Genomic DNA, 519,763 nt, shown 5'->3' with positions numbered 1-519,763 from the left:
ATGTGGTCTTTAGGGGGAATCAGACACACTAAATAATGAACTCAAGGATTACCCAAAGTATATAAATTATTTATTTAATTATCGTACAATATATTATTTGTTTTAAATATTCACAGGGTTTGGTATAATTGCACTTATCGTATGAGAGATGAATTGTTGCTCGAGCTGTAGCGACTAGGTATATATGTGTTTGTGTATGTATGTGTTGAGTTTGGCGCTAGTATGTTTTTATTAAGTGTTTTTGTTTCCGGACGGTAGGGCGGCGTCTTGGTAGCTTTCGTTGCTGGACTCGGCAGTAGAGGCGTGAGCGAGGCTACGAGTCCGCCACAACCACTCCCCCCCGAGTGGCTTTTGGCGGGTGGTTTAAAAGTCACGGTGCGACTATAAGTACGAGATGGCTTGTCCATTGATGAGCCCCAATGATGTGGCTCGAGTTGATGAGACTTTGACGATGGGTCCTCAACGTAGTCTTTGTCAGTCTTATTAATGTAGCAGGGTTTCAGTCGGTCAACAGAGACGTTTTTTTCTTCTCCATCAACATTTACTTTGAACACTCTATCAGACAGTCGTTCTACGACTCGGTATGGGCCTTGATATGGAGGCTCCAGCGGAGCTTTAACGTGGTCACAGCGTAACCAGACATGTGAGCAGACCTTGAGGTCTTTCAGAATGAAGACACGGGCTTTGTTGTGGTGTGCTGTGGGTGTTGGTCGAATTCCCCGCATATATTCTCGGTGTTTCTCGACGAATATTTGTGGGTCAGGTGGTAGATCTGATGAGACGAAGAACTCCCCTGGTATTCTCAAGCATGTTCCGTATAACATTTCTCCTGGAGTAGCCTGGATGTCTTCCTTGATTGATGTTCTGAGACCAAGTAGTACGGTAGGCAGTATGTCGACCCAAGGTTTTGGTGAACACATGAGTGCTGCTTTCAAAGTTCTGTGCATGCGCTCAACCATGCCGTTTGACTGAGGGTGATATGCTGTCGTGCGGGTTTTCTTAGCTCCGACGAGTTGAGTGAGGGCTTGAAATAACGCAGATTCGAATTGAGTTCCTTGATCTGATGTAATAGTGATGGGAGAACCATAGCGAGAGATCCAATGATTGAACAGTGTCGTTGCCACTGTGTCTGCGGTCATGTCTTTGATGGGAATTGCTTCCGGCCATCTTGAGAAACGGTCGATCATGGTTAAACAATATTGATAGCCTGATACGTTTGGCAGAGTGATAATGTCGACGTGTAGGTGGTTGAATCTAGAGTCAGGAACTTCGATATGGTTTGGTTGGAGTTTGGTATGACGATGAATTTTTGCTCTTTGACAAGCAAGACACTCTCGAGCCCATTGTGTTGCGTCTTTGCGGATGCCCGGCCAGGAAAATTTTTCGCGAAGCAGTTTTGAAGTGGTCCTACCACTGGGGTGTGCTGGATTATGAATTGTGTTGAATGCAGATTTGCGTAGTGAAGCTGGGATGTACGGTTTGACGATGCCTGATGAGATGTCTGCGAAAATTTTGATGCCTTGTTCGACTTCCAGTTCTTGAAGATGCAATGATGTTGAATTCTGGATAAGATCTGGTAATTCTCCGTCATTGAGTTGTTCATTGTGTATGGTTACTGGGCTGAGTACGGTTGGCATGTTTATGGTGTTTATGCGTGATAGAGCGTCTGCGACTACATTATCCTCGCCTTTCACATAGACTATGTCCGTGGAAAATTGAGAAATGTATTCTAGTTGTCTGAGCTGTCGTTCTGAGGCTTTTTCGAGTTTCTGTTTGAAGGCGTGAATCAGAGGTTTGTGGTCAGTCTTGATGATGAAGTTTCTGCAGTCTAACAGATGATGAAAAAATTTTATTGATGCGAAAATAGCTAGTAACTCACGGTCGTAGGTGCTGTAACGTTGTTCTGTAGGACTTAGCTTGCGTGAGAAGAATCCCAGCGGTTGCCAGGTGTTGTTGATGAGTTGTTCCAGTTTGGCTCCAATTGCCATTGAAGATGCGTCAGTTGTTAGAGTCAGAGGTGCTGTAGGCGAAGGGTATGCCAGGAGGGTGACATCAGCCAGTTTTTGTTTGCAATCGTTGAATGCTTTTTCAGCTTCTTCAGTCCAGGCGATTTTTGACTTGTCTTTTTTGATGGAACGACGAAGGTAATTGTTGAGAGGTAGTTGAGTGTGTGCTGCTTGTGGTATGCAGCGTCTGTAGTAGTTTGTGACTCCGAGGAAGCGTCTGAGTTCTTCTATAGTCTCGGGTTTTTTGTAGTTGAGGATTGCGTCGACACGGTCAGTTACAGGTTTGTAACCTTGCGCATTGATGACGTAGCCCAGGAAATTTACTTCTGGCTGGCCAAAAACACATTTGCTGAGGTTGATGCTGAGTGAGTGAGCCTTCAGGCGTTCGAAGACTGTTCGCAGATGTTGTTGGTGTTCCAATTCATTTTTTTACATGATGAGGATATCACCAATGTAGACAAAAACGAAGTCCAGGTCTCGGAAAATGGAATCCATGAATCTTTGGAAGGTCTGTGTAGCGTTTCTGAGTCCAAATGGCATGACCAGGTATTCAAACAATCCCCAAGGAGTGGTGATTGCGGTTTTTTTGATGTCGTCAGTATGCATAGGTACTTGATAGTAAGCTCTGTCCATGTCCAGCTTAGTATAGATGCAAGTACCGGTCAGGCGGAGAAAAAGATCTTGGACCAACGGTGGTGCGTACATGTCTGCTTCTGTGTTGGTGTTAAGGTGTCTGTAGTCACCACAGAGTCTCCAGTCGTTGTTTTTCTTTTTTGTCATGTGGATAGGACTGGCGTACGGGCTGCTGGAAGGTCTTATGATTTCTTGTTCTAGCATTTCGTTGATTTGAGCCTTTGCTGCTGTCGCTTTTTCACCAGCGAGTTTACGAAAGCGTGCAGAGACTGGTGGACCCTTGGTTAATATGCGGTGTGCGTATTGCGAGTTGGTGAGATTTGGCCTGGAAATCGGTTTTGTGATTTCAATAAATTGATTGAGTAGTTCTGCGCACGCCGGAGGTAAAGTTGAGTCGATAGTTGATATATTGTAGGTGTAAGTAGCCAAAGGCTCTCCTTTTGTCGAGAGTGAGGTAAGGGGATCTATCAGCCGTTGATTTTTCAGGTCGCTGAGTAAGTTAAAGTGCGTCAAAAAATCTGCCCCGATCATCGCAGTTTGTATATCCGCGATAATGAATGGCCAGGAAAAGCTTCTTCGTAGATTGAGATCGATCTTGAGAGTTTTGCATCCGTAAGTTTGAATTGCTGATGCGTTCGCTGCGTATAGTGTGAGCGGATCCTTGGTCAGTTGTTTGTAGAAATGTTTTGCCGGAATTATGGATACCACGGACCCAGAGTCTATTAAAAATTTTTGATTAGTAGTGAAGTCGTGAATGTGCAGACGAAGTTCTTTGGGTGGTAGTTTGCAGCCGCTGTCACCAACTGCCTCAATTAGTGACAGCGGGTCTAGTTTCCCTGGTTACCTGGTGATGAAGATGTGAATTTGCACGGCTGTGTGCATTGACGGGCATTATTACCCCATTTGGAATGGTAATAGCAGTAACCGTTGCGGTTTGGCGTTACTGACCTGGTTCTTGGACGATGTCCATGGAAGTACTGACCATATTGTTGATTTTGCTGGGCTTGTTGCTGTAAACTGCTGTGAAATTGTTGTTGTTGTTGTTGAGTCTGTTGTAACTGTGCCTGAATTTTCTGCTGATCCGCTTGCAAGCGAGTTATATCTTGCTGACAGGTTTTGAGAGTGAGGTTAATTTCGCGGAGCTGGTGTTCGAGTTGTAATAAGCTTGTTGAATGGTGATTTGTGTGTGTTGTGTCACGCTGGTTGATGGCCATGACGTGACTACTGCTGGAGTGAAGCACGATACGGTCTGCCATTTCTGCTAGGTTATTGAGATCTTGAAAGTTGTTTGACATGGCTAGGTATGGGCGTACCCATGCCGGAAGACGTTCTTTCCACAGCTGGTACAATGCTTCGTCTGTCACTGCTGTTTTTGCCAGCTCACGCATCTCTCGGAGAAGCTGCGAGGGTTTCCTGTCACCGAGTGTCATTTCTTTCAGCAGTTTCTGTAACTGGGTTTGTCTCGACTCAGAGAAGCGTTAAAGAATAGCGTTTTTTAAAGCTTGATACTTATCTTGTGCTGGTGGTTGTCCGATGATGTCCCATAGCTGCTTGGAGATACTGAGTGGAAGTGCCTTGAGAGTCTGGCTGTATTTCTGGTTGTCACTGGTGATGCGATTGGCGGTGAAGTCCGCTTCAGCTATGGCGAACCACATTTCTGGTGCATCTGATGCAAACTGAGGTAGGTTAAGATTGACAGCGTATACATGATCCTGTGGAATTTGGTTTTGCGCTGCAAGTGCAAATGGTAACTGACTAGGTAGCCTCATGTTCTGCAAAAAATTCGAGGGGTTTGGCGGTGGTGTGTTTTTCCCGCCAACGGCTGAGTCTGTTGAGTTGTCATCCAACGGTGTTTTTTCAGGAAGGTTGTTGAGATTAAAAGGATCATCGTCGTTTCCCATGTTGCCTTTGTTATTTTTTTCTCGTGTAGGAGTTCGGAACATCCGTTGAACAGAATTTGAATTTTTGTCGTTGTGGATTGAATCGTTACAAAAAAAAATGGCTGCCGGCGTCGGTTTTTTTTTCGATTCAAGGCGTCACCGATAATCACTTGAGATCACGTCGGGGTCACCAATTGTGGTCTTTAGGGGGAATCAGACACACTAAATAATGAACTCAAGGATTACCCAAAATATATAAATTATTTATTTAATTATCGTACAATATATTATTTGTTTTAAATATTCACAGGGTTTGGTATAATTGCACTTATCGCATGAGAGATGAATTGTTGCTCGAGCTGTAGCGACTAGGTATATATGTGTTTGTGTATGTATGTGTTGAGTTTGGCGCTAGTATGTTTTTATTAAGTGTTTTTGTTTCCGGACGGTAGGGCGGCGTCTTGGTAGCTTTCGTTGCTGGACTCGGCAGTAGAGGCGTGAGCGAGGCTACGAGTCCGCCACAGGTACTATGTGGGGGATATAGAGTGGGGAACATGGGATTGATATAGTTCATAAATGAGGATATAGAGGGCGTTGGAGTGAAGGTATTTTTTTTTAATTTAGGTGGGGAAAATGACGTATGTTCTTATCGTATTGTTTGAATGTGCTTAAGATTCAACTTTAAGATATGTGGAAGAGAAGAGATATTTGTTATGACAAATGACATATTTTTCTTTCACTCATTAACGTGTGTATTCCTTCTTCTATCTTTAGCAGCTTTCACTTCTTTTGTTATTAACAAATGAGTCATTTTTCTGAAAATTTACACATTTTATGTAATATTTATCTGTTTTTCCTGAACTTTTCACCAAAATTGTAGTGGAGATTTATATTATAAAACCTCTATTCATCCAACAAGTCTGTACAGTATACGTTTTTATGTGTAAACTTAGTAGTTAACTGAATCGTTTTCTATCCCTCGCGGACCTGGAATCACTGTAAAATCACAGTGAAATTATAGTAAAAACATTGTGAGACCATGATGAAATTACAGTGAAATCACCGTGATTTTGTGCCATTCGGTCACTGTAATTTTATGGTTATCTCACAGTGATTCGATAGTGGTTTCACAGTGATCTTATTATGTTATCACAGTCGATTCATAGTTACCTCACAGTGGTATTGCAGTGATTTTAGTGTGGTACCACAGCCAATTCACAGTGAATTTTCAGTAAACTTACAGTAAATTCACAGTGAATATACAGTAAATTTACAGTGAATATATAGTGAATTCACAGTGAATTTTCTATGAACTTACAGTAAATTCACTGTGAATTTACTGTAAGTTTACTGGAAATTCACTGTGGAAAAAAATACAAAAAAATTATTAAAATCTACCATCATTTTTTTTTCAAATAAAAAAAAAAAACAAAAATTTTCAATGACTACCATTTTTTATTTTTTTTTTGTCATTCTATAATATCAAACTTTGAAGCTTTTCGCAATTTTTTCCATTAAGCTTATTTTTCAAAACACATCTTGGAAATTTTTAAGTGTTCAGAGAACTTTGAAATAAAAAAAAAAGAATACAAACAAAAATTAAAAATGTCCATCATGACACAAATATTTAGTTTATTTAAAAAAAGTACATAAAAAAGTTGAAGAATGTTTGAACAACTTTTTTTTTGCTATTCTAAAATCACCATAAAACTATAGGCAAATCATCATAAATTTTCAGTGGAATCATGGTGAAATCACCATTAATTTACTGTGTAATCATGGTGAAATCACCATTAATTTACTGTAGAATCATGGGGAAATCACCATTAATTTACTGCGAAATCATGGTGAAATCGTCATTAATTCACTGCAAAATCATGGTGAAAACACTATTGATTTACTGTGAAATGACCATTACTTTACTGTAAAATCATTGTGAAATCAGCATTAATTTACTGTGAAATCATGATGAAATCACCATAAATTTACTGTAAACTCGCAGTAAAATCACAGTGAAATCACTACTAAATCACAATGACAAAATGGCACAAAATCACTGTGAATTCACTATGAAATCACCGTATATACACCGTCAAATTACGGTGAAAGTGAATTCACTGTGTTTTCACTGTGATTTCACAATGATTCTAAGTCCGCGAGGGATCTGTGCTTATGGCTAAGTTTAGTGATCTGATTGAGTTGTTTGTTCAACATCCATTCATTTTGCATTGGTTTCGAGCTCAAACTACATGCCCAGATGCAATTAATAGAATCGATTGCTTAATACGAGTAGTAAATCTCAAAAGGAAATTGGAGAAGTTGCAAAATCGCATGATCAATAAATATATAAACAATAAAGCTGATAATCGAAATTGTTGGATTTGAAATGCCGAATTGTGCATCTATTGTAACGGAGCTGTGTCTTATTGATATAAACAATACCAAACATACCAATAGATTGTATCATTGTCAGTATTGGCTATTGGAATATATAAATTAAATCGCGTACTACTGAAATTTCGGATTGACAAACTAGTTTCGAGTAAACGGGGTTAAAAACGAAAATATACATATGCAACAAAATATGTATTGATGAAAACTTACATAATTCATCAAAAATTCAAGACTTATAAATTCATTAAAATTATCAAAAAGGGCGCTAACCAATATTTAGATATTTAGAAATGAAAAATTAAATATTAAGCTCAATGATTTTTCATGGAGTTCGTGATTCTATTCATGATAGATTAATGAATACATAGGTAAATACCAGTTATAATTGATATTCATCTCTAATTAATAAGTTCAAATACGAGAGGTTAAAGAGGTATATGACATTGACATATATGATATGTATATATATATATATATTTATATATATATATATATATATATTGACTTTGAAAATATAAAATATTTGTAAGGTTCACAGATTATATTTTTTACAACGAAATATAACTGACGGAATTAGATATTTAATATTATATAATGGAAAATACATGAGTTACTTAGAATAACAATCATTTTTTCCAAATTTTTTGATTCTATCTAAACTTATAAAACTATCAAATAATTGAAAGAAATAGTCGAATTATAAAGTTTGAGGTCAAAAATTCAAGCTCATTAAACAAGCTTTAAGATACTTTTTACAGAAATTGTCTATGACTTTTAGTTCAAAAGTTATGTGAACTTTAACAGTGGAAAATTGATTTTTTCGAAGAATCGTGGAAATTTCGAATAACCATAATTTCTAAACTAATTGACCGATTTAGTTCATTTTCGAGCTTGATTAAAATCATCGCTTATAGAATAAGTAGAGAAAATTTCATGAAGATCCGCTAGGAATTATAGGTATTATCTTGATGACAAAACCAGTTATAATTATAATGCGTACAGATACGTTTGAAACATCAAAAGATAAGCGGCATACATCGAAAATATAAAATAGTTGTAAAATTAACAGCTTTTTTCGTTTAAAATGAAATACAACTGATGGAATTTGATTATAATGAAAAATTTTTTTATTCTATCTAAACTTTCAAGACTATCAAATTAGAGGAAGAAATAGTCAAAACATAAAGTTTAAGGTCAAAAATTAAAGCCTACTAAGAAAGCTTTTAGATACTTTTTACAGACATTGTCTATGACTTTTAGTTTTAAAGTTATTTGAATTTCAACAGAGAAAAATTGATTTTTTCGAAAAATCGTGAAAATTTCAAACAGCCATAACTTCTGAACTAATCGACCGATTCAGCCCATCTTCGAACTTGATCAAGATTATCGCTTATAAAATAACTATGGAGAATTCCATTAAGATCCGATAAAACTTTTAGGCGCTATCGTGATGGCAAGGCTGGTTATATTACATATATACATTGGGGTGATTCATTTCCGCAAAAAAAAATTTTTTTTTAAGTGCTCAAGCAAAAGCTTAATCTTGATCGAAAAAAAAAATTCTCACTAAATGTGAGCTCTTAATTCCAATGCTAAGTACTTTTGATTTGATTTCAAAAATTTCTCATTTAAAATACACGTAAATAAAATTACTTTTGTTTTTTACTTTCTGATACTCAGCTGCGTTTCATGATATCAATGCGGTTTTGGTCGCAAATTGTAGGGCATTTGGTGTTCTTTAATAGTGCCCATAGTTACTTAGCTGTTATTCCAGCTGTTGCACTTCTGTCCGTTGCTCATTTTTCCTATGAAATTGACCTTTATTGGCTTGCAGAACGTAAACCAATGAATGCACACCAAAAATTTAAATGGGAATTTTATAGGAAATTTCATTCCCTTTAGAAAAAGTCCTATGAGTCAAGTTGCTAAAGTCCATAGTTTCCAAGTTATAATCATTTTAATAATTTGAAAAATATTATATAGAAAAAAAAATTACAATTGATATTTTACTTTTCAAATTATTAAAATGATTATAACTTGAAAACTATGGACTTTAGCAACTTGATTCATAAGACTTTTTTTTAAGGGAATAAAATTTCTTATACAATTTTTATTGGCATTTTTAGTGTACTTCTATTGGTTTAAGTTCTGCAAGCCAATAAGGCCAATTTCATAGAAAAAATGAGTTCCGCAACGGACACAAGTGAAATCGCTGGAATAACAGCTAAGTAACTATGGGCACTTTTGAAGAACACCAAATGCCCTACAATTTGCGACTAAACCCGCGAAATTGTCACGATCGGAGAGAGTGAAGGTGACGGGCGAAGATTTTTTAATAATTAATTATTTAGTAGAAAATTACCTTAAAATAATTATTCTATAATTCAACCAAGGAGCCTAGTAGGACCGTCGCAAGGCTAGTGTGAAAATGTTAATTCTTCGGTAATATTCTTGAATACTAAACAAGTCTATTTCGTACCGAGCGGAAGTACGATAGACTATCCCGATTGTTTACCTGCGTGGCTTTAGGATAGATCCGGGATATTAAAGCGAAAGGAAGGCAGATAGGTGAATATGGGCCCTCGAGAGGTCCCTGTTCTTGACGTCTGTCTCTTTCTATACCTGTTAACTTATGAATGTTAGAGTAAGAGGGATAAATAAGAGAAAGATGTTTTTCAACAGAGGAAAGAATTGTATATTCTTATATGAAATAATAATATTGTTTTACAGTGGTGTATTATAGTTTTAAAAATATATAATTAGACTTACCACTCAGCTTGAAGTGGTTTACAATTTTCACTGATCACACTTTCTCACAGTTCACCAATTTGAATTTTTGATCGCAGATTGTTTAATTATAATTTTTATTTTTTTATTACACTGGGTCACGACACTGTGGCTTCGTGATTTTATTTCAGCGGAAATAAATATGCTATTCAGACTCGGAGCTACTGAGGTGCCAAGCGGATACACTCCCCGATCTATCGAGTACGAACTCGAATATTTTATTTTGAGTTAGGATGTCGATCTAGGAGTCTGGATTCCTTAGCTGTAGACCTTCACGAGACCGATAATCCTGGTTTGGGATGAATCGAATTGACCGAGATTTCAGCGAGTTTTAAAATTTAAGTATTTGACCAAGGAGCCCGATTGCCTAGGCGGTGAACCGTCACGTGGACAATGATAAAAATTTTAAACTCTGATTCGTGGTACTAATCGGGCTTAGCCGTTTAGAACTAATCTTATACTGAACTGGTAAAATTTTTAGACTGAGAACCAGCGATTGACCCGGGATCCGACAAAGGTTAGTTCTGATTAGTGGTTGACTGCCTTCATTGAATTTTCGGCAGTTTATACACCCTAGAATTGGTTGGGAGCATTGTATGGTTCCTATTGATTTCCTGGTCTGGCTCATCGATGTGATGATCTAATAGGGCGTCAAAAACAAATGAGTAATCTACGCTGTAGGTCTAACAATGGTAAGAGTGAGTCAAGATTTGTCCCAAAAGAAAAATAGTCAAAAATATGATGCGCATATATTCCGAATTCGGAGGTCATTCTATGTGATGAACAAGTAAGTAAACATATTGAACAATCCGTGTTATTAGTAAATATTTCAGAGATTTGGAAATCAAAATATAACTGGAGATATTGAATTTGGGTTATAAGTAAGGTAAATCATTTAGCTCGTAACATTTTGTTTATCGCTGAATCGTTAGAGGTCCAGTGCTTGCGTGCACGCGTCCCTGATAACTATTGGGTACTATGCTCACACACACATACAGTCTCTTGTAACTATATTGTCATAAGAAGTACGCAGGTAGGTGTAGATGCAAGATGAGTATACTTTTAGGTATCATAGTTGGTTTGAGAAAAGATGGCAGAGAGAGAGAGAGATATATATACAGTACAGGTATATACAATATTGTCCCATCTGTCTATCTCTGCCTGTTCATGGTCATCGTGCATGCACTTACATGATACCTGAGAAAGATAAATTTAGTAGTAGTGTAGTCAAGTACTTCTTGTTTACAAAAATGAAAAAAGTATAATAGAAAATGTTAATTTGGTTGATTGAATCGCGATTTATATGTATTGATTGTTACACCTCTACCCTTAAAGTCGTCATCGTCCTCGATGATTTTAATTTATGCAAGTTGCGTAAATAGAAGCGAATGGCACTGATTCATATGAATTGCGTTCTAATCTTTACTCTTTTACATTGTATATTTATATCAATTTTAAGTTGTCCCTTTGGGTTGTCATCGTGGGTGGCTCGGTGTTTTAGTTCTTCTTGTTCATGTACATTCGTTGTTGTATTCTTGAATTCTTGTGACCTTCTTTCCTTTTGTCTGGTTGATTGGCGGGTGTCTTACTTCATATCTTAAAAATATACTTTTTTTATGTTAAAAGCATCTCTTTCTTTGTAAAATTTATAAGTTGTGTCATCACATTATTTTGGCTGTATGGTTTTTTTTCGTTACGGAATCGACCAGTTATTAATTTCTAAAATTTTATAGTCTTGTCAAGGTCTTGTCAAGGTCACCTTCGTTGAGGGGCATAGCTTTATGATCTCGTTTTCGGATCCGCTGATCACGGTGCTGTCCTTGATGACTACTCAGGAAGCCAGGTGGATCACGGAGCACACTCCTTGGAGGCTGATGAAGCAATTCCGACGCGGCACGGTGTTATCAGTGAGGGTTTATTTGAGTTATTGCTGTATATATGTGTATGTATTTATATATATATATATATATATATATATTTTCCTGAATGTTTTGACTCATAGATTTTTCTTTTTATTCAGTTATTCCTATCCTATTTTACTTCCCTTACATAGATTGTAAGATACTTCACTAAGTAGATTAAGTCATTTACAGTCATGTAGTATATATGTACACGGATACATATATACACATGCATATACACTAGGGTGTTTGACAATAAACATTCCTATTTTTTTTTAAAGTATTATGGTCTTGAAAGTTAGTCTTAGGCATTAGGAAAATCCTCCCAAAAGAGTAGCTTGAAAGCTCAATCCTGCTACGAGCTCAACCAATATTAAATTTCTCATTTCAATTACGTGTAAAAACAATTTTTTTTTGTTTTTTGTATATAAAAGTATTTAAAAAAATTTTTTTCGAAAATCAAAGTACGTAGTCTTGTAGCAAATTAAATTCTCTACAAGAAAGCCCTTAAGTGTTTTCTTCGTACAACTAACAGAAAAAAAGTTGTAAAGCTTGAAACAATAGTGAATTGAAAAACTTAACGTAAAGATAATTTCCGGATTTTATTACGTGTACATGTTTATATGGTGAATCTATATGCTATGTATAATCAGTAAGGTGTTTTAAAAAGAGTTCTGAAATCTTACTTATTTTCCGTATTAATTTCGAAAGAAAAATATTTTTTTTAAGAGTTAAATTTTTTTTTTCTTTCTATATTTTTAAATTAAAAAAAAAAGTTCTGTTTTGAAAGTAAAAGAAATTTTTCCCATGTATTCAAAAAAAAAAAAATGACAGATAACATTAGTTCAGATGAAAAAACCTAAATTTCTATTAAAAAATTGTTTAATATAATGGAAACATGAAATTATACTATTTAATATAGTTTAAAGCTTCATAACTTTTTTTCTGTTAGTTCTCCGGAGAAAACAATCAGGAGCTTTTTTGTAAAGATTTTAATTTCCTATATGACTGTGTGCTTCGATTTTCGAAAAAAAAATTTTTTAAAAACTTTTATTTTTAAAAAACAAAGAAAAAATTTTGTACATGCAATTTGAATGGGAAAATAAGTATTCGTTGAGCTCTTAGTAGAATTAAGATTTCGAGCTGCTCTCTTGGGAAGACTTTTTTTATACCTAAGACTAACTTTTAAGACCATAAGAAAAAAAATCTTTTTTTCTGAAACACCCTAATATACACATATACATTTATTAGAGTGGCGCAAAAAAACCGACTATTTTTTTTTTCGATCTCGCATAAAAATTTATTGATTTACGCTGTTTTAAGAAGCCTCTCCAAAAATCAGCTTAATAAAAAATTTTCAAGAGGTTGCTCACGAATTTAGAAAATATCAAAAATGATTGTAATTCGGATTTTTGATTTCTAAATTTTTTCTTTCTCGTGGTAGCAATAGTTTATGTTTGTAAAATCATGACTATGCTGAAAATGTGAGCACAAAATTCAAATATTAAAACGGCGCTCAAGAATTTTGAATATTAACTGATAATATGTAACTAATAGTTCAAATTAGTTGTTCTATTTTTTTATAGCTCAATTATTGTCATTTCAGTAAAATATAACTTGTGCATAGCCAAAAATATACAGAACAGTCTTAAACAATAAAATTCGGTAAGTTTTGAATAAGCGAAAAAACCTACAAATTAAATTAAAAAATAAAAAAGTACGTAAATAACTTATTATTTCCATTTCTCGGGTTATATTTTTATTCATTGTCATGCAAATTGATGGTGAAATAATCGAGAAGCTTTATTTTTAATATTCAAAGGTCACTCGAAAACGTCCAAAAGACAGCGCTCGGAAACATTCAACATTCTTGAGCGAGGTTTAAATATTTAAATTTTGGGCTCAAATTTTCAGCGTAGTTATGATTTTACAAATATAAACTATTGCTGCCACGAGAAAGAAAAAAATTTGAAATAAAAAGTTCGGATTTCGATCATTTTTGATATTTTCGAAATTCGTAAGCGACCCCTTAAAAGTTTTTTATCGAGCTGATTTTTGGAGAGGCTTATTAAAAAATCGTAAACCAACAAATTTTCATAAGAGGCTCGAAAAAAATAGTCCGTTTTTTCTGCGCCACCTTAATATATATATATATATATATATGTATATATATACGTACAATTATATCATAGCTGTTGTACTATGGTACACTGCAAAATGAGGCATCAGCAGAAAATGTTGTTTATCTTACGTTTGTACTGTCTTGTCATTCTACATTTGTACATGGCAGGATAAACTATTGTCTAAAGAATTATTAATAACAACGTAAACGAGTGATTTATTCTAAAATGACACCAATTAATAAATATCTCTATGATGAGCTTATACAATTAGTAATGTTTATACGTAATAATAAACCGGAATTAACAGTACTGTTTCCGGACAACCGTTCAAAAGTTTGGCAATATCTTTCAGAAGATTCCGTGTTGTTGTTATTAAAGCGTATTATTTTATTTACGACCGCTAGTCTAATAAGCGATACTTATGAAAGTGGTTTGATTTTTTCAAGTGCTAAAATTATGCATACTGTGTGCGGCTGTTTAAGAAATAGTAAAAGAAAGGGTGCTAAAAGGCTTTCTAAATTGATGAAAGCTTATGGTATGTAAGATTATGTATTTGAATATCCAAATTTTTAATAATTAGTTTAAGAATTTTTAAAACAATTGTGTTGAATATTTATTTTTATATTATAGATCAACATTGTAAAGAAGATGTTTTAGCTGCTCTTTCTAACGATACCAACAACACCGTAAATAATGATGATACTGATGATGCAAAAGCTGTTGAATCGCCTACGGTTCCTTCTTCTTTCACCCTAGAGGTACATAAAAACGACATTTTAACACGCATGTGTATTTTAAATTATCTTCCGCCAAATTTTTATAGCCTCAACCGTCCACTTCTTATCAACAAAGTGAAGATAACGGAAATTGGATCGAGTGTTCGAAAAAAACCATTTCAGCAATACTACCCCACGAAATAAAAGATCAGACTGGATGGTTACATATTGACAGAGGGAACCACATCTCTGTCGAATATTTTCCGGAAATACTAGAGAGCGATAATGATGATGACAATGAGGACAATGATACTCGATCTGTTTTATCATGCGATACATGTAATGCTGAAAATGAAAGGGAAAATGAGGATATCCCTCGCGGACCTGGAATCACTGTAAAGTCACAGTAAAATCACAGTAAGATTATAGTAAAAATATTGTGAGACCATGATGAAATTATGGTGAAATCACCATGATTTTGTGCTATTCGGTCACTGTAGTTTTATGGTTATCTCACAGTGATTCGATAGTGGTTTAACAGAGGATTCACAATGAATTTACAGTGAACTTACAGTAAATTCACAGTAAATTCATAGTAAATTCACAGCGAATTCACAGTGAATTCACAATGAATTCATAGTAAATTTACAGTGAACTTAGAGTAAATTCACAGTCAATATTTACGGAGAAAATAATGTAGTAAATTTTACTAAAACATATAGAAATAATTTTACTATCCCGGGTAAAAAAATTATATATAATTATATATAATTACATATAAAAAATTGCCCTATATAATTATGTAACTATCTATAATTTTTTAGAACTGTATATAATCAAATTCCTCTGCAATCAATTAAATAAATTGGGAATTTTTGTACAGTAGAGACTCAATACTTTTTATTTAACTAATTTTTTTTGAAAGTCCAAGTTTAATTTCTAAGAAAAATTATTCATGGAAACATTGATCCAAAATATTTTTGTCACTATGTAATATAGGATATACTATATTACCATCTAAGAAGTTACTTATCACTTTGTCAAATAACGGAGGAGTAACCGGCCCAGAATATTCTCGTATTTCGCGAGCACCGAACTGCTTCCGCTACTAATTATAGCACCGGTGACTTCCCTCTCCTACGTACATATGGGGCATTCCACGTAAAATCGGACACCATTTAGCTTTTGAACCTCGGGATTTTTTGTAACTTTTTTATTTTTTAGCATAGGTTGAAAGAGACATTCATGATTTTTTTCAAATTTTTTTCTCCAACCGTTTTCGAAATATCGAATTTTGAAAAATGTAGAGATTTTTTTTTTTCAGTGCCTGTAACTTCGCGAAGAGTAGTTTAAATCAAATTTTCAAACGGACAAAAAGTGTTCATTTTTAGATATCTTTTCAGTAAAGAATATCAAAAAAATTTTTTGAACCAGGCTTCTATTAAAATTTAAACTTTTAATTATAAATTGTCGATTTACAAAAAAAAACACGTATTGATCGATTTTCCTCATAATGTTATAAAAAAATGTAATATTGCTTAAGAAAACTAACCCTAGATTTTAAAGTTCTAATCCAAAAAGTAGAAACTTGTAGCTTCTATTTTCTTTTTTTTTTATTTCTTGTACGACCATTCCTCTCGAAGTTACAACCTGTTGAAAATCACCCAAAAATTGGGATTTTTTTTTTGATCCTTTAATTTTTTCCAGCAGTATATATGGTTATATACAACTATATGTAATCATATAATTGTATATAACTGTACATAATTTTATATAATCATCTATAACTTTTTCTCAGCGTTATACATAATTATATCTAATTCGATAAAATCACTATTAATTTACTGTGGAATCATGGTAAAATCACTATTAATTTACCGTGAAATCATGGTGAAATCACCATTAATTTACTGTAAACTCGCAGTGAAATCACTATTAAATCACAATCACAAAATGGCACAAAATCACTGTAAATTCACGATGAAATCACCGTAAATACACCGTAAAATTACGGTGAAAGTGAATTCACTGTGATTTCGCTGTGATTTTATAGTGATTCCAAATCCACGAGGGATCGACACTCTTGCTTAATTAATACCGGAAGAAGATGACTTATATGAAAAATTGCGGTATTGAGGGACAACCAGTCCAAGAAGAGCAAGAATATCGACTTTGTGTAATATCTGAAGCCCGTATGGATGTCATTTCTAATTCAGAATCGGAGAATAGTGAAACTCCCTCCTTAATATGTAGATTTAAATTTTAAGCAAATACCATATTTCATTAGATCAATATCTATTATTTCCGTAGATTTTGTTAACACATACCTTAACGCCGATCATGTAGAAGAATGAATTTTAACACAAGTAAGCCAAGCTGATATTTTGACTTTTATAGTTAAATGTGTATTTATAATATTTTTACAGGCGATCAACAAGGGGGTGTTTTAACAAGAAGCGCTTGTTTGAAAACCCAACTAGCTAATCAACAGGCAGCCTTACAACGTTCTGAAGAGAATAATTTTTGGAGTGTAGAACCACCGGGGCAACGTTTTATTATTGAAAAAGAACACGCTAAACATTTTAAAAAATTCGGTGCAAAAGGGATGGAGACAGTTATTCGTATCTTACAACCACCTACAAATACCAATAATATTCAATGACTTGAAGGTAGTTTGAGAGATATTATAACCCACATTACCTCGAAATGTAGAGGTCATGATTATGTGGGATTTACAATCAACAGCGATAGATTCACGTCAGGACCCTTATGGTCTCGTTTTAAGCAAGCTAATGCATATACGCCTGATGATCTATGCTTATTACTAAGTAACGTGGCACAAAGTGCCGGTACTATTACAACAGACGACCAATTAGTCATTACAGTCTCTACTTTAGAAGGTGTTGGAGACACGGGCCGGAAACTCTTAACGCACCAATTTATTTAAAAAAAATCTATAATACTTATCAACGTATTGTGACGAGCACACGAAAAATCGATAATGGTGACGAGTGCGTTAAGGCCGAGAGAGAGAGAGAGAGAGAGAGAGAGAGTATGCGAGGAGTGGGGATACCCACTAGAGCGGGGAGAATAGTTCGAAGTCCGCCGCTAGGTGGACGCCGCGCTGGCTGAGTTTCTTCGAGGTGATTAGTTGTACTAGAGTGCTTATAACCGATTTCTCAGCACCGTTTGGGCAATCCAGCTCTCGATCTGAGTATCACCGGACCATGAGGACAAATACAATACCTAAATTTTTAAAAAAATCTACCTAAAAAAGTTGCAAGTGGTCAATCACTGGGTAGAGTAAATTTTTAATGCTCCGGCAAGCCCCATAACAATCGGCCCTAACTCCGGGCGTGTTCGGCCGAACTAAGTCCTGAGTAACTTTAGTAAGATTTTTGTATAGTAAAAGCATATTTACTGTACAAAATCTTACTAAGTCCTTAGTAAATTTGCTCAGGACTTAGTTCAGCCGAACATGTCCTTTATCGTGAGGTAGAGCTAGTAGAGACTTCTCCTCTCCTACGCATGCGCGCTACACTACTTGCCCAACTTCTCCGTGGCAAGAAAACACACATCACTGAACACGTAGAGCTTATAAAAATCGTTGCTTCATAAACTTTTAATAACTTTATATTAAATATAGATATCGCAATATTTTTTTTTAGATAAGGGCCAAGTGTCTAAAAAATAAAATTTAGTAAACAGAATTGATATCTATCCAGTAGTTTTTCCGTGATGCGCGCACAACTACATACCTCTTTCATTTTATTTATATAGATAATAACGGAATCGCTTATTTGTACGCAATAAATACTCTTGACAAAGATGTAAAAGTGAAAGTACCCGTAATTCTTCTATACCCTTTCGGGACAAGCGAAGACGAGTATACTACTGTGACGCATGACGACACAGACAATTACGATAAAAGTACAACGGCCGGAGAAAATCGTGTCAATAAAGTGTTAAAACTCTTGCGTTTAAAACATTTGAATGAGGAAGAGTGTAAAGCAATAGTTTCTCTAGAAGAGAAATACGCTGACCTATTCCACATTCCGAGAGAACCACTGCGCGTTACAGACACTGCGACTCATACTATACCTACTCCCGATGACGTTCCTGTAAATACTCGACAATACAGACACCCTTCCACACGAAAAGACGAAATTGAGAAACAAATTACAAAGCTAATGTTAATGGATATAATAGAACCTTCGACCTGTCCCTATACTTTCCCTTTATGGATAGTACCTAAAAAGGCTGATTCAAGAGGCAATAAAAGATGGCGTTTAGCTATAGATTATCGCAAATTGAATGATAAAACTATTAAAGATGCATATCTACTACCGTTGATAAATGATATTCTTGACCAATTAGGTGGTGCGATTTATTTTTCAGTATTTCATTTAAAATCGGGTTTTCATCAATTAAAATTAGATCCTAAAGATAAGCACAAAACAGCATTTACAACTCCCCATGGTCATTATTAATTTAACAGAATGCCATTTAGCCTCAAAAATGCTCCAGCAACGTTCCAAAGGTTAATGGATTTAGTTTTACGCGAGTTACAAGAAGCGGATCTCTTTGTTTACTTAGAAGATATAGTCATTTACGCACGCTCCCTAGAAGAACATAACACTAAATTCGAAAGATTAGCTGAACGTTTGCGAAGTGCGAATTTAACTCTACAAGCCGATAAGTGCGAATTTTTAAAGAAAGAAGTAATTTATTTAGGCCATGTTATATCTGCTGACGGTGTCAAGCCTGATCCCGATAAAATTGAAGCGGTCAAATGTTTCAAAACACCTGAAAATACAACACAAGTGAGAGAATTTCTTGGACTTGCTGGTTAATATCGGCGATTTATCAAAGATTTCGCAAGAATCTCTAAATGCCTATCAGATCTTACAAGCAAAAACGCGAGGTTTTCATGGACGCCTGAACATCGGGTAGCTTTTGAAACCTTGCGCGATAAACTATGTATAGCTCCGATATTGCAATATCCAGATTTTTCGAAACCATTTATCTTAACGACCGATACATCGGACTATGCAGTTGGAGCAATTCTCTCACAAGGCAAAATTGGTGAAGACACAATTGTTGCAGCAGCTTCTCGTGTGCTTAATAAATACGAAAAAATTTATTCGACCACCGAAAAAACATGGTCACAGCTTTATTTGGTATGAAAACATTTAGACCGTATCTCTATGGCAGAGAGTTTACTCTTGTCACTGATCACAGACCGCTTGTGTGGGTAAATAATATGAATGACCCAACATCGCATGTAATGAGATCGAAAGAACGGCTTGAAGAGTTTGAATATACCGTGTTATATAAAATGGTGAAAATAAATACAAACGCGGACGCTTTATCACGAAACCCAATAATTGAAAACCGCGAAACGTATCCTATAAAAATAAAATGGCGACCCGGTAAGCCCGGAATCGCTAGACTAAGGAGTGCAGATCTTTCAAATGATGGTAGAGTTGTTACAAAAAAATCAAAATATCATAAAAATTCAGAGTTTAGTAGTTCACATGAAAAATTAAAATTGGAAATTAATTATAAAAATAAATTATTTACAAATTATGATAAAATGAATCAGGTTCAGAGTAAAATATAACAAATAATAAAATAATTCGCGATAAAAATAAAATTGCGACTAACTCAGTCGACAGAGTTAGAAAAATTAATTCGAAAATTTTAATTTTTGAGCAAAATACTCAGGTGGTCGATCTTAAAAATTCGGTCGAAAAACGAAAAATTCTTGAGTCGAAAACTCAAGCGGTTGGGCCTACAAACCCGGTCGTCACATACACTAGCGTTGACAATAGGACTGATCTCCCTAGCAACCAACGGTTAGGTAAAGATAATAATAACGGATATGTCGGTAAAAATAAAAATTTTAAAAAGAAAAAAACTAACGTCAGACGATATAATCCATATAAAAAATTATCAAGTACTGAATTACTAAGCGAAGATGATTTCAGTAAAAATTAAAATAATACGATAAATATAAATAATCCTCGAAAACTAAATTACCATCCAATAAATAAAAACAATCAAAATAAAAATAATGAAAATAAATTAAACTTTACTGAAAATTCAAATCATATCAATAAATCTAACGAAAAAGTAAAAATAAATAAAGTTTCTAAATCAAATTCAAAATTTTCATCAAATCCATAACCAAATGAATCGATAAATCTCCCTGATTATTCTAACGTATCATCGTCATCAGGAGACATTTACGACGCGGTAGTGCTAAGGAATAAGCTTATAAAAAATAACCCTTCAAATTTAAGTGACGAATCTGATATGACAGACTTCGGAATATCTTATATCTCCAGTAATTCTAGAAATTCCCCACAACATCGAAAATCCCGTAATGTAACCTTATCACCTGAATCTCCACGTCCACAGATGACTGATAGCTCTAAAAACACTAGCTCTCCATTAACATTATCAACAAATATACGAACGCAAACTACACCTATACATTCGTGTCCAAAAATACAGTCAGACAATAAAAATACAAAAATTACTACAAATAAATTGATTCCTACACAAATTAAAAGGATAACCAAGATAGCAAAATTTACACTTTCTCCAGCAATGCGTACACGTAGAAAAATAAATAAACAAAACAAGAAAATTGAAAAAATAATTATTTCAGAAACTTTAGACGATGAATCGAACACTGACAAAATAGAAATGACTCATTCAAAAATATATTCAGACAATTCAAATGACATAAGTACTGAATCACCTATCGAAATAATCCCTATCACTCCAAGAACTCCTGTCAAACCCAAATCCGTTAATGAAAAAGACATGGGAAGTGCAATCCCTTGGTCTTCCAGCGAAGGAGGTGACCGCCTAAAAATTATGAACGTCTCTGCGTTAATTCATAACTAACCAGAAAACAATATAAACATGTCAACTAACGACACAGTAGAAAACACATACACAGTAGAACCCATGATAGTAGAATCATCCAACGAAACGACAATTCCAAAAACTAACACAACAACCTAGAAAAAAACAACTGATAAAAACACAGAGAAGACAAAGATAAATATTACAAAAACAAACACAAGTTTAACTAGTAAAGACAAAAACACATCTGACGGTACTGACGTAGCAACAGAAAAAACGCACACTAATGAAACTACTCCACAATTATGCAGATCGAATAGAAAACGTAAAATTAAAACATGTTCATGTTGTACAGATTATGACGAACATACACAAAAACAAATTCCAAATATAATACGAAATAATACGAAAAATTCCAAATAATACGAAAAAGCCGAAAAGTAGAAATTCACAACCCAAATAGCCAGACATAATGGTTACTTTAAAAGCAATTAAATGTCAACAAAACTTAAATAATAAATGTACTAATAAGAGATTATCAACAATAAATGAAAATTCTAGCTCAGTAAATTCACAACAAACGACCCCACGTTTAGAATCACAAAGTTTTACACTAAATTCACCTATTGACCAAAATTCAAAATCGCCTGAACGAATGACTTCATTCAACGACCTGAATTTCGATCAACAGATAAATTCTGCTGACAACGAAAATTTTGACCAACTCGACCAAATAAACTCATCTGATAATGCTTTAGACTCACGACAGAATTTGACACAATTAAACTCAGACGGATGTAATAACATATTTAATCACGACGAAATCATTATATCAAATGACAACCCACCTCAAAACGAAATAGATTCCGACGATAACGTACCCATAATTTCGAATACTTCAAACGACTGTAGTAACGAAAACGTACAAGAGACAATAAATAACTTAGAAATGCAAAAGAATTGTTATTTATGTTTTATTAATGCGGACGGTACTGTACTACGTGAGATAAGAAAGGAATTATTAGTGTCAAGATATCTGAAATTAAGCCCTTAAGTTAATTATAAAACGGGTCAGGTAATTAAAATGGGAACATCAGAAAAGAAAGTACTTGCGCTAGTAACTCAAAGTGATAATCAAGATACACCTACTAAAAATGATTATATTAAAGCTTTCAAAAATTTAAAATTATACATGGAAAAGACAAAAATTAAATCAGTTAGTATTTCTCAAGGTAGAAGCAATTTATCCCAAATAATTTGGACAAAAAAATTAAAAATATTATTGCTAAAATTTTCAAAGGTACCGATTTAAAAATAATTATTTGTAAAGATGAAATAATAATACCTCCAGTAGAGGAAAGACAAAAAATAATAGCCGAAAATCATGAAACTTCAATAGCAGGACACAAAGGAGTCACTAAAACTTATAATAGAATTAGACAAAGATATTTTTTGGGATAATATAAAGAAAAACGTAGAAAATTTTGGTAGGAAATGTATTAGTTGTCAGAAAAAGAAATTAGTTGGAATAAAAATAAAACAGCCGATGGTAATTACGGACACATCTGCAGAAGTTTGGGATAACATAGCTTTAGATATAATAGTACCAAATAAAACATCAGCTAACGGATATTCATACACCTTAACAATGCAAGATGACCTTTCAAAATATTGTTTTGCAATACCTTTAGTAACCATGACAGCAAAAGATATCGCCATAGCTTTAGTCGAAAATTTCATATTGAAACACGGTTGCTCGAAAGTAATTTTGACAGACCAAGGTCAAGCTTTTATAGGTAAAGTAATGGGTTGGGTAACTAAAATTTTTAAAATGAAACAAATAAAAACAACAGCTTTTCATCCTTAATCAAATGGTTCTCTAGAAAGAAGCCATCAAGTTTTAACAGATTACATTAAACACTTTACAAGTCACGGTGATTGGGATAAATGGTTACCTCATGCAAGTTTTGCCTATAACACAAGTGTACATGAAGGTAAAGAATTCACACCGTATAGAGTAGTTTTTGGTAAAGAAGCACGATTACCATCAGAATTTTCATATTTAGATGAGATTCCGACATACGCAGATTTTGTTAAAGAACTCGCAACTCGATTATTACAATCACGAAATAAAGCAAGGCAGAATTTAGAAAACTCAAAGAAAAAAATCAAAACAACGTTACGATAAGAACGTTAATCCAATTAAATTTAAAATAGGTCAAAATATTTACTTAATTAAAAATCAGAAAGACGGTAAATTTGACGTCAATTATTTAGGTCTTTACAAAGTGACATATATAATACCGGACAAATACGATATAGAAACAGAATTTAAGCCAGGAAAACGAAATATTATTTATTGCGATAGAGAGAAAATAGCGCACTAAAATATAAATTTTTCTTTCACCACTTTGTCTTATTACTAATCTTCATTCTAAATTTGCAAAAATAAAAACAAGCAAAGTCTATGAAAATTTATAACAACGAGCCGAAACAACTTTTTTTCAGATTGTTGAAATTGATAAAATAGTTAAAAAAAAATTTCTACAACAATAATAAAAATGTACTCAAATAAATTAGAAAAAACTGCTATTAATTAAAATCGAGTATTAATACTGAGAAAGTTCGAAAAATAATTTCTTTGATTATATCATTATCACGAAAAATTATATATAAAACAAAAGACAGAAAAAAGAAAAAAAAATTTTTAAAAAATCTAAAGACTTCAATAGAAATATAACACATAGACTTAAGAAAAATGTAAGATGTCTTTTTTATTTAGCAAATACAAACTTAAGATTTCGAAATAATATTATTTACACTGATAAAATTTTTTTTATTTTAGTAGAAATTTAAAAGTAGGGAAATTTTATTTTTTTTATAACATCCAAAACAGCACTATACAATAAGAAAAGATACAATTCTTTTTCTTTTTTTTTTGTTACAACAAAACAATAAATAAATACATGCAAAAGATATAGATATATACGATTTAAATCGCATGTTAAACAAAAAATTGATACAACAAAGGCAAAAAAAAAAACTTCTAACAAAAAAAAATATATAATCACGAATATGTATTAAGTGAAAAAGAAAAAAAAACCAGTAAAATAGTTATCAAAAATCCATATACAAGAAGATATAATTGTATGTAAACCTAGAACGAAATAATTTTTTTTAACCGGAAATCCGAAACTGAGATACAACTAGCTTTCAGCTAAATAAAAAAGACTTTATCATTTTATTTAAATCTTATAATTCATAAATTGCAAACGATATGAAAAATAATTGAAGTAGCTTCGACAATTCAAATATTACGAAATTTTTCTTTACAATGACACAAGATTGTTTTGAATTTCCCACCACGGTCTAAAGTAAGAATTTATTTACTAACATTAACACAGTAGTTGTTAATATTTTAATAGATGTACAATATTTTTCAGCTAAAATAAGCATTTGAATAATGGGATGCAGGTCGGTACACAGATTCCTTAAATTTGAAATAAAAACTATTGTATAGAATACAAAAAAAATACATTTTTTTGACGAAAGGTAAGGCCCAAAACAAGCAGGGTGCTTGTCCATCGGGCAGAAAGGTGATACGTCCCAGCCTGCTCATCAGATGGCTCTGCCAATTTTTCAATCTTGAATAATAAGAGACCGATCTGAGACCTATCAAATCGATATATTTAAATAATAGAATTATTAATAATAATATATTATCTTTAAACCTTTTTTAATAGGCATACATCTAAAAATAGTCAAATAGATAAAATATTCTTAATGCATTATATTAATTATTCATCGCCATCGATTTCTCTAAATGAATGTCGATGAAAAAAGATAGATAAGAACGGTTGTACGACAAATAATGATCATCAAAAGAATAGAAAAATGGAAACTAGTTTTTTCCGGAAATATCTGGAAATTTGGAGAAACATCGTCCGACTGCTGACGCTACTGCATCAGCGTCGAACGATGATAACAAACTCCAACTTTTGGGAATAAGGCCCTAATACCTTATCCCACTTTTCTCTAGGGTGTCAGCTCGCGCAATAATATAAAAAGCCGATGCCCAATGCATTTCCCTTACACTCTTACGTTCAGACATCAACGAGAAGTGATAGTAGTGCGGCTTCGTGCACGCAAGTAAAACTCCCGGTTTAATTAAAATATACTATGTTTTTGACACGAAGTTATTTGTCAAATAGTCACTTTAAAACTCGAATGTATTTTCAACCTAATTCTTCGACTATTCTATTTCATATGAAGAATGTAACTCAAGTTATGGTGGTAAACTAAAAAGCCTAAAGTATAAAAATATAACAAGTATGTCAAATTGAAATGCAAATTTTGTACAAATTGTATTAAATCTGACAATGTACAAGTGTCAGAAAATAATTTCTATAAGAGTACATTGGAAGGTATCGGACTCCATAGATTAGTATGATAGTAAGCCGAAAACAGCAATCCATTTCAACGCTGGCTTCTGCTAGTAGGAATAGTTATCTTAAACAAGAAGGTGTTAGCACAGCCTTACTCAAATGTCCTCATATGTACTAAGGACAAAACCACTCTGTACGATGGCTCATAGTAATGTCACTTATGGTATAGTGGTAAACGTAATAGCTTAAAGATACAAAAATATAACAAGTATGTCAAATTCTAATGCAAATTTTGTACAAATTAATTCAAATTTGACTATGTCCAAGGATCAGAAAGTACTTTCTATAACAGTACATTGGAAGATATCCAACTCCATATACTAGTATGATAATAAGCTGAAAACAGCGATAAATTCTAACGCTGACTCGTACTAGAAGAAATAGTAATCTAAAACAAGAAGGTGTTAGCACAGCCTAACTTGTATATCCTCATATGTACTAAGGACAAAACTACTTTGTATCATGGCACATACTTATGTAACTTAAGTTATAGTGGTAAATTTAAGAGCACAAAGATACGAAAATATAACAAGTATGATAAATTAAAATCCAAATTTTGTACAAATTGTATCAAATTTGACAATGTACAAGTATCAGAAAGTAGTTTTTATTACAGTACATTGGAACGTATCCGCCTACATATACTTTTTTTTTTTGTTTTTTTTTTTTAACTAGAAAGAGGGGTGAGGGAAAAAATGTTATTATGCACCGTAGAAGACAATACCCATACGGAAAGCATAAACTGCCCTCCATATGCGTGTTGCCCTCCGTGTGCCGGACTCCTCTCCCACAGATGTTTTCTACCATGACAGTAAGTAGTGACTGTATCTTTGGGAGCCTTACCGGCTAAAAACCTCACTCTCTTTCTCTTCCATACCTAGCCCTGCGAAACCGCGTGAGCATTACTTCACAGTACTAGACACTCCCCCGCTGCTCTCGCAGCTACTCCTCCGTCTCTTCTTCCCTCTTCTTCTCCTTCAGGACCTCTTTTACAAACATTGTCATCATCGTATAATTGTCTGCCGTCGCCAACATCCAAGGTATGACCAGGTCAGCGACATTTGGCACTTCTTTCTCGTTCTGAAAACGCAGCCGCATTTCAGACCAACGCTGACAGAAAAAGAAAGTGTGCTCGGCAGAGTCGACAACGTTCGGACAGTATTGGCAATAAGGATCGGTTCGGATCCCCATGCGATACAAGTACTCATTAAACTGTCCATGACCGGACAGAAATTGGGTAAGATAGTAATCTACCTCCCCCTCCTTTCGTATTATCCAATCACGGACTCGTTTAATGAGCCTGAATGTCCAACGTCCCGTTTCCGCAGATTCCCATCGCTCTTGCCAGAGTTTCAGGGTCGCTTCGCGTTCTCAAGCCTTCACACTTTCCAACAGTTCTTCCCCAGCCCTACGGGCATCCCAGATGCGCTTCCTCTCGAACCCCAAAAGGTCGATCGGAATCACACCCGCCATGACCATAACGGCTGCTTCCAAAACCATACGGTAAGCGCAAGCTACCCTCAGCGCGCCTCTTCGTTGCACGGATGCCAGTCGTCGACGATAACTTTCTACTTTGAGTGGCTCACACCAGATTTCTACTCCGTAGAGCATTATCGAGTGTGAGACGCTCATGAGAACTCGTCTACGGCTGCTTCTCGGTCCTCCGACGTTAGGCATCAACCGAGAAAGACTTGTTACCAACGTCATCGCTTTTTTAGTCGCATCGACAATCTGATCGCAAAACGTAAGCTTCGTATCGATCGTCACCCCAAGTTATTTCAAAGAACTTACACTCTCGACGTGTTGATCCACGACGAGAGCCCGGAAAGAACTCAGAAACCACCTCTGGGCTGTGAGTACTATAACCTCCGTTTTCGCCTTAGCTAATGCCATATCATGGTCATTTAGCCAGGTGTCCACTTTGGTCGCGACCAGACTTGCTAATCTTTGTGCACTCTCGTAAGAGCACGCAAGGATTAGCGCCGCCACATCGTCAGCAAACCCCTCCAGTATCACCTCGCTCGGTAGATCTAAACGTAGAAAAGCGTCGTAAAGGATGATCCAGAGTTCTGGTCCTAAGACCGAACCCTGAGCCACTCCCCCAGTCAGCTTCATCATCTCGCCAAAAGTAGTCTCATAGATCAAGAAACGATTACGTAAGTAATCATCTATGATCCGAATAAGATAGACAGACCTAATTTCTCAAGTGCCCCCATTATGTCTGGCCATCGTGCCAAATTAAATGCATTCTTGACATCGAATGTCATCATAATGCATACTAGACGGGACCGATGGTTTCTCGTCTAAGCTCTTTTGGCAAATGAAAGCGCTTCAGAAATAGCACTGATTGTGCAGCGACCAAGCCGAAAACCATGTTAGTTTCCCGCTAAGCCACCGGCATTCGCCACTTCGATTCTCAATCGATTTCGAATTAACGACTCGAAAATTTTTCCTGCAACGTCCAGCATGCAAAGTGGCCTGTAGGACGAAGGAGTGTACAGTGGACCCTTTCCTTTGTCTAACAGGACTAACCTTTGCAGCCTCCACCGCGCAGGAAAAACTCCAACCGAAATACACGAGTTATAAGTACTCAGTAGCAGTTCTTCATGCTGGGGGACAAAAACCTTATAGACCTCAACGGGGATACCGTCGGGGCCCAGGGCCTTGCCTCCCTTGAGACCTCTTACAACCCGGCGTAGTTCAGCTGCCGAGAAAAGCGGGCACTGGTCATCGGGTATAGTCCACACAGGACTGTCCTGATTTTCGCGTTCCGGAAACAGGACATTAACTATTTCCTGCATCGGATCAGGTTCCATAGGAGATACCGGACTGCGAGCCATGAATTTTCGAGTAACAATCTGGTAGCCAAGGCCCTTATAGATCATTTTCTACTTTTTCGCAGACCGCCTTCCAGCCTCTCCCTTTGCTTTCCTTGATCGCCATGACCAGTCGCTTCTTCGCCGCCTTATACTCTTCGTTTTTCTGCTGCCCAGTATCACGCTTTCGCGTCCTGAGTGCTTGCCTCCAAAGACGCAAACACTCAGCCCTGAGCAGCTCAATCTCACCAGTCCACCAGTAAGCTGGCTTCCTGTGTGAGCTTGCGGAACGTCGAGGCATAGCAGCGTCGCAGCCTGAGACGAAAGCTTTCATCGTACGGTCAACAATCATCTCCACATCTTCGCGCGTCTCAGCAGGCAGAGGAAGAAAAGCCTCGACCCTGTCAGAGACCGCTTTTTGTAAAGCACCCTCATCCAGCCCAGAAACTTTCCAACCCACCCACTTCATTGAACGCTGGTACACTATCGCAGGGTTCCCCCGTAGATCGTGGACCGTATACGAGATGTATTGGTGATCGCTTGCTGTAAACTCCTCAAGAACGGCCCAGTCCGAGATCACAGCAGCTATCCGTTGAGTAGCAAATGTAAGATCTACAATAGACCCACGTGTACCAACTCTCCGGAAAGTTACCGTGTTTCCCTTGTTCATAATGACAAGATCAAAACCTGCCATCATGTCTAAGAGTGCAGACCCACGCGTGTCGGTCCATTCCATCCCCCAATTGGTAGATTTCGCATTGAAATCACCACCTACCACGACTTCTTCCTCAAGATTGCGAATGACTCTTTCGAGTTCATTCACTCTCCTTCGAAAGGCCGCAATAGGCTCATTGGGTGTGAAATAGCACAACACGAAGGTGATCGCGGGCGTAACTACCCATACAATACCATCTCTGGATCCACTATCTTTTACAAACCCAGACCCCAGGTCCGGAATCCAAATTGCCGCTGTGCCCGATGGGTCACAGAACCAATGTGGTCCGGACTCTGAATGGTATTGTTCTGAAACCAGAACAATATCTATTCTGCAGTCTTTTCTCCGTGCCAGAAGTAGATCGAGCGATGTTCTGCATCGTTGTAGATTCGCCTGCAGTACCTTAGCCATTTTTGTGGGAAGTGCACCGCCGCAAACCGATCACGTGATCCACAGATCGTCCATCCCCTACCGCAACACAGAGGTGGCAGCGAGGTGGATTGGGGCACGTCTTGGTCTGATGGTCCGCCTGGCCACAACGCCAGCAATGACTTGACCGATCCTCTTTCGCCTTACACAATCTGGTCGAATAACCAAGATCGTGACAGCGGAAGCATCGATCAAGTCGTTCCCAGCGGCGGATACGGCAGACCAACCAGCCCACTTGACCTTTCCCAAAGTCTTTAAAGCAATGGCGACCTCGCATCTTGCCTCAATGAAGGCACGGACCGCTCCCCATTTACTGGGTTGAGTTATGTTAACTTTGAGCTCGTCTGCACCTACATTGGTGCTCCGACGCAAAGCCTCCACCACCTCTTCAACCGTCGTTACCGCGTCCAGTCCGCCAAGAACCACAGTAGTGGTCGGAACAAGATGGCGCACAGCAACGACTCCACCAGCTGCCTCGGTAATCTTCTTATCGAGAGCAGAGCGATCTTTAACAGATCCCTCGAACTCAATAATAAGACTACCTTGCCTGGCTGTCCTTATCGATCTTACACTAGTAGTAAGATCCTCCGGGAAAAGTTTTGATCGCAGTGCTCTCAAAACTTCTCCAGACGATCTTGACTCATCTGGTGTGATCAAAACGGCCTCCGCCCGTTGTCGTATCCTCCGCTGCTTGACTTCCTTGGATGCTGTGGTCCGTTGCGTCGCTGGTCCTGTTGGTCCTGGTCCCGCCGGACCACCGTCCATGGCTGCATTCTCCTTTTTCCGTTTCTTCCTCTTCTTTTTCTTCCCTTCTACAACGATGAATGGAGCACCGATGGTCTTCTGATCTCCCTTCACCGTCTCCGGTCTCTTCTTCTTCTCCCTTCCTGCTTCTTCAGGAGACAATAGCGGGCACTTCCCGGTCGAGGCCTCATTGCCGTGGGCCGTAACTTCCGAAAAGGAACAACCGACCAACTCTTCAGGCCCTTTAGGTAGGCTAGACGGCTCACCGTCTTTTCTTGGAGGTACCCTTTTCTTCTTTTTCGGGGTTTTCCTTTGAGCTGCCTCCTTCCGAAGTTGCTCCTGACGATGCTACTCCTTTATCAGACGCTCACGCTCCTCCGCCTCCACTGTCGCGTGTTTCCTCTGGGCATCTTTCCAGTTTTTGCGATGCGTCAAAAGCTGCGTTAGAATCAACGCGGCCTCCTTTACTCATGCAGTCACCTCAGACGCCACGGTCTTCTTCCTGACGATAGTTCGGAGGGTCTCCTGAAGCTCCTGGAGACCTGAATCCTCCTTAGAGATCGCCGCGTCTCTCGTCGGGAGACTCTCCCTCGAAAGCAAGCCAGGATCTTTGGCCTTGCCTTCACTTGGCGTGTCGACATTTTTTCCCTTAGCCAAGTGGTCCACCAAGGGCGTCGAGCAGTCACTGGATAACGACCGCGCAAGTGCTGCTGTGCCACCTGACGCTGCCGTGGCTGAGGTATCCCTCCCCTGCTCCGTAAACGAAATTTCCTTATGAGACTTTTCCATCGTAATTAAAAATCGAGACACCTGAATCATCACGCTCGTCATTCATTTAAAGAAGTGTAGCTTCTCCTGAGTGGTCCGCAGTGAGTCTTTTTCAGGTCACGTCCCAGTTGTTAGACCGGTAGTAACTCTCTATGGAGCTCACTAACCCAAACTTTCCTCCACGCGAAAAATCATCAAAGATGATATCGTCTGGGAGTACTCATAAGGGCCATTCCCCTATCCGCCACCCGAGGACGCGGTCGGTTGGTCTCAAGCCCTGACGATGACATGAGATGGTAGACTTTTTCATCTTCCCGAGTAATGATGTCGCCATCATTATTCCTGAAAGATTGAAGAGAGTCACCCTCGTCATCACCGTCAACTTCCGAGATTAGTAAGAGTAGTTTTCTAAAACAAGAAAGTGTAGGCACAGCCTTACTTATGAGTCCTCATATATACTAAGGACAAAACTACTCTGTATTATAGCTTATAAAAATGTGGCATGGGTCTTGGGAGTAGAGTTAAGAGTCTAAAGATACAAAAATATGACAAGTATGTCAAATTAAAATTCTAATTTTGGAAAAATTAGTAGTAGTCTAAAACACGAAGGTCTATAAAAAGCCTTACTTGTGAGTCCCGATATTTATTAAGGACAAAAAGACTGCGTATTATGGCATATAAAAATGTAACTCAAGTTTTGGTGGTGGACTTAAGAGCCTAAAGATACAAAAATATGATAAGTATGTCAAATTAAAATGCAAATTTTGTACAAATTGTATAAAATTTGATAATTTACAAGTATAGAAAAATATTTTTTTTTGAGAGTTCATTGGAAGGTATCCGCCTTTGTATAGTTGTATATTAATAAACTGAAAACAGCAATTTGTTTTGACGCCAACTCCTACTAGCAAGAGTAGTAGTCTAAAACAAAAAGGTGTAGGCACAGCCTTACTTATGAGTCCTCATATATACTGAAAAAACTACTCTGTATTGTAGCTTATTAAAATGTGACATAGGTCTTGGTAGTGGACTTAAGAGCCTAAACATACAAAAACATGACAAGTATGTCAAATTAAAATGCAAATTTTGTACAAATTGTATCAAATTTGACAGTGTACGACTTTAAAAAAATATTTTTTTTTCATAGTACATTGGAAGGTATCCGCCTCGATATACTTGTATATTAATATCCTGAAAACAGCGATACGTTTTGACGCCGGCTCGTACTATTTTTCTATTTAGACGTATACAAACAAAATACAACATTTCCGAGACGTTTTGGAAAGTTGCAGCTTTCGACGATTGAAGACCGGAAAAAGTAATTTTCCAAATTTTGTTCCAAATGTCTGAAACTCTGTCAAACCAAGCTTACGACGTCTGTTTAGACGTATATGAACAAAATAAAGCGTTTCCGAGAAGTTTTTAAAAGTTCAATTTTCGACTAATGATAACTTGGGAACGCGATTTTCCACCTTTTTTCCGAATAACTGGAACCACAACAAACCAAGCTGGGGACGTCTATTTAGACGTAAATAAACAAGATAAAGCGTTTCCGAGAAGTTTTGAAAAGTTGCAGTTTTCGACCCTTAGAGAATGAAAAACCCGATTTTCCAATTTTGTTCCGAATGTCTAAAACTCTGTCAAACCATACTTAAGACGTCTATTTGGACGTATGTAAACAAAATGAAGCGTTTCCGAGAAGTTTTAAAAGTTGCAGTTTACGACGATTGAAGACGGGGAAACGCAATTTTCCAATTTTGTTCCCTCTAGTCGGAGAAGCCATAAAAAATCCTGGGAATAATTTATTTTTCGAGTTGAGACCCATATCAGAATTGAATGGACATGGTCGGGATGGGTGGACATGGGTGGAGATGACGATTCATGAAGAGTAGCCAGAATGAGATGGAGTAGTCAATTCATGAAGACACTCTCGAGCCCATTGTGTTGCGTCTTTGCGGATGCCCGGCCAGGAAAATTTTTTGCGAAGCAGTTTTGAAGTGATCCTACCACTGGGGTGTGCTGGATTATGAATTGTGTTGAATGCAGATTTGCGTAGTGAAGCTGGGATGTACGGTTTGACGATGCCTGATGAGATGTCTGCGAAGATTTTGATGCCTTGTTCGACTTCCAGTTCTTGAAGATGCAGTGATGTTGAATTCTGGATAAGATCTGGTAATTCTTCGTCATTGAGTTGTTCATTGTGTATGGTTACTGGGCTGAGTACGGTTGGCATGTTTATGGTGTTTATGCGTGATAGAGCGTCTGCGACTACATTATCCTCGCCTTTCACATAGATTATGTCCGTGGGAAATTGAGAAATGTATTCTAGTTGTCTGAGCTGTCGTTCTGAGGCTTTTTCGAGTTTCTGTTTGAAGGCGTGAATCAGAGGTTTGTGGTCAGTCTTGATGATGAAGTTTCTGCAGTCTAACAGATGATGAAAAAATTTTATTGATGCGAAAATGGCTAATAACTCGCGGTCGTAGGTGCTGTAACGTTGTTCTGTAGGACTTAGCTTGCGTGAGAAGAATCCCAGCGGTTGCCAGGTGTTGTTGATGAGTTGTTCCAGTTTGGCTCCAATTGCCATTGAAGATGCGTCAGTTGTTAGAGTCAGAGGTGCTGTAGGCGAAGGGTATGCCAGGAGGGTGACATCAGCCAGTTTTTGTTTGCAATCGTTGAATGCTTTTTCAGCTTCTTCAGTCCAGGCGATTTTTGACTTGTCTTTTTTGATGGAACGACGAAGGTAGTTGCTGAGAGGTAATTGAGTGTGTGCTGCTTGTGGTATGCAGCGTCTGTAGTAGTTTGTGACTCCGAGGAAGCGTCTGAGTTCTTCTATAGTCTCGGGTTTTTTGTAGTTGAGGATTGCGTCGACACGGTCAGTTACAGGTTTGTAACCTTGCGCATTGATGACGTAGCCCAGGAAATTTACTTCTGGCTGGCCAAAAAGACATTTGCTGACCCTGGTTAAAAAAAAGAATTAAAGAGGATTAAAAATTTTTTTGATCCTTTTTAATTCTCGTCAGAGAATTAAATAGAATTAAGGAGAATTCAAATTTAGAAATTTTTAATACTTTTTTATTCTCTTCAGAGAATTAAATAGAATTGAGGAGAATTCACATTAAGGAATTTTCAATACTTTTTAATTCTCTTCAGAGAATTACATAGAATTAAGGAGAATTCATATTTAGAAATTTTTAATACTTTTTTATTCTCTTCAGAGAACTTGATAGAATTAAAGAGAATCAATGTTTCGAAATTTTCTATACTTTCTAATTCTCTTCAGAGAATTACATAGAATTAAGGAGGATTCACTTTTAGAAATTTTCAATACTTTCTAATTCTCCACAGAGAATTAAATAGAATTAAAAAGAATTTAGTATCATTAGCTTTTCATTCTATTCAATCCTCCTTGGAGAATTGAAAAGTATTAAAAAGAATTTACAGTTGCAATTGGCAATACTTATTCTATTTAATTCTTCATGAAGGATTAAATAGTATTGAATTGGATCTAAAATATAAGACTTTCAATACTACTGAACTCTCTACAGAGAATTAAAAAGTATTGACAATTTCTAAATTTGAATTCTTCTTGATTCTATTTAATTTTCTACGGAGAATTTAAATGTATTGAAAGTCTTTACTCTTAGATCCTTTCTAATAATATTTAATCATTCATGAAGGATTGAATAACATTGAATAGTATTTAAAATACATGACTCAATACATCTGAATTTTATGTAGAGAATTAAACATTATCAAGAAGATCAAATGAAAAAGTGGTAGTACCTAAGAGTAATCTAAATTTATCAATGTAAAAACTTTATTCATTAATGCTCTTTATAAATATTGAAGCAAAAGAAAAGTTGTTATTTCATTTATTTTTGTCATTTCCGTCATCACTCTCAGATTCTTCATTTAAAAATTGCCGATATTTTTCTTTTATTCCTTCATCCACCTCATTTTCTTCTTCATAACTTTTGTCATCTTCGATTATGTCATTGTTTCCACCTTTTTCATTGTCTTCTCCTTCAACACTTACATCTGTTCCGATTTACTTTTTCTTTAGACTGCTTCGTTTTTTTAGGATTTTTTGTTTTATCTTTAAGATTCCCAATATATTTAGATATATGTTGTCTCATTTTTCCCACCTCTTGAGTTCTTTCAGACATAGAATAATTTTACTTGCTGGTCTTTGGTATGCCCCCTGTGAGCCAAAACCATTATTTATGAATTTATATTTGAACATTTTTTTGAAACAAATAGCTAACTTGGCAGAAAAAGGTATCGAAATTGAAACTGAAGATGGTAACATAAAACAGTATTTTTGTAAAATTTTTGCTTTTCCGGTAGATTCCGTTGCTAGACCTATACTTCAAAATCGTCATCAATTCAATGCGATTCATGGCTGCAGTAGGTGCTATCAGCAATCAGTATACAAGGAAGGTTCTATGAGGTATACTTTTATAAAAAACATTCCAGAAGAACGAACTCATCAAAAATACTTCGATCTGAATTCTCCGGAGAATTAGGAGTATTGGAGAGTATTAAGTAGTATTAAAAATGTGTGCTTTTTTAATCCTCTTTAATTCTCTTTTTTAACCAGGGGAGGTTGATGCTGAGTGAATGAGCCTTCAGGCGTTCGAAGACTGTTCGCAGATGTTGTTGGTGTTCCAATTCATTTTTTTACATGATGAGGATATCATCAATGTAGACAAAAACGAAGTCCAGGTCTCGGAAAATAGAATCCATGAATCTTTGGAAGGTCTGTGTAGCGTTTCTGAGTCCAAATGGCATGACCAGGTATTCAAACAATCCCCAAGGAGTGGTGATTGCGGTTTTTTTGATGTCGTCAGTATGCATAGGTACTTGATAGTAAGCTCTGTCCATGTCCAGCTTAGTATAGATGCAAGTACCGGTCAGGTGGAGAAAAAGATCTTGGACCAACGGTGGTGTGTACATGTCTGCTTCTGTGTTGGTGTTAAGGTGTCTGTAGTCACCACAGAGTCTCCAATCGTTGTTTTTCTTTTTTGTCATGTGGATAGGACTGGCGTACGGACTGCTGGAAGGTCTTATGATTCCTTGTTCTAGCATTTCGTTTATTTGAGCCTTTGCTGCTGTCGCTTTTTCACCAGCGAGTTTACAAAACCGTGCAGAGACTGGTGGACCCTTGGTTAATATGCGGTGTGCGTATTGCGAGTTGGTGAGATTTGGCCTGGAAATCGGTTTTGTGATTTCAATAAATTGATTGAGTAGTTCTGCGCACGCCGGAGGTAAAGTTGAGTCGATAGTTGATATATTGTAGGTGTAAGTAGCCAAAGGCTCTCCTTTTGTCGAGAGTGAGGTAAGGGGATCTATCAGCCGTTGATTTTTCAGGTCGCTGAGTAAGTTGAAGTGCGTCAAAAAATCTGCCCCGATCATCGCAGTTTGTATATCCGCGATAATGAATGGCCAGGAAAAGCTTCTTCGTAGATTGATATCGATCTTGAGAGTTTTGCAGCCGTAAGTTTGAATTGCTGATGCGTTCGCTGCGTATAGTGTGAGCGGATCCTTGGTCAGTTGTTTGTAGTAATGTTTTGCCGGAATTATGGATACCACGGACCCAGAGTCTATTAAAAATTTTTGATTAGTATTGAAGTCGTGAATGTGCAGACGAAGTTCTTTGGGTGGTAATTTGCAGCCGCTGTCACCAACTGCCCCAATTAATGACAGCGGGTCTAGTTTCCCTGGTTACCTGGTGATGATGTGAATTTGCACGGCTGTGTGCATTGACGGGCATTAACCCATTTGGAATGGTAATAGCAGTAACCGTTGCGGTTTGCAAGCGAGTTATATCTTGCTGACAGGTTTTGAGAGTGAGGTTAATTTCGCGGAGCCGGTGTTCGAGTTGTAATAAGCTTGTTGAATGGTGATTTGTGTGTGTTGTGTCACGCTGGTTAATGGCCATGACGTGACTATTGCTGGAGTGAAGCACGATACGGTCTGCCATTTCTGCTAGGTTATTAAGATCTTGAAAGTTGTTTGACATGGCTAGGTATGGGCGTACCCATGCCGGAAGACGTTCTTTCCACAGCTAGTACAATGCTTTGTCTGTCACTGCTGTTTTTGCCAGCTCACGCATCTCTCGGAGAAGCTGCGAGGGTTTCCTGTCACCAAGTGTCATTTCTTTCAGCAGTTTCTGTAACTGGGTTTGTTTCGACTCAGAGAAGCGTTAAAGAATAGCGTTTTTTAAAGCTTGATACTTATCTTGTGCTGGTGGTTGTCCGATGATGTCCCATAGCTGCTTGGAGATACTGAGTGGAAGTGCCTTGAGAGTCTGGCTGTATTTCTGGTTGTCACTGGTGATGCGATTGGCGGTGAAGTCCGCTTCAGCTATGGCGAACCACATTTCTGGTGCATCTGATGCAAACTGAGGCAGGTTGAGATTGACAGCGTATACATGATCCTGTGGAATTTGGTTTTGCGCTGTAAGTGCAAATGGTAACTGACTAGGTAGCCTCATGTTCTGCAGAAAATTCGAGGGGTTTGGCGGTGGCGTATTTTTCCCGCCAACGGCTGAGTCTGTTGAGTTGTCATCCAACGGTGTTTTTTCAGGAGGGTTGTTGAGATTAAAAGGATCATCGTCGTTTCCCATGTTGTCTTTGTTATTTTTTTCTCGTGTAGGAGTTCGGAACATCCGTTGAACAGAATTTGAATTTTTGTCGTTGTGGATTGAATCGTTAAAAAAAATGGCTGCCGGCGTCGGTTTTCTTTTCTCGAGTCCAGGCGTCACCGATAATCACTTGAGATCACGTCGGGGTCATCAATTGTGGTCTTTGGGGGATCAGACACACTAAATTATGAACTCAAGGATTACCAAAATATGTAAATTATTTATTTAATTAACGTACAATATATTATTTGTTTTTAATATTCACAGGGTTTAGTAATTATAATTACACTTGTCGTGTGAGGAATGAATTGTTGCTAACGCTGTAGCGACTAGGTATATGTGTGTTTGTGTATGTGTGTGTTGAGTTTTTCGCTAGTATGTTTTAATTAAGTGTGTTTTGTTTCCGGACGGCAGGGCGGCGTCTTGGTAGCTTTCGTTGCTAGACTCGGCAGTAGAGGCGTGAGCGAGGCTACGAGTCCGCCACATTTCCTTGACTATAATGTCCTCTAGTGGGGAAAGCCATAAAAAGTCCTGGGAATAATTAATTATGAGACCCATATTAGAATTGGGTATACATGGTTGGAGATGACATTTTATGAAGAGTAGCCCGTAACTTTTCTTCTGTTGGGAATAACTCAGCATAACAATACCGCTTTTTCTTCATTATGATGTCTCCTAGTCGGCAAAGCCATAAAAAGTCCTGGAAATACTTTATTTTTCACGTTGAGACTTATATTAGGATTGGGTAGACATGGGTGGAGATGACATATTTCGAAGAGTAGCCTGTAACTTTTCGTCTGTTGGGAATAATCCATCATAATAGCAACGTTTTTTGCTCATTAAAGTGCCCTCTTTTCGGAGAAGCCATAAAAAGTCCTGGGAATAATTCATTTTTCTAGTTGAGGCCCATATTAGGATTGAGTGGACATGGGTGGAGATGATGTTTACGAAGAGTAGCCCGTAACTTTGCTTCTGTTAGGAATAACTCAGCATATCAATAACATTTTTCCTTTGTTATGACGTCCTCTAGTGGGAAAAGCCATAAAAAGTCCTGGGAATAATTCAGTTCAAGTCCTGGCCGATATTAGGATGTATTAGGATAATTTAAAAGAAATTATGATGGATCAAAATGACAATTCATGAAGAATAATCCGTAACTTTTTTTTTGTTGGGAATAACCTATCATAATACTAACGTTTTTTGTTTATTAAAATGCCCTCTAGTCGGAGAAGCTATGAAAAGTTCTGGGAATAATTTATTATTTTGAGTTGAAAAATCAGCAAGAGTTACCTTAGAAAAATGGATTTCTTGAAAAACTTACTCATAATTTCTCTCAACCTGATAGAAAGACGGAGGGGACGTTTTAGCCCCTTTCCCGTGACCTTGGTGAACCCTAACTCTACTGTTATACTTAATTATTATTTTTTTGATTTAAATGCCATTCTGAATCTAACTCATCGATAGTTACCTTAATAACATGGATTTCTTGGAAAGTCGATTTCAAATCGGTCTTAACTCAAAAGGAAGACGACGGGGACAGTTTACCCCGATTTCCCGTGATCTTGTTGAACCTCAACTTCACTGTTTTCCTCATGGTTCGAAGAAAAATATATTATTCCCAGAACTATTTATGGCTTTCTCTACTAGAAGACATCATAATGAAGAAAAAATGTTGTTGTTATGCTGAGTTATCCCCAACAGAATAAAAGGCACGGGCTCCTCTTCATAAAATGTCATCTTTACCCATGTCGACCTAATCCTAATATGGGTTTTAACTCGAAAAATAAATCGTTCCCAGGACTCTTTATGGCTTTCTCTACTAGAAGACATCATAATAAACAAAAAACGTTAATGTTGTCGGGGGTTATTCCCATTAGAAGGAAAGTTACGGGCTACTCTTCATAGAAAGCCATGGAAAGTGACATCTTCATTTACCTTCATTAATCCTAATTTATCTTAATATGTGTCTAAACTCAAGAAATAAATTATTCCTAGGACTTTCTATGGCTTTTTCTACTAGAGAAATTCTTTAAATTTTTTATTTCAATATAATTAAAGCCAGAAGGTAACAATTGCATACAATTTTTAAATAAAACAAGTAAAAGAAGATAATTTAATTTCAAATAGAATAATAGATTACAATGTCATAGAAAGAAAAAAAATTTATAGTTTTGAAGTATATGTTCTTCTATTTTTCATAAAGACAGAAATATTTACAATATAGAACTTTAAATATACGTCTCAATGTATATCAATAGTTTTAAATATTTATAAATTATATAGATTTTTATTACAATCACACAGTATAATAGAAGTTTCAAGACTAACAATATATTATACATTCAAAAATACACGACTGAATTAACAAGCATAGCAAAAATTTTCAATTGTATTTACAATTGGATTAAAATGCGTTAAGATTTTGAGACATAACAAATCCAATTAATAGAACATATGCTGATATATTATTAAAGAAATTCTGAAAAAAAAAAATTTTTTTATTTTATTAACAGAAATAAAATATTTATAACTGGATTCAAAGTTAAATTATTTTAATGACTTTAATTTAATTAATACAAATGGAAACTTTTGTATGATAAATTTGATATTGTTAAATATCGCTACATCAAACTCAAGTATTTTACATTAATTGTATTAAACTCAATTGATAAACGTAATTTAAACTATCCTTGGTTTTTTTTCTATTTTACATAAATTGAAATAAAAAGGTACCCAAACAGAAATCATTAATTACAGTTAAAATCCAATTACATCATCGTTCGAATTATCGCAAAAAATATCGTCAATGTTAGCAACAACATCACAAGACACTTATTATAATTATTCTAATATATATTTACATTGTTATTCTATTTTTTTTTAATGTCAGTGATAATTAAATAAAAATTATTATAAATTAGTAATCCATCATTCACATATGACTTGAATACAATATTGATTTCTGTAAATGATGATATATAATAGAAATAAATTATGGAATTGACTATTGAGATAATTTAATAACATGAAGAAGACTTCAATAAAAATAAAAATTTACAACGTATATTGCAATACACAACTATTTCGAAATAAATGTTTAATTATTAAAAATTAAATAGTATTTCCAGTAATGGATAAATTAATAATCTATAGCACAGATTCTTGTCTATATTATTCAACTATTGAGATTTATTATCTTAAAAGAACAATTTTTAATGAAATAAATTATATATACATTTGTTTAAATTGAAAAAATACTTAAGTCATTTTAATTATTGAATTTAAAATTTTAACACTTATATACTTGATATATTTTATTTATACAAATTTTCATACGAAAATTTAAATATATTTCAGTTCAATTTACATAAGCGAAATCAAAATATATTCGACTTTAGCAAAAAAATTTTTAAGTTAATTGTTTGTTTTATTTAATAAAAAAAAATGTTTTTTTTCTTTATAATTATTGTATTTTAAATAAATTTCCGAAAAAATATAATATGCTGGGCTTTGTCATTTAACAATAAAATTTTTTTTCATCATGTTCTCTATTTAATATTAATTTGAATTTAAAAAAATACATTTTTTTTTATTTATTTTTATTTATCAACTTTACTAAAAGATTATAAACTGTTTGAAAAAAAATAATTACTATCAGATGACACAATCTAATAAATTAATTATAAATTATTTGATTATTAATGATTTTTAAAAAGTAAGTGAAAAATAATTTTTACTGTAGCAATTTAATTATGACTAATATAGATAATTTAATAATTACAAAATCTATGAAATAGTCTTAATAATATTGTAATCTTTATATTACAAAATGTTAATAAAGAGAAAAAAGTTATTTACTTTTAGAATTGTCTTTCCATGATCCAGCAATGCTCCAAAATAAACCATTATGAAGTAATTCAGATTGTATATACGGCAATAACCAACATATATACCATTTTTTACCTAAAACATCCTTAATATTGTCTCTCCAACCAATATTATACTTTAATATATTTTTATCTTTTTCATAAGCAACAGTACCATTTATTATAAGATTAAAATGATAAATAAATAATACACCAGTAAATAGCATACCAACAATAGATACAATATAAAGCATCAAATAAAATTGTTCCCATGAATCGTCAAATCCAAATATAAATATTGCTAATGGAAATATTATTTTAACAATAGATAATGGGAATTCAAATGCCATTTTACTCCAAATAAAATAATTATTATAATAAAATGAGTATGTAGCACCAATAAATATATAAAAAACAAGCATTAAAAAATAACGATGATTTAAATATCCAATGCAACAACCAGTGAATACACAATGATGATCACGTTTTAAAATACATGTATTACATGTTTGACAGTGCCAGGAACGTGGTGGTGATACTGCTTCACACGATGAACAAAATCTCCAACCATCTTTTACTTTTGCTTTACTTATTGACATAATAACCGGCCTTGTACTGGTATCACACATTACTGTATATGTATAATTACCAACAATATTTATCATTATAAAATTTCCAATAATAAAATGAAATATGTATAATGATGAACCAGGTTCAAATAAATATGGTAATACAACCCATAATTCAAACCAATAAATTAATGGTATTATTATTAATATAAATAATATTGATAATCCATCACCAATTGTTTTTGGTAATATTTTTTTACGTATATTCATTATATAGTTTTTTTTTAATAATCACTTTAACACTTCAATTTTAATAAAATCAATTATTTTTTTACTATACATTTGTTGTTATTGTTTACTTATTAAAAATAAACTTGATAGAATAAATAAATTTATAAGAATGATGAGCTTAATGTAAAAAAATAAATAATAATAAAACTGTTTTATCAACTCAACGACGTTGTGAGTCGAAGAGTGAGAGATGTAACAATGTGAGAGAGAAAGAGAATTCAAATATATAAAAGTACTTTTACTCTACAGTACTCTATTAGTAGCTAGACAGAAAAACAGATGTATTTTATTATTAACTTTTATATATTAAAATAAATAAGTTTACTATTATTTATTAAAATAATATATTTAAAAGGTATATAAATTCATAATAATTAAATATATTTATTTCTCATTATATTATCAATATATTTTTGTTTGTTTATATATAGAAGATATAAACAATAAAAAAAATGATACTGAAAATAGCAGACGCTTGACAATTTATTTAATTTAAAAGATTTAAAAATATTCTTTTTTAATTTTTTTTTCTCTATTGAAATTTCTCGATTAATTATTGTTTTAAAAAATTGCCGGATGAATGTCTGCTGCTTTTAGTATCGTATATGTAAAAAATTTAGGCTATGTCACACTGCTTACTGCAGTATATTTAGTTAATTAATAGTTATTAAAATATATTATTGTTTTATTTTCTTTGTAGATATTAATTTTAACTGAAAAGTAATAAAAAAAAATCACTATAACCAAAAATGATAAAACAACGACGTAAAAGTAATCGTCATGAATTAATGATAAACTGCACAAATGATGAAAACATTAGTCCTTTACGCCGTCAAAAGTCGTATTCTAAAATTCCATCAACACCTACTATTGATCAAATTAATACTACTAATAATGATGATGCAACTGAACGTGAAAATTTGCATAGCAGAACTAATAGTTTAGTTTCATCAGTATTTTCATCATGGAAACGATCAATTAATTTTGGAGCAATCTCTAAAATGTCAACGTCACAAATATCTAATTGTATTACGGAATGTATAAAATTTAGTGTTGATAAGAATATAAATATTAAAAATTCCTTTAACTTGAAGATTATTGACTATATGACATGTTATGTGGCACGAAATTAAGATATTAAAAATCAATTGAATTTACAAGTAGCAAAAGGTCTTGATGTCAGCGCTAAAATTTATTCACTTCGAGTTGATTCTCTGCATCAGGATGCATTGAAAATATCTAAGAGTTTGAAACAAGTTATGAATAATAGTACTAATAATGATGATGAGAAAATTGGTAATCATACACTGGAAGATAATAATAATGAAAATTCAGAAACTAATAAGTCGAAAAATAAACTACAGTGCAAGAAAAAACGTAATAATAAAATTTTAACAACGATGAAAGCTCTTCAAGGAAAATCTGATACTGTTGATTATACACCAGTTATGTTTGGTAAAATAGATTGTCAAACAACTGATATAATGTACTTAGCTTCTTTGTCTCAATACTGTAATATGGGTCTTAGTCTTAATACTTTCTACGACACCATTATTGATAGTGAAGATAACATAATACATATTGAAGAAAATGAACCAAAAATAAAATGGCCTCCAATTAAATTAAATTATACTAAAAATATTAATACAGATGAATTTTCACATTTTGAATTCCTTAAATGGTCAATTGAAAAAGAAAAAAATGAAGATAAAATTGTTCGGCAACTCAATCAGGAGCTTTTATTATATCAAGAGGATGATAATATTATTTTTTATGATAATGCTAACTTACCAGCATCACCTGAAGAATTAACTTTAAATCATAATTATGATTATGATAATGATAATACTAATACTATCGATTGTTATGAGAACAAAGTTGGTTGTCATGCTAATGATAAAGTAACATGTGTTATTTCAGATTTGGATAATTTAGTGGGAGAAATTTCAAAAAATAAAAATATCGAGTATTCATTATTCGATGAGGCTATAGAAATTTGTTGAGCTGGACCATCTTATTGGAAAACCAGTAAGCTTGATAAAAATAAAAAACGACCTGAATGTAGAAGAGCTCGAAAAGAAAAGAAACAAAAATTAATTATATTTGATGATCAGAATATCGAAATGAGTCAACAACAAATGGCTTTACCAGAAAATGAAAATAAAAATTTAATAAAATGGGACAAAATAAAAAATTTTTGGCCGGAAAAAAAATTAATAATACCTAAAAACAGTTATAAACATAGCCAAGAATTGTACAAATTTTATTTTAGACCAGATTGCAGGTATCTGAAATTAATGTTTATCATACTACATCATTTGATGCTGATGACGATGATAATGAAAATAAAGAAAGCAATAATTATTTTCATAATGAAATGGATAATCAAAACAATACATCTGACAATTTTTATACCTTAGAAGATCCGATTATAGATGTCAGCTACAATTCCGTTGATGATGACAATCCAAAAATTTTAGAAACTACAAAAATATCATCAAAAAATTATATACCATACGCTCGTAGAGCTAAAAAATTAAATACAATTCAGTTAAAAAAATTTCTTTGGAAAATTTTAATTGATACGGATGAAAACAATAACAATTCATATGATCATAATTGTGAATATGGGTCATCCATTAAGGAATTCAAAAATTTAAGTGAAATTTACTTAAAACTATTAGATAAACTTCCAAAAACAGAAGCTAAAGATTTAAGCTTTGCTATCGTCTTTACTATATTACTACAGCTGGCTAATGAAAAAAATCTTAAAATTTTTTCTGAATTAAACAATTCAGACGTTTTCATAGCATCGGAAGAACCTGCTTAAAATGATATTATTAAAAAAATATATATATAATCATACTAATTATTTTATTTCACTGATTTTTAGAATTAATTTAAAAATAGTTTATTTTGATAGTTATCGTTTTTCCTCACAATTGATTCAACATGCTTACACAATTGTTTCGTTAAATTTTAATTTTATTGCAATTCGAAATACAAGTATAAATTATTTTATTTTTATAATTATTGATTGAAAAAACGTTGATCGATTATATTTATAGTTATTATTTTTATTATTAAAAAAAAAATTGTTTTGATAGTTTGTTTTAAAGATTTTCTTTTAAGGTTTATATGTAATTGAAATTAAAACCGAAAAAAAAAATAAAATAAGATAAAATACAATATAATAAATAGTAATATGAATTAATGAAAAATTAAATTAATTGATATATATTTATGGTCTGTTCGGATTCTCCACTCGGCGCACTGGGGCGCTTGCAATATACCCGGGAAAATTTTAATTCATAATTAAATTTAATTAGTAGAAAAAAAGTGAATTCCCAATTTAAAAAATATATATTAATTATCAGTGTATTGATTGAAGTGAAATTTAAGTGAAACAAATCTTAGTATTTCAAATCGATCATTAATTGATAGAAATTAATGTTAATTTCGTGTGCAAAAAAAGCGTCAAAGTACCTTGGGGTGGCGGGTCCGAACTTACCAATTGAAATAAAACAACAAAAAATATATAATTAATAAATTACTTTGAATATATATATACATATATACATATGTATATACGGGCCGTAGTCCCGTGACTGCAACCTGCCTCGTAGCGTGTCTCCAATCTGTCTCGTAGCCTGTCTCCAACCTGTCTCGTAGCGAGTCTGCAATCTGTTTCGTAGATTGTCTTGCAGTCACGGATCGAAGCGTGACTGCAAGACAATCTTCGAGTCACGCTACGGCGCGTGATTGCAAGACAATCTACGAGACAGGTTGCATATACGGGACTACGGCCCATATATACATATGTATAAGTATATTTAAAATACATATGTGTATATGTATATGTATTTGTATATGTATGTATATGTACATATATGTATATATATTTCAAATAATTCATGAATTATATATTTTTTGTTGTTTTATTTCAATTGGTGTGTTCGGATCCGCCACCCCAGGGTACTTTGACGCTTTTTTCGCATACGACATTAACATTAATTAAGGAAAAGTTAGATTAGTTAGATGCCGGCATTGATATCAATCGTCAACGTCGATCAGTTCAGCGTCATCATGACATCCGCATTCAGCATCTTCAAGCATCTTTGAGATCTGGAAGGTAAAACAACTCAGCCAATTAATGAGCAATTAATGAAATAAAATTAATATTAACTAAAAATGATAATATACTCAATTCTACGTTACAAGAATTTCTACACGCTGCAGTGAATCGGGATCTTCATGATTCAATATTTTTAATTTTAAATGATAATCAACGTGAGTCAAAAACTTCCGTGTAGACAGTTTGAAAATTATAGATATTTGAACCTTTCCAGATTTTTAATAGAAATTATTACTATTTTTTTCTTTTTTTGCAGGTGAACAGCTACCAAATATTGGCAATATTGAACATTTAAACCTCATTTTGCAGGATCCTTAAGAATCTCTCTATTATGTGTTATTTTGTATTCCATTTGATATTTATTTTTATTTAATAATAAATTTTAACAACCATTAATTCCTTGCAGTTTTATTTTTACTTATTAAATTAGCTGTTAAAACAACTTACCTGTAAATTTCAAAATTTAATGTATAGAAATTTCATGTTTTTTAAACAAATTTTTTCAATTAAAGACATAAATATACCTCAGTTCATAATTATAAACTTATAATAATTGTAGAACTATTAAAACATCCGTACATTTAGTATTTTTATTGTATAAAAGTTGTTAATAAATTATTTTTTATATAATATTTGAATTGTATCTCATTATCTTAATTAAATACTGAGATAATTTTAGAATCTTCACTCAGCGACCGGAAGGAAGTTAGCGTAGAATTTTTTTTTTTTTTTTTAAAACTATATGCCAATTAATTGCTCCTCAAATGCTCTTCCAGAATCCACAATTGCTCCAGGTGTATGATTAATAGTTAATTAATAATTAATTTTTTAAAAAATTGTTAACTTGGAAAATTAAAATTTTTATAATTAAAAAAATAATACACTTTATACAATTTTTTTTTTACTCAAAAAATTGCTCCCTACTTGCTCTATTGACTAGGCAAAAGAGTTGTCGGATTTTTGCCGTATTTATAATAATTAATTGCAATTAACTATTTGTACGTGTTAATTGCTGTGCTATGACGTCATCAATTGTCGTTGGAATTTATAAAGGCCATATTTACATGTACTACTGCTATAGCTATTTCGTGTTCGCCCTAATGTTTATTATTTACATATTAAACTTAGGTTATTCTCACCAGGATCAAGTGCAACCACAGTTTACTTTTGAAGTTTAAATGTATCCAGATATTATAATAAATAAATGTTTGATTCCCTTATTAACAATAAATTGGCAATTCGATATTTCTTAAGAGTAATTGAATTGTGGCTCAATAATTTTATATATTTAAACCATCTCCGTTTCTGCTACCAGATATTGTCATGTTGACCATTATTATAATTTATAATGTTCACGCAAGGCAATATTAAATGGAAAATATATTGAACATTACTGGTCAGTATTTGATGTGTAAGTTGGAAATAAATTGCATATTGAATAGAATAATATTTAAGGAATTCATTTTCATGTTGCGAGCAAATCGTCCGACTTGAAAGATACAGAGGTAGTGGATATAATAAATAGTGCAATTGAGATTTTCCGCTTTCTCATCACACCTCTTGTGGAAAATTCTCAGAATCTCACCATCACCGATACAGATAATGGAGTTGTTGCTTGAGCTAAAGTCCTCAAAGGTACGAGGAAGTGCCTTCCTTTGTTAAAGACGACCGTAAAAATTGCAAGGGTAAGACATTTAGTCCAGATGGTAAATATCCCGGTTTGCAATTCTGGAGCTACTACTAAAATTGTTTCGTGCAGTACTTGAGCTGTGGTCGCCGTCATCAAAAAGCCTAAAGTATGTACTCTACAGTTTTCAACTCTTGGAACATATTAAATAATAAGTGAGCCTTTCATCGTATTAGCAGCTAATCCTCAAGGAAACTCTCAACTCCACATCTGGGTCAAAAGACGACGAACATGTTCAAAGTTTTAACCAAAAACAATAAATTGATTGGGAGCCAGATTGGTCAGACGATAAATAAATCTGCGCGATTTTGATCAACACGGGCATAGTAATTTACGAAAATGCAGATTTTGAAAAATTTGTTCATCGTATAGATGTAACCAAAGCCGAAAGATTTAAAATAGCACCTGGAAACGCTTCTTAGCACATTGTAATCTATACACCGGGTAAACTAGACAACCATCGTTAGCTAGACTCTTCGAGTACCCAAAACTGGACAGTTTACAATCTTTAGCAACCAAGAGCTTTTTCCAGCTTGATAGAGTTGATTTTTACTGGAAGTCAGAGTACAAGTGTGTTGATTCTGACCAGTATAGACATTGACAAAACTGGAATTTCGTATTACAGTAAGCAAGCATTGCTTTAATTCAATACGAAGGGTGACACGGCCATTGTTACTTTGCTCCACTTGTCACCAGACGGTCACGATTTTATGACTGCTATCACTGCATCGAGGCTCTATAAGGCTAATGGGTTTAAAATTTGGCATTACACTGGTACTCAGTTGTACAAAAGGCCTTGAAACAAGCAGGAAGAATAGTGAAAACTCCTTTGGCAACGGCTTCCGGTAAATTCCTTCCCGGAACAAGCAATTAGTTACAAAGCTGTTGAAGGTATTGCACCTAGTACTCAGGCTTCTAAGCAAGTATACAGACCCTCCTCGGCTCGTAGTCGTACAATAAATTTCAAATTGAATGACAATAACGATGATAACGATGCTTCCAAGAAAAACACCATCAACGCGTCGTCAGAAGCCGCGCTCAAGGCCAAGAAGAAGTGCGAAGCTAAAAAAAGTTAAGAGAGAGTTGGAAGCTAATGTGCAGAAAAAAAATGTAGTAAGTCTTTTTGTGTTCATATTTTTTCATTATACATCAGAAAAAAAAGAATTTTTACAAGAAAAGAAAAACATTTTATCGATTCAAAAAAATTTACAAGGAAATAAAATTCTTCAGTAAAAAAAAATTTTTCAATTAGCAAAAATTGTATTTTTCTGTATCTTTAAAAACATTTTCATTACTGACTGCTTTACACATTTTTTTGCAGTTACTCCCCGAACAATTGGCTTGAATTTACACGGATCAATAAATGTATATTAATTGAAAATCAACAGTGTTAATAGTATACAACAGCTAATCTATCTAGCAACATGTAAGTAGCTGATATATTAAAGAACAATTATATATTTTCTGTAAGATTATTTGAGCTGGTATTGAATGCGAATATTTAAAAAATGTCAAGATGACAGTAATGTAGCGAAAAATTAGAAGTTAATAGTTAAAATAATTGGTAAAAAAGTTGATATTTTATTCATTAAAAAAGATCATATTATGTTTACTAATTTTAACACTTTGATTATTTACAACAAGCATTCGGTATTTTTTCTTTATAATTTAATTTCATTATTTCTGTTTTAGTTCATCGTGAGATTGGATTAAGTTTATCATCAGCTGCTGTGTCTCATTTTTAATCAACATCAATAAGTTCAATCTGTAATTAACGTTATTGCTAACGTTAATTTTTCTTCTGTTCTTCGCATTATTATAAATTTACTATGAAATACAAATAGATCAACTATAAAAAAAATTTTTATTAATTTAAGAATTGATGCTTCAGAAGTTTTTATGCAACTTCTTAATGTAGGCACTTAGCTGTGTAGGAAAAATGGAGCTGCCAAAGAATAAAATAATATTCTTTTAATAAATTTACCAAGTTTAAAGTAATATTATCCATTGTTTATTCTATTTTGTTATATTGATGTTAAAATTGCATTCACTAATTTTTGTAGAAAAATTTTTTGAATAAAATTTATAATAATGTTAATAATAAAATAAGCTGACATCCGAACATTTTTTGGCTATTGTTGGACAGATAAACCTAATAAAATTAATTATGATGAATAATATTTAATACAAAACTTTCATTTAAAGTTTTTCAACTTCTTATAATAAATGTGTAAGTTTGGAATAGTTCTCTTTGAAAAACATCCCACAAAATATTAGATTTACTCATTTCAGTTAAGGCAAATTTTAAATTCTAACTAAATAAATTAAAAAAAAAAAAGTAACAAAAGCTTAATATTATTATTTTGCGTTGTAAAATTTTCCCTTTCTTGTTTCTTAAAATAATAATAATATTGATTAATAATGAAACAATTGAAAGTCAAACATAATGTACCCCAAAAAAATGACTGCTGTGTTTTAATGCGCTATTCTCGTCAAATATCATAGAATTATTAACTAAAAGTGCATTAATTATTAAAAAATATTTCTTTTTATAATAACGAATCAATTGACAGTCGCGAATAACGTACATCTGATAAAAACAATGATTGCTCTGTTTCGATGTGTTATTGTGAAATATAATATTATTAACTTATAGTGAATAATTAATATATTATTAATTAATAAAAAAATAATTTCTTTAATAATGATTGTTTAGTTTTTATTTAAAAAATAACAGTTATAATAATAGAGTATATATAAAGAAAAACAATTATTGGTGTAACTTGATGAATGATCATTAAAAATTGTGTTATTAAATAATAAGTGATGCATTAATTATAAAAAGATAGTTTTTAAAAATGACGTCTTGGGCAGCTGTATCTCATTTTGAAATTTTTGATGTGATCAAAAATTTCGAATTATGTACTAGTCATGATAAGTTGAAGTCAAAAAGAGATCATGTATGGGTGAAAATTTGTTCAAATTGGTTATATGATACTGGGAAATATCGAATGAAACCGCTCAACTTATATTTCTACGTTAGCCAAAATAGAAATGCAATTTACAAAAGTTATAAAGAGTATCGAAATGAAATTTTCAAAATAAAAAATATAGACTCCATTGAAGAGGATAATATTGATGAAGAAAGAGATTCCGATGAAATGCATGAACCTATATCAGAAGATTTCACTCTCTACCCACAAAATAATAATCATTCTTGCAAAAATAAAATTCTTAATTTTAATATTACATTTTCGGAAACACAATGGTCATCAATCAAACCGAATGAGAAAATAGATAAAAACAAAAAATCATATTGGTCTTTTCAGAAAGGTTGGGCACATATTGTTTGTGAATTAATATATTTAAGTAAAAAATTACCATGCGCATTTAATTTAAAAACTCATAATATCTTTCAAGATAATTTAACTGATAACAATAATTTTATTATTAAAATAAATGGATTTTGCATCGACAAAAATTGCAAAGCTGCTATTTATGGTGAAGGAATATTTAATTTTAGTCAAAAAATAACATCACCTTGAACATAATAACCTTAGACACAAAAAAAGTTCCTCATAAAAAAAAAGACACATTTCAGGACCTCTACGTGAAGAATTTAAACAAAAACTAAAATCTACAAAAACAGAAAATTTTAGAGCGAAATTAATAGACAAATTCCATAAATATGGGCAACAAATGCCACCTATTATCCCGAACACTGTTGTTTGTAATAAAATTAGACAGGAAGCAATTAACGAAGAATTAGGAATAGAAGGTACATTATGGGAATCTTTGGACAGATTAAAAAAAAATGTAGAGTTTCAATCAGCCCTTCAACAGTTTGGAAAAGACAAGTTTGTCAATTTTATTGGACACCTGAACAAATAGATGTTTTTAATGATTTATTGAGCTTGAATCCTTGCGTTTCCATCGATGCTACAGGAAGCATAGCTAGACGAATTCCCTGGCAAGACAATTACTCTAATGGTCCGATTTTTTTGTATCAGATCATGACCTACATTGATAAATTAATCGTTCCGGTCTGTTAAATGCTGTCCGAGCGGCATGATACTGCTATCATAGAGTTCTGATTGAAAGATTGGTTTTCGAATAATGCTAATATTCCACTGGAGATCGTAACAGACATGTCGAAACCACTACAAAATTCCATCTGCACCATTTTTGATAATTGGTTTTTTTTTTCGATTTCTATTTTTTATCAACAATATTTTGATGGAAAGTTTGTACCTCTGAAAATGGTGTAACATATTTACCGTTTTTTTTCTCAACTGGACTTGACTTAAGATTAAGATGTTTTCGTTTTGATGTTAATTTTTGACATTTTAATTTAAATTTATTTTTTTCTGGACTTAATAAAATAGAATAGCTATCGTAAGTATTTTTAACTAATGAGATGCTAATAAAAACGTTCGATGAACTGAGATATTCTTTATTTTTTTCAGGTGTTAATTCAAACAGCGGAGAGTTTGGTGGTAAAAAATCTTCATGAAATGTGAGATTGATAGAATTATTGCTGGTAACTGAGTGAATATCACTCTCTTCAGAACTTAAGACATCCTTAACTTCATTAATCTCACCTTTGTTTCTCCAATTTTCACGGAGATTTAATATGTCATCATCAGTTTAGTTATTTTTCTGGTGATTTTTAGTATTGACATTCAGTTTCGTTGGAATATTTATTTTACTAAATACATCTTTGGCTTCGATCATTCGTGCTTTCAAAGATCTCATATGTTTTGTCAGAAATTTAACTATATTAGTTGGACGATGGTTATTTAAAAAATTTTCCGTGACAGTTCTAAAATAATTTTCCGACCTTGCTGAAGTCGCAACAATATTTTTAGAATTATAAGGTTTTAACATTACATTAGTCCATGCGGGAAATTTTTTAAATAGACGTTTTAAATCTTCTAAAATTTCAGGAAAGTAAAAGGAGTTAATATCGTCGAAACTAACTGTAAGACTTGAATTTTTATCGTCACCACGAGTTTTTCCAACAAGATTTTCAATAAAATTTGCAAGTTCAAGGTCATCATTTGTCTTCTTCTTATCTTCGTCATTGCAAAATAAATGTTGATCGCACGTTTTTTCTTGGTCACAAAAATTAGTCTCTCGTAGACTTTTATAATCAATTACGGTGTCGTTGAATTTAAATGTTTCTATTTTCGAGAATATCCATTTAATATCATCTCTGCAACCATGTTTATTCTGACAGATCTTTAGAATTGCTGTCATTATTCTTTCAAGATTTTTAAAACAATCTACAGTAGTCATCAAACCAATAACCCGTAAGTAAAAGTTTTTCACTCCCTATTGAGCATGAGAAAAACACTTTAAAGAAGACCTCCAATGCATCAGGTGAGCGATATCGACTCGTAGGAAAGGTCTTGGTAAAAATGAACTTTTACCAATTAAAAACTGATACAAACTTTCTAAGTATTGTTGATACGTTAAATTATTTGTGGCTAAGCATATACCGTTTTGGAGTAACTTCGACATATCAGTCACGATTTCTTGAGGGACTTGAGCACCGGTTGAGATCCATTCTTGCAGCCAAAATGCAATAATCTTGGTGTCATGCCGTTCTGATAGCATTTGCCATACTGGAACGATCATGTTATCAATGTATGTTACAATTTGATAAAGAAAAATTGGACCATTGGAACGGTTTTTATGACCATTAATTTTACGAACTAGACTCCTTGTTGCATCTATTGAAACTATTGAGTTTAGTTTTAAAATATCATTGTAAACGTCTAATTGTTCGAGACTCTAGTAAAATGAGAAAAATTTATCGTAAGCCAATTGTCGTAATGTTGAACAAAATTCTACGTCGTACTTTAAATTTGTCAGATTTTGCCATAAATCGCCGGTTATTCCCATCTCTTCATTTTCACCCTCTAGCTTGACTTGGTTTAAAGTCTTTGTAGATGGAATTAGAGGAGATATTTGATCGCCAAACTCTTGAAATTTTTAAATTAAATCTTCTCCGTACATAGCACTTGGAGTAATTTTCAACTGGTATAGTTCGTATGTGGTATAGATACTTGTGGTAGGCCTGGTTAAGGTGCTTTTTCATGCTGACGCTTGACGCTGCTTTTTAGCCTCAAATTCGGTCACGTGATAAGAATTTACCATGTGCGCCACTCAGAAAAAATCTAGCGATAAAGCTAAATTTAGTTTAGCTTTTCTTGCTCGGTTATTAAGAGTCAAAGTCACTCAAACAATCGCATCGATAATAATCGATCTTTTCAAAACAACAATCTGTTACTTCCCTGGTAGCCAGACATTGCTCTACAAGTGTTGTAGAACTATATAATACTTTCTTTTAGGTTGGCTTCAGAATACGGCAGTAGCTTGAATGTAACTTGCCAGAAAAACTTGCCGTCAATTTAAAGTGAAACTTTCAATCGACTTAACGTCATTGTCTGACGTTAATACTTGTAGTCAAATTAAATAGAAAATTGCAGACAATTTACTGTCAACTTAAAGGTAACTGCTTGCTCTCCAAACTTACCTTTAACTACCTTTAAAATACGACAGTAGCTTGTAGTTAACTTATGGTTAGGGTGACTATCAGGGTTTGTGATTTCATAAATGTAGTGAGTCCTAAAATAAGTATTGAGAAATATCAGATAGGTTATTGTTTTATGTTACCAGTTATAATATCGACTGTTACCTTGGTTCTTTGACCCCTGATAGCCAAGTTGGCTGCAACCGTTGACTGAAAGTTGACGACAAGTTTCTCAGAAAATTTTCGACAGATTGCAGCAGTAGATTGTCGCCAAATTTCTGGAAGACTTGGAGACAATTTGCAGTCAACAGTTACAAAAGCTGAAATTATCGACAACTTATCTTCAAGTTGGTCGGAACTCATCTACACCAACTTTCTGATCAGAAATTTCGGTTATCGGGGAAAATGCTTACAATGAGTCTTGAGGTAAATATCAATTATAAGGTACAAAGATAATACGTCAACTTTGTATGTATATGAAAGACTTGACATCGATACATCGACTTTCGATACTCGTGTATTATTTGTCGCTTAAATTTGACGCTAAACGCTATAATTCATCGCTACATGTTTTCTAGGTGGCGCACATGTTAAATTGTCATCACGTGACCGAATTTGACGCTAAAAAGCAGCGTCAAGCGTCAGCATGAAAAAGTACCTTAAAGGTTCAGTTGTCGTAAAGTAGAGATTTTCATGGTAGACCTATTAATGTGCCAAAAATTACGGTCTAAATCATTTTAATTTAATTGTAATTAATTAGAAACGGAAAACTAATTATTTACTTATAGTTTACCGGCCATTTTTATTTTTACTATTGTTATTATTGCAAAAGTAAATTTTTTATTCTTTTTTTCTCCTCATTAACTACTGACCCCTGATTAAAAAAAAGTATTAAAAAGTATATGACAGGATTCAAAAGGATTGAAATTTTAATACTTTCAAATCCTGCTAAATACTGGAAATCCTAAAATTTCAATCTTTTTAATCCTGTCAAATACTTTTTTTTAATCAGGGACAGCAGCACTAGCGTATAACAGTAGGTTTTAAAAACAAAAGAGCGACATCTACAACAAAAATGCGGGATATTTGAAAAAAATTCAAAAAAAAAAAAATTTAACCGGAATCAAGAAATAAAAAAATCAAATTAATGATTCAAAAGTTGATTAAAAATTCATGATAAAAAAAAAATAAAAGTCATAATCAAAATTAAAATGAGCGATTGAGGTGTGCAATTTTGGATTTTCCAACATTTGTTTTAAATTTAATAGATCTCATAATTGTTCCTGATGCTAAAATATATGACTCACATTTGAGTGGTGATTTATTGATAACTAATGGTTTATGCTAACTTATGCAAAAGACTCCTAATCACTTATGTGAATGAGCACGTCGTTACTTAAAGTACATTTGATAAATGCACCACAGCAATACAACAAATTACTCGAAACCTTTTATAATTTTATTAGAATACAATAGTGCTTACAAAAAAAAAAATAATAAAACGCAACGAACAATCTAATCATGAACGGTGAAAAACGTAGTACATCGACATGGTTTTTCGTACTAATTTTAGTAGTGATTATAATAGAGGGGTTGCTATTTATCCGCAACCAGACACAATTTGATGAAACTATAAGAGAAAAATCATCGGATAGAAATAATGAATTCCAGGATATACAGTTAGAATTATCAAAAAAACAAGAAGAATTATCAGATGTAAAATATGAATTATCAACCACACAAGAAAAACTATCAACCAAGATCAAACAGCTAATTGACAAAATAGAAGGAAAGAATAAAGAGATAAAAACCGAAAAAGAAAAAGTGCAAACCCTGATTACAAAAATAGAAGGCAAGGATAATGAGATAAAATCGAAAAAGAAAAAGTGCAAGACCTGATTACAAAAATAGAAGGCAAGGATAATGAGATAAAAACCGAAAAAGAAAAAGTACAAGACCTGATTACAAAAATAGAAGGCAAGGATAATGAGATAAAAACCGAAAAAGAAAAAGTGCAAACCCTGATTACAAAAATAGAAGGCAAGGATAATGAGATAAAAACCGAAAAAGAAAAAGTGCAAGACCTGATTACAAAAATAGAAGGCAAGGATAATGAGATAAAAAACGAAAAAGAAAAAGTACAAGACCTGATTACAAAAATAGAAGGCAAGGATAATGAGATAAAAACCGAAAAAGAAAAAGTGCAAACCCTGATTACAAAAATAGAAGGCAAGGATAATGAGATAAAAACCGAAAAAGAAAAAGTGCAAGACCTGATTACAAAAATAGAAGGCAAGGATAATGAGATAAAAACCGAAAAAGAAAAAGTGCAAGACCTGATTACAAAAATAGAAGGCAAGGATAATGAGATAAAAACCGAAAAAGAAAAAGTGCAAATGCTAAATGAACAAATAAGAGAAAAAGGTAGCGAATTATTAATTGTCACGGTCGAAATGAGTGAAGGCGACGGGTGAAAGGGTAATTTGAAATCTATTATTCAATATCAGAATGCCGATTTTCCCCTTTCTATAACTCAGCCAAGGAGTTCGATTGAACCTCACGTGGTTAGTGTGAGAATATAGGGATTTAAGCACCGATTATTAATTAATAGATTAATGTATGAAATTATTTTTATTCTGTCATTCAACCAAGGAATTACAATCACGTGGCTGATATAAGAATGTTATAATTTCGTGTCACTTTACAACTTATTTGTCTATTTGTACCGAGCGGATGTACTATAGACGGTCCCGTTCAATGACCTGCGTGGCGTTAGGGTAGGTCAGGGATTTTCGAAGCGAGAGGGATATTGGGTCGATGAATATGGGCCCTCGAGAAGACCGTGTTCTTTCTCTGTCTTACTTTAAAGTTACTATGACTTAAATTACCAGCACTCGAATGCCAGAGAAAAGGACAGTAAATGAAAAGACAAATATATACAAAAAAAACATGTGTAGTATATTGACAGATTTAATTTTACAAAATATTATAATAATGAACTTACCCCAATGGGTTGATATACCTGCACACACACTCACTTCAGATTCACCAGTTTGAATCTTGTGTACACGGGAGTTTACAATGTTTTTATGGTTTTATCGAGATTTACAGATTAAATCTTTTCACGAGAATGCTATGCACGCTGAACCGATAGGCCGGCCTTGCTTTCTAGTGAATTTACGATGATATATATATATATATATTCTTTAAATGATTTTTATAAGAAGTATTAACTATTCCCGAACGAGGACTCCGATTGCTTAAGCGGTGGACGTCACGTGAAAGAGTTTAGTTAATTTTATCGCGAACTCAAATGATTTTACTCTAGGTATCCAACCTAGGAGTCCAGATGCCTAGGCGTAGGACCTCACGAGGAAAGGTTTTAAGAATAAGATTCAAGTCGCGTAATTTATATTTTAAATAAAACAATCGAGTTGCGATTATCGATCTAGGACCCCCGATTGCCTAAGCGTGGAGCGTCACGAGAACGAATTTTGAAATCGACTCAGTGAGTCTTACTCGCGGATAGATCCGACAAGGGTTTTAGTTGCGGCGGTAATAACTGACTTTGATTATTTTTCCGGGGTTTTTATATGAAAAAGTTTGAAAGAAAAGTGGGGCCGAAGATGCCTCTTGCATAGGTTAAAGACGAAGAAGACAATAATATAGAAGGGTTTGATTTCTTTTTGACAGCTGAGAATGACATTTTATTACGGGAGTTCTTGGAAGTTTGTAGTAAACAGGATGTAAATAGAAAAATAAGTCCGTGGTGTACTGCTTAAAAATAAAGTAATGAATATATGATGACATTTATGATCGATATATTACATACTCTAGGAAAATATAATTTTAAAAATAATACAAAATTGAGATGAAAAATCTTTAGTGATAGGTGAAGGAACGGAGAGGTTCTGTGGGGGACCATATAAATTTTTAGAGACTGCGTGTCTATGATGACATTTATTATCAATATTTTAGGTGATTTCGAGAAATGTAATTAAAATTTAAAATAGAAGAGCTTCCTATGGTGGAAAAGGGAAAAGTAAGAATCCGCGGGAGACCGTGAGATTCTGTAAAAACGATGTTTCTCCAAAATATATAGTGACATTTATTACCGATATTTTGGACACTTCTGAGAAATGCAATTAAAAATTAAAAATAAAATAAAATTAGAGATAGATTTCTACATTGGAAAAGAAATAGTAAGGATCCGCGGGAGACGTGAGGCCCATTGGTAACAGATGGTTAAAATAGAAAGGTCGTAAAAATTTGAGTTGAACTAGAACAGAGAAATGTTTTGACAAATTTATTGAGCCCTTTTCGGTGACTTTTATGATGACAAGGGACTCGCGGCCGCGGAAGATTCAGAGAAATCTTTTCGTGGGACATCTGGAAGACTTTGAGTCGGTGGATTCTTCATAAGGGATCGGCCGTAGTGGTGCAGCTGTGCATAGAGAAAGAAAGACGTACTATTTTCTAGTTGCTTGTTCTTATCCACGTCTCTCTCTCTTGTAACTTGACCGCTCATACTCGCATACCTTTCTGTGGGAATTCAGAGCAAGCCAAAAATACGTCATAGATATCTATATATGGTCAACGTACGCATACATAACACACACATATGTACAAAACTCGTGCACATATACGTATGTACGGATACCCCTGTATTATTGTATCTTTGGTGAGTGTGCTCCGAATTCTCCAGGTTAATCCTTATAATATATATATATAAAAAGAAAAATTAACGAAAAAAATGACTGATTTTAAGGTTCAGTTGAGTGGTGACTCAGGTGTACCGATTGTTACATAATAATAGAGAAGACATTTTTAAATCGTACAAATGTATCGATGATCGATAAAATTGATATATCACAAAAAGACCAGAATTTAATAAACATCAAACGTAGATTGAAAGATTTTTATATTAAAGATTACAATCTAACTGACTATGATAAAATCATTGTAAATAACTACGACCTCTATTCTATTGTAGGTGAAGATGATTGGGGTTTTAATGAGGGCGACCAAAACAGTCGATGCATTAAATTATCCGAATTCGGCATAAAATTATTACGTCATGTTAATAATACTCCTGACGACTCTGAGAAACACTCGCGTATTATTATGCACATAGTAAATCGTGTCACAGATTTGATTCATGATATTAATATTTGGGGAGAAAATGAAAATGCACTAGAGGCATCGACAACATTACTTTCAATGCATATTTCGATATACCCGAATGAATCCCGTTATAGTTCCACCCACAAGATAATAACTACATCAATACCCGAAATTCCATCAATAAAATCACATAAGTACTCAAATTTTTACGCACATTTTGATGAAAATAAGTACAAAAAATTGTTAAAACTATCAACACCGCGGTTGCTGACAAATTACATCAATAATCCTAATGCTTATCTTCATGATGTCAATAGTGGCGGATTATCCGTCTTTAATTCCGTAATAAATAATGTTTATTGTGATCACGAGATGCTGGATGGTATACGACAAGATAGTTCAGCTTTCACTTTTCACTCGACGAGAAATGTACTCCATGTCGATTACAGCTATTACCTCAAAGACGTTGTTGCTCAAATAAAATATCCAGATTTTTATGCTTCTGTTTACTCGGAACTCAAAATCCCCGGTAATTATTATGACGTTGTCAGGAAAATAGTCCAAATATTAATGCACCCGAATATAGATGCTGTGCTGCATGGTTTAATCAGTTCAGAAGGTAAAGTAAAATTAAATTTCAATTGGTTGGATATCAAGGGTAAATTGGGTTGTTATATAATTCCTTCTATTGGACTTGGTATTTTCAAAACAGAGAATTTAATGTTTCCCTTACGGATACAGATGTCTGATATTCCGACTTCTTGCTTAAAGATATGTAAATATTCAGAGAAATTAAAATGTAATCCATTCGCTACAAGTATTATGAACATAAGACAAATTCACGTTACTAAGTCCAATCTCTACGATTTCGAAAATTGCAATAACGTTAAAATGGAGGCAGGTATAATAAAAAAGGAAGAAAATGACATGTATATGCTTCTTGACGAATCTACCTATGAATATAGTGATTGCAATAATGATTATTCGAAAAGTAACTACATCGGACAATTGACTGTGATAGATCAAGTTATGTTTTGGAAAAGGATTTGTCACATTCATTCTGCCGGAGACATCAACTAAAAGATCACTGAAGTAGGAGCCTTTGCATATCAGGGACTGGAGGCTATTTATCAAATTCATAATTTGGGTTTGAAAGCTTTGTTGTTTCGCTGGAAGGGTACAGTGGGAAGTACAACGTTCGGCCACGGCGGTTTAGATGGTTGTTACTCCAAAGATGATGATATTATAATATTTCCATCAAGCCAACCTGCATCTTTTAAATGGTACCAGTTTGTCAATTCCAGACATAATATATATTTAGAATACAAAGAAGAGAAACAAACTTTTCATTACAACGGTCATAAATATATTATTGAAAATATTCCTGACAATCCGCAAAGTTTCACAGTTAAATGCGATGCTGATGATAATATTATACTTATTGGTAATAATTCCATCCGTGTTAATGATACGATAACTCATGACAATATTACTTATTACCGTGATAATACAACAATGATGTATGCCAGACCTTAATAGTATTCGTAGTATTTAATTATTTTCAAGTAGAAATTGAGATATTAGAAACTGAACAACTTTTTTTTGACAAATTCACTTATACTGTGACAGATCCCAAAGCGGTCGCTCATCTTTGTTTTTCATAAGCATCAGCAAAAAATATGGTAAAAGCCCCCATTATTGACACTATAAGAATATCTGTGATTGTTTGAATTTTTTAATCGTATTTAAAATTAATATAATCAACTTTTTTTGCATTGGTCAGTTTAGTTGATGTCTCTACTTGTATATTTAAATTACTTTGCCTAAATAGCAGTAAATCGAATAAAAAATATTTTAATTTGAAACCAACAAGTCGAGTGTAGGTATTATTGACCAGGTAAAATAGTATCAGAGCCAACTATTAACATACCATGGATCCCATTATTGACAGATCTAATGCGTATGCACAGCAGTTTATAAAAAATGATTAAAGACCACTGCCAATTAGGTTCAAATTAATTATAAATATTTTAATTAAAAACGACAAAATATCATAATTACAATTAAAAATTCATCTAGGACACAGTTTTATTTTTTTATAAATTCGACGACACTATTCTTGCTTCGACAATTTTTTATTCAATGTTTTATTTATTATGAAATTACTAGACGGCGTGTTAACATAAATATATCGATATGTATGTTAAGGAGGTTAAATTACTTTAGTCTGTGGCCTGTCGCTAGTTGACACACGTGAATTTTTATGTACCGACTATTGGCACCCGCTATTTTTAAATGATAATTAAGATTTATCAGTCCAAATCAGTGATTCTGGGGTCATTTAGACTATAAATAACCCAAAACAATTTTTAATAATACTCTTACATTAGAACTGTATAAGGAAATCTGTTTCTAAAAATACGATCTCTCTCAACGAAATTGTGAAGAAATTTAAAACATTCTAGCGATGGTAGTCTACTCGGGAAAATTAATTTTTCTTACAGCGAATAGTTTATACCTAGAAATAAAATTGAACTATTTTTCCATTTAAAAATATCAAAAAATTGATAAGAAGAATTGATAAATGTGGTTCATACAGTTAATTAAAAAATTAATAAATTAAAACAATATGTCAATAGTAGAGGTCCTGTCAATAATGGGGTTTTTACCTTATAATAAGCGAAATTCATTAAAGATCGTTTTTAAAGTCACTAATAGTAGTTATTCATCTCCATAAGGTTTAGCTATAATACAAAATATTCTAGCGACCTCTTGAAAATTTTTTATCGAGCTGATTTTTGGAGAGGCTTCTCAAAACATCGTAAGCCAACAAATTTTCATAAGAGACTCGAAAAAAAAATAGTCGGTTTTTTTAGGCCACCCTATTATACATAAACCTTTAAATTAATGGTATTTTTAAAACCCCCTGCTTAAAAAATCCGATAGATTCTTATAGCTGTATGTATAAGGCCCTATACTTAACTATAGCAATTCTCATAGAACTCATTCATTCTTATAAAATTTCTATAAGAATTTATGAGGATCTATTGGATTCTATGAGATTTTCTAAACAGGGCCTACTCGACTATTTATGATAGATGATGATAAAATCCACCATGACAAATGCAATAGCCAGATTTATATGAAACCTAATAATACAAACCTGTTGCTGTTGCTGGTGTACTTGCTGCTGATGCATTTGTTGTTGAGGAACCTGCTGATTTATAAAGAAAAGTTTATAAATAAAAAAATCATTTATGAATATTATTTTGAAAAAATAATCCTGAAGTTAGCAGACAACAATTTTCGGTTTGTTCTTTCATCAAATAAATTAAAAATATGCACATGTAGAAAATGAAATGCTACAGATGCAATTTAAAAATATGTTTTTTTATAATTCGTTTTTGAAAAAATCAAAAAATAATTAGACGTCGGCTAATTTCAAAATCATTTGAATAAAAATAAATTTTTTACTTATTGCTGATAATGTTGAGGTGGAACACCTATATCTGGTGCTACTCTCTGTCCTTGTACATTACTTGATAATGTAATAATGTATCCTATAATTAATACTCTTAAAATCCACTCCATCTTTTAAATCTCTAAAAATAATATTTTGTAGATTAATAATTAAAATTTAAAAAATTTTTGAAAATTTAACTTTTGAATTTTAAAAGCAATTAAAACTAATGACATAAATTAAAATTTAACCAATAAAATTCGAGCTGATAATTAAAATATTTTACGGTTAAATTTTCATTCATAAAAATATTTTTGAAAAACGTAAATGGAGATAAAGAGCTAAAAATTTATCTCAAGACTTCTTCCTAGATGAATGAAAACATTTTAAAATATCAAAAAAATCTAAAAAGGTCACCGTCGCAATGTCATTGAATTGAGATGGAATGTCTCATATATCTATATCTATATAATGACAGGTCTTTTTTTTGAACGCGCTAACGCGCATCACGTAAAAACTACTGAATATTTTGATATCAAATTGACACCGCAAAATTCTGCGTGTTTTAAAGAAGGTTTTTAGCTATATATTATTATGATTTTGATGATAAAAACGATATTTTCTTAAATTTATTTTTAATGAATTTTATCGATTATCGATTGTTTTTTTTTTTTTTTTCAAATAAAACAAAAGAACATAATATCCATGAATCTATCTTTTTTTGGCATGACATAATTTTATTTCATTTTCTAATTACGGTAAAAGCCCCTATATTCGCTCAGTACTATTAGTCGGTCATTTTAATTAGTTAATCCGTTTTTTTAAATTTTTATAAAAAAAATGTCAACTAAAAAAATCATTATTGATAAATAATTATTTGTGAATCTAAATATATTAAAATATCATGTATCAAATTATTTTATAATAGATTATTATTTTAATAATAAAACTTTATTACAATGTACAGTTACAATTATAACTCTTTACATTTTTTTTATATATTATCTGCATTTTAAAAAGATGTTTCCCTTTCTGTACTACATTATTTACACTTTTTTTTTTTTTTTTTTTTTTTTTTACTGCACTCGTTTCCCGGCTGCCTACGAACTCTCCTGCGTCTCTTTTACCACCGCTGCTCTTCACCGCCAATTTTTAACCCTCAGTTATGCCACCACCCTCGCTGTTAACTAGCTGCTCAAATTTTTTAATGTACGAGCATATCTCATAAATTGGCTCGCCTCTGAGTGTCTGCGTCAACATATATTCGAAGTCCACCTCCACTCTATTACCTCTCCATTCTTCAATGAACTTTTTCACCTCTTCTTTAACTTTCATCATAGTTTCTCTGCATTTAAATATGTGTTCAAGATTCTCCTCTTCATTTCCACATACTCTACACAACCAGTCTCGATAACCTTTTTTTCCTGCCCTTCCTATGTTATCACACCTTAGTCTGCACCACGTTTCCTTTATCCAAGACTGTATTTTTCTGTCCCTCCAGTATGGTTCCTCCCCTAGACATGTTTTTAGAAATTTGTATCTGCTATTATATGTCCAATCAATTATTTTTACATCCTCGCTTTTTTCTATAGCTGCCTTGTAGTATTCCAAGCCTTCATCCAATCTCTTTTCGATCTCTTCTATTGCTGCCTTCTTCCATATTTCTTCTATCACGTCCTCACACCTTATTTCTGTCAGACCTTTCAGTAGCTCCTTACCCCAAGGCGATGGTTCTTTATTCAAAATTCCTCTGCACTCTTCTTTTAGACATAACTTCACCCATCTGTTCTCCTTCTTCTTCAAGATATCTCTCAGGTACCTGCACGCTCTTGGCCTGACAGTGAACCGCAGACTGTCCACTCCTGCTTCCTTTCTCCAAATATACTCGGGCGTATTTTTTGCCAGCCCCATCGCTGCTTTGCAATACCTATTATACACTGCTGCTATTTCTCTGCTGCCTTTCCACCCCCATATTTCCACCCCATAAAGCGCCCCTGACTTCACCATTGTGTTGTACAGGTATATTCTGTCCTTTAGCGTGTCCCTCCCGGCCCTTCTTATTAGTCCCCATGTCGCATTCAGCGCCTTCTGCGCTTTCCCAGCTAGAAACCTTTTGTGTTTGGTCCAGTTACTCGCACTCGTCATCCAGCATCCTAGATACTTAAATTCTTTAATTTCCTCGATCTCCGCTCCATCAAAAGTCTTGCTGCTCTTTTTTCTTTTCTGCTTCTTCTTCCTATCCTCATGATTTTTGTTTTCTTCATGTTTACTTTCACACCGTTTTTTCTCGCATACTCCAGCAACACTTTTATCATTTTCTTCATGGATGCCTAGTCCTCTGCCACCACCGCCACGTCATCTAGTACTTCCCTACATGCATCTTTATTTTTCCCATGGTTGCTCCACCCAGTTTTCTTCTCATGTATTCATCATCCAAATCGTCTATATAAATGTTGAACAACAGGGGGCTGAGTGGGCACCCCTGCTTCACTCCTTTTCCTGAACCAAACTGCCTTGTTGTCTTTCCTCTCACTCTTACTCTGTTGTACGTTTTTTTGTAGATAGTTTTTATCATTCTCAGCATTCTACCCCTAACCCCTGCCTTTCTTAACTTTTTGCATAAATTTTTTCTGGGAACGCTATCGAACGCCGTCTCAAAGTCCACAAAACACAGGACAGCCCGCTTCCTTCTTTTGATCCCGTTGTTAATTAATGCGTTCAGTACAAAGACCTGGTCCCTCGTTCCTCTGCCTTTTCTGAACCCTGCCTGGCTTTCCTGTATGACTCCGTTTTCCTCACTCCACTTTTCCAGCCTCGCCGTCATTATGTTTGCCATGATTTTATACCCAACATCCAGTAATGATATCCCTCTGTGGTTTTCCGGTCTATCTGGGTCTCCTGCCTTAAATATTGGCGCTATGTACGCCTCTTTCCACCCCTCCGGTATCTCTCCTTCCCTCCAACATTCATTTAGTGCCTCCAGCATCACCTCCTTCCCTTCCTCCGGTAGTGCTTTGTAAAACTCTACCCCTATCCCGTCTTGACCCGGAGCTTTCCTGTTTTTCATTCTTTTTATTGCCGCATGTAACTCTGCCCCTGTAATGACCTCTTCCATAGTGTCTTCTTCCTCCCCCTGGATCGCTTCATCTCTGTCCTCCTCCCCCGTCTTATTTAAAGCTGACCCTTGCTCCAGATTCAGGTCTTCGCTGTCACTTGTTAGCCCATCTTCCTCCTTCTCCCTACCCAGCGTCTTCTGAAAATGCCCTATCCATTGTTCTTCCCCTATTTCTTTACTTACTTGCACCCCTGCCTTACCTCTGAATACATTCACTGCGTCCCACCATTCCGCCATGCTGCGGCTTTTGTTAATTTTTAATCTTTTTTCCTCCACCCATTCTTCTGCTCTTTCCCTGCACCTACTCTTATATTCTTTTCTGCTTTCTATCAACTTCTTTTTGCTTGTCACGCTCTTCTCTTTTAAATGCTTCTTAAGTTTTTTGAAAACTTTCTTTCTCAGTTCTCTGCACTCACCATTGATCCACGGTTTCCCTTTTCTTCTTTCTTTGCCACTTCTGTACTCCATTTCACACACTCTTGCTGCAATTTTCGTGGTCTCGACCAGTTCATCCCATCTTCTCTTTTCCCCTCCTCTCATCCTCTCATTCCACTCTTTCCTCTATACCTCCTGATATTCCTCCGTTTTTTCTGCCTTCTACCTAAGCTTGTAGCTCTCACCTTCCACTTCACCTGCTTCCATCTTTTCAGGCTCTTTTTTCGATTCATTCGCCCTTGCCTCACCCCTCTTCTTCCTTTAGTGTTAGAATAATCGGGAGGTGGTCCGAGTCAGTCCTGGCAACCACTTCCAGCATGGATATCTCATACCCTTTTTTCTCTCCCATTCGCATGACCAGGTCAATCACCGTACTGCTATCCTCTGCGCCTCCTCCCACAAAGGTTATTGCCCCTTTACGATCCCTCTCTACTCTTCCATTCAATATGCTCAGCCCCAGCTCTTCACATATTCTTAGCAACCTTCTTCTTTCCCAGTTTATCACTTTATCCTGAGACTTCCTCTTTTGTAGACCGACTTGTCCCGCTTCATCATCTTCAAATTCAGGTTCCTCTCCAGTTCTTGCGTTCATATCCCCGACTATCACCGTATCTTCTCCTTTATATATGCCATCTCCCAGGATCTTTCTTAGTGGTCCCTCCAACTTTTTCATGCCTACGTTGTTATATACTGTTATCAATGTCAGGCCTCTGCCTTCTTTTTTTAGTTCTGCTTTCATCTCGTACTCCCATTCTTTTACTTCCCACTCCTTAGCCTCTTTTTTTATGCCCACCACCTGCCCACCACTTGCCCTGCCTTTCTTCGCCTTCTTATCTTTGGTGGCGCTTTTGAAATGCCATGTGTATTTGTCACTCAACCACCTCCTCGCCCTTTCTTCTTTGTCTTCTGTGACCGTTTCCTGCAGAACCACCACTTCCCTTCTTTCAATCCATTCTCTCATTTCCTCTACCTTCTTTAGACCTGCAACATTTCAAATTAAAATCTGCCACTCTTTTTCGTTTTTATTTCTAGCTTTATCTTCATCTTTGATTATTATTTTAAATAGAGTGTTTTCAAAATCGCGCTCAGTCGGGCATTTTTTACTTCAACGTTTGTTCGTTAGATTGAATTTAGGTTTCGTCAAATTTTTTTAGAATTGTTGTAACTAAATCTTATGAGATATATTTTTAAAATTCATGGAATTTTATATTATGAAAGAATAAACATTGCAAACAAAAAGACATCTATGTACTTGATACTGGCAATGCTGAACAATTTTCCATCCATCTATTACTTTATTCGACAATTTTGACAGGCAGCGAATTTTTGGAATTATGACCCCGAATCGAAATCTTAAGATTGTTTGGATCGTATTTTTTTCTATAAGGTAAATGTTCTAATACCGGAGCAAGACCCAATACCGGAACGATTTGATAATCATTATATTATATTTTGACTCGTACGCGATGAAACTAAATAAAACTTTCTTTATTTGAAACCATAATCTTTTAGTTAAAAAATGAGATAGAAAATAGATTTTAAAATATATCCAAAATATGAAAAAAAAAAAAAAAATGTTAATTAGAGCAATAGTCTCGGATTCATGACTTTTTCATGTCTCTTAATGGTTTTGCTAAGAAATCAGTCAATGCCCGTCCGGCAGAAAGATGACATACAGAGCTGTTAAAGATAACATTTTTCTGATCTAACATCCGAAATCGTTATCCCGAAGATAACAGAAAGATATTAAAAAAGCCTCTTACGCGCCATCTAAGGATATCTTTAAGAGCTCATCGGTTAGACGTCAGAAAGATAACATTTAATTTTTAGAAAATCATACAGATATCAGTTTACGGAGATCATAATGTCATCACTTTTGGGTTTTTCATATCCATGATATATCCCAATTACAAATGTCTGAGAAACTTTGGGATGAATTTTCGCAAGAATGGGATAAAGTTGTGTTACATTCTGGCTTATCTATTAATTAGACAGAATAATTTTAAATTGACCAGGTTGACGTCGTTAGGGTGTCAATAGACCCCAGGTGCGTCAGCTGTTGACCTTTCTTTATTTTATGCGAAAATGTTTTGATGACTTGGTGGAGATTATGGGCCCCATAAGTCGGCCCAAATAATCCCTTTTTTGCGTAGTTTCTTCTCCTCCACCGGTGCGTACTCGTCCTTGCCGGTGGCCTTGAAATAGGCCTCAGAATAATACCCGTAACGAGGGTCGTGGAAAGGGATGCTCCCACTAGGCGGACGGACGGATGGAACGTCCACTGGAATCAACTGCCAACCCTCACTGATACCAGTCCAGAAGACTGTGTTCTCCCTTGATGCTTCCTCTGGGCAAGACGAGCCTGGAGGGCCCGGTTCCTCCTTAAGGGCGAGTGACTCCAGCTGCTGAATAATACCACCAGAACCCGACGGGTCACGAACTTCACTCGACGCGATACCAGAACTTGGTAACTTATTAACCGGGTTTGGAATGACCAACGTTACCGGATCGAGGAGGACTTCACCGGCAACGATCTCTAGGCGGGAACGTTGGTGAACTGAACGACCGAGATCCTCGTGGATCGTTCGAATGATCCGGCGGAACTGGGCCTTTTTGCCTGACCTTCGGCTTCTCGGCATGAATTTTTGGGATGCGGAAGGGAAGTACTTAGGCTGCCGGTATCAGCGCCCAAAACAGATGAGAGTATTAGGCTGCCGGTAGCAGCGCCCAAAGTTTAAAATAAGGAGTGCGTATTTGGTAAAGTACGGATATATATTTTTGCCTTAAAGTCCGAGTGACAGGATCAAGCCAGCAGTTTTATGTAGAGTTCTTAGCTCTTCTAGATCTTGTGATCGACTGCCTTGATTCTGTCTCTCCTTGGTATTATACATTATCAAAAGTGCTAACGTTGCATCTCAGGTTTCCTATGAGAGAATCGTCGTGGCCCGGGTCTCATGCGTCGTCATCTGTTTAGACTATCCGCGAGCCACGGCGACTCTCTTATCGCAAGAGATTTCCGTTACATTGTTGGTAATGAATAAAATAATATCGCCAACAAAGTAACGATTTATTAATTTATTATTTAATTATAATTCTAAGAAGTGTCGAACCGCTTATTCGCCCACCGTGGCGAATAAATAATTCGAGACTTAAAAAAAAAATTTCCAAAAAAATTTTATTTAAATTTAATTAGAGCCAAAACGTAACAGTTGACTCGTCTAACTTTTAGGAATCGGCAGCCCATCGATATTAATATTAATGACAATCAAGTCCGGTAGAGTATTATAATCAATAATTCTCAATTGATCAGTCAAGGCATTTTTTAACCCGTAATAAAAATATTGACCAGGAGGAACTTCGCGAGTTACTATCAGTGTTTCCGGCGTACCGAGTAAGATCCGAGAATCGAGAGATAGATTACTGATTTCTTCTTGATTCGATGTTTTTAATATTTTTAGGAGTTTACTCGCTGCTTCACGTCATGTATTGAAATTAGTTACCCACTGAGCTAGTTTCGATGATAAACTTGTTTCATTGATAGCTACTAAAACATCCTTTCTTAATTGATTACAGGTCGATAATATACGTGAGTCAGAATTGCCACTAGTTTCACTGTCAGATCTGTAATTACTTATTTCATTTTCATTAAGTTTTTCGCCATCAATATTATTGTCTGTATTAATATTTCTTTCATTATCAACATCATCCAATTCATCACAAGATATATTATTACTCACAAAGCATGAATTATTTTCTACTGTTTCAATTTCATCACTAGATGAATTTTCAAAATTACGTAATTTATTTAAAAAACATCGTATTCGTTTAATTTTTTGATCTTTACACAAATTTAAAAAATTTTTTCTTTTCGACATTTTGCTATTGTATCTATAATAACTAATCATATGTAATTACTTTAGAGCAGAATCAATAAATAATGTTTATAATCATTGGTACTTATAGGTTACAATGACATTAGCCGACGAAAGTAGAGGTTATAATAGTCTCATAAGAAAGTTATTTTTTTTTATGTTCTAGAGACATCCATAAATAGTTACCATTTTGCTAACTTTCAGATTTCTTTTAAATGATCTCAACATAAAGTTATCAAAACGATAAAATTATGTCATCTTTTTGATATTGATGCCGGACGGGTGGTCTTAAGCTTATAGAAAATGCATAGAATTACTTTTCAATAATTTTTTTTTTATATATGCCTATTGAATGACATAAAATTCACGAAAATATATTAAAAATATGAAAAAAATAGTATTATTATATTAATTTTACTGTTCGTCTATTGGTACACCAAAATGAACCCGTGCCCAGTACCGGAACAGCCAATCATATTTATGTTATTAATGTTATCGATAGACATTAACGGTGAGTTTTATTGACTGGCTAAATCAAGTGCAATATTAATTATTACTGGAGCCCTAATATTTAATGCTGTATGTATGATTGTTATAATAAATACATGAAGTATTGATAAGGAGCGCGACGAAAACGACATCTGATGGTTACAAAAAATCATGCTCGATACTTGTAAGAGATATATAATATATCAGTGTAAAAGATAAAAATTCGTTATAAAATCAAAATATAAAAATTGATATAATATGATATAAATAAAAAAGTGCAATTGTATTTTTATCACAGAAAATTAAATTAAATATATTTCGATAAAGAAAGTAAATATAAAAAATTTTAATAAATATCAAATACTATTATTTTAGAATAGAATAAGGTTAACCGGTAAAATTTAAACAAATAATACATGACAGCTATAATAACAAAAGTTGAAAAAATAGTAGAATATTAATTTGAGTTTTTTAATAAAATTGAAGTACAGTCGACTCTCTCTATGTGGCCAGTCTGAAAATGTCCGTTCACCTGATTTCAACGTTTAATCAGTCGCCCACTAATGGACAGTCATTAATTTTTAATACCCTCTGTATATGTCCGCAACAAATATTTTGACTCACTCTTTCAATTATCCGTATATAAATTTAATTAATTAATATATAATTATAACAAATTTAAAAGAATTTATAGTACTTAATTGTATGACGATGCGCTAGAGTAATCAAATTTCAGTTGTCCCCACTATATACTAGGCTCCCTGCCAATAGATAAACTCTAATTTAAATCATAAAAAATAAATTTTTGTTTTTAGTTTTTATTTTTTAAATTATTTTTCTAGTATAACCTCAAATGATTTATTTTGTTTCTATTCTTTAGTTCAAAATATTTATTTTCATTGAATATTCAATCATTTTAAAATTTTAAATACATTTTACATTATGGGTGTGACATAGCAGATATCAGACAAATTTTAAATTATTAATAAATCGAGTAAATAATTGATAATATAAAATTTTAAAAAATGCAAATTTAAAAAATTTTGAAATTAATAGTGCTTTTTTTGTAAATATTATTTTTTTAATTATTTATTTTATTTATTTATAATTTTAAAGTTCTCTGATGTCTGCTACATTCATACTCGTTCTACATTAATATTATTTAATAATTATTAATATTTTCACCATGAATAAATGCAAAAAATAACTTATTTTATTTACTGTTCCGGTATTAGGACAACCGAATTCCCGTATTGGGACAAGGCTATTTTAGCGTTTCGGTATTGGGTCTTTTGGGTGTCATAGAAAACATTTTTTTTTTATATTAAATTTAAGAAAAATGAACTAATTTGATTATTTTTGAATATATAAATGTCTATTCTATATGATGTAATAAATTATTTTGATTAATAATTTATTTGAATATTTTTAAAACGATAAAAATCATTCGTATACCCTTCGCCGTTCCGATATTGGGACATTTACCTTACACTCCAGACCCATATTTGACGATGAAAACGGATCTCTACTGCACTAGTATCTATACGATAGAACGCCTGGTTTCATCGTAACTAGTGGAGTTTTGTCCACTTTTGACTGCTTTACGATCAAACCAGGCTTGAGTAAAAATAAAAATAATAATAATGATCTTTAAAAGTACCTAGCAAGCGTGGGTTCAAAACCCACATAGATATTTTACTTTTTTTTTTTTTTTTTTTTAAGCTATTGCATAGCTTCTATCGCGGGCCTTGAGCGCGGGGACCGAATCCAGAAATTTCGTAACGAAAAAACCTCACGCTCCCCACTCCGACGGGCACGGAGGTGTGGCTTGAAGGCCGTGCATCGTCTAACGTCATTTCAGTTCGGCAGTCTTCGACACGGCGTTGTGTGCGTGCGATTAGACGTATTGTACGACTCTACGAAACTCGCACGAATCAAGACGAGCTGCTCCGAAATCGGACGAATACATAAGCAGCTGTTTATGAGAAAATATATGGGTGTATAGGTATTTATGTACAACAGTGAATAGCTGTACTTGAAAAATTTGTGTATAAAGTGTTTTGAATATTAATGAACGAAGTGCATTTATTATTAATGAAGAAAGTCACGAAAAAATAGTGAAAGAAAATGAGTGAGTACTCTATATACATACATTTTATTATTATCACAAATGCAGTATTAATTTTGAATTGAAAATATAATACTGCTATAAAGATAACCTAAATTTTTGATATTAAAATGAGTGATATTAAAAGTAGCCCTCTTTTATACACACAAACACACACACGCGTATAGTTTAAATTCTCAATTTAGATACTCAATATGTATATATATATACAGTAGAATCCGGATATAACGACCTTCAAGGGACCGGCGATATTATGTCGTACTAACCGGATGACGTATAAAACGGATATTTACATATTTATGTAATTATGTATTATAAGTGCGAAAGTTTGATTTTCCTATTTAGGTAAATAAAACATGTTGTAGGAATCAGTTACATATGTTTATTTTAATTATTCTTATATGAACACAAATAAGTAGTACATACCAAATTACAAACATAGGTACGTAATGTACTGTAATACTGTCACTAACGTAGGAAATCTGTTACTTGGGTTTGTTTTTGACAGACTTTTGTTCGGTAGTAAGAACTTCGGACTGCATTGTGAATTCGTGACATCATTGTTTTCATATGGTCATCATCAAAGTTAGTCTGAACAAATACATTAAGCGTTTCCGCAGCCTTCAGAGCTTCAGATACACTCAAGGTTGGATAAAACTCTGGTTCGTCATCATCACCGTCGCTATCTTTGCTATTCGCGTCGTCGGCGATGATATTATCCACAATGTTTCCATCAGACGGCTCTTCACAAGTGGCGACAGCATCATCGACACGCGCTCATTGTTCAAAGTCCTCGTTTGTTATGGGTAACTGATGCTTATCAATAGCCTTCGCCCAAATGCTCAGCGGTACGTCGTCTTCTTCGTTAAAATCATCTGAAGTTATGGTACATTCTTCATTGCTTCGGACAAAACCAGCATGTTTGTAACAGTTAAAAATTGTTCCTTGCTTGAGTTGAGTCCAGGCATCTTGAATCATTAGAATAGCGTCAAGAACAGTGATCTTCGGGCACTCAACACTACTGCATCCGCCATCTAGAAACTGGATCATTTCTAAAACAAGGTTTTTACGAAAATGTGCTTTCAAAGCTCGAAGATCCCTTGATCCATGGGTTGCAACACTGATGTCGTGTTTGGAGGCAGAAATACTAGGGTTATGCTTTTCAAGTCTGCAATATGGGGATGTGCAGGACAGTTGTCAACTAACAGCAGGATTTTCTTATTCTTTTTCGTAAGTTCACGATCCCATGCGCGTGCCTATTTGATAAAAATGTCACCAGTCATCCAGGCTTTTCGATTGCTCTCATAATCCACTGGCAAATGCCGTACATTCTTAAAACATCTGGGACGTTGAGATTTCCCGATTACGAGAAGTTTTTTTTAGCTGTGCCACTCATGTTGGCTGCCACCATCACTGTTATTCGCTCCTTTGATAATTTTCCTTCTGTACATTTTTCACCTTTAAATTTCAATGTCTTGTCTGGGGTTAATTTATAAAACAACCCGGTCTCATCTGCATTAAAAATTTCATCATCACTAAATTGAGCACGTAGAGTAGGCCAAACTTTTTCTAACCAATCGTGTACATCACTCTGTTGTACTGACAAAGACTCGCCAACAATCTTTCCACTGACGATGTTGTGTCTTACTTTAAAACGGTTTATCCAACTCATGAAACATATGAAATTTTGCATGTCTAACTGTCTAGCAAAAAAATTTGCTTTGCCTTGTAGCAGAGGTCCATTAAGAGGTATTCCCCGGTCGCGCTGAAGCTTAAACCACTGTAACAATGCCTTATCCAACTGCTCATGAGTAGAAGTTCTTACACGTTTACATTTCAAAACATTGGCATTAAATAGCGGCTCGATCTTGTATTTATTCTTCTTTATTGTTGATATTGTAGAATGAGATACGCCAAATTCCTTTGCGAGGGTCGCGTTTGATTCACCAGCTTCTAATCTGTGTAATATTGCACTCTTTTCTTCAATTGTAAAACACTTTCTCTTCACAGAACTCATTTTATGGCGCTTTATGAACTTGTCATAACAGGTGACAAACACTAACTGTGATCTACGCGCGCCAATAAGGAGAATTGAACGGTGAAGCGCGCGGGGAAAGTGAGGGGGCCGAGGTATTGGTCATTTGTTACCTAAATTGAAACAAAACACGGCGCGTCGTTTTAAACGGACGAATTATCGTAAAAAATGGTCGCTATAAACGGTTTGTCGCTCAAACCAGAGTCGCACTAAACGGTTACATTTTCTCAGTATTTAACTATTGAACCGAACTTGAGTAAATAATATCGACGCTAAAAACGGTTAGTCGTTATAAGCGACGTCGTTATAAGTGAATTCTACTGTATATATATATATATATATATATATATATATATATATATATATATATAAATTCATTCTTCATTATGTATATAACAGAAACCATCAAACCAAGCACGTGTACTATTCAGTACCTTTGTTTTTGGTGTATAGATAATGCACATGAATGCCGCGCAAAGAAAGTATATATGATATTCGCGCGAAATTCGATAATTACTTCTTAATATTGTTATTTTTTTATAAATGAATAATTTTGTTTTGGTGTGTCATTACACTATTTATACCTAATTATTTATACCTATTATTTATACCTAGATATTTTCGTTTTATAGAGAATAAAAGCGTAAAGAGCTAAAAAGAAAAAAACTAATGCACGTCAAAGGGCATATTATCAGCGTCAGAAAGATTTAAGAAAAATGAAGAAATAATAAAAACAGTACCAAAATCAAATACTGAACGTCAAAGGAAATTTTGTCAACATAATGCAGAAAAATCTTACATGGATATGTAATTTGATTTAATAATAATATTTTTTATTTATTTATTTAAAACCAAATCGTAATATATGCTTCAATATTATTTAATTTAACGATTTCATCATTTTTTTTACAGAAAAAGACGAAAATTGTGCAGTAATGAAGTTTCAATGATAAATATTCTTGAATAACCAACAGCTACTGTAAGATAATAAAACCCACATGTATTGTAAAATAATAAAAATATTTTAAACAATATTAACTTTTTATTTATTTAATAAAAGAAAAATTTGTTTTCTTATCGGTCACCACGCTCAAAAAGTGTAACTTGAATTAATATCAAAGAAAAAGAAATACTGCATAAATAAAATAAATAAATAATTATAATTGCATAAGTTGATACAAAATGCTATGCAATAGCTTTACCGCGGCAGTCCCCGAGTGCCACACGTCTTTTTTTTTTTTTTTTTTTTTTTCATTTTATAACAACCCGAGGAAAAATTATTTTATAATTGAAGATATAATAAATTCCAAATAAATTTTATAGAGTTCCCGAAAATTTTACGGATAGTAATTATTTTTAAAATTAATTTTAAATCGTAAAAAAAAATTTAATCTAGGCATATTTTTGGATCTAATAGGTGAGGATATTTACTGAAATTGACTGAGTGCGTGTGATGTTAATGAAAAAATCCCAGAAGTTTGGTGGTCTCGAACCCGGATCCATACGATTCTAAGTCCTTGCTGCTATCCACTGCGCTAACCTACGTGCGTGATCGCATTTAAGGAAATGGTATATTTATTTAAATATAAAAATATAACTTATGAAAAAACGTTAAGATCATTATATCATGGTTGACTCCATAATTCATATTCGGAGTAAAATATATTATTTAATAAACTACTTTTAGGGAGATTTATTAATAGAATAAATTAAAAATATTTTTAGTTCAAATATTGTTATCATAATTGACATAATTTTTCAATAGTTTAGGCGGTAAGTGAAACATCAAAGTGATTGGAAACGGTTACGATTAAATCGGTTCTTGAATTTCGACTCAGGAATTTATGCTAATCGACGTCATTTTTTCATGATGAGATGATTCTGATAGATAAATCGAATAATTAATTTCTTCATGTTTAAAAATATGTTGTAATTATTGAATTATTAAGTTTTTTATTCAAATGCATCAAAAATAATATCGATACTTTTGTTAATGTTAAATTTTATAATCGATTATAAAAGGTAAAACTTAATTATGTAAGGATGAAAAATTTTGACGTTGATAATCTAGTAGAGAATGGTATAGATGAAATAATCAAAGTAAGAATATTCATAAATTATTGAGTGTATAAGGTAAATGTCCCAATACCGGAACAAGACCCACTACCGGAACGATTTGATAATCATTATATTATATTTCAACTCGTACGCGATGAAACTAAATAAAACTTTCTTTATTTGAAACCTTAATCTTTCACTTAAAAAATAAGATATAAAATAAATTTTAGAAAATATTTAAAATATGAAAAAAAAAATGTTAATTAGAGCATTAGTCTCGGATTCATGACTTTTTCATGTCTCTTAATGGTTTTGCTAAGAAATCAGTCAATGGTCTTAAGCTTATAGAAAATGCATAGAATTACTTTTCAATAATTTTTTTTTTTGTATATGCATCTTGAATGACATAGAATTCAAGAAAACATATTAAAAATATGAAAAAAATAGTATTATTATATTAATTTTACTGTTCGTCTATTGGTACACCAAAATGAACCCGTGTCCAGTACCGGAACAGCCAATCATATTAATGTTATCTATAGACATTAACGGTGAGTTTTATTGACTGGCTAAATCAAGTACAATATTAATTATTACTGGAGCCCTAATATTTAATGCAGTATGTATGATTGTTATAAAAAATAGATTAAGTATAGGTAAACTTTAATTTAAATCATAAAAAATTAATTTTTGTTTTTAGTTTTTTTTTTTAATTATTTTTCTAGTATAACCTCAAATGATTTATTTTGTTTCTATTCTTTAATTCAAAATATTTATTTTCATTGAATATTCAATCATTTTAAAATTTTAAATACATTTTACATTATGGGTGTGACATAGCAGATATCAGACAAATTTTAAATTATTAATAAATCGAGTAAATAATTGATAATATAAAATTTAAAAAAATGCAAATTTAAAAAATTTTGAAAATAATAGTGCTTTTTTTGTAAATATTATTTTTTTAATTATTTATTTTATTTATTTATAATTTTAAAGTTCTCTGATGTCTGCTACATTCATACTAGTTCTACATTAATATTATTTAATAATTATTAATATTTTCACCATGAATAAATGCAAAAAATAACTTATTTTATTTACTGTTCCGGTATTAGGACAACCGAATTCCCGTATTGGGACAAGGCTATTTTAGCGTTTCGGTATTGGGTCTTTTGGGTGTCATAGAAAAAAATTTTTTTTTTATATTAAATTTAAGAAAAATGAACTAATTTGATTATTTTTGCATTGGTAAATGTCTATTCTATATGATGTAATAAATTATTTTGGTTTATAATTTATTTGAATATTTTTAAAACGATAAAAATCAGTCATATATCCTTCGTCGTTCCGGTATTAGGACATTTACCTTATTCATAAATTTTAGGTGTTGATAATTTTTTATTTCGCTATAATCCTCTAGGACTGGATTATTAATGACACTTCATCAGATGAAAGTGAATCGAGTCATACAGAATCTTCTGATGAAGACGTACAGAACCCTCCTCATAAAAGAACCTGTGTAAAAAACTTTGTTGAAAATACTGTTTATCTTTATACCGATTTTGAATTTAAGAGTCACTTTAGACTATTTCGGCAATCAACTTATACTTTAATTGGTAACTTAATTAAGATATCTCATTTTATGTAATCTATCCAAAAATACCCATAGAATCCACTCAACGGCGACAAATACCGTATAGAATCCTATAGACTGTATTGGTTTCTATGCGGTTTTTGTCGCAGTTGAGTGGATTCTATGGGAATTTTTTGATAAGGTATGTCAACGTGATAGTTAAAAGTTTATTAAAATAATCATACAGTTTGAATCAATGCGATTGAAAAAATTTTTTTAGAACAATTTCAGCAAAATATTTTCCTTATCAATAATGGACCAAGAAAATGCAATTACTCATGGACGAGCTTTTTTGATGGTATTATGGTTCTTCGAATTAATATAAATTTAAATTTATAAATTTATAAATATATAAATTTATAAATTATAAAGTGTATAAATTATAAAGTGTATATAAAGTGTATAATTATAAAGTTTATAATTTATAAAGTGTATAAATTTAAATCCTTTTACTGGAAAACCAAAAAATACCAATATTGTATTTGATAAATGTTATCAGATGTCACTTGATACTTATAATTTATTATGCATTCATCAGAATCATGATTTCTTGATATTAATTATCTAAGTAATTATTATTTTACTTAAAAATTTTCGCATAGGGATTATATTGATTTTTCAAAAATTGACTCCATAAATTTATATTTATCATTTTATGATATTTTTGACACCAGTTGTCATTGAAATTCTTGACTTGAACTTGAATTAATAAATTATCAAGGAAATTATTAACAACAATAATTAATAATAATAGTTCATAAAGCAATAACTAATTAAATCCAGAAATTAGCTCACAATCGATAATTGTTAAGTTATAAGAAGTTTTATATAAAATCATCGAGTCAGATTTCTTTGTTCTTTATGATAACTGCAGCTACGTGACTTTTGCCTTAGTCGTTACTCCAGAAGCTTCTACCGTCGACGAGTGGAGTTTCTTGCTTTACGCAGTTCTTCCGTTAGTGTCCCCTCTGTAAGAGCCTTCTTAGAATTTCTATCTTTTTTATTCTTTCTCTCTGCTAGAGATTGCATTACAGCATAAATTTTGAGTCCCTGGCAAGGATGCAATTTAGGTCACACAAGTCTCCCCTCGTCTATAATGCAGCCATATAAGAATCAGCGCAAATCCGTCCCCGGTGCCCATTATTATTAAGCTCTTGAAACAGCACATTCTTGCTCTTAAAAAAATATTTGATTCTTTGTTCGAATCGTCAGAAGTAAAGAAAATTTAAACAAATAATTCCGGTTTTTTTTATTCTTTTACTTACTATTACAATAAATCAACAAATTATTAAATTAGTTCGGTTTGAAACAGTCAATTTCTAATTTCATTACTCATATTGAAAGAAATTTCGAGAAGTATATTCAGATAGATTGTCAATTACCCAGTAAAAGTAAAAATCCCTTGCTCATTCAAACCAATAACTGTCAAAATTCAAGAACCATAGTCAACAATTAAGCCACCTGACAACAACGTATTTCAAGTAAATTCAAGAAACTATTATATTTGAGTAAATCAATCGTAAGCAATTATTTGTTCATTTATCTAGTGATAAGACACACCCATCCACCTTTTACTATGTATTTCCGTATATTGACATGATCGACACTTAATAACGAGGTCCCCGCTACCCAAGTAAATGGCTTAAGTGCTTTGACTCAAAATCAAGGGACTGAATAACTTGTGTTCGTCATTCCGGACGGAACACAGGCTTGTTGCTTAACTTTTTCTATTTCTGTCATTTTATACCTTATTCTATATTTCTTCTCTTATGCTATACCCCTTGGTTGTGACACGAAAATTTCAATTTTATCCTCACTAAAGAAGCTTCACTTCAGAAATACAGAAGAGTATTAAAAAGTGATTATTTTATCAATAAAGAATTTTTATGTTTTAAAATTTTAACTTTTCTAGCCATTTAATAACAGAGAAATATTTGATTCATTTAATTGCATTACATTAACATTAAAAAATATACAGACGTATCTAATCACGAATTTTATTTCATTTATAGTTCAGCCATCTTTCCCTGTTGTTAGAAGACATAATGCTTTCTGAAGATTTTCAACAGCTGTTGATATATCATCGTAATTTATAGCACTCCCAGCCCATTTAATGTATTTTTGCGCTTTGAGAATTTGATCAGCATTCAGGCTAACATTTTGTCTCCCACCTAGAAAAGAATTAGTTATAATGCGGTTAAGCAATTAAACTTCAAAAAGAGAAAGAAATTTTGAGGAGTAAGGACCACTTTCGCATGTTTTAGCGGCACATGTTATTGAACGTTTCGTGATAATTTGTCACTTTTCAGGTTCTGTACAGAATTTTATAGAAATTTGAATTTATTTAATGTAGAGAAGGCAATACGTGCCTTGTTTGTAACCAATGTATACAACTTCAGCTATAAGCGATTTCTGATAATCAAGTTGGTTCAATAAGTTGGCCGCAAAGATTGTTGGCATTTCCATAAGTTGACGGCAATTAGTCGTCTATTTTCTGAGAAAATGTGTGCCAACAGCTGGCATTCCCTTAGTTGACAGGGTTGACAGAAAGTTGACTTCAATTTTCTCAGAAAGTTGGCGTCAGGTTGCGGCAGTCGATTATCGTCAACTTTCTGGGAATGTTGGTAACAACTTGTAGTCAATAATAACGTCAAAATTTTGAATTTCGTTCTGTTGTATATAAAGTTATATCCGCTAAACAGTACCAAAATCGGGCAACTTAGTGTTATATATATATATATATATATATATATATATATATATATATATATATGTACAGATATATATATATGTATGTACAGATATGAATGTAGATCAGTTGAAGTATGTTTACGTAGTAATTGCGTCAAAAATACGTACAATTATCTCTAATTAAGTAATTATTATTGACTAACAATTAATGATGCATCAGATAATTTTCAAAATATAATCCGTGATTAACTTTCTTATGTTCTATCTAACTACCCGCAATGTCTATATTTAAAAATTACCTCTCTAATAAGGGATCTACAGTGTATATATATATATAATTTAGTGCTATCTACAGATCAATTAAATTATCATTTTTATTTAGTAATTGCGTTGAAAATATGTATAGATCTCTAATTAATACTATATTATTGACAAACAATGAGTTATGCGTCAAATAATACTAACAATTGAAAAATATAATAACACTGCAAAAAAAAAAATAAATCCTACCAAAAACAGATTCTCTGTATGAAGTCGCGCCAAGTACACCTTTAAAATTTTTTAAAAGTAAAAAAAAAAAATATTTTTTACAAAAATAAAAAAAGTCAAATCGAAAAAATTCCAAGTACCTAGTATGATGCAAAATCATAACAAACATTCTCATAAAATTAAAAAAAAAATTGTATAACAAAATTTCAATGTACTTGGTGTGCATTACTACATGTACTCAAACAAAATTAATTTCTAATAAAATTAAATATGTTTTTTTTTACTCTTTTGTAAGCACACCAAGTACATTGAAACTTTGTTATACAATTTTTTTTTTAATTTTATGAGAATGTTTGTTATGAGTTTGCATCATACTAGGTACTTGGTATTCTTTCGATTTGACTTTTTTTTTTGTAAACAATAATTTTTTTTTTTACTTTTAAAAAATTTTAAACGTGTACTTGGCGCGACTTTATACAGAGAATCTGTTTTTGGTAGGATAGATTATTCTCGGGAAACAATTATCAGACCTGATCATTAAGGTGGGCTAAAAATCCGCTTTTTTGAAATTTTTTTTTTTAATACCAAAAATGTTGTTCGTTATGTTGTAAATAAAATCTTGGCGAAGAAAAAATTTTTGAGTTGATATCTTAAGCTTCTCAAAGTGAATTAAAGTTCAAAATGATCAAAAAATTTTTTCTGGACTTATTTTGATCAGAAATTTAATTCTATACACTAAAGATCCCCATACCGATTCATATACGAGTGATAATTCCTGAGATAGTTGCAGTTTTAATCCACAAATTTTAATTATTTGTCATAAATATATATATTTATGGCAAAGTTATTCGAGTCGCTTTTACTCAACTTCAACCTTGAATAACATTTGAAGGAGTGAATTTCGCGAAAAATGTTAAGAGACCTTTTTGTAGAGCATTAAATTTCCTTAAAAAATATGTATCTTGACTAGAAATAATTTTAATATTTCTAGTAGTGACAAAAATCCAAAATAAAAGTGAAGAATTTAAAAAACAAATTAATATTTAAGGCACGGTCACAAGGAAACGGCTCGTTTTACGTAGATATACTAAGAGTGATTTTTTGTGCTATTAGGGTTATTTAAGAACTGTTATAATCCACACTTGGAAACAATTTTGGAACGAGTACTCTTCTGTTATTTGACAGAGTGACAAGTACCTTTTTTGATGGTAACATAGCATATCCTATTTTACATCGTGGCATTCGTATTTATTATCAATGTTTTCATGAATAATTTTTCTTAGAAATTAAACTTGAACTTTCAAAAAAAAATTATTTAAATAAAAAGTATAGAGTCTCTACTATATGACAAAAAATTTACAATTTACTTAACACATTGTGTAGGAATTTAATTATGTATAGTTCTATATAATCATACAGAACTATACACAATTTTATATAGTTATATGTAATTATATAGGGGCATTTTCCATAGATAATTATACATAATTATGTATAAATTTTTTTACCCGGGTAATTTCCCGTTATGCATAATAATGCATGATTGGAAATGACTTAGCATGACGCATGCGTAATCAAGCATGACTTGACATATATCATGGATGAATATTGCATGAATCATGTGTGACTATTCTTCCCTCGCTATGCATGATTGAAAAGGGCTTTGCATGATCACGCATGCCTGTGCATGAATCATGCAGTCATGCCTGGATCATGCATGGCCATGTCTGAATCATGCACCATCATGCATAAATCATACGTGATCAATCATGATCGTGCATGACAATTTTTTCCCAGGTTGTATAGAACATTGGTTACAAATCAAGACAGTAATAATATATGATTGATGTTTGCGATATTTGAGGTTAGTTAATTATCATATTCATTATGGATTGTTTTCTCTACATTAAATCAATTCGAATTTCTAGAAAATTATGTACAGAACCTGAAGAAGTGGCGAATTATTACAAAAAAGTGGTCCTCATGCCTCAAAACTTTTATTCAATGACTTAGATGTAAGATCCAAAAGTTCAAAATAAGAAAGAGCATGTTTTCTTTTTTTTTTAAGTTATACTTCGTTTGGCATGTTATGAAAAATACTGAGAGTAAATTTTTATAATTCTATTTATTGCACATATTGATATGCGAATTACGCCTGATAATTGTGTTCATATTTATAAAGTAGGCCCAACGAAAGCATCGCCCTGGAATGGATAGGAGGATGATGAGGGGGGGGGGGGGCAGGATATAGAAAATCCGAGTTAAGTGATAGTGTGCTCCTTGAGCTCGAAAACGGCGGAAAGTTTCCAGGCTGGCTCGCAGGATCAATCGTCTTTCAGATTTTTTATCTGAGTTTACAGACACTAACGATTTCTCGCACCAATATGTCCTTTATGGCTCCCGTTCAACCGAGATTAATACTTCTATTACCCTACGAACTGGTACGACGGTCCCCAAAGTTCGTAATTTACAGAGGTAGTACTGTAATCAGTTTAAAAAGACTTTTAGCATCTAACAGACATACATATACACACCTAGAAATTTTTTTGTCGAATTCCACATCAATTGTGTGATGCAAACGGTTTACACAAATTTTTGTTAGTTCAACACATTGCATTTGTGTTGCCCTGGTGGACTTAATTTACGATGGATTTACCGTAAAATATGGTGAATTTACCATAAATTACGATGACCAAGCACCGATTTACAGTAAATAGTACCGTATATTTACGGCAATCAATCAAAAATTACGGTAAAACTGCCATAATTTACGGCCTCAGTATTTGTAACGTAATTCGCTTCGTTAGGGTGATTTTGAACACAAATTTTATGTTAAATAATAGAACACATTAAATCATTTATTTTGACAGAAAATTTGTGTAAATTTAACAGACTTTTCGTGTTAAAATTAAATAATAGATATAAAGACAACTTTACCAACTAAAGTATACTGATTATCTAACCTTAGTACAACTTATGTCATTGTAGCAAACAATTAGCTCAATTTTCCGTGGTTTTCCGGGAGTGTTTAGCTAAACAACAAAATTTTTGTGTTAATTTGTAAAAAACACAAGAAGTATGTTACATTCTAGATTATCTAATCATTTAATATAAAAAATCTGTTAAAGTCAAACATCATAAACGGTTTGTGTTGAATTAACGGATTTCTGTGTTGAAAATCAACACAAAAAATTTAACCAAATAAATTTTTAACACAAACACACAAAATTACTAAATGTGTACATATCATTTGTTAAATTTGTTGAAAAATAAATATAATTATTTATTAAATAGTATGATAATTTATAATATCAATAAATCATACGTATGGACAATTAATCTCGATTATACTGGAGCACTTAAAAAAGTTTTCAAACAAAATTTATACCACTGATATTCACAGCTATCGAATGATTTCATAGTTTCATGTTTTAATTGAATTTACATTCAAACTTTATCAGCTATATTAACTATGCCACTCTAGTTTTTTCAATATTTTATGGTAATAAATTGTTCGTGTTCAATAAAAAAATTATTTTTTAATCACGTCAAAGAAGTATAACTTTTGCCGCACATACGTAAGTACTCACGCCGATTTTTCTATTTAACTATAAATACCTGATGATTTAAAACCACTAGAATCAGCTATAGAAGTATCATCTGATGATTGTGAATTGTGATCCAACGGGATATTACTTGACCCTGAGTCCGCAGGATTCGTGTTAGGGCTCTGATCATTTGAAACCGAAGGAAGATCGAAATTATTGTTGTTCGATGTTGCTTCATTATCTGATTCTGAAAATTTAAGTTAACATATGTTATTTAAGATCCCGAGTCAATAAAAAAAACTTTGTCATGGGCCTCAAGAGCCCCAGTTTTCATCTTTTATTTAAAGCACGGAAAATAATCTTTCATTAAGACTCAGTAATTGAGAACCGTAAGGTCTGAAGAAGAATTTTTCATCGATTAGAATTCTATGTAAAGTTTTAAAACCTTCAAAAAAAAAAACGAATTAAAGTAATTCACCCGCAAAACGGCTTTTCTTAGGAATCCGATGAAATCAAAATATGAAATCAACAGACATTTCTAATATTTAGTGGGAAAAAAAAAACGAAATGTTTTCGCCATTTGTAAAACGAGATATTAACAATCAAAAAACACCCTAATGGATCCGAATTACGGTCAATTACTGTATTTTACCGCAAAATACCGTGATTTACTGCAAATTCTCCCAAAATACGGTCGATTGCCGTAATTTGCCTAAGTTACGGCAATTTGCGGTAAACTGCGGCAATTCTTCCAAATACCGTAAATTACGGTTATTTACGGGAAACTGAGGTAATTAACCATAATTCGGATCTGTTGGGGCATGCTGGAGGTCTATCAAGGACAAAAGAAATGCAGAGTTTCCTGTATCTCTCGAAAACAGTTGAATGTAATAATTAGAAAAATTATTGAAAAAAACTCTGAAATTCTAGACCGATTCGTTTAAAAAATATCGATGTTGAAATTAAATTATTTTAAAGTACTTGACGTGTGGTGGGGTACCGCAATCACAACTTGGCAACGTTGCAATCGTCATACTCAACGCGCGCAAATTCAAATGCATGTCAGTTAGTTTGGTTGGGTGCTAGAACCTGTGCCTAACGGAAGTTACATGAAGCGCGCACTTGCATCTAAAGTAAAAGTGTGTAGCGAGACGTATTAATAAACGAACGACAGATAAAATTTACGTTTAGAGAGATGTAGGAATGAAGAACGTAATGGATGTATGATGTCCGTTCTGATGAACGTAACCTCTGAATAAAGTTTTCTTCGATAAACCGAACGTTTGATTATAGTGAGATTTGTAGAAACAGAGCAAAATCACGTCAAGTGGACCTCCCCATTTTCCACTTGATTATGACGTTCAGATTTATGTATTTTTTCAGGGATAAGTCGCCATCAACAATTGAACTCCAAAGCAGTTTTTTAAAAATTTAACAACAGTTTTGTTTTACAGTAAAAATTTTGCGGGCTTTTAATTATAAAATCAATTACAAAAATATCGTTGAAGATAAATCAATGAAATTTTCAGGATTTATTTTTTAATATTTCAGATCACTTGTAGGTGAATATAGATATTTCTTAAGCAAATAATTGACTAATTTGTATTACTTGCTTTAAAAAAATACGCTGATAATTTACTTGTATCGTGTATTTGTGGTTTATAAAATGGCGTGGTTATTATTTTATTAACATTAGGTCCGCTTCGTAATAAACTGCCAGCAGAGAAATAATTAGCGCCACTCAATAGTAACTAAGTTTAAACTTTACTCAAATTCATTGGTCGGTACACTAGAATGCGACTTTTTTTCTTTACGATCTCTCTCAATTTCGTCTGGGTGTACACGAAAAGTTAGTAAAAAGAAAAAGGAGGTAAGACTTCACGGCCTAGGCCGTGAAAAAAAGATGGTATAGTAAATCTCTAAAAAAGAGTCCCTTTACGGACGCCACCCAGCGCTCAAAAGTTAAACCTTTGGAGCGAGTATAACAAAAAGAAATTTTTTTTTTTTGTTAAATTTACTATTTATTATAGATGAACATTTTAAAGGTATTGGTTTCGGTCCGATTTTCGAAAACCAATTTTCTATCAGATTTTGACGTCTTGAGGTTCTGAGAAGCTAACCTGACTAATTTCACAATGATGTCCGAGTGTATGTATATACGTATGTACGTATGTGAATATCTGTAACTTTTGAACGGATGAACCGATTTTAATCGTCAAAGTGACATTCGACGCGGCTTGTAATATTTAAAAGCTGTGGAAAATTGAGCTTGATCGGTAAGGCTCGTTCAGAGATATTCCAAACATAAAATTTTTTCAAAAATGTTATTTTTTAGATAACTTTTAATGTACTCGATGGATCGATTCCAAAATCTAATCAGCTCTAAAGCTGCAGAAGCCGCGTCGAATGCCATCCAAACCATCGAAATCTGTTCATTCTTTCAAGAGAAACCGTTGTCGAAAGAATTGAAAAAAAAATTTCTTTTTAGTATTTTCGAAATTTCTTTTTAGTATTTTCGAAATTTCTCAAAAACGACTAGATAAATCAATTTCAAAATCTGATCAGCTGTAGAACTCAATAAAACACGTCGATTGCCACCTTTACCGTTTCAATCGGTTTATTCGTTCGAAATATCGTTTGAAAAAAAATAGTAAAAATCGTTTTTTTTTCGAAAACAAAGGCATGCAAAAATATTTTCGAGCTCCAAGAGCTCGCAAACAGCAGAAAGTTTTGGGGCTGGTCCCTAGGGTCAACTGATAGACCGATTTTTTTTTTAGCGACGCCCCCTAAATTTTTCGTTTATATCCTAATATAAATTATCAAACCTATATAAGCCCGTGATATTCATATTAAACCGTACCCCAAAGACAATAATTTCCTATTTGAATAACATGGGGTTTCGGCGCGTTTGACATTTAATTTTTTTTCTCTTAAGCAAGTTAATCTACAGATATCAGAGATACTAATTTTTGTAGGAAATTGAACACTCTACAAAAAAGGTTTATTGTAGTTTTTTGATAAACTTATTGGTTTGAAAGTTATTCAAAGTTAAAGGTAAACTTATAGTTAATTTTCGATTTTTTTACTTCGACCGCAAAATTATCATTATTTCTGTAAAAGTAAATTATTTATTGCGAAAAATATTCAATTTTAACTGTGTTATTGAAAAAATTACTGTCAAAAATTCAGATAACTGAAAAATAATGTGAGTGACGTGTTAAGTTCAAAATTTTTCAATTTAACGGAAAAAATATGACAGATTTAATAAATTTCTTTATGTACTGATCAACACTTAATTTTATTAAACATTCTTTGGTGGAATTTGGAAATTTTTATCTAAAACTTGTTAAACATCTACAAGTAGTCATTGATACTGCAGAAAGAGCCGTCAAATTGACTGAAGAATATATTATACTTTATATATTAATACTTTAGCTAAGACCGAAAATCAAAAACAATATGTTACCCGGATCAAAAATGAAACTTGATTTAGACTTGGTTTACCAAGTCGAAATTTGGAGCCGTTTTTCACAAGACAAACTCGACTTTTTTTATGGAAATATGAAATACATTGATTTTTAGCCTTGGTTTAGACTGAACTGGCTTACTTAGTATTTAACGCACGATTTAAGGCAAGAAAGTTGAAATCAAGTCGAAATTGACTTGGTTTAAACTTATTTGACTTAAAATGTAAGGCGAAAAAGTCTAAATCAAATTAAAACTGACTTGATGTAGACTTATTCGACTTAAATTATAAGGCGAAAAAGTCAAAACTAAGGTGAAATAATTTTTATATATTAACGTGAAAGTATGCGAATAAATAGTATTTTTTCGACTTGGTTTATCAAGTCAAAAGTGAGGTGAATAATTATCGTGTTTGAAGTTAAGACTAATGAGTTCAAACTAAGATCGAAAAATAAAAATAAGTTGAAATAAGTTGAATCTAAGATTCTGCTTCATAAAAAGACTTGAAGCAACTCAAATTTATTCAATTTTTCGAATTGTTACAAATACTTTTGAAATTATATTTTTGATGCACCAAGTAAATCATTATCTTGAAATTTTTATCTTAAATCAAAATTTTTTGTCCCAAGTCAACGTGTTTTGATACTTAGTAGAAAGATTTTTACTTGTTTCAAAAAGAAAAATGTGTTAGCTTTTTGTGGCAAAGTTGCATTTTCTTGTTTGAACAAATTAAAATTTCTCGGATCTAGAACTAATCACCACATGAAAAAATTCATTAAAAAAATATAAAAAATATATCTAACATATGTATAAAAAGTATATTTTTAATAGCTAACTTTTGGTCGATTTTTGTACATATTTTATATATTTTAAGTGTAGTTTAAATACACTCATGCAAAAAATTGAAGGAACAGAAAAATTATAGAATTTCTTAAGTGATTTTTGCAAAGCTATAACATTGTGGAAAAAATTTTATTGAGATTTGAAAAAAAGCATTTAAAATCCTGAAATCTCTAGTTTCAATATATTTATATCAAAATTTAGTTACAGCTACGACTATCGCGCGATCACGAGAAATACCGCGAGACAAAAGTCTTTCAATTTTTTTTTTTTTTCCTTCAAAAAGTTTACAGGTCGTGGAAAATTTTTTCAGCTAAACCGATCAAAATTAGAGATTTCAAGCTTCTAGATGCTTTTTTAAAATCTTATTACGATTTTTTTTCACACAGTTACAGCCTTGCAAACATCATAAAAAAAATTCTAAAAATTTTTTTTTCTTTCAATTTTTTGCATATGTGTTTATTAAAAATATATTTTAGAATGTAAAAAAATATAGGTATGAAAATATAATTAAAATATATTAAACATATGTTGAAAATATACAAAAAATGTAATTATGGAATTCTAAAAATTATATTTTCAATTTAATCAACATCATAGGAAAAAAAATTATATCTTTTTTATATAAATTTTTATATATTAATATGATTTTTTTTCAACGTTGTTGATCAAATGAAAACTATGTCTTTGATATTTTGATAAGTATATTTTTTAAACCGAAAAAAAATGATTTCTTAGCGCAAAAAATATCTTGCATTATGAATGGAAGACTATAATTTTTTTATGATTGGAAAAAATTTCTTAGCGCAAGAATTTCTTTCTCGACTCAAAAAATATTTTCTTGCTCCAAGATCCTTTAATACATATTTTATATATATTTATGTATTTTTTATGTTTTACATACATATGGTACATTAATTTTTTTCATGGGGGCGTTAAACGTAAAAAATTCCGTATGCTTCAACTAAGAAAAAAAGTTACTTGAACCAAAAGAAAAACTTTTTAAGAGAAAAGATTCATGTAGAGGAGAGGAAAGTCACCTGTGCTTGGCAGCAGCAGCGGGAGTAATTCGATGCTTGCCACGAGATCGCGCCTACTACTTGTAGTGTCCCTGGTAAAAAACTTATTTCAGAACTGTTATCTTCCAAACTTGGAAGCAATTCTGACACTTCTCTGTCATTTGACAGAGTAATAAGTGCCGATTTTGGTAGTAATAGTAGAGGAGCCCAAGCGAGGATTTTGGGATTTACTCGAGCGTGGCAAAATAATATGAGAGGGGAAAACTTGCACCCTATAAAGTACCTTTACCAAATGTGAGCTCCTTATATAGGGGCGTGCGCTTCGGGCAGCCGATCAGAATAGTAAAAAAAAATCGAAAGGTCGAAAAATTCGAGCGTGTCAGATTGAGGCAAGGTGAGTTCACCTGGATTTACTCGAGCGCGGTTAATTTTTTTTTATTTTGACGGAAATCATTCAAGGATCACGAAAATAATATAATCTGCCGATCTCCACAAGCCGAAGTAATTAAAATCCTCAATATAGGGTGGTCGGTGCAGCTGCTGAGAACTATATATTTCCCACTCCACGCCTCTCTTCCTTTCTCACTCTTTTATTATATATATTAGACCGATTCAAAAAAATCAACTATTTTTTTTTGTTCAAAGACTCCTGTGAAAACCAGAGCTATTTATTTTAATATTTAGAGGTCACACATGACAGATTTTTGTTTGCCATTTAAATAACACGGGAAAAAGTTTTTTTTTTTTTTGTAGAATATTCTACCTCACAAACCGATCAATAGATTTTTATGTGCGATAAATATTTTTGTAGAAAATCAAACGCTCTACAAAAAATGTCGTTTGACATTTTTTGATAAATCCATCTGTTCAAAAGTTATTTGAGCTTGAAGTCAAATTTATAGTAAATTTTAAGATCTCTTTACTGTTCCGGCGAAACTATCAGACTTATCACAAAATGTCATAGGCACTTTTATTTCTGACAAATTATCGTTAATACAGTTTTTTGAAATTCCGCATTGTTTTCTAGTTATTTACATTTTAATGTAAAGCTTTATTTAAACCCTTCAGATTAAGGAAATTCCTCCACATAATTGTCAGGTTATGGGGCAGCATGACAAGGATACCATGCTGAACCGTTTGTATATTAATCTGACGCGCTCGAGTATTTCAAGGTCACAATTAGGGCTGCACTCAAGATCGAGATTATATTGATCTTGTCTTGATCTCGTCTCGACTTATCATGACGAGACCAAGACGATACTACCGATTGCAATATCGAGACCAAGACCAAGACCAACGAAAATCTTGCAATCTCTTGACAAGAACCAATGCAATGCAATAAATAGACGTGAAATAGTTTTATCAAGATTTTGTGTTTACACATGACTATAATTCGATAGTTAATTCGGGTTTATTGACTTTTCTGAAATACTTTAATTTAAAGTAGAGATAAAACTTAAACTTAGTAGTATTATTTATATTTCTATAGATATAAACTGTCTGAGTATGTTAGTATAAAGATATTTGAATGTATACTAGTAAATTCATATACATTTGGAATATGATTATACAGTTAGTTTCTAGCACTTGAAAGAGTCACTATATTGTCCTTCATTTTGCATTAAATAGAATTGATTGTAAGTCAACATACTGAGTGATTACTTTTACAAGATAATTTGTAAAAAATATGATTGGAATGGAACAAAAAAGGGACGAATCAAATAGTAGCAATGATAGTGATTGTACATTTAGCTGCCTATCTAATATTTATTTAAATTTACATATTTTATTGGGAAATATTAAATGGATATTTTAGTCTTGATTTCTGAATTTTTCGCATTGAATAAATCATAATTTTGATCTAGTAACACGTGTTTGAGCAAGATTCTGGAATAGGTTTCTTGAGTAAGGACCCTAGCTGCTAGTGTCTTTTTCTACGTATGTGTATTTCGCAAGATCGTGTATTAAAAAACCTGTGTTAAGATTTGTGTATATCTTGCTCATGGTATCGTACGCAAGAATATTAAATATATCTTGAATACGTGCAATGAAACAGTGTATGACACATGTCTTGCACCAGTAACTTACAGTAGCTACTTACGCATGGCTTGCTTAAAATCGGCTCAAGGCCCAAGGTCAATTTTGAGCCTTGAGCAGATATTAAGCAAGTCATGTGCAACTATTTTCAACTATAGTTTTTCTCCAGGATTGAGTTATAATCTGGCATGAATTTCATATGTGAGGATTGCACTAGGTTTGCATTGTATAGAATATCAAAATCAGTTTATCCATTCGAAAGTTATAGATATTACATACACACATGAATACACTCGGACATTATCGTGAAATTAGTCAGGATAGCTTCCTAGAACCTCAAAACGTCAAAATCTGATAGAAATTCGGTTTTCGAAAATCGGACCAAAACCAATAATTTCCCGAATTTTCGAAAATTTTCAATTTTCTTAGCGGGAAGTTAAAAAAATCTTCAAACGTTAATTAGATGGGAAATTAAAATTAAATTAGCAACCTCTTAGTTGAGTTAGGGAGTCTATCTTTCCGAAAGATTTTTTTTTCGGCAGCCCCTAACGTTTCAGGCGGTAAGAGCGAAAAAAAAAATTCAAAACTTTTTTTGAAGCACCTTAATGTATAGCCTAATATTTCGAAGCCAAAATAAATCATGTTAAGGCTGAACCGTACCAAAAGAAATCTCGAATTTAAAATTTCTAATAACATTTTGAATATTTATGGGACTCGAATGATCAAAATCTTCCAAGGAAATTCGTCTTCTGCTTTTTGTCGGAAGCCGAAAAAATCTCTGTAATGATATTCATTTAATAAATAATTAAAAATGTTAAGTTCGAGATTTCGTTAGGTGCAGCCCAGCCTTAACCGATGATTGATTTTCTTATAACCGTAGACTTTTTGATGTGCGAGAGTGACCCACACCTCCAAGCCACTATCGTGATGGCAAAAAATACAAAGGAAATTTACCTGGTCTATAATTTGTAGAATCATTGCCTTCGTTCTGACCGATTGGACCGGGAATCGGTGTTTCTCCATTTTTTAGACAGTTATGAATGTAAGCTGCTTTCCATTTAGCATATTTTCTGTTTTGACTCGATTCATCACACAACTCTCCAAAAGTTGTCAAGATATCATACAGAAATCCAGCTGTGTAGAAACTTAGGATTAAATTTTTTGAAAAATTAGAAGCCCTGTCGAGTTTATCAGCATACGTAAAAATTTTCAAAGCATAATTTTCTATATACGCTTGTGCTGCAACATCATTAGTAATGCTGTCATTATCATGTAACTCTTTTTTTGTATTTTCTAACCATGTCATAAGCTTTATCAAAAAATTTGTTTCATCTGGACTTTTTTTTGACTGATTTATCGCAGTTTGTGCCGCATAAAATCGAGCTGTAATCATTACACAAAACTCCGTATTAATGAAAATAAACGAATTAAATTGTGATACTGAAATTAGCTGGCATCTGAAAATTTTTGAATTTTTCAAAGGAGAAATTAAAAAAAAAAAATTTCAAAAAATTGCACCTGTAGTTTGTTTAATTTTCTCCATGTGCATTTTTTTTTCTTGTAATTAAATTCTCAAAAAAAAAATTCTATAATTGTTAATTGTCTGCTAACTTCACTGTCTTCCCTGATTAAACAACTGAATTCGATCGAATTAAACAGAATTAAATTTTTAACTCTATTTAATTCAGATAAATTCTGTAAATTCGGTACCAAACTTAAAAATGAATTCTGTCTAATTTGGCAGGAAAACCAGAATTCGTCCAAATTAAAACGAATTTAAATAATTCTATTCGGTTTACTTCTAATTAATTCGAAAATAATTCTTCAAATTCTGGTTCTGAATTCAAATTAAACTGAAATAAAATGAATTTGAAATTTTTAAATCGGTTTTATTCTGTTTAATTCAAATTTAAATTTCTAAGTCGGTTGGATTTTGCTTTGCAGAATTCGACAGAATATAACAGAATTAAAATTTTAAATTCGGTTAAATTCAGATGTTTAATCAGGGCTATTAAATTAAATTTTATTAGCAATTTTAACATCCCTAAATGATAATTGGATTAAAAGCAATAGGAGAGACTGAAGTTGAAGCTGTAAATTACTATTTTTTTTATCCGAAATTGAGTTTATGCTGGTTTTTGAGAGTTGCCACTATTTTACTTAAATATAATAGAATAAGCCTAAATGCAGCAGATATGAGACAATTATGAGTGTGAATGTAGTAGACATCAGACAAATTTAAAATTATTAATAAATAGAGTAAAGAATTAATGAAATTAAATTAAAAAAAAATACACGTTAAAAAAATTTCGAAATTAATAAGTGCATTTTTTATAAATATTATTTTGTAAATTATTTACTGCATTTATTTATAATTCTAAAATTGTCTGATGTCTGCAACATTCACACTCATGAGACAATTCATAGATTTCAAATATTAAATAAATTAATCAATTAAAATGATGAAATTTAAATAATTGCGCGTACTGATTTTTTACTTATTTCAACACGCAATTTTTAGTTTTTATTCTATTTACAGTTTATTTATTTTTTAAAAAATTTAAAAAATTGCCGATTGTCAGCTCCATCCACACTCATAAAAATAGTTACTTTTGATAGTTGTCATGCATGAAAATATATTAAATGACGAAAACGTTTTTACTTTTGCCTGAGTGAAATACTATATTTCGGCTTGAAAAAACTTATCATTTGACATAAGAGTAACCTAATTTTTTGTAAACAGTTTTGATGGAAATATATTAATATCTGCGAACATACCCCAATAACTAATTATTGGATCCCGTGTATCATGCTCTGATGCAATTTTTAAATAATGCTGAATATTTTTCATAGATACTGGAATTTCCGGTAAATCAATGTTGGACATGATTGCTGAATTGATAATTTAGCTTTTCGATTTATTAAAAAATGAACTTCGCAATAGTGATGCGCATTTCACAAGCAGTGCAGGCAGTGACGCTCTTATACCCTGGGAGGTTACTAGGATCAGAGCTGACGCCACCTCCTGGACAGTGGGGAAGCCAGAGACGTCCCTTCCCGGGATGTAGATTAAAGGATAATTTACATGGAAAGCAGCAGACGTATACTGTGATCAAAAAATGATTATTCAAAAAGATTTAATGTAAAATTGAATTAATTATAAGCTTTGGTCTATAAAAAATGTTATACATTAGAAAAAATCACAACGATGAAAAATTCGATCGAAGGAAAATTTTTCGAAAAAATAGTGAACAGAAAAGTACTCTACCTACAGGACACAGCGGGTTATCATTGTTATCGATCACAGTCGATAATATAAATTGTAGATCAAAAAGAGAGAGAGCGCACTATTTAATTTAATAATTTAATTTTTGTTATGAAATTATGTAGATAGGATATTAAGAATAATAGAATTATAGATATTATTAATTAAATTACAACTTATACTAAGCTATTTTTTAATATTTAAATCTGAATTTGTACGAACAAGTTCAGTAAATTCATAATTTGGATGAGTATTGTTATGAATAACTGATACAATTGTAAGGGTAATTTAAAACTGAACAATGTTCTAGGCTTCGTGGGTATTCGACTGAAAATTCCATAAAAAATCACTAATCAAAAATTTTTCTGCTGCTTGACTGCTTGTTGATAATAATGGCAGTGGCGCGAAAAAGAGAACTAGTGAGCATACCCTGATAACACGAGTTGATCGTGAAAAAGTTGGTCACTCATTAGTTTCCGACCAACTTGACGACAAGTTATCGACAACTTCAGCTTTTGCAACTTTTGGCTACAAGTTACCGCCAACTTTCTCAGAAAGTTGGCGCCAGTATGGAGCCGCAACTGGAATGCAAGTTTCTGAGGAAATTGAAAGGAAACTTACCGTCAACTTCTTGGATTTACAACTTTTGTCACCAACTTTCTCAGAAAATGTCTATCAACTATTGGAGGTACCAACTGTTGGCGGTCAACTTGGTGTCCAGTTGCGGCTGCAAGTTTCTCGTCAGTTTCTCGCCAACTTGGCTATCAGGGTACTAAAGTAAATTTTGAGGAACGACCGGATACGTATCCGACAAAAGACATAGTTCATGGAACTATACATGTCCGGAACTACCCACCTCTAGACAGTGGGCAGTTCGGGTGCATAAGAGAGATCCGAACAAAAATGTAGCCAACGCTACAAATGCAAGAACATTTAAAAGCAAAATTGATCAATATCAAAATATATACATTCCACAGCTTATATATTACACTAAATGAAGAACAAATCAAAATAAAAACTCTAAATTGATATGACACTCACACTTCAATCGTAAAATGTGATAATTGAACAAAAATCCAGTTACCAACATGAAGAAAACAAATAGTATGAATAACAAACTCTTAAAAAGTATATCTAAGATAAATTTTTTAAAAAAGAGACAATTCACATCACGTCGAACAAAAATTCAACCGTCGGTAAAGTAAATCTTGGTAGGTAACTGACAAACTAGGTAATCAAGTCTTAAGCTATAATGGAATTTAAAAAATTTTTTTATATTTTTAAATTATTATAATATGCTTAAATGATATTAAGTAATTAATAATAAATTAGTCTAAAGAAAACCATATAAAAAATTTTGCAAATACATAATTTTTTTAATTACATTTTTTATTAAATTCTTTTTTATTTCAGAAACCATACAATCATTCAAATTATCTTATAACTAATTATGTAATTATATTTTTATATAAAGTGTGGAAGTAAAAAATTTTTTGTTTTAATTAAGTTCCAAAAATAATTCTAAAACATTTTAAATTATTAAAATTAAAATTACATTCAAAAACTTTTTAACGTGGAAATATTATTATGATTTATAATTAATAATAATAATAATAATAAAAGAAAAAGTATTAGTTTAGTCAGAAAAACTTTAAAAAAAATTTCGGGACAAGTTATCCGCAACATCAAAGACCGCAACTATTTTTTTTTATTTAAAACAAATTATATACTTTTGTGGAAATATACCCTGGCTTGAGAAATCCGATTCATTGCAATTGGATTCAATTGGTAATTTCCGATTGAATGCGATTGAAATTCGATTGGGATCGGATTATAATCGGAATCCTTAACTAGTGATTATACACTCAAAAATAAAAATTGACATAAAAAATTTAAAATATCATTTCAAATGATGTGACAACATCGGCACAAAGTGGACAAAGTAAGTTGGCGAGCAGTATTAATTGCTGAAAATCGACGCTTTGAGTGCCCAATCTGTCGAAGCCTAATTTTACGTGTTGCCAATGTTACTACCGCTGCTGCGTAAATTATTACCGAAATTTTTTTTAAAGTTTTTCTGACTAAACTAATACTTTTTCTTTTATTATTATTATTATTATTATTAATTATAAATCATAATAATATTTCCACGTTAAAAAGTTTTTGAATGTAATTTTAATTTTAATAATTTAAAATGTTTTAGAATTATTTTTGGAACTTAATTAAGACAAAAAATTTTTTACTTCCACACTTTATATAAAAATATAATTACATAATTAGTTATAAGATAATTTAAATGATTGTATGGTTTCTGAAATAAAAAAGAATTTAATAAAAAATGTAATTAAAAAAATTATGTATTTGCAAAATTTTGTATATGGTTTTCTTTAGACTAATTTATTATTAATTACTTAATATCATTTAAGCATTTTATAATAATTTAAAAATATAAAAAAATTTTTTAAATTCCATTATAGCTTAAGACTTGATTACCTAGTTTGTCAGTTACCTACCAAGATTTACTTTACCGACGGTTGAATTTTTGTTCGACGTGATGTGAATTGTCGCTTTTTTAAAAAATTTATCTTAGATACTTTTTAAGAGTTTGTTTTTCATACTATTTGTTTTTTTCATGTTGGTAACTGGATTTTTGTTAAATTATCACATTTTACGATTGAAGTGTGAGTGTCATATCAATTTAGAGTTTTTATTTTGATTTGTTCTTCATTTAGTGTAATATATAAGCTGTGGAATGTATATATTTTGATATTGATCAATTTTGCTTTTAAATTTTCTTGCATTTGTAGCGTTCTAGCATTGGCTACATTTTCGTTCGGATCTCTCTTATGCACCCATGATTATGATTACTATAAAATAAAATAATAAAGTTATGGATGAGGATACATGTAATTGATAAAATAACTTTTATCTGAAGACTGAGATTTATTATGAAGTATGGATGAAACTTGATCAGTAATAACAGTTGTATTCGTCAAAAACTCTCGGAGTGAAGTGAAGCCACACCAGACGGCAGAGAGATGTCTGACCTCCACTCTCCAACCTATCCCCACTACTCTCATGCTCACACCCACGCTCATACACACACATATATATATATATATATATATATATATATATATATATATATATATATATATTAGTTCTTTACCAAATAGACTTATACATTTGTACTTTCTACTAATACAAATTGAGATATAAGCTTATGCATTTACGTTCTTTACTTTACACATTCTGCGTCTTCTTATTACTTATATTATTTATATTCTATTTTCCTGTACTTGGATACAATCTTCCAGTTAAATATTCTAGACTATCAGAGGTGTGTTCTTCTATAATTATTCTATATCTATTTATTCGTTACAATTGACATTATCATTTATCGTGAAACATCATTATAATTATTCTAATGCTATATTTCAATATTTCTATTAATTGATTTATTATACGAATCACTCTTTGTTTAATATAGAACTATATATTAACAATAATCGTTAAGTTCTTGTGATATGGATTTCATTTATAAATAACATTTATTTATTATATATTTCCTTTTCTTATTTGTTTATAGAGTATGCATTTGTTTATAACCATATTTACTGTTAACTATAGAACAAGGGCCTATTCATGATTTTTATGCGTGTGTTTTGTTTAGGTTTTAAGTATCGGGTGACAGCAAACGTTCTGAGACCACTCAAACTGTATTTATATTTCTCTGAATATAAAATAAAGATTTGCTTATTTATTCGTTCAATTTTTATAATCTAAATATATAATTTAATAAGTATGTGCCACGACGATTTACTATCTAAATTATTGACCAAATGTTGATAAAACGCAATAAGTATTAATGTATAAATATCAAATGAAGTTTAAATCCGCGCCTATTTATATATCTCAAGTTCACTAATGAATTAACAGGTAGAGGCACCTGAGGACATAACAAATCACCCGCTCACGCATGCGCGTGAGTGGATCAGTTCAACATCGATTGGATTATGTCAAACCCCAAAAAACATAGCCCATTGATATATATTTTGATATGATTTTATACATTTGTAAAATTCACGACTTAAAAGATGAAAAAAATTTCATTTTATTTTTTACAGCTGAACAGGAGAGGTAACCAAGAAAAATCAAATATCAATGTGATTTTTCATAATACGTTAAACTACATACGTCATACAAAATGTTTATTGTTTATACATGCGTAAGAATTCAGGCCAGAAGTGAAAGTTTTGAAACATGACATATTTTCGAATGCTAAGCTGATTTAACTATGTATTACAGTGTATCGCAGTGCTTTGAATAAGTTGTGTATTAAAAATTTATTATAAAATGTTTCTGAGAAGTTTGTTTCCTACTGTATTTATAAAAAATTGTACTCTATCAACACATCTGAATAAAAATCATACTATCTCATGCAAGGAATGGAATCGAGTTTTAAAGTTATATAAAATTGATATAAGTCAATCTCAATACTTTACTACTAAAATTGGGAGCCAGGCGAATCAAAGACCTGACTGGAACCGAGCAGTATCAGAAGCTGAAAAAATTGTTGGATATCCTACTTCTTTTCTCAATTTAAGATGGTTGTTGAGTGATGAAATTGCTAATGTTGCTCTTCACCTCAGGAAGTTAGTTGGGTCAAATCATCCATTACTCAAAACGGCAAAGTTAGTTTTTATAATTTTACGAAATTATTCTTAGCATTAAATTATTGATTCGTACATGGAAACTTTATTGTAGGAGTCTTATTTACAATGGAAAGAATAACATGCAAGCATGGGGTCTTATAGTTTTACTTATCTCTAAAGCAGCTGGTCATCACAATGTGGATGCTATGGAGGAAGATAAAGCTGCAGGGGTTTTACATAATCAGCGAGCACTTGCAGAAGTTACTGAAATGATAAGAACCAGCCATCTGGTTCATAAAGGATTGGTTAATATTCAATCTGGCGTCTATCCTGAAGCTTCTGAATTAAATGATATGACATTTGGTAATAAAATTGCACTATTAAGTGGGGATTATTTGCTTGGTAACAGCAGCGCTGAACTTGCTACGCTTAGAAATCAGGATGTAAGCTATTTATAAAATTTTTATATTTTTCGTAAGTACTATATACTTGGGAGTCTGTTATTTTGGGCCGCCCCCTCATTTTATCTCAGAAATTACGTCTCAGCCAAAAGTATCTCAGTCAAAATATATCAGATGAAATATCTCGACTTTACATTTTATAATGGTGTATATTTGGTGGTTGATATTTTCCCTGTGAAAAAAAAACCATATAGAAATCCAGCCTGAATTCCTACATGGAGTTTTCGAATGGGTTCCCATATCCCTTATTAAAAGAAACTATTTAAAAAATTAAAAAAAAAAAATTTTAATGCTTTTTACAACGCGTTTAACCCTTCAGTACCCACGTTATTCGACTCACTTTCTTTACTCTCGCCATGAGAGAAAATCTCACAACTTCTGCGCATGCGCATCACAGTTCCAAAAGTGTTTTTTCATAAAAAAACGTTACCTTTTTCAATTATTATCTTTGAATAATTAAAATAACAATTTTTATTTTTTTCCAAGTAAATAGATTTTTTAAAATAAATAATACAACTGATCACAATCCTTTTCACTGATATGTGTGTGTGTGTCTGTAAATTTAAGCAAATATGGCCGCTGCCGTACAGCGGAATTACCCGAACGACGACCCGAATAGGAACGAAGAATGAAATTTTTCATCCATTAATACTTTCGCCATGAAAAAAAATCTCATAGTCTTTCAAAAAAAAAATTTGTTTTTATTTATATAAAATTTGCGAAAGGTAAAAAAAATTTCAAATGGTCTTTCCATTTGAATTTAAAAAAATAATTAACATTGAAACCGACCGTGAGTAAAATTCTCATAACGTGGGTACTGAAGGGTTAAGTGTACAAAAATAGGTGGGATAGAATAAGGGATAAGTGTGCGGCACGATAATGTGTCACACGGTAGGCTATTGCGAACACGGGTTTTTTCTGTATCGTTCGATACTACGTACTTTTTAATGCTTCCGAATACTTTTGAATCGCGCTTCTTATGGACATTTAACATTGCAAATCGTTTCACTTAATCAGGGATGGTTTCCTATAGGAATATTAATTTTTTCCCTTATTCATATATGCGTATTAATAGACGATAGACAAAAAGATCGAGATACCTCAGATACTATAGAAATCACATATAGCAACCTAGATTCCTACATCAATTTTCCATAAAGAAATCGATATATCGAACTTCCTATGTGGGAATCCAGATATCTATAGTTTCCTATGTGGGTTCCCTACATGGGAATCCAGAAATCAAATTTCCTATGTTCCTATATGGAAATCCAGATACCCACAGTTTCTTATATGGATTTCCTATATGGGAATTCAGATATTCATAGATTCCTAAATGGATTCTTACATAAATCCATATTTTTCTATATCGATTCCTATGGGTTCCCATGCAATTCCATATGGATTTTTTCAATAGAATTCACATTGAGATATTATAGTGACTGAAATATTTTGACTGAAATGTGAAGAGGGGTCACCTTATTTTGGTCATTTTAGGATTTTATCCATCCTACCAAGAAAAAAAAATTAATACTATAGAAAATGAAATTCCTGTCAAGTTTGAGTCTGATCCGATAGCGCCAACCCGTAGTTCAAAACTCCTGAAAATTTTAACTTAAAATACATTGGTCTTTCCGACTTTTTAAAAATTAATTTTATTCAATGTTTAAAATCGAATAAAATAAATGTTGTTGCGTAACAGTGATACTTCTATCTTCAATTAAATCTAGAAAAAATAATTCCCAAAGAATTCAAGCATTTTTAAGTTTAAGTTGCTAAATAAAATCGTATCAAGAAAAACATTCTTTTAACGGAAAATAAAAAAGAAAAATCTGAGCATCGGTTGGCCCTGCGGGTCAGTAATTATGATGGCTCCTCGACGATAGCACGGGAAAGTACAAATATTGGACTCACTCACAGCTAGAATAATTGGTCATTATTTGGTCACATTTGTTCAGTAACTTTCGTAATTTGGTCAGGGTTTTGACTCTCGGAATTTTTAGTTTAAAATTCCAAGGCCATATAAATAATTTTAGTACGGTAAATTCAACGTTCAGCCCCCAAAAACATACTGTTCGAATGGAAATTGAGTGTTATTAAATGGTCAGTTCGGTTCATAATTTGGTCAGCAGTCCGTGCGCAAAAAAGAGCGAATTCATCGTTTAGCCGTTATTCTGATGGTACCGAAAGAGAGAAAAATCGATCAAATATGATCATTAATTGGTCAGGAACAGAAAATTCAAAAAAAGAAGTTTAAAACTCCAAGGTCACCTGAAATATGTTGGCACCCCAAAATTAACGTACAGACTCACTTCACAGCTCAATTTAATCAGAAGCAAAAGTACATAAATGGTCACCATAAATTTTAATTTGGTCATTGCTTTACATAGTGATATTCATTTTTTTGGTCTTAAGTATATAAACCCCTCCACGATCATCAAGTTTCTTTCTAACCAACAGTAAAATATTAGAACATTAGGCAATGCATTTAATTTTCTATGCTTGCGACATCATAATTGAACATGTTATACGCTGAGAATCAGGGATTTTTTGAATAAATGAAAAAAAATCGACTAGCAACAAGGAATTGAGTAATAAAAAAGTTTGGGACCATCTATGTTAAATGTCAAATATACCAGGTAATACTAAACAGAAAAATCTAGTCGATGCTGCATGATTCTGCGTATGAAGTAATTAGAAGCATACTTACCATTCAAATATTGAAACCGTTATTTCAAATAACTAAAACGGACAGCGTGGGAATTTATTTAATTATTGTATTTAACGGCCTAACTACTGGATTAATCCACGCAAATGATGCTACTGTTAATTGGTCAGTACAGTGTAGTAATTGGTCACGCTTTCATCGATTTTATAAACATAGGGAAGTAGGTAAAGGCTGAAGATTCTGCATTAATCCGTTTAAAATCAATTTTTAGTTAAGGTGACTAGATCGATCTACAAGAATGATGCTATTGATTATTGGTCAATACAGTGTAGTCATTGGTCACCTCTTCAACGAGTCTATAAGCACAGTGAAGTAGGTTAGGGCTAAAAATATCGCGTTATTTTGTTTAAAATTTATTTTCAGACTTAGCCACTAGATTGATCTACGCAAACGATGCAACTGATTATTGGTCAGCATAGTATTGTAATTAGTCACCCCTTCAATGAGTCCATAGTCACAGTGAAGTATGTTGGGGCGGAAAATACTGCATTATTTCGTTTAAAATGAATTTGAAATGAGCATTTTTTTATATATCTATTCAAAATTATGTTCAGTAAGTTGCTCAAAAATAAATATTTACGTCATACGTTGCATCTATATCGTGTATGTATAAATAAGACCTACAGAAAGAAGAACATATTAGTTTTAAATGAAGGTGTTCAGTAATTATGATGTTATTCAATAAAAGAAGCAGACATAGAATTTACATTTATTATTCCGACGACAATATGTCTCGAATGAATTATCTGAGTGGGAGGTTATTGACAGCAATCGAATGCTTTTAACGAGTTCTAGAACTACTGATTAGATTTTGGAATTGATCGATTTGATAGTTTCCAAAATATTCACGGAAAATAACGAAAAAACCAATTTTTTCAGGTTTTCGCCGAATATATCTCTCAATCGGATTACCGATTGAGACATTCTTGGTGGTAATCAAATGCTTATATCGAGTTTTAGAGCTGATTTGTTTTTCGAATTGATCGATGCGATAATTTCCGAAATATTCACAAGAAACGAAAAGAAAAGATTTTTTTTTTATTCTTTTGTCGACGAAATCTCTCGAACGGATTATCTAATTGAGGCGGTTAAGGTAGCGATATTTAAGTTTTCTTAAATATCTCAGATACTATTTAACTAAATGATCTAAAATTTTCTGGAAATCTAAGTTCAGAATGAATCTTTTGAATGCCGCAAGAATCATTTAAATCGGTTCATACATTAAGAAATATAAAAGGTTACCATCCACTCATACACACACTAACACACACTGATCGCTCTGAAAATGTTAAAATTGTATCCTAAGGCCCTCAAACGTTGACATATGATGAAAACTCGAAGCTCTTTGAGCTCGAAAATACTTGTGTTTGCCATAGTTTTCAATAAAAACCGTTTTTATCATTTCTTTCTCCCACGATATCTCTCGAACAAATTCACCGATTGAGATAGCTAAGGCGGCAATCGACGCGTTTTATTGTTCTAGAGCTGATTAGATTTTCGAATCGATCGTTTGACTCGTTTCTGAGAAATCAATAAAAAACTAAAAAAACTAAATTTTTTTTTTCGTAATTCGCAAATATTTTCGAGTCTACTTGATCAAATGATCCAACATTTTCGGGAAAAATGATGGCCAACAAGGTATCTCGATTTCCGCAAGAACCATTCAAATCGGTTCATTACTTTGAAAGTTATAGACCGGTAACACACACACACACACACACACACACACACACAAGCGCGCGCGCGCGCGCGAACATCGTTCTAAAAATAGTCAGGATAGCTTCCTAGGGCTTTAAAACGTCGGCATCTGATGAAAAATCGATTTTCGAAAATCAGGGTGAAAACAATAGCTTTCCGAAATTTTAGAAAATCATCGATTTTCTTAGCGGGAAATTAAAAATCGGGATGAGACCACCCGTCCGGCAGAAAGATGACAAACAGATCTCTTAAAGATAACATTTTTCTGATCTGACATCCGAAATAGAAATCCCGAAGATAACGAAAAGATATCAGAAAAACCTCTTACGCGCCATCTGAGGCTATCTTTAAGAGCTCATCGGTTAGACGTCAGAAAGATAACATTTTTTAGAGATCTTGAAGAAATCAGTTTACGGAGATCAAAATGTCAACACTTTTGGCAATGGGTAGCCCATCGATATTAATATTAATGACAATCATAAAATAAAGGGGTGCCTGAACCAGCTCCTTAGGCTAGATTAGTGCACGAGGGCGCCAGCCCGTTTTACAAAACGGACAAAAATAACAAATCAGGGGTGAGATCACGAGACAAAATCTCAAGCGAGAATAAATGCGCCAAACGGAATAATGATAAAATTTCATTTAAATTATATTATCTACTGGGGAACTCAAATACAAATCACAAATTTACCTTCAAAAGTTAACATAAATTGTAAACAAATAAAATATTACTAATCTTTTTCTTTATTTTTCTATTATTTACTTTGGGGAGAGAAAGACGTAGATATTCAAAATATATTTGGCAACACTGGATTGTATACCATAAAAACAAATTTTACACAGAGAAATAATATTTTAAATACTCAAATATAATTTTAAAATAATCCTAATGTAAGACAAGGAGCCACACTTGCTAAGCTTGTCTAATCCTCTAAGAAAATTGTTCGGCGCATCTATGTACATAGGACGTACGCCGAACAAATTTAACTTATTATTACGGAATAACTCAGTTTCAATTATCTATCGATTCTTTATCGTGATCCACTTTAGCATGGGTCCAGCGATAACCAAGGCAAACAAATGATAATACAATTGACTTACCGGCGATGACAACAATTTATTTCTGGAACTTTTAATACTAAACAATACAAGAACTATCTTTTTACTTTAATGTAACAAAATATTAATTAATAAAATTGACTCTTTCAATATTTAATTAATTTACAACAGCTATTGGGCCAGACAAATTTTACTAAAAAATAATGGACGACAACACGTCCTAACTTTACAAAATCCCGATCCTCTCTGAATATATTTTCGCGTCGGTTTTGCGAGGGATGGGTATCATTCACGTGTTATCCCCTTTAATGACCTTGGACCCGAAATTATCAATTAAAATAAAATATAAAAATTTGTCATTCGCCCTGAGCTATATCATAATGATAAATTAAATAATATTTTCTATCTATAAACATAAACATTATCATTATTATCTTTTTCAAATAATAAAATAATAATTAATTTAGTGCACCACATAGCTGGAGAAAGATATTGATTTTTATCCCCACTATATCGACTTACTCTCCCTTCGATCGATATTTTTATCTATAATATACGCGCACGTGTACAATTAACTGAAATTAAAATATTGATTAAGTACATAAATTCAAAAGAATTATCAAAACATAATAAAATAATCCATCAAAATAATATAAATATTTAAATAATAATAAATTATACAAAATAAATGCGCTCTATTAAAGCTAGGAGGTGTTGTTAATTTCACGGTGAGATGGAAAAGCGCGCGCAGTGATTCACGTTTGAATCGCTACGTGGCAATTCGATTTCCTCAATTTCATAGGAGTAAAATTTTTGGCGTGATTTCGGCCAAATTAAGCTGTTTCGGCCTATTTTCAGCCAAATATTTTCCCCTGGGTCGAGAAGAAACGCTAGAATTATGAAATAAATGCACACGCTATTATTTAAGATAATATTATTGAAAAAAAAAAAAAAATAAAATATATTCAGGCCGAATACAGGCTGGAAATAGACCGATTAATATATCGGCCAGTTTTCGGCCTACTTAATAACATAAAAAATTTTTCGGCCTCTTACATTAAAATTTCAGTTTCGGCGTGATTTCGGCAAAATTGAACTGTTTCGACCACATATTTTCACCTGGGTATGGGCATTTAGAACTACAAATCGTTTCGAATCGTTTCTTTTAATCAGGGTGGCCAAAGTATTACACTAAAAATTGTAACGTGGGATGATAAAATTAAGTAGTTAGTAAATATTAGGTACATAATCACTGAAAATTGATGATCCCCGGAAATATGTCTCCCATTCAAAATTGGTTGGAATTTTGGCTTCCATAATACGAACATACTTTTTTAGAAGAATAAATGAAATTTAAAGCCATCAAATAAACCGACACCCTACTACTTTTTTATTCACTTTGTTTGCAGTTGGTAGAATTAATGTCAAGTGCAGTTCGTGATCTAGCTGAAGCCGAATTTATTGGTAGAAGAGATAAACAAAACAATCCATTACCGCCGTTACCTGATGAAAATCGTATAGGATATGCCGTCAGAGAATGGACTTTGCAAAATGTATTAAGTGCTGGTGCATTGCTTGGTAAATCATGTCAAGGAACTTTGAAATTAGCTGGACATAATAAAGACATACAATCCCATGGGTACCTATTTGGAAAACACTTGGCTCTCGCTTGGCAGGTAAGCGTTCTGTATTGCTAAATATTATAACACTTAGATTGTATCTGAACCGACACAATACGGAGTGAAGTGTACAGACGTTTTTATAGACATTTAGTTACGACTTTAAGTCAACGGAGGCCTGACTTGTGCGCTTTATGACGTCTGCATTGCGAACCCTAAATGGATGTTTCTTGAACGGTGCAAAAAAGTTGAGTAAAGTCAAAGTAGATGTCCTTGACTACCACCGGCGCTGTGAAAAGTGAGTGTTGGAATAAAATTTTCACATGCGTCTCAAAATTTTTAACTGAGCTCCTTCTATGAAACATCATGAGAACTCGTTGAACAACTGAAAGGTTTTTGTCGAAATCCATGTTGAACGACTAGTACACTAAATACGATTTCAGCACACTTGCGACTCGTGCTGAAAACATTACCCTCACCACATAAAGACTACCTTAGTATCCTAACTATGCAATGTACTATATTGAAATTTTTTCGTTAACGATATCTCTTGAACAAATGATTCAATTTTGACGGTTAAAGTGTTATTCGACGCAGATTATCGAGTTTGAGACCTGATTAGATTTTGGAATTAATCCATGGAGTAACTTAAAAGTTATCCAAAAAAAAACATTTTCGGAAAAATTTTATATCTAGAATATCTCTGAACGCATGATACTGATAATGCTCAATTTTTCAAAAATTGATGGAATTAATGAGCTGCTTCAAACGCCACTTCGAAAAGCCAAATCAGTTAATCCGTTCAAAAGTTAAAGAGTATTTCCATACAGACATACGTACGTAAACACATACATACACTCGAGCATCCTCTTGAAAATAGTCAGGATAGCTTCTTAGGACGTCAAAACGTCGAGTTTTGTCAAAAACTTGGTCTTCGGAAATTGTACCGAAACCAATAACTTCCCTTTTTTTAAAAATTTTCAATTTTCTTATCGGGAAGTTGAAAAAGTGGAAAGCAGTTGACCCTGCCGACGAACCTTGAAAATTCTCATTGTTTTCAAGTTCCTTGACCTCAAAATACACCAGCACTACTTTATCTGCCAGTAGATATTCCGCAAGTTGTTGAGAATGATCGTTGCCGTATACATTGGAACGTGGCATTCGCAACAACTCGGAAAATTGACCACAACAAACCTGATATTGTGTTCTTCAGTAAGACCACTCGTGACATTTATTTCATTGAGCTTTTAGCGCCTGCGGAGGAAATAACATTTCCTTTAAAGAAGAGCACAAACATCAGATACATCAGGATGTACTGTATTATACCTCATTTAACCCCTAAAAGACCGTATTTTACAATAAAATACGATATTACTTCGATCAGCTACGTATTTTACAGTAGAATGCCATATTTTACGATATTTTAATGGTAAAAGCATCTTGCGGTTCAAATGCATCTTGTGGTACAAGAGTATTTTACGATACAAAATTATTTTACGATATAATAGTAGTTAATAGCTATACTAAATTTTCCAAATTACAAAATTCAATATAATATTAATTGTGGTAACTTTTTAATGTGTAAAACCTTTGAATACAAATTTCGAATTTATTTAACACGTCTCCAGTGTATCTTGATAAAATTTCATTATTTAGTAATTACTTCGACAGTATTTACAATAGTTTTGTTACTATTGAAAGCGAAGTAATAAAGTTATGTACTGCTAAAAAAATCTAACCATTGTAGGACTACTGCATAATGTATAATGTATAATATTTAGTCATAACCTATTAAAAATTGATTATTAATGTTTCAACGCTTCTTTTAGAAAAGATGCTTTTTAATCTAGGTCTCTTATTCATGTAGTTATATAAACAATTATCTATACAACACATTTTATTTTAACCTCGAAAAATACGATAGATTTCAACATTTAATATAGTGGTGCTGTGATCATTCAACAAATAAATTCAGTATAGACCATAAAATGTTGTACTCGTGGTTAAAAACAAAGTAATATCGTACGATACTACTTTTAAGATACGGTAAAGTAAAGTAAAATACGGCACTATACCGTAAAATGCGGCATTTTATCAAAAATTATCTACATCGCGGTAAAAATGCGGGATACTACCATATCTTACGGTAATTGTTCGGAATATCGTAATTTTCAATGGGTTACATAATTTATAATAGGTATCATAATTTTCGGTAAATTACGATAATTCAGGTCCGGCAGGGAAAATATCTACCCTGTATACATATTTCTTACAAGCGATGAGTCAAATCTAAATTTTATTAAAATTAATCTATCAAATTAATCTCGTTTTGTTAAATGTATTGAGTACAAATAACTAAAGACCAATTGGTCTTTTGAATTACCATTTACAGGCATGTTTAGACTTAAGTCCTTTCATTGGCAAAGACCGATCGACATCTTTCAATTTATGTTCTGCTCCGGTTATGTTTCACATAGAACATGATCCATCTATTTTGATTGAAATAGACAAGGGATTGGAATCCGTCCATAACGTAGATTACGCCAAAGTAAGAATAAAATGGATTATTTTCATTGTTGCTTTTAAGATATAAATGGTTTTTATTTAATATTCGAAATTTTAGGTATACGATAAAGTCAACAGAGGCCCAGGAATTGAGTTAACGAAACAACTACAAAAAGATCATTCTCAAAAAGCAATGGAAGTACTAAGTGTTTTTCAAGAAAGTGATGCTAGAACAGCATTATCCAATATCATTGCCGCTATGGGAGATTTTTAAAAATATATTCATGAGTCATAATAGGGATAATGACATCGCGACGGATATGCAAAATTTATTATTTTTTTTTTATTCAGAGTATGTATATAATCGTAAATGCATAAATCATCAGTATACACACAAATTTTAATATTTTAACAATATTAATAAAAGTTCCTAATCTCAATATAAACAATGCCACTCAGTACTAAAAACAAAAATAATGTTTTGTAGAGTTAATAAAATGGAAAAAACTAATCTATTTCCAAGAGATTGAATTTTTTCTCGAACAAAAAATTCGACAGATGTCTTTAATCATAAATAAATTTATCAATATCTTTAAGAAATATATGTATCAATATTTTCAATAAATATAATTATTTATATTGTCAAAAAAATTCGTATGTACAGCTATATTTGTAAAAATGTTGGGAAAACTCAGAAGTGCTCATTTCGATTGTTCATGTTATTTTTTATATAATAAATTTCATTTAATAAATTATTGAAACAAATATTTTTATTGCAATACTAAAAAATTCATTCAGTTTAATGCACCTATAAAATTTTTAGCCATAAGATATCACCAATTTTTCTTTTCTAAACCTAAAAATTATAATTTTAAATAATCAATGATGTTGAAGTTTTATAACGCAACAATAAGAGATGTTTCTGATTAGTCGTGTAACTTTCTAATAAAAAATAGATGACAAATGTATAATGCCACAATAATTCGAAGTATCATTAGTGGAGTACAGGATAAAAAGTATACAGTTTACTCGACAAAATATTTATTGAAATTAATATGTTGAGTCAATTCATCAACTTAACTTAATACAATTTATACGATGGTCATATTGCATGGTTCGTCTTTGATATTTATATAGAGAGAGATAACCTTCAACTTACCGCAGCTAAATAACGTCTAAACGACTCACTTAGAAACATAAATCGGACACAAGGAAACTGAGAAGAGCACCTCGATGCTCCATCTTGCGTACCCTTAAACTTAGCAGACGGTACTCTTAGCAACGTTGTCTCCGTTGAACGTAGTAGACTTCGAGTTAAGTTCGCTTATAACTTTTGTATTTAATAATTCTTCCAGAGTATAATCAACCAAAAAATACCAATTACAGTAAACACGCGTCTAATCTCAATAGTACGAAAACTAAGAGTGAGGATTGCCTGCAAAAAATATCGTCTTTTCACTATTGACAGTGTGTTAACTGCGTAGCTTATAGAGATTTTCCAATGACTTTCTCGTCAGTCTCTGTTGCTCGATGACAAATTTGACCTTATAGCTTGAATTTTCGTCCAGAGATTAAGACAAAGTTTTTTACTCCCAAAGAAAAACGTCTTGTTAAATTCTCTCTTTCTTAGTTGAACTACTTCGCGACAACGACCGCAGCCCAACTCTTGAACATGATTAGGTGCAAAAAGTTTTCATTAGTGCAAAATGATAATTAATGAGTCCAAGATAATTGTAAGGTTTGTATTGAAATCGAAAACATAATATAGTAAAGTAAACAAAAAAAGTATCGCAGATGCTTGGCTGATTTAACTTTTGTTGATTTCACATGAATGATTACTCTAGTAGACGTCGAGGGAACGCTCTACGTTCGGACAACTCTTCATAACGTCTCACTGGCAGTGAACAGACGCAGAGTCCTCGGACTGCTCAGTTGTAGAACTTGTGAGGTGAGGGACACTCATTCGCTGTGAACAAAGGTGTATTGCAGAGGGTGCGAATATTTGTAGTAAGTGGTCTGGGGCACCTTTTTCGAGAGTGACCTACATATCCACAGCTTTAACAATGCCAGAATGTTAGTGGTCGGGTCCTGTCGTGATATTCTTTGCGTAGTTGCTCTAATTCACGGGACTTTCTCTTGACTGGATTGACCTGCGGGTGACTGATTGGCGTCGTTATTATAGTGAGATTACGTACGATGTTGAGAGCTTTTGCCTTTTTATTTACAAACTCCCATTGTCATACATAATTGCTTGAATTGCTCTGCTCCTGGTGAATATAGAGTAATCGCCAATCTTTGCTCTGTCATGCCCGGCACTACAAAGCATTTTAAAAAGCGGGTAAATACATCTTCAACAACGATGAGAGAAGTTTTAACTGGACTTCGAGCAAGGAAACGGCCTGACAGTGTCAATCGAAATATTTTCTCAGTCGCTAATTAGATAGCATTTTTCCATAGAATCAATTGCTTACGTTTGGTCCGACTTCACCAAGTGACAGACTTGACACGATTGACCATAATTTTTTATGTCAGCGAACATTTCTTGCCAATAATATGATGCCGAGACTCGGTAGGTTGCCAATCGTAAGTGTACTCGGACATCATTACAGTACATCCCCGGTAGTGAAAAATCCATTATAGTATTGTGACGTTACATTGCCGAAGAGATGGAGTTGGAGGTGGAGTAAGTGTGAGTCTGTGTGTTAGAGAGATAGAGTAGAATGCGTTTCGATTCGAATGTGGTAGATGGTGAGCTGAGAATATGGAGTCCAAGTGTGTGGTAAATTGAGTGTGCGGAGGAGTACGTGTACGGTACGCGATATATTTTGAAACGTCTGTGTAGTAAAGCGTGGATTCAACGGGGAAGGTCTAACTGTGTCACGGATAGTGGCCAAGATAACGGGCCTCCCAATCCGTGATGATGACTAGGCCCAGGCCTAGCCCTCAGGGTTAACGTGATGATCGCAGAGGAGTGACTCAGATGTCGCTGCCCCTTCGTGTTGGTATCCGTAGTTAGCTGGGGTACGTTCTTGTTTATTTGGGGATAGCAGGCTTCGTTTGTGATGCTCAAGAAAGCTAAAATTCGCTAAATTCGGATACCACGGGGAGTGACATTGCAGGAAGATTCGTGCGTTCACAGCTTGTATGTTTGTGGATGTAAGAATGGATGGAGAAGCGACAATGTGAGAGTGACTGGGAAGGAAACCTTATTATAGAGACCGGTTGCGGATAGCGAGGAAATAAAAGTCGGCTGGCGCCCGTCAGGATCCGGAGAAGATGAGAAGAGTGACCGATGGGCGAAGTGTAACGTAGCCCGATTGTGTTTAATTTGAGTCTGGAGTCATTACGTAATTTTATTGAGTAAAATTGATGTAATAAAGAAATATGACGTTACAGTATATAAAATTAATTTATTATTTATTCATTTTTAATTTATAAAATACATTAAGTTTGAGTATGCGGACTTCAGGAATAGATTCAAAAATGTTAAAATTCATTTATTTTACTAATTATCATTTGTTGATAAAGCTAATTCCATTTATACTTAAAACTTCGAACTTGTAAGCAGTCGAAGTACCAAAAATATCCTTTATAAACAGTATGACCTGTTAGTAGATTTCTTTATTGATGTACAAAAAATGTGACAAGCTCATTTGTAAGATGACATCTTGTGTATGTCGTTCAAATGATTTATTCGGTCTCAAAGATCAGTCTTCTTATGTAAATGATGAAGTTCTTGATGATTAAGTGATTCATATCAATGATCATTTGATAGATTTTATCAACTAGAAATTAAACAATAGTCATTAATTTGTTTATACTTCACATATAAATTTATTTAAACAAAAATTGCAAGCTTTTGGATCTACACTAGACTGTGTCAGAAAAAAAAATTTTTTTTTTAACTAAATACATCTTAAAATATACTTAAATTAAAAATAATCTGGGCATCGGTTGGCCCTGTGGGCCAGCCCCAAAACTTCCCGCTATTTTCGAGCTCGTTGAGCTCAAAAATACCTTTGTTTCCCTTTTCTGAGAGCTTTTCAAGCTCAAAGGGTTACGGTTTATGTTAAGGTTTAAAAACTCAGAATCCACAATAATTGATAAATGAGCGTTTTTTATTATTTTTTTTAAATTATGTTCAATAATTAGCTCAGAAATAAGTATTTACATGATACATTGTATCTATATCGTGTAAGTATATAACGGTAACAAATCAATTTGTTTTAATAACAAATGAAATTGTCTTGTAATTAAGAAATCGATCCGTTATAAGCACACATGATATTCATTATAACAATATCATCGTATTCTAAAGCAGGAATTTGTTAACTTAAATAATCTTAGCTTCCCGTGAAAAATGGATCATACATGGCTATGCATAGCCGTACATGGTTCATTTGTGAAGCATACATGGTGCATAAATGACCATACATGGACATACAAACTTTTTTAATATAGTCATGCATGACCGTATATGAATCATACAAGGCCATGTATGGCAATACATGGTTTTGTATGACTATATATGCCCATGTATGCTCATAATTAACTGAACAAATATGGTTATATATAGTCCATGTATGGCCATACATATTCATCCGTAGTCATGTATGTCTATACATGGCCATGTATATTCGTAACTAATTGAACATATATGGCCGTATATTGTCCATATATGACCGTATATAGTCTATGTATGGGCATATATAGTCATACAAGGATACGCATGATAATACATGACTATGTATGCCGGTGAATAATTGAACGTATATGGCCTATATGGTCCATGTATAGGCATACATAGTCATGTATGACTATAAATGACCACGTATGTCCGTGATTTATTAAACATATATGACCATATATGGCCATACATAGTTATGTATGACTATATATGGCCATGCATGCTCTATACATGCCTATTACTAAACTACCCGAGAAAAAGAAAGCATATATGGCCATGTATAGCCGTATATAGTTCATATATGTAGCATATATGGCCATACATGGGTTTACCAAGTTGTTAATGCAGTCATACATGCCGATGTATGAATCATATAAGGCCATATATGGCCATACATGGTTTTGTATGACTATGTATGCCCGTAATTAATTAAATATATATGACCGTACATAGCCCACATATGGGCATGTATAGCCATTAGGGTGCTTCGTTTCCGGCGAAAATTTTTTTTTTGTTGCTCATTAAGCAAAATATTGTTTTTTATGCTAAAACAAATATTCCTGCCGAGTTTGAGCTGTTAATTCTATTCCTAAGTACTTTCCGTTTGGTTTCAAAGATTTCCAATTTAGAATACATGTAAATTAAATTACTTTTTTTTTAATTTTCTACTACTTAGCTGCGTTTTATGATATCGACGCGGTTTCGGTCGCAAATTTTAGGGCATTTGGTGTCCCCCAAAAGTGCACGTAGTAACTTAGCTGTAATTCTAGCTGTTTCACTGATTCCGCTGAGAAAGTCAGTTTTCGTATCAATTGACCTTTATTGGCTTGCAGAACGTAAACCAATGTATGCACACCAAAAATGTAAATGGGAATTTTATAGGAAATTTTATTCCCTTCAAAAAAAGTCCAATGAGTCACGTCGCTAAGCAAAATATAATCATCAATATGTTGTTAGTGGTATAAAAAAAATTTCCTATTTTTTTACATTACAACATCTTGTTTATAAGTATATTTAATAATCAGCTCAAAATTTTAATATACAAAATCTGTATGTCTATATATGGCCATATGTGCTCATCTATGAACTATGTACGGCCATGCATGGCCATATGTGCTCATCTATGAATTATATACGGCCATGCATGACCATATATGTTTCGTTTTTCACGGGTAAATATATGGTTGAACTTATATTCAATATACTTTAACAGATTTCCATTTTAAGAAATGTATATCATACACGGAAAAAACATTATAGTAATGGCAACTCTCTGGGATAGTGCTGAGTTCTTTCTGTAAAAGAAAAATTTAAGACTACTGTATGCTATCTAGACTATATCCACTACTGTCCGGAAAAGTACTCAACACTACAACTATGTATGGCTATTAGGGTGCTTCGTTTCCGGCGGAAGTATTTTTTTTGTTGCTCATCAAGCAAAATTTTGTTCTTTATGCTAAAACAAAAATTCCTGCTAAGTTTAAGCTCTTAATTCCAATCCTAAGTACTTTCCATATGATTTCCAAGATTTCTCATTTAAAATGCACGTAAATTAAATTACTTTTTTTTTTTAACTTTTTAATACTCAGCTGCGTTTTATGATATTGACGCGGTTTTGGTCACAAATTGTAGGGCATTTGGTGTTCTTCAAAAGTGCCCGTAGTAACTTAGCTTATGACAGAGAGATTATTCTTGCCAAGTCTGATCGCACTTAGTATTATAGTCGAATAATAGAGCGCCACTGGAAGATGGACTCGGCCTTCCAGAACCGGATGTTGTATGATTTTATTTTAATTAAATTAGATTAATTTATTACTCAGGGTCGTTTGTAATATTTTGTGAGTGAGAAGAGGAACTGTAGAATAGGCTGAAATAATGTTACTCCAAATTTTAATTAATTTAAGCACCTTGCTTTATTTTATTAACCTTATGACAATAATTATTTTTTATGACAAACTAAGGTGTCCCCTGGACATTACTTATGACAAAATAAATTTCCTTATGACAAACTAAATTTTCTCGTCTTCCGGACTGTTACTTATGACAAACTAAATTTTCTTATGACAAACTAATATTTATCTCGTCTTCCGGACGGTTACTTATGACAAACTAAATTTGCGTCCTCTGGACGTTTTTCTCATGACAAACTATTATGCGTCCCCTGGACGTTTTCCACACTCACACATCCACGTTAAAATATATCTCGTCCCCTGGACGGTATACCTTATTATTGTCCCCTGGACATTAACCTAAATTTTATAACTCGTCCCCTGGACGGTAAACCTTAATATTAATTTAAAAATCATCCCCTGGACGTATAACAACTTAACCTGTCCACCGGACCTAAATCACAGACACAGTTTTCCTTTACTTAAAATTACTGACTCTACTTTGGACTCTATTTTATTTCATGACGTTCACTTTCTTTTACTCAGTTACTAAACTTGATAATTCAATATAAAAATTTCACTAATAAAATTTCCAATATAAAATTTTCCACCATTATTTAATTCTTTTTAATTTCCACTGATTTATTTAATTCATTTTGTATTTATTAATTAATTAATTTTGGTATTAATTTAATTATTAATTAATTAATTTTCACTGATAAATTTCCCATTAACATTTACTTCCAAAATTTATATAGTTAATTTACTCAATCTTTTCTAATAAATATTCTTACTACGTACTTCAATACTCAACTCAATTTACTGACAAAATAATTCGTTCTTAAATTTCACTCGACACAATTTTACCGTAAATTTTCTAGTGTTTTAAAATTCTGATTTTCGATTTTATAATTTTAATTAGAATTATTTTAACATTATTTTAAAAATATTTTATGACTAATTTTACGACTAGAATTACGTTTAAAATTGATTAGAACATTCGGCCGGTGAATTGGCGTCGCAAGGCCTGAAATTACGATTTTACAACGTGGAAAAATTTTATCTAGAGCGGCCGACAGGCCTGGGATACTTTTGTAATTGATATTGAATTTAATTAAATTTTTTCGGACAATTTACGCGAAAAATTATTTTATTCCAGCCGAGAGGCCTCGAATAGAATAATTTTAGAGTGCAGACATAGTGGCAAGTACACGGCAAAGATTTTCCGGAAATTTCGAGAACACGAGACGCGTGGTTAAGCTAGCCGACGGGCCTTGAGCTACCAATCTAATTTCACTAAACCAGCAGAAAGATATTAAGTAATTTATTTATAATTAATTCGGCTCTCTAATAATTAAATTAGAGGCCTTAATTAATTATAAATTTTACCTTGAGAAAACTCCAACAATTCCGATGAGGAACGTATCGTGGTCTCGTTCAACTCCTAAATTTTTTTCCGCCGGTCTATTCTCCTCGCACTCTCTCTCTCGTCACTCAGAAAATTTTTCTTAATCGATAACCTGTCAATAATCAGTCCGCATTAGTAATTTGTTAAATTATTATTTATTGTAATTATCAGCCTAAAGGCCTAATAATTAATTAACAATTAAATATTAGTTAAAATATTATAATATTAAAAAAAATAATGACAATTGCTATTTTATTTTTTCAATTATTAAAACTCCTATAACTCGGAAACTATGGAATTAGCGACGTGACTCATTGGACTTTTTTTGAAGGGAATAAAATTTCCTACACATTTCTCACAAACATTTTTGGCGTACTTTTATTGGTTTACGTTCTGCAAGCCAATAAAGGTCAATTTGATACAAAAAATAACTTCCTCAGCGGACATCAGTGAAACAGCTAGAATTACAGCTTGTAACAGGGTAAATTTATGAATGTAAATAATTAGTTAATTTGAATTTGAATTTCGTTCCCGCCAATAACCGGCCAACGACCTCGTAAGTTGCGAGTTAGTGATGCGATTAGTCACCGGGTGTCGCATGGATCACTAAGGCCCGTCCGTTCGTCATTTCCTTAGTCTAAGAAAGTGGGAATAGGTTTCCGGGGAAGTGAACTGAAGTGAAATGATATAAGGGACTGCGGAACGTGAAATAGACAGAGTTGTCCAGACCAGTGCAGCCAGATCTCGGACGAAAAGTTCCCCTTCCCAAGCACCGTTTAAGCTGTGAGTGATGCTAAAATGGTGCGAAAGAAGGGGAACTTTTCGTCCGCGATCTGGCTGAACTGGTCCAGACGACGAGAACCACCGGACGCAATTTAGCCATCACCAGGTAAATATATATGTCCGTTCACGCTTCACGTGGAACGAGGCGATTCATTAACTAATATTTAATTGTTAATTAATTATTAGGCCTTTAGGCTGATAATTACAATAAATAATAATTTAACAAATTACTAATGCGGACTGATTATTGACAGGTTATCGATTAAGAAAAATTTTCTGAGTGACGAGAGAGAGAGTGCGAGGAGAATAGACCGGCGGAAAAAAATTTAGGAGTTGAACGAGACCACGATACGTTCCTCATCGGAATTGTTGGAGTTTTCTCAAGGTAAAATTTATAATTAATTAAGGCCTCTAATTTAATTATTAGAGAGCCGAATTAATTATAAATAAATTACTTAATATCTTTCTGCTGGTTTAGTGAAATTAGATTGGTAGCTCAAGGCCCGTCGGCTAGCTTAACCACGCGTCTCGTGTTCTCGAAATTTCCGGAAAATCTTTGCCGTGTACTTGCCACTATGTCTGCACTCTAAAATTATTCTATTCGAGGCCTCTCGGCTGGAATAAAATAATTTTTCGCGTAAATTGTCCGAAAAAATTTAATTAAATTCAATATCAATTACAAAAGTATCCCAGGCCTGTCGGCCGCTCTAGATAAAATTTTTCCACGTTGTAAAATCGTAATTTCAGGCCTTGCGACGCCAATTCACCGGCCGAATGTTCTAATCAATTTTAAACGTAATTCTAGTCGTAAAATTAGTCATAAAATATTTTTAAAATAATGTTAAAATAATTCTAATTAAAATTATAAAATCGAAAATCAGAATTTTAAAACACTAGAAAATTTACGGTAAAATTGTGTCGAGTGAAATTTAAGAACGAATTATTTTGTCAGTAAATTGAGTTGAGTATTGAAGTACGTAGTAAGAATATTTATTAGAAAAGATTGAGTAAATTAACTATATAAATTTTGGAAGTAAATGTTAATGGGAAATTTATCAGTGAAAATTAATTAATTAATAATTAAATTAATACCAAAATTAATTAATTAATAAATACAAAATGAATTAAATAAATCAGTGGAAATTAAAAAGAATTAAATAATGGTGGAAAATTTTATATTGGAAATTTTATTAGTGAAATTTTTATATTGAATTATCAAGTTTAGTAACTGAGTAAAAGAAAGTGAACGTCATGAAATAAAATAGAGTCCAAAGTAGAGTCAGTAATTTTAAGTAAAGGAAAACTGTGTCTGTGATTTAGGTCCGGTGGACAGGTTAAGTTGTTATACATCCAGGGGATGATTTTTAAATTAATATTAAGGTTTACCGTCCAGGGGACGAGTTATAAAATTTAGGTTAATGTCCAGGGGACAATAATAAGGTATACCGTCCAGGGGACGAGATATATTTTAACGTGGATGTGTGGGTGTGGAAAACGTCCAGGGGACGCATAATAGTTTGTCATGAGAAAAACGTCCAGAGGACGCAAATTTAGTTTGTCATAAGTAACCGTCCGGAAGACGAGATAAATATTAGTTTGTCATAAGAAAATTTAGTTTGTCATAAGTAACAGTCCGGAAGACGAGAAAATTTAGTTTGTCATAAGGAAATTTATTTTGTCATAAGTAATGTCCAGGGGACACCTTAGTTTGTCATAAAAAATAATTATTGTCATAAGGTTAATAAAATAAAGCAAGGTGCTTAAATTAATTAAAATTTGGAGTAACATTATTTCAGCCTATTCTACAGTTCCTCTTCTCACTCACAAAATATTACAAACGACCCTGAGTAATAAATTAATCTAATTTAATTAAAATAAAATCATACAACATCCGGTTCTGGAAGGCCGAGTCCATCTTCCAGTGGCGCTCTATTATTCGACTATAATACTAAGTGCGATCAGACTTGGCAAGAATAATCTCTCTGTCATAAGCTAAGTTACTACGGGCACTTTTGAAGAACACCAAATGCCCTACAATTTGTGACCAAAACCGCGTCAATATCATAAAACGCAGCTGAGTATTAAAAAGTTAAAAAAAAAAAGTAATTTAATTTACGTGCATTTTAAATGAGAAATCTTGGAAATCATATGGAAAGTACTTAGGATTGGAATTAAGAGCTTAAACTTAGCAGGAATTTTTGTTTTAGCATAAAGAACAAAATTTTGCTTGATGAGCAACAAAAAAAATACTTCCGCCGGAAACGAAGCACCCTAATAGCCATACATAGTTGTAGTGTTGAGTACTTTTCCGGACAGTAGTGGATATAGTCTAGATAGCATACAGTAGTCTTAAATTTTTCTTTTACAGAAAGAACTCAGCACTATCCCAGAGAGTTGCCATTACTATAATGTTTTTTCCGTGTATGATATACATTTCTTAAAATGGAAATCTGTTAAAGTATATTGAATATAAGTTCAACCATATATTTACCCGTGAAAAACGAAACATATATGGTCATGCATGGCCGTATATAATTCATAGATGAGCACATATGGCCATGCATGGCCGTACATAGTTCATAGATGAGCACATATGGCCATATATAGACATACAGATTTTGTATATTAAAATTTTGAGCTGATTATTAAATATACTTATAAACAAGATGTTGTAATGTAAAAAAATAGGAAATTTTTTTTATACCACTAACAACATATTGATGATTATATTTTGCTTTTTCGAAAGTGATTATGTTCTTTCAATCTTACATAGCACAACTAAACTTCGTTGTAACTGTCGGTTGCATAGCTTAGTCGTCAAAGTGTCGGTCTCTCGTACGGAAGGTCCCGGGTTCGAATCCTACTGAAACGGGTGCGGTCATTAGTAAGTCTAGCGTTTTATATTCGAATTAAAAATTTCCAATTCGATTAGAAATTCAATTATTCGCATGATAATCTCTGCATCGCCAAAATAACTAGAAATAACTAATTTTATCTAGTTAAAATTTCTATACATAGTCATTGTAAGTCATATAATGGCCGTATCAAGCTATGCATGGTCACATATGGCCATATATGGTCATACATGATCATGTATGGAGCATTCATATATGACCATGTATGATTCATTTTTCACAGGTTATGAGTACCAAAATTTTGTCAGTGCTATAAATTTACTTTCTTATAACAAATCACTTTGTTTACTGTAATACAACAGTTTTGTTGCTGTTACAAACCATTGCTAGGCGCAACAAACAATTTGTTAGCGTTACAAAAACATTTTCATCATAACAAATGTTTTGTTATCCGTATAATAAGGAGTTTCGCTACCGATTATCTTCCTAGGGGATCTCGTGTATTTTTTATTGTATTTTTGCAAGATTAAAACTCCTACACACCAAAATTTTATTGATAGAATATGTCATGAATTGGCTTACTTTTAAGAATTAATAAAATATATTTTGATACGCTAGACGTATATCCCTGATTAAAAACTCTGATTGAAACTGATTGAATCTGATTGAAACTCAATCAGAATTCTATCAGTTTCAATCAGAAACGAATTTTCAATCAGAAATGTTCGGGAGCGTTCGAGCGTCCTGATTGACTTTCTACCAGTTTCAATCAGATTCTATCAGAAAAAAATATTTAGTATTTTCTGATTGAAACTGATTGAATTTTTTTCTATCAGTTTCAATCAGGTTCAATCAAAAAAAAATAATTTTAATTTTCGATTATTTTCCGATTGAATCTGATTGAAACTGATTGGATTTTTCTCTATCAGTTTCAATCAGATTCAATAAGAAAATAATAATTTTTAAGAACTTATTTTCTGATTGAATCTGATTGAAACTGATTGGATTTTTCTCTATCAGTTTCAATCAGATTCAATAAGGAAATAATAATTTTTAAGAAATAATTTTCTGATTGAATCTGATTGAAACTTATTGGATTTTTCTCTATCAGTTTCAATCAGATTCAATAAGAAAATAATAATTTTTAAGAACTTGTTTTCTGATTGAATCTGATTGAAACTGATTGGATTTTTCTCTATCAGTTTCAATCAGATTCAATAAGGAAATAATAATTTTTAAAAAGTTATTTTCCGATTGAATCTGATAGAAACTGATTGAGAAAAATTCAATCAGATTCAATCAGAAAATAATAATTTTTAAAAAATTATTATTGTAATAAAAATTCGTATAACGACAATGTACAGAGAAATTGAGCTTCAATGTAATATTAAGCATCAAAATAATTTTGTTCTCTCTAAAGTAAGTATTTAATTTGTAGATAAAAATAAAAGTCAACGTCAGGGTTGAAATTATAACTTTTTTTTTATTGAACCTCAAAATTATTCAGTTGCATACAAATATCCCTGATTAAAAACTCCGATTGAATCTGATTGAAACTCAATCAGAATTCTATCAGTTTCAATCGGAAACGAATTTTCAATCAGAAATGTTCGGGAGCGTTTGAGGCCTCCGATTGAATTTCAATCAGATTCAATCGGAAAAAAATATTTTTTATTTTCTGATTGAATCCGATTGAAATATTTCAATCAGTTTCAATCAGATTTAATCGGAAAATAATAATTTTTTAAAAACTACTTTCCGATTGAAACCGATTAAAACTGATTGAGAAAAATTCAATCAGATTCAATCGGAAAATAATAATTTATTTCTCGATTTTATCCCGATTGATCAATTTTTTATTTCTCCGTGTAGAATGTTCTACTTGATTTTAAACTATCTTCCTGATGAGCTAGATATAGCTAAAGTCCTTAGTAAAAATGAAACGAGGCACTGGCTAGCGTCGCTAAAATCAATGCTAACGGTAGATGACAGACGAGGCGGCCCTCGTTTATTTTTAATAGGGGTATGCGTATTATCTATGAGATACGAGTAGTTTAACATTAGACAGTATAAAAATTGTAAGCTTAATATAATATAAATCCTTTTTACTGTAGAATGTTCTACTGATTGTATCTTATAAACAGTGCACTTTAGCGATATCACCCTGTTTAGAAAATCTCATAGATTCTCATACATTCCCATAGAGATTTTATGAGAATGGATGAGTTCTATGAGAAGTGCTATATGGTTAAGTATAGAGCCTTATACATACAGCTATAAGAATCTCTCGGATTTTTTTAGCAGGGAGGTATAATAAACAATTCTGTAGAGGACGAAATTTTCTAAAAGATGGGTGCTATGCATCTTTTTTCGTACGATGAGCCGTTTTTTTTTTCACTATTAACAAAATTATATGAAACAAGTGAAAAATAGACTTTCGGAGCAGATAGAATCGACATAGATCGAGTTAGAGCAATTTGTTTTATAAACTTTCAAATTCAACAAATTCTCTGCAAATTAAAACTGGTTTCAAAACGATAGCTTAAAATCTGGCTAAGTTATAGCAATTTAAAAAAAATGTTATTCAATTAACATACTTTTTAAATGGAAAAATTTGATACTCGAGAGAAAGTACTTTAAATTAAATTGAAGAGCTGAAATTTTCAGGGAATTTTTTTCTCAATATAAACAACAAAATTTTCTTGTATCGGCTAGAAAAAAAAAATTTCGTTTCAAACGAAGCGGATTCAATTAGAAAATAATAATTTATCTATCGATTATTTTCCGAAAATTTTCAATCAGTTTTAATCAGATTCAATCAGAAAATAATAATTCATTTATCGAATATTTTCTGATTAAATTTGACAGACAATTTTCAATCAGTTTTAATAGGATTCAATTGGAAAATAACAATTCAGATAGTATTGATAATTATTAAAATTTGGGCAGATATGAATTTCATTTATCATTAATTCAGCAATTTTTAAAATATCCGAGTATAGAATTTTATCTGTCTTTCCAATTTAATCAATTTTATAAAAAGTTAAAACAAGCATTTTTCAGGATTATATAAAAACTTTTTTTAAAAAACTGTATTGATTGAGTTTAAAACTATCACGAAAATAAAAGGAAACATCAATAAAAAATTATATATATATTAAGATAGTTAAAAAAAAAAATTTTTTTTTTTTGGTATCCCAAAATTGACAGTCTACCTAAAAATAAAAATTTCGGTACCAATCCAAGCTCTTAATAATAATACTACAGTTTGCGTCAATCAATTTTTCTATTTTCTATTTAAATAACACGGGAAAAAAACTTTTTATTTTTTAGAATTTTCTAACTTACAAGCCAATCAACGAATTATTATGCACGATAGATATTTTTGTAGGATATTGAATGCTCTACAACAAAAGTCTCATTATTTTTTGATAAATCTAACTGTTCAAAAGTTATTTGAGCTTAAAGTCAAATTTATAGAAAATTTTGAGATCTTCTTACTTTTCCGGCGAAACTATCAGTTTTATCAGAAAATCTCATAGAAACTTTTTTGTAGGTAATTTCATTTCTCAAAAATTAATATGAATAAAGTTTTTTAAAATTTCGCTTTTTTTTTCTAGTTATTTTCATTTCTATGTCAAGCTCTTAAAAAAATAGTTTTCTGATTGATTTTTTATAAATTCTAAAATATATTTTTTGTATTTTAACTTATATTTTTTTAATAAATTTTTTTCGTGGGGGTGTTTAACGCAAGGATTTTCGTATGCTCCAACTAATAGAAAAAAAAGTTGCTTGAACCAAGAGAAAAATTTCTTAGAAGAAAAGATATATGTAGAGGAGAGGAAATTCACCAGTCTTAGGTAATAATTATTTAAATTTCTCGCGGTTGTGTCATTTTACGCTGTTGCCGTTGTTTCTTAGCTTCACGACACATGTGACGTCATTAACTAAAATTCACCTCTTATTTTATTAATAATTTAATAACAAACCCATGTTTAATCTTAAAAAAATATTAATCTATTCAGAAGCATTTAATTATTTGATACTGAATGATTTATAGCGATGGTATTATTGTAGCAAAAACTTTAAAAAATATAACACTTTAAAAAATGATTCCCATTTACGCACGTGTATAAGAGCAAATTTTGGAAATTTATTTCTTGAAAACGGTGTAGTAAATCGATTTGAAACAATTTTCATTCTTTAAAATATGTTTATAATCATAACTAACCAGAATATTCATCAATAAGTGAAATGCGAGTATAGATTCTGTAATAATGTATTCTATTATAGTGCCGTATGAAATAATAAAGTGATATAGTGTAGGCATTAAGAATTCGTCGTTTTTCCAACGCCATTCAGCGCTCTTAAATTGAACTTCTGAGGCAAGGATTGCATAAAAACTTTTGGTCGCTTTTATGCATTCTTAATGATACCTTTTACTAAAATACCCCCTTAAACCAATCGTACCATTATGCTATTTCGAGGAAGTTATTTCAAAATAAAAATTTTCGAGATGATATAAACCTAAACATGGATAACTATTACGACTGTAAAAACTATAACTTATTTTTAAGAAATATACTTTTTTCATCTTACCGCATAATGTAGTTATAGGTACTACAGATATAATATCTTGGCCATTATTTTTTGCTATATTGAAGGCTTGTAAAATATCTTCTAGCTTATTGATCGTCTGATTCTTAACACAATAATTTTCAAGTCTTATAATGCACCCTAAATCACTACATGATTCCATAGTGACATGTTTAAATGTATGACTTAATAAATAAAGTATGCCAACATTAAATTGAGTTAATAGAGAATATCCGATAAGAACCAGAGTTTCATGTTCTTCAAGTCTTATTATCATGTCATAAACTTTTTTTGCTGTGTTATAGTTATGAAATTCCAAATCGTATTGAAAAGATAAATAATTTACAATTTTATTGTTCGATATAAAAATCATTGCAGATTTCTTATCAGGGTAAAACCATTCAAGCTCAAATGTATTCATAATTTCTATCGCCGAATCATAAACTTTAAATATGTGTGATTCACAAAACTTTGAATTGCGGCTTTTTAAGTATGCTGCTCCCACATGTATTTGAAGTTCTTCACATTCATCAGTGTACTGCAAAAATAAAATAAAAAAATATAATAAATACTATAAAAGTCATTACACATAAAAGTATGCTGTTTATAAAATCCCTCATTGAAAAAACATCATATTTGCGTTATATATTTTCGTCATGTCTACGCTAAAAGCCCCCATTATTGGGAGGGCCTGTAATATTGACATATTGTTTTGATTTTTTACTTTTTTAATTGACTGTATGAATAATCACATTGCTCAATACTTCTTATCAATTTTTTGATATTTTTAAATGGAAAAATAGTTCAATTTTATTTCTAGGTATAAACTATTCGCTGTAAAAAAAATTTATTTTCCCAAGTAAACCACCATCGCTAGAATGTTTGAAATTTCTTAACAATTTCGTTTAGAGAGATCGTATTTTTAGAAACGGTTGTCCCTATACAGTTCTAATGTAAGTGTATCATTAAAAATTGTTTCAAGTTATTTAGCCTAAATAACCCCAGAATTATTGATTTAGACTGATAAATCTTAATTATCATTAAAAATAGTGGGCGTCAATAGTCGGTACATAAAAATTCACGTGTGTCAACTAGCGACAGGCCACAAACTAAAGTAACTTAACCTCCATAACATACATATTAATATATCTATGTTAACACGCTATTTAGTAATTTCATAATAAATAAAGCATTGAATGAAAAATTGTCGAAGCAAGAATAGTGTCGTCAAATTTATAAAAAAATATAACAGTGTCCTAAATGAATTTTAAATTGTAATTATCATATTTTGTCGTTTTTAATTAAAATATTTATAATTACTTTGAACCTAATTGACGGTGGTCTTTAATCATTTTTTAATAACTGCTACGGATACGCATTAAACCTGTTAATAATGGGGTCCATGGTATGTCATTAGTTGGCTCTGATACTATTTTACCCTGTCAATAATACCTACACTCGACTTATTGGTATTTAAATTAAGATATTTTTTATTTGATTTATTGCTATTTAAGTAAATTTATAACATAAACCGTTTTTATTTCCAAAGATCAGCGGACAAAAATTACTTTTTTTCAGGAAAATGTATTTTTTTTTTTTCAGTCCAACCGTTTTTCAAACACTTTAAGCTCACAAATTTAGAAATAATAGCGTCGAAATTCAAGTTCCGTTTTAGTTGTAAAAGTATTCAAATCCTTTGTAGTTCAATTTGCCGCTTCCCGCCCCTGCTTAAAAGATACGGTAGATTCTGGTTTCGTCGTAAACTCGTTATATTGGGACAATACTCCTCAAGATTCGACTAAACCAGACGTACGCTCATACAATACACAACGTCTGTTTTGATTGTACATTTTTTTAGAATTAAGTTGAGAAAAAATTCATTCAATTTTTAAAAACTCCAAGAAGAAATATATAGAATTATAGTCCTCTTTTAAAATTTATACTTGAGAAAAGAGCAGTACTTTAACCTAACGCAGGCAACGCTTTTTGAAATCGAGAGTATAAATTTAAAGGTACACGGAGAAATTATTTTTGTTTGAAATGCTATGGTGTCATAGTAATGCCGGACCATATTCACCATCGGTCGGAAATGAAAATAAACATATGCAAATATTATTATTGCTATAATAAAATCAATTGATCGTTAATCAATTGTTAACAACGATTATATCACAAATTACTGTAACCATTCGAAATTTTACTACAGTCACAGTAATTTTTGCATGTGTTTGTTTCAATTTCCGACAGGTGGCGAACATGGTCCAGTATTATACCAGTATGACACCACAGCATTTCAAACAAGAATAACTTTTCCGTGTAGGCAAAACTTAGAGCTTACTTGGAATGTATAAACATTGTTGATGATATTGATACAGACTTCTTCATTGAGAATCGATAAACGTTCAAGTGCTGTCATATGAATTTGTTTTTGCCTTTGGTTATAGGAGTCATAAAATGATTTATTATTTAAAGTCGGATAACATTGATTTAAAATCGTCGCACCGACAATTCCCATATTATTGTGAGGCAGTTTTCTTAGTTTATGATTTCGAATGTAATAATTAGCGACTGCTTTTTTTATTCGCCTCAAATAAAAAAAATCATCTTGAGTAGATTTAAACGTTTTTATGTTATTCAATATTTCATCACATTGAAAAGATTTAAAATAGTTAGCATATTCAACAATTTGCGTAATGAATGAATGAGGAATATCATTTTTTCTGAACATCGATAGCGTAGTACCATTTTCATAATATTTCTTGAAAATATTTAAATATGGTTGAATGGTATCCCGTCCTTTAAAACTTAAACAAATTAAATAAATTTCTGAATTTCCCGCTTTACTGGTAGCTGGTTTTTTCATAATGATTTTGTCAAAACAACATGTCAAAAAATATATTAAACATATTGTTGAGTGCTCAAAAGTTGTGAATATTTTTAAAAGAAAATTAGCATTCGTACTTAATAAATGAAGTGCTGTTACTGCTTCACAGAAATGTAAGTGCGACACAGTAGTCTCTTGTTCATCCGGTCTATCCATACAATCAACACTACCATCAGCGGTAATCAGCATTATATTATCATTATTATTTTTTTCAAGTTCAATAAGTAAATCTAAATTCTTCAAATTCATTACGTTTCCGGTATTATCAGCTCCAAAATACCAATGGTCCATAGTGTGAAAAATAAAACGATCATCACAAAGCATCGCAGACAAACAATTTCCTTCATAATAAGGATTTAAAGTGGTTGCTCTCCAGTTCCAATCAACGAATGGCATGTTAATTTTTAGCCAATGATTGAGTGATGTTACGAAAGCTCCTGGTGCTTCACATAAGTGAATAGTTTTTAGTTTTTTCTTATGGATGGTTTCTTCTGGTATCAATGGAAAATTAGAAGCTATTTCATAAAACTTACACCATGCTTGAGTGAGAAATTCAGGATTAACATCCCTTTTCAACCTCCATTTGATACCTTCCGCAATGTTTGTATTTCTCGTATGATTTCTCCATTCAGTTGGATTGTAATCGCTAAGAGTGTTTTTTATTTCGTTTAAATTTTTTTTCAATAGTTGCAAGTCTTCTATACTCCAAGAACTCTCAGTGAACATAGTAACAGGGCTCGGTAGTTCATAGTTATCATTTTTGATTTCAACTTGTTTATTAAACAATTTTTTGACAGCAACATTTATTGAATAACTAAATTTCTGGGAATTTTTACGGCTTCGAAAATGTTGCGAGGATTTGAAAGAAGTTGGCAAAAGGTAGTCTGCATGTTGCATGTCGGGTTTGTCCATTATATCTTGTCAGTCAAGATCAGCTATCTTTGTCTAGAATAGTAATAATAATTAAAATACATAATACATCAATTTAATAAATAATTACTCACTTACCATTAATGACTACTGGTAAAATAACTTCTAAGCTTTGTTCAATTAATGTATGATTATAATAAGTACTTGATGAATTAAAAATACATTATTATCAATTAAGATTATTTATAATAATGTTGCTACATTAAACCTTTTCCGAATTCGTTTTTTTTTCTTATTAGCTACAGTCCCGATAGGACCACGTGCTGCATACTGTAATAGTAATCCTCTTGATCCACGTAGTATGTATGCATGCGTACTGTAGTCAGCAAATTTCAGGCAATTTCAATGTCAAACTACTGTCAATTTTAAGCTAAAGTGGCTATTAGGGTATATTTAGAGTGTTGTTATGTCCTCAGGTGCCTCAGGTGCTTTCACCTGTTAATTAATTAGTGAACTTGAGAAACATAAATAGGCGCGCATTTAAGCTCCATTTGAAAGTTATATATTAATACTTATTGCGTTTTATCAATATTTGGTCAATAATTTAGATAATAAATCGTCGTGGCATGTACTTATTAAATTATAAAAATTGAAAAAATAGATAAGTAAATTTTTATTTTATATTCAGACAAATATAAATACAGTTTGAGTGACAAGAACTTAACTATTATTGTTAATATATAGTTCTATATTAAATAAATAGTAATTTGTATAATAAATAAATTAATAGAAATATTGAAACATAGCATTAGAATAATTATAATGATGTTTCACGATAAATGATAATGTCAATTGTATCAAATAGCTAAATATAGAATAATTATAAAAGAATACGCCTCTGAAAGTCTAGAATATGTAACTGAAAGATTGTATCTAAGTACAGGAAGATAGAATATAAATAATATAAGTAATTAGAAGACGTAGAATGGATAAAGTAAAGAACGTAAATGTGTAAGCTTATATCTCAAATTTGTATTAGTAGAAAGTATAAATGCATAAGTTTATTTGGTAAAGAACTAATATAAAAGAAAAAGATACAAGCCGGACTTATAACGCGATTCGACTGTATATATATATATATATATATATATATATATATATATATATATATATATATATATATATATATTGTATGAGCACGAGTATGAGAGTAGTGGAGAGAAATTGGGGAGTGGAGGTCAGAGATCTCTCTGCCGTCTGATGTAACTTCACTTCTCTCCGAAAACTTTTGACGTATACAACTGTTATTACTGATCAAGTTTTATCCATACTTTATGATAAATTTCTCTCTTCAGATAAAAGTTATTTCATCAATTACATCTATCCTTATCCATAACTTAATTATTTCATTAAATAATAATCATCATTATCATCATCGCAGTCAACAATAAATTTATCCACTGTTTTCAATTCAAAATTGGTCCCGCGTGACAACGAACTGCCCACTGTCCAGGAGGTGGCGTCAGCTCCGATCCTAGTAACCTCCCAGGACATAACATCAGGGCTACTAACGTAAACTTTGCTATTAGGGTGGCTACACTGGACCAGATAACCTTCAGTACCTACAATTGCTCTAATCAACTAAGAACACGAAAATATAATTCTGAAAATAACCTGTTAATCCTTCAAAATACTTTAACATTTAATTTGAGTCAAAAAATAATAATTAACAGTTTCATTAAGATGTCATCAAGAATAAAACACGGTCCGCAAGATTTACCTCCGAAAGGAGGGTATAACCCCATTCAAACTTCACGAGTAGCTCTTCGTAGAATCGTAACTCGTAAGAATTTTTTTTCCCTTACTGATTTTAAGCTATGTAGTAACGTTAATATATTTTTTCAATCTGACTCACAAACCTCAATCTGTCACGTGTGATTTGCCTTAATTTGATATCTATTTAGACATTGAAATCTCTAAATATGCATAAATTACATACTGTAACCTCTGAAACGATAATAAAAGCATGGATGGTTTTCCATATTTTGAACTTGAAGCAAAACGAACTTGGATTTAGAATACGAATATCGAGGCCACTTATATTTAAAATAGGGTAAATATAGCTATTACAGAAAGTATAGGTATGACTGAAGTTCGTTAAGTCTGGGATGTACCTAGAAAATGATTGAATTTTAGATTTCTATTGACGTTTACTGAGTAGGTCTGATCAAACCTAATATAAGCCCATATATAATTATATTTAGGTACAGATATAATTATGTGTAGGTATGTATTTGGATCTGATGGAAATAAAACCTGTTTAATCGTGTATAAGTCTATATATGATTAAGTCTAATGAGAACATACTCAAAATAGTCCCGTACATGAATATATATATATATATATATATATTAAATTTTTACAGCTGCCATCGCATCAGGCTTAACGGTTGCAACAAGTATTATTGGAGGTGTTGGATTTTTCTTTAACTACAGATATGCAAGAAGAGAACAAGTTGAACTAAGAAGTGCACGGCTTGCACTCATGCCTGTGCTGCTTGCTGAAAGGGATCGAGAGTGAGTTTAATTTTTATATTTTTGAAATTAGTATACAGAAATGAAATAACTTGTTAATACACATGCATTCCACAAGCAAAATTACTGGAACAAAAAGTAAATGTCGGATTACAAAACAAATTGAATCATGTCAGAATGACCCGATGTATTATTAAATGACGTATTATCAGAACAACGATACAGTTACTTTATTTAAAAACACTCATAAGAGCTTGAAAATGCTATTGCATGCAGTTGTTTTTTATGAGCTTTTGAAGCTCTAACAAGTTACGTTTTGTGCTACAGTTTAAAAATTTTAAAATCGAAAATCATTAATGAAGAAGCGATTTTTTAATGTCCCTTCCCGATTATGTTCAATAAAATGAGTGTATTGAGGCAAAAATCTATGTCAATAATCGAAATCAAGATTCAAATATGTTTTGACTCAGGCCAGAGCCATAATATATGCAATATCTGAGAAAAATATTAAAAACTGTAATTTTTCAATTTTTTTGTTGATAATATGATTCAAACCAAAAAACAAGTCAGATGACATCTAGCGTAAAAAATATTATATATAACTATATATAATTATATATAGTTCTATATAATTGTATGAAACTATATATAATTAAATTTCTATAAAATGTATTGAATAAATTATGAATCTTTGTATAGTCGAGACTCTATACTTATTATTTATATAATTTTTTTTTGAAAGTCGCAGTTTAATTTCTAAGAAAAATTATTCGTGCAAACATTGTTAATAAATATTTTTGTCTTCATGTAATATAGGATGTACTATGTTACCATCAAAAAAGATACTTATCACTCGGTCAAATAATGGAGGGGTACTCAGACCAGAATAGTCTTAAGTTTGGAATTTAACAGTTCTGAAATAAGTTTCTTACCAGGGACACTACAAGTGGTGGGCGCGATCTCATGGCGAGCACCAAACTACTTCCGTTGCTGCTTATAGCACCGGTGACTTCCCTCTCCTATATACATATATTTAAGGATTTTCCGAAAAAAACAAATATTTTATTTTTTAACCTCTTATGGGTCCAAAAGTTACTTTATATTATAAAAAAAATCTTTACCTGATAATGATATATATGGGTCATTCCACGCCAAATCAACCACTTTTAACCCAGACCCCATTCAATTTGGCTAAAAATTTTTTTTCCTTTTCTACCCCATTAAAATCATTCTTTGTGATAGACACTTGAAATTTACGACATTTAGCGCCTATAGCCGGCAGCTAAAAATATTAAATAAGATACAGCTGGTAAAAAAGATACCTAATCGTTCTAACAGTGACGTCATCATCGGATTAAAAAATATTTTTTAGTTACATGTGCGATGGCAAACGACCAAAAAATATCGAAGTAACTTAACGAGCCATCTTGTGACAAAATTTATTATCATTTTAATTCATCCACTTACCGACTTCTCTCTAGTTTTCAACAAATACTCAAAACAATCTTACCAAATAAACGCGGATTTATAACCTGCCATTTAAAGGCACTAAATGTAGCAAATTTCAAGTATCTGTCACAAAAACTAATATATTTATCTAGTACAATCGAACCTAAGCCGCTCGTGTGTTGGTACCCTCGCCTTCGACTCGGGCACCTATCTTCACACTTACGTCTTAAACACGATCGCACTCGATAGGAAAACTACTATTTCACGAAATTTTCAAATTTTTCGCCCAACCTAAAAAAAGTTATGAGTTTTTCAAAAATAAAGCTTTTATTTTTTTAAATACCTATTACTTTTTCAACAATTGACCAATTAGGGCGTTTTTTTTAATTTTCGTCTTGGAATGTACTTTTTAGAAAAAAATTTTAAGATAATAAACTGAAATTTATGGCTTTTTTGAGGAAAACCGCCATTTTCTTAAAGTTCGCCATTTTTTTTTTTTTTTTTTTTAATTTCTCAATAAAAGCTTCAATCAATTCTGTAATTTTTCCTGCTAATCCCAAAGTGGGCAGACTCTTCCTTCTATTTTTATTTAAAATATTTATATAAAAAAAAAAACTAAAAACAAAATTTTTTTTATTTATTTTATAAATCTTCAAGTCTCTTCAACCAATTAATGTAAAATTTACAGGAAAGTTGATGGCTAGTAAGTTCTGTTGATTGCCACCAAAACTATTCTAATCGAATAATTAGTTAAAAAGTTATAAAGAGTTGACACACACTCACACACGCGCACACACTTGGGCATCATCCTAAAAATAGTCAGAATACCTTTCTAGGACTTCAAAACGTCGAAATTAGAGAAAATTTCGATTTTCAACTTTTAAAACTTTGGGGGGGGGGATTCGCCCCAAATTTAATGATTTTTAAGTTTCAACTGACGCGGCATATCAAGACCAAAAACGTGGGAAGGGGCTAGAAAGAAATAAAACATGTGAGAATCACTGATTATAAGAGCCTTTTTTTTCTTGAGGGGCTCATTTTACACCCCCCCCCCCTTTTTCTCTACATTTATTTTATTGAACATTATCGTGAATAAAAATTTGTCAAAAATACGCTTGTTCATTAAATATTTTCAATTTTTATTTTTTTACGCTGAACTTTAACCGCAACTTGTTTGAGCTTAAAAAGCTCATAACAAACAATTGCATTCGAAAATATTTTCCAACTTGAAAATGTATTGATAATAGTGTTTACAAGCTCCTTGAGCTATAAAACAGCGGGAAGTTTTGGGGCTGGCCCGTAAGGTCAGATTTGTCAGATTTTTTTTATATTAAAAATTAAATTTTCAGATTTCTGAAACAAATCAGGAAAAATCGTGATGAAGAATCCAGTCTGATGGCAAATTACCCAGGGTGGGAAGTTGGTACATATTTTGGAGAGCCAGTATTTAAAAATGAGCCAGAAGAGAAACTGATTGAACCCACCTTTGGTGAATATATCACTCACTCTAATTTAAGCGATAGTAATGAACGTGTATTCCGAACTCTCTTAATGTAAAAAAAATTAATTTAATAATACTAAAATTTCTTGTTAGAATACAAAATTTAATAAAGCAGTGTTATCCATAGTACAAAAATAATGTACCTATTCGGAAACTTTCTTAATTCTACTTCACTCTTAAATTTCGTATTTTAGAGTACTCATATCATTTACTCGCTTCAAACATCCGCTTCGCTGAGTTTTTTTTTTTTTTTTTTTTTTTTTTTTTTTTTTTTTGGTAGTGTACTTATTTATTTATGTATTTAATTTTCTGAGCTGTTCTAAAAATTTCGAAAACTATTTGTCAAGTTCTAAAATATTTGAATGTCGAATATCAGTTAAAATTAATTCTTATCGTCCTAGAATATTTTCCGATCGAGTTGTTTGAATCATATTCGTGTAATTAACAACTTTTGAATGAATTGTAAAATTTTTCGTAATGTTTCAAAATCTTTAGAACAATCCAGATTGTTATCGAATTTCCAGAGCAATCCAAAACATTCTAACTAAATTAGAATCATTTCTATGAGATTTAAACAACTAAGTACAATTTAGAGCTCTCCAAATAATTTTCGAAATTTTTGAAACAATCCAGGAACATTCTAAACTGATTGGAGTAACTTTTGAATGAAATTGAAAATTTAAATGTATTTTGGAACTTTCCAGAATACTTTTAAAATTTATAGAATAATCCAGAACATCCTGGAAAAATAAGAATCGTTTTTATGACATTTATAGAACTAAGTGTAATTTAGAGCTCTCCAAGTGGTTCTCAAAATTTTCCGAACAATCTAGAACATTGTAGACTGATTAAATAATTTTTGAATGATTTTAAAAATTCAAATATATTTCAGAGCTTTCCAGATCAATCTCGAAATTTTTAGAATAATCTGGAACATTCTAGATTGATAAGAAATATTTTTAATAATTTTAAGCATTTGAATATATTGTAGAACATTGAAGATCATTCTTGAAATTTTGAGAACTATTTAGAACATTCTAGAACAATCGGGTATATTCTAGAAAAGTTCTTGTCACTCAACAAGTCACTCAATGCCATTCAGACCAATCTCTAGTTTATGCTAGCCATACAATGTGTGAGTAAAGGATAGAAGTATTCCATCGTATTTTTACCATCCACTTCCATCCATCGTAACCAAACTTCCTTACTTGCAAGTGCAAACGGCTATCCACCACTGTAACCATGAGTGGGTGGCAGTGGGCGGTTATGGAGAAAAGGCTGGATACACAAACATGTACTTTACTTTTATATTTACCCGGGAACAAATGATCAGGCCTGCTCATGTTTGATCAGGTATGATCATGCCTGTTCATGTCCACCCGAGTAAAAAAATGATAGATAAAAAATGGCCCTATATAATTATGTATAGCTATATAATTCTTTATGTATAATTACATATAATTATTTGTATAAAAATAAGAAAAAAAAAATTCGGGCGTGTGCAGGATTTGAACCGTGAACCTCGCGCTTGAAAGTTTAACCCGCTACCCGTTGACCTAAGAGATTGACTTGAAAAGTAAGTTTCGTATGAACTTTAAGTAATAAAAATCTTATACATGACAGATTTCTATTCAAAAAAATTGTATATCTAATGTATTAATTATTGATATATAGTTAAATAAAATTATATATAACTCTCTGCTGTTACTCTGGTCGCCCTTACTAAGGGCGCCACTGGAAGTAATACGGCCTCCCAGAACCGGATCTTAAATCGTCAGGGTCGTTGTAATTTAATAATTGGAAGAAAAGGGAAAGGAAAGATAATCCATAAATAAATTTTATTTATTTAATTAACACTTTTATACCTTTTATTTATTAACTTTGACAACCCTTTTAATTAACCTTATAAACCTCATTTTCCTTATTAACCCTCAACGGCCACATAGGATGGCTAGTCAACCCAGGCTTAAAAAAAAGTTGAATTAGAGGTCTTAGACCTTTCAAATAAATTAGTCAAAAAACTTTCAAAAAAAGAGAATTACCCCGTGTGGCCATCATGTGGCCTGGGAGAGATGTGGCCGTTAAAATTTGAACCATAACCTTATTAAACCCTAAATTACGACAACTACCTTTGACGACTTAACACACATCTACGCAACTTGTTAGACCTTACTAAGCCAACTACCTTTGGCAATTACTTTAAAACCTTTCTTAATTATTACTATGTGAGGCAATGAGATATAAAAATGTAACATTTAAATAATCAACAAAAAACTAGTTGACAACAACGCACCTCTTCGCGCCTTGCAACAATAATAGTATAGCTTCATTGAAAATTCTGCCGACTGCAAAAATTTATAAGCGCGGCAACCTACGATCCGATTGAAAAGTACAAACCAGGTTTTAGTAAAAAAGTGAGGGAATGATTTTTTTTTTTGAGACACGATGAGGGAATGATATTTGAAGTATTCAGTTACCTGCCATTTGGTATTGTGAAATTAAAACACCTAAGTAAAGTATGGCACGAGCAGCTTCAGTAGTATAGTTTTCGTGAAAAAATACAAAGTTTACAATACAACGTTAATAATATACAAAACTGAGTATGGACACGATTTTCGAAAATTCGTGAGAATTTTACTACTCATATAATAATACAAAAGTTAGTAAGCACTAAACCATTTTATTGTTTAAAAAAAATAGATTAATGCAAAAAAATTCGGAAGAATTTAATTTATATTAGTTTATTCTTAATATTTCCATGTAAAACTATTCAAAATTTTTTCCATGAAAATTTACTGGCAAAAATATTTTTAAAACTCGTCAAATGCCTATTTATTTCAGTATCACGATAAACATACTTGATGAAAAAAAAAATAAATAAATACAGAACTTATTATTAAACATATTATTTATTAACAGTATGAGTTACAAATAAGAATTTTAAATTTGAATGATTAATTTTTTTTATTCATAGTTAATTTAATTTATTTTTATCTTCACGAGTCAGGGCAGCCGATGCGTATTTACGGGTAATAATAATAATAAGATGGCTTGCTGAAGCTGGCCCCCATCAATTTTGATTTTCACACTTTTTTAATTTTTCAATGCTCCAATCGTTTGTTCGTCGTTTGTTTGTTATTGTCCGTCGATTGTTGTTGTTTGTTCGTTTATTGTTTATTCATAATTAAATAATTAAATCTTCAACCTCAACTTAGCCCCCCTTAACTTATCATCATTTCATTTCTTCCTGTTATCAATCAATTAATATTCATATTCGTTTGTTCGATCATAATCAACGTCTTATCGCCTTTTATTATCAATTTTAATTAATTAACACCTCATTACCAGTGTAGCTATGTCGCGCATGCGCATTAATACTTGTGACGCAGTGGGATCTCCTTCCAGATGCCCGGGAACATTTAAATTTAAGATTTATTACAAAAAAAAAAGTAAATATCCAACAAAATATGAACTTTTAATTGTACTTGTCGTTATGAAATTTATATAAAATAATCTATATTGATATTGTGAATAATCTTAATATACAGCATCAATCTGAATAGTTAGTAAATTAGTTATTAATTAATGGAAAATATAAGTGAAAATCTAATTTATCATGCTTTTCAGCGTACGTCTTTACATTCAACGTGAATGCATATATATTGTATTTACTTGTGAAAATTTTATGTCTGCAAATTTTTGGTTGTGTATGTAAAGATTTTCTGTGCGTGCATATTTATATATGTTGAATTTTGCAGCAAATTTTCCATCCATTTGTATAAATTAGATTATTTTCAGTTTTGATATCTACTGTAAAAATTAGATATCTCAAAAAACAATTTTTTTTTGTTATAATTTTTATAGCCTTATATAATTTATTCTTTGCATAATTTTATTTTTTTTCCTCAATAGGTTCATTTTTGAGTAAATAAAACGAATATTGATTTTTATGGATATTTATTTATTACTCAAGTATCACAATTCACAGTATTGTGAAATCAAAATACATTCTAATTTGACTTGAACATCAATAAATATCATGAGACCACATAGATAAGTTTAGAATCATAAGTTTAGACGGAAGCACTGTAATAAATAAAAAAATTGTTGTCAGTTGACCCTGCGAGCCAGCCCCAAAACTTCCCGCTGCTTTCGAACTCCTTGAGTTCGAAATCATTGTTGAGAATACAATTTTGAGCTCTTCAAGCTCGAAAATACTTTTGTATGTCTTTGATCTCGAAAAATAACGTTTACCATTTTTTCTACAACGATATCTCTCGAACGAATTCACCGGTTGAGACGGTTGAGGTGGCAATCGACGCATTTTATTGAGTTCTAGAGCTAATCAAATTTTTAAATTGATTTATCAAGACGTTTTTGAGAAATTTCAAAAAAACTAAAAAAAAAAAAACAATTTTTTTTTAATTCTTTCGTTAACGGTTTCTCTTGAACGAATGAACCGATTTTGATGGTTGAGGTGGCATTCAACGCGGCTTACAAAGTTTTAGAGCTGATTAGATTTTGGAATCAATCCATCGAGCAAATTAAAAGTTATTCAAAAAAAACATTCTTGAAATATCTCCAAACGTACCCTATCGATTGAACTCAAATTTTCAGTGCTTATAATATTTAACAAGCCGCGTCGAATGACACCCTGACGATTAAAATCAGTTTATCCGTTCAAAAGTTACAGAATATTTATATACGTACGTACGTACATACATACATACACTCGGACATCATCTTGAATCTAGTCAGAATAGTTTCCTAGAACCTCAAAATGTCGACATCTGTTGGAATTCCAATTTCGCGAATCGGGGTGAAAACAATAAATTCCCAAAATTTTATACGCTGCATACACGCCTGGGTGCGAATAGTCTCGTCCTAAAATAAATTGAAATAGTTAATAATGAGAGGCTAAATAAGGATTGTTAGCAAAAACCTGGTAACCATGTTTATTGCATATTAATGTCAATTTAAAGATTCGGCACATTTACATCTCTACCGTAAAAGTCTCTACCTCAAATGTAACTCTACCAAGAACAAGTCCACCCGAACTTTTTTACCATTTGCTGATCATACCGCATTAAAATCCTACCAATATATTACTATATCAAATAGTAATTATGCCAAATTTTTTTCTTTATCATGAAATATCCCTGCAATTTAATAACTTTCCCATTTGAAAACACTGCCACAACCAGTTCTGCCATGAAAATCTGGTACATTTTCATCTCTACCATAAAAATCTCTACTCCAACTATAATTCTATCAAGATCAGTTCTACCCTAACTTTTCTACCATTAGACAATTATACCATATGAAAATCCTACCAAAATATTACTGTATCAATTATTTTTTATACAAAATTTTTTCATTACCACGAAACATCCCTTCAATTTTGTAACTTTACCATTTGAAAACTCCACCACAACCATTTCAGCCATGAAAATCTGATCCAAATCTATGTATACCTGAAATATCTATGCCATTTAACAGTTGAACCAAATAAAGTCTACCATAAATATTTCTACCCCTTATTAAATTTACCACAACACAAATTTACAAAAAAAATGCTTAACCAATTAACAAATTTGCCTAATAATATTTCTATCTCATGATAACTCTAACACTTTTTTAACTCAACCAGTTTAAAACACTACTATAATAATCCCTACCATGAGAATTAAACTTCTTTACCTCATAAATGTGTTATCATATGATAAAAAGTACAGAAAATATCAATTAACTTCCGTCGGTAAGATAGACATTGTGGTTACATAGCTATTATCTAGATTAAAATTTAAATATTATCTTTTGATAAAGCTATGTAAGAGCATTATACTTTTGGAATTGGTTGTAATAAATTTGATACAATTATTAATTTGGTGCAAAATATTAATAGTCTTTATAATTGCGAAATATTAAATTTTTTTTTTTAATTTATTACTGCACAGTTAAAAATTCCATAATTATAGATTAATATATTTTTTATTGATATATTTATGGATAATTAAAGTTACTTTTATTATTTACAATGGATGAAATATTCGTTTCATCAATTAATCATTAAGAAAAAAATGACTCGTTGAAATAATCTTAAGTTATAAATTTTTATTTAATTTTCAATGACATTAAGAGTACATTAAAATAAAAAGGAATTTGTTACACGAACGGCGCTTTGAATATTTGTAAAAAGTGGAGGGTACTGTCAGAGAAAACCCTTAAAAACTAATGCTGCTATAAAACGATGTTAAAAACCAAATGTATTTTGATTTCGGTTTCCAGTCTGAACACCCTCTGCCAATGACGAGGGACAGAAGAGAGAGGATTGTTTTTAGTGGGTAAAAATCCCACACTACCAACTCCATCGAATCTTCAAATTCTCCTATCGTTGGTGTCCTTTGAAGATTTTTTAACCTCTCTCAGAAAAAAAAAAAAAAAAAAATATAAAACCTGTGTAAATGAAAAACTTTATTACCCTCCTGATGGATATCGATGACGATGGGAATAATAGGCTCTGGAACTGATGCATTTTGAATGCGTGGACAATGTTATCGTTATTGGACTGGAAAATGGTACACTGAAAATTTGAGACACAGAACAAGTGTCGGAACTTTTGTCAACTGTTGGTCACGACACGCGTGTCAAGTTTCTTGGCCATAAAGGGAAATATATTGTCTCAGCTTCGACACTGACATAATTATAATAATTACTTTATTACATAATAATTTTACACCGTAAATGTACGACATTACTAATACAATACAAATTTATTTCTAAAAATGTTTATCTGCATTATTTATTAATCATAAAATATTTATAATTTTAGGTTTATGTACAATTGGTCTTTATGATCAATAATTTATAGAGTAGAATTATCAGAGTGTATACACTTGTGTGGAGGATTTGTCGGAATTCCTAGAGGACATTTCTATGCTTTTGAAAAGTTTAAATTATTCGACAGAGTATCCCAATCATATAAAAATGATTGGGTGCATGTGCCCCCTCAATAAGCTTAGACTTCAAAGCGCCGTTCGTGTAACAAATTCCTTTTTATTTTAATGTACTCTTAATGTCATTGAAAATTAAATAAAAATTTATAACTTAAGATTATTTCAACGAGTCATTTTTTTCTTAATGATTAATTGATGAAACGAATATTTCATCCATTGTAAATAATAAAAGTAACTTTAATTATCCATAAATATATCAATAAAAAATATATTAATCTATAATTATGGAATTTTTAACTGTGCAGTAATAAATTAAAAAAAAAAATTTAATATTTCGCAATTATAAAGACTATTAATATTTTGCACCAAATTAATAATTGTATCAAATTTATTACAACCAATTCCAAAAGTATAATGCTCTTACATAGCTTTATCAAAAGATAATATTTAAATTTTAATCTAGATAATAGCTATGTAACCACAATGTCTATCTTACCGACGGAAGTTAATTGATATTTTCTGTACTTTTTATCATATGATAACACATTTATGAGGTAAAGAAGTTTAATTCTCATGGTAGGGATTATTATAGTAGTGTTTTAAACTGGTTGAGTTAAAAAAGTGTTAGAGTTATCATGAGATAGAAATATTATTAGGCAAATTTGTTAATTGGTTAAGCATTTTTTTTGTAAATTTGTGTTGTGGTAAATTTAATAAGGGGTAGAAATATTTATGGTAGACTTTATTTGGTTCAACTGTTAAATGGCATAGATATTTCAGGTATACATAGATTTGGATCAGATTTTCATGGCTGAAATGGTTGTGGTGGAGTTTTCAAATGGTAAAGTTACAAAATTGAAGGGATGTTTCGTGGTAATGAAAAAATTTTGTATAAAAAATAATTGATACAGTAATATTTTGGTAGGATTTTCATATGGTATAATTGTCTAATGGTAGAAAAGTTAGGGTAGAACTGATCTTGATAGAATTATAGTTGGAGTAGAGATTTTTATGGTAGAGATGAAAATGTACCAGATTTTCATGGCAGAACTGGTTGTGGCAGTGTTTTCAAATGGGAAAGTTATTAAATTGCAGGGATATTTCATGATAAAGAAAAAAATTTGGCATAATTACTATTTGATATAGTAATATATTGGTAGGATTTTAATGCGGTATGATCAGCAAATGGTAAAAAAGTTCGGGTGGACTTGTTCTTGGTAGAGTTACATTTGAGGTAGAGACTTTTACGGTAGAGATGTAAATGTGCCGAATCTTTAAATTGACATTAATATGCAATAAACATGGTTACCAGGTTTTTGCTAACAATCCTTATTTAGCCTCTCATTATTAACTATTTCAATTTATTTTAGGACGAGACTATTCGCACCCAGGCGTGTATGCAGCGTATAAAATTTTGGGAATTTATTGTTTTCACCCCGATTCGCGAAATTGGAATTCCAACAGATGTCGACATTTTGAGGTTCTAGGAAACTATTCTGACTAGATTCAAGATGATGTCCGAGTGTATGTATGTATGTACGTACGTACGTATATAAATATTCTGTAACTTTTGAACGGATAAACTGATTTTAATCGTCAGGGTGTCATTCGACGCGGCTTGTTAAATATTATAAGCACTGAAAATTTGAGTTCAATCGATAGGGTACGTTTGGAGATATTTCAAGAATGTTTTTTTTGAATAACTTTTAATTTGCTCGATGGATTGATTCCAAAATCTAATCAGCTCTAAAACTTTGTAAGCCGCGTTGAATGCCACCTCAACCATCAAAATCGGTTCATTCGTTCAAGAGAAACCGTTAACGAAAGAATTAAAAAAAAATTGTTTTTTTTTTTTTAGTTTTTTTGAAATTTCTCAAAAACGTCTTGATAAATCAATTTAAAAATTTGATTAGCTCTAGAACTCAATAAAATGCGTCGATTGCCACCTCAACCGTCTCAACCGGTGAATTCGTTCGAGAGATATCGTTGTAGAAAAAATGGTAAACGTTATTTTTCGAGATCAAAGACATACAAAAGTATTTTCGAGCTTGAAGAGCTCAAAATTGTATTCTCAACAATGATTTCGAACTCAAGGAGTTCGAAAGCAGCGGGAAGTTTTGGGGCTGGCTCGCAGGGTCAACTGACAACAATTTTTTTATTTATTACAGTGCTTCCGTCTAAACTTATGATTCTAAACTTATCTATGTGGTCTCATGATATTTATTGATGTTCAAGTCAAATTAGAATGTATTTTGATTTCACAATACTGTGAATTGTGATACTTGAGTAATAAATAAATATCCATAAAAATCAATATTCGTTTTATTTACTCAAAAATGAACCTATTGAGGAAAAAAAATAAAATTATGCAAAGAATAAATTATATAAGGCTATAAAAATTATAACAAAAAAAAATTGTTTTTTGAGATATCTAATTTTTACAGTAGATATCAAAACTGAAAATAATCTAATTTATACAAATGGATGGAAAATTTGCTGCAAAATTCAACATATATAAATATGCACGCACAGAAAATCTTTACATACACAACCAAAAATTTGCAGACATAAAATTTTCACAAGTAAATACAATATATATGCATTCACGTTGAATGTAAAGACGTACGCTGAAAAGCATGATAAATTAGATTTTCACTTATATTTTCCATTAATTAATAACTAATTTACTAACTATTCAGATTGATGCTGTATATTAAGATTATTCACAATATCAATATAGATTATTTTATATAAATTTCATAACGACAAGTACAATTAAAAGTTCATATTTTGTTGGATATTTACTTTTTTTTTTGTAATAAATCTTAAATTTAAATGTTCCCGGGCATCTGGAAGGAGATCCCACTGCGTCACAAGTATTAATGCGCATGCGCGACATAGCTACACTGGTAATGAGGTGTTAATTAATTAAAATTGATAATAAAAGGCGATAAGACGTTGATTATGATCGAACAAACGAATATGAATATTAATTGATTGATAACAGGAAGAAATGAAATGATGATAAGTTAAGGGGGGCTAAGTTGAGGTTGAAGATTTAATTATTTAATTATGAATAAACAATAAACGAACAAACAACAACAATCGACGGACAATAACAAACAAACGACGAACAAACGATTGGAGCATTGAAAAATTAAAAAAGTGTGAAAATCAAAATTGATGGGGGCCAGCTTCAGCAAGCCCCTGGGAGGTTACTAGGGTCGGAGTTAACGCCACCTCTTGGACAGTAGGCAGTTTGCTGTCGCGCGGGACCAATTTTGAATTTGAAAACAGTGAATAAATTTATAATTTACTACGATGATGATTGTTATGATTACTATTTAATGAAGTAATGAAATTATGAATAAGGATAGATGTAATTGATAAAATAATTCTTATCTGAAGACTGAATTTTATTGTAAAGTGTAGATAAGATTTAAACAGTAATAAGAGCTGTGCTCGTCAATAGTTCTCGGAGAGAAGTGAAGTTACATCAGACGGCAAAGAGATCTCCGACCTCCACTCTCCAACCTATCCCCACTACTCTCATGCTCACACCCACGCTCATACACATATATATATATTAGTTCTTTACCAAATAGACTTATACATTTGTACTTTCTACTAATACAAATTGAGATATAAGCTTATGCATTTACGTTCTTTACTTTACACATTCTGCGTCTTCTTATTACTTATATTATTTATATTCTATTTTCCTGTACTTGGATACAATCTTCCAGTTAAATTTTCTAGACTATCAGAGGTGTGTTCTTCTATAACTATTCTATATTTAGCTATTCGATACAATTGACATTATCATTTATCGTGAAACATCATTATAATTATTCTAATGCTATATTTCAATATTTCTATTAATTGATTTATTATACGAATCACTCTTTGTTTAATATAGAACTATATATTAACAATAATCGTTAAGTTCTTGTGATATGGATTTCATTTATAAATAACATTTATTTATTACATATTTCCTTTTCTTATTTGTTTATAGAGTATGCATTTGTTTATAACCATATTTACTGTTAACTATAGAACAAGGGCCTATTCATGATTTTTATGCGTGTGTTTTGTTTAGGTTTTAAGTATCGGGTGACAGCAAACGTTCCAAGACCACTCAAACTGTATTTATATTTCTCTGAATATAAAATAAAGATTTAATTATCTATTTATTCAATTTTTATAATTTAATAAGTATATTCCACGATGATTTAATATCTAAATTATTGACCAAATATTGATAAGACGCAATAAGTATTAATATATATTATTGTAATGTATAATTTGCAATTTTTATAATATATAAATTGCAAATGGAGTTTAAATCCGCGCCTATTATGTATCTCAAGTTCACTAATTAATTAACAGGGGGAGGCACCTGAGGCATCTGGGGACATAACATCGGACTCCTTGTATTTATACTTCGTGAATTCGGAGTTCGAATAAAGCTTTGTGATGTTAGAGGTTATAGTTTTCATCAGGCATTAATTCAAAATAGAAAGTTTAAATAAAAAAATCAACGGCTTCATTTGGTTAGACAATGGAGGATATATCAAAATCTTCCTATGACCCAAAAGAATTTTATGCAGATTCAGCTAAGTATTGGAATAATGTTCCTGCAACTCTAAATGGAATGTTAGGTGGATTTGGATTTATTTCTCGTATCGACATCGATGGATCTGATGGATTTTTAAATTCATTATTTGAAGTATGAAATAATGATGCTGAATTTATAAATATTCTAAATAAACAATGTTTTCAGCTTGAAAATCCACCAAATAAAAATTATGCATTGGATTGTGGTAGCGGAATAGGAAGAATTACAAAAAAATTACTTATTAAACATTTTAAATTAGTGGATTTAGTTGAACAAAATAGTAAATTTTTAGATACTGCCAAAAAACTTTTGCAGTCATCGAATGTTGGTGAATTTTATTCTTTAGGTAGCAGATATTCTTACTTGAAAATAAAAATTTACTATCTTATTTTTAAAGAGACGTAACCCATATTTACAAAATTGATATAAACTGTTTAAAAATAGAATTGCTAACATAAATCAAAAAACTCAAAGCTTAAGAAACATTTAAAATTTAATTTGACTCAAATTATCTGATAATATTCTACAAAAATTTTATTAAAAAATAAAAAAAAAAAACCTAGAAAATTAGTGGATTACGACTTTTTAGAATAAATTATTAACTACACAGAGAAAAAGGATTTCTCGACGCGAAAAATTTTTACTTGTCTTAAGAAATTTTTTGAATTATGAATTAAAAAAGAAAATTTTCTTGGGGTGAGAAAAAATTTTCTTGAGCCAAGAAATAACTTTTTTAGGCGAGAAATAAAATTCTTGGCGCAAGAATTTTGTTTGTCTTTATTTCATAATGAAAAATTTTTCTTGAGCCAAGAAATCTTTCCTTTCTGTGAATAATAATATAAAAAAATTTTAGGATTACAAGATTTTTATCCAGAATCAAAGAAGTACGATGTCATTTGGTGTCAATGGGTTTTAGGATATCTTCACGATGATGATTTAATAGAATTTTTAAAAAAGTGCAGGTAAATTATATTAAAATACTTTTATATAACATCTCTGGTAAACTAATCATAATTATTTGACATGTAGCAACGCACTGAAAAATAATGGAATGATAATAGTAAAAGAAAATTTAACAAGTTCAAACAAAATTGAAGTCGATGTTCAAGATTCTTCTTTTACTAGGCCATATGATAATCTGAAAAAAGTATTTCAAGCTGCCAATTTGATTTGCATTAAAGAACAAGAACAACTTCATTTGCCTCAAGGTTTATATCCTGTACATATGTTTGCGCTAAGACCTGGAAAATAATAACATTTATAATTATGTTGAATTATATAAATAACTAATTTATAATAACGTACATTTTTTTAAAAACTGATTCATTTTGGTCGTATTTTTTCATACATAAAATGTTGATTCGAGTCTTGTAAAGAAGCATTTATTAAACGTTTTTTTACAGCATGGAAGTAAGAAACAGCGAAATTATATAGTTCATTTTCCATTTTCCAAACAGTAGAATTTTGAATTATTTTCACCGTTTCTGGAAGAGGCTCTATTTTTTGAGTAGTTTTTCGCAAATGTGATTTATCGCCTGTAATTATTGAAAATGAAAGCAAAAATCAGGACATCGGTTGGCCCGGCGGGCCTACCCGAACACTTCCCGCCGTTTTCGAGCTCAAGGAGCTCGAAAATATTAGTATAAATACCCTTGCTCCCCTGTTTTTTGTAAGCTTTTTAAGCTCAAAAGAGTTACGTCTTATGTTAAAACTAGGAATTTTGGAATCGAAAATAATTAATAAATGAGCGTTTTTTAAATATTTATCCACGATTATGCTCAATAAAGAAAAAAAAGTCTATTCAGACAGAAATTAATCTAAGCGATCAAAGTGAGGATTTACATGAGTTCTGACTCATATCTAAGTGTTAGTACATGAGACATCCAAGAAAAATATTGAAAACGATGTTTTTCCAATTTTTTTGTTGATGATTTTGTTTAAACTGAAGAATAAGTTACATCACATTACGTAATGATTGAAAGAGACCATAAAGACAAAGATTTGATATGATTTTGAATACATTTTTGTACATTATATTATGATTTATCCGGGACAAATAATATAACTTGTTATTTTTACAATTTTCCGTCGTTAGTATCTTTTGAACTAATTGACCGATTTTGATGTTCAATGTGACAATCGGCGCGTTTTATTGAGTTATAGAGCTGATTAAATTTTGAAATTCTTTAATATAATCGTTTCAAAGATATTCGTGAAAAACCGTTTTTTACCATGTCTTTCTACTGTGATATCTCTCGAACGAATTATCCGATTAAGATGACTCTTGCAATATTTGATGCGTTTCATCATGTTTTAGGGCTGATTAAATTTTGGAGTTTATCGATCCAGCTGTTTTTTAGAAATTTCGAAAAAACTAAAAAAAAAATTCTTTTATCGTTCATTTTATATATCTCCAAATCTAGTCAACCAATTAATGTAAAATTTACAGAAAAGTAGATGGCTAGCAAGCTCTTTCGATTGCCACCAATACCATTCAAATCGAATAGCTAGTTAAAAAGTTATAAAGTTTGCATACATACATACATACACATACACACACACACATGGATATCATTCTGAAAATATTCAGAATAGCTTCCTAGGATCTGAAAACACCGACATCTGATGAAAACTCGATTTTCGAAAATCGGGGTAAAAACAATAACTTTCCGAATTTTTCGAAAACCTTTGATTTTTTCAGCGGAAAGTTAAAAATTAGTTGGCTTAAATATTATAAATACAATAGCAGTCGTAAAAGTAATGACTGTAATTTACTTTTCCTTAGCAAAGTAAAATTATTAGAAGTATCCAATTACTAAAATTAACTAAAACAACCAAAAAAAGTAAATTTTTTGTACGTTCTTCAAATCGATATTAAGGCTGAAAAAAATTTTGTTTTTTAAAAATCGAAAATGAGGCTTGTGGGAAATTTATTCAAGTATCTAAAATGCTCCGATCTATGTTGTCAATTTAATGTTGTGTGTGAATGAATTTCTTACATTGGAAATCACACCTAAATGATTTGAATACTAGTACACTCAGCTTAAAAGAATAGTGGGGTAGAAAAATTTGAAACTTTTTGAAATTTTGTGCTCTTTGAAAGTTATGTCTTGCCTTGAACTACAAAAAATTAAAAATAATTGAAAGACATGGATCTTAAAATTTTTTTGGACGATTATTCTTCAGGAAACGCAGAGATCTGGGCAGAACTAAGTGTAAGTAATCAAGATAAAGAATGAAAAAAATTTTTAATTATAACATAACTTCGAAAAAATTTTAGAGACAGTAATTTTAAATGTTTTGTTGACGATATTTTCTGAACTAACGAACCAATTACAATGAATTATGAATTGCTCAAAATACACCGTAAAGATGAAAATCTAATGTAATTTTCGAAACATATAGTAGATCACATTATGAGGTGGCTAGGAAAAATAAAGTAAAAAGTTATTTTTAAAATTTCTCAGCATCGATATCTCTCAAGCCAATTAATCGATTTTTAAGTTTAATACAGCAATGACGCATTTAATTGAGTTCTACACTGAGGAAAAAAATAATTTTTAGAAAAACAATATTTTCTCGAGTAATAAAGCGGAGCTATACATCCCGTAAACACTCGTTCGTAAGTATATTGAATATCTTCAAAGCCTCAAACATATTTAAAATGACGTAACTCTGATGAACCCAAATATTAGTTACTCAACACTTTTTTAAAAATGTTTTGTGACAATAAATTTTTCTTTATAAATAATTAACTTACTATGAGAAAATAAATCATGAGCTCCCCGGAAAAAATCAGGAAGTACAATTTGTAAAATTCGTATAAATTCATCTAATTCTTCAGTTACTCCGACAAGGAAGTAATTATTTGCTAAATTTCTTTTCGCTTCCTCTAAAGCCCATCGATTACCAACTTCCCTAGTAAAATAATTTTATGGTATAAGAAAAATAAATTACACTTGACTTGAAATAAAAATATCATACCAACATCCAGGTTCATGACCACATAAAAATGGTATTTGTAACCACATGCTGTTAGGATCACAGTCAGTTTGGCCAGCTTTAACGCATTCATCAAATGTCTTAGTGTCACCATACTTTTTCCTGAGAAGATGTGGTCGAAAATTGTCTCCGTAGCGTAGAAAATAATAGTAAGAAATAAATCTATCAAGTGGTTTCCTCAATAAATTGAGATACAAAGGTACTTGTTTCACTCCGAACCTCCAATAAAAATTGATTTATGTCTATCAGTAATATATGTTGTTCATTTTCTCTGCTTACTACTTCCATGAAGAAATGATTTTATAAAATTTTATAGAGTTTGATTAAATTTTATTTCACTCAATTGATAAAATTTGATAGAAGATTGTGAAAATAATTTTTTCCGTTTGCTTACCATTTCGACGGATTCAGGTTGGAGTCCAGTATTCACCGCAAATTTTCATCAATAAAATAATTAGCTGATCAGTCAAAGTAATGTTTCTAATCCATTAGATTACATACAGGTTCAAATTATCATATTTTAATATTTTTTTTCGAAAATAATTATTGTCTATAAAATTTTATAAAATCATTTTTCCTAGGAATGTTGATATAATATGTGCTTACTTATTGAATTTTAAAAAAGCCATGTGGCCATGATAAAAAGCAGGTTTCATTATATTCCATCGTGTAATATTGTTGACAAACTGAATCTGTATAATTATATTTCGATTCACAAATAGTGTATTATAAAATTTTACTAGATAAATTTTGATACTGACCTGGTTATAAAGCGTAAATGTATGCATATTATTAGTAATATTTATGTGTAGTGTATGAAATTTATTTTTTTTACACAAATCGTACACTACACCTACAAAGCTAGTAGACCCAGTCTTTGGAACTCTATTATATATTATTATAGTGTCCTCAGATTTATCTAATTTTGGATCACTTTTTGAATTTTTTTGATTTTTGGTAAAGTCTTGAATTTTCGCAAGTTCACCAACTTTGGAGTTTATAAACATGTATTATTTATATTCCAGAATGCGTTTAGAGGTTTCAAACATTAGAATAATAGAAAAGATACTTACTCAACATTTTATTCTCATCTTTTAATGATTCCAACTTTATTTTGAAGAATAGAATAATAATTATTAAAATTATCATTAAGAGCCACTGCACTGGAAAATTTCTAAAGATCATTTTATTTTTTAAAAAAGTTAGAAAAAAAAAACTTCATTTTTCCTCGCAGTGCAACAGGCCTTTTCATAATTAAATTTTTATATACGCATGCGCGGATATAAGCTATCTTTATCGTCAGTTCACATTCTGAGCTATTACTCCAGATAGCCGAGGTTGCTCAACAAAAGTTTGCCACATGGAGAATAGAGACATGTCTCTATTCTCCATGGTTTGTTATTATTTTTTTAACCGCACCGCGGACCATTTATGAACATAACCATATTACTACAAATATTTTCAAGTAGCAAATAGCAAATGTTGTTTTGTGCATATACCAAGTATGTACCAAGGAAGATGAACGCTATATTTTTTTTATTTTTTTTTTGCAATAAATAAGAAAACGTTGAAACAAGTTTCTTTATTAATTTTCCATCACGAATTTTTTTTTTCATTAACTAAAAAAGATCATGCGGTAAGAGGTTATTTTGCTATCCAATACAAGAGTAAATTTTAAACCAGCTGAATTTCCCAGTTTGATGAAAAACTTTTTATTTAATTTGACGGCAAATATACGTCAATTTGTGTCGTTCAGTTTTCTAATTACGATGGGTACAACATACAGTGTTTGCCTTAATAGCATAGTTTGCTTTAGCAAAAAAAGTTTACTTTATAACAGTTTCCTGGAATTTTTCGTCAAATGTCCCTCAACTTCAGACTTTTCCGTTTTTGATGACAATTTGAATACAACTTCCTCTACAACTTTAATTTACTAATACAACGTAAATTTACTATCCGAATTTGAATGCAAATTCACTTCAAAAGTTGAATAAAAGGAATTATGACAACGGTAGTCAGAATTTCTCTGTTCTACGCTAACTCTACTCAAAATAGATATTTAGATGCAGCTATAGTTTTTAAAAACTCTATTCTACTCTTTCTCTACTCAAGGAAAAATCTACTCCATTCCTGATAGCCACACTTCAAATATAATTACTCAGCACAAATTGATTTTTTATGAATTTTTTCACATAGAACGTTTGTTCATGATTTTTTGGCCAAAATTATTGTTAGTTATTATTAAAGTGTAAAAAAAAAGTTCTTGTATTATCTCGTTTTTCACAAATTTTTTTTTCTCATTACCGTACATTTACCCAATAACTAGCGCAAAAATGAAAGAAAATCCGAATAAAATTAATTTTTTCATTCGGGTAATGTTTACCTAAATTACGGAACAAAACTTGTTCCTTTAATTGTTTTGTAAACCTTTGAGCAATCGGTCCGGACAAACGGTTCATTGGATCGATTTGAAAATTTCCAATGCTTTTGGGGGTACATTAAGCTGTAAAATCTCCTGGCGACATTACTTTTTTCATCAATACTCTTAAAGAAGTGGTTGATTAACTAGCGAATCATAGAAAGTCCATTTTTTGTAGGTTTTTCAAATTGATATTTAGGATGAAAATTTTTTTTTCTAAGTCGGAAATGAGGCGCGTGGGGAATTTATCCAAGCTTCCAAAGCTGCCCTCAAAATTACTATGCGACCATTAGTTGCTGAGATATCAATAATAAAAGACAAAAAGATTCTTTTTTATTTGAAGGCTGATATATTAGCAGCAAATTGTCGTACGAAGAAACAAAAAAAACAAGAAATTGTAGCTGAATAAAAATCCTAAACGAGCCATGAATTGATTTTTCTGAAAAAAATCTTTCTAGCTCCGTAGACCCAAAAAACAAGGACCAAAAAATTTAGAAAAATTTTGTCTCGAGCTATTTCTTATGATTCTGCAAAACCCGTGGCTCAAAAAATTTTGTTATGAAATAATCGTTGTCTAAGATCCCTGATAACACGAGTTGATCGAGAAAAAGTTGGTCATTCATTAGTTTCCGACCAACTTGACGACAAGTTATCGACAACTTCAGCTTTTGCAACTTTTGGCTACAAGTTACCGCCAACTTTCTCAGAAAGTTGGCGGCAGTATGGAGCCGCAACTGGAATGCAAGTTTCTGAGGAAATTGAAAGTAAACTTACCGTCAACTTATGATCACCAACTTTTGCAAGCAACTTTTGCCACCAACTTTCTCAGAAAGTGATCGTCAACTTTTTGGATTTACAACTTTTGCCACCAACTTTCTCAGAAAATGTCCATCAACTATTGGAGGTACCAACTGTTGGCGATCAACTTGGTTCCAGTTGCGGCTGCAAGTTTCTCGTCAGTTTCTCGCCAACTTGGCTATCAGGGCGAAGTTTCATATAACTTTTTTTTCATTAAAATTTTTAGTTAGTAACTTATTTTGAGTTAAAAAAACCACATTAAAAAAAAAACTTATTTTGCTGAAAATTTTTGAACGATCATGTACTAGCTCCATATTCCTTTACAAATTTAGTTTAGTAAATTGCAAAGTTTGGCAAAATTAAATTTGAAAATAATTATTTTCTATCGAAATATTTTTCCTACACTCTTCATATAAATCAGCGGCATTTAGCTTTCGAATTTAATATACAAAAATATTACCATTTGCTGCTTCTTATCTATCGCGCTTGGTTTTTACTTTCAACTAACTATATATAGATCCAATCTCTGTAGAGTCTTGAAAATTCATCCAAATGCTTCGGGAAAGCTGATTGGAAGACGATCATTTATCCCTAGAAAGGGATTAGCGACAAAATTTACCATTGAGATAATGGTTGACCCAACCTCCCTATTCTAGTAACCTTGAGTGGAGCCCACCCATTATGCCATCTACACCATCATCCTAATTTATTTAAATAGTCGCATCCGCATCACTTTTTTAACCCTAAAATTGCACTCCTTTCAACTCAAGTATATTTTTAGTATCTGTCTTCAAAGTTACACCTTCTAAATGAATTTGTTTTAATAAGAGTCCTCTAATCTGCTCTGGTCAATAACTACAAAAACCACAACACCAAAATATTATCAATTTTTTCAAAACACTTAATCACTGATCATCAGTATGACAGTCAGAGGAAATGGCAGTAGAGATCTTGCACTGCTGATGTTAAAATCATTACCAAGAGTATGTTTGGGAAATTTACGAGCTAATCCCGGTACATTGAAAAAGGTTATACTCTTCAATCATAAAAATGGTCTCATTTACATTTTTTCCTATTTTTTTTTATAAATTATTCTCTTATCTAGAACAAAAGAGGAAGAGGTCAGCATGGTGGTGATAAACATGGTGCGGGAAATAAAGGTTCTGGTCAACGACAAAATTATATGCAACTTGGATACGAAACAGGGAATATGCCATTTTATCTTCGGTTTAGTTATGAACCGTATTATAAAAATCATCAGTATGTATTCAAGAAATCAATTGCTGCGTTGCGTTATATTCATGCTTCAACAAGCAAATTTTTTTGTTTAGTTTGAGACGTCAATATCCTCCTCTGAGTTTGCTGCAACTGCAAATGCTCATTGATACGAACCGCATTGATCCCTCAAAACCAATAGATCTTACAACTTTGTTGAACACTGGCGTATACAGGATTGACACGAGAATGAATCATGCTGGAGTTCAACTTACCATTGATGTTTGTATATAAACTATTTGTCTTTTTTTTCTCGTTCAAAGAAATGAATTAATTACCTTTATCCATAGGGAGCCAATAATTTTAAATCAAAAGTAAATATAGAGGTTCAATGGACAACTGAGCCAGTAATTGCCGCGATTGAAAAAATTGGAGGAACAATAACGACAGCATATTATGATAAAGTCAGTTTAGATTGCTTACGAAATGCAAAAAAATTTTTTAAAAAAGGTAAGATATTCTATAATTATTAGGTACGTTGTAACTATTATTGATTTATTCGTACTGAAAATCGGACATGGTGGTCTCATTTCTGGAAAACCTGAAAATGTAAGGGAATCATAAATATACTAGAAAAATCAGGGAAAAGTTAAGGAACTTCGTCACAAAGCTGACAAAATTTTACTTTCTTTTTTTTTTAACTGAAAAAATCCGCTAAAATTTTTTCTGTCAAAACTGTTTAAAAAGAGGCACGGTGCGAATGCGATTGTGATACCATCTTGAAAAAAATCAGTTGGAATTGATTGCAATGGCGAAAAAATGAAACAGTTAGAATTGAAAAGGTTTTTAGCAAAAAAAATGTTTTAGTAGAAACCAATCGTCAGGATCTTCAAGCTAGTAACATGCATATTGACAAGCTAAAAAACCAAAAACCTTAAAAGTATATGTAACTATTGAACTAATGTTTCACTATATTTATTATTCGCGTACTTTATTAATTTTTGATTGATATTCTATAAAACGTTCTTATTTATAAAGTTTATTCTACTGAGAATGATAAATTTATTTATATTTTATTATAGAGTAAGTTATATAAAAATATCGATTTAAAATAAAAAATTATTCATTTAATAAAAAAAAAAAAAACATGAACATTGACAAATAATAAAATAAAGTTTCATTTGATGACAATGATTGCTTTCGAACAAGCCCAAAGAGCTTAACAACAGCGGGAAGTTTCGGGGCTGGCCCGCAGGTACAACCATTGCCCGGTTTTTTTTTGCTTTCCTCTAAAAAACTTAAAATTTTCGAAATTTAGGGAGTTATTGTTTTTTTATGTGACTATGTATGAGATTCGTTGATTGTGACCATATATAGCTTGATAAAACCCCATATAGTTTAATATAGTCATATATAGAAATTAGCAACATATGAATAAGTATGTTTAGATTATAAAATTTTTTTTAGATAATGAATTTTTTTATTGTAGTTATTAACTTTTTTTTATGACAAAAACTTAGATTATGGCTGGAAAATATATCTTAAACCTCGAGAAATGAATAAAAATCGAAAAGTTTATTCTTTAATTAATTTTTAGCAAAATTGACAATGTTAATCTTTCAGTACTCCAAATAAAAAAATTTAACGGTTTGAACGTTTCAGGGTTTCTTCGGGATTCTCTGAGATTAAAAAAATATCCTGTCCATTTATTATTTGCAATGTTATCCAAAGTTATGCAAATATCCCTAAATTCGCAAATTTTAAACTTTTTTTTAATTAAAGTCCTTATATCAAAGAAAGAAATTTTCCAACAAAAAACAATAATCACGTCTAATAGAGAATTGAAAATCCTGCTTCATTTTACTGTATGATTCTTGGTTGTCAAGCAATTAATTCTCAACGTCAAGAACGTAACTAGGAATCAATCCGAAAATGAGATTTTAGGTGACATTACTAGGAAACAATTACTGAAAGCCATAACATTCTTTAATTTGTTTTTCTTTTTTTTTACGTTCTACAACCATTTTTCACTAAGTAACAGTCTTTTGAAAATCACCGGTAAAATTAGGACTTGTTAATATCCTTCAATATTTTTGATCAGTGTACACGGAGAAAAAAAAACAGTAACTATTGCTGCGCCGAACACTAATGTGGTCAGTATATTATACAAAATAACGAAATTTCTTTCAAAACCGTAAGAATTACTCTAACGGAAGCAATGGTTAGTGTCTCCGACTGCAGTCAGTAGTATTGAGCACATTACGGGGATAGCAGTAGTAGTTACTCTACAAACATCATTTGTTTACCTCTTGGAAAGTAACTATAACTCTTTATACTCATCTCTTTGCGGACAACATAGTTATGAGTAGTTGATACTTCACTTTTGTGACTAATGCCGGGCGCAGTAGCCAGTCATGTCACAAACCACAATCACAATCGCACTGCGCAGACTTCACAATCGCATGGCGCATACTTCACAAGAAAATCATATAAAATTAAATTAGAAAGTTATTGACAGTGTGAGGTTATGTTGCAAAAATAAGAAATATATCACATACTTATAAGTATGTTTCTTATTTTTATAATTGAACAATTGAAATAATTAAGTCTCAAAAAACAAGTGCAACATAATGCAAAAAGTGCATATAAAGTGCGAGTAAAAAAAAAAAAAAGAGAAGAAAGAAAAAATTTCGTGGAAACGAAATAAAATCAATAAATTCTCAGAAGCGAAGACCGGGAAGAAGAGAGAGAAAGGAAGCGTGAGAGGGAGAGAGAAGATGGGCGCAATTGCTTGCAAAAGCAATCTAAGTACCAAGCGCCACCGCCAGGCGAAAAAGGGCGCTGATCAGTGTTCATTTGAGGATAGTTATAGTAGAAGGGTTAAAGGCCAACTCAAATGCACACGAAATCAGATCAGCTCACTACTCGAGAATATCGAGTAGAGAGTAAAAGTACCTTCGGGGAAAATACTCAGGAGCTGGCAATTGAAAGCATTGAAGCTAGAAGAAATTCTAGCTAGCAGCAGCAGCAGAGAGCGAGAGCAGAGCAGTCCACAGCCTACGGGGTATACTTGCAGTCAAAGTAGAGAGCAGTGACGTACAAGATATACTAGCAGTGGCAGCCGGAGCCAAGCGAAGAGGAGCTAAGTATACTGACAATATACGGGGTATATTGGTCACAGCAGCAGCTATAGCTAAGTACCAATTCCACGCAACACTATTGTAGAGGAACGAACAACGGAGCAGGGGAGACCACACCAGCCAAACTCCTTACTCAACAATAAATTAATATTTTTTTTTTCTTATTATTATTTTTTTATGTACTTAGTTACTAAGCCATTTTAATAGAAAATATATATATATCTCAATGAACAAAAAGGTCTTCTGGTCAATATTAATCATAGATAGTAACGTCATCACCCTTATATCCTATCCTGAATCCTGGCATCCGACGAACCAATCCGCAATAAGATCTAAGGGTTGTAGTAGTATTTTAAGTTTGTTTATCAGTAAGTTATGTTGAAACGTTACAATTTCTTGGATTTTTTTTTCTTTTTTCCTCACATTCACTTAATAACCAACGCAAAAACAGGAGAAAAGTTAAAAAAAAAAAATTTTCTTTCATTTTGATGATTACACAATTAAAGGAACAAAACTTGTTCCTTTAACTGTTTAGTAAAACTTTAATCAATCACCCCCCAAGAAACGGTTCGATAAATCGATTTAAAAAATCACAGGATTTTTGAAGGTATATTAAGTTAAAAAATTACCTGGCAACATTAGTTTTTTCATCGTTATGTACAAAGTAGCGGTTGATTTACGCAAAAACCAAAAAAAGTCTTTTTTTTTTTACTTACTTCTAATGGATGTTAAAAATGGAAAAAAAAAAATCTCCAAAAAATGATGGAAGGATCTTGTACAGGGTTCATTCAAGTTTTCAACGCCGCCCTCCAATTTACCGTGCGATTATTGGTAGCTGAGATATCGATAATCAAAACAAAAAAGATCCTTTTTTGTTTATAGGCTGATATCTCTGCGATAAATTGTCCTATAAGGTTTAAAAAAAAACCAAATTAAAGCTGAGTAAATTCGGTACGCGACCTATACACTGGGCAAGCTGAAAAAAAAAATGTGCAGCCCATAGGGTCTTTGAAAAAAAAAAAAAAAAAAAAAAAAAAATTCTTTGTTTCGCGGTATTTCTCATGTTTGCGTAATAGCCGTAGCTCAAAAAAAAAATTTTAAGAAAATGCACCGAAACTAGAGATTTTGAGGTATAAGATGCTTTTCTTAAGGAGTTATGGGAGTAAAGTCAAAACAATGAGATCAATTTAAAATTTTCAGGATTACTAAAAATATATTTAATACTTGTTGTGTTGAAATTTCAGAGACCTAGGGTTCGTAGTTTATTTATAAAACGAGATTATATATATATATATATATATATATATATATACTTAAAAATTATTATTTATTATTTTTTTCCTCTAATAAGAAAAATTATTTTTTTTTCTAAAAGTAATTAAATAAAAAAAATTAATTATTTATTTTATTTAAGATTTAAAATTTTGTGACTCGTCACAAAATGTCAAAAAAAGTTAGATAAAACAAATTGAACTTTTTTTTTATGTTCAGAAGTTTTTTTTTACATTTTCTGGAATTTTTGTTTTTTTCTTTCTCTTCGTCTCACATTGAATGAGTAACCAACGCAAAAATGGAAGAAAAGAAAAAGAAAATTATTTTTTCATTTTAATGATGACTACTTAATTAAAGAAACAAAAGTTGTTCCTTTAATTGTTCAGTAAAACTTTAATCGATCAGCCCCCGAGAAACGGTTCGATAGAGCGGTTTGAAAAATTATAGGACTTTTGGGGAAACATAAAGCTGAGATATCGATGATCGAAGCAGAAAGGATCCTTTTTTGTTTGTAGGCTGGTATATCTGCGATAAATTGTCCTACAAGGTTAAAAAAATCCAAATTAAAGCTGAATAAATTCGCTACGTGACTTATACATTAGGAAAGCTGAAAAAATGTTTTCGCAGCCCGTAGGGTCTTTGAAAAGAAAAAAAAAATTCTTTGTTTCACGGTATTTTACATGTTTGCGATTATTTTTCATAAAGTTACAGCCTTGCAAAAATCACTAAAAAATTTATAAATTTTTCTGTTCCTTTAATTTTTTCCGTTACTGAATAAAAAGATCTGGCATAATATTATTTACCAAGGCTTAATGTTCATGACTTGTTTTTTGGTAGGCTTGCTAAAAATGAATATTTATTTGGGTAATCGGACAAAGTAGATACGGAAAAAATAGACTGGAAAAATAGACCTGGCAAATCAACTTATCAGCTGATTATCGATTTCATGAGGAACTTCATACTCGGCCTTACAATTTGATAGTGTCATGCCTTTCAATATCTATCAATTTAGAACTCGGTGACACGATCTTTGACCCGAAGACAAATCACTCGCGACAAAACACCCGCTAGTGCCACTTTTGATATTTTTTCATGTGGGGTATATTATCTTAATTGCACACACACAAAATTCATGAAAAAAGGGCGCTATTTTCGGTACTTTTTTCTGTGTGTGTATATTTTTGTAATTGCACACACACAAAATCCGTGAAAAAAGGGCGCTATTTTTTATACTTTTTTATGTGTGGGTACATTTTTTAAATTACCCATACAAAATTTGGATTTAATACCAATAATTGTTGTTAGCGTATTATCCGATAGTATATTAATTATAGATATTTTGGCTTGCGAGTAATTTGGTTTGCGGGTGTTTTGTCGCAGGTAATTCGTCTTCGGGTCAAATGATACGTAGTCATCAATTCACTTGTTAATTTCTTCCGTGAAAAAAGGACGCCTTTAAGGGATTCAAGGGCAAAGTTCCGGTAGGGTCCAGGGACAAAGCCTTATACAAAATAGAATAAAATTAGTTGCCTAATGAAAAACATGAGATGTTTGCATCCGTTTTTTTTGGTCTATTTTTCCTGATTCATTTTCTCGGAATCTACTTATTCTGTGTCTATTTTTTCCGGGGCTATTTTTTCCGATTACTATGATTCGTTTATTCCGAGGCTATAGTGATAAATCATTACAGAGTGTTCGTTATAAACTTGACGATGGATTTTCAGTTATTTTTGTTTAACATTTTTCTGTGACAAAAACTTTACCCGCAAAGAAGGCTAGAGGTTCGATGCGATTCTCTATAATTGAGCAATCTCTACGCAGGATAAACTGTTTTCCAGTATTTGTTTTCCAATTGAAAACAATTTATTTCTATTGAAAACAATTTATTTCGTGACATATACATTGATTTTAATTAGAATTTATGCATTCTTGGGTTTTTTAATATCTTTGCATATCTTTAAACTCCCAGACTTGCGGAAAAAGCATATTATTATTTTTCTTTTTTAGGTAGCCCAATTCCTCGTAGAATGTTACCGCCCATGGATGCTTTAGAATATTACAGCAGCGCCGCTAATCGAGGATATTTAGCTGATGCAGAACAAATCGCGCATGAAAGACTTGTTCTATCGCAAAAGTACGGTTATACTTTACCAAAGTTAGAAGATGACCCTGAATCGTCAATGCTCACAAAACGTAAAAATCCTCGACAGATATTTTATGGTCTTACTCCAGGTTGGATAGTAAGTTTAAAAGATAACACTATATTGAAACCTACTTCTAGCTTTGTTAAAGAATATTATAATAATTAACTTTACTTGTTGTAGAAAAGTAAAACTTTTGTTGGTATCATGAAATAAAAATCATTTGTTTAAATAATATGATTTCCTGAATGTTCTTAAAAATTTTTTAATAGTAACCCATATAAGTTTTTTTCAAGGCTTACATTAGCCTGCTCTCAAGTTCGATAGTTGCTAGCGTCATCATTCACCTGTGGATCTTGCTCCAAATGTTGGGGGCAGATTTGAATCGCAAGCCTCATGCTAGTCTTACACAAGAATTTTGGTGTATTATTCAATTCGAGGGAGAAATCGGCGCCAGAAGCATGTTAAATCTACCTTGCACATGGCTTACTCAAGATCTGCTCAAATTAAAACTCGTGGAGGAAAGAATAATATAGGGAATATCGCGCATCTTCAGCAAGCCATGCGCAAGTTTCGTGGGTAAGAAATGCGTTGGAAACTTTTGGCTGCACCATGTTAGAAATATCTTCAATATTCTTGCCTATAATACCATGAACAAATCATGCACAATTTTTAAGTCAGTTCCTTGCTACACAATCTCGCGCAAGGCACATACGTAGAAGGAGACGTCAGTAATCAAGGGCCTTGCACGAGGCTCCTATATATAAGCACTTACTAAAGTACGTGTTACTTGGGAATATGATTAAATAAACCGAACTACAAGTAAAACCTGTATAAGTTTAATATTATACAATTAAAGAGTACAGAAATTTTTATGTTGGACAATATTCATAATCATATCTTGACTAACACACCATAGCCTAGAAGCTAAATTCTGGTCCATAGAAATATTAGATGTTTCACAACGAAAACAGTTATTAAAGTAAATGCCCGACAATCTTTCTAATTCAGGTGCTGTTGCACAAAAAACTATCGTACTTGCTGCTTGTTGCAATGATTTTGTAAATGGTCGTACTATAGTGAAAAGAAATTTGTAAAACCAAGAGTACCGGGATAGATCTGAAGACACCATATTTCCTGGATGACAACTAAACACACTGACTGATGGCCATCGTTTAGCTAATTCTTGAGCAAATAAAATATTACAAAGTTTTGAATTACTGTACGCGTCTACGGACCAATATTTGAAGACTGGAGGGGATAATATTGATTGATGAATATCTTCAATTACTTGTATTGAAGAAAATCTAGAAAGATATAAAATATATCCATTAAAATCTGTTTATATTAGTAACGTTTTTTATCGTATTCTACCTGTGAGATTCACCAGCGACCACTACTATTCGAGAATTAGAAGTATTTTTTAAATGATGTTCTAACAGGAGTGTTAAATAATATTGCGATAAATAATTTACTTGGAATGTTGTTTCATAACCGTCTTCTGTTAGAGAATAGGGAAGTGCAAATACACCTGCATTCAGTACTAATATATTCAGTAAACTGAAAAAAAAAAGTTTGTTAAAATTTATACATCTGGTATAGAATACAGTATAAGACATTACAAATTAAGTGTAATGTAATAAATATATGTAAATTCAACAATATTACGAAGAGTTATACAAATGCACAGTCGTTATTTTAGTGAAAGGTAAGTGTTTTGATTTACGTACAGATATCGAATTAATAGATAAGAAGCGTCATTTAAACAAATGAACAAATGAAGCTGACAAACATGTGGTCTGAAGCTTTTTTTTTTATTGGCCAAGGTGCGTATACTATTTTTCTGCTCGACGGAGCCGGAAAGTTGTAACTTCGTTCAGGGCAGCGGCTCGAAAATTGCCACTTTCCGGCCGGAGCGCAGAAAATAAATTGATTGTTATTGTTCGTAAAGTAAACAGAACAAAAGTTACACATCTTTTTAAGATGAAGAAATACAAAATTTTTTTTATAAAATTTATATTTAACGAATTTTGTCAAAAGTTCATAGAAATAAATTTGCCCCAACTGAGTTTAAACTCTTATTCTTACTACAAAAAACACTCATATTGTATAGTGACAATTATTTGAAGAAAAAACAATAGTATATTACCCACCCAGGAAGAAAAGTAAGACATTCCAACCTGCGTGTATAACTGTCTAGCCGAACCGAAGGCGAGAGTAGCAAACACACGGATTAGGACGTCTTACCTTTTTCTGTCGTGTGTTTTCTCAAAGATTTTCCACTAGATCTGCGCCTGAAACTTTAAATTCCTGCCTTGTTTAGAGGAATGAAAATCGTTCTTTTCGTTGATGAAAAAATAAATGATAAAAATGAGTGCATGCGCCATTCTCTCCACAAATAGAGGTAGAAATTTAAACTTTCAAGTACAGATTTTATGATAAATTGTATATACACCACAAAGGATAAAATCTTTTTCTTCCTGGGTGGCTGAAAAATTGTGCGGAATGCCGCATTAAAGATCAAAACCGGTATTTTCGTTAGAGAAATGTCGATGATGACAAATTAAAAATGCACAATTTACCTCATTTTACCTGGATAACTCATAATCATTACGTACTATTGATTTTTATCCAAAGTTATTCGTTTCATCAAGCATTGTCGAAAATAAAATTATTGATATGTTTGTTTTTTTTTTTAAACTACTTTTGACTGCTTGAACTTTCAAAGTTAAATATTAGATGTACCGATTTTAATATCGAAGAACTTGAAAAATAGAGTAGTCTTGAGCACGACAATGTATCTCCAATTATCTTTTCAAGCTCAATAAGCTTGAAAACACTAAGAAGTTTTGGGATTGGTTCTCAGGGTCAAACGTTCACAAGATTTTTTGTTAATAGTACGACTTACTTAAAAGTACAAGCTCTTGATTGTTACTGATTTCTTTGGGGGTAAGAAAGTATCTTATTTTATTTAATAAACATGACATTTCATATTACCGATATTTCTTCTTAAATTCTTCAACTGCATTTTTAACACTACGCAACGATGATAAATCCAAAGAAAGAGCTTCACAGGATGCATATTCTTGCTGACTTTTTATTCTTTGAATAGCTTCAGCAGCTTTTTTTGTACTTCGGCAAGCCAATACAACCGTGCAACCATGAAAAGCTAATGACTTCGCAGTTTCGAATCCTTAAAAAAATTATTTAGATTATCGAACTTGAGTTAATTATTCAACGAATAACTTCAACACTCGAAGAAAGTTATAGTACCTATGCCTGTATTAGATCCAGTTACGAGGGCAACTTTCCCTTTTAGGTCTCTACCATGTAGAACCGCTAAAGCTGAGCTACTAGCATCAAAGCGTTGTCGGACTGACTGTGATGGTTCTCTGTACTCAACAGCGAAAGCCAATCGAGGATCGGTATAAGTTGTTGTGTGATTTAAATGATCAATAAATATCATTTTTCCATCATTTGAAGTACACCTTTCCCAACCAGAGGGTAGTTCTAAAGCCATGAAAAATATAAAGATTGATAATTATAAACTAATCCAAGAAATTAAGAGAAAAGAAAAATTAGATAATTTAAATTATACTTCAAAAATCATAAAAAAATATTTTTTAATGATTTTTGGAGGTCTTTAAAAATCTTATCTTTGTATTATTGTGAAAAATAGCCATAGAAAAAAAAATTCGTCTATCGGTTGACCCTGCGGGCCAGCCCCAAAACTTCCCGCTGTGTTCGAGTTCCTTAAGCTCGAAAACATCGCTGTCAATACATTTTCGAGCTCTTCGAGCTCGAAAATACTTTTGTATACCATTATTTTCGAAAAAAACCATTTTTAGCATTTCTTTCTCCCACGACATCTCTCGAACAAATTATCCAATTTTGATGTTTGAGGTGGCAATTAACGCGTTTTAATAGATTCTAAAGCTGAATAGATTTCGGAATTATTTTATAGAGTTGTTTCAAAGATATTCGCAAAAAACTGTTTTTCACCATTTCTTTCTCCCGCGATGACTCTCGAACGAATTATCCGATTTTGATGTTTGAGGTGGCAATCGACGCGTTTTATTGAGTACTAGAGCTGATTAGATTTTTAAGTCGACCGTATAAGTCATTTCTGAGAAATCAATAGAAAACTAAAAAAAAAAAATCGGTCTGTCGGTTGACCCTGCGGGCCAGCCCCAAAACTTCCCGCTGTTTTCGACCTCAAAGAGCTCGAAAACATTAGTGTATATATATTTTCGAGCTCGAAAATGCTATCACATGCAATTGTTTTTTTATGATCTTTTCAAGCTCTAACAAGTTACCTGTTATGCTGAAGTTTGAAAATTTAAGAATCGAAAATCATCAATGAAGCGGTTTTTAAAATTTAGTTCCTGATTATGTTCAGTAAAATAAGTGTATTGAGGCAGAAATCAATGTTGGGGATCAAAATCAAGATTTAAATAAATTTTGACTCATGTAAGAAACAATAAAATATGAAATATCCGATAAAAATATTAAAAACTACGTTTTATCGATTTTTTTATTGATAATATGATTTAAACTAAAAACCAAGTTCGATGACATTATATGATCCAAAGAAACCATAAAAAAGATGAGTTGGTATGATATCAGGCACATTTTGTTACGTTATATTATGATTTATCCGGAAAAAATAACATAAAATGTTATTTTTTTAACATTTCAACGCCGATATCTTTTGAACTAATCAATCGATTTTGATAGTTGACGTGACAATCGGCGCGTTTTATTGAATTCTAGAGCTGATTAAAATTTGAAATCGATCGCGTCAGTCGTTTCTAAAATATTTAGAAAAAACCGCTTTTCACCATTTCTTTCTCCCGCGATAACTCTCGAACGAATTATCCGATCTTAATGTTTGAGGTGGCAATCGACGCGTTTTATTGAGTACTAGAGCTGATTAGATTTTGAAGACGATCGTATAAGTCGTTTTTGAGAAATCAATAGAAAACTAAAAAAAAAAAAATTTTTTTTTTTTTTCGTAATTCGCCAATATTTTCGAGTCTATTCGATCAAATAATCTGAAATTTTCAGAAAAGTTGAAGGCTAACAAGCCCTTTCGATTGCCACCTCAACCATCCAAATCGATTCATTAGTTCAAAAGTTACAAAGAGTTTACAAACATACATACATACATACACACACACACACACACTCGGACATCATTCTGAAAATAGTCAGAATAGCTTCCTAGGACCTCAAAACGTCGACATCTGATGAAAACTCGATTTTCAAAAATCGGGGTGAAAACAATAACTTCCCGAAATTTTTGAAAATCGTCGATTTTCTTAGCGGGAAGTAAAAAAATGATTTCAAATTTGAAAAATGTAGTTTCAATATTGTTTTTTTTTTCTTTTGCACAGAAAAAACAGTTAACTTGGTTCAAGAAAAATATTGTCTTCCAAATTTTCTTCTTTGATTCAACAAAAATAAAACACTTGATTCAAAAACTTTTGTTTGGTTCAAGAAAGTGAACTCTCTTGTTCCAAAAAAAATGTATTTTTGAAATGAAATTGAAAATTACTTGGTTTAAGGAAAAAAATTTTTGGCTACAGAAAATAAGTCATCTCACTCCAAAAAATTAACGTGTTGAACGAAAAAAAGTTTACTTGGGCCAAGAAACTTTTTCTTGCCACAAGAAAAAAATTTTCTTGGTCCGAAAAATAAATTGCTTAAATAAAAATAAAAGTTGCTTCGGCCAAAAAAAAAGTTCTTACTCCGAAAGTTTGCTTCTTTAATAAAAACGAAAAATCTTCTTAGTCGAAAATGTTTCTCTCGCTGAAAGGTTGACGTGTTGATTCTTATTTTTTTTTTTTTTTATCTGAAACGTATTTTTTTGTTTTTTTATGTTGTGAAAAATTAATCAAGAAATTATTAATATTAAATATGAATTTCATGATGTATTATAGAATATACTAGAGTACAATCTAAAAAGGTACTTGTCACTCTGTCAAATGACAGAGAAGTACTCGAAAAAATCGTGTTTAAATTTGGAATATAACAATTCTAAAATATCTATCTTACCAGGGACACTAAAATTGATTGGGCGCGATCTCGTGGCGAGCACCGAACTACTCCTGCTGCTGCTACCTAGCACCGGTGAGTTCCTCCTTCTCCATATCGATCTTTTCTTTAAAGAAATTTCTTCTCTCTGCTTAAGTAACTTTTGTTTTCTTGGTCAGAGCACACAAATATACTTGCGTGAAAAGAATAATACTTTTTCCAAGAAATTTTATTTTCTTTAAACAAAAAAGGAAAATATTGCTACAAAAAAATAATGCATCTTGCTTCTAATAAAAATATCTCTTACTTTAAGAAATGTAAACTCTTGAAACAAGTGAAAATGTTGTGATTTAAGCGTAAAAATATGTTGACCAGAGAAAAAAAATTTTTATTTAAGATAAAAATTTGAAGATAATTGTTTACTTGGTGCAAGTAAATTTTGATTTTCTAAATCGATCAAAAAAATTTCTTGATCAACCAAGAATATTTTTCTTGATTCAAGTTAACTTTTTTTTCTGTGTAGTGTCTACGGACTCGGAAGTTATCAAATTCCCGTTATTGAAAATTTTCAAAAAAGGTAAGTTATTGGTTTTAGCCTGATTTTCGAAAATCGAGTTTTCATTAAATTTTGAAACTTTTGAGGTCTTAGGAAAAGCTATTCTGACTATTTTCAGATGGATGTCCCCGCGTGAGCACAGTCCGTGAACACTGCTATTTAAAAACAACATTGCCGATTTATTTCATACTTGGTACACACATTTTACGTGTAATATACCTCCCCCCAATGTTGAGTTTTAGAATTTTTTTTACATCAAGGGGATTTTCCAGCTCCAAAACAGCGCAAATTTTCGTAAAAAATAGCAGTTTTTACTTTAAATGACTATTAAAAAATGAAAAAAAAAAATAATCAGGGAACGTTGGGGGGAGGGTTTAATAATGCTTTGACTAAATTCCAATGGTTTTTTTGGATCTATTGGATTCTATGAGATTTTCTAAACAGGGTGGGTCTCTAAAAGTCAATTTTTAAAACGTCAATTTAAATTATTAATTCAATTAAAATAATTATTTTACGCACATGACTTAATTTGACAAATCCGAAACTAGTCGATAAAATTTTTTTTTTCTCATTAAGTTAAATCTTACATTAACTATTATAGTATAACCTCAACCGGCACTCTTAAAAGGTTAGAAACTGGGCCCCTTACCTTATACAAAAAAAAAAAATGTTTTACGCTAAATTTTACAAGACCCTGGCAGTTTTGAATCACGGTGGAAACACTGTGGAATCTCGGTGGATTTACTGTGGTTACACAGTGAGCTTGTGCCATTTTACCACCGTGGTTCCACGGTGTTTACACTTTCAGTGCTTCCACCGTGATTCAAATCCGCAAAAGGAAATGCTTTTTTATGATCTTGCAGATACCAAGTGAATCATCTAAAAAAATATCTGCTGATTTAACCTTTCGTAACCACTCCGAAACAATATCAGATCCTCTGTCTAATTTTTGTAATGACTTAACAATTATTAATGAAAAATTAACACAATTTTTCGTCGGGTATAATATACCATTTAATGTTGTAGAATTACTTCAATTCAAAGAGACATAACAGAAAGTTATATCAGCCTAGATCTACTTTGATCTAAACAGATCAAATCAGATCTGTTCATACCTATTCATACATAAAATGTGATCAAATCTGATGATCTGAAATCTTGATCTAGGCAGATCTGAACTTTTTTTCCCGGGCATTCACAAATTCACTCTCAGCGCCGAAAATCCATGATTTTGAAAAGAATGTATGACTGTAAGTTTTTTACGATAAAGATAACTTTCAAATCGTCTCTTCGTGCTCTGTTTTTAAAAAATACTCCTGACTTGAGTTCAATAGATGGTGCCAAGATACTCGACGTAATATACGTCACTTAGAATACTCAACCGGTATTTTACCTAGTATTATAGATGTATGAAACTATGTATAATACGTCAAGTATTTTACTTGCCCTTCCCTGGGTATAAGGCATCACGTAATGATGCAGTATAGAAGCACAAGTCTGTCCATAGCCGCATGAAAAAAGAGGAGGGAACAGAAAAGGTAGCAATCGCGATTAAAAAAAAAAAAAGACCAAAAGTGTAAAAGACCATGCACTGTAACAATAATAGAAAAAAAAACATACAAGAAAAGTAATTAATTCTATGCTCTGTTAGCGTAATTACAGTTAAAACACAAGTTTAGTGATTATCTAAACTAGTCATCGAAGTAATAGCTGCTATATTCATCACAAAGCAGAATTTGGAATTTACCACCTTAGTGATTTTCATCCATATATATTTAAACTTCTAAACCAACGGTTTTCTTAGAACCCACTAGACCAATTATGATAGATTATGACAAGACTTTCAAAAATCCACTATGAAGACAAATAAAAAAGAATTTTATAAAATCTATTTATATACATTCATTTTATTAAAAGATCTATAATTTTTTGTTTTCTAACACAAGCATTTTTGTTTACAATTACCTCCAGCTACGATTTTTTTACTGCTTGTACGAGGATGTGTCCATTGAGTACTCTTTTTAAAATGGCTGAAACAATTTACAAAAAAATTACATCTGAATTGTTTCTATAAATATGTGAGCTCTACAAAAATTTTTCTAATACTGTTATGTTGTATAAAAGACTTTCTTTCAACGAAAAGAAGTCCCTTGACAATAAAATTTAAATTATTAATTCCGAAAGATTTACTTAATGTAATAAACTTTTCCATCAAAAGTAGCTCTTTCTTCCCATCCAGGTGGTAACTCATCTTCACTATCAGAATCATTCGAAACACTGGTCATTTTAATCTACTGTGAATTAAGGTATAAGATTGCGTTTAAATACAATATTTTTTTAAACATTATTCGAATTATAGATATGTTCGATTGATCAACATGGAATCAAAAACAATGTTACACTTTTTGTCCAAGGTGGTTACAACCGCGACTATATCTATTCGCTCAAAACAAATTGTTTATGTATTGTAGGTGTATTAGTGACGGGGTGTGATTAGGATATCTTCGGTTCGGTAGTTAAAATTTCGAATTCAATGTTATTTGATCGGAACCACAAACTCAATTTCTCACGAAACCCGAAAGAAAATAACATACTCCAAATTTGTCACTTCAAAGTCATATGATTTCACTTCAAATGTCAAGCGTAAAGCAATACAGATAGTCAGCTGTTTTGTTCTGCGTATGGAGGGTAGAGGTAAGGAGCGATCTCTCGGGTATTAAAAGTGTCCATAAAATCAAGTAAAATTAAGGTGGCGTTGCTTTAGCAAAATGACCTAAATTGAAAGAAAGCGCCTAAAACTGTTAGAGTAGGACAGAATTAAACGAAGAAAGATATAAATCCGATTCATAAGCGCGCAATTTTCAAAAATGTATAATATAAAACTATAGAATGTCAAGAGAATAATGTTATTTCTGTCGTTTATACAATATATACCAACGATATTTAAAATTTGAATACTCTTTTCAGTAAGAAGAACTCAAATACAATTTATAAGAACTGATAAATCAGAAAAAATTTTTTTTGTGAAGGGTTTCGAGATGAGGAATAATTAAAATTACAATCGAGTAAATAAATTTATTTTAAAACATCATTATTAATATTCAACATAATTATTAAAAATTGCTGACACTTATTTAAAAGCAATAAATCTTAAAAACCTAATGAACAAATTTAAAACTCGATTGCGCACCCGATGAAATATTATTTTATTCGATTATATATGAGATCATATATAACTATATATAATAGGATGTTTCAAAATTAACATTTTTTTTTTCCAATTCTTAGGGTCTCAAGTCAGTCGTAGGTATAAAAACGATTCTCCCAAAAAAGCAGCTCGAAAGCTCAGTCCTGCTAAGAGCTCAGCGAATATTCATTTTCGCATTTAAATTACATGTGAATTTTGTTTTTTGTAAATAAAAATACTTATGGTCTTGTAGGAAATTAGATTCTCTACAAAAAAGCTCCTAAGTGTTTTTTCCGTAGAACTAACAGAAAAAAGTTGTGAAACTTGAAACAATAGTGAATTGAAAAACTTAACGTATACAGTTTTAAAGATAATATCCGGATTTTATTGCATGTACTATCACCGTCAATAATCTTCGACCTTCTTTAAAAATACTGTGAAATAAACATCTGCATTTTAAACATCTACTGCGACATAAGTTGTGAATAAATAATCTAAAAAAAAATCAGTTCATATAAAAAACGGAATAAAAATTAATTTCCTAAAATAAAATACTATATATTTTTTTTTTTTAAATTAAAAAATTCATGTTTTTGCAAAAACAATAAACACAGTTCTACTACCTCAAACGCTTGGTGTTATCAGGCGTGTAAAAAAAAGTTAATAAAGTAATCAGTGAAAAAAAAAATGTAATTATAAAGATGAAAATTTATTATTAGTGATGAAAAGAATTGCAGAGGCAAAATTATTACAGAGCTGTCAAGAAAATAAATAATAATGGTATTGATTAAATCGTATATTCTTATGTTACTGATAATATTAATTGTATTGGTTAACTATACTATAATTTAAACGTGATGTAGATTATTAAAGTTAAAAGTTTATTTTTTATAGAAAAAACTATTCGTTATTTAATTAAACGTTTGCTTTTATAATTTATTTCATGGATTTTTGTTTCATCGGATTCAGTGGTAATTCTCACACAGTAATTGTAACATCCACGGTAATTGTCGCGCGGTAATTTTAAAATGTCTCTTTAAGGTTCACGGTAATAGTAGCACTTGGAATTTTTTTTTAAATGCTTTGTGACGCAATTCCCTGAAATTTCCAGGTTTTCCAGAAATGTGGCCACCGTGTTGAAAATCGGTAATTTCTTTTAATTCTAACTGATAAGAACTAAGCTTTGGTGTGATTCTTTCAACTCTGACGTATTTGAAGTAAATAAGAAGGTATAAAATAAAATAGCTTATTTTTATTTTAATTAGAATTACATTAAAAATAAAGTAGATCATCTTTTTATCATTCTTTTGACTACATTAGTTACATTAGGTAACGGAACTTTTAATGAAACTCGTTGTTTATTGTCTTTGTTTGGAACAGCTCCAATAACTCTAGTTAACTCTGTTAATTTTTTTATGCTTAAACGACAAGTCATATGTTCATTAAAAGAGTCTAAATCCAGTTTATAGTCGTTCACCATCAAAGCTAAAATGATGCTGTGTATTATGGCTTTGTCTCGCATACTCATTGGGCGTATTCTATTTAAAAAAATGTCAAATTATGTAACATTACTAGAAAAAAATCATTCGATTATTTTAACGTACCTTCCACTCGCGCTGATCATACTGTAAGTGTCGATGATATAAAAACTGACTTCTGGGATTACGCAAATTTCAGAGCTTCTTCTTTTGGCTTCTCTAACGCTCATACTTAACCATTTCGAAATGCCATTGATAAATTCTAGTATGGCCATTTTTTTCTTTTTTTGAGTATCACGATCCAGTGATTTAAGAATATCAACATAAAATCGTGATTTCCTTAAAAGTAATAATAATAATAATAATAATAATAATTATTACAATGTTATTAACTAAATTTAGTTATATTGAAGAATACCTGTTTCCATCACTTTGTAATATATCATCATATTTCTCACAGATCAGTGTAAGTATTTCAACGGGAATAATGTCATTTAAGTTATAAACTTCTTCAGCCGAGGCTGCTTTTCTATTACATGGTGGTAAGCTAGTAAGTTTATCTTCAATTGGTTCAACTTTCAAATCATTTTTATCGATTTCTACATCTGAAGAGGATGTAAATTAATAATAAATAATTTCATGTGTTTCATACATACATATATTAGGGTGGTCCGTTTGGAATTACTTTTTTTTTCACTCTAACTTCATATACTATTGTAAACATAAAAAAAAAATTTCCAGAAAGTTTCACCTCTTAATTTTAATTTTAAGTACTTTACATTTGATTTTGAAGTTTTCCCCTTTAAAATATGAAAATTTAGGATTAGGAAATTTGATTCTCTACAAAATAGGCCCCCTTAGTTAAGTGGCTGAAGTTTTTCATTCACGTGACATAGGGATTTATTAATTTTGAAAAAAAAAAAAAAAAAAAATATATTTGTCAAAAATCTTTCCGAAGTTTATTAAATTTAATCCTGCGTATTTTCATTAATAAGTTAATTTATTGACATAAAGAATATTATTTACTTATTTGAAGTAAAAATTAAAAGGCATATGGCCAAATTTAAAAAAATATATTTTATTTACAAAATTAATAAAATCCCCATATCACGTGAACTAAGAACTTGAGCCACTTAAATAAGAGGACCTTTTTTGTAGAGAATCAAATTTCATAAAAATGGGTGACCAACAATTGTACTGTAAATTTCGTTACTAAAAACCCGAATTATTATTTTAAAAAATAATTTTCAAAACCAATACAGAAAAAACAATTAGAATCTCAATAAAATTATTCAAAAGACTTTTGAGGTGTATTAAATTACCCAAAAAATGCCGTAAACAGCGACCCGATAACTTGAAATGCGACTGAGCCGTCGAAAATAAAAAAAAAAAAACCTAGCTTTCCTATACCTTTTAAATAGGAAAACTTCAAAATCAAACGTAAAGTACTTAAAATTTAATTTTAGAGCTGAAATTTTCAGGGAATTTTTTTTCAGTGTTTACGACAATATTGTGAAGTGGGAGTGAAAAAAAAAAAATTGGTCTATCAGTTGACCCTGCGGGCCAGCCCCAAAACTTCCCGCTGTTTTCGAGCTCCTTGAACTCGAAAAATTGTTGTGGATACATTTTCGAGCTTTTTGAGTTCGAAAATACTTTTGTATGTTTTTGTTTTCGAAAAAAAACGTTTTTTACCATGTTTTCTCAAACGATATCTCTCGAACGAATAAACCGATTGAGACTGTTAAGGTGGTTATCGACACGTTTTATTGAGTTCTACAGCTGATCATATTTTAAAATTGATTTATCAAGTTGTTTTTGAGATATTTCGAAAATACTAAAAAAAAATTTTCTTTTTTATTCTTTCGACAGTGGTTTCTCTTGAACAAATGAATCAATTTTGATGGTTGAGGTGGCATTCGACGCGGCTTATGAAGTTTCAAAGTCCAGTTGATTTCGGAATCAATCCATCCAGCACATTACAAGTTATCCAAAAAAAAAACATTTTTGAAAAAAGTTTATCCTCGCAGATTTGAATCACGGTGGAACCACCGTGGAAGTGTGAACACAGTGGATCCACCGTGGTTACACGGTGGGTTTGTTCCATTTTACCACCGTGTGTACACAGTGTATCCACTGTGACTACGCTGTGTATCCATCGTAATTCCACGGTGACTTTGTGCGATTTCACCACCGTGGTTCTACGGTGTATCCACTGCCTAATCGCAGTGGAAACACCGTGTACACACGGTGGTAAAGCCACCGTGGAATCACGGTGGATACACCGCGTAATCACAGTGGTAAAATGGAATAAACCCACGGTGTTTCCACCGTGATTCGAATCTGCGAGGGTTACTTTTGGAATATCTCTGAACGAACCCAACCGATCACGCTCAATTTTTTTTTAACTTTTGAATATTGACAAGCTGCGTCGAATGACACCTTGACGATCAAAATCGGTTCATCCGTCCAAAAGCTATAGATATTTACATACACTCAGGCATTATCGTGAAATTAGTCAGGATAGCTTCCTAGAACCTCAAAACGTCAAGATCTCTTAAAAATTCGATTTTCGAATATCAGACCGAAACCAATAACTTCCCGAATTCTTGAAAATTTGCAATTTTCTTAGCGGGAAGGTAAAAATGGTCGTTCCAATCGGACTGACCTGATAGATATTCTAGCAATTATGGTTAAATTTAAAATTAATAAAGTCACAGATGAAAAAACCTGTCCTAACGAAATAAAATATTTAGTTTTCTTTCATTAGCCAAATGTACATGAATACTGCTAATAAAGTTTCTTATTTACTTACGTGCAACAGTTTCCGTAAGTTGGTCTTTAACTGCATCTACACTGATTTTCATTTTTCCATATTGCATAGTTCGTCGTTTAACTTTTTTTGTACCGAACTGTGTGTTAAGTAAATTATTCTGGTCATCTTCGATATTCTCATCGTATACTAGTTGATTTTTAATAGTAGGAGATACTACCCATCGTTCAGCTTGAATCAATCTAATTTTACCTGTTGTTTTATTATGGATTGCTAACATTGTGTAAGTTGATTGATTCTTTGGACGATGCCCTTTGTAAACAACATGATCATTTGAGATTCCCAACACTGATTTGTTACATTTTTCAGCGTAAAATAAGCCGCACTTCATTTTTGTTGCATGAGTATTTCTTAATTTACCATTTTGAAAATTCACTGAAATATTGTGTTACTATTGTTAACGATTGTATCAAACAGATTAATTTTAATTATTACAAGCCTTGTGAATCTAATAATAATCAACTCACCAATGATCGGTTGAACTTTAGTAGGTTGAATTATGACATTAGAAACAGTCCCATTCAGTTTCATTGTAAACAGCGATGAATTAATGTAGTTATGACACACAGTTACAATAAAAAAATTATATTCTATCAATAAAATGTAATGCTTCTAACGTTTCTAACCTCACGTGTTGAATGTTTAAATAAATTTTGCTCTCATGTACTCGAAGAATGATGTCTGGCCCTCTAAGCTACGAAATCCGAACCAAACCAGGGTTGCCAGAAAATTTTTATCCGAGTCACCCTATCGCCTAATTGGGAACCGACAAACAGGGTCACGCAGTCTGGTGGTAAGAAATCGAACTAATGATGGGTTACAAAAGTCAAGTAAATATACAGTAAATGCATGCTGTAAACACAAGAAATAATTTTTTTACAAGAAATAATAAAAAAATAAATATTAAAATTGAATTTGAAATATTTATAGAACGTGAAAAGACAAAAAGTAGAGTATGCTAAGTAGTTAGAGATTTTCAGAGTAAAGCAAATAAAAATTTAAACATGGTTTTCCATAAGTTTCCGAAGGCTGGTAGTAGTTTAGTACTATTAGAAACTTATTTTGGTAATTTTGAAAAAGTTGATAAATTAGAAGCGAGGAAGAAGTTATTTAAAAATAAATGAAATTACTCCTCACATGAAGGCTTGCTCTTTACATTTCAAAAAAAAAAAGATTATTTGACATTGCCAGGTACATTTATAAAGTTTAACCTAAACATTGAAAACTGAAAATATTAATTTTATTGTCTTTTAAGTAAATAAACATTTTATTACAAGAACAAGTTATTGAAATTATTTTTCCACTTTCAGATATTTTAGCATTGATTTTATGGAATTTTTCTTTTATATGACTCGTTTGATATGAAAGCGCGATAACTACGGTCATATTTTTATCGCTTTTTTCAGAGGTTTATTTCACACATTATCAAATAACCAACAAATAAATTTCGTTCTGTGTCATATATAATTTTTTTTTTTGGGTTTCTACCCGTCCAAGATAAGATAACTGATAAATTCAGTAACATTTTATTTATAAGTCCTATTATAACGTAGATTACGTATTTGAAAGTTTAACCCATCGTCCGCCAGGTTTTTTAGCCCACGCCTCCCTGTCAGTTCCCAATAGCAGTTTGCTTTAGCAAAAGTTTACTTTACAAAATTATCCTTGAATTTTTCGTCAAATGTCCGTCAACTTCGGACTTTTCCGTTTTTGACGACAATTTGTATTCAACTTGCCATACAATTTGACGTAAATTTACTATCCGAATTAGAATGCAAATTGACTTCAAAAGTTGTCTAGAAAAAAGTTGTCAATTTTCAGACAAATTTTTGCATCAACTTATTGTTAATTTGACTTAAAAAATTGTGAAGTATTTCTTTACTGACAAATTGTAAACATTATTATGTATAAAATTGCTTACATTCAAAAATGGTAAAAATTAACATTATCAACTTTTTTTTTTCTAGTAAAAAGTTATTTCTAAATTGAGGAAAACTAAGCTGCAAATTGTTCTTTCCAAATTTCGCTGTCAAATTCTCAACAAATTCGGCAGTAACGTTCAGGCAATTTCAAAGTTAAGTAACTGTCAATTTCAAGCTAACATGGCTTTAAGCCCTGATAGCCACCTTAGCCTTAAGTTCCCTAATAGCTGCTTCAGCTTAAAATTAACGGTAATTTGATATTGAAATTACCTAAAATCTGCTGCCCGAATTTGCCGACAATTTGAAAGCAAAAGTTGAAAATAAAAATTTACAGTTAATTTTTCTTTAATTTAAAGGTAAACTTTGACGAAAAATAACAGTCGGTACTGTTTATTCTTACTATTTTAGAAGGTAAGCAAATTTATACACAACATTGTCTATAATTTGAGGGTAAAAATATACTTCAATTTTCAAGTTAAATTAAAGATAAATTGACATAAAATTTGCCTGAAAATTAAAGACAACTTTTTTCTAGTCAACTTATAAAGTAAATTTGCATTCTAATTCGGGTAGTAAGGTTACATTAAATTTAATAGCAAGTTGCATACAAATTGTCGTAAAAAATGTAAAAGCCCGAAGTTAATGGAAATTTAATGTAAAAATAAAATCCAATGAAACTTGTGTACAGTAAACTTTTGCTCAAGCAAACTGTGCTATTAGGCATGGAGACTAGAGTAGTATTCTAGTCGCCATGCTATTAGGAGAATCCTCCATACGCGTGGTATAGATCCATCCAATGTCCAGAAGATGGCGTCTAATTCGCATGTTAACTCTCAGGCCTCTTAGGATATAACATCCAGCCCACTATTTGGACTCAGCCAAAATGATAGTTACATCCTTTCAAATTCTTCAACGAAATAGGGGAAACAGTCCGCTTATACGTGATTTCATTCGACGGAATTTAACTCTCGATAGTTGTAAACAAAAAAAAATGGTATGTATTCTATATTCGTAATGAATAATTCTGTTGACCTATCATCAGTCATGAACAATACATTGTTTACCCCTTAAAAGATATGATTATTTTTGAAAATGATGATTTCAAAAGTTTATAGTTCTATTAGTTTCAATCCAGATAAATAATCATAACCAATACTAACTTCGTCTTGAAACATATGTTTCAGGCAAAGCTACAGTTAGAAGAACGAGACACTGTATTGAAACCATTATTACAGAAAGGTTGGATAGTTAAAAATGAAAAAGATGCAATTTATAAAGAGTTTTGTTTTAAAGATTTTAACCAGGTTTGCTCTTCACTTGAAAAATTTTTTTTTCATATCATTGACATGACATATTAGCTAATGTTGCAGGCATTTAGTTTCATGACTGGCATAGCACTTCGAGCAGAGAAAATGGATCATCATCCTGAATGGTTCAATGTTTACAATAAAGTGAACATTACTCTCACATCTCATGACGTCAATGGCTTATCTCACCGAGACATTAAACTTGCAATATTTATCGAAGAAGTGGCGAAATCTACTATAACTGTCTAATAAAATGAAAATAATTTCAAAAACTTTTTTCATAAACGATCATGGTCGTTTATACAAATTCCAAGTTCATATTTTTCTTTTTGATTGATTTGCTATAATGATTACTATATCAACATTTACTTACTCTCTCTATAATGGTATCAAGATATTCTGATAGAATAAGGGCTCCACGAATTTTTTGAAGTTCCAAATGCTTATAATACAAATAATTATCATTTAACTTTTTTGATGTGATCGTTGACTCGGGGCAGTAAATATTTTCAACTTGTTTCTCAATAACACAAGATACTCAACAAAACTTTGCATTCCACGTGTCGAAAATTAATTTAAATAACATAAAATATTATAAATTTTTTAAAATAAATTATTTTAATAACATAATAACTATAATTATAACCGTAAACTGGGCAGTGGATAGAAAAAAACAAGTCAACTTAGATCAAGAAAAATATTGTCTTTCCAATTTTTTTCTTGATTCAAGATGAATAAAACACGATTCAAAAAAACTTTTTTTTGTTCGAAAGATAATAAATTCTCTTACTCCAAAATAGTTTGTTTTTGAAGTAAAATTATCTTTTTCTAAAAATCAATTTGTTACATAAGAACTCCAAATTTCATGACTTAAGGCTGAGCTATAGCTAACGAAATCTTGAATTTAAGATTTTTAATTACATTTTGAATATTTATGGACTCGAAAAATGAAAATATTCCGAGGAAGTTCATCTTCTGCCTTTTGCCGGAAGCTATCAAAATCGCTGTAATGATGATTATTTAAAAAATAATTAGAAGTGTTAATGATAACTTCAGGTCTACAAATGTGTTAAATATTCTATTATTCAGCTAATTGATTCGATATTACTTGATTTTTTTTTCACCTGAATAATAGAATAATAAAAAATCTTAAATTTGAGATTTCGTTAGGTGTGGCCCAGCTTTAAACAGTTTTTTGGATAAAGACAATGAATCATTTTACTCTAAAAAGCCAACTTTTTTAAATGAACGTATTACGATAATTTACTGCATTTTTCCATAATTTCAGTATAATACAGTATTTCTGCAGCAAATCTGTCGCAATTAATGACATTTTACGGTAATTAACCGTAGTTTGCGGCATTTTTACCATAAGCACTGTATTTTACTTTATTTTGAGTGTTTACAGTGTATTTCTTTTATTACCAATTTACGGTAAAAGACCGCGCGTTTACCGCACAATGCCGTATTTTATTGTTTATTGCGTCATTTAACCGTAAAATCCCACACTTCTTCCGTATGCCGTAAATTACAATAATTACCCTAATTAACCGTAATTCAGATCCGCCACGATAAAACGTATTATTTTTGTTGATATCATTATTAATATTACTCCTCTTATTATGTATTATAAGATCAAAGAATATAAGTATTATTTGTAGTATGTCTAATATTACATTCAGGTATCGTTATAAAGAGTACATAAATTTTTATACTTTTTTGTTTTTTCAGGCATTCTATTTAGCTACTATCCTTTTTAAGTTCTATAATATGATACAATTCAAAGTTCTTATTTCTTGCGCTCATTTTTCGAAACTAACACTGTCATTTCTTATTTAATTGTTGAATGAGTACAGCTTGGAATATTAGCCTGTTTCCTCTGAAGATTCAAAAAAGATCCGCCAGAGTCAGCAGCAGTGGTGGGGGGTACATATGTTTTGAATTTTCTATTGACATTAACGTTCAACGCATGTCTTATTATTAAAATAAATAAATTACTGAAGCGAATAAAAAATATTAATAAATAAATTTTCATGCTGACCAACCATTATGCATTCGCGAATTGTCTTTCTGACAGACGATACGATCTAGATAGTACAAAATTTGTGATGCTTATAAAACCTCAAGTTAACACAAAAAGCTGTTTGGAGTGGTAATACGTCAAGATCCAAAGCTTGTCAGTGCTACTGATAATTCATGTGTTAAAATAAATAGCATTAAGAGTGCTAATAACTATGAAGAAGCTTAGTCAAAACATACAGATATAGCAAAATTATACTTTTGTATTTGTTATATTTTAATAGATTTTGTTTTATAAACATCACAAATTTTATACCATCTAGTTTATATCGACTGTCAGAAGGGCAATTCGTGAATGCACAATGGTTGGTCGGCATGAAGATTTATTTTTTAATATTTTTTATTCGCTTCATTAGTTTATTTATTTTAATAATAAGACATGCGTTGAACGTTAATGTCAATAGAAAATTCAAAACATATGTACCCCCCACTACTGCTGATTCTGGCGGATCTTTTTTAAATCTTCAGAGCAAACAGGGTAATTAATGCCAGGTCTTTGGATCTGATTACGAAGTGTGTAGATATAAAAAGTCCGAACAATATAGGATTTTTCACATTATTTACCTTAATAGCACAGTTTACTGGAGCAAAATTTTACTGTACCACAGTTTCCTTGGATTTTTCCTCAAATTTTCGTCAACTTCGGGCTTTTCCATTTTTCACGACAATTTGTGTGCAACTTGCTATTAAATTTGACGTAAATTCACTGCTCAAATTAGAATGCAAATTCACTTCAAAAGTTGAATAAAAAAAAGTTGTTTTTAATTTTCAGGCAAATTTTATGTCAATTTATCGTTAATTTGATTTGGAAAATTGTTAAGTATAGTTTTACCCTTAAATTATAGACAATTTCATGAATAAATTTGCTTAACTTCTGAAATGATAAGAATGAAGAACATTCCCCAACTTTTTTTTTTTTCGTAAGAGTTTACTTTTAAATTGAAGAAAAATTAACCGCTCATTTTTATTTTCAACTTTTGTTGCAAAATTGTCTGCGGATTCGGGCAGCAGATTTTAAATAATTTCAGTATAAATTACCGTTAATTTCAAGTTAAAGGGGCTATTAGGGTAGTTCCGCGTAACAACGAACTGCCTACTATCTAAGAGATGGCGCCAGCCTCAGCTCTAGTAACCTCCTAGGCAGGGATAAGCGTAACGGACAGTTTCTTGCGTATTTTACGTAAACTACGTATAATACCATAATTACAGTATTATACGTCGATTTTTATGCCATTGAACCGTTGTTACTAGAAATTGCCCAATATTAAATTTCTAACCATTTTTCAACTGCTTCACAAGTGACAGGTCAAAGTACAATACTGGCTAATAATTCTTAAGCGGTAGCATAAAATCGGTAAATAAAAAATGTCGCAAAATAAAAATGTATATGTTTATTTTTACATAATTTTTTTATAAAGATATTTAGTTATGCAAATGTTTGTTTGTAGAATTTTTCTTTTTATAGTATTTTTTTCTTAATGATTTATAAATCTAGAGATTTTTTTTTCATAGGGACTTTGTTTTATTCACTTATTTTACAATACCTATTTATAATTTTACATTTTATTAATATAAATATGTATTTTTAAATATTGAATTTTTTTTTTACAACTTTTTATTTTAATATTTTTACATTTGTATGGAAGTAGTCATATAGATTTTTATTTTGCGACATTTTTTTTTACCGATTCTATGCTACCGCTTAAGAATTATTAGCCAGTATTGTATATATAATTTTATCACATGATGAGTTTATTTGAAAAAATATAAACTAAAGAATATCATACATCTTCGATTACAGAGTTACTGGGAAATATTTTTTAAATAATTATTTATATTTTTATTTAATTGAAAAAAAAATCTGGGCGTCGGTTGACCCTGCGGGCCAGCCCCAAAACTTCCCGCTGTTTTCGACCTCAAAGAGCTCGAAAACATTAGTGTATATATATTTTCGAGCTCGAAAATGCTATCACATGCAATTGTTTTTTTATGATCTTTTCAAGCTCTAACAAGTTACCTGTTATGCTGAAGTTTGAAAATTTAAGAATCGAAAATCATCAATGAAGCGGTTTTTAAAATTTAGTTCCTGATTATGTTCAGTAAAATAAGTGTATTGAGGCAGAAATCAATGTCGGGGATCAAAATCAAGATTTAAATAATTTTTGACTCATGTAAGAAACAATAAAATATGAAATATCCGATAAAAATATTAAAAACTACGTTTTATCGATTTTTTTATTGATAATATGATTTAAACTAAAAACCAAGTTCGATGACATTATATGATCCAAAGAAACCATAAAAAAGATGAGTTGGTATGATATCAGGCACATTTTGTTACGTTATATTATGATTTATCCGGAAAAAATAACATAAAATGTTATTTTTTTAACATTTCAACGCCGATATCTTTTGAACTAATCAATCGATTTTGATAGTTGACGTGGCAATCGGCGCGTTTTATTGAATTCTAGAGCTGATTAAAATTTGAAATCGATCGCGTCAGTCGTTTCTAAAATATTTAGAAAAAACCGCTTTTCACCATTTCTTTCTCCCGCGATAACTCTCGAACGAATTATCCGATTTTGATGTTTGAGGTGGCAATCGACGCGTTTTATTGAGTACTAGAGCTGATTAGATTTTGAAGACGATCGTATGAGTCGTTTTTGAGAAATCAATAGAAAACTAAAAAAAAAAAATTTTTTTTTTTTTTCGTAATTCGCAAATACTTTCGAGTCTATTCGATCAAATAATCTGAAATTTTCAGAAAAGTTGAAGGCCAACAAGCCCTTTCGATTGCCACCTCAACCATCCAAATCGATTCATTAGTTCAAAAGTTACAAAGAGTTTACAAACATACATACATACATACATACATACATACATACATACATACACACACACACACACACACACACACACACACACACACACACACACACACATTCGGACATCATTCTGGAAATAGTCAGAATAGCTTCCTAGGACCTCAAAACGTCGACATCTGATGAAAACTCGATTTTTGAAAATCGGGGTGAAAACAATAACTTCCCGAAATTTTTGAAAATCATCGATTTTCTAAGCGGGAAGTTAAAAATTATCAAACATTTTATAATAATTAACATTATTTTATTCTCAGATTTATATCAGACATACATGAGGTAGAAGTACTACTAATGCTTTGGATAAAACTGAGGTAAATTTCAAAGTCGATAATTATATTTATACCAAAAAAAATGTTTTACTCTCAACTTTACAAAACCCTCCCTAATAGCCACTTTAGCTTGAAATTGCGGGTAATTTGATGTTTAAATTACCTGAAATCTGCTGCCCGAATTTGCAGACAATTTCACGGCAAAAGTTGAAAATAAAAATTTACGTTTAATTTTTCTTCAATTTGAAGGTAAACTTTTACAAAAAAAAAAAAAAAAACAGTCGATAATGTTTATTCTTAGTATTTCAGAAGGTAAGCAAATTTATACACAAAATTGTCTACAATTTGAGGGTAAAAAAAATATACTTAACAATTTTTCAAGTTAAATTAACGATAAATTGACATGAACTTTGCCTGAAAATTCAAGACAACTTTTTTCTAGTCAACTTTTGAAGTAAATTTGCATTGTAATTCGGGCAGTAAATTTACTTCAAATTCAATAGTAAGTTGCATACAAATTGACGTAAAAAATGGAAAAGTCTGAAGTTGACGGAAATTTGACCAAAAATTCAACGAAACTTTTGTACAAGCAAACTGTGCTATTAGGGTGTATAATACATCAAGTATTTTACTTACCCTTCCCTGCTCCCAGGACATAACATTACTTTTAGGGACCGCCATCTGAATGCTAGTTGGCACAGAAATTTGTCATTAAGTAGTTTCCAAAATATTTGGAGATTAAAGCCATGTTCCGATATTGTACTGCGAGCACTGTTCAGTGCTCTTAATGCATGTCGGAGGTCACACCTTACAGTGGTCACAGTGTATATCGGAACATAGCCTAAAAGTTACATTCAATTTGACAACAAATTAATGTCTAACTCTACGTAACATCTTTGCAATCATCTTGACGTCAAGTTGAAGCGGTAGATTACGTCATCTTACCGTCAACTTGGCTATCATGTACCGGTACATGTTAGTTCATTAAAAAAAGTTATAAACAATTTGTCGAAATGAGTGTCACCATTTATTTTAATAAGTTTCGTATAAAATAGTGTTGAGTGAAGATTGTTAAATCAGAGTTACTACTAGTGAATGTTTGTCACATTAAATACTTCCAATACTCAATAACTAATCACAATAGTTGAACTGTACTAGTTGTTCAATACTTCTATAAATTTCTCAGTGAAGAAATTAAATTATTCAAATAATATAAATTATCGATGTGATTTATACGTAAATATTTAAATGTCAAATTAGGAAACAATCCAAACCATATATAATTTTCATTCGAATGCCATTTTTATTTCAGTATGGAGGCAAAAATTCATTTCTAAATACTAAAAAAAATATTCTATCGTAAATTGATTTTATTTATTTATTTTTTTTAAATTTTAATTACAATTTGTTAAGTAGCATTAAGTAATTTTCACGATTCAATTTTGACAAGTATGTATATATACCTGTCGAATATTAGACGCAAGTCCTTTGATTGTGTGTATCTATTTAGCTAGAGTTGTTTTTCAGATCGAATGGTTTCGATCTTTTTTGTCTTTTGTTTATTAATTCACTGTCTAATAGGTTTATGACCAGAATGTTAGGGTGGTTCTCTGTTCATGTTTCATAGTTAATACTGTGTTGTTTAATTTTTAATTTGACTGTTGGTATTCCCAGATCTCTGAATATGATGTTCTAGACAAACCATGCTGCATTAACAATAATCCCTAATGTCATGGACTGCAATCATTTGGGTTTGTCAATGTCGAAGTTACTGACAGTTCTCCATAACTGTATGCTGTAAGTCCAGTTCGGTTTTATGATAATTTGGTACCATCATTAATGTCTGGCACACAGAGTTGTTACGACTTTCAAATTCCATTACCAGGCAATAATGATAGCGATTGTATATATTTAGTAGTCTGATTAAAAAAAATCGACTATTTTTTTTTTCTTAAAACTCTCTATTAAATAGTTGTAGGGAAGTAAAATAAAATGCATGTTGAAAGATGAGCTCTTCATATTAATATTTAGAAGTCTCATCGCAATTTTCTACTGCCCATTTAAATAACATGGGAAAAAAATTTTTAAGCTTGGCATTTTATACCTTGGTGGTGGCGTATTATATAAATAAGCCTAGAATACATTCTTGTAGACTATTAAATGCTCTCCAAAAAATATCTCTTATGATTTCTTGATAAATCCATTTTGTTCAAAAGTTATTTGTGCTTGAAGTCAAATTTATAGTAAATTTTGAGATCTTTACTTTTCAGCGAAATTATCAGACATCACAAAATGTCGTAAGATCTTTTTTGTAGACATCTAATTTAATTTAGAGGGAATAAAGTTGTCTTCAAAAAAGATCTTACGACATATTTCGATAAGTCCGATAGTTTCGCTGGAAAAGTAAAAAAATATCGAAATTTACTATAAATTTGACTTCAAGTTCAAATAATTTTTGAACAGATGGATTTATCAAAAAACAATAGGAGATCTTTTTTGTAGAGCATTTAATTGCCTACAAAAATGTATCTTGAGCTTATTTATATATACGCCATTGCCGAGGTATAAAATTCCAAACTTAAAATTTTTTTCCCATGTTATTTAAATGGGAAGTAGAAACTCGAAATCAGGGAGTACTTCATATTAATATTGAAGGCTCAAATTTTAACAGACTTCTTCTTTTATTTTTCTGAAACTTTTGAGTGTGAGTCCTGGAAAAAAATAGTCGATTTTTTTGAATCGGTCTAATATTTGTCTCGTTGTTGAATGATAGTTTGGGTTTCTTGCCAATGAACCAGTACAGACTTCTATAATTTAGTTCTAGCTGTTTTCTTTGGGTTTGATATGCTTAGCTCAATCTTGATTAAAAACAGTGATTGGAAAAAACTAAAAAAAAAATTAGAATGTTTTTTAATGTCTAAATTCTCAAAAAAAAAAAAAAAAAAAAAAAAAAAAAAAAAAAAAAAAAAAAAAAAAAAAATAAGATTTGAAGCGATTAAAAAAATTTTTTAGTCATTGAAAGCTTTTTAGAAGTCTTCTAAATCATTAATTATTTTTGAATCGTTCTAAATCTTTTCAGGAATCAAATTTTCACCAGTGTGGCCACAAAGAAATGATTTTAACGTTTCCTTATATTTCACGATTTTCCAGTAAAGTTTTCCACATTTTTCCCTGATTCAGAAAGTTTATTTTTATCATTAAGTAATTCTAAGTTTTGATTATATTTTCATTGCCCCGGGAAAAAATGATCATCCCTGCCCATGCCTGTTCATGTCTGATCAAGCCTGATATATGGGATTAAATTTAAAATCTTAGTTATAATTAAATATAACTACATTACTGGAAAAAATTAAAGGATCAAAAAAAAATTCTAAATTTGTGGGTGATTTTCAACAGGCCGTAACTTCGAGAGAAATGGTCGTACAAGGAAGAACAAAAAAGGAAATTGTAGCTCCAAGTGTCTACTTTTTGGATTATAACTTCAAAAATTTTTAGCGTCAGCGGTTTTTGAGTAATCTTAGAAAAACCAGCGATAAACAAATTTTCAAATTCTTTTTACTTTTTTTTTTTTTTGGTCTACGGGCGTGGGAAATTTTTTTTTTGCTTATCCACGATAAGAATCGGATACCTTCATTATTCAGCTTTAATTTCATTTTTTGTAGACCTTGATACGTCCACTTGTCGCCGAGATATCGGTCTTCAAATGGAAAAGGATCCTTTTGTCTTTAATTATCGATATCTCAGCAACCAATGATTGCACAGAAAGTTAATAATGGGTTTCAAAAACTTAAATAAATTCCCTTGAATGATTAGCCATTGTTTTTTCGAAAAACAATTTTTTTCTTTCGTCACATGGAAAATCAAGCGCTGGATCAAAAATATTGTGGAAATCAATAATGTTGAGTGTGCATTTTATAGTTCAATATGCCCACAAAAAAAACCCTACAAAGAGCCAGATAATCCAACCAGCCGTTTTTTTGTTTCACTCGATCGAATTATTGAAAAAATTAAAGGATCACATTTTTTGCTCTGAAAAGTTCATAATCTTTAACAAAATGAAAAGAAAAAAAAAAAAAAAAAAAAAAAAATTTCCGAGCTTCGTCCACATTTTCATTCCAAACAGTGCTAAAATTTAAAAAAAAAATGACAATTTTTTTTTTTGAACAACTTCAAGAAATTCAAGAGACCAACGCCCAACCACTTTTAACACGTTTCCTTCGCTGCATTTCGTGGTCTGACGACCATTTCTCTCGAAGTTACGGCCTGTTGAAAATCACCAAAAAATTTAGAATTTTTTTTTGATCCTTTAATTTTTTCCAGTAGTGTAACTTAGTTAAAATTATATATAGTTAACGTAGTTATAATTATATATGACTTATATAGAATTTCATATAACTATTTATCAATAATTAATAAATTAGATATAAAATTTTGTTAACTAAAAATCTATCATGTATAAGATATAAAATTTTGTTGACCACGAATCTATCACGTATAAGATTTTTATTACTTGAAGTTCATACGAAACTAACTTTTCAAATTTTTTTTTTTAGTCTTATTAATAAATAATGCATTTGGTTATAACAATTGAAGTAAAAAATTTTTCAAAAATATTGTTATGTAGCTTTTAACAATAAAAAAAAAAACCGAATAATTAGGATAATTGAAAAAACAAATCTTAGGTTTTTACAAAAAACTGTTTAGTTTAGAAATAGTCGGTTTTTTTATGTAAGCTTTCATCAGGGAAAAATTAACTAATTAACAAAATCATAGTTAATTTAAAAATTGGGATGAACATTTTTGGTTAACGGATTATTCTTTATTCATGTATTTTGATAGTACTAAAATTATTTTATTTTTTAATAATTATATTTAATCAGTTAAAATTTTTTTTTTCTTCATCATGCTTCTGATTCTGCCGACGTTCATGCAAGGGCCACTACCCGTTTTAAGCCCTATTGTCACCTCTAAATCAAAATTATAAATAATTTCAGTACAGTTCGAGGAAGGGAAAGGGATTATTTTTAGAAAATTTCTTGCTCTTTAAGGAGCTTTTTTTTAAATTTCGGATATCTTAAATACTTTTGGAAATATTTGCCAAAAACCAAACTATTCTTTTTTTTTTATTTAATTGTTTATAAATTTTACCATTTTTGCCGGTCTCTATTTTCAAATTGATCTATTACACCGTTTTTCCTGACCAATCGATCAAACTTGAAGTTCAACATGGTTAAAACTTTTTATTTTTTTTTTTTTTTACCTCTCAGTCGCTAAGTAATTAATGCAACATGGTAAGAAAAATCAGAAAAGATACAATTTTTTCTTTATAATAATAATTACATGATCAACCCTAGCTCGTGAATCCTAAAAATAAAACCAAAAAAGTTTAGCAAATTTTTGACTCGAGCTATTTTTCATGATTGCGCAATAAACGTAGCTCGAAAAATTTTTTGTTAAAAGATCTTTCAACTTGAAATTTCGAGCTCTTAATTGTTTGCTATTTTTCTTCTTGTTTTTTAATGTTAGTATCTACATATCCTAAAAATTAAAGGAATAAAATTTTTTTAGAAATTTTCTCTTAATTTAATTTTTTATATGTAATATACATAAAGAAAAATTACATTTCACATCATTGGTGGATACGAAGGCAGAAAAAAATTTTTTTTTTCTGTGGGACACAGAGGCCCCCTTCCAAAAAATGATATATATATATATATATATATATATATATATATATATATATATATATAAATATATTTTAAAATTTTTTTTCATCATTAAGAATGTATTTCTTTCTCCTGACAACTATTTTTCGTTTTATAATACTAAAAAAAAATATTTTTAGGTATAATAAATCGTTTCCCCTCGATTAGCTTAATTAATAATTGTTATTTAATAAAAAAAAAAAACAGTTCTATATTTCTTATTTGTCATTATTTTTAACCCAAAAAACGTTTTTTTTTATTTTTTAGATTACAGATTATTTTGCATGATTTAAACAAAATTATCAATTAAAAAATAAAATATCAATTTTGAAATATTTTTAGTGGCCAAATTTGCCCCAGCTATATAAAATAAGCCGAAAAATGAATTAATATATTGAATTTTTTTTAATTTGACGATAAAAATAAAAAAGAATCATTTTTTAAAATTTTAGGTAGATCCATTTTGGCCCAGGTGTCCTGCGTAGAGCAAAAAAGCGCAAATATATCGGATGTATAGTAATTAGACGAAAAATAAAAGTTTTTTTTATGAAATTTTGGGGGTACCCTACCTACCCCCATTTTGTCTACCCTTTTGCTCCCTCCCCCTTTCAACCCTATATATATATATATATATATATATATATATATATATATATTTATATTTGGGTGTTTAAAAAAATAACAAATTTTTTGTTTTCTTCGACAGGGTCAAAAATTTCGCACTGCACTTTTCTATTTTCCATAAGAATAACATGGAAAAAATTTTTTGCGTCTTCTAATTTTTATAACTAGCTAACGATGCATCATAAGGATTATCAGCAGGTATATTCATGTGGAGAATTGATGCTCTACAATAAACTTTTCTTATCATTTTTTGATAAATTTATTTGTTCAAAAGTTATTTGAGGTTGAATTTGAATTTATATTAAAATTCGAGATCTTTTTACTTTTCCGGCGAAACTATCAACTTTATTACAAAGTATCAAGAAACCTTTTTTGTAGACAATTTTATTTCCTAGAAATTATTTACCATAAAGTTTTTTCAAATTCCGCATTGTTTTCTAGTTATTTCCATTTTAAAGTCAAGCTCATAAAAAAAAAATAGTCTTCTGATCGATTTCAAGAGCTTGACATTAAAATAAAAATAACTAGAAAAAAATGCGGAATTCGAAAAAACTTTATAGCTAATAAATTGTAGGAAATGGAATTGTCTACAAAAAAGGTACTGTAATATTTTGTGATGAGTCTGATAGTTTCGGCGGAAAAGTAAAAAAAACCAAAATTTAATATGAATTTGAATTCAACCTTAAATAACTTTTAAACAAATAGATTTACCAAAAAATGATAAAATATTTCTTTTGTGGAACATTCAATTACTTATAAAAATATTCCTGCTATTTATTCTTATGACATATCGTTAGCTAGTTATAAAAATCAGAAGATGCCAAAAAAATTTTTTCTATGTTATTCTTATGGAAAATGGAAAAGTGCAGTGCAGAACTTCTTAATGTTAATATTAAGAGCTCTAAGTTTCACAGGTGTCTTTTTATATCTACATGAAGCTTCTGAACCTATTTGCGAGAAGAAAAAAACAATTTGTTATTTTTTGAAACACTCTAATATATATGTATATTAGGGTGTGTCAAAAAAATCGACTGTTTTCTTTTCGAATGGCCGTGAAATTCTGTCAGAGGATGTCAAAATAAAGTTTTTGTGAAAATATGAGCTCTTAATATTGATATTTAGAGATCGCGAATCATAATTTTCTATTTTCCATTTAAATAACATGGGAAAAAAAAATTTTAGGCTTGGAATTTTTTACCTCGGCAATGGCTCATCATACAGATGAGTTCAGGATATATTTTTGTAGGGAATTAAACGCTAGGGCTGTGCGAATCTTGTTCGAATCGAATCGAGTCGAATAGTTAGGTTCGATTCGATATTCGAGTCGAATATCGAACGGTTCGAATAGTTCGAAAGATTCGAATAGCTCGAAGGATTCGAATAGTTCGAAATTTTTTTAAATCTTCGGTAAATAATATTATTGCATCGAAGAAATTTAGTATTTATGGCTTTATTAAATCAAAAAACTATTAGGGGAACCTGGGGCACGAGGGCCCCCTTCAAAAATTAGGTAAAATTTTTTCTTTTATCTTCCGTCAAGTTATGACCTCTAATGTTTTTATCATATTTTAGATTAATATGTGGGGTAAAATGGACCACTCAAAAAAAAAAAATTGCAACTAAATAATTTTTTTTTTCAATTTTCCGTTTAGTTAATTTTTTCGTTACAATTTTTTTAAGTGGTCCATTTTACCCCACATATTGGCCTAAAATATGATAAAAACATTATAGAGATCATAACTTGACGGAAAATAAAAAAAAATGTTTTTTTCTATATGTTTTTAGGGAGTTCTTTCGAGCTATTTGAACCTTTCGAACTAATCGAACTTTTCGAACTAATTGAACCTTTCGAACTATTCGGACCTTTCGAACTATTCGAACCTTTCGAATTATTCGAACCTTTCGAACTATTCGAACATCTCGAATCGAATTGTTCTATTCGATTCGCCTCGAATAATTCGAAGTTTCGAGTATTCGCACACCCCTATTAAACGCTCTACAAAAAAGTCTCTTATCATTTTTTGATAAATTTGTCTGTTGAAAAGTTATTGGAGCTTGAAGTCAAATTTATAGGGAATATCTAGATCTTTTTACTTTTTCGGCGAAACTATCAGACTTATCACAAAATGCTATGAGATCTTTCTTGTAGATTATTTTATCCCCTACAAATTATTTTGAATAAATTTTTTTCAAATTCCGCATAACTTTCTAGTTGTTTCCATTTCAATATCAAGCTCTTAAAAAAAATAGTGTTCTGGACGATTTTAAGAGCTTAAACTAAAATGTAAATAACTCGGAATTTATGCGAAATTTGAGAAAACTTTATTTAAGATAATTTGTCGGGAATCGAATTTTTTACAAAAAAGATCTTATGACATTTTGTGATAAATCTGATAGTTTAGCCGGAAAATTGAAAAGAACTCAAACGTTACTATAAATTTGACTTCAAGCTCTAATAACTTTTCAACAGACGGATTTATCAGAAAATGATAAGAGACTTTTTTTAGAGCGTTTAATTCCGTACAAACATTAATCCTGAGCTCATCTATGCAATAAGCCATTGCTGAGGTACAAAATTCCAAGCTTAAAATTTTTTTTCCCATGTTATTTAAATGGAAAACAGAAAATTATGATTTGTGACCTCTAAATATCAATATTAAGAGCTCATATTTTCACAGAAACTTTATTCTGACACCCCCTGACTGAATTCCACGGCCATTCGAAAAAAAAACCATAGTCAATTTTTTTGACACACCCTGTAGTATATCCTATATTACATCTGTTTTAAGCTTGGTAGACTAGCATGATTAAATTTGACGTACTTTCTATTATTAGTTTACGTATTTTTAAGTCTCATTTTTCCCCGTGTATAAATATATTAAAATATACTGCGAGGTTTATTGTTTTCACAATACTAAAAAAGGTAATCAGAGAATAATAATAAATGATAAGAATTAGCCGGCCATCATTTGTAACTAATAAAGTACCCGCGGGTAATAAGGCCTAAGTGACAGAAATGATATTTAAAATAACCGCCTCTGCTAAAGGCTACTCTAGAAGAAGGGTCTTACATAGAGATGTTACGACAAATTTATAGAGGCCCGATACCACGTTCCCTGTCTTCTATATTTCATCATCCATCATATGCTGTCGGACCGCAAAAGAAATTATAAAAAACAATCTAGTCTTCTGACTCTTAAAAAGAATACTGATAATTTTAAGTGCTGTTGAGCAAAACAATCTAGTCTTCTGATTCTTAAAAAGTATTGTTGCTAAATTTAAGTGATGATTCATCTTTAAAACCAATTTTATTGAATATAGTTTAACTATTCCAGTTTGTTTAACCCGTAAGCCTTATTACTCTACCGTAGTAAAATCAGGCCTATTCGTATGGTTTTTGTAAAAGTATAATTTTTTGTTTGTTTATGGTAAAAATTACCATTACTTCATGACATTTTATGGCTAATGTATTGAAATAAAGATTAATGATATATTTCGATAATTAAATGCAATATTTTCGATTCTATTCAAAATCTCCCTTAGCTAGGGTTTATTACCCGCCGGTACTCATATATATATATATGGGGCATTCCACGCCAAATCGGACGGTTTCAAAAATTGATTTTTCCGATTTTCTTAACTTTTTGGTATTCTTTAGTTACCCCTCAAAAGAGGCTTCCTGGTAACTTTTGAGACTTTTTTGATCAATGGTTCAAACAAGATCGAATTTTAGAAAAAACCGCTCTTTTTATGGTTGTTTGATCATAACTTTCGTAATAATGGTCGAAATTAAATGTTTTTTTTTTTTTTTTCAAAATTTTCGTTTTTAGATGGCCTTTACAGCAAAAAATACAAAACAAATATACGAAATGTTTTCAGTCGAGATTTTTGAATTTTAAGTTTTTAACTGTGTTTTTAAAAAAAGATGTATTCTTCGATTTTCTTGAAAATTTTCTATCTTAAATTTCTATCCATTCTGCAACTTTTAAGCCCGGTCCGGTGCTGTGTTGATGTGATAGGTACTGCGATGATATGTTAGGTACATAATTTCAACTCAATGCAGCATAAATGATCTCCGTTGTTATAGTGGCATTTGTCTTCAACTAAAATTCAAATAAAAAGGCACCCTGCTATAATATCTTATCGAATCCAATTGATTCTTAGAAATTTTTACAGAGGTTGGACGAATTCTATTAGAAAGTGCTATAGATGAGTATCTAAATCTTATTCATACAGCTATGAGATTCAAAACGAAAAAAAAAATAAAGATTCGTAAAGAATAATCGGAAAAAGGAATAATGAAAGCACATAGTAAACATTCTAACAAGTATTTGACAAAACTTGACTATAACTTTTCACTAAAAAATTATGCAAGGGTTTAAACATTAAAATTGTGTTAATGGTTTGTCGAAAATTGTAAATTGCTCAACTTATTAGCTGGTTTTACTTATTTTCAAACTTGGTTAAAGTTTCCGTCTAAATAATGAGTGTACATAATTTTATTGCAATCGGTTCAAAATTTTGGACCATATACTGACGAGAAGGCGTGTTCTATGAAAATAAATGTGGGGCATTCTACGCCGTATCAACCACCAGTTTGCATTTGTATCTCCGATTTAAAAAAAATATTTTTTACTAGATTATTGAAGACATATTGATTTACGAAAAGTCACAATTTTTTGTTTTTAAATGCCTATTAACTTTGCAAAAGATAAACCAAATTAGACTGATCGATTTTTTTCCGAAGTTTTTTGTAAAAAATATTTATCAATCTAATAGTTTCTAAGTCAAGTAATGGGCAAGCGATGGATTCTAGTTTTTTAAAATTTTTTACATATTTATAATTTTTTGTTATTTGTTGTCATACCGAATAATAACTGGTTTTGCCACACTCAACGACAGTCATAATTATTGGTTTATCGAATTAAACCAATACTTCCTAATTATTTCATAAACGACAGCTTATAATAATTATTAAAAAAGACCATAAAGTATCATTGATGTATTAATTATTTATTTAATTTATTTTAAATAATCTAATTAAATATTGATTGCTTAATTTTTAGTCGATCTTCGATTAAGAACTCACTCATTTTAAAGAAATATCGTTGCATTACTATTAATTTTTTTTATTTCAAATCTTACTTTTAATCCCACTTAACTCAATGTCTGATATTTCACAAACTATTGTTGCAGTCACATTCGAGGCATGAATATCATTGTGTGATTTCAAACATAATACTATTCACAAATTTTTATTGACTGCTGAATCTAAAATAAAAAAAAGATTCATACGTGTAAGGAAATAAATGATGCCTTATTACAAATTTTCACCAAGCATAAATCTATGCATTATTTTTAATATCTCTTTACTTAAATTATTTTCTAACAGTTAATATCAAAAGCAGCCCCGAAGCATAAACAAATTTTTTCAGATAACTTTCGACAAATAACAAAAAAATGTCACCTGGCAACCAAAATAAAGGGCAGATTTCTCAAAAGAAGTTTTAACAATTTCCTACCCCCATAAAAGCAATAAAGTTCATTATTAAATCAAAACCAAAACAAGTTATAGAATCGCCATTAAAATTTTATCGACGAATAACGCCAACTACTCCCATGCCTTTAAAATCTTATTAATACAAAAGATACGTTTAGCAAAGAAGTTATAATTGTATTATTTAAACCATATTTCATAAGTGACAACATATATATTAGACTGATTAAAAGAAATCGACTATTTTTTTTTCGAAAATTATGCGGAAAATATTGCTCGAGATAACAAAGAAAAAATGCTGTTAATGTTTGAGCTTTTAATATTAATATTAATAATTGCCTCGTCGCAAGTTTCGATTTCCCATTTAAGTAACGTGGGAAAAATTTTATTTAAAGTTTGGAAAATTATCTCTCACCAGGGAATTAGTGTATCGGAAAAATCAATAGATATTTTTGTTGAAAATTGAACGCTGTACGAGGAAGGTGTCTTATCATTTTTCGATAAATTGAATTTTTCAAAAGTTACTCAAGGTCAAAGTTGGATTCATAGTAAATTTGAGTATTATTTGACTTTTCCGGCGAAACTATCAGTATTATCGTAAACTATTATAGGACTTTTTTTGTAGATCATTTCTTTTCCGAAGAATTATCTTTTATCAAGTTTCCGAGATTTTTGAAAGTACTTAGTTGTTTGCGTTTGAAAGTAAATAAAACAAGTCAGCCAAAATACGATTTTTTGAAATGAATTAACATTTAAATGCAAGCAACTCAAGAACTTTCAAAAATACACACCCACGTATGTAGCGACTATACGTCACTACTTCTATTATTATAACTCATAATTTCAGATAAGTCCGTCAATCATCGATCGCCGAATATTTTCCCCCGTGTGGACACGATATTCGGTAGCGACTCAGCGCCACAGTACATAGTACAGTACACTCATGTACACTGGTATAATAGAGAGATATCCAGCAACTAGCCAACACAAATCTGATGCGACTAGCTTTTTTCTGCATTATATAATTCATTAAATAAAACTAATTATTTATTATTTTGTTAACACAAATAAATGGAGTCAGATAAAATTAATAACGCGAGTAAAAAAAATATATATAATTCTATATCATTATATATGATTTATATCGAATTATATATAACCATACAGAATTATATGTAATTATGTACACTCATGCCATAAATTAAATAAACAGAAAAACTTTAGAAATTTTTTAGTTATTTTTACAAGACTGTAACCTCGTGTAGGAGTTTTAGTAATTTAAAAAATATATTATAAAAAAAAAAAAAAAATGACAATTGCTATTTTATTTCTTAAATTATTAAAACTTCTTTAACTCGGAAACTATGGACTTCAGCGACTTGACTCGTAGGGCTTTTCTTGAAGGGAATAAAATTTCCTATAAAATTCCCATTTAAATTTTTGGTGTGCATTCATTGGTTTACGTTCTGCAAGCCAATAAAGGTCAATTTGATACGAAAAATGGCTTCCTCAGCGGAATCAGTGAAACAGCTGGAATTACAGCTAAGTTACTACATGCACTTTTGGAGAACACCAAATGCCCTAAAATTCCCTGGTAAGACTTATTTCAGAACTGTTATATTCCAATCTTGGAAGCAATTTTGGCACGAGTACTCCTCTGTTATTTGACAGAGTGACAAGTACTTTTTTTGACGATAACATAGTATATCCTATTTTACATCGTGGCATTAGTATATATTATCAATGTTTCCATGAATAATTTTTTTTAGAAATTAAACTTGTACTTACAAAAAAAAATCATTTTAATAAAAAGTATAGAGTTCCTACCATATGAACAAAAGTTTACAATTTATTTAATACATTGTATAGGTATTTGATTATATATAGTTCTATATAATTATATATAATTTTTTTTACTTGGGTAACGGAGTAATTAAGATTCTATAAGCCTCATCCCAGTCACTACATGTATACATTTATAAATTTTTGAACCATTGGTATTTCTGGAGTTTACTTGACTTATTATGATAGATTATGTCATAATTCTGTGAAAAATTCATCATGAGGACAAATGTAAAATCCAAATTTTTATGAAATCTACCTAAAAACATACTAATTGACAATTCGAGAAACAAATTTCCCATAAAATTAGACCAGGCTTAGAAAGTGTTCAATTAAAAACAATTTTAAACAAAAAAATTTAAAAAGAATCAATTATAGTACATACATCTTGAGAAATGACGTGTTATTCTTCAACCTGTAAAATCTCATAGTAATATTATTCTGAACTTATTTCAAATTTAAAAAAAAAAAATTCGTTCAAAACCGAAAATTAAAAAAAAAGTACCATTTGGTTTATTTTTTTGCAAAGTTATAAGCATTTAAACCAAAGAATATCGTAATTTTTCGAAATTAATATTTTTTGCATGTTTTGATAAAAAAATTTTTTAAAATTCATAGGGGCTAGTCGTGACCAGTACTAAGAAATAAAATAATTGTTGAAAAATCGGAGATGGAAATGCAAGCTCGTGGTTGATTTCGCGTGGGATTTCCCATACATATATATTTATATATCTATACATATATATATTTGGGTATATATTAATAGGAATGGTAGCTTATCTTGAAATGTCTAACAACACAATCGATGAGAGGTGAGTTTATTTTATTATTAATTATTCCCTATATTACTTCATATTTTGCACTTATTTTAGAGTATCAGAAGAAATTGAAGCTCTTTGTGCAATACTGCTAGACAATGAGTTCAAAATACAAAATAATGACCGGTAAGTTGACAATTTTTTTATAATCATTACCTGAATTTTTAGTGTGCAATCTATATTTATTTATTTATCTATTTATTTATTTATTTATCTATTCATTCAATTTCAATGCTAAGGCAATTAGCCAAAGCTTTTTTTTGGGCACTGCGAGAAATCGATAGTTTCTGTCAAAATAAAAATTCTGTTAGAAGATCAGCTCTGAAATTCAAGTTTTAGAGGTAATAGTTAAAGGTGATAGCTTATCACAATTTTTGATTTCCCGTTTGAATAACATGGGAAAAAAAATTTTCTAGTTTGGAATTTTTTACCTTGGCAATAGCTCATTGTACAGATAAACCCAGGATATGTTTTTGAAGAAAATTTAACGCTCTATAGAAAACGTCTCTTATCATACATGTATTTTGATTAATCCATCTGTCTGCAAGCTATTGGAGCTCGAAGTCGAGTTACAGTGAATTTCGAGATCTTTTTGCTTTTCCGGCGAAACTATCAGGCATATCGTAAAATGTTATACCGTTATACCAATTTAATAGAGTGGAAACCTAAAACATGCAAATCTTCTCAATAAGATAATTTATAGATAAATTGAGAAAAATATAGATAGCCCGAACTGGGAATCGAACCCAGACCATGTCGGTATCGTTAAAATATATTGTTACACTCAAGTGTAAACGATGATGAAATATATTTATAAATTTTTTACTTACTTACCTTAATATTTAAATGCTATTTCCAGACAGTATATTTGAAATATTTTTAAATATTGAGGTTTTGTGCTTTTGAAATTTGTGGACATTTTTTTTAACCGCACTTAGAAAGTTATAAACAGCAGTCGTTCGAGTGTAGCACACGAGTAGTTACGGTGTTGCACCCGAACCAGTCGTGTCTAGCACCGTACTCGGTCCGGTGCACCACTCGAACGGTAACAACGGCAGCATCATAATCAGTCGTGTGCAGAACAATACTAATTCATGTGCACACACGAATCAGTATTGTTCTGCACACGACCGATTACGGTGCTGCCGTTCGGGTGCTGCACCAGACTGAGTCCGGTGCTAGACACGACTGGCTCGGGTGCGCGCCAGAACCCGTCGTGTGCTTGCCCTTATTTTTTCTTGCACACGACTCAGTCGTGTGTTACACAGGAACCAGTCGGGTTTCAATTTTTCCGTGTAATGTGTAGTTTATCTTGGGGTTCGCACATCTTAAAAACGATAAGTAAAATCAACTCGACATTATAAAGCTTGAAATTACATAGAAATATTCATACCTTATCAATTAAAAAATTACTTGTATTGGAAACTATTTTACCATTAATTGATTATTGTTTCATTGTGTTATTAAATTCAACTTATGATAATAACTGTAAACTCCAACGTTCTCAAAATTTAGCAATATGTTTAATCTTTAGTCTAAAGTGAGATGAACATGTTTCGCCTTGTAGACGTGAATTGGGATGGCTGTCAATAGAGTCGTCGAATTTATTATACCTCTTGCTATTATTATAAAATATTAGAAATTGGTAAACCCTGATATTTGTGTGAATTATTCCAAGAAGACCCTACTGTAAGACGCTTTGAGAGACTAGCAGCCAAGAAAAATAATATTCTCTTTAAATTGCCGAATTTCAGTACAACTCGATATGAATCGTCTTTCGTCGTTACAGTGATACGATTATGGAAAGAATTACTAGAGGATATTATTAAGTCGTCTAGCTTAGAAATTTTTAAAAACAAGATATTTGATTATTTATTTAATCTCGATGTTAATCCTAAGCTATTAGTCAATTTTCTCATTTTTATTATTAGTCTTCAAAGTTTAGTGAACTTACTTGATTTAGATTTTTTTAAATTCTCATCTCTTTTCTTGTTTTTTTTTTTTTTATCCTTATTTTCAATGACTCATAAATTTTGCTAGTTAATTCTTTATTAATTAAGTTTTTATACACATCTATAATTTTATATCATTTAAAGTTTATCCATCTTTATAATATTTCTATGCAAAACACCTTAAATGTTAGTAGTTTATACTGCACAGTAATGTAAAATTTTTCGCATATTTTATTTTTGCCATTTGGCATTAGCCTTGGCATAATTGTTAATAAACTAAATTAAACTAGATTTCAGAATCGATTGATCAAGTTGTTTCAACGAAAGTTCGAAAAAAACTAAAAAACAAATTTTTTTTTCGTATTATCTAATTATTTTCGAGTCTATCCGATCGAATGATCTGAAATTTTCAGCAAAGTTGGTAGCTAACGAGCTTTTTCGATTACCGCAAGAACCATATAAATCGCTTCCAGCGACTAGAGGCAACTCACGTCTGTACCTCTCGAAGGGCCTTCTTCGACTTTCTGTCTCAATTCAAAACCCCAAAACTCAATCTTATCGTTATTTATAATTGACGCTATACTCTAATTTATAAATTAAACTCCAAACTTTACTATATCGGTAACTGGAGGATATCCTCATAAGGATAGAACTAGATCCTATCATCAGTTGATACCGGGTAACTAATTTAAGTTCCACTCCACGGAAACACTGACTTGTCCACATACTAAAAGTACCAAAAACTGTAAATCAAAACTCAAATTTTATCATATTAATAGCCTTGCTTAGCTTTTTATGAGGGGGTGAATGAAATAATTTATACACGCATTAACCTTTCTGCATGAATAGTGGATGTTTAGGTATGCTGTTGTAGATGCAATGATAAAAACATTCACAATAGAGTAAATGTTTCAATTTCAGTTTTTACTTGCGAGAACAATGCTACATTTGTTATTTTTTTTTTATGTTTTCTCATGTGAAAAGATTACGACTTTTTTCTTACTAAACATAACAAGAATTTAAAATTTTGTCACAGTTATGGTGAAAATCAATATATTAAGTCTATTTACAAATGTTCAATTGATGAAATTCACTATTGCAACGTTGAAGTAAATGATTATTTACTTGAATTTATTTTTAGAGGTGTTCCAGATACCATCGAGATACTAATCGTCCCTTCAACGGGAGAGGACCCACAGTTACAATATGTTTGTGTAACTCTTATAGTTCACCTTGTAGCTGGCTACCCGGATGTACCACCTGAAATTTTATTAAAAAATCCCCGAGGCCTGGATGAAAACACCTTACAAATGATCCAAAGTGAATTAGAAGTCAAGTGCCAAAAATTTCTAGGTCAGCCAGTAATGTTTGAATTGATAGAGGTAAAATAATTTCATTGGTATTGACAAAAAAATTTTCACTCATTATATTTTGTGATTTATTTTATTTCTTTAGTTAATTCGAGAACACTTGACTCAGAAAAATTTACCAACAGGACAATGTGTTATTTGCTTATATGGATTTCGTGATGGTGATAAATTCACAAAGACCGAATGTTATCATTATTTTCATTCTCACTGTCTCGCAGCTCATATTATTGCTGCTGAACGTTACTACAAAGAAGAGTTAGACAAATTACCACAGTGGCAACAGGATTCTGCTAAAGAATTCAAAGTTTGTACTTTTACATTACATTTTTACATTAGTGTAGATCGAAACAAAATAAAGTAACATTTTTCCGAAGATAACAAAATTTGAAGTGCCTTATAAACATATTATACACTGCAAGTGCAAAATATTAGTTGCTCGGTTTAGTAATACAATCATAAATGTCTAATAATGTTGAACGCTTACAAGCAACACCACTCGAAGGATTAAATATTGTCTAATTTATTTAATTTTTAAATTTGCTCAAAAATGTTTTTCTTGGGTCGATTAGTTTAGAAGTTGTAGGAGTTTTGAAATTTTTGTTATTTCCGTAAAAATGAATTTTTACCATTTTATCCTTGAATGATTTCTGAATCGCAAGTTATAACTCAATTTTGTTAAATGGATAAAATGTATATGGACAAATTTGTCAAATTGTAAACAATTTTGTGTATAAATTTGCTTACCTTCTGAAATGGTAGGAACAAACATTATCGACTTTTTTTATAGTAAAAATTTACGTTTAAATTGAGGAAAAATTAACTGCAAATTTTTCTTTATAACTTTTGACAGTAACACTTATAGTCAAATTGAATTTAAGTTACCGACAATTTACTGTCAACTTAACTGTAGCTGTTTACTCTCAAACATTTTCCTTTAAGTTGTCTTCAGAATACGGTAGTAACTTGAAGTTAACTTACGGTTATGGTGACTATCAGGGTACTTCCCTAATACCCACTTTAGCTTGAAATGACAGTAATTTGACATTAAAATCGGCTGAAATTTGCTGCCTGAATTTGCCAACATTTTGACAGCAAAAGTTGGAAAGGAAAACTTGCGGTTGATTTTTCCTCAATTTAAGGTAAGTTTTTACTGCAAGAAAAGTCGCTAATGTTTGTTCTTACCATTGCTGAAGATAATTAAATTCATACGTAAAAAAGAGTCATCGAATCATATTATCAAAAAAAATTTATTAAAGCCCATAGACTTTTTTGAAGACAAATTTTTTTTGCGTCGGTTTTCTTAGAATTTCTTCGGAACCGTACATGATAGAAAACATTAAAGTCCAGACCTGAAAACTAAAAACTTAAGGCTACAATTTGCTTTCTTTGTTTTAACTCGACGATCATTTTTCATCGAGTTACAGCATGTTGAAAATCACTCAAAAATTTCAAAATTTTTTTATATCCCTTGATTTTTGTGACCAGGGTATGAAAACGAAATAAATATGAAAGTATTCTAATTATGGTCGCCACATTACTAGGAGGCTTAGATATATCTGGAAATTCCAAACATATTTGAAAAGTCAGGAACTTTTATTTTGATAAATTTATGGCCACTATTTCTCATTGAGAATAATCATTATTTCGATGATATTTTTTGATTTATATAATGCTCAATGTCAAAACTTCCTTATTATACTATAAAATAAATGTTGTAACAAAATCAAGTCTTAACATTAATATTCAAAGGTTGCTCAAACAATACAAAAATGATAACTTTATTTTCAAAAATATTAAGTGACCTGTAAATTAAAGAAAAAAGTGATGTTCGAATTTGCGAAAAATTTTTTTTTAATTCTGTTAATACTTTTTAAAAATTTATGATTTGTCAGGAGAAACTATTGCAAACATGACATGTACTTGCTACAATCTAATTAATTAATTAAAGAATAAAAAAAATTTCGCGCAAATAAAAAATTCTATGTCGATTACAGACCTAGCTCATTAAAAAATCGATTTTTCCATTTAAATAACACGGGAAATTTTTTTTTTCAGCTTGAAGTATTGTTAACTTTTTAACAAATTAATTAGATCAGATGGACTAAAACATATTTTTGTCGGAAATTGAACGCTTTACAAAAAAGGTTTCTTATGATTTTTCGATAAATCCATCTATTCCGAAGTTATTGGAGCTCGAAGTAAAGTTGGAGATCTTTTTACTTTTCCGGCGAAACTATCACAAAATGTTGTAGGATCTTTTTTGTTGCCAATTTTATTCTCTACAAATTTTTTCAGTCAAGTTTTTTCAAATTCCGCATTGTTTTCTATTTATTTTTATTTTAATTTCAAGCTCTTAAAAAAGTGGTTTTGATCGATTTTAAAAGCTCGACATTAAAATAAAAATAAATAGAAAACAATGCGGAATTTGAAAAAAATTTACTGATAATAATTTGTAGAGAGCAAAATTGGCAACAAAAAAGATCATACAACATTTTGTGATAGTTTCGCCGGAAAAGTAAAAAGATCTCCAACTTTACTTCGAACTCCAATAACTTTTGAACTGATCGATTTATCGAAAAATGATAAGAGACCTTTTTTGTAGAGCGTTTAATTTCCTACAAAAATATGTTTTAGTCCATCTGATCTATTAATTTGTTAAAGAGTTAACAATACTTAAAGCTAAAAAAAAATTTTTCCCGTGTTATTTAAATGGGATATCGAATTTTTCAATGAGCTAGGTCTGTAATCGACATAGAATTTTTTTTCTGGCGCGAAATTTTTTTTTTGTGTTGAACTATGATTTTTTTTTATCATTTATGCAATATAAATGCTATCTTAGTGCACGCTCTTTTGTTCGCCAAATAGCTGTTTGCCCATTCAACTGTTTCCATGACATTTGTGTGCGTTAAACGATAATCTGCATGCGACAAGTAAATTTGCATGCGACAAGTTTACTTGTAAACAGCTACAAAAAAGGTCTCTTATCATTTTTTAATAAATACATCTATTTGAAAGTTATTGGAGTTGGAAGTCAAATCTGTAATAAATTTCCAGATCTTTTTATTTTTCCAGCTAAACTATCAGACTTATTAAAAAATGTTATATAACTTTTATGACAGACAATTTTGCTTCCTACAAATTATTTTTTATGAAATTTATTTAATTTCCGCATTGTTTTCTAGTTATTTTCATTTTCATGCCAAGCTCGTAAAAATCATAGTCTTTTAATCTATTCTAAGACCTTAGCATTAAAATGAAAATAACTAGAAAACAGTGCGGAATTTGAATAAACTATATTTCAAATAATTTGTAGGAAATAAAATTGTCTACAAGAAAGGTACTATGACATCTTTTAATAAGTCTGATAGTTTAGCTGGAAAAGTCAAAAGATCTGAAAATTTATTATAGATTTGACTTCCAGCTCCAATAACTTTCAAATAGATGGATGTATCAAAAAATCATAAGACCTTTTTTGTAGAGCGTCTAATTCTCTACAAGAATATCTTATGGCCTTATTTATATGAGGTGCGAATGCCGAGCTAGAAAAATAAAAAACAAAATCATTTTTTACCATGTTATTTAAATGGGAAAAAAGATAATTAGAAATAGGCACCTCTTAATATTACGCTTAAATTACACCATACTATGCGGTTTTTTTCAGTGCACATTCTCCTTTAACGTGGAAATAACTATTTTACAAACTAATTACACCGAAATTTTTAAAAGACGCTGGAAAACGCAGACAAAACGTCGTAAAAACTCCGAGGGAACACAGTTGAAACCTCGTGTTATTATGGCAGATAACACCGCTTTTTACCAAAAAAACACCGTCGAAACTTTATTGATACTCCGATTTTTTAGCGAGTTTGTACGGTGGCGCTTGAACCACTTGGATATATAGTGGAAATTCAATGGTAATAGAGTGTCAGTAGATTAGTGTGAAACAAGGGTAAATGGAAAGTAAAATTTTCACAAACCCACCGTGTGATACGCGTGAAATTCCGGTGTATTTTCAGCGTAATTCGGATTACACTAAGTTAACACTGAAACTTACCATGGAAACGGATCCGCCAGGATAGTCATGATATCAAATTAGGCTCGTTTTCTATGAGGTTTCGGGTACCGAAATAATCGGTAGTAACTACTGATTAATTTTCAATAACAGTTACTGATTCCTAATTGGCAGCTACTACTGATTATTTTCGTTCTACTGACCAATTTCAGTGAGCAAATAAACTACTTTCGAGGGATGTTACACAGAATTTTTACGGAAAATACAGAAAACCGGGCGTTAATTGGTAGCTGCTACCAATTTTTTTTCCTTGTATTGCAAGTAAGAAAATAAACTTTTGATTGTTAAATACATAAACAATCGGGATATTTTTTTAAATTTATTCGTTAAATTTGTACCATTATACTCTATGCATACCTTGAAATTATCAACCTTGTGCCCGGTAGTCCAACATTGGACGTCCTATAGTTCAAAAAGTATGGACACTAGAAAACAAGCTTTAAACAAAACTTGCAGAGAATAAATAAATCTCAAAAAATGGATAGATGCATGTTGATAGGATATGTATATGAATATGGAGATTGATACCTGGCAAGTGAGAACGAGTGCTGAATACGTGTAACTGCTTCGGAGCATTTATTGATACTAAACTTTATAGCAGTAATACAAATAATATTTTTAGTTTGGATTGATAATGAATATAGAATATATATGCATACGTATATACGTAAATAAATATATAATTAGATGTGAGTATGTATGTGTGCAGGACAGTAACAAAGTTGTTGTATGTCCAACAATGCATTTTATTGATTAAATCAATATTTAAGAGTTATTGGCCGAGATAAAAAAAAAAACGTTGCATTAAATGGGCTATAAATCGTAAACGGTAAGTTTTACGAGAAAATTTTTCAGGAAACAGTAGATGCGAAATTTTATTTTCTACAAAAATGGATTCGATGACTTTTGCCCTAAAGTGCATAGTTTCCGTGATATTGACTAAAAACATTTTTTTAATATGACGCCTGAAGCTCTACCGGGATCTGTCAGTATTTTGTGATTGTATACTCAGTAAGTGATCCTAAATTTTAGAAAAAAAAAAATTGGATTGAAAATTTAGTGCAAAGTTAAATTTTATTTTTACTGGTCTATAAATATCAAGTATGTTCTAAATATCTTTCCTGTAAACACAAATTCGCCAGGGTACTGATATAATGATGCTGTATTGAAGCGAAGTAAAGTATGTAATCTGCAAACACAAACATGAATACTTTTTTTTGGGTAAGTGTCATTGTCCGATGCTCTTGAAAACGATTGGCCGGTTTTTAATTATTTTTATTCTTGATTCATGAAATTATTCAAGTTAATTTTTTGAGAACGTCCGAGAATCAAAAGCGAATCATCGTCCATCATTCTTATTTCCGAGAATCAAAAACTACGGATAGAAAACTCAAAACAGCTTGAAGAGAACTAAAAGAGCAAAAAAAAACATGAAGAGAACGTAAGAGCATCCACAGAAATCTAAGGAGAATATAGAAGAATCAAAAATATAATTTTAAAAACTTGAGAGAACCAAAAAAAAACTAAAGCTTCGATTTGGGCATGAATATATAGCAATTACTTTGTGCAATAAATTGAAATTTGAATTATTCAAGAACTTCTTTTCTCTTCACAAAATAATTATGTTACGTAACAACTCTTTTAGGAGCACACGGACCTGGTAATCTATTACGATTTGTTACATACCGGGGAGAGAGTCTAAAAAATCTTCATAATGTGTTACGCAATTTATGAATTTTCCCTTATGTTTTCTTATAGTAAATTTATCTGTCAAATAATATTATTAACAATTCATACAAATCTCAGCTCTCGTGAAATAACGTCAGTTATAAACTTTATTTTACCTTTTCAAAACTGTCGACCATGATCTAGGAATCAGGAATTGCCTGCTATTTTTCGATAACTAATATTGAATATTTTCAGATATTAAAGCAGCAAACTTATTACTTTAAGGGGTTAGGTGGGTTTCAGAGTTACGAAAAAAAGGTATTTTTACGATTTTTTTTTTAATATAAGCAATCATATATTTTAAAAATATAATGTGGCATATCAAAGGTACATATTTCAACAATGTCTCCTGAAATTTTTATATAAAAATGTTGGGGTGCGGTGGACGCGATTTCTCGAAAAGTTATGGACCGATTTAGTTCGAATTCTGTACACATCTTTAAAATAACATTATCTAGTTATTGAACGAAGGATTTTTTTTTTTTCATTACGATTTATTTTTTTAACCCAATAAATGACGAAAATTTGACCGAAAAAATGAAAATTTTTTTTTCTTCCTTCGTACAAACACGAGATTTATATATGTACTAACGGAATATTTTTGGTTTTTTAATTTTAGATGAACCAATAATAAGTCATGCTGTCCACGGCGAGAGCACTTTTTTGTGAGACACACAGGGAGATGAGGTCTTAACGGCTGAATTTTCAACATTTTTATATAAAATTTTCAGGGGACATTGTTGAAATATGTACCTTTGATATGCCATATTATATTTTTAAAATATATGATCGTTTATATTAAAGAAAAAATCGTAAAAATACTTTTTTTTTGTACCTCTGAAACCCACCTAACCTCTTAACGTTATTTATGGTCATTTCGTTGCACCTTGCATACACGAGTAAATCTACAGGTGTTGCCGATTAAACGAATGAATCCCCATATCATATACGGTAGGTAAAAAAGGCTAATTGGAGAGAATCTAAAGCTTGCTAAAATACCGTTCGCCAGCCGGCCACTGGCCCTCAGTTTAATATATCAAACTTTGTTTCAATTACAATGACACTATGATAGCTGTTTAGTCAAGAGCTTTTTTGAAAAGCTTCGTGTACTTTTGCTACGTCCGGGAGCTGCCATACTCGCTACTGACTTCAAGGTCAAAATAGTGCCGGGTCACTCGTTATTTGGGTCCGGCACATACAATTTCTTGCGTATGGCTCTGCCAAGTCAGCATGAGAGTCCCGCTACCAGCTAGCCAATCAGAGAAATTGGTGGCTAACTACTACTCATTGGTTCGCTTTTAAGCCAATGGGAAAATTTGCTACGGCAGTCATGCTGCACACGTTACCACCGAGCGGCAACGAAGGAAGAAGACGCCGCCATTACACGTATTCGCTATCATGTGTTCAACCGCTTCGCCTCGAGCTATTAAACCGCTTTGAATTGTCTTTGAGTTGTAATTAATTACTCTTGAGTTTCAAATCCGCTGAATTGTCACTATAATATTCTCAATATTAAGTTCGTACTAAAGGCAATGATTTGTTGAGTCCATTGAATTGTTCGCGTACAAATTAACGTAATTAATTTACCGCATGCTCGACTACCGCTAAGACCACATGTCAATAGAAATACGTGAGTTTTTACATTGTCGCATTCGCTCATTTTTTAGGCGCATTTGCTTTCTAATTTTTAATTCTCACAGTTAAATAGTATAAAGTGTAAATAAAGCATCTAAATTATTTGTTATTAATTTTGTGTAATTTTTAGTTATTAAATTTTATCACACCTACACCAAAATCCCACAGATCATTCGTTTACTTTACAATCGCAATCAGATGTAATAAACTAACTAGATATCAGTATTGATAGCTCTTCCAGTGTTGATCCATTTCACGGGTTACAATATTGGATCTAATAAGAATACTAAATATATGGTTGCAATGCATCTGTGTGGACAAATAAATAGAATGGTACTCAAGTAACACGTAGTCGAGCAAGGGCTCTTGTATAAGAGGTTTAGTTATTAGTCTCTAGTTAGTAGTGTCTCTTTCTATGTATGTGTGTTGCGCAAGATTGTGTAGCAAGGAATTGACTTAAAAATTGTACATGATTTGCTTATGGTATTATAGGCAAGAATATTGAAGATATTTCTAATGTGGTGCAGCCAAAAGTTTCTGACGCATTTCTTTCCCAAGAAACTTGCAGCAGAGATTTGTGCATGGCTTTCTCAAGATCTATCCAAGACGTGCGACACCCCATTGGCAGGGTGCGGAGTACTGGGTGAGGACAATCGAATCGATTGTAGCGTCCGCAATGGACGAAATACGCATTAAATCGCATTTGTCTTGTGAATAGTTGAATGAAAGCAGTGTTAAAAAATGAGAACATATAGTTGTTGTATTGTTAATTGCTAAAATACTGTTAGAAATAGTAATTGTGTTTTACACATTTCCATCCATGATGTTCATCTTTGACTAAAAATTATTACAGCGAATTTTTTAAAATACAAATTTTTAACACAAAGTTTTTATATCTATTGAATTTTAAAATTTAAAATTACGAATAATTGAAATCACTTTAGTTTCTTTACTTAATGCAAATTAATAATTTTAAATTTGAAAAAATTATAATTATAATTATTTCAACTCACTTGTTATGACTATTATTGTTGTTATTATTATTACTAGCTAACCTTATGTCGTTCAAAATAATATTTATTTTGTATTTATTAAAATTTTTTATTCTTACTTTTTTCAGTGCAATCTAATCTATATTTTTTCACCTTTCGAATAGGGTATTGTACATATATTTCGTGATCTTTAAAAATTTTAATTATTTGTTTATAAAAACTTGCCGTATTCTCTCTATGCTCTTTGAGAATGATTTAATACGGTCGACAGATGTTGTTTTTGTCGCGCACCCTGCCCATACTATTCCTTTTCCCACCAGTCTTAACGAGCAGATCTTAAGCAAGCCACGCGCAAGGTAGATTCAACATGCTTCTGGTGCCAATTTTCCCCTAGTATTGAATAATAGCTTCACCGAAATTCTTGTGTGAGGCTATCATAAGACTTGCAATTCAAATCTGCCCCAAATATCTGGAGCAAGACTCACAAGTGAATGGTGACGCTAGCAACTATCGAACTTAAGAGCAAGCTTGAGCAAGCATTGAAAAAAACTGTTATATGGGTAAGAGTATACAAAAACAAGGCTTTTACCATCTTTTTCTGTCTGAAGTGAATGGCAACTGCTCAGTAACTTGAAAATATCCACTACAGCAAATTCTCTCTGGACTTAATAAAATCATACTGAAACGTCAAAAAGTTCACTTTTTCATCACCCACGGTGAAAATTTGCTGTTTTTACGACTTATCTATTTCCTAAAAATAGCACATATTCTGCGAATATACAGCGGGTTTTTACTGTATAACTACTATATTTAGATTATGCATATACCGATAACCATTCTTGTACGGTATATTAAATGATTTTGTAAATAATCATGTAATTTATTTTATGTTGACAGGCTCTGTGTCCAGTTTGTCGCGAGGCTATCAGTTGTGATATGAAAATCTTACGTCTTGCTCCACCTCCAATTGATGTCGAGACAGCAACCAGTTTTTCTGTATCTGCTGAATTACGAGACTTGCAGTTAAAAATGTCAACATTATACTTGCATCAACAACAGCAAGGTGGAATTATTGATCCAGAGGCTGAAGAAATTAAAATGTTATTGCGGACTGATTCTTCTTTTGATGAAGTTCAATCTTCTAGTCCATCTGCAGAACGAAATTTATCGCAATTTTCACTACAAAATGTTGTACATACGGTAAGAGGCTATTCATAAATTACGTAAGCAAATTTTAGACAATTTTGATATCTCCCTCCTCTAAAATAAATAATAGTAAGATTTTTCATTTGTACCCCCCTTCCCCTCTTCCTGTCTTAATGTTTTGCAAAAATATTAAAGTAAAAATAAGAGTGTTTTAAATATCGAAAAATCTTTTCATAATGTAGAATTATTTATTTAATGTACAATTTGTTTTTAGAACTCATAAAATACTTAAAATTCATTTTAAGCATACATTTCTTTTCATTGTTAACTTTTTTTATTCGAAGATTTTCGTTTCGTTGCATTAAAATATCACATCTAAAATATAATAAATATATATTAAAAATTTGATGCATATATTATTTCTATATATATTGGTAACATAATTATATCATTTTAAATAATACACTACTAGCCATATACTATCACCGAATATTATTAATCTTTAATAACAAATTGAAAATATTATGAGTATTAATGTGAGACTGAAGTATAAATACTTCATATTTTTTACTTTTATGCTTACCCGATAAAAAAAGTTTTTGTCTAATTATATATGATTATATATAATTATACATGAAATTATACATGATTATACATGGGGTTATATATATATATATATATATATATATATATATATATATATATAATTAGATCTGATCATATCTGACTGTTATAATCCCATATATAACCATATATAAGCCTATATATGATCAGATCTTTGAGTCTTTGCGATGTCTGTTTTTGTCTCTTTTTGTGGATGACTTTATCACCTCTATGCCTTCTCTGGCAACGATGGCTTTGGACCACGTTCTCTTTTTCTTCCTTTCTCTCTCTGGGCCGCTTCGGTACTGCTGGAATTCTCTCTGCATCCTTTTGTGACTGCTTCTTTTCTGTTTCCAGTCCCCTTTTCTCCACTTTCTTTGATGACTCGTCTTGTGGCTGCACTGGTTTACGTGGTATAGCAGCCGATCGTGTCTCAGCCATAATTTTTATCTCCGCTTTGGGTGGCACCTTCCTAGGTGAGCGTCTTTCTGGCAGTGGCGTTGGCTTCTTCACACTGTCTTTAATGGTGATTACTCCCGCTCCTCTCGCTACCTCGTCAATCGTTTTCGTTTACGGGCTGGTTGTGAGTTCTCTTTGTTTTAATAGTGCCTATCTCTCAGCTCTACTTATTGTCGCCAGGTGTACTCGTCCCCGCTTGCTATTAAACGTTGGCCTTGTTATATTCAGAAGCGATATTACACATTTGTCTCTTGTTACCTCGTCCGCCTTAATGACAATATGCTGGCTTCTTGTGTTATTGGAATCAACGCATATCTTCTTGTCCGATTAGCCAGGCTCTTTGACAATAAGTGTTGGTGGCTTGCCCGCTGTTGTGGTGGTAGTCGCTAATTCCATCTTGTTGGAATTGTGAGCAGGAGGACCGTTTGTTTCATTTCTAGTGGTAGTTACTTCCTCAATCTCTCGTTCCTCCCGTTTGGTCGCCTTTCTTTTTGATGACGCTATGGATACTGCCCCGGATGACGACGACGATGAGGTAGAGGAGGAGGATAATGATGATGTTGACGATGGTGAATCTGATCCATCCTTCTCCTTCTGAAATTTCTTCCGCTCTGGACTGCTTGACTCGCTCATCTCGTTCTGATACTGCAGTGATTTGTAGATTCCTTGAGAATTGACCATCGAATGATCGCGGTCAGTTTCAGTTTCAGATTATTTTATTGATCTCTTTAATATTACAATTATATAATTTTTTATATATGTGTATTATGATCAGGATTTTGTAATTCCTGTCCTGTGGACTTAACTTACATTAAATTCATTATTATTTTTATCAAATGATATATTTTATTGTTTTTATGAAGTTTATTTAATTCTTAGGAAAAAATTTTTGGTAAAAAATACCTAATTGGATTTCTATTTTGGTATACGGTGCTTAAAACTAGTTAACACTTACAATCTATTCTTATTTTCTAAGCATTTGGTTTGGCATTTTATATTTGTGGCAAGGATTTATTTCAGTATCATAATTTAAATTATTTGAAATTTCAATACCTTTAATCTTTTTATTATAAAAATTCATGGTATGCTGTAATACTACGTCTTGTATTAATGGTAGTTGTGTTTTTTCTTGAATTTCTTTGGTACTAGCGTTTTGTTTAATATTTAATGCCATTTTTATACATTTATTTTGTATTCATTGCAGTCTGTTGTAGTTATTATTACTAGTGTTACTCCAAATTGGAGATGCGTATAACAATATCGGTCGGATACACATAGTATAAATTAGAATTTTATTTTTAACAGATAACTTGCTATTTTTTTTAACAATGAATAGCATTGATATTTCTGCGTTTGCTTTTGTAACAACAGTTGATATATGTTTATTAAAATTAAGTTTACAGTCTAGGATAGGACCCAGATATTTCGCATCATCAGTCAGCTTGAGCGTTTCACCATTCATATTAGCGGTCTCTGTTGGAGATTTCTTTTTATGTGTAAATATCACGATTTCTGTTTTACTTATATTGATTTTTATTTTCCATTTTTCGAAATATTCTAACAAAATATCTATTTGTTCCTGTAAGTTACGAAGGATAACATTTTTGCCCTAGGATGTAGTTAATACACCTGTGTCGTCCGCAAAAAGACCTATTGTTGTCCGTGGGTGTGGCGGGATATCGTTGATACATATTAGAAAGAAGATAGGGCTCAATATTGATCCCTGTGGGACACCCGCGTTGATATTTCGTTCAGAACTAAGGCAATCTCCTACAGAGACTGCGAATGAACGTTTACTTAAGTAATTACCCATGAATTTTGATATGTATTTGGAAACTTTATATTGTATTAATTTATAAATTAGAGCACGTTGCCATACAATGTCGAATGCTTTCTTAATGTCGAGAAGTAGCAATCCGATACTGCGCTTTTTGTTAAAGTTTGTGCTTATGAAGTTCGTAACTCGTAAGAGTTGTTGGATTGTGCTGTGATGCCTCTTAAATCCAATTCTACCGCTTTCTTGATGACTCTCAACATCTCCTCTTTTTCTTTTTCATCATCTGCCCGCTCGTTAACACTGTTGAGTATGTGAATCTCCGACCGTCTACTCGTTTCCCATGGAGGCCTTAGTTGTAGGCTGGATTGCATCCTAGTTAATATATCCATCCCCAGAATCATTGGCTTTGAGATTGATGGTATTATGCTGAATTGAAACTGCTTTACTTCACCGAATATCTGCGCTCTTATTTTCGCCACCCCAGTAATTGGTAGATTGCTGCCGTCCGCTTGAGCTGCTACTATGTTACTTGGCTGGTACTTCACCTCCTATGCATTCTGAATCTTTCCCTATGTCTCTCCGTTTATACAGGACCCTGTGGCCCCTGTGCCCATTAATGCCTGGATTGAGTATTTTCCCATAATTATGTCAGTATACAGCCTGTCATCGCTCTTTTTGTAGTACCATATCCGGCCTCTGTCTGCTCCTCTTACTGGTTTCCTGGGTTATTGATTCTGCATTCTGCATTCTGCTTGAGTTTGGTTAGTTGTTGCTGGAGTGAACTGCTGCACTGGTACTTGAATTACTTCTCTGTTGCCGAAGTTCATGTCCTGTTGCTGTATTTGCCTGCTCATTTGCTGCTGTTGGCCTCTATCTGTCTTCTGCGTACATCGTTTGGCTCTGCTGTTGGGATCGACCGGCTGGCCCGTTCCTGTCGATCCTTTTGAACTTTCCCGGGTTCGGGCATGTACAATCTCTTGAGAACACGTCCGCTTTCCCACATCTGATGCAAAACTTCTTCCACTCCTTTCTGTAGTCTGGTTTGAAATGTCCTCGTTTGCCGCATCTCCAACATGATTCGCCTCGTATATTTGGCTGGTTAATCGAACTGACTTCTTCGTTCTTTTTCTTTATTTTGTCTGGCTTGAACGCTATCGCTGAGATTGTGGTATTCCTCTGAGTCCCCGTGGGTGGCTTGTAATTCTTTTCTTGGACTAGGACCCTCTCGTAGTGATTCGCTAGTTTGATCAAATCTGCTACGGTCCGTACGTCGCTGCGTCTGATGTAGTGTTGGTAGTCTGGCTTCAGGTTATAGTACAGTCGATCCAGTTGACTTTGCTCGCTCATCTGGCCGTGCCGCTTCATCATGGTCTGTAATGCTGTGATGTATTCTCGAGCATCTTCCTTTATACCTTGAACTCGGTGCCTGATCTCCTCCTCTAATCTTACATTTATATCTACTGGCAAGTAGAATTTCTTTAACTGCTCCTCGAATTTCTCCCAGCTTCTTCAGTTCGTCTTGTTGTTGCGGTACCACATCAGCGCGTTGTCCTCTAGTAGTATTGGAATGCACTCCACCAACTAGTCCTTTGTAATTTGATAGTTTAGTGGTAGTTCTTCGATTCTCTCCAAGAATGTCATCAACTCTTTGTCTCCATCAAAAGTTGTATTTTATTTCCTCACTCGGTCCTTGATGTTGAGCTCTGGTACACCCTGTGGTGCTGGAGGTCTTTCCCGTCGTGGTGTTACAGAATTTTTTCTCCATCTCTCGGTTCTGTCCTGTTGATTGAGCTGCTCACATAGCATCCTGATCTCGTCCTGCAATGCTTCGAATCTCGCGTTCTCTCTCTGCCTTTGTTGCTCATATTCTCGTTCTTGCTCCAACTCTTGATCTCTCTCCGCCTCTCGCCTCATTCTTTCACGGGCCTCTGCTTCTTGTTGTCTACGGTCACGTTCAGCTCTTTCATTTCTCAGTCGTTCACGTTCTTCCTGCATTCGCTCGATTTCTCTTGCTCGATCCTCGTGATCTATTCTTTGCGCCCGTTGCTCTCGTCCTCTGGCCCTCTCAGCTTCCATGTTTGCCAGTCGTCGCCTTGCTGCTTGCTCGGTACGCAGTTGCTCCTCTAGCTCAACCACTCTTCTTGCCTCTCTTTCTCGTTCTAGCTTCTGTTCCGCTTATCTCCGCTTGGCCTGCTCTTGCTCCCGTAATAGCATTGACTTGACTTCCTCATATGCCATTTGTGTTGTTGGGTGTACTCTCTTCCTGCTTGCATCCCTTGGGGTTGAGGCTCCTGATTCTTCCAATCCCACCCGGCTGTTTGGTCTCGACGTGTCCCGTTGAGTTCTGAGGCGTGTTCTGCTCGTATGTGGTGTTGCGAATGTTGGAGTTGCTGTTCTACTAGCAACTTGCTCTGTAGACTGGTCCCCGTGATCTCCTGCCACACTGTTTGGTCGGCTGGGTTGTCTGCTGTTGTTGAGGCTGTCTTCTGCTTTCTCCTGGAGTAAGGCGAGACGTAGTAGTCTGCGCAAATCCTCCCTTGATGCTTTCATTTACACCGAAATATTTCTGCTTGTCAGCTCCGCTGTCAATCACTGCTTGGTCAGTTGATATATCCAAGATATCTTTAGTTTTTGATTGTTATCAGCCATTTCAATAATTTAAAAATATATATATTGGACTGGGCCATATAAATCAACTATTTTTTTTTTCATTCGATACTATGAAAATATTATTCCTGATGACCAAAAAAAATTATTATGCAAGTTTGAGCCCTTAATATTGATTAAGACTCGTAAATTATCTATCTGAAAAATTTGAGCAATGCTTATTCTTGAAGGAAGTTGAATTCCCTATAAAAAACCTCTCTTAGTAAGTTGACCTAAAACTAGCCGTTTCTTTATAACCGTGCCTTAAATATTGATTTGTTTTTTAAATTCTTTGTTTCTATTTTGGATTTTTGTAACTACTAGAAATATTAAAATTTTATCTAGTCAAGATACATATTTTCGAAGGAAATTTAATGAGCTACAAAAAAAGGTCTCTTAACATTTTTTGGTAAATTCACTCCTTCAAAAGTTATTCAAGGTTAAATTTGAGAAAAAACGACTTAAATAACCGAAATAACTTTCGGAGGAGTGAATGGAGCAAAAAATGTTAAGAGACCTTTTTTTGTAGCGCATTAAATTTCCTTCGAAAATATGTATCTAGACTAGATAAAATTTTGATATTTCTAATAGTTACAAAAATCCAAAATAGAAACAAAGAATTTAAAAACAAATCAATATTTAAGGCACAGTTATGAGGAAACGGATCGTTTTACGTCAATTTACTAGGAGAGGTTTTTTGTATGGAATTTAATTTCCTTCAAGAATATGCATTGCTCAAATTTTTCAGATAGATAATTTACGAGTTTTAGGTAAAAAATGAAATTTCTGCCAAAAAACGAATAGTCGTAACGATACACCTCTTAAAATCAATATTAAGGGCTCAAACTTGCACAGTAATTTTTTTTGGTCATCAGGAATAACATTTTCATAGTATCGAAAGGCAAAAAAAATAGTCGATTTTTTTGGCCCAGTCTAATATATATATTAGGGTGTTTCATTTCCGGCAAAAGTATTTTTTTCTTGCTCATCAAGCAAAATTTTGTTCTTTGTGCTAAAACAAAAATTCCTGCCAAGTTTGAGCTCTTACTTCCAATCCTAAGTACTTTCCATTTGATTTCCACGATTTCCCATTTAAAATACACGTAAATTAAATTACTTCTTTTTTTTCAATTTTCTAATTCTCAGCTGCGTTTTATGATATCGGCTCGGTTTTGGTCGCAAATTGTAGGACATTTGGTGTTCTTCAAAAGTGCCCATAGTAACTTAGCTGTAATTCCAGTTGTTTCACTGATGTTTGCTGAGGAAGTCATTTTTCGTATCAAATTGACCTCTATAGGCTTGCAGAACGTAAACCAATGAATGCACACCAAAAATGTGAATAGGAATTTTATAGGAAATTTTAATCCCTTCAAAAAATCTCAATGAGTCAAGTCGCTAAAATTCATACTTCAGAGTTATAGGAGTTTTAATAATTTAAAGAATATAATATTAAAAATAAAAAATGACAATTGTTATTTTATTTTTTAAATTATTAAAATTCCTATAACTCGGAAACTATGGACTCTAACGACTTGACTCATAGGGCTTTTTCGAAGAGAATAAAATTTACTATAAAATTTCCATTTACATTTTTGGTATGCATTCATTGGTTTACGTTCTGCAAGCCAATAAAGGTCAATTTGATACAAGAAATGACTTCCTTAGCCGACATCAGTGAAACAGCTGGAATGACAGCTAAGTTACTATGGGCACTTTTGAAGAACACCAAATACTCTACAATTTACGACTAAAACTGCGTCGATATCATAAAACGCAGCTGAGTATTAGAAAGTGAAAAAAAAGTAATTTAATTTACGTGTATTTTAAATGGGAAATCTTTGAAATCAAATGGAGAGTACATCGGATTGGAATTAAGAGCTCAAACTCGGCAGGAATATTTGTTTTAGCATAACAAACAATATTTTGCTTGATGAGCAACAAAAAAAATACTTTCGCCGGAAACAAAGCACCCTAATATATATATATATATATATATATATATATATATATATATATATATATATATATTTAGTGGATAAGGGTAAAATTTAACTACATTAAAATAAATTATTTAAACCAACTAATAATGATAAATAAATGTTTTATTTATCCAACGTAATTAACACAGTAAAAGAAAATTATACAAAATTAAAATGCTTGAATGCGTGCTCGCAGCTCAGCGGTGTATCTTGTAATTGTGTCATGTTTTTACGAATGAGGTAGAGACGGAATATGGAAAAATCGATCTTCGGCGTAGATTGCCGAAATTGATCGATCGTAATTACTGTAGCAACGCGACATATATATAACTTAATCCTAGTTGTGGATTGGCTCACCGGATTGCCAGGATTCTAGGATAGGATGTAATGGTGGTGACGTTACTGTTACTAGTTAAAATTGGCCAAAAGACTTTTTTTTTAATATATATATATATAAAGATTTATTGAAAATAGCTTGAAACTAAGTACACAAAGACTAAAGAGAAAATAATGTAAAAGGTATAATGTATAATTGTTCCGTGCTCCTCAGTTTATTCTGCTGCTATTTGATGGTAGACAGCTTTTCCTGCACACATAAAAATTCACATTGCCTCCCCCCCCCCCCCTGAAAAGTGTTTACGTCATTTGCGGATAACCAATAACGAAGAATTATGAAGTAACGGTGTATTTTACGTTCGAATAGGATAGAAGATTTGCACAAACGTACCAACTTTTCACCGTCAAAATATTGTAGGCTTTTTCAACTTGTACCATAAATTCACTACAAATTCACAGTGATTGTAAAATTGCCAGAGTGTAGAATAATGGTGATTCATGAAAAAAAATTTTTAATTTTTATTTAGTGTATTAGGGGCTATTTACGAATTACGTAAGCGCTTTGGGGGGGGGGGGTGAACGTGGAACTTTATGTATGCTTACTGTATCCGAGGTGTGCCATTTAAGAAATCTTGCGTAAGATTTTTTTTTAAAGATCAGTCGATAATTCAGATAATTTCTAAAATGCGTCAAATTTTGGTATTACCTTATTACTATACTTGTCGCGCTTTTGCTTAATTTACTTTTATCAAAGCAGAAGAGCATCCTAAATAGGTATTGTTGAAGTCAGTACACACAAACATTAAATCTAGCGGGAACATTTGATACATTTTATACCCATAGGTATAAAGGTAAAAAAGATGAAGTGTATGTACAACAGTTTCACATTAATACTTATAATATCTTAAATTTGTTATTAAAAATAAATATTATTCGGTGATAGTATATGGTTGGTAGTCTATTATTTAAAATGATATAATTATGCTACCGATAAATATATATTGAAAATTTAATATATGGGCAGATCCATTATTTTTCGACGAAAGTGTGCGCGCGTAAGTAACTGATTTGACCGCCGATTTTTTTTTCGAAAGTAGATTCGAAGCAGAACAGATTCTAAAATTTTCAGCTCAATGCGATCAAATCCAGCCGCTGGAATACAGTGATCGAAATACAGCTACACAAAGTCGATTGAATTCTCAAAAATCGCTGTTTTGAGATAAGCACAACTTTTTTTTATCAGCTCGAAGTCTTTCAAAAATTCCAGGGATTACACATCATTCTGTTCCCAAATAGCCCTGAAAATTCAACTTTGGTTTTGACCTATCTTCGGAGCTATGAATTTTCAAACCGTGAAATTTTCAACTTTGTATGGGGTTTTTCGGACTTTTGTCATCAGTTTTATATCATAATTTTACAGTATCAATTGATACTTTTTCGAAATCTCACAGTGAAGAAAGAGGCTAAATGGTTCTGTTTTAAGTAAAAATAAAGAATCGAGACGTCCGATTTTTTTTCTATGTCGAATTATTAATAAATTCATGTTTTTTTTATATGTTTCACAAATGATATTCAAAATGAGTTTTTTTACACTTTCAACAATGATTATATCATGTTTATTTCAGTCAATAACTTACTGTGCCTCATTTTCAATTTCCCGCCCATTTATTATAAATAATATTTCAAAGAATTTGTACGAACCAACAGTCAACATGTCTTGCATTGCTTAGTGCTGCACATTGAAATATTTTGATCTTGAGAAGCTTGGATTCAGACGAGTCGTTATACACAATGAGTTTCTAGTCCGTGATTGCTCTGACAACGGTTTTGTATATCTGTGGACTCTTGCATTACTTTGTCCCCTAATACTATGCTAGTTCGATCCCTATTTTTATTATTTGAGAAAATCATCAGTATTGTGTTTTCTATGGGAACTTCTAGTCCTTTATTTTTTAGCCACGTTTCCAATTTTCTAAGCGATTTCCGCACAATTCTTATGATTAGACTTTAGATCTTATAATAGGATGTAGATTACAAACATAAAAAAAAACCGCTAGAAAAGCCAAGAGGAAGTCTTGGAGAAATTCCTGCGACACGGTAATCCCGGAAATGGAAATTAACAAAATGTGGAGATGCATCAAAAGTTTTTAACGAACGCTGTCAGGCCGAGCAAGAACATATTCTCTCCAAAGAATATGTTTTTTCTCGATGCTTATCTATTATGAACATGTCTTCTAACTGATCTCATTTAAATTTTAAATAGTAGTAGACTAAGAATCCTGCCTTGTAGTAGACCCTTGTTAGTGGTGGCTGTCTTGATTTTTCCCCAATTAATCTCCAAGTGTCGCATTCTCTCCACTAAGAGTCTTTCAATTGCTCGAATAAATACCTCAGGAATATTCATTTCTCGCAACTCGTCGATTAAGGTTGAAATATCAACGTTATCAAATGTTCCTGAAATACCTAGGAACAGAGCACCTATGTATCTTCTTTTAATCATGGCTAGATTGGTTTCTGAGACTAGATGAGTGATATCTATGCATGCTCTGCCTTGCCTGAATCCATTGAACTCGTTCGGTAACAGCTTGTGCTCTATCCACCAAGTTAATTTGTCAGTTAAAATTCTTTCCTATATCTTCATCAAGCAGTTTGACATGTCGATCGGTCTATATCCTTAGTTAGTTTCAGAATAGGTTAGTTTCAGAATAAGGCAGACTTTATACTCCTTTCAAATAACCGAAATTGTGGCATGGCTTAGTAAGTGGTTGAAGAACTTTGTGAACATTTCTAGCGCGGAGATGGGCAGTTTGCCTATAAGCTAATATGCGGTATCATCAATACCTGGAGATTTTGTTTTTGTAAGTTCCACCGCAGCTCTTGTCTCTTCTAAGGTGATAGTATTCAATAATATTTCGTTGTTAACTTGTTGCCATTCTGGGAGTACTTCTTGATAATTATCCTCTCTCTGGTGGTAGTTTATTGACCTCTGGTTAATTGATTTATTGATTGCTAAGTTGATCTCTGGGTTCTTTGGAGAGAATACGTTCTAGCTCGGCTTAACACTCAGCCCTCTTTTAAAACTTTTGATGCATTTCCATATTTTGTTCATTTCCATTTCCGAGGTTATTGTGTCGCAGAAATTTCTCCAAGCCTTCCTCTTGGCTTTTCTAGCGGTTTTTTTTATCTTTGTACGCTTGTACAGCATCTGCGTATTTTCACCAGGTTACGTGAAGAAGCGACACACAGCCAACCTTTTTGTTTCCAATTTTTCTTTACAGTCCTCTACTTATCTGGTGGAAAGGCATTTCTGTGAGTTATTTGTTAATGATCATTATTATTTGGTGCTTTCTCGTTAGGGTCAGTTTCTTTTTCTTTTGGCTCTTCCTCGGCTTTTTTAATGATATTTATGAATTGCTCGTATCTGACAGGGTTATAAGTATCAATCTTTTCTATTTCTTGTTCTACGTGCTGAATTTTAGATCATTTATTCCACTAGTGTTGAGTTTACGTGGTTGTTTCTCCTTGTAAAAGCTTAGAGCTCCCACGTGAGTAAATGTAGGTGGGTGATCACTCCCCATATTATCTTTGAACGTAGTCCATGTTGCCTTGGCGTTTAGCTGGTTGTCAATAATAGTGACATCTGGTGCATTGACTTTTTTGGCATTTTCTGGCCCTGTCATTCTAGTACGCGTCCCGTCATTGATACTCATGATGGTTGAGTCTTCGAGAGTCTCTCCAAGTACCATACCTTGCTGATTAGGGTTTGTACTACCTCAAGCTCGACTTTGAACATTTAGATTACCACATATGATGACGTTTTGTAGTTGCTGTAATTTATTCACTGTATCTTCCCATTGAGCGTAGGTTAATGATGCTGTAGAGTCTGGAGGATAATTGAATTTACAAAATGATATACTTCCTTCTATGCTTCTGTTTACAAGGTGATATATTCCAGTTTTTCGGTGAGTTCCAGTGTGGTGATTCTGTTATAGTACATGTCGCCCTTGATGAATCACGCTACTTCAGCCCCCGTTGTATTGGTTTTCCAGTCAAGGCGTATGGTGTTGAAACCCTTAATCAAGAATGTCCATTTAGGTTTAAGCTAGATTTCTGCAATCTATTAGATGTCGATGTTGTACTCATTAATAAAGTTTGAGAGCAAGTCCCTCCTCTGGCAGATGCTTCTGGCATTTTACCGGCAGAGTTATATGATGAGATTCTGGCTCTAAGAGTACTCGATACTTTTATTGCTGATCTCACCACCTTTTTAGCAACTCTATTCCTAACGTTATATTTGATAATCACTTGTTCTATGCCCCAATGTGTGCACTGATTCAATATAGCTTCGTGGTCAAGACCAAAGTTGGCGCATTATGGCTCCTGGATGTTACATTCCTTGTTCGAGTGAGACTTACTACTACATCTTTGGAACTTAGTACGTTGATTTTTACAATCGCGTTTTAGATGCCTGAAGGAGAGACAATTGTAACTCATGACTGGTCTGGGGATGAAATCATTTGTTGGCTTGGAAATGAAGTAGATAGATGCTCTTGCCAGGAGAGTCCTGTTTGTAAAGTTTAATTTGACAACAGTAGTATTTTCGAGAGTAAACGACGGAGTTTCTATCGTTCATGTGGGTCTTCACTCGTCTTTGTATTCTTTGGACTTTTGCCAGTTGAATATCCTGCTGATTTGAGACTGTAATTGTCTTTATAATTTCCTCTTTTTTTGGGGTGAAGTCAAATACCTTGATTACTCTACTATGGGAGTAGATTTGTATTGGAATGTATGCTATCCAATGATCACATATTTTGGTTTTTATTCGCTCCATAAATCTATTGGCTTCAAGGTGATATTTAAATACGATCTAATATTTTTCTTTACCTATAGAAACTAGGCTCTCCATAGTTTTATAATACTCTTGGAATTTTTTACCCGTAGGCATAATGTATGGGTTTCCCAGATTATGCCCCTCTCTCTTGTCAGCCACATAGACAGTGAATGGGTAAATCTCCTTGTTATCATACCTGTTGCTGTCGATAATTCTCCTCTGCGCTGCTGTAAATATGTGTCTTTAGTCCTCTTTGGCTCTTGTTTTTTTCATATCCTTAATTGTTGTGAGAGATTTTTCGGCTTTGCGTTTTGTGTTTGTTTCTGGATCGGTTGCTTCAGTAGTCGCTGATGACATGGTGATTGTGTATTTATTGACACCCAGACAGATGAAGCGTTTATAAAGCAAACAAAATAGAATCGTGTTATTATTTATTTTAACAAGTGATAAAATAATGTAACTATTGCTACTTCTAGTGGTACTATATATAGAACTGTTTTGTTTTATTTTATTAAAGCAAGAGATTAAAGAATATTGTAAAAGGAGTTTTAAGTTATTTTCGTATTTTTATTGTGACGACAAATTCACCACGGATATATCTTTAGCTTCAATAATACTATTTGATTTTCAGAGTTCAATTGCTGATGATCACCATATTTTGGAACAGGAGAATACATTCCAACAAGCAAGTAATCAGCAAAATACTCTTCGCACAGCTCTGAATCATCACCATTATTATGGTCGTCGTGCTCCTCGAGGTCATAACCGTGGCAATAGTAATCGTCGATATGGTGATCGATTTAAGCAATCCGATTCTGTACCTAGATGACATTGGGTATATAATCATAATGTTAAAATCGATGTATTCTAATATTCACAAACCTTATGTCAATTAAATTATTAATAGTGGTTTTTTCTTGACTAAAGTAAATCCAACATTGTATTAAATAAAATTTATTTCAATTTTTCAACTTAATTTTTCCGTTAATTTCCTTCATTCAATTAAATTATTCCCTGAAAAACCAATCGTATAGAAATATACATAATAGCGTATTTCAAAAAATAACAAATTATTTTTCTTTCTCGGAAACAGGTTCAGAAGTTTCATTTAGATATAAAAATATCCCCGTGAAAATAAGAGCTTTTATTATGAACATTAAGAGGTTCACATCGCACTTTTCTATTTTCTATAAGAGTAACATGGAAAAATTTTTTTTTTGCATCTTTTGATTTTTTTAACTAGTTAAAGATGCCCCGTAGGGAAAATCTGCAGACATATTTTAGTAGAAAATTGAATGCTCTAAAAAAATCTCTTATCATGCTTTAATACATCCATTTGTTCAAAAGTTATTGGAGCTTGAAGTAAAATTTATATTAAATTTTCAGAGCTTTTCACTTTTTCGGCAAATCTATTGGACTTATATGCAACTTAAACTGGCCGCCAGCATTTTCAGAGGATATAGAAATGAGAGCTGACTTTACGTTGTCTAAAACCCCTTGTTTGAAAAAAATGAAAAATATATGCAAACGTTCCAAAGGTGCTTGATTAGCGAATATTTTTGGCCCTAATGGACCTTAAAAGTTTTACGGTTCCACAAACAGTATTTCAGAGTATCACGAAGTTAGTTGGAACAAAAGAAAAGTTTTCAAGATCAAAGTTTTTACACTTTCAACACCAATAATTCCGGTGACAAACTTTGGGACCTATATTGCTTTGATATCCCAATGTAAGATGTCATGGACCATAAGAAAATAATTTTTTAATTGTCATCTTTCGAGGCCGTCGGAAGCAAAAGTTGAAAATAGGACCCCCAGAATTTATGGAAATACTGATTCCGGTCGTCGAATTTTGGGACTTACCTTTGTCTGATAACGATCTTAGGAGACTTCTGGACAAAAAAAATGACTTCTTAATTGCCAACGTCTGAGGCCGATAAAAGCAAAAGTTTTAAATAGGGTCCCTAGAAGTAATTGCAATACTTATTCCGGTTTTGGACGTTTTTTCTGTCAGACAACAAACTTAGTAGCCACCTGAACCTAAAAAAAATCGGTCTGTCGGTTGACCCTGCGGGCCAGCCCCAAAACTTCCCGCTGTTTTCGACCTCAAAGAGCTCGAAAACATTAGTGTAGATATATTTTCGAGCTCTTCGAGCTCGAAAATGCTATCACATGCAATTGTTTTTTTATGATCTTTTCAAGCTCTAACAAGTTACCTGTTATGCTGAAGTTTGAAAATTTAAGAATCGAAAATCATCAATGAAGCGGTTTTTAAAATTTAGTTCCTGATTTTGTTCAGTAAAATAAGTGTATTGAGGCAGAAATCAATGTCGGGGATCAAAATCAAGATTTAAATAAATTTTGACTCATGTAAGAAACAATAAAATATGAAATATCCGATAAAAATATTAAAAACTACGTTTTATCGATTTTTTTATTGATAATATGATTTAAACTAAAAACCAAGTTCGATGACATTATATGATCGAAAGAAACCATAAAAAAGATGAGTTGGTATGATATCAGGCACATTTTAGTACGTTATATTCTGATTTATCCGGAAAAAATAACATAAAATGTTATTTTTTTAACTTTTCAACGCCGATATCTTTTGAACTAATCAATCGATTTTGATCGTTAATGTGGCAATCGGCGCGTTTTATTGAGTTCTAGAGCTGATTAAAATTTGAAATCGATCGCGTCAGTCGTTTCGAAAATATTTAGAAAAAACCGTTTTTCACTATTTCTTTCTCCCGCGATAACTCTCGAAGGAATTATCCGATTTTGATGTTTGAGGTGGCAATCGACGCGTTTTATTGAGTACTAGAGCTGATTAAATTTTGAAGTCGATCGTATAAGTGGTTTTTGAGAAATCAATAAAAAACTAAAAAAAAAAATTTTTTTTTTTTTCGTAATTCGCAAATATTTTCGAGTCTATTCGATCAAATAATTTGAAATTTCCAGGAAAGTTGAAGGCCAACAAGCTCTTTCGATTGCCACCTCAACCATCCAAATCGATTCATTAGTTCAAAAGTTACAAAGAGTTTACAAACATACATACATACATACATACATACATACATACATACATACACACACACACACACACACATTCGGACATCATTCTGGAAATAGTCAGAATAGCTTGCTAGGACCTCAAAACGTCGACATCTGATGAAAACTCGATTTTCGAAAATCGGGGTGAAAACAATAACTTCCCGAAATTTTTGAAAATCGTCGATTTTCTTAGCGGGAAGTTAAAAAGAATTTTTTACTTGTCAACGTCAGAGGTACGCTAGAGTATACGTCAAAATCTCAGTTTATTCTTCGTAAAAGAAAAAAAGTATGGTGTGCAAATAAAAAAATCGGTGCTGTCCGATGAGTTTAAGCTGGAGTACCAAGTGGTCCAGCGGTTACGGACGTCCAATATCGACAGGCCAGGATTTTTTTGCGTAATAAGAAAAATTTCTTTTGTAGACAAAAAATTATTGGAGTAGTTCTAAAAGTCTCAGCTAAAGTAGCAAGTGATCTTGCGGCCATGGACGTCCAATATGCCAGTATAATTAATATAATGTTATGAAGATACCGGCTAATGGCCTAGTATCAATAATAGATATATAATGTAATCGCCTGATTCCACAGTTAGAAGCCAAGTGTTAATTAATTAATTACCTGATTATTAAAGCGTCCAACTGGTAGCCCGATCTGTCCGGTTGTGTCCCTCGGCCTCAGTCACCCTGCACTTATAATTTTGCACCCACTCGCCTGAATTCGGCAACTTCCGAAAAATTTAGACACTCCTACTTACGTCTGTGGGACTGACAGACAATCCCCTACGATTTCCGCTTAGGACGGCAGTCGCACTCTACCCCCGACAACCCTGGGGTAGTAATAGTATATATCGACCGCGCGCATGATAGAAAATTATGGTAACTGAACGCGGAAAATTTTCTCTGTTACACTGCCCTAATTGAAACTTTAACATTTTTATTTTTATAGTTAAATCCATCAGTGTTCAATACTTTATATTCCTCTATGAAGTCTTTCAAAAATAATTGACAGCTTTCGGATTTTCGTTGCCATGATAAATTCCAATAACAATTGTTTTCAATGCTTTGGGACAAATTTCAGCAAAAATCGGGTAAAGCTGACTTGTTGAGCTTTATGCTATGGGCAATCTATCGATATTAACGTTGATTAATATGAAATTTGACAATGTTTTTTCATCAATAAGTCTTAATTGATCTCTTAAAGCTCTCTCCAAGCCATAGTGAAAATGTTCACCTGGAGGCACTTTACGGATTGTTATTGGTTTTTCGAGTGTACAAAGTAATGTTTGAGGATTAGAAGGTAACTTATAAATTTCTTCAAAATTGTAAGTTTTCAATATTTTCGATAATGTACTAGTCGCATCACGTGTTATATTTTAATCACTAACCTATAACATTCTCTTCTATTTTACGCGTCCCACGGCGGAGTGTGGTTGGCGCTCAATAGCCGTTATGGCTCTCTGTTGGTGAAAAATAACTGAAAATAAAATAATAATAACCGAAGTCCCACCTGAAGATATCCCGAATCTCCCTGGACACACAGCTCTGCTCAGGCTGGGTTAGACAGTCCTAGTTGGGCGCCAGTTTGTGTGGCTCACAAACAAAATTAACTCAAAATAAATACAACGGAGAAAAATGAAAATGAAAATAAAATAAATGATAGGGTAACAGTTTCAGATTTTAGGAAAAGGAAAGCAAGAAATAGATAGCAGTATTGTAAATAAATAAAATTTAAAGTAATACCGGGTTGATGACCATTTGTTTCAAATATATTAAATAATGGTATCGCATAACCAAATAAACAATATCAAAGATAAAATAATAATAGTTTACTTACAAAAAAAATAATGATAGTATGCATATACAAAATTATAATCAAAATAATAATACTGAATAAACAATAAATATATTATCCACAATATCGGCTAGCGCGTGTAAATAATACTATCACTCGCCCGTGATATTAAGAAATTACTGCTGTAATCTTAAGATAATCTTTAAATAGTTTAAGTAAATATTTCGTACAATTAGACCACTGGTGAATGCTATACACTATTCACAAAAACAATAATCGCAAAATAATAATATAATAATAATACTTAAAGTTAGTAATTATTACGTAAAATAATATCTAGAAAACTCTTGTATTACTCACACGTGATGAATAAAAAGTAATGACGCAGCAAATGATAATTATAGCAGTGACAAGTTACATCAATACTAAGTGATAATGAAAAATAACCAAACATTTATCACAATCAATATTTGGTAAAATAGTACTGAATATTTTGACTGATTGTATTTGTATTTACTGAGTATAATATTCACGCATTCCATCATATGCTTATGACCAATTATTAATACTCAGAATTCACTATCTCTCTTACTCTTATGCTATAGACAAATGATCACCAACTCGGGAACCAAAATTACACGCCAATGTATTAGCCAAAAAAGTACTTACAGTTTACGTATTATTCAACTCTCTTGGTTGCACGCTAATACGGTAAATGTATTTTCCTTTATGTGGTTTACCAAAATACTCAAATAGTGCCAATGGATTTATATTATCTACTCAAAATACCAAATGGCGACAAAATTATAATTATCTTAATGTAACAGAGCACACACGCTACTCTTACAGAGACTTTCCCACGTCTGACCATGGCAGCACGTGAATCTCATGCCGGCACCTAGGCCGACGCCATTTTGTCGTATATCTCACTTTGACCAATGGAGATATACAACTGTCGCATGTTATATTGTACAGTACCACCAACGTTATATATAACTTTGGCCGTGTAATTTAACAAGTTCCCGACGCTAAACGACCAATTGTATTTTTCATAATTAATTGTTAATATGATTTACCGATAAATCAACCAATGATTTATTCACAAAACTAATAAATTTATTTATAATAATTCCCTCGCGGTTTTAAATCACGGTGGAAACATCCTGGGAGTGGAAACATGGTGGAATCACGGTGGATCCACGGTGGATACAGGGTGGGTTTGTGCCATTTTATCACCCTGTACCCACCCTGATTCCACGGTGTGCCCACTACGATATCATAGCGTACCAACCCTGATTCCACGGTGTACCCACTCTGATTCCAAGGTGTGGCCACTATAATATTATAATGTACCCGCCCTGATTCCACGGTGTGCCCACTATGATATCATAATGTACCCATCCTGATTCCAGGGTGTACCCTCCCTGATTTCACGGTATACCCACCTTGATTCCATGGTGTATCCACTGTGATTATACCCTGTATCCACTCTGTACCCACTATGATATTTCGGTGTAACCACTGTGATTCCAGGGTGTACCCACCCTGATTTCACGGTGTATCTACTGTGATTCCACGGTGTATCCACTGTTTACACGGTGTATTGACTGTGTACCCACTATGATACCACGGTGTATCCACTGATTACACGGTGTATTGACTGTGTACCCACTATGATATTCCGGTGTATCCACTGTGATTCCAGGGTGTACCCACCGCGATTCCACAATGTACTCACCATGATTAAACAGTGTATTTGAGAGGATTAAATTCATAATAGTTTTTGAAAAACTTGTGAAAAAAAATTCTGTACTTGCACTGTGAAAAGAAATTTCCGATTTTTAAAAACACTGTACTTAACGCTTTAAATATTTACATTTGTTTTTGATATTGCATTGCAAATTCCATATAGTACTTAAAATACACGTTTTAGAATTTTCAAGTATACGGATTAGATTCTCATATATTTTTTTTAACTGTCTAATGTTATTTTTTTAATTTTCAATTAGATGAATTTAAAAATTCAAAGCACATATTTTAAAATTCGAAAGCGTGTATATCTAATTCTGTACGACACTTAAAAATAATTTTAAATAATTAAATTAAAAATGAAAATGTGTGTATTGATTGCGTTATCTGAAAATTTTTCAAAAGTTTAACTCCCAAAATAAAACGCCATTAACTTCTGAAGAATGTCTTTTATCAGCTAAGAAAGGGTCCATAAATTTCAGCAACATCAATAAAGGTCGGGATCAAAAGTGTTCGATTTGGCGTGGAATTTTGCATATCAACCTTGTATAACAGTTGAACGGCTCACCTGATTGGAATGTCGTTTATAGAAGTCGGAAACGCATCACTGAATTTCTCGAAAATTTGTTAAGATTTACTTGGATCGATTTTGATTGATCTCGGAAGTATATTTTTAAAAGTTTTTTTCATTTTTAGAATTTCTTTTAGACTCTTATACCCGATGATTCAAAAAATTAATTAGATCTTCTAATAAAACAATTACGTTGATTGCCTCAATTGAGATTAAAATCGGTTATTTCGTTCAAGAGACAAACATAGAGGTGGCGTTGACTCATAATATCAAAAAAATCAATAGGCTAACAATGCGTGAAGGTAAATAATTAATTTTTTTTATTCAAAATTGTTAATTGTTATAGACGTAAACAGTTATTAATATCTATCATTTTTTTCTTTATTTTTTACAGTCAATATTAGGCACAATTATCCTTACGAATAGTCTATATTACTTTGTTCATAAAAAAATACAAAATAAACATTTAATTAAGTTTACATTATTTGATTATCGTACTTATTTACATCAATATATCTATATACAATTGTTAACACATTTTTATAATATTTTCATAGTAAGTACTTAATGACCGTAATTGCAATCACATCATGACGACATCTTTATAAGAACTGAAATAATGTGTTGCGAACGAAATGCAGGTACTTTGTGTAAATCAATACACAGAAAAAACAGTTAACTTGATTCGAAAACTTTCTTTTGGTTTCAAATAGTAAATTCGATTGCTAAAAAAAATATATTTTTTAAGCGAAATTGAAGATTTTTTGGTTTCAGAAAAAAAATTCTTGGCTAAAGAAAATCAGTCATCTCACTCCAAAAAACCAACGTTTTGAGCGAAAAAAAGTTTACTTGCACCGATAAACTTTTTCTTGCCCCAATATATTTTTTAATTCAGGTTAACTGTTTTTTCTGTGTGTGAAATCCGAAGTTCAAAAACTGAGAAATCTCAGCCAGTTTCCCAGCAGTTTGTTTGTTTAATTACATATAAGTTTTTTCCTGCTTCAATCAGAACGGCTGGTTTGATCAACGTTGATTCCTTAACAAAAATTAAATGATTTAAAGTTTTCGCTCGTTGGACATGTTGAATATTGAATGCATGTCTGACCTGTTGAAAACATTTGATGAACATTCCACCAATTGTTTCATCATTAATTTGAAACTGAATCATGTTAGTTATTATACCAAACGTCCCATTACCATCACAAATAACAGAGTTACAGAATTTTAGCTTTTTCATATTATCACACGTATAGTTTTGTCCGTTCAATTTGATTTTTTTGAAACATTTTATATTTACAGGATCATAACCTACTTTATGCAATGCAGTTCGTTCTTTATCTGTAGGAGCTTGAGTTGTAAATTTTCCCAATCTAACTAAGCGATTTTTAACATAATAAACGTTATTTTGCTCAAAATGAATTTTAATTTGCTTTGCAACAAATTTTTTTGTCTCATGAGAAACTTTTTCATCATACAAGGTATTTATTAAAAACTTTTTTATGAGAAAGCGCGTTGCGATTTGTTCAGTTTGTGCGAAAGAACTTGTAACGAAATCCACAATTGTTTTATTCATAGACTCAAATGTAGATGCTTCATGTACCCAAATTGGGCCGCAGTTTCGGACAACGTCTACTAAATGCGTCATCGAGTGCATGTTGGAGGTCATATTTTCAAGACCGAAATATTGTTCAAAAAGTTTTATGTATGCTTTCAATAACAAGTCACAACGATCCAAAATATCTGAAGTGATGCATTCACTATTTAAGTGATGGACGGCTTCTGATAAAAGTGCAAGGTGGCTAACGTACTTTTTAGGCAATACCTCTTTTAGGCAAATTGGACTGTAATCTAACCAATTACGCCATTCCGAAGCTTTCCATTTTTGATAACTTGTTATCGATCTTGGTTATCGATCTTTTTATCACTCACCTTGGCAATTTGCAAATCATAAAATCTATGCTAACTGCTAAATAAGCATCTAATTTATATTTTTATACTTTAACAATTTATAATATTATGTAATAATACCATGCGTGAAAACAATAAAAAAATTTAACAGATATATTTATATTCATAAAATTTCCTATTTATTCGCGGTCGACTACTGTCATAAAGCTACTTGTAATAAGCCTCTCTTTTCTACAATCACTTGTAGAATCACTGTGGGTACACCGTGGAATTACAGTGGATACACCGTGGAATCAGGATGGGTACACTATGATATCATAGTGGACACACCGTGGAATCAGGGTGGGTACAGCGTGGAATCAGGGTGGGTACACCGTGGAATCAGGGTGGGTACAGGGTGATAAAATGGCACGAACCCACCGTGTAACCACCCTGGATCCACCGTGTTTCCACCGTGGTTCAAATCCGCGAGGGAAATAAATTTACGGATGCCAACTGTTGCGTTGACGCGCATGCACCAACCAATTCAAAATAATCAAAGCACATATATGAAATGCGCATTTATTTTCCCAGCGCTACAAAAATCCAAATATACACGCAAATTAATCAGTGAAATCTCCTGATTCAAATACAATTTATACCTAAGAAACCAATAAAGTATAATTAACGCAATAATTAAATAAAATCTTACATGTAAGCAACCAATAATTATAATAACAATGTCGGATGAGACGTGTGAGCAGCGTGTGCTGCCCTCTGTTGCTCACCGACCTGATGCGAGACTGCCACGATATCTAAATATCGTGACAAACCTATAACAATCGGTACACCTGAGTCACCACTCAACCGAACCTTAGGTTCAGTAATTTTTCTCTTATTTATATATTTTATAAGAATTAACCTGGAGAATTCGGAGCACCGTCACCAAAAATAAAATAATGCATGAGTTTTGTACATATGTGTGTGTTATATATGTGTACGTTGTCCATATATCTACGACGCATTTTGGGTTTGCTATGAACTCCTACAGAAAAGTATGCGAGTATGAGCGGTCAAGTTACAAGAAGGAGAGACGTTAATAAGAACAAGCAACTAGAAAATAGTGCGTCTTTCTTTCTCTATGCACGGCTGCACCACCACGGCCGGTCCCTTATGAGGAATCCACCGACTCAATGTCTTCCAGATGTCTCACGAAAAGATTTCTCTGAGTCATACGCGGCCGCAAGTCCCTCGTCATGATAAAAGTCATCGTAAAGGCCTCAATAAATTTGTCAAAACATTTTCTTGTTCTAGTTCGACTCAAATTTTCACGACTTTTCTATTTAAACCATCTGTTACTAATAGGTTTCACACTCTCCCGCGGACGCTTACTATTTCTTTTTAACGTAGAAAGCTTTCTCTAATTTTATTTTATTTTTTATTTTTAATTGCATTTCTCAGAAGTTTCTAAAATATCAGTAGTAAATGTCACCATATATTTTGAAGAAACATTGTTTTTACAGAATCTTACGGTCTCCCGCGGATTCTTACTTTTTCCTTTTCCACCATAGAAAGCCCTTCTATTTTAAAATTTTAATTACATTTCTCGGAATCACCTAAAATATTGGTAATAAATGTCATCATAAAAACACAGTCTCCAAAAAAATTACATGATCCCTCGCAAAACCTCTCCGTTTCTTTTCCTATTCCTGAAGATTTTCATCTCCATTTTGTATTGTTTTTTAAAATTATACTTTTCTACAGTATGAAATATATCGACCATAAATGTCATCATTTATTTTATACTTTATTATTAAGAAGTCCATCGCGGACTTATTTTTCTATTTACATCCTGTTTACTACAAAATCCCAAGAACTCCCGTAATAAAAATGCCATTCTCAGCTGTTCAAAAGTAATTAACCCTTCTGTGTTATTTTCCTCTTTGCTTTTAACCCATTCTCTGTATCATGCAAGAGGCATCTTCGGCCTCACTTTTCTTTCAAACCTTTTCATATATAAACCCCGGAAAAATAATCAAAATCACTCATTACCGCCGTAACTAAAACCCTTTTCGGATCTATCTAAATCCACGAGTAAGACTCACTGAGTCGATTTCAAAATTCGTTCTCATGACGCTCCACGCCTAGGCAATCGGGGGCCCTAGATCAATAATCGTAACTCGATTCTTTTACTTAAATTCTAAATTACGTGACTTAAATTTTATTCTTAAAACCTTCCTCGTGAGGTCCTACGCCTAGGCATTTGGACTCCCCGGTTGGATACCTAGAGTAAAATCATTTAAGTTCGCATCAGATTTAACTAAACTCTTTCACGTGACGTCCACAGCCTAGGTGCCCCGAGTCCTTGTTCGGGAATAGTTAATCCTTTATATATATATCATCATAGATTCACTAGAAAGCAAAGTCGGCCTATTAATTCAGCGTGAATAGCATTCTCGTGAAAAGATTCAATCTGTGAATCTCGATAAATATTATAAAACATTGTAAGTCCCCTGTGTACACAAATTCAAATTGGTGAATCTGAAGTGAGTGTGTGTGCAGGTATATCAACCCATTGGGGTAAGTTTATTATTATAATATTTGTAAAATTTAACCTGTCAATATACTACGCATGTTTTTGTATGCATTTGTCTTTTCATTTACTGTCCTTTTCTCTGGCATTTGAGTGCTGGTAATTTAAGTCATAGTAATTTTAAAATAAGACAGAGAAAGAACACGGTCTTCTCGAGGGCCCATATTCATCGACCCAATATCCCTCTCGCTTAGAAAAGTCCCTGACCTACCCTAATGCCACACAGGTCATTGAACGGGACTGCCTATAGTACATCCGCTCGGTACAAATAGACAAATAAGTTGTAAAACAACATGAAATTATAAACATTCTTATATCGGCCACGTGGCTGGAGATCCTTGGTTGGATGACAGAATAAAAATAATTTCATACATTAATATATTAATTGAAAATCGGTGCCGGATCTCTCTTACGTTCTCACACTAACCACGTGACGTTCAATCGAACTCCTTGGCTGAGTTATAGGATAGAGAAAATTGACAATCCGAAATTAAATAATAAATTCAAAGTTACCCTTTCGACCGTCGCCTTCACTCACTTCGATCGTGACAAACCCATCGAGCTAATTTTGTTGATAAACTTAAGTTGTGACGATGAAGTCTGTTCACTGGGATGACTATTAATCATCAGCGGAGGACAATGCGGAAAGCGTTTTACGTGATTTAAAAGCATATTTTAATAATTTGGCACCGGCCGAAACCTCGCGTCATGGACGGCGTTCTGTTTTCTGTTTCAGAGACCTCAACACTTGTTCCCACGTACTGGTGCGAGTTGGACAAATTGGACCATCATTTTCAGCTCCGTATGAGAGTCCATTCCAAGTCGTCACGCAACACGATAAAGACTTTGTCGTGAACTACAAATGCTCAAATACTGCGATTTCCATCGACAGACTGAAACCTGTCTATTTCGTAGCCGACGACGCATAAAATTATTTTTTTTTTATAATTTAAACCCGTTTAAATTCATTTTTTTGTTTATTATTTATTGTATTCTCTCTAGTTAGTATTCTCCCCTCGCGGTTTTGATTCACCCTCGAAACACCCCGGAAACACGATGGAATCACGGTGGATCCACGGCGGTTACACGGTGGGTTTTTTATCATGTTATCACCGTGATTCCACGGTGATTACACGGTGTACTCACCGTGATTCCACGATGATTACACGGTGTACCCACCGTGATTCCACGTACACCGCGTAATCACCGTGGATACACTGTGGAATCTCGGTGAATACACCGTGGAATCAGGGTGGGTATACCGTGTTACCATCGTGGAAACACCATGTAACCACCGTGTATACACGGTGATAAAATGGCACAAACCCACCCTGTAACCACCCTCGTGATTCCACCGTGTTTCCACTCCCAGGGTGTTTCTAGGCTGATTTAAAACCATCAGGGTCTTCACATAGTAGCAGACATGCTCAAATTATTTTTTATTATTTTTTTTTTTTTTTGCATTGTAAATATTCCTTATTGTTTTTCATTTGTAAATAAGCATCCCATTTTTTTTTTTTAAGAGGGAAAGTACTATAGCGACCACGTCACTACTTATATTATTTGATATTCATAATTTTGGATAAGTCCGTCAATCATCGATCGTCATCGATTGCCAAATATTTTCCCCTACGCGGATACGATATTCGGTAGCAACAGTTCACACAACTACGCAGTACAGTACACGCGTACAAAAGAGTGATTCACGGCAACTAGCTAACACATATCTAATGCAACCAGCATTATTTTGTATTATATAATTTATTAAGTAAAACTAATTATTTATTACTCTGTTAATATAATCAATTGGAGTCAGATAATTTATTTATTGTAGTGATTAAGTTCCAAGAACCTCATCCCTGTCACTACATATATATATATATATATATATATATATATATATATATATATATATATATATATATATATGGGTCATCCTCAGATAAGACGTAAATCGCTTATTGATCAAACGTGGCACGATTAAAAATTTTAAAATTCAATTATATTTTATTATGCTTCGATTAAAACAATTCTCAACGTGTCTGCAAGTCGGTCAGTCAATTTATTGATTTTATCTTGTTTTATAAAAAACCAGGGGAGATATTCAATCCAGAGAAGAGACTGGATAAACAATGTGCCATGTTCTGTAAAAATAAACATAATAATCGAATTTTTCCAATGAACTCTATTGTGAATATATTTATACGTTAAATTAAAGAACAATATGCAACCTTTAAACAATAAAAAACCAGCAAAAAAAATTCTAGTTTGAAGTTTTCATATCTCCCCTGGATATCGTGTCTTTCCTCTGGCATGTACAGGACAGGGGAGATACACACAGGGGAGATACTTTTTAGTAACAAAAACAGAAGTAATGACAAATGCATTTTTACTACGCGATTAACCAAGAAAACTTAGAAACTATACCCAACAAGAAGTAAATATACAGATGAATTAAAATTTTTTGATAAATATTTTTAAAATAAAATTTACCAGGGGAGAGACTTCATTCACTCGTTCTCAACTGTATCCACAGAGAACAAAATGACTGCGCACCTAGTTCCAATGGTGCTGACTACAAAGTATATACTCAATGACGTTCATTCACGGTCTTCAATTCCCGTGAGTCGGTAAACAAATGCCAATTTTACAGGAAAATAACCATGCCAGGGGATGAGACGCAAAATGTGGCGGACAAACTTAAAGGTAATTTTTCTTAAGAAAAAAAAAATATCATGTAATTTTCCTCGCTTGAGAATTTATTTAATTTATTTTGTTGAAATACATAATTTAAATAATCTATTTGATTTCTAAGCACTTTAAATTACTAATACACAAATAGAATTAGCTCGAGGACAAGCCAGGGGAGAGCTATTTTCTGACTTTGAGATGAAATTGTGACTAAATTAAATAAAATTAAGAAATAAATTTGAGTGACCATTTACATGAGCACGAATTTTTAGAGATGATCAAATTTTTTTGAAAAATATGATTTTTTACCGTGGACGTCGAATTTACGTCTTAACTGAGAATGACCCATATGTTATACATAGGTTCATTAAAAGCATTAAGAAGTAAAAGCAATAAGGTCCAAGATGTGAGTAGATATTGTTTTTAGAATGGCCTAAAGTATAATATATTTATACATATATTTATTAGAATGTAGTGAAACTTCTTTATATATATGTACTTAAATCTATGTAGATATCTTTAAAGATCGACATTTACTCAGATCTGCTTGGATACACTTATATATTCTTGGATATAGCGAGATCTGTTTGGATCTCTTTGGATATTTTCAGATCTGTTTGGATCCGCTTGGATCGTGTCAAAATTTGAATTCAAGCATATCTGACTGTTTGGATCCAATCATATATGCTTGGATCTAAACATTTTTTATCGGGGAGTCAAAGGTAATTGACAGAGTTGAAGTTATGGTTTATAAGGTTAAAACAAAAGTTTGTCAAAGGTTGAATAAATAAAACGTTAAAAAGTTTTAAAATCAATAAATTTCATTTATTTATAAATTATCCTTCTTTTTCCTTTTATTACAAGTATAAAATTACACCGATCCTGATGTATTAAGATCCGGTTCCAAAAGACCGTTAATACTTCTAGTGGTGCCTTTAGTAAGGACGACCAGAGTATCAGTACACCCTGTTATAAAACCAAGAAGAAAAATGGAAATAAAAATCTATTGAACTTTTAAATATTTTTTGTTGAAAGTCTATTTAAAATTGACAAAAATGATGTACGACTTTATATAATTATCTATATTTTTTATTTAGTTATGAGCATTTAAATGTTTTTTATCTAAAATTTTTTAAGAATACATAACTTTTTCAAAAAGCAACATAAAAATTTGACAAAAATTATGGACGCATTTTTTAAAAAGGACTATAGCATGTATAAAAATGGGCTAAATAAATGATGGTCGGTTCTACAACCTCGGTGATTTGGCGTGGGATGCCTCATCTATATACATATGAAAGTTTGGAAAATCGTGCTCATTTTACATTTTTCAGAGTAACTCTGAGCATCCTAGAGCAAACTATCGGACACGCTATTAGTTTCATCTATATGTTTTTTTTTTTTTACATTAATTAAAGATTGATTTCAAATTAGCCACCATATTTTTATAAAATTAAACGCAATACATTCAAATTAGAGTAAAATAAAGTACAATAAAGTTTTTGATGAACTAGTTTGTTTTCTTTCCTACAAATGGATGAATATCAAATGCAAAATGTTAAACTATTTACAATATTCAAAAAATAGATAGGATTACGAAAAAATACTATTTTTGATTCCAACCCTGCTTTTAATCTTGATTTCTCGAGCTTAACACAAATATTTGGCTATTCTTCAAATCTTCTGTTTTTTTTTGCCGTCGTCTTATTCTCTCTGCGATAAATGGGGTAAAAAGAGACGGATCGAATACTGGTGGTGGTAGCTTTGAAAGTTTCTGGACTGCAAGGCTTGCTAGGTATCCAGCTATTATTGTCATATTCATACCAAGAGGTGTTATCCAAAGATAGGAAAGTCGATTAACGTAAGAGTAGGATGAATCATCACTTGTAGTTCTGAAAAAAAAATCTCTTTAAATAAGATATATCAAACGAATTTCAATTTTTAATTTGCGTCACAACTAATTAACCTTCTGTCAGTCGCGTAATGAGCGTAGCACCGCCTTTTTTACATTATAATTTTTTTCTCAAAATTACTTGAATTAGTAGTTTTGAGTCAAATTTAATTCCACCTTTGAACTATTTTGTAAATTTAAATGCTATTAACAAGCATAAAAACACTTGGAAAATATTTCTAAATTTTAATATTCAAGACCCAGTATGAGAAAGTGGCTCTCACCGCTCTGTGCGGGTGTCTGAGTCCTTTTCAAACTGCGGTATTGCCAAGTTTCTTTACCGCCACTATCTTAGACTATTTTATCACTTGTGGAGTAGATACAACTATTGAAAGTAAAGTAACTTTTCAGCTTAGTTCATGCTTTAATTATTTTATTTACAACTAAATTGTCACTTAATATCAATAACTTTATTCACATAAAATAATTTTTAACAATTTTCTTATTAAAAAATAATGTTTTTAATAATAGGAAAACGCATGAAAGTCGTGGTTTGACATTTGGCAACAGCGCGTTCAATTTAACAGGGTGGTATGACGCTTATCACGCGACCTCACTCGGTTAGAAAATGCACGTAACCGACGAAGGTTAAAAAATCAAAATATAAAAAACAGCTGTTTTTGTGGACCAGTCTAGTAACTTTCTCTCTCTTTTTCTCTCTCTTTTTTTTTCTCCCACTCTTTGAAATTCAATAAATTATACATCTATGCCATAAATGAAAGGAACAGAAAAATTTTAGAAATTTTTTAGTGATTTTTGCAAGATCGTAACTTCATGAAAAATAATGTAAAGTGAGCAAATAAATCAGTTAGATCTGGTTTAGGCGAGGTGAATTAACCAATTAAAAATTACACAGATGTTATCAATAAATAAATTATAGATTTATTTACACTTTAAAATTATGAGAACTTATACTCAAGAGCGAATGCGACTAGAAAATAATACGCGATAGCGAATGCAAACTCAAAGATATAATTCACGTATAAATTGACACGTGGTCAGTAGCGGTTAACTCAACGGAAATTAATTCACAATTAATTACTAGCAACAGAACAATTTATATATTCTCAATAAATAGCAGCCTTGATATACTGACTAAATATTGAGGATAATTTAGCGTAGCGGTTTAGTTTAATGTCACCAAAGGTATTAATTACTGAAGCGGTTTCAAGCACGAGGTTGTAAGTAGCAAGGCACGTTGTAGAATAATAATGAGATGGTAGCGTCGTTGAGTCGTTAAGGAGCTTGGTGTCGACCAATTAATTTTAAGAGTATTTTCAAGTTCGAAGCGTTTAAAAATGTATCTGCAATAATGTTTTTGACTACCTTGAAACGATTACATTAGGAAGTTTTGGAGCTGACTAGTAGGGTCAACCGTTTCCCAGATCTATTCGGTATAAAAATTATGCTTCACTGATCACAAAAATTAAGGGATATAAAAAAAATACTAAATTTTTAGGTGATTTTTGACATGCTGTAACTCGGTAAAAAATGTTCATTGAGTGATAATAAAATAAGCAAAATGTAGCCTCAAGTTTCTAGTTTCAAGATTCGAACTGCAAATTTTTTATCATGCATGGTTCCGGAGTAATCCTTAGAAAACCGACGAAAAAAATATTTTCCAAATTTTTGTCCGTCTTCCATCTAGTCCATTTGCTTCAATAATTTTTCTTTTATAATTTGACCTCATGAATCTTTTAGGAGGTTTTATGCCCTTTAATTTCCCAACCTCAAAAAGTCTCTACAACAATTCGGCACAGAGTTATCATTGATCAAAGCAAAAAAGTTCATTTAGCTTTGATAATCAATAATTCTGGATAAATTGCTCTTACAGAGAATAGAAGTAGGGGTTTGAAAACTACAAAAAATTTTCTATAAGACAAAGTTAGTGGCTTTTGATGGAATAATTTTTTGTTGAAGCGATAATGTTTATTAAAAAACAGGTAAGAATTCGCATATTTAAGGATATTCGGGAATCTTGGTATAATTTTGGATATAACGGATGAACAAAAGATACCGTTTGTTTTTTTTTTTCAACTTCAAAGTGTCCTGAAGAAACCCTGAAAATTTTAAAGCGCTCCGATTTTTCTTTCTTAGTATTCCTAACCTTTAAATTTATCGATTTTGCCAAAAATTGCATAATGAGCGGTTCTTTTATATTTAATCATTTCTATAGTGTCACAAAGTATTTGTAATGGTAAGCTTTATTGTTTTAATTGAAAAAAGTAATTATTGAAAAAAAATTTTTTTCCAAAATTTTTTTTTTCTTCGAAAAAATAGGTTTTTTCGATATTTGGTTTCTTTTAATCTTCAAAATTAATTCTGATCAGTGATGCGGAATAACAGTCATTTTGAGTCTAGTCACAAGACGGTCTGCTAGCTGTCTTGTGACCGACGAACCTAAATAACGAGCCTGTTCTAATGCGAAATGACCGTCACAAATTTTCCAATAAAGCTTGTCACTTAAAAAAACTTTTTGACACTAAAGAAATGATTCAATAACAAAGGACCGCTCGTTATGCGATTTTTGGCAAAGTCGATAAATTCAAAGGTTCGGAACATTAAGAAAGAAAAACCGCAGCGCATTGAAATTTTCAGGGTTTTTTTCAGGACACTTTGAGGTTGAAAAACAACCATTGGTATCCTTTGTTCATCCGTTATATCTAAAGTTATACCAAGATTCCCGAATATCCTTAAATATGCGAATTCTTACCTGTTTTTTAGTAAACATTATCGCTTCAACAAAAAATTTTTCCATCAAAAGCCACTAACTTTGTCTTATAGAAAATTTTTTGTAGTTTACAAACCCCTACTTCCATTCTCTGTAAGAGAAATATATCCAGAGTTATTGATTATCAAAGCTAAATGAACTTTTTTACTTTGATCAATGATAACTCTGTGCCGAATTGCTGTAGAGGCTTTTTGAGGCCGGGAAATTAAAGGGCATAAAACCTCCTAAAAGATTCATGAGGTCAAATTATAAAAGAAAAATTATTGAAGTCTATGGACTAGTTGGAAGACGGGCAAAAATTTGGAAAATTTTTTGTTTCGTCGGTTGTCTAAGGATTACTCCGGAACCATGCATGATAAGAAATTTGCATCCTGAATCTCGAAACTAGAAACTTGAGGCTACATTTTGCTTATTTTATTATCACTCAATGAACATTTTTTACCAAGTTACAGCATGTTAAAAATCACCTAAAAATTTAGTATTTTTTTATATCCCTTAATTTTTGTGATCAGTGTATAAGATTAGTGGCCACAATGCATAGGAGTCTCTTGTTTAGAAAATCCCATAGAATTCAATAGTTTGTCATTAATTCCCATAGAGATTTTATAAGAATGAATAAGTTCTATGAAAAGTGATATAGTTAAGTATAGGGCCTTATACATACAGCTATAAAAATCTATTGGATTCTTTTAGCAGAATAAAGTCAGTGTGCTATTTATTATCATCATTTAACAACGAAATCAATGAATACGTTCAATATTAGCTATTTATCAATGTTAAGTTGAAAGTTTCAGTTACCTGAATTAACTTCTTGTGTCAAAAAAACATTGTTTTTTAAGGCAAGAGTTGGGCTTTGTATATTGACGCATGCAAGAATAAATATTTATTGCAGGGAATGCATATTCTAAATACCTTATATCTTCTTGGATGATACTCGTTGAATTGAAGCACTTGTCAATGGACATCGCTAGAGTAGGTGTGATAGGTTTTGGTGAAAAAGCAATCCACATATTGCAAGAGATAGAAATAATAGTGCCAATAACTGCTCCAGTTTCGTTTGCTGATTCGACGAACATTCCTAAAGTGAAGAGTCCCAGAATTGGACCACCAAAAGCTCCGTTTACAGCTAATACTGCTTGGATGAGCGCGCCTAATCTTGAAGCTAAAAAAGCAATAGAAATGCTAACAAAACCGATAAAGAATCCCAGAATTTTTCCGTAAAATGCAGCTTTTTCATCAGGGAACTGACGGCCAAGTCGCTGGTATAGTGGCTTTATGTAATCTGCTAAAGCTATTGCCGCGAGGGAGTTGAGCATTGCAGAAACTGTACTAAGACTTGCACTAAAAACACCTGCAATGAAAATTCCAGTGAGAGCTGGAATTTTGGTCATGCGATTTTTTGCGAAGTATGGCATCAACATATCATAAGACTTAATATCTCCAGCGATAACCGGATCACAATTTACATAATAAGCATAAAGTACAAGTCCTGCAAACGAAATAGTTAATGCCATTGTCAAAGTCATTGGTATATTCATCCAAAGAGCTTTTCGAGCATCTCCAAGTGTCCTGAAATTTTTTGATGGTATTATTTAGTCGTACAAACTTCACAACCCGATGGTAAAATACATGAGATCATTTATAATAAGAAATGATGATATATGATCATACATGCTAATAATAAGCCCCAGAAAAATCATTCAAGTATCATGTATGTGAACTGTAACGTAAATATCTTAAGCTCGATGCTAGATTAAATAAATTCACAAATAAAATACTCGCATTAAATCTATTCGGGGACAAAAAATAAAATTAGACTTCGTTACACTTTGTTTACAGAACACCTCCCTCATCTCTTCTCGATCCCGATGGGTGACAACCGATCCCTTTCCTTAGTATCGGCTGACAGTCTAACCGTAATAGTAATTTAAGACCTCAAATCTCTATCCTTAGGAGATGATCAAAATGAACTTTGCTAGCGGCACGTTTCAGTACCCTCACTATGCTAGGTTATGGAGAGAAGGTCGAGGTCAGTCCAGGTTGAAAGAAGCTACGTAAAGTAAATCATCGACTGAAGTTAAATCAAGAATTGATAACCAAATATCAATTAAATAATCGGACATGACTAATAATGACGGACGAAAACATATCGGTACGCTGGCTTCTTGAGCGCAGCAACTAGAACATCATGCTCCACCTTGATAATCGCTATCTATAGCATTCGGTATTGGATCGTGACTCTGTCACGGCCACTCGCAGACTTCCTACTGCTCATCTACAGCTCTGAAACTCAACTATCTACTTTGGTATTCCCCAACACATTACTGTTCTTTATTCGCCCACTCTTATTATCTAACTTACTCCTTTTCTATGCGCAGTCGTATTCTCCATTTTACATCCATTCTTACACTCGCATATATAATACGTAGCCTCACAGACCTTCCCGCAGTGCCACTCCCCGTGGACTCCAGGTACAGATCGAATTTGGCTTCTTCGGGCATCGCAAACGGAGCCTGCCACCTTTAGTAACTATAATCGTACCTTATGCTGCCCCAAACTCCACCTCTAGGAGGCAACAACATCTCAGTCATTCCCCCGCAGTTATCACGTCACCCAAAGGGGTAGGCTCTTTAGGCTTAGGCGTTATCACTGGTCGGGAGGCCACTATCCACAACTCAGCTAGACCTCCTATGAGAGACTACTCTTACTCTTACACACAACTCATACGTACTCCAAAATCTTAATACTCGTAAACATAGCATGCACGTTCTGTAAACTGAACTTTATATCAAGCACATCTAAGTGCAACCATACTCATATGTATTCAGTAATCAACTGCAGACATACTTGAACCTACACTTACCAAATACTGACCATTTACACCATACTAACTTAACCCGTATTCTACCTCATGCTTACTCTCAATACCAGAAATTTATAGTCGATATTGGACTCTTCATTTGATTTTTCGATATGACCGTAACTATTACAAAATAAATGTAACGCTACAGATTATATATGCTCATATATTCCTTTGAGAGGATATATATATATATATATATATATATATATATATATATATATATGAGCGCAATACCCCTCACTCACTCATCAAGAAATCTTCCAAACTATAAGTCCTATTGATTTGAAATGGGGCATACATATTCCTTTCTCAACCCAGCTGCTCTCTAATAACGGATTTTATGAAACTCTTATTCCAAATAGACTTCTGAGCAATTTACCGAACTATCTTGCCCCGTTAGCTGTCTATTAAACGCACTCTTCCTATTCTCTATTACCAAATGACGTAGCAACCGTTGTGATAGCAACCGATACTATAAAAGCTATTACCATGGCAACCATTACTATAGCAATCGATTTTATGACTACCTAACCTAGGACCAGCTGAAAAGCTTTCTCACTGGCTCAGCGAGAGCTTTGAACAGCATGGAGACACCACAATCTCCAAAGATGCCCCTAGTCAAGATATTCTCATGTCGCGGCCAAAAAAAGCTGATCACCATCTTCTCTAAGAACTGCTGCGGTACATATGCACCTCATTAGTACCAATCCACACCCCTCATCTCACGCATCGTCATATTAATCAAAGTCTGCAACGTCGTTTTAAACCAATGAGACAAGGCCAGATTTGAATAATCACTGCAGTGCTTATTCAAAGTCTCATTCCATTGCGTTTTGTCCCGCAGTTGGACTTCTCAGTTTGGAAGACAGGATGAGCACAGTCATCCAGGAGTGTTTGTGCTAAAGTTGCCTGAGTAGACATAAGGTACGCACTTGCAATATCTTCGGAGGATGCAAAATCTGCTATTAACACGATTACACATCGCTACATTGGGACAAGAATTCAGTACGAGCGGTTCCAACTGCCACTGCTGGACCGTAAATCAGATTTTTCAACCAATTCTCATTAAGCCTTTTTAGACGATCCAAAAATGGACTCGGCCAGTATCAACTGCTCATTCACGGGTAACTGTTTTACTTGCTACATACAAAGTAATCATTTTATTTTCAGATAACACTCAACATCAAGATCATGTTCTCATGGGCCCTGGCTCAGAGTTGACACTGGTCTCATCTAAACTCGTTGACCGATTTGGACTTTTTAGAAAGTCGTCAGCGATTCTAATGCATGGAGTTGGCAGCACCTCACCAGGAAAAACTCAAGGTTTAGCGATGCTAGACTTACGATCTACTCACAGCACCCCAAGTGTAATTGATGGCTTATATCATATCATCTATCGTATATCATATATATATATATATATATATATATATATATATATATCAACTAGAATTATGATTCAGATTCTATCGGTAATAGTAACTGATCGAGACTGGTATCATATCAACTGATTAGAGTTGGCAGATTTAAAATTCTCAACACCAGGTCCAGTTAACATTTTCATCGGTGCAGACAATCTCAGAAGCATCCATAAGTCATCTCGTCTGATTATGAGTGATCTATTCGAACCAATGGCAATGCATACTGTACTTGGATGGGCAGCTTTGGGTGCAGCATCTTAAGACTCTCATACGAAACCTCTACGATCTCTTCATCTAATGAGTAATGATGAGTTGCAAGAAAATCTCATGAAATTCTGGGTACAAGAAAAAGTACCAACTGCATTAAAAGCATCTCTAAGTTAGACTGAGTCAAAATGTAAAGAGCGTTTCAAAGTAACTCATTCCAGACATATATCAGGTCGTTATACTTTATGAGTTCTTCTCAATTCAGACGTCTCAAGACTTGGTAACTCAATATTAACTGCATACAGATGCCTCCAGCGTCTTCTCAAATGTCTCTTATCTGACACAGTTCTCAATGAGCGTTAAATCAGCTTCTTACGTCAGTATGAAGTTCTCGGTCACATGGTCGCTTTACCTGTCAACACTCCAGAGCCTTCTCATGCGTATTCCCTACCTCATCATAGGGTATTACATGAACAAAGTACCTCTACCGAAATGAGAGTGGTGTTCAATGAATCCAGTATGACGTTATTTCAGGTATCACTCATTGACATCATGCACACCGGTCCGAAGACTTAATCTGATATCATCGATGTGTTACTGTATATCAGACAACACAGGTATATTCATCACGGGTATATTGAAGATGTTCCGCCAGATTAAAGTTCATGAAAAAAATTGGGATCTTTAGTGTATACTTTTGCTGGATCAGAACTCTCAGATTAGAGCACATCAACTATCTACCACAAGATCTAGGGCCAGATCAGCTTCGTACTTGGCTTGTCGTATTTTCAAGCAATTAGTTGCCGATAAAGGTTGCAATTATCTACTTGCAGTGGATACAATTCTCAAAGGCAGTTATGTTGACGACATCTCAAGTGATGCAGAAACTTTCGAACTACTCAAACATATTGCCGTTCAATTAAATAACATGTGTCTCTCAGCTTGCCTATCACTCAACAAGTAAAAAAGCAATCACCCTCAATTCTCATCACCAAGCACGTCATCTGAAGAAGCACCACCTATTCACTCATTCGAAGTGTTAACATCGAAAATATTGGGCATCTCGTGGCATCCTAATGAAGACATCTTTACATTTCAAAGAAACATCTTATTCAAACAGGTCTAAGCTTTGTGATGATCTCAATTTACTCTCCACTCTCAAGATACCCAGATAGTTACATTCGTACTTTTAAGCCTATTTAGTACAGATTCATGGGTTCTCCGACTTTTCTCAACTAGCAATGGCAGCAGCAGTCTATCTCAGAATTGCATACTCAGACAACTCCTCAGTAGTTACTCTAGCCTGCTCAAAAACCATAACTGCGCCTCTCATACGCTCACAGTTCCAAGGTTGAAATTATAAGCTTCTCACTTTTGAAGATGTTGCGACATTTCTTGCTCAAGTTGATGTTGTTTTTAATTTAAGACCTATTAGTGCTCTTTTTGATTATCCAAAAGATATCTCAGCTCTCACTTCAGGTCATTTAAATCGTGGTGAAGCATTCACCACAATTTCAGAACCATCTTTTTCATTTGTACCAGAATCCGAACTTTTTCATTTCCAACGTATCCAAAAACGGTTCCAAGGATTATGGGACAGATGGTCAACTGAATGTCTTCGAGCTTATCAGTCGATGAGCTCTTTTCAAGACCACGTCAGCTCTTTTCAGAATTCTTTTCTAAAAATAGTTTTTCTGAAAACCAAATAAACTTTCTCAACGGTCTTTCTTAAGACCATCCATATCTCTTCAATCGTAAGAATCCCGCTTCGATAGAAACCATAACGCAGTCATCTCCTCAAACACCGTGGTTTGGCCAAATGGAACTAGCTGTAACTTTTATGCAGATCATGCTTCAAGCCTAATTCATGCCAAATTATTTTTGATCGATACAAAAAAATAATTATTAATGAATAACAATTGAGATTGAATTTATTTAAAAGGAAAATTGTAACCAGCATAATTAAAAAATAATTTTTTTAGCTCAAATAATTTTTGCGAACCTACATAAGTATCATACATGATCATATGAAACTTATGTGAACATACAAGGCAATATATTATCATATATCATAACATATAATCATATTATATTCTATAGAATGAATTTTCTTATATAATCTGATCTGATCAGATATGAACCCTTTCTATATGATCAAGTATATATATTTTTTTTTCGGGAAATCCAACTTACTTAGATGTTAACATTCTTTGAACTTGAACTTGGTTGCAAGCAAAAAGGGAAAGAAAGAAATAAGCCCCTCCGATAGTCAAAGACCACCATGTGTGTCGTATTGTAGGGTCAGGATCAAAACTAAAATTTAAAATAAATTTTGATTTAAAATACTATCAAGTTAGCAAATGATTAAATATTTAATGTTACTTGAAAAAATTTAATCGTCCGCCTTCATATGCTATATCAAAGACACTTCTAACACCGCCTTCAAGATCACTTAATGCAATGCCAATAACGCAAGATACACATATAAACATAAGTGCACCTTGTAAAATATCCGTTACAATTATGGCTTTAATACCACCGATGCTGGAATAAAAAGTGCAAATTAACCCAATCAATATTATACTCATATTTCCATCAAGTCCTGTAGTGGCTTCTAATGCCAATGCTGGAGCATATATAACAATGCCCGTATAAAAATTAATCTGTATAAAATTTATTACACTTGCTATCAACCTCGAAGTTACTCCGAAACGTCGTTCGAGATACTGAAATGTTATAGAATATCATTCAATATTGAAGTTCTCTATCATACAGAATTTTCAATTAAATGTAATTACCTCAAAAACACTCATAACTTTGAGTTCATAAAAGACTGGGAGGTAAAAGTGAGAAACAACAGGCGTTCCTAAAATCAGACCTACATATATCACATTAAATTGTGCACCATGACTATAATTTTCAGCACTGCTCCCAAGTAGTGATATCGCTGACAGATAAGCTATCATCATAGTAAAAGATAGTAGAGTAACTCCTATGGAACGGTCGGCAGAAAAGTATTCCTAAGAGAGAAAATTGAAAAAATTAGGTGGTGAATAGTTCAAGAAAAACTTGTATATATTCTATATTTTCTCACTTCAGCAGTTTTTTGCTGTCCACCCGTAAAGCGATAATAAACTCCAATAGCTGCCGATGCAACCAAAGTGATACCAATAGTTATCCAATCGACCCACTGAAGTGACGATTCAGCAATAAGGGTGGTAGTACTATTCTATAACGATGAAATAATGTAAGATATTGGCAGTTAAATAGTTATCTACCCAGCAGGTTTTCTTTAATAAAATTTTTTTCTTATGAGAAAACAAATGGTACAAGTTATCACATGCACTATTCTTCCCACAATCACAAGCGGAAATTTAAACTTTCAGTTGTAGGTTTGGTAAGAACTTGTATACACACCACGGAGGAAAGTTGGACGTCCCGATCTGTATGTTTGCCAGTTTCGCTTTCAGCTCAGGTAGGCAATTATACATGCAAGTTGGAATTATCTACTTTTCAACATTGGTGTATGATGTACTGTTAAATAAACCTAAGCTAAATAGGTCTGAACAGATATATCTATATTTATCTGATCGGATAGTGCTCAATCCTGTGTTTGTTTACGCTTTATTGGGTAATAATAACATTACAATAATTATAACATTGTGATTCAATGGAGGAAAATGAACGATGTAGCCCTGGTGGTTTTGAATCACGGAGAAAACACCGTGGAATCTCGGTGGATCCGCGGTGGTTACACGATAGTTTTGTGCCATTTTACCACCATAATTACACGGTGTACTCATTGTGGTCACATGGTGTATCCACGAGTATTCTTACGAAAAAAAGGCCATTAAGCATCCGAAATGGAAGTATAATTCTCATTCTTCCTTTATTTTGAAGTTCCAAGATAAAATTGAAGTATAAATTAATTTTTTATTGACATTTTTGATAAATTTCGAGGTCGAAAACAACCAAAGATAGAACAAGGAAATTTTAACCATAACACAGAAATTAATTACTTAACTTTGAACCTGTATCGAAATTTGAAAAATTATCCTAAATCATAAAATAAAAATAGGAAAATATAGTTTATTGTCTCAGCTTTGGAGTTCGTTATACATAATAAAAATAGAAGTTTCCGTTAGAAATATATTAAAGATAAAAAAGATCGAATCAACATTTCTCGTTAATTTAAAAACTTTAAATTGCCACCATTTCCCGAATACTAAACCGATCTTTTAAATTTTTGAACTTGATCAATATAATTGGCTGAAGAATCAGTATAAAAAAATTTGATAATCATTCATCAAAAACCGTAAAAAGTATGAAATTGTAATAACGAGTTAATGACATCTTTATCATAACGCGAAAATGGATCATGAAACGTTGAAGCCTTATTAAAATTGGAAAAACTATCGTAAATCAAAATGGAGAGAAAGGAAAATATAGCTTATTATATCAGCTATCAAAATTTTTTCTAATATGACTCGTTATATATACATACATATATATATATATATATATATATATATATATATATATATATATATATATACAATATAATTCTATTTAATTCAAACAAATTCTGTTAACTCGGTACCTAACGTAAAAATGAATCCTGTTTAATTCGGCAGAAAAACCAGAATTTGTCCAAATTAAAACGAATTTAAATAATTCTATTCGGTTTAATTCGAAAATAACTCTCCAATTTCTGGTTCTGAATCCGAATTAAACTGAATTTAAACGAATTTGAAATTTTTAAATCGGTTTCATTCTGTTTAATTCAAATTTAAATTTTTAATTCAGTAGAATTCTGTTTTGCAGAATTCGACAGAATATAACAGAATTAAAATTTTGAATTCGGTTGAATTCAGTTGTTCTATCAAGGTAGTTGCAATAACGATCTAAAGCTTTTTATGAAAGGGATACTTGAGGCTGTGAAAAAAAAAAAAAAATATTCAAAAAAAAAATTTTGAAAAATTACAAATTTGTCAAATGTTGAATTCTTGAAATTCGTCCAAAATGACAATCGACATAAAATTTTTGGCTCAATTTTTTTTAGATAACATCTTGTACTTATTTTAAAAGATCCTGAAGTTTTCAGAACTGTGTTATTTGTTTTTGCAAAAATATGAATTTTTTAATTTTATTAAAAAAAAAATTTGTTTTTTCCTAATTTTTTTTTTAAGTAAAGTTAAGCAATCACGTAATTGAGTAAATTTCGGCAGTAAAAATTTCACTTACTGTCATAATAATGTGAGAAAGACCATCATTGACGGTTATATTCTTATTTATTTGATATCTATCGACTGTATTTTTTGATTATTAAAAAATATGCATTTTTAAACTTTATTTATTTTTTTTTTTATTTTTAGTTAAGTCAAGTTGAGAAATCAACTAATTTTGTGAATTTCAGCAGTAAAAATTTCGCTTATTGACATAATAATCTGAAAAAGGCCAAATATAATAATTATATTTGATATCAAACATATTAGAATATAACCGTCAGTAATTGTCTTCTTCTTCATTATTATGTCAATAAACGAAATTCTTACTGCTGAAATTCACAAAATTGATTGATTTCTCAACTTGACTTGACTAAAAATAAAAAAAATAAAAAGTTATATAATAAAGTTAAAAAATTCATATTTTTAATAATCAAAAAATGCAGTCGATAGATATATATCAAATAAATAAGAATGTAACCGTCATTGATGGTCTTTTTCACATTATTATTACCGTAAGTGAAATTTTTACTGCTGAGATTAACTTAATTGCGTGATTGCTTGACTTTACTCAACAACAAAATCAAAAAAAAATTTTTTTTTTTAATTCAAAAATTCATATTTTTGCAAAAACAAAAAACACAGTTATGAAAATTTCCGAATTTTTTAAAATAAGTACAAGGTGTTATACAAAAAAAATTTAGCCAAAAATTTAATGTCGATCGTTATTTTTGACGAATTTTAAGAATTCAAAATCTGACAAATTTGTCATTTTTCAAAATTTTTTTTTGGAATTTTTTTTTTTACAGCCTCAAGTACCCCTTTAAAAAAAAGCTTTGGATCGTTATTTAACTATCATAGTTTTCGAGATATTGAAAGAATAAAGTTGAAAAACTGGAAAATCGCAAAATTTTGAATGAATTTTGCATAACTTTTGAAGAAAAATTTTAAAATTTTTTTCCTTTGGCAGCATTGCGTTATATGGTAATAGGAAACATCTGACCAAAATTGGTCCAAATCAAAAGGGGTCGATTCCAACCATTGGTCGATTTGACATGGAATGACCCATGTATATACACATACATATATAAATTTATCAACGAATTGTTTTTTCGAACTCTACTTAACTAATTATGATAGATTATGACAAAATTCCTTGAAAAATTAACGACGAGGTCAAATACAGAACCGAGATTTTTAAAAAAATCTACCTAGTAACAAAATATTATTTTCTGATTTAAAATTATTTAACAAGATTTGAACTCTGGAATCATTTCAAATTGAATTAAATTAAAAAATAATATCGCAATTTCTGGTTCTCTGGATAATTCAGAACTATTTGAAATGATTTAAACCCTCGAATAATTTCAAATCAAATCGAATTAAAAAATAATATCACAATTTCTGGTTCATAATTTTATGATTTAAAATAATTCGAAGTTGAGAATTTTGAATTATTTTAAATTATATTTTTACAGTTTAAAATAATTCGAAGTTGAAAATTATAAATTTTTTTGAATTATTTCAAATTATAACTCTGTAATATGATACAATATGAAATAATTTAGATTTCTCATATCATTTAAAATTAGATTTTCTAATCAAGGAAAGTAGTGCTTTTCCTTGAAATAGACAGTTAATTCGACTTAACCCAATAAGTATAGATTTATCTTACTTTATATATTATATGTTTGAAAAAAAAAGTGTTAGAAAATAACTTCATAATTAAAAAACTCCATAATTAAAAAATGTACCTCCATATTGGTATCAATTACAAAAAAGTCTACAATACTTAGTTGATATCATCTAATTAAATGGAACTATGAAGAACTTGTACTTCAAACTGCACTATCTTGATGTTTTCCAAATACTGTTTTTATAAGAGACTTGCATTCTATATCTAACAAGAAGCGTTGTCGCTATTAAAACGATTACATAAATCATAAGCAAGCATAACATAATGACATTGCAATGTTTTACATAGTCTGTATTTAAGTGTTTATCCTTTGGGAAAAGTCCCATCTTTATGATTTGCTTTGCCGTTTTGATATCTCTGTGGAAAAAATGATTTTTAATTATTTTATAGACTGTATTTACTGTTGAAAATAGACAAAAAAATAGTAATTTGCGAAGAGAAGAAAACGTATTTACATTTTTTCCGGGATCTTATGTATTAGGAGCATTATTTAGACTGGTTATTTTATTGTCTTGTTGATAAAAAAATGTGATGACTTCTAATCTCCAACCTGAACTGACCTGGATGCTTAATGTAGCGATCGAATGTTTTTTTAACGTTTAATTATTCATCGAGCTTATATATATTATTAATACAGACGTAAACGTAATGAAAACCGAAGATTCTTTAATCTTGAAATAATTCTATCTGGCCCACCTCGGCCAGAAACTGTCGTTATACTGAGAAAATAAAATACTATTGTTTAAACAAGAATTTTTTGGTTCAAGAATTCCGTTCAAAACATTTATTTTATTATTATTAATTATCAATTTCTTGAGAAAAGAGTATCAAATTTATTTTTGTTATTGTATGAATTTAATATTATATTATAAGTAAACAAAAGAATAGTTTTACTCGAATTAAATAGAAATTATTTCCATCAATTCTGCGAATTCTTGAGACAAAATTATATATTCTTGATAATTATCAAGAACATATGTTCTTGTATCAAGTAAATATTCTTAATGCCAGTATTTTTTTTCTCAGTGTACCTTAACGAATTAGGTGATACTGAAAAAAGATCTAAAACATATATGGTATTTGAGTATGATTCTTGTAGATTTTCAGTATAATTCTGATATTATTGTTACGTCCTGCTCAGATGTTGAAATTTATTTTTTTTATTATATTCTATTTTATTTCCTTGTAAAAATTAGTAGGCGATCAAATTTTACTTTCAAATAAATTCAGACCGATAAGGCATCCCTGTTGCAATAATCCTATAGACTCCAATAATAATTGAGTATATTGAGACCTAATATGTTTTTATCACTACAAATCCATATATATATACTCATAGAAATTTCTAAAGGAATAAAATGCAAAGCTTAATAGAATTTATATGTCTAAAAAATTTCTATCTAAATTTACCAAGATGTACAATATATATATATATATATATATATATATATATATATATATATAAATATATTAGACGGTTTCAAATTAAGGGACTACTTTTATTTTTTTGATGAACACTGAAAAATCGAAAGGATACCTTAAAATGTGGTGGCAGTTAAAATTTGAGCTCTTAATATTGATATTTAGAGGTGGCTATTGATAATTTTCGATTTTTCATTTAGTAACATGGTAAAAAATACATTACTTCTAAAAAAATCAAGATACAAAAAATTTCTCCTGAAATATTTTGTAGTAAATTTACTGATCTACAAAAAAGGTCTTTTATGTTTTTTGCATAAACTCAACCATTCACAAGATATTCGACGTCAAAGTTTGATACAATTCGAAGAACTTGTTTCTGCTCGTTCTGAATTTTATACCATGTCAACTAAATGAGAATTCAAAAACTCTCGATACAGTTTTTTTTATAGGAAATTAAATGCTCTACAAAAAAAGTCGCTTATCATTTTTTTATAAATCCATCTGTTCAAAAGTTATTGGAGCTTGAAGTAAAGTTGGAGATCTTCTTACTTTTCCGGTGAAACTATCGGACTAATCATAAAATGTCATGGAATCTTTTTTGTAGGCAATTTTATTTCTTACAAATTACCTCTAATAAATTTTTTTTATATTCTGCATTCTCTTCTAGTTATTTCTATTTTAATGCCAAGCTCTTAAAAAAAGTGTTCTGATCGATTTCAAGAGAAACTTGTTTTGTAGAGCATTCAATTTTCTATAAAAAAAACTGTATTGAGAGTTTCTGAATTCTCATTAGTTGACATGATATAAAATACAGAATGAGCAAAAACAAGTTATTTGAATTTTATCAAGGGGAGTGGGGCTCCATTTGATGTGATCTGACTCATAACTAATTTAAAAATGTATGTGAAACAAAAATTTTATTATTTTCATAACTTAATTCTAGTAGTTTTATTTACTATATTTCATTGAAAAGCATAAAAATTTTAAACAATTTAAAATGAAGCATAACTATCGTTAAACATAAAGTAATAATTAGTGAAAATATTTAATATTTATTAATGTTATTACTTTTAAATAAATGATACAAATTTAGTGTATAAGTCGAGTAAACTACACATTTGTGATCATGTGAACAATAATTTTAGTTATCAAGACTAGAAAATTATATTTATAGTATCTATAACTTTTATTATGTTCTAATTTTATATTTAAATGAACTAGTAATATTAAAATTAATAAATGAAAACAAATCAGTCTTGCTGTCTAGTAATATATTTATTACTTTTAATATAATATCAATAATAAAGTTATTATTTTGAGTCATTTATGCATAATAAAAAATTCCGAAAATAAATACAGTTTTTGAATTGTAATTTTTATTTCCTTTTTTTTTACGATGTTAAATTGCAATTTTTGAAGTAGTTTTTGATCCTAAAAGTCTTTATAAAAATTACGATGTTAAATAGTAAAAAATATAACCCACATAGTAAATTTTGAAATAAGATATTTTGAAATTGACTCTAATAAAAGTCTAGTCCACGATTACGATATTAACATCGTAAGTTTTGCTAGAATTTTCTTTCCGTGTATTAACTATGAATCAACACTTACGATTGAACAAATTTTTTATTTACTTGAACCGACGAAAAAGTTGCTGTAATTACTTAAAATTTATTTACTTTTAATTACATTCTGGTGGTTGCGATAAAAAATCTTAATCACTATCAAATTTTAGTAGTACCAACAAATTTTATTATGTTTTAGCAATTTATGAATAGTTGATATTACGATCGGAAATAGTATAAGGAATTAATTTTAAATAGTTGAAGCTTTTTAGTTAACATGACTATAAACTTTTTTCTTAGTATTAGCAGTAAATTTACAAAGTCATTTTTTGAGAGTTACTCTCGAAATATATAGGGGACGGAGAATGGAAGCAAAATGAGGTACCCCTAAAACTTTATAAAGAAAGTTTGTTCTAAAAAATTTATTTTATTTCAAGAAATTTTTCTTCTTTCAACTTTTTTAGGGGCCATACAGCGAAAATTCAATTAAGGTACCCGCGGGTAATAAGGCCTGTTGGGTAATAAGGCCTAAGTGACAGAAATGATATTTAAGATCTGCCTCTGCTAAAGGCTACTCCAGAAGAAGTGTCTTGCATAGAGATGTTAAGACAAATTTATAGTCTCGATACCACGTTCCCTGTCTTCTATATTTCATCATCCGACATATGCTGTCGCAGCGTAGAAGAAATTATAAAAAGTGATTTGAGTAAATGGTGAGTATTTTTTATAATTTTAGACTAAATAATTTAAAATTATCTTTTTAATGTTTACAAATATCTACTTCAAAGATTTCAGAAGCATAAATTACGTATCATGACCCTAGTTTCCGATATTTTGTAATATTTGATAGACACAGTTGGAGGTAATAAGGCCTACCGAATTTAACTATAGGCCTTATTACCCTCCTACTATCTATGTTGATAGATTAAGAATGTAAATAATTAAGTTCCACCTTATTATTATTATTATTATTATTATTATTATTATTATTATTATTATTATTATTATTATTATTATTATTATTATTTTAGTTAAATGCTCAGGGGGTTATCCCCGGTAGTCCGACTCTACCGAGGCCTCACCTGAGCGCCAAATCATTACTACTGCGATGCTTCATCAACAAGATGATCAGCATAAGCAGCAGGCCAAGTTTCGTTGCCTTAGGAGATGGAGGGATCCGAGAATAACAGCCTTTTGCATCCGCGATGCCAAAAACTCAACTTGCGGAAAACAAGTTGGGATTTTAGCCAATGCAGACACAAAAGTCTGTTTCATCCCTCCTAGGACGCCAACAATAAGTACGACAAGCTGTACACGGTAACCTGGGTAGAGTTTGCCAATTTCAAACAGGAGATCCTGATATATTTCGTGTTTGTGCTCTTCTTTAACCGTGATGTTATACTCAGCAGGTGCTGAGAACTCGATGACATAAATGTCACGAGCGGTTTTATCAAAGAGTACAATATCAGGTTTATTGTGATCGATTTTCCGCGTTGTTGCGAATGGCACGTTCCAATAAATACGGCAACAGTCATTCTCAACAACTTGCGGAATATCTCCTGGCAGATAAGGCAGCACTGGTGTTTTATCGATACCGTGAGTATGTCTTAGGTGGTAATAAAGTACTCGCAGAGTAGCATTGTGACGCTGGACATATGCATTTCTTGCCAACACAGGACATGCTGACAATAGATGCATAAGCGTCTCAGGATGTTGTTTACACACCCTACACAAAGTGTCGGGTAGCTGCATCTGGAGCACCTTAGCACGGTATTCAAGAGTATTGATTACACCATCTTGGCAGGCAAAAATATATCCTTCGGTCTCAGACATCAGGCCAGCTGACCTAAGGAAGGAAAACGTCAGCTGCTCGGACAAGCCATGTTCACGCACGTGTTTAAAGAACACGCTGTGCATGGACTTGTCCATATGTGTGCTGAGCAGTTTTTGTTGCTCAGCATTGCTGATGACCCTCTTAAATTCCTCCTTAGGGAGTTCGATAAGAGGGTTTACTCTTCCAAGACCGAGGGATTTCGCCGCGTACATTGCTGCCTTATATAAAAACGCTCCCCTATGCCTATTCTCATGACTATGAACAATTTGCATAAGGAAGTCGTTTTCATCTGCAGTGAAATTGACAACCTCGTATGTTATACCCAAAACCAAACGATCGTGTAGACATTCCAAGCTCTGTAAACCTCTCCCTCCGATGTGCCGGGAAAGGTATAATCTGGTGATTGAGGATTTAGGGTGCATGCTCCGATTCATATTCATGACTTTGCGTGTCTTGATATCGAGATCTCTGAGCTCTTTTCGGGCCCATTTAAGAACACCGAAAGAGTAGAGGAGTACCGGGACAGCAAGCATGTTTGTTGCAGAGACTTTGTTTTTCCCGGAAAGTTCTGATGACCAGATTTTCCGGAGTCTCCGCACATACTCGCTGCAGAGAGTCGTTTTGATTTTTGAGGCGTCCTGCATAGGACTCCCGTCAATCCCTAGATATTTGTACGACTCTCCGGCGTCAAGATGGTCAATGACGCTCCCATCTACTAACTTGATATCCTCACGCACATCAGAACACTTACCCTTCACCAGATTAACGACCGCGCACTTGTCCAATCCAAAAGCCATGCCAACATCCCGGGTATACTCCCCTACGATATTCAAGGCTGTCTGAAGGTGTTCCTCATCAGAAGCATACACCTTCAGATCATCCATGTAGAGTAAGTGGGTGATCGAATACTTTCGATCATTTGGTGGACCCACTGAGTATCCACGGGTGCGGCGTAGTGCAACAGATATTGGCAGCAGTGAGATACAAAACAGCAGAGGGCTCAGAGAATCTCCCTGAAAGACTCCTCGTTTGTACTGTACAGCTTCGGTTACACGTTTGTCGTTTTATGAAATGTGGAACCGTGTTCGTGATTGACCCCAAGGCATTTGAGCAAAAAGAGAATAAGCTCATGAGATGTTGAGTCAAATGCCTTGCGGTAGTCAATCCAGGCCATTGACAGGTTGCGCTGATAGCAGATCGCGTCTTGAATGACACAACGATCCACTAACAGATTCTCTTTGCAACCTGACAGGCCTCTTTTACTGCCACGTTGTTCGTATATCTGCTGCCATACAGGGTCTATCTCCTGCAGAATGCGATTATTCAAGATTTTGGTGAAAATCTTATAAACCGCATTCAAACAGGTGATAGGCCTGTAGTTTTTCGGGTCAGACAAGTCTCCTTTCTTTGGGATGAGCACGGTTCACCCTTCTACAAGCCAGCATGGAATTGGTTCATTACCTCTGATGAACGCTGTAAAAATTCGGGCCAGATGACTATGGGTAGAAGTTAATTTCTTCCACCAAAACAGGTTAATGCCATCTGGACCCGGAGCAGCCCAGTTCTTACCATTGTTCAGAGCTGAACGAACTTCTTCCACGCTAACTTCGGGGCTCTCTTCATCAGCATTGTCGTTGCGATGTTGTCGACAAAATGCTTCGAAGTCGTTGAGAGCTGGAGTGTCACGATTCACGTTCGGTTGATCACCATACAACTCGGACCAGAAAGCTTCTACTTGCTCGATGGATGGGGAATCGCCAGAAACAGATGTCTTAGGTGTCAGAAAACGTGAAGGACTTAACCGAAACAAAGAGTTATCGGTAAGCCGCTTCAGCTTTTTCTCTAGTGACTTTTTAGCAGTCACTAGAGCCCGCAACCTAGGTTCCTAAGGGAACCTTCTTTGATATTAAGAAGATTCTTCTTATTCAGTGTGTGATGCTGATAGCGTAGTCCAGCCGCAATGCGGCGGACTTTAGATGTAAATGCTTTACGTGCATTTACATACTCAATCACACACTGAATGCGGGAGACATGTTTCCGGAGATCATCAATCTTCAGTGACAGCTGCCCAATGCGCCCTCTCATCTTTGCTTCAGGAGTAGAAATATTTCTCCTCGCTGGAGATAAGAGTGAGGAAGCAGCATCATAGACAGCTTGATTGATGGTGAGCAAAATAGAGTCTTCCTGAATCCGGGCAGATAGTTCTCGGTTCTCCGTGTCAAGTAGCTGTTTTGGGTAGTGTATCTTCTTTGAGATACATACTTGTCGTCTTTCAAAATCATTGTCAGCGTCTTCAGAAGAACGGCGACTCTCTTGATGTAACTGTGCTGGAAAAGACAGACGATGAGATAATCGTCTGGTCATTAACAGTGATCTCCGTGTTCGCCGGAGATGAGAGGCATAGTCTCGGAGATGTTGTTGTGACAGATGGCTGTAGTTAGGATGCATATTGCTCCAGAGAGCTTTCATCCTCGCCATGTAGCCTCTCCGCTCCGGTTCACTGTTATTATAGCACATCAAGAGATCGGCTCGTAATTCCTCCGTCCACCTAAATGCAGTCCGTTGTTCGCCAAGGTCGTCATCGTTCGGAATCTCGGTACTCCGCCCAGCTAGTGGGTTGCCCTCATCCGAGAAGGGCAGGTTGTGGGGAGCACTTCCTGGTTCAGTATTGTCTTGAACTCAGTTTTACTTTACGTTGGGGAGTTAACCCAACGTAAAGTTTGTTGTGCGATTGGTAGGCCAGCAGATGGGAGGCTAGCCTACATTGCCCACGATGCGCCACGGGGTAAATAAGACCCCCGCTGGCCGCTCAACATGCACCGCGGGCATTATTATTATTATTATTATTATTATTATTATTATTTTTTTTTTTTTTTTAGTTAAATGTTCAGGGGGTTATCCCCGGTAGTCCGACTCTACTGAGGCCTCACCTGAGCGCCAAATCATTACTACTGCGATGCTTCATCAACAAGATGATCAGCATGAGCAGCAGGCCAAGTTTCGTTGCCTTAGGAGACGGAGGGATCCGAGAATAACAGCCTTTTGCATCCGCGATGCCAAAAACTCAACTTGCGGAAAACAAGTTGGGATTTTAGCCAATGCAGACACAAAAGTCTGTTTCATCCCTCCTAGGACGCCAACAATAAGTACGACAAGCTGTACACGGTAACCTGGGTAGAGTTTGCCAATTTCAAACAGGAGATCCTGATATATTTCGTGTTTGTGCTCTTCTTTAACCGTGATGTTATACTCAGCAGGTGCTGAGAACTCGATGACATAAATGTCACGAGCGGTTTTATCAAAGAGCACAATATCAGGTTTATTGTGATCGATTTTCCGCGTTGTTGCGAATGGCACGTTCCAATAAATACGGCAACAGTCATTCTCAACAACTTGCGGAATATCTCCTGGCAGATAAGGCAGCACTGGTGTTTTATCGATACCGTGAGTATGTCTTAGGTGGTAATAAAGTACTCGCAGAGTAGCATTGTGACGCTGGACATATGCATTTCTTGCCAACACAGGACATGCTGACAATAGATGCATAAGCGTCTCAGGATGTTGTTTACACACCCTACACAAAGTGTCGGGTAGCTGCATCTGGAGCACCTTAGCACGGTATTCAAGAGTATTGATTACACCATCTTGGCAGGCAAAAATATATCCTTCGGTCTCGGACATCAGGCCAGCTGACCAAAGGAAGGAAAACGTCAGCTGCTCGGACAAGCCATGTTCACGCACGTGTTTATTATTATTATTATTATTATTATTATTATTATTATTATTATTATTATTATTATTGTTATTATTATTGTTCTTATTATTGTTATTATTATTATTGTTATTATTATTGTTATTATGATTGTTATTATTATTATTACTATTATTATTATTGTTATTATTATTGTTATTATTATTGTTATTATTATTATTATTATTATTATTATTATTATTATTATTATTATTATTATTATTATTATTATTATTATTATTATTATTATTATTATTATTATTATTATTATTATTATTATTATTATTATTATTATTATCATTATTATTATTATTCTAAATGAGTAAATTATTGATTGATTACTGGTTTTTAGTGACTTGATCCTGATGTCTCCTAAACGAGCGGCGTGGTCAGAAAAAGACTTCATATCAGCTGTCAGAGCGGTAGAAAAAAGAATTTTAAGTTCTTATCAAGCTGCAGAAAGGTACAAAGTTCCACGAAGAACCATCAGAAAACACCTCCAGAGTGGTAATTTGAAAAAATCCCTTGGTCGAAAAGCCTTGCTGAGTATTGATCAGGAAGCTGATCTTATACAAAGAATAAATAGATTGGCTGAAACAGGACTGCCTGTGACACCATGAATACTTCGTCGCTTAGTTTTTAAATTTTGCGAGCAGAACAACATAAAAATAAATTTTAATTTTAATAAGAATTCTAGGCTTGCTGGTAAAGACTGGTTAAAAGCTAGTTTTAAGTCCTGCTGAGCAAACAATCTAGTTTTCAGACTCGTAAATAGTATTATTGCTAAATTTAAGTTATGATTAATCTCTTATACTAATTTTATTAAGAATAGTTTAACTATTTCAGTATTAAACATTGTTAAACACCCGTAGGCCTTATTAGCCTACCGCAGTAACATAAGGCCTATTCGTATAGTTTTTATGAACATTTAATTTTGCATCTGTTTATGGTAAAAATTACCATTACTTTGTTGTATTTTATGACTAATGTATTAAAATAAAGATTAAGAATACATGGTGATAATTGAATGCAATATTTTCGATTTTATTCAAAATCCCCTTTAGCTAGGCCTTATTACCCGCTCGTGTATGTGCGTAAGTATGTGTGTGCACGCACGCGTCATTGTATGTGTGTGCTCGCGCATATGTGTGCGTAAGTGTGTGTGTGTGTGAAATTTATCACAAAGTGAAAATAACATGGAGTCAAGCTTCCGACTGTAACGCTGATCCTTAAATTATTAATTAGTTTAGAGAGTAATTATTATTTAGGCTCATGGTAACTATTACCATCACATTGTAAAGAATTACGATGTTAATAATAGTTATAACTAGTTACGATAATAGACGTTATGATTTCTGATTATCATAAATAATTGTAGATTTTACCATAGAGTTGGTAAATACTACAATTCAGATTGTATAATTAGTAATTTAAATGATATTTACTAGAATTCAGCTGAAAAATTATACCATAACTCGATGATAACTTTTACCATAAAATCCTCTCCGTGTACCCTATTTTTCCTACACAAAATGATTTTTTCCTATTGCAGCAGAAAATTTTTTCTATTCGTTTTCAATATTATTAAAAAAAAAAAAAAAAAAAAAAAAAAAACGTATTTGAATCCCCCAAAAACAGTATTTCCTTGAGTACCCCGTTTTGCCCCCGCCCCTTCAATTTTTCTCATTTCAATACTTCACACCACTTTCTGGATGATTCTCGACATTGAAACGTTGATTCATAATAACTGTGAGATAACAAAGTAAAGCTAGATATTTGATAATTTTTTGAATCTTATCAATAGTGATATTGAACTGATAAAAAAGTCTTGATTCAAACACTGTTAAGTTAGTATTGTAAACGTTACTCAACTTAGATTATCAGACCATTGACAGTTACAGTTTTAACTAAGCTTTTGCTGAATAATGTCCACAATCGATAGTGAAAAAAAAAGACGAATCAGTTATTTCATTGGTTTAAATGATGACAATGATAGTGGAAATGAAAATGAAGACGATAGTAATAGAAAGTATGTATTAAAATCAATTATACAGAACTCAAATTGTGGAATGTCTATCTCTATTTTTCAAAATTTTGTGAATAATACGAAAAAAAATTTGTTTTTATATTTGTAAGCATATAGTGAAGATCGAAAAGTTCATTTGAAAAGTATAAGTGTGCTTGTAAGCTCAATAGAGTGAAATTATTCATAAATATATTTTTTTTTAATTTATACATGTATGTATTTATATATATATATATATATATATATATATATATATATATATATATATATTAGGGTGTCCGTTATTTACCAAATTAGATTTTTCTACTTGACAATGATATAAATCATTTATTTGTGATCCAAAAATAATAAAAAAAGAAAAAAAACAAAAAAGTTTATTCTAATGCCGTTTAACCCTGCCTTAGTTATGATACATTCTCATTTCAGTACAATGAGCATAATTTCATTACTCACATAAAAATACGTGTACAGCAATGAGTAATACATATTTTTGTAGGAAATTTACCGCTCTTCAGAAAAGGCCTCTTATGTTTTGTTTTTGTGAATCCAACCATTCGAGAGATATTAAAGGTCGAAGTTTGATTTTCTTAAAAAATATTGTGTTTTTTTTTTTGAAATTTTATAACTCTCTAACACACAGACATAAAAGTGGGCGCTATAAGCTTTTGTGTAGGAAATTTTTCGCTCTCCAAGAAAGGTCTCATACACTTTTTTTGTGAATCCAACCATTTAAGTGATATCAAAGCTCAAAATTGATAGATTTAAAAAATCATGTTTTTCGATTAAAATTCTATAACTCTTCATCAAACAGAGATACTTAGGCTTTTAACAGTTTTTTTTCGGAAATTTACTGCTCTACAAAGAAGGACTTCGAGATTTTTTGATAAACTCAACTGTTTAAGAGATATTTAATCCTTTTCCGGTTTGGATTCGAGGAGTTTCGGTGTGAGCTGTGTGGGGATAAAACCAACCACAGTTTTGAGTAAGGCTGTGTGATTATTGGTTCAATCGTATTAGTACATGCATGCTCCCCCTTCTACTATTTTTCCTGCCCCCTCTCTACTGAATAGGCTAGCGCTCTCTCACTTGAAAACAAAGACGTACAATCTGAATTAAGAGTAGGGATTCCAGGTCAACTGGGAAAGGGTTAAGCACTAAGTTGACATAACACTTCCAAAAACCAACTCCAAATTTCGTTCTGATCATAAAAAAAATTCCTTTAATTTCGACTTTAAATATCTTTTAAACGGTTGAATTTATTAAAAAAATCTGAGAAACTTTTTTTGGAGAGCCGTAAATTTCCGACTAAAAATTATTAAAAGCCTAAAAAAGTATCTGTTTGCTGAAGAATTATAGAATTTTAAAAGAAAAATATTATTTTTAAAATCTATTAACTTTGAGCTTCAATATCACTTAAATAGTTAGATTTTCGAAAAAAGTGTAAGTAACCTTTCTTGAAGAGTGGTAAATTTCCTACAGAATATGTATTACTCATTGCTGTACACTTATTTTTAAGCAAGTAATCAAATTATGTTCATTATACTAAAATGGGAATGTACTATTACTTAGGCAGAATTAAGCGGCAATAGAATAAACTTTTTTGGTTTTTTTTTTTAACTTCCCGCTTAGAAAATCGACGATTTTCAAAAATTTCGGGAAGTTATTGTTTTCACTCCGATTTTTGAAAATCGAGTTTTCATCAGATGTCGACGTTTTGAGGTCCTAGGAAGCTATTCTAACTATTTTCAAAATGATGTCCGAGTGTGTGTATGTGTGTGTGTGTGTGTGTGTGTGTGTGTGTGCGCGCGTGTGTGTGTGTATGTAAACTCTTTGTAACTTTTTAACTAATAATCGATTTGGATGGTTGAGGTGGCAATCGAAAGAGCTTGTTGGCCGTCAACTTTCCAGAAAATTTCAGATCATTTGATCGAATAGACTCGAAAATATTTGCGAATTACAAAAAAAAAAAAAATTTTTTTTTTAGTTTTTTATTGATTTCTCAGAAACGACTCATACGATCGACTTCAAAATCTAATCATCTCTAGTACTCAATAAAACGCGTCGATTGCCACCTCAAACATTAAAATCGGATAATTCGTTCGAGAGTTATCGCGGGAGAAAGAAATGGTGAAAAATGTTTTTTTTCTAAATATTTTTGAAACGACTGACGCGATCGATTTTAAATTTTAATCAGCTCTAGAATTCAATGAAACGCGCCGATTGCCGCCTTAGACATCTCAATCGGTTAATTTGTTCGAGAGATATCGCGGGAGAAATAAATGGTGGATAATGGTTTTTTCCAAATATTTTCGAAATGACTGACCCGATTAATTCCAAATTTATTTTTTTAGTATTTTGAAAGTATTTCAAAAACGACTTGATGAATCAATTCAAAAATCTGATCAGTTATAGAACTCAATAAAACATGTCGATTGTCGCCTTGAACGTCTTAATCGGTTTATTCGTCCGAGAGATATCGTTTGAAAAAAAATCGTAAAAAATGTTTTCTTTCGAAAACAAAGGCATACATAAGTATTTTCGAGCTCGAAGAGAAAATGTATCTCCAACAATTTTCTGATCTCAAGGAGCTCGAAATAGGCGGGAAGTTTTGGGGCTGGCCTGCAGGGTCAACCGACAGACCGATTTTTTTTTTATTATTTTTGGATCACAAATAAATTATTTATATTATGGCCAAGTAAAAAAATCTTATTTGGAAAATAACAGACACCCTAATAGATATATTAGAGTGTTTCAAAATAAAAATTTTTTTTTTTTTAAGTCTTATGGTCTTAAAAGTCAGTGTTAGGTATTAAAAAGATCCTCTCAATAAAGCAACTCGAAAGCTCAATCCTGCTAAGAACTCAACGAATATTAAATTTTTCATTTGAATTACATGTAAAAAAAATTTTTTTTTGTTTTTTATCTATAAAAGTATTTAAAAAATTTTTTTCTGAAAATCGAAGTACATGGTCTTGTTGAAAATTAAATTTTTTACGAAAAAGCCTCTAAGTATTTTCTTCGTACAACTAACAGAAAAAATGTTATGAAGCTTGAAACGATAGTAAATTGAAAAACTTGACGTAAAGATAATTTCCGGATTTTATTACGTGTACATGTTTATATGGTGAATCAATATACTATGTATAATCAATAAGGTGTTTTGAAAAGATTTCTGAGATCTTACTTATTTTTCGTATAAAATTAAAAAAGAAAAATATTTCTTTTAAGATTAAAAATTTTTTTTCTCTCTGTATTTTTTAATTAAAAAGAAAGTTCTGTTTTGAAAGTAAGGAAAATTTTTCCCATGTGATTAAAAAAATTGACAGATAACATTAGCTAAGATAAAAAAAACCTAAATTTCTATCAAAAATCTGTTTAATATAATGAAAACATGAGGTTATACTGTTTAATATAGCTTAAAGCTTGTGACGTTACATTGTCGAGGAGATGGAGTTAGAGGTGGAGTAAGTGTGAGTCGGTGTGATAGAGAGAGATAAAGTTAGTACGTGTGTGGAGTTGAGTGTAGGGGATAGTGAGTAGAGAGTATGAAGTACGTGTGTGGTAAAGTAAGTGTGTTGAGAGTATGAATACGTGTACGTTATGTTGTCTGTCTTGGAGTGTCTGTGTGGTTGAGCGTGGTTTAACGAAAGATATCTAGCTGTGTTGCGGATAGTGGCCAAAATACCGTGCCTCTCGACCAGTGATGACGACTAGGCCTATGCCTAGCTCTCAGGGTTGACGTGATGATCGTGGAGGAGCGACTGAGATGTTGCCGCTCCTGCGAGTTGGTACCCGGAGTTAGCTGGGGTACGTTTACGTTTATTTGGGAATGGCAGGCCTCATTTGCGATGCTCGAGGAAGCCAAAGATTCGCTAATTCCGGATATCACGGGGCGTGACACTGGGGGAAGACCCGCGAGTCCACGGCTTGTATGCGGTGGGGGAAGAATGGATGGAAAAGCGAGAACGTGAGAGTGACTGGGAGTAGTAGAGTGTAGAGATGAGTGGAGTAGGAGACGAGAGAAGAGCAGTTGAGAACTGACAATGGTGTCAGAGAGTTGGATTTTGGAATCGCTCGAGTACGAGTCGACCCAGTAGTCGAGTTTGGAGTCTTGGAGCGAGTGTTGTTGAGTCCAAGAGCCCCAAAGGTAGACCTTGACCACACCCTTGGCTGATGTCGTTTGGAGCTTGTGGCTCTGTTTGTTGAGTTTTGGGAGCCGTTTGTCGTGATTTTGCCGTCTTGAGTTACTGCATTATTTATTTTAATTTTATAATTTATCAGGAATTGTGTTAAGTTTTGTGATTCGTCGTCTACGAGAGGTTCCCGATGTCATACCCAGGTATTTATTTGTCTGATAGACCGAGAGTACTTGACCGCGAGCCGCTTGGGCCCTTCACGTCACTCTCACGTCCTCTTTACGATATTTTATGTAGTTTTCTTTTTTTTTATTTTGTTTAATTTAATTTTAAATTAATTGGCTTCTTCCGCGTAAAAGAACCGCGACTCTCTCTCCATAACCTAGCATACTAAGCGGCCCAGGACATGCCGCTACCTCCGTTCATTGCTCTCATTTTCAAAGGATTTAGATATTAGGTTTTAATTTATATGTACGTTTAGACCGATTGCCGATACCGGGGAAATAAAAGTCGGCTGGCGCCTGTCAGGATCTGGAGGAAATGAGAGGAGTGATCGGTGGGTGAAGTGCAACGAAGCCCGATTTGTGAATTTTGAGTTCGAGTCATTGAGTAAATTTATTGAATAAGACTTATGTGTAATTTTGTTAAGCTTGGTCGAGTTATCTAAAAAAAAGATACGTTACAAGCTTCATAACTTTTTTTTCTGTTAGTTTTCCGGAGAAAACCCTCAGGAGCTTCTTTTTAGAGAATTTAATTTCTTACAAAACTGATCTCTTCAATTTTCAAAAAAAAATTTTAAATATTGCCTGTTACCGGTATTTTAAATTTACCTGACCTTTAAATATTAATGTTAAGACTTGATCTTGTTACAACATATATTTTATAGTATAATAAAGAAGTTTTGTCATTAAGCGTTATTGAAATAAAAAAATATAATGGAAAGAATGATTATTCTCAATGAGACATAGTGGCCATAAATTTATCAAAATCAAAGTTCCTAACTTTTCGAATATGTTTGGAATTTCCAGACATATCTAAGTCTCCCAGTTATGTGGTGACTATAATTAGAATATTTTCATAGTTACTCCGTTTTCATACACTGGTCACAAAAATTAAGGGATACAAAAAAAAGTCGAAATTTTGAGTGATTTTCAACATCCTGTAACTCGGTAAAAAATAGTCGTAGAATATAAATAAAAAAAGCAAATTATAGCCTAAAGTTTCTAGTTTTCAGATCTAGACTTAAATTTTTCCGAAAAAATCAATTTTCTTAAAAAAAAAAATTTCTTAATTTTCTCGAATAATTAATTTTTTTTTTAATTTTTTTTTAGTTGAATTTTTTTCTTCTTTATCTTCACAATTGATTTTGTTGACATCAAACTCATTTCGAAGATAATGTTTTTGATAAAAGAAATGAAGCTTGTCGCTGAAAAACAATTTTTGTTATTGAAGAAATGATTGAAAACCAAAGAATCGTTCATTATGCGATTTATGGCAAAATCGGTATATTTAAAGTTCGGAACACTAAGAAAAAAAAATCACAGAGCTTTGCAATTTTCAGAGATTTTTTTAGGACACTTTGAGGTTAAAAAAAACTCGACGGTATCCTTTGTTCATACGTTACATCCAGGTATACCAAAATTTTAGAATATCCATAAATATGCGAATTTTCACCTATTTTTTAATCAACATTATCGCTTGAAAAATTTTTTTTCCATCAAAAACCACTAATTTTGCCTTATAGAGAATGTTTTTCAGTTTTCAAAACCCTAGTTCAATTCTTTGTTCAACCAATATATCCTGAGTTATTAATTGTTAAAGTCAAAATGGACTTTTTTGCTTTGATCATAACTCGGCGCCAAATCGTCGTAGAGATTTTTTAGAGCGGCTAATTAAAGGGCATAAAATTTGCTAAAAGATTCAACTGGTCATATTATCGAAAAAAAAAAAAAAATTATTGAAGCCCATAAACTTTTTTGAAGACGAGCAAAAATTAGGAAAATTTTTTTTGAGTCGGTTTTTTTAGGATTACTCCAGAACCGTACATGCTAGAACAAATTGAAGTTCAGATCTGAAAACTAGAAACTTGAGGGTAAAATTTGCTTATTTTTATTCTACGACCATTTTTTACCGAGTTACAGCATTTTAAAAATCACTCAAAAATTTCGAATTTTTTTTGTATCCCTTAATTTTTATGACCGGTGCATGAAAACGGAGTAACTATGAAAATATTCTAATTATAGTCACCGCATTACTGGAAGACTTAGATATGTCTGAAAATTGCAAACATATTCGAAAAGTCAGGAACTTTGATTTTGATAAATTGATGACCTCTATGTCTCATTGAAAATAATCGTTCTTTCCATTATATTTTTTGATTTCAATAATCCTCAATGACAAAACTTCTTTATTATGCTATAGAAAAAATTTTGTAACAAGATCAAGTCATAACATCAATATTTAAAGGTCGCTCACAACAATACAAAAACTCGATAAATTTATTTTCAAAAATATTGAGTGACCTGTTAATATTAATATTTTGACTTTAAATTTTAGTATGTTTCTTTACGTTCTACTTAGAAATATTTGAGCTAGTGAGAAAGTAAAGATTAAAAAAAAAAAAAAATTGTTTTTCGATGGTTTTATAAACTAGAAAAATTCTTGAGCGACCTTTAAAATATTTTGTATCGAGTTGAAACTATAACAGGAGTCTTCAAATACTTTAAACTTACATTTCATCGTGTAAGCTTCGAAATAAGAAAAAAGTCGAAAAAATATTGCCACCCTAATATATATATATATATATATATATATATATATATATATATATATATATATATATATATATGATTCCGTTCCAACTGAGATTTTTTTTAATGAAACTTTTACGATTTTGAAGTTAAACTTCTTCAATTTTTTTATGCACATTATTCATCTATTTTACCGTAAAAATACCGATCTAAGAGGATTTTACTACAACTTGGAAGTGTCAAGAACGAGAAAGAAATTTCCAATTTTGCGTTCCATGCATCACCGCAATGCTTTTAACTATTGGTGTATTATTTCCGGCGGGAATATTGTAAAAAATTCGACTATGGAAAAAAATTTTCAACTTTATTTTTATTAATTTCAAACTTTGTTTAAAACAATTAGTTATTTAAACAAGTTTAACAAACTTATTTTTTAATTAAATTTTGCTAGTATTTAATTTTATTTAACTTAAAAAAAACTCAACTTTTTTTTTTATAAATAACAACATCACGTAAACATAGGTTTATGCCTTCGGCAGTAGATAGAAATATTTTAATAGTGAACAGAAAAGAATATTTTAATAAATTTGATCAAAAAACAAATTAAAAAATTATGTTCTTAATCGCAGAGTTTTTAAAAATGTTTATTAATAAAAGTAAATATTTACCTCCACATAACTTTTCAAACACAATAACAGCCGGTAACAGTCTGCGCATGAACATGAGAAGTCGGAAAGAGGGGACATACACCAAAGACGGCAACGCCGCAAGGGAAAATCTACTAACGACTCTGGTCGAGTGATGTAAACAGTCCCGCAAATCCGTCACTTTTTTTTTAGAGTTTTTTTTACAGCAACTTTATGTTTTTAAACATGTTAAAAAAAATTCTTAAAATATTCTAAAATGTTTGAAGAACTAAGTCAAATTTTTTCAAACCTTTTTAGTAAAAAATGCAATTGTAATAAAAATAATAGAATCAAGTGCGGCGTCACGCTCATACGTTGACCAGTCTAAGGTTAAATGAAATTTTGCCATTGCATTCGTTTTTGATGATGTTTAATAAAACTTTTTTGTTATTTTCCCAATGCCTCCGATTCTGGCTATTCATTTTTCACATATACATCTTTTGGCTTTTTTTTTTTATTTTATAGAGAACAAGATGAAATTTATGGATGGGATCTTTTCCGATACATTCCACCAAAATCGAAAGCTGGATCTATGGTTGATATGCGTTTGTATGAAGGTTGTCTTCAAATAATCAGAGTTTTAGCTTATATTATTATTTTTATCGTTATTCTTGCAAGTGGCATTATTGCAAAAGGAACCATTCTATTTGCGGTATCACAAATTGGACGGACAGATAAATTACTTTACTGTGAATATAATGAAAACGGTGAGGAAATATTGATATAAGTGTGAGATTAGGATTCAATAATAATTTGAAGAATGCATTAAATTTTCGATGTTTATTTTATAGCAGTAAATAAATCTGCAATGCGAAATCTTTTAGTCAACGTTCCAGATGAAGGGCGCATTACATGGTATTGGTGCATTGTAATTGCATTTTGCATTCCGGAAGTATTCGCTATCATTGAAGCAATCTACTACTGTTTATTTAAAAAAATTAAAATTCCTTCCATGACGGATCTCAGTTTTATATGCTTGACAGATGGAATTCATTCCGCAGCTATAGCAGGACTTTTTTTTCTGATTCTACCGAAGCAAGATTCCGTATTGGCTGTTTCAGTCAGTAGTTTTGTACACCTAACTCCAGCTTTACTAGGTACTAATAATTTTTAAAGACATAATTACTTTAAGGCGGTTAGAATTGATAAGATGCAAAGATTGAATTCAGTTCATGTGTTTTTCCATCTTTAGACCCGTTAGCTAATTATTTTTCAGAATCTCATATGCATTAAAATTTCGATCATTAACAGCTTGACTTGACTTTTGATCATTACTGAATAAGTTAAAGAAATTTAATTTTAGGATAATCTTGTTGGCAAGTATTTACAAATGCATGTTTATGTAAATGATATAAATCAGTGATAAGGACAAAAGCATATTTCTTTTTTGTATAAATCAGATCGAATATCTATTTAAGTTCTTTTAATATAGTATTTGATTTATTGTTAGTAATTGCATTGCATTCCTTAGGTCTTCATAAGTAACAAATTAATTTTGAAGATTGAACAAAAAAAAAATCGGTCTATCGGCAAACCCTACGGGCCAGCCCCAAAACTTTCCAAAAACATTGTTGTGGATAGATTTTCGAGCTCTTCGAGCTCGGAAAAACTTTTGATTGCCATTGTTTTTGATAAAAACCATTTTTAGAATTTCCTTCTACCACGATATCTCGTTAACGAATTAACTGATTTTGATGGTTGCAGCAATTAACGCGTTTTATAAAGTTCTATAACTGATTAGATTTTGAAGTCGATCGTTTGACTCGTTTCTGAGAAATCAATAAAAAACTACAAAAAAAAATCTGTTTTTTCGTAATTCGCAAATATTTTCGAGTCTACTTGATCAAATGATCCGAAATTTTCAGAAAAATTGATGGCCAACAAGCTCTTTCGATTGCCACAGGAACCATTCAAATTGGTTCATGAGTTAAAAAGTTGTAGACTACTCACACACACATACAGACACTCGGACAGCATTCGGAAAATAGTCAGGATAGCTTCCTAGGACCACAAAACGTCAACATCTGATAAAAACTCGATTTTCGAAAATCGGGGTGAAAACAATAACTTCCCGAAATTTTTGAAAATCATCGATTTTCTTAGCGAGAAGTTAAAAATCTAAATACCACCTGACCCTATAGACCAGCCCCAGAAGTTTTTAATTGTTATTTTTTTTGTAACTTGTTAACTACATTACTGATCACCTCCAAAATCTAATCGATTTCAAGTCTTGGTGAGCGCTCTCGATGGCCACCAAGAATATTTAAATTGGTTGATTCGTTCCAAAGGAAGCTTTTGGAGTATTTATTCTTAACTGCGCATTTACTCATTTCGGTAAACTTCTAGATCCAGATGGACATTCATACATGCTTACACGTACACACAAATACACACCCATCTTACATTTAACGTTTACGTCTAATGGTTACGGTTATGGTTACGAGTTAAGAGTTGTACAAGTTTTTCCCTACCGGGACTAAACAAGTTTCTTTTTAAAAAGAAAACAGATAATAATAAATAGCTATATTTCTGAAGCTATTTATCACAGGTACTATTAAAAGATCTATTAATGTATACACTTAGTGGAGTCCAAAAATGTATATATTTCGTGCAGTCCGAGATATCGAGTGGACTCCGAAAATAACAACAGAATATGAATTAAATTTGAGCAAATTACTACGTATCAGGTGTGCAAAGCTTTTAGTAATAAATTAAAAACGTCAAGTAGGAAACGCCTCAATCGAAAGCTTGTTCAGCAGGTATAGGATTTTCAGAATTTAAATGATATGATTCTATTTTATTACAGGTTTGCTAGCTTTTAATAAATCTCGAAAAGATCGAAAACGCAAATTCATAATGATAGTTATATCTGATATGATACTGTTGATAATTCAAATTGGTGGTATAGTTTGCATACTATCAATAAGTGAGATCAACGAGCATACTCGATGGATGTTGCCAGTCATTCTTATAATTTGTTCTCTTCGTTGGTGGCCGAATTATGTAACAGAAAATAGTCGTATAGGTATAATTGAATAACATTGAAAATTGTAATAAAACATTTTACTAATGTTAGACATTTTTAGGATTTATTAGACTGATCTACGGTATCAAAGAGAGATTAGAACTGTGCCGAGGATTCGTACAAGGAATAACAGCGTTATGCCGAATTTCAATTTTTTTCAGTACTTCCATAATAATAATCTATTTAGAAAATATTAAAATCAACACATATTTTAGTTGTTTCCCAGGCAAAATTCAATATAACATTACTCTCAGTCAAGTTGTTACGTCCCAAAGAGAGCTGCTTAAAAATAATACGATCGAAGAGACAGTAGCATTTATCACAGTTGATTCATCAATGCTGTTCATTGTTTTGATTAGCCATGCTTTCGCATCTTTTATTCTGTATTCTACTGGTAAATGTTTTATTTTTATCATTAAAATTAAAACAAAAATACAAATTGTCATCGTATCATCAATTTCATTACTGTTGATCTACTTTTAATTTATTTACTTGCAGGAAAATTCGCCGTAAAAACTTTGATGCAGCGTTTTGGATTTGCACTTCCTATTAGTTTGATATCTACTGCAAATTTCATCTTCATATTATTTCTATGCATTTTACGTGCTAAAAATCCCTGTGCCTTACACGGATTTGTTGCAGATTACTTATTTTTTTTGGAGCCAAAAACTGATATGTTCAGTCACTCATTTCTGCAAGGGAGATGTTTGCTATGGTTTCTTACTTTACTGTCTCAAATCATGACGACCATCCATTTATGGACTACCCATTGTGAAAGATTAGCTACTACCAATCGTATTTTTGTGGTTCCATTTTATGATTCTTTAATTGTTGAACAATCTTTAATGCTCAATCGTCGAAAAGACAATTCTCCTGACTACGATTTGAATAATATGGTATGGCTTGATACTTTTACTTTGAATTTCACTATAATACAACAATTAACTATAATAAGGGTAGTATAATAAAATTCTATGTAATTATTTGAAAGTATATATCATAATATTTGATTTTATAACAATTTGTGACATTATAACATGTCATTGTCTAAGGGACATTAATGTTAGTTAAATAATACTTGGCTTGAAAAGGCAGCAGAGGCAGCTATTCGGTCCGCGGGTGGCTCTGGTGATCACCAGGTTAAGCAGCATCGAGCATGGTTGCTACTTGGTTAGGTGACCGCTTAGTGACGCGTTGATCTTGAACGGAGGTCTCTATATTCTAGGCGTGGACTGAAGATTCAGTGATCGGTAAAACGAAAATTTTATCAATCACTGGAACTTCGTCCGCTTCGAAAACTGTACTGGCAATTGGGTTTCTCTTTGGTTTCCCCTTGCCGTTACACTCTCACATCAAAAGGGAGAGGTATAGCTCATCACGTCATGATGCAGCACAGAAGCACAAGTTGGTCACAGCCGCACGGTAGGCAAAGACGGAAAAAAGGAAATGGGAGGATAGTCTGCTTCCACGTGACTAGGCTGAAGCAGCGAATATGAAAAAAAATACTTGGCTTGAATTAAATATTTACCGCGGAGAAATTTTAGTTAATATGAGTTTACATGTAATTCGATATTAATTCATAAATAGATAGATACAAGTTTATAGACAAAAAGACGTGATGTCCATCTAATTAATTTTATTTTAATTTATGCATAGAATCAAATTCATTTTATTGAGTGTATTATTTATGTAGAATGTATCAATTCGATCATGTGAGTTGAGTAATGCCATTGATTGTTCGTATACATGAACAGCGCACTAGAGGAACATACGATAATCCAGTGATATCAAACGTTAAGCAGCATTGGCGAGAGTCATTAGTTGAGTGGGTGATCCTTTAGGACAATAGCACTTAATCGGTTGACAATCTGCTTTTTTAGCAATTTTTAATATATATTCTTTCGTAAATAAATCTAAAGCATTTTTACAGTGTACCAGGGAAAAATTTATCGGACCTGATTATGCATGATCATGCGTTAATCTCATGCATGATCGTGCCTGAATATTCGTCAGCCATGATCATACTTGAACAAGTATAATCATTTTTGACCATGCATGATCAGGCCTGACCGAGTACAATCCCTAGAATTATTAAAAAAATAAAAATAACAATAATTCAATTTTGAATCAACTTATTTTGTTAGTATTGATGTATAGTTAATATTTACTGACTGAAAAGAACTATTGAAAATTTACCTGTGACGGGTCTTGAACCCGTGACCATCGTGTTATCAAGCACATCCGCTGTCTACTAGGCTGACCTGTCTCGTTCAGTTCACGACGATTCTTAACATCTTTTGAAAACAGGGTTGCAAAAACTTAAATATTATTTGAATTCAATTTTGATTGAGTAATTAGATTTTTTTTACTAATGAATAAAAAGAATTCAAGTTATAAAATACATTATTAATTTTAAAAAATCGATCTATCAGTTCACCCTGCGGGCCAGCCCCAAAACTTCCGCTGTTTTTTAACTCCTTGAGCTCGAAAAAAATGTTGGATCATCCCTAGGTAAAAATTTCGCTTGAATCCGATTGAAGCTCGATTGGATTTTGATTTTATTTTTTGCATGATAACACATGACTTAAACCTTGATCGTGCATGATTCATGCCTGATCCATGCTTGGTCTTGCCTGAATCGAAAATAGCTATTTTATTCACCAGAGTTATTACCAGTTTTAATAATTCAGCCTGTTAAAATTTCAACTTACTGAAAATATTATCTATTTTGTTTGTAACTAGGAAGTTTATGAAGAAGGCAGTAAACATTCTGAAAAAAACACTCAAACCTTGTCTGGAATATTATATAATGATAGAGTAACAAAAATATATGCATGCGCCACGATGTGGCATGAAACTGGAGAAGAAATGATGCAATTCATTGGAAGTATTTTAAGGCTTGACCTTTGTCAATCAGCTATGTCCTTTACCCAAGCCCGCTATAATGTTCAGATCGATGATTATTTCGATCTTGAAAGTAAGTGAAAACTTCAATTTTTACGCCAGAGTTAGTCTAAATAATATCTCTGTTTGAAAAATCTTCTAGAATCTAATAGATTTCATAAATTCTTGTAGAGATTTTATGAGGGTGAATAAGTTATACAAGAATGTTTTGTCAAGTACATCTTATATATAACTATGAAAATCTATTTTATTTTATATACACTGATAGAAGGATTTCTTAGTATTAAAAAAGATTTGTTAATATTTAACAAATTATTTCTTAACGGAGCTTTATTTAAGAAATATTTATTAATATTTAACAAATCATTTCTTAAACATCATTTTTTTGTATTTAATAAATATTTCTTAGCATCTAATAAACGATTTGTTAATATTTAATAAACGATTTCTTTCCATTTAAAAAATGATTTATTAGTATTTAATAAATCACTTTTTAACATTTAATGAATCACTTTTTAATGATTAATAAATGAATATTTTATATTTAATATATTTTTTATTATTTGAACAAATTTTTTTTTTATATTTAAGAAATTATCTATTAACTTATTTATTAAAATTTAATTCATAAAATCACACAGTTCAAGAATATATATCTATATATGTTTTTGCATGCAGCTACACACATTCATTAATATTTGTATTTATAAACAAAAATAACTAAAACAACCATCGTATAAAATTTTCTGTTCTTTTAATTTCAAAATACAATTTCATAGTAATTAACACTATAACTAGAATAAACAAATTAAAATTTCTTATGTTAAACTACGCTGAGAAATAACATAAAATCCGTTTGATAGTACATGTGTTTTTAATGGTTTTATATTTGATTAAAATTGAACTGAATAAAATTAACAAGGCTTCCATATTTTCATAGTTATAATATGGATGACAATTTACAAAATACTTCTGATATAAATATTATTTAAGTATATGAAAGCTTCAGTTGTAGGTTACGTTTAACCAACAATGCAAGCTAGAACGGAGTAAACAATATGACGTCGCAACGACACACACATATAGCTTTTTTAATACTTGTACACCACTACAGGCTCGTGTGTAGCCCTCTACCGACAAATTCGTCTAAGAAATATTTATTAAATATTAACAAGCCTTGTTTGGTGCTAACAAATATTTCTTTTATGTTAATAAGGCTTTGTTAGCATTAAAAATATTTCTTAATAATAAAGAAGTTACTTATTTCATTATAATAAATATTGTTAATAATTACTAAATATTTGTTAAATCCAAAAAAGTCAGTTGAGAAAAATTTAATAAATCAATTTATTACTCCTAAACAAATCCTTCTATCAGTGTAAGCAAGGATTTTTATCATATTTTGTGAATTGACTTTAATCAGCTCTAGAACTCTAGAGTCCATATCAAATACTGCCATAATCAATATAATCGAGCTTTTTCTTGAGAGAAAGTAGTAACACAAATATTTCAAAAATTTTTTTTTTCGGATAATATCAGAATTGTTAAATAACAATTTAATAACAGTCATTTTTAAATTGTCATGTTATGTAATATATATTAGGGTGGCTCATTTGAAACGACTATTTTTTTTTCGCTCCATTGACGAAATATTATTCTAGACTTAAAAAAAAAATTTTCCACCGAATTTGGGCCCTTAATTTTAATTTTAAGTACTCGCTTAATGAATTTGAAATTTTCCCATTTAATTAACACGTAAATTATTATTTTTTTTTTTTTTTCAATTATCTATAACTTCGCGGCATTTCATGATATTGAATCGATAATAGGCAGAAATGACAGAGGAATCTTTCCTCTTTGAAAGTGCTTGTAGTTAATTTGCGTTTTGTAACCGGCCTCATCGGTAAAAAATCTTAAAGCCAATTTTTCTTGAATTTCATGGTTTTTTTTTTATTTTACTTGCAAACTAATAACTTTAGAACAAAATTGTACAAAACTTTTTTTGTAGGGAATTTGATTTCTTACAAAAAAATGCATTTGCGCCAATATCGTAGAACCAGTAGTTTTCGAGATAAATCCAATTATATATCGCAAAATTTTTAAAATCGCTGTTTTATCCGAGATTTTAGTTCTTTTTTTATAAAATTATGGCCGAAGAAACATATAATATATAATGGTAAATATATTGTCAAAAAAATGTCATGTCATATGAAGCTGTCTCCTATTACACTTAATTGGCAGCTGGCAATCGGCCAAGTATGCAAATAAATTAAAAAAAAAATTTTTTTTTTTATTATTATCTTAGTAGAGTTCATGATCATTAATGTTTAAATAATTTAAGTGAAGTAAATGATGTTGACAAATCTCGATGAAAAATTCTTCTGAGCTCTGGGCGCGAACAGCCGTCCTTCTGATTGCGAGGTCTGAACGATAGCTACTGGACGGACCTATTAATGTTGAACGGATATTTTTAATTGACCTACTTATTCATTCCACTACAACCACTTGATTTTATAAAATATAATAAGCAGTTTAATTAATATTTTCGATTATTTAGAAAAAAAAAAAAAAATAAAAAATAATTTCGTACTATTTTATTATAATTACATAATTTTTTAAAAATTATTATCTTGCTCAACCACCATTATCGAAAATTACATTTATTATAACAATGAATATATTATTTTTTTATTAAATTAATTATTATAAAGTTATAAAATTGGGGTTATTGATTGCAAATAATAACGAACTAAAAAATATTTTAATTGTTAGTTGTAAATAACGGAGGGCAGTTGGTGCCCAGAGCTCAGCAGAATTTTTCATCGAGATTTGTCAACATCATCTACCTTACTTAAATAATCTAAACGTTAATGATCATGAACTTTACTAGGATAATAATAGAAAAAAAATTCATTTAATAAAATTTATTTGCATACTTGGCCGATTGCCGGCTGCCATTAATTGACCGATAGTCGAGCGCCATTAATGGACAAGGGTTGTCATTTATATATTCAGCTGTTCATGGACCATTAAAAGTTTTCAACGACTGGCCGCTAATTATCATACTTCACTCGGCGATGGGCCATCCAAGGGCCGGTTTTCAAACTTTGTATGGGTAAGAAAAGATTGAATTAAGTATAATAGGAGACAGTTTCATATAACATGACATTTTTTTGATGATGTATTTACCATTATACATTATATATTTCTTCGGCCATAATTTTATAAAAAAAGAACTAAAATCTCGGATAAAACAGCGATTTTAAAAATTTTGCAATATATAATTGGATTTATCTCGAAAACTACTGGTTCTACTATTTTGGCGCAAATGCATTTTTTTGTAGGAAATCAAATTCCCTACAAAAAAAGTTTTGTACAATTTTGTTCTAAAGTTATTAGCTTGCTAGTAAAATAAAAAAAAAACCATGAAATTCAAGAAAAATTGGCTTTAAGATTTTTTACCGATGAGGCCGGTTACAAAACGCAAATTAACTACAAGCACTTTCAAAGAGGAAAGATTCCTCTGTCATTTCTGCCTATTATCGATTCAATATCATGAAATGCCGCGAAGTTATAGATAATTGAAAAAAAAAAAAAATAATAATAATTTACGTGTTAATTAAATGGGAAAATTTCAAATTCATTAAGCGAGTACTTAAAATTAAAATTAAGGGCCCAAATTCGGTGGAAAATTTTTTTTTTAAGTCTAGAATAATATTTCGTCAATGGAGCGAAAAAAAAAATAGTCGCTTCAAATGAACCACCCTAATATATATGTATATATTTATATTAGGGTGACCCAACAAAACCAACAATTTTTTTTTTCAAGTCTCTTGGAAATTTGTTGAGATAAGATGTTTTCAGAAACCCCTCCAAAAATCAGTTCGATAAAACATTTTAAGAAGTCACTCACAAATTTTGAAAATCTCAAAAATGATCGAAATTTGAATTTTTTTGTTTCAATTGCACAACTCATTTGCGAAGCAATGAGATGTGTTCAACTAACGGTTTCTCGATCCGAGCTGATTCACTCACGTAGACAACATTTTACACTCGTTCAAATATACTGAACAAGATTCAAATTCATACCATTTGGAAGATAATTTATGAAGGAAAAAAACAAATACAATTCCAAGTCCCTTTTTTTGAAAATAATTATTAAAAAAACAAAAAAAATGTAAACGAATCCTGTAACGTCCGTCAGTATGTACGGATGTTGGTAAACACATTAACTAAAAAAATACACAACCGATTGATCTTTTTTCTTTTTATTACACTTGAATTTTTGAACAGAAAAACCCTTATGAAAACCACTATTCAAAACTTTTTGGTTTCATCATAGTTAATATAAATCAAAAACTGACAATTCGTGAAAAAATATAGCGGCCATATTTTTGTTTTTTATTATTATTATTATTATTATCTAGCATATCGGAGCGCCATCTATCGGTCGACTGCCTTTTTAAATTATTTTTATACTCTAATTTCCTTCGAAAATCGAATTTCTAAGGGATCTTGATGTTTTGAGGTTCTAGGAAGCTATCCTGACTAATTTCACGATGATGTCCGAGTGTATGTATGTATTTATTGAGACAAATCGCTTTTCCTCTTTGCGATTTTAACCAGCAGCCACCAGGACTCGCGGGTTGAACCCTGGCAGGCTGACCTCTAATAAATTTTTGATTCACTTGGACAGAGCAGTGGGCTGGGGTTCTTGCAAAACAAAGACCCGCACTAATTCAAACACGGCAACGTATGTAAAATTTACCAACTTACCTCACGGCTTATTATTTATCAATAGATTTCTTATGATAAATAGATTTATCAATTCTTACTTAATTAATAATATTCTTAATAGACGATTTAATAATTCTTACCAGTAAAATAGAAAAATAAATAATATGATTGAGAGATAGAGTGAGAGGAATTAATTAGAAAGATGCAAGTTTTATTGCCAATTATAATAAAATTCAGTTACTTACAATAAATGCTTCACAATTAACAATATATAAAATATCTTCGTAGATGTCGGATACAATATTCCTCCACGTGGAATGGCGCAGTTTTACACAGAATTTATTATTTAATATCGCGAGTGGATCGCCGGTAACGTACAATATTGATAACTGTATTCAAAACTTGATTTAGAATAATTATAACAATTTGTAAGAAGTAATGAAATAATATTGTAAGTAAAATTGCCAGAGTAATAGTAGAAATAGCAATATAATTAATATAAAATAAGTATCGCAAATCGACAAACAAAATAAGTCTAAGCACTAAGGGATCCAGAATCGAAGTGATTGACCGATAATTGAGGGTCTGGGACTCGCCTCTGAACTCTGTCCCCATTTCACCCCTACGGACATGCGTCGACGTGAAAATTAAGTCATGTGACCATGGCACTATGACGTAGTAAATTTGGGCGGCAACGAGACGGAAAAAATCGGGAACCGCAAGGCTGAGGACGACGAAGACAATTCACGTTGTCTCAGTATGAACGTACGTACGTACGTATGTAAATATTTATAACTTTGGAACGGATGAACCGATTTTGATTATCGAGGTGTCATTCGACGCGGCTTGCGAATATCTTAAAGTTAGAAAAAAAATAAAATTTGATCGGTCCGGCTTATTCGGAGATATTCCAAAAATAAACTTTTTTCAAAAATAATGTTTTTGGATAACTTTTTATATTCTCTGAAGCTTCATAAACCACGTCGAATGGCAGCTCAAACATAAAAATCAGTCAATTGTTTTAAGAAACAGTTGTCGAAAGAATTAAAGAAAAAAAAAAAATTTTTAGTATTTTGAAAATTTCTCAAAGACGACTCGATAAATCAATTTTAAAATCCGATCAGTTGTAGAACTCGATAAAACACGTCGATTGCCACCTTAAATATCTCAATCGGTTTATTCGTTCGAGAGATATTGTTCGAGAAAAAATGGTAACAAACGTTTTTTTTCGAAAACAAAAGCATACAAAAGTATTTTCAAGATTGAAGAGCTCGAAAATGTATTTACAACAATTTTTCGAGCTCAAGTAGCTCGAAAGCAGCGGGAAGTTATGGGGCTGGCCCGCAGGGTCAACCGACAGACCGATTTTTTTTTATTTTTCAATGTATTTTTTTTAAACCAATACAAAAAAATTTTTTTTAATCTGCAATTAAAAGTAAGAAAAGCATTCTTTCTTTTTCTTTTCGTTTAAGTGTAATAACTGAAAAAAATAAGACCTGAAAACTGATAATTCATAAAAAATTAAGCTGCCTTTTTTGGCATAACTATTTTTTTGCTTTATATTTTATTTATTATTTTTTTTATTATTATTATTATTATATATATATTGGGCATTCCACACCAAATCGGACGGATTTAAGAATTTTAATTTTTAATTTCCGTCATTTTTTTATATTTTTTAGTACTCATCAAAAAACTCATCCTCCTCAAGTTTAAGACTTTTTTGATCATTGGTTTAAAAGATATGAAATTTTCAAAAAATCCGATCATTTCATGGTTTTTTTGTTATAACTTTTTGAAACTTTGTTAATAAAAATTTGTTAAATAAAAAAACTCAGAGAATAAACAAGTTTTGTTTTTCCATGTTTTTTCAGAAAAATAATACAAATAATGTTTTGGAAAAATTTTTCCGCGTTATTTTTGAGTTTTAAAACTTTAAAGTCGTGTTCGGAAAAACATACATATTTTGATTTTCCTGAAAATTTTTGTCAACAAACTACTGTATATTCCACAATTTTTCAGGTGGTTGCGGTCGTGGGATCTCCATGGCTACTATTTTTTTTCGATTATAGAAAATTGAAAAAAATTTTTTTCTGCTATAAATTATTGTCCGTGCCGATTTTTGACACTGTGCTCTTGTTTTTCTTATATATTAAAAATTGATTTCGATATTTTTTTATTCTTAGTGGGGATTTAAAATCAGTAAGCAAAAGTAAGTGCTATTTATGAGCAGTTATAATAAATGTTTTGATTTATTGAGAAGCAACTATTTCGAAGCAAAGGAAACATTAGATTTGCTCTATAATTCAGCTAAGACCATTACAGGAGTTATAAAATATCATATAATTATTCGATAAAGCGACGGAGCTATATCAACTAAGGAGTACTCTAGTTCATAAAACAATTGTTAATGTAAGATTATACTACGAGCCTCGTTTTCGAGATTCATAATAATAATAGTATATTTATTACCAGGTAGTTACCTCGATTGTCACTAGAGTGCACAACTTGTTTAGAGTAATCCAAAACAAATTAGGCCCTCTTACCTCGAACTCCCCCTATGTCTCTCATATCTCTTTGTTGTGCACTAGACTGAACATCAAGTTAACATTCAAAGTAATTTTTTACGGCTAATAAAATAATAATTAAGTTATTTTAATAATAATTAACTCAATAACAAGTGGACTAAAATGTCAAAGAGGAAAAACAAAGGTTTGATTGAAGCTTTAGCAGGATAGAGTCGCCGCTTAAAGAGCGAGAGAACGCCGAGAAACAGGATGATAAGGACGGGTCAGAGTATGAGAGTGAAGGAGAGATTCGTGACGGGAATCAAAACTCTTTATCGAAAATAGTGGAGTTATTAAAGAACGATGATGGATCTGATTCGGAAAAAGGTAACTGGCTTACGATATTTCGTTAATGAGTGTAAACAAAAAAAAAAAAGATGGCGGAACTTGGTTCGCGCTTACACGGAAGGTAAGACGGCCACTAGATACGCCATGGATGCATACGGCACTCACATGTTACGTTTACACCTTGACATGCAGTACGTGCCAAGACAGAAAGCTGTAGCGTCTGCAGGAGCGGCAGAACTGATCAGTAATTAGGTCTTTGTCAAATATGAGCAATAATTATTGGTAAATAATTAATAATGATTATTAATTCTATGCGCTTGTGTTCAACAACAAGATATAGAAAGTTAGTCATGGTAGACTGAGGAGTCACTGACTAGTGGTGTTATACCGAACTAGTGTCACAGTTGTTATTTTTCTGGTTGTAGATAAGAACGAGAATGTAGACCTGGAGGGGGAGGAAACTGGAAAATTGTCTGCCAGAAGAGTTGAAAAACATCTTGGGCGAGGACCCATCGGAGGCAAAAGGTTCTTTTGAGGCAGAGGAGAAAGAGAAACTATTGACAAAATACGTGAGGTCAGAGGGTTTCGAAGCCCCAAAAATGAACCTGGCGATAGAATCAAAATTATCAGCCAGTGCTAACAAATAAGATTTGTTCAGAATGGAAACACAAAACGCTATTGGGTCAGCACTGATGGCGGTAGGCTCGGTGACTTCGACTCTGTTAACAGAAACTGAGGGCATAGATGTTGAGGATACATTTGAAAAATTGTTTGAGGCTTCAAATATTCTGGTGGACGTTTTCCATCGGCAGTCAATATCTAGGAAGGCAACAATAATACCCACCTTCGAAAAAGCGAGGAAAGAAATTCTAGAAAAAGTGACAACAGATGAGTTTTTGTTTGGTAAGGATCTGGTTGATAATATTAAGACGATAAAGGCAGTGGAGAAGATGGTGTCCGCTCCCAAGACAGTGACTAGAAGTGGAAGCAATCAGAATAAGAATTTAAACTCGTTTCGCCCGTGGGACGCAGGCCCGGTCCCATTCAACAGGGCAGCTGGGGCCAGTTCCGTCTACGCCTTCCGTTTCGCCAGAATCAGAAGGTGCCCTTCAGACAAAGCCAACAAGGTGCGAGGAACACGGGTCGTCCGGTGAGAAATCTCAAGTCCAAGACCCAATAACTCCAGTAAGTAAAATCGCGGGGTGTTTCAGCTGTTTTTATGAATCTTGAGAAAAGATGACGGAAAACGAATTTGTATAGGGTTGCATAAAAGGGTATAAAATACCGTTTAATAGACAGGTGGTTCAGGTGGAAGAGCCCAGGGTAACAATTGAAGATAATGAGAGCCATAAATTTGAGCTGGCAGTCCAGAAACTACTCGATAAGGGCGCGATTGAAGAATGCAGCTGGGAGCAAGGGCAATTCTTATCATCATATTTTTTAATTCCGAAGAAAGATGGGTCCGACCGATTTATTTTAAACCTTAAACTTCTGAATGAGTTTATAACTCCATCTCATTTTAAGATGGAATATTTAAGAACGGCTAGGGGACTGATTTTTCAGGATTACTACCTAGCAAACTTAGATATGAAGGATGCATACTATCTATTGTTAGTACATCCGTCGAGCAGAACATTTTTGAGATTTAGGTTTCGAGAAAAAATTTATCGGTTTAGATATTTGGTATTCGGTCTTTGCACTTGCCCTTACGTTTTCACTAAAGTACTAAAGCCGGTAATGAAATGTTTGCGGGCTAGAGGCTTTAAGTCAGTAGTCTACCTGGATGACATTCTATGTGTTGAGGATTCGAAAGACAAATATTTAAAAAATGTTGAGGCCACGGTGGGCCTTCTAGAGACGTTGGGATTCTTGATAAACAAAAAGAAAAGTAATTTACGTCCGGAAAAGAGATGCAGTTTTCAGGGTTTTACGATAGACAGCTAATCTGCTGGTGAAGTTGACGAACGACAAGAACGTTCATCTGAGCAAACTATTGAGGGATTTTATGCAAAAACAGGTACATTCAATTAGAGAACTGTCTGAGCTAAATGGGAAGCTAGTTGCCGCATGTCCGGACATTGACTACGGTTGGCTGTATTTAAGGCCGCTTGAGAGGTTCAAAAATATTTGTCTGGAGGAAAATAATTTTGATTATGAGTCAGTGGTGATTATCCCAGACTATCTATTACCAGATTTACTCTGGTGGGAGGAAAAAGTAAGATTAGGCAGTAGTAGAATCAGAAGGGTTGACTTCAGTAAAGTAATTTTTATGGATGCTTCAAACTCTGGTTGCGGTGCAACGGATAGACAAAGTAGTATTCATGGGTTCTGGGATGAGAACCACGCAAGGTGGCACATCAATTTTAAATAGTTATTCGTAGTCAAACTAGCTCTGGAAGCTTTGGCGTCAAATATAAAGGGAAAGCAAATATTATTGAGGATAGACAACACAACCGCGATAGAGTATGTTAATAAGATGGGCGGCACGAGACATCCAGAGTTTACGGAGTTGACACGGGAGATTTGGCAATGGGCGGAGGCGAGAAATAATTCCTTGTTTGCTTCCTACATGCCTTCTGAAGAAAACGTGGAAGCTAATGGTTTGTCAAGCAACGCGAGGGGAGTTGAAGGAACTGTTCATATCTACTAAAAAACCCTTTAAAGACATCTCGAGTCAGACCATTAGTAGATAGATAAAGATGGTTTTGACCAAGAGCGGAGTAGACACCACGGTGTTCTCAGGGCTCTGAGACCAATTTAATATAGTGGAAACCTAAAACATGCAAACCTTCTCAATAAGACAATTTATAGATAAATTGAGAAAAATATAGATAGCCCGAACTGGGAATCGAACCCAGACCATGTCGGTATCGCGCCGAGTGCTCTACCAGTTGAGCTATCCGGCACTATACTATATTCCGTTCAATTTGATCTATAACTTATTGAGCCACACCGTCCATCGTACGGTATTAACACCAATTTAATATAGTGGAAACCTAAAACAAGTACACAGTGTCAAAAATCGGTACGGACAATAATTTATAGCAGAAAAAAAAATTTTTCAATTTTCAATAATCGAAAAAAAATAGTAGCCATGGAGATCCCACGATCGCAACCACCTGAAAAGTTGTGGAATATACAGTAGTTTGTTGACAAAAATTTTCAGGAAAATCAAAATATGTATGTTTTTCCGAACACGACTTTAAAGTTTTAAAACTCAAAAATAACGCGGAAAAATTTTTCCAAAACATTATTTGTATTATTTTTCTGAAAAAACATGGAAAAACAAAACTTGTTTATTCTCTGAGTTTTTTTATATAACAAATTTTTATTAACAAAGTTTCAAAAAGTTATAACAAAAAAACCATGAAATGATCGGATTTTTTGAAAATTTCATATCTTTTAAACCAATGATCAAAAAAGTCTCAAAATTGAGGAGGATGAGTTTTTTGATGAGTACTGAAAAATATAAAAAAATGACGGAAATTGAAAATTAAAATTCTTAAAACCGTCCGATTTGGATGAGGCTGAAACTGGAATCTCGACTTAGCATCTAGTAGATTTGGAGAGTCATAATCAGACTGAAATGGACCGCAATGTTAGCGACTGGCACAAAATTTGTCACGATATTATAATAACGATTAGATATCACTCCAAATATTTGAAGTTACAAAAAGTTCGGGCAATAATAATCTCATTTGTTTATACGAATAAGCAAAATACATTAGTGACAGTCACCATTGATTAAACAATGACTAAACAAATGCAACTGTTTCTATTGAAATAAAATGGACGATAGCAGAAAAAAAAATATTTGAGGGCGTGAAAAATTCATTTAACAGCAATAGAGTACGACAGTACAGAGCAATACTCAGAGCCGCTATTGTTTAAACATTTAATTAACAAATAGATATGTCTCTATTGGAATAAATTGGAAGGACGCGGAAAATGAAATAATGAACGGCCTGGAGTTTTCATTTGATAGTAGTAGAGTAGGAAAATAGACAGTAAAAGTCAGGGCCACTATTGTTTAAACATTTAGTTAACAAATACATATATTCCCATTAGAATAAATTGGAAGGACGCCGAAAATGAAATAATTAAAGGCCTGGAAATTTCATTTGATGGTACTAGAGTAGGAAAATAGAAAGTAAAAGTCAGGGCCACCATTGTTTAAACATTTAGTTAACAAATACATATATTCCCATTGGAATACATTGGAAGGACACGGAAAATAAAATAATGAAGGGTGTTCAGTCACGAGCTTGGCTAATTTGAATCAAGCTTCGTGCATTTCCGCTAAGTCCGGGAGTTGCCGAACTCACTACTGACTGAAGGTCAGAATAGTGCCGGGTCACTCGCTATTTGGGCCCGATACATACAATTTCTAATTCAGGACCGTGTCAAGACGCCTTGAGAACCCGCTACAAGGTGGCCAATCACGTAATTCGTTTTATATTGGTCAGCCAATGAGAGAGTTCGCTATCAACTGCTACCTGTTGGCGCGCTTTTAAGCCAATGGGAAAATTCGTTATATGCTGCAAGGCTGCCACGTCGACACCAAGCTTCTCGACGACTCAACGACGCTACCATCTAGAATTCTACAACGTGCTTTGCTACTTGTTACCTCGTGCTCTGGAAACCGCTTCGATTATTAATTCTTGTGTGATATTACATCAACCCGCTACGCTAATTTCTCTCTTTATTTAGTCAGTATACTAAGGCTGCTATTTACTGAGAGTAAATTAATTACTTGTGATTTATAATTATATTATAAATAATTGCTGCTTAGATAATCGCTCTGACCACGTGTCAATTATATACGTGAATCTTATCACTAAAATTGCATTCGCTATCGCGTGTCTGTTTTGTCGCTTTCGCTATGAATCATAATTTCTTACAATTTAAGGTGTAAATCAGTGTAAATAAATCTCTCATTTATTTATTGATAAAAACTGTATAATTTTTAATTATTTAATTTCTTACGCCTAAACTAGATCTATTTTAGTTTATTCGCTCACTTTACAAAGGGCCTGGAGTTTTCATTTGATAGTAGTAGAGTAGGAAAATAGACAGTAAAAGTCAGGGCTACCATTGTTCAAACATTGAGTTAACAAATACATATATTCCCATTGGAATAAATTGGAAGGACGCGGAAAATGAAATAATTAAAGGCCTAGAAATTTTATTTGATGGTACTAGAGTAGGAAAATAGACAGTAAAAGTCAGGGCCACTATTGCTTAAACATTTAGTTAACAAATACATATATTTGTATTGAAATTTATTGGAAGGACGCTGAAAATTCAGTAATTGAGAGCCTGGAATTTTTACTAGGAATATTTTTAATCGTATGTCACATGTTAATGGTTGGGTCTGAATTTTTCGTCCGTAATTATTTATTCAATATACTTACGACTATGTTTTTAAATTCTTTCGGTAGACCTTAAAAGGACATAAATTATATCACTACAACCTGATTTTTTAGTCACATTTGTTTTATTTTATATCAAATTTTTTTTCGAGTTTTGTGCACTTTTGGTACAAGTATTAGTTCTTTCATTGACGCACAATATTCTACAGTCGATTGGGACCCCAACGGAGGCTGTCTTGACTTATTCAACTTTGAATAATCTACATATTTCTTCTGGATATTTCCGTTTTTTTTTGCGCACTAAAAATGGCGTCTCGGTTTTTAGCTATCTCATTATTTTTTTTTTCTGGTGGTTTTTGGCCATTTATTATTTCCGCAATTCCCTTCTTAACTTGTGGCATGTCATTTTCCTCAAATGTGCAGTATTCACTGCTCGCTACGATTGAAGCCCACGAGAGCATGTGTTGTACTTGATGGTTCTCTGTACAACGAGTCGAGGTGAATTATGCATTTGTGGGTAAAGTTCATTATTAATAATGTCCAGTGGTTGTCTGCCCCTACTGGTATCACCCAAACTGGATACTGACAAATTTTTGAATTTTTAGCCCATTTACTAAATCCTGGTGATTCAACGCCGTTATTAATTATTGAGACTGGAATGAATGTTTCGAAAAACATACACTTAAATTTTCTACTGTCTGCGACTTCCTGCAGTATGTGGATGTAGGTGTTCACCACGTTGTCATCGATCTCAGAATTTTTCTGTAAAGTTACCAAAGATTCTGGCCCTAAAATAATTCCATATAAACAGATAGTTCTGGTAAAGAAATTGTCAGGATATTTATTTTCCGTTTTTAAATTGTAAATATCAATATCGTTTTTAATTTTCTTTTCTTCTTTGACAGCTTTAAATTTTTGAACAATATTTTCATCTCCTTTTTCTTGCTCCTTTGATTCACTGAATGAATCTATTTCCGGGTTAGATTCATCGGTTCTAACTAGTTTCATTGCTGTTCCTACTGCAGAATGTTCCAAATTTAGCAATTTTTCGGCCCGCGCTCTTTTTTCTTTAATTCTCGCTTCTTTAGCTTCATTCGTATCTTTCAGTTTCACGAAATAAACATTTCTCCCAGATTTGTTCCAGCTTTCGCTAGCCAAATCCCAGGGCACATTTTTTCGTTTTTTTGCCAGCTTTTCTATAGCTTCTCCGTCATTCATGGACTCCTGTTTTATAGTTTTTTTCAACCGATTCTTTCTTTAACGGTCCGTCACGAGAGAATATTTCCGTTTTAATAACGATTTTTCACTTTCATCGGCTAAGGTTCCAATTAGCCGACAAATAGCAATGTTCGTTTTTTCTTCAAGGATTGTGTGTTTTAAGTGTTTAAACCACACCTCAACTGGTGCATTGGAGTCTCTCTGGATGCCAAAAGCTTCGGATATTATAACTGCAGACCAAAGCGGAATAAAAGGAAAATAATATTCTAGCAAATATGAAAAAAATTCCAGAAAATAATATATTTTGCTAACAATATTATTGTCGGAGCTTTTCATATTATCTGCATTACTTTGAATTATTATTTTCTGGTCATTAAACAATTTTGTGAAATGAAGATAAAACTGTGAACCGTGTCGCTGTTGCTTTTCAACATCCGAACTTTCGCTGCTTCTTTTTTCATCCAGAGCTTCGTTCTCTTCCATTTCTTCATTATTATTTGTTGTTTCTTCCTCTTTTTTAAGGTTGTCGTATATTTGTCGTAATCTTGTTAACGCGTTGGTCACGCTTTCGTCATCGTGCGGATTGCAAAATACAACAGTTAAGTCCTTAAATATTTCATCTGCATCCTCAATTGTCTCACACATTATTAATTCTGTGATGAACATCTTTGCTACTTGTCACACTTGTTTTTCTTTGGTAAAAGAATGTATTTTTCTTGTGATCGCTCTTAAAATATGCACAGAACACATGTGGATGACAGTTATTGATTGGACTTTTTCTTTTACTTTGTTTTCACTTATGTAGTTGTACATGTTTTTTAGATAAATACTTAAGTCCATATAATTGCAAGCTAAAGATATTGCTTGTATTTCAGCAATGCAATAATCTGTTTCAATTTTACGCACGATGTTAATGAAATTATTCCTAGTTTTTAGAGCAGTCATGAACTGCCCTAAAAACGATGTTATTGAATAAGTATTTTCTTTGGTGGTCAGATATTCTGCGATTGGTAGAGCTCCGATCTCATCATTTCTTTCCCCTTTCAATACTAACGCAAAGTATAAAACTCTCTTCCCAGTGTTTGGAGCATTGGCACAAATTTTTCCCGTTGCATCCAAATGCAAGAAGAGAGGTTTTGACTTACTTATAGAAACAACGTAATCTATTTGCTTTATTGTAAACAGCGTAATATTGAGCGGATAAATGCAACAGTTCTGAATGTAGCACTTGTACACTGGTTATTGCCATTTTGGATTAGATGTTAGTTTCTCTCTCAATTTGTCGAGATAAATTCTCCAATCTGGATCCAAATCGCTCGTTGTGTTGTTTTCACTTGATATTTTTTGGCAAATCTAGCCACTTGGCGCATTGTTCCTATTCCCCTCGTTGAGAATTTTTTTCGGGACTTCTTTCAGCATAGAACCAGCAACAACAGAAGGATTCCTTTGTTTCAATTTTTCAGCGATGATCGCCTTTTTCTCTCCTGTTATTGGTCGGCGATGTATCTCTTCAGCATCATGAAAAATTTGCTTCTTAGAAAAAATTTTCAAGGGCAAATCTTCGTAGGGACTGACGATGGGATGCTCACAGATATATTGAAATGAAGTACACAGAGAATTTTTGCATATGCTCTTGATGTACAAGTAATACCTTAGTTTCTTACGAGGGTTCAATCCCCTGTGACCGTGAAATACAATCATACACTTTTGTAAATTACCTATTAATAGGTCATTGAAGTCATTTGTCCATCCCGCTTTTAACTTAAATTCATTCAACTCTTCATTTGGTGACCAATGTTTCTCCCAAAAAGCCTTATTGACAATAACTTTCCCGTGGCATACTGGATATTGTCTTGATGCGCCCGAAATCTTATCAGATTGGTTGTGAAAGAATTTATCTTGGTTTAATGATGATAATAAAACATTATCTATTTGAGTGTTGACACTCTCTTCACATGAAAGGCTTTCGTCACCTTCATTCTCGTGGAATGAGTAATAATTGTCATTATTATCATCATTAAACTCAGAATATTTTTCTCCACAGTCTGAATTTTGTATCAACGTGTCAGTTGAATAACAATGTTGAAAATCATTTTCAGAATTAGCAGGACCCTGCTCTGGTAGCTCCACATCGATATTCGGTGAGACGTCTATACCGTGGTGTGTCTCTTCTTCTGTTCCGTTGGAACTATAATTTATAACGCCTGAAAAGTCAATAATTATAAAAGTATAATATTATTTCCATAGTTACTTCAAGCTTTGCTGTTTCACACAGAAAGAAAGGATTTCTTGGTGCAAAAAACTTTTTCTTGTTCTAAGAAAATTTTTACTAGACCCAAAAATTTTTTAGGCGAGAAAAAAATTTTTGAGCCAAGAAAAATTTTTGTTTTCAATTCATAATACAAAATGTTTCTTGCACCAAGAAATTCTTTTTTTTGTGCAGTTCAACTCTAAATATTCACATTGATTTAAATGTTTTGCGATATTGGAAGTACGACTATTTCGTTACATAGTCGTGTATTATATCAATAGATTCGAGAAGTGAACTGACCAAAAAAATGTAGGAAAGTACCCTTCTTTATTCATGCTTACTTTTTTCGAAATTTATAACTTATACTCTCTAAATTTGAAACAGTGAAAACCACTGAAGAACAGTGTATATGCACTATTTTACAACTATAAGTATACCACGTGGTATACTTAACTGTGAAACAGTGAATAGTTACTGTTTCAGATTTAGAGAGTAAGTATCTTAATATTTATACCTTTCTAAATAAAAACTTTTCTCAATCGCTTCGGAAATTAAAAATTTTTAAATTACTATGAATCTCAATTCATTCTACACATACTTTTATTATTTTCATTTATACTTTTGAATATTATTCTTTCATTGGCGATTTCTGAAAATACTTTTTTTGAATTTCAAACAATTTTTAAATTTGTAAGTTGACTTTTTGTGCGTGCAAAGATCCCTTTTAATATATATTTATTTTAATTTACATTAGTCCAAAAAATTATGGAAATTGAAAAATTTTTCGAATAATGTTTGAAAGCCAGTTTGTATGAAATAAAATTATCTACAAATAATGTCCTGTGACATTTTATTATAAGTCTAATAGCTTCGCCAAAAAAGTGAAGTGATATCGAAATTTATCGTACTTTAAACTATTAATTGAAAAAAATTATGAACAGGTATCCTCGCAGATTTGAATCACGGTGGAAACACCGTGGAAGGGTAAACACAGTGTATCCACTGTGGTTCCGCGGTGTATCCACCGTGACTTTGTGCCATTTCACCACCGTGGTTCCACGGTGTATCCACCGCGTAATCACAGTGGAAACACCGTGTATACACGGTGGATACATCACGTAATCACAGTGGTAAAATGTAACAAACCCACCGTGTTTCCACCGTAATTCTAAACCGCCAGGGTAGAATTAATATTGGGTTGTGATAAAAATTTTTTTTTTTTTCATTTTAGGTCTCGGAGTCTCTAAAGTACCTTTGGGACCTAAAAAAAATCCTCCCAAAAAATTAGCTCGATATTTCGAAATATGAGCTGGCGGTTAATAAGTTCAATTTCCTATTAAAATAGACAAATTTTTTTTGTAGCTTTCCAAAGATAAATAAAAAAAAACATTTTTTTCCAATTTTGACTTTCATACTCTTATAAAAAATTATATTCCATATAAAAATGTCAAAAATAGACATGCTCGTAACTACAATTCAAAAAATTTACAAGCCTCTTAAGTTTCAAAAAAAACATTTTTTTTTTTTATTTATTATGATTAATCTTAGTTTTTTGTTATATTATTGGTGGTCCCTTTATTTCTAATTTTAATTTGCAATCTTTTAAAGAAAATCTATTTCATCGACTGATTGACACAGATAAAAAAAGTTACTCGTCACGGTTTTAAATTATTTTTTTTACCTCGAAAACTTGATAAATTTTTTTTCTTTCACTTTATGAGCTCGATGAAATGATAATATCTGGTAAAAACTTGATTTTCTGTAGAAGATTAAAAATTAAAGATAAAAAAAGACCACAATGAATTTAATGACAGATAAGTAAAAACAAAAAATATGCATAAAAAAAAAAGTTTTTTTGAACATGGAACGCTTGTAACTTTTATCGTATTGTTGTTTCAAACATAGTTATTTAGGACATTATTGTAGAAAATTTACTTTCCAATAAGAATCTGAGAATCAAAGTTAAAAAAAATGTCTTTTATTTTTCCTTTAAAAACTAAAAAAATACCATTTTATCTGAATTTAAAGTGGGAAAATAAATTTGCAAGCTTTCAGCTCAATATTCGAAATCGCGCTGAATTTTAGGATGATTTATTTTTGTTCCCAAAGATACTTTTGAGACTATAAGACCTGACCAAAAAAAAATTTTCTTCTTGACATACCCTAATATAGATATTGAACAGTTTAAAAAAATTGAACTAATTTTTTTTTCTTTGTTATATCAAAAATATTGTTAAAAATGACGAAAAAAAAAATATTGTGAGAGTTTGAGGTCTCAATATTAAAATAAACAACTGCCGTATTGCAATTTTCAATTTCCCGTCGAAATAACATAGCAAAAATTTTTTTCAAAGTTTGGATTTTCATCACTCACCAGGCAATTAGTATATCGTAAAAATTGATTAATATTTTTGTGGAAAATTGAACTATCTACAACAAAAGTGTCTTATCATTTTCCGATAAATTTAATTTTTCACAAATTATTCAAGGTCAATATGTGATTCGTAGTTAATTTGAGTATTATTGGAGAAGTAAATATTTTACTCAATTTATCTATAAATTGTCTTATTGAGAAGGTTTGCATGTTTTAGGTTTCCACTATATTAAATTGGTGTTAATACCGTACGATGGACGGTGTGGCTCAATGAGTTATAGATCGAATTGAACGGAATATAGTATAGTGCCGGATAGCTCAACTGGTAGAGCACTCGGCGCGATACCGACATGGTCTGGGTTCGATTCCCAGTTCGGGCTATCTATATTTTTCTCAATTTATCTATAAATTGTCTTATTGAGAAGGTTTGCATGTTTTAGGTTTCCACTATATTAAATTGGTAAAAAAAAAAGCATGAATGAGACATAAAATTCGAAAATCGCGCGAACAATATATTTTAAGAGCCTATAGTTAGCAGATAGAAAAAAAATAAAATGTTTAACAGCGTATATCTTTTAAAAAATGTAAATTTTAAGAAATTAAATGAATGGGATAAAATTCAATTGCAATAAACTAGGTATGCTAGGAAATTTTTTTTTTTCAGCTCAGTGTTTTGAATGTATTTAAAAAATAAAAATTTTAACAATCTATGGTGACATTTTAAATAATCGAACTTAATATTGGATAACTATATTTATGGCACGATTATCTAATGGCGCTTTTTTTTTTTTTATATATCTAGAGATGAAACTTTTTTGTTTCTGAAAATTACTGTCATATTTTAAAAAAATTATGACAAAGAATTTGTTAAATTTTTAACGAAGCTTAGGAGTGAGAAAAATTATTTTACAGATAAAACTATGCATGATATTTTTTCCTCTTTTCAAGAACTAAGTATGCATAATCTAATTTGTTTTCTATTCTTAAGTGAGCAGTCTATATGAACAGGCAACCATTACAATTTGTATAAAAATTGAAAACTCACATAATTAATATTGATTTAATTTATAATTATTTTATTTTTTATACTTTGATGAACAGGTATGACCATATTCATCATATATATATATATATATATATATATATATATATATATATATATATATATATATTAGGGTGGGCCAAAAAAAAGAACTCATTTTTTAACTTCCCGCTAAGAAAATCGTCGATTTTCTTAGCGGCATGTCCTGCCGCTCTTATACACAAACTACAGAGTAATGTAAATATCACTGTGCTGCATAGGCATATTGACTTGACATTTTTCTCCGTGCAATAGGGAAAAAAAAAATTTTTTCTTGAATCAAATTTTCAGAGGGACCTTTGCGCACAAGGAGAACTTATCGCAGTCAGCTCTGAGCTTTCTTAATTTTTTTATTTCATTCAAAAATTAAAACAGCAAAAATAAAAAGAAGTTTTAAAATTGACAGAAAAACTGCGAAAAAATAAGTAATTGAAAAATTAAACGTTGTGCAATGAGTAGTGGCTAATAATTCGATAAATTAGTTGTGTTACTACTTGCAGCGGGAAATCTGAAACGATTTTTCTGCATAATTTAGTGGAAAATGTTTCCTTTAAAGGGTGAGAGGACATAATGTGCTCTTGAGGATATATTAGACCAATAAGAATAATTTAAATAAGAAACCCTAGCAAAAAGTTGGAGATAGTGGAAGACTTTTAACTCATCTAGATCTACTATTAATGATGTTTATTAAACATTTTTATTTAAGTATAAATTATCTATATACATTAGTCACAAAAATAACGAGCTATAGAACGAATGAAGAATTTATTAGTGATATTCAACGTGCTGTGATACACAGTGCGTATTACACAAACGAATCGTAGCTTTGTGTCTCAAGTTGCCAGATCTAAGCTTAAATGATTTTAATGATGTACGGCATCAGAGTGATCCCAAGAAAACCACAACAAAAAAAAATTTTTTTGCTTGTCTTAAAAGATGTCTATAGCTACAATCAAATATTTTGGAAATCGGACCTTAAAGCTCTTTCAGGTACAGTCGAGTCTCGTTATGAGTCCGTGAACCAGGATTTCCACGGAAGACCTTCCCCCTCCACAACGTGAAAAAAAAATTAATTTCAGAGTCTCGATATGAGTCCGTATATTCATGAAAAGAAATTAAGAGTTTATTTATCATATTAGTCCTATTTACATATAAGAAACATAACACTCAAGTCAAACGGACTCACAACGAGATACTGGAAACAATCACGTACACACTCACACGCTTAAAAAGTAGGGGAAGTTCAACTCACAACTGTCGCCTGCGCTGACAGAGTGGGGGTACACAAATTCTTAGAATTATATTCCCCTACACCCCTTTATGCGGGTTCATAACGAGACTCGACTGTACTTCAATCCCCGTCAATATTTCGCATTAGAGAAGCTCTCCTAAGATTTGGCGCAGACTCTTAATTGATTTTTTATGTCTCTATCTGAGAACGAAAGACTTGATAATGCTACATTGTTTTTTTTTTTTTTTTTTTTTTTTTTTAAATTCTTTGTACGACCATTTTCCGCCGATTGACAGCATATTGAACATCACTGACGAATTTGTAATTTTAACTACAACTCTTCATTCTAGCGAATAGCGTATAACTTGAATACCTCAATGATTAAACAATAATGGCCCTGACTATTGCTGTCTAATTTCCTACTCGAGTACTATCAAATGTAAATTCCAAGCCCTCAATTATTACATTTTACGCGTCCTTCCAATTTTTTCCAATGAAAATATATCGATTTTCTCGCCTCCAGGCGGAAAGCGTCAACTTTCGTCTCACTGTGCAAAATGAAGTTGCCGCTTTCCGCCTCCGTCGACGCGAAAAATAGTATATACACCTAGGGAAGTAAATAAGAAAACCTCAGATTACATGTGATCTGAGACGTTTCTTACTTAACTTCCCTAGGTGTGTAATATACTATTGTTAACTAAATGTTTAAAAAATGGTGGCCCTGACTTCTACTGTCTATTTTCCTACTCTAGTACTATCAAATGAAAACTCCAGGCCCTTCATTATTTTATTTTCCGCGTCCTTCCAATTTATTCCAATACAAATATATGTATTTGTTAACTAAATGTTTAACAATGGTGGCCCTGACTTTTACTGTCTATTTTCCTACTCTAGTACCATCAAATGAAATTTCCAGGCCTTTAATTATTTCATTTTTGGCGTCCTTCCAATTTATTCTAATGGGAATATATGTATTTGTTAACTAAATGTTTAAACAATAGTGGCCCTGACTTTTACTGTCTATTTTCCTACTCTACTACTATCAAATGAAAACTCCAGGCCCTTCATTATTTCATTTTCCGCGTCCTTCCAATTTATTCCAATAGAGACATATCTATTTGTTAATTAAATGTTTAAACAATAGCGGCTCTGAGTATTGCTCTGTACTGTCTTACTCTATTGCTGTTAAATGAATTTTTCACGCCCTCAAATATTTTTTTTTCTGCTATCGTCCATTTTATTTTAATAGAAACAGTTGCATTTGTTTACTCATTGTTTAATCAATGGTGACTGTCACTAATGTATTTTGCTTATTCGTATAAACAAATGAGATTATTATTGCCCGAACTTTTTGTAACTTTAAATATTTGGAGTGATATCTAATCGTTATTATAATATCGTGACAAATTTTGTGCCAGTCGCTAACATTGCGGTCCATTTCAGTCTGATTATGACTCTCCAAATCTACTAGATGCTAAGTCGAGATGCCAGTTTCAGCCTCTTCCGATTTGGTGTGGAATGCCCCATATATAGTCTGTCCTAAACTACCGTAATAGCCACTTTATAGTCGTTCCAATGAAAATTTGGGATTTTGCCCTAACACAATTATTCCACCTCTACCATAATATTCAGGGCTGCGCATGCGCAGAATATCTTTTTCAGAATATTATAATAGAGGGGGCAAAAATAATAGTAGGAAAAAATCCCAAGCTTTCTCCGGGACGACTATAGCTTGAAATCGATAGTAATTTGACGTTGAAATAACCTGAAATTTGTTGCCCGAATTCGTCGACAATTTGACTGCAAAAGGTGGAAAGAAAAATTAGCGGTTAATGTTTTCTCAATTTAGAGGTATACTTTTACTAGAAAAAAAAACCGGTAATGTTTATTCTTACCCTTACAAAAATGAAGCAAATTTAGACATAAAATTGTCTACGATTTGACGGTAAAAAATACTTAACAATTTTTCAGATCAAATTAACAATAAATTGATATGGAAATTTGCCTAAAAAATTATGAAAACGTTTTTCTAGTCAACTTTTAAAGTGAATTTGCATTCTGATTCGGGTAGTAAATTTTCGTCAAATTGTATAGCAAGTTGTATATGAATTGTCGTTAAAAACGGAAAAATCCAAAGCTGACGGACATTTGATGAAATATTCAAGAAAATTTTCATAAAGTAAACTTTTGCTGTAGCAAACTGTGCTATTAGGGTAGTCATATTAGATTCTCATTAAAGATTATGCTTTAATGTTTTTAATTATCAACGTATTGATTTTCAATGTAAAATTAATAAATTTTATTACAATTCCCCGACAAATTTTTTAAAATTATTGATTTTTGAAATTCGGCTGCGTTCATAACTAACGCGGCACTAACTTCAAACAAAAGTATATAAATACTTATGTATTATTAATATAATTTCTTAGCAGCTCACAGAATATCGAGCTCACCTTTCTTTGATGGTGACTTATGGAAAGGTGTACAAAGAATTGAAACAATAATCGGTTTACTTTTTATTCGTAATAATAATGTATAAACTTCGTTTAAAGATGGTAGAAGCAACACCGTAAACGGAAAGCTTTATTAAACTTCAGGACATCTATTTGATCTCATAAAGACCTATAGAATGGTTATTATAGAAATATCTTCAAGATATCTATGAACTGATTTCTAAAAATAGTTATCAAAAAAAGGACTTCATTTTGAGCTCTAAAAGACAAAATTCTATAGACAACGTTTACATATCTTAAACAAGTCCATTCTGGATAGGTTTGGTTTTATGTTTACTTAAGAACGGTTTTCAGATAATTTTGTCCCAGCTTTTCTCTAAAATAAAAGCTCTAAACACAAAATAAAGACACAGGCCCGATGCTTTACTCTATGAACTAGCGAAGTGCACTTGAATTTTTTGATAACTTCCATTTGTTTACGAGAAAAGCTTGGATAAAGTTCCTATTTAATGTACAAGTGCAACAAAGATAGTACCGTTTATCCAGTTGAGTGCGAATAGAGAAACAAATGAAAACGCGTCTTAAAAGAAAAACTTACTAATATTATATGAGCATTATTATTCGTTCATATCAACATTGGAAAATTTGGTTTGTTACACATTCATTCAAGTTTCTGATGGTAAATTTTAAATTCTAATTTTTCTCTTTCTGAAAGGTCACATTTTTTTTGATGATGCTTTTCAATGTATGAATGGCTGCGAAGGCGTCTGTAGTCACAGCGAAAATGAAACTCATGTGAATGATTATGTTAAAGCTTTGATAGAAGTTATTAAAATATCAGTTGAAAGGCTTGGCTTCTGTGCAAGCCCACCCATTAAATATCCTGCACCATATGGAGGAAGACTTGAATGGATTTTTCCAGGGAAGACGCGATTAGTCGTACATTTGAAAGATAAAAATAAAATACGTCATAGAAAACGATGGAGTCAAGTAAGGCCGTAGTTAGAAAAAACAATAGAATTTGATTAAATGAAATTTATTTATTGCAGGTTATGTACATGTATTACTTATTGGGTTATAGAATAATTGATAGACAAATTAATATTAACCGTAAAGCCATCATTGCGGAAAACACATATATACTCACATTAGATGGTGACATTGACTTTCAACCAAATGCTGTGAAAGTTCTGTTACACCTCATGAAACGTGATAAAAATTTAGGGGCTGCATGTGGACGAATTCACCCGATTGGAACTGGTCCAATGGTTTGGTTTCAAAAATTCGAATATGCCATCGGTCATTGGCTACAAAAATCAACTGAACATACGATTGGTAGCGTTCTTTGTAGTCCAGGCTGTTTTTCTCTTTTTCGTGCAAAAGCATTAATGGAAGATAATGTTACAAGAAAATATGCTTCGCAATCAACAGAAGCCTGGCATTATATTCAATATGATCAAGGTGAGGATCGTTGGTTATGTACACTTGTTTTACAGTCCGGATATCGCGTAGAATATTCTGCCGCGAGTGATTCATATACTCATGCCCCTGAAACTTTCAATGAATTTTATAATCAACGTCGACGTTGGATACCGTCCACAATAGCAAATATATTTGACTTACTGAGTTCATCGAATGAAACAAGAAAATCAAATGAAAATATATCATGGTTGTACATTGCATATCAATGGATATTAATGGGTAAGTTTTGATTTCATTATTATTATAATTGTAATTATCATTAAAATCAAGGGTATGGTACATATTATGATTATGATAATTATTACTGTTAAAATAATTATAATTATTTCTATTATTGATACATATATTCCTTTGAAAATGATGAAAAAGAAACACCATTAGTGTGCGAGCTTCGATATCAATACCAAAAGGTCTATCGTCACGATTTTCGATTTTCTATTTAAATGATATAAAGTTAAAATTTTTTTTATAACTGCTACCTTAGAAATTCAATACTTGAGCGTATTGTAGCGCGAGTAAAATTGGTATTTCTTTCAATAATTGACGAAACTATAGAGCAATATCTACAAAAATAGCTGTTAGAATCCTCAGCATGATTTTTATTGTGCTGAAAAGTAATTGCCTATAGGAAATGCATACAAATTACTTAGTGACCGTCGTTCACTCAAGTTAGAAAAAGATCGGGAAATATAATTTAGATCTGACCAGATATAATTATATCTGATTGATAAAATTATATATTGGTAGATCTATTTACATTTGATCAGATCTAATATTTAGACATGATCAAATCTCATTATATCTGGCCCACCACTGATTATATTTCGGTCGGATGTAATTAGCCATAATTAGATCTGGTCTGGATTCAATACCAAACATGATTATATCTGGTCAGATCAGCATATATCTCGTGAGATCTGATCAGAAATAACTATATCTAAACTAAATACAACATTTAACATAGTCAGATCATATTATATCAGCCCAGATGTAATCATGTACACTACTGGAAAAAATTAAAGGATCAAAAAAAAATTTCAAATTTTTAGGTGATTTTCAACAGGCCGTAACTTCGAGAGAAATGATCTTACAAGAAATTAAAAAAAAAGGAAATTATAGTTCTAAGTGTTTATTTTTTGGATCAGAACTTTAAAATTTTGTAGCATCGACGGTATTTGAGTAATCATAGAAAAACCAGCGACAAAAAAATTTTCAAATTTTTTTTATTTGTTTTTTTTTTTTTGGTCTGTGAGAGTGGGGAACATTTTTTTCGCTTAACCACTATAAGAATCGGATACCTTTGTTATTCAGCTTTAATTTCATTTTTTATAGACCTTGATACGTCCACTTCTCGCCGAGATATCAGTCTTCAAATGGAAAAGGATCCTTTTGTCCTTGATTATTGATATCTCAGAAACCAATGATCGTACAGGAAGTTAATGGTAGGTTTCAAAAACTTAAATAAATTTCCTTCAACGATTAGCTATTGCTCAGTCGAAAAAAAAAAATTTCCTATCGTCACATGAATTTAAAAATGCAACAAAAAAGGGCTTTTGGAGGTTTTTAGGGAAATCAAGCGCTGAAACGAAAATATTGTGGAAATCGATATTATTGAGAGTGCATTTTACAGTTCAATATGTCCACAAAAACCCTACAAAGAGCCAAATTAATCCAACCAGCCGTTTTTCGATTCACTCGATCAAATTTTTGAAAAAATTAAAGGATTACGTTTTTTGCTCTGAAAAGCTCATAATCTTTAACAAAATTATAATAATTTAAGTTTTTTAACAAAATTGAAGTATAGTCGACTCTTTCTATGTGGCCACTCTGAAAATGTCTGTTCACCTAATTTCAACGTTTAATCGGTCTCCTCCCAATGGACAGTCGTTAATTTTTTAATACCCTCGGTTTATGTCCGCAAAAAATATTTTGACTCACCATCTTCAAGTATCCGTATATAAATTTAATTAATTAATATATAATTATAACAAAATTAAAACAATTTATAGCACTTAATTGTATGTCTACGTGGTAGTGTAATCAAATTCCAAACAAAAACGTCAATTTTTGGAAACAAATCAAAGTTTGAGCTTTAATATCTCTTAAATGGTTAGATTTACGAAAAAAACATAAGAAACCCTTTTTGAAAACTATTGAATTTCCTAAAAAAATAGCTGTACGCTTATTTTTCAGCAAGTTATAAAATTTTTCTCATTGCACTAACATTTTATATTTAATTTTCACATGTTTATTTTCAATGGGAGCATGATTCAACGAAATTATGTTCACAGCAAGCGCTGCGATCGACTCAGTTGTCCCTACCATATACTAGGTTCCCTGCTAATATACTAACAAGATATGTATGTATAAAGCAATTTTTTTCTATTGCCGGATAGTCTTTTTGTTAATTGAATTCTTTGTTCTATGTGTGATGAGATAAAAGTTTTGCATTTGTAAACTGTGTGTGAGTCTTTACAGATGGGACATGGGTACGTGTTATGAATAGCTGATGATCAGTGGCTTGATTGTACGATTACAACGCTCAACGGGATTTGCGCAAGGGTGACCGATAGGACGGTGTAAATTTAATATTGAATTGGCTGATTAGATTATTTATATTTTTATTTATAAATTCTTTACCATTTTCTAAGATAATATAGTGGAACGAGTACATGGGCCAGTTGTGCCAATCGAGAGAATAGACCACGGTTGAGTTGGTGGTCTCGTTCCGACATATCCTTGCGGTTTGGTCTGGTCACTTTTGGTCAATATGCATGTCACACAAGCGGCAACGTAAGATCCCGCTGTCTTTAAACATTCCTGGCCAGTAAAAATAATCTTGTATTCGTTGCAGTTTTGTCAATCCCAAGATGACCTGACTGAGCTTCACAGTGTGCTTTCTCGATAGCCGGACAAATTTCTGATTCAGTTAAAACGACTTCCCAAGAACTTAACTCACAAAGCTTTTCCTTGACAGCTAATGGGCGATAAAAATACAATTTATCATCCTCGTACTTCTCGAAAATCCATGGTTTTATTCTCATCCATCTTCACCCATGTTCACCCATTTACACCCCATCTTCATTTATCTTCATTTATCCTCATATAAATTTCTTATTCATTGTTTAAAATATTAATTTTTTTATTTTTATTTTTATTTCATTTTTTTTTACTTATTACTCACGATAATTCTTAGGATATTTTTGGACTGCGCAGACTTTTTCATCATACTAAGCGGAATTTTGAGCAATCACACAGCAATAAAGGATTGGAATCTGAAACAAATGTCTTAGCGGTCTCTGATTTTTCATATCGACGCAAAAGTGCATCTGGAGCTTCATTCTGCGTATCTCGATAATGAACAACTTCGATATTGTAAGCAGAAATGTCAATAGCCCACCTTGCCGATTGACCTGCTGGATCTTTTAACGAGTGAAGCCATTACAATGTAGAATGATTAGTATAAACAGTGACTGGTATATCTTCTATATAGCCTCATAATTTCCGTAAAGATTAAACAACAGCAAGACATTCTTTCTCAGTTGTTGTGTAACTCATTTCTGCTTTATTTGACGGTCGACTTAAACAGATAATTAAATTTTCCCGGTCGTGTTCTGCACCATACTAAGTTAAGAAAGAACTTAACCCAATATTGCTGGCATCGGTATATAAACGATGAGATAAGTCTGGACGTGGTAGTGATAATGTTGCGGCTTTTAACAGAGCTTCTTTCGTTTCCGCAAAAGTTTTTTCTTCAACATCTGTCCATTTCCATGAAACTCGAGTACTTGTCTACTTATTCAAGGGACCTTGAACTTGTGCGACGTTCTTAAGATGTTTATGGTACCAGTTAACTAACCCGTTAAATCTCCGCAGTTCCTTACGGTTAGTGGGTCGTTTAAAGTCCGTAATTGGTTCCAATCAGGCTTCAAACCCTCTTCATTAATTATAAAGCCCAGAAAATGAACTTCAGAATATCCGAAATGACTTTTTCCTTCATTAATTTTTATTCCAGCCTTGCGGAATCTTTCAAAAACAGCTTGAAGAAGAATTTTATGCTCGTTTAAATCATCGCTGATAATAATTCAGTCGTCGAAATATGCGAAAATGTTATTTTCAGCTTCAACATGAGAAAATTGTATTCTTAACGATTCAATAATTCCTCGACGTACCGTATCGGAGACTTCTTGATAAGTGCTGAGTGCATTAGTCAGACTAAATGACATCCGGATCCACTCCAATAAACCTCGTCCATCTACGCGAAATGTTGTATATTGACGGCTATTTGGTTCAACCAAGACATGATGAAAAGCATCACTGACGTCGAGTGCGAAATTACTGTAGCACTCAGAAGACTTGATAAGATACGGTGCATAATCGGTAACGGATAAGTAGATTTTTTCGTTACTCTGTTAAGTGGTCTGTAATCAATACACATGTGCCAAGTATTGTCTTTCTTAGGTACCACTAGTCGTTACTCGCCTACTTCGCTGGTCATTTTGTAATGTTAGATGACTCTACATAGAGTTACCACCTCTTCATTTTTGATCGAGAGACTCCCGACTCTCGATTTAAAAATAAACTATTCTGAAATTTTGTCGGACGTTTCCAAGTCAGACACAGGTTTTAAACAAAAGAGAGATTTTAAACAAAAGAGAACAAACTGTATTTAAACAATTTTTTTACATGAGGATTGGCTTAAAGCCCTTTTCTACTACCTTTACAAACAAATAATGACTGATGTTATCAGATAATTTTGTCCAAGCTTTTCTATGCAATAAAAGCTCTAAACGTAAAATAAAGACACAGACCCGATGCTTTACTCTATGAACTAGCGAAGTGCACTTCAATTTTTTGATAATTTCCATTTGTTTACGAGAAAAGCTTGGACAAAGTTCCCATATACTGTACAAGTGCAACAAATATAGTACCGTTTATCCAGTTGAGTGCGAATAGAGAAACAAATGAAAACGCGTCTCAAAACGATTGCGCGTTCGCTCAGTGGCTTCCCCGTCGCATACACTTATACATACACAAATTCTTGCGCGCTAAATCGCGGTTCTATCCCTCCCCGGATGCCTTGAGGTGTCTGGTCGACTTTCCTTTCGACCCTACACGAGTTTCCCTTCCCAGAGAGCAAGCGGGTGGTCTCCGTTGAACCCCCACCTACTCAACTAGTTTCACCGGCCGTACTTCCGCAGAAGGCCTTAGTACGGGGACGCCAAATCTCTACGAGAGTAAAATTTCACTTACCTTGGCCTGGGTCAGATTCGACGTAGGTGAAGATTCTTCTGTTGTCCGGAGAATGGTTTTCCTCTGGAAAACGTCTCAGGAGACTAAGTTGCCTCTACGGGCTTTTGCCAGCGATCTTATTACCTGGCCTGTTCGCCGTGAGTACGGAAAGAATAATTTCCGTCACCCTCTAGCGTCGCCCGCGCAAGTACAGTGGGATAAAAATTATTATGTCTCGATTCACTTTTATAATGGAAATAAAATAAAAATGAAGTGTAAGAAATATAATATCGAGAAAATAAAAATCTTACAAAGTCTCGATCGCTCATTCTCTCATTATCTTTCTATTCGTTCGTTTGCCGTCGCAAGTACTTTGCCCGGCCAGCCAAATCCTCAGTATTTTAGTATTTACTTAACTTCTTAAATGCATTCTTCTACTTTCATTTAACAATTTTATTCTATTAAAATTATTTTTTCCAAATTCCCTTTGATTTTATCACTCGGGACTTAGAAGAGTCTTAAACTCTCGACACTATATTTCTTATTTTGACTTCTCTTACAATTATTTCAATCTTTTAATTCTTTTAAAAGATTCATTCGGAAACGAAATTTGTCTTTTTTTTTATACCCCTTTGATTTGAGTCACTCGGGAATAATTTCGCTTGGTCGCGCATTCATTCGTGCACATGTACTGGTAATAATAATAATAATAATAATAATAATAATAATAATAATAATAATAATAATAATAATAATAATAATAATAATAATAATAATAATAATAATAATAATAATAATAATAATAATAATAATAATAATAATAATAATAATAATAATAATAATAATAATAATAATAATAATAATAATAATAATAATAATAATAATAATAATAATAATAATAATAATAATAATACAATCATAGGAATAATACTGATAGTATAACAATAAACGCAAAATGTATCACAATAAGTTACGATAGTCATAGCTAATTGAAAAGAAAAATGGTAGTAATAGCTATGATAATAATAGTAGTATAAGCAATAATAACAGCAAATAGTGATAGTAGTACATAATAAGACGTAGTAATAATCATAGTATTAAGTATAGTAGTAATAGTAAAGAATAAGTATAGAATTATTCACCAATAGTATTAATTGTATGTGCAATAGCAAAACAATAGTTCTAGTTATAAGAATAGTATTAAGAAAATAGTAGTAATCTTAAGTAATACAAGTAATATTAATAATAGTAGTCATAGTAATCCTAATAATAAGTGAATCACAAATACTAGTAGTAAAAAGACAGTAATAATAAATCGTAGTAATAAGGAAACACAATAGTAATAGTGATAGTATAGTAATAATAATAATAATGCTATTTATAAGAAATAGTTATAATAATAGTAATAGTAGTAGTCTCAAGTATCACAATAATATAAGTAATAATTACACACAAATATAAAAGAACTGGTCAGCTCTCACACCATCACAATATAAAGGAGTAACGCATGGTACATAGACACGAAAATATTTGTTCTTTAAATAATAAAATATTTTAATTGTTAATTGATTTCATTTCATACGCTGAAGTTTTTGATTCTAAGGAAATAATTATACTTATAATTTTTTTTATTTTCGTAGGAAGTACAGTACTTGGTCCTGGAACGATTTTTCTTATGCTTGTGGGCGCATTTGTTGCCGCATTTAGAATTGACAATTGGTCAAGTCTCTGTTATAATTTGATACCAATTGCAATATTTGTCACTGTTTGTGCTGCCTGTAAGCCCAACGTTCAACTTATTATAGCTGCAATCATTTCGACATTTTATGGATTAGTGATGATCGTTGTTCTTGTGGGGATAATGATTCAAATTGCAGATGATGGGTGGTTCGCACCGAGTACGATTCTGTTTATTGCTGTAGCAGGACAGCTCATAATAGCTGGAATACTACATCCACAAGAAATATCCTGCCTCATGTGTGGCGTCATTTATTATGTTACAGTACCTTCTATGTATATGTTATTAATTATTTATTCTCTGTTTAATGTTCATAATGTAACTTGGGGTACTAGAGAATCTAAAGTAATTCATCAAGAGGATTCTAGTGAATTGCAAATGAAAGGAGAACATCCAGCTAATAAAATTAAAAATTTAAGAACCCTCAGCACACATTCTTTGGATAATTCTTTATTTAGGTGGTTTGGCCGTAAGCTTTGCACACGCAATATTTCGTCTGAAGAATCATATAGGCTTGGTAACATTGAGAAATCTTTGGATCAAATTTCTTCACGTTTGAAAAATTTAGAGAAGTGAGTATGATATTTTTTTTGATTATTCCCTATAAAGTAAAATCTTAGTAGCAATATAAATCTTCAATACATTTTTAACTTCCCGTTAAAAAAATTGCAAATTTTAGAAAAAGGGAAGTTATTGATTTCGGTCCGATTTTCGATAATCCAGTTTTCATTAGATGTCGATATTTTGAGGTCCTAGGAAGCTACTCTAACTATTCCCGGATGGACGTCTGTCCGACCGTGTGTGTGTGTGTGAATTTTTTTTTGTTCGACGATATCTTTAGAACGAATCAACCGATTTGAACGTTCTTTGTGGCAATCGAAAGGGCTCACTAAAACTTTATTTTCTTGTAGTATTATGCCCAGCAATGACTTGGAGATTCTAAATATATCCTTGAAACCACAAAATATTAATTAGTAAATAGATTATTTAATTACTTATAACTATATAATACAGGTATGCTTATAAATGGGATCGCGCATGCGCTTCTAGCAAGCAAACAGCTGTCATGAACACCGGCGTTATGGGGAAATGTCTGCGTATTGATTCACATTTTAAATAATTTAATACTTGATAACTAATAATTGTTACTATAATTAAATCGTTACGTTACAAATCTATAGAAAGTATATTAAGGACTATTTTCTAAAAGCACTTGTAGAATCAAATGAATAAACAAATAATAAATATTTACATATGATTTTATATAGAATTATACGTTAAAACATAGAGTTATACATTTCATGAAAATTTTATGAAAATCTAATTGAATTACAAAAAAAAAAAAACACTGTGAAGACATGTTGACTTGTTTTAATCGACCGAAATAAGTTTTTAGTAACCATAACTTCTGAAGCAATTCTACCGCCCTTTTCAATTCTCACTGGCTTAATGTTTTGTAAAATTGCATTGCGTATCTGACTCATAAAGAGAATTTATGAGATTTCAACTTATCTAGTAGTTTTACTGTGACATGAACCAATAGTTTCACAAAAGTATTTTGATATTGCTTCCATACTCGCAGATTTGTAATTTTACTAAACATTTGTTTTTAAAAAATGTTGTAATTTTACAAAAAATTTCAACAGCAATTCAGTCAAATCCTTTTATTTTCCTTTCTAATTTATTATTAATTTTTTTTTTGACAGTCCATTGTATAATTGGTTTAGTTTAAACTTATTCTTATTTTAGGAACTTAATAAATGAAGAAGTGAAATTAAAACTTGATTCTAAAGATGAATTATACGAAAATACTACTAATCCAATCCACAAACAGTCTTTACATAGTGACGTAAATAACATCGATATCGATTCTACATTAGAAAATCCATCCGGCTCTATTCATGATGATTCACATGATATTAATTCAGGAAACTTTCTTGTCAGTCCACCTTGGGTCCAAGATCCAGATATTCAACGAGGCAAAGTTGAATTTTTGTCTCACGAAGAAGAAATTTTTTGGAATCGCTTAATCAAAAAATATCTTTACCCTCTCGATGAAGATAAAAAGCAAATAGAGAAAACAGCTGACGCACTAAAAACATTACGCAATGAATTTCTTTTCAAATTTTTTATGCTGAATGCACTGTTTGTATTGACGGTATTCTTAATGCAACTCAATAAAGATACATTACATTTTCAATGGCCTTTAGGATTGTCATATAACATTACATATCACCGTGACACTATTGAGGTAATCTGCACAAAATTAAAATCATCTCGATTAAGTTTCATAATTAATCGTAATTTGATGTACAGGTTCATTTTGAAAAAGATTATTTACAACTTGAACCAATCGGTTGTTTATTTATCCTCGGATTCGTGTTAATTCTATTTATCCAGTTTATGGCAATGTTATTTCATAGGTATAACACATTCATTCATCTACTATCTAATACCAGTATTAAATTTAATTGGCTAATGAAAGTAAGTGTAAACTAAATAATCAATTTCTGTAGCTATTAAAAATGATATTTGACATTCAAATTTTCAGTCAAAAAATGTATCAAAAGAGGAATCATTGGAAATCCATGTAAAAGACATGGTCCAAGGATTGCAGCGTCTCGCCGAAGATAATGCTATTTCAGTTTCTCCTATTCATGAATCAAGTACTCTTACATCTCCTAAAAAGCGAAACACAGTACATGCGCTTATACAAAATCATGAAAAACGGGTAAAATTACCGACAAATTTTGAGACCATTTTTCGTCAAAATTTGCAAGAACCTACAAGTAAATAAATTTGTTTTTATTTTTTATTTTAATAATAAAAAAAATTTTCGAGATTGAGAACTGGTTAAACATATCACATTATCAAATATCCAACAATAATTATTAAGCTTAAACTAACTGTTTTTAAATTTTTAAATAAAAATTTCTTAAGTGAATTGCTGGATTGTCGAAATTCGATATAATGTTAGATTTCAGGTCAGTAATTGGGTGATTGAAGAACTGAATTTCCACGTCATCTGACGTGAAGGCTGGGACGTAACAAGACCTTTAACTACTTTATAAAGCTGTATGTAATCGTTTATGATTTTACTGAATCATAGTAAGTTTTATACGATCATTATTTACGTATCGTCTGATCTTAGTCTAGTCGAGAAGTGAGTTTTCTGCGAAAAATCGTTGATATTCTCTTAAAAATATGGTAATTGGTGCATTAGACTCAGAATTTCATTCTGAGGAATGGGTATTTTTTTTTTATCCGCCATTAAAAATTCCATTTGTTATAAACAAAAAACAAAGAGACAAAAAGGGAGTCTCCGTTTTTTAGCTATAACTTCAAAAATATTAAAGATATCTGAAATTTGAAAAAAATCCTAAAAGAGGAGAAAATTTTAGTGAAATAAGTCCCGATTTCCCCAGTTGTACGCCGCCAAGCAAAGCATGCAACACAAAATAATTTTTTTATAATATAAAATATTAATTTAAAAATCTGAATAAATTATAGTGTCATCTAGACACTTGAATGAATATAGCCCCGCATAAAAAAAATTTTTAGCTTGATGTTAATTAACAAATTTTTCTGAAACTTGAGTTTTTATTAAATCTCTTAAAAATGTTTAAAAAATGTGTCTATAAATTTTTTTTCAAAACTACTTTTATTAGAATTAATCAATTCTGGACTATTATTATCATTCTGCTCATTTATTTCTCCTTGACTAGTATCATTGTAATCAATGTTAGAGTCTACATTTATACGTGCAGCATTATACTCGATCATATTTACATATGATGAACTTGGGGAATCATTTTCATATTCCACTGAATAATGACTATTCTCTTGTTGATAATATTGATTTTGTAATTTTTTTATTGCTCGAAATTTTTGTACTCTTAACCTTGGGTAAGGTAATTTTCTTTTAGGGTTATCATTTATCGTTTTAACAGTAATTTATAACGTAATCAATTCCATGCTTGTAATGTAACGACGTTCTAAAAAATTAAAATTTTTTCATTATGAGCATTAAAAACTTATGATTTAATAAATTAAAACTTACTAACTTACCCTGTTTAAAAAGATTGATTGAAATGAATTAAAAATGATGAAATTCGAATTCTTTTTAATAATTTCAATTCTTTTGTTTGTATATATTGTTCGAAATTAAGTCATCAACTTTACGCGGATCATGGAGAGATTCCATGGCTCATCAACTTCGCACGGACCATGAGAGAGACTGCTCGCTCTCAGTACGCGAACGACCAATAAGAGTTAACTCAACCCCCTCCACACTCAACTAAGACTTCTCATTGGCCAGCGCTTAACTTTTCCCCTTCTCTTTGAAAGCCAGCCATCTCATTGGAGCGCAGATACCGATGTCTCGCTCTCCGTCGAGAACATTCTAGAAGCCGGATTCTCGGGTATAAAAGAAGGTGATCTGAGAGCGGCTGTTCATTCCATTCAGATCAGTCCTACTGTGAAGAATACTCTTCAGATAGCGAGCAAGGCTATCAGCCATATAACAAATATTCAAGCGAGCAAGGCTTGAATATTCTCCAGTTGCATCTCAACACCATCAGTTTTTTTTAGAACTCTCTCGTCAAGTTCTGACTAGCTCGTCTCAGGGCTAGTCTTACAAGAACTTTTCAACTTCACGAGATCTCAGGGTCTCCAGGTAGACTACTCTAGCAAACCAAACGGTTCTTCTAAGAACCAGCAGTCAGCTCACATCGTCGTCTCCAGCTTCAACGTCTATCTCTCAAACGGTCTTTCTCAAGACCCCAACAGCCTTTTTCAATGCCACCAAATTTCGAACGTGAGAATTCGCTTCAATATAAAGTTCTACCGGCAGACTACTCGTTGAACATATATAGATATACAGTTTGCATGGAGTGACTGCTTCTCAATCCTTTTCAATCAGTATTTCTAACTAGAGTAGTAAATATTTTTTTCAGATATGTTGCAAATAAAATTCAACTCATTTATCACTTATAAACAATAACACAAACTCCTAATTAACCTCAAACTTCAGTTTTCAATGTACGCTTGGAGTAATATTAGCAGAAAAGGTAGTTTTAAATTTAATTTGAAGGTTAGTTATACTCTAAAGACTTATAGAATTCATTCTAATAACAGCCTAGAATAAAGCTTACAAAACAAGACTTAGATGTTAAGGTAAAATGAAGCTATTTTCACTTGTCCGACTAAGACAATTTTCTACCTGGGATATTTATGTATCTATTAATTATCTTCATTATTTATTCATATGTATAATTTCTTTAATTTATTTCATTATTCCACATTTCATATTATTTTATCATTTTTATTTATTTAATACCTATTTAATTATATAAAAATTTCAAATTTATTAATTATTATAGAACATAATAATTTGAATTTGATTTCAAATTTTATAAATATTTACTTTTCAGCATTCACTTTCCATTTTTCATATTTATTAATAATTATTAAACAACAATATCTCATATTAAAAATAATTTGAATTTAAATTCAAATTTAAAAATCATCGGCCATAATAATGGCTAGAATTCAATCGCTCATTAATTAATACATGCATAGCCAGATAGCATAGCATGTATGATTTTTAATAATTTGATTGATAGTGAAAATAAGACGTCATGATGTCACAAAAGAAATGGAAATTTTCATTAATAGTAGTAATTTTTGGTTTGGATTATAAATTTTTTGTTGTGGAGATATTTCTTAACCCATGACTGTAATTATCAATTAATTTTGAGCTGCGTTTTTTTCTGTCCATTAAAATTAGTTTTAAGAGTCAGTTTTCAATCTTATTTCATAGAGTTACCTGAAAAAAGTCATTTTACTGATAAATTATATGTAATAAAAGCTGAAATATCATTTTACAGATAACTCACGACTTACATCTACGGGAATTTCTCAGAAAGTGATTCAAGCTTTTGAGCAGAAACGAACGACAATGATTTCCAAACAGCAAAAATCACGATTTAATAAAAATCGTACAGACGAAATATATCAGAGTGTTGATTACTCTCCCGAAGACAATATCTCCAATCATCTTCTCGACTATAGTAAGAAAGGTTACGAAAACAAGATGTTTAATGAAGAATAATTTTTTATAAGATTAATTACTAAATTCTTCTAAATTTATTCTTAAATCCAGAAATACTATTTTATGTTATGTAACTGAATAAAGAACAATTATAAATATAACTGTAAAATGATGTATACACTGAATAAACGTAAAAACACATGCGATATTATAATCGCTATCTTCTTGATGCGCTGAGGTAACCCACACTTCTAAGCCATGATCACAATGGCGACGTATGGATTGCATGTTAGGCACCACCAACAGATTTTTTTTTATTATTTGCAATCAGCTCAGCCTTTCAGTGCTGAGTCAACTGATTGTACTAAATTGTGATGAAACTATCAGGGTCTGTTATTCACCCGTTTTGTTATCACTAGAAATAATTAATTGAAGTATAAGAATTTAATTAATCACACTCAGTGGATATAATATAATATATAAATAACAAATTTATCAATACGAATGATGAACGAATCCATTTCACACTATAATATTAATTGAGCCCGACAATATTAAACATTAGACATTTACTAAATTCAACCTCTGCCTTAAAATAGCGTACAAAAAAACTAATGCTAACGTGGCTGACTCACTCTTACACAATATAATTTCAGTACTCAAAGTATCCCACACAACATGAACTGACTCAGTAAACTGCGTTACAAAATTATTAGAAATAGAAAGATTTGCTCCATGTACAACAAAATTATGAAATCTTATTGCACACTTCGAGCTATTTGTGATCGCAAATCCAGAATGAGGTGTCCAGGTATTCGATGCTTCTACGAAGGTGGCAATGATACGGTCAATGTTAAAATAATATTGGATAATCAAACAGCAACCAAAATATGTCGTCCAGGCCTGCTAACCGAAGTCACCAAATTCTTAAGACTAGCGTACCGACCCACCAGGGCTTATGTCTGACCAATAAAAAAGAACGAGACTTAGCTCGCATACCTTTTATAGCGCTTATCTGGTTAGAATATAGTATAAGACTTATAGATTGTACATTTTTTAAATATATAGAGCACAATTAACACTTTGATATAATATATTTTTTTGGCGTCGACATAAATATCATTCAAATTGTGTTTTGTAAAGGTATGCCCTTGCTTTTCCGTACCAGGAAGTTCGAGCAATACTCCTTGACCGGCTGTTTCGATGATGAGCAACTGAGTTCTGAAATACTTAGTATGACTGAGTACGCAACCTGACTACAGGATAGAGGAAATGGTGAAATGAGTTTATTTTATAATATAATTCTTTATTATAATATTATTTTATTGATTTAATTAATGTTCTCTTTATTAGAAAATGTCAAAAAAAAAATCAGAGGAATCAAAAGAATTTTAACTTGTTTTTTGGGGTTGAAAATTTTTTTTTTGACATTTTTGGAAATTTTTTGTTTCTTCTCTCTTTCCCTCACATTTACTGAGTTACCAATGCAAAAATGAAGGAAAAGTCAAAAAAGAATTATATTTTCATTTTGATTATGATTATACAATTAAAGGAACAAAACTTGTTCCTTTAATTGTTTAGCAAAACTTTGATCGATTACCCCCAAAAAACGGCTCGATAGATCAATTTAAAAATTTATAGGGTTATTGAGGGTACATTAAGCTAAAAAAGTCCCTGGCAACAATATTTTTTTTATCGATATTTGCAGAGTAGCGGTTGATTTGCTAAAAAACCAAAAAAAGTCATTTTTTTGTACTTACTTCTAAAGGATGTTAAAAATAAAAAAAAATTGTTTTTTCCAAAAAACGATGAACGGGTCTTGTAGAGATTTTATTTAAATTTTTAACTCAAGATTTTTGTAAATTGTTTAATCCTTCACCATCTGTCGTTTTATTACTCTTGCAATTAGTGTGTAAGCTAGATAAGGATGGACGATGGTACCAGAAGGGACAAGTTTGGGTCTCGACCTTTGAAAAAAGGAAAAATAAGTTAGTTCCTAAGTCTTAACTCACGCGGATAGTTGTATGAAGAAAATCATCTCTTGTAACAATTATATTTTAAATAAAACTTAATATTACCGAATTACTGTTAACCTTACTATATATACCCGATATTACACATACAACATCCGGTTCTGGAAGGCCGAGTCCATCTTCCAGTGGCGCCCTAATCTTCGACTATAATGCTAGGTGCGACCAGACTTGGCAAGAATAATCTCTCTGTCATAATTTAAAGTAGCACATATGTTTGTATCTTTAATATAAATTATTAAACATTTATAAATATTAAAACTACACTATCCCAAAGTAGACTTGTGGCGCATCCAGTTTACGCAGATCCCATACACGACTTTGAGTGCTACAATTGCTACTCGTTCAAGTGTTACAACTGACCCTCACGCAGAATTATAAATAAAAATCTTATAACAGGATTTTAAATTAAATCAAACTATTTAATTGTAAATTTTATTTATAAATTTAAATTTTTGCGTTCGACTACGCTCTCGGCCCACGCATCGTCGTTGTCCCCACGCCGTCGATAATCGATAATATGGGACTCTATTAATTCATTGGTACGTTTGGCCGTTCGACGAATGGGTATCCTACGGGGCCCCGAGACCCGCCATTTCTAGAAATTAAAATTTGAAAAAGGTCTGGATGGTACGAGCCTGACTTAAGATTGAGAATGGGGAGCTGCCGGCTTCGCGGCGTGCCGAGAGAGACAAAGGACTCACTGACTGCCGAGAGCGGCTAATGATCAGTTGCCACAGTTAATCCGCTAATTTTCTATCTCTAAAAAAAAAAAGAGAAAAAAATTTATAAAAAACTAAATTTAAAATTTTATGGTGAGTCGTGGGACCCCATGATAATATATTGTGGTCACAAGTGAGTTATCATACAACGAAGAGTCACGGTGAGTCGTAAAGACCCCTTGCTTTGGTACGTCTCGAGAACCGGTGAGTCTAACTCTGACCCCGAATTTTTTTTACAAATCCACGCTGTGGCTATTGTAAAACTTCAAAAAAATTTGCGCTTAACAACTGCATAATTAATAAGAACAAAATTTTTTACAAATTGGCAGCAGGAGAAAGAACGTGGAAATAGTCAGCGTCAGCCAGCTCGGGCGGTGTCCCTCCTCACACCATATGGCGTCGGCGGTAACACCATCAAAAACATCGGTAAATCCATGAAGACCATCTTAAAAGATTTATTCTTTTATTTTTATCAATAGTTAATATGTAATTATATTGAATATTTTATAAATAAGTGAAATAAGAAATTATCGGTTTTCGCGGCGTGGGTTCGGGAGCGTTCGGTCGCCATTTTCTGTAAGCGTCTGGGTTTATCATTATCAGGTAGCGTCTTATTAGAAAATCTTCAGTTGAGTCTAGCGACCACTGATTAATTAGTTAAAAATTCAAAAATCGAAACATTTAATTTAGTTAAATTTAGCCAGTATTTTTTCTGGAAATACTGAGTCCCACCGACCGTTTTCCAGACGGTGCTAGAACTTTAGCTTCGAAAGTAACCTTGGTGCTGAGTCTCATCGACCGCATCACTGGGTACTTCGTGAATAAAAAAATTTATTAGCATAAAATTGAAATAAATTAAAACCCAGGAAATAAGGACAGCTCAAAATCTCAGGCTTCTATTAAGATTTTAAAATTGCGGACAGTGTGTATGCGAGCGGAACTAAAATAAAATTTTCCCTCGCCAGCAAATTTATTATTAAGGAGAAAAAAATTGTTATTTTAATTAAAGAAGTTGTATATAAAATTTAAAACTAAGTAAAATTTCGAAATACGTAGATGTTGTTGGAAAGTCAAAATTTTATAATAGACTAAAAAGTATATCCGTTTTCACAAGATATTATAAATAAACTTTAGATATTTAATTAAAATTTTAGTCACTAAAATTATTATTCTCAATCGATTAATGATGCTGAGTCTTACAGACCGCTCATTAAGGGATTAAAATCATTCGCATAAGAACCCTAACTCTGCAGCTGCGTGGTCCAGCCACGGTAAGGAAATTTTGAACTCATCCTTGGAGCATCTTCAAGTCTCTCTGTTGTTGCTGCCTGGTATACGATTTCAGAGAGATCGTGCAGCCCTTCACCCTCAGTGGCGCCCTTAAAAATAAGGTGCCTCGTGACCTCGTAAGCCTCGTCTTCGAGACCACTGAAGCCGAGGGGTACCCGGTTATAATCTAATTACAATATCAAAAATCAGTAAATTGATATAAAATTCGATTGATATGTCTCTTAAAGTATGAATACAAGTCTTGCATCATAACATTAGAAAATAAATTTGTTATTACAAAAATTTTAAAGCGTACAAAAAAAAGTTTTCACGCATATTTTCAACAATTCTCAATATTTTAATATTGGAACAAGATTAATAACTGAAACTTTGATGTAATGTTACATTCTGGCTTGTTCAATCATTAGACAGAATAATTTTGAATTGACCAGGTTGACGTCGTTAGGGTGTCAATAGACTCCAGGTGCGTCAGCTGTTGATCTTCTGTTTTGTTCAAAAAACTTAATGACTTACCATGGTGGAGATTATGGGCCCCATAAGTCGGCCCAAATAACCCCTCTCTTGCGTAGTTTCTTCTCCTCCGCCGGTGCGTACGCGTCCCTGCCGGTGGCCTGGAAATAGGCCTCGGAATAGTACCCGTAACGAGGGTCGTGGAATGGAATGCTTCCACTGGGTGGATGGACGGATGGAACGTCCACGGAAACTAACTGCCAATGGTCGCTGATGCCGGTCCAGAAGGCCGGGTTTTCTCCTGAGACTTCGCCTGAGGTTGAAAAGACTGAGCTCTGGAGATTCGAGTCCTCCGTGAGGACAAGTGATTGTAACTGGCTGATCAGATCGCCCGAGCCTGATGGCTCAACAACACATGAGCTCGATGGCTCAACAACACATGAGCTCGACGGCTCAACAACACATGAGCTCGACGGCTCAACAACACGCGAGCGCAGAGGCTCAACAACACCGGATTTTGATATCCCAATCGAATCGTTGGCCACCACTCGCGGTATTACTAACGTTACCGGCTCGATGAGGACTTCCTCAGATCTTATTCTCGGTTGACCTTGTGTAAGGTCCGCGATAACGCCTTAAAGTACGCGACCGAGCTCACTCGGGATCAACTGGCTGATCCTGCTGCTCTTCGACTAAATACATTCGTCAAAGTGTTAACGTTGCATCTCAGGTTTCTTATGAGAGAATCGTCGTGGCCCGGGTCTCATGCGTCGTCATCTGTTTAGACTATCCGCGAGCCACGGCGATTCTCTTATCGCAAGAGATTTCCGTTACATTGTTGGCGATGAATAAAATAATATCACCAATAAAGTAACGATTTATTAATTTATTATCTATTTATGATTTTAAGAAGTGTCGAACTGTTTATTCGCCTACCGTGGCGAATAAATAATTCGAGACTTCTAAAAAAAAATTTCTAAAATTTTTATTTAAATTTAATTAGAGCCAGAACGTAACACTAATCAATAATTTACTATTTTGAACAAGTTAAAAAAAGAATAATACTATTTTTTAGTGTTTTAAATAGTTTTTCATTGAGTGTTACAACTGCCCCTTGTTACAACTGCAGCACCTCTTCCCTATTCATCAGTTGATGGTAAGAGAGAATACCAATAGTACTATACTAATTGGTGAGTCTATGTGAGTTCCAGTAAGGTTTCAAAATAGTGCTTCTCTGGACAGCTACGCAGATAGTTAAAATAATAATTTGCAAATTGTTTTGCTTTCGTTCTGCATTGTCTCCAACGTTCTTACTCGGATAAAATTCTTAGCATTTCTCCCTGTCTTATTTTTCTGATTTTTTTTTCTGTTTCGTCACAGGCTAGAACCTGCTTGCACTAACCCAGCCTGAGGAGATGGACCTGGGACATCTATTATTTTTACTTGTTTTTGTACAATTAATAATATTTATTCTTATATCTAAATTGATACGTAAGTGATCTATACGTGAGTAGATCGATACGACGTCTCCGTTGATAATAAAAATGCTTATTATACGGCAATGTTTTTGATCTACACGTCCGAAAACATTGAAAAGTATTTGCGGTCAGTCCGTAGAATTAACCGTTTCACGATTTTATTTGAATTCCCATTATGAAAATCGTCAATTTTCGAAAAATTCGGGAGTTTCCATCCTAATTTTCAAAATTCTAGTTTGTATTAAATTTGACGTTTGAAGGCCGCATTCTGGCTATTTTTAGAATGATGTAGAAGCGTGCGTGTGTGTCTGTGAACACCCTATAACTTTTTAACTAATAAACCGATTTGGATGGTTAAGGCGGCAATCGAAAGAGCTTATTGGCTATTAACTTTTCTGAAAATTTTAGATCATTTGATCAAGTAGGCTCGAAAATATTTGCGAATTACGAAAAAAAAAAGTTTTTTGTTTTTGTAGTTTTTTTTTTATTTCTCAGAAACAAGTGGAACGGTCGACTTCAAAATCTAATCGGCTCTAGAACTTGATGGAACGCGTCGATCGCCGCCTTAATCATCTTAATTGGTTAATTTGTTTGAGAGATATCGTTGGAAAAGAAGTGCTAAATAGTATATTGTGTGACAACGGATGAAACAAGACGATTTCAGACTCAGGTGAGGTTAGCTGCCCGAGCCGCAGGCGAGGGCTGACATCACCCGCAGTCTGAAATCGTGTTTTATCCTGAGTCACACACTATATTTTTCATGATTACCTGCATCGAAACTTCAAGATTCAGTGTCAGCAACCAGTAAGAAACAAGTTAAATTCAAGCCGATGATGCGGAGAACTGTTAGAGAATGAGAAAAATGTGATTTACAGTCACTTCTTAAATAGTAAATAATACAAAAATATTATTTTCACTCATTTTTTAGTAATTTTATTTGGTTAATTAAAACTTTCACTTAAAAAATGAAATGAGTAAACTGAAGTGACAAGTAAACAAATGAGAGTAATAGGGCTGTAAATGAACATTAAATATATCTAGCACAGGGCAGAAACAATTGTGTTTCTTCCCTTGGGAACAAGGGACATAATTGTTTCTACCCGCTGTGAAGGGATTTGTGAATTACGAATTCGCTAACAGTTGTTTGCAGCATAAGCTTGAAATTAGCTTGTTTCGACGGGCTGTAGAGACACTGAAACTTCAAGTTTCGATATTGGTATCATGAAAAAGTATTTTCAAACTCGAAAATGTTTTCACAACAATGTTTTCGAACTCAAGGAGCTGAAACAGGGAAGTTTTGGGGCTGGCACTCAAGGTCAACCGATAGACAGATTTTTTTAACTTCCCGCTAAGAAAATCAATGATTTTAAAAAAATTCGGGAAATTATTGTTTTCACCCCGATTTTCGAAAAATGGATAATTTTTGAATACGGGTGGCAGAGCGGATTCTGCCACCGTTACCCTGATCTTGCGGGCCTTCGCGAACAAAAGTGCCTCCTTGATTACGGATTGCCGTCTGACCTCCAGGTTTCCCACGACCTGCCGGCCTGGATTCTGTGGTGCCCTGAAAGAACACAGACAGTTCCCTGTCCATCCTATAATGTATCTAAAATTATCCCAACCCTCCCTCTTTATGGTCTCTTTTGATCATCATATGATGCTATCTAACTTGTTCTTTAGTTTAAATCATATTATCAGAGAAATATTGAAAAAAACGCAGTTTTTCACATCTTTCTTGGATGTTTCATATATCATCGCTTTGACCTAAGTTAGAACTAAATCTCAATTTTGATCACTGACATTGATTTTTGCCTCAATACATTTATTTTATTGAACCTAATCGGGAAAAAAATTTAAAAACCATTTTTTTATTAATGATTTTCGATTCTTAAATTTTCTGATTAGTATAAATCGTAACTTGTTAGAGCTTAAAAAGCTCATAAAAAACAATTGCACGTACTAGCATTTTTGAGCTCGAAGAGCTCGTTAATATATTCACAATAATGTTTTCGAGCTCCACAAGCTTGAAAACAGCGGGAAGTTTTGGGGCTGGCCCGCAGGGCCAACCGACGCCCAGGTTTTTTCTTATAGAATTAGTCTTACTTTAGATCTGCTTCACTACAATATGAAAGAAAAATTGAATAGTTATGGAAAGTTTTTTTATTGATATTTTGGTTACAGCCGATGACATTCAGTTAAAAATCTTAATGATTTGTAGATTTTTTACGTTTGGTTACAGATCTTTTTTTAGGCCGGCGCTTTTCATTAGTTTTTTGATTAGTATCGATTTTAGATGTCACTGGTATTCCAAAAGTCGATACTTCATCTATTATTCTTGCTTTAGTCATATCACCCATATAATCTGGTAATTCATTTTCTAACTCAGCAAACTTAGACCATTTAAATACAGGAATTTTTTTCTTTATTAAATCAGTAGTTTGGAATTCCGATTTCTCAGCGATATTTTTCAACTTTCGAACTTTTTCTAACCTCTCAATCAAATTTTGAGATTCCATTCCTGACTCTTCATTATTATCAAATTTGGTTGCGTGTTTTTGAAAAGCTGAATTTGCATTCTTCAGAGTATGTTTAGCTTGCTTTATTTCTGCATCAACATCAATCAAGTCAAACAGATGATCCTAAAAAATTCATATTCAATGTTAATAAATGAGAAAGAAAATAAATATATAGACATACCCACAGGTATAGTCTTTCAATCATTGAAAACTCTCTCAAACTAGCACAGTTATGTCAACATAAACAGTTAAAAAAATGTATGTAATAATATTTTATTTTTTTACAGAATTTACGACTGTAATAACCTTATTAAATCTAGAACAGCCCATAATTTGATAATGAAAAAGCACGGCCAACTACTTTCACTGAGTGTGGATGCAAGCGTGAAAGCATTATATAGTAAAAATTAGAGTCTTTGACCCTAATTGGAAGGTAGATTTCTCACTTAATCGATCTAATAAGTTAATTTGGTACATTCATATTTTATGATACATGTTAGTGTGTAGTCATGGTATAAAATTAGTCTCGTTTTCAAAGAGTCAGGTTAGAAAATGACAAAGACTTACTTTCTCGGAGAACTTTAGTTAATTTGACAAAACATTTCATAGATAATATACCAATATAACCTTTACACAAATTAAGTATTGATATATTCGTAATCTACAATGATTATTGAGTTTTGAGATTCTTACTCTAACTTAACGGTATTACTATTAACAAAATATTATCTTTCAGTGTAAACAAATTAAAACGTTATTTTTTAGCGACAAGAAAAATTTAACAGAATTAGATTCCAATGTGAAATGTATAAGTTGTTAAGACTTAAAATCATGAAAAATGCTCAATTCTATATTCAAAAACATTTTCAATGCTTTAAAAGTATTATAAGACAGTAAAAAATGTCAAATTCAAGGCACAAAGCTGAAGCTTATCGAGTCAGTTTAACCGTTCAGAATATACGTCTTCAATACAGTCATTGCTATCGTGATGAGAGAAAATCTGACGCCTACTGTGCAAGTGCCAAAAGTTAAATTTAAAAAACATTTAAATAATTTGAGGTTATATATCTACCCGGGAAAAAAATGATCAGGCCTGATCAGACATGAAAAATAGACATGCCTGATCAGACCTGATGATACATGAAAAATGGTCATACCTGATCATGCCTGATCAGGCATGATCAGGTATGTTCATGTCTGTTCATGCCCATCCGGGGAAAAAAAAATTATATACATAAAATGGCCCTATATAATTATATATAATTATGCATAACTATATTATATTGTATATAATTGATGCTATAAAAATGAAAAAAAAAAAATTCGGGCGTGTGCAGGATTTGAACCGTGGACCTTGCGCGCGATAGTTTAACACGCTACCCACTGACCTAAGAGATTTAGGTGAAAAGTAAGTTTCGTATGAACTTTAAGTAATAAAAATCTTATTTATGATAGATTCTTGGTCAACAAAATTTTATACCTATGAGCAGACATGAACAGCCATGAACATACATGAACAGCCATGAACAGGCATGAACAGCCATGAACAGGCATGAACAGCCATGAACAGACATGAACAGGTATGATCAGGTCTGAGTGTATTTAACGCTTCAGACATGAACAGGCATGACCAGATATGACCAGGCATGAACAGGTATGGTCAGGCCTGAGCGTATTTAACGCTTCAGACATGGACATGAACAGCCATGAACAGGCATGGACAGACATGAACAGGCTCGATAAGGTCTGATCATTTTTTCCCAGGTAGTATAATACAATATCAAATATTATTTATTTGAATACAAAGAATTAAATAGTAATATTATTTCAAAGAAAGAATATTAAAGTAATTGTTTATAAATTATTACATTTTTTATTTTAATTAAAATACCGGTACACTGGTATACTTGTAAACAACTTTTAGAATACTGTTTATTTGTATATCTATATATATTCAAACTGGTGGTTAGAAATCACGGAGACAGCCGAAATGAAATGAATTCATACGAACAGCAATTTTTTTGTGCCTGATTTGACTCACGTGATGAAAGAAACTCTCACAATTGATAAACAAATAATTTTTTTTCACCCTTTTATATATATATATATATATATATATATATATATATATATATATATATATATGTATATATTAGGGTATTTCAGAAAAAAAAAAATTTTTTTCTTATGGTCTCAATTAAGAGCTCACCCTGCTTAAAAAATCCGATAGATTCTTATAGCTGAATGTATAAGGCCCTATACTTAACTATAGCACTTTTCATAGAACTCATTCATTCTTATAAAATTTCTATAGGAATGTTTGAGGATCTATTGAATTCTATGAGATTTTCTAAACAGGGCAACAAATACTTATTTTCCCATTCAAATTGCATGTAAAAATTTTTTTTTTTTTTTTTTTTTTTAAAATAAAAGTATTGAAAAAATTTTTTTTCGAAAATCGAAGCACACAATCTTGTAGGAAATTACATTCTCTACAAAAAAGCTCCTGATTGTTTTCTCCGGAGAACTAACAGAAAAAAAGTTATAAAGCTTTAAACTATATTAAATAGTATAACTTCATGTTTCCATTATATTAAACAGTTTTTTAATAGAAATTTAGGTTTTTTCATTTGAACTAATGTTATCTGTCAATTTTTTTTGAACACATGGGAAAATTTTCCTTACTTTCAAAACAGAACTTTTTTTTTTTAATTAAAAATACAGGAAGAAAAAAAATTTTAATTCTTAAAAAAAATATTTTTCTTTCGAAATTAATACGGAAAATAAGTAAGATTTTCTGTTAGTTGTACGAAGAAAACGCTTAAGGGTTTTTTTGTAGAGAATTTAATTTGCTACAAGACCACGTACTTTGATTTTCGAAAAAAATTTTTTGAAATACTTTTATATATAACAAACAAAAAAAATTTTTTTTACACGTAATTCAAATGAGAAAATTAATATTGATTGAGCTCCTAGCAGGATTGAGCTTTCAAGCTACTCTTGTGGGAAGATTTTTTTAATACCTAAGACTAACTTTCAAGACCATAAGACTAAAAAAAAAAGAAATGTTTATTTTGAAACACCCTAATATATATATATATATATTAGACTGGTTCAAAAAAATCGACTAGTTTTTTTTTGTAAAACCCGCAGTGAAATATCTTCCTAGTCATGAAAAAAGAAGCCTGGGGAAACGGGAGCTCTTAATATCAATTTTGAAATGTTGCTCATCGTGAATTCCTATTTTACGTTTGAATAACATGGAAAAATAATTTTTTTAACTTTCGAATTTCACAACTCATTTTAGAATTAATATCTCAGGGTAAGAGATACATATTTTTGAAAAAAATTGAACCCTCTAAATAAATTGTCTCTTATGTTTTTTCTCTAAGCCTACTCCTTTGAAAGTTATTCGAGTTTAAAGTTCAGCACATAATTAATTTAACCTTTTTTTCTTAATGTTTCTTAAATATTTCATAATAATTATTAAAAAAAAAATTTGTCTTAAAATATTAAATTATCAAGTTTAACGTCGTTGACAAACAATATATATTAGGGTGTGTAAAAAAAAAATTATTTTTCTTTAGGTCTCAGTCTCAAAAGTTTCTATTAAACCTAAAAAAAATCCTCCTAAAAAATCAGTTCGATATCTTGAAAATTGAACTGGTGGATTACGAGTTCATTTTCTTATTTGTAATGCATGTAAATAATTTTTTTTTTAGTTTTTCGAGGATTAATCAAAGAAAAAATTATTTTTTTTTAATTTGGAATTTCACACCCTTATAGAAAATCAAATTCCCTACAAAAATGTCTTGAATAGTCATGCTTGTAACAATAATATAAGAAAAGTTACAAGCTCCCAAAGTTCGAAAAAAAAATAATTTTTTTTCATGTGTAATTATTATTTTCACTTTTTTTGTTATCAATTGGTGGTATTTTTTTCTCCTAATTTTAATTTGCGATCTTCTATACAAAATCTATTTTTATGAAAGAAATTATTATTTTATCATGCTCATAAAGTTAAAGAAAAAAAAGTTTTTCGTATAGCAATAATTTATTTTATAAATTATAAATTATATTTATTATAAATAAATAAACATTTTTCGCATAAAATAAATTTTATATAGAAAACTGCAAGTTACAATTATATAAAAAAAATACCATCAATTAATAAGAAAAAAGTAAAAACAATAATTGTACATATATATATTTATATTTTTTTGACGGAAGGGGGTAAGTCAACCTGTCTTTTAAGTACACTTATGTGAAAATAACTTTGTAACTTAAACGTAAAATACACATCTGTATTCGTTCAAATCTCTTTCTTCCATTGGATATACCCTTTTCACTCTAATCTGCCAAAAGTCAGTAGGTATACCATCAAGACTCAAGGAGACTACTGGAGGTGAAGTTCTACTTCACAGTGAAAGAATTACAAGAGGCTGCTGAGACACTCAATAATGACAAGGCACTGGAACTAGATGACATACTGTTTGAAGTGTATAAAGCAATCGTCCTCGAGTTTTCCTATCTGCTTTTGAACATATACAGCTCATGTTTTGCATCGGGTACCTTGAGCACGTTGTGGAAGAATTAGAGATTAATTCTATTAGGCAAGGACAAAGGTCTGATTACTTCTTTGGCCTATTAACAACTTGGCTTATTAGACGTAGCTGGCAAGCTTTGTGAAAAACTTATTCAAACGAGGCTTCAGGAAGACATCAAACAGACAGGGGGCTATCAAACAATCAATATGGGTTCCTCAAGGGCCAGTTGACTATCGGTTCAATATATAAAATGACGGATATAGTAAAACAGGTATGGTCCAGAAATCACAAGTCAAAGAAATTCTATATTTTTCTAACGCTTGACGTCAAAAATGCTTTCAAATCGATGAGGTAAGATGAAATCATAGAAGTCCTAGAACACTTGTTCAAAGTCAAGAGTTATATGCTGGGGATAGTAGATGACTACTTTTATGAAAGAATTTTCATTGTATATTCGTATTAGGGATCGATAAAAATCCACATCAAAGGTGGAATGCCGCAAGGCGCGGTAATGCATCCAGATCTCTGGAATGTAGTGTGGCGGTACGTTATTATCGAACAAACATTACGTCTACGTATAAGCCTTTTATTAATTAATAGACGTTGCGACGACGAATAGTTATCAAACTATAAGATGATCCAGAGTTGTTTTTAGTATCATTCAGGCTCTGATTACTTGGTATCGAGCGAAGTCTAAATATTCCCAGGAAGCATACGTTCTACCTCAGAGCTCTTAAGTTAATCCACGGGAACAGACTTTGGTCCAGTGCAGGCCATCTTGCAGAGACATACACAGTTGGATCATTTGAAGTGATGCCAATTTGACTTATATAGCGCCATTTCTGAGAGGAAAGCAGAGAAATATCAAATTGATTTACTCATAGATTGACAGAGAGCGAACTCGCACAGCGTTGTTGTAGATCTCAGTAACAAAGAGCCCTGGAATTTCCCTAGTACCTACGCAGTTGGTACGCTGTACTTTGAGTATCCAAACCTATCATTGTGGAGGGAAAATAATTCACTCTTTGTACTCGCGTTGCAGAATACAAACGTTTTCCTACTGAACTTATAACTGTTTTGAGTAATTAGAAATTGACATGGCTGAGTTGTGACATTTTCCCTTATGACAATTGAGTATTATCAGCTTTTGTAAATATTATGAATATTGGTAGCAACAGATATTTATTAGTGTGTTGAATAGATACGCGTGTAAATAGAAATAAAGTCTAGTTTCTTGATCCCATTGTATATTTTTTATTATAACCGGCGCACATAGTTCCTTAAGTCAATAGTTAGTGAGCATCATTTCTGGGACATCTCATCCTTTGTTTTTGACTATTTCATCAACTCGGTCAAGTTAACGAGTCAAGTTAAAAAGAAATAAAGTTTATAGAGAAAATCTTATTTCTTAACAAACTTTAGAGGACTTTGGCTTTGTTTTCTAATGAAGTAATGAGCTTGAAGCCAGATAATAGTTGAAAAAAAATATCTATTCTTTTCTTGAAAAAAGAGTGTACACAGAGAATAATGCCACCGGAACAGACTCTTTAACTTGTATAGATGCTAACATACAAATTTTTGAAAATTACTAAAAAATAGACCATTTCGAAATTTCCACAAATTCTCGAACGGCCAGATTTGGGCGCATCGAACTCAAATTTTCAGAATCATCTTTTTTTGATCTAATTCAAAAAAAATATCGGTGGCCTAATCGGTAAACTACGCGCGCGCACATTGGAAAAAAATTATGGATATGCCTATATAAGTTCGGTGGTTGTCTTAGAATTAAAATCGTAATATTTAATTAAAGCCACATCAAAGTCGAGTCAGTTATAATTATAAATTTTGGAAATTAGTTGCTGTTACTTAATTAAACAAACTTAAATTTACTGAGTCCTATTTAATTCAAATCGTGGTCTGGGTGAATGCTACTAGAGCGTTAGCTATTTTGTCCTGAACATATTTTGTCGAGTCTCTCCTTACTCAGTAAAGCTTATGCTTTTTTTTTCTTAATTATATAAACATTTTCTGTATACTGTAGGATGATTCATTTTTAACATTCATATAATTGTGGTAAATCAGTTTAGTTTCTTCGTCTGGTGAATGAATCTATTAGTCATTATATCATTTTATACCTGAACTAGCCACTAAACGGGAAAAGAGGGAAGTGGAAGGGCTACAGGAACAGTACGGGAGGTGGATCCTGGGCATTGGGAGGCAAGTGCCAGGGTATATTGTTAGGGAAGCGATAGATATGGAAAAAGTTAGAGTTAGAGTGGGATACATTGCGTGCAAGTTTGAGGAGAAGGTTAGGATGGGAAAGGGTGGGGAATTATTGAAAAAATGCATGAAGGAACGAGAAAGGGTAAATAGAAAAGGGAGGGTGAGGGACAAAGAGAGGGAAAAATATTTGAATCGATGTGGGTGGTCGGGAGCAGGGATAGATTTAGATCGAAGAGGAGGGTTTCGGAGGAGCTCTGAGTTGAGGGATAGAGATCGCGATGTTCAGAAACAGGAAAGAAGGGATAAGATTAGGAAGTCAGAGTTCAACCCGAGATATAAGGACGTGGTGAAGGAAGGGGTGGCAGAATATTGGAGTAGGTATTGTTACTATGGTTGTTGTTGTTATTATTATAAGGATATAGGTTAAGATTGGAGTTTTGTAAAAGGGGGTGTTGTGAGGCTAGTACCTGGACCTAGACAGGTACACATGTAAGCCGAAAGGCATTGACATTGGTAAGTAAATAATAATAAGCAACTAGCCACTAAACAGTCAATTTATTTCTTATCACCTACTCCTAATAATTCCGAAGTTCTTTTTAATCAGGAAGCGAATAAATCTAGCTTTCGATCCTGAGCAAGCAATTAGTTCACTCGATACGAATAGGCTAAGTAAACTGTGAGAAAAATGAAATCTCTTGATGATGCATGTAATTAAGTTCATCTGTTTGCCATTGTAATCTTGTCAGTGACGTGTAGGTCACACATATATGGAAAACTATTGGTTATGAACGATATAATCATACATGAACATTCAAATGCTACTAAATACATTTTAATCGTTTAATAATGTTTGAATTTTAGGTTTATAGTAACTATATGAAACTAACTAATTAGTATATGAGCAATCAATACATTTAATAAGAATACAATTTTTCAATCACATTGAATACTTTAAAATCATATTTTGTGATAAACAAGTACGAAATACAATTTAGAAGTTTTCTAGTCATTTCAAATGCAGCATGCTTATGAAGGCAGCTGTTATCACACGATTGAAGACCAAAAATAACACTGATAAGCGAAAATTACTTTTACCGTCCCTCGATTGGCTCAAGTGACGTTTACTTTTTTTTCCAATAAATTATGATACTACCTTAATTTCGATCCAATATAACTTAAATAATGATTGATAAATAAATTATTTAAAACAATGGTAAATCACATTTATTAATAAATAAAAGTTTGAAATTTGGATGTAATCAAGGGGCATCTGACTTGGGCATAGAAAAATACAGTTTTTTTTCACCACACATGCACTTACATACAAATGTGTTGTAACGTATGCTAGGCAAGGGACACTACCATGGCTCTAGATATTCAATGTTTCTGATTCTAAAATTGAATTGAACAAATACACCATGCCAATCACATAAATATCATCATATTTAAAAATATTTACTTCAAGATCACGTCGTTTTCGGCGTAGCTCAGCAAGTTCTTCTTCAAAACTTTCAGCAGCTCTTTCTTTAAATCGTCGCTGAACGGACACAAAGTTATCATCCATGTCATCTTCAGACATTCTTTGACTAAGTCCCTCAAATACAAATCTTTGATCATTATCCTCTTTTGAACCACCTAAATTTCGGGAGCCTAAAAATTTCAAATAATTTACTCACGACCGAACTAATATGCTGATGATATTCGTTCAAACTTTTTAGTAACGTACCTGACATTTTGCAGTAAAGCATGCACGTGCTTAAGTTGAAAGTTGTTTTAAAAGGGTATCTTAATGAAGAAAAAAAATACGCTGGATTGTTTATTTATTTTATATTAGAGGATTTGATACAACAACAAAGAAGGAATATTTCAATTATACAAGGATATGAAAGATCAGTGAAACATTTTTGGAATTATAAATTAAAACAAAATAAAAAGAATGGTAAATTAAGATACACAAATCTAAAGTCAATGATTTAATGAATTAAAGACTTGGAAATTATATATATTGTTTAAAAATTGACATATTTGTCTTTTTTTTCATTACTTTTGATACTAGTTTTTTTTTCACTTTGCTCTATTAATTTATTATTAATAAAAGTATTATCAGTAACAAAAGCTTTGAGTGCAACCGCTCGGCGTTCTCGCTTAGCTTGCCTCTCTGCTACTTCTTCAATTTCATTTTCTAAATCTTGTAATCGTGCCTTTGATTGTCGTGCTCTAACGGCAGCGCTCGTATTCGAATCGGACTCTAATGTCGATACCTTGGACCACTTTATAGGAGGAGTACATTCTCTATTAGATTCTATGTTGTTACTCGAGTGACTGTTGAATGATAAATTTTTTTCCTCTTTAGTAGATTTTGACGTTTTCATAATTCTGTCATCAATATCATGATAATGTTGTTTAATTGATTCTCGTAGTTCGTCACAATGCTCAGTATCATAACTTAAACTAGCTGCATGGGCTTTAAACCGCTGCGTTGTTGAAGCAATTTCTTTAGGAAAATCATTTTTAAGCTTTAGTCGATTTGTTCGCTGTCCACGAATATCATAAACAATATTCTCCTCATCATCATCGTAGGTTCCTCCATAGAGAGAAAATGAAGGTTGTTTATTAGGTCGGGGTGTATCAGATTCAAAGTCAAAATTGTGGATGCAGTTGCGAGATCCGGATAAGTCACGGCTGCCTGTAAATCGATCAATACAAATCATACAGATGAGATGAATAATCTTCTTTATGGTCCATTTTATAATTCGTTATCCAAATGTAACCAAATTATGACGATAAAACAATGGCTAAATTTATTTAATCAAAATTTGTTTTTAATTAGTTTGTAACTCATGTTGTAAAACATTCTCTTTTGTATAATAACTTTAGTTTTGTTTTAGTAAGTTTTTCCGTATTAATTTACAAAATAATATCGAAACATATGAATAAATTAAAAGCACAATCTGTATTGAATTCGATTTTTTAAGACTGTTCAGAAAAGCGCATTTAAAATCAATAGAATAATAAAAATTTGCTTTCTTTTTTTTCATGCGATCAGAATACTAATTGATAATTTACAGTAGAATTATTATTTAATTTTCGAATCAAATGCACTGCAAAAATTCTTAAAATTCTATTTAGTTTGGACCGTTAAAATGAACACCTACCATTAAAAACTAAGTAAAACACATATTTATCGTCCGAATAAAATAACTTTTTAATTATATAAAATATGTTTTCAGATATCAGGTCTAATCGCAGGCATCAAAAAATAAAATCTTTTAAAACTAATATGATAGGGTCACTGATTCTAATGCCGGTTCCTTACAATATTATCGTCTTATGGAATCATTGCATATATATAACCACGGATATGATTTTGCAAATCGCCCAAATATTCATATTTGACTTTAGCTCAATTTTCAAAGATTGGACTTGAAATAATATCTTTTAAACTTTTAAAAATTTTTAATTTTTTGAACGAAAAATTAAAAATTTTTGCGAAGTAAAAGCTTTGGCGTTTTTTTTTTTTTTTGTACATTGATAAAGAGTAATTAATTACATACAAATAATAATTCATAGTAAATTTAGACTATTAATATCAAACGTTTTATAATGAATATTTTTGCCCAACAACTACAAGCAAATTAGAGCGTATTAAATTAAATCCAAAAAATTCGACAATCCAAAAAATTTGAGTTGGTTTAATTTTTTCAAATTCTTTAATTCATCTCTTCTCTATCCGAATGATGCATCCTCATAGTTTTTAGTCTTGTCAATCCATTTCTATCCATCATAACTGAATATTTTCAATCCAGATTTACTCATTCCATTTTTAGCACCAATGCGAATGGGATCGAACTCAAATGAATAGAAATCTACTCTATGCAATCTAATTCGTTTCAGGTTGCTGGGTGGGTTTCAACAATTTTGTTTGCCATTCAGTTAAATCGGGCCGAAATAAATTTAATTTAAAAGCAAACAGTACAGCTTTTTCGTGAAAAAATTAAAGGCTTATAAAAAAATACATTTATTTAACGTATTAATAACCAAAATCCGCAGAAATACAATTAAAGTTATGAAAGCGAATTTCCAGGCATTAACCTGAACCGTATGTTGATGATAATATTTTTTCCATATTATTAACTTTTCACTAAGGGAGGTGAAAATTTTCAAAAATTCCAGATATTAATATTTTCACCCTAATTTTAGAAAATCGAGTTTTCAGTAGGTCAACGTATTCAGGTTCTGAAGCTATTCTAACTCTTTTCAGAGTGATATCTAAGTGTCTGTATGTATCTGTGTATGTGTGTGTATAAAAGCTCCATAAATTTTAAACTAATTAACCAATTTAAATGGTTCGTGTGGCAATTGAAAGAGCATGTTAGTCATCAACTTTCCTGTGACTTTTAGATCTTCGATTGAATAGAGTCTTAAATAATTAATAGATACACACGAAAATTTCTTGCAGTTCTTTGGAATTTTCCTAAAAAAGACTTGACTAATCGGTTCCAAAATCTAATCGGCTATAAAAATTTAAAAATCGTGCTGATTGCCGTGAGAACCATTGTAAACCTCTAGAATACTATTGTTAATACATTTTTGAGCTCTTTAAGCTTGAAAGTAGTAATGTCGCACCTTCCATTGCAAAAATTCAAGTAATCAACGATAACAAAGAAAAAAATAAATAATAAAGTAAATTGTTTTTTTTTTTATTTTTAATCACCAATATCTTTTAAAATAATAATCCGATTTTGACCTTCAAGGTGACATTTGACGTAATTTTTAACTACTAACGTTCAAAAATAACTCATTAACTACACTATGAAAAATTTCCAATAAATTTTACTATGGGTGCATTGTAATACCGGACCATAAGAAAACTGGCACAAAATTTACAAGTGTCCCGTAGTAAACAGTATGCGCAGACGATACGATTGGGACCTATGCGCATACGTTTACTATGGGACGCTTGCAAATTTTGTACCAGTTTTTTTATGGTCCGGGGTTACAATGCACCCATAGTAAAATTTAATGGGAATTTTTCACAGTGTACCTCAATGATTTGGATTTACTTAGAAAAACGGCCATCCGGTAGCCGAAATGGAAGTAGATTTCTCATTCTTAGGTTATTTCAACCTTTCAAATGAAGATACCGACAAATGCTAATAAAGTACGATAAAAAATACATTATAGAGAATGAAATTATCAAAATCGTATAACACTATCGTATTATTATCATAATTAATATTATTCTCGTTATTGATATATCATATTATTTATATATTCTCAGCAAAACAAAGTTAGATACAACCACTTGAATTTAAATGTTTCCAATTTAAGAGTGTTCCACAGCAATAATATAAATTCGAATAGTTTCATGAATTAATTAAAAAGTACACGGAGAACAAAAAACTGTAACCATTGCTGCGCAGAACAGCAATCCAGTCAATGAGTGTATGTAGGCGAAAGATTAAAAATAGTAAAAGCATATTTCACTATACTTAAATTTATTCATTTGACTGGATTACTGGTCTTCGCTGTAATACTTACTTTTCTTTTTTCTCCGTATAGGAGCACAAAGGCAAGAGCTAAATTTCAATATTTTCAATAAATAAATGATCAAATTTTTGAAAAGTTGCGTCACTGGGCCCAATACAATAGTTAGATTCTTATAAAATCTATAAATAAATTTCAAAATTTGTAACATACACCCACTCCACACAAACATACAGTCAGGCATCAACTAGGAATTACTCAGAATAGCTCTCTAGAACCTCAAAACATCAAGATCTATTAGAAGTTCGAATTTCGCAAATGAACTGAAACCGATAACTTCCTTGTTTTAAAAATTTTGATTTTTTTTGTGAGGAGTTAAAAAGATTACAGTGACAAAAATTGGTACTTACAATGATTGATAGAAAAAAAAAATGTATCAAATTTTAAAAAATCGAAAAAAAAAAAAATTACAGAATACCCAAGACTGGACCGGTCTAAAAAGGTATTAAAAGAATAGTAGTTTAAAATAAAAATTTTTCAAAGAATCGAAAGATATACTCACTTTCAACAACACTAATTAAAATGTCAAACCTAAAATCTCAATCAAAAACACTTTAAATAAGTTTTTCGTACATTTTTTCGTAAAGGCAATCCAAAAACAACGATTTTGAAAAGAAAAAGCTTTAATTTGGACCATTATTACAAAATTTGTGAACAAAAATCTAAAATAAGAGCGATTTTTTTGAAAATTCGATATTTTCTTAATAAGTAATCAAAAATCTTAAAATTTACCAGAAAAACTTTTTTGAGGGTTACTTAAAAATATCAAAAAATTGAAGAAATCGAAAATCAAAATTTTTCAGACCACCTGTTTTGAGGTGGAACACTCTATATATACGTATATTTACTAGGATGGCCCAAAAAAACCGACTTTTTTTTCGAGTCTCTTATGAAAAATTGTTGGTTTACGATGTTTTAAGAAGCCTCTCCAAAAATCAGCTCGATAAAAAATTTCCAAGAGGTCACTCACGAATTTTGAAAATATCGAAAATGATCGAAATTTATTTATTTTATTTCATATTTTTGTCTTTTTTGTGGCAACAATAGTTTATATTTGTGAAATCATGACTACGCTGAAAATTTAAGCCCAAAGTTTAAATATTTAAACCTCGCTCAAGAATTTTGAATGTTTACGAGTGCTGTCTTTTGAACATTTTCGAGCGACCCTTGAATATTAATAATAAAGCTTTTCGACCATCATTAATTTACATCACAGTAAATGAAAATATAATCCGAGAAATAGAAATAATAAGTTATTTACGTACTTTTTTATTCTTTAATTCAATTTTTAGGTTTTTTCGCTTATCCAAAAGTTACCAAATTTGATTGTTTAAGACTGTCCTATATATTTTTGTTTATGCAAAAGTTATATTCTAATGAAATGTCAATAATTGAGTTATAAAAAAATTCAAAAACTAATTCAAGGTATTAGTTACATATTATATCAGTTAATATTCAAAATCCTCGGGCTCCATTTAAATATTTAAGTTTTGGGTTGAAATTTTCAATATAGAAATGAGTGTACAAGTATCAACTATTGTGCTACAAGAAAGACGAAACTTAGGAGTAAAAAATCCGAATTTCAATGATTTTTGATATTTTCAAAATTTGTCAGCGACCTCTTGAAAATTTTGTATCTAGCTGATTTTTGGAGAGGCTTCTTAAAACATCGTAAGCCAACAAATTTTCATAAAAGACTCGAAAAAAAAAAAAAATAGTCGGTTTTTTCGGGCCACCCTAATATATACTTATATATTTAACTTAACTTATATTGTTCCACAATAACAATGATCGATATTTTCTTCAGTGGTTTGTTGCTGGATTGATTATTATCGGATTTCTATCACAGCTCCGTTTTTCTATCCTATTTGTACAGGATTGAAGGTATTAAGCGTTAGCTACTGAGACTAGTACCCGGGTTCCCGTATTTCCTTATTTCTATCTATTCTTATTGTTTTTACTGTGTTATGTTGTAATTGTCAGATAAAATATTTTTAACGCAATTAGTCGGTTTTGTTAATTTCATATACTCTTAACCGCTAAATATATAATTATATAAATTTATAGCAGTTTGAATACATCAATTATTAGATAAATAATCAGCAATATTATAGATGGTTTAAAAATTATGAAGAAAATAATTTTGAGTAGTTTTATTCGAAAAATTATACGTTTTATGGATACTGAAATGACGTTTTAAAGAAATAAATACAATATACCTATAATAATAAAATTCGACAAAACAGTTAGCGTAAAAATAAATGTTTCGTTAGGTTAGATTGTGACATGTGAAGTAATGACTATGGAAAGATGTATATGACTCACCGCTATCTAATAAATAGTTACAGGAATAATTCTGTATCGTTATTATAACTATACGTATTGTTGTAGTAACGACCTACAATTATCTATACTTTAGATATAGTTCAAAGAGCTATCTTTTTCCGTATAGAGTAAAGAATGAAAAAATTGTTGAATTAAGTCAGAAAGTTGAAGTATGAAATATTCTCAAAAAATTCAGATAAAATTAATTTTGGAATATTTCGTTGATGATATTTCCCAATCCGATATTATAGAAACATGCAGTGATTGAAATAGAAATTTCTGAAATTTATCAGCATCAGTGTTTTCCAAGAAACAAACCAATTACGAGATTCGATATGGCAATCAGGGCGCTTTATCAAGTTTTAGAGCTCTTATGATTGTGAAATTTTTTATCAGTTCAGTTGTTTCAGGGATTTTTGCAAGACACAGTTTTTTACCATTTCATTTTCTAATAATATTTCTTGAACTTGCTTTCTCTTCATATTTCTTAATTATTTGAGAGTTTATTTGATTACATGATCTGGAATATTCACGAGAGTTGACGACTGATAAGTTGTGTCGAATGCCACAAAACTATCCAGATCAGTTGCTTCATCAAATAATAGAAGAAAGTTCACACACACACCTACCTACCCACCCACCCACCACACACACACACGCACACACACATCTCTGAAAATGCCAGAATAACTTTTTAGAACCTCAAAACGTCGACATCTGATGAAAACTCGATTTTTTAAAATTAGTTCTAAAGAAATAACCCTTAAATTTATTGAATACCTCAACTGTTCTTAGGAAGAAGTTAAAAATTTGATATTCCTCTTTAGTAAAAACGAGTTTTCGGCAATGTAGTTAATTACAAGTAAATAATATTTGTGCAAAGGTAACTGAATAATACATATATTTGTTCACAACTTGTTTTCTTACATTGATAAACTATCGATTAACTAATTCACGATATTCACATTCTTGAGTATTTATTTTACAATATGTATATTGACAATATTGGACACAAATTATTATACGGAACAAATCAAAACACAAAAAAAAAAGTTACAAAAGGGTATAACACTCAAAATGCAATAATCACGATGCAACCAAGAAAGCAAACAAAGATTTTGGCATACACACAGAACCGATAGATGACTGATGATAGAATAATTTCCATGATATTTATCATCGAACAATTCTACAACAATACATCCAATATTATTCGTCGACTGAGTTAACTCAAATACGCATTTTCTTTCAGAAATTTAATTTTTGAATAGATAGGTTTATAGAATTTTAAGTAGTTTTAATTTATACATAATGACTATAATCTTCGAATCGAGACCATTGATTAAATATTGCTACATGGTCTATTAGAAAATTCATAGAAAGATTATTAGCGAAGTTGAGTTAGGAATACAAAAGAATATTTAAGTTCATATTTTCAGATTTGGATTGTTAGCAAAACTATTTATAATAAATTATCTTCATAACAATCATGTTCCATAATATTCAAAACCATTTTGGAAAACGACTAAAGATGTTACCGATGTCGCTACGTCTTGCAGCAATCTCATCAGCAAATGAAGCTCTTGACTCCGGAAAGAGTGGTCGCGCACTGTATTTTCTATCCAAATGATCCATCATTGGCTTGTAGTAAGATTCTCCTTTGTCATAGTTACAGTCGTAAACACGTGTGCGCGGTCTACTTAAAATAGGTCTCGACATTGTGTGAGGTTGGTTACTCCCTTGATTCAATCAAACGTTTAGACCTACAACCATGTGGTTTCTGAAATTATAATTATAATTATTATTATTATTATTATTATTATTATCATTATTAATATTATATATATATATATATATATATATATATATATATATATATATATATATATATATATACACACGATTTAACGCGCCGTTCTCCAACGATAGCGTCTACAATTTTACACCGATCGTAATGAAACTTAGTATACTTATACTATGGACGATACCTTGGATGAGTTCGAAGATAAGCCAAATTGGCCGATAAATTTAAAAGTTATGGTTAATTGAAATCTTGTAAAATTTACAAAAAATAATTGTTCACCGATTCAACCAGATGTAACTTTTGAACGGAAAAGAGATAGAATACTCTTGAATATTCTATCTGAAAGCTCGCTCAATCGCCTTCAATTTTCACTATGCAGCTCATTGATTTGACCACTTTTTCTAATAGATAAATGGTTTTAAAAATTTACAAAATATTATAAAAACTAATTTTATGCAGGTTGTCACTTTGACTATCACCACAGTTTTAAACCGATCGCCTCGAAACTTAGTGTGCGGTTTCTGTGGTTGATTACCTTGATCAAGTTGGGAAATGAGCTCAATCGGTCGATTAGTTTAGAAGTTATAGCATTCCAAAATTTTTAAAAGGTTAAAAATTCATATTTTTACTTATTATTTCTTCGATATTTTTGGAATATTATAACTTATCGACTTTCTATAAAATTAATCTGAAAGTTCTCCAAATAAGCTTTAATTTCCATGCCTATATATTTGTCAAGACCAATGAAATGTCTTATCTTACCACTCATTAAATGAAATTTTACTATTGCATAGCTTCTCCTACTTTTAATAGATTCCATAGAGTCCTAACTACTGTATTCATTAGTAAATTTATGAAACTGATTGAATTAATATTATCGATGTGTAACAATCACAAAATCTAAACATCTTAATTCAAGCGTGTAAATCCAATTGCAAACCTCGAACACGAAGCGGAGAGGTTGTGCTTTATAACGAAATTGTCAAGGTCACGCGATTTTTTCGCATTAAACTGTATATATTATCATATCAGAGTTACACGTTATAAAAAGCACATTTATCTACAGAGGAAACACTAATTAATAAGACTGATACTTTCATTAAGTTGTCCGATACGTATTATAATAAAAAAAAGTTCAATAAAAAATATGTATCGTGGACGTCAGTTAGTCTGTAGTCTAAAAAAAGTCTGTGGTACGGATATCTCGTGAACGGCTTGACAACATGACTTTATTTATTTTTTTTTTTTCACTGTCATCAGAATTATGCAAAGAAGGTCCTTTTCGAAAATCACTACTGTTGTCCCTCTCATTTTTTTTATAATAAATCATTTCGGTTAAAACTCGCATCATGTAAACAAACACACACTGCAGCCATTTTTTTATTTTATCGGGAATGTTTTTTTTTTATCATCGAACTTTGCTGATATCATTAAGTTCTACTTTACAATTTTTTATATATATTCTTCACATTTTCATAATTGTATTTTTTATATATTTTTTTATATTTTTATAAATAAATTTTTTTATATATGCTAGGATATATTTTTATTATATTTAAAATATATAAAATATATACGAAAATTGGCCATTAGTTAGCTATTTAAAATATACTTTTTATACATATTATATATATATATATATATATATTTTATGAATCTTTATCTTATTTTTTTGGTATAAAAAATATATTTTTTTTAGAAATTTTTTTCATGGGGGTATCATCCAACAGTTCCTATAACTACTTTTGATAGTCAACGTAACTACGCTGACAATGTAGTGATTATATTCACCACGTATAAATAGTTTCTCCACTTACTAATAGGTAGATCGATTGAACTACGATACGTGACTTTTATTAACATTGAAATTGTGTTTATTAAAACCACTGTTAAATAATTCGCCTGATGTATTAATTAGACTGTGTCAAAAAAAAAATTATTTTTTATTTTAATTAAGTACATCTCAAAAGTTACTTTAATAAATAAATAAAATTCTCCCAAAATTTCAGCTCTATATCTCAAAAATTAAGCTGATGCATGGAGGGGGGAGGGGTCCTTTCCCATTTAAAATACATTGAAAAGGATTTGTTTTTTATATTTTGTAAATAACTATGTCAAAAAATTTTTTTTTCGATTTTGAAACTTAGTGTCTTATAGAAAATTGAATTCTCTACAAAAAAGATCTCTTCTGTCATACGCTTAAAGTTGATAGAAAAAAAGTTATGGGAGTTGAAACTTAGGAAGAAAAAGTCGAATTCTCAGGATTTAAAAATTTTTGTTTTTTATTCGTTAACTAGCAGGAATTTTTTTTACCATTTTGCAATTACCTAAAGGGCGTAAATAGCAAAAACCTTAATTTTCGATTTCAATTACAATAGCATGTTGTAGCATTAAAGAAAAAACGAAAAAATTTTTCCTCTTCCCATCTTAAAAATTCGACTTTCTCCCCCTAAGTTTCAACGTCCGTAATTTTTTCTTTATTAACTTTTAGCGTATGACACAAGAGACCTTTTTTGTAGAGCATTTAATTTTCTACAAGATTACTGAATTTGAAAATTGAAAAAAAAATTTTTTGACATAGTTATTTACAAAATAGAAAAAACGAATTATTTTCATTATATTTTAACTGAGAAAGGGGACCCCCCCCCCCCCGTGCACCAGCTCAATTTTTGAGATGTAGGTCTGAAATTTTAGGAGTTTTTTTTTTTTATTAAAGTTACTTCTGATATGTATTTAATTAAAATAAAAAATATTTTTCTTTTTTTTTGATACAGTCTAGGTATTCACGATTATCGGAAATTTGAAAACAAACGTGCAGTTAAGAATACTAAGATAAAATTATTATATTGAAATATATAGGATTAAGCGATCATAATTATTACTTATTTAAAGAATAATTTCTGTATTTTTGGACCATTTCAAGTTTTTCTCGGTGCTTTTATTAAGAAAAGCGATTTGGAACGATTCCAAAAAAAAAAAAATTTTAATACTTTTTAATGCTTTTGAATACTTTTGAATCGCCCTTCTAATGGGAGTTTAACATTGCGAATTGTTTTGAATCCTTTCTTTCAATCAGAGTAAGATCGTAACTCTATTTGGAAAATAAAAAATATTAATAGATTTTATTCTCCGTGTTGTATACCTCGTACACTGAGAGAAAATTCGATAGTCATGGTAACTAAAAAGCTTCAACTATTTATAATTAATTTCTTATTCTATTTTCTATAGTAATATTCGTTATAACTATCGATAATAGAAATTAATTATTCGTTAATTGCTGAAACATAATAAAATTTGTTGTTACTGTTAAAATTTGATAATGATTAAAATTTTTTATCCCAAGCACTAAAATGCAGTTAAAATTAAATAAATTTTAAGTAATTACAGCAACTTTTTCGTCAGTTCAAATAACTAAAAAATTTGTTCAATCGTGAGTGTTGATTCATATAGTTAATAATAAATAGCTATTCTTATTATTGAGTTAATTGCTAAAACTAAAATTTTTTAGTTGAAGCTTTATCGCACTATAACTTTATAGTTCATTTAACTAAACGAATTGGTATTAATGAAAAAGAACAACGTTATTGGAAATATTTAATGTTATTATTTTTATATTGTTGATACAAATCTAGTGTATAAGTCAACTAGGCATTTGTGATCAAGTGAACAATAATTTTAGTTATCACGATTAGAAGATTTTATTTATAGTATCTATAACTTTTATTCTGTTCTAATTTTATATTTAGATTAACTAGTAATATTAAAGTTAATGAATGAAAACAAGTTAGTCTTGGTAACTAGTATTATATTTTTTACTTTCAATATAATATCATAACTAGAGATATTATATCGAGTTTTTCATACATAATAAAGAATTCGAAAAAACTATATCGATAATACTTTGTAGGAAATGAAAATGTCTACAAAATAGATCCCATGATATTTAGTGATAAGTCTGATAGTTTCGCTGAAAAAGTAAAAAGATCTCAAAATTTAATATAAATTCGACTTCAACCTCAAATATTTTGAACAAATGGAATTATTAAAGAATGATAAGAGACGTTTTTTGTAGAGTATTTAATTCCTTACAAAAATACATCTGTTGATTTTTTCTATGAAGTATCGTTAGCTAGTTATAAAAATCAGAAGACGCAAAAAAAATTTTTTCCATGTTATTCTTATAGAAAATAGAAAAGTGCAATGCGGAACCTTTTAATGTTAAGAGCTCAAATTTTCACAGGTGTCTTTTTATATCTAAATGAAACTTTTGAACCTGTTTCCGAAAAGAAAAAAAAAATTTGTTATTGTTTGAATCACCCTAGTGTATATGTTTATTTTGTAAAGTACATTTTTGTATGTCATTATTTTGATATATCACAGCAGTTATCACTTGTAAACGTGGAAATAGAATTTGATAAAAGAAGGTAGTGAGATAAGAATACATGAAGTTAAATAAAATAGTTCCTCTTTTCATTTTGATATTAGAATGTTGCATGTTTCTAATAATGTATGCGTAATAATATTAATTTTGCATCATATTATTTCATATGACTGAAAATATTGTACGTAGTATCTGTGTTATATCTATTTGAGACTTAGCATTATGAAAGATAGTTGGTGACGCAGTCATTATTATTATTGTAATTATTATTATTATTATTATTATTATTATTGTTATTTTTTTAAAAATATTTTCCTGTATTTTGTAACGTAACTTAGTTATAAAATTGAGAAAGACGAAAACACTAAAGAAGAAGGCGAGTTACAATCTACCAATAAGTAACTAGCGAGGCTGTAGCTTGACGTTAAAATAGCTCCGATCTAATTCGGTACCTGTAGACTGCCACTGTGATATATTTCAATTCAGCTTATGATAGCTAGGCAGCCAATGTATGATTTAATAACAGTAAAAAATTCAATTGTAGGTTTTTTTTATCTTTAATCAAAACTTTCTAAAACATAAAAAAGCAACTGAATTACATAATTTTTAGTTCAAAGCAGGTTTGACAATTCAGAATAACGTAAAACTATCTAGTTGCTAATTATTGTCCATTTCAAAAGAAATATTATTAAACCGGAACTACTGTACACATTAATGATTTTTATTTATTTAATATTTAACTAGCTGGAAATTTTTCTAATAATATTTCATTCTTTGTTATTTATTTTATTGGGCTATAGATAACAGATGAAAAACCAGTTTTATTTTTCAGAAGACGACTTTCTATTTCTCATTGAAATCGACTAAATCATTATCTGTATTAAAACATAACAACTTTGCGATTTTGTGATTTTGTCTTTTGTTGATATTCACTCATTATTGTATGTCAGTTAGTAAAAGTAATAGTAGTACAAAAATTATAATTTTTATAATTTATTGTTATCTACGTTGTATACTACGTTGTAAAAGATTTGACAGTATAGTCACATTGCTCTTAGTCTATTGCTGCATCATTTATATTACGTGAATAATGTCCTCAAAACAGAAGCCATAGCAAAGAACTGATCAAATCAGATTTATTTCATATCGTCGATGTCAAATTTATTTTACAATTCTTGATTATACCATGCATAACTCTGAAATCAATGAAATTATTATAAAACTACTTATTTATATTTTGTGATGGTTTCACTCTAAATATAGTATCGACAATTTAAGTTAGGAATTATTTTAAGGAATTGAAATACCAGCTGAATTTGAATCCACCAACATACAATAGCAATCTTACGTTCATGTTGACTCTAATATTACTGAAGATGGATATATGATCCTTATTCAGTATATGAAATCTTGTTAAAGTTTATACCAATGAAGATATTAATATATTATTTTAGTAGGAATGAAATTTATGTATATCATCGTATAATATGCTCAACATAATAGTAAAGCTGAGATAAAGAAGCACTTACCTATGCTATCGTTGTTTTTCTCCAGAGTCTATTTCTTCAGATGTGATGTCTACGGAAGTGTTAACGCGACTCTAACGGACGTCGCGACGCTTGCTTCCATTTTCCCACTCCCTTGTCATTACCCCTTCCAGTAGAACTACATAAATAATTACCGAAATAATTTCTATAAAAATTTCCTATTTGTTTCTTTTTGGGTATATTGCTTTCATAGAAAAAAGTTACAGATTGCTATCAAATATTTATCAGCAAAACATTCTAAACCAGAACTGATAGATAGCATTCTCCGTAGTCTCGTCTCGAAACGACTTATTGTGTTTTATAAATAATAAGCTCAAATATTTCTCTATAGATTATCATATTTATTTTCATTTTAAACTTTTTGTTTATTATTAAATTCTAAAATAATCTGCTATAGTAAAGGTTTCAGCTGTTATTTTTATTTTAACCATGATATAAACTAGATCGTGACGACAGACCGATTTACTTTTAGAACAGCCGACTTAACATACATTTAGCCTGAACAAACCTAGTAAACATTTGCACTAAAAAGTAACACAATTATGATATTTATCATGAATATATCTCTCAGATAAAAAAGTTTTTCAGATTTAAATCAATCTAAGTAGATTTACACTAGTCCCAAAAATTAAGGGATAGAAAATAAATTCGAAATTTTTGAAAATTCGAAATATGGACCTCGAATTTCTTTATCATGCATGGTTCCGGAGTAATCTTAAGAAAACCGACGATAAAAAAACTTTCAAAATTTTTGCTCGTCTTCCAACAAGTCTATGGGCTTCAATAAATTTTTTCGGATAGTCTGACTTAATGACTCTTAGAAAATTTTATGCCCTTCAATTTGAGGGCCTCAAAAAGTCTCTACAACGATTTGGCGCCGCGTTATCATTGACCAAAGCAAAAATTCCATTTTGGCTTTGATAATCAATTACTCCGGACGTATTGGTCGTATAGAGAATGAAAGTAGGTTTTTGAAAACTGGAGAACATTCTCTGTAAGACAAAATTAGTGGCTTTTGATGAAAAAATTTTTTTTGAAGCGATAATGTTTATTAAAACACAGGTAAAAATTCGCATAATTAAGGATATTCGGAAATCTCGCTATAACTTTAGATATAACGGATGAACGGAGCTTTAAATTTATCGATTTTGCCAAAAATCACAATAATTGGTAGTTTCTCGGTTTTTGTTCATTTTTTCGATTTCAAAATGTTTTTTTCACCAATAATTTTGATATCTTCGATGAAAAAGATTGATTGTCGAAAAAATTTGGAAAAAAAAAAAAATTTTTAAAAAAAATTTTTTTTTTCAAAAACTTTTTTTTTTCTTTCAAAAAATTTTTTTTTGTTGTATCCGCAATGATTTATCATTATGAAAAACAATTCCTCTTTTAAACAAAAATTGTAAACAATTTTTTTTTTTATGGTGTTTTCATGGTGAAATCAATCAGAAATCTAATTTTTTAAGAGCTTAACATCGAAATGAGAATAACTTGTGAACAATTTGGAACTGTGAAAAACTTTATTCATAATAATTTGTAAGAAATAAAATTATCTACAAAAAGTTCTAATGACATTTTTGATAAGACTGATAGTTTCGCCGGAAAAATAAAAAAATCTCAAAAGGCCCTAGGGCTATAAGCATGGTGAATTTGCCCTCGAAAGGTATAGGCTTGATACTGCGAGGATTTTTAGGTACTAATAAGATATTAAAATCCTGAGAGTTTCAGCTTTTGAAACCAATCGGTCTTCGAGAAAAAGCCAAATATGTAAAAATCAGATAAAATGAATATTCTCAGAGACTATTTTATCGATTGACTTATACTCGGGATATGTTTTGGGGGTCGATAGTAGCTCCTCGGAAAAAAATTGGGAGCTTGATCGGTCGACAACAACCTCGAAAAAAATTATTTTTTAATTTTAATTTCGACTTTTCACGATGTTACGGTTCTGGTACAATTATGAAATAATTTTTTTTGGATTCCTCATCCAATTTCCTATGGACTTAAGTGCTTTTAAACTTTTTAAAAAAGGTACGCTATATAAAAAAAAAAATAAAAACCACTTTTTAATTAATTATGTAGTTTTTTTTTTGCAGTAATATTAAAATTATTTTTAAATTGTCGCTTTTAGTCATTGAATATGGTATGTTATCGACTCAGTTGTCTTATGTGCAAAAAGGACCGCACGACCGACGCGCCCACTGGCGTATTTGGTCGTATATACAACAGCTGACAAAAGCGTTATTTATGATCTGAATCTGAGAGATTGTCTGTTTACATTTTATTTATTAAGCTAATAAAATGACTCCAAATAAAACAGTCAATGATAAGTGTTGCATTTGCTCAAAAATAGTAAAGAAAGTTCCGGGAACTCCTAAAACTTTATTAACAGAACAAGACATTGATGAGTTTTCTGCAGTATTTGATGGTGAATTTTTTACTGGTGATATTGTTTGTGGTAAATGTCGTGTAGAGATGTATAAAAAAAGAAAATTTGAACCGGTGGTTATTGATGCTGAAGATGGATCTAAATCTATCGTTAGTGGAATGTTAGAACGAACGGAGTCTAGTCTGTCACACATGACATTGTCTCAGTTAAGTTCAGATGATCTTTCTTTTAGAGTCAACATTACTCCTACCGATTGTACAGAGTACATTGAGATTCATATGAAAAGAACTATTTCAACTCATCGATACTGTTGTCTTTGCGGTAATACTAGTGACTTAATTATTATTCCTCAAAAAGCCCGAATGCAGTCATTCATTAAGCGACGAGTCTTCATACCAGATGGAAATCGATGCTGTCGAAATCATTTAATAAAGAAATTTTTAAATAAAGAAGCTTCGTGTTTTGACTGGTTTAAAATGGGAAAATGTGATTGAGTTGCGGAATTGATTAGTTTCAATGAGAAATACTGATACTCGAAGTGTAACTCAAGCAATAATAGTGTTTTTGGTTAAGCCTCGCACAGGTAATTCAAATAAGTTAATATCTACAATCTTGGATATTAACGAAGAGCAGTTAGTGTCAAAGTATTGTGCGCAAGTCATCCAATCTTTCGAAAAAGACATTTTACCTTCGCGTTTTGGTTTAAATGCAGTATCTAGGGCTGATTTTATTGAGAATCATACATCTTCAGTTGCTATGAAACTTCACAATGATTTGAATGATAAACTCATTTTAATTTGTGATGGGACTTATGCTCGTCATGAGAAAAGTTCTAATAATTACCAAAGAAAGTCATATTCTGGTCAAAAAAAAGCCACTATGTAAGCCATTCACGATTTGCACAGCTGATGGATACATAGTTGATATGTTGGGACCGTATTATGCTAACCAAAATGATGCTACTATAATGCGGGATATCATAGATAATCCTGATGGTATATGTCATTTATTAGAACCTGGCGATGCATTTGTGGTAGATCGAGGATTCCGTGATGTGAAAGGATACTTGGAAGAAAAAAATTATAAAGTATTAATGCCAGCACTCAAAGGAAAACAAAATCAGTTAACAACAGCTGAGTCTAACGCTTCAAGAAATGTAACAAAAATTCGTTGGGCTGTAGAAGCAGTTCATGGGATGTTAAAACAAAAATATCATTTACTCGATCAAAGAATTGACAACAAAATGCTTCCTAGGGTTGGAAGTTTTTTTAAGATTGCCTCATTTTTGCGTAAAATGTATAGTAAGCGTCTTACTTTCGACTCAGAGTTTTTGGATGAAGTCATCGAAACAATGAAATCGCAAAATAATGTAGTAAATACGTTAGCTGAAGACGTTCAAAAAAATGGCTAGCAGCGAAAAAAATTGCCGTTTCAAACAATTTCATCTGAAACTCTTGAAGACTTTCCGGAAATGACAGAAAATGATCTGCGTATTTTTTTCACTGGTTCCTATCAATTGAAACAGGTTGTTTCCTATTTAGCAGAAATGCTTGATGAAACAGGTAATCTCACTATTCAATATGTGAAAGAACAGTCAAATATACTCAAAATTCAAGTTCAATCCAGACACATTAATAGAAAGGTTTATAGATGTTTTATTGAGTATAAAAAAAAAGCTATTGGTCCAAAAAGCATATTGAGGCATAGTTGTGAGTGTGCAAATGGTCTGAGAACAATTGGATGTTGCTGCTGTTGTTTACTATTTATCACACGGGAGATATTTAACAAAGATTTTAAGGCCTGCTGAAATACTTAGCAAATTATTTGATAGAGACAGTATTTCACCTGTGATTGAAGAAGATAGTGATGAAGACTGATAAAATATGATTATACATTTTTTTCCTCAAGTATATCTTTCATTTGATGTTACGTATTTATAATTTACAAACTAAAATCTATTTCCTGTTTTATATGTGTATAATGTTTATAATGTTTTAGTTGATATTATATGATATGACAAAATTTAACTGCTGATGCAGAGATTATTTTTGCAAATAACATTCAAGAACATATAAAAACTAGAAAAACAATGATTCACACTTGAAACATGAAAATAAAGTAAATATTTGCTTAAAAAGTGGTTTTTATTTTTTTTCTATATAGCGTACCTTTTTTAAAAATTTTGAAAGCACTTAAGTCCATAGGAAATTGGATAAGGAATCCAAAAAAAATTATTTCATAATTGTACCAGAACCGTAACATCGTAAAAAGTCGGAATTAAAATTAAAAAGTAATTTTTTTCGAGGTTGTTGTCGACCGATCAAGCTCCCAATTTTTTTCCGAGGAGCTACTATTGACCCCCAAAACATATCCCGAGTATAAGTCAATCGATAAAATAGTCTCTGAGAATATTCATTTTATCTGATTTTTACATATTTGGCTTTTTCTCGAAGACCGATTGGTTTCAAAAGCTGAAACTCTCAGGATTTTAATATCTTATTAGTACCTAAAAATCCCCGCAGTATCAAGCCTATACCTTTCGGGGGCAAATTCACCATGCTTATACCCCTAGGGCCTTTACTATCAATTTGACTTAACCCGGGAAAAAAAATCGGTCTGTCGGTTGACCCTGCGGGCCAGCCCCAAAACTTCGCGCTGTTTTCGACCTCAAAGAGCTCGAAAACATTAGTGTAGATATATTTTCGAGCTCTTCGAGCTCGAAAATGCTATCACATGCAATTGTTTTTTTATGATCTTTTCAAGCTCTAACAAGTTACCTGTTATGCTGAAGTTTGAAAATTTAAGAATCGAAAATCATCAATGAAGCGGTTTTTAAAATTTAGTTCCTGATTTTGTTCAGTAAAATAAGTGTATTGAGGCAGAAATCAATGTCGGGGTTCAAAATCAAGATTTAAATAAATTTTGACTCATGTCAGAAACAATAAAATATGAAATATCCGATAAAAATATTAAAAACTACGTTTTATCGATTTTTTTGTTGATAATATGATTTAAACTAAGAACCAAGTTCGATGACATTATATGATCGAAAAAAACCATAAAAAAGATGAGTTGGTATGATATCAGGCACATTTTAGTACGTTATATTCTGATTTATCCGGAACAAATAACATAAAATGTTATTTTTTTAACTTTTCAACGCCGATATCTTTTGAACTAATCAATCGATTTTGATAGGTGACGTGGAAATCGGCGCGTTTTATTCAGTTCTAGAGCTGATTAAAATTTGAAATCGATCGCCTCAGTTGTTTCGGAAATATTAAAAAAAAACCGTTTTTCACCATTTCTTTTTCCCGCGATAACTCTCGAACGAATTATCCGATTTCGATGTTTGAGATGGCAATCGACGCGTTTTATTGAGTACTAGAGCTGATTAGATTTTGAAGTCGATCGTATAAGTCGTTTTTGAAAAATCAATAAAAAACTAAAAAAAAAAATTTTTTTTTTTTTCGTAATTCGCAAATATTTTCGAGTCTATTCGATCAAATAATCTGAAATTTTCAGGAAAGTTGAAGGCCAACAAGCTCTTTCGATTGCCACCTCAACCATCCAAATCGATTCATTAGTTCAAAAGTTACAAAGAGTTTACATACATACACACACACACACACACACACACACACACACACTCGGACATCATTCTGAAAATAGTCAGAATAGCTTCCTAGGACCTCAAAACGTCGACATCTGATGAAAACTCGATTTTCGAAAATCGGGGTGAAAACAATAACTTCCCGAAAATTTTGAAAATTGTCGATTTTCTTAGCGGGAAGTTAAAAATTTAGATCTGTTCTGATCAAATTAGATCAAATTAGAGAAGATAAAGCTGATCTCATATGGAATATGAAACGTTTACTTTTAATTTTAATGGCTTCAATCCTATATATTTTATACTATTGTGATATATTTAATATATTTTTAATCAGGAATATCAATTTCTATTAGGATAGATAAAAAACAGATCTATTTAGATCTAGCGAATTGAATCAAATTTGATCTGAGCAGATCTAAGAGTGTTTTTTATTTATCTTGATCTGTTCAGATCCAAGCAGATCTATTCTGATCAGAGTAGATCTAATTTGATCTAAACAGATCTGGCCAAAATGCAGATCGAATTTGATCTGAATAGATATAAATTTTTTTTCCCGGGAAGGCTTTAATAACTTTTGAACAGTGGGATTTATCAAAAAATGATGGGAGACTTTTTGTAGACCGTTTAATTTCCTACAAATAATGTATTGTGCATAAAAATCCGTTGATTAGTTTGGGAACTAGAAAATTCTAAAAAAAAAAATATTTTTCCCGTGTTATTTCAATGGAAAATTGAAAAATGGATTGAGGCAAACCTTAATATCATTATTAAGAGCCTAGATTGGTGCCAAAATTTTTATTTTTAGTTATATTTCCAATTTTTGTACCCCATAAAAAAAATTGTTTGTTTTTTTGTCACACCCCAATATATATATATATATATATATATATATATATATATATATTAGGCTGCTTCGTTTCCGGCGAAAGTATTCTTTTTGTTGCTCATCAATCAAAATATTGTTTTTAATGCTAAAACAAAAATTCCTGTCAAGTTTGAGCTCTTAATTCTAATCCTAAGTACTTTCCATTTGTTTTCAAAGATTTCCCATTTAAAATACATGTAAATTAAATTACTTTTTTTTTTAACTTTCTAATACTCAGCTGTGTTTAATGATATCGAAGCGGTTTTGGTCGCAAATTATAGGGCATTTAGTGTTCTTCAAAAGTGCCCTTAGTATCTTAGCTGTAATTCCAGCTGTTTCACTGATGTCTGCTGAGGAAGTCATTTTTCGTATTAAATTGACTTTTATTGGCTTGCAGAACGTAAACCAATGAATACACACTAAAAATTTAGATAGAAATTTAATAGGAAATTTTATTCCCTTCAAAAAAAGCCTATAAGTCAAGTCGCTAAAGTCCATAGTTTCCGAGATAATATTAAAAAAAAATGACAATTGCTATTTTATTATTTAAATTATTCAAATTCCTATAACTCGGAAACTTCAGTCCCTGAGGGGAGCACACATTCTCTTGCAGTGAAACAACCGCACGGTGGTAGCCTACATCTGGAAGGAAGGGGGCACCAAATCATTCACCTCAGCCGAATCTGCAGTTGTCAGAACCTACGTATCACTAGACTGCAGAGATCGGTCAACCGCATTTACGGATGCCTTTCGCCAAACATGGGAATTGAGGCTGGCTTGGCTGTTTCCACCTCCCAGCTTGATCCCAAGAGTACTAGCTCATTTAAACAAGAGCCAGGGTCAGTTCCTACTAATAGCTCCCAGATGGGAGAAGACATTCTGGCTTCCGGATCTAACCACCAGGAGTTTAGAGCCACCTCTAACGATCAAGAATCTAGAGAGGGCGCTGATAGACCTGACAACGGGCAAGTCACCTCCACAGATAGAGCTACTTACACTGCAAGTGTGGAAGATTGCGTGTAGGGATCAGCGACCACAAAGTGGGAACCCCAGGAAAGAGATCTCATCAAGTTGAGTTGGAGAGCTTCCACGTTAGGGTCATACAAGGCCCCAATCAACAGATAGATCGCGTGGTGTCGGAAAAACAGGGTAGATCCGGGTTCTCCAGAGGGTGCAGATTTGGCTAGATTTTTGGTAGGTCTCCACATAAGAGACGGTTTGGCATACAGCACTATCTTAGTACACAAATCAGCGGTGGCAACGTTTTGCTCAGGAAAAAAAGCTAGTGATCTCTCGTCAAACTTTTTGGTTTGTCAAGCCTTGAAGGCTATCTCCATCGCCAGGCCTAAGGAAATAGTCACCAATTTGGGAGATGAGGTCCCTGTTCAGGTGGTTAACCGCAGAGTTACCAAAACTTACCTTGTTCGAGGTCGCACGAAGAGCAGCGACTATACTATTCGTATTCATGATTTAACGTTGCTGAAGATTTCAGAAGAGCATGTGACCAATCTAGGGGAAAAGATCATTTTTTGGCTTGCCTTCGGATCAAAAACCGACAGAGTGAGCTTCAAGCAATCTGGTTGGAGATTAACGAAAAATAAGAATATTCGAATATGTCCAGTAATGTGGACCAGAACCTGGATAAAGTTGTCAGAAAAAAGGCGAGGGGGTAGTAACCTGGATAACCTCTTCATATCTCTATCAGGTCCCGTCAGGGCGGCTTCGCAGACAATGATAGCCGGCTGGATACGCACAGTCCTGAAGGATGCGAAAATTCTTCGCAGTTCTTCGCAAAGTTCTTAATTCTTTAATTTATAACTTTTTGCATATCATTATTACTTTTCAATATTCTTATTAAATTATCAATAATTTATTATCTATTATTATATTTATCTTAATACAATTACTGCATACTTTTTAGAGGAAGGTGAAAATGTAGTGCAAAGCTTAAATAAACATCACGTTACAGGATTTCCTAAATAGTTCTTTACAACCCGAAAACATGTTAATTAACTAGAGATAACAATATTAACCAAGTTAATTTCAGCATCACATAGCATTGAGGTGATCACCAACAGAAAACAAACAGGTCTCTCATAGGGATGCCGTGTATCGGCTCGAAGGAATATAATAGGGGTGTTTTGAACTACAACAAAACACTTATTATATTCCGTAGCCGATACACGGCATTCCAGTGAAGCGCTTACTGGATGAGAGCCGCTATGAGGGAAAACGCGGGCTAGTCCGCGCTTGTGGGTGATCACGGGGCATAGAGGGGCAAGGGCCTATAACAAATTCCAGAAGATGGCGTAAATGTACGACGACTTAAGGCCAGTACACAACAGCTTCTCTCTCATAGAGATGCCTTGTATCGGTTACGGAATATAATAAGTGTTTTGTTGTAGTTCAAAACACTCCTATTATTATTAAGTTTAATAGTATTATTCGGTGGACTCGAGCTAATTATCATACCATATACTTGGACGGAGCTTACGACAAACATTTCACTTCGGGGTCTTCAACTATTTTAAAATTATTATTGATATCATACTTTTCAAGTATACACTTTTTTTAAATTTTAACATTATCAAGTAATTTAATAGCATTTAATTTGTTGACGATTTGTGGTAAGGGCCTCGCTGTAGACTGTACCAAGTTTTTTAAGCTTCCTATGTAATTTTCACCCCAGAACGATGAATAATCACACAATGGAGTCTGAAGATGCCTAACATCATCCGCCACATGTAATAAGTTATGAAAATTCATAACTTGACAGGCTTGCCCAAAAAATTTTGGCATTAAAATGAAAATTTTTTTTAATAATTTATCAGTTAAGTCTACATTTAAAACTGCTAACTCATCACTGCACAGGATTCGACAGATTAAGTGTAATAATAAAAAATGTTTGTATGCTGCAGTATCCAGAACAAATTTTAAAATAATAGGTCCACCATATAGTAACATGAAACAATATTGAGTGGCTTTCCAAAGAGATATTTCGCCAACATCAAATATCTTTCGTTGAAATTCATTTGGCACATACTCACTAATCGAATCCATCAATTTCTTAAAAACCTTACGATTTTCTGGCTTCAGTCTAGCAATATTACCTTTTTCTACTCGTTTTACCAATATATATTTGGTTGCACCTAGAAAAAGCCAATGCATTGAATCCAAAACTACGTCTTTGATAGCGTCGAATCCAGGAATTTTGAGAAAAGGACTCATATCATTCTCTAGATGGTGTTCCGGCTGGGTTTTATCAGTAAAAGATTTCTTAGTGCGTTTCTCACAGTCAGTATTAGGATACATACGTTTTCTTTCCTTGGTAATACCTTGAACAATACAACTTTCACATCCATAAAATGCTATAGGGCCTTTTATGCATTTTAAATAAACTTGAGCTTGACCGTCAGCGATTAAAGCTACTAATTTAAAAGAGTAAACTTTATCATGTATTTTTACTATATTATTCGTTACCAATTTAACTTCATTAACAAAAACATCGACTAAACTACCAACATCACTAGACTTTGCATCTCCATAAAATAATCCGACAGTAAAAGGTGAGCATACATAGTTCTTATGATTAAGTTGCACAAAAATAGGACATAATTGACCTTTAGTATTTTTATATACTTTCATACCATCAATAAAGGCAAAAATTTCGATTTCATCTTCGTTGAATATGTGTGGATCAATTCGGTTCTCCAAACCGTTCAATATTCCTGAATATAAGTACTGACCAAAACTGCCAATTTTTGTTAATACTGGCGATTAATTAATTGAGTGTTTGTAGCCTAAGAGCACATAAGCTTTTAGTGGAAACATTTTATAACCTACACCTATTAAACCTGCTAAAAGCTCATCTACTGTTGTCAAAGCCAACTTATCAATGTTATTAATTATCCATTTCACAATCTTAGCGTAGAAACTTGTATCTATGACAGGTTGATCGTGGATATTATTGTCATCAGCTTTATCATTTGTTTTATTTCTTGGATTTATTATTACCTCGACACGAAAACTGCCAGATGAGAAGTTTCTTTCATAACTGACTGTGTTATCTATAATTAAAAATATTATTATTAATTATAGTATTTACCGAAATTGTAATGTATTTTAATAAAAATTTATTAAGCTTACCGACAGAAATTTCATCATGGTTATTACTCCAGCTTGTTTCGACATCATTTTCAACAGTAAAGTTACTCAAATTATCACGGTTTGTAGCCTCGAAATCTGAATTGTGCTGATATCCCGGAACTTACAACAAATCTAATTATGTCCAAAAAACTGTTACTGTACGCAGGGTCATTATTATCGTCATGGTCATCGATGAAAGTATTGTTAATATTATTGAAGATTATTATAATATATGATATTAGTAAAACGATTAGTACAATAAGAACAAGTTTATAGTTTTCAAAATTTCGGTTATTTTTAACGGGCATTAGAGTGCCATTTTTTAAAATTAATATAAATTGATCGTTCAAATAGCTTGGATTAATAATATCCACGAATTTAAAACTGTCATTGTTAATGAATTGTAAATTTAAGCAAACATCGTGAGTACCGTTTATAATCGTTTCTAGATAACCAACTGGTGTATTGTTAACATACCGACCTTTAAGAGCGTAACTAATTATCGGAGTGACATTAAGAGCTGAGAATAAGGTTTCAAAAAACTGTAAATGTGAATATGACAAAGTTTTTTGTAATTTTTCAGTATTTACTGGGTCGTTCGGCGTCCAATTTATATATGGTTTTGCAGCTGAAACGGTTTTTATGGGATAGTCATTGAGACGCTTCGTTTTATCAAAAGTCAAACTAGAGCATAATTTTGAATCTGTAATGAAAAATATCCATTACTATTATATATTTTTAATATTTTTCGGGCATACATAATTGAAATTTACCGTTTGGATATCGTTGTTTGTAGAGAGTCCAACGTTTATTATGATTTTGTTCAGGTTTGCTGTCATCGATCAGTTGCTTAACACGATGGACTTCCCGCTAGGGTAAGGACGCATGGTTCGAAAAGGCATTAAAAGGATATATCATTGTTCGCGTGTCAGCAATTACATTAGTTGGTATTGTTTCATTCTTACCAGGCTTGAGACAAACGTAGAATGAGGATAGCAAATCCATTTTCCAAAGAATTTGCGTTACTTTTTCTCCATCTTTATCAAAGTCGTTATTATTATGTCGGACGATGAAAAAATGTGAATTGGTCTCGCGTCCGTTTGGTGCCACGTACCATCAAGATAGCCGCCGAAGCCCAAGTCGCTCTTCAAATGAACCGCATCGACACGATGCCTAATATGTCCGCTCGCTTAACCAATGAAGTACTCGCTAACCAAGGTGCCACCGCTATTGACGCAGAACTCGCTATCCTCAATGATTTGTGGAATCGCTTCAACACAACTCATGAGAGATTATTTGATGATGTGCCTGAGATCATCGAAAATGAATACCACACAGGTAATGCATATGGTACCGCTAACCTTGTATACACTGAGCTCAGAGTGAGACTCAGTGCTGCTAAACCTGCTCCAGAACCTGTTCATGAAGCCCAGCCCGCTAATCATGATCAAACCGCTTACTTTGGAGGCGCGCATAAAGCTAACTTGCCTTAAATTAAACTGCCGACCTTCCAGGGTTCCTATGACGAATGGGATTCGTTTAAGGACTTGTTCACCTCGCTGGTCATAAATGAAGATTCGTTGACCGGGTCTCAAAAAATGAATTACCTGAAGACGCAGATAAAAGGTGAAGCTGCTGCTCTACTCGCTAACCTACAGATTACGGATGAAGCTTTCCAACCTGCTTGGAATTTGCTGAACACTCGCTACACTAATCCACGCAGATTACTCGATATGCACATCGATGATTTGCTGGATCGTCAACTCGTGACGTCACACTCCGCTACTGATCTGGATGCGCTGCTACTCGCTAATAAAAAATCGCTGGACGCTATCGCTGCACTGGGAATTCCAATTGGTGAGTTGGACTCCTTTTTAAATCGCTTGACTGTTCGTCGTTTGCCGTCAGATTTGAGAGTAGACTGGATGGCTTCGCTTGGGTTATCCAATGAGTTTCCCACTTACAAACAACTGCACGATATGCTTAAAGCAAAGGTACGTGCGTGGGAAAACTCAGAAATTGGCGCGAAGATAACCTCGAATCAAGCTAAGGGTGTGGTTGAAAAACCCCTACCTAAGTCTTACGCAGAGTCAGCCGCTACAAACAAACAAGTGAAGTTTGTGAACAGTCGATCCGCTACCTCATCAATGCCATCTACTAGTTCCGCTAGTTACGTTGCTTTCACTCCGAAAGATCGTACGAGTGAACCTGGCATGTGCCCAATCTGCAAGGAGAAACACTTTGTTCTCTTTTGTCCCAGCTACCAGAAGGCGTCGCCACTGAATAGAAGAACTATTGTTCAGCATTACTGATTATGTTTCCACTGTTTGGGACGCCACCGCTACGCTGACTGCAGGACTAAGCAGAAGTGCCGCCATTGTGATCAGCCACATCACACGTCAACGCACATTGACGATGGTGCTGCCGCTAAACCAGGATAGGACGCTCCTGTAGCTGACCCAGGTAACAAATAGTTCCAATTTTGGAAACTTTTGTTTTGAATTCGCTAACTCAGACTGCTTTCATCATATTCGCTCAACGTATTACTCGCTACCGCTATTGTAAAGTTGAATTCGCTAACGGGAAGTACATGTACTGCCCGTATACTTATTGATCAAGGATCGGAGTTATCCTTTGTGACGCATTCGCTAATCAAGAAGCTGGATATTCAACTCAGTACAGCAGCTGTACCATTACGTAGGATTGGTAATGTGACAGCTGGGCATTCGCTTGGGTCATGTAAGATGACGCTGCATTCGCTACACAACAACGCTTCTATTACTATTCAAGCCCATGTGCTTGCTCTCTTGACGGTAAACTTACCGTCATTTACGCTAACTAAAAAGAAATGGCCGCATATAACTGGGCTACAACTCGCTGATCCAGACTTCTTGACATCACGACCTATCGACATCATTCTGGGTGCAGCAGCAGCTGCACATATAATCAACGCTAAAATACGAAAAGGGAGTGACAATGACCCAATCGCTCAGTCAACATCGCTTGGCTGGATCATATATGGATCTGTGGACTCCACTACATCAAAATTGACCGCTTATGGTCATCATGTCACTGTTGATGATCAACTACAAGACTTATTAAGCAAGTTTTGGTATCAAAAAGAGCCACAGACAGAATTCGCTACACGCTATACAGAAGAAGAAGAAGAGTGTGAACAACACTTTGTCAATACATACTACAGACAGTCTGATGGTCAATATGTCGTTCGCTTGCCGCTTAAATCTTACCCAAGTCAACTGGGTGATTCGCTCAGAGCTGCATAATACGCTTTGCTACGTATTCGCAAACGATTGGAAACTGATCCTGTCTACAAGAAGTTATACTTCGACTTCCTGAAGGAGTATGAAGACTTGGGACACATGAAACGTATGAAACTAAAGGATCTACTACCAAACAGCTACCTGTTGCCTCATCATGGGGTTCTGAAAGAGCAGAGCACTACCACCAAGCTAAGGGTGGTATTCAATGGGTCCTGGAAAACAACATCTGGCGTATCTGTCAACGAGATACTTCATGTGGGCCCTAAGATTCAAGTTGACATCAGTGACGTACTTATTCGCATCCGCTGCCATCGCTATTTATTCGCTACTGACGTAACTAAAATGTTTCGTCAGATTGCAGTTGACAAGGAAGATCATCATCTGCAGTGCATACTCTGGTTTGACGACGATGACATCCCAATAGTATTTGCACTCGCTACTGCTACGTACGGAACAACTTCGGCACCATATCTCGCTGGGAGAGCACTTTTACAACTCGCTGAAGACGAAGGAAATAAATTTTCGAAGGCTGTCGAACCGCTAACTAATACACGCTACGTTAATGACATCTATGGAGGTGCAGATGAACTCGCTGAGGCAATCCAAGTTGCTCTTGACATAAAAAATATATGTGCCGCAGGATGTTTTCCGCTTGCCAAGTGGGCAAGTTATTCGACTGAATTACTTTCTCAAGTCGCTCCAGTTGAAACCCAAGAAGATACACCAAGAGAACTTGGGGATACTACCGTGAAAGTGCTCGGATTAACTTGGAATTCAACACAGGATAAATTCCAGTTCGGCTATTCGCTTCCAGAAACATCGCCAACTGCTAAACGCACAATTTTATCTGAAATTGCTCGCTTGTTTGACCCACTGGGGTTTTTGGCACTGATCATAGTGAGAGCCAAGGTGTTCATGCAGAAGCTCTGGCTGCAGAACTTCGACTGGGATGCTACGCTATCACCGTCGCTTCTTCAAGAAAGGAATTTGTTTCGAGATGAACTACATCAGATCTCGAAGATTCAGATACCTCGCTGGAATCATGTAAAAAATGGTGTATCAATCGAATTACATGGATTCTCTGACTGATGGAGCTCAATGCCACTGTCTTACTCGCTCAACTGGTACTCTATGTAGAGAAGGTATTGAAACTTTGTAAAATGAGCGAATAAACTAAATGGATCTGGTTTAGGCGAGGTTGGTTAAACAATTAAAAATCACACAAATTCTGTCACTAAATAAATTATAGATTTATTTACACTTATTTACACTTAAAAATTATGAGAATTATGATTAATAGCGAATGCGACTAGATAAATTATACGCGATGGCGAATGCAAACTAAACGATATAATTCACGTATAAAATTGACACGTGGTCAATAGCGGTTAAGTCAATAATAATTAATTAACAATTAATGATTGTCACAAGAACAATTTATTTATTCTCAATAAATAGCAGCCTTGATGTACTGTCTAAATATTGAGGATAATTTAGCGTAGCGATTTGGTTTAATATTACACAAAAATAATAAGCGAAGCGGTTCAAGCACGAGGTTGCAAGTAGGAAAGACACGTTGTAGAAATGAATAATGGTAGCGTCGTTGAATCGTCGAGAAGCTTGGTGTCGACGTGGCAGCCTTGCTGCATATAACAAATTTTCCTATTGGCTTAAAAGCGCGCCAACAGGTATCAGTTGATAGCGAGCTCTCTCATAGGCTGACCAATATAAAACGAATTTTGTGATTGGTCAGCTTGTAGCGGGTTCTCAGGACGTCCTGACACGATCCTGAGTTAGAAATTGTATGTGCCGGGCCTAAATAGCGAGTGACCCGGCACTATTCTGACCTTCAGTCAGTAGCGAGTTTGGCAACTCCCGAACCGAGCGGAAATGCACGAAGCTTGATTCAAATTAATTAAGCTCGTGACTGAACAAACTTGAAAATGTGATAATTTTCTTGTGGACAGACTTCGCTGTATCCTTAACGTGGATATGAAACAACCCAGCAAGATGGAAAGTCTACATTCGCAACCGAGTTACCAAGATTCAGGAATCGCTACCAAGTGTCAACTGGGATTTCGTTGCTGGGAGACTTAACCCAGCTAACTGCGCTTCAAAAGGTTTAACAGCAGCCAAACTAGAACAGCATTCGCTATGGTGGACGGGACCAAAGTGGCTCAGTCAATTAAAAGATAACTGGCCATCTTTTGATATCCCTACGCAGACGGTATCACGTCCAGGTCTGGTTTTTACCATCTCCAAGGCAGACTCACACCCGCTATACACGCTACTAGATAAATTCTCTAATTTGTCACCGTTACTTCGCACTCTTGGAATCTGTCTTCGTGCCATCGCTAAATTTAAAAAGGTGCCATAGTCCACGCTGGCCACACCACTCTCTACAGTTGACCTGGAACTCGCTAAGACTTTGTTGATAAAGTATACTCAAAGTCAGTACTATTCGCAAGAGCTTAAGATATTCTAGGATGGTGATTTTCTACATAGAAATCATCGTCTCGCTAAATTGATTCCCTACGTCGACTACAACGGAGTACTCAGAGTCGGCGGTCGCTTGAAGAATTCACTGCTGGATGAGGAACAGAAAAATCCAGCTGTTTTACCAAGGTCATCACGCTTAAGTACGCTATTAATAGATCATTCGCATCAGAGAACATTCCACGGGGGAACTCAATTGATTCTCGCTGATCTACAGAGATCTGTCCCGATAGAAGGTGGTCGAATTCCAGTCAGATCACACATTCTTCGCTGCGTCGTGTGCTCGAGACATAGAGGTGCTCGCACACAACAATTAATGGGACAATTGCCATCCGCTCGTGTAAGACCATCCAAAGCATTCTTACACACTGGAAAAGACTACGCTGAGCCAGTAACACTGAAGACTTTCCAAGGTCGAGGTGGCAAAACCTATAAAGGATGGATCGCTGTATTTGTATGTCTCGCTACGTCCGCTATACATGTTGAAGTTATCACCGATTACTCTACTGACGCTTTCGTCGCAGCATTTCAAAGATTCACTAGTCGAAGAGGCGCCTGCAGTACCCTATACTCGGACTGTGGTACAAATTTTTTAGGAGCAGACGCCACGCTAAAGAAAGAATTCACAGCAGGATCGAGACAGCTAAAGGAACTTCAGTATTTACTCGCTACGGATGGCACAGACTGGAAGTTCAACCCTCTAAGCGCTCCCCACTTTGGTGGCAAATAGGAAGCAGCCGTAAAGTCAATCAAGTTCCATCTTATACGAACTATTAATGAATCGCTATTGACTTACGACCAACTCGCTACAGTCTTAACACAGATTGAGGCTGTGTTAAATTCAAGACCGATCGCTTCGCTATCTGAAGATCCTGCAGATTTAACCGCTCTAACTTCTGGACATTTTCTCATCGGTGAACCGCTAATCGCTGTACCTGGGCCCTCGCTACTGGAAAACAATTCAGCTACGTTGTCACGTTGGCAACAACTACAACAAATGTTCCAGAGATTTTGGAGTAGATGGTCATCGGAATATGTACAAGCCATCAATCAATATCCAAGTTGCATAATCCTCAAACCAACATCAAAGTTGGTTCATTAGTCTTGTTGACGGATAAAAAATTTCCACCATCTAAATGGCCGCTTGCTCGAGGACTCACATTACATCCAGGCAGAGATGGCCTGACTCGAGTAGTTACGCTGAAGACCGCTACCACGGAACTAGTCTGACCAATCGCTAAGCTGTGTGTACTACCAGTTCACTCCCCAGAAGACAATCCAGTCGACACCGTCGCTAGCGCTGGGGAGAATGTTCAGTTACGAGCTTGACTAATTTGAATCAAGCTTCGTGCATTTCCGCTAAGTCCGGGAGTTGCCGAACTCGCTACTGACTGAAGGTCAGAATAGTGCCGGGTCACTCGCTATTTGGGCCCGGTACATACGATTTCTAATTCAGGACCCTGTCAAGACGCCCTGAGAACCCGCTACAAGCTGGCCAATCACATAATTCGTTTTATATTGGTCAGCCAATGAGAGAGTTTGCTATCAACTTCTACCTGTTGGTGCGCTTTTAAGCCAATGGGAAAATTCGTTATATACAGCAAGGCTGCCACGTCGACACCAAGCTTCTCGATGACTCAACGATGCTACCATCTTTTATTCTACAACGTGCTTTGCTACTTGCAACCTCGTGCTCTTGAAACTGCTTTACTATTATTAATTCTTGTGTGATATTAAATCAAACCGCTACGCTAATTTTTCTCTTTATTTAGTCAGTATACTAAGGCTGCTATTTACTGAGAGAAAATTAATTAATTGTGATTTATAATTATATTATAAATAATTGCTGCTTAGATAATCGCTCTCAGCAAAGTGTCTTTTATATACGTAAGTCTTATCAACAAAGTTGCATTCGCTATCGCGTGTCTGTTTTGTCGCATTCGCTATTTCTTACAATTTAAGGTGTAAATAAGTGTAAATAAATCTCTCATTTATTTATTGACAAAAACTGTGTAATTTTTAATTGTTTAATTCCTAACGCCTAAACCAGATCCATTTTAGTTTATTCGCTCACTTTACAGGCGCCAATCAACGTATTTTATTGAGTTATAGAGCTGATCAGACTTTGAAATAGTTTGGTTAAGTAATTTCAAAAATATTCGCATGTAACTGTTTTTTAGCATTTCTTTCTCCCGCGATATCTTTTGAACAAATTAACCGATTAAGATGGCTAACGCGGCAATCGACGAACTTCATCAAACTCTAGAGCTGCTTTGTGCCATTTCACCACCGTGGTTCCACGGTGTATCCACCACGTGATCACAGTGTTAAAATAGAACAAACCCACTGTGTTTCTACCGTGATTCTAATCCGCCAGGGTAATCATTATCACAGCTCATAGTGTCAAATACCAATAAAAGTACTCTTGATATATTATAAATAAATAATCATAATCATAATAATAATAATCATCATAACAATAATAATAATAATAATAATAATAATAATAATAATAATAATAATAATAATAATAATAATAATAATAATAATAATAATAATAATAATAATAATAATGATATAATAGTAAAAATAATAATAATGATAGCACTTAATTATTTTTGAAAACTTCAGCCAATAGATTCAGTCAACTTTTCTTCACAGTTCATACAATAAAATGCAGCGTGTTCATTACATAACGATGAAGAACAGTGGCTACATTTTTTTTGTTTACGATATTTTCGGCGTGAAATGACCAACAATATCCATTATTTGTCTCAAACTCTTGGGTGCTTCCTTCAGTAACAACATCAGACTTCAATTTTGGGATTTTTGAAATTATTTGACGAAGCTTGATCATTAATCTTGGCTCTTTAAGCCGATTAAGAAGATGCGGTTGAATTAAATCAAATGCAAGCTTTTTTAAAAATTCACGGTGAGTCATGTTAGCGTTTGCATTTTTATCAGCTGATTTGTTGCTATTATAAATTACTTGCGCGCTTATACTAGATATATTTAAGAAAGCATAAAGAATAACCATTGCCCAACGATTGGTCGCTGAAGCTGATAAATAATTTATTTTCAATTCATCAACTGTATCAACTTCTTCTTTTGTTAAATTATAGAAAGTTATCATTTCTGGCTTCATTTTTGGTCCAGATTCAACATCTATCTCTGGTGAGTGATGCATAGTTGATAAAACAAGGACGTTTTTATTTTCCTAGGAATATATGATACCAAAGTACAGTTACTAGAAAATACAAATTCACTACTAGCAACTGCTCTCTTTTTAGTATTCAAAAACTTTTGAGGGAGCTCTTTTTTATTTTTACGGATTGTCCCCATCATTGTTGTTCGATGATTTTGCAACAAGTCTTGAAGGGCTGGCAATAGCCTATCGAACAAGGTACTTGCTTACCACAGCGTTGGACCCGGTTAGATTCCGGCATGCACCAATGAATTTTATTTTTACAATACTATTTATGTGCATTATATTGGCAGCCCCCTGGTGGTGGAATACCGACGATTTTTCGAGCGAATGGAAGTGGCGCCGACTTAGTTACAAAATGATAGATAGCATAGATTTTGATGCCATACTTTGCAGGTTTATTAGCTATACTGGCGAAATCTAGAGTAACCCCAAAACTTTCTAACATTTCATCAATAGTCAGAAATTCGCCTGGTGTTTATAGCTTTTTACACCTTTCTATAAACTCATCACTACATTTCCTTATTAGAGTTAAATTATCCAGTTTTTTACGTTCCTCTCGGGTGATTTCATCAAATCGTAACGCAATTAGCAATAAGTAAAATCTTCTCATACTCATTACTGCTCAAAATATATCAGGCGCTGTTCCATCAGAGGACCATAAATATTTACATACATCCGTATGTACGTACACACATACATACACTCGGACATCATTGTGAAATTAGTCTGGATAGCTTCCAAGAATCTCAAAACGTTAAGATCTGATAGAAATTTGGTTTTCGAAAATCGGACTAAAACCAATAACTTCTCGAACTTTTGAAAATTCCCAATTTTTTTAGCAGGAAGTTGAAAATTCTGTCTATTTGTTATTTATGTGATTAGCTATTCGATATTAATTCGAGATTATTCAATAAATGAAATTAGTTTTCTTTTCTTATAAAAATATTCTTTAATGCTGAGGTTCTGAATAACGCTTATACGAATCAATTCTATGTAGATAATATTATGCAATACATTCCGATTCAAATGAAATCATTTGAGTCCCGTTCGTCGAATTAGGGAAAAAAACCCTCGACTAAATGATTTTCCTCGTCAATTAATTTCATATTCTATAATTAAAGCTAAAAATAAACGCTGCTAAATGCATTACATTAAGGTCATGAGCTTTTTCCGGGAACACTGTTTATTTCTGATTGGTCAAATGAAGTATTCAAAACTGTCCCGGCAAGAGAGTGTACTTCGGATGTATTCAGTTTTTATTCCCATTCTGGGTTATCTATGTACTAAATATTCTCCCACTTTCCTTGACGCATGCAGACTTAAGAAATGTTCATTAGTGGGAGCGACTTTTGAAGTTGACTCTTTCTTCGGGACGAGTTTAACTTTTTCTTAAAGCACTTATACATCTTCTTAGCCTCAAAATTTGATAATAATTAACGTAATATCTTTCTACTCTAAAGTCCAAGCTATCGAAACTTTTAAGATAAATTACCGAAGCAAAGCCACCTTAAGTCAAAGTTCCATCACAATAAAATAAAATTCCTTAACTGCACATGCACCTTACATTAAATGACAGATGACTGTAGAACATCATCACCATGCGTCATCCGAAATTTATAGCTTTATGTTTAGATTAAATGAAATAAATATTACATTTTTTAATTAGTTAGCATTCATGTTGGCTAATTAATGAGACAGTAAATTATACATATGATTTTAATTTCGATGAAATGAAGAAATATTTACTGCGATTTTCTATATTTAGAAGCATTCAACAGCAAAGAACTTTAAACTTCCCGCTAAGAAAATCAAAGTTTTCACTCCGATTTGCGAAAATGGAGTTTTCATCAGATGTCAGCGAATTAAGGTCCTAGGAAGGTATTTTGACTATTTTTAGGATGATGACCGTGTGTGCGTGTGTGTATGTGTGTGCGTGTAGGAGGGCGTGGGGTCACCTTGGTCACCTAAGAAATAAAACTTCAAAATTTTTCAAATCATCCTTATTAGATCATAAAACGGACATTATCTTAATCTATGGAATCTAGCGAACTAAAGGCACATACTTAAAAATGAAAGTATAAAAATAAATAGAAATATTTGATGAATTAAAAAAATTGTAAGTTTGACCGGGGCGACCCAACGTGTTGGGTCGTCCCGGTCATTCGGCGGGTCATCCCGGTCACTATTACTTTTGAATTAAGAATTAAGAACTTAGTCGTATTGCTGGAATTTCATGAAATTAAAATTTTATTTTGCCAACTGAAACTTAAGAAGTAAGCAAAAAAATCTAAAAGTAATAATTAACAACGTTTACGAGGCATCTATTATTTATTTATTTGTTCATTAATATTGCAACAAAAGTGTTATAATGTTATTTAAGAAAATGTCCATAATGAACAAAAAACTATAACCGTCAGTTATATTTCGTTGAAAAAGATATAATCGGTAAACCTTAGAAATATTTTATATTTTATATACATATACAGATATATCAGTGTCATATATCTCTTTAACCTCTCTCGTATTTAAACTTATTAATCAGAGATAAATATCAATCATAACTGGTATTTACCTATTTGTTTATTAATCTATCATGAATAGAATCACTAATTCTTAATATTCTTAATATATCATTCTTCATTTCTAAATATTTAAATATTGGTAAGCGCCGTTTTCGATAATTTAATGAATTTATAAATCTTGAATTGTTGGTGAATTATGTAAGTTTTCATCATTACATATTTTGTGACATATGTATATTTTCGTTTCTAATCCCGTTTACGCGAAACTAGTTTGTAAATCCGAGATTTTAGTAATACGCGATTAAATTAATATTGCTCGTATATTTATATATAAATATATAAGAATACTAACAATATTTAAAGCGCCGATTAAAAATCTCGTATTGAAAAATTGACTTCTAAAAATTGGCTTCAACATTAGTAAAAAGTACAAGGGCCGACTTCGTTTTAAGCTAAGCGCGAGCTACTGAAGAGTCAAAGAGGTGCTGAAAATTTTCGAAAAATCTACCTTCCATTCTAGCTGCCAGATGGCATTTTTTATAATTGAATATGTAAATTAAACGAAATAAATAAACATTGATTTTTTAAATGACGAATTATAAGAATAATTGTGATTGCATGACGCTGACTTTCGGTATTCAACAGCGTTTTAATATTGAGCATTCATTATATAAAATATCGTAGAAGTCTCGTTACATCAAGTATAGTACTCGATCACACTAATTATCTAAGATACTGTTTCATTTATTTTATTGAAGCGCTTGAATTACCTATATGTCAAACTAATGGCTGTAGAAAAAGTTAGAGTGTGATATTCGAAGTATATTGAACTATTGTATGTAACGATTCTATCACTTCAATACAATATGCGTGGCAGTTAGTATTTTGCTATTGACTTCAACAAGTTAACAGCAAAAAATAAGTGAATCCGTGATCTGCAATTTTTGAGTATAAGCCGATAGAACATTTTCGAGAGATTCTGAAACACTTGAAAAACTGGAATTATCTTATTTTAATGGAGTGATTTCCATTAGTTTATTTTGAATGAATCTTAAAATTTCAGAAAAATATTCACTTTTATTCCAACTTATCGAAATTCGTTTTTTTTTTCTCATAACAAATAGATCTTTATTACAATTAATATTTATTTACGAAAAGTGAGAACAACTGAAAATAGTAGACAATAGTTTTGATAATATTGGCATACTCTTGATCAAGTCAGTATAAATTTCAAAGTATCGGTTGGTATTTGAGACTGTAATAGGCTCGAGTATGGTAACTATAATATCTCGGTTCACTCCTGTATCCAGTAATCCATCGCATATCAGCTGATCGCTTATAACTTCTATTTGTGTTTTTGATATCGTAGTTTCGAAACATTCTCTCAGACCATTCCTCAGCATTTGGTAATTCTCGCCATATACCTCGATTTCTTTTGTTCATCCAGTCAATCACATCATTGTAGTAAATCTGTCTACAGTAAACATTTAAATACAATACAAACATTAAAATTTTCTCCATTGAATTAAGTATTTATGTACACGGAAAAAAATAGTAGGGGCTACTCTCTGGGATAGTATTAAGTACTTTCTGTAAAAAAATTTAGACAGTACTGTATGCTATCTAGACTGTATCCACTACTGCCCGGGATAGTGCTCAGTACTATTCAGAGAGTAGTAAATATAGTCCAGATAGCATACAGTAGTCTGAAAATTTTTTTTTTTACAGAAAGTACTCAGTACTATCCCAGAGAGTAGCCACTTCTATTTTTTTTTCCGTGTAGGATTAAATTCAGATTATTAGAATGATCATTTTACCTATATTCATACAGATAACGATAGTTTAGAAATAACGGTCGAACCCAATGGAGTGTGTATTTGGGCTTTGGTGCTTTAACTAATGTAGAATAATCCAACTTTACTTTTTCTTCTTTTTTAGCAGCTGCGCCAGTAGCAGGAACATCAGTTGTTTCAGCTTCTGTTTCTTCCGTTGCTGCTGTATCATCCCCAAGATCCCATGGATTTTCGTCGTCAGACATTTTGTTTAATTACAGTATTCGTTTAATTGATTTGAATTTATAAAATCTGAAAATATAATTGAAATTCCAAATATACTAACTATTTAAAACCTTTCCGCATTGTTATGCAACTTCTTATCACTTTAATGATTTCTCACTTCACTAGTATAATATTCTTCTGTTTATAACCAAAGTCAATATAAATAAACACTCGTCATGAAATTTGTTTTTTAGTAGTGTATTTGCATATTTGTACTTACCTACTACAAAAATACTTGCAATGAATACTTTGTTAGTAACATATGAAAAAGTTTAAGAACTGATGGTGAACTATCCAAAAAAAAATATCGTCTTCAACTACTGCTTACAGCTGTGTATCGCTTTTATTTGAGCCAACGTTTAGTCAAGCAGTAAGAGAAGGGGAATGTCAGGAACCCTGGCATAGTGAACTAAGAAAAATAGTTTTATTACTTCACTTTAAAGAAATATACTATCAACTTGGTCCATCGGAATTGTAAAATTATGATTATATATCATGCACGTTATATTTGCATGTCATCTTAAGGGTCCTTGAGCGATAAAGAAAAAAAAATTTTGAAAAGTGGAAAATTTTTGCTTAGCAAATTATAATTAATAGTGTTATACGGAATAAAACTTACATAAAAAAAATCGTCCATGTTTCCTCTAGAAGAAGAAGTTTTCTAAGCTTAAGGATTTTCATTAAAAACACTTTGTATTAATTTTTAATGTGCCAAGGTCATTATCGCAGCTGTGTACTGTCGACAGAAATGACCTTAGAAAACGAAAAAAAGAAAATAACAATTGTTTTACCTTGATTCATACAGTATTGCCGTGTACAATTTTTAAAGTAAAAAAAATTACTTATTCAATTACAGAAAAGAATTCATTATAAAATAAAAATAATTGAAACCACAAACAAAACTTGTAAGATTGCATAAAACTATTTAAATTTTACAACTTTTTTTCTGGATTAAGTCCAGCTTTAAATAGGATTTTTTTTTATTTATTCATTTGATTTAAAAGTTCGAAATGGTCATAATATCTACAAATATTTCAGGCTAATTGAAAATACCCTCTGGTGCATATACTTAAGATTAGAAGACTCATTGATTGTTAAAAACAGAAACAAGGAATTTTATTTCAGTTCTAATTCATATAAACTATTAATTTTAATAATTCGTGACGCAAAAATTGCTGATTTTTTGCATTTTTTGCATTTTCTTAATCACTGTAGGGCACTTAAGAAAACAGTTAATAAATGTGTATACATAAAGTCCAAATTTTTTAGCATATTATATATGCTGGTTAAATAATATAAATAATAATTAAATAATAAACAATAACCCTGGTTAAAAATACTGGTTGAAAAGAATTGAGAAGCGGTTACTCCATGCAAACTGTATATCTACATAAACAAACGAAAGAATTGAAATTATTGAAAAGAATTCGAATTTCATCATTTTTAATTCTTTTCAATCAATATTTTCAAACAAGGAAATAAATAATTCCTATTTATTTATATAATCCGAAATTTTTAACTTTTTGCTAAAAAATCGTAAATTTTCTAAGAATTTGATAAGTTATTGTTTTTTCTCCTTGAGCTCGAAAATAGCGAGAAGTTTCGGGGCTGACTCGCAGGGTCAACTAGTTTCCAGATTTTTTTTCAATTGAAGTAAGGTAGGAATATCGTTAAGATTTTCAACATCGTCCGATGAACGAGAAATACTGCTTGCGTTATTGACTCGGAATGAAAAATAGTAAAAAAAAAAGTTTGGGTTTGTTAACTTTTCTGACAAAACTATAAAAATAGAAAACTTAATTAATGTAATTAAAATATTTCCAACATGCAACTTTGGTTGAAAAATAAGTAACTTTAATTTCTAATATAACACAGGAAAAAGTTATTCTGACCAGCTGACAAAGATTGAAATAAACTTATTTAAAAGAGGACATTCGGCAGCTAAAATGGAAGTCAATTTCTTATTATTGATTTATTCATTTTGAAGCTATCAAATAATAATTATTTAAGAAAATAAATTTTTTCGACATTTTCCATAAATTTGAAGGTCAGAAATATATATTGAGGAATTGTCGGACCGTCAACTGAAGATACAAAAATTAAAGCTAATTACACAAGCTATAAAATACTTCCAATGATAATTCACATAAATTTTTGTTTTAAAGTAATATATAGATAAATGTTTCTTCAAATCTATAAGAAGTAATTTTTTTATCAAATTTAGAAAATTTAAAGTGGAATGTCCAAACCAATCATCAGATTTAACTTATTCTTAAACTTAATCGAACTATTGAACTAATAAATATGTGTGTCAAGCTTTATTCAAATACATTCAGAATTGTTGGCGCTATCACGACCACACGGCTCAATATTCACAATTAATCAAATAGTTTCGCTTGAGCGTCATAATAAATGAACAATTTATTTTTAGATAAAATCATAATAGTGTAATTTGAAGCTTGTTTCATTAGTTTAAAGATGTAATTAATCTACAACGAATTATTCCAAAGATATTAAGAGTTGAAGCCGTAAAAATTTTTTTCAATTTTTGCAACAATTATTTAAGCAATGAATCTGTTTGAAAAAGTTGACGACATAGAAAGTTGAGTTACGAAAATTGAAACTGATCTTATGAGTTTTAAGGTACATTCAACAGAAGTGAGCTATCGCTTTTGATTTAAAAGTTATTTAAAGCGAATTTGAGAAAAAAAACAATTGTTTTTTTTAATTTAAAAAACTGTAGACACCAACAACTTAAGAACTAACCAAAATATTTGGCTCATTTTCAAACTTGAATTCAATTTTCACCAAAAAAAATACTAAACGGCGGTAAGTTTCATTCAAAGTCGTTTGGTATTGTAAACGCTATTGTGTCTACAAGCCGGGTTATATCTCATATGAGGGTGGTCCGTTTGGAACAACTATTTTTTTTTTCACTCCCACTTCAAAATATTGTTGTAAACACTGAAAACAAGATTTTCTAAAACTTTCAATTCTTAATTTTAGTTTTATAAGTACTTTATATTTGATTTTGAAGTTTTTCCATTTGAAACACTCAAGAAAGTTAGGATTTTTTTTTTAATTTTCTATACCTCAGTAGCATTTCAAGTCATCAACTCACCGTTCACCAGATTTTTTAGGCAATGTAATACTCATCAAAAGTCCCCTTAATAATTTTACTGATTTTCTAATTGTTTTTTCTGTATTGTTTCTGAAAATCATCTTTTTTTTTTTTTTTTTACTCATAATTTGGGTTTTTAGTTGATATTTATCCAATAACAAAATTTACAGTAACAGTGCTGATAACAATTTTTCAGGAAATATGATTCTTTACTAAGAAGTCCTTTTAGTTAAGTGACACTAATTCTTCGATCATGTTATATAAAGATTTTATCAATTTTATTAATAAAATATTTTTTTGAAAATTCACCAAATACCGTTTAATTTTCATTTCAAATAAGTCAATCTTGTATATATATATATATGTATATATTATTGTCTCTCGATCATGATGTTGAAATCAACAACATTAAAATTACTCTTATTTCGACACTTGATGCTACTGACACACTAATCCAATTACGCATTTGAAACTTATAAGGACAAATATAGAATAAACTAATACATTGACAGTGAATATTCATGAGAACTTTTTCATTACTCTAGTTTGATGCTTTTATTTACAAGTCACATTATATTAGAGTATATGAATCATTCCATCAAGAGAAGTTATTTTTGCAAGGTGAAACTCGCCGGCATGGTTAAAATTTTGTGAATGCGTTATATATATTCAAGAAACAATTCTCTGAAAATTTGAGTCCACAATAAGCGGCTGTTTCTAAATTATGCTTTTTTTAACTTAAAAAAATGTTTTTAACTTCCCATTAAGAAAATTGAAAAATTTTCAAAAATTCGGGAAGTTATTGGTTTCGGTCCGATTTTCGAAAATCGAATTTCTAGCAGATCTTGAGGTTGTGAGGTTCTAGTAAGCTATTCTGACTAATTTCAAGGTGATGTCCGAGTGTATGTATGTATGTATGTATGTATATATGTATGTAAATATCTGTAACTCTTGAACGGATAAACCGATTTGGATCGTCAAGGTGTCATTTGACGTGGCTTGTCAATATCTAAAATCTGAAAAAATTGAGCTTGATCAGTGGGGCTCGTTCAGCGATACTCCAAAAATAAACTTTTTTCAAAAATGTTGTTTTTTTAACTTGTAATGTGCTCGATGGATTGATTCTAAAGTCAAGTAGACTCTGAAGCTTCATAAGCTGTGTCAAATGCCACCTCAATCATCAAAATCGGTTCATTCGTTCGAAGGAAACCGTTGTCAAAAGAATTAAAAAAAAAAATTTTTTTTAGTATTGTCGAAATTTCTCAAAAACGACTCGATAAATCAATTTCAAAATTTGATCAGCTGTAAAAATTAATAAAATGCGTCGATTATCACCTTAAACGTCTCAATCGGTTTATTCGTTCGAGAGATATCGTTTGAGAAAAAATGGTACAAAACGTTTTTTTTCGAAAACATAGGCATACAAAAGTATTTTCAAGCTAGAAGAGCTCGAAAAAGTATCTACAACAATTTTCCGAGCTCATGAAGCTCGAATACAGCGGGAAGTTTTGGGGCTGGTCCACAGGATCAACTGACAGACCGATTTTTTGTTTCAACTTCTTTACTGATTTTTTTTTAAAGTAGAAAAGTTTTCACACCTCAAACACGAAAGCGCTGAGGGTGTGTCATGATCGATCTTTTTTCTTCTGACTTATTCACTCACATTAAACTATCTCTACACTCTTTTGATTACAATGAAATACGTCAAACTGTATACTAACACAAAGACAATTAAGTAAAGAATAATGTCGACCCAATATTGAGTCGATTGGTTATTCCATAAATTAAATACAAATTATTTTAATCCCAGTGGCACGAGCTGTCAATTGTTATGTATAAAACTTGGTAAACCAGATAACTGTCGACAGGCACATGCAAATAATCGGCCTAAACTTTTTTTTATTATTTTTATATTATTGATCATAAGAACCCTATTGAAAATCACTATCTAAATCTTTCTAGTTTGATTATAATCGATGAAAACCGTAAAACTGAATTTCCGCGAAAAATTTAGCTGCCATTTTTATTTTTACTATTGTTATGTTTGCGAACGTTAATTTTTTTTTTTCATTTTTTCTCTCCAGCAACTATGCAGCAGCGCCAGCGTAATAGTTGGATTTAAAAAAGAGTGACGTCTAAGACAAAAAGGTGGGATACTTACAAAAAATATTTTATTAGGAAAAAGAAATTAGACTGAAAATAAGAAATAAAAAAAAATCCAATTAATAATCTAAAAGTTGAATGAAAAGTTTATAATAAAAAAAAAAAATTTTTTGTTACGTCCGAATTATGTTTCATTTACTTTTTTGGTTGCTTTCATATTATCATGTCCTTCCGTTACATTTTATTTTTTTTTTTATTCTATTTTTTTTTCATTTCAGTATTTAAAATTTGTCTAGACACGTAAACTATTTCCAAATATTTCACTAAGTGAAAAAGATTCCTAATCCTCACCGAGGTCAGAGTGGCAGCTGATGCACTTCCTTATCGCCACTGCACTCTAAAATAAATTAAAGCAAATAGTACTACTGTAATGAGTTTTTCATATGTTTCCAAATTGAAAAATACTTAAAGGTAAATTATAGTGTCTAGACAAAGGAATGTTTAAATAAACAAAAGCAAAAGACTTCCTTTTTTTTTGACAATAGAACATCCCTTACGACTTTCAACCCAGTCTAAAAACACTCTGGAAATATTCTGGTAACACGATGCAACCATACGGACTCCAGAGTATTTCCAGAACGATTTGTGCCCTTTTCTGAGAGTGAACCCAGAATATTTCCAGAGCGGATATGGAGCAAATCCAAAGTGTTTCCAGAAAGTATCCAGAGTGGATACATACTGACACCGTTATGCATCCACATTGAATACAAACTGATACCAGAGTGTTTCCAGAATATTTCCAGAGTGGGATCAGAGTGAATACATACTCAAACCAGAGAATATTCAGAGTAAGTAAATACTGAAAAAAAAAAAAAAAAAAAAAATTTGCCGAAATATATTATTTTTAAAATATTGAACAGAATTTATTGGATACAAAAATCAATTTTTGTCATTATCTAAAATATATTTTATGTTTCTGGATTGTAAAAACAATTTTTTCAAGAAAACAAAAATATTTGACATTGCTGTCACAATGTTATACAGCATCTACTATATGACCATCGAAACAGGCACTTGTCATTCTGTCAAATAACAGAGAAGTACCCGTGCCAGAATTGTTTTCAAGTATAGAATATAATAACTCTGAAATACTTATATAACCAGGGACAGGACAATAATAGATTGGGCGCGATCTAGTGGCGAACACTGAACTACTTCCACTACTGCTTAGCACCGGTGACTTTCTCCTCCTCCACATATATCTTGTCCCAGCAAATTTTTCTCTTAAGTCTTCCACATTAAAATCCGGGTCAGAAAGTTAGATCTGTTTTAAAATAAATGATAAATTCAAATATTTTTTCTTTAATTTAAGTTTATAAATCGTATTTTTTTATATAAGAATTTAATCTGTTTTTGCCCATACTATTCCTTATCCAGGCCAATATCAGACTTATTTTCGTATAATATTTAGTCTGTTTTAAATCAGGTTTAGACTGAAAACAGACTTTTTTAACAGAATTCATGGTCTGTGTTCAATTGTTTTTAAAAACAAAAACAGACTTTATTGACTATAATTTTTAGTCTGTTTTTAATAGCTTTTAGATCAAAAACAGGACTTTTTACAAATATAAATAATAATAATAATAATAATAATAATAATAATAATAATAATAATAATAATAATAATAATAATAATAATAATAATAATAATAATAATAATAATAATAATAATAATAATAATAATAATAATAATAATAATAATAATAATAATAATAATAATAATAATAATAATAATAATAATAATAATAATAATAATAATAATAATAATAATAATAATAATAATAATAATAATAATAATAATATAGATGCATAAATTTACTTTAATTTTCTTGATAATTAAAACATGCTACCCTGTTTAGAAAATCTTATAGAATCCAATAGTTTCTTATAAATTCCCATAGACATTTTATAAGAATGAATAAGTTCTATGAGAAGTGCTATAGTTAAGTATAGGGCCTTATACCTTGGCTATAAGAATCGATCGGATTTTTTAAGCAGGGTAATGCGCTTCCGTAATAAGATGTCACAAATATTTTGATAATTTCTAATGCCATAATACTTTCGATTTTATTCAGTAAATAAAGAAAATTTCTTAATATTTTAAGAGTTATTTTATTACTTTTATTCAATGCTATGAATATTCAATTAATAAGACAGCTAAAACATAAAGCTGTAAAAACTTTCATCAACTGTCGACATTTTTAAACAAAAGACACTAAATAAATTGTAAGTAAAACATAATCGATTTTGTAACTTAATATATTTTTTATAAATATTAACAATAAATAAAAATATTACAAGTCCATGATATAATCTAGTTCAATCCTTGCAAATTTTCAGGACTAAAATTTTTTAAAGATCAAGAATTAATCTAGTTTTGTCTACCCGTAACGCAATTGTTTTTTAAAACAACAGATCAAAAACAGATTAAATAATTAACTAATTGAATAATTAATAATTAATTTTTACTTGTTGAAAGCTTACATAAAAACGCTGATTATTTCTAAACAAAAAACCCCGGGTTTTTTTTTAATGCTCGGAGCTATTCTTGAAAGGGTTTAGAAAAGATCGCCATTAGAAAAATTGAAAAATTTCGATTTTTTACTTCTATATTAAAAATCTAAAGCATTGAAAAATAATAAACGTAAATAAAGCAATCAAGAAATTTTATTTTTTTGATTATTTTGTTTTTTTGTTGCTAAAAGCTACACAACAATAATTTCTAAAAAATTTTTACTTGCATTGTTTAAATAATTGTTATAAACAAATGCATTGTTAATAAGATTTAATACAATTTTTTTTGAGAAAAAAATTCTTAATGAAAATAACGATTTTTGAAAAAAAATCGTTTCATACACTGAGAGAAAAAAAAATTTTTTCAAGTATTTTTAATTTCCCGCTAAGAAAATTATTAATTTTCGAAAATTCGGGAAGTTATTGTTTTCATCCCGATTTTCAAAAATCGAGTTTTTATCCGATGTCGACTTTTGAGGTCCTTAGGAAGCTATTCTGACTATTTTCAGAATGATGTCCGAGTGTGTGTACGTATGTGTGTGTGTGTGTGTGTGTATCTATGTAAACTCTTTGTAACTTTTGAACTAATCAATCGATTTGGATGGTTGAGGTAGCAATCCAAAGAGCTTGAGTCACAACATTTACATTTATAAAAAAAAAAAATTTATTAAAAAAAAAAAACAAATAAACACAAAAAATATAATCCGTGTAAAAAACAAAAAATAAAAAATTTTAATAAATAAAGAGAGAGAAAAAATAAGGTGAGTGAAAATAACAAAGTGCAGAGACGCAGAGTGCAACAGAAAAAATTAGTATCAAGAATCACCGCTAGGCGCAGAAGAGCGCTGCAACATTTTCCTAATTGGACAGTTAGAATAGAAGTGATAAGATCCGCTCAAAGAAGTAAAAAGTCGCGTTGTCAACTACTCACCTCAGGATAATATCCTAGTTAAAGAGTACAAGTACCCTAGGGGAAAATACCCGTGAATACATTTTTGGAATGATTCTCAGGCATATCCAACAGCGCAGAGGATTCCGAAGAAGCATCCATACGGACTATTTTTAAATACTAAATATACATGTTTACCTTTTGAATTTGGATATTTTACATACTGAATGAGAATAGTCAATTTTTGTACTTAAGTATTTTAATTACAAAATATGAATTTTGAATTATTGAACTTGAGTTGTTCAAATACTAAATGAAAATTTTTTATTATTTTACTTCACTGTTCTAAGTAATAAATGAAAACTTATAATTATTAAATTTGAGTATTTTAAATGCTAAATTAAAATATTTAAATACTAATCACGATTATTTTAAATACTAATCTTCAATTTTTAATTATTGATCTTGAGTATTTTAACTACTAGGTTTGAATTTTTATTATTTAATTGGACTATTTCAATTACTAAATTAAATCTTTTTAATCATTTCTTTCAAGTATTTTAAATTCTAAATTTTAATTTTCTATTATTTAACATTAGTATTTTTTTAACTAAGCATAAGTTTTTAGTATTAATAGATTTCACAAGTATTTTTACTAGAATTAAGAAATTATTTACTTGACACTATTTAAGTATCTAAAATACTTGGATCAAGTATTTTTACTTGAAAATATGCACTTTTTTCTCTCAGTATAAAAAATTATTTTTATTGCCAAAAAGCAAATTTGCTAATTTACAATTTTTTTATATTTATAACAAAGTATTTATGAAAATTACTTTTATTCATTATTCATTAAGCAATTAACTCAGAGCTTTAATTAAAAGTTCAATTTGTTAAATGATTAATGGAGAATAAAAAAGACTTGAAGTGTTGTAGTTGTATCTTCAATAAGTTATTTTAATAACAATGAAGAAAAACAGGAAGATAGCGACAAGTCCAAGTGTACAATAATTTAAAAACTCATATCAAAAATAAAAAAAAAAAATTTTTCCACAAAAAAAAACGCATAGTTGTTTTTAGTATTTAAAAAAACATATTGCGTAAAAATTTATTTGTTTATAACAAATTGTTTGCGTACAAAACAAATAGTAAATGAATGAAGAAATTTTTTTTTCTAATATAAGAGAACATGATAAATGATGATTTTAAAAAAAATTATGGTTGCTTAATATTAATATTGAGTAAAAAAAAGAAATTGTTAGTTAGCAAATACACTGTTTAGCAATAAAGAAATTTTTTTAAGAAACAATTTTTTTCTTAAAAATCGTTATTTTCATTAAGCGTTTTTTTTTAACTTCCCGCTAAGAAAATCGACGATTTTCAAAAATTTCGGGAAGTTATTGTTTTCACCCCGATTTTCGAAAATCGAGTTTTCATCAGATGTCGACGTTTTGAGGTCCTAGGAAGATATTCTGACTATTTTCAGAATGATGTCCGAGTGTGTGTATGTATGTGTGTGTGTGTGTATGTATGTAAACTCTTCGTAACTTTTGAACTAATGAATCGATTTGGACGGTTGAGGTGGCAATCGAAAGAGCTTGTTGGCCTTCAACTTTCTTGAAAATTTCAGATTATTTGATCGAATAGACTCGAAAATATTGGCGAATTACCAAAAAAAAAAAAAATTTTTTTTGTTTAGTTTTTTATTGATTTCTCAAAAACGACTTATACGATCGACTTCAAAATCTAATCAGCTCTAGAATTCAATAAAACGCGCCGATTGCCACGTCAACTATCAAAATCGATTGATTAGTTCAAAAGATATCGGCGTTGAAAAGTTAAAAAAATAACATTTTATGTTATTTTTTCCGGATAAATCATAATATAACGTACTAAAATGTGCCTGATATCATCCTAACTTATCTTTTTTATGGTTTCTTTCGATCATATAATGTCATCGAACTTGGTTTTTAGTTCAAATCATATTATCAACAAAAAAAATCGATAAAACGTAGTTTTTAATATTTTTATCGGATATTTCATATTTTATTGTTTCTGACATGAGTCAAAATTTATTTAAATCTTGATTTTGAACCCCGACATTGATTTCTGCCTCAATACACTTATTTTACTGAACAAAATCAGGAACTAAATTTTAAAAACCGCTTCATTGATGATTTTCGATTCTTAAATTTTCAAACTTCAGCATAACAGGTAACTTGTTAGAGCTTGAAAAGATCATAAAAAAACAATTGCATGTGATAGCATTTTCGAGCTCGAAGAGCTCGAAAATATATCTACACTAATGTTTTCAAGCTTTTTGAGGTCGAAAACAGCGGGAAGTTTTGGGGCTGGCCCGCAGGGTCAACCGACAGACCGATTTTTTTTTTTTTTTCAAAAAAAAATTTTATTAAATCTTATTAACAATGCATTTATTTATAAAAATTATTTAAACTATGCAAGTAAATTTTTTTTTCAATTATTGTTATGTAGCTTTTAATAATAAAAAGAAAAAAAAAACAAAAAAAAAATAAACAAATTTTACTGATTCCTCTATTTACGTTTTTTTTTTCAATTTTTTAGATTGTTAATAAAGAAGTAAAAAATCGAAATTTTTTAATTTTTCTAACGGCGATCTTTTCTAAAGCCTTTCAAGAATAGTTCCAAGAAGTATAAAAAAAATCCGGAGTTTTTAATTTAGAAATAATCAGGGTTTTTATGTAAACTTTCAACAAGTAAAATTAACTAATTAACAAAAGCATAGTTGATTAAAAAATCAGGATAAAAATATTTGTTCTCTAGATTATTATTGATTTATGTGTTTAGAAAGTACCAACTTTTTTTTATTCCTTAATATTTGAATTTCATCGACTCTGGGTTCATTCTGAAAACACTCTGATTTCATCCTGCACTCATTTTGAGCCCATTTTGAAAAAAATTTGATATCATTCTGGACTCACTTTGGGTCCATTCTGAAAACACTTCGATTTCATTCTGGATTAATTCTGAAACCACTTTGGTTTCACTCTGAAAAAAGGGCACAAAACCACTCTGGAAACATACTGGATTTAGAATGTTCACATTCTGACTATGATTTCAGAGTGTTTCCAGAGTGGGTTGAAGGTCGTAAGGGATAACAATTTTAAATATCGTCAGGAATGAAATACTGAAGTAAAGATATAATAGAATAAAACTTTATACCTGGAAAAAAACAGAGGAAAGAAAGAGAAGAACCAAGTGATTTTTACTACCAATATTTAATTATAATTTTAGATTAGTACATATGGAATCGGTAGAGAATGATGAAAGATTAATTAAGAATTAGGTAAATAACAGATATAATTTATATTTATCTATTATTAATCAGTTTAAATACGAGAGAGGTTAAACAGGCATAAGACACCGGTATAGAGACACGGTCGACTCGCGCCGCCACGTTCACACATATGTATATATATATGTGTTTGAACGTGTACTTGGCGCGAGACACGACCGTGTCTCCGGATCACGTAAGCATTAGGATAGATTTATCTCTTTATAAATATAATAATTTATCTATGTTCTACTTCATTAATAATATTTTATTAGTAGTGTAATATTAATTATATTTAGTAATATTTCAATTAAAATTAATAATAAATAGTTTTAAAATTATTAATAAAGTTATTTTCAAATTTAAATAGATAAGATAAAAAAATTTACGATTGGTAAGTGACAAATTAATATTTATGCAATGAAAATTCAATTTAAAAAAGCACATTTACTTCAATAAAACTGTAAAGTTTATATTTTATAATTGTCAAATTACTATTTTAATTAGATAAATTAAAAAAAAATAATAATAAATATTATTGGTTAGAGCTTTAAGATTCACATACCCGAATAGTACTTATTGCTATTTAAATGAGATTATTTGAAGAAAAGAAGATAAATATCACAAGATGAAAATGTAAAATTTACATTACATGCTTTAAATATTATTATTGATGGAGACAAAGTATTTAAAGAGTTGGAGTAAAACTTGTCAGATTAAACTGTAAATTTTAATGTGAATCTAGCAATACTTCAAGGAAATGTATGAAAAATTACAGTGTGAGATAGTAATTTTAATACATTGTGAGACTGCAATATTTCACATTCAAAATGTAAAACTTACTGCACAGCGCCAAACTGTAATTTTTACAGTTTCGTTTGCGAAGCGCTGCGTTACTATTTGGAAATGTAATAAATATTCGATAGAAAGTCAACTATTCCTGATTTCTTTTTTCCGTGTGATTTTACAATTGATGACGTTAATCAAGCTCCTATGAGTAAGTGAAGATCAATGCATCCATTGAATAAATAAAGATTTCCGTCTCCATAGCGTATATTTAATATTTCAGAATTAAATCATAATTTACTTTATTTTAGTTGAAATTGTACCGAGTGGTTTTCCAACAGCGAGAAAAAATCCAATTTTAGTACCAGTTAGTAATCAAAATGATTCAGACACCACAAAAAAATAATTATTTTTAAATAAACTGGGAATTAAACTGACCTTTACAAATAAATCAACTGTGCAGCCATCTTTAATAAAAACAAAAAATCAGACATGTATTTAATACTCAAAACCTTGATAGCGTAATTACAACGCTAAATGATCACGTAAAATTTGAAAGCTGTACTTTCAATAACCGCATATTTAATATTTCTAAGTGCAGTTGTAACAAAGAAAATAATGCTTAAGAGCAAAAAAAATTATAAGTACTAGTCGGCTTTTTAATTATTGATAATACAGTATTGCTAATTGTAATATTAAATTTAGTAAGAATTTACGGCACCTATTTCAAATGAAATAATAAATTTTCTCCTTTAACTGTTAATTTAAGAAAAACTTAATAAAATATACGTAGAAAATCTATTTATATGAATAACACAATAATACTATTAAGCTAATACGGTATGACTATTGAGTGATATTAAAATTATACATAGTGTTTTCTATTATTTTTATAAAAGATAATAAATTTTATTTTGTAACTGTTAGCTTGAAAAGATTTCTGGCTTTTTATTTTTATTATGAGATTATTTTTATGTAAATGTTTTTTAAGCCCGCCCCGACCAGCAAGAACCTCGGCTTCGCCTCGGACTTGCAAAAGTCGGGTCCCCCTCCCCCCACCTTTGCGAGGCTTCGCGAAGCCTCGGCCATGATATCACATAAGCCAGGAAATCTAACTTTCTGGCCTAGGGTTGTAATGTACTATTTTTCACAAATTTTTTTTTTCAATTTTTTTCAACCATTACTGTTTTTGATTGAAAAAATAAAGCTTGTCGCTAAAAAAAACTTTTTGACACTAAAGAAATGATTGAAAACCAAAGAATCGCTCTTTATGCGATGTTTGACAAAATCGATAAATTTAAAGCTTCGGAACACTAAGGAAGAAAAATTGCAGCGCTTTGAAATTTTCAGGGTTTTTTCAGGACACTGAGGTTGAAAAAAAAAACTGACGGTATCCTTTGTTCATTTGTTATATCCAAAGTTATATCAAGATCTCCGAATATCCTTAAATATGCGAATTTTTACCTGTTTTTTAATAAACATTATCGCTTCAAACAAAATTTTTCCAAAAAAAAAAACCACTACTTTTATCTTATAGATAATTTTTTCTTGTTTTGAAAACCCTACTTCCATTCTCTGTACGATTAATATGCCCGGAGTTATTGATTATCAAATCCAAAATGGACTTTTTTGCTTTGATCAATGATAACTCGACGCCAAATTATCGTAGAGACTTTTTTAGGCTGGCAAAATAAAGAACATAAAATTTTCTAAAAAAGTCATAAGGTCAGATTATTAAAAAAAAATTATTAAAGCCCATAAACTTGTTGGAAGACGAGCAAAAATTTTGAAAATTTTTTTTTCGTCGGCTACAATTTGTTTGTTTATTTTTACTCTACGACCATTTTTCACTTAAGAAGTGCATTATCTCAGCCCTTGTGTTTGTCTCCCAAGCCGAAGGCCGGTTCGAATTACTTACTTTCTTCTCTTGGCTGGCAATATAGTTTTTTCTTTTAGCTTCTTTGAAAGAAAATCTTGCGAGTATAATTTACAAAAGTAGTGATTATTAAAAATTAGGGGTGTGCGAATAGTATCCGAATCGAATATTTCGAACTATTCGAATAATTTGAATAGTACGAATAATTATCCTTTGCTCTTAAACTAATCGATTTCGATGAAAAAGTTATCTTGTTCGAGTTACTTGACTTAATTGGAATCATTTTTGCATAACTCATTACTAAAATGATAAAAATTTGACTGAAAAACCATTGTTATAACAAAAAGTCTGGCCATACCCGGAATGATAAAGTATAATTCTTATTTTGATTCGAAAATTCTTTTTTCCATAAACTAAATAAAATATCTTAAGGTAAAATTTTCTCAAATTTCTAATATATGACCTTCTGCAATAAGTTTTTACTCCACGAAATTTGTACTTTGTATTATCTGAATTATACAGATATGGAGCCGTTTTTCACAAGACAAACTCGACTTTTTTGTTACGGATAAATAACTTTTTTTCGACTTGGTTTAGCAAGTCAAAAGTAAGACGAATGACTATCGTGATCGAAGTAAAGACGAATAAGTTCAAACTAAGACCAAAAAATACAAATTAGTTGAAATAAGTTGAATCTAAGATGAAAAAAGTTCAAAAAGGTGAAATCTTATCGAAAAATCGTTAGCAAATCGATAACTTCAAAAGAAAATAAGGCAAAGTGAGCCTGAATCAAGTTTTATTTTTGATCCAAGTAGTAAATGAAAGACACATATCACTGAACAATGGGCAGTCAAAGTTAAAGCTTCTTAAATAAGCTAAATGATAAATGTTAGATTTTACATATACGATTGTTGATTTACAAGTTATTCAGAGTTAAACTCACATTAAACTTCTTGACAACACTTTTACAATTTTTCAAGTTAAAGAATTTTCAAAAAAAAAAAAAAAAAGGTAATGATCAAAACCACAAGATTAATAACGGAAATTGAAGCTTGTTAAATTTATGTCCAAGGGAATTTTCGAACCAAACTAAAAAATATACCTTTACATTCCGAGTATGGCCAGTTGGAAATTTTTTCACAACAATGGTTTTTCAGTAAAATTTTGATTATTCTAGTAATTAGTCATAAAAAAAAAATTCGAATTAAGTTAAATAACTCGAACAGGATAACTTTTCTATCAAAATCGATTAGTTTAAGAGCAAAGAATAATTATTCGAACTATTCGAATGGTTCGAATAATTCGATACGATTCGTGTCGAATAATTCGTAAATTCGAATATTCGTATACCCACATTAAAAATGTAGCATGAGTGATTACGGTGTGCACTTCAACTTTCCAAACATTTTTATCTGACTGCAAATACTGAATAAGGAAATTTTTAAAAACAATGATCAATTTTTTTTAACTACTTTTATATTCATTCATAGCTAAGTATGCCCTTATCGGATTATGAGTTATAATTTCCGAGCAGCATTTTTGAGCTGCATCTTATTTTTACTTTAAGAAATTTAATATTTTACTCCCAAAAATTCTTTGAAATGTCTCTTATTTGTTTCATAATAGTCTTCGAGGCATTTTTATTTACGTAGAGTAAAAATTTTCATTTTGAATAATTGAAATGCACAACTCGTTTCTTGATCACATTACAGATTTTTTATTAATCAAAAAAAAAGTTATCAAAGTCTGATGAAAACTACAGGGGTTCCGTAACACAATATTCATTGACAAAACAATCACGCCACAAAATAGTTATAACAAACTGATATTGTAGGCGTCGTGAGATTAAATAGTGTAAAAGATACGTGACATACATAATCTATATGTCACAAATATAACATATACCCGTACAGTAGTTTTTTTCAAAGCTTGCACCAGCCTGCTCTCAAGTTCGATAGTTGCTAGCATTACCATTCACCTGTGTGTTTTGCTCCAGATATTTAGGGCAGATTTAAATTGCAAATGTTATGCTAGCCTTAAACAAGAATTTTGGTGGCTATTATTCAATTCTAGAGGAAAATCGGCGCCATTGGCATGTTGAATCTACCTTAAGTTAAAACTCTGCTTACAACTGGTAGGGGAAGAAATAGTATAAGGAGTATTGCGCGTCTTGAGCAGATCTTGAGCAAGTCATGCGCAAGTATCTGCTGCAAGTTTTTTGGACGAAAAATGCGTCATAAACTTTCAGCTGCACCATGTTAGGAATATCTTCAATATTCTTGCCTACAATATCATGAGTTAATCATGCTCAACTTTCAAGTCAGTTTCCTCCTGCACAATCTTATGCAAGGCACATACGTAAAAGAAGACACTAGTAGCTATGAGCCTTGCACTTAATTACGTGTTACTTGGTTACATAATATATATGTCACATACATAACATATATGTGAATGGTTATTTTGTTGTCGGATATTTTATCGTGACACCGAGTACAGGAACTTGTTAGTATATCACATTATATCATGATTTGCATCAAATTACTTGTTACGGTATATTTAACGATTAACTTTATTCATTTATCTAAACATCACAAACTTTTTTTTAATATAGCTTTTAGTATGGGTATAGATGTACTTCAATCAATTTGTTTTCAACTCACTTTATGATTGATTATATAGTATGAATAGTTGTTTATTAATGTGCTTAATATTTCTTATTAAATGTGCACAGAAAAAAAAATTATCGACTGAAAATAAATATAGTCTTGATTCAAGAAAATTTTTTTGAAAGCCTCTAATTTCTTGGATTAAGCCACGAAGTATAGATACCAGGAGTCCAAACGTAATGTTAAAAGAATGGTATCAATTTAGGGGATCGGATATTTGTCGGTAGAGCGCGCTATTTTTCAAGGAGTACACATTTAAATTTACGCGGGAATTCTTGTTGCTACTGGACAGCTCTAAAAAAAAAAATATTTTGAGAAACTTGGAATTAAATAAAAGTTTTAGAAAATTTTTGGAAACTTTTCAAGTGTTTCCAACCCAATAATATCGAGAAGCTTAAAAGATAATCTGCAAAGTTAAAAACATCTGATAATAATAAGTAATAATTCAAAAATTACTAGGCACCAAACCATTTTGATTTTTAAAAAAAGTAGATTAATGCTAACAAAAATTCGAAAGAGTTGAATTTATAGTTTATTTTTAATATTTCCATGTAAAAGTATTGAAAATTGTCGTTTTGAAAAGTTATTAGTAAAAATGTTTTTAAAACTCGTCGAATGCCTATTTATTTCCGTATCACGATAAACACACGATGAAAAAAAAAAAAAAATAACTTATTGTTAAACATATTATTTATAACAGTATAAGTTACAAATGAGAATGTTAAATTATTATTTAAATTAGAATGATTTTGTTTTATTTATAGTTAATTCAATTTATTTTTATATTCACGAGCCAGGTCAGCCAATGCGTATTTACACGTAATAATAATAATAATAATAATAATAATAATAATAATAATAATAATAATAATAATAATAATAATAATAATAATAATAATAATAAAAATAATAATAATAATAATAATAATAATAATAATAATAATAATAATAATAATAATAATAATAATAATAATAATAATAATATCGGTACGTTCTGAATACTTGCGCAGCCAGTGGCAAAAAAAAACTATGATCTGGGTTCATTTTTGTGTACACAAATAATGTGAAAAATCCTATACCGTTCGGACTCCTGGTATCTATACTTCGTGGATAAAGCAAAAATCTCTTCTGACCAAGACGAATTTTCTTTTACCGACAAATTCCCTTGGCTCAAAAAAATCTTGACTTGGTTCTTGAAAACGTCTGTCTTCCAAAATATTTTCTTGGCTTAAGATAACTTCTTTTTCTGTGGGTATCATCGACATAATTATGCGTAAATTTTTTTTTTTAATTTTTGTTTTTATTTGCATAAATTTAGTTGCTGATTTTATTCATAACTGTTCTTTCCGTATAATAAGCCCATACAAAACGATTTAACAAGTTTTAATTTAAAAAAAAAACCGTTTGCCATATATAGTTTAATGTTTATTGAATGATTAAAGATAAATTCCACAATTTGATGTCTCGCTTTTCGATTCTTTTTTAGTGTAGAGATAATAAGACTTCAAAGTTATAGAGAAATATTATTAGAGTGATAATCATCAGCAAGAATTATTTAGTTATATTTAGAAGATAAAAAGATTTCACTCAAGAACAATTGTTGACATTGAAGAACAATTATTTTGAAAAATTTAGTAAGCTTAATATACATTTTTTTACTCTAATTTTTACTGCTTGAAAACGTTTTTCTAAATTTTTGAATTTTAATGTTACTCAAAATTGTATTTTTTTTTATAAATTTAATAAGTTTAGCCAATTTGAATAGAAATAAATATAGTCATTTGTAAGTTTATTATTGAGTTATTCTTTACTCGTGCTTTGACGGAAATTTGCGCATAAAATTTTCAGGATATCTGTTTTTTAATAGTGGCTTTACTTATCTTCAAATTATCAATGAAATATTTAGACATGACATTTTTATCATGGCTTTGCTTTTACGACTTTTGTACTATATTAATCACCTTATTTCCAATATTAACAGATAATGAAACATTGAGTATCAAACTAAAATACATTCTGAACGCCAATAATACTAGATAAAAGTTTGATCGTACTTTAATTTTCTATATAAATTATTAAATATTGCAAATTGTAGTTATATTGACTTATATCGACTTGATTTGATTTATGTATTTTTACTTAAATAACATTATTCGACTCCTATACTGTACCTCTCAAAAACGATCGCATGTATTCGTTTTTGAAAAGGTTTTCTATCCCAATCATCCTAATAACCATTTATTACAAGAACTGCAATAGAATTGATAATGTATCGACATAATTATACTTATGTATCAAAAAAGGATCGTTGATTAGCTTTGGCATTTAAAAGTTTACAATAAAACTTGATACATCTAATAAATTCCGAAGCTTAAAATATTAAATATATAATGTATATTAGTGTTTGTTTGTCAATAAGTTTTTTCCGCAAAAATTTTAAATGTGACGGAACGACTGGACTAGCCTTATAGACTAGTTTGCGGTTTGCGCAAGCGCGCTAGACCCAATGACTCTGAGACGCAGATTCGGCTTAAACTAAAAAATGAATATTGATGCATACAATTCTATTGAACATAAATTATCATAGAAAAGCCTATAATTTATTATGATAAGCTATGCAATATTAACATATTCTTTTAATCTTTCTCTAACTTAATTTACAAATTTATTATATATTATTTGCCAAAGTATAAGAAACAGAAATAACGTATCTCTCATAACTTGTGCTTTCAACAAGTGAGCAAGGTTCCATCATTAAAGATAAAAATTGACTCTTCTATGATACTAGTCATTAATTGGATTAATTATTAGTAAAATCATTGAGCCGGACCCTAAATTAGGGACATAAAAGGCATTATTGAATTAATATTCAATTGTCTAAGAGCTCACTGAGCCTGTGCGCTTGGGTCACACTGCAATAGTCGCACGATAGAAGGGTCACTTTTTGCACCTTCTATAAATTCATCAAGAGATAATTTTCCATCTTTATTTTTATCCATTTGACGAAATATTTTATCAGTTCTTTTCTCAGGAGTAGATTCATCTTCTGGCATTTTCATTACTGTTCCTACCATCTTATAGATCGCCTACAAATGAAAAATTTATTCATTAATGAAAATCAATAGACAAAGTTTCATATTAAAATAAAAAACCAACATACTGTAACAATCTCGAGCATTTCTTGTCGAGAAATATAACCATTCCCATCAAGGTCATACATACTGAAGGCCCATTTTAATTTTTGTTCCAATTTCCCACGAGAGGTGACACTTAGAGCACACAAAAACTCCCGAAAATCAATCGTACCATCTCCATTTGCATCAAACGTTCTGAAAACATGTTCTGCGAACTGATAACGGATATCCTACTTTATTAACACAATAAGTAATAGTCCATACGCTACCCATTGCTTTTGTCTCTAAGTTGAAAATTTTATGGTCTACGGGATTTGATGACAATCAAGTGCTGCCAGATCGTGGGATATTTTTACCCCTTCTCGTGGTGAAATAGCATGGAGTGTAATGTCAGGAGGGAGTAAAAATATCCCACGATCTGGCCGCACTGCTTCGAGGAGTGTCGACGAGAGAATTCGCCTCTAGTCACTCGAAGCGAGCAAACGTATTCAATCATGGCATTCCAGAAAGCTACAGGTTTAGATTATTGCTACAGAAGTAATATTTAAAACAGTGTAAGATATTACTCGATATTTTATTCATTATTAATAAGGTCCCGGGAAAAAGTGATTTTGTCTAATTATCTATAATTATATATAATCATATCTACCTCCATATATAATTATGCATGACGTTATATATAATTTGATCTGATCATGACTGACCAATATATTATGTCTCGAACTATGTATCAAACTATATATAGGTCTATATATAATTAGATCTGATCAGACCTGAATTATATCTGCCCATGTATGATCATATATAGGCTTATATACAACTATACATGAGTTAATATATGACTAGATCTGATCCGATTTGACTGATATAAACCCATATATGATCAGATATAGGTCTATACATAATTACACTAACGCAATAAAATAAAAGAACAGAAAAATTTTATAAATTTTTTAGTGATTTTTGGAAGGCTGTAACATTGTGAAAAATAATCTTATTGAGATTTAAAAAAAAGCATTTTATAGCTTGAAATCTCTAGTTTCGGTGAATTTTTATCAAAATTTTTTGAAAGCTCCGGTTATTTCGCAAACATGAGAAATACTGCGAGACAAAAAATTCATAAATTTTTTTTTTCTTTTCCGAAGAGCCCACGGACCGTGGAAAAATCTTTTTAACTAAACCAATGCATAGGTCATTTAGCAAATTTATTCAGCTTCAATTTGGCTTTTTTTTTTAACCTCGTAAGACGATTTGTCGCAGAGATATCAGCCTTCCAACAAGAAATGATCTTTTTGGCTTTGATCATCGATATTTAGGGTACCAATAATCGCATAGTAAATTTGAGGGCGGCGTTAAAAACTTGAGTAAATTCCCTAAAAACCCACTCATCATTTTTGGAAAAAAAATAATTTTTTATTTTTAACGTCCATTAGAAGTAAGTACAACAAAATGACTTTTTTTGGTTTTTTAATAAATCAACCATTACTCTGTAAATATCGATGAAAAGACTAATGTTGCCAGAAAATTTTTTAGCTTAATGTACCTCCAATAACCCTGTAAATTTCCAAATTGATCTATCGAATGGTTCTTTAGGGGTGATCGATCAAAGTTTTGCTAAACAATTAAAGGAACAAGTTTTGTTCCTTTAATTGTGTAATCATAATCAAAATGCAAAAATCATTTTTTTTACTTTTCTTTCATTTTTGCGTTGGTTACTCAGTAAATGTGAGAGTAAGAGAGAAAAAACGAAAAATTTCCAAAGAATGTAAAAAAAAGTCAAAGAAAACAAAAAAATTGAAACTTGATTTTTGTGTGAGGCAATTTTTTTTTGAAACCCCTCTCGGAGTTAGTTTTCGAAAAAAATACCAATGGTGGGGGATTCGTGAAACTGTTGGGAACATTTATTCCAAAGTTCAGGTCTGTAAAACTTATCATGAAAAAAAAGAGATTATTTTTAACTCTGACCACAATGAAACCCGCCCCCCGCCCCCTTGGAGTTGGTTTTTGAAGAAATACAGATGGTAGAGGATTTCTAAGATTGCTAAAAACATTAATGCCAAAGTTTACGCCTGTAATTCTCATTATATCAAAACACAAGTGTTTTAATCTTTGACCTCAGTAGAATCCCCCTCGGAGTTATTTTTCTAAAAAAATATGAATTGCGGAAGATTCGTAAAATTGTTGGGAAGATTTGTGCTAAAGTTCAAGTCTGTAAGACTTATGATGAGAAAAAGGGAGTATTTTTAACTTTGATTACACTGAAATTCCCTTTGTTGGTGTTTGGAAAAAGTACAAATGATAAGAGATTTCAAAGATTGTTGGGAAATACCCCAGTAAAACCCCTCTCGGAGTTAGTTTTCAGAAAAATACTAATGGCAGGGGATTCATCAGATTGTTGGGATGATTTGTACCAAAGTTCAAGCCTCTAAGCATGATAATACAGCAACGGGAGTATTTTTATCGTTCTATCTACTGAAACACCCCACGGAAATGCTGAAGGAAATTTATTTTCTCCATTAATTTTGGCATTGAGTATCTAGATGACGATTCCAATGTTCATTACGTCCGACAGACGATTCCGACGTTCATTACATCCGACTGACAATTCAAATTTCGACTCGGGAATTTTTGATATTTTTTCAAATAAAATCAAAATCGTTGGAACAAAAAGCTCGAAAACAGCAGGAAATTTTGGAGCTGGCTCATAGTGTCAACCATTTTCCAGATTTATTTAATTGAAAGAGGAAATAAATATTAATAGAATATTCTCGCTATCGGTAATCGTTTATAGTTATTATATTAAGGTCTAATTAATTATATTGTTTATACCAAAATAAAACTGGCCATATTTATATAAACTAAACCTCATATTCAGAATTTTTGTGCCTAAAAAAAAGTGAAACCGGCCTCAAATCACGTAGACTATAAAATTTTTAACTTGGAAGCAAGAGCAATGGCTGGCGCATGGACTATAGAGATAAAAAAAAAAATTAAAAATAAAAAGTTAAAATCTAATTTGGTTACCTTAGAAGCATCACCATAAGGAAAAAAATTTCCATAAATTTTTTTAAACTCTTCCACACTTAAATGTCCACTGGGGCAGTCCTTTAGAAATCCTTTATACCATTCTTGAATTTCAGCATCTGAATGAACAATAAAATTAATTTATTTTTATTTCTTATACAAAAAAAAAATAGTTACATAACAATAGATCCGTAGGCACAATATACGAGACATGATAATCCAAATAGAATCCGAGGGTAAAATAACTAAATGAAAAGTAATTTGACAATATAACTCAATATAACACTTATCAACTTACAAACTAACTTATTAATTATCTTTCATTAATGACTAGCTATTACCACCCCGCTTCGCCAGGCATTCTGTAATATTAAATTACTGTATATTTTATCATTGGTCTCAACATCCTAGCACTAACCGTTTGAATATCCGTAAATATTCTTTTTCTTTGGCACTTTTTAACGTGGAAAAAGGCCATTCGGCAGCCGAAATGGAAGTGGATTTCTCATTATTTGATTATTTCATCCTTTCAAATAAACATTAATAACAAAATAAATGTTTTTTTTGACATTCTCAAAAATTCCCAAGGTTATGGAACGAGAAAAATTATCAAAAAATTTTAAGTTAGATGCAAAAAATTTTAAAATTGAAATTACAAAATTGAAAAAATTATCGGAATGGTAAGTTGAATCGCAAAAATTGCAGTTGGAGAGAATTAAATTATCTACGAAAAAGTATCCTGTGTTTTTTACTATAGGATTAATAGTTGATACAAAATAAAATAAAATAATCAGAGTAGAAATTTCAATAATGGCAGATCAAAGTGTCATACTAAAAATCAGTCATATACATACATTGTCAGTAAAACAAAACTGAATATACATTTTTGAATTGAAATATTTGGATTTTATGTGTTACACAGCAATAATATGAATTCAGTCAGTTTCATAAATTTACTAAAGAATACAGTAGTTACACTGTAAAAAATTTCGGTGTAAAAATGGATCTGGAGGACTTTACGCAACCGTGTAGTGTAAACTATCGGTGTAAAAATTCCCTCGGTGTAAATTTTCCATCCGTATGATTTTAACACGGTGTAATCTACTTTTCTACACCGTTCCGTGTTACTCGGTGTATTCCCGAGAAAAAATGTTTATATATAATCATACATAATTATATATAACTATATATGATCATATATAATTATATATAATCTTGTATATATATATATCCATATAGAATTATATATAATTATATATGATGATATATGATCATATATAATACAATGTTTAAACGGAGAAAGTCATATGTCGCGTCATATATAATTATATATAATATTATTCCGAGAAATTTTTTTCATATAGAATCATATATCATTATATATAATCTTAAACATATACCCATCCCGAGAAAAAATGTTTATATATAATCATACAAAATTATATATAACTATATATGATCATATATAATTATATATAATCTTGTATATATAACCATATATAATTATATATAATTATATATGATTATATATAATACTATTCCGAGAAATTTTTTTCATATAGAATCATATATAATTATATATATCCATATATAATTGTATACAATCGTTAGGGTGTTTAAAAAAAAAATTTTTTTTTTTTTCATGGTATTCAAAAATTGAAAGTACCCAGTTTTTCAATCAGTTGAATTTCATATAATTTTGTGAAATGATTCAATGTTTCCCAAAATTTTATATAAGTTTTTTTAAATTTCACATCACAACAGAAAATCAAAAAATTTGAAGAAACTTAATAAAATTTTATATAATTATCATCGAGGCCGACAAAAATGAAATTTCATATAAGTTTATGGAGTTTTTTTAAATTGTGTAAAAATCCATCACGAAAACTTATGAACTCGGTCTTTACCGGCATTTCACTCTAAATACATCAATTAAGCACATGACTTGAACTCTCGTGATGTGGACCAGTGATCAATGTTCAGGGTTACCAGCCAAAAGGAGCCGTGTTCGAACCCAGCAGATGTTCCAGGATTTTTTCATCATTTACTGCTATCAATTCTTGTTTCTGAATTTGTAATGCGTTCGCGCGGTAATAACCAAATCAAAAATTTGGTATTTAATTTTTTTTTTTTTTTAATATTTTTTAATTATATATAACTTGATTATATATAATCATATATGAAAAATGGCCAAATATAATTATATATAGTTATATATAATCGAGTTATATATAATTATATATAATTTTATATGATTATATATAAACATTTTTTCTTGGGTTTTTGTTGAATGACCAACAATTGACCATTGAATAATTTTAGTTACTTAATTTTAACCCTTAATTAATAAGTATATTAATATTATTTATATATTAAATAGTTAGTTAAACATTTTAATATATTTAATTAAAACGATTTTATGATTCTTGGTCTTAATTACACATATTATTATAAGTCATTATAAATATTATTTGAAGTAATTATATCATTATTATTTGATTATATATATATATATATATTAGATTGGGCCAAAAAAATCGACCATTTTTTTTTCTTTCGATAATGTGCAAATATTATTCCTGATGACCAAAAAAAAATTATTGTGCAAATTTGAGCCCTTAATATTGATATTAACAGGTATATCGTTACGATTATTCATTTTTTGACAGAAATTTCATTTTTAACCCAAAACTCGTAAATCATTTATCTGAAAAATTTGAGCAATGTATATTCTTAAAGGAAATCAAATTCCCTACAAAAAATCTCTCTTAGTAAGTTGACATAAAACCAGCCATTTCCTTGTAACCGTGCCTTAAGTATGGATTAGTTTTTTAAATTCTTTGTTTCTATTTTTGTAACTACTGGAAATATGAAAATTTTTTTCTAGTCAAGATACATATTTTTGAAGGAAAATTGAATGCTCTACAAAAAAAATCTCTTAACATTTTTTGCTAAATTCACTCCTTCGAAAGTTGTTCAGGTTATTTAAGCCGTTTTGACTCAACTTCAACCTTGAATAACTTTTGAAGGAGTGAATTTAGCAAAAAATGTTAAGAGATCTTTTTTGTAGAGCATTAAATTTTCTTCAAAATACGTATCTTGACTGGAACAAATTGAATATTTCTCGTAGTTACAAAAATCTAAAATAAAAACAAAGAATTTTAAAAACAAATTAATATTCAAGGCACGGTTTCAAGAAAACGGCTCATTCTACGTAATTTACTAGGAGAGATTTTTTGTAGGGAATTCGATTTCCTTCAATAATATACATTGCTCAAATTTTTCAGATAGATGATTTACGAGTTTTGGGTAAAAATGAAATTTCTGACAAAAAACAAATAGTCGTAACGATACACCTTTTAATATCAATATTAAGGACTCAAACTTGCACAATAATTTTTTTTTGATCATTAGGAATAATATTCTCACAGTATCGAAAGAAAAAAAAAAAGTCGATTTTTTTGGCCTAGGTCAATAAATATACATATATTAACTTTTGAGTGGATGGTATTTTTTGAGTGTACTAGGTAAAATAAGATACATGGTGGCACAATTCTTTGATAATTCGATCATGAGACCCATTGCAATATTCCGTATTTCAAAGAAATCTAAAAAAGCATTTTATAGCTTGAAATCTCTAGTTCCGGTGCATTTTGATCGAAATCTTTTAAGATCTTCGGTTATTGCGGAAACGTAAGAAAATTTCTAAATTTTTTTTTTTTCCGAAGAGCCCACAGACCGTGGAAAAATTTTTCCAACTAAACCAATGCATAGGCCATTTGGTAAATTTATTCAGCTTCAATTTGGCTTTTTTTAACCTCGTAGGATAATTTGTCGCAGAGATATCAGCCTTTAAACAAAAAATGATCCTTTTGGCTTTGATCATCGATATTTCTCATGTTTGTGCAATAGCAGAAGCTTTACAAAAATTTTGATGAAAATGAGCCGAAACTAGAGATTTCAAGCTATAAAACGATTTTTTTGAATCTCGATACAATTATTTTTCACGAAGTTATAATCTTGCAAAAATCACTAAAAAAATCATAAAATTTTTCTGTTTCTTTAATTTTTTGTGTTAGTGTATTTTGTAATTGTAATAATAGCCTTGACATAGGAATTTTGAATTTCGAATTAAAATTCATGTTCATCACATGAAATGAATGAATAAGGAAGAAAAAGCTTCAGATTAAGGAACTATCAATTGTATAACTTAACAATTACCTGAAAATTCCGTATTCTGCTTGAGGTCTTCGAGTACTTCCGGCTTAAGTTTACTGTTTTGTTTTCCCATTCTGGTTCATTAATTTTTAATGACTACAAAATTGGTTTTGAGAGCCGTGATAATTATAAGTGTTAAACAAACAATTCTCGAGTCTTTCTAATTTAAAGCCGTAGACAACCGATGGTAATATTGAACTTCGTTACAATGTGCCAGAACACTTATCTGCAAAAAAAAATTATTTAACATGTAAATATCCAATAACAAACACACATATACATGTGTATATATGTATATGTATATGTATATATATGTATATACACATATATATCATGTTCATTTATTTATATAAATGTGTCAATGTGGGTGGATACGTGGTAACTGAGATAGACTTTTTGTCCTATTGTCAACGTTAACTCGAGTAAAAATTATGAGCGTAAGTTTACCTTACTCGATTTTGGCCAGCAAAAAATCACTTAAATCTAACGACATCTGATTAAATCAGCGTACACGAAAAAACAACTCTTGTGGCCAGGACGATATGATTTTTCAATTGTCACGATACTCGTTTAGCTATTTGGAGGTTAGTTAGGTTAGGTTACTAGTAGAGCTATACAGATTACTCCGTCCACAAAATCAGCATAGTTACACGTTAGACGCTGTCAACCACAATAATTCTTTTTCCACGTGAATCTTACTTTTCTGATTGAAAATCTTTATTGACATCAGTAGATCAATTTAGATCTATTTTTATTCATGTTGATCTCCTTAGATCTAAAATTTTGTAATAGTATATTATACACCTTAGGTAGTAAAGTAAAAAATGTCTCAGATCACATATAATTGTTGGCCGAGGCGAAGCCAAGGTCAACAAACATGTGTTCTGAGGCTTTCTTATTTACTGCCCAAGGAGTGTATACTATTTTTCTCCTTGACGGAGGCGGAAAACGGCAACTTCGTTTTGCACAGTGGAACGAAATTTGACGCTTTCCGCCCGGAGGCGAAAAAAATTTTTATCTTATGAAACTCTAAAATCTCTTCAAAAACCGAAATTGTAATTTCATCAACTTATTAGTTTACAGCGCTTTATTTATGATTCCGATATGCTGGCATGGGTTTAAAATGAAAAAATTATATTTATGTAGTTTTAAGTAGAATACTTGACTTAGATCTCCGTAATTAGAACTTTTGTTTCCTGTGATAATTACTTTCATTAAATTTACTAGACGTAACGAAAATGTTAGAAAGGCTTATTCGATTCTTAAACGTGGAAAGAAACTACTTAAACTCAAGTCAAATTTTTTGTTTGTGATAACGCTGGTTACAAACCCAAAAAAAAGATATAAACTTTCAACACTTATCAGAAAATGTATGAGCCCTTCTATTAGTTTATCCTCTAGATGCTTAATTTATTATGCATTTTTCTGTTTTTACACATTACCTCAAAATTTGAAGACGAGAAATAAAAACTATCAGAAAAAAATACATGGGGATCCAATCATTTAGAAGATTTTTGTCAAGGATATAGACCACATTTTTTAACGCTGCTGAAAATTCTTATTTTTGGTTTTAGCTTCTATCCAATTTTCAGTAACAATAAATGATTTTGGAATAATTTTATGGTTATGTGTGGTCCAAATGGGTTTTATTTTAGTTTCCAATTTTCGTAAATTCGTTACATTTTTAACGCCGAATAGGTCCAGGTATGCACTCTAAATTTCAACTCGGAAAGGTGATAAAAAAATATTAATAAGAATAATCCCTACAACATATTTGTAAAAAAATAATGGAATCATATTTTACGGGATTTAATATATTTAAAAAAAAAAAAATCTAACATATTCCATTTATATCTATATGTTCAGTCACGAGCTTGATTAATTTAAATCAAGCTTCGTGCATTTCCGCTCGGTTCGGGAGAAGCCGAGCTCGCTACTGACTGAAGGTCAGAATAGTGCCGGGTCACTCGCTATTTGGGCCCGGCACATACAATTTCTAACTCAGGATCGTGTCAAGACGTCCTGAGAACCCGCTACAAGCTGACCAATCACAAAATTCGTTTTATATTGGTCAGCCTATGAGATAGTTCGCTATCAACTGATACCTGTTGGCGCGCTTTTAAGCCAATAGGAAAATTCGTTATATGTAGCAAAGCTGCCACGTCGACACCAAGCTTCTCGACGATTCAACGACGCTACCATTATTCATTCTACAACTATCTGTCTAACCGCTTCGCTCAGAGTTTCTACAACGTGTGTTTGCTACTTGCAACCTCGTGCTTGAACCGCTTCAGTAAATAATTTGTGTAAAATTATAACTAAATCGCTACGCTAAATTATCCTCGATATTTAGACAGTACATTAAGGCTGCTATTTATTGAGAATAAATAAATTGTTCTTGTGACAATAATTAATTGTTAATTAATTAGTATTGACTTAACCGCTATTGACCACGTGTCAATTTTATACGTGAATTATATCTTTGAGTTTGCATTCGCTATCGCGTATAATTTATCTAGTCGCATTCGCTATTAATCATAATTCTCATAATTTTTAAGTGTAAATAAGTGTAAATAAATCTATAATTTATTTAGTGACAAAATCTGTGTAATTTTTAATTGTTTAACCAACCTCGCCTAAACCAGATCCATTTAGTTTATTCGCTCATTTTACACTATATTTAAAATATAGATGTACACGTAGTAATACAAAACCATTAACACATTACGAAACTAAAAAAGATCACTGTAGAATGCCTCTGAAAAATGTGAATTTTTTTTTTGACATTTATTAACCGTAGTTGAACAATAAGCTTAAATCAAAATGTTATTAAAAAATGAATTTGAAGACGGGGAACGTAGTATCGGGATTCTATAAATTTGTTGTAATATCTCTATGTAAGACCCTTCCTAGATAGCAAAATGACATCTTGATGAGTTCAAAATGAATTCCTATTTATGATTTGGACGTCTCATCAATATCTTAAAAAAGTCTTCAAGAAGTTCTCAATATGTCGAATGAGCCACCTAGCGAACTCAGTAAGACGTCTTTAAAAAGACTTCTTAATGAGTTCTTTTTTCTGACTTCGCAAATAAGAGTTCAGTATGAATTTACAACGACGTCTCTAAGGAGTTCCTAATTTTGACTTCATAAAGAAGTTTAAAAAAGAATATGTTTAGTCGTCACAAAACTTACGTTTTATTTACGGACTCTTCAAGAACTATAAATTAAGAGTTCTTAAAAATGACACTTTTAAGAAGTCATTATAAGACTTCTTGAGGTCGCCTTCAAAAAGACGTCGTAAAGCAGTCATTCCGACTTGAATGCTGTCTGGGTTCTTCTAGAGTAGCCCTTAGCGGAGGCGGTTATTTTAAATATCATTTCTGTCATTTAGGCCTTATTACCCGACAGGCCTTATTACCCGCGGGTACCTTACATTACCGCATGAGACGAAAGATCAATTAAAATATTTTATAGATAAGATATTCTTTAAGTTCAAAAATGTAAAATATATTCTAAAAAGTAAAAATAGAAAAAACCAAAAAAATTCTGAGATATTGAATTAATTTTTTATCATTGATAAACCATAAGAAACTATAACTTCAATCTCCTCTATCGAACGATACATGAGTTCTATACAGTTTTCAAGATAAGGTCCGATTAAAAAAAAATTGATAATTATTTCACCATAAATCAGTACAAAATTGTTAACGTCACCTTATCATAAATTATTACAAGATTTCTCATTTCATACAGAACGATTGAGATTTGTTATTATTCTGTCCATAGAACACGATATCCTCACTGAGTACTATTCATTTCTATAGAAGTTTGATTAAAAAATTACGATTGAATATAATTACCAATGAAATCGATGATTTACGATAGCCTTTTTTATAAAAAAATGTTTATTCGTCCAATTCGTCCTATAGATAACGATCGTTTTACGATTCAAAACTAATCGTTTTTTATAAGTTTCTATCAATTTTTTGTGCAAAAGAGACTTTGAAGATATTCAAGTTTTAAATACTATTGAGATCCAGCAATTTTATTACTCCAATTATTTTTTATCAACTCTATAACAAAAAAAAACGAGATACATTAATTAATACTATATGTTTATTGGAAAGATGGTTATATGATAACTTGCATTACTATTTTACGAGTATATTTTATTAATATTAAATCGCAATAATCATTAAAAGTAGATGAAATTGTTATTCAATGTTAAGTGCTATATTGTATTATTCGAGTTTAGTGATTTTCATATCATAAAAGTCTAAAAATCAATCTTAGTATATTAAGAATACTTCAAAAAAAATATAAAATAAAAGACTGAAAATTATCAATCAGTTCGTAACTCTCTGGAAGTATACAGGTACAAATCAATAATTGATAGAAGAAGCGCACAAAAATATTTTTCAAGCCCATCAATCCAACTTCGAAAGAGAGATCAGACCGACAGACAAAGGATAAAAATTACACGTGTGAGATTAGGGTTCAAATGATAGCCAAACCAAATAATTAAAAAAAACAATATCAATGGAAGAGCAACCAAAGGAATAATTATAGGTGGTTGGAGAAATTACGAGCTGATCGCTTCATGTGCTATGAAAACAGCGAGCCGGAGCAAAGTGACTGTACAGCCAGATTGAATAGTCTTTGGAACGATATGCACTTTGACCGTAGTCATTTCTCTCAGCAACTTCTTCGCAATTACACCTCTTGCCTTCGGAAAACTCAAAAGTCGCTGCCACCCAGTAAACAGTTATCTCATCGTTTTGCATTTCCAGCTAAGATACATCAAGAAAGACGCTGTTCTTTTGAAGACATACCGAACAAGGATCTCCCTTCAATTTATCTCATATAATCGAAGCACTTTAGCTTTAAGAGCAGAAAATCATCAAGGATGGAACAAGTGGATAATTATTCCATGATTCTCGATCCCCAGAAGAAATATCCTCAAAACACAATTCAATAAAATGTACTTAAAAAAAAATTGAAGAGAAGATAAAATTAGTCAGATCTGATCAGATCTAATCACGTATAGACCAACATATATCTTCATCTATTGCTCCTGATATAGAGTACTAGTTAGACATAACCAGACAAAATTATATATAATATCATACGTAATTATATATGAAGGTTGATATGATTATGTAGGTCCACTGCGTTTTCGTCCCAAGAAAATTCATCCCCTGACAACTCTTCCACGCAATAATTCAAATCTGGGACAGTTTATCCTTTGACAACTCATCCCCGACAATTTATCTCTTAATTTTAATATTCCAGATAGAAATTCCAAATATTACAAAAATACATTCATAATATTGAGAGCATAATTTTTTTCATTTTTAACACGGGCAAAGAAATCGACAAAAAAAAATATAATATTCGTGGACACGATTCTATGTATTTTGTGCATATAGGTAACTGCAGAAATATATACACACACGAATAACTGTGAAAAATAGCGCCCTTTTTTCACGAATTCGGTTTGTACATTTACGAAAAAACCAACACATAGAAAGGTGCGAAACGTAGCGCCCTTTCTTTACGAATTTTGTGTGCGTCCAATTAGAAAAATATACCCACACATAAAAAGGTGTGAAACATAGCGTCCTTTTTTTCACGAATTTTGTGTGTTTGCAATTACAAAAATATACCTACACATAAAAAAATGTGAAAAATTGCACTAGGCCCCTGGACTTCTTTATTAAGATGCTCTTTTTTCACAAAAAAAAAAAAAAAAAAAAAAAAAAAACGATTTTTTTCTCTTCATTTCTTTTCTTAATTTGATTTTATTCAAAATTTTTTAAATTTCAATTTGGAGTGTTAAAAATAAGAGATAAATTGTTGAAACTTGGTCGTCAAAAGATGAACTGTCGCAGGTATAAATTATCGCGGGGATAAGTTGTCAAGGGATGAATTGTCGCAAGGATGTATATATATAAATATATATATATATTAGGGTGCTCCGTTTCCGGCAAAAGTATTTTTTTCGTTGCTCATCAAACAAAATATTGTTTTTCATGCTAAAACAAAAATTTCTACCAAGTTTGAGCTCTTAATTCCAATCTTAAGTACTTTCCATTTGACTTCAAAGATTTCCCATTTAAAATACACGTAAATTAAATTACTTTTTTTTTAACTTTCTAATACTCAGCTGCGTTTTATGATATTGACGCGGTTTTGATCGCAAATTGTAGGGCATTTATTGTTCTTCAAAAGAGCTTATAGTAACTTAGCTGTTATTCCAGCTGTTTCACTTGCGTCCGTTGCGTCCGTTGCGTCTATTGGCTTGCAGAGCGTAAACCAATGAATGCCCACCAAAAATGTTAATGGAAATTTTATAGGAAATTTTATTCCCTTCAAAAAAAGTCCTATGAGTCAAGTCGCTAAAGTCCATAGTTCCCAAGTTATAGAAATTTCAATAATTAGAATAATATAATATTAAAGAAAAAATGACAATTGCTATTTTATTTTTTAAATTAATAAATATATTTATATAGGAAAATATAATAAATCACGGACACTTGTTGAACTTTGGTAAGGTTAGTGAGAACAATAATTGTTTAAAAATTATGACTGTCTATCTTCAATCATCAAGTATTCGAGACGATCCGGATAAAATAAACAGTAAAATTCTCAAAGGTGGAAGGATCGTGGGTATGAGTATTTCTTGTTAAATTGGTTTGATAGTTCATGTAAGCACGTGGTAGCTAAACTGTTTGATTAATACCGGCAAGCATCAGACCGGTCGAATTTTCCTTCTTGATCTATTTTATTTTTCAAAGTAACCACGTTTGCAATTTTTCGAGGGACATGAAAAAGCGAACACTGTCATTTTTAGAAGCACGACTTTTATAACCATACAAATAATGTATATTATTTTTACTTGTTTTTTATGGAAATTCCATGTTTATGAATTGGAAATTTTTTTTTAATTAAACGAAAACTATTTTTAATTTATAGAAACACAATTATTTTCGAGACAATTTAGTATTTATATTAGCTGATAGACATATAGACACATGTCTAACATTCATAAGTTAGCTTTCTTTGAGTAGTTATAGCTTTAGACGCCAGTTGGCGTATCAGAATTCTAAGGTTCCTAATACAATGGGTGAGTTCGGCCGAACTGAGTCTATAGTAAACTTAGTAAGTTACTAAGAGTACTGAGCTAAGTTTTTGGCGGGGACACGTTATAGACATTAAGAAAGTTTTCTTATGCCGCCATTTTACTTAGTATTTCACGGCCATTACAGCATAAAACTCCGGAAAAGTAAACAACAAAAAAAATTCTAAATAAATAGTGAATTTGTTTCTATATTGAAAATTACGTAAAAAAAAAAATGAATAAATCTAGTTTGATAAAAATCAAAGACAAGGGTCATAAAAAATTTCTTCCATCAAAATATTCTTTACAAAATTATTCATTTCATAAAATTTTTATTTCACTTATTACAATAATAGAAAATATTGTCAACACATATCACATGTTCTGAACATAAACAATGAGGTTAGGTCGTAGAGAATAAAAAACAGATTATCCGCAATGCTCTGAAATGAACCGAATAAAATAAAATAATATAGCATAAATTTTATTTCGGTCACTCGTTTAAATTGTTCTACCATCATACGTAATCAATTAAATAATATCCGTTAGTTAAAAAAACGAACAATAATGCACTCCGTTTGTTCAACAAAAAAAAACTTTCAGTACTTCGTTGATTGGATATCGAACTTGGTCCAAACGTGAAATACGACCGTTACGTTGGAAATCCAAAACGAAACTCCTTCAATCCATGCGTAGAATAGAATGCTTGGACAAACTCCAAATTTCAATCATGGATGGCTCTAAAATATTGCTTAACGGGTAACTATTCAAAATTCGAAAATACGAAAAATTTGGTCGTCGCTTTAGTCGGTATTCTTGATCCTTCGATGGTGGTCTCTTCAACAAGTTGAACCTTGAACTCTGTTTATTAACACTTCCTGTACCTTGATCAGTATTGATTTCTGGATCTTGACCAGTATTGATTGTAGGCCCTGCACGACGGGTTCGGGACATTTTTGGCACCACATTACTAGCAATAGCATATTCGGAGAGGTTTCGGACAGCCATGATGTCCATGACCCATCTTGTTACAATTGAACCATTTACCACGTAGTTTCAGGTCGGGTGTGAAATTGGCTCGTTGAATTCCAGTGGCGGAGTTTTGTTTCGGAGCCACTGTACCGATCTTCATGATGAACATATTCCGGAATCACGCTTACTACCGGAGGTATCGAGTATTGTGATTCACATCGGTTTTGCGAAATGTCAGATTTACGAGCTAGCTCGTATATCCAGTCGAACAAGTCGGATCGTCATATCGCTGAATGATTCGCCGATCTCAGACCGTTTAAGACGAAATTCAACAGAAACTCCGACGGCAACTGTCTAGATACTCAAGACCACATAAAGATCAGATCATCTAAATAGTTCAAGCCGGGTTTTAACGCACTTTGCGTTCGGTTGACGATATCACCGAGTAGGCACCATTTGAAGACAGGTTCACCAAAACGTATTCGTAACTCGATGACGGATTGGTTATTCATGTCAATCTGGAACTTCTTGAAAAACCATCAGGTCTTAGCAGCTGTAGTCAATAATAATGGTATAATTGCCAAAATATCAGCGTCATTGAGACCAGATGTCTCTCAGCATTCTTTCAGTCGTGACGGGAACGTCTCGATACGATCATGTTCGGGTCCTGAAAACTTCAAGTGCCAGTTCGCAACGTGTTCCAGCATCGCTGGCTGATAACGATGAGGAACATGCATCGTCCGTCGTTGCAGCGGCTTACCTATGATTATTCCATGCGTTTCTAAAGTCGAAATCGGTCTCGTGCGACCAGTGTCCAAATCGGTCGACAGTAACGGTCATGTAGTTGACGGAATCGATCAGATCGGTTGCATTCGAGTGATATCCATCATTAGCATCGCACTGGACGTATTGGATACTGTCACGATCATCGAAGTGCTTGCAGTTACACTACACTTGCTAACCACTACATTGTGGCCCTCATTGCGGGATATTTGTGCAATCAAATCCATCATTTCACGATCAAGAAGCGGCATAATTTCGTGTCGGGATTACGTTGTAAGCTATCCGCACGATAGTAAACTGTCACGTAAATCGTCAATAGCTCTATTCGAGTGTTTATTTAGTGTTACTAAAGTCTCGTGAACTTGATTTACCGTTCAATCGGTGATCCACTCGGCTGGTTTTTCAAGCATTGATGACGTCGTAAAACTTGGATTTCAGTAGCTACTTGCTACTGTAGAACGTCGATTTGCAGTCGTTGTGTCGAAAAATTCTAACGTTGGTCCGACGATTGTTCGTAATTGTCCATGTTGTTCGGTAGTTTTTGATTCGTCAGTGTAACAGGCAAAGCAAACAGAGTATTTCAATTTCGGACGGTTACTTGCGACGGAGTTAGCAGCGAAGATTGTTCGTTTGTCCACGTAATGTTCGGAGACACTTGTACGTTAATCGCGTACTGTTTGCTTTGCCGACTTTTCCACGGGCGGTCTACAGAACATCTTGACGAAACACGGGATATCATTAAAAGACGTTAATCACTTTCTTGTCGAGGCTTGGCCTTGTTCAATTATTCGAGAAAGAGATCATATATCCTCTCACATAATTTGCTGACCAGGTAACTTTTAATAAGTTTTAAAGTAATTTTTAATCACGGTTAGGCGTCAAATTTTTCCACATCTTACAATATATATAGGTCAGTCCATTGCTGTTAATTGCGGTGTTATTATTTCTGATTTAAGTGTGTTATCATCATAGTAATATAAATTATAAGTCACCAATTACTACAATATACATATTAGGATGACCCAAAAAACCGACTATTTTTTTTTTCGAGTCTCTTATGAAAATTTGTTAGTTTGCAATGTTTTAAGAAGCCTCTCTAAATATCAGCGAGACAAAAAATTTTAAAGAGGTCACTCACAAATTTTAAAAATATCAAAAATAATTGAAATTCCGATTATTTATTTCAAAATTTTTTCTTTTTCGTGGCAGCAATAGTTTATATTTGTAAAATCATGACTATGCTGTTAATTTCAGCCCAAAATTAAAATATTTAAACGACGCTCAAGAATTTTGAATATTAACTGATAATATGTAACTAATAGTTTGAATAAGTTGTTGTATTTTTTTATAACTCAATTATTGTTATTTCAGTAGAATATAACTTTTGTATAGCCAAAAATATACAGGACAGTCTTGAACAATAAAATTCGGTAAATTTTGAATAAGCGAAAAAACCTAAAATTGAATTAAAAAATAAAAAATATTTAAATAAATTATTACTTCTATTTCTCGAGTTATATTTCCATTCATTGTGATGCAAATCGATAGTGAAAAAATCGAGATGCTTCATTATTAATATTCAAAGGTCGCTCGAAAACGTCCAAAAGACAGCACTCGGAAACATTCAAAATTCTTGAGCGCTGTTTAAATATTTAAATTTCGGCCTAAAATTTCCAGCATACTCATGATTTTACAAATATAAACTATTGCTGCAACGAGAAAGAAAAAATTTTCAAATAAAAAATCCGAATTTCAATCATTTTTGATATTTTCAAAATTCGTGAGTGACCTTCTGAAAATTTATTATTGAGCTGATTCTTTGAGAGACTCCTTAAAACATCGTAAGCCAACAAATTTTCATGCGAGATCGAAAAATAAAAATAGTCGGTTTTTTTTTGGCCACCAAAATATGTATATATATATATACTTTGTGACATGATGAATTTAGTACAATAATTTGACGTCGACACGTGGTCACTCAGTTTGTTCCAAAATCCTTATATTATCTAAATAATGTAAAGTGATATCATTTTGACAATTCGTAATTACCAAAAAGGTAATCTGACCGATTCTTCTGATCACTGCTTTCATATTAATGATTTTTTACGTAAATATGCACTCATGTTGACAACCTGATAGGAGAAAGATCTAGAGCTCGATAATAATAATAGTACTAATGATCAGTATTCGATTAGAGATTAAGTTTATTGTAAGTTGATACCCGTAGTCTAGTATCTAGGTACTTGCTTGCCTGCCGGCAAAGCCCAAGAGGACTACACCGCTATTCAACGTGTACATTGAATCCGGTTCAACTAATTGTCATTTGCAATGCAATCAAAATAATGACCAAAAATAGTCATTCGGCCAAATGCAGAAATGTCCGACTTTGTCATCATGTAGCAGCTTGCTTAGCAAAACAAGTTATAATACCGAAAATTGGCATCAATAGCCACTGTCAATGCCACGGCCGAATTAGACGACAGTAATATTGTTTGTGAATAAAATTAAGTACCGAGATGTCAATGAACAATTCAGAAAAAGTTGTTAATTGCTGTCGAGTAAGCCTACAGCGGCTAGTTAGCCAGCGGATACTACTGCCATTGTAATTGACCGATAATAATCATTTAAATAATTAATAAGTAATTATCCTACAACCGACATTGTTATTTATTCATTGATTCGAATTTCGATGCATTAATTAAATCGATATCGACTTTGTACCGACATTATTAATTAATTAATTAATAAAAATCGACTTGGTAGTCGTTATTTCGCATGCAGATATAAATTATAAATAATTCTCCTATTTACGCAAATTACCATCTTGCTAGCAGTGATTGGGCAAACGAACTTCTCTTAATAAATGTCTCGACGAAATAAATTTATTCAACGGATGATGAAATATAGAAGACAGGGAACGTGGTATCGGAACTGTATATATTTGTCGTAACATCTCTATGTAAGACCCTTCTACTAGAGTGGCCTTGAGCAGAGGCGATTATTTTAAATATCATTTCTGTAACTTAGGCCCTATTACCTGTGGGTACCTTACACCGGTAATATCTTAGCGAAATTACTCGACGAGTGACGTCAGAATCTCGTACACGGTAAGGCTAAAATACCGCAACGAATAAGATATGTATAATCCGTAATTCGTAAAATTCTTACGAATAAAATAAAATAATGTAATATTAATTTTATTTCGATCACTCATTCAAATTATAACATTAAATTATCATACGCAATTCATTAATTAATAAATCTATACCATTGGTCAAACCTTAGAACAGTTCACTTCACTTGTTCAACACAAAACGGTCTTATACGTAGATCACCCACACGTTAATTTGTTCTGTGCCGAGGCTTCAACTTGATCAATTGTTCACAAAACTCTGGTTATTGTTTACAAAAATACTCAAATTATTATTCACGTAATAATTATTAATTGCGATTCAAATTATTCTTTTTGATCGGGAATCGAAAATGTTTTAGCACGAAACGTAGCCATTATATTCGATGTCTCAACTGAATCTCATCACAATGAATGCGTCCGATTGATTGCTCGGTCAAAGTCGAAATTTTGATCATAGATGGCTCTAGAATTTGCTCATCGGATAATTTTTAATTATTTTCAAATCATTTTTAAACCACGGGTCTGCGTCGAATTTTCCTGATGTTAGAATATATATTGTGACGTCACACTGCTGAAGAAGGAGAATTAAGTATCAAGTGAATGTGAGTATGTATGTACAGTTAGATGCATTGTCGGTAAGTGTACGGAGATAGGTTTTTCTGATGGAGAATTGAGTGCATGGAGTGTGTGAGCAAAAGCATGTGTATCATACGTCGGGTTTTTAGAAATATTTGTGAGATGGAGCACGGATCCATATCGGTACGCCTAGCTGAGTCGTGGATACGGACCGAAGTAACGTATCTCCCCAACAGTGATGACGACTAGGCGTAAGCTTAGCCCTCTGGGAGACGTGGTAATCACAAAGGAGTGACTGAGATGTCACTGTCCCCTTGAGTTGGAGTTCGGAGTCAGTTTAGGGTACGTGTATAGTTATTGGAAATGGCAGGCTTCGTTTGCGATGTTTGAGAAAGCCGGCAATAAACTGGCTTCGGGTTTCACGGAGAGTGACATCACGGAAAGGCTAACGGATCAGCGCCTTGTATGTATGGGTATAAACGGATGGATAAAGAAGCCTGAATGTGAGAGCGGTTAAGAAAGAGTCAAGCGCGTTAGAAAGCGGGGGATTGGAGCCGAGCAGTAGATTGAGACAAATGGACGGAGTAGTTAAATTTTTGAAAGCCGTTGGCGAGTGGTAGTGAGTCAGCGAACCACCAAAGCGGGCCCCGATTACAGCCCTTCATCAATCCGTTTTGAAGGTTGCGGCTTCTGGGATCGTGCTCTGACAGCCAAATATCGTGGAGTTCGTCGTTCTGGACAGGGTCCTCTGTGTGTTGCTGAACTTTCTTTTTATTTATGGCGTTCAGTGCCCCTCCCACGTTCTATTATTATCTCTTAGTTTATTTATTTATTTTTTTAATAAACGATTTCTTGCACCTTGCACATACGTTCATCCTATTTTCATATCTTAGAATACTGAGCGCACCGGGCTATACTGCCACCACCGGACACTCAGCTCGTCTCCAAAAGATATAGACTCTAGGCTTTAAATTTACAGTTACGGTTAGATCGGTTACCGATACCGAAAAACAAAAATCGGCTAGCACCCATCGGGGTCTGGAGAAGATGAGGGAAGTAATCGGTGGACAGGTGTTAAGTGTTCAGATTTTGTCATGTGTCACCAAATTGATATAATTTTAGTATTTTATTTGTGAATTTATTATGATGAGCCACGAGTTTAAATTTTTACGTTAAAATATATAATGTAAATATACCGCAGTTTTAATAGATTAAATATTTGATGAATAATCAGTAAATTTATAGATAGTTAAATTTACTCAAATTAGTTCATTCAAAAAATAATACGATGAGTTCCCTCTTTCTGTTTTTTAGTTCAGTGCTCATGTTGTGAGAGTGCCGTAGCTAATATATACGGAATATACATACGACAATTTTGTTTATATGGTGCTAACCTAAGTATGTTCATCCGTAATGTAAAGTCATTAGAATAATTGTACTTATATTGATTGTTCTTATTATTAATAATCAATATATATTCGATTTTTATAATATATAATTAATAAATTAACGTTTCTATTACATTAATAATATTTTCATTTAATACAAGCTGATGTGTGCTATGAAAAAAATTTTAAATTTTTTGATCCCTTATGCCAATTGTACAGACTAAGGTACTGTCTTCCATGCCCAGAGTTATCCCCGCTCTTGCAGTTCTTCACTCGAATCCTTGGTAGGGTTTCAAGGCCAAGCATTAAAGGATTAAGGAGGTTCGAGCGAATCTAATGCAAAAATAATTTTTCAACTTTAAGATTTGAAACTTAGTATATATATAAAGGAGTATTTTATCAATGTATTCTCAGAATTTGGACACGATCCACCGCCTAGTCTCTTAGAAAAAAAAGTTTTAAAAATGACATTTTCAAAGTTTTTATGCACAGACCCTTACGCCTGGCAAGCATTCGTCATGACTTATTCTATTTTTTTTTATTACTAACCTCCCAAGTATAGAAAATAAAAAACTACATATCATAAATTGAATATTTGTAAAGTATGATAACACTTTAAGAATATAGTATTACCGTTGTAATTATTTAAATCATTGAAGATGCTTTATTTTTTAATCTTATTCTTCGACAGAGAAATATATTATTGAGGGTTTGGAAACGTCGCGGGAGTAGCTGAGAGAAAAAACAAAGATAGAAATAGTAAACAAAAAAATTCAGACACTACTTTGACTCACTTGTTTCCCCAGAACCTCCTTAAAGGGAGATTATTTATTTTCCTTTTTTTTTTAAACAATAAATTAAACTGCATAAGTTTGTTGTTGAAAAATTGTTTGAATTTTGACTCTGAGTGACGCTATTTTGTGTACGAAAAAAAAAATAAACTCTTTAATCTTTACTTACTTAGAGTCAGAATTTATTTTGATTAATTTTTAATGAACTTTCAGCAAACTGTAATTTTTAGATAGTATTTTTAAACTATTGAAATATTTAAAAAATCAAATTTTCTTCTATATTTTCAATATTTTGATGAATTTTTGTTTAATAAATTTAAATAAAAAAAAACATTAAACTAAATATCATACTCTTTCTTTAAATTAAAAAAAAAGATACTAGTTCTCATGATGTTCACCGTATTGTTGCCCTTGCTTAAACAAATTTTATATCTTATTCAAAAAGAACTTATTCTTTATAAGAGATATAAAAGATCCATAATCAGTAATAAGAGTTTTTTAATATAAATTATTTTACTGTCTATTACTATATAAAATATCAATCAATGCGTAGTTCTAAATATATTAAGGTAACGTACTAAATTCTATAAATAGTCATACACTTAGTTTTTTTCTGTTTTTGAATGGAATAATTTTATTAATTATACACCTTATCACCTCCATAGTGAAATGTCGAAGTCACTCAAATTTATCTCATTTTAACTTCAGCTTTATAATCTTCATTGTGCATTATAATGAATTTCAGGAGAAAAGTTCACATACATACTTATAATTTTTTTTCTGCCCACATTTATTCAACTTCTGCTGCTATGAGCTCATAATCTTTATATTTTACGTTTTCTGTTCTTAAATATCTATAAACTGCATTTCTTTTTAATTCATTTTGCTATTTTAAAATGCAAGATCTGTTGCTATTTATAAAAATGACTTTCAAAATACTTATCATTTCGATTGTCTTTGCTTGCTATTAGTACTGTCACATAAAATTAATTGAATTTTCGATTTCGTACAATATAACTGATGAATAATTTTCCTTTTCATTGTCTATTTTACAATGAGTAACTTTTTGTCGCATATTTACACAGAAAAAAAGGTTGACTTGACCCAAGATAATTTTTATCTTCATTTTTTATATTCTTGGTGTAAATAGTTACACTTTTTAATCTTAAAACATCTTCTTCGACTATAATAAAAATATTGAATTAAAAATGATTAACTTTCAATCTAAGTAAAATAATCTTAATTTTTAAAGATTTATATTGAATTAAGTTTATTCTGTTTTTCACTAAGTAAAAAAAACTATTGAAACACCACTCTTTTCTGTTCTAGTTTGTAGGTGTAGTACCTTGCCTCAATATATATATATATATAAATATATATACGTATCAATATCCGACAACAAAAATTTTGTGTGTTGCGGAAGAATATTTACTTTCAGTTGAAGAACACGATTTTATCGACTCAAGACGATAATGTTTTTTCGGAATGAAAAAATAAAAATTTTGCATTAAATAAACTATAAGTTTGAATAACGTAACTATTAGCTTAATCTGATATAAATATCTTCTTAAAAAATATAACTGTTTTATTCAATGAAGATAAAATATTTCGAATAAAAAAAAACTTCCCTTCTTGAAAATATGTCTTTATACTTTTGATTAGACATAACAGAGTATAAATATTGAATTCTGTGACGCAAGAAAGTTTGTATATATGCAGAACATATCACACAGAAAATTTACGTGAAGCGTTTCCCACTTTTTCAAGAAAGTTAAGATACGTCAAAAATTAAGAAAGGATAAGAAAAGAAGCTTTTTAATTAAGACTTTATAGAGAAATTGAGAAAAATCATCGGATAGCCTGAAATGGGAATCGAACCCAGACTAATTGCTTTACGCACTTAGTGCTCTACCAGTTAAGTTATTAGAACCTATGCCAAATTTCGTTTAATTTATCTATATCGAGTGAGCCACACAGCCAATCTAACAATTGCATTTATAAATACTAAATGCTGCACCGAGAAATTATTCATGCTTGATATATTATGGTGTCAGAGTAAAGCCAGACCATATTGGCCACCTGACGAAAATCGAATTGAACACATTATAAAATCTACTATGGCAATAGTAAAATTTACAATAGTTACTGTAATTGTTGATATAATTGATGTGAATTTCACTATGGCCATGGTAATTTTCACATGTGTTTATTTCAATTTTTGTCAGGTAACCAACATGGTCCGGCTTTACTATGACACCATAACATTTTAAACAAGCATAATTTCTCCATGTGTAACGCAGTAAAGTATGTGTACGTGCAGTACATTGCACAGGAAATATGTATTAAAATATCCAGTTAATATTGTGTTGTGACAGTTAAATGTTTTTGTTTTATAATTTTCCGGATCCGAAATTAAAAGAAAAAAAATTTCAACTCGAGACCATTTTTATTTTGAGCGAAATCTACTGTCACTTTAGTATAGTTTAGCAATTTTTCTCCAAAAAAAAAAAACAAAAAAAAAAAAAAAAAAAAAGAAAAATATGCGTTGGGCTGAGGACAGTCGCCATTGGTCTAATACATCTACGTTCCAACACAACAAGTGACATAGATATTTCTTACTCTTGAATTGAGCACTTTTTATACTTGGCTATATTTACAGATTATCTTGATTCAAAATTAACTATTTTTAAAGTAAAAATTTTCTAATTTTTGGACGATTGATTTTATCGTTAGGCGAAAAATCCATTTTTATCACTTTAAGAAAATATTACTTAATTCAATGAATATCTTCTATGTCGGCTTAATAATAAAGAATATATCAAATGAAGAAGGCTACATTTTAAAAAAATTAATTTTTGAACTAAGAAAATTTTTGTTTCTATTTCAAATTGCAAAAAATATTTGTGCGGCAGCAAAAAATTTATTAAGTCAAGATATACTTTTTTTCTGTGTAATGGTGAGAACAAAAAGATTTTCTTTAAGAAAACTATTTTTTACTTTTTCATTCAAAAAACGAAAGTCAATACTTATTTTACTTTATATAAGTTTATATTAAGATTAAAGTAACAAATATTAGTTCAATATGAAAATACAGAAGTAGTTGTGTTATTACATAAATGAATAGCTAATGGTTTCGGACGTCAGATATAATATTTTGTCATTTTTAATATGCCACGATATTTCTCGTTTGCACTTTGTTAAGCGATTCTGAGATTAGACAACAGAGCCAGACTAAGCCGATAAGACAATAGTGAAAGAAATTTACCTAAACCTGACCTACATAATCATTAAACTGTAAAGAATGCCTATAATTTATAACGCATGACTTGAAAAATATTTTGCTTAAAAAATAAAGTTTTTGTAACAAGGCTTTTTGATCCTAAAATGTTTAAGAAAAGTTTTTTTGTAAACAGTCTTCATGCGTTAAATAATGGTCCAATATCTTTTACGAAATATATTTACTTTTTGTCCCGAAAAAGACCGTTGCGAAAAATAGAATTACTGAAATTTCTTGATTTACTAGAATTTCAAAATATTTTGAACGTAGATTTTTAAAATATTTATGAAAAAAAATAAAAAATAATAAGAAAAGTACATTGTTAACTCTAACCGAGGTTCAAATGGTTTGAGATTACATGATTAGTGAATTATTTCAATGAATCTTAAAAACAATAAAAAAAATTATTTGAGCAATCGGAAATTTTTTTTAGACCATATATTATCGACCAGAGTCCACTATCGATTAGAAAGATAATAAGTTAAGTCTTATAAAAACAAAATGTCAGTTGAATTTATTACGCTTACCTTATTGATGACCACTAAAGACAAGTTAAAAGTCTATACAAATCGGGCATTAGAAGTGCTATTTATCATGCACTTTAATAACTATACGTATGAGTTTATTATGAATAATCATGTAATGATGATTCTCTAACTCACTCACAAGTCATAACTATGAAAAGAAATAGTAAATGAAATTGATTCGACTATTTCTTATAACATCGTGATAGAAGTCATAAACTACAAGTATATGGAAAGCGTTGAATTCTTGATAGTACCACTGAAATACATTGGTTTATTTTAAATGAAGTAACCTGATACAAATTCATCGTCTACTACTTTTCGTGCAGATAATTATTTACTTCGTTTTCCTTATGCTCTTGTTTTAACATGCATTTATAGATTAACTTTTATGTTTGTATTAATATGACATTTTCGTACGAAAAAAAGTGCAAAACTTTCTTTGATTTATTTCATATAAAAAATTTAATAAAAGCTCATTCTATTTATTGGTAATATTTTATGAGCACTTTAAACTACATAAAATATTTTAATTATCTATCTAATTGTTACGGATATCGAACAATAAATAATATATAGAAGCCGGGAAAAACAATGTACATTGAAATTTGGTAAGCATGCACCTGACAGCAGCATGATGAAACGCAATAAATAAAAAATGAATGGAATTACTCGTATCAATATTAAACCGTAATTTGGGAAAACAAAAAAATATATTCGAAAAAATTCAATTTACTGGCTTAGTGATAACACAAGATACAAGATTTATGAAAAAAATTATGAAAATACTATTAATAGTAGTGAAATTATTATTATTATTATTATTATTATTATTATTATTATTATTATTATTATTATTATTATTATTATTGTTATTATTATGATTTTTATTATTATTATTATTTTAATTATTATTATTATTATTATTATTATTATTATTATTATTATTATTATTATTATTATTATTATTATTATTATTATTATTATTATTATTATGAACTGAATAGTTATTTATTTCATATGTATTAGAAAAAGTAGTAAGTTGATAGTAATACTGTCAGTGCAATAGAAGTTTCAAAAGTTTAATCAAGTTAAATTAAGTATCGAATGAGTTAAGTGTCGTTTGAAATAAAAATTGATACAATTTTCAATGGTTTAGAGCTTATTATCTCTAATCCAATACATCATATATAAATGATGTATTATCACATATCGTTAATACGAATATCCGGGTCAACACATGTCCGTGAATTTTTACGCATCAATGAAATTGAATAGCTCCACTACACAAGAACAATATGCTAAAGAAACGTGCATGCAACATCGATAATTATGTCTTGTTCTTTGGAGCGGTTAGCATTATCACTGAATAGATCATGAAATTCTGATGTGAAATTTTAAATATTAGCTGACTGAGATGCATTAAAATTATGGAGCCAACATCTTAGAAAGTTCCTCATCCTGGAGACATCCTTTGAGGAACTCATCCTGCGTTAATTGACCATCGTTGTTCTCATCCATTTTTGCGAAGATGTTCTTGGCTCTTTCTTCTGCACTATCTGCTGGCCGATTACTTGAGCATGCACCCAACATGTCGTAAATTGCCTAAGAACAATAAATAATAATAATTACAAAAATGACAAAAGAATATTTTGTAGGTATTTATGTCTCATAAAAATATAGTTATTGTAGACGGTCTGAAGTCGAAATTTAAAAAAACTTTTGTTCCAATACATTATTTCATTAAAAATCTCAATTAGATTTTTTGGCATCATAAATTTCTATAGAGAGTTCATTAAGACGTTGCGGAAACTTTGTCGCCATTTAACAAAGTATAGGAAAATTCGAAAATGAAAAAATTGTTACCTATAAACTAGACAATCGAATTGCAAAACGCATTTAACGCAGCTAAACGATTTTCCGCTGATCCAACACCTCGTGCACCCAAGAGCAGACGAGGATTGGGCAGTTTTACCGAAGCATCAGAAATTAGAATTAGCGCAGTTTTTTTAATAACGCGTCGATAACGTCTGGCAACTGTTGATATTCTTTAGCCAGAACTTACAGCCGTCGATTCAAGAATTATCGACTTGCGATCGATAATTACAGCTAACCTACGAAACCGTAAACCATTTCCCGTTAATTTTCGAAGGCCAGCCTGTAATGATACACACTGATCACAAACTGTACCTGCATGCTTTTAAACAGTGTACGAGGAACGTTTCAGCATGGAAAATTTACCATTACCTTGTATCGGTCAATTTACGATAGGCATCAGGCATGTGTTGGATAACAAAGTTGTCACTGATGCACTATCACAAGTGGAGGAAGTATCCATTGTGATCACTACGTAAGAGCTTGCTGACATCCAAAAACAAGATATCGAGCTTTGGTAGCTGTTATATCAAACAACAACGCTGAGTGTTGTCTCATTTCAAAATTTACTATGCAGGTTACATTTTTTACTATTTAATATCTTAATTTTAACAAAGTCTTTATATAATTTAAATAAAAAATAAAAATTGAAATAACATGGGAAAAATTTTTTTTCAAAGTTTGTACATCCTACAACTTATGTGCTCAAAAATTTTATAAATCCCTGAAAGCTCTTTAGTTATTTGCATTAAAATGTTAATTCGTTCCAAGTAATCGTATTCTAATCAATTTTATTTATTTACTTTTAAACGAAAGTAACTAAAGAACTTTCAAAAATTTCAGAAACTTGACAGAAGATAATTTGCAGGAAATAAAATGATCTACAAAAAAAGTCCTATAACATTTTAAAATAACTCTGAAAGTATCGCCAAAAAAGTCAGATAATATTAATATTTACTATGAATCCAACTTTGACCTCGAATAACTTTTGAAAAATTAAATTTATTGAAAAATGATAAGAAACCATTTTTGTAGAACGTTTAATTTTCAATTAAAGTATACATTGATTTTTTCGATACACTGATTTCCTGGTGAGTGATAAATCTTCAAATTTAAAACAAAAGTTTTCCCATGTTATTTAAATAGGAAACCGAAAATTACATTGAGGCGGTTGTTAATATTAGCATTAAGAATTCAAACTTTAACAATATTTTTTTTCATCATCTCGAACAATATTTTTCGTGGAATTTTTGAAAAAAAAAAAAAAGAAAATAGTTGTTTTTTAAACAGTCTAAAATATATATGTATGTGTATATTAAAGTGTGTCCAAAAACAACATTTTTTTTTTAGCACCACCAAAAATTGATAGGTTATGTCAACGGGGAAATTCTATCTGAAGATCTGCTCTTAAATTCAGATCCATAGTAAATTTCAATATTCTTTGACTTTTTCGGCGAAACTATCAGACTTATCTTAAAATGTTATAAGACATTTTTTGTAGATCATTTTATTTCCTACAAATTATTTCTTTTCAAGCTTCCGAAATTTTTAAAAGTTCTTTAGTTATTCGCATTTAAAAGTATGTAAATAAAATGGATCAGAATACGATTTCTTGGAACGAATTAACATTTAAATGCAAAAATATACACCTAGAAATTCCCACATATCAGGAGATACAAATATCAAAGCAGTCGATGGTAATTCTGCATAATATAGAATTATTGAGAGAATTTGCCAATATTACTCGACCCGATCCATCTTTACGATAAAAGAAAAAACATTCATCGGTGCATCACATACGAACGTCGCCTAGACCGCCAGTTTCGTGAAAAGCAACTGGCTCCAGATAAGCTTAAAATTAGACAAGCTGAGTTCCGTGAAATGATCGAGGAAGGTATTTGCAGACCGTCTTACAGTACCTGGGCTTCACTACTTGATTAAACACAGAAGAAATCAGGAGAATGGAGGCCGTGCGGTAATTATCGTCCACTCCATGATTGAACGCTTGTCGATAAATATTCGTAGCGTTGTCTTGACAAATATGCCACGAATTTTACTCGGTAAAAATGTATTTTCAGTCGTCGATTTTGCAAAGGCATTTTCGCAAATACCAGTTGCACCAGAGGACGTGCCGAAAACGACGATCATTACGCCTTTTGGATTAGTTAAGTTCCAGTTTATGATGTTTGGGCTTAAAAATGCGACTCAAACTTTTTAACGATTCATCGACGAGGTTACTCGCGACCTTGATTTCTACTTTCCGTACGTCAACGATATTTTAATCCCATCTAACGACGAAAAGTAACACATGGAGCATCTGAAAATTTCATTCGAGTGTTTCCGTGAACACGGACTGGTAATAAACGTACCAAAATGCCAGTGTAGACTACCGGAAGTAAAATTTCTCGGCCATCTCATCACAAAAGATGGAATCAAGCCGTTACCGGAGAAAACTGAGGCAACTGTCACTTTCGAGCCTCCTACAACTGTAAAAGCTTTTTGTCAATTCTTCGGCATGGTGAAATTCTATAGGAAGTTCATTAAGAAGGCTGCAGAAATTCTTACACTGTTGAATAAAATTTTGAAAAGACCAAAAGTCAAAGGCTCTCTTCCAGTCAACTAGACAACTGAACTTCAGGAGTCTTTTAAATCAGCTAAACGCGCTCGCTCAGATGCTGCTTTGTTAGTGCACTCTAAAATCAATGCTGACTGGGCAATAGTCACCGACGAATCCCAAACAGGTATTCGAACTGTTTTACAACAGAAAGTGGATAAAAATTGGCAACCACTGATATTTTTCAGTCGAAAAGTATCCTCGTCAACTAAAAAGTTGTCGGCGTACGACCGCAAGTTGAACGCCTTCTACGAGGCTGTTTAATACTTTCAGCACATCTTTGAAGGCCGGCATGTTACAATCTACACTGATCACAAACTGCTTCAACATGCTTACAAGCAGCGCACCGAAAGAGCATCGCTTTGGCAATTTCGTCAACTCGATTTTATCGGTCAGTTCACCATCGATATTCGACATGTGTCGGGTACCGACAATATTGGTGCTGACACATTGTCACGTGTCGAAGCAGTATCTACTGCTATCACGTCGCAAGAACTTTCTGACGCTCAACAGAATAACGATGAACTTCAGCAGTTATTACATCAAATGACTGCTTTGAATTTAAAAAAGGCTATTCAGCAGCCGAAATGGAAGGTAGATTTCTCACTCAATCGATATAAAACGATTAAAACAGTTTTAGTTGACAGTAATCGTATTTTCTAATCAGGGTGATTTAACTCTTGAAATGATAAAATACAGAACTTTTGCGATTACTGTACTAGTGAAAACAACAGACTAAAGTTGGAACACTCATATAAAAGTAATTGTTCTTTATTCAATAACTTCAATGTTAATATTTAATTATAAACTATTAAAAAATATATCAATTATATTAATCTGCTAATGATATAAATCTTCTTATGAATTTGTGACAACTCCTCGTCGCTATCTTCAATTGCAGAAGTGATGTTGTCTTTATTGAATAAAGTATCAAGTTTTGCTGTTGGCCAGCGCATTTTAGTCAAATATCGTCCATGCGCCGGGTAAAAATTATTGTAGCTTTGTGTGAATAACAACCAATTGTCCTCAGTCCATTAGCACATCCGCAGCTATATCTTGATATTCCACTCCATTCAATTGTATTTGGTTTATATTCAATAAAACATCTGTAAACCTTTTTACCAATATGGCGAGATTGTACTTGAGCCTTCAATATATTGGTTTTATCTCAGACAAACTGAATATTCATAGTATCTAATTCATCCATCGTCTCTGCTAAATATGATATTGCCCTTATACTAATAGGAACCCGTCACTAAAAGTTCCAAATCTTTTTCGGTCATTTCTGGAAAATCTGTCAAATCACTAGACAGAATTGTCTCAAATGGAAGTTTTTATCTCTGCCAACCATTTTTGTCTACTTCTTCAGCTAATGTATGAGCAGTATTATTCCGAGATTTTATCATTTCAAGAATTTTATCTAGATACTCTGCATCAGAAGTTAGACTTTGTTGCACTGATTGTCAAGAAATGCTGCAATTATATAAAAAACTATCGACTCTGGGTAACATTTTATTGTCGAATTTTCGGTCAAGTAGATGATATTTTTGTTTCAGAATTCCGTGTACTACATCGACTGCTCAACTAATTTTTGCGCCATATTTTGGCGCATTAGAATCAGCAGTTGTTAAATGATTTCGTTTGCCTCTCAATGCCAGTATCAACACTTGTTAACCTTCTTCTTCCAAGTGCACCTGAACATCACGAAATCCTCGATCAACAACAAAAACATCACGAGGTTCCAGTAGATTGCAAATACCGTCAGGAGTACCGACAATATTCATTATAGTCTTTCATTATAGTAGCGTCATGCATGTTGGCATGATAGGGCCCTAACATATCTACTATGTATCCATTTGTCGTACAAATATTAAATGGCTTACATAGCGGTATTTTCTTCTGCCTAAAGTAAAACTTTCTTTGATGTGCGTTATTCGAGCTCTTTTGGTGACGAGTATACGTTCCATCGCAAATCAAGAAAAGCTTATCACTGCAATCAACAAACTTTTTAAAAGTAGTGATGGATTATTTTGAAGGACATTATCTTGAGACACAGATCGAAAACCAAAACACCGAGGAAAAACATCCCTCTCGAATGATTGTATCATTTGGTCACAATATTTTGAAATCATCTGTTCATTCTCCAATTGTAAAATCACTGATATCAATCTGTTTGAGTTACCAGTACGTAGCTTAACTACAAATACGATAAGAGCTTGAGTGACCGTACGAGAAACTGTATTTCTCATAGTTGGTAATAAATCTCGAAACTCGATTATATTTTCACGTCTTAGTCCAGTAAATATGTAGTTCATCAGGTATACGAAAATCATCGATTTTATCAATCAGTGTAGAGTCACATTCAACAGCCAAGATTTCTATCATTTTAGTTTTCTCTCTGACAATTTTAAAAAACTACAATTAGAATAAACTTTCAATAAATTCAATTCTTCAGCATAAAAGTGTTTTTTCATTAGATGGTCGTTGCAACATCAATTTCCATCCGGAATAAAAATTCTTTTCGACATAAAGCATTGCATACGATCATCTTGAGGAACAACTACCAGATTTCCATTTGAAACAGAACATTCACAACAATATCTGTGACTTGCAACAGTTCTTTTAATTTGAAACTCAATAGGGGAGGCTGGGGCAAAGTGGGCCCCATAAGCTAGAAATGGAATTATCTTTACTTTTTTTCTGTACTCGTTACACTACTTCATAAACCCTTCTTTGTTATTTAGGATTGATAAGCTGTGTCCATTAAAATTGAAAAATCGAAAATTTGAGGCAAAGTGGGCCCCCATCTAAAAAAATTGTGTAAGACAAATTTATTGCTCGTTTTACTTTTTTTTTAAATTCTTCACTTCAAATATGTTATGAATAAGCTGTGTTCATAATAAATTACGAATTTTAAAATATGGGGCAAAGTGGGTCCCCTCAAAAAATTTTGCTATAAAATTGTGTTTCATTTGCTTTAATTTTTTTAAGTTTATTTAAGTGCATGTTGAATCCTGTTTAGTAAACATTGAAAAGTTGAGCAAGTGCATTACTGATATGTAGTTGATAAAAAATATTACTATTACTCTCATTTATTGAAGATGGTGAGAAATTATAAAAAAAAGATGGACATCAAAAATAGAATGAACTGTCCATGGCGAAAGCTATTACTGAAGTTGTAAGTGGTAATTTAGGCCTCATAGCTGCTGCTAAAGCTTACAACGTTCCACGGTCAAGTCTACAACGAAGAATAAAAATTTAGAAAGTTAATTCTAACTTAGAATGTAGTATTGAAAAAGGTAGCGAAATAAATTACTGCTGTTCTTAGAACTTTAATCTATTAATAAAATGTTCATTTTTAATTAATGAATATTTTTATTTTTCAATGATAAGTTTAGAAAGATATCAGACTGTTTTCAGTCCGAAACAAGAGGAAGATTTGGTAAAATATTTGAAAGAGCAGAAAAAGCGGTTGTCTGGTTTAACTACCAAAGAGCTATGTATACTTGCACATCAACTAGCTCAAAAAAATGGAATTGAACATCCTTTTCAAAATGGCATGGCGGGATATGACTGGTATCGAGGTTTTCTCAAGCGTCATCCAAAAAAATTATCAATACGCAAGCCACAATCAACATCTAAATATCGAGCTATTGGTTTTAATAAAATTGCAACTAACAATTTTTATGATCTATTAGAATCAGTAATTAAATATAAATTAACACCTGACCGAATTTTTAATGTTGATGAGACCGGAGTTACAAAAGTTTCTAAGCATCAATCAAAGATTATATCACCAAAGGAAATAAGCAAATTAGTGTTTTAACTTTGGCGGAACGAGGACAGTTGGTTACGACAGAGATATGCGTATCGGCTGCTGGAACTTATTTACCTCTTGTGTTTGTACTTCCTCGGAAGAAATTACCCTCTCGATTATCTGAAATACTTATTGATGATTGCTGAGCACAATGTCGTTCTAGTGGTTGGGTAACGTGTGAGATATTTTTCAAACGGTTTGTTTGGTTCATTAAAATTGTCCAATCGACAGAACAAAAACCTGTTTTGTTAGTCTGAGATGGACACATGACCCACACACAAAATTTGGATCGTAACAGCCAATGATATACCTCGAATTTATAGTGAAGCTTTTAAATCTGCTGCGAAACCTGAAACCATCAAAAATGGCTTCAAGAAAACTGGAATCTGGCTTTTAACAAATCAGTTTATTTTGACGAAGCTTTTGTAGCTGCTGGTACTTCAACCCCCGGGATTCCATCAAATAATGCTTCTACTGCTTCTACTGCTACTAGTACTACTATAACTACTACTGATGATGATGACGATGATGATAATGACAATGATGATGATGATAAAGCTAATATCAATAGCAGCAGTGAAGAAATGCAGGAAGTTAATGTCACCAATAAAATGACCAACAATCACAATAACGAAGCGGCTGATGCAGTGTCATCTTGTTGTGACTGAATTAACTAATAATTGAGCGGGAAAGTTTACATTCCCTAAAACGAAGTTGAATTATACAAGCAATAGTATTTTATACTGATTTAATCATAGTTCTAAATAAAGTTTATAATAATGATTAGAGTTCATTATATAAACCCTGATTAAAAGAAATGATTCGAAAACATTTACTATGTAAAATGCCTATAAAAAGGGCGATTCAAAAGCATTCAAAGTATCCAGAAGCATTAGAAAGTATTTAATTTTTTTTTTCTTGCGATTCGTTTTGAATCGTTTCCTTCAACAAGGGAGGACGATTATTTTTATATGAGTGTTCCTAATTTATTTTATTGTTTTCACTGGTACAGTAATTGCGAAAGTTCTGTATTTTAAGGATTCGTGAGGATTGAAACTGTTTTAATCATTTAAAATCGTCACGAATTGTCAATTGATGATTAAAGAGGATTAAAAACGATTGATTTAATCGTTTTTAATCTTCATGCAGGACCATAAATTGCTTTATATTATTTTGCGATTAAGGACGATTTATGAGGATTAAAAATTTTTAATTCTCATGAATCATTTTAAATCAAAAATAATATTGCAATTTCTGGTTCCGAATCAAAATTAGAGTCGATTCGTAAGCATTCGAAATTTTTAATCCTCATTGATCGTTTTTTATTGTAAAATAATAAATCATCATTCGAGGATTAGAGACGATTAAATTTGAAAAACCATGAGGATTATGACGATTAAAGACGATCAATGCTGATTAAATTTTTTATCGTCTTTAATCCTCACTAATCGTTTTGTTTATTCAGGGATGATAAATAGTCATAACTTTGAGTTGAAGGTAAAAAATTGAAGCTTTTTACACAAGCTTTAAGCTTATTTTTACAGAAATCTATGAATGTCATTCTTAACGTGATATGAACTTTAACAGTTAAAAATTTCTTTTCCTAAAAATTTGTGAAAATCTTAAATAGCCATAATTTCAAAACTCGGCGACCGATTTTGCCGATCAATCTTAATAAAGAAAACACTATCGAACTTAATAAAAAAAATACCTACGCAAGACGCCGTATCATCCGCAAGCCAATGGTCTTATCGAACGATTACACCACCAGCTTAAATCAGCGCTTTTGTGTCACCGAGAGTCATGGTATGACACATTACCAGCCGTTTTACTTGGCTTACACACCGCTTGAATAGATGACATATAGACGACATCAGATGAATTGGTATCCGGTGAGCCGTTACGATGACCTGGTGAGTTACTTACTCCCACCAATAAAAAATCATCTCATGACATCGTCAATACATTAAAACGTCATTTTAACTCATTGGCAACGACCGAAATGTCGCGTCAATGCGAGCATTCTGTTTTCTGTTTCAGGAACCTTTCGATCTGAAATGGCTCTGATCGTTTGAAAGTCTGAGTAGTCGCATAGCTAGATGGAACCTGTATCTTCAACAGACGATTTCGACGTTGTATACCTAAGAGGAAAGTAGACCATAATCGCGGACGCATTACCACGAAGCACTGCTGCAAATCCCGTCGAGGAAGGCCTTCACGAAACCGGATTGGTGCTCGAAGCTCTGGATCTTGGCGATACTTGGTATGAACGAACAGTCAAAGGGGTCGCGAATGACCTACAAAGATACCCCGCGTATTCTCTGAAAGAAGGCTTACTACACCGGCATCGATATCATAGCCTAGACTATGCAGACCGAAGCAATGTCTGGAAATTGTATAGTCCAGCAGCGGGGGTGAGACAAATCCTCTGCGAGAACCATGATGCTTTAGTGGCTGGCCATTGCGGTATCGCTAAAACGATTTCCCGCGTATCCAGTCAATATTATTGGCCACGCATGAGGGTTGAAATCACTGACTATGTGCGACAGTGTGTGAAATATCAAGTATACAAGGCCTCACAGCAGCCACCGTCGGCCCGAATGGAGATAATTCCAGCTCTGAGACTATGGCCCGTAGTAGCTGCTGACGTGATAGGTCCTAAGCCACGATCCTCACGAGGAATGTCTTATTTAGTAGCTTTTCAAGACAAGTTTACAAAATAGATAGAAGTCCAACCGTTCCGTCAACAAAAAGCCACCGCGATCGCCAACGCCTTCGAAGAACATGTTCTGCTGCGTTTTGGAAGGGTAGAGACGGTTATTACCGACAATGGTACCCCTTTTGTAAGTAAGGGGTTTACCTCGTTACTGCAACAATTTGGGATGAAACACGTCTGAACACCACCATATACGCCTCAGTATTATCCATTCGAGCGAACGAACCGAATAATAAGAACGATGATCGCTCACTTTGTCGATTAACTAGTCAATCGGTTAGATTAGTTAAACAGTTACCTGATTAACCAGTTAAATGGTTAATCGGTTAAATAGTAAATTTACATTTTCTTTTATATAAATAATAAATGATTATTAAATCTTATATTTTAATATAACTACACTAATATTTATTTATTTCATGTTTTAATTGAGGATAATTATTTGTTACCGATATTTATAAAACTAAATGATAATTTTTTTATTTTTTTAAAATAATTTCTCATAATATAAAAGACGTAAAATTTTTTTTATCCATTTCAAATTACGCGCGGTTTACATAGTACCAAAACTCACCACTGACAACAGGCAGTGCCACTATTACTTTTAAATATTTACATTCATTGATGGTTCAAATTGTCGGAGGTGTGTTTAGTTCTGAATTTTTGTTCATTTAATAAATCAATTGGACATGTCATATATTTGGAATCATCTTACTGCAATGAGCGGTACCGAAGCTCAATGTAAATATTGTCCAGTTCGTTACAATACAAAAAAAAAACAATATCTGCGTTAAGATATCATTTGAACAATAAGCATGCAGATAAAGTACAGTCTAACATCCAAACTGAAGATCTTGAGTCAGATGATTCAGAGTCTAGGTAAAACTGTTTTCATTATTGTTTTATTTAAATCTATGACAACTTTCCAAATAGAATTAAGAATTTTTGGATTTCTGTTTAAATATTAAAAAACATTAAATTAATTGTTTGATCACTTTTATTTTAAGTGATAAAAATTCCGACTCTGCAACTTCAAATAAATGAAAGCGAGTATCTAAAAAAAACCTATTACTCCCGGAAAGTAAGTATTTATATTATTTTTGAGTTCAAAATACGAAATGTTAATTTTCCTCTTATAAATTTTTTTAGAATCCTAAATTTGAAACAATCACTGCATCATGTGTAAAAATGATTGCATTAGACATGTTACGATACATTTTTAACAATAACTGTTCATGCAATTGATAATTTATATAATTTAGGTTTTTTAACTTTAGACACTCTGGAAATGACTGAAAGTCACACAGCGATTAATATACGTAAGCATTTATCTTCATCATTGAAAGAGTGGAATATTTTTGAAAAAATTGTTGCGGTGGTTCATGATGATGCTGCTAATATGGTTGCTGCTATACGTCTTGATTCTCCAGAATATCCCAAATTTGCAGAAAGTGTCCGTTGTTTCTTACATACTTTACAATGTGCTATTGCTACAGCTTTAAAAGAAAAAAATAGAAACGACTGTCTTTATAAAGTTAGTGCCATTGCAGGACACTTTAAACACTCTAATATTGCAACTGATGCTTTAGCAACTGCTCAGAGAGAACTGAACCTACCAAACCATCGATTGATAACTTATTGTGTTACTCGGTGGAATTCTGCATATTTAATAGTAGAACGAGTAATAGAGCAACGTGTTGCTATTGAAATGGTATTGAATCAAAGATCAAAAACATCTTTGGAAATGCAAAGAAAATTATATTTGAGAAGATGTGATTCGACATATTTAGAAAATATTGTAAAAATTTTAAAACCATTCAATGTAGCTACAAATTTAATGAGTAGTGAAACTTATTCCACTATTGCTATGGTGCGACCAATTATACGCTCAATTATATAAAATTTCTTACTTAATAAACATTACAACTTGAAAGAAACATTAGAAGAACAACTCCAAACTCAATTTTTAGCTTAACAATCACCAGAATTGTTTGGGGTTGCGTGTTTCTTGGACCCAACGTAATGATTATTTATGATTATTGAAATTTTTCTATATATCTTAATATAAATTATTGCCTTGAGCGCGAAGCGCAAAGGCATATCTGTATTAAAGTCTAAATATAAAGTTTCCTATTTCGTCATGACAAATGATGCTTTTTAATAAATTTTTTAATTTTTATCTTAGATACAAAGATTTAAAAGAAGAGACAGCAATGTATCGTTCCGAAATAAAAGAAAAAGTCTTAGACTTAATAAGAGAAGATGATAACCAGGCTGCTAATCAATCTTGCTCTAAAATCAACCAAAGAGAAAAAGATCTGGACTATCTTTTTAATCCTGATACGCTTTCTCAAAGTTTTGAGAGGAGTGTAAGTTTTGATGGAAATGATGATGACAGATTTTTAATCGAAATTATCAATTATAAAACGGCAGCAGTTATTCCGAAAACAGAAAATCCTCTCGTTTGGTGGGGCTCAAAAAGACACAAATTCCCTTCTCTTGCTAGATTAGCAAAGAAATATTCATGTGTTCCGTCGACAAGTACTCCATCTGAACATGTTTTTTCAACGGCAGGGAACATAATTTCAGCAAAGAGAAGTTATTTATCACCACATGCAGCAAACATGTTAATATTTTTGTATAAAAATCAAAGCATTACTGAAAAATATACCTAACTTACTTCTAATCATAACTAACTTACTTACTATAAGTAACTTGCTACTAATCATAACTTCATAATTATTGTGTCAATGTAACATAAAATTATATTAAAAAATAAAAAAGTTATCATTCAGTTATATAAATATCCATAATAAATAATTATCCTCAATTAGAACATAAAATAAATAAATATTAGTGTAGTTATATTGAAAATATACAATTTAATAACAATTTATTATTTATATAAAAGAAAATGTAAATTTACTATTTAACTGATTAACCATTTAACTGGTTAATCAGTTAACTGTTTAACTAATTTAACTGATTAACTAGTTAATCGGTTTAACCGGTCAATTTTGATTAACCAGCTGGCCAATGAACTAATTAACTTGGTTAAACTATGGCCGGTTTAGTGGGCCAAATTATACAGCACTACTTTGAATAATTTTTTAATCTATTACTTTCAGCAATTTCAATATCCAACAAAATTTTATGACGATTTGAAAAAAATTTTACACTGAAATAGGGTTTGTGGGTACACTGTGAAAATTTTCCATTATTTTTTACTTTTCATGGGCATCACGTTTTACTTTGGTGCATATTATTGGTGAATCTTATTTACTCACTACTATATTTTACAATGACACATTGTAATTTTAATGATAAGTGAGGTTGGCTACAGCACATGAAAAAAAAAATAGAAAGTACCATAGTTAACTAAGTTAGGGCGACAATTTAAAAAATAAAAATAAAAATTTTTTTCAAAAATTATGCCTTGCATTTAATTACTACCCGATAAAAGATGTTTAAATCCAAGCATATATGATTGGATCCATACAGTCAGATATGCTTGGATCTAAATTTTGGCGCGATCCAAGCGGATCCAAACAAATCTGGCAATATCTAAAGAGATCTCACTATATCTAAGTATATACAAACAGATCTTAAAATATCAAAAGAGATCCAAACAGATCTCACTAAATCCACGAATGTATAAGTGTATCCAAGCAGATCTGCGTAAATGTCAAACTTTAAAGAAATCTACAAAGATTTAAGCACATATATCTAAAGAAGTTTCACTACATTCTCATGAATACATGTATAAATATACTACACTTCAGACCATTCTAAAAACAATATCTACTCACATCTTGGATCTTATTGCTATTACCTCTTAAAGCTTTTGATGAACCTATGTATAACATATATCAAAAGTCAATTGATATTTAAGTAAAAAAAGTAGAAGAATACTTTAGAAACATTGATCAAACTGATTTATTTTAATTATTCATTACAATATCAAGTGTTTGATTTAAATCACGTATGTATATCAAAATCAGTGAGAAAAAAAAATTTTTGTAATTTTTGTATATTGCTCAGATATTCGTGTATGATTAGACAAAAAAAAAACACTGTATTAAATGTCTGATTCGCAGTAGAACCCCGACATTTCGACGATTCAGGAGCCTTACTTGTATTTAAATATTATTGGATCTGACAAAATATGACTATATATTAGGGTGTCCGTTGTTTACCAAATTAAATTTTTTTACTTGGCCATGTAAAAATCATTTATTTTTGATCCAAAAATGATAAAAAAAAAATAAAAAAATTTATTCTAATACTGTTTAACCGTGCCTAAGTAATGATACATTCTCAATTTAGAACAATGAGAAAAATTTTATTACTTGCTTAAAAATGAGTGCAAAGCAATGACTAATATATAATTATGTAGGAAATTTTCCGCTCTTCAAAAAAGGTCTCTTATGTTTTTTTCGTGAGTCCAACTCTTTAAGAGATATTGAAGGTCAAAGTTTGATTTGTTTAAAAAAATTTGGGTTTTTGTTTAAATTTTATAACTCTCTAACACCTAGACGTAAAATTAAGCACTGTGTACTTTCTTAAAGGAAATTCATCGCTCTTCAAAAAAGGTTTTTTACACTTTTTCGTAAATCCAACCATTTAAGTGATATCGAAGCTCAAAGTTGATAAATTTAAAAAATAATATTTTTCGATTGAAATTCTAGAACTCTTCAACAAAAAGATATTTACTTAGGCTTTTAACAGAGTTTTGTCGGAAATTTACGGCTCTAAAAAAAAAAGATATCTTTTATTTTTCTGATAAATTCAACCGTTAAAGAGATATTTAAGCTTGAAGTTAACAGAAAAGTTTCACAAATCAACTCAAAATTTTGCTCTGATGATATAAAAAATTTCTTTTATTTCGAGCTTAAATATCTCTTAAACGGTTGAGTTTATCAAAAAAAATAAAGAGATTTTTTTTTGTAGAGCGGTGAATTTCCAACACCAAGCTGTTCATTTACCTCATATCTGCTTGGATATGAATTATTTTTGCATCTATATACCCAAATACATACAGTTAAGTCTGAGCAGATATAACTATATATGCTTGTATATGCTTGGATATAAGCATATCTGCATGGATATCAATTTTTACATCTGCTTATATATAGTTGGATCTGAGCAGATATAATTATATATACTTATATCTAGCAAGCATACGTTTAATATGGGTATATTTAAAAATTTTAAATGTACCATAGTAATTTAGAATCGGATCCAACTCACTAGAGTTTGATTCGTTTCATTTTACTATGGGAACATTGTAAAATAAAATTAATTTTCAGGGTTAGTTTTAACCTGTAAAAGATTTTACTATGGTACTTTAGTGAAAATCACAGGTTACACTAATAATTTTTATTCTTTTTTATAGTAAAAAATTGTTTTGATATTTATCAAATTGTTGTATATCGGAATTTACAATGGTTCCTGGTGAAAATTTATAAGTGAAATATGATTTTGTATTAGTTGCATTTTAAAATTGTGGATAAGTTCGGTATAGTTTGCCTATAGCATGCGCCCATAGTAATTTTTAATAGAAAATTTCCACAGTGTAAAGTATAAATTCAGATTGTTACACGTGATGGGCATCATGATATGATTTTTTAAAATCTATTATATTTATATACAGTACCTGAACAATTTTAGTCATTTCTTGAATATCGATAACGCCGTTTCCATCGACATCATACATGCGAAATGCCCATTTTAACTTTTCTTCAGGCGTACCACTGGATGTTACATCAATTGCCAATAAAAACTCCTGAAATAAAAAATATGGAATTAACTTCGCGAAAAATAAACTAAACATAATTTAAATTTATAGGCTTTTGAAATTAAAAGAATACGTCCAGGTCTGAAACCCATTATCCTTCATCATGCATGCGAGTAAATGTTTTGCTAATTTTCGACTCATAGGTAGAAGGATCCAGGATCGAGCCCAAGTGACAGCATATAATTTTTCATGAATAAAAAAATTAATATGCGCTTAATAATTTATTCGACTAATTTATTAACAATAAAATCATGCTACAAAGTAACATACACTTCAGTTCCAACTTTTGAGTATGATTATATCAATTATACAAAATTTTAGATGATGATATAAAACTTCATATAATTTTATATGATTTGTGTAAGTCGATCTTGTAAGATATATGATCATATTTAAATTTTTTTCCTGGGCCATCATTGAAAATGGTCAATACTTTCAATAATGAATTTATAATTAGCATTAACATGAATTACTGAAACTAATAAAATATTTTTTATAATTAGTGTTGGAAAGTTATCGAGATCAACATAATAAGAAACATGATTTTTAGTTCTCTGAAAGTTAAAAGTGTCCATAAAAGGAATTACAGTGTATTTATACGGAACGTTCCACGCCAAATCAGACGGTCTGAAAATTTTTTTTTTTTTTCTCAATTATGTGATATGTGTTTTAGTACCCCTTAAAATAGCCGTCCTGATAAATTTTGAAACTTTTTTGAATACTTGTTTAAGAAATATCGAATTTTCAAAAAATTGCTTTTAATTAGATTTTTGGTCATAACTTCTTCAAAAACGGTTCAAATTTGACTGTTTTTTTAAATTTTCGTTTTTAAATGGATTTAGCTGTATCGAAAGTCTAATTTTTCTTTCGTATTTTAATGGTCTTTCTCAGGTGAAAATTTAATATCAATACTCGGTAGACTCATCGGATACGATGCCCATTCATACAAATTTTTACACAGCATTAGTTGAAGGCTACTCTGCTTCACAAAATAACCGATTATGTAAAATTTTTAAGAGAACAAAAAAATAAATAAAAACGAAAGTAATAATTATTTACATGTAAAGTTAATTTTTATTTGTTGACTTTAAATACTCAATTACAATAAATATAGTATAGTAATTTATTTAGAATGATCAAAATAAAGTGTACAATGTCGAAAATCAGCACGTGACATGATTTACAGATAAAAAAATTTTTTTAATATTAAAAAATCAAAAATAAATAGTAGTTATGGAGATCCTATCACTGGATCAGGCCTAAAAATTGAGGTATAAATAGAAGTTTAAAACAAAAAATTTTGAGAATTCGAAGGATATAAACATTTTTTAAAACTTGATTTAAAATTAAAAATTCAAACATCTTTATCAAAAACACTTAAAATAATACTTTTGTATTTTTTCCTATAACGGACATTTGAAAATGAAAATTAAAAAAAAAATCTGGGCGTCGGTTGACCCTGCGGGCCAGCCCCAAAACTTCCCGCTGTTTTCGACCTCAAAGAACTCGAAAACAATAGTGTAGATTTATTTTCGAGCTCTTCGAGCTCGAAAATGCTATCACATGCAATTGTTTTTTTACGATCTTTTCAAGCTCTAACAAGTTACCTGTTATGCTGAAGTTTGAAAATTTGAGAATCGAAAATCATCAATGAAGCGGTTTTTAAAATTGAGTTCCTGATTATGTTCAGTAAAATAAGTGTATTGAGGCGGAAATCAATGTCGGGGATCAAAATCAAGATTTAAGTAAGTTTTGACTCATGTAAGAAACAATAAAATATGAAATATCCGATAAAAATATTAAAAACTACGTTTTATCGATTTTTTTGTTGATAATATGATTTAAACTAAAAACCAAGTTCGATGACATTATATGATCAAAAGAAACTATAAAAAAGATGAGTTGGTATGATATCAGGCACATTTTAGTACGTTATATTATGATTTATCCGGAAAAAATAACATAAAATGTTATTTTTTTAACTTTTCAACGCCGATATCTTTTGAACTAATCAATCGATTTTGATAGTTGACGTGGCAATCGGCGCGTTTTATTGAATTCTAGAGCTGATTAAAATTTGAAATCGATCGTGTCAGTCGTTTCGAAAATATTTAGAAAAAACCGTTTTCCACCATTTCTTTCTCCCGCGATAACTCTCGAACAAATTAACTGATTTTGATGTTTGAGGTGGCAATCGACGCGTTTTATTGAGTACTAGAGCTGATTAGATTTTTAAGTCGATCGTGTGAGTCGTTTTTGAGAAATCAATAAAAGACTAAAAAAAAATTTTTTTAATTCGCAAATATTTTCGAGTCTATTCGATCAAATAATCTGAAATTTTCAGGAAAGTTGATAGCCAATAAGCTCTTCCGATTGCCACCTCAACCATCCAAATCGATTCATTGGTTCAAAAGTTACAAAGAGTTTACATACATACACACACACACACATACATACACACACTCGGACATCATTCTGAAAATAGTCAGAATAGCTTCCTAGGACCTCAAAACGTCGACATCTGATGAAAACTCGATTTTCGAAAATCGGGGTGAAAACAATAACTTCCCAAAATTTTTGAAAATCGTCGATTTTCTTAGCGGGAAGTTAAAAAGTCAAATTTGAACGATTTTTGAAGAAGTCATGACCGAAAAGCTAAAAAAAAAAGCGACGTTTTTGAAAATTTGATATCTTATTTGCAACGAGTATTTAAGAAAAAATTCAAAATTTTGTAAGGGGGAAAAATTAATTTATCATCAAGGAAAATTATAATTTTCCGCGGCTGGTCAGTTACCCTTGTAAAAAAAAAATAGTTGATTTTTTTTTACCCACCCCAATATATATATATATATATATATATATATATATATATATATATATATATATATATATATAAAAGAAGTGTATGTTTGTATGTCCAGCCTTTTCTCCATAGCCACCAACTGCCATCCACTCATTGTTGCAGTGGTAGATAGCTCTAGCTCTGCTCTTGCAAGTAAGGAAGTTTGGTTACGGTGGGTGGATGTGGGTACTCAAAATGTGTGACGGGATACTTTTATTCTTTTCTCAAACATTGTACGGCTCACATAAACTCGAGATTGTGCTGAATGTCGTTTAGTGTGTTTATGAGTGACTTTGTTGAATGTCGAGAACTTTTCAAGATTATTTCAGATTTTTCCAAAATTTTCTAGAATATTCTACGATATTTTCAAATTTTTTAATTACACAACAAAAACATATGACTAAAATGGTCTAGATTGTTCTCAAACTTTCAAGAATAATCTGGGAAGTTTTGCAATGTATCGAAATACTTAAAATTATTAAAAATAATTTTTATCAGTCTAGAATGTTTTGGATTGTTCTAAAAATTTCTAACATGATTTGGATAATTTTAAAATATTTGTAATCTTCAAAATCACTCAATAATTATTTTAATCAACCTAGAATGTTCTGGATAGGTCTGAAAATTTTTAGAATCGTTTGGGAAGCTTTGAATTCTACTTAGTTAACTTAAATCTCATAAATTGATTCTAATTGGTCTAGAATATTCTGGATTGTTCTATAAGTTTTTATGATAATCTAAAAAGTTCTCGAGTATATTTAAATTTCCAAAATCATTAAAAAATTATTCTAATGTACTGCAAATTTTGTCAGTGTGAGGTAAACCGATAAAATTCGCTTATAAATGTTTTCATGGTACCAGCATCGAAACTTGAAGTTTCAGTGTCTTTACAGCCCGTTGAAACAAGCTAATTTCAAGCTTATGCTGCAAACAACTGCTAGCGAATTCGTAATTCAAAAATACCTTCATACAGCGGGTAGAAACGTGCGTGTTTCTTCCCTTGGGATGAAACACAAATGTTTCTGCCTGGTGTCAGTTATATTTAATGTTCATTTGTAGCCGTATTGTCGTAACAAACAATTCTCAAAAAGATGTCTTTCTTTGTACAAATTAACCTCCCCCCTCCTTAAAGCAATTAAAATTAAATAAAACGAAAAAAGTTTAATTACGTTCAGAAAAGCTTGTAGTGGGTTAATGGAGGCTTTATAGAGTGATAAACATTCAAATGAGGCTAAATTTTTTCACTCGAGCGAATATATACATACATTTCTATATGCTCTTCACTGAGAAATGTATATGTCTGATTTAATTGAAAAGAACAAAAAACTGTAATTTAGACCACCAGATAAGTTTATTTATAGCACTCACAGAATAAAAATAATACTCAGGTATTAATTGTGTTTTAACATAATGAAAAAATATTAATATAAATCTAATAGTAAATAAATAATAATTGAAAATTTTTGAAATTTATGCAGACATTGAATGAATTGTTAACATTTAACAATGACAGGTATTTTCAGAGATAGACTCAGTGCAAGTAGTGTACAATGAAACTGTTTTCAATGTTATTATTTTTTATAATAATAATGTGATGTTGGCTACTTGGAATTCATAACAGTACAATCCTATTCATTATTGTTCGTATATCATGTCTTAGCTGAAGAACGAACAAAAACTACTGTTGTTCTGCTGTTCGTCGGTGCGACAGTCAAAATATAATGCAATGTGGTAATTCTTTTAACTGTGATGAAGTCAGAATTGGAAATCCAATAATGTAAGCTGACTGACATAACGTCATCCATCTATACTAAACTTTTTAATATCGACAATAATTATTTTCCATTCTTATGGTAACTTATATATATATATATATATATATATATATATATATATATATATATATATATATATATATATATATATCTGTCGTGGTCAAATAGTGAAAACTGTCAGATAGTGGAATACCGCTCTGTTTCATCATATGCCGGCAGTCAAATGTTTTATGCTTTGTCATTAGTATGATTGGTCATATAATAAAAGTAAAATAATATACACGGGTTGCCGGCAGAGCGATTTAACACAATCTGACAGTTTTTCTGACGAAAAATAATTCTGCTGAGCTAGACTTGGATACACTACCAACACTTCATTTAGAAGATACGGAAGATATGGTAAAATTTTTCCCAGATTTTAATAATTGCACAACACAACAAGTTGGTAGTGAACCAATTATTAACAAAATGTCAATTTTAAGCATTAAAGATTTAGAAAACTTTAACCTATGATGTTTAGATGATGAAGAAGAGAGTACTGAAGTTATACACAGCAGCAGCAACGATTTATGAATTTCTATACAACAATAGTAACACAGAGCTGCTGTATATTTCTCGACTTTCTGAAACTTTTCAGGATTTTATTAAGTCCACAATATAGCTATTCAATGCAGAGATCGCATCGTATTATAACGACCAGTATATATTTACAAAAACAACTCTCTTCCACATCGCGCTCGAACATAAGTGGATTCAATGTCGTTTACACATGAATACCTTACGAGAAACGTTAATTAAACAATTAGCAACGATATATATTCAAGATATGTGCAATCAAATTACCGAACGGTTCAAAGAAGCTGAACGAGTTACGGCCAGTACAAAGAATCTAGCCGCACCAAAAGGAATAGCTAAATAGTAAGTGCACTGTATTAATTTATGAGTCAATTTTTAATTGATGAAATTTGTAAATTCATACATCTTTCTAACGTTGTTTTTTTGTTCCAGAACTTTACGGAACTGTTACGAATAAAGAATAAATATTTGATATTTTCAGCCAATATTCCCGTGTAAAAAAGTTCGGGAATTCCGGCGGTGAGTCAGCAGAAATCCTAAGGACTTCAGATTTATGTCAAAATAGGACTTCCGGATGAATTCCACATGAAAACCAGATACGCAATTTCATCGTAACGGATGCTGAGAATTTCAGTCAAAAAAAGTAATATCAGCTGAACGTACATAATTGCAGCAAGATGCAGTTAAGAAAAATAATGTAAGATTTCCAAGATAAAAAAAAGGTCTTATCACGTATCGGATTCCTAGTAAGATCTTAGTGACATCTGGCGAAAAGGTACATGAGTATACTCGCAAATTTGAATCACGGTGGAAACACAGTGGGTTTGTTCCATTTTACCACTGTGATTACGCGGTGTATCCACCGTGATTCCACGGCGGCTTTACCACCGGCTATAGCTGAAAGGAAATTTTCGACTCATCGGCTTGCTTGTTACTACAATAATTAATCGGAATTCGATTGATCTTTATATACATTGACAGGTTTTTAATTTATACCGATGGCCTAAAATTTCTTTGCGATCACCGGATAAATTCTGGAGGAATTCCTCTAAAACTCTAGTGAAATTCCAGGCGACTTCTAACGGAAAATTACATGAATATTCAGTAATTTATCCTTAAAGTAGAAAAATTAAATTTTTGATTCAGTCTACTGCCAATAATTTCACCGGAGCTTTATAAGAATTCCTCTAGAATTTATCCGGTGTTCAAGAAGAAATTTTAGGACACCGGCATAAGTTAAATACCTGTCAATTCATTTAAAGATCGATCGGGTTCCAATGGATTATTAGCAGCAAGACACTGAATTGAAAATTTCTTATCGGCTATCCTCAGTAATAATTTTTCTACTATTCATGTACCTTTTCGCCAGATGTCACTACGATTTTACTAGGAATCCGTTACGTGATAAAACCATTCTTTTTATCTGGGAAATTTTACATTATTTTTCTTAACTGCATCTTCCTGCATTTATGTATGATCAGCTGATATTAATTTTTTTTTGACTGAAGTTCTCACCATCCATTACGATAAAATCGCATGTCGGTTTTTATCCGGAATCCCTCTGGTAGTCCTATGTTGACACAAAAATGAATTACTTAGGAATTCTGCTGCCTCACCGCTGGAATTCCCGAACTTTTTTACACGGGTTATTAATTTATAGAATGCACTTAAAATATAAAAATCAATCAAATTTTCCAATTAAGACGTGTATAAAAATACAACATTTAAATTTAATATTCATTAATTAATATAGGTTTTTCCGGCGAAGATACATCAGCTTGTACATTCAGTTATGAATAAAAGATGTTAAAACAACAAAATATAAACGATTGGTAAGCATACCACTCTTTAATTTTTATTTTTTTAAGAAATTTATCAAGTACATCCTGATGTAATAAATAATAAAGCATTTATTCGTTCCAGATCAATACATTTTAGAAATTTCGTCATGCATTTCATCCAAGAAAATATATTTCACTTAATAATTTGGAAATTATTTTTAAAAACACATAAAAACAAATTATTCAATTATAATACATTGAAAAATGTCGATCAATTTGTGAATAGTTATATTTTGATGGTTTTAAAAAATTTTAATTTACCTATTAATTTTTTTTATTTATTCTTATACAAGCTCATAATTTCCCTAGCATACCTGATTTACCGTTAATTTTCGGTATTTTACCGCAAATATACCGTAAAATTCGGGTGATTGTACTGTAATTTACGAGGAAATGGTAAATTACGGTGGGTTTCCCGTAAATCGCAGTGAATTTACCGTAAATCACGGTAGATTTACCGTACTCTACGGCATTTTTACCGTAGAATACGGTAAACCTACAGTAAAAATTCGGGTGGATTACCGAATTACCATAATTTACGGCGGATTACCGTATTTCACGGTAGATGGCCGTACATTACGGTACAAATCGCCGTATATCGCGGTAAAATCACCGTATATTACGGTAAATACGCCGCAAATTACGGTAATTCCACCGTAAGTTACGGTAAATGGGTATTTATGAATTCTATAAATAAGTAATTATATGAATTCTAATCTATTACTGTCATAATTGTGTTCAATCTACATTTAGTTTATATATATCAGAGTATGACTTGAGACGATGTTGTTATCTCTATCAAAAACATCCATATGGGAATCCAGCGTAGATTTCTATACGGGTTTTTACGAAATCCACAACATGCTAAATTCATATGGGAAATCTAGTATTGCAGTCTCATTGAAATCTGATGCACTTTGTCAAAGTCCATATCGAAATCTTGTATAAATTATAAAACGGAAAAATTTACATAAAACGTCACCATATTGATACAAATATCATAAGCAGCATATGCGTTTTTATAAACTTTCCTGGAGTATAATGCCTTTGTACGATTCCTAATTTAGTGTTTTATGAAAATTATTTGTAATTTCTCTAAAGATCCCTAGCTAGAAAATACAATCGGTGACGGTCAAAAATTCAATCATCATTAATCGTCTTCAATCGTCATGATTTTTCACATTTACTCGTCTCTAATCTCCAAAAGACGATTTATTATTTTACGATTAAAAACGATTAATCACGATTAAAATTACGAATCGTCATAAATTTTTTTAATCTTCATGCGGAACCAGAAATTGTAATATTATTTTAGGATTAAAGACGATTTATGACGATTAAAAATTTTAAATCGTCTTTAATCATAAAATGATATTGCAATGTCGGGTTACGCATGAAGATTAAAGACGATTCATGACGATTTAAAACGATTAAAAAGTTAATCGTTATTAATCCTCTAAAATTATCAATTGACGATTCGTAATGATTTAAAACGATTAAAAATTTAATCGTTCGCAATCATCAATTGACGATTCCAAACGATTTACAACGATTAACACAATTTTAATCGTCATGAATCGTATTTTCTAATCAGGGATTTAACACTTCTTGAGTTAATTAATAAATCAATAACTTATTACAAAGACTGATATAAAGATCATCAATCACTCAATTATTTGTTGAAAGATTTCCTGCCAATAGAATAGTAATCTGTTCATTTATTTCTATACACATACCAATAAGCAATAGACATAAAAATTCAGATCGCTCGGATTCTATAGAAATTACTTAGATGGAAACCAAAATTTCTATAATAATTTTCCGCAAAAAAATCCATCTATACAAGTTCTTATGCCAATTTCCTATATGAGTATCCAGGTACTCACAATTTCTCATATAGGAAATCTAGATACCTATGATTTTCTACGTGGATTCTTATATAAATCCATCCACTTCTATATCAATTCCTATGGATTCTTACATAATTCCGTACTTTTCTATATGGATTCCTATGGATTCCCATGCAATCCCTCAAGAGTATTTTTGATAGGGTATCCTAATAAAGATTGAAGTCACAATGCCAATAGACAACATATTACTACAAAAAAACCAACTGGAAGAAACTAGCCAGACACTTACACAAGGCACACACAAACCAACCTCCCGACGACAGAAATCTGACAAACAAGGAAAGAGATCAATGCATCGACGAAATCACACAACAAATCAATCAAGGAATAGAAGCAACAACACCACACCACAAGCCACGAGATAGATTCATCGATATAGTAGACAGCAGAATGAAATCACTACATGAAAAAGAATTAAAGCTGATAACACTCCTCAATTAACTCTGGAAGATCAACCATCCTAACACACATCAAGCAATACTAAACACGAAAAAAGAAATTAAAGAAATTAATAACCAGTTAAAAACAATATTCAACAAAGCAGTCGACAAGTACTGGCGAAGCTTACTCGACAAAATGAGCCACAAGTGACCCGAAAACTTCTTCCCGAGAATCAACGCACTACTAAGAAAAAAACCAAAAATACAAATCAGCAACCTAACAGTGGACGAAAATGGCCCACTACTAACAAGAGCACACGTTGATGAAAACCGAACATTAACAATAACAAAAGGTACAACAACGGCAAGCATCGAAAGCGACAGATTAAACCTCCTCAGAGCCTACTTTGAACAAGTTAACCGTCCAAGAAAATCAAATGCAAACGCAACCGACATTCAAACTCAACAACGAAATATATCTCACGGACACCAAGAGAACAGTAACCATACTTTCCAAGCTACCGACTAAGCTCTCATCAGGACCAGACAAAATACCGCCAGTGGTGCTCAAATACATGCTGCCAATAATTATCAGCAAGCTCACAATAATAATAAACAATGCAATAAACATGAGCTACTTTCCCATCACCTGGAAAAAATCGAAAACTGTCCCAGTTCTAAAGAAAGGAAAAAATCCACAAGAAGCAACCAGCTACCGACCAATAAACCTGCTGCCAAACATGAGCAAAATATTGGAAGTAACAATAATGGACATGTTCGACAGGCACGTACTACAACACAACAACGTATTTTAATGCCAGTTCGGATTCAGTAGAAACTCATCGACTATTCATGCGATCATAAAAGTAATCACGGACATCAACAAATAACTGAAAAAAGGCAGCCAAGTGGGAGCAGCGCTCCTAAATCAGGAAAACGCCTTTAACTCCGTTTGAATAGACGACCTAATATACAAACTCATACAAGACAACATGCTCGCACCACCAATATATTTACTGATCAGTATGCTAACAGAGCGCCAGTTCAAAGTAAGCAGCACAGATGCCATCTCTATCCAATACTGTATCGTATCTCAGAAGGAGCAGTATCAACAATGGCAAATGGAGACAGAAAAGACTTCACAATGACGACATAGGATCTAAGCAACGGACAGGAAGTGGAAATACCTCTGAAAGCAAGAGCAAAATATCTTGGTGTTAATATTGACAACTTAGTCAAACTGAATGAGCACCCACTTATACAGCTAAAAACGGCACAAAAAAACATTTAAACAGCACGGGAATATTTTCTACAACAAACGGCTAATGCCAAAAGTCAAAATCATTTGCTAACTGCTAATAAGGTTTTAGATCACGTACGCGGTCCCAGTGTGGTGGAACATTAGCGTCTGCACTATAGAAAAGCTACGTGCTTTTAAGAAAAGGTGCCTACGAGCATGTGTGAACATTAGAGTGTCTATTATTGACCAAATTAGATTTTACTTTTTGTAATAAGATGTATGGATACACCGTGGAACCATGATGAATACACCGTGGATCCACCGTGATTCAAAACCACCAGGGGGCCAGTGTATGTGAACATAGGCGTAAAACCTATTCGTACAAGACATATGAGTGTTTTAAGACTTCTAATCGATCGTTTTATGTTTTTTGAAGAGTTTTCAACATTTCTAATGACTTTTATCGATCTATTTATAGATGGCTCCCTAAAAACTTCATGTATTTAAAAATTCAACAAAAATGGCTTTTTTAAGAAAAACATTCATAACTCCGCCATTTTTCAATATTGAGGGCTAAAATTTTAGATTTGTACGCGAAACATATACCACTACCATAAAATATTTTATTTTTACACCCGTTTTTTCTAACGTCAAGGGGTTGATTTTTCTTTACTTTACACGCATCTAAGATAGAGAACTTCCAATGTACATGATAAGTTCTTGAAATCGAAGTAAAGATCTAAATTTGGTGAGAATTTTTTTACTTCCAGTTGAAAAAGGTGAAAGTTTTTTCAAAAATAAGGAAGTTATTGTTTTCCGTCTTAAATTTGAAAACCATGTATTCATTAAATGTTAACTTGAAAACCATCCCAACCATTTTCAAAACGATGTCTAAGTTTTCACGCGCAAGCGTGTATATGTGCGTGTGTGTGTGTGAATCGACTAATTATGATTAATCATCAAAATATATATTTTAACATTAATTGTATTGATACTAACCTTAAAATCGATGTAACCATTTTTATCCATGTCGAAAGTTCGAAAAACATGATCGCAAAATTCTTCGGCGTTACCAGAAGGGAAAAACATTTTGTACATATCAACAAATTTGGCAGGCGTCAGCCTACCGTTAGGACAGTCTTGCTGCAAAATAAAAATAGAGGTACGATATTAGTAATAATTTCTTAGTGACTAACATTAGATAAACATTAAATTAATAAAAAAATTAGCTGTGGAATTTGATTCTATGCATTATAGAAATTTAAAGTAACATCATGTGCACAGTAAAAAATAACATCTGTTTGTTAATATACGCAGAAGTTATTTCATACAGAAGAAACGCTTTTTAAATGTTAATGTTAAATCAACACACAATATTCTAACCTTTATTCGTGTTACTTTTAACACACCTATGAGTAACTTTTTTCGCACATCGATGTATATGTTAAAATATCACATAAATAAGTGTAAAACGTTATTTAACAAAGGATTTGTGTTAATTCTACGAAAATTTTTTGCTATTTACTTTTATTAAGCGTACAAAATATTCACTACTGATTATTATTGCATTATTCTCACTAGAACAATTATATACATAGACATAAAAGCAACGGAGTGGCTTCAGGATTCACTGCCTAGTCGGCGACTCTCTACAAGAAGTCTCTAAAGCTTTATAGTTTTCTTACTTACACTCTCTCGCTCCGAGAGACCTACCAATCAGTGTTCTAAACATTATATGCTGCAGCCTGATAGTTAACGCCTTGATGCCACATTGTACAATTTATTCTACAAAAGAACAAGCTAGCATTTGATAATCAGCTTGGATTCCGGTCACTATCTCGAGTATACACTAGGATTAAAATTGATGACACTTGATAAGGTTCCTACTTTACTTCTCGAATCCCGACATCTAATCATAAATATACCAGTACAAAGTACATCTCTAAGTGATTTGTTGTATTTCAAACCTTACTTGTGATAGATGTTTTGTGTTTGTATCGTGCATGAATACCATCTTTGCTTACCGTGGATAGTAGTTATATTTGACCAACATCAAGAGGTCAAATGGGATTTATCTCAATCAAGGACCGTATGTACACTAAAGGATAAATGAAAAAATCTTTTCTTGGCAAGCAACCTATCTCCAATAACTTACGAACGAGACCTAATTAATCTATTTTCGCTCACATTAATTTTATAAGCAGAATTATCTTTAAAATTAACAATTATGAGAAACGGATTCGTCTAAGAAAGCCATTGTTTATAAACTTCCCGCTGAGAAAATCGACAATGTTCGAAAAATTTGAGAAATTATTGTTTTCACTACAATTTTTGAAAATCCAAATTTCAAGTTCCACTTTTTTGAGGTACTAGGAAGTTATTCTTAGAATGATGTCCTCGTGTGTGTGTACTGGGGAGGGGGGGGGGTATACGTGTGCACCTGTGTCTGTATGCGTGAGTGTGAACTCGTTATAACTTCTTAATAAATTAACCGATTTAGACGGTTCTTGCGGCAATTGAAAGAGCTCATCAGCCGCCAACTTTCATAAGATTTTTATATCATTTAATTGAATAGACTGTGAAAAATAAGAAGCGAAAAATCCTTTTTTTTAGATTTTTTATAATTTCTCAGGGACGACTTAGTGAATCGATTGAGTACATAAAACTTTCTTTTAATTTATATAAACGGTGTCTCATTTTACCCATAACCATATAAAAATCATTTCATCCAACATTATTTAATTAATAAATAAAATATACTGTCCGATAAAAAATCATTTTATTTTTCATAGATATCTATTCACAACAAAAAATGTATTTGATTGACACTATTCATCACTAATTAAAGTCAATAGCACTCTGTTATTTATATATATATATATATATATATACATTTTAATGCCAAGCTCCTAAAAAAATAGTGTTCTGATCGATTTTAAGAACTTGGCATTAAAATGGAAATAATTAGAAAACAATGCAGAACTCGAAAAAAATTAATCAATACTAATTTGTAGGAAATGAAATTGTCTATAAAAAAGATTCCATAACATTTTATGATAAGTCCGATAGTTTCGCCGGAAAAGTAAAATGATTTTGAAATTTACTCTAACTTGACTTCGAGCTCGGATAACTTTTGAACGGATGGATTTATCAAAAAATGATAAAAGAATTTTTTTGTAGAGCGTTTAATTCTCGATGAAATTAAGTCCTGAACTTATTTGTTCTATAAGCCATCGCCGAGGTATAAGATTCCAGACTTAAAATTTTTTTTTCCCATGTTATTTAAATAGAAAATAGAAAATCGTGAATCGCCACCTTTAAATATTAATATTAAGGTCTCATATTTTAACAGGGTCTTTATCTAGAGATACTCTGTCGATTTTTCAATGTTCTTCGAAAAAAAAAAAAAAAAAAAAGTCGATTCTTTGAGACACTCTAATATATATTACAGTGAGTACAATATTTAATAAATCAAGAAATTTGAATTATTTCACTAAATAACTTAACTGTTGGATCAATCTTTGAAGATTTATTAAGTCAAAAATATTTTTTCTCTGTTCCAAATTTAAAATCCAAGGATTTTCTTTACTTCTCTTAAGAAAATCTCGATTTCCGTTCCATGTCCTCAAAAGTTTGTTGGCTCAAGAAAAATTTCTTTGAGCCAAATAATTTTTTTAACATCCCGCTAAGAAAATTGCAAATTTTCAAAAATTCGGGAAGTTATTGGTTTCGGTCCGATTTTCAAAAATCAAGTTTCTAAGAGATCTTGACGTTTTGAGATTCTAGAAAGCTATTCTGACTAATTTCAAGATGATGCCCGAATGTATGTATGTATATATGTGCGTACGTACGTATGTGAATATCTATAACTTTTGAACGGGTGAACCAATTTTGATCGTCAAGGTGTAATTCGACGCGGCTTGTCAATATCTAAAAGCTGAAAAAATGAGCTTGATCAGTGAGGCTCGTGCAGAGATACTTCAAAAATAAACTTTTTTCAAAAATTTTTTTTTTTGGATAACTTGTCATGTGCTCGATGGATTGATTCCAAGTCAAATGCACAGAAAAAAAGGTTGACTAGGCCCAAGATAATTTTCGCCTTCATTTTTTTATTCTTGGGCTGAGTAATTGGGTTTTTTTAATCCGAGAAAATTTTCTTCGACTAATATTATAAAAATATTGTATCAAGAATAATTAAATTTTAATTCAAGTTAAATAATCTTGGTTTAAGAATATTTATTTCAAGTCAAATATATTTTGTTTCTAACCAAGTAAAAAAAACTATCAAAACAAGATACTTTTCTGTCTTGGTTGGTGAGTATAGTAAATTGTCACAATATATATCAACATCTCAAACCAAGAACTTTTTTGCGTGACAGAACATTTACTCTCAGTTTGAGAAAACTACATTATCGACTCAAGACAACGGTCTATTGTAACGAAAAAATTTTAATTTTGATTTAAATAAATTATAATCTTAGCTTAATAAAATAACTTTTTTTGAATCATGCAAATATTTACTTAACGGAAGACATAAAAATTCTCCCATTGATGATTTTTTTTCTTGACTTAAAAAAATTCTAGTCTCGATTCGAGAAAATAAATGACTTTACTTAAAAAAATTCATCGACCTATATTTTTCAGTGAATCTAACCTAATATAAATATTAAATATTGTCAAGCAGGAAAGTGTATGCGTATATTTAGAACACCGCAATACAGCAGTAGAGAGGATAAGGAATAAACTCTTTCGATTAAATGGCTTATGAACGAATTGAGAAAAATAAATTATTTGCTCATGGTAGGAATCGAACCTAGACCGATTCGGCATCACGCGAGAGCTTTACCAGTTATGCTACCCGACCATTTCCTGAACATTCGTTCACTTTACCCATATCTAGTTAGCACACTGTACAATGTAGAGTCTAAACTACCGCCACTTTAGTATAGTACAGTTAGCTTTTCCAAGAGAATTTTTGCGTTGAGCCGTGAGCGCAGTTGCTGTTGGTTCAAACGTCTACGCTTACTTGCTGCAACACAACAAATACTTAAGCCAAGATATTTCTTACCATTGAATCGAGTACTTTTAATTCTTGACTCGAGTCACAAATCATCTCGATTCAAAATAAATTATTCTTCAAGAAAGAATATTTTCCTTTTCGGACAATTGATTATATATTGGGGCAAAATATTTATTTTTCTCACTTTAAGAAAATAGTTTTTACTTCAAAAAACATATATTATATTGGTTGAATAAAAAAAAAATCTTATGCCAAGATGACTAAATTTAAGAAAATTTTGCTCTTGAACCAAGAAAATTTTGGTTTTCATTAAAAATTGCAAAAAATATTCTTGCGGCAAGAAAAAATTTCTTACGCCAAGATATCCTTTTTTTCTGTGTGGGCTCTGAAGATTCATAAGCCGCGTCGAATGCCATCTCAACCATCAAAATCGCTTCATTCGTTCGAGAGAAACTGTTGTCGAAAGAATTAAAAAAATTTTTTTTTTGTTATTTTTGAAATTTCTCGAAAACTTCTTGATAAATCAATTTTAAAATCTAATCAGCTGTAGAACTCAAGAAAACGCGTCAATTGCCACCTTAACCGTTTCAATCAGTTCATTCTTTCGAGAGATATCATTCGACAAAAAATGGTAAAAAACGTTTTTTTTTTTTTTTCGAAAACTAAGGCATACACAAGTATTTTCGAGCTCAAGGATCTCGACAACAGCGGGAAGTTTTCGAGCTGGCCTGCAGGGTAACTGATAGACCGATTATTTTTCTGTGTACCAATTATTAAAATGAATGAGTTTAATTTTATGAACCCTGACAACCCTAGTTAAAAATACTGATTGAAAATAATTGAAAAGTGGTTACTCCATGCAATCTGTATATCTATATACACAAACAAAAGAATTGAAAATATTGAAAAGAATTCCAATTTTATTATTTTTAATTCTTTCCAATTAATATTTCTAAACAAGGTAAGCTAACAAATGCGGTATTATATCGTCTAGAGTTTATCGACTACACAAAAAAAATACAGATTTATTAGGAACACTATTACAAAATCAACAAGAATTAATTAGTTCATTACAATTATCTGAGTATACTCAAAACACAGTTTCAGCTTTGGCTCCGACTTATGCTGAAAATTACGGCATAAACTTGCCATTTACAATAAAAAGACAATTTGATAATTTTGACAAAAAGCTTGGCGAAGAATTACAATTACGATTCGATTTTATTTCTATTATCAATTTTTGGTATACACCTTAAGTACCTATTTTATCTAAACAACTGACAGTAATTTTCTAAAAGTTATTAACTAGAAATGTAGATTTGCAATATTCTAGTTCTAAAAAATTTGGTGACAAAACAATCATAATAGATAATATTATGAAATTTTTGTATGATTTTTTCGAATCAAAAAATATTAGCTCTTTTACTGAGATACTTAAAGTCGTGCAAACAGTTCTTGCCAATTTAAAAGATTAGGAGGGAAACCGAAAATTTCGCGAAATCGCAAAAAAAAAAAAAAAATTGACCTTATGGCAGTAATTATAATGATGAGAACAATAATAACGATTTTAATAATGAGTAATAGCTGTTGTTGCGTAATTATCAAATGTTCGCGCCAGAACATTTGATATCTCTCTGTTCTATTTTACCAAAGGTGCTTCTATCGACGCGCCCTCTGATACTCGGAATTTCAACTCGGTGGCCAGCTACGTGGCAACTGCCATTATTCTACACACATGTTAAGTACACCGCGTGCTGTTTAATAACAACGCGATTTAATTAACAATCAAGCTACATCGTGCTAATTAATAAATACCAGGAGATCAATTTCAGTTTAGCTCATCTGACCGATTCGTCAGGTAATTTGTCATGCTCATCGTTTTGTAAATCTCACGTTTTTTAACTTATAATTACGGTGATCATTTTTGTTGACCGCGTACTAACCTATCCATGCCGGCTATATCTGTACACTTGTTATCACATGACTTTGCAGTCACAAATGATTAATATTCAAATCACAATTTACAATCCAATTATAATATTTACTTATTACTCATCACTCGACTGTTTTATTTTGTAATCTGTACTAACTTGTGTGGTTGATGTCATCTTTTAATCCGCTCAGTTATGTATAATCTCAAAAATCAACTTCAAATTTTATTTGTTACTGAAAATCAATCAGTTTATGAGAAGACTCGCACTCCGCTCGTCTCTATAAATTCTTGTTCTTGTTCAAACTTATATTCTCCATGTCGCATAATAAAATTTACTTGGCTTTTTTACAATTTACATTATAACTAATTGTTATGTCTGTGAATTATTAATTGTCAATAATTTATTTGTACTCTGTGTTCAATATATATATATATATATATATATATATATATATATATATATATATATATATATATATATATATATATATATATATATATATATATATTAATTCACGTGTACGGTGCCGTGAAAATTTATAATAAAACTCTACTGAAATTAATCTCGAGTAAAATGCGCTCTGTAAAATAAACTCATGCTCAATTATTCTACAAGAACTCAATTACACTCAAGTTATAGCTATAAATATGCTCTGTTAATTGTCCTCGTGCTCAATTATGTACTTAATACTATTATCTGTGATATAATTTTATTAAAAATGGATAATACACCAAACGAGTGATTTATTATTTCTTCCATCATCCCGATCCAGCAAAATAAATATTTTGTGTAATTTAGGTTAAAGTTTAATATTTTACAGCTGTAAGTAAAAAACTGATAATTTTAGAAAAAAAAAAAGTTGATCAAATTAAATAAAAGGTGATAACTACTACGTGATAATAATTAGTAGTAGCTATGTATGTAAAAATAAAAAAATTTATTAAATAAAAAAAAATATTTAATTTGTTAGATTTTATTAATTTATTAAATAATACATTTTTTAAATAAATTTATATTAATTTCATCAAGTAATTAGTGTTGAATTGTTTTATTTATTTATATTAATCTTAAGCATTAGTAAATTTGTCATTATCGCTATTAGCTTTATTTTATTGATATAATCATTATTTTGGATATTCGAACGTATAAGCTAAAACTTTGGAGCTGCCGATGACATTTAAAAAGGCGCCATTTTTGATTAAGATAATTTTTAGCGAAATTAGCCAGGTGCTAGTCAGCGGTTCGTTTTTATGCTAGCTAGCGCCTCGTTTTCATTTTTACAAGGACAAGTATAAAATTGAATGGAGTATTTGAAATCAAACATGAGCGTTTAAGATGCGAAACTTTAAATTTCTCAAACTTTTTTGTTTTGTAATTTGGTCTTAAAAGCAAAAAAATAATCTGGGTGTCTCCAATGATATTTCGCGAACGAATGAACCAGTTTTGATGGTTGAGGCGGCAATCGACGTATTTTATTGAGTACTAGAGCTGATTAGATTTTAAAGTCGATCGTTCAACTCGTTTCTGAGAAATCACTGAAAAACTGAAAAAAAAAAAATTCTTTTTTCCGTAATTTGCAAATATTTTCGAGTCTACTCAATCAAATGATCTGAAATTTTTAGGAAAGTTGATGGCCGATAAGCTCTCTCGATTGCCGCATCAACCATCTAAATCGATGTATTAGTTAAAAAAATTACAAAGAGTTTACATAGATGCACACACACACACGCACACACACACACACTCGGACATCATTCTGAAAATAGTCATAATATCTTTCTCGGACCTCAAAACATCGACATCTGATAGGAATACGATTTTCGAAAATCTGGGAGAAAACAATAATTTCACAAATTTTTTAAAATTTACAATTTTCTTAGCGGGAAGTTGAAATAACATGGCCTATAATGAAAGTAAAAAAATTTTTGAATTCTATAAAGTTGTATGTATTTAAAAAAGTTTCCGATACACTATTTTTTTTTTGTAAAATTGATATCTCGCAAATTAATGGAAATGAAAATTTCAGAATTACATCACTTACAAAACCTACTAAAATACGAAAAAATTTGCAAAATCAAAATAGTTGAATCCGAAAAAATAATTCATTTAACATGGTATTCTTAAATGGTGAATTAATTCTTATGGACATTACATTAAATAATTTTTACAAAGCTCCACTTAGATGGCAAATTATGTGTTTCCTTAATTGAAACTTCCGAATATAAAGTAAAAAAATAAAGAACTGGCTTACTTTGAATCCTTTATACCATTCCTTGATAGTCGCTTCATCATAACGCGTATGTGACTTGAGAAAATCCATGTCTTCTTTGCTGAGTTTATCTTTACTTCCAAAGCAACCCATTTTACGTACTGTAACCAAAAAGAAACAGAAATATTTTAAGTTAGAGTCTGCAAAGACCTAAGTCGATTATTTTTTGATTCCCAGAAAATACAGCTGAAAAATAATTGAAATTTTTTATTTAATCATAACAAACAAAAAAAAATAAAATCTTGAAAATAGTTAACTCTACGAGTTAGAAACTAAAACCTAACAATTTTGAAACTCCTCAGACTCGAAAAATTCGATAAATCGATAAATTTAACGCTTCGGAGTCCTATGAAATAAAAATCGCAGCGCTTTTAAATCTTTAGAGCTTTTTAACTTCCCGCTAAGAAAATTTCAAATTTTAAAAAATTCGGGATGTTATTGATTTTAGTGCGATTTTCGAAAATCAAATTTCTAAGAGATCTTGACGATATAAGGTTCTAGGAAGGTATCCTGACTAATTTCACAATGATGTCCGAGTGTATGTATGTATGTATATCCGTACGTACGTATGTAAATATCTATAACTTTTGAACGGGTAAACTGATTTTGATCTTCAAGGTATCCTTCGACGCGGCTTGCGAATATCTAGAAGCTGGAAAAAATTTAGTTTGATCGGTAAGGCTCATTCAGAGATGTTCCAAAAATAAACTTTTTTCAAAAATGTCTTTTTTTTGATAACTTGTAATGTGCTCGATGGATTGATTCCAAAATCAACTGGGCTCTGAAGTTTCATAAGCAGCGTCGAATGCCACCTCAACCATAAAAATCGGTCAATTCGTTCAAGAGAAACCGTTGTCGAAAGAATTAAAAAAAAATTTTTTTTTTAGTATTTTGGAAATTTCTCAAAAACGATTCGATAAATCAATTTCAAAATCTAATCAGTTGTAGAACTCAATAAAACGCGTCGATTGCCACCTTGACCGCCTCAATCGGTTTATTTGTTCGAGAGATATTGTTTGAGAAAAATGGTAAAAACTTTTTTTTTCGAAACCAGAGGCATACAAATGTATCTTCGAGCTCGAAAATGACCTTTGTTTAATCGAGTTACAGCATGTTGAAAATCAACCAAAAATTTTGAATTTTTTTACATCTTTTAAGGAAATCCAAATACCCTGCTAGTGTAAAGAATGTCTAAAAAAAAATAATACGTAGAAATACTTTTGTTATGCATCTTAAAATTACTTTTTAAATTAATTAATTATATTTTTGAGGAAATTTCCGAAAAATTTTCGCATTAAATAATTATTAACATTTAATAATTATTTAATTGACTGAAAAAAATAGAGAACTCTGAATTACCGATATACACTTGACAACACTGCAAGAGTTCTCTAACCTTGACATTTATTTATTTGCAAACATGTCTCAGATAAACCGGCATAATTTGCGAGCGCAGTTTGGAAAATTCTCTACACGTTTTATTAAAACTACTAAAAAAAGAACATGCGAGGCACTATATAATAAATCTAAAGTTCACGAACAAATTTTGACGGATTGGGGTCGAAGAATAGTTGGAATAAATACACTTGCCAAAGAATTGTGGTGTTTCAAATGTGACATTCCCTTATCTCTTAAAAATGTTCAGAGTGAAAAACAGTTTGGTTTATCGAATATTTTTTGCATTAAATGTTTGAGTTGCTGTAAAATTCATGAAGTTCACACTAATAAACATCATACAGATCATACTCAACTGTATGATATAAATTTTAAGCTAGTTATTGGTAAGTATGTCAATTGAACTTTGTACACAAAAATTTGTTTATTTTATTTATTGTGATGTATAAAATACTCCTAATTGTTTTATTTTAATTTTAGCTTTAATTGATGCAGGCATTGGAGAAGCTCACATAAATACAATACTTTCAGTTTTAAATATTCCGCATGTGACTGGATCTTTGATTCAAAAGTATGTAAGATTAGTCACTCCAGCATTTAAAGTAGTCGCTAATGAAAGTTGTCTAAAATCAGTTCAATTAGAAAAAAAAATGACGATTGATATTGAATGTCTAAAAAATGAGTAAGTATACATTTATTACTCAATGCTATTGGCTAAATGATCGGATTTTTTTAAAAAATATTTACTCGTACAATTATTATTTTTAAATTTCATTTTGTTGCTTCAAAATATAGTAAATAGCAAACATTCAATCATAAAATTAGTTTTGTCAATGAACTATTTTTATTGTGAAAAACATAATCTAATATTATAAAATTTGTATTATTAATTAATAATTAATATTTAAATTGCGTACAAATGTATATTTTTTTACAAAGAAATATATTATTTTATTTATATAATCTTGTTAATTAAATTATATTCCTCACTCATCGATTAAATGATTTCCAACTTTGAATTGTAAGTATCTTTGTATTTTTAACTTACTTTAGTAAAAAAAATTATGTTTACTGTCTAACTAAAATGACTAAGATCTTCTAGCATTTAAAAAACCGCGGTTATTTATGCGCTGGGTCACTGCGCAAGCGGTGTTGCCAAGTCAAATACGAGAATTTAAAGAACGGAAGTTCCTTGTGATTTTTCATAAAAAATATAAAATATTTCCGTAAAACGTCCGGAAACCTACTTTTTTTATTGTTTTAATCGAAAGCTTATTAAATTTTCTATCAAATTCAATAAAAAAAAATTTTTTTTAAATCGCTAATTGCATTAAATTCTTAACCAAATACACAGCTGGTGGAACCTCCATTTAACTACATGTAAAAATTACAATTTTCAAACTTCATTATTTCATAAAATATCCGGGAAACCTACTGTTTTTTAATTTTTTTATTGATTATTAGGCTATGTAGATTAAATTTACAAATTTTCAGAAAGTTTTAAAAACTTGACTACTTTGCGTGGATCTCCTTAATTTTTGTGACCAGTGTATAAAAACGGAATAAGTATGAAAATATTCTAATTACACTGTAAAAAATTCGCGGAGTGAATGCGGATTAAATCCGGAGTGAATGTGAAGTGAATGAATTTTTAATTATTCACTCCTCTCTGAGTGAAATTCACTCCGGAGAGGAGTTTTAAATATTGTTAAGGGATAAATAAAATTATAATAATAATAATTATTATTATTTAGCGTCGCCCGGTAACACGCGCGATACATATTTTAATTTTGCCGCGTCAACTTAAAATCAACGCACTTGCAATTAACCCGAACGCATCATTTTCGACCACCATCGGAGATCTTCGAATCAATTGGAAAATGTGAGGGGCAGTGTGGCGTAAGAAGCTGCAGGCACCAATGAGATACAGACCACTAACGGGCAAGCACGTGTTGTGTTTTGCTCCACCAAGTTTTTATTTTAACCATTTACTTAAATTCAAGAGTGAATATTAGGCACTATTGTTGCGTGCGCTAATATTACTCAACATTAATTAATTCTAGTGAATAATAGGTACTATTGTTGCGCTATTATTACTCAATATTTAAATAATATGAGTGAACCTCAGGCACAAGCTATACGTGCGCTGTTGTTACTCTCGTAGTTTTCACATTTAATAAATAAATCTATACTGATCATCAGACGCGAGTTGCGTGCTGGTGATAGTACTTTTATACAATTATAATTGTCGAGAGTTAGACTCGAGTCACTGAGTGCTATCTCTGACAATACCGGTATACGTTGTTACGTATACCAAAACTTGGTGAATCCAACTTGGTTGGATCTTGTCGCATCTGCGGCGAAGCAAGCGCACAAGGGTGCATAATATCCAGGAGGAGCCGAAGCAGCCGATCCTGATCATCTCCAAGGAGTCATCTCCGTCGCCAGAGTCAACGCGAGCCGTCGGCAGATCACCGTAACGTAAATTAATCCGAGTATTTAGAAACTGCGTATTGTAAGTCTTTAAAATTATTTATGTGTATACTGTTGGTTTCGCGAGATTATTTATTTCCTAATCATTTCTTTAAAACTATTGTCTTTATTTCTTTTCTATTATAAAGTATGGGTTATGATCTATGGGTTATCATCTTTATTGTAATCTATAATTAATCTCTTTCAATATATTTCTATTTTTCACTTTAAAATTGTTTATAATAATAAGTCACCGCGGACAACCCACACCTACGAACTCCTGGTTGAGCCTCATCTCTATCACTAGCTAGTTATAAGATTTTCTTAGTTTTTATCTGTTTGCAAAACTAAGTGGCGCCCCTTTCTATCATATAAGCACGAGGACATTGCTGCTTGGTCCTGGTCGACAAGTTACTTCCAGCAGCATATGGGGGGAAACGCGGTTAATTTGTCTATTTATTATTAAAAAATAGATACCCCCTAGCAATATATAATTAATAAAATATAACTCCACAAAATTAAATCGGAGTAAAAACTCGTGTTTTACATTACTGATCAGCTGATGCACACATTTGCACGCACGCACACACCCGCAGGCACACGCGCACACACACCCGAACACACGCACAAACACCAGAACACACACGCACACATTCGCACAAACATGCTCTCGCACACACACGCACTCGACACACACACATACTGTTTAAAAGTTTAATATAAATGTATTTAAACGTTAAAACTCCGAACCGGAGTGAATCGGGAGTGGAATAAAATCCGCGTCACTCCGTAATCACTCCGCTAATAAAAAACTCCCAATTCACTCCGCATGCGGAGTGATTTTTCTTAAAACTCCGGAACTCCGAGTGGCGGAGTGAATCCGGAATGAACTCGGATTAAATTTCAAATCGAATTCACTCCGGAACTTTGATTTTGATGAATTTATGGCCACTATGTCTCATTGATAATAATCTTTCTTTCTATTATATTTTGTGATTTCAATAATGCTCAATGACAAGACTTCTCTATTATACTATAAAATAAATGTTGTAACGAGATCAAGTCTTAGCATTAATATTTAAAGGTCGCTCAAAACTATACTAAAATTCGATAAATTTATTTTAAAAAATATTGAGCGACCTGTAAATATTAATATTTTGAATTCGAATTTTATTATGCTTCTCTACGACCTACTCAGAAATGTTTGCGCTAGTGAGAAAGTAAAGATTAAAAAAAAAAAAAAAAAAGAAAAAAAGTTGAATTTCGGTGATTGTAGAAATTTAAAAAATTCTTGAGCGACCTCTAAAAATTTTGTATCGAGTTAAAACTTTAACAAGAGTCTTCAAATACTTCAAACTAACATTTTTTCGTGTGAGCTTCGAAATAAAAAAAATTAGTCTGTCAGTTGACCCTGTGGGCCAGCCCCAAAACATCCCGCTGTTTTCGAGCTCTTGGAGCTCGATAAATTGTTGTGAATACATTTTCGAGCTCTACGAGCTCGAAAATAATATTGTATGCCCTTGTTTTCGAAAAAAAAACGTTTATTACCATTTTTTCTCCAACGATATCTCTCGAAGAAATTAACCGATTGAGACGGTTAAGGTGGCAATCGACGCGTTTTATTGAGTTCTACAGCTGATCAGATTTTAAAATTAAGTTAAAGAAAGAATAATTATAATTTTTAGATTTTTCAATAGATTTCTATTGAGTGTTACAACTGCCCCTTGTTACAACTGCAGCACCTCTCCCCTGATCATTTTTAGAATCGAAAATAATTAATAAATGAGCGTTTTTTATGTATTTATTCAAAATTATATTTAATAAAAAAAAAGTATATTTAGGCAAAACTCAATGTTAGTGATCAAAGTCAGAATTTAAAATGAGTTCTGACTCATATTAGAGCGTTAATACATGAAATATCCAAGGGAATTGTGAAAACGCTGTTTTTTCAAGTTTTTTGTCGATAATATTATTTAAACGGAGGAATAAGTTACATTAAATTACGTTGTGATCGGAATAGACCGTAAGACAAAGAGTTCTTATGGTTTTGAATATATTTTAGTACGTTATATTATGATTTACTTGTAAAAATTACATAAAATGTTGTTTTTTCAAGTTTTCGACGCCGATATCTTTTAAGCTAATGAATAAATTTTGATCTTTAACGTGGTAATCGACGCGTTTTATTGAGATCTAAAGCTGATTAGATTTTGGAATTGATTCGATAGTTTTCGAAATGTTCACGAAAAACAAATAAAACCGATTTATTTTCATTATTTCGTCGAGGATATTTATTGAACGGATTATCCGATTGAGACATTCTGGGCAGCGATCGAAAGCTTTTATCAAGTTCTACAGCTGATTAGATTTTGGAATTGATCGATCAGACAGTTTTCAAAATATCGGAAAACGAAAAAATATTTTTTTTTTGTATTTCTTAAATATCTCAGAATCTATTTGACTAAATAATCTAAAATTTTCTGGAAATCTAAGTTCGAAAGGAACCTTTCGAATGCCGCCAGAACAATCTAAATCGATTTACTCATTAAAAAGATATATGAGGTTTACACCCACCCATCTATCTACCACCCCCCCCCCCCCCCCCAAACACACATACATCTCTCTCTGAAATTGTCAGAATAGCATTCTAGGACCTTCAAACGTCGACATACGATGAAAACTCGATTTTTGAAAATCGGGGTGAAACCAATAACTTCCGGAATTTTTGGAAAATCGCCGATTTTCTTAGCGGGAAATTGAAAATTACGAATTTAAAAAAAGTGGCTTTTTATCAATAATCTATATTTTTTTTTCAAAAATTTACGTAGAAGGTTTTTTTTTCAAAATCGTCGTCTTTAATTGTAGTTTTTAAAAATAATTAAGAAAAAATTTCCCATTTACATAAGTTCATATTTTATATCATTTTTTATTACCTGCAAAACGGTCGGAATTTGCTAGTTATTCTATAAATCAATTATTCAAATTATTGAAATTAAAAAAAAATAAAAATAATTTCCTATTCCTACCGTTTATGTTGTTTTAATTTCTTTCTAAAATTAAAACAGTATTCTATTTCAAGGGTGCGAAAAAAAAGCTGTTTTTTATGAATTTTTAATGAGTTTTGAATAAAGATATACATGTAGGGTTTTTTAGGCTTAATAAATACACTATTGAACGATATCAAAAAAATATTTCTTTTATATTTTATATACTTTTAACATACAAAAACATTATTCAAATACAGCACCTTAATTAGGAGGTGGTAAAGGTAAAAGGTAAAACATAATTTCAGTTTCAGATTGTAAATTTTTTAAACTTTAACACCAAGAGCAGACCCTCCTACTAATTGAGGGGTTGTATTCGAATTATGTTTTTTTATGTTAAAAGTACATAAAATATTTAATAATATTTTTAGCTTCCCGCTAAGGAAATCGAAGATTTTTGAAAAATTCAAAAAGTTATTGTTGCCACTCTGATTCGCGAAAATCGAGTTTTCATCAGTTGTCGGTGTTTCGAGGTCTTAGGAAGCTATTCTGACTAGTTTCAAAATGATGTCCGGAAATCTGCGCGTGCGTGCGTGTCACTTTGTATATGTGTGTGTTTATATGTATGTAAACTCATTATAACTTTTTAACTAATTAATCAATCTCAATGGTTGGTGGCAATCAAAAGTTGCTAGCTATTATCTTTTTTGTAAATTTGACATCAATCGGCTAAACAGACTTGAAGATACATAACATAAGCAAAAAAATATTTTTTTTCATTTTTTTCAAAATTTCTGAGAAACGGCTCGATTGATCAACTCCAAATTCTAGAGAGCTCTCAAACTCGATGAAACGCGTTGAATGCTGCAAGAGCTGCCTCTATCGGATAATTCGTTCGAGAGATATCGCGGGAGAAAGAAATGGTAAAAAACAGTTTTTCACGAATATCTTTGAAATGACTAGATCAAACATTTTCAAAATTTAAATAGATCTAGAACTCAATAAAATGCGCTGATTGCCTCGAGCTTCAAAATCAGTTTATTAGTTCAAAAGATATTGTCAGAGCAAGAAATCGTGAAAAACGGGTTTTTGCGAATATCTCTAAAACGACGAAATCAATCATTTTTTAAATTTTATCAGCTTTAGAACTCAATGAAACGCGCCAATTATCACATTGAACATCAAAGTCGGTTGATTAGTTCAAAAGATATCAACGACGGAAAATTAAAAACATAACAATTCATGTCATTTTTCCCTGATAAATCATAATATAATGCACTAGAATGTGTTTTAAATCATACTACTCTTTATCTTCATGACCTGGGTCGAAAAATTCGATCTGACTTTAATCTAACTGGAGTGCATTTTGACTAATTGGTCTATATTTGAACTAGTTGATCTGTTTTTGATCTGTTATAAAAATTTTAAGCTGTTTTTGATCTACTATTTTAAAAATCAATTGCGATACAGAAGGACAAAACTAGATTAAATCGTGAACTTGTAATAATTTAATTTATGTCTAGAAAAAATTTATAAAAAGTATTCTGATTTCTAGAATGGATTGTTTTTTTTTTTTTTGTTTACTATTTATTCAGTGTCTTTTGTTTGAAAACGTCGGCAGTTAATGATTATCTGACAGCTGGATTTTTAGTTGTCTTGATAGAATAGTAATAATATTTAATGAAAGTATAATAATATTGCCATTAAAATCTCAACAAAAAGTTCTTCATTTCACTGAATTAAGTCGAAAAATATTCAAACAGAAACTATATCAACATATTCTTCTGTGACATTGCAATACGAAATAACAACATCACGTTTTAAATATCAAGAAAATTTAAATAAGTCTCCATATCTAGATGTTCCCGAATTTTTTTCCATGAGCAGTAAGTTCAATTGAAATTTATTCATTCTTATTATTTTCAGTAAATCATGTAGTGATTAATGGAATAGTAACTAATTTTCTCCATAAAGTGAAACATTAATTTTTTTTTGTTAATTATTTTGTGAATTCAAATTTATTGTTTCTATATAACGCTTTTAATGAAGCAAAGAATTCAAAATAAAATTTTTCGCGTGATTTTTTTTTTTTTTCTCAAATTAAGATTACTCAGTGTCGCACAATCTTTGAGTTTCTTAGAATAATTTATTTTTTAGTGGCAAAGTTTTCACCAATTATTTTTTAAATTCTAATTCTCTTTCATATTGAATATAAAATTATAATAATCAATTTCTATATTTATAAAAAAAATATCTAACAGATGATAATAATGAACTGAATGAGTTGGAGGTAGAAGAAACCAGAAGAAAATAGTTGATTTTTCTCAGAATGTATGTGCAAAGATAGCTTCGGTTACTAAGATGCACCATCAGAAGAAAAGAAGGAGGATGATGTTAAATTTTTTTTAAGTAATGTATATATGTTGATTGAGACTAATTTATTTAATGAAATAAATATTATGTTATATTAATTAATGTGTGAGAAATTATTAAACTTTCATTGATTTTTTTGTTTTTATTATTTATCATTCTAATTATAAAAAAAAAATATTAATCTGTTTTTGATCTTATATCGATCAAAATCAGACTAAAAATAATAGACAAAAAATGTCTGATTTGGATCTAGATTAGAATAAAAACAGACCAAAAATTACTAAAACTAAATCTGAAAGTAGTCTAAATAAGGAATACTAAAGGCAAAACTAGATTAAAATTCACATATTAATTGAATTTAAAAGAAAAAATAAAAGTTAATAAAAATAACTTAAAACTTTTAGTTGATTTAAAACAGATCAAATTTTCCGATTCAAGTAGTCTTTTTCAATCACCACATAGTGTAATGTAATTCGTTCTTTAGCTGAAATACACTTATCTGAAAATTTAAAGGAACAAGAAAATTTTATAAATTTGTTAGAGATTTTTGGAAGGCTGTATTTTGGTGAGAAATGAACCAAAAAATGTAGAAAAATTTTGTCTCAAGCTATTTCTAACGGTTCCGCAAAAAACATGGCTTCAAGCTAGAGAGTTTAAGCTTCAATTTGCTTTTTTTATTTTTTCGATACGATCATTTTTCATGAAAATGCAGCTTTTTCTCGTTCTTTTAATTTTTTGGATAAGTATAATGTTACGATCCAAAAAATTGAAAAAAAAAACCGTTTTTAACATTTTTTTCGGATACTGTATATTTCAAAGCTTTAATCTTAGTCAAAAATTATTGAAATCATTATTTTTTAAATATAATCGTGAGTAAAAATTTCAAGAATGCTTGTTTATTATGTACTTTCGATGTCTTGAATTTTTCAAGTTCCATGCAAAATATACCGTTTTGAAGTTTGAAAACACCAACGTAATCAGAGGTAACCCGTGTAAGAACCGCCAGGCATACAATAATGCCAATGACTGGTTTATTAATGGCTTGCAATCATTGATCGATGATCAAAATACCATTATTGGAACATTAATGGTTGATAAGTGCCCCATGGATCTTGTATCGAAATCGCCAGTAATACACTTGGCCAGTTATTCAGCCAATGGTTGGCCGATCAATAGATAACCTTGGCTGGCCGATGATCGAATTATATTAATGGGCCAGCAATTATCGATAAGCGCCCCATGGATTTCGTATCAAAGGCACTGAATAGACAATCGGCCAGTCATCCAGCCGATGGTAAACCGATCAATGATTATCGATGGTTTGCCGATAATTAAAAAACATTCTTAACCAAGTCCTAAGCTACAGAAGGCTGACAGTATTTTGATCACAATTTTTGCGCTATATTATAAGTGAATGAAAAATTAAAATTAAATTTAATTAGTTAAAAATATTGAAATATTCATTAAATATTGAAATATTTATTTTATTTTATTGAGTTTAAGTTTTTTTTTACTAACAAACAGTGATTTTTGTCTTTTTTTTCTTTTTCAGTTTGAAATTTAAACGAATTATGTTTTAAAATATTATTTTTTTTCTCTGCGACTAGACTATAGATTTATGTACTTGTGGAAGTTAGTCGAGATTATAGTCTATTGTGAGACCTCGCTCCCTGCACGTGGTGTGTTAGGTGAAATTATAAAAAAAATATAACTCATTTTATTTAATTATTTACTACGCCGCACAATTATTATCGAGTAAAAAAAAACACTATGAATTAAAGTCTGTAGATGATAATGATGACGATGATTGTAGTGGAGTTAGAGATGAGGTGAATAAATTAGAAGATTTGGAGGTTAACCATTTAGAAACTCCTGGTTATGAATCACTATCAAATACTATTGATCACAGTGATCAAGTGTTTGAAAATAATGGTGAATTTAATTATTGTCCTAGTGATAATCGTGATGTTAGTAATGATAGTGATCGACATAATATAAAAATTTTCATGGTAACAAAAAATTTAAGAAAGAATTTATTCTAATCTCTGTTTTTTAATTATATAAATAATGTAGTAATGATTACATATAAGTATGTTAACTTTTATTTATGTTGATTTATTATAATAAATATTCAATAACATCTTCAGTTTAATTATTTAAACTATTGCAAGGTTTATTGTTGAAAAAATTTACTTTCTAGATTCTACGTCGTGTTCTAAATTCAAAATTTCTTATTAATGGGCCGTCTTTAATTATCATCATTGGGCCATCCTAGTAGACTATGTTCGGCCAATGATAGTTCGCTATGGTTGGGTCATAATATTTGTCAATACTCGGCCGAAGATAGATTGCCATGGCTGGGCCCAAGTTGGGTTCCGGCCGTTACTCGTTGAACGGCCAATCTTGGTTGCCATTACTACGCTAGGCTAGTATGTTTGGCACCCAATCATGGTCTGATAGTTGGCCATTCATAAAACTTCACACGGAAATGTCAAGTTGAAAATTACGTTTTCAAGCGCTTTGAGCTCGAAAACAGCGGGAAGTTTTGGGGCTGACCCGCAGGGTCAACCGATATATTTTTTTTTTTCAATGTATTTTAATAGTGTATTTATTAAGCTTAACGAACCCTACATGCATATCTTTATTCACAATCTTATTAAAAATTAGTAAAAAATAGTCTTTTTTTCGAGCGTTTGAAGTATAATACTGCTCTAAATTGATAGTTCTCATTTTAAGAAAACTATTGCTTCACTTTAGTAATAAATTTCTAGAAGCATCAAGACGGCAAGTAAATATTTATTCAATTTATTAAAATAAAAAAAAAAGAAATTAAAGGTAGATATAATTAATAATTAGAAATAAACTCTTGCGCTTAGAAGAAAATTTATTTTTATCACAAAATAAAATTTTTCATTGGTAACGGAAACAAATTCCAGTTAAATTTACGATGCTAACATCGTAATTTTTCCTATTGATTATTGTAGTGGTGGACTTTACCTTTGAAATCATAATTTTTACACTGTGAAAAACTTCCAACAAATTTTACTATGGGTGCATTGTAACACCAGACCATAAGAAAACTGGTACAAAATTTACAAGTGTCCCATAGTAAACGGTATGCGCAGACGACACGATTGGGACCTATGCGCATACGTTTACTATCGGACACTTGTAAATTTTGTACCAGTTTTCTAATGGTCCGGGGTTACAATACACCCATAGTAAAATTTAATGGGATTTTTTTACAGTGTACAATGGAGCATTGTAAATTTCATCTAATAAATAATATTTTAGACAAATGACACAAAGTCTTACGCTTTTTAGCATAAATTACGATATGAACATCGTAAAATTTTAAGTTATAGAAATTTTTAATAAAAGTAGAAAATAATAACTGCTCGGGTGTTGGATTCGAAAATGAGACCTTTCGAGTGTGTAGGCAAAAGGGCCTACAAGTCTAGTTTTTAAGATCCATATAAATGATTTAAATATACTGTCATAAGTCACAAAAACGCCTCTTACTGTAGACACAGTTACTATTTAAAAATTACGATGTAAAATCGTAATTTTTTTAACTTACATCGTATTACAACAGCGGCAGCACTGTAGTGTTTCTTTCATTCAAGAGTAAATTTCCGCATGGAAAAATATATATGTGAAAATTACATACAACACATGTGTCACATATATAACATATATGTGCGCAAAAAAAAAATATGTCAACTAAATGTTGAGATAAATGTATGCATAGATGAAAACATAAACACTTACATAAAATAAAAAAAAAAAATATATATATATATATATATAATACATATATTATAAATAAATGCTATTTAAACGGATATATATATGTGGCTACATAAGTAAACATATATACAGACATTTATGCCGACATTTATCGAGAAATATATGTCGACCTATATGCAGACATATATAGAAACATATATTTCTCAGTATATGTGCACATGTATACAGACATATATGTCTACATGCATGTCGACGTATATGAAAACATATACACGAGTCTATATGCTGTTATATAAACAAATATATATGTCGTTATATTTGTAAATATATATGTAAACATATCTGTGAAATATATGTAAGATATATATTTTAAATTTAATTATGAATTGTGGAAAAATTTTTAATAGTATTCTACTATTCGTACACAAATATATGACAGACGTATGCCTGATGAAAAGCATTTATATTCTTAATGTCACAAATGCCGCTGGGTAATAGATGGCGTGAGCTAATCGATATAAATAAATTGAACTCTGTTCGGCAAAAGGCCTGGTAGCTCAACTGCAGAGAACTCACATGAGAACGAATTGGTCTGGGTTTGATTCCAAGCTCGGGTAAACCAAATTATTTTTCTTTAATTAAAAATAAGCCTTACACTGAGTAATCCTTTTTTGAGTAATTCCCAAACCGTATCCTCTACCAATTTCCATGAACAAAAAAGAAATCTATCTATCAGTTGACCCTGCGGGCCAGCTCTTAAACTTACCGCTGTTTTCCAGATCTTCGAGCTCGAAAACATGTGTGTTGTGAATACATTTTTGAGCACTTCAAAAATACTTTTGTATGCCTTTGTTTTTGAAAAATAACGTTTTTTACCATTTTTTCTCCAACGATATCTCACAAACGAATTGACCGATTTTGATAATTGAGTCAGCAATCGATGTATTTTATTGAGTTCTAGAGCTGATCAGATTTTGGAATCGTTTGGTTGAGTTGTTTCAAAGACAATCGCAAATAACTGTTTTTTACCATTTCTTTCTTCTGCGATATCTCTTAGTCAAATGACCCGATTTTGATGGTTGAGGTGGTAATCGAAGCGTTTTAGTAAATTCTAAAGCTGATTAGATTTTGAAGATGTTACGTTCAGTTGTTTCAAAGATATTCGCAAAAAACCATTTTCTACCTTCTCCCGTGATTACTCTCGAACGAATTATCTGATTAAGATGGCTAAGGTGGCAACCGATGCGTATCATTGAGTTCTAGAGCTGATTAGATTTTGAAGTCAATCGTATGAGTAGTTTCCGAGAAATCAATAAAAAACTAAAAATAAAGAAATATTTTAAACTTCCCGCTAAGAAAATTGACGATTTTCAAAAATTTCGGGAAGTTATTGTTTTCACCCCGATTTTCGAAAATCGAGTTTTCATCAGATGTCGACGTTTTGAGGTCCTAGGAAGCTCTTCTGACTATTTTCAAAATGATTTCCGAATGTGTGTATGTATGTGTGTGTGTGTGTGTGTGTGTATGTAAACTCTTTGTAACTTTTGAACTAATGAATCGATTTGGATGGTTGAGGTGACAATCGAAAGAGCTTGTTGGCCATCAACTTTCCTAAAAATTTCAGATTATTTGATCGAATAGACTCGAAAATATTTGCGAGTTACGAAAAAAAAAAAAATTTTTTTTTTTAGTTTTTTATTGATTTCTCAAAAACGACTTATACGATCGACTTCAAAATCTAATCAGCTCTAGTACTCAATAAAACGCGTCGATTTCCATCTCAAACATCAAAATCGGATAATTCGTTCGAGAGTTATCACGAGAGAAAGAAATGGTGAAAAACGGTTTTTTCTAAATATTTTCGAAACGACTGACGCGATCAATTTCAAATTTTAATCAGCTCTAGAATTCAATAAAACGCGCCGATTTCCAGGTCAACTATCAAAATCGATTGATTAGTTCAAAAGATATCGGCGTTGAAAAGTTAAAAAAATAACATTTTATGTTATTTTTTCCGGATAAATTATAATATAACGTACTAAAATGTGCCTGATATCATACCAACTCATCTTTTTTATGGTTCCTTTTGATCATATAATGTCATCGAACTTGGTTTTCAGTTTAAATCATATTATCAACAAAAAAATCGATAAAACGTAGTTTTTAATATTTTTATCGGATATTTCATATTTTATTGTTTCTTACATGAGTCAAAACTTATTTAAATCTTGATTTTTATCCCTGACATTGATTTCTGCCTCAATACACTTATTTTACTGAACATAATCAGGAACTAAATTTTAAAAACCGTTTCATTGATGATTTTCGATTCTTAAATTTTCAAATTTCAGCATAACAGGTAACTTGTTAGAGCTTGAAAAGATCGTAAAAAAACAATTGCATGTGATAGCATTTTCGAGCTCGAAAATATATTTTCACTAATGTTTTCGAGCTCTTTGAGGTCGAAAGCAGCGGGAAGTTTTGGGGCTGGCCCGCAGGGTCAACCGACGCCCAGATTTTTTTTTCGTAATTCGCCAATATTTTCGAGTCTACTTGATCAAATGATCTGAAAATTTCAGAAAAGTTGATAGCCACCAAGTTCTTTCGATTGCCGCCTTAAGCATCTAAATCAGTTCATTAGTTGAAAACTTATAAAGAGTTTACATACATACCCCCCCCCCTCCACACACACACACACACACACACACACACACACACACACACACACACACACACACACACACACACACACACACATTCAGACACTCGGACATCATTCTGAAAATAGTCAGAATAGCTTCCTAGGACCTTAAAACGTCAACATCTGATGAAATTTCGAGTTCGCAAATCTGGGTGAAAACAATACCTTCCCGAATTTTTCGAAAATCGTCGATTTTCTTGGAGGTCGAAAATTCCGATTCTTGTCGACTAAAAATTATTTTTGAAAATATTTATTATATATATATATATATTTATATATATATATATATATATATATATATATATGTAGACACATATGGCTATATATATGTCGACATATATGTACGCACCTATCTCTGCATATATGTCTTTTATATGCTTATATAAAGGTCTAAATATACTTATGCATATACGTAGGAATATATTTTACAATTATCAAAATATATATTTTTTTATATAAGTAAATATATTTTTATATATGTGACATATATAATACATATATGTTTGCATATAGTTTCCGCATATAATTATTCCCATGCGGGAAAAGAAAGATAAATATCGGAATATATAGAATTTTTAAATAGCGATTTTCATTTTACTCTTTTTACGATATTAACATTGTAATTTTTGAAGTAGTTTTTAATCCAAAAAGTCTTTGTTAAAATTACGATGTTAATATCGTAAATTTCAATGGAATTTTCTTTTCGTGTATGAAATATTCAAATTATATTATTTAGCTGTGTAAATAAATATTCAATATAACAAACATCGATGAACAACTCAAGAGTTTATTAAAAACATGATTGCGAATATGCCCCATATGAAAAAACAATATATGGTTAAAATATATAAATTCGTATATGTTTGCAACAAAAAAATATATGATATATTATATCGTATATTATAAAAAATCATACAGCGATTTTGGCCGATTTAATATAAAATATACAGTAGCAAATATATTTATTCCATATATGTAACTTATATGTTTTTTATATTAACCTATATATACATTTACATTTACCTTATAATATATTGTATTGATATATTTCCTTTTATATTAAAAAAATATATAATTTTTATATGAAATTTATGGTAGCATATAATTTATATTATATATGCCACCATATATTTTCTTTGTTATATTTTCTATTTACTGTATGTATATGTATATTGGTACATTATATATACGCATTAAATCAACTATTTTTGAAAATTTTGGCTGCAATATAATAAGTATATTAAAATTTAGATTTTATTTAATTGGAGTTGGTCATACGAATAAGAAACTTTTTTTTCCATATATAATATAAATATATGTTTTTATATATGATCAGAGTATATTTTTTGTATATGATAGAAATATATATTTTGATGTATGATAAAAATATAGCTTTCGTATATGACGAGAATATATATTTTCATACATGATAAAAATATATTTATTGTACATGATCGACATATATATTTTACATATGCTAAACATATACGAACTCGTATATGATGAATATTATATTTTTTTATATAAAAAAAATATATATCAGAAAATATAGTTAAATTCGCCACATATATATTCTGATAGTTATCATATATTTTTACACATATTTTGATCATATATATTATTTTCACGCGGGTGGCTAAGCATGCTAAAGCGCAGGTCAGAAGTTTCGCGTAATCAGTCTAGCTTCGAATTTTAGGTAGGGTAATATTATTTAATTAAAAAAAAAAAAAAAAAATGTTTGTTAATGTACAAAACTAATCTGAATAATATTAGATTAAAAAGGCATGTCTTAAATTTTTTTGACAAAATCAAATTTTTTTCTTAGTATTAAGCAAGCAAACAAAATACTTGAATAAAGTTATTATTTTACTTCAATGAAGAAAATAACTGCTCGACATTATTTAAGCAACTGAAATACTTGAATAGACAATTTTTTCTTAGAAGTATACATTTTTTTCTCTCAGTGTATGAGCTATTCATAGTATTTAATGCATGTATCAATTTTTTTAACGCATTCTCTCGCTTGATGCTTACACCAATTAAGTCAAACGTTTTCATTTTAAATTAATAGTATTTTGCAATAAATAGAAAGAATGTTCGATGACCTATAGAACGATAATATATTCTACATTACCCACTCAAACATTTATTGTTAGAACATGTACTAGACATGAAAAACTATTACGTTTATATATTCCATAAAAAAATATTCAATAGTCACATAAAATGTGCACTCATTATTTTATTTATTTTTAAAAGGTAAAGGTAACTTGTTGTACTATTTAAAAAATTAAATTCCCATCTTATGATACAACATAAAATCGATAAACATATTTATTTTTATGTTGTGTTAAAATGAACTGCAGCGTTTAAATAATTATAAAATTTATTTTCATGAAACCTGACAGCTTTAACAAATGAAAACGTATCTAACAAGGTATGGAGCTCAGGATAATCTCTATGGAATACTAATCAGTTATGTCCATGACAACTTTTAAATTCAACATTTTTTTTACTGTTGGAGCTCACTAGGAATTCATGAGAATGCAAAGTTGCTTACACTAAAGTAACTTCTATAACGACTTTCTCAATTTTAGCTTTAGGCAATAGTTATTTGGAATATTTTCCAGATTTAATAAAATGTTAAACTTCAAAAACCCTATATATTTTTATAAAGACATTGATAAAATCTTTCGAATTTTTAAGCAAATAACTTTATTATTCTGTAAAATCGGATTTCACTAAATTTTTCAGTATTCAAACTTGGCGAAAATAGACAATCTTTTGAGCAAAACCTTTTTTACAACGACTTGAAAATTTATTTTACTAAACTATTGCAATAAAAAATAAGGTTAGTTCTTGACCAAGATCTATTCACTTTAAAATGAAATATGCTCTTTGATCAATATTTCATGAAGTTTGTGAGTAGCTTACCTGTCACTATAGTTTACAAGCTGTACATACACTGACACTTTTGTACACAGTATTAAAATTTATATTATGTTTTTAACAAAGCAGTATAGACTGAAGAGAATTTCTGACTGAAAAGATTGTCAGTCGTTCAGTGTTTATTTTTACAAAGCAACAGTCATAAAATTTACCACTGTTGGACACGATTTAAGTAAACCAGATGAATTTATCTGTCTGTTATTTAAATATTTGCTCTTAAGAGAGTTCTCAAAATAAATAAATAAGTGCCAGAGAAATCTTACTAAAAACTTTCTGCACTATAATCTCTGGATCAAAAAAATATTTTTAAACCCGTGATTAGTATTGACTTAAGTTAGGAACGTGAACCTCCATCTTAACTTTAACTTCCTCTCCTGGTTATATGGCCTTCTGCCCTTTTTTTTTCACCTTTTCACTTGTCCTCTATTTCTCGCTGATAAGTCTCGTCACAATTTACCAACCCCCAACTCGACCCACCTTTGCTGTTTCTATTCTAGAAAAACATGCAGGCACTCCTTTATATCGATCACTTTCTTAATATTTATATTTATGGTTGATATATATATAAATTATATTGTATGGGCTGTTTCTTTTAATTAAACCGAATTTATATTGAAATCAGAAGTTATGTATGGCAAAATTTATATAAAATAACTGTTCTTCCTTGGTAGTTAAGAACAGTAGATGCACTGGTAGTAAAGTAGAACGACACTGGAGAGACTGATTTACTCACTGCTTTTTGCTCCGATACTGATCCTGCGTACTAAACGACGAAAACCTACGGTCACCGTACTTTGCGCCGCCGCTGCTAATATAATGCTACGATCTAATACTCCTGTTTTTCATTGTACTCATATTCTCAAATATATTGAAACTTTTAATGACCTAAATGACCGAATGTTACTTAGTAATGAAATGATGAAATGACATTTATGCAATTTAATTGACAATTTATAAAATTTGAGACTAAGCGTACAGGGATTATATATATATATATATATATATATATATATATATATATATATATATATATATATATATATATATATATATATACTGAGAATGAAATTCTCTTCAGACAATCAAATCGGTTTTGTTGAATTCTGTTAAACTAAAAGTTATTTGAAACAGCTAAATTTTACTACGTTAACATAATCTATTTTGTCATTTTTAATAAATGATTCAATAGACTTTATTAGGTTGACGTTTATGCCTCTTTTGCTAAGATAATAAAATTATTTGATACAGTTGAGAAAATGTTTATTTGTTAGACAACTGGATTGTTTTATAGTGCCAGCAAACTCAAATATAGAGGCAAAATATTATTGTATTAACTCTAATGAATATTGCTTAAACACAAAAAAAAATATTCATTTAGAATAAATAAATATATTTTTTCGAACTTAGTAAATATATACTTAAATATAATGATCATTTATTTAAAAGAAAATCTGAAAACCGCCTGACCCTGCAGGCCAGCCCCAAAATTTCCCGCTGTTTTCGAGCTCAGGGAGCTCAAAAACATTATTATTTGTAAATTTTTGAGCTCGAAGAGCTGTTAGGCTGGTAAAACATACCTTCACTGAAAAATTATAATTTTTGTCCGATGATATCTTTGGATGGAATGAACTGATTCGAACGTTCTTGGTGGCAATCGAAGAGGCTCAACAAGGGTTAAAACTGATTACATTTTAAGGTGAATGGAGCAAGTGGTTCATAAGTTATATGCAAATAAACAAAAACAAAAAAAATTTTTATTTGTTATCCTTCGTATAACTTGTAAACTACATGACCGATCTACCCCAAAATCTAATCAATTCTAAGTTTTGGTGATCACTTTCGATTGCCACCAAGTACGTTCAAATCGGTTGATTCGTTTCAAAGATATCGTCAGACAAAAAAGTTTACACACACCTGAGTCGAAATTTCAGATCTGTTTTGATCTTAATTTTTTTTTTTTCTTTATACATTTCAGACACAAATTCGACGATTAAAACAGATCTCTACTATATCAGTATCTATACGATAGCACACCTGGTTTCATCGTAACTAGTGTTTTGTCCACTTTTGACTGCTTTATGATCAACCAGGCTTGAAATAATAATAATAATAATAATAAACATCCTTAAAAGTATCTAGCAAGCGTGGATTCGAATCCCACGTAAATTTTTTAATTTTTTTTTCTTTCATTTTATGACAATTCGAGTAAAAATTATTTTATAATTGACGATTTAATAAATTTCAAATAAATTTGATAGAGTTCCCTAAAATTTTATGGATAGTAATTATTTTCGAAATTAATTTTAAATCGCAAAAGAACATAATTTATTTAGACATATTTTATGATCTGTTAGGTGAAGATGTTTAATGAGATCGACTGAGTATGTGTGATGTTGATGAAAAAATCCCTGGTATGTGTTGGTCTCGAACCCGGATCCATCCGATTCTATGTCCTTGCTTCTATCCACTGCGCTGACCTACGTGCGTAATCGATTTGGAGTAAATGATATATTTATTGAAACATAAAAGAACTTATTGAAAAATGTTAAGATCATGGTTGACTCCAGAATTCATATTCGATGTCGAATATATCATTTAGTAAACTACTTTAGGGGAGATTTATAAATAAAATAAATTAAAAATATTTTTCCAGTTCAAATGTTGTTACCATAATTGATAAGATTTTTCAATAGCATAGCGAATTTCATAAAATTTTATACTCATGTATAAAAACTTTGGTTATCATATCGATTTTTTTTGCTGGCCTAGGTTCAATAAAAAAAAAAAAAATAATAAATAAGAAATAAAATTTGAATAAAAAATAGCATGAAGTTTAATAAAGGAAAAAAAAATGTCAAATTCGAATAAGAAATATCATAAAATTTTTGAATATTTTATGACATTGTATAAAAATTTACAAAATAATCAAAATTTTATGTAATTTTCGATTATTTTCTTACTGATTATTAAATAGATAATTTAAAATGAATAAAAAAAAAAAAAAATCGGTCGGTCAGCTGACCCTGCGGGCCAGCCCCAAAACTTCCCGCTGCTTTCAAGCTACTTGAGCTCGAAATCATTGTTGAGAATACATTTTCGAGCTCTTCAAGCTCGAAAATACTTTTGTATGCCGTTGTTTTCGAAAAATAACGTTTTTTACCATTTTTTCTATAACGATATCTCTCGAACGGATTCACCGATTGATACGGTTGAGGTGACAATCAACGCGTTTTATTGAGTTCTAGAGCTGATGACATTTTGAAATTGATTTATCAAAACATTTTTGAGAAATTTCGAAAATACTTGAAAAATTTTTTTTTTTCAATTCTTTCGTTAACAGTTTTTCTCGAACGAATAAACCGATTTTTATAGTTGAGGTAGCATTCGACGCGGGTTACAAAGATTTAGAGCCGATTAGATTTTGGAATTAATCCATCAAGCGAATTAAAAGTTATTCAAAAAAACATTTTTGGAAAAATTTTATTTTTGAAATATCTCCGAACGTACCATACCGATTAGGCTCAAATTTCCAGTGCTTATAGTATTTAACAAGCCACGTCGAATTACATCTTGACAATTAAAATCGGTTTATCCGTTTAAAAGTTACAGAATATTTACATACGTACGTACATACATACATACATACATACACTCGGACATCATCTTGAATTTAGTCAAAATAGCTTCCTAGAACCTCAAAACGTCGACATCTGTTGGAATTTCGATTTTCGCAAATTGGGGTGAAAACAATAACTTCCCGAAATTTTTGAAAATTATTGCAGGTAAGGAATTGGACTATTAATTTTCAACGACATAAACAATCGGGATATTTCTTCTAATTTATTTGTTAAATTTGTACCATTATACTCTATGCGTATCTTGAAATTTTCAACTTTACGCCGGCAGTCCAACATTAAACGCCATATAATTCAAAAAGCATGGATATTACATGTCATATATGTCAGATCAGAAAAATGTTATCTTTAAGAGCTCTGTATGTCATCTTTCTGCCTCACATATATATATATATATATATATATATATATATATATCGCGTGCCAATAGGTAAAAGGGCACATTGCTATAGGTTAGTAGGGGATTATGCTAAAAGGGCGTATACAAAAATTTTTTTTTGACATTAGCTTTGAAATTTTTCGAAACGCAAAGATCTGCAGAAAAAAAATTTGGGCATCCTTGAGCTAAAAGCTTGAGCTAAATCTCAAGACATACGCCCTATTAGCTTTTGAAAAGTAGTGCCTGACGCTAAAAGGGTGCTTTAAAAAAATTCAAGTTTTAATACAAAATACTGACAAATAGTATCACAAGATAAGTTAAATGAAAAAAACAGTCTCCTACACTTTTTCTTTTCAAAATTTATTAAAAAAATGAAAATATGAAAAAATGAAATTTTTAATTAAATAAAAAATTTTTATAACGATTAAAAAAAAAAAATTCACTGACTTCTTCTTTAATTAGTGCTTTGGATTATGGATCCGACATAAATAAAAAAAATATAAATAAAATAATATAATGAAAAAAAAATCCAAGGTACTTAATAATAAAGAAATAATTATTTCTCTAGACATATTTTTAACGTTAATATTGGAAGAAAGTATTAGTTAGAATACACCTTTTTGACTGCAGCATTTTTTTTTAACTTCCCGCTAAGAAAATCGACGATTTTCGAAAAATTCGGAAAGTTATTGTTTTAACCCCGATTTGCAAAAATCGAAATTTCATCAGACGCCGACGTTTTGAGGTCCTAGAAAGCTATTCTGACTATTTTCAGAATGATGTCCGAGTGTCTGTATGCATGTGTGTGTGTATATATGTGAACTCTTTATAACTTTTTAACTAATGAACCGATTTGGATGGTTAAGGTGGCAATCGAAAGAGTTTTTTAGCCATCAACTTTTCTGGAAATTTCAGATCATTTGATCGAGTAGACTTGAAGATATTGTTGCTAAGCTTTTTGATAAATTTTTCAGAAAAAAAATTTATACGCCCTTTTAGCTTTTGGTCACATAAATTTGAAATTCCCAAAGCTAAAAGGGCGCATAATTAAATTCATACGCCCTTTTAGCTTTAGGAAAACAATGTTTGATTTTCAAGCGTAGAAAATGTTTCTTAATCAAGTGGCGATGAAAAAAAATATATGCACCCTTTTAGCTTTGCAAAGCTAAAACGGCGTATACATTGATATTCGCCTTTCTGGCACGCGATAATTAGGGTGGCCCAAAAAAATCGACTATGTTTTTTTTTTCGATCTCGCATGAAAATTTGTTGGCTTACGATGTTTTAAGAAGTCTCGATGATCTAATCAGCTCGATAAAAAATTTTGCGAGAGGTCACTCACAAATTTTGAAAATATCAAAAATGATTGATATTCGGATTTTTTATTTCAGCACTATTTCTTTCTCGTAGCAGCAATATTTTCTATTTGTGAAATCATGACTATGCTGAAAATATCAGCCCAAAATTTAAATATTTAAACGGGCTCAAGAATTTTGAATATTAACTGATAATATGTAACTAATAGTTGGAATTAGTTTTTATATTTTTTTATAACTCAATTAAGGTAAATGTCCCAATACCGAAACAAGACCCAATATCGGAACGATTTGATAATCATTATATTATATTTCAACTCGTACGCGATGAAACTAAATAAAACTTTCTTTACTTGAAACCTTAATCTTTCAGTTAAAAAATAAGATATAAAATAGATTTTAGAAAATATTTAAAATATGAAAAAAAAATGTTAATTAGAGCAATAGTCTCGGATTTATGACTTTTTCATGTCTCTTAATGGTTTTGCTAAGAAATCAGTCAATGGTCTTAAGCTTATAGAAAATGCATAGAATTACTTTTCAATAATTTTTTTTTTGTATGTGCATCTTGAATGACATAAAATTCAAGAAAACATATTAAAAATATCAAAAAAATAGTATTATTATATTAATTTTACTGTTCGTCTATTGGTACACTAAAATGAACCCGTGCCCAGTACCGGAACAGCCAATCATATTAATGTTATCGATAGACATTAATGGTGAGTTTTATTGACTGGCTAAATCAAGTACAATATTAATTATTACTGGAGCCCTAATATTTAATGCAGTATTTATGATTGTTATAAAAAATAGATTAAGTATAGATAAACTCTAATTTAAATCATAAACAATAAATTTTTGTTTTTAGTTTTTTTTTTTTTAATTATTTTTCTAGTATACCCTCAAATGATTTATTTTGATTCTATTCTTTACTTCAAAATATTTATTTTCATTTAATATTCAATCATTTTTAAATTTTAAATACATTTTACATTATGGGTGTGATATAGCAAACATCAGACAAATTTAAAATTATTAATAAATCGAGTAAATAATTAATAATATAAAATTTAAAAAAATGCGAATTCAAAAAATTTTGAAATTAATAGTGCTTTTTTTGTAAATATTGTTTTTTAAATTATTTATCTTATTTATTTATAATTTTAAAGTTCTCTGATGCCTGCTACATTCATACTCGTTTTACATTAATATTATTTAATAATCATTAATATTTTCACCATGAATAAATACAAAAAATAACTTATTTTATGTACTGTTCCGGTATTAGGACAACCGAATTCCCGTATTAGGACAAGGCTATTTCAGCGTTCCGGAATTGGGTATTTTGGGTGTCATAGAAAAAAAATTTTTTTTTTATATTAAATTTAAGAAAAATGAACTAATTTGATTATTTTTGAATTGGTAAATGTCTATTCTATATAATGTAAAAAACTATTTTGGTTTATAATTTATTTGAATATTTTTAAAAAGATAAAAATTAGACATGTACCCTTCGTCGTTCCGATATTGGGACATTTACCTTATTGTCATTTTAGTAAAATATAACTTTCGCATAACCAAAAATATACAGGACAGTTTTAAACAATAAAATTTGGTACGTTTTGAATAAGCGAAAAACCCTAAAAATTGAATTAAAAAAGAAAAAAGTAAGTTAAAAACTTATTATTTCTATTTCTCGGGTTATATTTTCATTTATTGTTATGCAAATTGATGGTGAAAAAATCGACAAGCTTCACCCGATGAAAAAAGATTTTATCTAATTGTATAAAATTGGAAAAAAATAGCCCGATCCAATTGTATACAATCGTACATAATTATATCTAATTATATACAATCATATACAATTGTATATAATTGTATATATTTTGTATATAATTCGTATATGACTTGTATATAATTTTATACAAATATATACATTTGTATATAATCACATACTTTACATAGAGGTAATGCATAATTATATAAAATTTTATATAATTATATATAATCTATAAGAATACAGTATGTAGTTGTATACAAATGTATATGGGGCATTCCACGCCAAACCGACCACTTTTGACCCCGACCCCTTTCGATTTGGCCGAACATTTTTTTTCCTTTTCTACCCGAACGTTCGTCATTTCAACTGGTTTGGTTTGAAAAAGGATTTTATTTTTCAATATTTTTTGTCATACATAAATAAGTAATAATATCCTTATAAAAGCTTATGCGCTAATTAACATTTTTATTTTGATTTGACACCAATGATGTTCTTATCAAAAAACCTTAACTGAAAATATATAAAATTTTCTATAAATTATTAATTTTCTTTTAACCTAATAAAATAAATGTTTTAAAAAATGCAAGATAAATGTTTAATGCTATGGAAAAATTTAAAAATGTAAAAAACCATTGCAACTTTAATTTGCCTTCTTGAGGCTGTGTGAAGAGGTGGAGGGGGGTGAGAGATCAGGAGGAGGTGTTAGGAAGGTGTAGGGATATGAATATTTACACTATGTACAAATACATATACATTATTTACAAAATTCTACGATTGCAGAATATTTTACTGCCTATGTATTCTCCGGCTATTTAAGAGTGTTCGTACTCTTTTTCAATGTTGGATTTGCTGCTTCCTGAATCTGGCTCTCCTTTGCAATTCATCTAGGTGTTTAGCTTCACCCTGAAGCCACCAGTATTTTTCATTTCGCCTGTCAAGGCTATCGTGGTCTCTGGTTGGAAGCGCGGTTGAATAGACTATAGACTCTGGTGGAAGATGGTCTATATCAGTAAATATTGTTTTTCTTGCACAGTGCCTTCTTATATAATATATAATAGCCACATTATATTCATTTTGAATGCAGCCCATACGGTCAAGGTTGGTAAATAGCTCTGGAGGACTGTAATTGCTTCTGGTCATCCTTCTCACCATTTCGGTGTTCTCCACCTTCAGGTTTTTAATAGTGTCGTTAGTCATTTCAACCGGTTTTTGGTTTGGTTTTTAAAAGGATGTTTATTTATAAAATTTTTCCGTTACATAATAAATAAGTAATAAAGATCCTTATAACAACTTAAACACTAACTATTAATAATTTAATTGGTCGTCATCTAGCGATGCGTCTGTCCAATTATCATTTACTTAACTTATTTCTTTAGTTATTCTTTTTTGTTGGTCATTAATATTTTTAGATATGAGTTATGTTCTTCATTATAATTATGAGCTATGGTTAAAAAAGTAAATATTAAATATAAAAAAAAACATTGTAACAGTAAATTGCCTTTACGGCATTACAATCTTAGGGAGAGGTTAGGGTGGGATAAGGATAGGAGTTTTAGGTGGGTACGGGGATATATAATAATTACAATATTTACAATATGTACAGATAAAAACTACGCTATTGCACGGTCAGTAAATCTTCTGGGGTCTAGTGATTGACTCTAATAAATAGTCTTTGTTGCTGACGTAATTGAAGCTTCTTTAATCTAGCTCGCTTCCTTATTTCATCCAGGTATTTTGCCTCACCTTGCAACCACCAATATTTTTCATTTAGTCTGTCCATATTTAACAGGTCTCTGTTAGGGATATCAGTTGAATATACCCATTAGTCGGGGAGTATGTTATCTATGTCAATGTGAATTGATTTCTTAGCACAGTGTCTACGTAGATGATATATTATCGGTAGGTTATTTACGTCCTGGATGCAACCCATATGATCCAGATTTGTAAATATCTCTGGTGGAGAATAATTACTTTTAGTCATCCTCTTTACTGACATCTCGTTGTTCACTTTCAGGGCGCTTAGCAAATCATTTTTAATTTGGTAGACTGTGCTGAAGTAATTTCTTGTCAGCATGATGCAGAAAGAATCAAACCTGGGTATATCGGCCTCGTCATAGATAGTTTTATTGTCAATACATTTTGTGTAACCGGACTCAGCTGTTCTATATCGTCCTAGACATGCTTTTATACATGCTCTTTGAAATAGGCGATATTTTTCCGTAATTGATGGTCCCAGATTCCACCATATTGGAGCAGCATATGCCATGATAGGTCGAACAAGGAGCTGATAGCAGATGAGCTTGGCCTTTGGATCTATGTGTCTATTCTAAAAAATTCTATGATTAGCTTTTAAAGCTTTTTTAGCTTTAGTGAGCTGGTATGTGTGATGCTTATTCATTCTGACTAGGTAATAAAAATGAATTCCGAGATACTTCACAACCTCTTTGGGATCTCTGTTGTTATTCCAGTGTCTTTGTCAGTTATGGTGATACTAAAAGTTTTGATGTGTGGTACCGTTAGCGGTGATATCTCATTAACTGTTTTTCTAAATAAGATTGTTTCGCTTTTGTTAGCATTAATCTTTAGATTCCACTGCTTGTAATACTCGTATATTTGATTAATGAGTTTTGTCAACTTAGCTTAAATTATTTGTATTTTACTATCTGCTACATACACCACAGCATCATCGGCATATGCACCTGAGTGCGTATTATTACCGGAATTCAGTTGAAAAAGGTTTAGTATTTCACTGTTATAGATGATGAATAGGACTGGTGCAGTTACTGTCCCTTGCTACATGCCTTCCAGAATTGAGAAGATCAGGGTAAACAAGTTAAGGCCATCCCAAGTTACAAAGGTTTTGCCATGTATCATATCGAAGATTATAGTAATGAGAGGTGATGGGAATTTAAGTCGTATCAGGATGTAAATAAGACCATTCATCCATACTGAATCGAAGGCTTTTTCAAGATCCAGAAGAGCGGCCCCTACCAGTTTACCATTCAGAAGGTAGTTGTTAATGTCCGGCTAAACTTATGGATTGCATGAACTGCTGAGTGTTGTGGTCTAAATCCGAACTGGTTATCTGGAATAATTTTATTGGCGTCAGAGTGGTCCATGATTTGCAATTTTATCAGTTTTTCAAATATCTTGCTGACATTACTTGTAAGAGAGATGGGTCGGTAATTGGAGGGGTTTAAGGTGTCTGTCCTTTTTTTTTTATTGGGATAACCCCCGTCTGTTTCCACCTGGTTGGATAATATGAATGATTGAGACAATTATTACTGTTGTGTAATCTTTGATTACTATTGACGGAAGGTATTTCAGTACTGTCATCAGGATCCTGTCCAGTCAACTTGAATTCTTATTTTTGGCTTTTTTCAGTAAGATTTCTATTTCTATGAATGAATGCAGAAATTTTGGTTTGTTTTGATCATGTGTAGGATAATGTGCTGGATTTTCTCTTGAGAAATTAGTGTGTGTTAAGTTGTTCGTCCTGTTGTACTGGAGAGCAGCTTTAATGTCTTCAGCTGCCGCGTCTGCAACTTGTTTAGTTTTGGTCCCCTGGTTCGTATACCTTGGAGAGTTAATGGTTTCAAAATATTTGCCCATTATGTTAAGTTAAGTCGCAGGATCCGTCACTGAGTAGCTACCGTCTTTCTCTACGAGTTGTGATTTGTTACAAATATCGTCTGTTAACAACGTTAAGTTATTTTTGTCAATTAAAAGAGTGTCGATACGTGGCGGCTCTTTATAGCGAAAATACCTGTTAATTCTTGGGAAGAATTTTGCGGAATCTTTGTAATTAATGCCCTTTGCCATGGCCGCCCAATATGCTGTTTCTGATTTTCTAAACTGTGCTGTCAGTTGTTTATTAATAATTTTTATTAACAGGTTTAATTTGCTGGAGAGATAGGAGTTATACTTATTGATTTTAAATTTTTCCGCTAGTAGTGTATTTTTGTAGGCTTGTAGCTTTTTAATTTTATTGTTTATATACTTGGGGCATCCTCTATTTGGATCTGGTTTAACCTTGGGGACTATTATGTCGATGGTTTCTAAGATTTTATCTTCCATTTTAATTATATGGGCATCGATTTCGTTTATTGCAATGTTTTTATCAGTTGGCAGGTTAATGTCATAATTGTCTTGTAAATAATTAGTGAACTTTCTCCAATTAGTCTTTTTGTAGTTTTATTTAATGGTGTATGGAGGTGGTGATTTGTATCCCATGAAGATGTCTCTACAATCTATGGAAAAGCTGATAACGTTATGATCGCTATCATACGAGAGAGTGGTGAGTTTGTTGTTTGTTAGACCTTTCATTTCAATACGAGAGTCTGCCAGGCAGTGATCAAGAAACGATCCCGCACTGGGGTATGTAGGCTTGTCAGCAGTATAGATAGATGTTCGGTTGAGTATTCCTAGGTCCTCTTCCCAATTACTAAGGAGTAAACCCCTTTCATTTGAATTGTGGTCGCCCCAATCAACATTTCTAGCATTCAGGTCTCCAGCTAATATGTGTTGGTGTTGTCTAGTTTAAACTCTTCGTAAATTTTATTGAGTTCTGGGATGAACGTTTTTTTATTGTTGCATGCAGCATATACACTGAAGATGAGCAATGTTTTATTGAAACTGGTATTAATTTTAAAAGCTATGTATTCGATAACTTTATTGGTGGATGAGTTTGGGTATGAGATGATTGAATAGTTGATGTTGTTTCTGATCAGGATTGCGGTACCGCCACCCATATTGGCACTTGGTCTATCGGTACGTATGAAAGCAAAATTATTAAAACTAAGTTTATGCTTACTGTTAAGCTTTGTCTCTGAGATCAAAGCTACATCTACATGATTGGTTATGACAAATTCTTCCAGATCTAGTCTTCTTTTGTTTGCAGCAAGTGAATTGACGTTTATTGCGCAAAATTTAATAATGCTGGTTGGTACTGTGTTTAAGTCCTGACTGTTATTTTGTAATTGTACGTGTCTTGCCATTTTTGATAATTGGTCATGATGTATTCTATATTCCTAGAATTTTCAGAAATTTTATTCTTCAGCTGTTTTAGCTGAGTCTTTAGTATTTCCATCATGTTATCTCTAAATTTATTCATTAAGTTTGCTATCAAGTTCATATTACTGATATTGTTTGGGAGATCATTGCTGGAGTAGTGATGTTCATTATTTCTGTACAGTGGCCTACTTACCCTTGGTACGTCTTGATTTGGTGCATTAATATCTCTCATGTGTGTGGGCGGAGGCGGAAAGTCGTGTATGTTATTGCTAGTTATATTGGAGTAGGTGAGGTTCTGATTGACTGACCTGTATATTTTATTCAACTTGTGTTCTTTCATACTTTTCCTCATGTTGTACGATTTTTGTTTGATATCTTGTGCCATTTTGAGGTAATTGCATCCTTGATATGATGCAGTATGTCCATTGGCACCACAGTTTGCGCAACGCAAAAGATTTTTGTCACTGTCATTACCCAGAAGACATACGCCACCTTCCTTGATTGGACCATGGTCTGAGCCGCATTTAACACACCTATAATTGAGGTGGCAATGATTGCTGGAGTGTCCAATATGCTGGCATCTTCTGCATTGAAACACAGCCTTCTTCCTGAGACGTTCCCATCTTACTGGTTGATGGAAGATATATTTAATTCTGGTGAGTGCAACTGCTTTACTGCCTGTCGCTAGTGGGAGAATATAGTGGTACTTATTCTTGTCCTGCTTGTCGAACCACATTTTTGAAACATTTTCTAGCTTAACGTCTTGCGAATTCTTGTTGAGAATGTATTCACTCACATCTTCTTCGTCATAGTCGGAATTTACCCCTTTTAGTACTAAGGTTGTTTTTTTTTCTTCTTTAGGAGTATATGTGTAGAATTGTAAATGCTGTGTTTCCAATACTTTTTTCATGGTGTGGTATGTATCAAGAGTGAGTGTCATTACGTTTAGATAATCCTTATCAGATTGTCTGACCCAGAAGTTTCCTTCTGATATGTTTGCTTCAGTGATTAATTTAATGATGTCTCTCATTTTAACATTATATACATGTATCGGGAGCGGTTTTGGTTTGGCTTTGAAGTTATTGACGTTAATATTTGTGTTAATGTTGACATTATTATTATTTCTAATATTATGTAGCTTTTTGGAGTTCAAACTTTGTGGATTTTGTGTATCTTGCTGGGTTTCTGGATGTGTGTCGCCATCTATTAGACTCATAGAATCAGATAGTTTGTTAAAATTATTTGACGTCAGTAAGTCTGCAGTATCTTGTGATGGTCTGTATCTACTTACTTTTTTTCGGTGTTTTGAAACCTGATTGGTCTGTAGTATCGTTCAGTGCATCAATAGCATCTTTCTCTTTTGTCGATCCCGTAGATGAAGATCTTATCCGTGCTTTCGAGAGGTTAGGGGTAACTTTTGAATTATTTTTAACGAAAAATCTTTCGAAGTTGGTGGTATTTGTTAGCCTATCAAGGTCTCTGGCTTTTTTTTAAGGACCGCCTGCGTCAGATCTTCCGATGACCTGCTATCATAGCTTCTCTTATGCATTTTGTCTATTACGTATTGCGAGTCGAGGAGACAAATCTCCCGACCCACGCCCTTTAGATTAGAGATATCACCTCTTCGAATTATATCGGTTATTATATTCACTAGTGAGTAAATAAATACAATACTTGTCAAAAATCACACTGGACCGCGTTTAACGACTTATAGATGCAATATTATCGATAAATGTCTGTAGAAAACTCGTTAACTTCACTTCTACACAATTTCAGGAAAAGCGCGATGCGATCACGTTCAAGGCATAAGTGAGACTGTCATTTCAACCGGTAATCATGGCCGAGCGGTCTAAGACGTAAGACCTAGGCCTCTTGAACTTGATCACTGGCCAGGCGTGGGTTCGAATCCCGGCGGTTGCCGAAAGAATTTTTCACACAAAGAGTGTGAGGTCTTTTAGCCCTGAGATTCGTCCCGTCGCCGATACTTGAATTTGATCTGGTTTCAAAAATTAATTTGATGTGGTTAAAAATTTTAATTCGACTCGATTGGCTAGATTGGGATCGCTCAAAGGCCTCACAGTATATATATATATATATATATATATATATATATATATATATATATATATATATATATATATATATATATATATATATATATACTTGAGAAAAAAACAAAAACGTTCGTCATTTCCCTAAGTTAAGAAAAGTAGGAATGGGTTTCCGGGGAAGTGAACCAAAGTGAGACATGATATAAGGGACTGTGGAACGTGAAATCAGGCAGAGTTGTTCAGACAACGACAGCGGCAGGACGCACTAAATAATCCAGGTAAATATATAAGTCTACGTCCGCTTCACGTAGAACGAGGTGATTTATTAATTAACTGATTGTCAATTTGTTATCAGACCTTTGGCCGATAATTTCATTAATTAACAATTAATTATAAAATACTAATGCGTACTGTTCATTGACAGATTTCCATAAAACAAATTTAGCGAGCTGAGGGTACGAGAGAGAGAACGGGACCGGATTGATTCCTGTAACTAAAGAGAGGTGGCCGGACATCAGTTATAAGTTCAACGGGTCACTGCTGGAAATTTCACCAAGGTAAATTTATAGTTAATTAAGGCCTCTAATTTAATTATTAGAGGACCGAATTAATTATAAAAATTTACTTAATATCTTTCCGTTAGTCTTGTAGTAATTAATTGAAAACCCAGGCCCGTCAGCCGTGTCTCGTGTTCTCGAACTTTCCGTCGAATCTCTTGCCACGAATATCCGCCATTTTGTCTGTACTCTAAATTTATTCTATTCGAGGCCTGTCGGCCGCTTTAAACAAATTTTCCGTGTCGCGAAATCTTAAATTTAGTCAATTTCTAACATAATTCTAGTCGTTCTGTAATCATAAATTTATTTTAAAATAATGATAATTAAAATTTCTAAATCGATAAAGTCAGAGTTTTAAAGACGCTAGAAAATTACGATAAATTTGTTGTTGAGTAAATGAAGAAAACGGATTATTTTGTTAGGAGTAAATTAAGTATAAAATTTTTGGAAGCACGTGTTAATGAAAATTATCAGTAAAAATTGAGTAAAATGAGTATATGAATTTTGGTTGAGCGTGTAATGATAATTTTTAGTGAAAAATTAATTAATTAATAATTCAAATAAATTAATAAAAATTAATTAATTAATAAATATAATTGAATTAAATAAGATTAGTGAAATTTTAATTGCTGTGGAAAATTTTATTATTATTGAAATTTGTCTACTAGAAAAATCGAGTTCTAGTATTTGGATGAAAGAGAGTGATGTCATGGAATAAAATAGAGTAAAGTAGAGTCACGTAATTTTAAGTAAAGTTGACTGTGTCCGTGATGTCCGGTGGACATATTAGTTTAAAATAAATATACATCCAGGGGATGATTTTATAAAAAATTATTAAGATTTAATGACCAGGGGACGATATATTAGTGTGGGTATGTGGGTGTGAAAACGTCCGGGAAACGATAGAAAAATTTAGTTTGTCATAAGAAACGTCCAGGGGACGAATTAGTTTGTCATAAGGGTATTAGTTTGTCATTAGGATATTAGTTTGTCATTAGAATATTAGCTGTTATAAGTAAAATAATAATTGTCACAAAAGGTAAAATAAAAGAAAACCAAGGTGCTTCATTAATTAAAATTAAATTAAAACTTTTATCGATACATTCTTTCAGCCTACTTCATTATTCCTCTCCTCTCTCACAAAATATTACAAATGACCCTGAGTAATTAAATTAATTAAAATAAAATTCACTAACATCCGGTTCTGGAAGGCCGAGTCTATCTTCCAGTGGCGCCCTAATGTTCGACTATAATACTAGGTGCGATCAGACTTTACAAGGTTAACCCCTCTGTCATAACTAATTGGGACGTTTTTTTTTTTTTTTTTTTTTTTTCTCAAAATTTTTGTCTTTGAATGTACTTTTCAGAAAAAAAAAAAAAACAAGAAAATTTTTAGATGATAAACTCTATGAAATTTTTATCTTTTTTGAGAAAATCCGCCATTTTCTTAAAGTTCGCGATTTTTGATTTTTTGTTTCAATTACTCAAAAAAAACTTCAATTAATTCTGCAATTTTTCCCGCCAATCCTAGAGTGGACGGAGAATTTCTCGACGACTTCAGAGTTTAAAAAATTGAGATCAAGAAATTAATTAAAACTGGTAATCCTCGAAAGAATTTGGATTTTTTTTAAAAAAGTGAGAAAAAAAAATAGAAGATACCTATAAATAATTATATTGTAATTTTTTTTTAAAACTACACGTGAAAATAAAGGAAATGAAAAAAAAAAAAAAAGCCTATTGGTTTATTTTTGACGAAGTCACAGGTTTTTGAAATAGCGATGTGCGTTAGATTTATTTTTCGAAAGCCTGTGACTTGGTCAAAAATAAACCAAAGGGCAACTTTTGTTTTTACTTTCTTTGTTTTCAGGTGTAGTTTTAAAAAAAAATTACAATAAAATTATTTTTAGGCATCTTCTATTTTTTTTTTCTCACTTTTTAAAAAAAAATCCTAATTCTTTCGAAGATTACCAGTTTCAATTGATTTTTTCGTCTCAATTTTTCAAACTCTGAAGTCAGTGAGAAATTCTCAAAAATTTCCAAAGTGATGTTTTGTAAAATAAACCCAACTGGGCAAAATTTTTTTTTTCAATTGATAAAAAAAAAATAGAAGGAAAAATCCGCCCACATTGAGATTGGCGGGAAAAATTCACAATTAATTGAAGTTTTGATTGAGAAATTAAAAAAAAAAAATCAAAAATCGCGAACTTTACGAAAATGGCGGTTTTTCTTTAAAAAAGCCAAAAATTTTATAGAGTTTATCATCTTAAAATTTTGTTGTTTTTTTTTTCTGAAAAGTACATTCAAAGACAAAAATTGTGAAAAAAAAAAAAAACGTCCGAATTGGTCAATTTTTGAAGAAGTTATGGCTATTTAAAAAAATAAACGCCTTATTTTTGAAAAACTCATAACTTTTTTGGATTAGGTAAAAAAATTTTAAAATTTCCGAAAAATGATTTTAATGGCTTAGAAAAGGAAAAAAAATCTGGGCGTCGGTTGACCCTGCGGGCCAGCCCCAAAACTTCCCGCTGTTTTCGACCTCAAAGAGCTCGAAAACATTAGTGTAGATATATTTTCAAGCTCTTCGAGCTCGAAAATGCTATCCCATGCAATTGTTTTTTTACGATCTTTTCAAGCTCTAATAAATTACCTGTTATGCTGAAATTTGAAAATTTAAGAATCGAAAATCATCAATGAAGCGGTTTTTAAAATTTAGTTCCTGATTGTGTTCAGTAAAATAAGTGTATTGAGGCAGAAATCAATGTCGGGGATCAAAATCAAGATTTAAGTAAGTTTTGACTCATGTAAGAAATATCCGATAAAAATATTAAAAACTACGTTTTATCGATTTTTTGGTTGATAATATGATTTAAACTAAAAACCAAGTTCGATGACATTATATGATCAAATGAAACCATAAAAAAAATGAGTTGGTATGATATCAGGCACATTTTAGTACGTTATATTATGATTTATCCGGAAAAAATAACATAGAATGTTATTTTTTTAACTTTTCAACGCCGATATCTTTTGAACTAATCAATTGATTTTGATAGTTGACGTGGCAATCGGCGCGTTTTATTGAATTCTAGAGCTGATTAAAATTTGAAATCGATCGCGTCAGTCGTTTTGAAAATATTTAGAAAAAACCGTTTTTCACCATTTCTTTCTTCCGCGATAACTCTCGAACGAATTATCCGATTTTGATGTTTGAGTTGGCAATCGACGCGTTTTATTGAGTACTAGAGCTGATTCGATTTTTAAGTCGATCGTATACGTCGTTTCTGAGAAATCAATAAAAAACTAAAAAAAAAATTTTTTTTTTTCGTAATTCGCAAATATTTTCGAGTCTATTCGAACAAATGATCTGAAATTTTTAGGAAAGTTAATGGCCAACAAGCTCTTTGGATTGCTACCTCAACCATCCAAATCGATTAATTAGTTCAAAAGTTACAAAGAGTTTACATAGATATACACACACACACACACACACACATACATACACACACTCGGACATCATTCTGAAAATAGTCAGAATTGCTTCCTAGGACCTCAAAACGTCGACATCTGATGAAAACTCGATTTTCGAAAATCGGGGTGAAAACAATAACTTCCCGAAATTTTTGAAAATCGTCGATTTTCTTAGCGGGAAGTTAAAAAAAAAAAGAATTAATCTAACTGGGATTTGTATCCACCCTCGCTAGGTACTTTTAAAGATAGTTATTATTATTATTATTATTTCAGGCCTGATTTTATCGTATTCATTCTTATGTTTCATCTTGTACGGTCAAAAGAATCATCGTTTTAGGCGGTAAATGGAACATGAAAGTGATTGGAAACTGTTGCAATTAAATCGGTTCTTGAATTTCGACTTGGGCACACGCACACACACACACACACACGGACGGGTGGACATTCACCCGGTAATAGTCAGAATAGCTTCCTAGAACCTCAAAACGTTGCCATTTAATGAAAACTCTTGTTTTTAATAAGAATTGAGTATGTTTTTAAAAATACACAATTTTTATTTAACGATAAATAAATACATGTTTAGAAAAATAATTTATTACCTTGACACGTACTTTTTTTATGTACTTTGACAAAAATTGTTCAGGAAAACATTAATGTCATAGTGTAATACAGGATACCCCTATATTACTGTCAAAAAGGGTTATCATTACTCTGTTAATTAACAGCGGAGAATCCGTCTCATAAATACTTCAAGCCTTGTATATAATAACTCTGAAATAAGTTTCTTACCAGGGACACTACAAAAGGTGGGCGCGATCTAGTGACTAGCACCAAACTACTCCCGCTACTGCTGCTTAGCACCATAACTTTTTAAATCCATAATCATTAGGTTTTAATATATATTTATTAACATCAAACAAATATATATATTTATTCTGAATTATTATATTTTTTTGCGTCTAAGTAACATTTATTAGAGTTAACATAATGATATTTTGCTTTAATATTTGAGTTTGTTGGTACTACAAAATAATTTAGTTGTCTATCAAATAAATATTTGCTTAACTTTACCAAACGATTATATTATCGTAGCAAGAGAAATATTATCGTCAACCAAATAGAGTCTATTAAGCCATTTGTTAAAAATGACAAAATAAATTCTGTTGATGTAATAAAATTGAATTGTCCCAATTAAATATTAGTTTAACAAAATTTAACAAAACCAATTCAATTGTCCGAAGAGAAATTTTTTCTCAGTGTTGAAAATATGGTTTTCATTCCCAGAACTTATGCATTTCCCATTGTAATTAGGGGTGTGCGAATATTCGAATTTACGAATTATTTAACACGAACGAATCGAATTATTTTATTCGAAATTTGAATCGAATATTTGAACCATTCGAAATTCGAATCGAATATTTGAACCATTCGAATTATTCGAATAATTCGAATAAATATTCTTTGCTCTTAAACTAATCGATTCCGATGAAAAAGTTATTCTGTTCGAGTTATTTGGCTTAACTGGAATTTTTGTTTCATAACTCATTACTAAAATAATAAAAATTTGACTGAAAAACCATTGTTGTGAAAAAAGTTCCATCTGGTCATACTCGGAATGTAAAAGTATATTTTTTAGTTTAGTTAGAAAATTCTCTTTGACATGAATTTAAAAATCTTCAATTTCCATTATTAATCTTGAGGTTTTGATCATTATGTTTTTTTTTTTTTTGAAAATTTTTCAACTTGAAAAATTGTAAAAATGTCAACAAGAAGTTTAATGTGAGATTAACTCTGGATAACTTCTAAATCAACAATCATACATGCAAAATCTAACATTTATCTTTTAGCTTATTAAATAAGCTTTAATTTTGACTTCCATACCATTGTTCAATGATGTGTGTATTTCATTTACTACTTCAGTCAAAAATAAAACTTGATTCAGGCTCACTTTGCCTTATTTTCTTTTGAAGTTATCAATTCGCTGACGATTTTTCAATAAGATCTCGACTTTTTTGACTTAAATTAAATTTTTTTCAACTTTTTGAGCTTTTTTCGTTTTAGATTCCACTTATTCCAACTATATTGTATTTTTTGGTCTTAGTTTGAACTTATTTGTCTTTACTTCGAGCACGATAGACATTCACCTTACTTTTGACTTGCTAAACCAAGTCGAAAAAAAGTTATTTATTCGTCTTACTTTTGCCTTTACATATAAAAGTTATTTCACCTTAGTTTTGACTTTTTCGCTTTATAATTTAAGTCAAATAAGTCTAAACCAAGTCAATTTCGACTTTTTCGTCTTAAAATTCAAGATGAATAAGTCTAACCCGCCAATTTCGACTTGATTTACACTTTTTTATCTTAAATCGTGACTGAGTAAGCCAGTTAAGTCTAAACCAAGGCGAAAACTCGATGTATTTCATATTTCCGTAAAAAAAAAGTCGAGTTTGTCTTGTGAAAAACGGCTCTATATCTGTATAATTCAGATAATACACGGTACAAATTTCGCGGAGTAAAAACTTATCGCAGAAGGTCATATTAGAAATTTGAGAAAATTTTACCATAAGATGTTTCATCTAATTTATAGAAAAAGGAATTTTTGAATCAAAATAAGAATTATACCTTATCATTCCGGGTATAACCAGACTTTTTGTCATAACAATGGTTTCTCAGTCAAATTTTTATCATTTTAGTAATGAGTTATGCAAAAATGATTCCAATTAAGTCAGGAAACTCGAATAAAATAACTTTTTCATCGAAATCGATTATGTCAAGAGCAAAGGATAATTATTCGAACTATTCGAATAATTCAAATTATTTGAATAGTTAGAACAATTTGAACTATTTGAATGGTTCAAATATTCGATTCAAATTTCGAATCGAATGTCACTGTTCGATTCGATTCGATTCGATTCGAATACTATTCGCACACCCCTAATTATAATCCAATTTTGTCAGTTGTATTTCATTGTGAACAAAATAACCTGTAAATTTCACAACTATTTTATATTTTAAAAGTGTTTCTTTTATTATTTATGATGTTTCAATCGTACCTGTACATCATATAATTATAACTGGTCTTGCCATGGTAACAACGATTACAATTATGATCTCATACTAATTAAATTTTCAATACTTTATTTATGTAAAGGTTAGTTTGGTACATTACCTATATAATGTTATGTCAAATCAACTATCTGGTTTTTTATCGAAAATAATCGTTGTCGTTTTTTACCCTCAGTCTTAGAAAACGAGTCTAATTTCATATCATGACTATACACTAACATGTATCACAAGATATGTATGTATATAGCTAACTTTTTATATCGATTAATTGAAAAATCTACCTTCCATTTTGGCTGCCGAATGGTTTTTTTTTTAATATAATATATCGAATTCATTATGTTCAATATTCTTAAAAACCGTTACATGATGTAATTCAATTATCAACATTTTTTTTTCAGTATCGAATTTCGATATTTTAGAAAAAAAAATATCTACAATCGATTAATCGGATGCAGAAGATATCGCTCCAATATAGTTGTCGATTGTTTGTAAAAACTATCGATAGTTCGATTAATCAATTTTTATCGCCTATTTCTAGTGTCGTTCACGAAAGAGGCTGTCTATTTAAGAATGGAATTTTTTTTTTTATTCATCTGGTTTTAAATATAATTTTACATAAACCTTTATGTTCCCATAATATTTTATCATTAAATAATTAATATGCATATAATTGTAAATACCAAATTATAATTTCTGAGCCGTTCGAACGGAAATATCGCTTATAAGCATTTTTAGATTATCAGTGCAGTTCATCTGTAGACACAACAAAGTGTCTACGCAGATGAGAATTGGACTGCCTCGACGTCTCCATAAGGAACCTGAGATGCTACACTGTATTCATTTTACCACGTTTTTATTAACTCGCTTTCATGTAAGTATGTCTGTTTGGGCGGAATTTTGTGATTGGTTTTAAACTATTTTTCTAATGAGCTAAAGACTCGAAATTCGGAACATAGCTCAGAATTAGACGACACTGCAAGAAAATAAAAGAAAATAAATGAAAGAAAAAAAAAATTCGTATCTATTTGCTTTAATTTGTTTTAATATTTTTAAGTATAAATCTTATAAAAATTTATTTTTAGTTGCTTCTCAATTTTACTGGAAATATTATCAGTCTTGCGGAACTGGATATTTATCAATCAGGATCGTTGATATATTAATTTGTAAGAGGAAGATGAGGAAGGATAATTTATAATTAAGTAAATTGTATGTTGCAGACTTTATTAATTTTAATTCGGGAAGTTTCGGGACAGCCCACAGGGTCATACGTTTTTCAGATTTTTACCTTCCCGCTAAAAAAATCGAAGACTTTCGGAAAATTCGGGAAGTTATCGTTTTCAATTCAGTTTTTAAAAATCGGAATTCCATTAGATGTTGGCGTATTAAATATAATTTTTAGTGTCTCACTTGCACGACAGCAACATCCTAAAAGTTGAATAGTGTCCTCTAAGCAAAATGCTCATAACGGGAGTGCTGACGGATTAAGGTCCTAGGAAGATATTCTCAATATTTTCAGAATGATGTCCACGCGCGCGCGTGTGTGTGTGCATGTGAACCTTTTCTAATTTTTGAACAAAGTAACCGATTTAAATTGTTCTTGCAGCAATCGAAAGGATTTGATGGCTGTCAACTTTCCTAAAAATTTTAGATTATTCGATCAAGTAAACTCCAAGATATTTGAGAACTACGAAAAAAAAAAATTTGTATCTAGTTTTTCTCAATTTCTCAGAAAAGATTCAAACGATCAACTTCGAAATCTATTTAGCTCTAGAACTTAATAAGACGCGTCGACTACCGCCTCAACTATCTTAATCAGCTTATTCGTTCGAGAGATATCGTCGAAAAAAGAAATGTTAAAAATCGATTTTTCACGAATTTTTTTGCAAAGACTCAATCAAACATTTCTAAATTTCAATCAGCTCTAGCACTCAATAAGACGCACCGATTGCCACCTCGAACATCAAACTCGGTTTATTACTTCAAAAGATATCGACGATAAAAAATGCAAAAAAATAACGTTTAATGCCATTTTTTCTGGATAAATCGTAATGTAATGTACTACATTGTATTCAAAATCGTAGAGCAATTTGTTTTCCAGTTTGAATAATACTATCAACAGAAAAATTGAAGAAACACCGTTTTTAACATTTTTCTCGAATATTTTGAATATCAACGCTCTAATCTGAGTTAAAATTCATTTTAATCACTTATACCGTTTTTTACCGAAATACATAGATTTTATTGAACGTAATCGTGAATAAAAGTTTTAAGACAACTCGTTTTTTAATTATTTTCGATTTCTTGAATTTTCCAAGTTTAATATAAAACATTTCTGTTTTCAAGCTTGAAAAAATTAACGCAATATAAAGTATTGTAAGTTAGAGATATTCAAAATAACGTTTTCAAGCTCTTTGCGTTTGAAAACTGTGGTAAGTTTTGGAGATGGCCCGCAGGGTCAATCAATTTCCAGATTTTTTTTTTTTTGAAAATCTTAAATTTTCGGAACGGGTAACTGAAACCATTCTGACTTCAGTTGAAAATTAAACACAGTGGTTGTATAATTCAAGCCATTGACTGTCAGAAACTAAGCTGATATGCAGTATGTTTATAATTATAATATATGAAAATTTCATGTAATGATACTTTTGTTTAAGAAAAAAGTAGTAAATCAAAAGTACAAGTTATGAAAATATATGAAAATTTTCTGTACACCGATATAATGATGAATCAGAATGGAGAATAAAGACATGAAGGGTCTGTTTCGATGTAAAAAAATCAATAACACTCTACTACATTCCTCAGTTTTACTTTCAAATTTATATCAAGTGCTGCCACAGCCGTCATTTTCATATATAATTTTTATAGCTTATAGACGTCAGACTCTGCTGCTTATCAACAGCTTACGAGTAAAAACTACAAAATTTGTTATAATAGTATTTCACTAATATTAGAAATGCTAAAATAGAACATTATGCTACTATATATACTAAGTAATCAACTAAATACGGAAAGTACTGTTAATCTAAAGGTTTATAATTTTTTTAATATTATTCATTATGGGACATTTATATATTTGTAAGGCAATCCATGTCAAATCACAGAAGTCATGGTTCGAATGAGTCTTCATTTAGCCAATTTTTAACTTCCCGCTTAGAAAATAGATGATTTTCAAAAATTTCGGAAAGTTATATACGGTTTTTTTCAAATATCTTTAAGACGGCTGAATCGATCGCTTTCAAATTGTAATCAGCTCTAGAATTTAATAAAACGCGCCTATTGCCACCTCAAACGTCAAAATCAGTTAATTAGTTCAAAACATATCAGCGTTGAAAAGTTAAAAAAATAACATTCTATGTTCCTTTTTGCATTAAGTACATTTATATCAATTGAACCGATCGACCAACTATTTTATTGCCGAATGTTACATGTCCTCGGGCCCGGATAGCGAGTAGCCAGGCACTATTAATAGTCAGCTCTTTGGAAAACGACTTCTGGAAGGTTCTATGCTCGATGAGGAATATTGTAAGCTTCTTCAATGAGGTGACTTGGTTGAGACTGGAGGGAGTCTGACGATTGCGGTCGTTTTGTCTACTGAGACGACTTGAAGTGCTGAAGAAGAAGAGCGCTCTCTCCATGGTCCGCGCCACTTGAGATTAATTTTTTTGAACAATTCTAGCATAACAATTTCTATAAATCTGTTTGTATTTTTTTAAATTCTAGCATAATTAAAATTAGTAAGCTGTATTTCTCGAGAGAACAGTAATGGATCTTATACCTTACGGTAAAAAAAAAAATTTTTTTTTAATAATTATTTTTTGATTCGAACCGACTCCAAAATATATGTTTGGAGTAATAAAAATAATAAAAATAACTTAAGAAAAATATACGTTTTGAAAAATTTAGTGGCCCTGAAAAGGGCCGTTATGCTTGATCGAGAGCTGGAAAGACTGCTCGAGAGTTCATTCGGGAGTGAGAGGTAGCTAGCCAGAAACTGAGTCTCCAGCTACGGTGGCACCAGCATGGCAGGAACTTTCCTTCAACTCCGCTATGTGCTGGTCCAAACGCTGAAGTGTACTATCCATTTCCTCTTCAATAGCGTCGTACAGCAAGTTCACTGCCTGGCGCATATCAGGCAGTGTAGGACTTGTAAAGTTGATGTAAGGGCGATGAGAGCGAATATAATCTCTTGCCCATTCTCTTACGTCGGTATGACCTTGCTCCATGATGAACTGGTGAATGAGAAAAGTCAACCAAATGAGCCAAGTTCTTTAGTTCTAGATCGATACCAGCGAGCCAATCACAGCTTAGCATGAGTAGGAGAGGGGGCAGCTCGTTTCTCATTCGACCTTTGTTTTGTTAATAACCAATGAAATACGAGCTGCCACCTCTCCTATTCATCTTAAGCTGTGATTGGCTCGCTAATACCGATCTACAACTAATAGAGCTGACTGGTTCGATTGGGATTAGCTAGGATCCATCAGTCTCTTCAGACGTATAGATCAAAGTGTCTTCAGTGATCAAGCTTTGCAAACTTTGTTAATCCACAGCATCAACATGGTGAAGAATTATGAAGACGTAAAGGAACTATCCGAAGGAGCATACATCAGTTGCTGCGAATTAATTCAAGAACTTTTATCTCCGTGCCATGAATCCTACGCGTGGCCATTTTACAGGTCCTTTAATAACCAGTGTTGGGGTCCTGACAATTATGACGACATTGTAAAAGTGCCAATGGATCTGACGACCATATTTTATAAGCTCGACCAACGGAAGTACAAATCAATTGAGGATTTCGTCAACGATGTACGGTTGATTTTTACCAACTGTTATCGTTGCTTCAATGATGGGGATGAAATTGTCATCATGGCTCAAAATCTCCAACATGTTTTTGAGATTTTGTACGCAAAGAAGATTAACGTCTAAGCGTTAATATTTTACAACTCAGTGACGTAAGCAACATTGCTTGAAAATTTAAAACTCAAGTTAAAGCCTTGAGTTAACAACGGCCCTTTTCAGGGCCACCAAATTTTTTTAAACGTAAATTGCTCACAAGCATTTTTATAATTTACTACTTCAACACATATTTTGGAGTCAGTAACTCAAATTAAAAAATCCGGGCGTCGGTTTGCCCTACGGGCCAGCCCCAAAATTTCCCGCTGTTTTCGAGCTCAAAGAGCTATTAACGTGACTATATTTTCGAGTTTGAAAATCTTATTTCATGTGATCATTTTTTTATGAGCGTTTCAAACTCTAACAACTTACGCTTTATGCCAAAGTTTAAAAGTTTAAGAATCGAAAATCATTAATGAACAAGCGGTTTTTAAATTTTAATTTCCAATTATGTTCAATAAAATAAATGTATTGAGGCAGAAATCAATGTCAGTGATCGAAATCAAGATTTAAATGAGTTTTGGCTTAAGTCGGAGCAATAATATATAAAATATCCGAGAAAATCATTAAAAACTGTGTTTTTTCGATTTTTTCGTCGATAATATGGTTTAAACTAAAGAACAAGTTTGATGGCATTATATGATGATCAAAAGAGACCATAAAGAGGAAAAGCTTGTAATATTTTAGACACATTTTTGCACAGTACATTTTGATTTATCTGAAAAAAATAACATAGAATGTTATTTTTTTAACTTTTCAACGCTGATATGTTTTGAACTAATTAACTGATTTTGACGTTTGAGGTGGCAATAGGCGCGTTTTATTAAATTCTAGAGCTGATTACAATTTGAAAGCGATCGATTCAGCCGTCTTAAAGATATTTGAAAAAAACCCTTTTCTACCATTTCTTTCTCCAACGATATCTCTCGAACAAATTAATCAATTGAGATGGTTAAGGCGGCATTTGCTGCGTTTTATTAAGTTCTAGAGCCGATTCGATTTTGGCGTCGATCGTTTAATTCGTTTCTGAGAAATTAATAAAAAATTAAAAAAGAAAAATTGTTTTTTTTTTTCATAATTCGCTAATCTTTTCGAGTCTTCTCAATCAAATGATATGAAATTTTCAGGAAAATTGATGGCCACCAAGTTCTTTCGATTGCTGCCTTGAATATCCAAATCTATTTATTAGTTAAAAAGTTATAGACCATTCACACGCATAAATACACACACACATACATACATAGTAAAACTCGGACATCATTTGAAAATAATCAGAATAGCTTCCTAGGACCTCAAAACGTCGAAATTTGATGAAAACTCGATTTTCGAAAATCGCGATGAAAACAAGAACCTCCCGAAATCATTGAAAATCACCGATTTTCTAAGCAAGAAGTTAAAAATTGTTTTCTAATTTTTTTTACTAGAAGTTATTCGATGCCCATCTTGGGTTATAGCTTAAAAATTTTGTTTTTCCACATAGAACTTCGGGAATTCTTTTGGAAAAAATTAAAAGTATCCCATTGAACGAAAAACTGATTTTTGGAGTAAAAATGGCCGTAAAAGCATTACGAAATTTTTTGTTCCTTATTTTGAATTTTTTTTAGAAGGATCAATAAAAATCAAACAAATTAACTCCCCATTACGTGAGAATATCATAACTATAGTCAAAGTTATATCCTTTTTAAAAAAAAATGATAACTCCGGAAGAAGTGGAGATAAAGAGCCAACAATTTAGCAGGAAACTTCTTTTTACAAGTACGGAAACATATTAAAAAATCAAATAAATCGGAAAGGGTCACCTTCGCAATGTCTTTGAATTGAGATGGAATGACCCATATATACATTAAGGTGGCTCATAAAATGGACTATTGTTTTTTTTTTTCTCAATTCCGCATAATTCTCGCATTTCAAGAGGTCACTCACGAATTTTGAAAATATCAAAATGATTGAAATTCGGATTTTTTTTTCATATTTTTTTTTTTCTCGTGGCAGCATTAGTTAAATATATATATATATATATATATATATATATATATATATATATATATATATGAGCATCAATTTAATATAGTGGAAATCTAACACATGCAAACCTCAATAAGACAATTTATAGATAAATTGAGAAAAATATAGATATCCCGAACTGGGAATCGAACCCAGACCATGTCGGTATCGCGCCGAGTGCTCTACCGAACATGGCCCAAAAAAACGGACTATTTTTTTTTTTCGAGTCTTATATAAAAATTTGTTGATTTACGATGTTTTGAGAAGCCTCTCCGAAAATCAGCTCGATAAAAAATTTTCAAGAGGTCGCTCAAGAATTTCGAAAATATAAAAAATGATCGAAATTGAAATTTTTATTTCAAATGGTTTTCTTTCTCGTGGCAGCAGTAGTTTATACTTGGGAAATCATGACGGCGCTGAAAATATAAGCCCAAAATTTAAATATTTAAACCTCGCTCAAGAATTTTGAATGTTTCCGAGTGCTGTCTTTTGAACGTTTTCGAGCGACTCTGGAATATTGATAATAAAGCTTCTCGATTTTTCCACCATCAATTTGCATCACAATAAATGAAAATATAACCCGAGAAATAGAAATAATAAGTTATTTACATACTTTTTTAATTTTTTAATTCAATTTGAGGTTTTTTCGCTTGTTCAAAAGTTACTAAATTTTATTGTTTAAGACTGTCCTGTATATTTTTGGTTATACAAAAGTTATATTTTAGTGAAATAACAATAATTGAGTTATAAAAAAAGGCAAAAACTAATTCAAAGTATTAATCACATATTATCAGTTAATATCCTAAATTCTTGAGCGCCGTTTAAATATTTAAATTTTGGAGTAAAATTTTCAGCATAGACATGATTTTACAAATATAAACTATTGTTATCACGAGAAAGAAAAATTCAGAGAAAAAAATCCGAATTTCAATCATTTTTGATATTTTCAAAATTCGTTCCGTTATTGGGATATTTACCTTATATTATATCTATTTTTATGCAAGATATTATTATTTTATCATGCTCATAAAGTTAAAGAAAAAAAATTTTCCGTATCGCAATAATTTATTTTATAAATTATTAATTATATTTATTATAAATAAATAAACATTTCTTGCATAAAAATAGATATTATATAAGAAAAAAATACCACCAATTAATAACAAAAAAGTAAAAACAATAATTATAAATAGAAAAAAATGATTTTTTTTCGAACTTTGGGGGCTTGTAACTTTTTTAACTTCCCGCTAAGGGAATCGACGATTTTCAAATATTTCGGGAAGTTATTGTTTTCACCCCGATTTTCGAAAATCGAGTTTCCATCAGATATCGACGTTTTGAGGTCCTAGGAAGCTATTCTGACTATTTTCAGAATGATGTCCGAGTGTGTGTGTGTGTGTGTGTGTGTGTGTGTGTGTGTGTGTGTGTGTGTGTGTGTGTGTGTGTGTGTGTGTGTGTGTGTGTGTGTGTGTGTGTGTGTGTGTGTGTGTGTGTGTGTGTGTGTGTGTGTGTGTGTGTGTGTGTGTGTGTGTGTGTGTGTGTGTGTGTGTGTAAACTCTTTGTAACTTTTGAACTTATGAATCGATTTGGATGGTTGAGGTAGCAATCGAGAGAGCTTGTTGGCCATCAACTTTCCCAAAAATTTCAGATCATTTGATCGAATAGACTCGAAAATATTTGCGAATTACGAAAAAAAAAAAATTTTTTTTTAGTTTTTTATTGATTTCTCAGAAACGACGTATACGATCGACTTAAAAATCTATTCAGCTCTAGTACTCAATAAAACACGTCGATTGCCAACTCAAACATCAAAATCGGATAATTCGTTCGAGAATTATCGCGGGAAAAAGAAATGGTGAAAAACGGTTTTTTCTAAATATTTTCGAAACGACTGACGCGATCGATTTCAAATTTTAATCAGCTCTAGAACTCAATAAAACGCGCCGATTTCCACGTCAACTATCAAAATCGATTAATTAGTTCAAAAGATATCGGCGTTGAAAAGTTAAAAAAATAACATTTTATGTTATTTTTTCCGGATAAATCATAATATAACGTACTAAAATGTGCCTGATATCATACCAACTCATCTTTTTTATGGTTTCTTTTGATCACATAATGTCATCGAACTTGGTTTTTAGTTTAAATCATATTATCAACAAAAAAATCGATGAAACGTAATTTTTAATATTTTTATCGGATATTTCATATTTTATTGTTTCTTACATGAGTCAAAATTTATTTAAATCTTGATTTTGATCCCCGACATTGATTTCTGCCTCAATACACATATTTTACTGAAAATAATCAGGAACTAAATTTTAAAAACCGCTTCATTGATGATTTTCGATTCTCAAATTTTCAAACTTCAGCATAACAGGTAACTTGTTAGAGCTTAAAAAGATCGTAAAAAAACAATTGCATGTGATAGCATTTTCGAGCTCGAAAAGCTCGAAAATATATCTACACTAATGTTTTCGAGCTCTTTGAGGTCGAAAACAGCGGGAAATTTTGGGGCTGGCCCGCAGGGTCAACCGACGCCCAGATTTTTCATATTGTAGTTACGAGCATGACTACTTAGGACATTTTTGTCAGGAATTTAATTTTTTATAAGGGTATGAAATTCAAAATTCGAAAAAAAAATTTCTCTTTGATATTTTCTCGAAAAACTAAAAAAAAAATTTTTTTACATGTATTTTAAATGGGAAAATGAACTTGTAAACCGCCAGCTCAATTTTCGAGTTATCGAACTGATTTTTTAGGAGGAATTTTTTTTAGGTCCCAAAGAAACTTTTGAGAATATGAGACCTGAAACAAAATAAAATCATTTTTTTTTGACGCACCTTAATGTATATATATATATAGATATTTGTATATTAGGGTTGTCCAAAAAAACCGACTATTTTTTTTGTCGAGCCTCTTATAAAAATTTGTTGGCTTACGATGTTTTAAGAAGCTTCTCCAAAAATCAGCTCGATAAAAAATTTTCAAGAGGTTGCTCACGAATTTTGAAAATATCAAAAATGATTGAAATTCGGATTTTTTTCTCTGAATTTTTCTTTCTCGTGATAACAATAGTTTATATTTGTAAAATCATGTCTATGCTGAAAATTTTACTCCAAAATTTAAATATTTAAACGGCGCTCAAGAATTTAGGATATTAACTGATAATATGTGATTAATACTTTGAATTAGTTTTTGCCTTTTTTTATAACTCAATTATTGTTATTTCACTAAAATATAACTTTTGCATAACCAAAAATATACAGGACAGTCTTAAACAATAAAATTTAGTAAGTTTTGAATAAGCGAAAAAACCTCAAATTGAATTAAAAAATAAAAAAAGTATGTAAATAACTATATATATATATTTTACAATTATGTATATGGGTGTCATTACGATAATCCGTTATATATTTAATCCTAACTCGGTTCTGTTGTAGATATAAAAATTTCACTCGAAAGATTACTGACGTCACCCGTTGGGACCCAGGTAGATCTTAACAGTGGAATTGTTTACAGAAAACATTCATGTTCAAAGTATGGATTATCGTAATGACTCATATAGTCAACCGAACAGGAGTACATAATATGTATATGTTTTTAAGACCCGCATTTTCCAAAAAAGTCATTAAAAAGTAGTTTTGTACAAATTGTTCTATAACGTAGAGGCGTCAATAATGACTCATAAGTCTAAGGCTATTTAAATTTTAAAATTAGAAAGATTATTAAGATAATTATATAAAGTTATTGAGAAATGACTGAACGACAATGATAGTCGAGACAATTGATAAATTGGAAATCCCTTATCATTAAATGAACCATTTTAATTTTAGTAAAAAGAAAACAATTTTAAAAGCAACTTGAGCACTTTAAATGTCCTGTGTGTCCCCATGAAAAAAGTTTATAAAAAAAATATATATTAAAATATCGAAAAAAGATATTAATAATACATAAAAAAATACACTGTAAAAAATCCGGAGTGAAATTAAATCCGAATTCACTTCACCACTCGGAGTTCCGGAGTTATAAAAAAAATCCGCACGCAGAGTGAATTCGGAGTTTTTTTTAGCGGAGTGATTGCGTAGTGACGCGGATTTTATTTCACTCCCAATTCACTCCGGTCCGGAGTTTTAACATTTTGATGAATTTATATTAATTAATTTTAAACTGTTGAACAGTGTGTGTGTTTGTGTGCAAACGTGTGCGTGTGTCCACACGTGTACAAATGTGTGCGTTCGGGTATGTGTGTCGCGCATGCCGATGTGCGCGTCCGTGTGTTCGGTTGTGCGCAAATGTGTATGCGTGCCAATTTTCTGGGGTGTGTGTGTGAGTGTGTGTGAATGTGTGCGAACGTGTGTGTGCACTCGTGCGTGTGTGCAAATGTGTGCATGCGTGTTTTCGGGTGTATGCGAATGTATGTGCACGTGTACGTGTGTTCGGATTTATGTAGTTATGTGTGGGTGTGTCCCCGAATATGTGTGAGCGTGTGTGTGTGCGTATCAGCAACGTAATACGCTAGTTTTTACTTCTATTATTATTAGTAGAGTTATATTTTATTAATTATATTCCTAAAACTCCTCTCCGGAGTAAATTTCACTCCGGAGGAATTAAATTAATAAAAAATTATCCACTCCGCGAAAAAATTCCCTTCGGAGTGAATTTCACTCCAAAGGGAGTGAATAATTAAAAATTCATTCACTCCGCATTCAATCCGCGAATTTTTCACAGTGTATATATCGATATATACATAATATGTGAAAAAAATGAAGAAATTTTAAAAAGCTAACTTTTGGCCGATTTTTGTATAATTTTTATATACTTCAAATGTACTTTTAATACATTAAAAATATATCTTTTAGAATATACAAAAAATACAATTATGAAAATATAAAAAATATATTTTTTATGTTGTCGTATATGTATTTTTCATATGTTCTAAGATATATTTTTAATATCCTTAAAATATATAAAACATATATGAAAATCGGCCAAAAGTTAGCTATTTAACCTATAATTTTCATACATATTGTATAGATTTTTAATGTATTTCTTTTTATAAATTTTTTTCATGGGCTTACTTTTAAATAATTTTATCTTTATTGTAGAGAAGGTTGGGGAAAAACGGAATAGGGGGACAATGGGGCACTCTAAAAATTCTATGATTAAAGTTTGTTCTTTGAAATGGTTTTTAAACACTTCAAAATTACTTTTATAAACATACTTAAGCATTATTTAGAATTTTTTTGTTGAATTTTTTCAAAAATCCAAAGTTTCAGTCGAGAAATATTAATGACTTTTTGTTTTTATGTCAAAAACGATCAAATATTATTTTTTTTTTCTTTGAATCCAATAATTATGTGAAACGTAATTTTTGCTTATGTAAATTACTTATAAACAAATTTAATTTTATCAAATTTATTTAACTACCAGAAATTTTTTTTGCATTTTTTTAGAGGGTACCTCATTTCGTACATAAAAAATTGATTTTTAATTATAATAATTTATTGTTATTTTTTTTTATAATATTTATTAAAACTATATAGTCCTAAGAAACTAAACTAATTTTCTCTTTTATCTAAGTTATACAATTCTTAACTTCTTTCACTTAAATTCATTACAACGAATTAAAATTATCGCGATAATGATGATAATTTTGTATCATGTAAAACTCAAAAGTAAAAAATAGTCAACAAATAGAAACCGTATTATTTTGGGTCATTTTTTATGCTTTATGATCAATTTATAGCCAAAAAATTATTTTTATAAAAAATCTATTTCTGTTATCTATGTAACAGAATAATTTTAATTTCTAAATTATTGTATCTCTATTTTCAGCATTTTTTTTTTTTTTGATTGATTTTAGTGGGAGAAATTGAATTTTTCTTATGAATTTTATTTTAATGCAAAATTTTAACCTTGTCATTAATGGTAATTTACAAATACTTTAATTTTGGTTTGAATAAAAGACTTCGCAGTTTTATGGCAGTAAAAATATTATGCCATTATTTGAGCAGTAAATTTACTGCTCAAATTAAAATGCAATTTCACTTCAAAAGTAAGCCAGGAAAAAGTTGGCGTTAATTTTCAGGCAAATTTTATGTCAATTTGTTGTCAATTTGACTTGAAAAATTGTTAAGTATTTTTTTAGTGTCAAATTGTAGACAATTTTATGGATAAATTTACTTACCTTCTGAAATGGTAAGAATGAACATTACCGACGTTTTTTTTTCGTAAGAAGTTACCTTTAAATTGAAGAAAAATAAACCGCATATTTTTATTTTCAACTTTTGCTGTTGAATCGGCAGCAAACTTCAGGTAATTTCAACATCAAATTACTGTCGATTTCAAGTTAAAGTGGCTATTACGGTATATATTCAGATAGCCACGTTTGCAGAATAGATATTTGCTCAGCAAGAGTTATCATCAACTTGACGACAAGCTGTTACCAATTATGAGATATTCCTATTTTTGACTACAACATAAGTACAATTTTAATTACAAGTTGTCGTAAATCGACAGTCAAATTTTGAAGTCAAGTTATCAGAAAGTGTTGACGAAAAGTTGTGGAATGAAACTGATGAAAAAAAGTAACTTTGGATGGGCACTGAATTGACTGTAAATAGTTGCCGTTTAATTAGTTAAGGTCAAATTTCCTACAACTTCCTGTCAAATTGAAAATAACTATTGTTTTACAGCCACTTCTTGATAATTATCAGGCTACTCTTCCCGTAAACTTATCTTCCAAAAATGACAGTTGATAATGATTATCATTATTAATTATAAAATCGTAAGTTGAGAATCTTTAAAATCCCATGGCAAACGTTTAAAAATTACTTTTACTAAGAAAGTTTAAGAAAAAATACTACTAAACATTACTAAATATATTATAGATTAATTGAACAGTATTTTTAAAGAATGCAGTTTTTAGTAATTATTTATTATTTTTATTATTAATATTAATTATTATATGCTACGTTGAGATTTCTTAAAATCTTATAATAAACGTTTAAAACAGTTTTTTACTGAAAAGTTTAAATAAAAAATTATTAAACATGAACCAACTATTTTATTTGTTATTATTTTAAATATAAATGACCATAAGAAAATTTCATATTTCGAAATACAAACTTCGATTTAAACGCGATGATATTTAACTTTAAAATAAAATTTTGAAATCGTAATAGAATTTTTTTTTATAGCAGACATGAATTTTGAATTTGTGATTTTGGACCCATATTCGTTTTTTTATTTTGAACAAAATATTCTAAAATCGATTTTACACAATCGATTGTTAAGCTATCGATTCCGCAACTAGAAAGTTGGAAGAGAAAAAAATCTTTTTTTTTTTTTTTCGAAAAAAATCGATTATGTCAATATCGATTGCTTAGAAACGATTAATCGCCACAATTGATTATCCTCAGTCGATTCTATTCGATTGTGAAAAATCGAATAGTTGCTTTGATTTCGGCAACACTAGTAAGGGGTCCAATTTCTGACCTTTTAAGAGTGCCGGTTGAGGTTATGCTATAATAATTAATGTACCATTTAACTTAATCAGAAAAGTAATAATTTTATCGACTAATTTAGGATTTTTAAAATAAAGTCATGCGCGTAAAATAATTATTTGAATTGAATTAATAATTTAAGTTGACGTTTCAAAAATTGACACTCAGAGATCCAGTTTCTGACCCTCAGAATTCTACAGGTCGCAGCTTCTGGACCTCACAGTGTCCTAGTTTCTGACCCTCAAATTACATAAACCATGATTAGGTCATGAAGTACTCACTAAGTTTGAATAAACTACAATTATTATTTAGATTAATAAATGAAATATTTATTAGAACAAAAACATAGTTTTTTAATATCCAAAATGTATATAATTAAAGTCACTTTGACTAGCGCCTGTTCTCATTATTTTTCATCGTAGCTCGTTGTCTATTTTTTAAAGTCTTGAATAAAAGAACAATAAAAAAATTAATTTTATCATAATAAAAAATATTATTCAACTAAAGGAGTCATAACAATTTGAATACTATCGACATTGACATTATTTTGACAATAATTTTATCACTCCAAGAATGTACTTTCAAGATCTAATTATCATCTTTTATTTATAAAAATAATATTAAATGTTAATTTATCACTATTTTATGAAAAATAGTAAAAAATAGTTTAAGAAAACTATAAATATTGCTATTTTTACATTTTATAGACATGTAATTAAACAGAAAATCTCGCTCGCAGTAAGTTAGAATTTTAGGGTCAACAACTCCATCATACTTTTAAATTAAAATTGAGTCTAGTTATTGACCCTCAAATTTCAACAACAAAACTCATTTTAATGTTTTATTAATGTATTAAAATAAACTTGAATTAAATATTGATCTATCCATATATTTTTTGTTACATTTTTTTATTTACATAATAATTATTGCACAGATTTAATCGTGGTACCTCCTAACGTAAACTGTTTAGACTCTGCTTAAAAAATGGCTTCCTCAGCCACTTTATGGCTAAAACATTTTTTTTTTATTCAGTTAATATTTTCTATGTTTTTTTAATTGCCATTAATTAGGCTCGGAATAAATAACTGTAAATTAAGAAAAAATTGATTTTCTCATTCAAGTTATAGTTTTTTGAGTAAATTAGAAAAAATTTGAAAAGGTCAAAAGCTGGGCCAGGACCGATAACTGGGTCTTTTACGTTGCAGTATTTTAATTATTAAATAAACATTTTGAATTTGTGATTTTCAACCAATGGTCTTTGTCTTATTTCGAACAAAAAATTATAAAATCTATTTTACACAATCAATTATTAAGCTATCGACTCTTCAACTTTAAGCTGTGATAGAAAAATCGTTATTTTTTTCGAAATAAATAGATTTTTTTAAAACAATTAATCGCTATCATCGATTTTCTTCAATCGATTATATTCGACTGTGAAAAATTTAATAGTTCCTTCCCATATCAAATAACATATATGGTCGAAATATATGCAAAAATATATGATAAATATCAAAAAATATACGTAGCGAATTTAACTATAATTTCTGATATTTTTTTTTTTTATATTAAAAAATATAAAATTCATCATATACGAGTCCGTATATGTTCTGTATATATAAAATGGATATGTAAATCATATACAAGAATTATATTTTTATCACATACAAAAATATATTCTGATCACATATAAAAACATATATTTATATTGTGCATGGGAAAAAAACTTTCTTATTCGTATAACCAATTCCAATTTAATTAGATCTAAATTTCTATATACTCCTTAAATTGCAGTTTAAATTCGCAAAATTAGTTAATTTGATGTGAATATATATACATGAGAATAAATATAACAAAGAAAATATATGATGCCATATATAATATAAATTATACGCTACCATATATTTCATTTCATATGAAAATTTTATATTTTTTTAATATAAAAGGGAATATATCGATATATTGCCGTATGAAAAAACAATATATGGTTAAAATATATAAAATCATATATGTTTACAACAAAAAATATATGATATATTATATCGTATATTATAAAAAATCATATAGCGATATTGGCCGATTTAATATAAATTTATATACAATAGCAAATATGTATTCCATATATGTAACTTATATGTTTTTTATATTAAGCTATATATACATTTACATTTACCTTATAATATATTGTATTGATATATTTCCTTTTATATTAAAAAAATATAAAATTTTTATAAGAAATGAAATATATGGTAGCATATAATTTATATTATATAGGGTACCATATATTTTCTTTGTTATATTTTAACATGTATTTTATTCGGTGTATGTATATGTATATTATATATTCGCATCAAATTAACTAATTTGGAAAATTTTATCTACAATTTAAAGAGTATATTAAAATTTAGATCTAATTTAATTGGAGTTGGTCATACGAATAAGAAACTTTTTTTTCCATACACAATATAAATATATGTTTTTATATATGATCAGAGTATATTTTTCGTACAAGATAAAAATATATATTTTTATGTATGCTAAACATATACAAACTCGTATATAATGAATATTATATTTTTCAATATAAAAAAAAATATATTAGAAAATATAGTTAAATTGTCCACATATATTTTCTGATATTTATCATATATTTTTACATATATTTTGACCATATATGTTATTTTCATACGGGTGATGTAGATGTATATATAGCTCAATATAAAAAAATATTAGTTTCATATATGGAATACATTTATTTACTACTGTATATAATTTTATATTATATCGGCGAAAATCTCTATGTGATTTTTTATAATATACAATATAATATATCAAATGTTTTTTTGTTGCAAACATATATAATTTTATATATTGTTTTTTCATACGGGTTCAGTTGCAGCAACACTAAACAAAAAATATTATCTGTGGACTTACCGACATGCAGCTCATTGTAAATATTTCAATACGACGAGTTCGAGATGAAAAAAAATATGCGTTGTCCTCAGCCAGTCTGACAAGAATGTCCATCAGATTCATGTTTGTTTATAACACTTTTTTGTTATTATGTCTTTTTATTTATTATCGATCGAATAAACTATTTTACCAACTTTTTATAACATGTTCACTTATTGTTTACAACACTTAACTTACTTGAAGGACATTAAAAACAGAATTCACTAAACTGACTCACCCGTTCTCGTATTCATTCAAGCATGATACAAAAACAAGCAACATTAAATATTTTATTAAAATAAATGCGTATAACATAAATAAGCTACGACTCACGTATAATTATTTTAAAGCATGGATTAAAACAACTTAATTTTACTAAACTTATTAATAAAAAGAAAAGCCAAATAAGCTTGCAAATGCCAAAAAAAAATCAATGGAAATATTTACAATGAAAGATAATAATGGAAAAAAAAAACAAGAAATATGATGAAGCTTGTGTAAAAATATCAGGTAGAAAATAACTTTATATGAATTATTAATTTTAAAATTGCAAAAATAACATTCTCAATATCTACTTACTGTTAAAAAACAGATTCAATAAATCAATCACTCAATAAACTTTATATTCTATCATAAAATGAAAGAAAACTTAATAATTAAACTTATTTTCTTGCTGTTTTATCCTACTAACCTATATATTTATTGTCGACCGGCCGTCCGAAAAAACAACGTATTCAAAATATTCCCGATACAGCGACTCGTAACACAGATACGACAGTGGCTGCCATATTGATATTTTGCTCCGTAATGTTCTATACATGGGATAGAGTGAGCTGCCGAAGTAACACTAACACGCGCCAAATTTATATTAAGACATTAAAATATTTTCACACAATGGACTCAATAGATCCACACGTTCTTTAAAAAATGTCAATCAACAATAACTAAAAACCATATGCAGTATAAATAATTTGATCACAGTCAGATCGTTCTGGAAGCTCATGTAGTTTAAAACGATGTCTTAATTTTGAATGTTAATCTGAAGCGACATTTGAAATTTAAAAAATAAAAATTATGTTACTCTGATTACAATTAAAGTATACATTGTAGTATATGCTAAAAATATTACACAAAGTGTGTCTATGACATTTGAGAAATTCATATTAAGTTAAAAGACCTAATATAGAGACACTATAAAAAGCGTAATCGAGATTTCAATTTAGTTACGTTATTTAGAGCCGATGTTGAACAATTTCCCGGGTGAAAAAAAAATTATACATAATACTATGTATTATAGAATTATATTCAAAAAATAGTCCGATATAATCATGTATGAATCATATATACTAGACTGTTTCAAATTAGGGGACTATTTTTTTTTTTTTTTTTTTTTTTTTTTGATGAACATTGAAAAATTGAAAGGGTGTTTTAAAATATGGTGATAGTTAAAATTTGAGCTAGTTATTGATATTTAGAGGTGGCTATTGATAATTTACGGTTTTTCATTTAGTAACATGGTAAAAAATACATAACTTTCGAAAAAATCAAGATACAAAAAATCTTTTCCTGAACATTTTGTAGCAAATTTACTGATCTACAAAAAAGGTCTTTTATGAATTTTGCATGAATTCAACCAATCACAAGATATCTGACGTCAAAGTTTGATAAAATTCGAAGAACTTGTTTTTGCTCATTCTGAATTTTATATCATGCCAACTAATAAGAAGTCAGAAATTCTCAATACAGTGTTTTGTAGGAAATTGAATGCTCTACAAAAAAAGTCTCTTATCATTTTTTGATAAATCCATCTGTTCAAAAGTTTTTGGAGCTTGAAATCAAGTTAGAGTAAATTTCGAGATCTTTTTACTTTTCCGGTGAATTTATCGGACTAATCATAAAATGTCATGGATTATTTTTTGTAGACAATTTTATTTCCTACAAATTATCATCGATAAATTTTTTTCAAATTCTGCATTGTTTTATAATTATTTCCATTTTAATGCCAAGCTCTTAAAATCGATCAGAACACTATTTTTTTAGGAGCTTGGCATTAAGATAGAAATAACTAAAAAACAAACGGAATTGCAAAAAAATTTATCACAGATAACTTTTAGGAAATAAAATTGTCTATAAAAAAGATTTCATGACATTTTATGATAAGTCCGATAGTTTCGCCGGAAAAATAGAAAGATTTCGAAATTTACTCTAACTTGACTTCAAGTTCCAATAACTTTTGAACAGATGGATTTATCAAAAAATAATAAGTGATTTTTTTGTAGAGCATGCGATTTCCTACAAAAATCGGTATTGAAAATTTCTGAATTCTTATTAGTTGGCATGGTATGAAATTCAGAACGAGCAAAAACAAGTTCTTCGATTTGTATCAAACTTTGACGTCAGATATCTTGTGAATGATTGAATTTATGCCAAAATCATAAAAAAATCTTTTTTGTAGATCAGTAAATTTGCTACAAAATGTTTAGGGAAAGATTTTTTGTATCTTGATTTTTTCGGAAGTTATGCATTTTTTACCATGTTACTAAATGAGAAACCGAAAATTATCAACAGCCACTCCTAAATATCAATATTAAGAGCTCAAATTTTAATTGTCACCATATTTTAAGATACCCTTTCGATTTTTTAATGTTCATCAAAAAAAAATAGTCCCCTAATTTGAAACAGCCTAATATATACGTATATATTAGGGTAGGCAAAAAAAAATAACAATTTTTTTTCTTTAGTTACTGTGAAAATATCGTTCAGATGATGAAAAATAAATTCTAGTAAAGTTTGAACTCTTCATATTACTAGGTGCTTTTTCGTGATTTTTGATTTCCTGTTTAAATGACAGGTAAAAAGTTTTAAGTTTGAAATTTTACAACTTGGCAATGGCTCATTGTACAGATAACCCCGATTAAGAAAAATGATTTGCTCAATGTTAAGAGTATATCTATATTAGGGTGACGCAAAAAAAACCGACTATTTTTTTTTTTTCGATGTCGCATGAAAATTCGTTAGTTTACGATGTTTTAAGAAACCTCTCTAAAAATGAGCTCGATAAAAAATTTTCAAGAGGTTGCTCACGAATTTCGAAAATTTCAAAAATTACTGAAATTCAGATTTTTTACTTCTAAATTTTTTCTTTCTCGTAGCAGCAATAGTTTATATTTGTAAAATCATGACTATGCTGATAATTTCAGCTCAAAATTTAAGTATTTAAACGGCGCTCAAGAATTGTGAATATTAACTGATAATATGTAACTAATAGTTTGAATTAGATGTTGTATTTTTTTATAACTCAATTATTGTCATTTCAGTAGAATATAACTTTTGTATTGCCAAAAATATACAGGGCAGTCTTAAACAATAAAATTTGGTAAGTTTTGAATAAGCGAAAAAACCTACAAATTGAGTTAAAAAATAAAAAAGTATGAAAAAAATTTATTATTCCTATTTCTCGGGTTATATTCTCATTCATTGTCATACAAATTGATGGTTAAAAAATCGAGAAGCTTTATTATCAATATTCAAGAGTCGCTCGAAAACGTTCAAAAGACAGCACTCGGAAACATTAAAAATTCTTGAGCGAGGTTTAAATATTAAAATTTTGGGCTTAAATTTTCAGCGTAGTCATGATTTTACAAATATAAACTATTGCTGCCACGAGAAAGAAAAAATTTAAAAATAAAAAATCCAAATTTCGATCACTTTTGATAATTTCAAAATTCGTGAGCGACCTCTTGAAAATTTTTTATCGAGCTAATTTTTGGAGAGGCTTCTTAAAACATCGTAAACCAACAAATTTTCATGCGAGATCGACAAAAAAAAAATTAGTCGGTTTTTTTGGGCCATCCTAATACTAATATATAGTTCTATATAATTATATATAAATAGCAAATGATATACAAAAATAAAAAAAAATAGCGAAAAGTGTTAGATGAATCTTAATATAGTTCTACACAAATGTATAATTTTCTTTTCCCGTGTTTATTGTTATAATCGATATTTTGAAACTGACACTGCAGTTCAACCATGATTATTGTTACTACAAATATACTAAACTTTACAAAATAAACTGAAATTACAACGCGTATATATGATTTATTTATTGAGGGAAAATAAAATAAATTAAATATTAAAGTTGACATTCAGCTGTTGAAATCATTTTTTAGTGAATAATTGTTTATATCAAAATAATTAAGTCCAAAAAAATTTTTTAAAAAAATATTTTTTTGATGCTTCCAATTATTTCATACAATTCTAATTGTTCAGACAAAAGAATAAGATTTTTTTTTCCTGAGTTAGCCGATGATTCTTCCGTATCCCTACCTCTAATTTTAATCTAATTCTGTCTCTGGGATGACTATACCTCTTATAACGCGAATAGTCAAATCTAAAAGTGCACTTTTACATTTAAAAATAGGATAGGTTAATTGTAATACACTTTGCTAATAGGCGATGCATTTAAAGACTTTGATGTACTAATTATCGGCACGAATAATTTTGTAAGAAAATAACTATATATTCAATTTGCGAAGATAGATAATTTTGAAAATTTTTATAACTTCATCAATATATAAGAATATATATTAATAATATTAAAAAAGTAAAAATCCAAATTAGTGGACTTGCAATAATCTGATTTCAATTTTAAAATTGTTTTCAATTATAGAACTTTTTTTCAGATACTCCCGTGAAAAATAAAACATATATGACCATGCATGGCCGTATATAGTTCATACATGGGCATATATGGATTATATATGGATCATTCATGGGTGGATGGAGCATACACGGCCATATATGGGCATTTTAACTTTTTAATAAAGTTATGTTTGATGCCCATATATGAATCATATAAGGCCATATATGGCCATACATAGTTACGTATGACTAGATATGATCATGTATGCCCATAATTAATGATTTATATATGACCAGATACGACGGTGTATAGCCCATACATGCACTAATAAAAAAACTATCTTGATTCAAGAAAAATTTTTTCTTCAAAATGTGGTTCTTGTTTCAAAATTTTTAATTGTTTTAATTCAAGAAATAAGTCTGTGAATCAAAAAATTGAAATTCTCGGATAGAAAAAAAAATTCTTCGTTTAAAAATTTTATTCTTCGATGAAGCCTTTTTTGTTTTGAAACAAAATTCTGACATATTTTGCTTAAGAATTTCTTGCTCTTGGATTAAGATAGGCAAAATTTAGGTTTAAGCCATTACCGACTTGTTTCGAAAATAACGTGGTTTTTAAATCAAGATGTCTATTTATTAAGCTTGAAAAAAAAACTTTTTTTTTATTTTAAAAATAAAAAATTTTAAAGTGATTTCCTAGGACTACATTCATTTACTTCAGATATGTTAAAGTATAAATTTATTTAAAAAAAAAATTTTTTTTTTCATTACTTTAAAAACATCTTCCATCAAAAAATTATTACTTGAACCAAAAATTTAAAGTTCTTAAAATAATAATACGACGTTTTGAGTTGAAGACAAGTGCTCTTGCTTGAAGAATTCAATAGTATCGATTGAAGATAATATAGTTTCGGGTCAAAACACGAGAGTTATCCATCAAAGATACAAAATCTATAGAGCCAAGAAAATCTAAATCAAGA

At 31.5% G+C, this 519,763-nt stretch overlaps 23 protein-coding genes, 3 long non-coding RNA genes and 1 pseudogene across 59 annotated transcripts; 12 read left to right on the top strand and 15 right to left on the bottom strand.

Moving 5' to 3' along the window:
* Positions 1 to 28,638: 28,638 nt before the first annotated feature.
* Positions 28,639 to 29,706, bottom strand: LOC103571673 (uncharacterized). The gene has a single exon (XM_008549914.1). The coding sequence runs from the start codon at positions 29,704 to 29,706 to the stop codon at positions 28,639 to 28,641; it is 1,068 nt and encodes a 355-aa protein (XP_008548136.1).
* Positions 29,707 to 40,195: 10,489 nt separating this feature from the next.
* LOC103571666 (probable palmitoyltransferase ZDHHC24) lies at positions 40,196 to 42,717 on the bottom strand. Its single transcript, XM_008549908.3, has 2 exons — positions 41,741 to 42,717; positions 40,196 to 40,361 (listed from the first exon to the last, which is right to left on the bottom strand). Exons 1-2 carry the CDS (start codon positions 42,585 to 42,587, stop codon positions 40,351 to 40,353), a joined length of 858 nt encoding a protein of 285 aa, XP_008548130.1. The 5' UTR covers positions 42,588 to 42,717; the 3' UTR covers positions 40,196 to 40,350.
* A 133-nt stretch (positions 42,718 to 42,850) lies between these two features.
* Positions 42,851 to 46,322, top strand: LOC103571672 (probable serine/threonine-protein kinase DDB_G0283337). Its single transcript, XM_053738718.1, has 2 exons — positions 42,851 to 42,963; positions 43,309 to 46,322. Exon 2 carries the CDS (start codon positions 43,868 to 43,870, stop codon positions 44,609 to 44,611), a length of 744 nt encoding a protein of 247 aa, XP_053594693.1. The 5' UTR covers positions 42,851 to 42,963; positions 43,309 to 43,867; the 3' UTR covers positions 44,612 to 46,322.
* A 50-nt stretch (positions 46,323 to 46,372) lies between these two features.
* LOC128667660 (uncharacterized) lies at positions 46,373 to 47,754 on the bottom strand. Of its 2 annotated transcripts, none has more exons than XR_008403609.1 (3): positions 47,268 to 47,754; positions 46,812 to 47,190; positions 46,373 to 46,733 (listed from the first exon to the last, which is right to left on the bottom strand). It is a non-coding gene; the product is annotated as an uncharacterized LOC128667660 (long non-coding RNA). The 2 variants fall into 2 exon arrangements; XR_008403610.1 differs by having other exon boundaries at positions 46,812 to 47,069.
* Positions 47,755 to 47,881: 127 nt separating this feature from the next.
* LOC103574311 (uncharacterized) lies at positions 47,882 to 50,684 on the top strand. Of its 4 annotated transcripts, none has more exons than XR_008403608.1 (4): positions 47,882 to 48,139; positions 48,199 to 49,543; positions 49,752 to 49,856; positions 50,123 to 50,619. It is a non-coding gene; the product is annotated as an uncharacterized LOC103574311 (long non-coding RNA). The 4 variants fall into 4 exon arrangements; XR_008403607.1 differs by having other exon boundaries at positions 47,882 to 48,539; positions 48,607 to 49,543; positions 50,123 to 50,614; XR_008403606.1 differs by having other exon boundaries at positions 47,882 to 48,539; positions 48,610 to 49,543; positions 50,123 to 50,613.
* Positions 50,685 to 56,452: 5,768 nt separating this feature from the next.
* Positions 56,453 to 61,665, top strand: LOC103571665 (uncharacterized; annotated as a pseudogene).
* A 1,954-nt stretch (positions 61,666 to 63,619) lies between these two features.
* Positions 63,620 to 75,901, bottom strand: LOC128667658 (tigger transposable element-derived protein 4-like). The gene is made up of 2 exons (XM_053738717.1): positions 74,018 to 75,901; positions 63,620 to 63,694 (listed from the first exon to the last, which is right to left on the bottom strand). Exon 1 carries the CDS (start codon positions 75,606 to 75,608, stop codon positions 74,955 to 74,957), a length of 654 nt encoding a protein of 217 aa, XP_053594692.1. The 5' UTR covers positions 75,609 to 75,901; the 3' UTR covers positions 63,620 to 63,694; positions 74,018 to 74,954.
* On the top strand, positions 73,348 to 76,660 carry LOC128667659 (uncharacterized). The gene is made up of 3 exons (XR_008403604.1): positions 73,348 to 73,594; positions 76,259 to 76,433; positions 76,539 to 76,660. It is a non-coding gene; the product is annotated as an uncharacterized LOC128667659 (long non-coding RNA).
* A 389-nt stretch (positions 76,661 to 77,049) lies between these two features.
* Positions 77,050 to 79,676, top strand: LOC103571670 (uncharacterized). Of its 2 annotated transcripts, XM_008549912.2 has the most exons (3): positions 77,361 to 77,726; positions 79,108 to 79,303; positions 79,541 to 79,676. In XM_008549912.2, exons 1-3 carry the CDS (start codon positions 77,670 to 77,672, stop codon positions 79,657 to 79,659), a joined length of 372 nt encoding a protein of 123 aa, XP_008548134.1. In that variant the 5' UTR covers positions 77,361 to 77,669; the 3' UTR covers positions 79,660 to 79,676. The 2 variants fall into 2 exon arrangements, 1 of the variants encoding a protein (XP_008548134.1); XR_008403603.1 differs by lacking the exons at positions 77,361 to 77,726; positions 79,108 to 79,303 and adding an exon at positions 77,050 to 77,195.
* A 1,541-nt stretch (positions 79,677 to 81,217) lies between these two features.
* On the bottom strand, positions 81,218 to 96,396 carry LOC103571664 (vacuolar protein sorting-associated protein VTA1 homolog). The gene is made up of 4 exons (XM_008549905.1): positions 96,188 to 96,396; positions 94,364 to 94,792; positions 86,119 to 86,295; positions 81,218 to 81,491 (listed from the first exon to the last, which is right to left on the bottom strand). The coding sequence occupies exons 1-4, from the start codon at positions 96,294 to 96,296 to the stop codon at positions 81,334 to 81,336; spliced, it is 873 nt and encodes a 290-aa protein (XP_008548127.1). The 5' UTR covers positions 96,297 to 96,396; the 3' UTR covers positions 81,218 to 81,333.
* A 3,512-nt stretch (positions 96,397 to 99,908) lies between these two features.
* On the top strand, positions 99,909 to 112,095 carry LOC103571662 (all trans-polyprenyl-diphosphate synthase PDSS2). Of its 2 annotated transcripts, none has more exons than XM_008549903.3 (6): positions 99,909 to 100,014; positions 100,802 to 101,368; positions 101,442 to 101,772; positions 108,685 to 108,951; positions 111,287 to 111,442; positions 111,518 to 112,095. In XM_008549903.3, the coding sequence occupies exons 2-6, from the start codon at positions 101,031 to 101,033 to the stop codon at positions 111,671 to 111,673; spliced, it is 1,248 nt and encodes a 415-aa protein (XP_008548125.1). In that variant the 5' UTR covers positions 99,909 to 100,014; positions 100,802 to 101,030; the 3' UTR covers positions 111,674 to 112,095. The 2 variants fall into 2 exon arrangements, with proteins under 2 accessions (XP_008548125.1, XP_008548126.1); XM_008549904.3 differs by lacking the exon at positions 99,909 to 100,014 and having other exon boundaries at positions 100,674 to 100,902; positions 100,983 to 101,368.
* A 2,735-nt stretch (positions 112,096 to 114,830) lies between these two features.
* LOC103571661 (cap-specific mRNA (nucleoside-2'-O-)-methyltransferase 2) lies at positions 114,831 to 131,823 on the bottom strand. 2 transcript variants are annotated; one of them, XR_001345242.2, is made up of 5 exons: positions 131,510 to 131,823; positions 129,956 to 131,446; positions 127,621 to 128,155; positions 119,365 to 119,495; positions 115,095 to 115,184 (listed from the first exon to the last, which is right to left on the bottom strand). XR_001345242.2 is itself a non-coding variant. In XM_014442848.2 (4 exons), the coding sequence occupies exons 2-4, from the start codon at positions 131,411 to 131,413 to the stop codon at positions 115,090 to 115,092; spliced, it is 2,088 nt and encodes a 695-aa protein (XP_014298334.1). In that variant the 5' UTR covers positions 131,414 to 131,446; positions 131,510 to 131,822; the 3' UTR covers positions 114,831 to 115,089. The 2 variants fall into 2 exon arrangements, 1 of the variants encoding a protein (XP_014298334.1); XM_014442848.2 differs by lacking the exon at positions 119,365 to 119,495 and having other exon boundaries at positions 114,831 to 115,184; positions 131,510 to 131,822.
* A 1,148-nt stretch (positions 131,824 to 132,971) lies between these two features.
* Positions 132,972 to 137,023, top strand: LOC103571660 (NADH dehydrogenase [ubiquinone] 1 alpha subcomplex subunit 13). Its single transcript, XM_008549900.3, has 3 exons — positions 132,972 to 133,214; positions 133,797 to 133,947; positions 136,704 to 137,023. Exons 1-3 carry the CDS (start codon positions 133,115 to 133,117, stop codon positions 136,909 to 136,911), a joined length of 459 nt encoding a protein of 152 aa, XP_008548122.1. The 5' UTR covers positions 132,972 to 133,114; the 3' UTR covers positions 136,912 to 137,023.
* An 11,215-nt stretch (positions 137,024 to 148,238) lies between these two features.
* Positions 148,239 to 149,736, top strand: LOC103571657 (N-terminal Xaa-Pro-Lys N-methyltransferase 1). Its single transcript, XM_014442849.2, has 4 exons — positions 148,239 to 148,543; positions 148,598 to 148,778; positions 149,286 to 149,394; positions 149,462 to 149,736. The coding sequence occupies exons 1-4, from the start codon at positions 148,376 to 148,378 to the stop codon at positions 149,682 to 149,684; spliced, it is 681 nt and encodes a 226-aa protein (XP_014298335.1). The 5' UTR covers positions 148,239 to 148,375; the 3' UTR covers positions 149,685 to 149,736.
* On the bottom strand, positions 149,585 to 153,952 carry LOC103571658 (heparin sulfate O-sulfotransferase). Its single transcript, XM_008549898.3, has 7 exons — positions 153,508 to 153,952; positions 153,196 to 153,422; positions 153,041 to 153,126; positions 152,417 to 152,653; positions 152,193 to 152,350; positions 149,738 to 149,967; positions 149,585 to 149,673 (listed from the first exon to the last, which is right to left on the bottom strand). The coding sequence occupies exons 1-6, from the start codon at positions 153,617 to 153,619 to the stop codon at positions 149,756 to 149,758; spliced, it is 1,032 nt and encodes a 343-aa protein (XP_008548120.1). The 5' UTR covers positions 153,620 to 153,952; the 3' UTR covers positions 149,585 to 149,673; positions 149,738 to 149,755.
* A 2,393-nt stretch (positions 153,953 to 156,345) lies between these two features.
* LOC103571656 (39S ribosomal protein L15, mitochondrial) lies at positions 156,346 to 163,659 on the top strand. Its single transcript, XM_008549895.3, has 5 exons — positions 156,346 to 156,679; positions 156,757 to 156,911; positions 156,983 to 157,148; positions 157,217 to 157,376; positions 163,286 to 163,659. The coding sequence occupies exons 1-5, from the start codon at positions 156,572 to 156,574 to the stop codon at positions 163,585 to 163,587; spliced, it is 891 nt and encodes a 296-aa protein (XP_008548117.1). The 5' UTR covers positions 156,346 to 156,571; the 3' UTR covers positions 163,588 to 163,659.
* Positions 163,660 to 164,236: 577 nt separating this feature from the next.
* LOC103571654 (WW domain-containing oxidoreductase) lies at positions 164,237 to 172,758 on the bottom strand. Of its 5 annotated transcripts, XM_008549890.2 has the most exons (6): positions 172,202 to 172,758; positions 171,977 to 172,041; positions 166,693 to 166,929; positions 166,417 to 166,612; positions 164,794 to 164,979; positions 164,237 to 164,726 (listed from the first exon to the last, which is right to left on the bottom strand). In XM_008549890.2, the coding sequence occupies exons 1-6, from the start codon at positions 172,294 to 172,296 to the stop codon at positions 164,273 to 164,275; spliced, it is 1,233 nt and encodes a 410-aa protein (XP_008548112.1). In that variant the 5' UTR covers positions 172,297 to 172,758; the 3' UTR covers positions 164,237 to 164,272. The 5 variants fall into 5 exon arrangements, with proteins under 5 accessions (XP_008548112.1, XP_008548116.1, XP_008548113.1 ...); XM_008549894.1 differs by lacking the exons at positions 171,977 to 172,041; positions 172,202 to 172,758 and adding an exon at positions 171,405 to 171,543; XM_008549891.1 differs by lacking the exons at positions 171,977 to 172,041; positions 172,202 to 172,758 and adding an exon at positions 171,127 to 171,398.
* Positions 172,759 to 174,430: 1,672 nt separating this feature from the next.
* On the bottom strand, positions 174,431 to 178,362 carry LOC103571653 (uncharacterized). Its single transcript, XM_008549889.3, has 5 exons — positions 177,974 to 178,362; positions 177,489 to 177,881; positions 175,095 to 175,281; positions 174,803 to 175,015; positions 174,431 to 174,736 (listed from the first exon to the last, which is right to left on the bottom strand). The coding sequence occupies exons 1-5, from the start codon at positions 178,035 to 178,037 to the stop codon at positions 174,487 to 174,489; spliced, it is 1,107 nt and encodes a 368-aa protein (XP_008548111.1). The 5' UTR covers positions 178,038 to 178,362; the 3' UTR covers positions 174,431 to 174,486.
* Positions 178,363 to 179,698: 1,336 nt separating this feature from the next.
* LOC103571652 (pterin-4-alpha-carbinolamine dehydratase) lies at positions 179,699 to 182,447 on the top strand. Of its 2 annotated transcripts, XM_008549888.3 has the most exons (4): positions 179,699 to 179,839; positions 180,266 to 180,422; positions 180,613 to 180,732; positions 180,799 to 182,447. In XM_008549888.3, the coding sequence occupies exons 2-4, from the start codon at positions 180,312 to 180,314 to the stop codon at positions 180,982 to 180,984; spliced, it is 417 nt and encodes a 138-aa protein (XP_008548110.1). In that variant the 5' UTR covers positions 179,699 to 179,839; positions 180,266 to 180,311; the 3' UTR covers positions 180,985 to 182,447. The 2 variants fall into 2 exon arrangements, with proteins under 2 accessions (XP_008548110.1, XP_014298324.1); XM_014442838.2 differs by lacking the exon at positions 179,699 to 179,839 and having other exon boundaries at positions 180,206 to 180,422.
* A 4,297-nt stretch (positions 182,448 to 186,744) lies between these two features.
* Positions 186,745 to 226,956, top strand: LOC103571651 (E3 ubiquitin-protein ligase RNF25). Of its 10 annotated transcripts, none has more exons than XM_014442841.2 (8): positions 186,745 to 187,204; positions 187,643 to 187,765; positions 200,255 to 200,448; positions 200,509 to 200,580; positions 203,548 to 203,788; positions 203,862 to 204,080; positions 213,101 to 213,403; positions 226,612 to 226,956. In XM_014442841.2, the coding sequence occupies exons 3-8, from the start codon at positions 200,405 to 200,407 to the stop codon at positions 226,807 to 226,809; spliced, it is 1,077 nt and encodes a 358-aa protein (XP_014298327.1). In that variant the 5' UTR covers positions 186,745 to 187,204; positions 187,643 to 187,765; positions 200,255 to 200,404; the 3' UTR covers positions 226,810 to 226,956. The 10 variants fall into 10 exon arrangements, with proteins under 10 accessions (XP_014298327.1, XP_053594020.1, XP_014298328.1 ...); XM_053738045.1 differs by lacking the exon at positions 187,643 to 187,765 and adding an exon at positions 187,281 to 187,327 and having other exon boundaries at positions 200,403 to 200,448; XM_014442842.2 differs by lacking the exon at positions 187,643 to 187,765 and adding an exon at positions 187,281 to 187,327.
* Positions 226,957 to 241,943: 14,987 nt separating this feature from the next.
* LOC103571668 (putative sodium-dependent multivitamin transporter) lies at positions 241,944 to 258,490 on the bottom strand (the record flags this gene model as incomplete). The annotated part of the gene is made up of 7 exons (XM_053737925.1): positions 241,944 to 242,205; positions 245,908 to 246,564; positions 251,680 to 251,799; positions 251,869 to 252,212; positions 252,285 to 252,506; positions 252,581 to 252,676; positions 258,458 to 258,490. Coding segments are annotated over 7 exons (1,734 nt in total), but the record flags the coding sequence as incomplete, so codon positions are not given.
* Positions 258,491 to 266,843: 8,353 nt separating this feature from the next.
* On the top strand, positions 266,844 to 318,894 carry LOC103571650 (chitin synthase chs-2). Of its 4 annotated transcripts, XR_008403528.1 has the most exons (15): positions 266,844 to 267,008; positions 275,043 to 275,284; positions 275,369 to 275,674; positions 277,384 to 277,602; positions 277,664 to 277,996; positions 278,101 to 278,498; positions 280,345 to 280,579; positions 304,794 to 305,068; positions 305,128 to 305,779; positions 312,433 to 313,102; positions 314,280 to 314,781; positions 314,847 to 315,014; positions 315,082 to 315,319; positions 315,508 to 315,638; positions 318,419 to 318,485. XR_008403528.1 is itself a non-coding variant. In XM_053738291.1 (14 exons), the coding sequence occupies exons 1-14, from the start codon at positions 266,905 to 266,907 to the stop codon at positions 318,640 to 318,642; spliced, it is 4,563 nt and encodes a 1,520-aa protein (XP_053594266.1). In that variant the 5' UTR covers positions 266,844 to 266,904; the 3' UTR covers positions 318,643 to 318,894. The 4 variants fall into 4 exon arrangements, 3 of the variants coding, with proteins under 3 accessions (XP_053594266.1, XP_053594265.1, XP_053594267.1); XM_053738291.1 differs by lacking the exon at positions 315,508 to 315,638 and having other exon boundaries at positions 275,372 to 275,674; positions 318,419 to 318,894; XM_053738290.1 differs by lacking the exon at positions 315,508 to 315,638 and having other exon boundaries at positions 318,419 to 318,893.
* Positions 318,895 to 326,746: 7,852 nt separating this feature from the next.
* LOC103572178 (uncharacterized) lies at positions 326,747 to 335,648 on the bottom strand. Its single transcript, XM_014442851.2, has 3 exons — positions 335,565 to 335,648; positions 335,298 to 335,488; positions 326,747 to 327,191 (listed from the first exon to the last, which is right to left on the bottom strand). The coding sequence occupies exons 1-3, from the start codon at positions 335,584 to 335,586 to the stop codon at positions 326,757 to 326,759; spliced, it is 648 nt and encodes a 215-aa protein (XP_014298337.1). The 5' UTR covers positions 335,587 to 335,648; the 3' UTR covers positions 326,747 to 326,756.
* Positions 335,649 to 335,757: 109 nt separating this feature from the next.
* LOC103571649 (uncharacterized) lies at positions 335,758 to 349,654 on the bottom strand. The gene is made up of 3 exons (XM_014442850.2): positions 349,425 to 349,654; positions 343,249 to 343,490; positions 335,758 to 336,524 (listed from the first exon to the last, which is right to left on the bottom strand). Exons 2-3 carry the CDS (start codon positions 343,427 to 343,429, stop codon positions 335,848 to 335,850), a joined length of 858 nt encoding a protein of 285 aa, XP_014298336.1. The 5' UTR covers positions 343,430 to 343,490; positions 349,425 to 349,654; the 3' UTR covers positions 335,758 to 335,847.
* Positions 349,655 to 373,176: 23,522 nt separating this feature from the next.
* On the bottom strand, positions 373,177 to 374,325 carry LOC103577666 (flightin). The gene is made up of 3 exons (XM_008558416.1): positions 374,240 to 374,325; positions 373,780 to 374,046; positions 373,177 to 373,436 (listed from the first exon to the last, which is right to left on the bottom strand). Exons 2-3 carry the CDS (start codon positions 373,998 to 374,000, stop codon positions 373,193 to 373,195), a joined length of 465 nt encoding a protein of 154 aa, XP_008556638.1. The 5' UTR covers positions 374,001 to 374,046; positions 374,240 to 374,325; the 3' UTR covers positions 373,177 to 373,192.
* An 18,012-nt stretch (positions 374,326 to 392,337) lies between these two features.
* LOC103577665 (neurocalcin homolog) lies at positions 392,338 to 514,807 on the bottom strand. Of its 4 annotated transcripts, none has more exons than XM_053738835.1 (6): positions 514,719 to 514,807; positions 405,587 to 405,799; positions 401,727 to 401,949; positions 397,506 to 397,624; positions 394,508 to 394,696; positions 392,338 to 394,433 (listed from the first exon to the last, which is right to left on the bottom strand). In XM_053738835.1, the coding sequence occupies exons 3-6, from the start codon at positions 401,794 to 401,796 to the stop codon at positions 394,233 to 394,235; spliced, it is 579 nt and encodes a 192-aa protein (XP_053594810.1). In that variant the 5' UTR covers positions 401,797 to 401,949; positions 405,587 to 405,799; positions 514,719 to 514,807; the 3' UTR covers positions 392,338 to 394,232. The 4 variants fall into 4 exon arrangements, with proteins under 4 accessions (XP_053594810.1, XP_053594807.1, XP_053594809.1 ...); XM_053738832.1 differs by lacking the exon at positions 514,719 to 514,807 and adding an exon at positions 420,294 to 421,099 and having other exon boundaries at positions 394,508 to 394,711; XM_053738834.1 differs by lacking the exons at positions 405,587 to 405,799; positions 514,719 to 514,807 and adding an exon at positions 403,166 to 403,429 and having other exon boundaries at positions 394,508 to 394,711.
* On the bottom strand, positions 421,306 to 514,849 carry LOC103577664 (neuronal calcium sensor 2). Of its 7 annotated transcripts, XM_053738837.1 has the most exons (6): positions 514,831 to 514,849; positions 514,122 to 514,197; positions 456,879 to 456,997; positions 448,673 to 448,816; positions 436,969 to 437,097; positions 421,306 to 421,895 (listed from the first exon to the last, which is right to left on the bottom strand). In XM_053738837.1, the coding sequence occupies exons 3-6, from the start codon at positions 456,987 to 456,989 to the stop codon at positions 421,719 to 421,721; spliced, it is 561 nt and encodes a 186-aa protein (XP_053594812.1). In that variant the 5' UTR covers positions 456,990 to 456,997; positions 514,122 to 514,197; positions 514,831 to 514,849; the 3' UTR covers positions 421,306 to 421,718. The 7 variants fall into 7 exon arrangements, with proteins under 7 accessions (XP_053594812.1, XP_053594811.1, XP_014298317.1 ...); XM_053738836.1 differs by lacking the exons at positions 514,122 to 514,197; positions 514,831 to 514,849 and adding an exon at positions 514,719 to 514,799; XM_014442831.2 differs by lacking the exons at positions 514,122 to 514,197; positions 514,831 to 514,849 and adding an exon at positions 475,506 to 476,256.
* Positions 514,850 to 519,763: the final 4,914 nt, after the last annotated feature.

The sequence above is a fragment of the Microplitis demolitor genome, chromosome 4 (genome assembly GCF_026212275.2).
Source record: "Microplitis demolitor isolate Queensland-Clemson2020A chromosome 4, iyMicDemo2.1a, whole genome shotgun sequence".
Classification (NCBI taxonomy): Eukaryota; Metazoa; Arthropoda; class Insecta; order Hymenoptera; family Braconidae; genus Microplitis; species Microplitis demolitor.
Note: the sequence above shows the minus strand (reverse complement) of the source record. Positions and strands in the feature narration are given on the sequence as shown.

Excerpts from the sequence above, each read along its gene's own strand:
- LOC103571673 (XM_008549914.1), bottom strand. The coding sequence starts at position 29,706 with ATGGCTAAGGTACTGCAGGCGAATCTACAACGATGCAGAACATCGCTC.
- LOC103571666 (XM_008549908.3), bottom strand. The coding sequence starts at position 42,587 with ATGAATATACGTAAAAAAATATTACCAAAAACAATTGGTGATGGATTA.
- LOC103571672 (XM_053738718.1), top strand. The coding sequence starts at position 43,868 with ATGAATAATAGTACTAATAATGATGATGAGAAAATTGGTAATCATACA.
- LOC128667658 (XM_053738717.1), bottom strand. The coding sequence starts at position 75,608 with ATGAGTTCTGTGAAGAGAAAGTGTTTTACAATTGAAGAAAAGAGTGCA.
- LOC103571670 (XM_008549912.2), top strand. The coding sequence starts at position 77,670 with ATGAAAAATTTTGACGTTGATAATCTAGTAGAGAATGGTATAGATGAA. Across the intron at positions 77,727-79,107 it reads GTATAGATGAAATAATCAAA|GACTGGATTATTAATGACAC; the intron begins GTAAGAATATTC and ends ATAATCCTCTAG. Across the intron at positions 79,304-79,540 it reads ATCAACTTATACTTTAATTG|AACAATTTCAGCAAAATATT; the intron begins GTAACTTAATTA and ends AAATTTTTTTAG.
- LOC103571664 (XM_008549905.1), bottom strand. The coding sequence starts at position 96,296 with ATGTCCAACATTGATTTACCGGAAATTCCAGTATCTATGAAAAATATT. Across the intron at positions 86,296-94,363 it reads TTCTACAAATTATAGACCAG|AATCAGATAATGAAGCAACA; the intron begins GTAAATTTCCTT and ends TTAAATTTTCAG. Across the intron at positions 81,492-86,118 it reads TAGTGGTTTTAAATCATCAG|GTGGGAGACAAAATGTTAGC; the intron begins GTATTTATAGTT and ends ATTCTTTTCTAG.
- LOC103571662 (XM_008549903.3), top strand. The coding sequence starts at position 101,031 with ATGTTTCTGAGAAGTTTGTTTCCTACTGTATTTATAAAAAATTGTACT. Across the intron at positions 101,773-108,684 it reads CTACGCTTAGAAATCAGGAT|TTGGTAGAATTAATGTCAAG; the intron begins GTAAGCTATTTA and ends CTTTGTTTGCAG. Across the intron at positions 111,443-111,517 it reads ATAACGTAGATTACGCCAAA|GTATACGATAAAGTCAACAG; the intron begins GTAAGAATAAAA and ends TCGAAATTTTAG.
- LOC103571661 (XM_014442848.2), bottom strand. The coding sequence starts at position 131,413 with ATGGACAAACCCGACATGCAACATGCAGACTACCTTTTGCCAACTTCT. Across the intron at positions 128,156-129,955 it reads ACAATGTTTATACATTCCAA|TACACTGATGAATGTGAAGA; the intron begins GTAAGCTCTAAG and ends TTATTTTTGCAG. Across the intron at positions 115,185-127,620 it reads ACCTATAACTACATTATGCG|TTGATAAAATCTATCAAATG; the intron begins GTAAGATGAAAA and ends TTTAATTTCTAG.
- LOC103571660 (XM_008549900.3), top strand. The coding sequence starts at position 133,115 with ATGTCATCAAGAATAAAACACGGTCCGCAAGATTTACCTCCGAAAGGA. Across the intron at positions 133,215-133,796 it reads TCTTCGTAGAATCGTAACTC|CTGCCATCGCATCAGGCTTA; the intron begins GTAAGAATTTTT and ends AAATTTTTACAG. Across the intron at positions 133,948-136,703 it reads CTTGCTGAAAGGGATCGAGA|ATTTCTGAAACAAATCAGGA; the intron begins GTGAGTTTAATT and ends TTAAATTTTCAG.
- LOC103571657 (XM_014442849.2), top strand. The coding sequence starts at position 148,376 with ATGGAGGATATATCAAAATCTTCCTATGACCCAAAAGAATTTTATGCA. Across the intron at positions 148,779-149,285 it reads TGGTGAATTTTATTCTTTAG|GATTACAAGATTTTTATCCA; the intron begins GTAGCAGATATT and ends AAAAAATTTTAG. Across the intron at positions 149,395-149,461 it reads GAATTTTTAAAAAAGTGCAG|CAACGCACTGAAAAATAATG; the intron begins GTAAATTATATT and ends TTTGACATGTAG.
- LOC103571658 (XM_008549898.3), bottom strand. The coding sequence starts at position 153,619 with ATGATCTTTAGAAATTTTCCAGTGCAGTGGCTCTTAATGATAATTTTA. Across the intron at positions 153,423-153,507 it reads AGATGAGAATAAAATGTTGA|TTGGTGAACTTGCGAAAATT; the intron begins GTAAGTATCTTT and ends TAAACTCCAAAG. Across the intron at positions 149,968-152,192 it reads TCATGATTTATTTTCTCATA|GCGATAAATCACATTTGCGA; the intron begins GTAAGTTAATTA and ends CAATAATTACAG.
- LOC103571656 (XM_008549895.3), top strand. The coding sequence starts at position 156,572 with ATGACAGTCAGAGGAAATGGCAGTAGAGATCTTGCACTGCTGATGTTA. Across the intron at positions 156,912-156,982 it reads CCGTATTATAAAAATCATCA|TTTGAGACGTCAATATCCTC; the intron begins GTATGTATTCAA and ends TTTTTTGTTTAG. Across the intron at positions 157,149-157,216 it reads GAGTTCAACTTACCATTGAT|GGAGCCAATAATTTTAAATC; the intron begins GTTTGTATATAA and ends CTTTATCCATAG.
- LOC103571654 (XM_008549890.2), bottom strand. The coding sequence starts at position 172,296 with ATGACCAGTGTTTCGAATGATTCTGATAGTGAAGATGAGTTACCACCT. Across the intron at positions 166,930-171,976 it reads TAAAAAAATCGTAGCTGGAG|AACTACCCTCTGGTTGGGAA; the intron begins GTAATTGTAAAC and ends TCATGGCTTTAG. Across the intron at positions 164,980-166,416 it reads GAATTTAAGAAGAAATATCG|TTTACTGAATATATTAGTAC; the intron begins GTAATATGAAAT and ends TTTTTTTTTCAG.
- LOC103571653 (XM_008549889.3), bottom strand. The coding sequence starts at position 178,037 with ATGAAACTGAATGGGACTGTTTCTAATGTCATAATTCAACCTACTAAA. Across the intron at positions 175,282-177,488 it reads ACTTACGGAAACTGTTGCAC|ATGTAGAAATCGATAAAAAT; the intron begins GTAAGTAAATAA and ends CATCCTCTTCAG. Across the intron at positions 175,016-175,094 it reads TTACAAAGTGATGGAAACAG|GAAATCACGATTTTATGTTG; the intron begins GTATTCTTCAAT and ends ATTACTTTTAAG.
- LOC103571652 (XM_008549888.3), top strand. The coding sequence starts at position 180,312 with ATGATAGTTACATCCTTTCAAATTCTTCAACGAAATAGGGGAAACAGT. Across the intron at positions 180,423-180,612 it reads GTTGTAAACAAAAAAAAATG|GCAAAGCTACAGTTAGAAGA; the intron begins GTATGTATTCTA and ends CATATGTTTCAG. Across the intron at positions 180,733-180,798 it reads GTTTTAAAGATTTTAACCAG|GCATTTAGTTTCATGACTGG; the intron begins GTTTGCTCTTCA and ends CTAATGTTGCAG.
- LOC103571651 (XM_014442845.2), top strand. The coding sequence starts at position 200,405 with ATGGTAGCTTATCTTGAAATGTCTAACAACACAATCGATGAGAG. Across the intron at positions 200,581-203,547 it reads AAAATACAAAATAATGACCG|AGGTGTTCCAGATACCATCG; the intron begins GTAAGTTGACAA and ends ATTTATTTTTAG. Across the intron at positions 204,081-213,100 it reads ATTCTGCTAAAGAATTCAAA|GCTCTGTGTCCAGTTTGTCG; the intron begins GTTTGTACTTTT and ends TTATGTTGACAG.
- LOC103571650 (XM_053738290.1), top strand. The coding sequence starts at position 266,905 with ATGTCCACAATCGATAGTGAAAAAAAAAGACGAATCAGTTATTTCATT. Across the intron at positions 305,069-305,127 it reads ATAGAAAACGATGGAGTCAA|GTTATGTACATGTATTACTT; the intron begins GTAAGGCCGTAG and ends TATTTATTGCAG. Across the intron at positions 305,780-312,432 it reads ATATCAATGGATATTAATGG|GAAGTACAGTACTTGGTCCT; the intron begins GTAAGTTTTGAT and ends TTATTTTCGTAG.
- LOC103572178 (XM_014442851.2), bottom strand. The coding sequence starts at position 335,586 with ATGCTTTACTGCAAAATGTCAG. Across the intron at positions 335,489-335,564 it reads GCTTTACTGCAAAATGTCAG|GCTCCCGAAATTTAGGTGGT; the intron begins GTACGTTACTAA and ends TGAAATTTTTAG. Across the intron at positions 327,192-335,297 it reads GAAAACGACGTGATCTTGAA|GATCATCTGTTTGACTTGAT; the intron begins GTAAATATTTTT and ends TGAATTTTTTAG.
- LOC103571649 (XM_014442850.2), bottom strand. The coding sequence starts at position 343,429 with ATGTCGAGACCTATTTTAAGTAGACCGCGCACACGTGTTTACGACTGT. Across the intron at positions 336,525-343,248 it reads TGCAAGACGTAGCGACATCG|GCAGCCGTGACTTATCCGGA; the intron begins GTAACATCTTTA and ends ATCGATTTACAG.
- LOC103577666 (XM_008558416.1), bottom strand. The coding sequence starts at position 374,000 with ATGTCTGACGACGAAAATCCATGGGATCTTGGGGATGATACAGCAGCA. Across the intron at positions 373,437-373,779 it reads CGTTATCTGTATGAATATAG|ACAGATTTACTACAATGATG; the intron begins GTAAAATGATCA and ends TGTTTACTGTAG.
- LOC103577665 (XM_053738832.1), bottom strand. The coding sequence starts at position 401,796 with ATGGGAAAACAAAACAGTAAACTTAAGCCGGAAGTACTCGAAGACCTC. Across the intron at positions 397,625-401,726 it reads GCAGAATACGGAATTTTCAG|ATGCTGAAATTCAAGAATGG; the intron begins GTAATTGTTAAG and ends TTGTTCATTCAG. Across the intron at positions 394,434-394,507 it reads AAATGCTCGAGATTGTTACA|GCGATCTATAAGATGGTAGG; the intron begins GTATGTTGGTTT and ends TTTCATTTGTAG.
- LOC103577664 (XM_053738837.1), bottom strand. The coding sequence starts at position 456,989 with ATGGGTTGCTTTGGAAGTAAAGATAAACTCAGCAAAGAAGACATGGAT. Across the intron at positions 448,817-456,878 it reads AATGGTATAAAGGATTCAAA|CAAGACTGTCCTAACGGTAG; the intron begins GTAAGCCAGTTC and ends TTTATTTTGCAG. Across the intron at positions 421,896-436,968 it reads AAATGACTAAAATTGTTCAG|GCAATTTACGACATGTTGGG; the intron begins GTACTGTATATA and ends TATTGTTCTTAG.